Source organism: Misgurnus anguillicaudatus, chromosome 22 (assembly GCF_027580225.2).
Source record: "Misgurnus anguillicaudatus chromosome 22, ASM2758022v2, whole genome shotgun sequence".
NCBI lineage: Eukaryota > Metazoa > Chordata > Actinopteri > Cypriniformes > Cobitidae > Misgurnus > Misgurnus anguillicaudatus.
In genome coordinates, this window is record NC_073358.2 from 11,722,461 (window position 1) to 12,299,176 (window position 576,716).

Here is a 576,716-nt window from a genome sequence, read left to right on the forward strand (position 1 = left end):
CAATGGAAAAGCGCCATAAAAGAAAATGTGTTAAGATGGTTTCAGTCATACCTAACTGACAGAAAGTTCGTAGTGAATCTTGGTAACTTTTCCTCCTCTCCTGCCTCACTGTCTTGTGGCCTTCCACAGGGCTCTTTTTTAGCTCCTCCTTTATTCTCATTGTATATGCTACCCCTGGGCTCGATTTTCCGGAAACATGGTGTTTCCTTTCATTTCTATGCGGACGACACCCAAATCTACTTGCCAATTAAGAAAAATAACCCGACAGCAATTTCTTCTCTTCTACTATGCTTGGAAGAGGTCAAATTATGGCTGGCGCAAAATTTTCTATTTTTAAATGATGAAAAAACGGAGATAGTAGTGTTCAACCCAAATGAGAAACCCTGGTCAATCAATTTAGAGAGTTTATCTGTTTTTAAATCTTCACAAGTGCAGAATCTTGGCATCTTTATTGATCAGCACTTAAAATTTGACAAACAAATCTCCTCAGTAATTGGGGCTAGTTTTTACCAACTAAGGCTTCTCTCCAAAATTAAACACTTTCTCACCCTTAGACTCTAGAAATGGCGGTACATGCATTTGTAACCTCTCGCCTAGATTACTGCAACTCCTTATACTGTGGTATATCAAAAACTCAGGTCAGGCGTCTCCAGCTAGTTCAAAATGCTGCTGCCAGATTTCTGTCTAGTTCTCGTAAATATGAACACATCACTCCAATTCTCAAATCTTTACACTGGCTGGCGATCTCTCAAAGAATTTATTTTAAGATTCTACTTTTTGTCTATAAGTCTCTTCATAATACTGCTCCTCTATATAAACTTCTTCATCTCTACACCCCTAGTAGACATCTTCGTTCTTCTGACCAGGCTATGCTAGTGGTCCCTCGTGTACGGCTAAAGCGCAGAGGAGAGCGTGCCTTTTCTGTGGCTGGCCCGCGCTTATGGAACTCTCTGCCTTTAGAAATTAGGATGGCACCCACCGTCTCTAGTTTCAAGTCCCGGTTAAAGACCCATCTTTTCTCTCTAGCTTTTTTATGATTACCCAGGGGTTCATGTTTGTTCATTTTATGGTCTATTATTTCATTTTTAAATTGTGTATTTTATTATATTTTTCTGTCCGGGTTTTTTTAACAGTCTATCTACTTTTATCTTTATCCTTGCTGCTATTATTCTTATTACTGTGTCTATGTGTGTGTGTGTGTGTAATGCCAGATGCACTGTAAAGCACTTTGGTCAGCCATTTGGCTGTTAAGAAATGTGCTATATAAATAAAGCTGAAGTTGAAGATGAAGTTGAAGTGTCAGTTTAAATAGTTGTGCTGTTCATGTCATTTTAGTGTGTTAGCAATTGGAAAAAACTGTAAGCACAATTTTGAAAACAGGGCCGGTTTGTCAAAACACTACACACAATTAACACAACCCTTCACCAAAGTAGCACAACCTTTCAGATCATTTGCAAAATGGAACACTTTTGTCAAAACTATACACAACTTTATAAAAGCAATATTTTGTTACGACTAAAAACACACACATTTCACAAGAATTCAATTTTTTTGAACCAGTACACAGTGCTGCTGCTAACCTAAAACACTTTTAGCAAGTCTTATTGATTAGAGTACTACAAATGAAGTACAAAGAGAAAGTGCAACTATAAATATAATTGATTTCTCTCCATACCCAAATCAGTCAACATGGAGAATCACAACAAAACATGTCTCAGTTGTCATGCTACTACCGTAGTGTGCATAACACTGTTAGCTCAGCAAACAACAGACAAATATAAAATACCAGTACAGGTTACAATTACAGTAAATAACAACAACAACAAACATAAAAAAATAATCTGAAAAAACTGACAATATTGTAAAGAAAATACTACGGTCATCCCTGCTGGAAAAAACAGCATACCAGCAAATTGTGTTTTGGTGCTGACCACCAGCCTTTCCATGCTGGTTTGGTGCTGGTTTAGCTGGTGGTCATCAGCTTACCAGGACCAGCATCCCATGCTGGTCATACCAGCAAGACCAGCATATAATGTGTTTTGGTGTTGGTCTGGTGGTGACCACCAGTTAAACCAGCACCAAACCAGCATGGACCAGCATGGGAATGTTGCTGGTCTATGCTGTTTTTTTCAGCAGGGATACTATGCATTCTCTCTTCGCCTAGCTGGATCTGGCCAGAGAATTTCATCAACATCACAAGAAGAACCGTCTTGAATGTTGAATCCATCCTTGCACAGCTATGGTTTCAACTTGGTCACAGTCATCCTCCATGGCCTGAAAGAGGGGTACCTGATCCTGGAGATCCTAAACCTTCCATCGCCATGCCGAGAAAAACTCTTTGATAGGATTTTGAAATGGAGAGTATGGTGAAGATATAGTACTGTCAACTGTGAATGGTGTTGAAACCAGTTCTGGACCAAAGCAGAGCGGTGGAATTACACATTGTCCCAGATGACAGTGTATTGTATTTGGTGCATTTCATACTTGCTGTGACAATGTGGTGCAATCGGTCCAAAAATTAGAGAATGTGAGGTGTGTTCTAAGGGCCCATTTTGACATGATGGAGGAGAACCGCATGCTGTGAAATACTTTCACGTTGCCCTGGGACATTGATTATAGCCCGGTGGCCAATGATAATTCTGCCTCTTCTTCTTGCTTTTGTGATTTTGAACCCTGTCTTATCAATACATATGAATTCATGCAGGACCTGCTGCATTTTTATAGTGCTTAAACCTGATTGGTAGGACATTAAAATGTCTTTGGTTAAAGGGAATATCTTCCTTTAAATTAGACTGTGTGCTTTGTAACTCTGCACATCCCTTGTATGGTCAAACTGCTACAAATTATACTGTAACTAGAGTTAAAAAGTTGAAATCCATAAAAGGGGCTCTTTAAAGCAGTGTTTCTTAAACTGGGCGCCGGGGGCGGCAGAAATTTTTTGGAACATTATTTATATTTTTATATAATCTGTATAATTTTACCTGTGTGTACATTTGGACTATGGTGTGCATAATTATTAATAATAAAAAAAATTATATTAATACATTTAATTATACACAGCTGAAACGTCACCAAACAGCGACGTGTTAGTACTGTTTATACCAGCCTCATGCTGATAAACCTACGGTACAATGGATAAGTTTTTAGATAAAAGACGTAGTCTTCTTGCTGAGAAAGTTGATACAGGAGAGCCTAGTGGGAAGAAAACGAAATTGAGAAAATTTGACAACTCGTACATAAAATATGGCTTCATGGAATATAGTGATGGCAGACCACAGTGCACGTTGTGCTTGAAGATTTTATCGGCTGAAGCACTGAAACCAACTAAACTCAGCCGACATCTCACAACAGTTCACCCGGAGCACGCAAATAAATGTGAGGAATTTTTCCAGAGAAAGAAAGAAAGACGAATATGTAAAGCAAAAATTACGACTGACTAACATTACAACGATTCCCGAGAAAGCACAGCAAGCATCTTACCTGGCGTCATTGCGAATTGCCAAATGTAAAAAGCCGCACACGATTGGGGAAGATTTAATACTTCCAGCAGCAGTGGATATGTGCAGAGTAATGGTTGGGGAGGAGGCGGCAAACAAAATTAAATCCATACCGCTGTCTAACGATACAGTAAGCAGAAGGATTAAGGACTTGTCTTTTGATGTGAAATCACAATTGACTGAAAGATTGCGATCGAGTGAGTTTGCGCTTCAGCTTGATGAATGCACAGATGTTAGCAGTGCAGCGCAGTTGTTAGTGTACGCGCGATATTCATGGGATGAACACATTTTGGAAGATATTTTATTCACCAAAGAACTTGAGGGGAGGGCTTCAGGTGAGGACATTTTTAAATTGTTGGACACTTTCTTTACAGAAGAAAATCTGAGCTGGGAAAACTGTGTGTCTGTTTGCACTGATGGTGCGGCAGCAATGACAGGACATAAGGATGGGGTTGTCGCCCGAATTCAAGCCGTAAATCCAAAGATCGTAGCAACTCACTGTATGCTTCATCGTGAAGCACTAGCATCAAAATCAATGGCACCTGACTTGCACAATGTGTTGGAGGCAGTAGTAACAGCTGTGAACTTTGTTAAGTCGAGACCACTGAAGTCACGTCTCTTCGCCAAACTATGCACGGAGATGGGGGCGGCTCATGATCGGCTACTGTTCCATTCCGAGGTGCGATGGCTGTCACGCGGGAAAGTTTTGGAGCGAGTGTTCAAACTGAGACATGAGCTACAGGACTTTTTAAAACAACATAAACCTGACCTGGCATTGTTATTTTCCGACCAACAATGGATGGCAAAACTGGCCTACCTCGCTGACATTTTTACCAACCTCAATGGACTTAATCTGTTTTTGCAGGGGTCTTATTCCACAATACTAGAGGCAAGTGACAAAATTGTGGCATTCAGGAGAAAATTAGATCTGTGGATACGTAAACTACAAACAGGAATCACTGACATGTTTCCAAATCTTTCTGAATATTTGGACACAAACATTTTAAAGGTGGACTTTATGCTAGACACAATTACCACTCATCTCACCTTACTAAATGAGCATTTTGGTCACTACTTTAAAGACATTGACATGGAGAATTATGACTGGGTTCGAGATCCCTTTTCTTGTGATGTGATGGCCAGTGGCCTCAGTGGAAAGGCTGAGGATGAGCTTCTAGAATTATCCAGTGATCGCACTCTCAGGATGAAATTTAATCAGCAGACCTTATCAGAATTTTGGCCCATGGTTGAAAAAGAGTACAAGGAGGTTGCTCTTCAGGCCATGAGACTATTGTTGCCTTTCCCAACCACATATCTTTGTGAGGCATCTTTCTCTGCCATGATGGCAATAAAGACAAAATACAGGGCACGGCTTAATGTAGAAGATGACTTGAGAGTGTGACTGTCACCAATAACACCCAGAATTGATAAGCTTTTGTGCAATATTTTTTATCATTAAATTGATGTTCTAGCACTGAATGATTTATTTAAAATGATATTTCAACCACCAATAAGCTACTGACCTTTTACTATAATACTTATAAAGCCTGTTTTATTACCTCATCAAAATGTTACAAAATTCTGATCAAATATGTTGAATGTTAAATGTTCAGTGGTGTTCTAATATGCAAAAAGGGAATTACTGTTAAGTAAAACTGATTAATACTTTTTTCCAAACCAGAATTTTAATCCCAAAACTTTTGTAAAATTTTATAACACAGAAATGGTCATAACAACCAACAAAACTTGAAGTTCAAGCAATGTATAATCTATTACCCCCTTCTTCAAATCTTGCCCTGGGGGTCCGGAGCGCTGCAGGGTTTGGCTCCAACCCTGATCAAACACACCTGAGCAAGCTAATCAAGGTCTTCATGATCACTAGGAAATCACCGGTGGGTGGGTTTGGTTGGGGTTGGAGCTGGGCTCTGTGGTGCTCTGGACCTCCAGGGTAAGATTTGAGGAACCCTGATCTATTATCTTTGAAGTTTAATTAAAATTCTAAAGATCTAGAATTGTGATGTATCCTGCACGAGGGGGGGCCTCACACTGAAAAAGTTTGAGAATCACTGCTTTAAAGTATATAATTTTATTTTTTAATGGATCATCCAACAACAACCAACTATCATGGATTTGCCAGGTCCTTCCACTCACACCTCTTATCACCATCGATCACAATCCCTTGTGAATTGTGATTTGCTGCACCTGTCACCCCTCATCAGGACTGCTGTATCTAAATCAGCCATAGGCATACAGATATCGTCCGGTCTCGTCAAAGCAAACAAGTTTGTAAGCTATTGTAATTAAACTCTCTATATATCTCACAGAGATACCTGTTCATCGCCATCATCCTCATCATTGAAGTTATTGGAGTTTTGGAGTGTGTCTGTGTGTCTGAGGCTTCTGTGCCCTCTGGACTTATAATAATTATCGATTGCTATTCCTATGCCCTTAAGTGTCAAAAATAGGGGTGTCACGATTCTCCAAATCCTCGATTCGATTACATTTTCGATTTTAAGGCCACGGTTCGATTCAATTCTCGATTTGTACTTTTTTTTAAGACAAAAAAATGCTATGCCATTAACTCTTTCCCCGCCATTGACGAGATATCTCGTCAATCTGCAATACCGCTATTATCCACCAGGTAAAAATTATTACATTATTTTATTATTATTTCATTTCATGAAAATGTAGCCCGTTTTTAAATACCCTAAAACTGCTTTGTCAGTCAAGTGCAAAGATGAGCCTTTTCAAAATGTGCTCGCTTTACACTGACCGCCATTGTGCCCAGGAGGCCCTCAGGTTTAGGTTGCTCCCAGGTACTGCCATTAGATTTACTTGTTTCCTAGCTCGGGATGCAGCGCCCTGGGCAGGACTAGCGGCTTGATGCCCCCGGCTTCATGCCCTGTTTGATGTGCACCAAGAGTGTGCTGTTCACGTTTGCTCTTGCCTTACACCACACCCGGAATTGTGGTGGAGGGCGGGCATGAGAAGGAGTTTACCCCAGGGTCTCATTTTAGAGTTAGAAGCAGGGCCTGCACTGTAAGGCAGGCAGGTCGGGAAACAGGAATGGCCCTGCTTTTGAAACTCAGAAGCGTGTAATGGCAAGCACCTTTTGCAAGGTCAATGCTTTCACTACTACTGTGGTGAAGCGGCATGGGTTTTCAATAGAGATCGTTATACTTTGTCTAAGGGTCACCCGAAATTAATACCCATTAGGCCTCATTCTTTTTCATGGTACACAAGAAAAGCGGCGGGTTGCGACCGATCCTGGACCTGCGTTCATTGAATCGTGCACTTCACAATTGCCATTTAAGATGCTGACACACAAAACCATATTTCAATGCATTCGTCCAAACAATTGGTCCGCAGCCATCGACCTGAAGGACGCGTACTTTCATGCCTTAATATTCGCTCGACACAGGTCGTTTCTCCACTTTGCGTATGAGGGGTGGGCATATCAGTAAAAAGTCTTACCGTTCAGGCTCTCTCTCTCTTGTCACGAAAGTTGTTGAGGGGGAAGTAAATTAATTACTCCTTAGAGAGAGCGGTGTGTGCATTTTGGCGTATCTCGATGACTCATATTGGCTCATATTAGCGCAGTCTCATCAAATGCTCTGCGAACACACAGGTCAGGTCAAGTGGGAAAAGAGCAAACTTTGCCCCATGCAGAGGATCTCATTTCTCAGTATGGAACTGGACTCGGTCGATTTAACTACACATCTAACAGAAGAGTATGTACAGTCCATCTTGACTTGTCTGAATACATATCTGCTGAAACAATTTCAGAAGCTCCTGGCTGCAGCAGCGGCTGTGACACTGCTCCGTTTTATATGAGACTGTTTCAGCGTTACATTCATGACTGAGTCCCGAGGAGGTGTGACTCACCGGCTCACATTGGGTAATGATCACATCGATGTGCCGTCTTATTTTCACTCTGTGGTCAGACCTGTCATTCCTCAGAGTGCATTCTGCTGGTTGCACCGTATTGGATGACCAAGAACTGGTTTCCAAAACTCTTTCTCCACGTGACAGCCCCTGCCTGAAGGATTCCCCTGAGGAAGGTCCTTCTTTCTCAAGGAGGGGGCACATTATGGCACCCGCGTCCCAACCTGTGGAACCTCCATGTGTGGTCTTTAGAGGGGATGCTGAGATTCTAAGTGATTTACCGCAAGCGGAATCTAACACCTTCTCTGCAGTGCGAGCGTCATCTACAAGACAGGCTTACACACTGAAATGGAACCTGTTTTTTGATTGGTGTTCTTCTCAATGAGAAAACCCCCACAAATGCCTGATTAGTGTTGTGCTTTTTTATCTCCAGCATCGTTTGGAGAAGAGCCTGTCATCATTTACTATTAAGGTAGATATTGCTGCGATATCTGCACACCAAGCACCGGTAAATGGTAGATCAGCACAACCTGGTCAGTAGGTTTTAAAGAGGTGCACAAAGGCTGAATTATTTTGTGCCCTCCCTCTGTTCCTCCTTGGGAACTGTCCGTGGTGTTGAAAGCCTTTCAGGATGCCCCCTGGAGCCTCTGCATAATGTGAGTATCAAGTTTCTTTCTATGAAAATTTTAACACTCCTTGCATTGGCCTCTGTTAAGAGGATGGGGGACCTCCATGCATTTTCGGTCAACGATTTGTACCTTCAGTTTGGACCAGTGAAACACTGAGACCCAGGCTGGCTATGTGCCCAAAGTTCCCACGACTCCGTTCAGAGATCAGGTGGTAAACTTGCAAGTGTTGCCGCTGGAGGAGGCAGACCCAGCCATGCCTTTGTTATGTCCTGTGCGCTCATTGCATAGATATGTGAACCAAACTGAAAGCTTTATGATCTCAGAGCAGCTCTTTGTCTGTTAAGGTGGTCAGCAGGGAAAGCTGTAACCAAGCAGAGGATGTTCCATTGGATTGTGGACAAAATCGCCCTTGCTTAAGAAAAGTAGGACATTCCATGCCCTTTTAAGTTGAGAGCGCATTCTAAAAGAAGTGTGGCATCATCTTGGGCATTGGCTCGTGGTTCCTTGCTAACAACCATTTGTAGAGCTGCTGGCTGGGCGACACCTAACACGTTCACTAGCTATTATAGTGTTCGAATCGAGGCGGTTTCCTCTCGTGTTCTCTCCTCAAATCGGTAGGAACACTAAGAGTAGGCTCGTCTGTCGGCAGCTCCATTTTGGTGTTACAAAGTGGCACCACTATGGAATGCAGAAAGGGTCAAAACATCACAAAACAGTTTTTGAATCTTCTCCATCGCCTTGATGGCCGATGTTGCGGAGCATCGGCTGTCAGCCTCTCACTAGCTGTATTCTCTGAAAACCTGTTTGGCTAGGCACCCATATAGGGTTACTATGCGTGTATTTTCATTGGAGCTAATCTACCACATTTTCCCTTACCAGAGATGCTCTGTTCTCTCATGTATGTGATACAGTCCAGAGAGTTCCACTTATAGACCTATTTGCTATTTAACGCCACCCAGTGGTATAACTCCTTAGGGGTGGCTTCTGCCACGTCTCCTAGTTCCGCCCAGTCAGGATTCGCTTTCCAGTTCGTCTAGTTCTCTATCGTGGTTAAGGAACTTGTAGTGACAGGCTTCTGTGCAGTAAGCCCAGGTTCCGCCTCTTTAAGATAGAAGATGGAAGGTTTACGCAGGCACTGGAAGGGTCAGCTGCAGTGGCGCTTTGGTAGGGATTTCCAATTTGTGACGATGTAGTGACCAACTGAAAAGGAATGTCGCAGTTACATATGTCACCCTCGTTCGCTTAAAGAAGGGAATGAAGATGTCACATCCTGTTGCCACAGTTTGCTGTTCCACTGCTGATACCGGCCAGGCACTAAATGCTCAGCTTCCTCAGCGAAAATAGCTGATTTGGTACTGCACCTGCCTCTATTTAAATACTCACGCAGATGTTGAATACTCTCGAAGCAGAGGTCTCTGCGAAGCGGTTCCCAATTCGCTGGTCACAACGTGACATCTCCATTCCCTTCCTTCAGGGAATGAGGGTTCCATATGTAACCGAGACGAGCACTGACAATCTGACCTTCTGCTTCCGCAACCTGTAAAGCAATGCTGGCATCACTAATGTGTCTGTTTTTGATGCCAGCTTCTGCACCTGATGCACAGCACAATGACCCAACTTCTTTGATAGACCCTTGAAAGTCCTGTTTCCTGTGGAACCAGTCTTGGAAAACATCTGTATGACCCTGACCACTGTACTGTATCTCAGTTTCAGGATATTACTGATCTTCTTATAGCCTATGCCGTCTTTCTGAAAAGCAACATTTCTATTTCTCTAATCCTTTGAGCTAATAGGGGCTATGTTTAACATTAAGTGATCAGTTTGAGAGACTTGTACTCAAAGCACCAAAGTTAACAATACAAGATATGCAAATTTGTATTGTCCTGTCAAGCAGACAAAAACATAAACATGATCATTTGGACATGTGGATTTGCATGGTTAGATGATATACATCTATTATCACTTAGGTGTACTCACATTTGTTATTTTCAGAAGACAGTAAATCTGTACTGTGTTGCAATCTCTGCCTCCCTCTGTTGGCGTGTTGAATAAAAGAAAACGCATTTGTGTGACGAAGTGCCCTTTTCGGGGCTCCGTAGAAAGGAAAAATACAAAATAAAAACAGCATCTGAGTCTGAGTGTAATAATGATAATGCTACAAGTTATGTTCCAGTTGCTAGCAAGCAAAGTGCCAATTCAGACTGTAACTGTGTACGACTGTGAGTAATAAAGCCCGAGTTCACTTCTGCAACCAACCGACGGATCAGTTTCACTTTGTTTTATTTTTGTTATACTCCGGCTCTGTTAGCCCGGATCTCTAGACGCAAGTTACCTGTCATGAGCCAAGTATTACGAGCCTGAAAGCAAAAAGGTAACACTGGGGGCACGTCTTGGGATCTAACAAGCAAGAAGTGAAATAATAATAAAATAAATAAAAGTTCGGCGGACGGAATGACGGAGCTCGGGGCTAGAGCTAATAATAATGCTAACGCTGGGACTACGAGACCTGTTGAGATGGAAACCTTAAACGTAAGCACCAATCCATTTCTAACGGATATGAGAGACATAAATATGGACCCGGTTAGTCACGGGGACGGCCGATATGCCGACAGCACCAACCCTTTCGCGGCTGGCACAGAACGAACATTAGCCACGGCCGGTGCAGCTGTTTACGACTGGATGTCGTCATTCAACCTAGCTCCACCCCCCACATCACCGTCATCACGGTTGACTAATCCATTCCTAATGCCTGTGGAACCTCAGAATAAAACAGCCGGTGAGTCCACATACTCTTATCAACAAACATGTGACTGTTCAAAACGTATAACATCCGTTGAACTGTACGGCACAAAACCCATTGCTCTCCCAGTTCACTTCGACACCTTTTTCACCCTGCATGCCCCGGCTCGTGGAACGTAGTGGAGTAATGAGCTATGATGATAACTATGCCTCACACCGTGATCGATGCCAATATGGTCAGTCAGCTGTGGGAAGGGCTAAGTCGACACCACGGTTATCGCACACAGAGCCAGATGTTGAAATAATGGACACTAGTGATGATGAGTATCATGGGCATAAAGAAAGAATTCCAATATTAAAGCCAGGCCACTTTGACGGAACGGGCTCCTGGAAAGACTTTATTCACCGGTTTGAAAGCTGTGCAAGGGCAAACCATTGGTCAGAAATTACAATGGCGGTTCAATTTGTGCATAAAAATCCCAGATCTGACCGTTGGAGCTATCGGCGAATTGTTGCTGAAATAGAGACTGCCTACGGGCCACGCTCCGACCATGCGGCAGCCATTGGCATCGAACTAAGACAGAGGGTTAGGGGGCAAAACGAAGCCTTACACCTATTAAGAGATGATATATACGAGAAAGTGTCCATTGTGTATGCTGACCGCACAGAGCTGGTGCAGGATGCCATCAGTGAGGAGGTTTTCACCAATGCCCTGGCTGACCCTGAAGTGGTGCAAAAATTACTGAAGAAGCAGCCAAGCACCTTATCCAGAGCATATGACATCGCACACAATTACGAGACCAGTTCATGCAGCCTGGCCAACGCGGTCTCGTAAACCAAAGAGCCAGGGCTGCCACCGTACGTGAGAATAACAGCGGGCCAGCTTGTGTGGAGCCAGTGGGGGTAGCTGTTTGGTCCATCGACTCGTCGGAGAGGGCTGCAGGATTTAATCGGCAGTGGCGCCAGAAGAGAGGCACAAATGTAAAAATGCCTATGGAGGATGTTCAATGCCACAACTGCTCCGGTCTGGGACATATCCAGAGGAACTGCCCTTCCCCCCGTCAACCCAGACCACAAGGTTGGACAGTCAATAAAAACACAGCACCCGACACAGGTACAGTGGTGACCTGTACTATGAGTCAGGAAGACGACATGTGTGTTAAAATATTGGTACACGACGTAGAAGTGTGTGCGCTGCTTGACTCTGGCGCTCGGAGGAATGTGCTGCCCCTCCATGTCTTTAACTCTATTACCACAGAGACCAGAACCCCAATAGAGCCATCTGTCGCACAGGTCTTATAGGGTATTGGCCCCAGTGGTTTGGCAGTGCTGGGGGAAGTCAACCTACCAGTACATGTTGGCAGCAGTGTTTCTAATGTGAACTTTATTATTGCAGACACATCAGAGAACACCGAAGTTATCCTGGGGCACCCTTTCCTCCTTCAGACAAGTGCCCAACTGGACTATGGCCGCCGTGAGATAACCCTCTTCGGCGAAAAGGTGCCTCGTTTTAACCCAAATCATCAGTCCCGGGTGCACATTGTCAGAGTAGCCCGCACAACAGTGTTGGAGTCTGGGTGTGAGTATGTAGTGCCTGGCACCACCCACCTGCGCCGCGCTACGAAGGGAGACCTGATGCTGAGCCCAACCAAGAGTTTCATTGAAAAGAACCATGTTCTTGTGGCTCACATCGTCGTGCAGGCACAGCGATCGACCAATGTGCCCATCAGAGTCTTTAACCCTGGTGCCTTACCTGTCACTTTAAAGAGAGGCGCTGTGGCGGGGATTCTACAGCCAGCTATGGTGTTGGGGAAAGTGGAGCCCCAGCCACCCTTGGCCCCATTGGCCCTGGAACCTACTGACTCTGTCTGTGCCTCTTTACCCAACCACCTACAGGTCCTGTATAACGAGAGCTGTGGTGGCCTGTCCAAGGGCGACCAGCAGAGGTTGGCCTGCTTGCTACGGTCTTACAGTGATGTCTTTTCCACGGGGCCCACTGACCTTGGCCGGACAGGACTTGTGCAACATGATATCCTCACCACCCCTGGTCCGCCTGTGAAACAGCAACCGCGCAGGATGGCTAAAGACAAACAAACTGCAGCAGACCAGCAGGTGGAACAGAGCCTGGATACTGGTGTGGCCCAACCCAGCAACAGCAGCTGGGCTGCACCAATCGTTATGGTCAGAAAGAAGGATGAGACTTTGCGGCTATGTGTCGACTACAGGCCCCTAAACGAGAGAACCATAAAGGATGCTTATCCATTACCCCGCATCCAGGACACTTTAGACACACTGTCCACTGCCAGGTACTTCAGTACACTGGATTTAACATCAGGGTACTGGCAGGTGGAGATGACGCCAAGAGCCCGGAAAGCTGCTGATTTCTGCACCCGTAAGGGCCTGTTTGAATGGAACGTGATGCCTTTCGGGCTGTGCAACGCGCCGGCCACATTCCAGAGGCTCATGGACCGTGTTCTGGTGGGGCTGCAGTGGGAGACCTGTTTGGTCTACCTCGATGACATAATTGTCCTGGGGCGGGACGGAACTGAAATGTTAGAACGGCTGGGTCAAGTGTTCGACAGACTACGCGCAGCCAACCTAAAACTTAAACCGTCAAAGTGTGTCCTGTTTCGAGAGCAAGTGGCTTACCTGGGGCACATTGTCTCCGCCAAAGGTGTCGCTACCGACCCCCAAAAGATCCAAAAAGTGGCTGGGTGGCCCACACCCCAAAACATATCTGAAGTGCGTCAGTTTATCGGCCTGGCATCCTATTACCGACGTTTCGTTAAAGATTTTGCCTCCATTGCCAAGCCCCTCCACGAATTGACCAAAAAGTATGCTCGCTTTAACTGGACGGACAAATGCCAGGAGGCATTTGAGCAACCGAAAAGCCGTCTGACGTCAGCACCCGTGTTGGGTTATCCTCTCGACAGTGGCCAGTTGCTCCTCGACACGGATACCAGTGATGAGGAATTGGAGCAGTCCTCTCCCAAGTGCAAGAAGGTGAGGAGAGAGTACTCGCTTATGGGAGCAGGAGATTGTCAGCCACTGAGCAAAACTATTGCACCACCAGACGAGAACTTCTGGCAGCTGTCGAATTCACCTCTCATTTCCGGCAGTACCTGCTAGGGAGATCATTTATCATACGAACTGACCACAGCAGCCTGCGCTGGTTGACTCGGATGAGGGAACCCGAGGGCCAACTCGCTCGCTGGTTGGAAAAACTGGCAGAGTATGACTTCCAAGTGATCCATCGCCCAGGGAGACACCACCAAAACGCAGATGCGCTCTCCAGAAGACCCTGCGGAATGTCCTGCCCATGTACAGTGCCAGAACCTAGTCTTCATATCAGCTTTGACATAAAGGAATTCAGTGCAACATGGCACAGAGTCCAGCTGCAGAGGATGCTGGAGAAACTCCTGCAGAGCAACCTCCAGTGGGGGTAGTGGAGATTGCCAGTGACAATCAAGCTGGCTCTTTGTTCCGTCCAGGTGTCTACAGAGTGAGTGAGCCAGTCCCAACCAACCGGTTTGGTGGTTGGACTCGAGAGGAGTTAATCAAAGCCCAGGAAGCTGACCCAGATATAGCACCAGTAAAAAAATGGATGGACAAAGGGACGGGCAGGCCATCCTGGGCTGATATGGCATCCTACAGCCCTGCCACCAAAGCCTATTGGTCGCAGTGGAAAAGGCTCTACCAGAAAGACGGAGTTTTGTTAAGGAAGTTTTACTGCACGGATGGAAGGGTGTTCTATCCACAGATCCTGTTGCCTCAAGAGTATCGCATCTCGGTGACAGAACAATTGCATGATGGCCCAGTCGGTGGCCATTTTGGAGGAGACAGGACTCTTGCACGTCTCAAGATGATGTCACCCTGTGGTGTCGTACTTGCACCAGCTGCGCTGCAAAAGCCCGCCCCAAGAAAACACCTCAAGCCGCCATGGGCACAGTGCGAGTTGGTGCCCCCTTTGAGCGGATCGCAGTTGATTTAATGGGACCATTAAACGAAACTGAACGGCACAATCGCTACATAATAGTGGTACAGGATTATTTTAGCAAATGGGTGGAAGCCTACCCTGTTCCCAACGAACAAGCAACGACAGTGGCTGAAAAGATTGTCTCCGAGTGGGTGTGTAGGTACGGAGCTCCACAGTGCCTACACAGCGACCAAGGTACAAATTTTGAGTCGGCTGTGTTTCAGGGAATGTGTGAGCTGCTGGGAATCGACAAGACACGGACCACACCGTTTCGGCCCCAGTCAGATGGCCAAGTGGAGCGTTTCAATGCCACCCTGCAGAAAATCATAGCCACCACTGCAGAACGATGCCATTGGGACTGGGACATTATGACACCATATGCAGTCATGGCTTGCCGTGCTACCAAACACAGCTCCACGGGCCTGACACCTAATATGATGTTGTTCGGACGGGAAATTACAGAGCCAGTGGATCTTGTTGCTGGTCTGCCACCTGACCCAGACAACACTGCTACCCCCCCAGCTTATGTTGTACAGCTCAGGAAACGACTCGAGCTATCTCACCAGTTGGCCCGGGAGGAGCTGGGAAAATCTGTTGAGCGTGCTAAACGACAGTACAACAAAAATGTTTACAGAGTCCAACACAAAGTCGGTGATGCAGTATGGCTCTTGATCAAAGGCACAAGGAGAGTACAGAATAAAGTGTGAAAGTTCCTGCCTTCCTACGAGGGCCCATACTTTGTAGTTGGTGTACTGGATGATTTGGTCTATCGGATTAAAAGGGGCCCGAGGACGAAGATGAAAGTCGTTCATCATGACAAACTTAAAGCTTACCATTCCAGGACAACCCTCGACAATAGCTGGGTTTTTCATGAGGCTGAAACGTGGGCACCAGTGGAAGCACCACCCCCGTTGTCAGACCCCAGCTCTTCAGAAATCAATGTTAGCCCCCTCGACATTTGGAGCGAATCACCAGAGAAGGAGGACCCTGTGGTGGGTTCCCTAGCGGGTCTTTTCTCTGTACCACCATTATCAGCAGCTTCACTAAGCAGTGGCCAGCTCCCTTGTCAACCCGCTGGGACCCAGCATGAGGCCAGGAGACAAGCTGTTTGCCCAGGTTTAAACTCCACTCCTCAGCAACGACCCCGGCGGGTCCGCAGAGCTCCTGACACGTTTGGTGATTGGATTGGTTATTAAGCAAATCTACCTGAGGTTGGGTGTAGGCGGATCACTGCCCTCCTCAGAGGAAAAGAGTTCCAGTAAGAAAAAAAAACAAACAAAAAAAAAACAAAAACTAAGAGTTCATGTGTTGTCAAAAGCAAAAGAGTTCCTCTAATGTCAAAAAAAAAAAAGATTTGTTTCAATATTGTATCATTACAAAAGTAACTTGTTTATGTTGAAGTTAAAAATGTGAAGATGGTGGGCTTTGTATAATTGTTTACTACCAAGGTTTGGTAATTTGGATTCTAATGGGCTACATGGTTTTGTTATAATAGTCTGGGTTTGTTACTGCTAAGAACTTAGTAACAGAATATTTTGCTTTCATTTCGCACTTGAAATCACACTCCTGAGTAGCTTTATGTTAACGTTGAGGATGTTTGGATAATGACTGTCTAATCAATATTTCCCTGTATACTGGTAATGATGCTGGAGATATGTTAAAGGGTTAATCATTCTCCAGAGTGGGGGTAGTGTTGCAATCTCTGCCTCCCTCTGTTGGCGTGTTGAATAAAAGAAAACGCATTTGTGTGACGAAGTGCCCTTTTCGGGGCTCCGTAAAAAAGGAAAAATACAAAATATAAACAGCATATAGTCGGTCTGAGTGTAATAATGATAATGCTGCAAGTTATGTTCCAGTTGCTAGCAAGCAAAGTGCCAATTCAGACTGTAAATGTGTACGACTGTGAGTAATAAAGCCCGAGTTCACTTCTGCAACCAACCGACGGATCAGCTTCACTTTGTTTTATTTTTGTTATACTCCGGTTCTGTTAGCCCGGATCTCTAGACGCAAGTTACCTGTCACGAGCCAAGTATTACGAGCCTGAAAGCAAAAAGGTAACAACTGCTATAAGTAGCACATTGACTACTCTAATATAAATTGGTGTACTCAATTTTGTGAAATACTGTATGCAAAGATTATAATAATAGCTTCTTGTGATTGGTTAAAAAGTAAGCCACAAGACAGAAACGCGATTAATCAAAAGTAAGCCACAGGAGAGAAGCTCAATTGGTCAAAAATAAGCCACAGAAGAGAAACTCGATTGGTCAAATGTATGCTACAGGAGTCAAGCATGATTGGCTCATGTGGGCTTACTTCTGCTCACTCGGTGGGAAGCAGTAGGCGCAAATGAGAGGCAGTGGGATCGATGCCTGCATTCTCCCTGTGTGTGTGTGTGCAGAGCCGGATTAACGCAAAGGCAAACTAGGCACGTGCCTAGGGCCCGATTGGCGGGATGGGGCCCAGACAGAGGGGGATTTTTTTTTTTTTACAAATGTCCCATCTACAATTTCGCCGCTGTCGGGCGGATTCCCCGTATCTCCAAAACCATTATTTTTCAGGAAATTTAAAAAACGCCGTATTTTTTAAGTTATTAAACATTGTTTCATTAAAGACGAGCTTTATGACTTGGGAGCAGAGAGATACGAGCTTATGCTCTCATTGATAAAAATGGTACGGACACAGACGTCGCCACTGCCAGCAGTGTTCAACAAATACTGCGGTCACATTGAGCCTTAAAGACGATGCTTCAATAGTTAACCAAAGCTGACTGTAGTATACATCTTACTAAACTCGATTTTAAAGGTTTACGATCTATAAGTGATGCAATACAAAACAAGATGAGCGGACTGCTGTCTAATAAGTGGAAATGAATCTGCTCGCAAACTTACCTTCGTGGCTCACGGGCTTCCTTCTGCACAGAAGCATTACAGCTATCGAGTTTTAATAAATGTACTTAAACCTAACTATTTTCACTTGTTAGTGCCTAACAAAGAGAAGTATTATATTAATTAAACAGACATTTTATCTCCAATAAATAAAACATTTACTTGTGTTTAACATTCACAAAATAATTTAATGGTGGTATGCAAAACATTCAATTGAATTCAAAATTGAATTCAATAAAAACATTGCTACTTGTGTTTTACATGCACAAAATAATTTAATGGTGGTATCCAAAACATTCAAATATAATTAAAGTATTATATTACATACATTTTAAAACTTCAATGCATGTATGATAAGCCTATGATACGTAAATATTTAAAATACATCAATAACTGATATCATAGGTTAACACAGATAAAATCATAGTTAAGTCTTTCTTTATTAAGCGCATTACTGAGTGTATTTGTGTTTGTGAGGTTATGACTGTTGTTGTCTGAGGTGGTGATTCGGATGGGGACGCCAGTCATCAGAGTGGTGGATTTTCAAGTTCATCGTTCCACTCTGTACCTGACAGAGTTCCTTTAAGGACACAGACATCGTTGCTGCAAAAAAATAATAAATAAAGGACAAACGATCATTTCCCTACGTTATATAAGGCATGTTTACTTATAATAACGAGGCAAAAAAAAACAGTTCCTTGCATAATAATTCATGACTGTAATGGCAGAACTAGCGGGGCAAGATGTTTTTTCTTTAAGCCCCACGAAAATCACGTTAGATACCAAACATGATAACAAAACCAATGGATAGTGGCTAGCTAAGTCAAATGCAAGCAATATGTGCTTTAAATTCACTTCACAAACGTGAATAGCGTAAAGAAAAATCTAGCAGCCTCAGAAACGATACATTAGACTTTAGCACTACCATTACTTCGAGATAAAACTGTATAAAAAACTGTATAAAAACTGTTATTATATAATTCATATAACTGAAACATAAATAACCAGTGTTTTGAGGAACTTTACCTCAGTGGACCTGTTGCTCGACGAGGATTTTGTTGCGATTCTCAATCTTGAAGAGAAATATGCAGCGAAGCTCTCCCGCGGATTACTGACACCTATTGGTTATTTACTGGTACTACTGCCTTAACAATGACACTCCCAATGGATAAGGTGAGGATAATTTAATAGCATTTAATAGAGCCGTGTAATGACGTATAAATAATACATTTAGCAAAAAATTGTCTGATAGACTGGTTAATATACAACACATGACTTAATTTGGCATACAAACAACCAATTTGTAACCAAAGACTAGGCTATGTAAAATGTGAATTCACTTTTATTAGTAACTTTGGTAAGTTTCAGATTTCAATTCATAAATAACCTCGATGGGGGGGGCAAAAAATGCAGCCTGCCTAGTGTAGTCCATTTATTTAATCCGGCTCTGTGTGTGTGTGTGTGTGTGTGTGTGTGTGTGTGTGTGTGTGTGTGTGTGTGTGTGTGTGTGTGTGTGTGTGTGTGTGTGTGTGTGTGTTTTACTGTAATTACAGACTGGCTCGCGCCTGTTGGGTTCTTCTAACAAATTTTGCCAAAAAAAGCCAACTTGTCTTAGTGTCTTCAGCATGGCAACTGAACATACACAGGACAGGACATACAAAGCAAGAGCACAAGCTTTACCTTCGGAGTGCTGCTTGAAATGTAGTCATAGTCCGTTAGTCATAGTCCAACATTACAAGCGCTCTGGGCGAAAGCTTAGAGAGTAGGGGATTTTGGGTTTTCCTGGTTATTTTTTGTATTTAAGTAAAGTAATAAAGTAAAAATCCTTTGTTATTGTCCGCCACTGCTTATATGGCTGGATTTTTTGTGGAGATGCAAGCTATGCCCTCAGCCATCCACCCCCAGACCTGGCTTTGGACTGTAAACTTTCAAAAGTATAAACACTTTAACAGGAAAAACTGGAATTTATCAGTATTTTAATATGTTTACACATCACTATATGTTGGTCACAGCTGTGTTATATCATAAATATTGTGAATAATGTGCTGTGTGTGGTGATATTACATAAAAAGCATTGTAAGAGAATCTTGCACTGACTTCAACCCTGTGACATTCAACCCCCAATATCATTTTTACCAGATGTGACAATACTTAATGTTAAGTAGTAATGTTAAATTAATAATGTTACTGTTAAATAGCTCCTGTATTGCTCAGTGGTAAAGTATTGCATTAGCAATACAAAAGCTTATGGGTTCAGAAATGTAGTTTGAAATATGTTAATTTGGATAAAGGATCTGTAAAATGCATAAATGTTCATGTACAATGCTTTTGAATACAATAACATAGTTTTAAAAAACCCTATTTGTGTACACTCTAAGATGGTGCTAAATAGTACCAAAAGCTCGTAATCATGGGGGAACCATTTTTAGTGCTACAAAGCACCTATATAGCACCTCGGTAGAACCATTAATGGTGCTAAAGCATGACTATAGCAACTCTTATGGTTCAACATAGCACAATATGGTTCTACACAGGTGCTACACAGATTGTGATGTCAGCACTAAAAATTATTCCCCTATGATTACGAGCCAGTGAACCACTTTTTTGACACCATTTGTTAGAGTATATACCACTGATCTAAATTTTAAAGAGCATGTGTCCTGGTAATTAGGGGTAAGGTTGGAAAATATGACTTTTTGGTCATACTTCATTGTTCCGTTTCAGTCGGTCACTACGACGTCGCGTCATGACCGACGAATTGGGAGCCACTTCGCGGATGACCTATCTACTTCGGGAGGCTATGGGGGCGCCGATGGGCTTTGCATGCAGGTGTTTGCATTATGCCGGCGCCGCCCCGCCTGGTGCGTATATAAGCCGCAGGTGCACAATACCAAATCAGCTTTTATTGCTTCGAAGCTGGCAGATATCTGCTCTCGAGAAGCAAAACTGATCTTCGTAGATCCTGTTCTGATTGAGAAAAAAGATCTCAGCTTGCTGAAGTTGGTTGGGCTAAGACACCTCAGCGGAGGCTCGCAGTGTTTTCTCCACCCTTTCTCTCTCTCTCTCTCTCTCTCTCTCTATCTCTTTGATTTAGGATTTGAGTTCGAGTGAGTGCGTTGCCTCTCCCTGTGTGTTTCACCAGCTTGCACAAAAGAGTGATTTCTCTAAAAGAGCAGCACGTTTGAGCTTTGTGTCGTTTTAAAGACAGCCACTCATTCGTGTCACGGTCGGGTTCGTCTTTTTAAAGATGGAATTCTGTCCATGCTCCGTTTCTGGATGTGGTGTGTTTATCGCCCCCCGGGGTTTCCAACACGAGCATTGTCTTTCGTGTCTGGGGCTCCAGCACGCAGAGGCAGTGTTTCGTGATAGTTCATGCTCTGTCTGCAAGGGCATGTCTATGGCAGATTTGCGGAGATGGATGTCGTTCCTCCAGCAACGGCCCCCGCCTTCCAAGCCTGGTGCTGCTAAGAGCGCAGCCACCAGGCTTGCGAAGGATGACCTCCGTATAACGGTGCTGGGTCGGTCTGCTGGTTCGTCCAGTAGCTCCCAGCGCCCTGATCCGTTGCCAGCGGAGGTCCCGATGGAGACGAGCGGCCCGTGTTCTATGTGTCCTCGCGCTCTGTCGAGCCTCCACCAGAGACGATGTCCACCGTAACATTGGAGGGGGGGTTGTCAGCCTCGGACGTCGATCCAGCCATGCTCGCTCGGGCGGCGGGCTGCTTGGAGTGGACTGAACCTCCCCCACCCGAACCGTCACGCCTCGATGATTGGTACTTTGGGGGTGCCAGGGCTTCTCAGTCCTCACCCCCGGTGCCCTTCTTCCCCGAGGTGCATGAAGCGCGAGTGATTTCAATGTTAAGTCAATGTGCAGCCGCGTTGACACGCGTCAGGAGGTCCTGACAAATTGAGCGTTGTGCGCGGTGCGCGCGAATGATGCTTTTGTGCATTTTGCGGTTCACGCGAATTTGCAGCTGACGATCGAGTTGAAAATTTTGAACTTTGGCGGAATTTCGCGCCGCGTTAACTAATCAGGAGCCTGCCTGCTGCTGTGGTGGCAGCCCCGCCCGGAGTCACTCACTCAACCAAGGCTTTGATATTGTCCGTGCGCAGTCACCCGGAGCTATATGACACAAGTTCTCATTTCTATATAGGAGACAGGAATAAAAAGGACCTCGCTTGGAAGAGTGTCAGTAAGGACTTTGGGCAACCTGGTAACACTTAACTTTTGAGTCACGTGACGTTTATCGACCCGCGCCGTTTATTTTCCCCTTATAGTAAGGTTACCAAATACAAACTGGTAACTCTCTTGATAAATGCACAATCAACATCAGTCATCTTGCAAACAGACACTCGCACAGCAGTTGCCCCTCCCACAAGAAGCGGATTTTGCCTCGGATGCGCGTCAAATGCTTGCTTTTTCCGCGCGTCTACTCCACTCTACACGCGCGAATACATTCAAATTGATCAAGCGGCAAACAATGCGCGGTAGATGCGATTTTGACGCCCAAAACGCGTTTGGTGTAAACTCAGCGTAAGGCTCTGAGGGACCTGCACGCAGCAGGTCACGATTCAGCGGAGTTCTCCGAGCTCAGAGATCTGTGCCGTCGGTCATGCGATGTCTACCCTGGTAGTCCAGGAATGCCATCTCTGGCTGTGCCTGGCGGACATGAAGGATGCTGATAAGACCCGGCTCCTGAATGCTCCGGTTTCCCAGGCCGGCCTGTTCGGTGAGACGGTCGAGGAGTTTGCCCAGCAATTCTCCGTGGCCAAGAAGCAGACTGAGGCCATCGCTCAGATCATGCCATGTCGGAAGCGTTCTGCGCCTGCCTCGTCCATGTCGGCGCCTCAGCCAGCTTCTCGCCGAGGGTGTCCTGCGGCGGCCACCCCCGCTTCAAAGGGTGGAAAAAAAAGATCGAAGCGGCCCTCAGACGGGCGACCTAGAGATGGAGGGGATCACTCCTCGGGAGATGGTAAAGGCACCACTCCCCCCACCGGAGGAGGGCCGGTTAGGGAATCCTTTGTTTCAATTTTCTGTTCCGCTGACTTTTCAGTCGGCACCCACACAGTCACAGAAAGAGCGAAATCCACTTTCATCTCTAGGTCTTCAGATGAGCGCCGGAGGCACGAGCGGGCTCATAACCCCCCATCGTTCTCCGACTCATCAGAGGAGTGCGAGAGCGACGCATGGGCTCATAACCCCAGAAGCGCGTGCACAGTCGATTCTGGCTTGCCTGAATACATTCAAGAGCAAGAGCGCGGTCCCGCTGAAACAATTTCAGAAGCTCCTGGGGCATATGGCAGCAGCTGCGGCTGTGGCACAGCTCGGGCTGCTTCATATGCGACCGCTTCAGCATTGGCTTCACGACCGAGTCCCGAGGAGAGCGTGGCTGCACGGCATTTACCGTGTTATCATTACACCTGCGTGTCGTCGCACTTTCACTCCGTGGTCAGACCGTGCGTTTCTCCGAGCCGGTGTGCCTCTGAGACAGGTCTCCAGGCATGCAATAGTATGCACAGATGCCTCCAACACGGGGTGGGGGGCCACATATGATGGGCTTGTGGCTTCGGGGGTCTGGACGGCACCCCAGCTGCATTGGCACATAAATTGGCGAGAAATGTGGGCTGTATATCTTACGCTCGTCCGTTTCAGCAACGAGTTACGGGGCAAAGACGTATTAGTTCGCAAAGACAATACCGCGACCGTCGCGTAAATCAATCGCCAAGGCGGTTTACGCTCGCGTCACCTGTCGCATCTCGCCCGTCACCTCCTCACTTGGAGTCAGAAGAACTTGAGGTCTCTTCGTGCCATTTACATTCCGGGCACACTCAATATAGAGGCAGATGCGCTCTCTCGGGCTGCGCTGCAAATGGCGACTCCACCCCTTAGCGGTTCAGCAGATTTGGAGACGTTTCGGCAAAGCGCAGATAGATCTGTTTGCTTCCCCAGAGACGGCCCATTGTCGCCTGTTCTATTCACTGGCCGCGAAACATGTGCAAATACGCGTTCCCCCCGGTGAGCCTCATTGCGCGAACCCTATGCAAGATCTGGGAGGATGAGGAGAGCGTGCTGTTGGTGGCACCATATTGGACAACCAGGAGATGGTTTCCAAAACTCTCGCGACAGCCCCTCCTTGGAAGATTCCCGTGAGGAAGGACCTTCTTTCTCAACAAGAGGGCACATTATGGCACCCGTGCCCCGACCTTTGGAACCTCCATGTGTGGTCTCTGGACGGGGCACAGAGGATTTGAGTGATTTACCGCAAGAGGTATCTAACACTATTGCTGCAGCGTGAGCGCCGTCTACGAGACAGGTTTACGCGCTTAAATGAAACCTGTTTGTCGACTGGTGTTCTTCCAAACGTGAGAACCCCTGAGAATGCCCGATTAGTGTTTTGCTTTTGTATTTCCAGCATCGTTTGGAGAATAGGCTGTCACCATCCACTATTAAGGTCGATATTGCTGCGATATCAGCTCACCATTCACCCGTAAACGGTAGGACAGTGTGTCAGCACGACCTGGTCATTAGATTTCTCAGAGGTGCTCGAAGGCTGAATCCTTCTCGTCCTCCCTCTATTCCTCCTTGGGACCTGTCCTTGGTGCTGAAATCACTTCAGGAAGCCCCATTTGAGCCTCTGCATAGTGTGAGTGTTAAATTTCTTACTATGAAGACTTTAACTCTTCTTGCTTTGGCTTCTGTTAAGAGGATAGGGGATATTTATGCATTTTCAGTCGATGATTCGTGCCTTCAGTTCGGGCCAGCTGCATCCAGCGTAACACTGAGACCCCGGCCCGGCTTCATGCCCAAAGTTCCCACCACTCCTTTCAGAGATCAGGTGGTGAACCTGCAAGCGCTGCCTTTGGAGGAGGCAGACCCAGCCACGGCTTTGTTGTGCCCTGTTCGTGCACTACGTGTGTATATTGACAGGACGCAAAGCTTTAGGACCTCAGACCAGCTCTTTGTTTGTTATGGTGGTCAGCAGAAAGGGAAAGCTGTCACTAAGCAGAGGATGTCCCATTGGATTGTGGATACTATAGCCCTTGCATATCAAAAGCAAGACGTGCCTTGTCCATTTAATTTACATGCTCACTCTACACGCCGTGTGGCATCATCTTGGGCACTGGCTCGCGGTTCCTCGCTAACGGATATTTGAGGAGCTGCAGGCTGGGCGACACCTAATACGTTCACAAGATTCTATAGTGTTCGTGTCGAGCCGGTATCCACTCGGGTTCTTTCTGTTAACTAGTTAAGAACACCGAGTGTCGGCTCGTGTGTCGCTTGGAGCCTCTATTTTGGTGCTGCACATTTGCCCATTATGGAAGGCCGTTGAGGCAAAAACGTCACAAAAACTGTTTTTGCTCTCCCCACCCCCATGATAGCCGATGTTGCGGAGCATCCGCTGTCAGCCTATCACTGATGTATTCTCTGTAAACCTGTGTAGGCTAGGCGCCCACATTTGTCCCCTACGTGGGGTTTATTTGTGTGTATAGTCCGTGGGGTTCTAATCCTTCACGTTTTTCCTTAGCAGAGCCTGCTCTGCATCTCTCTGCATACCATGTATTGTTCAGAGACTTCTTTTGAGCAACCTGTTGGTTGTTTCATATTTTTTATGTCATCCATTCAAGGGATAATTCGGCCAAAAACGATATTAAACCCATGATTTACTCACCCCCAAGCTGTCCGAGTTGCATATGTCCATCGTTTTTCAGACAAACACATTTTCGGATATTTTAGAAAATATTTTAGATTTTTCTGTTGATTAAATGTAATGTTACGGGGTCCAGCAATAGTCCACGACCTTCAAGTCCAAAAAAAGTGCGTCCATCCTTCACAAATTAAATCCAAACGGCTCCAGGATGATAAACAAAGGCCTTCTGTGGGTAATCCGTGCGGTGTTGTTGTAGAAATATCCATATGTAAAATGTTATTAACGTAATTTACTACCTTCCGGTAGCGCCGCCATCTTAGACTCAGGAGAGAGTATTAGCGTAGTGTACGCACTTTTCTTAGTGACGTATGACAAATTCGGAGGGCGGGGGGACAGTGCAGCAGCAGAGAAACTATGTACGCTGCGTGGGCTCTCATCCTGAATGCGGATGACTCCATGATGGCGGCGCTACCGGAAGGAAGTTAGTTACATTAATAACATTTTAAATATGGATATTTCTACAACAACACCGCACGGATTACCCACAGAAGACCTTTGTTTATCATCCTGGATCCGTTTGGATTTAATTTGTGAAGTTTGGACTTGAAGGTCGTGGACTATTGCTGGACCCCGTAACATTACATTTAATCAACAGAAAGATCTAAAATATTTTCTAAAATATCCGAAAATGTGTTTGTCTGAAAAACGATGGACATATGCAACTCGGACAGCTTGGGGGTGAGTAAATCATGGGTTTAATATCATTTTTGCCCGAACTATCCCTTTCAACCTTCTTAGGGGATGGCTTCCGCAGTGTTCTAGCTCCGCTCAGTTTAGACGCTTCCCCAGTTCGCTGGTTCACTATGGTGGGTTAGGGAACAGGTAGTGACCAGCCTTCTGCATTTCGCCTTAGGTTCTGCCCCTTATGTGGAGGGCGGAGGGCTTTTGCAGGCACTGGAAGGGTTCAGCTGCAATGGCGTTTTGGTAGGGATTCCCAATTCGTCGGTCACGACGTGACGTCATAGTGACCGACTGAAAGGGAACGTCTCGGTTACGTATGTAACCCTCGTTCCCTGAAGGAAGGGAACGGAGACGTCACGTCCCGTCGCCACAGTTTGCTGTTCCATTGCTGTTTTCAGGCCGGGCACTGTTGCTCGGCTTCTCAGCAATAATATAGCTGATTTGGTATTATACCAAATCAGCTATATTATTGCCTGGCGGAGCGGCGCTGGCATTATGCAAATACCTGCATGCCAAGTTCATTGGCGTTTTCATAGTTTCTCGAAGTAGATAGGTCACCCGCGAAGCGGTTCCCAATTCGTCGGTCACGACGTGACGTCTCTGTTCTCTTCCTTCAGGGAACGAGGGTTACATACGTAACCTAGACCTTTTTGTTGGCGCCGGCATTATGCAAATACCTGCATGCCAAGTTCATTGGCGTTTTCATAGTATCTCGAAGTAGATAGGTCACCCGCGAAGAGGTTCCCAATTCGTCGGTCACGGCGTGACGTCTCCGTTCCCTTCCTTCATGGAACGAGGGTTACATACGTAACCGAGACGTTTTTGTTAGATGAAATTATTTTAACAATAATAACTTTTCCTGAAATTGGCACAAATGGCACAGTTTCCCGAGAATGAAGCTTACTAATGGCCTGCCTTATAAGTAAATCAGCTGGAGATTGGTGAAAAGAAAATAATTTCCAACTCCACCCTTAACCAACTTAGAGGAAGCAAAGCTAAAGGAGGTGCCTTTCATTGCACATAAATGTTTCTCAACACACCTACAAATCTTTGCTCTCACTTTACATACATTTTCATTTCTTCAGTTTACTTTGCTATTCATACATTGTCAGATTCAAGCACAAATAGAGGCTCTAACGTGGTACTGCTGCATTATGGTAAGTTTATTTAAACCTTTTCGTTTTAAGCAATATCACATTATTGTTTATAGTATTTATACAGTAGCTTCTCAGAGACAGTGATCTTTGGTTTTTTGATTTTACTATTATTTGATAAAATTGCATATTTTTGCTGCTAGTTATACATTATGATAAATATAGTCACCCAAAAAGTATTTGCACATAATCACAGTTAAAACTGTACTACTTTTACATTAGATAAAAAATAACATCCACCCATGTGAAATTTGTGTAAACAGAGCGAGATCACCTTAAAATTTAATTAATAAATTGCTATGCTCAAAATAAAATAGTCTTTCAAATTATTTAAAATATTAGAGGTAATGATGTCACCTATACTATTGTTATTTGTTTATGTTTTATGGATAGCAAAATTCAAAGTGCTCAAAGAGATGCAGACGAGGTGAAAGTCATTATGTTGGAAAATATACATTCAGATCTCAGTCAGAGAGCTGAACATCTTCAGAACACTGTGAGTAAAGTGTATATCTGTGTTGCCTTAGAATCTGATATTAGACTGTAACACCAAACAAACCTCTTTGTGTTAACTCATGTGACAGTGATATTATTACAGATTAAACATTATAGAGAAACCTGCAAAGCTGTAATAAGTCAAGATTTACCATCTCAGTTGTTTCTCCTAAATGATAATGAAATTAAATGGATAGCCTGTTAAGACTGTTCACTGAAAATGATTAATTTACTCAATTTTTTAGGGTAAGTGGTTGCAATCAATTTGTTTAAGTTACATTTAAACAAAAAAAATTAGTAAAGTGAAGTAAAATCAAAAACTTTTGTTTAAATGTAGCTTAAATAGAGTTAAAATTGCAACCACTTACCTTAAAAAAAATTGAGTAAATTGAATGAATATTTTTTTTCAGTGTTTCCTACATCTCAGATTGCCTAGTTATTCAAAAGTTTGCAAAGAGACAGCAAAGAATTTATTGCTATGTCAAACTATTTATATCAAATTTACCACATATTATGCATATGCTATGCTTTTATAATTTTTATCACTGTACTTAAGGACTTACTTTGTACTTACAGAGTATTCTCTTTATTTGGATGTTAACAGTTGTCTCTTCTGTTTCCATTTTATTTCTTCTAAAGAAATGTGGTAGTGTTGTACAAGTCAATTTATGATTATCAGATCCAACTCTCTATAAATTTTATTTTCAATGTAAGGATTTGGACGAAGCCGTGAAACCAAAAAGGAACAAGAAGATGGAGTACCTTCAGGCTAATAAAGGACTTGTTACCATTGTACTAATTTCAGCTATTATTGTATTTGCTGTTGTGGTTGCTATGCTTGCCACCCATGACATGCAAGCGCACACAGAAATACACAGTGATTTGGAAAAGCCATAGTATCAACAGCAGCAAATTGATCAACACGAAGAGAACAAATCACCGGCAGTTTTGTTCAGGGTATAATTTACTCCACCGCTGCTGGAAGACATTTATGACTTAACACATGTTGGCGTGCATTGTGTTATAAGAATTATCTGAGCTTATGTGAAAAAATGCATTCTCTTTAAAAAAAACTTTCTTGTTATATGTAGTTTGAGTTTCACAGAATTAGTTTAATTGATATTATTTAAATGGGCAAATTGCCCCACTGAATTACAACACTTCCCTAAATTTAAAACATATGTTTTGAACCTGTATTAAGACAATAGTTTAAACACATTTTGAGAGCACTTGAGGCCTGTTAACTTTGTCATATAAACATGACTTTGCAGAAAAGGTTACCAAGAAAATCTTATCCAGTCCTATTCCAAAAATGTGCTGATAGTTTGGTATGTAAACAGAAGCTTAATATAGCAGATTTAAAGGAAGTGCATATCTGTATTTAGTGTATCTTTCTGGTCATTCTGTGCTTTTTAAGGTGTCACAAATGTTTTTGAAAGATGTTGTTTTTCCCTGACAGTTTAGGCTTTGTCCATTGCTGAAGATTTAATAAAAATCTTTAACATCAGTGGGTTTTTATTACATTTTTTTGAGGTTTTAAACTGACGAAAGTATGTTGTGTGAGAAATTGGGGAGGTAAAATAGCTGGTCACTGCTTCATCTGAATGGATGAATGCATGCTTTATTGATTGTAAGCTTAACTTAAAACATTATGGGGCAGTTTCCTGTATAGGGCTTAAATCTACTCCAAGACTAAAACGTTTGAGTTATCCCCCTGAAATTAGCTTGCACTGACATATCTTAAAATATATCAGTGCTATTGTTTTGTCTTAAATGCACACCAGTAATGCTTTGTAGAGTATGTTTGTAAAAACTACTTAAATGTCTACTCCTGGATTTATCTAAACCCTGTCCGGCAAACTGACCCTAAGTTAAACAATTTCAACTTGATTTTATAAGTTTTCAACTTTTCACAAGCCAAAACTTAAAATAGTTGGTTGAATTGACTTGCAAAACCAAGTTGTTTTAAATTTATGCTGAATTTAAATTTAGCATCTAAATAGAAACACATTAAAGTACTCACAGATAATGCCTACAATCACAGTAGACCAATAATACAATAGACAGTGCATGTATTGCATATAAACATACATGCTATGTACATACATTTGCTATAAACTTACAAATATACAATGCACAATACTTATAAACATAAAGTGCACTTCTTATACACCCATGTTAAAATATACAATTCATACACTATACTGAAATGTACCCAATTACCAACACTTCTGCTGGGTTGTTTTTAACTCAAAGCTGGGTAAATATTGGACAGAACTCATGTTGTGATGTAAATAAACATATGTTAGGATTTTTGTTAACCCAACCATGAGTTAAAACAACCCAGCATTAAAATGAAACAACCCCGAGGTTTATTTATTTATTAACCCAAAATGTGTTCTATATAGCCTACCCAGCATTGAGTTAAAAAATAATCCAGCAGAACTTAGAGTGAATAGAAAAGTTGACTCTAAGAGTGGAGTATATTGCCCTGTAGGTACAATCAGACAATGGTTAAGCTTTTAAACTGTACTCAGTGTTGATGAGACCTCTGCATAAGGTGGATAAATTATAAAGTTTTATGGCAAAGGGCATTAATGACCTCTGGTAGTCTTCTCTGTTGCACCATGGCTGGATCAGTCAAGGGCCAGGGGCTGGCCAGGGCCACTTCAGGCAAAGATGTGACACTGCTGGCCTTCTTATGGCCTGAATAAAATGAATGTGAACCTTACTGGCTCACCTGTATATATCATCTGAATATAAACCAAAAGTGAATATAAATAGTTAAAGCTGCAGTCCAGCCTTTTCCCTCTTTGTCACCATCTCTGTTCGAAATCTGCAATTGCAGCTATTCGCGGAATAATCAACTTTACGTGGGTTGTACATCAGCACGAAACAGCGCGGACAATGTATTGAGGAGAATCTGTCAATCACCGCGTCCCTGTGGATACTGTCATCCTGGCTAACTTCATTATCTGATTTTTTAATCCAATTTAAAGACTAAATACTGCATATTTGAATGATACATTTTATATACACAGGTAAGATCTTCAGTTATGTCTGGACAATGAGGAAAAGTAAAGAAGTATTCATCTTAGTTAGATACTTTATCCCAGTGGGAAACTTTACAGATCAATGGAAGATCAACTGGAGGAAGATAATATTCCTGAAGTAAGTCATTTATTTTCATTTATATTTGCTGTTACGTAATATTCTTATTACAAGTCACGCGGGTAAGTTATACGCGTCCGCGTATGTATTTTTTACAAACGAGGACGCGTTACTCACGTGGCGTGTATTTCTCTATGTCGTGCAGTAGACACGATATTACATTCGCTATTATGTTATCTTGATAGTAAGGATGCACTACAGGATATTTTAAGTGTGTGCTGTAATATGATTCCATACATTGCGCGTTTGTTTGCACGTGACATGATTGCCAGTCAGTTTATACGCGTTTACAGAAACACACGCATTAAAACATTAACGTTACTAAAAACAGAAGCTTACCAGTCAGTCGATGGACATCTGAAAACAGCTTTTTATATAACTAAGCACTGCAGATGTTCACCAAGTGCTGTGAGAAAAAGCTATAAATATCCACCTCCATCATCCTCACACGCAAATCTACTCCTTCATTTTGTGTGCAGAAATGACGTAATGAGGCAAACGCGTGCTCGAATTTCCCGCGGAAATCCACCAGTACCACTGGAATTAAAAATCATTAAAACAAGCTTACCGTTTTGAATCGAGTTAAGGCAAGCAGATAGTTTTGAAAGCTGGCAGGTTATATATTTTCTCAAAAATGTTTTTTTTTTATATTTTTAACCCAAATAAGTGCCGGACTGCAGCTTTAACTCTTTCCCCGCAAGCGTTTTAAAAAAAAAGTTGCCAGCCAGCGGCAGCATTTTTCATGATTTTCACAAAAGTTTAATGCCTTCCAGAAAATGTTTTTCTTTAAATATATAAACAACCAATATATCAAATGATAGAACAGACCCTCTGCTTTCAAACAAAAAAAAACGTTTCATCCCAGCTAGCAAAAAGTCGTCTATTGGACGTTGAGTAGACGTAAACCTTCAACGTTTAATTTTGGTCCACTGAAGGTTGAAAATGAAAATTGAAAAGACGTCAAATTCGTCCAACTTTTCAATGTTGAAAACAGGTCGATCTTCAACGTCTAATTATGGTCCAGTGAAGGTTGAAAATGAAAATTGAAAAGACGTCAAATTTGTCCAACTTTTCAACGTTGAAAACAGGTCGATCTTCAACGTCTAATTATGGTCCAGTGAAGGTTGAAAATGAAAATTGAAAAGACGTCAAATTTGTCCAACTTTTCAACGTTCAAATCAGGTCGATCTTCAACGTCTAATTTTGGTCCATATTCATCCATCTTTTCAATGTTGAAAACAGGACCACATTAACATTTATAAACTTAAACAAAGCTTTAAAGGGTTATAATAACTTTAATAAAACAGCACATTTTAAATAGTGCAAACAGTCAAGTAACCAACAGATTTCACAGTCTGCAATAAACAGGTCGGTCCAGTAACCAACACAGAGTGCAATAAACATATATCAACACAGATTTCAGAGCGCAGTAAACACAGGTCAGTCCAATGCAATGAGCCGGGGGTTTTCGGGGCTGTCCTGGAGGACTGCTGGTGCTGCACAGTTTGCATGTCTCCCTCATTAGACACACCTGGTTTGGATTTTCAGCTCATTATAATAGAGACTGGAAGACTTGAACTGGGTGTGTAAGGTAACTGAATGAGGTGTGTCACAAAAGGGAAACATGCAAAATGTGCAGTGCTGGTGGTCCTCCAGGACAGCTTTGAAAATCCCTGCTATGAGCAGTCCAGAGCTTTCTGTAATCTGGCGGTTGGTTGGGCTTCTCTCTGTGATGATGGGTGGAAGATTCGCGTCACATTCACACGCCTCTTCGCTTCTTCTTCTTTAAGTTTTATGCCGGTTGGCAACTACCTTTAATGGTGCATTACCGCCACCTGGTGGGGTGGGGTAATTATATCATGAATACTCATTGCACCTCAATCGCAGTTTCATATTTTTTATAACTTTGACGTAATATGTAAAACTATTTACATTTACTTAAGATAATTGTAGAAATGAGTGAAGAGTCCATGACAAATCCAAACCAGCCGTATTTATTACATAAACATCTGTAGTGTATATTCAATTTACATCTTACACAGCCACAGGCAACAAAGCGAAACTAAACATTTCAACCCGACAGGGGAATATAAAACAGCGCCAACAGGACTCATGCGCACTTCCACTAGTACGGTGTCTCTCAGTGTCCGTAGAGTACGCAAGCGCAATCATTAACAAGAATGATCTACAATAATAATAAACATGGTTTGGTAAATTGTATTCTCCGTTGTTTCAGCATGTATAACAGATTATCTAGCTGTCTTAGATTATGAGTTGAAAACGTGGTCAGTTGAAAACACGTAGTCAAACAGTCCAGCCAAAACTACTTAGTTGAAATCACGTCTTAACCAGTCCAAGGCGGACCGACATATTTTCAACCATATTTCAACGTTGAAAGACCGTAATTGTTTACTGGTAGATTATGAGTTGAAAACATGGTCAGTTGAAAACACGTAGTCAAACAGTCCAGCCAAAACTACTTAGTTGAAATCACGTCGTAAACCAGTCCAAGGCGGACCGACTTATTTTCAACCATATTTCAACGTTGAAAGACCGTAATTGTTTACTGGGATCCTACCTTTATTAGTTCTCTTTTATCACCTCTCAAATATGGGTAGGTTTCTTCAAAAACACCCAATTTTGAGCAAAAAGCTGAGATAAATCCATTTTTGTGAAGAACTTTTAATAGAGATCAGACGCAGAGTGATCTTTAAAACATACACAGAGTTCTTTCTTTTTCACGTGAGGCGCTACTTCTGGGTTGTATAAGTTGCGGAAGTGCGCCACCTGGTCTATAATAGCGGTATTCTGGAAAGCCGGAAACTCTCATCATTGGCAGGGAAGCATTTTCTCTTAATTGACGAGTTATCTCGTCAATGGCGGCGAAAGAGTTAATATGGCCAAAATATCAAACAAAAAATATTGGCCACCTTTGGCAAAAATGCTGCACAACAGACACGGCCTAATCTTGGAATACACCAAATGTGGACCAGTTCTTTACAAACGTATCCGGGCCAGTTTGGCAAAGATATGGAGCAGTAAGCACTGGCTCACCTGGGTGTGAGTTTAAAGTGGCCCACATATGATGTAGCAAATGTGGCCCTGTTCTTTTAAAATGTATTCGGGCCAGTTCTGGCAAACATATGGCACAATAAGCACCGGTTCATTTGGGTGTGAGTCTGAAGTGACCCACATATGATGTAGAAAATGTGCCCCCCCCCCGGGAAGAGGTAAACATTTCACACACACCCCCCCCCCCCCCCCCCCCAACTCTCTGTAAATAGTATAATTTGTCTATAAAATTACACATCTGCAAAACATTGTATCGTTATTAACATTGTGAAAACAAAAAAAGAAAACACAAAAAAAGAAATATCGATCAACTTACAACAAAGAATAACTTTATTAACATTGTTTTTTAGTCTGTAACCGAAAACACTTAAAATGCATCAATTTGCCTGAAATAAAAAATCAATCCTTATTTAAAGTATAATATTTTTTGACCATTTGATACTGAAAAATTTAATATAATCAATAAATAATAATAAAAAACACAAGCGGCTTATCAGGGTGATTGGGGTGTAATGTCTTTAAAAATCACTTCCTGAAAAAGTATTTTCCCTGGGGTCTCGCGCGCCCCCCCTGGTGTCGCTTCCAGCCCCCCCTGGGGGTCCCGCCCCACTATATGAGAAGCACTGTTCTAATGGAATATTGCCCAAAACACACTACAGTGTATTGGTTTTTGTTGGTCTCTAATGGGATGTATTGGTTCTATTGGTTCTATGTATTGGTTCTAATGGAATATGGCACAAAACACATTACAGTGTAGTGGTTTTAATGGTAAAAGCTAATGGTTCCTTGGTATTTTAATGGAAACCATTAGAATTTTCTGTAATGGTTTTATTGTTTATTTCAGCAGGGATATGATGTAGAAAATGTGTTCCAGCTGTATTAAGACACATCAGGCCAGTTTTGGCAAAGATATGGCACAGTAAGCGTCGGCTCATGTGGGTGTGAGTCTGACGTGGCCTATGTATGATGTAACACATTTGCTACATCATACATGGGCCACGTCAGGCAAAGATATGGCACAGTTAGCACTTGAAGTGGCCCACGTATAATGTAGAAAACGAGGGACAGTTGCATTTGGGGGAGGAGGAACGGGATGAGCACTTCCATGTATATGTATAGAATTTGTGTCTGTGGGGGGGTGCACTAGCAATAGCTCAAGGTGTAAACAATTGTTTGCATGATTTTGAGATGTGTCTTAAAATTTTATAACCCTGGTTAAAAGCATGAATTTGACATACATTTAAAAGTTAAATTTAACTTCTTGTTTTGATTGATGTGAAACCACATTCATCTGCTAACAGGCAGTTGTCTCCAACTTTCAATAGGGGGCTCAAAGATTTTTTTTACATAGACATGCAGCGCCAGATGGGACACTGGAAATCTGACAAAGGGTGGAGTACTGCGCAACAGCAATGTATTGTAACGTATTGTAATGTATTGTTTGCACTTATGGTGATAAAGTCAATGGGTTTTTCTGTGGAATTAAATGCACTAAATACAAAATTTTCACATTTTACTCTACAACATAAAACACACCTTTAACTCTTTCACCGCCAGCATTTTTTTTTAAAAGTTGCCAGCCAGCGCCAGCATTTTTCATGATTTTCACCAAAGTTTAATGCCTTCCAGAAAATGTTCTTCTTCAGATATATAAACATACAATATAACAAATGAAAGAACAGACCCTCTGCTTTCAAACAAAAAAACCCGTTTCATCCTACCTTGAGTAGTTCTTTTGTTATCAGCTTTTGAATATGGGTAGGTTTCTGCAAAAACACCACATTTTGAGCAAAAAGCAGAGATAATTCCATTTTTGTGACGGACTTTTCATAGAGATCCCATTCAGAACGATCTTTAAAACAGACACGGACATGCAGCAGCTTGCCATAGGGCAATACTTCCGGGTTTAAAAAGTTGCGGAAGGGCGCCACCTGGTGGATAATAGCGGTATTGCGGAAAGACGGAAAATCTCGTCATTGGCGGGGAAGCGTTTTCTCTTAATTGACGAGATATCTCATCAATGGCGGGGAAAGAGTTAAAGCTATGATCTACGATTTCAAAGATTGATCATTATTAATAACCTTGTTTAGATGCTGGTTATGGTTCTATAGTAAAATCCTAACAATATGAAGAGAAAAAAGAATGAAAAAATATCCATTCACTCTATTGGGTGTACAGCGGCAGAGAAGTTGTTGCTGCTCTCATTCAATCCCCACTCCACTTGAAACTCCACCTTGCGCTCGCGTCTCCACCCCATCCTGCCCGCGACATGAAATTTCTGACAGTGTATGGTAGCTAGCAAAGTAGCAACAGCTCACAAATGGAGAAAAAACAAACCGACAGCACCAAGCGGCCACTGCTTGGAAGAAAGAGAAAGTCTGTAGAAGAAAGAGCAGAGATATAAACGGAGACTCAAATGCCGGACTCAAAGTCAAATTAATTAGGGTCCGTCATTGACCGTTGGAGGAAACTTCAAGGAGATATGGGACTGAAAACCGACGGTGACACGGCAGACTTTTTGTTGAGCAGGTACGCATTTATTTATACTTTTATGGTGTGTGGTGTTACATAAATATCTTTATATCAGTCTGACAACATGCTCATGGCAGACTTTTTGTTGAGCAGGTACGCATTTATTTATACTTTTATGGTGTGAGGTGTTACGTAAATATCTTTATATCAGTCTGACAACATGCTTATGCTGCCGGTCGGCATTGGAATGTTAGCCGTTTAGCATCGCGTATCACGGGTCAAAGTAATTATATTTATTAAAGTGCTTGAATTTCAATAGGCCTGGCGGGTTTTTGTTCGAGCAGATCAGAATTTTAACAAGATGCGCTGTGTGCTGCTATAACAATTACTCAAAACCTTAGCAATACTAAATAATAATTAATGTGCAATTAATGTGCGCTAGGTATCACTTTTGACCAGGGGAAACGAGGCTCAGGAGGGGAAACGTATGCCACACGTTGTTGGGAAAGTAAATGACATCAAACAGTCATAATTGTAAGTGTTCATTCCTTCAAGCCTTTATGTGTTTAGTTTACTGCTCGGTAAATCTGTTCCGATGTTTACTACCGGTGATCACGGCTTGACTGGGTGACGTTGTTCAGGTCGGCCCAGGGTGGGTAATCGGGAGATTCCAGGTGAGCCGAACTTTTGGGCCGGTCGAGCTTATTTTTTACATTTGTCACGTTAGTGAGTCTATCTTCTCTTGAATAGCATATGTTCCACATTCTGACACCGCAGCGCACATGAATTTACTGCTGACCACCGTAACAAAAAAGACTGAAAAAGACAAAAAAGCTGGTGTGAGGTCCTAAAGCTTTGCGTTCTAACGACGTACAACCGCAATGCGCGTACGGGACATAACAAAGCCATGGCTGGGTCTGCCTGATCTCTAAAAAGCGTGATGGGAACCTTGGGCACATATGGCGCTTTTCCATTGCATAGTACCCCACGGTTTGGCCCAATCTGGGTCGGGTCAGCCCACTTTTGGGAGCTTTTCTATTAGGTGCAGTACGTGGTACCCAATACTTTTTTTTCGTACCACCTCGGTTGGGGTTCCAAGCGACTCGAGCTGATACCAAACGTGACGCAAAATCACTGTAGGTCACTGATTGGTCTGAAAGAAACGTCACTGACAGCGTCATCGCTAGCTTTACCTGTGCTAGGCTAGCTTGCGTTGTCTCGAGCAAACATGTTGTCATCTGTGCTCTGCTATAAGTTCCCAAACACCCTTTTAGCGACGAAAAACATCCACATGTTGAGAATCAGGGACACCATAACAGTTTTTCCAGACTTGCAGTTTGTGGTGGAACATTCGCGACGAGCACGTCAGCATTATTATGCTTAAATGCACCTTCAGTGAGGCTCAGCGGAGCGCCGTCGGCTGACGCCGCGGGTGTTTGAACAGAAACTGTCATGTGATACAGAGGTAGTGATAAACACGATGTGCAAACATCTATTTGTTGTGGACAATTTTAATTTTGTGGCGGACTGAGAAATAAATAAATGTATGGGAATGTACAATGACGCTCTCCTCTCACTTGTATGATGTTACAGCTGTAGGCAGCGCAAATATAACAACACGCCTAAAATCCCTCCCACTGCGAAGTGATACTAAACTCGATGGAAAGGCTAACTACGCCAAAGTGAGGTGAGCTGGCCCGACCCGGACTGGGCTAGGCCGTGGGGTGCTATGCAATGGAGAAGCGCCAATAGACTGGCCTGGGTCTGAGTGTTACACTAGAGACAGCAGGTCCAAACTGAAGGCACGAATCGTCGACAGAAAATGCATGGAGGCCCCCTACACTCTTAACGGAGGCCGATGCAACGAGAGTCAATAGTCTTCAATGAGATAAACTTGACACTCGCAGACTGCAGAGGCTCAAAGGGAACGTCCTAAAAGGCTTTCAGCACCACAGACAGGTCCCTAGGAGGAAAAGAGCGGCGCTGCCAGGTATTTAACCGTCGCACACACCTTAAAAACCTAAAAACCAGGTCGTGCTGACCCACTGACCTACCGTTTATGGTGAGCGGATATCGCAGCGATATCTACTTTACTGGTGGAGGGTGACGGCCTACCGTCCAACCGATGCTGAAAGTATGATAGCACGACACTGATGAGGCATTCTCGGGGGGTCTACTCATTAAGAAGAACACCAAAAGATGAACAGGGTCCATTTTAGCATATAAGCGTGTCTTGAAGACGTCGCTCGCACTGCAGCAATGGTGTTAGATGTTGCTTGCAGTAAATCATTTAGAACCTCTGCGTCCTGTCCAGAGACCACACACGGAGGTTCCACAGGTCGGGACGCAGGTGCCATAATGTGCCCTCTCCTTGAGAAAGCAGGTCCTTCCTTGGGGAAATCCGCTGGGGGGGGCTGTCATGAGGAACATGAGTTCAGGGGAACCAGTTCCTGGTGGGCCATTAAAGAGCAACCAGTAAAATGCCCTCCTTGTTCTCCCTGACTTTGCACAGTGTCTGTGCAAAAAGGCTCACATGTGGAAACGCATATTTGCGCAGACCCTGAGGCCAGCTGTGTGAAAGTTCATCCATGCAGAGTGAACCGTCGGTTAGTGAATAAAACAGGCGACAGTGGACGACTCCAAATCAGATGAACCGACAGGGGGTGGAGTTGCCACTTGCCAATGCACGCTGTTTGTGAAAGGGCATCGGTTGCTATATTGGCCGATCCCGGAATATGAATGACACGAAGAGACCTGAGATTCTCTAGGCAGTTGATGTGCCAGTGCAGCTAGGGTGCCACCCACACCCCTGAGACTGCAACCCCGTCGTACATGGCCCCCAACCCCGGTGTGGAGGCATCTGCGACAACAGCATGCCTGGAGACCTGTTTCAGGGGTACACCAGCCCGGAGAAACGCTGTGTCTGAACACGAAGTGAAAATGAGACTGCCTGTAGGTGTATTGGTTACACAATGCACACCGTTGTGCCACGCTTTCCTCGGGACTTGGTCGTGAAGCCAACGCTGAAGCGGCCTCATATGGAGCAGCCCGAGTGGTGTCACAGGCGCTGCCATATGCCCCAGGAGCCTCTGAAATACTTTCAGTGGGACCGCTAACTTGTCTTTGAGGCTATTGAAACACGCCAGTATCGACTGTACATGTGCTTCTGTTAGACGAGCCGTCGACCGAGTCCAGTTCCATACCTAGAAAAGAGATCCTTTGCAGTCAAAGTTTGCTCTTTTCTGAGTTGACCTGAAGAGCAAAATGTGCGAGATGCCTGAGCACTAAATTTCTGTGTTCGTAAAGTGTCTGCCAAGAGTGAGCTATTATAATCCAATTGACAAGATAAGCTAGAATTCGAACACCACTCTCTCTCAGGGGTTTTAAAGCCTCCTCTGCTACTTTCATGAAGACACAGCAAGAGAGAGACAGCTCGATTGGTAAGACTTTGTACTGATATGCCCGCCCCTCAAACACAAAGCAGAAACGGCCTGTGTCGGGGGAGAACTTAGACATGAAAGTACACGTCCTTCAGGTCGATGGTTGCAAACCCACGAATGCTACCTCAGCGTGCTTAAGGTCCAGGCACAAAACTTTTCACGTTAAACTTTTCTTAACTTTCTTGTGTCGCTGGACACGTCCATACGGTCACCAGCGGTACCTTCGCTCGTATCGCCGGAAGTCGCCAAGCTTCCATCAAAATTAATGAAATCGTGCCACTCTCCTACTCCTGGTCGCTGAGTGTCTTAATGGGGCGTAATACCTTTCTTACGTACAACGTTAGCAGGTGCTGTCCATGGCGATGGGGCTAACTTTGTTGTTTCTGGATCAAATCAGATACCCTACCTTTAATCTCAGTACATGTTATTTTCAGCATTTACTAATTTAATATAACTGTTAACATTAGTTAATGCACCATGAAATAACACGAATTGGCATTAACTAACACTATCAAAGATTAGTAGGGGCTGAAAAACTATATTGATCATTGTTTATTCATGTTAGCCATTTAATAATGTCAACAAAACCATTTTACGTGTTTGCCTAAAAATACCAACACTGCACAGCAGAAAAAACCTTGAGATTAGTTCAATATGTGTCAAATTTAATGAGAAAACAGCAGATTGGCACTTCATTGTGTCTGAAAATTTGTTTATTTCGCCACTCACTGGCGATAAATAGCAAGCTGTTAACATGGTCATCTTAATTATGTATTAAACATGATACAGCTGTACTGTAAACAGTTGGATACTGCCTACAAACAACTTTTGTAGCAAACAGTGTCTTGTAAATTAAGCTACAAGGTTTAATTTAAAACAAACCCTTGTTAAAGATAAGAAAACATGCAAATTAAGGGGTTATAACTCAAAACAGAAAGTTGCAGTATGAACTGTAATACGTTAGTAAATTCCATTAATATCCATTTCACATTCATCAGTAAATATGTTGCTATTGTGATTGATATTGAATTAGCTGTTGGGAAATTCGTTTGACAAAAGTAAAAATGTGATTGGGGTCGTACTCAAATAGCTGCTTCGGCGGTCTCAAGTGATACATTAAGGACTGTAAGGAGAAGCACCTCTGTATATGAAAACTCAAAAGAAAAGATGATGTTATCTATATAATAAATTGGTGCTTAATGAAGCAGTAGGTATCAAAACAGTTGATAACAGAACAAAAACAACATACATAGCTTCAGTTTAAATACATTAATATACTGTATATCTAAGCTCTTTTAGGAACTCTCAACATTTTCTCTCACCACAGTATGATTTTCATGGAGGTATAATTGTTTGCAAGTACTTTAACAAAGTTGAATATTGCATCATTTCATTGTCTGGCATTACAATAAAACAAACAAATAAAACACATAACCAACTATTGTTGGTTTTCTATAACATGTATCAATATAACACATACAGCATTTCTTCCAAATGAGCAATATTTTAAAACTAAATTACTGTGTGTAATCAAAATACAGCTTATTATAGAGGATTTCACATTTCGGGACCACTAAATTAAAAAAATATCCAGGCTTCCCCTTTAGTGCACAACATAATTTCCATTCTATTTTGATATATTTTCTGAGTATCCCATATGTTACAAAATGACCAAGGAAGAACAGTGTTAACAGTGCGATGCGATGCTGAATACAGCAGCCTTCATTTCATTTAATTATTAATTAGGCCCTGTCTTCAGTGCAATACTCACATTTTATGCATCTTTACACTGACCTAAAGACATTCATTTACAAGCAGCTTTGTTAAGCAATTGCTCTGTATCTTCACAAAAAATGAATATTTGAAAAAACAACCTCTACATTGAAAGAAATTGTGATTAAGATCTCTAAGAAGTCTTGGGAAAAAAGTGAAAATCAGAAGCATATGTGACCGTGCCTGTAAAAATCCAGCTAATCATTGTATGGTGATTTACTGTTTTCTACATAACATCATTGTACAGAATGTAAAGAACATTCTGTTGAAACATAACCTTGATATTTGTAATACTGACTGAGTAAGGTCATGTCAAAGATTGAAATCAATGACTGAAATAAATCTTTCATGCTCCAAATCTCAATTAAATAGAAATTTCAGCGTGGATTTCAGTCAGGGTCACATATTTTCGTTATAATAAATTTCTTGATGAAAGTACAATTAATATTGTCCAACATTTCTAACTTTAAAGAATTAAAATCTGTGCTTAAACAATTTAATAACTGACATACATAGAAAACATTTGCTTTTTGTCTTAAAAAAATGACCTATTTTGAGCAATACCTGGGATGCAACAGATCCATGCAGGCAGTTTTTGGATCAAGCAGAATGTATAGCAACTGGCTGATGCCATACAGTCAAAGAAGTTTACCAAGATTGGCAAAAGCTTAAATCTTGTGTTTTCATGTAAATCTTTTATCATACAGCTTAAACCTGAATAGTTCACAACCACATTCTATCTAGAACTGTAAGACAGGCAGTCCATAGCACCTAACATCATCACACAAACCTAATACAAAAAACACTGTGAGTGATGGAATGAATACAATATCAACTGATCAATTGCATCTCAGGTATGGCAAACGGTGAGGTACTTAACTGCAACCACAACTATTGGCATCAATGGGTGGTAAAGCTGGACTAAGAATATCTCTATTGCTACATTAATGGTTTGTCCTCTGCCTTGACCTATGATCCAATCACAGTTCCTCTAGATTAGAAAGGTCAAAGAGGGTTGGATACGTTTAGCCATTTATCTTCTTTGTCTGGCCAAGTGTCTTGATGTTGCTGGCATCTGTGCCAAATTTAGGCCCATTTAATCTGCCAGGGATTTTACAGTAACAAAGTGACCGGAGTTAATTGTACCTTTTGAATGAAACACAAGTACATTTCTGTATTACAAAATTAGCTAAGCGACAGTTGACTGCTGGCGATGCAATAAAATTGAGTAAGGACACATGGTGAGACTACAACCAATGAGTGTTCAGAAAATGTGATTGGCTTCTTGATGCAGATGGATACTGCAATCAGAAAAAAATGCTGAAGCGGCTCAACAGTATTTAGAATTTTCGACTTTTCAAATAGCTGTCAATGATTCAATGCACCTTTAGAGATGAGTTATTGCGTAAACACAGCATAAAAAGGATATGTATATATATAGTGGCAAGAAAAAGTATGTGAACCCCCAGGAATAAACTGGTCCTCCACTACGATCCGCCACAAAATGTGATCCGATCCTCATCCAGGTCACAACAACAGACAAACACAATGGGCACAAGGTGACAACACGCAAATAATTCCAGTTTCCTGTGTCTTCCCCGAGAACCCCCACCAAACATTCACAGTGCCGGAGGAAAATGCAAGTGAACCCCTGGATTCAACAACTTGTTGAGCCTCATTTGGCAGCAAATACTTCAAGCAAGCGCTTTCAGTAGTTCTGAATCAGACCTGCGCACCGTTCAGAAGGAATTTTTGCTCATTCCCCTTTACAAAACCGCTTTAACTCAGACACATTTGTAGGATGTCTGGTGTGAATCGCTCTCTTGAGGTCATTCCACAGGTTAAGGTCTGGGCTTTGACTAGGCCACTCCAAATGGCGCATTTTGTTTTTCTTAAGCCAGTCTGTAATGGATTTACTACAATGCTCATGGTTAGGGATGCACCGAAATGAAAATTCTTGGCCGAAACCAAAAACCGAAAAAAGCAAACCAAGGCCGAAAAACCGAAAGAAATTATTATGCCAATTATTAGTACAATTGCATTTATGGCTTAACGTTTTTCCTATTTAAGACGAGTAGTAATAGCACTTTTGGGAGTACTTCGACTCGGCGCAGTAACACCCTCCCTCTCCCATTATGAGAGGGAGAAGGGGAGCGGACTTTTCAGGCGAGAAGAAGTACTCCCAAAAGTGCTATTACGCAATAAAATATAGTTCCTCTTTTAAATCCGCTTAGAAAAGCGCTACGTTTTATTTTGTACCACCAAACTTGCTCGTATAACTACTCGTCTTAAATAGGAAAAACGTTGATGTGTTTGCTCACTTCTAACTTTATCTCTGATTGGTACCATTGAATGAATGGGGCTAAGCTAAATGCTATCGAAGTGTCGCAGCGCGCTCCAGCGCTTACGTGCACGCACACAGATGATAGAGGGATGTATCAACAATTCTTAGTTAAGGTAATAACATAGTTTAATATTGAAAATGAGTAGACTATTCCTTTAAGTAGGTTAATTTGACTGTAATCTATACACTTAAGACATAAACAAATGTTTTTATAAAAAAAAAAGAATACTGTGGAGATAATTTTGGTTATATGTGCCCTTTCAATAACAGCGAGATTTTATGTTTGCTTGTTTTTTTTTAAACGCATCTCTCTCGTATGTGCACTATTAAAGGGCACTTAAACGCGCGCGCACACATAAGGAGGGTGAATCTCAAACAGCGCAACAGTCGCTTCACATAACTTTACGTTGTATTTTATTGCTTTATTCGCCAAATGTATGTTAATGGATTACAGTATGAGACACATTAGCGCGACTCTCTCTAAAGTTTACACATCAAGACATGCTTAATCTTTGCAGACGCATGCAAACGGCTCGACAGTGAGTGAAACCTGCTTGAGCACGAAGGGGAGGGGTGGGTGACGACTGATCACTGTGAGTGAAACCCAAGCGCTAGCCCACAGATGGGAGGGGGACGGTTGACAGCAAATGGATTTTTTATTTCGGCCCCAAAACGATAATGCCATTTTCGGCCAAAATTTCCGGCTCACAGCAATGATTTTCAGGAGAGCAGCGGCTTCCTCCATGGTGTACTGTCATAGACACCATGCCTGTCCAAAGACTTGCATATGGCAGACTCAGGAACAGAGCTTTGTGCCCGTTCCAATGATGTCTTCAAGCCTTTAGCTGTTACTCGTGGGTTCTTCTTTACTTCATTGAGTATTCTGCATGGTGTCTTAGGAGTCATCTTGACTGTGCGCCCACTTCTAGGAAGGGTAGCTACAGTATTTAACTGTCTCCATTTATAGACAATTTGTTTAAGTGTAGACTGATGGAGGTCTAAACATTTTGAGATTGTTTTGTATCCCTTTTCAGCCTTATGGAGTGCAACATCTCTTGATCAGATATCTTTATAAGAGCATGGTTCAGAAGAGCTGATGCTTTTTAAGGCCAACAATCTTAAAATGTGTGTCTTAATATCAATAAAAGTTGCACTAAACCACACATTTAAACTCATTTTTTTAATTGGACTCCAGTTTTCCAGCTTCTGACAAAATATCAGATAACAATTCACGGCAAATCACTGCAGAAAACCAGTCAACTCCTAGGGGTTCATATACTTTTTCTTGCCTGTGTGTGTGTGTGTGTGTGTGTGTGTGTGTGTGTGTGTGTGTGTGTGTGTGTGTGTGTGTTGGTTATGGTGCTGGTTATGGGGCTCTACAGGTTTATGTTGTTTTACAAAATGCAAAATACAGTCTCATGCAAAATCCCTTAGTTACGACCAGCTGGTCATTACTATTAGATTATAATCAACAAGCTTGCAAACTTGCTGTTATCATTCAAAGTAATATTATATTGCTTGTACCAGTTTCTAAAATAACTGAGACATGGGTGTAATAAGAAAAGGATTGATGTATTGAGGTCTGATAGAATACTGTTTCGCTTAAGACCTAAAGCATGGCAATGCTTTCTGGCGTACAGTTGAGGTGTGTGGAGGTGCTACTGCCTCCAGAAGACTTTAGGCTGCGGGCCCCACAACCCATTGCAACACCTTTCCCGATACCACCCATGATGACCCCTGAACTCGGATGGTGATGTTCACTGCGTTTCATTAAGGCTGCCATTATGGTATCGCTGTTGACAGTGCCAAACTCATAGGTGAAGGTGCCATAGTAGACCAAAACCAGCACAGTAAAGACCCATTCACAGATAGCCGCGGCATGTTGTAACACAAAGCTCTCATGGACAAAGAAGATTCCACCTTGGATAGGAAGGATGACGTTAAGGAATTGTAATAATCCAGTTGAAATGAATGACACATTTCTGTCAAAGCAACAGTCAGCACCTGACAAGGGCTGCGTTCAAAACAGCCTACTTTCATACTGTATATTAGGCAAAAAGCGGTAGGTGAGGTGAGTAGTATGTCCGAATTTATAGCATTTCAAAAACAGTAGGCGAAAAGTACCCAGATGACCTATTACTTCTGGTAAGATCCTGAAGTGTTCATTCGATGAACACTTTGCTATCCCGTGAGCCCTTGGGAGAGGACCTATCCAACGAAGATAATGATGGAGGGGCATTGTTTTCTTAAAAATACCCTGAAGATGGTCTTTTGACCAAAGCTTGGTGAGGTTATTAAAACCTGCTGCTAAAGGATTTAAGTGTGCAGACATCTTTATTTTTATAAAAAAAATGTCCAAAAGCGGAAACGCAGCTCTAATCTAATGCAAAAACATATATTAAACAGCTGTCTCTTGCGTTTAAAATAGCTTAACGTCATTCCAGTTAACGACTAACTTGTTGTTATAATAACGTATGCCACGTGATGTTTTAACATTGTGAAGGTAGTACATCTGAATTAATTTATACTATCCATATTCATACTATATAGAATGTACTGTTTTAACTATTGATGACTAGGGACTTAATCTAATTCAGTACCTACTGTCATAGTATGTGATTTGGGTAGCAGCCAAGGTCTTGATGGTACAATCAACAAACTGAAATAATCCTTATAGTAAACATTGTCGCTTTACGTGTTTGTTTTTAATAGGAGTAACACAGTTACTGTATGTACAGTAAATACTAGAGATTTACTGATCGATGGCTGATTTTACGCATGATCGGCCGGACCGGTAACCGGCCGGTCAGTCTCACAACATTCCAATTCCGCGCCAGTCCTTTTGTTGCCAGTTGCGCAAGCAATAATGTTACGGCAACACGCACACTCTCAGTGGAAGTAGCTCCTGACCCCTCCAAACGTGATCCATTTTACATAAAGATTGCAATTGGAACTGCCTGTGCAGTCGGCCCGTGCCTATATTGATTTCTATCCCGCATCCGCAAATGACACGTTGATATTATTCCACCAGTTCAACTACCCATGCGCAGGACTCTGATCAGGGGTGCGTTTTCCAAACAACAACAAAACTCGCTGCTGAACCACCATAGTACTATGAATAGTTTGAGAAACTAGCTTGTCACGACTGTTTCCAGAAAAAGTCACACTTTTTATAGTTTGGTCCTACAATTTATATGTAAAAATGTATTCATACTGACTAACATGAACCAAGAGAAAACATTACAGTCTACAGCCGCCAGAGCGCGCTATATGCTGCTCTTTTATTTTCATGATTCAGTGATGTTAAGCTTGGAAGCTTGGTGAACTTGATTCTAGTTGGCTTGTTATGTTAATTTAGCCTTTTCAGCCTCCCAGGTATGTTCTGTATGCTATTGTTTACGTTAGCTGAATAACTGTTAATATGTTACATTAAAGCCGCTCTATGCATTTTCGGCGTTTTTGTCAAACAGCGACCCCTAGAGTCGCTGGAGAATACTTGCAACTGTCGTAATTTCCCACTCCCACTCTAGTACACCTCAGAAGATAATGACCAGGTAATGTTTCACAATTTCATACAAATATTAGGCTACTGCATAGTCTACTAAACTACAGATGATGGTAATAGGATAATAAGAAGTTTATTCCAAGTGTAGAATGCATATAATAATAAAGTACCGCGTTTGCTGGCTTATAACGTTTTTACATGATTGCAGCTAAATCACAAGTAAACAGTGTATAGTCTATGTCTACTGTATCATTTCATTTGTGTTCTTGTAAACATTACAAAATGCCATGCCAAAGTTAATTGTGTACGTTGCATTATTTCATAACATTGTTCATTATAATGTCACTATACATGATTATTGCTATTTATCATAATAGTTTGCAAATTGTGCATGTTTACACTATTTTCAACCTCTAGACTTATTTATGTCCTGATAATTATGTGAGATATTGACAACTGTTGTCATGACAATCGCATGACATACTACAAGCAAGCGCAGCAACATACAACATAGACCGCAAACAAGTTTACAAATAAGAGATTTACTTACTAGTCCATCAACAAGATCGCCAGATAAGCATCCCATCCAGTGCTGTCTTTTAGCTCACGCCAACGAGTAAAAACCTGACCGAGTGGGACTCTTGTCTGGTTCCTAACGCGGTCAGATTCTCTTTTCCTTTTCCTACTCTCTTCCGAAGGCGCGTTCTTAACTTTAAAATTGTTTAGCCTCATGTTTCAAATTCGCTCGTGCAGTTGTTGTTATAGCCTTGATCGACTTCATGCAGCGCTGCAAGAACCGACAGCCGGATGATGTCAAAGTGCCATCTCGGATCATTCTCGTGGTACTTTGACGCCATCCGGCTGTCGGTTCTTGCAGCGGCACACGAAGTCGAACAAGCCTAACGTGTGTGACGTCGTTGCCGTAAAGCAAGTTGTGATTCTCGCGGGATTAAGTCAGGGGCGGTTCTCTCAAGCTTGCATTGCTGGCTTTGCTAGCAGCGTCCTCCCGGAGCTTCAACAGGAGGATGATTCGCCCTACTATGACTTTGTTTACCACCAAAATAACTGCATAGTGTGTCTTTAATATGTACGTACACCTCTTCTGCCTTTTGTTCTGTGTGCTATTGTTTAGTTGCATAACTTGCCTTCTCAGAATACATGTCTGTTCTTGGGCTAGGCTTTTGTGATTTTTTTTTTAAATAAATGCGACTTATAGTCCAGTGCAACTTATATGTTTTTTTTCCTCTTCAGTATAAGTATAAGTCGCATTTTTGACTGATGCGACTTATACTCACGAGCAACTTATAGTCCGGAAAATACGGTAACTTTGTCTGACATCCGTGGTTTGAACAATATTGGTTCAACAATATAGTTAAATCATGTCAAGTTTAGTACTAATTAATCTATCAGATCAATTTAATGTCCGATTATTGCTGTTAATAACGTATTGCATCTGACTGCTATTGTTGTCGTGTTTTAGTTGTGTTATTTCAAGATATTTTATTGATTTGCAAGTTTCATTCTTTGTCACTTATCCCAGGGATACCCCAGGGTCTTAAAAGGCAGAGTAGGCAGGTTTAAGTCTAAAAAAGTCTAAAACACCTTTTTTTCAAATTTGTTTAAACTGTCTTTATATACCAAAACATAAGGGTAACACTTTATTATAATGTTCATTAGTTAACATTAGTTAACTACATTAGTTAACATGAACTAATGATGAACTGCACTTATGCAGCATTTATTAATCTTTATTAAAGTTAATTTTAACAATTACTAATACTTTATTAAAATTTGGTTAACGTTAGTTAATGCACCGTGAACTAACATGAACAAACAATGAACAGCTTTATTTCTATTAACTAACATTAACAAAGATGAATAAATACTTTAACAAATGTATTGCTCATGGTTTGTTCATGTTGGATAATGCATTAACTAATGTTAACTAATGAACATTATAATAAAGTGTTACCAACATAAGTAAAATGTAAGTACTCTGAAAAAGAGAGTATAAAAATCGAGTGTCTGTAGACCTCTCACCACGTTTTAAACACAGCTAATTTTTCCATTTCCATTCACTTCACCCCCTCCCTTCTGGGTTTCTTCTAAAGCCACGCCCCAAAAACACATGAACACGCGACGCTGACCGGCTCTGCTGGGAGAAGCATTTACCTCAGACGAGCGAAGAGGAAGGAGCGCGGTGCATGTAGTAACATCATGTCACAATCACATGTAATAATACACCTAACTTTATCACTAGGGACGCACTCACATTATCCAAACCAAACCATGCCCCAGCGCGATTGTCACCCCTCCCTACTCCCTCAGGTGCACGCACTCACACTTTACTTTTAATCGATCCGAGTCCAGGCGCGCGTTCGTCATTAAGATGCGATTGTTTTGAAAAAAGCAGGAAGTAAAGCTCTCTCTTAACACTGGAACCCACCGTAATGATAAGTCTGTGTTTTTTATTTGGAGTCGTTTGGTGTGTGATTACAGACAGCCCTCTCACATGTCATCATATTGCTTAGTTGATCTGTCACGTGTGCAGCTCATACATTCATGTAACCCCGCTGCTCGCATCAAAAGGTTTTTACGGAGGCAGATGAAAGTGAGTGGTCACGCAACTGACGTCTTTACCTTTTGAATCGCGCTCATGCGCGATTGCGCTCACACCACAGCCTTCCGCGCCTGAGCCCAAGTGAACCACGCTAAGGCCCACCTCTGCAACCTGGCCGTGGCGCAATTAACCAATCCGCGCACGGGCGCAGAACAGAGCGATCACAATAGTCAAACAAACCAGGCTTTGGGGGTCAAACACGCCTTAGCGCGGTTTGGTTTGGATAGTGTGAGTGAGGCTTATGAATATAAACAAATACGATAGCTTTAAGTACTCACTATTAGGCTAGCATATCGATACTGGTAAAGTTTAAAATATATTTTGTTTGATTCGGTAACAAACGAGCTAGTTATATTTATAACACAAAGCTAAAAACAGGTTGCATTGATACAACTTTTTTATTACCATCAGTTACACTGTGATGAAGGTGAATTTCGTGGAAGATTCATAATATATACAGTGTTTTGCATGTAAGAGTTTCCGTGATGAAAGCATTATTGACTCTGATGAGGATTACACTCCGGAGACAATACCGCTACCACATCGTCGACTCGAGGAAAAGCCACGTGATATTTAACTCTTGTTTGATTTCTTCGTTTATTCCTTTTTGCCCCATTTGCCTTCGCTGACTGCATATGCAGGTACTGTGAGTTCTGAATGCTCTTTCTCTGCGGTAGTTTTGCTCTTCCTAGAGTGCCTCATGCACGTTCAAATCAATCAGGTGTGCGCATGTGTGGGCAGATCCCGTAGCAACAGGGGTGGTGCCATGGTCGCAAGAGAGAGTGATAGTTGTTTAGTCAATCTTTAGTTTAGTCCCGAATGGAAATAATTAGCTGTGTTTAAAACAGTTGTGAAAGGTCTACAGACACTCGACTTTTATACTCTCTTTTTCAGAGTACTTACATTTTAATTATGTATTGGTATATAAAGACAGTTTAAACAAATTTGTAAAAATGTTTTTTAGATAATTCCTGCCTATCCTGCCTTTAAAGCTCGTAGCTCTGTGCACATGCACATTTTTAAAAAATGACAAACTAAATGCTTACAAACTAATTGCATGAAATAGACATTGTATTTATTTAAAATGACGGATATAGAATGCACTGCATGTTGCTTGCTTATTTTGTTCGACAGCATGATCAATCTAAGTCTACAGCAGTGGCAAGGCCAGAAATGTTAAACTGAGTACACCTTGATGAAATAGTGTGGACCTTAGTTCCTTCTCTCAAATTACATAATTTTACATAGTAGGCTAGTGGTTAAAGGCGGAGTCCATGATGTTTGAAAGCCAATGTTGATATTTGAAATCACCTAAACAAACACGCCCCTACCCCAATAGAATCTGGACCTTCTGTTTATAGACCCGCCCCACACATACGCAACCCGGCAAGGATGTCGGTTAGTAGACACGCTCCTTACTGCTTATTGGCTATAAGTGTGTTTTGGTAGTCGGCCCGTCTCCTTTTCCAAAGCGTTTTTCAAACATTGTGGACTCCGCCTTTAAACGGATTACATTACGTTATTTAAGTCATTGATTAAATAATTTTCGGATCAACAACAAAAAATGGAAATGTCTTCTTCATTCTATAAATTAAATATAATTATTCTTTTTAAAGCTACAGACGTGATTTTCTTGTGCTGCCTCTCAATGGAGACCACAACTTAAACTGCCGCTTTCTTGCCCGGTAGATCACTTAGTCTGATAGTCTGAAAACTATCAATAGCAGTGCTCAATAATATCTTTTGTTTATACCACAGCTCACAACCCCATACTCATTATTGTATACAACACAAATGACAACTGCAATTCATAAACACTCATGAATTCTTGGTAAGGATACTGAGAACAAGTGATATCAGAGCTCCAGCTGAAAGAGCGACACGCACATGAGCCATCCAGTAGTCCAGCATGGTCTCTGCTATACGGTACGTCAAAACACACTGCAGGCACACAAACAGCAGACCTGCTGGAAACGCCACACCAGCTCCCACATAATGAAGAGTCTTGGCATGATCAACCTAAAATACAACAAAGAGTGGAACTATAATATAATTTACTGTTTTATATCATGAGCTAAGGCCATAAGTTCAGATTTGCTGACCTGAAAGTTGCCCACCATGACCAGACCAAGGGCATTAATGCACCCAGACACCAAAGCACTTGTGTTGGTCCAACAGTGATGGCTATGCTCAATCACTTGAGCATAACGCAGCATGCACACCATAACCACTGCAGGGACAGAATGTAAGGAAGGAAGGAGAAAGGGAACAATAAATACGGTAAGACTATCATGCTGGGAATATTGTACTAATTACATTTATTTAGTCAGAACATATGTTCATCTGTCTAGAAAGATTAGGTTAAAATGACTATAGTCATTGTGAAGGAAAATATATTTTATAAACACAAATACACTTCATAAATAGAAATATAATAAAAATATACACAAAATATATGCCAAAATTGAAAATTCAATAAAAACTTGAGAAACCTAAAAATCAGATATGGGACCAAGTCACACAAGTCTCAAGTAAGTCTCAAGTCTGAACCTTCAAGTCTCAAGTAAGTCCCAAGTATTTTTTTTCTTGGTCAAGTCACAGGCTATATCAAGTCAAGTCAAGTCCTGTAGTAGGTCAAGTCAAGTCACCTTATTATTGCAATTTTACCTGCAGAATCTGATCTTAATAAAGTGAAAAGACAAGATATAAGTAACTGTCAGTAAATTACAATAATTTGGATTTGCATCGTAAATACTCATGTTCAGTATAATAGTGGGTTAAGCCATGACGCGTTGGCTCCATATTGCTGCAAAAGTTAATTACAATATAATAAATTACCTGCAGAATCTGATCTTAATAAAGTGAAAAGACAAGATATAAGTAACTGTCAGTAAATTACAATAATTTGGATTTGGATTTATAACTCGTCTTATTACCTTAACTAAGAATTGTTGATACATCCCTCCACCATCTGTGCGCGTGCACGCAAGCGCTGAAGCGTGCTGCGACACTTCGATAGCATTTAGCTTAGCCCCATTCACTCAATGGAACCACTCAGAGACAAAGCCAGAAGTGACCAAAAACATCAACGTTTTTCCTATTTAAGACGAGTAGTTATACGAGCAAGTTTGGTGGTACAAAATAAATCGTAGCGCTTTTCTAAGCGGATTTAAAAGAGGAACTATATTTTATGGCGTAATAGCACTTTTGGGAGTACTTCGACTCGCCTGAAAAGTCCGCTCCCCTTCTCCCTCTCATAATGGGAGAGGGAGGGTGTTACTGCGCCGAGTTGAAGTACTCCCAAAAGTGCTACCACGCCACAAAATATAGTTCCTCTTCCAAATCCGCCCAGAAAAGCGCCACACCTTACCCCGTACCACCAAACTTGCTCGTACAACCACTCGTCCCAATCAGGAAAAACGTTGATGTGTTTGGTCATTTCTGGCTTTGTCTCTGATTGGTACCATTGAGTGAATGGGGCTAAGCTAAATGCTATCGAAGTGTCGCAGCGCGCTCCAGCACTTACGTGCATGCACACAGATGATAGAGGGATGTATCAACTCTTCTTAGTTAAGGTAATAACATAGTTTAATATTGAAAATGAGTAGACTATTCCTTTAAGAACACCCCTTCAAGTAAAGTGTTACGTTTAATCTTTTTGAAAGGAACAGATATTGCTAAAATCAAGTATCACAGTGACCACTTCATCAAGTTAACCTCATGTTAACACTTGATATATTAAAGGGGCCATGGCACAAGACTTTTGTTAAGATGTCAAATAAATCTTTGGTTTCCCCAGAGCACATATGTGAAGTTTTAGCCTTAAAATACCATATAAATAATTTATTATATTATGTTAAAATTGCCACTTTGTAGGTGTGTGCAAAAATGTGCCGTTTTGGGTGTGTCCTTTAAAATTCAAACACTGACCACAATGATGGTGGTTTGTTGCAATTCAAACTCAATTGTGCTTTTCTCTGCACTAAATGGCAGTGCTGTGGTTGGATAGTGCAGATTAAGGGGTGGTATTATTATAATAAGAGCTCCTTATGACATCATAAGGAGAGCCAAATTTCAACAACCTATTTTTCATGTGCTTGTAGAGAATGGTTTACCGAAACTAAGTTACTGGGTTGATCTTCTTCACATTTTCTAGGTTGATAGAAAAAGTCAGATTTTCATGCCCTTTAATCAATGTATTAACCAGCGGTTCTGATGAATTTGTAAGAAACGTAAAGGCAATTGCTCAGATGTAAGAGCACGACCACAAAGGTTTATAATCACACAAGTATTAGGATTGAAATATGTCAAAAATGAATGCAAAGAAAAAATATTCTGTTAAATAAATGCACGTGGATATGACAAAAATCCATTCTGGGTCTCACAATCATCTTCCAACATAGATGTAACTCCCTACAAATGAATATGCAACACCATCATTTACAGGATCCTCCGTAAAATGATATCAAATTGGCTTTACAAGGTTGGAATGTTAGTGTAATATATAAAATATATAAGTAGTAAGTCAAAATGACTTGCACTGGCAATTTGATTATAACTTAGACTAATTTTTTTGTACAGTATACGTAATAAAAATGTGCGCAATGAATAAATGTACTAAATTAACTACAACATAGTTAAACACCACTACTAAAATGGGGAGGAGACAGCAAGAAACTGAGTTTACAGAATTAAACCTGCTCCCGACCAGGTTAGGTTTACAGACCAAGTTACCCTGGAAACAGACTCGGAGTATAAGAGTTATCTTTCTTTCTGAAACAGGCATGATTTACCCCACTGTCTCATGTTTAACATACCTCCCATTCTGAAACGGAAAACCCAGAGTTTCCCTCATTTCGGGGAACATACTCAGAGTTTTCACCTAACCTCCTTTCTGAAACAGGCCCCTGATTTAACTTATCAGCTTACCATGGCTGCTAGTCCCTTTGTTGAAAAACAGGTCGCAACAAAAACTTTTGAATCTGTCTTTATGGACCAACTGATTTCTGAACAGCATCTAAACAGCATACTGAGTAACTCTAAGAGAGACGGTGGATGGCATTCAAAGCCACTTGGCCATGATGGAATCCCTACATTTGTCAATGAAATTATCAACTTCATTTTATTTTTCAATTTGACAGGGATGATGCCTTATCACCCTTAAAATGAAAATAATTTTTTTTCATTTTATTTTCAACTTGGGCACATATTTTGCAAGTTTTTTATAATGAAATTAATCTGGTTTTAATTTGTATCATTTAAATGATTTTTTTATAATGAAATTAATCTGGTTTTAATTTGTATCATTTAAATGATTTATTTCAAATTGGCAGAAAATATCTTCCACACATGATTGATTACGTTATTCTTACCCATGAAAGCCCCAACATTGCCAATCAAACTGAAGAGGCAGCTCTCTGGTGGATAGCAACCACATTTACTGTCAAAGAAAACAAAATAAAATCATAACAAGTGGGTGCAAAGCAGCACAAGTAAAAGAAGAATCGCATTATAGTCATTCTGTGGTATGCCTGAGAAATGTACAGCAACAAACAATCACCTGATAAGCGGGATGTCTTGAAGAGTGCAGCAGGTCTTTGGAAAGCCCCTCTTCGCTGTTTCCTCTGTACATGTCAAATTGTATGACCTACAATACACAAAACTAACCATATAATACTGAAGTATAAAATACACATGACGACTCTGATTAAGATTTGGCATTCAACTTACCAGTTCTCAACGGGACAGACATGATGGTTCATTACTGCCATGGCATAACTACAGATCAGACATAAATGATGAGGAATGTTAAAGTTAGTGCTATATTGTGATTTCAGCTCATGTGGAACTGAACCAACAATGTTTGAGCTAGTAGTAGTCTAGCTTCTTATCTATTGGACCAACACCAGCTACAAAAAAATGCTGTTCTGGTACAATAGTACAATGATGTATCGGACAGTCCCTTACAAAATAGTTTCATTTTAGTAACCTTTTTTTTTTTTGTAGTAAAATCAAAGTAGCCACAAATTTACTATGGTATCACCACAATATACCTAGTGTACAGGAATATATACCATGGTACTAAAACAATTTTCATGGTATTTCAGGGAACTCTAAAAAATTATTTGTACCAATGAATTAAAGATATTAGTTTAGGTTGAAATAATCATGTTGGTACCATGATACCTTAACAAAAAGCCATGATATGTTAATTATTAAAAAGTGCCCCGGTTATAAACACATGTATGGTTTAATAACACTGGGATTGAAAATATGAATGTAAAAATAAAAACAGTACAAATGTCATAGTTTAACTAAACTTTAAAAAAAATAAATAATCTGAGGCTAATGGAAACCTATTCTATTACCGCTGCAACAAGGTAAACATGATCAAAACAAGGCTTCAATCAGTAGATTATAAAATTATGTAAAACAAAAGATGAGAGTTATAAACGCACACAGACAGCAGGTGGAGGTATATGGTAACATAAATAAAGAATAATACAAAAAACATACTAATATAAGGTAGATCAAAATAAAGGCGATCTAAGAGGTAAGAATGTGTGACTGGGAAACAAAAAATTCTCACAGAAAAAACTATAGAAGCTACCATAGTATTTACTATAGTAAACTGTTGTAATATTTTTTAACAAAATGGCGGCCTCCAAAGGTTAAAATGAGTATTACATGGTGGGGTTTTAAAGTAATTAAAATATTTTATGTGTTTCTATCAATGAATTTTAGTACTTGACGGCAAATATAAAGTTTTAAAGCATACAAGTCTTTATAGTTGGGGTATCTATTAATAGGGATGTATAATTTTTTGATCACAGCTTTATAAAAAATATTTACTGTTTTACTCCCTAGTAAACATGTATGTACTTTTACACAAACATCATCCCACTTTTGACATTTGAATATCACAATATTTTAAAAAAATATTTACACAATCCATATCCCAGTGATGGAGAAGGCAGACAGGCTGACAGGCAAAACAATCCAGGCAGTCATTGGTCAGTCTGTGCAAGGCCTGCGACCCCAGCATGAGGGTGTGCAGGACTGGGGTTATGGAAACACGATGAAAGACCCCAGCAGGTGAAGCCATGCAGTGCAGGGATGTGAGGACCAGCGGGGCAAAGCGATGCTCCTTTGGCTACATCTGTAGTCCCTCCGATTCTCAACAGCTAATGGAAACTAGTGATGAAAAAGTGACATTGTTAAAGGAATAGCTCTCCCAAAAGTGAAATATGTCATTATTTACTCAGGATGTACTAGTACAGTACGGAGTGATCACACTGGTCAAAAGAACTAGACTTTGGGGGTCAAACATACTTGGGTTCGGATATGGTTTGGTTTGCATAGTGTAAATACACCCAAAGAGAGGTCTGCATTCCCGCGACTCTCCCACAGGATCAGATAATAATTCTTGCGGCGCGGGTAGGCGATTTGGCAAAAAATTTAATTTAGATTTTTTCCAGAACATTTGACTGATTCACAATTCGATTTACGTTTTTTTTACTAGTCAACTTAAAACATAAGTACAACAATCTTGCAGTAACATTCTCTCTCCAATAACATTCTTTTTTATAAGATGCAAAAACATCTGGTAAAAGAAACTTAGGGCCCTATCATACACCTGGTGCAATTTTTTAAGGCAACTAAAATAGACTACGCAATAAATAAATCAGCTTCTATTTTTGTCCACCAATCCAGTGGCCAATTTGAGTGACATTTCATTTAGTGTTCCTGTGGTATTTTTTCTCTATTCTCCTGACAGTACATCATATGTTGACATAATAAATACAAATTTGATGACAACATTTTTAATAGCGAACATTTTATATTTCTTATATACCTTATATATCTCTCTCTTTCAGTTAGAGACATTTAATTGTGAGTTTCTGAAAACAAGACAAATGTTGCGTGATCCGTCGTGTCGGGAGGAAAAAAGTCCCTTGCAGTAGCGGTCCCCAAATGCATCGGATTTGCTGAATAATCTGCGACAGTAACGATAACAATAACAATTGTTCATCGGCAAAAATTCCGACCAATAGTTTTCTGATTGCGTTTGTTGCAGACATAACAGGGAAGACAGCAGGGAAGCTCTCCTACTGCTCTGCATTACAAAGTAATAAAAAAAATTAAAACTAACACTATTAACACCTTGTGTTGATTGTTTTGACATGTGATGTGATCCTACGCACTGCAGGGATCAGGGGCCCATTTCAGAAAGGTGGTTAAGTGAAAACTCTGAGTATGTTAACCCTGAAATGAGGGAAACTCTGAGTTTTCCGTTTCAAAAATGGAGGTAGGTTAAACCTGAGACAGCAGGGTAAGTCAAGCCTGTTTCAGAAGGAGTGGTAACTTATACTCAGGGTCTGTTTCCGGGGTAACTTACTCTCTGAACCTAACCTGGTCGGGAGCAGGTTTCTTGTGGTCTCCTCCCCTTTTTTAAAGGAGTAGCGGTGTTTAATCTTGTTAGTTGCTTTAGTACATTCATTCATTGCGCACATTTTTATTATGTACACTGTAAAATATTGTTAGCTGTCTTTAAGTTGTAATTAAATTGCCAGTGCAAACCATTTTAACTTACTACTTTATAATTTTAAATATTACACTAAACTTTCAACTAAAAAATTACAACAGTATATTGAAATGACTTGTAAAGCTAATATGATATACTTAGGTGCATAGACTGTCTAAGTGACTAAAATGTCATGTACTTTTATAGAGGATCCTGTAGATGATAATGTTGCATTCATTTGTAGAAAGTTACATTTATGTCGCAAGAGGATTTTGAGACCCCGAGTGTTTTTTGTCATATCCACTTGCATTTATGTGAACGGAATTATAATTTTTTGCAGTCATTTTATATAAATATCCTTATATGACTAATATCAGTCTTTGTGGCCATACTCTTATATCTGAACAGTTGCCTTATGTTTCTTATGAATCCAGTCATTATTGCTGGCCTCGTGGATAGTGCTGTGTGCAGTGGTTTGGGCTGACATACTCTTGGCGATCTGAGTTCGAATACCGCCTTGGGGTATTTCTGTTTTTTCATGACAAGTTCGTATTTTGTCTAATTTCATTTTTAGCTGAGCTGCTGTCATCTTTTTGTCCATGGGATTACATCTGCATGAATACCCTGCTGAAAAAACCAGCATCAAACCAGCATGGGAATTATGCTGGTCTAAGCAGGTTTGATGCTGGTTTAGCTGGTGTTCACCAGCATACCAGCACCAAAACACAACATGCTGGTCTTGCAGATATGACCAGCATGGGATGCTGGTGCTAATGCTGGTTTGGTGCTGGTTTAGCTGGTGCTAATGCTGGTTTGGTGCTGGTTTAGCTGGTGCTGGTGCTGGTTTAGCTGGTGTTCACTGGCAAACCAGCACCAAAACACAACATATGCTGGTCTTGCTGGTATGCTGTTTTTTCAGCAGGGTATAATAACAGTCCTCAGTTTATTTCTGATATTTTAACAGTGATGAAAAATTAATTATAAAACGGCTCGTTCTGGTTCTTCATTCTGATTGGTTGAAACGCGTTCTAAGCCGTGATAAAATACCCCAGTAAACCCACGGTTCCGACCGCATCACAAGTATCACTGCGCCACTGTTGCTGCGTACTGATTTATGAAAATAAATACCACGGTCTTTAATCATATTTAAATGTTTTTACATTTGCACAATTATGGCGATATCCAGATAAATGTCATAGATATTGTTGAGTCATTTCGTCAATAAAGAGAAAACGTTCTCTGGGTTGTTTTTGTATTAAATGGATGTTTCCGCTATTGTCCACTAGATGGCAATCTTACCCAACTTAAACACTGATGCATTTACTCAACACAACAGCGTTGTGGTGGATTTAGCGTAACGTGTGAGTTTTGATGGCTCTGAATCTGATCTCTTACAAAGGTTCTTCACAAAAATGGAATTATCTCCGCTTTTGAAAATTTGAGAGGTGATGATAAGAGAACAAATGAAGGTAGGATGAAACGTTTTGTTGTTGTTGTTGTTGTTGGAAAGCGGATGGTCTGTTCTTTCATTTGATATTTTATGTTTATTTAAAGAAGATCGTTTTTCTGTTAGGCATTAAACTAAAACTGGGTCGGGCAACTTAAATAAAAAACACTGACGGGGAAAGAGTTAAGCATGCTTCCAAGCATATTTGATCATCACTTCAACAGTTGTACGATATAAATGTTAATGTATATTTTAGATGAATGTCGATTTATAAAAATAAACACCACAGTCTTAAATTATATTTTAATTGTGTCTTTGCTGCGTCTGTGTTGCTTGAGAATTGTGCCTTGTTGCAGCCACACTTGATTCTGAGGAACTACTTTGTTTGGCGGAAGAGCAATATTTGTACTAATATAATTATAACTTATTTGTGTTTCATTTTGTGAAACCCTGCTATGCATATGAAGTAACCGTTTTATAAACGCAATAAACCCCCGCAAAGCAGTGGGGTTAGATTGCATTTTATAACAGCTAAGGGGGTTTTAACAACGCCCCTTAGCTGTTATAAAATGCACTGGTAGCCCACCTCTTCTTGGGGTTTATTGCTTTAATGTACACATTTTCTAGAGTAGCAATTTACAACAACAACTTTTTTCTTTAAAATATATGCTTGTAGTTGCTGTACACTTGCAGAAACACCTTAAGTTTTAGTAGTAAAAAGGATTTAGACCTCTTTGTGCTGTTGCCATGGTGAATCATAATATCGGGGCTCCATTGATGATGGCTTTTCATAGTGGTTGTGCACGCGCTTAACTCTGAAGAGTCAACCTACTCAGAGTCGACTGAACTAACTCAGATCAGCTATTCTTTAACCGAAAACTCAGAGTTTCCTATCTCAGAGTAAGTAAACTCAGAGTTCAAGTTTTAACTCTGAGTTGGTTGAATCTCCTTATTGAAACAGGCCCCAGGTGATGCAAAGCACGTGGAGGTAAAATCAAGTAAAAAAAGTACAGTACACTACAGTTTATGTTGTCATATTATCTATTACAAATTATATACCCGTATAAGTAAAAAAAGATTAGATGCTGCATTAGTTGTATATGTTTTCCAACAAGGCTGAGATGATGCTAACCTTAATAGGCTACTTTAAACGTAAAAAAACAACAACAACCCCCAAATACGAAACAATGTGTACATGTCTTGATTGTTGCTGCGTTTTGCCTTAGTTAATACCATTCACATTGGAATGTTGGTAATAGGCTATACAATCAATATTTAAAGCATCCGATTAGAGAATGTCATTTAGCCTTCATGAAGACGAGAGAAAAGTACAGACAGTTAACTCTTTCCCCACCATTGACGAGTTTTTCCTGCCAATCCATATTTCCGCTATTATCCATCATGTGGCTCTCATACACACCTTATAAAACGTGGAAGCGGTGGGAGCGGGTGAGAACAGAGTCTTAGTAGCCTTAGGGCAACAGTAAGAACTTCATGTATGTTTTGATCATTGCTCTGAATTTGATCTCTATCAAAAGTACTTCACAAAAATGCAATTATCTCAGCTCAAAATTTTTTATTTTTGAAGAAACCTACCCATATTTGAGAGGTGATAAAAGAGAACAAATGAAGGTAGGATGAAACTTTTTTTTAAAGCAGATGGTCTGTTTTTTCATTTGATATATTTTATGTTTATATATTTATAGAAGAACATTTTCTGGGAGGCATTAAACTTTTGTGAAAATCATAAAAACAGACATAGCATGCTGTAGTTTTATGATAAACTTCACAAGGTAGCATGCCCGACTAAAATAAAAAATTCGCTCTGTAAATACGTTTAAGCCACCTTTCCACTGCACACGACAAACGACGGCCATTAAACCAGAAGTCATTCATTTCCTGTGGAGAGTCGCAAAAGGGGCTGCGGATGCGTACATTTTGGATCCGTTTTGAGCGTTGGATCTGTTAAAAAACTTTTGCGACAACACCGCATACGATATGCCGACCAGAACTGATGTATTTCATTGTATTCCAATCATAAACTGTGTGTGAGGTGAAAATTATTAATAATTTTTGTTTAACTTTATTAGTAACACTTGAATCCTTAAAAAAAACTTTTGATTACTAATAAGTAATACATTATTCATTTAATTTGTGTACGTTATTATTTTAATCTTGTCTTCATATGCTCTCTCCAAAAATATTGGCAATCTTTGTCATATAGACGGTTTCATCGAACGCACGTGTGCTGACCCGATACACGTCTGGATCCGAACTTTCGTTTTTTTAATGGTCTGACTAGTTGCTAAACTGATCTCTTGAACAAATGCCTCGTCGAAAATAACAAATGTTTTGATTTCCTAGGTAATCTATGTGTTGTTTTTTTGCTTGTTATATAAATAAACTACATTTAAAGAACTTTGTTGTTATTTATTCTTAGCGGAGTTTACCAGAAGTTACCTGCGGACCACGACAGCCACTTGTTTATGTTGTTACTGCTGAAACCGTCTATATGCATAGCTGTTTATTGTTTCATTCATTTGAATTCATTTATTTATTCCACCATGGTAAATATATTAGAATGAAGCCTCTTGCGCTGGATTGAGCTTCTCTCCCATATACGATTCAACTGAAACTTCATTACGACTGCCATTAGGGGGCGAACTCCGACTGTCGTTTCCGTATTCCGTTTAGACCGCTCATTTGCGTACTGACATCCCAGGTCAAAAAGACGTAGTATTTAATGTATTAAAAATATATTTAAAATACAAATACTATGTTTACAATACATTTATATTTCCAACATACTTATTTGAAGTGTGTCCAAAATGTGTTAAATTGCATTTTAACATATTTTTTTAAAGTATACTAGAAGTACATTGGTAGTAAATACATGCTTGATTACATTTTAAAGAAACATGCTAAACTTAAGAATATTTTTAATGTATTTATATTACGATTTCTAGAAGTATGCTGGTAATAAATATATGCATAATTACACTTTTAAGAAATATGCTAAACACAAATGTACTAGTATATTTGGAGAAAACATTCCTTTTTTCAAAACATGATTCATTCATTAATAAGCTAACATTGAAATTTCCTCAAACATTAACATCATATCATTCCAAGTGCATAATAAACAAATTTTCCAAACATGAACAAACAATTAAAAGCTTTATTTCTATTAACTAACATTAACAAAGATTAATAAATACTGTAACAAATGTATTGCTTATGGTTTGTTCATGTTAGTTAAATAACTTATGTTAACTAATGTAGCCTAAAGTGTTACCGTTAAATCTCATTGGTTCTTGCATGTCCACTGAAGAAATAAGACAAATAATCACGAGACACACGAGAACCAATGATATTTGACAATATTAACAGTTTGCCAATGCAGGCTTCCATATAAGAACAACATGATGGAATTTTAATATAAAATTATTTTGTGTTCAACAACTAAATGAAGTCATATACATCTAGGATTAAGCGAGTACATTTTAAGAGATCAAATCGATAATAAATAAAAATATGAAAATTTGATGAGGTACCAATAAACTAGCTTGGTATACCCGAATGTTTTTTTTTTACTTTGTTAATCTATAAAAATATATAAAAAATATTATGAACTAGTCTTTAATACAGCAAAGTAAATATTACCATATTACATTAAAACCAAAACACACAAAGTGAGATGAACTAAGCGGTATTAATCTCCCCTTCAAATGACAAAACTATATGTAAACGACAAGACAAGCCGGGTAAACGTATAAAGTTATAATTACATATGCAAAATGCAAGTTAAAATAGTTTTGCATAATTTTTTTAAATTGTTTTAAAAAGAACAGATCCGCAACATAAGATAGCTCACACGCTATCCATGGGATGCTATTTAAGTAAACAACTTTTAAAACGATGAAAACATTATTATTTATGTATTGGTTGATCTACACACGCGCCATAGCTGTTTGTATCGCTGGAGGAATAACGTACGTTATCGTGTTATTATTGAGAAGGTATGTTTTAATATGAAAAAACCTGATCTTACCGCAGGCCCCGCGGCTCGCGAGCGGATGCTGCTGCTGTATCCCTGTGACTCCGTAAAAGCTCCTGCATCTCAAGCTGATGTACAACCAGCCTTGATCAACAGGCGGCGCCCTCATCCTGATCTTCGTCATGAGCCAAATAATTTCCTTTCTATTTTTGGATTTAATTTATCTCAGATTTTCAACAAAAATACACCCCATCCTACTCTTGGCTAACAAGTTTTTCTGCAGCATATTTCTTATCTTTGTAGTATCAACATCTACTAGTATGCACTTATGAATGTAAGGTGAAGTCATCTAAAATGGGCCGATTTTTGGTTCATATAAAAAATCATATAAAATTGAATTAAATGGCCACAACAACAAATTATGTTTTGTTTTGTTATATCTGTATTGGTTATAAAAATCCACTGAATAAATAAATCAACAAACAATCCATTTCAAAACAAAGATAAGCTATACAATGAATGCATGTGTATGTATGTTTTTTATTTATAATAATGTTTTTGAGATGTGTTACAAACATTTGATTAATACTTCTGATATGTGTATTTATAAACATGAGACATTACACATAGTTCAGGACAAAACAATAACTATTTTAGGTAGTAATAGGTTTTATTTCCATTTTGTTAATAAGTATACATTACTTTTAAAGGATTAGCTTTAACAAATGGATTAAAAATCATATTGCAAAAGTGGCCCATTTTTCTGCAACCCTCGGATTGAAATGTAAATTTTCCTCATAAATTGTATTTAATTAAAGAGACAATTAAAATGAAATGCTTATTAAGTATTACCTGTCCACAGAGCTTTTTATATACATTTAATAAAAGATCTCTCTTTGCAGTCCTTCTATGCTCACCTTAGCAGACATATAGCCTACCATTGATAGACAGATCAAGTTGTCTACTGTTGTGGACAAAGGAATCATGGCTTAAATTGCCCATTTTACCTGATAACAATATTTAATAATTAGAAAAAAAGTTTTTAGATTTCTATAGTTCCCCTTTTGTCAAGGTTGAAATGCTTAGATAAATTTTATCGAGGCCATCAATTAAATTACTCAGATACCCAAATAAGTATATTAACACACTATATTCTAAAAGGAAAGACACACAACATGTTGTCACAAGTCACGACACAACAGTATTGTCATTTCATCTATTTTTTTCTTTTGACTTATAATTTTATAATATAATTCTTTATATTCTTAATTAATTTTAAATTAATTAATATTATTTTAATATTCTTTTAATTAATTCAAGTTTTTTTTTTGCAGACAGTAACTTGAAGGATACCCATTATCTGCATCTGTCAAAGTGAAAAATAAATTGGCTCTTGAGAATGGATTGCTATTGTATTTTGTTGTATATAATTGTATCTTTGAATTAGCTAAGAAACTATTTACATGTACATACTTGCACATTTGGCTTGCATACGCCAAACAGCTAAACTACATATCCCAGAATTCCACACAACGGAAGTAAAATGTCACCAGACAAAAGTCACTGTAGCGGGTGTTGGGTTGTTTTGCTAAAGCACTAGCATTGCTCACAGCCTGGGTCAAGTAGCAGATCAATATCGAAATTGCGATATTCGTTCCTTTATTTTTCAATGAATTCGCATCAAATCAACGAGGTTATAAGTCATAGGAAGTCGGACTGATATATTTAATAATTTCAGTGTCTTATCCCCATCGTTTCCCAGCATGACTTCTCGTCGGCCTGACAACTTTGAGGGTTTGGGTTACAGGGGCAGGGAAGATCCGTCATTCAGCGGGGGTTATTCAGGGAGGTCATTTAATAATTCATCTAGTGCTGATCTCCAGCAGTGGGTCACCACACCTCCGGATATACCCGGCAGCCGAAACCTGCATTTTGATGACCACACACCCCAATTTGAGACGGCACCTGCTCCGCCTGGTGCTGCAGACGACACACAGTCAACGACTCCACCGTCCGGTAAGATTTGAGTACAGTTTGCATGCCCTGAGACATTTTAAATAATATAAATATTGTCTGAACATTGACATGTTAGTGTATAACAGCAGTATCTCACTCACTCTGGTGGTCGCTGAGATACTGTCAAGAGTTCTTATAAGACCCGCCCCGACCCGCCCCTTTATGTACTGTAGTCGACTTTATGCGGCTCTGCTTCACCTTCACTTTCACTTTGCTCTTTGCACACAATTCACACTGATTTGCCAACAAGTCCTTCGTTTTAGTCGGTTCTTTTGGCGATTCGATCGAACCGATTTAATAAATGAATAGAATTGTGCAAAATTAGCAAGAGCTAAAGTATCTTTCCCCTAAAAAATGACTTCCCTAACCTTTGTCTTTTAGAGCAACTGAACAGATTTGCTGGGTTCGGGATAGGTCTTGCAAGGTAACAAAACACCAAATATCCACTGCTTAGGCAATGCACAACCATGTATGTATTGTGAGTGTAAAATATCAGACAGACCTTATGTTAGTGAACCCATATTTTTTAAATTATTATTTCTTATTAATTCTATTTTGATTAGCCTTTTTACAGAAAATGTACTGGCCCATCCTTGCATTGTGTTTCGACGTCAATGTCAGGTAAACCTATAAGAATCAAAATTGCTCACCATCATTCTCCATGTCTTTCCAAAATGCTTTTGGATGTTTGTACATAAACATTCATTATCATAAGTAGTACAGAAATTGATATGAGGTGTATGTGTGACATGGATTTTTTAAAAATTGTTTCAGGTGAACTATCATGCTAGGTGTTACCACTTGTCACCACTGACAGCCATCAGCGTGATGTACAATGTCACAAAAACTCAGGTAATTAATGTCATAAAACATAAATTATATATAAGGTGAAATATATGTTTGGGGTTGTTGCTCAAAAATGTTTTATATGGCTTTTTGTTACAAATTATTGATAACTAGTTAAGTGCATGCATTTGTGACCCTACCTGTGAAAACTAACCTATAGTCCGTTTTGGGATTTACTTTTTTACATAAAAACATCCTATATAATGTGAAATATTGACTGAGTAATGAGGGACATTAAACTCCTAAATTTGGACTAGCCTGGATTCACAGACAGGGTCATATTGGCCACTGCATGTATATGTATCTTTTATACAACCAAAAGGTGTATTATCACAGACAAATAACAAATTTAAAAATAAAGTGCAAATTTATTTATTGACTTTTAGATGCATGGGAACTTGAATATATTAAAAATGGTAAATAACATCACCATGTGAGGACCGGATAACTTTTTTTAAAACCTTGTGTACTGATAATTCTGTTGATATTACCTAAACAAACTCCAACATAATTAGCAAAAAAAAAAAAAATAGAAAAACACATGACTCTCATAAGTCCTCAGAAACATTAACATACTCATACTGTACAATAAAACATATACACAAATTTACATTTGTAAAACCCCACTGGTCATTAAATTTACCTTCCTCATGGAACCTTAACAGAATTATACCTTATCCTCTCTGTGTTGCCAAATATTGTCAAAATCATTCAACTTCTCTTTGGAATATATTTGTAATGAGAACATTCAGTCACATTTTTAGAGAATCATGGTCACATTTGTGAGAAAATCAAAGTCACATTTGTAGGAAAATCATGGTCACATTTGTGAAAAAAATCATGGTTACATTTGTGAGAAATACAGTACATATTTGTAACACCTCTGCATTTTCACTCAAATTGCTTTTGTATTTGAAAGCATTTTCTGTTTTTTTGCAGGCCGAGTTTCCCTTTGCAAAGCAGATTGAGTTTGTTTGCAACATGTTGGATTTGTTTGTTTAAATATGGCACAAAATTCACTCCATAGTAGTGTCCTTGACTTGACATCACCCATAGGTTTATGAAGAGCTTTTTTAAACCCAATAGTAGGCGGTGCCTTCCATCGCCATCTTGGCTGTGGTTCACCGTGCATCACTTGCGGATAACCGAAAACGGGTAAAGAGGCAGGACGTGGGTGAAGCTGAGGTGGCTGGTTGCTGAAACCACGCCCGCCTAGCTTGACTGTAGTGACAGCAGTGGCAGTTCACACGTCACTTAAGTGGCCACACTCTTAATTATGCCTAACTTTAACCCCCCCCCCTCCACAGTTGTCATGAAGGGCAAAATCAGCTATATAGACCAAAAACACTTTTTGTACCAGGCTGCAAACACATTATTGCTGTAAAGTTGGGCATTTTAACATGGGGTCTATGGAAATTGACTCCCTTTTGGCGGCCAGTCAATGAATTGCAGTTTAAGTCACTCTCATATTGGCTTACTCCAAGAGATCAGAGGGTTGCCCCTTGGTCCTGACCCGACATTTAAAAGAAACGTTCTAAATTAGAACCCACTACTGTTTGTCACATGGCGGCTTAAGGCAGAAACTGCTTCATGGCCATTTTATACACGGTACGCGGAGCAACCATTGTGCGTAAGACGCAAGTCTAAATGCATTTACTAGAAATAAAAATTAAGTTTAGACTTTAAAATAGTGTCATAAACCTTTGTTAAACACAAATCTTACTTTTTGCGATAATCCAAAAATCTATGGGAAAAATTAATAGGCTTTTTAGCGAGGGAACCAGTGTCCCGCTAACTTCAGGGGATAATTCCTTAATCACCTGGCTGCAGGGCCAGATTATCCATAGACGGGATTGGGCGAGTGCCCTGGGGCACCAGGCAATGGGATGCACCAAGGGCTTCAGACTGCGGCCAAAATTTTTTGTTTTTTTACAAGTACTCGCGCATGTGCGGGCACGCACCCGTGACAAAACTACGGAAGCCGCGATCATGTTTTAAACGCTCATTTACATGACGCGTAGTTATGTCACCATGCGCTCAGTTGATTGTACCAATGGGTTTATGCAGCCCGGGTAAAGTCAACACATCTCACTCAGAACCACGAGGAGACTCGTTGGCGTGTATTTAAAATTAAACATTGCAGAGATGAGAGATAAACAGAGAGGTAGAACTTTTAGCTGACATTAACACCAACAACATTGTAGATGAGAATAAATGTTTCAGACATCAGTGCCAAGTTAAGGAAAACCGGATAAAAGATGAGAAACGTGTAAACAAGTATGTAGATTGCCCTGCCACTCACCTCATGTATATATCTTATGCCTAGATTTAGTTAAGGGGGTTGTATGATTCTTTCTTTCATAACTGCCTATTTTAAAGGTGCGCTAAGCGAATTCACGCGTTTTAGACCATAAAACATTTTTTGTTACATACAGCAAACATCTCACTATCTGCTTGCTGCCTGTCCACTGATCAAACTGTAAACAAAAGCAACAGACAGCACAGGCTCAACAAACTTCAATATAAACACAGTGGCCAAACCTAGCACCACAAAACAAAACAAAGTGTTCCACCCAATAAACAACGAAAATGATTTGGGGTGGGGGTTGGGCACGTTCATGAAAGCACGAAAGGGAGGGGGAGGAGTTAGCTATGCTCCGTCTGTTTGAATACAATTCAAACATCAACAAAAACTAACGTCTCGCAGATTCGCTTAGAACGCCTTTAAAAGTATATATATATATATATATTTATATAATATAACAATATAACATAATATAACATAATATAATATAATATTGGGGGGGCACTTGAAATTTGGTCACCCTGGGGCACTTCACTGTGTTAATCCGGGCCTGCCAGGCTGTCACAAGGGAGGAAACTAAAGAATAAAGTTGCAACTAGAGATTGTTGTGCCTCACAAATTAAAAAGTGGCTGTAAGAAAATTGCTAAAGCCTTAAACACTTCCACTATCTGAGAAATAATGAACAAGTTTACAAATAAACTATAGATGTTACAAATCTGCTTGGAAGAGGATGTGTGTCTATATTGTCTTAATGCAAAATCCACTGCTTTCATTAAAAATTAACAGCATATTCGGTTGTGACCACGACTGTATGATATGTTAAGTTGAATGTTTCTCTTATACACTTAATTACAGGGTCCAAAGGCTTTATGGAAAGGAATGGGCAGCACTTTTGTTGTGCAGGGAGTCACCCTTGGAACTGAGGGAATCATCAGTGAATGCACCCCATTGCCAAGGTATAGAAATATACAACATTTGTATGCCATTCTTTATAAGTGCCTGTTACTTGATTAAATGCAGGTAGTGTATTGAGACAAATTGCAGTTCTCTCATATCTAATCCAGTCATTTACTTTCACAGAGAGTTATCACACAGGTGGATCCCCAAACAAGTTGTAGGACATTTAGTGCTCAAAGGGTAAGCTGAGAGTTTTTTTTCTTTAGTTAATAATGATAAGTGTTTATATAGTATACTCTGTATCAAGATGTAAATTTCCAATGGTTTTTGGTATTGTTTATAAAAATGGAGAATCTGCTGGTTATACAGTTTATCACTTGCGTCTTATATGAGTCATTATTTTACATCATTCTTCCATGTCCAGTAACTATTTGAATAAGCATCTGACTAAGCTTATTTCATACACAGATATTTGCACAATAATCCCTCAAAGAATACGGAAAGGGAATTCCATAGGGTTGACATTTAAATTATCTGTGTCTTCCTTATCTTGTTTAGCACTTTGATCTTGTGAAATCATTGTCTTTTTTCCAGTTTGACATATGTGGTTGCGATGCCGTTTTACTCAGCAAGTCTCATAGAAACTGTACAGGTAAGTCTATAAGTGTTTGGACACTGGATTCAGTAAAGACTAATGTACATAAATTTATAATATAAAAAACAAGAGATGATTAAAATACATTTCATATGTTGCTTAAAACAAGTGAACAAATTGTATCTTTTGAATAACTTTATTCAAAAGATACACTGAATTTTTTTCTTAATATTAGTTTTTCTTGTCAGGTAAATTTTCTAGTTTCAAGAATGAAGAGCAGGACATTAATTACAATTAAGATTTTTGTAGTATAAAAACATGCTATTAATAATACTTTTGAATTCTTGTTTTTAGAATATCAATGATGAATTTGTAATATAATATTATTTCTTCATTAGAAATAGTATACTGCTTTGTGGCACCTCAGAAAACAACAATCCATCTAGGTGCTTCGTCTAGTCTCAGGAAACAATCTGAGCTTTGTGGGGCACCTCAGAAAAACACAATCCATCTAGGCGCTTCGTCTAGTCTCAGGAAACAATCTGATATGATCTTGTGGTAAATCACAAAATTACCTCTCCAATGCGTCAGTTTCCAAGGTTGCATGAGATGGAAAATATCAAATTATCTGTCCTGTTGCGGCAGAATCTAAATATGATAACAGCTACAAGTTTTGCTCATATTTTGCCTTTTGGATAGCTGCAGAAATGTTGCCAATTTGTGAAAAACTAGTTGGAAATTGCAACAAGTTGTTGTTGTAATAATAATGTCTTTTCTCATCTGTGGAACATCTGCAGAACCACAATAGCATGAAACATACTCTACCTTATCGCAAACGTTTGTAGTTATTTCAGCTATTGCACTCATACAAGTTGCTGCAAAGGCTGTTTTTCCAAAGTAAAAGGCGGAGTCCATGATGCTTGAAAGCCAATGTTGATATTTGAAGTCACCTAAACAAACACGCCCCTACCCCAATAGAATCTGGACTTTCTGTTGATAGACCCGCCCCACACATACGCAACCCGGCATTTGATATGATTTGATTGGCTCTAAGTGTGTTTTGGTAGTCGGCCCGTCTCCTTTTCCAAAGAGTTTTTCAAACATCGTGGACTCCGCCTTCAAGCAATATATAAAACATTCACAATACTTTTGATGTTCCCTCACCAGAGTGAAATAATCCGAGACAATCCAGGCATACTGGATTGCGTGAAAGAAGGCATTGGACGTGTAATGGGAATGGGTATACCCCACAGCAAGCGCCTACTTCCTCTCTGGAACCTGGTTTTCCCTACGGTACTCCACGGCATTCTTCACTATATCATCAGTTCCAGCGTGCAGAGGCTGGTTCTTTATCTGTTGCGTCGTCAAAAAAATGGTTCGCAGAAACCCCTTGCATCTGACTCAGGACTGGACTCGGTTCAGTCGATGCTGGATGCCTACTTTCCCGAGCTCATGGCCAGCTTTGCAGCCAGCCTGTGTGCGGATGTGCTGTTGTTTCCTTTAGAAACTGTGTTGCACAGGCTGCACATCCAAGGAACACGCACCATCATTGACAACACTGACCTGGGTTTCGAGGTTTTGCCCATAAACACGCAATATGAAGGAATGAGAGACTGCATTAACTCAATTCGGCGCGAGGAGGGCACCATGGGTTTCTACAAGGGCTTCGGCTCCATCGTGGTGCAGTACTCGCTGCACGCTGCGGTGCTGCAGATCACCAAAATGATCTACTCAGCGATGTTGCGAAATGCTTGAGTGGAATGATTCAGTGAGATTTCTTTCAAATTTCATTAAGGGATTCTTTTTGGGTTGGACATTCCAAAAAAAGTGTGATTTGGCTACAAATACGTGATGTTTTTTTGGCCCTCCTCTGTGAATTGGCAGCTTACATTTGTTGTTTCACGAAGCACTGGTTGTCTAGTTAATTTGCACGATTAATTTTATTAGCAGTAATGCAGTTGTGCTTACATGTTGTAACCATCCACCACCACACGTACCAAAAGCATGATATTTTCGACCATCAACTGTTGTAATTATGTTCTCAGTCACTTCGCTGGACATTGGATCTCATGATGTGGTGTGAATGTGGTGGTTCTGTTGGTTACAGGCAACATTTGTTAAAGGACTGTGCCATGTTCTTGCAATGTGTCCAATGTGAGTAGTTGTATAAAATGCCATTAAATAATATTTGTATCTTTGTGAAACTTGTGCTAATGTTTTAAACAACAATCTGCCATGTCAACTTGATATAGAAGATAATTCGTTAAATTCCTTGAAATGGTAATCATTATGTACACGGACGCATGTGTAAAACGAACCCATCTGGTTAGTATAGCAAATAATCAAAGGTCTAAATTATTGAGCCATGTGCTTTAAAATAAATTTCTGAAATATGTTTTGGGTGAAAACCTAGTGTTGTTTTTATAATTGTGTTGCTTGTGTCTGTTACATGTTTTAAAGAACATATTCACCTGAAGCCTACATATCTTTTGCACTCTACGTGCAATCTTTCCCCCTTCCAACAAAATGGTGTACATCTCTACTGATAACCTGCATCTGGTGTATACATCATATAGATCTACTCTATCACTATTTGTTTATCATTAAGAAATGGTGCAAGTTCAAGGGAATTAAGCACACTTATAGTTCCCAAATATCCCTTTTACAAATGTTTGTTATAATTTTCTATTATTTTGGTTTGGTTAAGCACATTTAATATTGTCATAAAATGTCAGATATTTGTGTGTGTATGTTGGGTTGCTTAAAATTCCAGTGTACCTTAGGAGAGACACTGCATTATTTGACAGAAAACTTCAACAAGTAAAAAACAAAAAGCTAAACATGTCTTGTTATTTGATTTAGATACAATCAACACAGCAGGTACAATTTTTGTCCTTTTTAGGCATTTTTTAGGAATGCTAAGGAGTTAAAAACAGAGAGATTGAATGAATTCATATCTTATTTTGTGTGAAAGTGATGGCAATCTTTTTCAAACGTAATCTAACCACCACCCCCATTTTGTGCATGAATGAATTTATCTTCGAATGTGCAATGAAATCAGGTTATGGAAATGTTAGGGTGATTGATTACAAGCAATGGTTTGAGTCATATTATGTGTAAGCATTATCTTTATCACGTTTCTCAGTTTGGTATAAAAGGGGAGCCTTTAATGATTTTCAAAAGTGGTCAGAGATGGACAGCAGAAAGGTTTATGGTAAGTATGTTGCAATTGTATTACTTGTATACTAGTTTTCAGTTTTCAAATGTGCCTTTGTTGACATGTTTTTTCTTATCTTTAAACATTTTTCTTCACAGAACTGGTATTTGTAGTTTTCATATTTAACTTTATCAGATCAAGTCTACAATGGCAAAAGGATGGATGTCTCCAGACTATAAAGAATGATGCCCATGGAATAATAAAACCTTATGTGGATGTAAGTCTATATGCAAGTCATTTACATGTCATATTGACTTAATATTCTTTATTGAATCTTCCTGAACCTCAATTAAGAGCATGGGGTCATGCTTTCCACTGGTCAGGGGTTTGATTTTAAGGGAATGCACATACTAATAACATTAATAGTTTAAGGGGCGGTTTCTCGGACAGGGATTAGACTAGTCCTAGACTAAAATAAATGTAAGAGCTGTCCAAACTCAAAACAATTTGCACTGACATATCTTAAAATACATCAGTGGCCTTTGTTTTGCCTCAAAATGCACATAAGTAATGTTTTTAGTAAGGTATGTTTGTTAAAACTAGTTATATTTCCCAATTAAACTCAGGTCTAGTCCTGGCTTAAGCTAATCCCTGTATGGGAAACCGCCCCTAAATGTGTTTATAAAAATATTTCACTTAAATGATTGCTTTTTATTTCATTTCTTTTCTCAGATATTAGGTCTGTCATGCAGAAATTATACGAAGGTTTGTTAACAACAAACAGTGTTCACATATATATGTCCATTATTTATTTATTAAATCATAATTTAAATGTAAAGGTATAGTTGGGATTTTGAAACATGCTCTTTCTCACCTTCAGTTTGAAAAGGATCCTACCTGCATCTTTAATTGGATTCCTTCAAAAAAGAACTCATGCCGCCTTTATAAAGATATACAACAATTGATAAGTGACAGCACTGTAAGTACTGAAAGTAAATGTTGTAAAATACAGTTACTAATTTTCAACAAATTTTATAAGTGAATTTTACTTATGGAATTGTCTCTTAACAGAAAAGCTGTAGTACACCACCAGTTCAATATCGACTGAAGAGATGTACTGAGGCTGCCTTCATGGGATGCTGGTGTCGTTTTATAATAAGCAATGTGTCAAAAGATAACAGTTACAATTTAATATAATGTTTACTCTAACTTAACTTTATTGTTTGTGCACATTGTGACATGAATGTTTTTTTTTTAATAATTGCTAAATTTGTACATATACTGTATGAACTGAAAACATGCCATTATGAATGTTCTGATTATTTAAACATAAATTAAATCATTAACGTGAGTTGAATGTGTCTTGTGAATATGTTTAAGAATTACAATTTCAAACATTTGCACCCTTTTGAAAAATAGGGAATTTTTACTTTAGTGTATTGTTCATTGCACGCATTAATTGTTGTGAGGAACGAATTGTAGGGAATTTCCACACGGACCGCGTTTAGTGTAACACCGACAACATCCACAGCATATGCAGAAATGCGCAGGAAACGCTGTTAAATATTTATCAAGTGTCAGTGTTTATTTAGTCAATGTTAGTAAACTGCGATTGAAAACAAATATCAGAAATGTCTACTGGAAGGAAAGGAAGTGTGATCTTTTCGGGATTCCGAGCCTTGGGACTTTACTCCAATCATCTGCCGCACGTGGTTCGCTTCCATAAGAAACACCGTGAGTTCTACGTGGTCACTGCAGTTGGACAGTGTTTTCACACCTATAATGTAAGTGAGGATTAAATGAATGACGATCGCACAATAGCAGCGTTTATTATAAATGTATACAAGTGATACACATACATTTTTTGTTGTTATTGACATGTGACGTGCTAATATCACGGCATTGTTTTAAGTACTTATTTGTAGTAACTTACCACTTAAACTCACGGTCGACAGTGTGTTCATCATTTTATCTTATAGTCATATATCATGATCATGTATCATGATGTATAGCAAAGTGGTGTTGCCATCTTATTATGCCATCACTGTACCATACTACGGTAAAGTTACTTTTTGTGTGGGTTGACTGATTTTGGTTGTGGGGTTGGATTAGTTATCCCAACGGTCTTCTACTTGAAATAAAAGTTTTTAAGACCGTATTTATCTAATATTTGTGTAATTATAAACACTCTGTTTAAAAGATCATATATTATGGAGAAACTAACTTACATTTTATATTTATAAATAATAAATGATGCCATCTAAATGATAGTTTAAAGTTTGACTTATAATTAAGTTATTAATAATAAAGTAATAATAAAAACAAGAAAAAAATGACAAATGAAATCAAAATAATTCATTATAGACATTTTCAAAACATCAATTGTCATGTCACAGGGATATACTAAGTTTTGTTTACTCAGTTGCTTGGCAAGTCTATTAAATTTCTAGTTCTCATAACTAAATAATTCTGGTCTGAGATAAAGTTTTGTTAATTTTTGTGAGTGAACCTGTTGTAATGCAAGACAAATAGTCAAAAACCTTATAGACCCCTTCACGGTTCACGTCACAGGCTGTTCCCACTGCGCATGTCGGGGTCAGAAAAGTAATTACAGCAGATTGAGTTGCGTATTATCCGGTATCGTCAAAAACGCCTACTTACGCCGTGGGCTGTGAAAATCGTACCAGGTCTTCCGTTAAGTTTTCGCGATTCATGCAGAATCTCAAAAACATATGCGTATGCAATGCATGCATATATCAAAGAGGCTTGTGTTTGTAGTGCTCACTTCATTTGAGGTAAGTCATAATTTTTCAGCACTGTAGATTAAATTATAAAGCCTAAATGGTATGAACAGTTCGACCCCGTGCTGCGCGCGCACCCGATTGTCATTCAATGTTTACAAACCTTGAAGGGGTCTATATAATCATTTATCTTAATTAAGTAATTAATTAATTAATCAAGGCATACATAACTAATAACTGTACATTGACCACATAGGTGATGTTTCCATTTAAATCTTCTCCAAATAGGTTTCGGGGAGAACAATTCTGGTTTATCTCTCTATTTCTCTGTACTTAAACCTCAATATTTGAGTCAGCATCTCAGGTCTTGAACCACTAGACCACGCCCACCTTTCAAAATCATATTTTACCTCTCCTTTTGCCCACACCAAACACATTTTTATGTACCAATGGTACCATGAAACTGCAATGGTATTAGCGCCAATAAAATAATACTTAAATGACACACAGCTGACCTTGTAACATGGTGTTATAACATAGTACTTTAAAGAACACATTATTGGATGGGAGCTTTTGTTTGTGCAGGACTTATAGCTTGAGACTATTAATATAACTGCATGTTTAATTGAAAAAGTTAATACTAAAGTTAATAAAGAAAGATATGTTCTTTTATATAAATGCTTTGAGAAACAACATAAAATGGCGTTTTGAAACTGGTCGTTCTCTTTTGGCAGGTCAAGAAACTTGGAATCGTTGCAGTCAGTAAGTTAAGATTGACAGTTTTTTGCCTTTTTCCTGCACATAATCAGACACTATTGGGCGATTTCCTGGACAGGGTTAAGTCTAGCTCCCAACTAAAATGCACATTTAAGCATGCACTGACAAATCTTAAAATATATCATTGCCATTGTTTTGTCTCAATATGGCCATCAGTATAGGTGTGTTTTTTTTTTGTAGGGTACGTTTGTAAAAAACTACTTAAATGTACTATAACTAAGGTGTACACCTGGATTAATCTAAACCCTGTGCAGGAAAATTGCAGCAGCAGTGTTGCATAGAGATGTTACAATGTATGTATGTCAATGTGTGATTGAATTTGTTGTTATAATGATGTGCTACAGGCAATTCCCTCCCAGAAGATATTTCATGCATGGCAGCAGATCGAATGCTTGTCTATGCTGCACATGGAAGAACAATTTCTGCTTTTGCAAAAAACAAAGAGGTAAAACATTATTTGTTATAAGATTGTTGAAACTAAAGTAGACAATGCAGGATCAAATTTGTGCAAAGGATTCCCAGGAAACACTCATACTCATAAAATGCATGTTCACTGTGGATAAAAGCGTCAACCTAATGCATGCATGTAAATATATATATTACTGGTTTACTATTCAGGTTGTTCACACGTACACAGGCCATGATGGTGATGTGCATCTTTTGTTGCCTTTTGGAGATCATCTCATTTCTGTTGACAAGGAGAATGTTGTCATCATTTGGGATGTTGAGTCTGAAGGTTAGTTTGTTCGTGTTATTATTTTTGCTAGTATTCATTAAAATTTTGGACAATTTATGATGTCTTTTCAGTATAGATTTGCTGTCTTGACTCATCTTGTCAATGTTATTGCAGACACATACCTGCAGATTTCGTTTGAGAAAGGGTCTTTTGAGGTGTCTGCTGTGATGCACCCGAGCACCTACCTGAACAAAGTTTTGTTTGGAAGCAGTCAAGGGAGTCTTCAGTTGTGGAATGTTAAATCAAAGTATGCATCTCTAACAAATGCTATATTTCATTAGTAGATTCCGATATTTGATTACTTATAATGACATCTACGGTACCGATACCGATAGTTTTGCTATTATTTCTTGTTTAAGATTATTCTCTTCTAAAATCCCAGAAGTGGAGAGCGTACAAACCGCAATTCTATTGTCACCCAATTCAAAATAATCACACAGTATGAGTTCTGATACGTTTTTTTGATTACCATCATATAATCTACCCTGATTAACAGCTGTTAAAACAGCTAAAAAAATTGCTTTGACCTGCCGATCCTAATAGAGGGTATGCATTGACCTCACTTTTCCACGTGACCACGCGAGAGCTCGCCCGGTTGAGTGGCAAAACGTGCAAAAAAATGGCTGGTTTTCATACGTGCTGCTGCGAAAATGCCAGTAAAACTGACTATTATCAGCTTAAAATGCTTGATAGCAGAGGCGGACAATACTTAGTTACATTAGTTACATTTTCCAAGCATCTGAGCTTTATTAGGATGTTTGTATTGGGAAAAAATTTTACTTCACTACATTCTAAAGCTTATAATCATACTGTGTATTATTTAATATTGCATATTAAAATTTGTTTAATACCTAATTACATTAAAATTGGGTTACTTTTACTTGAGTAAAAGTATGTTAATGTACTTAAATATTAAATGTAAAACAAACACATGTATTTATGAAATCTAATAGAATAAAAATTATGATAATATGCTTTGGAATGTATGTTTTCCAAAGAAGTAGAAAGTAAAACCTCTGCTTGATAGTGACCCTAGCAACTTATCAACCCACCTGTGGTCTGTGGCATGAACAATCTATTTATTTCTCCTTTCGGTGTTTTTTGGCAGTCTGTAAAATGATAGCTCAAAAATTTTGTTAATCTGTTAGTACAGTCTATCGCACAACAGCTGTTTCTCATTTAGACGCGTTTTCCTTGTGGGAAAAACATTACTTTTCTACAGTCTAAAGCATAGAATCATACTGTGTATTCTTTAATATTGCATATTAAAATGTATTTAATATCTAATTACATTTAAGTTGTGTACTTTTACTTGAGTAAAAGTATGTTAATGTACTTAAATATTAAATGTAAAACAAAAACGTATTATTTATGAAATATAAAAGAGTAAAAAGTATAATAATATGCTTTGGAATTTATGTTTTCCAAAGAAAAACATGGATAAAATACAAATACTTAAAAAATACTTTTAAGTAGTAAGTAAAACCTCTGCTTGATAGTGACCCTAGCAACTTATTAACCCACCTGTGGTCGTTTGGACGTTGGCATGAACGATCAATTTACTTCTTCTTTCTGTGTTTTTTTTTTGGCAGTCTGTAAAACGATAGCTCCGAATTCTTGTTAATCTGTTAGTACAGTCCATCGCACAACAGCTTTTTCCCATTCAGACGCGTTTTCACAGTGTTTTTGCAGATGTCACGCTGTACTCAAATGCTGCCACTCTGTCTCTTGCTACTCAGTGGGCGTAACCGCAGTCCCTCTCGTCGACGGTGACGTTATATGCATACCCTCTATTATAGGTCAATATATTTGTGCATCCCTATGCCAACTTATTTGACTCGTAAAATTATAGTTCACTCAGAAATGAAAACTTTGTCATTATTGTTTCAACTTAATTCTTTGAGTTTCTTGAACACAGGAAAAAATATTTTTATTTAAATGTCAAAGATGCTTTTTGACAAGCATTGGAAGTAAATAAAGTGCTGCAAGGATGATGTATTTTTGTAGGCCAACCCGGAAGTTAGTGGGTTAATCTTCACAGGTGAATAAAAAATGTATGAATTTCGAAGTGTAAATGCATTTACTAGAAATATAAAAAGCCTTAACTTCAAAAATCATAAAAGTGTATTCATTTGTGAAGATTAACTTGTTGGACAAAATGTGTAAGTGTCATAAACTTTTGTTAAACACAGAGTTCATTTTTTTGCGATAATCCAAAAGTCTATTGGAAAAATGAACAGGCTTTTTTTGAATCTCGCTAACTTCTGTGTTAGCCTACAAAAATACTTTTCATGGTCCCATTCACTTTCATTGTAAAAAACGTCTTTAAGTTTAGCATAAAAATGAAAGTCATATAGATGTAAAAGTAAACATTAATGTGGTTCTTGACAGAATTTTATTTTTTGGATAAAGCAATGTTTTTGCTTTTGTAAAATGCACCCTTATTTAAAGTGTATGCCAATAATTAATTTTTTTCAATTCAATTTATTTATTGATATAGCGCTTTTCACAATTGTTAATTGTTGCAAAGCAGCTTTACATGAGTAGATGTAGAGGAGAACACAGAAAATCAATAGATAAAATAAGAAGTAGAATATAGCGGCTAAGGTTAAACCGTACGAGCGAGCATATTAATAATGTAACGTATACAGTAGTGCTAAGTTTAGCCAAAGTTGGCTGACTCTCCCTGGGACGAAAAAACCCCTAGGAGAAAACCCGGTGGGAAAAACTCCTAGAAGGACAAAAACTTTTGGGAGAAATGAATATATATTTATATATCTAGACACGGTAGGGATAGGAAGCGGGTAAGCGGATTATAATATCAAATATTGTCAGAAATTGTCAGATATTTGAATATTGTATCATTTCTTTATTCACAGTATGTGAATTTCTAATAGAAGGAGAACTTTGTGTTATTTGTATGTGAATTATGCATTGCTGTAAGGTTTACAAATCTTATTGAGCCAACAGAAAAAAATGTTTTTTATTTACACAACATAAAAAAATCTGATCTCTTTTTTTAATCTAGCAAACTCCTGTATACATTTCCTGGATGGACATCAGCTGTTACTGCTCTTCAACAGGTTTGTACTAATACCAAATTTTAAGAAAGAGTAGACTAAAAATAATCACATAGAAATCAGGTTGCAAGAACACCCACTAACCACCCCAAATACCTATTGAGCATTGTGGCATTAGGTTTTGCATAGACAAAGCTACACATTGTTAATATAACTAGTAATCTAGTTTCTAATAGTGTCTCTTTTGAATTGATTTTGTTCAGACTCCAGCTGTGGATGTTGTGGGTGTGGGTTTAGCATCTGGCCAGATCATCATTCACAATATCAGAATTGATGAAACTCTGATGAAGTTTCAACAAGACTGGGGTCCAGTTACAGCCTTATCCTTCAGGACAGGTAATGTTGTTACACGAATACTTTGTGGACAACTATCTGATATAAGCATATTATGCAACGCCAGAATTACTGGTTGAGAGCATAAACTTGAGTCATTTTGAATAATGCATACCTATAATGAAAACCAGAATGACTGAATCCTATAATACAGTGGTAATCAAACACTTTATGTACTAATTTCAATCATGCTGTGCAGATGGGCATCCAATAATGGCATCTGGTAGTCCAGTCGGACACATCGGACTGTGGGATTTGGAAGAGAAGAAACTAGTCAGTCAGATGAGAGACGCTCACACAACTGCAATCGCTGGTCTCACGTTCCTTCACAGCGAACCGCTTTTGATTACCAACGGAGCAGACAATGCCATTCGGGTTTGTGCCATATTCCTCTCATTTTATGTGTGCTCTGTGATTTGTGTAATTTATTATGTAATATTATATTGATGTTAATTGGTTTGTCTGCTGTATGGAATAGGTGTGGATTTTTGATGTTACTGGAGGTGACGGTCGTCTGCTAAGACATCGGATGGGCCACAGCGCTCCACCAACAAAAATTCGGCACCACGACCAGAGTGGCTTGCACATTCTCAGCGCTGGTATGTCATTTAGCATTGATCTCATAATTAAGGTATTATAAGGCTGACCAACAAAGAAAAATAGATGAAATGTGATTGAGCATAGTTTTTTCTTCATCTTAGGTCAAGATGGTACCTTGCAGTCATTTTCAACTGTTCATGAAAGGTTCAACAAGAGTTTGGGGCATGGTAATAACTTATTCTTGCTAGATCGTTACCTCCTTACCAATGTTGTTGATTAAATATTGTTTTATTACATCATACAGATTTTATACATTTCTAACAAACTTGTGTTTACCAACAGGCAGCCAAAACAAAAAGAAAGCTAAAAAGAAAGGTGTGGCGCATGACACTGCAAAGCTTCCGACCATCACTACTTTTGCCTCTGGTTTGTTTTTATTTATTTGTGAATAAATAATTTATATAATTGATCAGTGTTAAGATCTTTGCACATTGATTCCGAAATGTTTACACGTTAATACAACCCCATGTTGTGTCAATCACATTTACACACTGCCTCCAAAACTTTCGGTCTGTCAAAAAAACTTTTCGCATTTGTAGCAAGCATTTTGAGAGGTGTTTTGAAATAAGATCCGCTGTACAAGCAAATGCCAATATCCAGAATAGTTGATCCACATTGTCTCACAGCACAAAATATGACAAACATAGTGGGGAATACAAAGAGACGGAATATAAAGACGGATAGAAAGTGTTGTGTTCGGCAGGTATGGTATCCCAAATTTCTCATCCCAGTGTGGTGAGCACACACACACCCGGAGCAGTAGACAGCGGCAGCATACAGGGAGGAACTGGGAAAGCTGCCTTGCTTGTTGCTATTCCTTAATATGCATTGGATACAGTGTACAGGGCTTGTGTGCATGACAAATTTGTAGGATAACGAATACGAAAAAAGCATACGAAAATTATGGACTACGTTGTGCAATGATCTTAGTCATTTTACATGTGGGTCAGATGGTTTGGCCTTGGACCAAGCTTATGGTTACAAATGACTATATAAAAAAGTATATTTTAGAATTAATATTACTACGTGATACAGTATGTACGTAATGCTTGAGCTTTTTTATCATATATAGAAACCGCTCGACAAAGTGACTGGGATGGCATTATTGCATGCCACCGTGGTTTCCTTATGGCCACGACATGGAACTATCAGAAGGGTTCGATTGGTGCTCACAGATTGGAGCCAGAACGTTTCAAAAAGAACCGGGCCCTCAGTGTGCATGCAACAGTAAGTGTGTCAATTTGTTTGTTTACTACATACTGCATAATTGAAACTGACTTTTCCCATACCTTCCTCAGGCTATAGATATCACCTCCTGCGGGAACTTCGCAGTGATCGCCCTGTCCTCGGGACACATTGATGTGTTTAACATGCAGTCAGGTCTACATAGGGGACATTATGGAGAAGACAAGGGTAATTTCCTTAACGTGCCAAACATCTGGGGGTTTTGTTTGTTCTGGGAAAATTCCTATTTTAGCAGGGTCAAGTGCATGTTTTGTTGTGCTTTGCAGCGCATGCAGGGCCAGTGCGAGGGGTCGCTGTGGACGGTCTTAACCAGCTGACTGTCAGCGTGGGTGCGGACCAGCTTGTGAAAATCTGGAAGTTTAAATCCAAGGAGCTCTTACATACACACAGCCTGCCAGCTGCTCCAGCATGCTCACTTCTTCATAGGGACAGGTATTACAGACATCAACAAGTAATTTTAGCAAGAAAGTACAGGAGAAATGTGGCTTTATTCTGTGGTGCGGTGTAAATTTAAAATAGGTCTGCAGCATTTCTGATGGTAATGATAAAGAAGAGCACTTTAGGTGAAATAGAAAATGGAAATTCATAAGTAGTAAAAGAACATTAACATTTGAAGAAAGTTGCATCATCAATGAATCATACCACTTGACCTACGTGCGATTTTCATTATTTGTAATGGAATTATTTTTCTACCGTCAAAAGCAATATAAACGTCAAGTTAGACATAAGGTTAAGGGACTTACAAACCCACATGCGCCTCTCAGACCATGCTTATCAAAAATGGGCAGTGCAGAATGACTCACATGTTCACATAAGATGCAATCTTGTGTTCAGAAACAGATGGACTGAGCACAGCAAAAAGGAATAAAAAGTGAAAGCATGTCAGGACCTTTAAAACCACCTTCACAAAACATTTACTTGGCATATAACAAAAATTTTCTGAGCAAGTAATGCAACAAAAACGTTCACTGAGGGGTTGATTTTTATCACAATTGTATCCTTTATTCCTATATGATATGGTTGGTCAGTGTATATACAGTGAGGAAAATAAGTATTTGAACACCCTGCTGTTTTGCAAGTTCTCCCACTTAGAAATCATGAAGGGGTCTGAAATTGTCATCGTAGGTGCTTGTCCACTGTGAGAGACATAATCTAAAAAAATCAGAATGTATGATTTTTTAACTATTTATTTGTATGATACAGCTGCAAATAAGTATTTGAACACCTAAAGTCAATGTTAATATTTGGTACAGTAGCTTTTGTATGCAATTACAGAGGTCAAACGTTTCCTGTAGTTTTTCACCAGGTTTTGGCCCATTCCTCCACACAGATCTTCTCTAGATCAGTCAGGTTTCTGGCCTGTCGCTGAGAAACACTGAGTTTGAGCTCCCTCCAAAGATTCTCTGTTGGGTTTAGGTCTGGAGACTGGCTAGACCACGCCAGAACCTTAATATGCTTCTTACAGAGCCTCCTTGGTTATCCTGGCTGTGTGCTTTGGGTCATTGTCATGTTGGAAGACCCAGCCTCGACCTATCTTCAATGCTTTAACTGAGGGAAGAAGGTTGTTCCCCAAAATCTCGCAATGCATGGCCTCAGTCATCCTCTCCTTAACCCTTAAACAGGCACTGTGCACCACGGGATACGCTCTCTTCAGTGTCTTGTTTGGGGCATAAAAAAGATTTTTCAACCAAAACCTTCTATCAGTTATCAAACCTTGGTCTGTCTTGAATATGTGGGTAACATTATTTGCTTCAAGTTTTTTTTTATTGATTGGTCAGCCCGACCCAAATCCAACATGGCCACCGGTTTTGCAGGACAGTCAGATTTTGTGGTAAGAAAATTAATATTAATCTTACTTTTCTTCTTAAAAAAAATATTAATACTGCTAATATTAATTGTGAGCATTGTCTTAAGGTGCTGAAGAAGAAAATTCGGTTATATGTTGTTTATATTGTTATTTAGCACATTTTGAAATATACGTATCCCCTGAGATACATTGCCTGATTAGGGTATAAAAAAGGGATTAACCACAATATGGCCTATCTTTGTATTTTGAGTTGAAAAAATGTAATAAATAATCAAATTTGCAGGTTAAACTGATATTCGTATATTTAGGTGACTGCATCTTAGCATTTTAACTGGATATTTTCTTTTGCGGCTTCACAACAGCTAATTTTATGGTATAAGGAATGATAGGGAATATGAGTTATAGAGCCAATACCAATGAATTCTTCAGATTTTGAGAAAAGTGATGAAGATGAAATTTTTTGTGACAGTGCAGTGGTGTATTAGAACCAAGAAATGTAGGTAATTTTCCTCATGCTAGGCATGCATTCCTCTAAATTGCAGCCAATAAGAGGCCTCTGCATGAAACACATATAGACACATATAGTTTACATTGAGGGGTAGTTCAGGTAGTATGCAAAATTAATCAATTCTTAAATAATTTACCAAACTAGTATTATCTAAAAAATATATATATTTTGCAGGTGGAGCAGAAAAAGCACCAACGTAGCCAATGAAGACATTTAAAAACTGTTCATTCTTAGTTAGGCCTACCTACATTTAGTTGTGTTATTTACATGCAATGTTACTAGTAAACCTGTTGTTTACACAGTTTAAAATGGATGAAAAAATATATATGGCATATTTTAGAGCAAGAGAGGAAGTCAGAATCACATAATTTTTGCTGCAATAAAAAATAAATTTTGATGACTTAATCCTTTTTTTATACCTTAATAGGGCAATGTATCCCGGGAGATACAACTCATAAAATCCTGAATATATCAAATATTTTAAAAATTCCAATGAATATCTATTACATAAGTCCAGATGATACAAAAAATGTCATGAAATTATTTTTTGCTCATCGTTTTCCACCCCTGCCTGTTTAAGGGTTAATACAGTGCAGTCGCCCTGTCCCATGTGCAGAACACCCCCAAAGCATGATGCTACCATGCTTCACAGTAGGGATTGTGTTATTGGGATGGTACTCATCATTCTTCTTCCTCCAAACACGTTTAGTGCAATTATGACCAAAAAGTTCTATTTTGGTCTCATCTGACCAAATGACCTTCTCCCATGACTCCACTGGATCATCCAAATGGTCATTGGCAAACTTAAGACGGGCCTGGACATGTGCTGGTTTAAGCAGGGGAACCATGACGTCTTGGTGTATTAAAAACAGCAACCTTGGAAACGGTGGTCCCAGCTCTTTTCAGGTCATTGACCAGCTCTTCCCGTGTAGTTCTGGACTGATTTCTCACCTTTTTTAAGATCATTGAGACCCCACAAGGTGAGATATTGAAAGGAGCCCCAGTCTGAGGGAGATTGACAGTCATGTTTAGCTTCTTCCATTCCAGTCTTGTGGAGGTGTACAATTTTGTCTCTAGTGTCTTTGGATAGCTCTTTGGTCTTGGCAGTGTTAGTAGTTGGATTCTTACTGATTGTATGGGGTGGACGGGTATCTTTATGCAGCTAACGACCTCAAACAGGTGCATCTAATTTAGGATAATAAATGGAGTGGACATTTTAAAGGCTAACAGGTCTTTGAGTGTCAGAATTGTAGCTGATAGACAGGTGTTCAAATATTTGAAGAGTTTGGTTCCAAAACGCAATAAATCCATTTTGACAAATATTGGTAAAAACGTGTTTTCTATACCAAGAAAGTGACAAGATGAAAACCACTATTTTCTGTTACAAACTTTCACATAGCATCTTTAGGTTATAAAAACATAAAAAATTCAAATCCATAACTTGATTTTCAAAGATTTATTATAAAAACTAATTCTTTTTTCCACAAAATGCAATAAATCCATGACAGTTTTTTATTTCAAAATGCTATAAATCTATTAAATCAATGTATAAATGTGCATTCATCTTTACCATTTTATATTTATTTAGTTGACTAGTGGTATACAATGATTAAAAAATAAACATTAATGGCATTAACCAAAACACTTACTTTGTAAGAACACAATGTTTTAGCATGAGAAGCTTGATGCTGTCTGGAGAACAAGCAACCGAGTGCCGTTCGCGGAAATTATTAGCTGTTGATGGCTTACGTTTCTTTCCCGTCACAGAAAACCATCACAGGTTTATCAATGCTATTAAAGTATTATTTTGTTTTGTTTGTTGATCACGAAGTACAAAGTAGATGAGGAAAACTGGGACTCCGTGTACTCAGCGCGCCGCCATGTTTGTTTACATTGCGTGAATGGTCCGCTGTAATATCAGAAATGGAGTTATTGCGTTCTGTAAAAAAGCAGGAGTGGCGTTTGTCGCATTTTGGGAAAAAAGGGAGAAAAGATGACAGAATATCATGGCGGGTATTGGATTTTGCGTAAAATTAATTATTTACTTTTAACTACTGACCTGATATAATACTGATTTTGGCAGTAACTAATTTTTTTCAAAAATGGCGTTTATCGCGTTTTGGAACCAAACTCTTCATTTATTTGCAGCTGTATTATACAAAAAAATAGTCAAAAAATCATACATTGTGATTTCTGGATTTTGTTTTTTAGATTTTGTCTCTCACAGTGGACATGCACCTACGATGAAATTTTCAGACCCCTCCATCAAATACTTATTTTTCTCACTGTATATATATTTAACGGTTTTAATAGAAATGCTATACATACAGTGGTATATAAATTTATATACCTTAAAAAAGGCGTTTATTGTTATTAGTTGTCTTCGGCCAATATGGGTTTTCTTTTAATTGCCTATAGCGATATTAAGAAAGCTGTGTGGCAGATATAACACAAATGTAATTGCTTTAAATGAGACAAGCTGAAAATTGGTAAAGCTAAATAAACATTTGTTATGCATTATATTTATAAATATACCCTTTTAAGGTACTTAACACATTTACACACATTTACAAGACATAATTAATTTGGATCTGACATCTTACTGGACTCTTTGAATAGGACTTTGCTGCACACCAGAGTGTTGTTGTGTGTGACACAACATAACGTCATGTTAAAAAGTAAATAATAATTGGCCATTTTACTGTCTGTCAGACAAATCCAAATATCGGCCGACATATTGGGCACTGCAAAATATCCTTCTATCACTAATTGTTATATATTGTTAGGTTTGGTATGTGCAAATATACAAATTAAATTAATTGTTGTTCAAATGATGGCTCTTCTTATGGCTCTTCTGGAAATTTATAAAAGAAATCTAATAAATAAATGAGACATGTAGTTAAAATCGTGAGAAAGCTGAAAAATATGTAATTTTGGAAATTTCCCTAACCCTACTAAGGATGGTTTGTTTGATGTCAGTTTATAATTGATGTGTCTTTGCAGTGGAATGCTCGCCATCGCTCTGGATGATTTCACCGTGAACATACTGGACTTAGAGACAAGGAGGATAGTCCGCAGGTTCTCTGGAAATCGTGGACAGATCAATGACATGGTGAGATTTAGAAAAGGCATTTACCTACTCATTGTAAACATAACATATTGACTAAACTACCACTGTCTCTGACAGTAAACTTGCTACTTTCGTGGCCCCTATTGTTTGTGGTTTGTGGTCGCTGTTGTAACTGGCGGTTCATGTGTTAGACAGAAAATTATTCACAGCTCAAAATCTGTTCTACAGACATCAAGGATTATTTTTGTAGTTAGTGTTGGGCGATATGCCCCATTGTGAGATCATCATCATCCTTTAGTCAGCCTGTGACAATAGTATCGGAGGGCGGGTAAATAGTTTACTTACTTTTATGACAATTCACTTGATTGGTATGCAAAAAAGAAGCTGATTTACTTTAAGGGCAACATTGTCATGAATGCCACCTTCTTATAACTGATGCCATTAATCTGAGATTGTCATAAAGCCCAGGTGCTCTAAAGTTTCCTGTGTGCCAGGGCGTGGGAACAACACAGGCAGGTCTTAAACCCCCGCCTAACAATCTCTCTAATGCAAGGAAATGTTAGAGCCATACGTATTACAGGCTCAGGTGTGAGGAAGAGTCCGAGTCATGCGCCTAACAAGTTCAAGTGAAACCCACAAACCCTCTCATGCAAGGAAAAGCATGCAATGTGCATGTTAATGGAAAAACTATGATGATAATAGTAATAATAATTTTTACCTCTCGACGCGCACTTGCTCGGGGGCGGAAAGACGTCAGTTTTTTTTTGTTTTGTTACAGAAGTCCAGATGACAACATGCTAAATAAAAACGGGACTCCTTACCTTTGTGTTGTTATAACGATCGCGAATCGAATCCAGTCTGTTTCAGATGTGTGAATAACCCATAAAAACTCTCCAATAAAATACATCCAATGACCATTTTTGTCCACGAATGCGTATAATCTGTGAAATATAGATATATTGTCCATTGTTTACATCAGATTTCACATAAACGTCTTGTAATAGAATATAATATACAATCTGAGGACTATTTACATCATAACACTTTTATATTAGATTACACACGCGTTCAAAACCGCGGTCAAACATTGTTTCTAAAAGTAGGCGGTAGTATAATACGTAATATATCCAAACAGCGCTGTCAAATATTGTGACGTCATCTGACTCGCTCATTCCTCCAATGGAAAATATTGATAGTAGGGCTGGGCGATATGACCAAAAAAATTATCGAGAAAATGTTTTCCATATCAGTCGATATCGATAATTATCATGATAAATAACAAATCTTTATTCCTGTCACATTTAAAGGCAGATTATTAGTCCTGAATGAAAATTGTACAAACCAGACAGTTAATAATGGTTTTAAGCTACTTTTTAGTCAGAACATGACAAAAACAAATACTAAAATCTTGTTTTAATGTTCAGGCATCTGTATTAAATGTAAATATATTTGTTATGAAATCAACACATTTCTGACACAGAAAGCAGCAGGCTACTGTCACTTTAAGACCCAAGACAGACTGCTTTAAGTTTCAATATACTGAGTAACATCAGTTCACTTAAACAAAAAAGAAAACTTAGTTCAGTGATCACACGTGTGTTATACATATACGAGCTATACACGCTGATAAATGGATGTCAAGAGTGTGACGTTGCTGTGGGAGCGCACATACGCATACATTTCATTAACTGCTGTGGTGGATCTGCTGTTTTTCCTCAGTTACCTGAATTTGTGAAGGTCCTATAAATATACTTTTAAACCTGTGCGAATGTGGGCGTGCGGAAGGCGGACGCTGAAAGAACGTACAGTATACTGTGTCTGTGCCTATTGTGTCTGCTGTGTTTGATGAACCCTGTTTGCGCGTGCAACATTACACACAAGAAACTGTTTCCGCGCATTTGGATTCCGTGATTCCGTCCCCATTGCGAAAATCATAGGGCTCTACTGATAAATGAATAACTTGCCTCATCCTCCACTCCTTCAAGTCTAACTGACACTCTGATTGTAAACCAAGAGCGCGTGCCGCATCCGGAAGTGCTTGCGCAACATTACGCACGGTGTGTAAACATTATCGATCACTTATCGAACCGTCGTTATCGTTTTATCTATGGTTTTTAATCTGTAAAATTATCGTTATCGAATTATCGCCCAGGACTAATTGATAGACGAAGAACGAACGTGTATGCATGTAAACAAAAGACTTTTATTTTGGGGCTGACTAAGAAAAGGCACTAGTCTTACAAAAACTCTTGCAAGAACCTCATTTTTGGGCCTATTGACTTTAAACGTGAAATATAACTTCTTTAGACTTGTGGCTTTGGCATCATTGCATTTCTAGGTCTCACACAAATATTTATCATTAAGATTTTTAGTATTAAAAAAGATAAATATTATTAAAAAAAATATATTAAAAAAAGATGTTATGCAAAAAAAAAATATTATTAAAATGTTCTTCAGCCTCTCTAACTTTTTTAATCTTAAAATAATTTTGAAACCTGGATTATGAAGCCCAAAGTATCTTCTATCTAATGATACCACAGTTATGCTTATACTCTAAATGGTTTAGTAAAAACAGTCCTTTTGGTGAAAAAACAGCCCTTTTAGTGAAAGTAAGTCTTTTCATGGTTTGGGCCAGAGTGGGAGTGCTTTTTAAGAGGTTAAAACTATAATGGACAAGCATGCCAACTATCGTCATAAAGGCCCGCTATCGGCCATATGTCTTACTATCGTTGATAGATGATGGTCTTTTGGCACAACCCTTTGTGTGCACATTATACGTGCTTGTACGCAGTTTGCAAGCTACTACAACAGAACACATGCCAAATCCACGTTACTCTTTAGACGAGGGATCTCCAGCAAAATGCGTAACTTTACACCTTAGCTTGCATTTGCATGCATATAAGTCAATGTCATTGAAAGGTGCAGTGTGACCTAATCCTGAACTACATTATAAGTTGGTTCAGATTTGTTTGATTTAGGTTGGAGCTGGACAATAGCTCTGCATCAGACATTTTTGTAGCTGCTTTACATCTAGTCACTGCCCTGCACTAACGTGTCAATAGAACCTCATTCACACAGCACTTTGATCTCAGAAAATTTCCATAAAATTGGCAGAGAGGCTTTTGTGTGAATACAAACACGTCCTGTAAATGTTCTGGGATCGCTCCTGTAAAGAGGACCTAGTAATATTGCCGTTACATTCACAGAAAGCATTCTGTGGGAACAACAGTGTTCCCACGGCTCCTTGAAAGTTTGTGAATCTGGGGGAAAAAATTCAAGGCCCTGGGAAATTTTTGAAAATATACATACATAGATACAGGTCATTGAAAGTGCTAAACTGTTCGCTTTAAATGCTTTTATCTTCTGTATGTGAATTTTGATTCATACCAAAATTCATTGTGTTTGACACTTGGGTTATGTATGTAACTGCATCTCCCTTGCCATACTTCCTGCGTCTCTGTAACACCATCTTTGGCAATATTTTAGATAGCGATATACTTCCTGGCTCCTGCGTCACCCTGTCTTTGTCGTTAAGCCTCACCATTGGTTGAATTTAATATACACATTCAGACGCACTTACCCCTGGAGCCAAAGTGTCACTGCAGCGACGTAGCGTGAGTCCCCTCGAAAGGGAACTGTAACAATGTATCTTTAAAAGTAACATAATGTAACCTTGCTCTCACTTGTAATGTGTCCTGACATTTAGTCTTTGAATTTGAGGGTATTGGACCTGGAAAGTCCTTGAAAGGTCCTTGAATTTGAAGTTAACTAAGGTGTGGGAACCCTGGAACAAGAGGCAGAAACAATCCCGTAAAGGGCGTGCCATAGTGAGGACGCCCATGTCATAGCAACCAGATGTTATGGTACAGGTCTTAAACGCAGGTGAACATTCACAACTAAAGAAATGTGTTTCCACGCTTATGCGATTTCAAACTTGCCTGACTTTTTAATTCTAATGTCGAACTCAAAAGGAGAATGAATGAGAACGTTCTTCTAGGAGAACTCAAAGGAAGAGGGTTCATTCTGCCTTCTTCCATAACATACAGTCTTTGGAACCAGATAGCATTGTGAAATGCAGCACTTAGCATCAGGTTTGACATTGCTCATGCCAAAAGCTATTAGTTGTTTCATAACTGATTTTGGTTAAATGTATTAATGTAATACTTCATATGTTACAAGTTGCAGCGAAAAGGATTAATTTAAATAACAATTTAATTCTGTGCGTTGCATAAATATGTACCAATTTAAAAGACAAGGGCCGTTTCTCAATATGCGTTCTTGTCTGTACTTGTGTTCTTGTGGACTTGTGAAACGTCATCAGTCACGGACCAAGTACTGTTCCAAATCAAAGTTCGCAGCAAGCCCAAGTTCACATAAAATCCCCGGATGTGTTCTTGATCCGCCCATTTTATCGAGGATGCATCAGAGGAGACTTGTGTGGACTTATGACAGCGAAGTTTCCCAGAATGCATTTCGTGTCAGGAGTTGTTCTTCCGAGTAGGGATGGGCATTTTCCAGTAATTTACTATTCGAATATTTAAGCTCATAAAGAACGAATATTCGAATATTCGTTTATTTAAATTATGTTAATTAAGACATGCGTCTTTTGTATTTTTCATTTTGTCATAATTTCACAGAAGGCTTATAATTAGGAAACATCCACAACAAGCTAAACTTATATTCTGTATGTATATGTATGTATGTATTTTTAAGTTGAAAACATTGTAAATTGTATATATATATTTTAAATTCTTCTTAAAAAATATCCTACAGAAAAAAAGGCGTTAAAACCCCATGCGGAGCGAAGTCTGAGTCAGTCAAACCCTTAGTTTCAAGTCGGTCGTTAGTATGAATTCATTACTGTAGGATCTTACATACATTATATTATACCAAATATTATACATTAACCCCAAATCTAAGCGAAGTTTGAGGACTTGCGAAGTTTAAAGTTTGAGGACTTGACAAAGTAGGCTATCATCATTTAAACCCTTAAACAGACTCCAAATAAGAGCCCGGAGCAAACGAAAAAACGCATCTACATAACCGACTGCTCAGTCAACATATAAATATCTTCCCAGTTTAGTTTGACATGTATTTGTGAGTAAAGAAACCATCTTTACCCTACCTGCTTCGGTGAAAGCCCGTTCTTCTGACTAGATACAATAATGCCGGTGCTGTGGAGAAAACTCTTCCTCGTGTTGCACGTGATGATGGTTATCGGATAAAAACAACAGACGGATTGAACAAGATTGAATATCTGTATTAAACATTATTTTACAAATAACGTAAGCTGGCTCGATAGATTATTGTTGACTGTGCAAAGTTACTAACGTTAGCTTAATTTAACAAGATTTCACAAAGACGGAGCTTTGCTTTTAAACAGCCCTGTGCAGTTATCCGGTTCATTTTTGAAAGAGCACCGCATATTATAAATGTTCTCCGTTTCATTTCGTTCTCCCTGTCTGTCTCGTTATTAACAAAATAAAGTAGACTTTATAACAGAACGCTTACAAATCTCTCATGATGTGTTGATGCGGGCGGCGGAGAAGCACGTTTAATAACACGTGAGCCCTCACTGAGCCAGTTGCCAAATATGGCGCGGCGCGGCCAAACCCGGAGATAAAAGAAAAAAAAAACTTAAATTCGTCTGCAGTCTGCATTGCCAAACAATCAGAAATATATACAAATTAATGTTCATGTATATCTTACATTTAAGTATGTAAGAGAGTATAGATGAAATGAAAAAGCATTAAATAAGTCGTAACCCTTTGGTGGCACAAAACAAACAAACATTCGAATAGCATTTTTTAAATTCGAATTATTATTGCCGATCAAATATTCGAATATCCGTGCCCATCCCTACTTCCGAGTCTGTACTTGCAAGTTCGAACTACGAAGGACACAAGTCCGAGTTTGGCGTACTTGGTATTGAGAAACGGCTATGTACTTGCATGGACTACTACTATGGCATTTTAATTGAACTTTCTAGTGGTTTTGGAGCTAAACAGCCCCAGTCCATATTGACTTTTATTGTATATACAGTAAAAGAGTAGTGCAAACATTCTTTAAAACATCTTTTGTGTTTCCATGAAGATGGAAAGTCACACGTGTTAATTTCTGGGTAAACTGTTGTAACTTGAAACCTATTGTGTTTTCTATCCAGACATTTAGCCCAGATGGGCGATGGCTGATTACAGCATCTATGGACTGCACCATCAGAACATGGGATCTTCCATCTGGAAGGTATGGACTTTAGAGATTGGTAGTATTTGCTTTAATTTTAAGTCTGTGAGTCTTATGACAGGTAAGGACTGGAGAGGTTTCAAGAGACAGTTCTGCAGCAAACCACTAAAGTAGCCTTTTGAAGCAGGGAAAAAACCAAGCCATTCCAGTGACACCTTTTACACTTTCTAAATTATTTACTTGTTAGATATTTGTGATAACCTTTCATGTATTCAGTCACAATTTGCTTTTAAAACTAACCAGTGAAACCAGTTTTAGAGATAATTATTATCTTTCGTACATTGGATATTTAATGGGGATTCCTCTAGCCGTTGAAGTCCCCTCTGGCCTAATTGTTTTTTTTTTTTGTTGTTTAGCAAGTCCTCTTACTGGTTTCTTTCGCCTTCGCTCACCCCTCCCCTTTCTCTTGCTGACTTTCACAGTTTGGTCGACTGTTTCCTGGTAGATGCAGCGGCAGTCAGTCTCAGTATGTCCCCTACTGGGAACTTCCTTGCCTCGTCACATGTCGACGGTCTTGGTGTGTACTTATGGTAAGAGATTGTCTTGCAGATACATGGGCCTGTTAGATCTTGTTATTAGTAATTCAGTTAGTTATTTTACACATTAGCGTTAGATTAGGGCACTAGAATTTTTATATCTAGTAGATCTTTCTGTGGTCATGTGTCTTAAAATAAACTTATTACTTTTAGTGAAAGTTAGTTGATTGTATTGTACTCAAGAGTCAAAATCTCAAAACACAAATGAGAAAATTAGCCAGTGTATTTATAAATGAGTCTGAATTATTATATGAGCTATAAATTATTATATGAATTATTAGGGGCTGTATTGTAAGACGTGGCTTTCCACTGTTTGGTTTAGCATTGAATCTTTTTTACACTTAATTGTGTTTGCCATGCTATTATAAATAACCATGTTGGGCAACATACATTTTAGTTTAATGTTATTATTAATATAATAATTTGAAAATGCTTTGGTCAGTAGTGGTGTGAAATGTGTTTTCAGACTTTCAGTGTATGTTTTTGTGTGTATTTTTTTAGGTCCAATAAAACACTTTGCGGTATGGTGTCATTGCGCCCTCTACCTGCAGACTATGAACCAACCGTGATCATGCTGCCAGGGACCTGCCCAAGCAAAGGTGCAGGAACATTATTATAGATATTATAGTCACAATGATAACAATATTGTAGTACTTTTTGCAAATTACTTATGGGTGAGCTTCATTATTTAAAAAAAAATTAATGTGCCCTCATAACCTTTAATCAAAACTGCTAATCTCTTCCCTTCCGCAAAACGATCTACCCTTTCGGTCTGTCTCAAGGAATGGTAATAGGGCAGGCCCAGGAAAAGATTGCAGCGATTAGCAAACAACAACATGAGCCAACTTTCACGATCCAATCAATTTTCAACAGACAAATTCAAGTCCTACCCTACCTATATTCTCATTTCAGAAGTCGTTTCACTCTAATATGCGTTACGACGGGGAAAATAAAACAATCGCTACTTCCGTTTCATTGTGACTATGAAGCTTCACAGGATCGTTTTGCTCACTACTGACTAAATCTTATGTCTATGTTTGTGTGTAGATACAGATGAAGAGGATACTTTGGACATTGACAGCTCTGAGATGGCTGAATATGTGTCACCAGCACAGCTGGATGAACAGCTTATCACACTCTCTCTCCTCCCGGATTCACGCTGGAAGAACCTTCTGCATTTGGATATCATCAAGGTGTGTGTTAAACAAAATACAATAACTTATGGAGATCTGTTTTAAGCTGAACAAAGTTAACTTATTAATAATTATAAAAAAATGTTGCCCTTAGAAAAGGAACAAACCCAAAGAACCTCCAAAACTGCCCAAAGCGGCACCCTTTTTCATTCCCACAATTCCAGGGCTTGTGCCCCAGTTTGCTGTCCCTGACAAAACCACAGAGGAACAGGTAAGCTCTCTTTTCATTGTATCTTTCTTGAGCTTAGTATATTTAAATGTGTCATTTTTTTTGTTTCCACACATCAACTTTTGTAGTTCTGTTTGGTGACACTTTAAAAGATGTTCTAGTTTAGCACTGTGTTTAAGTGAATCATTTGTAATGGTTTACTCCAGGGGTTCCCAAACTTGTAATGATTTTCTGCAACCCACTTAGACTTAGAAATATGCTGAAATATATTTAGAAATGCAAAAAGAAATTTGTTCTTTATTAGATTTAAATAATTTACATTTCCATTGTCCTTGTGGGTCCCGACCCACAGTTTGAAAACTCCTGGTATACTCCATTTAAACTTTCAGCTCTAAGTGCTACACCTATTTCATGCACTTTTCTTTCCCATAGTCTAAAGTTGTCAACTTAGGAGTGTTGTCACAGAAGTCCACCTTCTACGTTCAGCTTGAGAATGCGTTAGACGACAACTCGTGTAAGTTCAGTATGTTGTTTGAAGATGTGATGCATTATACAGCACAGCCAGAATTATGCCCGTGGTAGAGATCGTGTTGAGGGTTGAATGTGTTTTCTTGGTGCCATGACAGATGAGGAGCCAGTGAAGCTGTTGAAGGAGTTGGGCCCCTCTGCCATCGAAACAGAGTTGAGGGTCTTGTCTCCAGAAATGGGTGGAGATGTCAGAGTTATGCAGAGTTTCCTTAAGATGATCAGCAGTGTCCTTCAGTCTAAAAGGGATTTTGACCTGGCTCAAGCCTGGCTAGCGTTGTTCCTTAAGGTACGGTATGAGACTTTAACACTTTGTTTCTATACAATTGCATGTATTTTTTATGTAAACTAGCGGCCTTCTACATGGGTCTGTGGCGGTACTGCCATTTAAACATTATTTAATACATCATGTAACAGGGATCTTCCAAAGAAATGGAGTGGCCTAAAATGATCCAGAATATTATGTTATTAAAACAAAAAAACATGTCATTTGATGACTATCCTGTAGTTTTAGTTAGGCTTTAGGTTTTTCATAGTGCTTAATTTGATATTAATACTACTGAGATTAATAGTGAGGAAAATAAGGATTTGAACACCCTGCTATTTTGCAGGTTCTCCGACTTAGAAATCATGGAGGGGCAAATAAGTATTTGAACACCTGTCTATCAGCTAGAATTCTGACCCTCAAAGACCTGTTAGTCTGCCTTTAAAATGTCCACCTCCACTCCACATTTATTATCCAAAATTAAATGCACCTGTTTGAGATCATTAGCTGCATAAAAACACCTGTCCACCCCATACAATCAGTAAGACTCCAACTACTAACATGGCCAAGACCAAAGAGCTGTCCAAGACACTAGAAAACAAAATTGTACACCTCCACATGGCTGGAAAGGGCTACAGGGAAATTGCCAAGCCGCTTGGTGAAAAAAGGTCCACTCTTGGACCAATTATTAGAAAATGGAAGAAGCTAAACATGACTGTCAATCTCCCTCGGACTGGGGGTCCATTCAAGATCTCACCGCTGGGATCTCAATGATCCTAAAAAAGGTGAGAAATCAGCCCAAAACTACACGGGAGGAGCTGGTCAATGACCTTAAAAGAGCTGGGACCACCGTTTCCAAGGATACTGTTGGTAACACACTAAGACATCATGGTTTGAAATCATGCATGGCACGGAAGGTTCCCCTGCTTAAACCAGCACATGTCCAGGTCCGTCTTAAGTTTGCCAATGACCATTTGGATGATCCAGAGGAGTCATGGGAGAAAGTCATGTGGTCAGATGAGACCAAAATAGAACTTTTTGGTCATAATTCCAATAATGTGTTTAAAGGAAGAAGAATGATGAGTACCATCCCAAGAACACCATCTCTACTGTGAAGCATGGGGGTGGTAGCATCATGCTTTGGGACAGGGCGATTGAACTGTATTAAGTCATTCCCTCAGTTAGAGCATTGAAAATGGGTCAAGGCTGGGTCTTCCAACATGACAAGACCCGAAGCACACAGCCAGGATAACCAAGGAGTGGCTCTGTAAGAAGCATATCAAGGTTCTGGCGTGCCCTAGACAGTCTCCAGACCTAAGGGGTTCAAATACTTATTTGCAGCTGTATCATACAAATAAATAGTTTAAAAAAATCATACATTGTGATGTCTGGATTTTTTTTAGATTATGTCTCTCACAGTGGACATGCACCTACGATGACAATTTCAGACCCCTCCATGATTTCTAAGTGGGAGAACTTGCAAAATAGCAGGCTGTTCAAATACTTATTTTCCTCACTGTACATACTGTATATACATATTATTGAAATTGAATAAATATATTTGCACACAAGATTTGTACAGAATTCACACAGAAACATTAGAAACAACTTGTAGTTTGGATTGTAAGCAGCAGATGGCAGCAAAAGCATATAATGCTGTGTTTCCCCCTGGGGGCCCACTAGGGGACCTCAAAATGACTTAAAATGATTCCAAATAAGACAAAACAAACAACATAAAAAGATGAAACGGCTAAAAATGTTGATATAATTAGAGTTTGCATATTTTTTAACAAATATACTTCTGTCATGTTATGCCAAGCTATATTTTATTTGGTAGAAATTATGAATGGGGAGCTTGAAATTTTGTATATTCAATAAAGGGGACCTTAAAGTGGAGAAGGTTGAGAACCCCTGATGTAAAGTTATGACATGGTTTAATTATCATCCTTCTCCAAATGCTAGTAATGATATTCTGGACGGCATATTTAAAACACATGTTGCCACTATATATGCCACTCTATGTCCTAATCATAATTGTAACATCTAAAATATGTAATATAAATAGTTATGTTTTAGTTTGTGTTTCACTTAGAACTTTGTCTTTGTGTTTCAGCTTCATCTTCGGTTAATTGCTGAGCACCCGGACCTGATGGAGGAGGCAGAGAGTGTGTCTCAACAAGTGAAGGAGTCGTGGCTTTCCCTGCAAACACTTTTACACCAAAACCTCTGTTTATTGTCTTATATCAAGAGCGCACTGCTTTAGAGTTCATTTTTGTGTTCTAGGTCGTTTTCATTTATACAAATATTTTTATATGTTTGTATCATACTGAATTTTCTTGCCTTATACTGGTAACAAATTAAAAGTATGTGAATGTGTATTTGTGTTTTTTACTTGAGATTATAGTTTGGGAAGAGGACATGTAACCGTGGCGAACATATAGTACTGTGCAAAAGTCACCACCAGACTTGTTGTGTTAGAAGTTTAAATGTCCATACATATTTATTTTTCAATCTATTTTTATTTTAAAATTTAAAAATTTCATGACTAAATGTCGTCTTTAGGCATCGTCTGTGTTTAGTGTTACTGCTCTTGGCACTAAACACATCTTAAGCATTTTTGAGCAGAATAAAGTAAAAAGACTAATTTCTTTAAAATTAGAAATTAGGATTTAATTTTATTTAGGTTTATGAGATCCTGCAGTTTCCTGCTTTTGCTCAAGTGGAAGGGGAGTTTACCCTAAAAACTTGACACATCAGTTTACATTTGTATACAGTTTTTAATGCTATATACACATTTTCTGTATTTCCTAGATATATTCTTTTAAAGAGACTGAGATACAATTATATATGATCGCTATAACATTGCAAAAACAACAATCTAATTCTGGCATGGCGGCTCAAGACTTTTGCACAGTACTGTATATATTGATGGTTCTCTATTGTGGTCCTAGAAGCCCACAGTACAGCATGTTTTGTCTATTTTCTTATCTAACAGATCATGGCTCTTTCTACCCACTGATGATTTATATCAGATTTGTTAAATATGGAAGACTAAATAAGGAATTTAAAGGGGTGGTTTCCCGGACAGAGATTAGACTAGTCCTAAACTAAAATGAATGTAAGCTGTCCAAACTGAAAACAACTTGCACTGACATATCTTAAAATACATAAGCACCCTTTTTTTGCTGAAAAAGTGCACACCAGTAATTTTTTTAGTAAGGCATGTTTGTTAAAACATGTTATATTTACTAATTAAACCAAGGCCTAGGCCTGGCTTAAACTAATCCCTGTCCAGGAAACCACCCAAAAATATACAGGGCTGTGAGATCACAGGATAAATAGTCCTTAGTGGCAGGCATGTAAACCAGAGCTCATCTTGCATGAATTTAATTGTTTTAGCCTTTTCATGTAAAAATGAGTTTTACTGTATGTATGAAATTTAGGTTCACAGGCATTTTAAAAGAGTGACCACATGACATATGAACTATGGACATGTTCCACTAACATAATTGGCAAAAAGTGTCACATATTTCTTTAAATTATTTGGCTGAATGTGTTTTCAACCACCAAAAATCCCCTAGTCTCTCAGATGTTAATACTGCAGTCCCATAGCAAAAATTATTCTACATGCTCTCCTGTTTTTTTTTAGCAATCGTTTGTAGTGCTTGTTTTTTGTTTGAACAGATACTGAACAGATGGGTCTCTCTGTGTGGGAGCCAGAGCTTTCCTGCTCTGCTTGAGCTTTAAGTATGACCAGTCCTGCAGGCCAATATGGACCCAGTGTGGATGGTTTTCAGATCCTTTCCTTGTCATTGGTAGAGGAATAATTATTATTTAGGGATGCACATGCTATTATTCAGTTGGGGAACGATGAAAGATGAGACTAAAAGTACATGTTTAATTTTAATTTAAATACGTTTTCTTATTTTAATTTTTTAATAAAACATTCTGGTGGTTTAGAAAGTATTTGCACAGCCGTTACCTATATACGGTGGTATTACATGGAACAGTTAAGTATTTATTTATACACAATCTCTAATGCAACTTAAAAATGAAAGAGCATTTAACCGTTATACTAAAATACACATCTTCTGCATATTTTACTCAAAAGTGGAAATACTGTCATCATTTAATCAAGTTGTTAGAAACCTTTATACATTTCTTCTGCTAAAAAATGACATTTTGAGCAATGTTTGTAACCATTTTTTTCCTACTATAGAAGTCAAATGTACTCATTGATTGATTACAGAAATCTTGTGTTCAGCAGAACATTTTTATAAAAAAAAATGTGCAACTTGAGGGTGGGTAAATGATGACAGAATTTTTCTATGTGAACTATCCCTTTAATTTTCATAAAAATAATGTTTAAAAATACATGTATGTAAAATGAAAATATTAAGTTAAATGTAGTTGTGTCCGGATGAATATATAGGCCTATCCCATACATTCTTCACATAGGATTCCCTACACGAGCTGATTGACGCGTCAAGTCTGTCAATTCAGATATTGTTAATTAAGATTTAAAATTATGAAAATTAGCAATTTTGTTTATCATTTGGAATAACAGTAGTGTACTGGATGTACGGAAATTGAACTGGAGAGTACTATGTTATGTAATAGCGTACCGTGACGTCCACTGAATCCAGGTAAAATCACACACACAGCCTCCTACAGTAAGCGCCCTACATAGGCGACAGTAAGACCCAGTGGAAGCCTCGTGCAGACTCCGAGAGCGACAGGACAACCGCGATCCACTGATGCTACACGTCCACCTCAGGGAAGCACATTACATACAGGTAATGTTCAGATTATGTTTATTAACGTCTCTTCAGAACGCGTCTCTGATTTCCTCGTGATTTTTAGTATAGTGGTGTTGTTATCTGTGCAGATCTGCGCTGCTCCGATACTGAGATGCTGAAAGTGACCATGCCCGCCTCCAGAACCGCTCCTGAATACTGGATCGACGGATCCAAAAAAGAGACGCTGGCGGACTTTTATGAGCTCGAGTCTGAATTGGGACGGTAAGCGGAGGTGCTGCTGTATTGGGCTGGATGTGGTGCTTGAGAAATCATCTGCTTTTTAAATGATATGCGGTTTAAAAACGGTATGCGCTGCTTGGACCCCCAGCATAGTTGCATATCGCGTAAATTAAGCTCGCTTTAATAGCGTGGTTTTGATTAATTCGTATAGCTTTCAAATGAGAGAGTAAACAGCATTTTGGTGACATGAAGGATTGTGGTTGGGTTATGGAAACTAGAAAAACGTAAACATTGCAAATTAAGTAAGATGAATGAAGATGCTATCTACACTATCTAATATTTCTCACTCCAAATGTGTGTTGGATGGTTTTATTATTAATACACGAGCTGTATTGAATGGTTATTTTTGTTGTACATTGACAAATGTAGTCAACACTACAACCTTGTAGACACCTGGTATATCCCATTGTATAAAACATTGTGTTACATTGTAATTATTGTATTGGATTTCATACAAAGCCTCATACTTTTTGTCCCCCATTATGAATAATTCCTAAATGCTTCTCTGAAATATTTTTTTTACAACACTCATCATTTAAAGCAAGGCTCGCTGATGGCATTATTCTAAACCCAAGTGATAAACTGAGGGAGTGTTTACGTTTCCTTGTATTCATTTGTCACTAAGCAATAAGTGTAACAGGAGAGGGCAGACTCAAAGGTGTCTGCTATGTTAGTATTTGATTAACAAATCAAACAAACTTCATATTGACTGACAGTATTAAATTTAAATTCCACATACCCAGAAACAGTGTAGCCTACTTGAGACCGTTGTAAGTCTTTTTTTTTGATGGTTTCGGTCTTGTCTCAGTCTTATAAGCCTTTGTACTCAGTCTTGTCTTGGTCTCAGACTAAGGGTAGGGAGTGTGTCCGGATGCCAACAAAGCAGCGCAGACTGTGAGGTCCGCCGACATTGCCAGCATGCCCTGACACACCAGACATCGGCCAAGTAGCACATTTGTTCTGTGCCTGCATGAGATGAAAGAACTTTCCGTACTAGCAGGTGGAAGTAGTTGGTATTCCTTACTCAAAATGGAAAACCAGAAGAGATGGTGACTGCTGTGACACAAACCATAAACAAAGCAGTGCTCACTTACCAGTTTCACACAAATCTCGGATTCATGTTATATCCCTAATTTCTTATGGGCTATATCTTTTTAAAATATTCACAAATTGGAATGAAAGATGAAAAATTAGACGAGTGTTCTGTGATGTTCCCTCTTTATTTTGTCGTTTGCTTCACTTCCGTTTTTCTCCTTGTGCCCTAGTTAGCTATGCCGAATAACCAATCAGAATGAAGTGCCATCGTTGATTTGGCATGCTGAATCTGAAAAAAGGCAAGTGACACACTTTTGGGGGTAAAATTGTATAAAACAATAACTGGAGTGATATCACTAAATTGCCAGTTCATTGTCCGTATAATTTTTTGACAATTTGTAGATTGTTCTGCATCAAATGCAGTTAATAACTTATTCCTAGTTTTATTTCTTTTGTTTAGTGCTGTGCTGGGTCAGAAATAAATCAGATATTGTATATTGTAGCTGTTTACACAAATATGAGGACGATAAACAAAGTTAACATTATGTGACTTAATTTTAGATAAAATTTTAAACACACGTTTCAGCAATGAAAACTGTTTCAAAGAAATCCATAGCAGAACTGTTTCAAAGGATTTTGGTGAATTATTTTATTATGAATGTTTGGAGGTTGGATCTTTTAGATGATTTTGAGGCATTCTGGTCTGTTCATGGTCTTTACTCAGTCTCCCCCTGCCTTGGTTTTGACTCATGAGGCAATGTCTTCGGAAGCATGAAGGCAGCTCCGGGAAACGCATTCGGACAACCTTCATAGGCATCGTAATGGAATTCTGTTTGAAATTATGCTAGAAATGCAATCAAAAGATGTAAAAAGTGCAAATGTAACTTTATTTAGACTTAATTTGTGATCCAGCGCTTTATTGGCCGCCAATTTATTTTTTCGAACTCGACCAGGCTCGGCCAATCACATTCCATGCGCACACACACGCATAGAATTGTGGGACAAGAGGATAAAGAACAGGTTTAATTGCCATTGATAATGAGATGGTTGTTTAGTGTCTTTGGACTGGGCAAAGATCAGTGTGTAGGAGGGGGAACATTCATCGATCTGTGATGGGTGGGATATGAATGGTTGCTGAGTGTCCTATAACGTCTGTACTTTCTAGACACTTTGGGCCATTGTCCAACATGGAAAGGACACTCGCCTTTAGTTGGAATGATGCCATAAACAAATTGTTTTGGCACAATTCTATAGTAAAATGTTATTCTGCTATTGTATGGCAATATGCATTTGAAACAGGAACATTGTTTACCTTTCTTCTGTATATTTTGTGTAGTTTTAAGTTAAAAGAAGATTAACAAAGCCAAATCATGAGGCGTTATAGAATTATAAAGGTGTTGAAAAAGCTCAGGAGGCTTTATGCCCGATACTGAGTCTAATTTTAGGAAGAAATCCCATGGCATGCAAGAATCTGCACACATTAAAGTGAAACACTTGCATATGGAGCTAGGACAGTCTGCCCTGCAATAACAAAGACAAGCAAAGTTTTTCATCCGCTCAGCAAAGAGTGATTTGTATTTCTTGGCACTTAAAAGATAAATTCAGTTAATCTAATGAATCTTGGAATAAATGAATCACATACATCTTGGCTGACAGGAGTGTATTATATCTGTTGATGGGATTGCTTAAGGCAGCACTTGGGCACAACATTGTAAATAAAACCAGATTTTTAAATTTTTTGATGAAGAGAGTGAGCTTGCCTTTGGAAAACCTGCAGTCAAGATGCTGAGTGAGTGGTTATTTTTTGGGGTGTGGCCCCCCTTGTGTAGGGTGCATCCCTTGTGCCCCCAAAGAAAATTGATGACATAAAACATTCTAAAACTTAAAATTGGAACTAAAACATATTAAAGTTCCTGTAAAGTCAGATATTAAATGTAGGGGTGTAACGATTAACCGTGCAAATGCGCGTTTTCTTAATTAATGAATTTGAATGAATTACGGTGAAATCCAGGCACATCCGAACACCAGGGGGCGCTCCCATGCAGAAACTCCCTTTGTGCCACACGAATGCTATTCCAGGAAATGTCTACAGGAATATTTATATCACTGTTCTTCAAATTGTTTCAGGTATTTTCATGATAATAAAGAATATTTTAAATGAATTTGTTTAACAAGTGTTGCTTTTTTAAATGCACGTTATAAACGACTCCGACTCGTTATGATTTTAGATTGATAAGGACTTCCTACTGACCAAATGCCATAGTACACGCACAAGATGTGCATGAAACAAAGAATCGCAGCCTTGCGATTCAGAGTCGATTTCCGACAGGCATTTTCAATGGGACACATGGTTGAATCGTTACATCCCTAATTAAATGTGTTCTGAGTTTGTCACACTACAGAAAAATGTGTTATTAACCACCCAACCAAATTTGAATGCTGAAAAAAAGGGCAAGTAAATAAAAGAAGTTATCAAAATCCTAAAAATAGGCAGCATTCTCTTCTGTCAGGTGTTGGGGGCGTGTCCACTGTTGGCACTGAAACCACGCCTACTTGCAACCTGGGGTGCGTTTCCCGATCAACGACGTAACTCGCTACTGAACCACCATAGTGCTATGCATAGTTGGAGAAACTAACTAGCTTGTCACGACTGTTTCTTGCAAACCACAAAAGTTTGCGATGCAGCTTGCGAATGTTTGTTTGAACTATGGTTTCGGGAAACACCAAATCGTTGAACTTTGTCAGTAACGATGAAACTTACGACAGTAGTTGGCTAACGATGCTTCTGGGAAACGCACCCCTGAATGGATGCTCGCGATTGTGTTAGGGAAGGGTCCATGCGCAGTGGCTCAAGTGCATCATTGAGACACCATTTTAACCCCGTCTAAATAATCCTGAACACAGAAATGTTGAAAAACGATTTAATGATCTAACTCTGCAATTCAGTACTACATAGTTTTGTCATACTTTAGTTCTAGTCATAGTTTAGTATTACATAGGGCCCTATCATACACCCAGTCTTTTGCTAGTTTCAACCTGGCGCAATCATAATTTTCACGTTTAGCGCCACATTGTTAAAATTTCAAATGCATTTGTGCCCAATTTTGCACTCATTGGTGTGTTCAGACGCATTGTTGGTGCGTTGCTATTTTGAAGGCAACTAAAATATACTATGCCATTGACCAAATAAAACCTGGTCCAAAGTTTAAAGTCAATGGCGCAATATTGTTTTTGTTATTTAATGAGCATATTAGTAATATGCAGCTATAAACGGGACAGCAACGAGCAATTGCTTATTACACACATGGATGCGCAGCAGCACACAAACATGTTTAAATATAAAAATTAAAAGATTAAAATGTAAAAGATTATTAACTCTTGGACATAAATGAGGACCGATTATGAGACGTTAGAATAAAGCTGCTTCACCTGTAGCCTGGTAAGTAATTAAATGTTTTCCTTTACACAAATGCAGATATTGCATCTATTTTCTATTTTAATGTGCATTTTTTAAATGCAACCCCATGGATTTATTGTATATGATGGCTGTGTACCTCTGGATATGGTGAGATAAGACCCTTTTTTGTCCAAGTGCTGAAACGGCTCTCCATACGTTTGCAAATTCTTTATCTCTTGTTTGTTACAAAGTATTTTTAGAGTACAAACCTTCTCTTGCATATTTGTAAATAATTTTTTGAGATTACACTGATCATTATGTAGGCTATCCATTTACAGCAATTAAAAGCCTGCTATTTTAACTTCCATGACTGAAAGAAAATGACTTTTAAAGGTTTTATTACAAAAAAAATCACAATTTCAATACAAATGAACACAATGCAATTTTTTAACATCAATCTTAAACTGGTGGTCTTCTTCCTCCACTTAGTTTTTCAGTTTACAAATTCCGCCATCTTAATAAGGAATTGGCATGGCGTGAGCGCAACTGGCTTTTAAAGGGGATTAGAGCTGAGACTCTCATTGGTTTATTGCATGTTACACCCAAATCACACCCATTACTCATTACGAGAATAGGAACAACCCTTTTAGGTTGTGCGCTTGGCGCACAAACAATTTTTCCCATCTTTAAATTATCAAAAGTGGATTCGGACATGACTGTACACCGTGCACTTTAGATCATTTGCTTAGATCATTAAAATAGGGCCCATAGTTTTTTTGTTGGTTTTTTTTTTGGCCTTTTTTGGCGGACATTTATAATGTGTTTAGAAAAAATTTTCAAGATTAACTTTACAGAGACTTTAAATTATACATTGTAGTGCTGTTGGTTTGTAGCCTTATTTTTCTGAGTTCTAAGTACACAGAATTTATGATAAATTAATGAATTTTATAAAATGTCATAAAACTAGGGGTTCCCGGCACAAAATCACAGCCCCCAGTTTGAGAACCACTGTGCAAGGTTGTTCTGTCAGCGCATGGCTATATAGTTGCTACGGTGTTTTGGGTGGTTGCTAGGGCATTGTTAAGGAGTTCTGGGTGGTCACTACGGTTGTTGTTTGCTGGCCCAAGTCAAAAGGACCAACCTTCTTTGTGATAATCAGATGTTTAGATATGGCTCTAACAACTCAAATGGCAGGTCAGTCTGAGGTATCATTAATGTTGACAAGTTAGATACTTAGGGTTAGAAATGACCACATTTCTAAGTATGACCAATAATATTAATGTTTGCCTTAGCAAGCACAGCTAATAATGGTATGTTTGTTTGCTTTAGATCAAGATATCCCAAAGACGTGAAACAAACATCATAAGTACAATTTAAAGACATAAGAACGTTTTAGAGGCTTTTAAAGGCTTAAGAGATATGAAAGGATAACATTTGTTAATATTATCATCTCATAGCAGGCTTGTGTAAATGGGGCCAGATGCAAACCACCCAGGTCCTGAAGAAGGCAGAGCAGGCTGAGTAATGAAGCCTACCATACTCCCTAGAGAGCTCCTCTTCCTCCCTCACACTAACACACATACACTCTCTCAGTCTCCACTGTGATTATATAATGCTCAGAAAGTAGAAAGCAGAAACAGGAGCAGCTTGTGTAACATACACTTCTACACTCACTCAGTCAGCTGTGCATTAAAATGCACCAGAAAGATACAGCTGAAGAATTCATTTGAGCGTTTTGTAGTGCAGAAAACCAGAAGAAGAAGATTTTATGCAGTAGAGAAAACAGAAGAAATAGGTCACATACAATTTAGTGTATTAGCAAAAATTTGATACAATTTATAGTTTTTACAATGAACACACACACACACACACACACACACACACACACACACACACACACACACACACACACACACACACACACACGTATATATATACAAACACTCACCTAAAAGATTATTAGGAACACCATACTAATACTATGTTGGACCCCCTATTGCCTTCAGAACTGCCTTAATTCTATGTGGCATTGATTCAACAAGGTGCTGAAAGCATTCTTTAAAAATGTTGGCCCATATTGATAGGATAGCATCTTGCAGTTGATGGAGATTTGTGGGATCCACATCCAGGGCACGAAGCTCCCATTCCACCACATCCCAAAGATGCTCTATTGAGTTGAGATCTGGTACAGTAAACTCATTGTCATGTTTAAGAAACCAATTTGAAATGATTCGAGCTTCGTGACATAGTGCAAATCGAGACTCATCAGGCCAGGCAACATTGTGGTTATTTCAGTCAAAGTTGCTCTTCTATCAGCTTGAATCAGTCGGCCCATTCTCCTCTGAACTTTAGCATCAACAAGGCATTTTCGCCCACAGGAATGACGCATACTGGATGTTTTAACCTTTTCACACCATTCTTTGTAAACCCTAGAAATGGTTGCGCTTGAAAATCTCAGTAACTAAGCAGATTGTGAAGATTCTCAGACCGGCCCGTCTGGGACCAACAACCATGCCACGCTCAAAATTGCTTAAATCACCTTTCTCTCCCATTCTGACATTCAGTTTGGAGTTCAGGAGATTGTCTTGACCAGGACCAAACGCATGGAAGCAACTGCCATGTGATATATATATACAGTTGAAAGAAAAAGTATGTGAACCCTTTGGGTTTACTTGGATTTCTTCATAAATTGGTCATAAAATGTGTTCTGATCTTCATCTAAGTCACAACAATAGAGAAACACAGTCTGCTTAAACTAATACCGCACAAACATTATACGTTTTCATGTTTTTATTGAACACAACATGTAAACATTCATAGTGCAGGGTGGAAAAAGTATGTGAAACCCTAGTCTAATTACTTCTCCAAGAGCTAATTGGAGCCAGGAGTCAGCCAACCTGGGGTACAATCAATGTGATGAGATTGGATGTGTTGATTAAAGCTGCCCTGTCCAATAAAAACACACACCAGTTTTGAGTTTGCTGTTCTGAAGAAGCATTGTCTGATGTGAATCATGCCTCTCACAGAGCTCTCAGAAGACCTACGATAAAGAATTGTTGAAAAGAATCTTACATAAAGCTGGAAAAGGCTACAAAAGTATTTCCAAAGCCTTGATGTCCATGTGTCCACGGTCAGACAGATTGTCTACAAATAGAGAAAGTTTAGAACTGTTGCTATACTCCCTAGGCGTGGTTGTCCTGTAAAGATGACTGCAAGAGCACAGCGCAGAATGCTCAATGAGGTGAAGAACAATCCTAGAGTGTCAGCTAAAGACTTACAGAAATCACTGGCCCATGCTAAAATTTTTGTTGACAAATCTACAATAAGTAAAACATTAAACAAGAATGGACTTCAGGGGAGGACACCACGGAGGAAGCCACTGCTGTCCAAAAAAAAAAAAACATTGCAGCATGTTTGAAGTTTGCAAAAGAGCACCTGGATGTTCCACAGCACTACTGGCAAAACATTCTGTGGACAGATGAAACCAAAATTGAGTGGTTTGGAAAGAACACACAACGCTATGTGTGGAGAACAAAAGGCACAGCACACCAACATCAAAACCTTATCCCAACTGTGAAATATGGTGGAGGGGGCATCATGGTTTGGGGCTGCTTTGCTGCCTCAGACCCTGGACGGATTACTGTCATCGAAAGAAAAATGAATTCCAAAGTTTATCAAGACATTTTGCAGGAAAACTGAAGACCATCTGTCCGCCAACTGAAGCTTAACAGAGGATGGACGATGCAACAGGACAACGACCCAAAGCATAGAAGTAAATCAACAACAGAATGGCTTCAACAGAAGAAAATATGCCTTCTGGAGTGGCCCAGTCAGAGTCCTGACCTCAACCCAATTGAGATGCTGTGGCATGACCTCAAGAGAGCGATTCACACCAGACATCGCAAGAATATTGCTGAACTGAAACACTTTTGTAAAGAGGAATGGTCCAAAATTTCTCCTGACCATTGTGCAGGTCTGATCTGCAACTATAGGAAACGTTTGGTTGAGGTTATTGATGCCAAAGGAGGGTCAACAAGTTATTAACCCAAAGGTTCACATACTTTTTCCACCCTGCACTATGAATGTTTACATGTTGTGTTCAATAAAAACATGAAAACGTATAATGTTTGTGCGGTATTAGGGCGGTTTCACATTTGGTGCAATTGCCTGGTCCGAACCCGAGTTCGATTGCTCCCCCCTCCCCATGCCCCCCATGGACTGTGTTCACATATTATTTTTGCATCCGAACCGCGGTACGCTTGCATCATCAAGCTGCAGCCGGCGCGTTCTCATGTTGCTTGGCAACCGCTGTAAACGAGATGACGCCAAGCGTGATGAATGAACTGCAATCAGAGAGATGATTTCTGAATGCCTTCGCAAAAATTGATGTCGGTGGACAGACCATTGTCATCGAAACGACTTTGGTATGTTTGCGGCACACAGACGCAAGTGCGTTTTTGTATTATTTCTTTGAAAACAAAACCAAAGGTTTAAAAAAAAATAAGAACAATAGTTAAGCAAGCATTCTATGCATTTTGATGTCAAGGTAAGTGCACGCCCACAAACACACACGTCTGTTTTGGTGGGACATTCCATATAATACGTAATTAACAGCGGTTCACTTCCGCGATTTGGTACGATTGCGCTCACATCAGCAGCGAACCGATCTGGAGTTCACATGAACCGGACCCCAGACCACCCTTTTTAAGCGGACTCGAGTACGTTTCGCGGGTGTGCACCCGAGTTCAGAAGACAGTGTTCACATCATCAAAATGTACCGAACTCTGATGTCAATCGAACCTGGGTGCGCACCAAAAGTGCTAATGTGAAAACGCCCTTAGTTTAAGCAGACTGTGTTTCTCTATTGTTGTGACTTAGATGAAGATCAGAACACATTTTATGACCAATTTTTTATTGGACAGGGCAGCTTTAGTCAACACATCCAATCTCATCACATTGATTGGACCCCAGGTTGGCTGACTCCTGGCTCCAATTAGCTCTTGGAGAAGTCATTAGACTAGGGTTTCACATACTTTTTCCACCCTGCACTATGAATGTTTACATGTTGTGTTAAAAAAAAACATGAAAATGTATAATGTTTGTGCGGTATTAGTTTAGGCAGACTGTGTTTCTCTATTGTTGTAACTTAGATGAATATCAGAACACATTTTATGACCAATTTATGAAGAAATCCAAGTAAGCCCAAAGTGTTCACATACTTTTTCTTTCAACTATATATATGCAGTATATGTTTCTGCGTTTTTTCATTATATTGTTGCAACCATGTAACCTTGCAGGATAACAGTGGCACAAAATATTTAACCCTCTGACAATTTACTTCTATTCTCTGCCAAAGTCATACTTTACTTACATGTAGTCTCTGTTTAATTTAAGTAATAAGGTGCAAGAGGCTCTGCTATATGGTGAATATTATGTGCACAAGGTTAAATGGCATTAATAGGACACATGGCATGGCAAGGTATAGTAGTACAGAAGTAGGATTGCAAAATTATGCCTTTAGTGGCTAATGCCTTTTAGTTACTACATTTTATTACACTCTGGAATTGACTTATTGTTCTTGAATACTTAATTCTGTCTGGCCATTGGCAAAATTCTGTGGCTTATTATAGAGTGTCCAGGGATGACATATTTTTGTAGGCCAACCCGGAAGTTAGTGGGACACTCGAGCCCAGCCCCTTGGGTTGTAATTTAACCTGCAGTGTATGCTGGGTTGTTTCAACCCAAATTGATGGATTGTTTTAACCCTTTGTAAGGCAAATATAAACATTTTCATGCCTGGTCACTTTTTGACCCAGTTTTTTAAGAGTGTATCCATGTAAAAAGCAAGATAAAGTGGTTGTTCGCAAATAAATCCCTTCATGCAAGGTAAGTCCTGATCACTCGGTCTGGATTTATTTATAACATTATTATTAATAACAACAACTGACTGGCTATACGTTATTGGTTAAGATACTAAAGACATTTATTTGTATTAATATTTTTTTGCATGATTTATTGACCATAACCAAACAGCTAGATAAGAAGATAAGCAAGATAAGAATGCTTTTTTGATAATAGTTGATCCACAAAATGTCTTTCACAATTTGCTTATCATGTTCTTTTTATATAAAATCCCCCCACTCTCAGCAGACACCCGTGAGCTACATTATAATCAGTCTGTCATCATCTAAAATTTTTCTTTATAATCCTTCTTTATAATCGCATACAGCAAGCTTTTCTCAGTTGGAGCTGGGTGCCTGGGCATGTCATGGTTCCAAGTGTGAATTGTATCACTACATGTTATTATGGTTTGTAAATGAGCTAAAAAAAAGGCAATCATATGGTGACACATCACATATGGTTTGCTAGGATGTGGACGGATTTGGTATCAGAGCCCACAAGTGTAAATATTCTAGATCTTCACCACATATGGTGTCGTTGTTTCATAACAATAAGCTGATATTAATAGCTATGGATACTGGTGAGTTCAGACATTAATCAAATTGAAGGTTTATGACCTTGTGTTTTGGCATTAATGAGGTTCCCATTTGTATCAGCTTTATTGAATTTGTAAGATACATTAGTATATTTTTATAACTGAAAGGATGATGCGATTTTGCTTATATTGCTGTATAGTGGTTTGATGTTATGAGTGTAAGTGAAAAATAGTGGTGGGCACAGAGTAAGCTGCTGCGGGGAGTGTATAATCCAAATTGTCTTTAAAGGCGGAGTGCACAATGTTTGAAAGCCAATGTTGACAATTGAAATTACCTTAACCTGAGACATGGTTTAGCTATATTAAAAGCTTCAAAATAACAAATATAGGAAATATGTATAGTTTAAAGGAATAGTCTACTCATTTTCAATATTAAAATATGTTATTACCTTAACTAAGAACTGTTGATACATCCCTCTATCATCTGTGTGTGTGCACGTAAGCGCTGGAGCGCGCTGCGACGCTTCGATAGCATTTAGCTTAGCCCCATTCATTCAATGGTACCATTTAGAGATAAAGTTAGAAGAGACCAAACACATCAATGTTTTTCCTATTTAAGACGAGTAGTTATACGAGCAAGTTTGGTGGTACAAAATAAAACGTAGCGCTTTTCTAAGCGGATTTAAAAGAGGAACTATGTTTTATGGCGTGGTGGCACTTATGGGAGTACTTCGACTCGGCGCAGTAACACCCTCCCTCTCCCATTATGAGAGGGAGAAGGGGAGCGGAATTTTCAGGCGAGTCGAGGTACTCCCAAGAGTGCTATTACGCCATACAATATAGTTCCTCTTTTGAATCCGCTTGGAAAGGCGCTACGTTTTGTTTTGTACCACGAGACTTGCTCGTTTAACTATTCGTCTTAAATAGGAAAAACGTTGATGTGTTTGGTCACTTCTAACTTTATCTCTAAATGGTACCATTGAATGAATGAGGCTAAGCTAAATGCTATTAAAGCGTCGCAGCGCGCTCCAGCGCTTACATGCACGCACACAGATGATAGAGGGATGTATCAACAGTTCTTAGTTAAGGTAATAACATATTTTAATATTGAAAATGAGTAGACTATTCCTTTAACATGGGATGTTGGCAGTCAGCATCCCTTTTGCATCAAGTGCTGTCTATTAGCTCACGCCAACGAGTAAAAACCCGACCGAGTGGGACTCTTGTCCGGTTCCTAACTTGGTCAGATTCTCTTTTTCGCTTTCTACTCTCTTCCGAACGGGTTTTCTTAGCTGTTTCCCTCATCGAGCATCACGTCTCAAATGCGCGCGTGCAGTTGATGTTATAGGCTTGTTTGACTTCATGCAGCGCTGCAGGAACCGACAGCCGGATGACGTCAAAGTGCCGTCTCGGATCATTCTCGCGGTACTTTTACGTCATCCGACTGCCGGTTCTTGCAGCGCTGCACGAAGTCGAACAAGCCTAACGTGTGTGACGTCGTTGCCGTAAAGCAAGTCGTGATTTTCGCGAGATTTGTCAGGGGCGGTTCTCTCAAGCTTGCATTGGTGGTTTTGCTAGCGGCGTCCTCCCCGAGCTTCAACAGAAGGATGATTCGCCATACTATGACTTCATTTACCATCGAAATGACTTTGAAGCTGTTATATTAAGGTAAAATAACTGCATAGTGTGTCTTTAAATGTTGATATCTTCTGTATGTGAATGTTGATTCATACCAAAATGCTTTTTTGCATAGTTGTGTTTGACAAATGAAACGTCTCTGGTTACGTATGTAACTGTTGTTTCCTGAGAAGGGAACGAAACGCTGCGTCTCCCTTGCCATACTTCCTGTGTCCCTGTAACGCCGTCTTTGGCAATATTTCAGATAGAGATATACTTCCTGGCTCACGCGTCACCCTGTCTTTGTCGTTAAGCCTCACCATTGGTTGAATTTGATATACACATTCAGACGCACTTACCCCTGGAGGCGTCCCTAAAGTGTCACCACAGTGACACAGCGCGAGTTCCCTCGAAAGGGAACTGTAACAATGTATCTTAAAAGGTAACTTAATGTAACCTTGCTCTCACTTGAAATGTGTCCCCACATTTAGTCCTTGAATTTGAGGGTATTGGACCTGGAAAGTCCTTGAAAGGTCCTTGAATTTGAAGTTACCTAAGGTGTGGGAACCCTGATTTTTATAATAGCAGCAACTATAAAAGTGGCAAAAGAATGTAGGCTATTATAATGACTATGCTTAGTGAATAACTGCTTAGATTAGTGAATAACTGAGTGTTTTCATAGCCTTTAATTATCATCATTGCTTGATGGACAACACTGGACAGAATGTGAAATAACAATTTTTATACATAAATGCAGAACGAAAGTGGATTTATATAACTAGTACAATCAGAAAATACCAAGATATAAACAGTATATTGCCATTCAACCTAAAAATACAGAGATTTATATATTGGCCTATAATCTGTATCGGCAGATAAAAGTTTTTTCCCCACACTGTGAAGTTAAAAAACTTTATGCAAGTCAATTCACCCTACTATTTTAAGTTTGACTTGTGATAAGTTGACATAACTTATAAAAACAAGTTTAAATTGTTTAACTACTTTGTAAAGTTAAAGGGATAGTTCGGCCAGAAATGAAAATGATCCCATGATTTACTCACCCTGAAGCCACCCGAATTACATATGTCCATCCTTTTTCATACGAACACATATTTAGATATTTTTGAAAGTTTCCTAGCTCTTCCAATCTTCAAAGTAAAAGTTGATTTGATATATTTTTTTTGTGGCGGCTGGCGTGCCATGGCACCTCCCCCTTAAAGTTGGCCAGAGAAGAAATACTTTTACAGCACTTATGGCAAATGGAGTTGGCTAGCTGGATGCAGTGTAAGTCATGCCTTTTATTGTTTTCCCTTTTTGCTGTTTCAAGTCTGCGTCATAGACTGCGTACAATTTTGTGGCACGTTTGAGCTGGCTTTGCGTGGACTTGATAAGAGCAAGAGCTCAGGTATATTCTGTGACTTGGTCGACCTTGTTGCTTCCCTTGATGTAGTTTACAAGACTTTTAAGATGTCAAATCAATCTTTACTGTCCCCAGAGCACATATGTGAAGTTTTAGCTCAAAATACCATATAAATAATTTATTATAGCATGTTAAAATTGCCACTTTGTAAGTGTGTGCAAAAATGGGCCGTTTTGGGTGTGTTCTTTAAAATGCAAATTACCTGATGAAATTCAAACATTGATCACAATGATGGTGGTTTGTTGCATCTAAACTCAATTGTGCTTTTCTCTGCACTAAATGGCAGTGCTGTGGTTGAAGAGTGCAGATTAAGGGGTGGTATTATTATAATAAGAGCTCATGACATCATGAGGAGAGACAAATTTCAACGACCTATTTTTTCATGTGCTTGTAGAGAATGGTTTACCAAAACTAAGTTAATGGGTTGATCTTTTTCACATTTTCTAGGTTGATAGAAGCATTGGGGACCCAATCATAGCACTTAAACGTGGAAAAAGTCAGATTTTCATACCATGGCCCCTTTAAGGCAAAGGAAACTTTGAGCTGTTGGACTGTTTGTTGTCTGTTGTTAGGTCATTTACAACTTGTCTAAATGTAATTTCTAGTCATGATATTTGACTTAATGCAGATTATGCAGCACTGTGCAGCTGATCTGTAAGTCCTCAGAGAGTGCAAATACTCCAGTACTCTCTAAACTTTCTCGCGATACTTTGATGTCATACGCTGATTGGTTTGCGCAGTGCTGCTGAACTACAGTGTAATGGAAGAGCGCAAGATCAATCTCTAGAACAAAAGTAAAACAGCAACAAGACGTCGTCTGTCTGAGGTAAAGACACAAAAATCTAATGACAATCGAGTCTGCATTAATCAGCCTTCATGCGTTTATTACACAAGATGGTTTCAGATACACAGTGTCATGATTTTAGTTCAATTTAGATTTTTACACGTTTGTTTAATCAAATAGTTTTTGTACTTTGTTTTGTTCATATTTGCACATTTTAACTTGTATGCTCATCTTGTAAGTTCATGATTAGAAATAAACGTGTGAACGAAAACAATTATTATCATTTAAACATGAAATGACGGATAATATTTGACTATGACGGAATCTTTACAAAGCTGTTCATCAAATAATGACGTGGATTGAAAAAGTCTAACGTAACCTCTGTTGTGTGTTTGTACATGTGTGTTTTCAGGTAAGCATTGTCAACTGATAAATGCCTATTTACAGTCCTGCATTACTACAGTAAAAGTTTGATTTTGAGTCCCCCCCCACACTGATCAGAACTCAAACTATGTGATTATTTTAAATAGTGTCAAAATGAAAACAGTATTGCAGTTAGTACGCTATGCACTATTTCATGACATAATAATTTGAAACAAGGAGTTAAAAGCACAATTCTCTCGATATTGATAGATGTCATTCTAAGTAATCGAATATGGGTATCAGCACAGAAATTTTGTAAAATCCCTAATTTTTTGTCTATGTTGTCCAGCCCTAGTGTGCTCTACTGTTTGAAAATGGCAAAAGCTTCTTAAAAAACAACGTGACTAGCATTTTTGGATCAGTCAGTAAATAACCAAAGATGTGTAAAGTAATAGTTCATGCACAAATGAAAATCTAATTATTTACTCATAAATAATTCATATCATCCCAGATGTTTATGACTTTCTTTCTTCAGTTGAACGTAAATAATTATATATTTTTATCCCTAGGTTTAATCATGTTATATGGGACTTAAAACAACACTCCATAAATCACATACATCTATCCTAAAAGTAACCCAGTGACTCCAGTAGGTTAATAAATGTCTTCTCAGCCAAACCAATATGTGTGTATGAGAGAATGATTAACATCCTGAGTTTATTTTGTGATATTGAAATCAGAAAACAAATGCATGCACTGTAAAAAATTCTTTACTGCTTAAAAGTTTTTAAGTCATTTCAACTTACTATTTTTTGTCTTGACAAGAGATGAATTTCTACAACTTATAAAATAAAGTTGACATATATATAACATATTTTGACATATTTGTAAGTTCTCTAGTCAAGATAAATAATAGTAGGTTAAATGTAAATCTGAGTTGATTAAACAAAATTTGTGTACAGTGTAACTGACAGTACTAAATCCAAACATGGCTGGCATGTAAATAACTTTAAATCTCAATAGTTCTTGCCTGTCTCCTGATAAAATATGATATGACAACTAGTCACGGTTATTGCCAGTAGGGACCAACACAAAATTCTTTGTATTTTCAAAGAGCTGTAAGCTGCCCCTAAAATTCGCTTATCTTATCACTTTACAATTAAATGTCCCACACAAGTGCTTAATCAAACAATGGTAAATTAGTCCAGTTGGGAAGTAATGAGATGGAAACCTGCATCCCTTAGCAAGGATTGAGTGCTACAATAGAAAGTTGATTTCATTATAAGAGAATGAGTGACTTTCTTCATTATTAGCAGAGAATGCATCTCAGCTCATCGTTTATCTGAGGCTGTAACTGTTTAGAGAATTTTTCCACCATAAATATTCAAGACATTCACACTTTTGGCAGATGTTTTTATCCAAAGCAACATTTGCATATAATCACATTTTTTGTGTACCGGTATGTGTTCCTTGTGAATCGAATCCACAACCTAGTTTGGACTGCTAACACAATGGTCTGTGAACTGCGCTACAGGAACGCTAATGAAATTTGAAGGAGGCATGAAATGAAATTTAAACATTTTCACACCTGGGTTCCCCTAAACTTAGTTTATATTGTTCTGTGGGGAACCGTCCCTTTAAGAAAAGGTAATTATATCCTAATTTCAGCTGTTAGGTTCACTGACATATTTTTGAAATATTTGCGTTATGTGTCTTTGTGTCATCTCATGAATCATTTGCTGAGAAGGGAAAATCTTTTGCTGACAAGTTATTTTGCTGACTATTTAGCCTGCTATATATCTGGTCGCTATGACAACAACTTCAAACGCTTGCTGCAGCTCTCTGTTGGCATGGGAAAATAATGCGAGTAGGATAAGATTCAATTTTACCACCAATAAGTAAGCATTGTGATTTCATATAATATAATGAAGTGAGAGTAGTTTACAGTCCACAATCTACTGGACGCATATCCCAATTTCCACTGGATAAATTTAAGGTTTTGCCTAAATGAATCACATTTGGAGTATATAAATGTGTGTGTGTGTGTGTGTGTGTGTGTGTGTGTGTGTGTGTACCTGGTAATTATCACGTTGTGGGGACCAATTGTCCCCACAAAGATAAGAATACCAGTGTTTTTGTGACCTTGTGGGGACATTTTGATGTCCCCATGAGGAAACAAGCTTATAAATCAAACAGAATGATGTATCTTGAAAATGTGAAGTAGTAGAAGGGTTTCTTTGATGGTTGGGGTTAGGGAATGGGGTAGGTTAGGGGAATAGAATATACAGTTTTTACAGTATAAAAACCATTACGTCTATGAAATGTCCCCACAAAACATGGAAACCAGAGTGTGTGTGTGTGTGTGTGTGTGTGTGTGTGTGTGTGTGTGTGTGTGTGTGTGTGTGTGTGTGTGTGTGTGATAATCTGTTGATAGATTATCCCATGACTTTGTCTGAAAATAAGGGTTGCTATTCTGTTTTCTGTTATACATCACCCTGCAGACCAGGATAGCTCATTACAGATGTTTCCAACCTGACCTTCTATTAACTTTCATGATGAATTGAACTGGGAAGCTGTGGGTCCCAACTGCTGGCTAAGGATCAGAGTGTAAAAAGTTGAGAAAAATTGTACAAAGGTTAAACTGTAGGTACTTTATAAGATTTGCACCCACTGACAGTGCTTTTCATTTCCATTTGCTTTCTTGCATTGTCAGTGCCTGATCTACTAAAGGAATTACACAAATCAGGTAATGTGGCCACAGATATTGTTTTGAATGCTTTTTGTGGCCACAGATATTGTTTTGAATGCTTTCTGACTTAATTTAGGTATTGCAGTTTCAGATATTGTATATGTATCAGAATAAGAATCACATGCATCCTAAATCAGAATAAAGGAAAGTTTGGTATTTTACACCTTACCCTGATTTCAGATTGTTTATGATGAAATAGAATGGTTTTGACTGAAATTTGGACATATGCTGCTGGCCCGAGATTTTTTGCAGCGATTTTTGTGTGATCATATCAGTAAACACCCCTGACCACTCTGTGACTTTCACATCTTTGTAAACAAAAGTTTAATGCATTTTAGGAAGGATTGTTCCTGTGCACCTATGCAGCCATTGTAGCCAGCATCATATGTCCAAATTTCAGTCAAAATCATTCTATTTCATCATAAACAATCTGAAAACAGGGTTTAAGTGTAAAATTCCGAACTTGAAAAACCCAGCATTGTTGGGGGTCAGACGCTCTCTGGCACAGTTCGGTTTGGATAATGTGAGTACCCCCTAGTGAAAATGGATCTAAGCAGGATGCTCTATGCACTTTGCTGTGTTACTTTGCTAATTGTCAGTTAATGTTGACAGGTATGTGGATTTTATTAAATGTGCTTTTTGGTTATATAAGCAAATGAAATTAATGTTTTTGGACATGGGGATTATGTGGACTCATAAGCTGGCTTCTGCTCTGTTCAGATGCTCTCTGTGGTAGGGCACGGTTAGCATGGAAAGAGCTGTTAGGATCTGGCCCTGGTCACCTAATGAGTGTCCAGATGGTAATTTTTGTTCACTGTGGTGGCCTTTCTTATTTAATTGCATTAGGCAGGCTGTTCACCCAAATTTCATTTATTTGCTTACTAAACATTTTCCAGCTGAGATACTGGTTTGTAACTGCTGGCTGTTGCTTGGATCCAACATATTGTACTGGTCCTGGGCCAGAAAAACGAATGTACTTTTTTGAAGAAAAAGATGATGCCTGCTCATGCCAATCTTGTTGCCCCAATTCAAGGGTGTTCCTGGGGATTGCTTGGTGGTTACTGTCCCAAGTCACTCAACTCTCTGTGAAATTCCTACATATGCCAAGTGCGGCTGCACAAGATAAAAAAATGCTTCACAATAAAAAACAAAACCTGCAATATGCTTTAACTTGCTATATAATTCGATATACAATTTGCGATAAAGCTTCTTAATTTTCTCAGACCCCTTTAAATCTTTCACTTTTTGTTTCATTGCAGCCTTTTGCTAAAATTCAAAAAGTTTATTTTATTTCTCATTAATGTACACTCAGCACCCCATCTTGACAGAAAAAACAGACATGTAAAATGTTTAGCAAATTTATTAAAAAAGAAAAACTTAAATATCACATGGTCATTAGTATTTACACCCTTTGCTCAGTATTGAGTAGAAGCACCCTTTTGAGCTAGTACAGCCATGAATCTTCTTGAGAATGATGCAACAAGTTTTTCACATCAGGATTTGGGGATCCTCTGCCATTCTTACCTGCAGATCCTTTCAATTTACGTCAGGTTGGATGGTGAACGTTGGTGGACAGCCATTTTCAGGTCTCTCCAGAGATGCTCAATTGGGTTTAGGTCAGGGCTCTGGCTGGGCCAGTCAAGAATGGTCACAGAGTTGTTCCAAAGCCAATCCTTTGTTATTATAGCTGTTTGCTTAGGGTCATCATCTTTTTGGAAGGTGAAACTTCAGCCCAGCCTGAGGTCCAGAGCACTCTGAAAGAGGTACTTGGCTGCATTCATCTTTTCTTCAATTGCAACCAGTTGTCCTGTACCTACAGCTAAAAAACAGCCCCATAGCATGATGCTGCCACTGCCACATTTCACTGTTGGGATTGTATTGGGGAGGTGATGAGCAGTGCCTGGTTTTCTCCACACATACCGCTTAGAATTAATGCCAAAAAGTTACATCTTTGTCTCATCAGACCAGAGGATCTTATTTCTCATAGTCTGGGAGTCCTTCATTTGGCAAATTTTGCCATAGAGCCTCGACTGGAGGAGGGCTGCAGTGATAGTTGACTTTCTGGAACTTTCTTCCATCTCCCTACTGCATATCTGGAGCTCAGCCACAGTGATCTTTGGATTCTTTACCTCTCTCACCAAGGCTCTTCTCCCACGATTGCTCAGTTTGGCTGGACGGCCAGGTCTAGGAAGAGTTCTGGTTGTCCCAAACGTCTTCCATTTAAGGAATATGAAGGCCACTGTGCTCTAAGGAACCTTGCCACAATTAAATCTAAGGCCAGATCCGTGCCTTGCCACAATTCTGTCTCTGAGCTCCTTGGGCAATTCCTTCGACCTCATGATTCTCATTTGCCCTAACATGCACAGTGAGCTGTAAGGTCTTATATAGAAAGCACTAACCCTGCCAACATTTAATAATTTATGCCTTTCCTAATCAAGTCCAATCAGTTTGATTAATCACAGCTGGACTTCAATGAAGGAGTAGAACCATCTCAAGGAGGATCAGAAAAAACAGACAGCATGTTAGTTAAATATGAGTGTCACGGCAAAGGGTCTGAATACTTATGACCATGTGATATTTTAGTTTTTTCTTTTTTTAATAAACTTGCAAAAATTTCTACATGTCTGTTTTTTCTGTCAAGATGGGCTGCTGAGTGTACATTAATGAGAAATCAAATGAACTTTTTTGATTCTAGCAAATGGCTGCAATGAAACAAAGAGTGAAAAATGTAAAATGTGCTATGATACTGTGTATATGTACTGTACCTGTTTGTAAATTAGGCAGTGAATAGGATTTGTGATATAGTACCTGGGGTCTGTAATAGAGAAGGAAAAGTGAGGTAATAAATGAGCTTTTGTTGTCCAGGTGAATAAACTGTACGTGACATTGCACTAATGTGAGTTTAAGCAGGATGGGACTTGCCTTCCATAGCAATAATTATCTACAGTTTGGTCCCATTAAGAGTTCATAAACTGGTTTTCATTCAGGTGAAGCTGTATAAAAAGAAGAGCGTATGTCACCATAAGATGTAACTTAATAGCTTGACACCACAGTGAGTACTATGCTGGCCAGCAGCCATATCACCCTGTAGCCCAAGACTGGTTGCCCACTGAAGGTCTTGGATGGGAGACCTCTTGGGAAAACGAGGTTGCTAGAGGTGTTAGGGAGACCAGCAGGGGGTGCTCACCCTGTGGTTTGTGTGGGTCCTAACACCCCAGAATAGTGAAGGGGACACTCTATACTGTCAAAAAAGCACCGTCCTTCAAATGAGACATTAAACCGAGCTACTAACTCTTTGTGGTCGTTAAAAATCCCAGGATGTTCTTTAATAATGTATTATAAAATAAAATAATGTACTTGAAATGCACAGTGCTATATGTCTATATACATCTATAGTCTATAGGTCCAGAAAGGCAGCATTTTTATTTAACCTTTGAAGTAATTGTAGTATTTATTTTTAAAACAATATAGCCCTTTTTACACAGACATTATGGAAAATACACGGAAATGCGTCCGGGATCATTTGATTTTTGGTTGGTTCACAGTGCCAATGATTTTCATACACATAACGTAAAGATCCTGTAAAGATATTATAAGCTCATATGAGCGCTTGACATGCTACTCTTTTATACTGGTGAATCATAACTTCATGTTGCCATGAAAGGCGCCTCCTCACCATGACATGTGCGTCCTATGGCACGCCCCTTACAGCATTGTTTCTGCATCTCATATTATGTGATATTGGAGCTATAAGGTTTTCTAAACACACCATATTGGTGAAACTACTGTTTTAAGCTTTTCAAGTTCATCTTTAAAGCCCAATTTTTATCTCCAGTTATTAACATAATGGGAAAATTGGGTCATAGTAATTTATGGGCTTAAACTAAATCTGAGTCATTTGCTTTTTTTGTCTCTTGCAGGGGAGCCACATCAGTGGTATTTCGATGCTGTCAAAAAGGCACCCAGAAGCACTATGCTGTGAAAATGCTGAAAAAAACAGTAAGTGTGCAGATCTCTCTCTGCATGTTGCCAGGCTGTCTTCTCATTTTTGTTCTCTGTTTTACTGAGGAGTTTCTGGACAGGATTTTTTTTCTGCATCTAAGATCATAAAGACATCATTGCTGTTTTTTTCTGCTTCTCTCCATCTCTCTGATGGATGATGTGTATTATTGTTTTCAGTCTGTGCTGTTGTCAGATCAGCACTCATACCCTGCCAACATTTAATCATTTATGCTTTCTTGTTCCTGTATGGGGAATATCTTAAGTTTCTCTAATGCATATGTGATTGAATTATAAACTATGCTGATGCTATATATAGACATAATGGTAGTGTTGTTAAAATGCTGTATCTAAATCTATATTGCTTATAGGTGCTTTGAATTTATTGTGGAACTGCTAAAAAAGCTAAATTATAGAATATGAATAAGGTTATAAATACAAAAGTAATTTTAAGAAATGATAATAGATGAATAGAGGTAATAACAATCTGCTATGCACTTATGCCTAGTTTATTCCAAACACAAAAGGAAAGTTATTTTGCAGAATGTCCCAGCTCTGTTACATACATTAAAAGTAAATGGGGACAGATGCTATCGCGCACTAAAGGGACACAACACATTAAGCATAAAAGTAATTTTGACTTACACAGTATTTTAAAACTTCTTAAGCCAAATGATAACCAGTGAAATAACCTACACTTCCATTGTGTGGAAGGAAGCCAGAACATTTTGGGAACATCTTGTTTATGTGAACGAAGGAAAATCATACAAACTCAGAAAAAAAACTACAGAATTTGTCACAGGGACGGTCCTTCTTAAAAATGTCCTAATATATGTACATCTGAGGTACCGTTATGTACCTCTAAGGAACCAATGTGTACTTTTGAGGTGTAAATATACACCTATTGGGTACAGCGGGGAAAATAATTATTTGACACATCAGCATTTTTATCAGTAAGGAGATTTCTAAGTAGGATATTGACACAAAATGTCCACCAGATGTAGCCATCAAGCCAAATATTGAATTCATACAAAGAAATCAGAACATTTATGTATACAAATTGAGTCATAATAAATAAAGTGAAATGACACAGGGAATAAGCATTTGTTATGCCCCGTGGCTCAGAACGGAACATAAAAATAGTAGGGACAATCAGAAGCCAAATATGTAATAAAAAAAAGTTTATTAAAAAAAGTAACTTATCAGAGCAAACCAGTATAATGTAGCAGTCAGAAATCAGTAGTATAATGCAAGGTGAATGGATGTTCCTGTTGCAGTGTTGAATGTACAAAATAAACAGAAACTAAAACAACAAACAGAGTCCCATAGAAAACAGCTCTCTCTTCGATGACACGTCAAATCCATTCAAATAGGTGCACAATCAGAAGGCAACAGGTGCTGGACATTAAGGATTGCCAAAAGCAGTTACTAGGAGGTGGAGTGACCCCTCCCCTTAAGACAGGGGTCTGTCAAGAAACCCTGCAAAGAAAGCAACAAACAAACCAATTACCAAAAAAAAAATTTGCCACAAATTCGGGACAAGGGAGAGCAGCCACAGGCAAAACAATTTGACCAGAGTATTCCAATTACTTATCCGCAAAAGCATGTGAAAGTGCATCAGCCACATCATTTTCAGATCCCTTAATATGGCGAATATTAAGGAAATATGACTGCAAAAACAAAGACCAACGTATCAGTCTTTTATTCGGACAGTGGAGGGAGTTTAAAAACATCAAGGGGTTATGATCTGTAAAAACAACAACAGGTTGACTTGAGCAAACATAGACATCAAAATGTTGCAAGGCCCAAATCAAAGCCAACGTTTCTTTCTCTACAACGGAGTAGTTCAACTGATAGGAATTAAACTTGCATGAGAAGAAACTGACAGGACGGACTACGCCCCTTTCATCAGCCTGTTGAAGAACAGCCCCAGCTCCAACTTAACTTGCACCTACCTGTAAGGAGAAAGGTCTTTCAAAGCAAGGTGCAGCCAAGACAGCAGAAGAGCACAGTAGAGACTTAACATTGTCAAAAGCCATCGCACAATTTGTCGACCAGATGAATTTTGCTTTAGATTTTAAAAGATCAGTAAGTGGTACAACAACGGAGGATAATCTTGAACAGCTTGAACTTTGACATTTACCGGTTGAACCTCCCCGTTCCCCACCACTTTGCCTAGATAAACTACTGTAGCCCGAGCAAACTCATACTTCGCTAGGTTGACAGTGAGTCTGGCTTCTAACAAACGTGCTAAAACTGCCCGCAGACATTTTAAATGTAAATCCCATGTCTTACTATAAACCACTAGATAATCTAAATACACAGCACACCCCTCAAGGCCTGAAATCACACATTTCATCAACCGTTGAAAGGTCGCTGGTGTATTTTTAAGGCCAAAACTTAAAACTTTATAAGAAAAAAGACGTGATGGAGTTACAAACAAGGAAATTTCTTGAGCTCTCAGACTCAAAGGCACTTGCCAATAGCCTTTCAGTAAATCAAGTTTAGTTACAAACTTGGCTGTACCTACTTAGTCCACACAATCTTCCATGCATGGAAAGGGAAAACCATCAGGTTTTGTGACACTATTCAATTTTCAAAAATCAGTACAAAACCTTCCCGGCCCGTCTGGCTTAGCGACCAACAAACAAGGAGATGCCCAATCTGCAATTGATGGAACAGCTATATCATTTTCTACCATATACTGAATTTCAGCATCCATCAACTTATGTTTGTTAGGTGACACTTGATAATAACACTGTTTGATGGGGAAGGATTATCAACAATAATATCATGTTCGAGCCAGTCTGTTCAGTAAGGTGAATTACCAAACAGTTCTGGAAAATTTTGCAAAAGGGCAATCAATTCTGTAGACTGTGAAGGAAATAAGCAAATAAGAAAGAAGCAACTGTCTTAAGGACTTTTTTCAAACGCAAAATGTTGTCGTCAGGGTCATTATCCTGTACTTTTCATCACTTACTCTTTGTTTCACGACATACGGGCCTTCAAATTTGGCTACAAAGGGAGAAGAATGCAGAAGAACCTGATCTTCTGGTTCAAAAACGCGACATTCTACTTTACGATCATACAATCGTTTCATGGCCTCCTGTTGCTTTTCAAGTTTAACACTGGCTAACTTTCTTGCCTGTATTAACCTCTGACGAAACCCATTAACGTATGACAGCAGATTTTTGGTAAATCAGAAAGGACTGATTTAGTCGTTAGGACTAAATCCAGTACTCTCTTGTACCACTTAACGTGCAGTCAGAAACAACCAATGCAAACCCTCCTCCCAATCTTTATCCAACTGTACGCAATAAGCATGAAGGAGAGACTTCAAAGTTTGATGAAATCTCTCCAATGCCCCTTGACTCTGGGCATGATACGCACTAGCAAGGTGATGTTTAATTTTTATCTGCTATAGAACTTGTTGGAAAGATGAGAGGTAAGGTTTGTACCCTGCCTGATCACTTTGAATGATTTTGGGAATGCCAAAAATTGACAAACTGCGTTAAAGCTCTTACAATTGATCGTGATGTAATAGTATGCAACTGATAAACAGAAGAAAAACATTACAGTGAGCAAATATTTACTTCCAGACTTTAAACATGGCAGAAGACCTACACAGTCCATGATGACATGTTCAAAGGATTCAATCGGGTGTAACGGAGCCGGTTTCAATTTTTGATTTGGCTTACAAGTAAGTTGAAAGTATGCTGAAAGGTCACACTTTAACCGTGGCCAAAAAAATATTGCAAAATTTAATCGTAGGTCTTTCGTACCCCAGGATGACCACACTTGTCATGTGCCCCTTCAAATACAGCCAAACGAAATTTTGTGGGAAATACCACTTGAACAATAGGGTCACCAATAAAATCGTCCCCACGAGGACTCAACCCGACAGCAACCCGTCCTGTATAACATACCCTCTGGTGACATCAAATGCATCATTGCCAGTAAAAGCTGCAGAAAACAATTCAGCCAAAGAGGAATGTAAATGCTGTTCCTTAATCAGCTCATCTGTGGACAAAGGAAAATACAAAGCAGACAAATCAGGTAATGGCAAAGAATTCATTTTAGTTAACAATCCTTTATTGTCAGACATCTGTTTCTCAACACTTTTAGACATAGCTCGAGTTGTTACAGCCACAGGATCTCCAACAGCAGAGCATTGAACCAACTCCCCAGTTGACAAAATTAAAGGTGGTGAAGGTTCAGTGGGCCACACCTTATTTCCTGCTAATATATTTCCCAAAATAAGACGAATACCATTAATGGCCAAAGCTGGCTGCAATCCTACTACTACTTCACCACTTACCAAATCAGACTTAATCCTGATTTTATGAAGAGGAACTGATAAGGTATTCGTGCCTATTTCTCGACTTCAAACACTGTCACCAGTGTCAGACTCTGACAAAAATGGCAAAATGGACTACAGCTCCTGCATCACGCAGGATTTTTCAACGATAAGATTACAAAGATCTTGAGAGAGTTCTTTGCTTTCAACCATCATGAAGTCTTTCCTGTGTGCCTCCTAATGAGAAGCCTTTATAGGCCTTCAATTAGGACTAAAGTAGCTGATATCAATTAGTACGGGGCAGGGTTTCTCTCTCAATACTGACAGATTTCAGGTGATCTCCTGGCTTTCTATGCCATTTTGCACCTTGTTCTCTTCATGTGTTCAATACTTATTCCCTGTGCCATTTCACTTTATTTATTATGACTTAATTAGTATTGTACACTTAAATTGGTATGAATTCTTTGTATGAATTCAATGTTTGGCTTGATGGCTACATCTGGTGGAAATTTTGTGTCAGTAGCCCACTTAGAAATCCCCTTAATGATAAATATGCTGATGTGTCAAATACTTATTTTCCCTGCATTATATACAGTGGTACCGCCCCAGTGACAACTTTTGTACCTTTTTTTCTGAGAGTGCAGGTTTGGAACAAAAAGATGTAATTTTTAACTTTTTCCCCACCAGGTTTTTTTTTTTAAGTTTTCAGCATTTTGTATGATTTTCCAAAAAAGTTTAATGCCTTCCAGAAAATATTCTTCTTGAAAAGGTTTTACCCTTTTCATCGAGTTGGTGTTGCTATTTACTCCAAGACTGATTGGCTTCATAATTTTTCACCTTGTTCACTTTGTACTATGGCAATAACTCATAACTTTGTTCTCACAGGTTGACAAGAAGATTGTTCGGACAGAGATAGGTGTACTACTGCGCCTCTCTCATCCAAATATAGTAAGTCATGCTGTGCATAATGGTCTGTGGCATTTACATGCATTAAACTACAAGAATACTTGCTAGCATTATAGGGATAGTTCTCCCAATATGAAAATTATCCCATGATTGACTCATCCTCAAGCCATCCGAGATACATTTGTCTATCATTTTTCAGATAAACACATTTTCAGTTATTTTAGAAAATGTCTTAGCTCTTCCAAGTTTTATTATGTTTAACTATAGACCCTTTTACTGTTTGTACACAATGATGACGTGGCAACGTATGCGCGCGCAGTTTGGCAACGGCAGTATAGCAAGAATCAGCAGTATAGCAACACAGACAGAGAAAGTTATTTTAAAAAGTTGACTTATCAACTTTTTCAACACAGCTACCAGATACGTGTACTGTAGTGGAGTGGATAGAAGACGTTAGCAGATGGACAAATATAAAGTAGCCAGATAGATACATATAAACGTATATTAGTATGTTATATAAGTGCAACCAAACGCAACAACCAGACATTTTGATCCAGGGAAACCATTTTAATAAACTTTCTGAGTTGCTAACACGTTAGAACCACTGGGGAACATGCGCGCGCAGGCTATTTGATCACGTGGGCTGTAAAAGGGTCTATGGGGTTCATAATGTGCATCCATTCTTCACAAAAGTAATCCAAACAGCTCCAGGGTGATAAATAAAGGCCTTCTGGGGGTAATCGATACGGTTATGTAAGAGAAGTATGCATATTTAAAATGTTACAAATGAAAGCTGTTTAGATGTTTTCATACCACTGCATGGTCTGATTATACGAATGTTTGATCTGATAAAGATGTTTGCAAATGGCTAGCTATAGTGAACTATTAATAATTGATCATTAAACGCTTATAAATTCCTCCAGTTAAATGTTTTTTCTTTTGCATGCTGTTCTCTGTCAGATCAAACTGAAGGAGATCTTTGAGACGCCTGCAGAAATCAGCCTCGTGCTGGAACTTGTTACCGGAGGAGAATTATTTGACAGGTTAGTTTATAGAAATTATTTGATACATGCAAGTAAAATTGTGCTTTGATTTTTTTCAAGGATTTTATTTAATGGTGCTTGCCAAGGCTAACATCACTATTATTGTGGTACTTGGAGATTAAGGGCCAGATTTACTAAACAGAGCAAATTAGTACAGATGGGGGTGGTAATATTTGCGGGTTATTTACTAAAAAGGCGCTAATTAAATAACACTGGCGCAAAAGCTGATTTCCATAATGACCAATGCATTCTACTAAGAGCAGCACAAATTAGTTCATGGTTGCAAATAAGCGGTGCTGATGCTCTTGCAGGTGCAGGTGATCTACTAACACCTGATGCGCTTGAGTTCAGCACCATGGACATCTCAGCTGAAAATTTGAGGTGTGAAATCCCAGCTAACGAAGCCATAGTACACTTAAAAAGATATAAAATAAAATATAATCCATTATTTAATAAAATCTTAACCTGTGCTTCTTCCCTTTGTGCAAGAGCACAAACACAATTCACACCTCTCTTGTGGTATGGGTATCATTGTTATTCCAGTTAAAACTCCCTAAACTGTGCCCCATTTACACACACTTTGATTACAGAAAATTTCCGTAAAATTGGCATGTCCCGTAAATGTTCTGGGATCACTCCCGTAAAGGGGACCTAGTAATTGTAACATGGTGGAGAAAGGCAGGTAGAGACGGCGGATCACAACAGAATACACGACTTCAAAATAAAAGACTAAGACAGGGAAACACAAGGACAGTGTAACAAAGAGTCATCGGAATGAGTATCCATCTGCAGCTTAATTTAAATCGTGGTCAAACAGTTCAGGATTGTAACAAAAGTACTACTCGGACGGGATTAGTTTTACATAGGGAGGTGGGTTAAAGCAATTTTTATCAGAGCTTCTCAGTGATTTTAGTCCTGTCCGAATGCTCCATGTTAGTAATCATTACGGACAATGTCAGTAAAGATTACTGCCACTTTTACCTTCTGTTAAAAGGTCTGAAGAAATTACCTCAGGTAATACTAATCCACTGCGAATAGACCAGCTGTAAATATACACATAAATTGTGTCTTTTCCTTTTAATTTGCGGGTTTCTTTTAAATATTAAATTACTTGCGTTCTAGGCAGAAAAACAAGTCAGTGGTAAGTCAGTTCCTGAATAACACGACACAAACTTTAAAAAAAAAAAAGTCAAATTTACTTCTCAGAGGCACGGAACTGTTTATGAAACTGACATTCTCCCTAAAACTGAAATTAAACAGTGTTTCGCGTTTTCTCGTCTGTGTCATGTTGTTTGCACATGTGATATCAGGAAGCAAGGTAATGTGCACGTGTCAACGAGAGGTGACACGCAATCGTGTTACCCCTCCCACTTCTGAATCATGTTTTACTGACATTTCTAATCCTGTCCGAATTGACCATTAATATTACAGACGTCCTGTGGTAAAATTACATCATGCCTTCTACCCCTGTAAAACTAATCCTGTCCGAATAGGGCTAAAGTACAGCAATGGCAAGGGCTAGACACAATTATAAACAGGAACAGGCAAAGGTCGAGACCACCAGCTTATGATCTGAATCCAATGAGCAGGCAATAGTCGGGAGCAGACAATCAAACAGTGAGAAACAGTCCAAGATCAAACACAGAACAATAATCCACAAAAGAAATGCTAAGTAATGATCACTGTGGCAAATCAAGACTTTGCAACACAAGACTGTGGCCCTGTTTATATTAGAGTATTTGCGTTTTAAAACGGCATTTTAAAATGAAAACGATCCTCGTTTATACTGGCATTTTAAAAAGAATCTTCATCCACAATATACATGACCATAAACGCATGAAACATGACCAATCACGTAACTTGGCATGCGCATAAAGTGTAAAATAACTTACTACTCTAATACCTTTGCGCATTTATGCAGCCTAGGGGTATGCGATATTGACAAAAATTCATACCTGGGTCCGTTGCTGGCAACTACATTAGACAGTAGTTTGGGAAAGTCTTATACTGTTCTAGCTCCCCCCTACAACATTAATATGATTAATAGTTTAATTTTGATTTTATAACTAAACAGAAAGGTCTTTATGATTTAAAAAGAAATCATTCAAGGGAACAGTACTAAACGAACTTGAAGCAAAAATAAATTTCAGCAAATGCAAACTTCAATCAAACATAGTAAGAGATGAAGTATAGCTTTAGCCTACAGAAATGCTTATTGCATTAATTTCTGAAAGTGTGCGAGGTCCGTGCACGTCCTCCGCTAGCAACACAGAATTAGCTAAAGCGCAAGCGGCTAAACGAGCATTAAATATTAATGACGTTGAGTTTATTGTTTTTATTAATTTATATTCACAAAACTTATCAACAAAACATTGATTAAAATTAAGAGACAAATTATCTGAAACGAAATTCATTTTAAAGTAGAAAACAAAACTTAAATTAAACTCGAAAATAATGTCTGACCCACAATTCTCCCTTCATATTGGCCTTTACAACGCCCTCTATGGCGTTTAAAATTACAGTCTATCTTTCGTAATAAGCTAACTAAATTTAAGCAAAACATAAACACATTACAACAATATTCAAACCCAACAATACTCAAACATAAATATAAAACAGATATTATCTATAAGGATACATGTTAAAACAATCCGATATAGCGTTTAAGCTGGTTGGTAGATGTTTACTATTTTTGGCAAAACCTCCGTTGCAAACCTCCACTTACCTGAATAAAATAATGTTTACTTTGAAAATGATGCGCTGTCACGTTAACATCAGCTGTTCGTTTACATAAGACTCCGTCTACGTTCATTTACACTCAGCGCAACGTCTGCCGTTTATGAGGGTCGAAAACGGTGATGTAGTGTAGATAAAAGGCGTAAACGTAGCAAAAGTAACGCGTTTTAAAGGATAAACGCATTAATGTAAACATAGCCTGTGAATGGCTTGAGTAAATAGTGTGGGATAATAGGCTACAGGTGAAAATGTAATCAGTCCCGGATACGAGCGCCTATGGGAAATGGAGTCCGAATGGTAATAGTCAATATTCTGGTGATAGACCTTTCTCACAACTTCCGTATTTATGACCGGAAATATGCAATCGTCGCGGAAATCTACTTCCCTTCGCAGTCAAGGCAATGTAAAAAGCCGTATCTGTTCCATTAATTCCCTGTTGGTGGTGAAGTTAGACAGAAGTGGATTCAGGCTATCTGGCGAAATTAAGGACCTAACTTCACCATAAGAAAGGGGAGCACTTATGTATGCAGCAGACAGTTCACTAAAGACGACTACATTTTAGGGCTCACTGGTCGCCGCTTGCAACCAAATGCTGTCTCTAACCATTTTTCTTGGAACGAGTTCACCCCGACACACAAACATACGATCACAGACATTACCAGACAAAAATCTTAACTGATAATGATAGCATCCGGCTAACGTTATTGTTGCTACACACAAGACGTTCACTTGGACAACCATAGGAAGGTAATTGGTACCAAAATGCTTCATTGAAAGCAGACTATAATGTTTTAGTAAGGTAGTCTATATCATCTACTATACATACATTATGTGTAAGTGGACATGTTTTAATAATGTGTCGTTTTAGTTAACAGTTCAGTAACAGTTAGACTTGCTCTCTACTTACCTTGAAATTTATGGACAAATTCTTCATGGAAAAAGTTTTCCTCCATTAGTCGTGTCACATCAGCAAATGTAATATTTGGCAAATCCGTTAACGAAGTTGTTTAGACTCTTTGATCCATTTTAAACTTGCCCGGGTTTATGTTTTTCTAGCGTGTTTACGCTTGACAGGAACTCTGCTTTCACGACGATTACGTATTTCCGGTTACTGTGAGAAAGGTCTATAGCTCCTCTGTTGATCCGGAGGATGCGGAAAGGAAGCTTCACCCATCACAGACAGTTCTGTGACAGCAATATTGCCACAACATTTAAGTAATGTGTCCTGTGTGAACAAAAGGCAGAAAAATGCTTGCATGTGTGTAAATGCACACACAGGTTCCGGAAAATCATTGACAGTGTAAATGAACCAAAATCAAACGATCTCTGGACAAATCAAGGACGCATTTCCATGTATTTTCCATGTATGAAAATGGTTAAATAATATCATAGATACAGAAAACCCCCTCAGAACATCTTAGTAACAGCATTGCAGTACCCTAGCGGCCCACACACATTAACATCATAGCCATTAAAAACAAAAATGTGGGCATTTTTGACTTCTGGGACAGCAAATAACCACTAGAACACCCTGTCAACCTTTTAACAACTACACACAAACACATTAAAAACCACCTAAACCAACCTAGCATTGTGCAGGTGAGCAATCAGCAAACACATTTTCTTCAGATAATTTTAATAAAGAGTCTAATAAAGAGGTTCTATTAAAAAGCTATAATCTTTGAGTTTAGCTTGAACTTCTGTACTAAATAGCAAGTACATTTCTGCAGTCAACTATTCAGAAAGCAGATTGACACTTTTAACTGTGAAACTTACTTATTTTATTGTGTTATACACGTGTTTTTTTTTTGTCTCGACATGAGTCATTTAAAGGTGACAGAGAATGAAATTTTTTTTTACCTTGTTTTAGTTGAATAACGGTAGTCTACCCGCATTCACAAACATACGAAAAGTGCTAGACATTCTGAACATCTCAGTTTCATAGAAATTCGTCCTTTAAAAATGTCCGCCCAATCTGAACAACGGATACATGTTACGTAAAATGCATCTCACTTCCCCCCACTCTCATTCAATTCCCTCCCCTTCAAAATAATTTGCATACATTCGGCCTCTTGCCTCCAATGAGAAGTAAATTGTTCGCAGTGTTCAAGGCGAAATGGCGAGTCGCGTTCCGAGGTGTGCTCTTCTATCTGTAAAATTTTCGTCTGTCCGTATTCTGTTGACGGCGAAGTTTTCCTTCTTTTGAGTGGGAGCAAAGGCATCCGATCAGCAAGTCAAGTGCTTGCATTTCATAATGAGGTTGCCAGTTAAGCCAGAAGGGATGCCAAATAGGTGCAAAACCATGTGTTTAAAACCCCCCACCCTAATATAGCTTTCTGAGAGAGGTTTTAGGAAGCTTTTAAGGCATTACAGACCAAACCAAAATTTTGTTGTCCAACCAAAAACCACACATTTTGTTGTCTACATGTCACATCACAGAACAAGGCCTTTTTAAAGGCCTTTTTCTTATAAACAATTGATGGAAACATCCCCATTTAACTCCCACTAAGGTGTGATGACTCACACTAAAGGCTAGAAAATAATGAAGTGTAAATTGAAAAAAAGAGTCAGCAAGCATTTTTACATTCAATATGCAGCTTTGCTGGGGGCCAAATATTACCTTCTCTCTTTCAGGGTGGTGGAGAAAGGCTACTACAGTGAGCGAGACGCTGCCGATGCAGTCAAACAAGTGCTCGAGGCAGTCGCGGTGAGTCTATTAACAGTTCCTGATGGAAATTGTTTCTTTCTTATGGTTTTTTGCTTCTCCTGCTGCTGTAACTTCTAAATTAAAAGCCTTTCCGAAACAGCCTGATGCCATATAGGCAACATCTTCGAAGGAAGTTCCTGATTTCTTACAAATTATTAGATCAGTTCAAACAGAAATAATTTACTAACCATGAGTTTCCATACAAACACATGAGGGAAAGTAATCTTGCCAGATGTTTTATGTAGTATATCAGTAGGCTATGTGTGATATCACTTTAAGCATAAGTAGTCACTAGGTCTATCAACGTATCAGCCCCACCTCCTCTGGTGGTGTGTTACATATGTATAGCTGCAGTGCAATGTAACGTATTTGTGAAGTGTGATTAATGAAGCCACAGATTGAGAGGTTCCTGACAAGTTTATTATAATACAGTAAACAACATGCTGTCAGAAGTGAACTACGACAGCACACGAAAGTGAGTTTTTTCTTTGCTGGAAAAGTTTATGTGCATGTTAATTGACTCGTGAGCTACTAGCCGCTAAGATACGTAAACCCTTACATGGCACGCGCCAGCCATGGCAGGTAAATTCCGAAGCTGGATCCTCTTGTTTTTGACAAAAAAATTGCAGAAAAGAGTTTGATATCTTCATTGCTGCAGCTCATGGAGACAAGCCACATCAAACACAAGCTTTCATTATCCTTAACCTCGCGGGTCCCGAAGCCATTAAACGTGAATGGTCATTTGTTTATACACAAGAGGTGAGAACAGCCGGTGAACATGAAAATGTTATTATTGTTATTATTACACCGGCTGAGTCCAGGTAAGACCCAGCCAGCTTAAAAAGAAAGTTCTGTGAGATTTGTGCACCTCATATCGACATCACCATGGAACGACACAAGTTCAACATGAGATCACAGAAACTGGTAAAACTTTTGAATCTTACATTTAAAAGTAAAAGCAAAAACCTGCAAATTTCGTGCATTACAAGATGAGCTAACTCGTGATTGAATAGATTATGGAATACACAATGATATTCTGAGAAAATCACTCCTGCGCGATTCAAAACTAACTTTGTTTAAAGCCATATCAGAAGCCGGTTTAGCAAATGTAGGGGTTTTGGAATAGTGTTGTTTAAAACAAACAATCATCATTTTGATTATGATAAGTTATTCTTTATTAATAACAATTATTAATTTGATATTTTCTCCACCACCCTGTTAAGGGATCTGAGTTGTTTTATCACCATTCCATTCAGGGAATTGTTGAGTTAGCTCAAAGGCAAATACATACAATTAATCGTCTTTAACTATATTTTTTTGTAGGTTTCATCTGATTTAGCAGAATTAATAATAACAATTAATTGACTAATTTGTATAGCGAATATATCCATAATTGTAGATTAATTCTAGGGAAATTAGTTCTGAGGAAGCAATTATAAGAGTTAAAGTGACTTTGAATTTAATTTAATTTAACGTTTGTCCAGGATGTCTGTGGGCAAATAAGAGTCCAAGTCCACTTGTCCCGGAATGTTCAGCAGTGAGTTGGTAGTTTTCTGGCATCTTGAAGATCCACAAAGTTACCAAATCTATTTTGGTCCCAAACTCACCGAGCTAAAGAAATTGCCATGCTTTGAGGCCTTATCGCCCTTGCCCCATTTATGGAAACCCAATCGTACATGAGAATACAGGTTATTTCAACTGTTTCAAAAAGGAAGCCAACATACAGTAAACATGCATACATGTATTGAAAAGTACATCTTTTGATATGGTTTCATCAAAGATTTCAAACCTTATCAGCTTTCTATCGAGCTTCAAAAGGGGTCGTAAATGTCCAACCGAAATTGGTGGGATGCTTTCGGGGGAGTTGATGTTGATATTATCTCTTTCGCCGCCAGCGTTTTTTTTAAAAGTTGGCAGCCAGAGCCAGCATTTTTCATGATTTTCACAAAATTTTAATGTCTTCCAGAAAATGTTCTTCTTTAAATATATAAACATACAATATACCAAATGAAAAAACAGACCCTCTGCTTTCAAAAAAAAAAAACCTTCAGTAGTTCTTTTGTAATCAGCTTTTGAATATGGGTAGGTTTCTGCAAAAACACCACATTTTGAGCAAAAAGCAGAGATAATTCCATTTTTGTGACAGACTTTTCATAGAGATCCCATTCAGAGCGATCTTTAAAACAGACACGGACATGCAGCCGCTTGCCATAGGGCAAACTTCCGTGTTTAAAAAGTATTAGCCACCTAGCCGGAAATACTCGTCTTTGGCAGGGAAGCGTTTTTTTCTTGATTGACGAGATATCTCGTCAGTGGTGGCGAAAGAGTTAAGAGACCTTAGGAGATTAAGAGGAAAATTCAGTTATGATATTATAATGCGACATTCAATCAGATCCAACAGACGTTACACCGGATCTATGAGCAAACTGAATAGCAAACTCTAAACAACAACTGGTACGTCAATCCTGTACACCAAATGTTTGCAGGAAAGCACCGGATTACAGATCATAAAGAATTGTAACAACTGTGGTATTTAGCATCCAGCCAAAAGAGATAAATGTCCGGCATTTTGTCAACAATGCAATGGCTGCAAGAAGTGAAACAATTTTAAGAAATGCTGTAGGTCCACTCAAACAAAGCAGCGCTACAGCAAAACCATCCATAATGTTGAACCACACCCGACAAACAGTGATGAAAGTAATTTGTTTTTATTGACAGAGTAACTGTAGATGGTTGATTCCATAACTAACCTAACAAAAAAGAGTGAACTGTACAGCACTGTACAAGACGGTGGAACTAAAAGTGGACACTGGAGCCAAGTGTAATGTGATGGATTTACAAACGTTCCAACGCCTGCGAAAGGACAAACTAAATGTGTCATAACAAAGCTCATAGCATATGGTGGCAACGAACTACAAACAACTTTGAAGAGTCACACTACCATGCAATCTAGCCAGTCAGACTTACACTCTTAAAATTGATGTGTTAAAATTTTACACAAAATATGTGTAAAAGGATTCCAACACATTTTTGTGTTAGAACTGACACATAATGTGTAAATATTATGCTTAACTGCTTACACAATTAATGTGTAAAACATGTTTACCAGTAATTTAATGATGATTTATATTTAAACGAAGTAACAAAATAAAATATATCTACTGTTAACCAAAATATATCTACTGTTAACCACTACTACCACATAACAGCCAGCGGGGATTTTCATAAGGACTTGCCGAGATCAAGCTGCGTTGGGTGGGGTACATTAGCGCTGAGTATCCGGTGGTTGTCTGGATCAGAACTCCGAAAGAGTCGGAGCAGATTTTTTAATAAACGCTATCTTTATAAACCGACCGCACATTTGATCTTTTTATACATACATTCTCGCCTAAATAGCTTTTGAATATACATTTTGTGACACAATAAGAGTAATATTTCAAACATTATGCAGGCGTTCTCTTCCATTGGTGGCTGTTGTAAGTTCACACGAGTCAGCTGATGACGTTTCACTTGGACAGACAACCACGCATTGTTGTATATTTTTTTGCGTGTGTTATTATTATTTTATTATTATGAAATTCGTGAACATTATTATTGAGCCTTGGCAGTCTATTTAGTATTTGTTTTATTGAGGAGAAAAAAAACAGACAAGAACGCATATTGTGTTGCGCCTGCGCTGTGACGTTCTTTTTTCAACCGCATTTCCAGTCGAGAGGTCAAGAATGTTCCTGTCTGCATCAGGTAAGAATTTAAATAAAAAATTACCGTTATAATATGATATCTATTTTTCATTTAGTGTAATAAACTTTAGCATTAATTGTTCAGGAGACTGTTCATTTAAACTTTATTGTGGTAACGTTAAATGCTCGCTCGTTTTGCAAAGTTACGTTTGGAGATTCATGTTAACAGTCATTGTTTAATGAAAGGCACATTGGACTACGGGTTAGTATGTGTGACACTTGCAGCACTTTAACGTAAATCTTTAACACCGTGTCATAAATAGACGTGACACGCGGTAACGGGTTTCTTTTCAGTTTATGTCCTGACGTTAATAGTACGGGATATTATAAATTATGACTTTCGATTATCGCGACTCCTCGTCGCGTTTGGTTAAGCACGTCACTGTACCTAACGTACTGTACACCTGTGAGCGGCATGACGAGACAAAAGACGGTAAAACTCATTATTATTCGGTGATGCTGTAACATACTGGATGCACCACCACATTTTATAATAATGTTTTTTATTTTCGTGTCGCGCCCTCGCGTTCAACATAACGTAGTGGTCTAAATGTAAGGAGTCAAACTTTACGAACCTTTCACTGCTTGCAGTAAGGCTGAAGTGCTAGGTAGTGAATAAAATGGGTGTAGTCTTGTGCTACTAGATGTAAATCACAATTCTTGTGTCAATGTTTGTTTGTAATCTTTTTCAGCTATCCATCTGAAAAAGAAAAGCTGGCACTCGCAAAGGAGATTGTGTTGTTGGATTATGGTCTCATTTGGTCAAAATGAGGGACATGTACTGTAAGGATGCTTTGTTTTACATACTTCATTAATGTGTATGAAATTACTTACTTGACAATGTGTATAAAAACTTTACTTGACTCTAACTTAGTGCTATTTTTGCATTGATCATGATAGGAGCATTTTTCTTTATTTTTTCTTTTTTTTTTGATGGGCCATCACACAGTGGATTTATAAAAATTAGACTACAGAACATCAGACGGAAGCTTCAATGGAGTTGACGTGAGAGGACATCATCAATAAAGAATGCCATTGACCAAACCTTCAGTCATCAACGGAGATGGATACAGGTAATGAAAAAATCACCAACTGTTGGTGAAATCTTTAAGGAATATGCCAGTCTTTGTAATATACTTAACTGCAGATAACTTTAAACAAAGTGTTTCATCATTTCAATATTAATATTTCTTATTAAATTTACTGAAGGTGGACATCAAGTTTTCCAGACTTACCGATAGGAAAGAAGACATGTTTATCAGGAAATGGGAGGTGACAATTATTGAGAAACTCAGGGAAATAGCATCTTTAGAGAAGAAAATGGACATCAGACATTCGTTGAAGAAAGCTGACAGTCAACATAATGGTATGATTTCCTGTCTCTGTTCCAAATTTTTTATTTGGAAAATGACATTTAAAATGTAACATTTAATGTAAGATATAAAAGTAATCCTTTTTAAAGAATTTTTTCTCATAATTTATATTTTGCATGTGACCTGCATGTTTACCACACCCAGATCTTCTGCTGTGTAAATTCTGTGTGAAGTCTCAGACCTGTGGGACTTGGTGGCGGTAAGCTTTGTGACTAAAAACTTTATATAAAATAAGTAATTTTCATGCAACAACATTTTCTAATGATGTATATTGTTTCATTTCTGTAGGCTGGTACCAGCATGACCTCTTTGCTTACTAAATGATGAAAAGGTGTCTAAAATCAGCTCAGCCACAGTTGGTTTCCAGCGGTTCTTCAGGACATAGAGGCCACTATGTAATTGTCGCAAAGAATGATTCTCTTGCCTTTCCACTTGATGTTTACAATCTGACCTGTGCGGTAGAAAGACTTTTCAAATTTACTAGCTAAGTAACCTTAAGTATCCCTGCCAACTGTCTTCAGGTTTTTTTTTGGTATGAATATGATCTACCCTTGTCCCAGTCCTCTTGCAAACGATCCAAGCCAATGAAGTTTCAAAATGGACCGAAAATTGCAGTCTGTTTTAACCAATGCATGCACTGTGTGGCGGTTTCCCGGACAGGGATTAGACTAGTCCTAGACTAAAACATTTTTAAGAGCTGTCCAAACCGAAAACAACTTGTACTGACATATCTTAAAATACATCAGTGCCCTTTGTTTTGCCTCAAAATGCACACAGGTAATGTTTTTAGTAAGGCATGTTTGTTAAAACCAGATATATTTCCTAATTAATCTAAGGCCTAGTCCTGGATTAAGATAATCCCTGTCCGGGAAACCGCCCCTAAATATTTTGTGATGGAAATTTCTTTGAATACACTTGTCAAGTTCATTTGAAGTATTTTTCTTAATGTAAAATAACGTGTTAATGTTTCAGGACAAGGTAAGAATTTTTGATAACTTGTATGTTGAAAACGATTTCAGACATTGTTTCAACATGTTTAACACATGTGCTTTTAAATTCAATGAATTATTTTATAAATGGTGTTTTTTTATGTATGAATGTAATGTATGTTTGAAGTGATTATACTTGCACTTAAATTTATTTAAATTAGCATACATCTTGCAGCATAAAGTACTAGCATATTTTCATGCTAGCATTAATTGTCAAATATTTATTATTATACAAATAAATGTTGTGAACAATATTTAATAGTTGTCTGCTTGATTTCATTATTTAAAGTTTACAAATCGTATGTTTTTTTTTCTCTTTTATATTAAAACTAAACAATTACTGGGTAACACACAGTTGTGTTAAATTACTAGAAAGTTACACATTAATGTGTTTACTGAAGCAACACATTTTTTGTGTTGCATTTTATAACACATATTCTGTGTTAAATTTAACTCAACATGTGTTGTCCCTGCGCACACTCAGAACATGTGTAAAAAATAACACATTTTGTGTTGTTTTTAACACATTTGTTTTAAGAGTGTACAAACTGTTTTAAATAATCAAAAGCTCTGCTCAGCCACTACTGGGATTACCTGACTGCCTACATATGGGACTTCTAACTCTCAATGAAGAAGTCCACCAGCTGAGCACATACAGTCAGGACGAATTCACAGAGAGAATTCTCACCAAATATGCTGACCTTTTCAAAGACGAGGTGTGTAAACTACCTGTCACATATTCCATGAAAATCAACTCCACTATCCCTCCTGTCATCTGACCAGCAAGGCGCATTCCAGTTGCTATTCAAGACAGGGTTAAAAAGGAGCTCCAGCAAATGACTGATCTTGGCGTCATTACACCCATTTCTAAACCGACTGAGTGGGTATATTTCATGGTCGCTGCTCTTTAAAAAAACTCTAACAACATCAGGATTTGTATAGATCCTAGAGATCTAAACACAGCAATACCAATGACCCCACCACTATGCCAAACTGCATAGTGTTTCCCCAATAATACGGTTGTTCTACCCATACAGACATGAACTGGTCACAGACGATGGTATTATGTGGAAAGGCCACAAAGTGGTCATCCCAGAAACACTTCAGTTGGAATACAGACACACATTGTATGTAGGGTTCACCCTGGAGCTGAATCTACCAAACGATATGCACATGGCATGGCATATTCTTTTGACCTACTATGACAAAAGACATTAATGCTTACATCACATCTTGTGTCACATGCAACAGCACCAAACCCCACCAGCAAAAAGACCTCTTTAGCTACAAACAGTTCCAGGCCTACCATGGCTGACAGTAGCAGCTGACATCTTTGAATGTAACAGTCATCAATACCTGGTGCTTGTTGACTCTTATTCAGGATGGTATGAGATCGATCAACCCCACAATTTGACCTTAGCTGAAAAGACACTTTTCCATTCATGGGTCACCGCAAACCCTCCTCAGAGACAATGGGAGACAGTTTGTGAGCAATGAGTTCAAAGATTTTGCTACGGCTTGGGACTTTGTTCACAAAACCAGTGGTCCAAATTACCCTCAGTCTAATGGCCTAGCTTCACAGTGCTAAGCAACTAATGGAAAAATCTAAATGAGATGGCACTGACATCTATCTCAATCTGCTGAATCTGCTAAATGTTCCTCGAGATCCTAAACTTGGCTCACCAGCTCAGAGACTAATGTCCAGACAAACCTGTACCACCCTGCCTCTCTACAGCTCTTAGCTGGAACCTGCCCCTCTGGCCTCCTGACCCCCTTTTTACAAAGAAAAGACAGTGTTAAAAGTTCAGTTATGACAAAACCAGCAAACAACTGAATGCACTCTCAAAAGGGCGAGTACTGAGAATGCAAACCCTTCATGGTTATGACAAAGGAACGGTGAAGGAAGTCTTACATTATACTGTCGTAAATAAAGGAATATAGGAGAAATTGCAGACACCTTCTAACTGTGAAAGAACATGGTGCCAAGTCAGTAAGTCCGTATGATGATGACTTGCACCAGGTAATCCTTGCTCCCACCAAATGAATGATCCAATTCCAAAGAGACCTGAAGTATCTATTCAAACAACCACAAGTCATATAAACCCTCAGACATATGCACTATTGCATATCCCCAAAAGTGTTTGTTTTGTGTCCTTGCAGCACATTTGACAGATATCTGTTTTTGGATCATTATCCCTTATATCATTGTACATTTGGTTAAAGGGGACATTCCATGAAAATCTGACTTTTTCCATGTTTAAGTGCTATAATCGGGTCCCCAGTGCTTCTACCAACCCAGAAAACATCTAGCAACCCTGTAACTTTGTTTTGTTAAGGCACTCTCTGCAAGCATGTGAATATATAGGTCATTTGGATTTCGCTCCCCCCATGACGTATTAAGGGGATCTTATTATAAGGATACTGCCCCTTCATCTGTGCTATCCAACCATGACGCTGCCTTGAATGCGAGAGACAGAGAGAAAGAATGACTGACAGCACGACGCGTTTGTATTCCCTCAAACACAAACAGTACAGTAGCCTACAATCTTATAACTTGTACTTTTAATAATCTTTCTAAAAGTTGAATTAACGTTCTAAAGGATTAACGTTGTCTTAGTACAAGAGAGAGAGAGTGAGTGAGAGAGAGCGTACGAACAAACGAACGAGAGAGAGAGAGCAACGCGACGGTTCGCTTTCATGTATGTTGTTTAATATGTTTCTCTGAAGTTTATATGAATGAACACGAGGATTAATGCACTGCACGAGACAGTGTGAGAGAACAACGCGTATTCACTATCATACACAATAAGCATAAATATTTTGTTTAATGTTTCTCTCACGTTTCAAATGAATACGAGGAGTTACAAGATAGAGAGTGAGAGACTGACAGAAACGCGAATGTGTTCAATCACAATAAACTTAAACATGTCATTTGATCTGTTTCTCTAAAGTTTAAGCATTAAACGTGTTGTTTTAATACAGATCATTTAAATGTGCTCGTGTGGTTTAGTCATAAAGTAAACTTCTAAGTGTTTGTGGAAGTGCATTTTATTGTAACATGCTGAAAATCATTGTGCCTTTTTAAAACACTGGAAGCATGACACCTAAAAGTCTTTATTTTTATTCCACAATGTTGCCCATCTGCGGATAAACATGTATTTAGTATGCACAAAACAGATGATTGACTTTTTAAACTTGTTCAAATATATAATGCTGAACATAACTTACTAACTTATTTCGTGATAAAATCTACCTCTCTTGTCTACAGCGTGAGCACTTGAGACTCCGCCCACCTGAGCAGCTCATTTGGATTTAAAGGGATACACACAAAAACGGTGCATTTTTGCTCAGCTCCATAAAGTGCCTTTTTTAACATGCCACAATAGATTACCTATAGGGTATTTTGAGCTAAAACTTCACATATGTACTCTGGGGACATCAAGGATTTATTTGATATCTTGAAAACGTCTTGTGAAATGTCCCCTTTAAAGTGCATTCTGCATAATAATTTGGAACAGCATATTTTGCATATTTTTCAGAGTATTAAAATATCTTTTTACACTTTTATTTAATTTAAATAGAATAACACCCACACTGTTACATAAGTGTAGAGGGTAAAATAAAATTTGTAAACTTACTGACTGTATTGGAAAAATAAACAAAAATGTAATTGATGAGATAACTTGTCAATGGCATGGAAAGAGTTTACCATGGCAAGCACTTTGCTTACTAATTTTACGTTTTCATTGTAATTAATAAAAAAAGTTTTAATCAAACCCTCTGCAATTCCCTCTCAAATCCCAGTTTGGGAAAACCTACTATAAACTCATACCATATAAAATCATGCCAAATTAAAAAAGATTTTTTATTTAACTGAAGAAATTAAGTCATTTACTTCTGGCATGGCATGAAGGAAATAATACTATTATGAGATAATTTTTTAAGGGGCATTGAAACCTGAATAAAACACTAGGCCTATTTTTTTATCTGTTTAAATTTATTTGAAATGCATTTTCTTCTCTTCATCAAAGATGGTTGTTGCCAAGGAGATGAGCTAATAAAAAGTGGGCTTTCTCATGAGCTGGATTCATCACAAAGTTGGTGGGTAGCAAGAATGGCGGCTCTGAGTGGGACATAAAACAAAGCAGTGTAAAGGAAATCTGAATGCTATGAGTCCCCTTTGAAGTGACCCGCCTTTTTAGATAGCGTTTTTAAACATGTTACTGTGTGAAGAGATTCACAGGTTCTCTCGCAACAGCAGTGTCTGCCACATCAAAGCCAGCTGGCTGTGTGGTATCCCTCTGGATCTCTGTTTTGTAGATTTCTGCCTGATTGACTGAGATGTCTAGGACATCCATAGTGGCTTGGGACTGTGCAATGTCTTTGCAGTTTTCCTTTGGAAGTTCTGAGGCTCTCGATGATGCTGGATTTTTGCGAATTCTGCATAGCTTGTTCTCCAGTAAATAATATATCGTATCATTAGTTAATTTAAGAAATTGCATATGATATTAAAACTTGTTTTAAAGAATAATGTATGCTGTATCTTTAGAGCTCAATCTGAAGCCATGTAACAGTTTCGTGCATAAATCTTTATTGGCTGAATCAACTGGTCCTTTACCATAGCAGTCAAATCCAATTTGTACTTTCAGATTTTGAATTTGACACATCCAGACACATTGGTCCATGCTTGACATCAATATCACCAAAACCTGTTGCTTTTCTTATGTTTTGTGTCTGAATGCGACCCAAAAAGTTTGAATATTAAAAATGTGTGAATAAGATTTATGGAAATAGCTCATAGAAATTCTCTCATACCGTTTGTCGCAATTCGTTCCCTAGCTCCCGAGGGGGTTAATCAGTATGTCGTGTGTGCAGGTTCGGGCACTGATAAGGACTCTAGCACACTTGACATTGGGACACTGTTCACTTATTATACTGTTACGGGGCTGCTTTAGCGCATTGTGATCATTCACAGCTGTTACTCATCAGACCAACATCTCTCTGACTTAATTTTTAAACAGTACATTGTGAAAAACGTTGTCATTATTCTCTTACATATCCGTGCATAAAATTGGAGAATTATAATTACATTTTAAATGTATTTATTTAAAAAAATCTTACATTTATTTTAAATATTGAGTGGTCCCTTACTGTGTACCGATGTGTGTTTATATTTAAAACTAAAACAAACGTTTGTCTTTATAAAAGTTCTGTCACATTTCATAAAGTTTATTGAGTCACGCTATTTCCAGTAAGGGAACATAGGCTTTCTCAATATGCGTTCTTTAGTGATCTTGCATCCTCGTGTTCTCGCTCTACGTCATCATTACCTGTCGAAGTTCAATTCCAATTATCAAGAACACAAGTACAGAGGACGCATGAAAATACCCGGATGTGTTCTTGATATCGAGGATGCATCGAGTGCAGACTTGCGCGCTGAAATCTGGGGAGGTCAGGTGACCAACAGGAAGATCGTTCACATCTCAATTCTCACAGGTGCATTCTGTGTTCTCGCGACCTTCTGAGTTCGTTCTTCCAAGGTCGCCTGGCAAGCCCATTCTTCACGAGAATGCAAGTCTGTTCTTTGCGTTCTTGGAATTGAGAAACAGCCATAGGGTGTGTGTGTGCGATCTTCCTGTTGGTCACCTGACCTCAGCCATCGTTTTGCCGCAATGACTTCTGGGGCGTAAGGCGAGTTCAGTGCGCAGGTCAGCACTCGATGCGTCCTCGATATCAAAGACACATCCGGGTATGTTCATGAGCCCTACATATTTGCGTTCTTGGGGATTGGAATTGGGCTTCGGCGGTTGATGGTGACGTTGAGCGGGGACACGGGGGTGCAGGATCGCTAAAGAACGCATATTGAAAAACAACCATAGGGACCGTCGATGCTCACTGGTTTTTGCGTTGCATTGTGGGAATTTTTAGGGAACGAACGTTCCAGTGCACTGGACGGATTTTGTGATTGAGACAGCCCTTAAAATGTCCGACTCCTTGATCAGTGCCATGACTACTGAACAAGGGAGCTGATTAAGACACACGGATTGTTTTCTATGAGTATACGCACACCGGTGCCGACAGGTGGTGCCTGTCCGCAGCGCCCAGCTACGACTCAGGAAGTTGCTCAAATCCCTGTCGCACCACAGAGTGCCACTCACATAGTTTAACATTAAATAATATATTTGTCCCAAATCATTAACGATTAACATTTATAGATATGCATTTTGAAGTAGACGCTATCTGACGAAGCTCGTGCTATTTAATGTGCACTTCCGGTTCTACGATACGTCCAAGTTGTCCTTGACGTGGCGCTGAGCTGTGCGTCCGGTGTGTGACCCTCTTTACTGTCTAGCGATGTGTGTTTATATTTAAAACTAAAACAAACATTTGTCTTTATAAAACTTATGTCGCATTCCGTGAAGTTTATTGAGTTGGCTCACGCGATTTTGGTTAAAGCTCACGTAACACACGCTGTTTCTGCATTTCTGATGTTAATCTGGAGTACCTATAGAGTAGTATGACATCCTTTATATCTCTGAAGAGTCTTTAGTTTAATCAGATTTTTTAAAAAAAGATTAGCTTTACCGAATCTTTCCGATAATGTACGAAAAAATGAAAAAGGAGGAGTTATACCGCGGGAGGAGCGAGTACGAGTCATGCAACACTATACAACACTGTTTTAACTTATGATTCACTACATGTTCGTGTCATTTATATAATATGCACGCGACTATTTCTAACATAAGACAGAAGTCTTACTTACCGCGTGCAACTGGTCATGACCCGGTTGGGAAATTCACTGCATCAAACACACACGCAAAACTCCGCTGCTACCCCAGATAATAAACTATATCCATTGTGTCCATAAGGCTGGATGTCTTCTCCTTACATCCAAAAACACACTTCTTCTTTCGTGCCATTGTTGACTTTTGAAATTAAACAAAGCTGAGTGGCGTGATAAGCTGTAAGCAGTTCTAGCGTCTCCTGCTGATTGATGGGTGGGCGGGGTTTTCCGGGGGAAGTTTTCCGGTGGAAGCCCATATAAAGAAGTGATACATATCGAAAACCCTGAAACGTCAGTTAGAACTGTAATCAAAAAAAACTTGTACGAACCCTGGCGAAGTGCGTTCGGCACAGAAATACTCTGTAACACGTCCAACTGCTGTTTTGACACTTTGCCTACGTTTAGCATGAGGAAACAACTCTATAACTGTGTTAATAAGTCAGAATGCTTGAAATACCATTAACCCCCCCCCCCCTTTAAGGGAGCATAGTAAGCATCAATGCTAATAAATAAGGTCACGTGCCTTCACACACCGTCAGAATCCTGTCACATTGAACTAGTAAGTAACTAAGACAAGACAAGATCCTGACAGTTTTCGAGAGCTTTACTGCAAGTATGCCTGTGTAGGCTATACAAGAAATTTGTTCTAGGTTTAAGCCGCCCACTGTAAACACTTCTGCTGGCTAAACCAATGTTATAAGTTTGGGCTGTTGTCTAAACCTTGGCAGGCAGAGTTACAGCAGTGTTGAAAAACCTGTTTAAGAACTGTAATTATTTTTGACATTCACTTAGAGGCTATTATAGGCACAGAAATGGCACAGTTACTTCTTAAGAAAGAAATGTATAGCCTGCTAAAAATGACTGAGCTGACTTTGATTTGTTTGTTAGTTCAACAAGCATCACAACAAGGCCAGTTTTAAAATAATCTGTGCAAACCACCTGCACTTGTCAGAGGAGTGGAAGAGCGAGAGAGGGAGAGAGAGAGAGAGAGAGAGAGAGAGAGAGAGAGAGAGAGAGAGAGAGAGAGATCATATGTGTGTCAGCCCTGCAGAGTCTTGAACAAGATGGAAGTAATCCCCTTGGACGCAACAAAAAATATTACACTCCTTTATGTCACCCTAATAATTGGTGTTGGGAAGCTGGCACACTACTGCTCTTTCTCTGAGGAATCACCGCGGCTCTACCACAAACAAACCAGTGCGGCTATGGTGTCCCTGCCTTTATGTGGGAAGTTTTGCATAATTGGAAGTAATTTAAAGGACTTGAATTTAAAGGACTTTAAAGATGACATATTTGTCATGTGTAAACTTCAGGGCTCAGCTTGCTTCATTGCATTAAACGAAATACTCCAAATATTATTAGCTAAATTAGATTATTTTTCACTTACTGAAGAAAAATAAGTGGCACATGCTTTTGCTCTAGACGCTTTAACGCCAAGATGTCTCTTTGCGGTTGCTAGGGTGTTCTGAGTGGTTGTTACTGTGTTGCTACTGTATATAATGAGAAGTGAAAGCCTCAGGTTGAGTTTCTCTGTCATGTTTGTCAACTCTATGGGTAGCATGTTAAATGGTGACCACATGCAGTTTCTCTGTAACCAGGCAGACTTCTGTGGACCATGCTGTGTTTAATGGGTTTCCGTGGTAACACTTACCAAGGCGCTGACAAGTGCATCGGGCTGATTATAAAAACAGATCTGTTGTTTTCTGTATAGACTGGGAATACAAAACCAAACCCTAAGATTAACTTTTTTGATATGTATAAATATTTTGTCACAGTGAAGAAGACATCTAAGCCATGTAGAAACAAGAATATCAGAGAAACATAAATACTATTCGGACGGGATTAGTTTTATAGAGGGAGGTGGGGTAAAGCAAGTTTTATCAGAGCTTCTCAGTGATTTTAGTCCAGTCCGAATGCTCCATGTCAGTAATCATTACGGACAATGTCAGTAAAGATTACGGCAACTTTTACCTTCTGTAAAAAGGTCCGGAGAAATTACCTCAGGTAATACTAATCCAGTGCGAATAGACCAGCTGTAAATATACACGTATATTGCGTCATTTTCTTTTAATTTGCGGGTGTCTTTTAAATATTAAAAGTGCTTACAGAAGCATTTACTTGCGTTCTAGGCGGAAAACAAGTCGGTTGCAAGTCAGTTCCTGAATAACACGACGCAAACCTTTTTTTTTTTTAAAGTCAAATTTACTTCTCAGAGGCACGGAACGGTTTCGGAAACTGACGTTCTCCCCAAACTGAAATTAAACACAGTGTTTCGCGTTTTTCTTGCCTGCTTCATGTTGTTTGCACATCTGATATCAAGAAGCAAGGTAACATGCATGTGACGACGAGAAGGTGATGCGCTGCGCAATCGAGTTACCCCTCCCACTTCTGAATGTTTTACTGAGATTTCTAATCGCGGGCGATTTGACCATCAATATTACAGACGTCCTGTGGTAAAATTTCATTACGCCATCTACCCCTGTAAAACTAATCCCGTCCGAATAGAGCATTTTTTTATACCAGCAAGTCAAGATTACACCTGTGCTTAGCTGTTTTGTAGGATGGCCAAAAGTCATACATTAAAATTTGGAACTTAACTCTGCAGACCTCCAGTGGGTCTAAAACTGCATGATCAAAAAAAAGTTATGGAGCACAAAGTTTTCTGTAAAATCAGACAATTTTTATCAATTTATGTGGGAAGATGACTCTTTTAAAGGGGACATATTATGAGATTTTTTTAAAGATGTAAACTAAATCTTTGGTGTCCCCAGAGTGCGTAATTGAAGTTCTAGCTCAAAATACCCCACAGATAATTAATTACAGCATTTTAAAACTGCCACTTTGTAGGCCTGAGCAAAAGTGTGCCCTTTTTGGGTGTTTCATTTAAAATGCAAATGAGCGGATGAAGTGCAAACACTGATCACAATGATGGTGGTTTGTTGCAATTGAAATTCAATTGTGCTGTGAATTATTTTCTCTCTCTCTCTGTCTCTCTGCACTTAATGGCTGTGATTGGATAGTGCAGATGAAGGGGGCGGTATTATCCTATTCTGACTTTACAATAGGAGCCGAATTACAATGACCTATTTTTTCACATGCTTGCAGAGAATGGTTTACCAAAACTAAGTTACTGGGTTGATCTTTTTCACATTTTCAAGGTTGATAGAAGCATTGGGGACCCAATTATTTAAACATGGAAAAAGTCAGATTTTCATAATTTGTCACCCTTTAAATTCAGGCATGACCAATTCTGCAAAGATTTTAATTATACTGCAGAGTGATTCTGACTTTTAAAACAGAGCTAGATCTTTAACCTAGTTTTACATTACTTAAAGGATATACGATTTAAGTGCTTGCAAGTTGGCAAATGAATTTTGATAAAATTTTGAATAAAATTCAGATATAGGCTTGGTTCTGCTCAAATGAAATACATATTGAACTCTAAACGCATTAAACTTTGCTGTTGTCACAACATTTCATGTTGTTTTCTGTCAGCTGTACACAAGAATCCACAAATAACAGGGACTATGTGCCACAGATTACAGATGAATGTAAGAATGAAGACAAATGTCATTTAAGTATGTAAATATTACAGTGACATCATGACTTTAGTGATGTACAAATCCCATTTCTGGAAACTTTGGGACACTCTGTGAAATGTAAATAAAATCCCAGTGCAATAGTTTGCAAATCTCATAAACTCTCTATTCTAAAATGTTCTGTGATATCGTTTCCAAGGTATGAGCTGGGTTTATACAAAATTTATTAAATCATTAAGTCATGTAATTTATTTGATGTTTACATTTAATATACATTACGAAAATATATATTTTTTGAAAGCATATTATCATTTTAAAGGTTTTGATTTTTTTACCTGGCATTTAAAAATAACACATTTTAAGTTGGAATGGCAAAACCGCAACACCATAAAACCTTGTTATTTTTGCTTAAGGTTATCATACCGCCAGAATCTTATACCAGCCCATGCCTACTATTCACAATGGAAAAAAGTTAAAATATCAAATGTTTAAACCTTGGAAACTACCGTTTTAGGAGAAAAATAGTGCAATTTTATATTTGATGATTGCAACATGTTTAAAAAATGTTGTGACAGGACCATGTTTACCATTGTATAGCATTCCCTCATCTTTTATTAACAACTTTATATGTCTAGAAACTGATGAGACCAGTTGCTTGAATTTGGGGAGAGGAAGGTTGTCCCATTTATGTCTGATACAGGATTCTAGCGATTCAACAGTCCTGAGTTTTCTTTGTCGTATTTTTTGCTTCATGGCACAAAATGTTTTCAACGGTGAGAGGTCTTGACTGCAGGCAGGCCACATTTCAGCACCCAGACACTTCCACTATGAAGCCATGCTGCTGTAGTAGATGTAGTATGCTGTTTACCAAAGTCTTGCTGAAATATGTAGAGATGGATGGAAGCATATGTTGCTCTAAAACCTGTATATACGCCTTTCAGCATTGATGGTGCCTTTTCAGATGTGAAAGCTGTCCATTCCAGTATGCATTTAAAAAAAAAAGAATTATACCGGCCACTGCAATAAAGCCGTACATTTACATGAGGTACATAGTGTTTCACAATGTTTACCAGACACAGTAACATGCAGTATAAAGAATATATAAAACAGACACACAGATAAGCGTCCCATATGAATACTGAAGAATACAAACACAATTCCACACACTGTAATGATGAAGACAGTGCATGTTAATTAGTGACACTTTATTATTCAGTCACACCTGAATGTCTGTGTATGCCACATGAAGCGTTGCACATTACCAAGAGGCGTTTCCCCTTGTGTCTGCATTGTTCTTGCAGTATCTGCATGAGAACGGAATAGTGCACAGAGATCTGAAACCTGAGAATCTCCTGTATGCCACCTCAGCGCCAGATGCTCCGCTTAAAATAGGTAAGGCTTTCTGTCTGTATGCATCTTGCCTAGACATCCCTTGTTGGTGAATTAGTTTCCAAGCAACTTGATCCGGCAGTACTACAGGGGAACGCTCTGTCTGTCTGTTTTAAAGAATGGATAATCTCTCAGATTGTCAATATCATTCAAATATTAGGTAACACGTCACAATAAGGTTGTAAAAATGAAAACCATTAGTTAATGCACACTGAACTAACAAGAAAACTGTATTTGTAACAAACATTAACAAACAACATTAAAACTATATTTCTTATTGTTAGTTCATGTTAGAAATTCTATAATCCTTTACAGTTTGTACTATTGATATGAATTATTACAAATATATATTATGAAATTATTTAAGTACATTCTTATTTTAAATTTGCATTACTGTAAATGTTTTAATTCTGTAATTCCCATTTTTTAATGCTGATTGTCATCTAACAGCACAAAGCAGCAGTGCCCTGGCAATCACCTACAGCAGTGGTTCTCAAACTGGGGGCCGCGAGATGGGGCCAGGGGGGCCCCAGTTTTATGACATTTTATCAAATACATTCATTTATCATTAATTCTGTGTAATTAAACCTAAAAAAAAAAATAAGGCAACTAACCAACAGCACTACTTTGTATAACTTAATATGTTTTGTTTAATGAAAATGTTACATTTTAGAACAGTTTTTTGTCATACATTTTCTTTGGGGGGCCGCGAAGGAACGTACTGTACACAAGGGGGGCCGCACGTGGAAAAAGTTTGAGAACCACTGACCTACAGCACCCATGGCACCTAGTTTTTCATGGGCAAGCACCACTCATGGTTATTCTTCAGAAAATGTAAAACTCTTGTTTTAATTTGGAGTGGTTTGTCTTTTCAGCGGATTTTGGTTTGTCTAAAATCGTGGATGATCAAGTTACAATGAAGACCGTGTGCGGGACTCCGGGCTATTGTGGTGAGTTCATGTAAAGGAGGGTTTACTACTTTTATTTTGCACATAAGGATGTCTGAGAAGTATTAAGTACATTTATTTTAATTTTAAAATTATGATTACATCATTTTTAATAAAACCTTTTAATTGAATGACTTTAATAAGCATAACATATATTTTTTTATGTTTTATGTTTTTTTTTAAAACGAACATAGTCACACTTTACAATGAGGTTGTATTTGTTAACAATTAGCTAGCATGAACTATCAATGAACAGCACTTCTAAAGCATTTATTAATCTTAGCATTTAGCATTTACAAAATAGCATTTACTATTATATTATTAAAATAAACATTTAAACACTTACATGAATAACTGTATTATCGTTACCTAACATTAACATTAACAATTAATTAAATTAATAAGCTGGTTTTATTTTTAATAGATGTAATTGATCTAAAATAAAAGATTGTTGCGTCTGTTGACCCAGTTACAGAAACGATGGAGCATAACCTTAAATTTTTGTGTTCTTCTAATGTTTTGTTATTCTCTCCTCACTGTCTCAGCTCCAGAGATCCTGCGTGGTTGCGCCTATGGTCCTGAGGTGGACATGTGGTCTGTGGGAGTTATCACGTACATTTTGTGAGTGAAACAACGTACTTCACTGTCTTAAGTTATTCTTTCACAAGAATCTTAGTCATTCATTTTCAACTAACTGGTTTTGTCTCAGAGCAGCCTCACTTTTGAAATGTGTTAAGCATGTTTTAAAGCTTAAGGGACAATATTATAATCTTATATCTTTTTTTTAACTGTGCTAATAAGGACTACAGCAGTTATCCGAATGGTTAAGCATGTAAACTTACATCTAGTGTTACATGTGCAACTTGATTGTTAAAGCTGCTATTAAAACGTGTGTTATATGAAAACACATGCTCATTTAGTTAAAGCAACTATGTTTGTTTGTTTGTCTTCTCTATTTTTGTTATGTGGCTTTGAGCCTTTTTTTGATGAAAGGGGAGACCAGTACATGTTTAAACGCATCCTTAACTGTGAATATGAATTTGTCTCCCCCTGGTGGGACAATGTGTCCCTTAATGCAAAGGATCTTGTAAGTATTGTTAGTTAAACTAAAGCCTGTGTCTAAAATAGACGTGATGTGATTCCAGCAATAGGCAATTTGTCTGTCCATAAACGTGAAAAAGGAGCATATCGCGACTTATTAAATAACAAAACACAGCCTATCAGAACAGTTGTGCTCTTTTTGTTTGAAATATCCCTCCGCTCTTGATGGCTTTCTTTGTGCAACTTGAGGGATTTGTTATATATTTTTTTAAACCTATAGGCTATAATCAGTCGCTCTTTATCCATGATTAATGCACATTACTTTCATTGAATGAGCAACACATCTTGTTAGAACATGTTGTAATGGACCCTTTTCACAAATTAAGGTAATATTAAAGACCCACTAAAGTACCTTGGTACTCGCAACATTATTTAATGTGGTGATGTCATTTTAACAGAAACAGAAAGTCGGTGCGGCACTATCAAGAAGGCCCTTTTAGCACATGCAATTGTACGTTTTTAATGTTTATGTCTTCTGAATGCGAATTTTGTCAGCGTTTGGCACCATACCAGTTATATATATATATATATATACAGTGACGAAAATTAGTATTTGAACACCCTGCTATTTTGCAAGTTCTCCCACTTAGAAATCATGTCATCGTAGGTGCATGTCCACTGTGAGAGACATAATAAAAAAAAAAAAAAACAATCCAGAAATCACAATGTCTGATTCTTTAAACTATTTATTTGTATAATACAGCTGCAAATAAGCATTTGAACACCTAAGAAAGTTCATTTTAATTTTTGGTACAGTCGCCTTTGTTTGCAATTACAGAGGTCAAACGTTTCCTGTAGTTTTTCAACAGGGTTGCACACACTGCAGGAGGCATTTTGGCCCACTCCTCCTGACTAGATCAGTCAGATTTCTGGCCTGTCGCTGAGAAACACGGAGTTTGAGCTCCCTCCAAAGATTTTCTATTGGTTTAGGTCTGGAGACTGGCTAGACCACGCCAGAACCTTGATATGCTTCTTAAAGAGCCACTCCTTGGTTATCCTGGCTGTGTGCTTCGGGTCATTGTCATGTTGGAAGACCCAGCCTCGACCCATCTTCAATGCTCTAACTGAGGGAAGGACGTTGTTCCCCAAAATCTCGCAATACATGGCCCCGGTCATCCTCTTCTTAATACAGTGGTGTCACCCTGTCCCATGTGCAGAAAAACACCTCCAAAGCATGATGCTACCACCCCCATGCTTCACAGTAGGAATGGTGTTCTTGGGATGGTACTCATCATTCTTCTTCCTCCAAACATGTTTAGTGGAATTATGACCAAAAAGTTCTATTTTGGTCTCATCTGACCACATGACCTTCTCCCATGACTCCTCTGGATCATCCAAATGGTCATTGGCAAACTTATGACGGGCCTGGAAATGTGCTGGTTTAAGCAGGGGAACCTTCCGTGCCATGCATGATTTTAAACCATGACGTCTTTGTGTATTACCAACAGTAACCTTGGAAACGGTGGTCCCAGCTCTTTTCAGGTCATTGACCAGCTCCTCCCGTGTAGTTCTGGGCTAATTTCTCACCTTTCTTAGGATCATTGAGACCCCACAAGGTGAGATCTTGCATGGAGCCCCAGTCTGAGGGAGATTGACAGTCATGTTTAGCTTCTTCCATTTTCTAATGATTGCTCCAACAGTGGAACTTTTTTCACCAAGCTGCTTGGCAGTTTCCCCGTAGCATTTTCTAGCCTTGTGGAGGTGTACAATTTTGTCTCTAGTGTCTTTGGACAGCTCTTTGGTCTTGGCCATGTTAGTAGTTGGATTCTTACTGATTGTATGTGGTGGACAGGTGTCTTTATGCAGCTAATGACCTCAAACAGTTTCATTTCCTATATAATAACAAATGGAGTGGAGGTGGACATTTTAAAGGCAGACTAACAGGTCTTTGATGGTCAGAATTCTAGCTGCTAGACAGATGTTCAAATACTTATTTGCAGCTGTATCATACAAATAAATAGTTAAAAAATCATATATTGTGATTTCTTGATTTTTTTTTAGATTATGTCTCTCACAGTGGACATGCACCTACGATGACAATTTCAGAACCCTCCATGATTTCTAAGTGGGAGATCTTTAAAGGTACAGTGTGTAAATTTTAGCTGCATCTAGTGGTGAGATTGAAAATTGCAACCAACGGCTCACTTCACAGCTCACCCCTTGCTTTTGAAACGCATAGAGAAGCTACGGTAGCCAACACAGGACAAATATGTCATCATAGGAGACAACTTAATAAAAAAGTTTGTCGGTTAAGAGCTTCTGTAGAAACATGGCGGCACAAAATGGCGACTTCCATGTAGGGGGACCCTCCGTGTATGTAGATAAAAAGGGCTCATTCTAAGGTAATAAAAACATAACGGTTTATTATGAAAGGTCTTTATTCACCCCTGATAATATAGGTTCGTATATTATTTAGCATTTCTGTCAAGAGATCCTTCTAAAAATTACAAACTGCACCTTTAAGCCTCATATGTATACTAAGAGGAAAAAAGTTTAATTTTGATTTCATGGGGCCTTTTTCACAGTTATTAACTAAGGATAGGTGTCTAAAAAATATATAAGAAAATTACGTTTCTTATAATCATATTTTGTGTTGTATTACCCTGGCATTTATTTACAAAAAATGTTTTTAATTGTTTTTATGGGGGTTTTAATAGAGCTGCTGAGGGGAAAACATCTTTCTTTTGACTGCCTTAATTATCCCCTTGGAAAGTAAGAAAGAAATTAATACAATAGTGAATTTCTCATTTGCTGTTGGAAATAAATATAGAGAAATAATATTTGGCCTTCCATATGCACATACATATAACTTCACTCTGCTGTAGTTTACCTTTGTGTTACAAATCCTTAAAGCTTCAATCTGTATTTAGTTAAAAATAAGCAAAAAATTATTTATCTTTCTTTACCCCAATTCATAATGGTAAGCTTATAATAATGATTTACATTTTGAGCTGTCGGGTCGGATTTCGCGGGAAATATAACTTGAACTTATTGTGTAATCACATCACGTCCGTAAACAGAAAAAAGAGGACCCTGCTACTGTATCACGTGTACTGCTGCAGTTGGAGCGTTTTATTCATCAGTCACTTAGAATTTAAACTTGTCATCTAGATGGTGGTGTTTAAAGTTACAGATTGCAGCTTTAAACTTGAAATGTCCATTACTGTGTTAAGGCCCATTCATTATAACTGTAAATAACTATAATGATAATTATATTAGTGGCAATACCAATGGACAATACCATTATATTCGTTCTAAGCTCGCAATCTGCTGTTTCACTAAGTTTGTTAGGCCTTTGAATTTAAATGGATCTTTATTGGCTGTCAATGTTTTATCATTCATCAGCTTGAAAAAATGATGAAAAGTGATCCCAAAAATGATCCCTGTATTAATTTTGTTGTAGTCATGGTGTGGACTCTTAAAATTGTATATTCTCTTAAAATTCTGAATAATTTTCAAATGTACTAATATTGTGATTGGTGTGAACAAGCCTTTAGTCCTTCTTTCTTGGTCTTCTCAGGTAAAGAAACTGATTGTCCAGGACCCAAAGAAACGGCTGACGACACAGCAGGCCCTGCAGCACCCCTGGGTGACTGGAAAGGCTGTTAACTTTACCCATATGGACACTGCTCAGAAGAAACTCCAGGAGTTTAACGCTCGAAGAAAGCTCAAGGTTTGAGACGTCAATAGCAAGTTTTGATGATGGTTTAAAGGTGAAGTGTGTATTTGTTTAAATAAACAACTTTTTAACTTGTTTAAACAGTTCAACAGGTGTGGGTTAGGGCAGTGTTACCCAGGCCTGGATTGGCCATAGGAAGGACCGAGAGAATTCCCGGTGGGCCGGTCTGTTTTTTTTTTTTTTGGCCACAAGGGCCGGTGTTGTCATGTCACGGGTTGAAAGTTGCTGCTGTCGCTATGCAGCCAATACTCACAGCAGCCCCACTCGCGTAATTTGCGCGTAATTTGCGGGTGAAAGATTTATGCCAAAGTTGATTGTGTTCCGAGTCCCAACCACTTATTGGAAGAATTCTTGCATTAGGGTTCATTTACATCTGCACAGAAAATGCAGGAAGCGCTTGCATGTGAACACAAGTTTAGTTTCAGACGCGTTGTTTTTTTTTTTTTGAGTGCACTTGCCGCATGTCTTGATTTAAAATAAACTTGAACGCAACTTCATACGAATGGCCTCTAAAAGGAAATTGGTTTAATAATGAATCGTTTATTAATAATCATTTGCCTATTCATCCTCTATTGCAAGAAACAAAAATCTATTTTATGCAAAACTCATCTCAGTTTATTGGATAAAAGTAACTTTCATATGAATATGATGTTTTTTCAAGTAAAACAAGATGAAAATCATATATATATATATATATATATATATATATATATATATATATATATATATATATATATATATATATATATATATATATATATATATATATATATATATATTACAAATTACTTATCAGGCCTACCTTGCGTTATTTTACAATATACATGATCTAAGTACTAAAAAATGTAAATGAAGATTTTCCATCTGCTTTCCCTCCATAATTGATAAATCTTGCTTGTGCATTGTATATCAGTGGATTCCAAGCTTTTTCAACCAACAAGTAAACTCAAGACCCACCATTTTTAAAGAAAATAGAAATATAGGAGAAAACACAAACACACGTGTTCCCTTTCAGTAGTTTTTGAATAAGTTTAATTAAATTGAATAATATTAAAATACCTTATGGTAGGGCAAATCATAATTGTTTAGGCTATTGTATTTGCATTGAATTGTAAATTATACATTTAAAAAATACAATGAATTGCAAGGCTTCAGAGAACAGTGCACTTTTGCATACTTATATACTAATGAGGATTTAATTATATTACTTTAGTCATGAACTAAAGTGGGCCGTTCTAAGGCATCAAACTCCAGGGCTGAAAATGAGTCCCACTCTGGCCCTGGTGCTACCTATAATGAACTGTTTAGCTGAGACTAAATTGCTAGACTATTTTTCTTATATCTTATTATGGTGGATGATGGATGGGTCATTAAGAGTATTTAAGTAAACAGTTTGGAAACGCTTGTTAGAAGTGCATTTAAGATGTTAGAATTACATTACCGAAGGGAGTCTGGTCATATCTAGGGACCAGAATATAGAGACTTAGGGCTGGACTTTTTCGTCTTTGGCCAAGCAGGCAAAACCACACAGATCACCGTAGCAACCACCTAGCATGCACACCACCCACAACCCTATTTTTGCATTGGCAAGCACTACGGATATTTTCTTCAGAAAATGTAAATCTCTAAATATTTTTGCAATCGTAAAATGACACACTTTACCTTCAACAACCAAACATCAATGCTTATGGGTATGAATATAAAAGCACTTTCCAACTTCAAAAAACCAAAGGAAACTTCCGTGTTTTTGGTTACACAGGCTGCAGTCAAAGCAGTGGTTGCTTCATCTCGACTGGGCAGCGCAGGAAGCCACGGCAATACAGACGGCACCAAAACAGACTGCTGCAACTCTATCAAGCAGAAGACAGAAAAAGATCAACCAGACACTGAACAGCCTCAAATTCAGAATGAAGGATCTTAGATGTGCACAGAGCCTCGGTGGAACTGAAACTTCTTCCCTTCATTTAAGGAATATGTTGCATTTTACTGTGGTCCTCATGAATAACCAAACTGAACTTGGACCTGAACCTCTGAAACTAAACCTCTGCATGCAGACTGTTTATCTAAGGTCCCACAGTGTGACTCAGCCAATTGTGATAACCATATCAGCTTGAGTACTTCAGTTTGGATTTTGTACAGCGACTGAGTTCATCATTGTGGGTGGCGCTGAAAAGAACGAATGACTATATGATCATTACAGCTATGTTTGTTCATGTTTATTTTATTATGCTTGATAAAACTGCCAATTTATCATAAAGAGGAAGTACTAGACACGTAAGAACTTTAGTTGTTTAAATTCAGTTTGTGCTGCTTTTTATTAAACATAATATATTTCTTTCAATATTTTTAATTTAACATTTACTGTAAAACAGATTTACATGTGGACTTTTAACTAAACCTTTACATAAGCTTAAGCTGCGAATGCCTTATTGTATACCATGTTTTTTATAATAATCAGTAAAACTTATTTTTGAAAATACTATAAGACAGTATCTTTCAAACATTGATTAGATGTTAACAGAGATGTTGAATTTCTCCTGACATGAAAATCACTTTTCAGAGTAGGATAATATGTCGATCTAACACAAAAATATTGCATTGAGAAACACTCCCTTGTGCCAAAATTTACAATGATTTTCACTGTTTTCACTGTCTCATTTAGAGTTGCCCTTTAAAATCTAAAAAAGCTGTCAGGATTATTATCTTAGTGGCTTACTAGCAATAGAACTCATTTCTGAATTCAGTGCATTACCAACAAGTCTGTCTGAAACCAATCACACGAGTATGAAGGTTTTGATCCAGTTTAATATTCTTTATAGCATGCTTCTAATGTATGGTATGAGGAAATGTTTTGATAATCACATTTAAGGAATGTAATGTGGATATATAGGGGTTAATGTTTTGCATGTAGGAATGTTTATCTATAATGCTGCAATTGTCTTTTAAAAATGCACTGTATTTTACAGATAGGAATTGTCTATTTAACAGTATGATATTAAAGGCCATTTGAAAGTCACTTTGTACTTGACACTATAATGTACTTAATCTGCCTGTTTCTATGTCAAAGGACTCATTCTAAAGAATAATTATGAGGTTGATTATATTACTTAATAGAAATAAAACATGCTAAATAATATTGTGTTCGTAAATGTCTATCCTTTAAACATGTGTGAGTTTGGTACTGTTATGTACGAAAGTGATCCAGCTGTCAACTTCTGCCTTCACTACTGGTATGGTTTTGGGCATAAGCAGTTTATCTGAGAATGATTTTTCTTATGATGGATGATGAATGGGTCAGTAGAAGTGTTTGGAAAGCCTGTTTGGAAACTATAGTTAAGACATAGACTGTAAAAATAGAGTTAAGAGGTGTTTGCTAAAGCAAGACCCTTGCATCACTATTACTATTGCTCATGGGTTGGAAATAAAACGTGGGCTATTAATTTTCGAAGTTATTACTCATGATTTACACATGGAAAGTGATAAAACTTTACATTCCCATGAAAATCATATCATTTAATAGCATCAACAACTGTAAAAAAAATTCTGTAGAAATTACAGTGTTACTGGCAGCTTGCCAGTAACTTACTGTAGATTTTACATTAAGTTAAATGAACATGAAACATTTTCAGTCTTTATCTTCTACTGGCAACCAGCTAATTTTTTACAGTGTATGGTATGGTACATTCTTTTACATGTTATTAAAATTATGTCCTTTTTCTTATTTTCTATTCATTTATTTTTCTTCTCAGAATATTTGCTTATGACTTTTGTCCAGAAGATTGTTTACTGTACAGCCTGCTTTGTTCTGTTTGAATTCACAGTGATGGGGACAAAAATTAGACATTTAACACTTGATACTGAAAAAATGTCATTGCAAAACAGTTATATTACAAAATATAATCTGCAAAGAAATTATGCTACTGCTTTTTATGACATTTTTTATTCAGTTTGTTTATTTGTCGGATACACAGTTGACATATACTGTAGGACTCAACCTAGACTGTGAAAGTAATAAAAAATTATAGAAAAAATAATCAAAAATAATAGAAAAAAGATTCAAAAGTATATAGGATAAAAAAATAAAGTAGTAACGTTAATCTAGACAACAGAATAAAATCCCATTAAAGATAATTTTGTCACAAAAATCCTTAAAATCAATGAAATGATTTGAAATTTTTATTTACTTGTGAATAAAATACTTTTGAGGGCCCACTGTATTGCTTGTATGAAATATTTTCAAATTCAGTAGGTGGCGATGTAAACACTTATACTAGGAAGCCTAAACAGCTCCACGAATTTAGCGCCCTTTAGACACCACAGAAGAAGAAGCGGATGAGCCCGTTCGCCCCCTGCTGGCAGACCGTGTACGCGCTCGCTCAAGCACACACACAGGCGCTTGATGACAGACGGGGAGGGGGAAGCGGATAGAAGTGTAAGCCCCGGATCCATCTTCAGCAGAGAAAATAGGAAAGAAAGACCGCGTCCCCACTTTTATTTCGTTTTTAGCGGCACCTTTCCGACTCACAGGCGTCAGGGAGCCCGAGGAGGGGGCTGTGGCATTGTCTGTAGGATGTCCCGACATGAAGGTAAGTGCGAAAAACCGCCGATCGCTACGTCGTTGGCTTGAATTTTAGGCCAGCGCTGACCCTCTGGTTGCCATGTTTTCAATTCAAACGCAATGGGAGAGACTCGTCATGGCGGCTGCCGTAAATCGTACAGCTTTTCGTGAACTTAAACTGCGGCGGTAGCGCACAGGGCGTTTTCTTGAAGCCGCTGGCTGCGATATCGAGCGGGGCCTGTGTGCTAGGCTGGGCCTGCTGCGTCTCGTACGGCCGCGGGACTGAGGGTGAGTGCGTTCCCGCAGGGAGCCCGTGGAGAGGTCAGTGCTTCGATTGGGCCTCCGAAAAGACGCTTCATTTGTCAGGTTTCCCGGTTTAAGTAACCGTAACCTATTAGAATGACGAGCAGAGGTCAAAAGTGAGCCCGGTAAACGGTTATGGAGTTGAGTCTGGAGCTCGTGTTAGTGCGTGTGCGCCAGTCATGTCATGTTTCAGGGCCAACACAAGTGAATGACTTGCACGTCTGGATTTAGCATTAGCGGTTGCCTTAGCAGTGATTGCTAACCAATATTTCGTTTTGGTTTTTTGAAACGCGACTATGTTTTATTTGTCTTTTGTATGGATAATTTGTATTTGGGCAAATCTGTGGGTTTAGACAACATACAAGGAAGAGATTCAGAATTCAAGACTGCCTCTGCTGGATTGATCATGTGGATTGACACATTTGGCCTGTTAAAAGTCACTTTAAACGATTAAGTGCACGTAAAAGTCCCTAGAAAAATCGGCTTGTAAAATTACATTTTAAGATTTGGATATTTCATTAATTGTCTAAGCACAGGTCAGCATCATTTGCACTGTAATGTCATTGTGTACCATAGCAATACTACGTTTTTGGTTTGAAAGACACCTTAGACAATTTAGTGATGCCTTGATCCGTGGTAAAAAATCATAGTCTACCCACATGAAACAACTGTAGTATACTTTAGTATGTATGTACTACAGTAAACTAGCTAAATGACAAGATACTATACTGCTTTGAGCCTTATCATAGTAAATAATATTAAAGTGTCATACAGTTTATCAGTTCACTATTGTTATAGTAAAGAATATTACAGTTTTAATGTACAAAGTGTATCAGTTACTATACTACAGCATACTACAATTTACAACACTTGACTGTAGTATGTTCTAAAGTATGCACCATTTTAATTTCATGTGGGCATATAATAATGTATATACTATCTAATATAAGATTACAATCTTACATCCCACTGTCACACTACAAATCTGAAGGAGTAAATTGAATCGAAAAAAAAGTTTTTTGGTTTCTCTTTCACATTTTACACTTACCAGATGTGTTGTGAAACATGTTAGTGTTAGGGTCAGTTCAGATGTATGTTTACTTACATGTACGTTTATACATTTGGCATGCACTATAATCCAAAGTGACTTGCAATGCACTCAAGGTATGCATTTAACCAATATGTGTTTTTCCTGTAAATTGAACCTTGAACTTTTTGAATTGCTAACGCAATGCTTAACCAATTTAGCCACAGGCACAATAGTGTTACTATGTCATTTTAATATTTATCTTCCATGGTTTTTATATTTAATTGATTCAAGCAATACAGTGGTAAACAGTACAATGGCATTTCTTACAACCATGGTAATACTGTAGTTCTTTTTGTCAACTTGTGTTAGCATATCTTTGCATGCTTGCTTTTTATGAATGTGCTTGCCTTTGGTTGCTGTGTCTTTTTATTTTCAGAGTCAGACTTTGCTTTTAATGGGTATCTCCAAACTTTGTAAGCTGCCTGCTACTACATATGTACCATTGATTTCACAAAATGCTGCCTAGTGTTAGCAGCTCACTCATGACAGCGAGATGTCACTTGCCTGTGAATGAAGACTGCTTGCACATGCGTCTGCTCCCCGTTTTCTCAGCATGCAGCACATGGTTGTTGAGAGTAACTGAAAACGAGAGGACGCTGGTGATATGTGACACATCGGATAATTATTGTAACATTTGTGAAAAGGTGTTTTGGAAGCTGTAAATAGAGGATCTTGAATCTGTACTACAGCAATTAAAGCATGGCATTTTATCATAGAACTGATATGAGGTATTTTATAAATGGTAGATGTTTCGATGTTTCAGATGCGACTGGACAAGTTGATACTCAAACTAGTTTTCCCTGACTGGTGTCCCCTTGGGTTATTAAGGCATGTCAGTTAAATTTGCAAAGACATTTCCAGTTCTCCTCCTTTGTATCCATTGTTTTTAACCAATATGTCATCCCTTTGTGATCAGGTTTGAGAAGCTGTAACAGAAATAGACTGCTGCAGTTGTATGTGAGCTTTATACCTTGTATGCACATCTGCCAGATGCGTAAATCTAATGTTTTTTTTTTTTTAAGTCACGTGGCTTCTGAAGGACCTTTAGAGCTATATCGGTATACACACAGGTGTTCATTAAATATATTTTATTAATAATAAACCAAAACAAACTCATATTTTTAGCGTTAATAGACTCTTTACAGGCTTAAAGCAATTTAGCATCTTGCAGCATTAATATAGAATTAATAGAAGTAATGTGCGGTCACAGGTGTGCATATATTGGCCCTTTTACAACCGATTCAAATTAGAGATCCATTTTGTGCGCATGTTTTTTGTTATTGGCAGTCTAAAGAGATGGTGCAATTTCTTGTGTAAGCAACTTCAGTTTTGCATACAGCTTGATTTGGATTTGTAGTATAGGAGGCAGGAATAGTAGCTCAGGTATGATCCTTTCAGTAAATGATAAACTAGCTACGATCTGATAGCATACTCGCACATTTAACGCAGACTTTCATGTGTGTCATAGCCCTATTTTTAGAGGTTCACATTTTGCTTGAATTTGTTTTGAACTCTTAACCTTTGTAATAGGAAGTAAAGATGTAAATTAAGAAAGACCTGAAGCTCACGTGTAGCCATGGTGCTGTTTAACCCGTTAATTGGCGCTGTCCCGTGAGCGTTTATTTCAATATGGTCTATGTAAATGTTAATATATCACGACAAACTATATATTGTTGGAAAGGTCTAAGAATGTAGTTTTCATATTTCAAAACCTTTTAGCAGTAATAATAATGCAGTAACTGTAATTTATTCATTTATGACACAAGTATGCAGCAAACCAGCACAAACCTCAGTTTTTTGACAATTTTATGTATTAAAAATTATACTATATTGCATTTTTATTTATTACAAATAAATGTAAACTGCTTTAAAAAAAATAATATTTTCACCTCCAGACACTTCCCTAAAAAAACGTTGAAGTGTCTTCTTTAAAACAAAAAATTACCAAAATTAAAACCAAAATTAGGCTTCTAGACAAAAAAAAAAAAAATGCCAGAGTTATATTAATTTAAAGGTGTATATCACCTTTTCACCAACCCCCCACTCAAAAAGGGCTGCGCCAGTTAAAGGGTTAAATTCTCCAGGGAAAGGTGTCTACTACAGCATAGACAACTTCTTGATCTTGACAAGGATTTGACTTCTTACCTTTAATAGAACAGACTTCTGACTTTACGTGTTTTACTTAGCTGTATGCTTTGTGCTAGGGCTGTTTATTTAATTATTTTTGATTTTCAATTTCAATTCTTGATTCAGACAAGTACAAAAACAAGATAATCGAGGTAAACAATTATTTTGCGATTAAAATATAAGTTGCATTTATAAACCACAAAATATAAACCACTGCTTTGACCGTGTAGCCTATTGCAACACTTAAATAATAAGTGTTAAATAATCGTGATTATGATTTAAAAAAAAAATTGATAATGATTTTGCCCAAATCGAGCAGCCCTAGTTTGTGGTGCACAGCTGTGTTGCAAACATAAATGTACCATAAAACTGTCCCACAGATTATGTGGGAGAGATATGCTATGACTTTTCCAAGCAATCAAATGCTATACTGTGAAATATCTTCTAGTTTCATGTTAATAGAGTGACCCGAGCCATATCTAGGGACCAGATATCATAGTAGTGGGTGGGCTGTTTTGACCTGTATCATTAAGCAACCACCATAGCAACCCCACAGCAACACGTTAACAACCACTTAGTGCACCTTAGCCACGCATAGCAATGCCCTGGCAATTTGTAGTAGCAGGATTTGTATAAGCGTAACCTTTTTTTAACAGAAAATTTTACATTTGTGGTTGAACATTTTTTTTATGTGACTTTATATTCTCCATGAGTTCTTCAAACTGAATCAAGTACAGGTACAGGTCATTTTGTATTTCATCTCAATGTTATCTTCCTCTTATTTTTTGCCATCTGTAATTATGCTAGTTTATAGATTGTAGGCAACAGTTTACTCCCTGGCATTGGTGATGTAGACAAGACCGACATTATCATGATTTAGGGCTGCAGCTATCGATTCTTTTTGTAATCGATTAATCTATCACTAAATCGATCGATTAATCGAGTAATCGGATAAAAATGTTGTATGTGTTTTTAAACAACCAAAACAAATAATGCATAACGAAAATGACGTGGCTGTAAAATGTTCAAGCATTTGGCTTTTATTTCTAAAAAACAGAGGTATTTGGCTCCAAAAAATAAGCCTATTTATTTCAATTTTTACCCATTTGGTGTTTATAAGTGCCAGTGCCAACAATAAACACTTTAATTTATTAATATGCACAACAGGTTTCATGCTGTAATCTAGCCCTGACATCAAAGTAAATATCTGGTTTATGTTCATTTCTACAATTTCAGCATTAACCATTAGGCTACTAACATAATAAATAATTTCTGGGGTGAGCCTATTTGCTATGGTAACAACCCGTGTGTATGCGCGCACGTGCACTTGTGTGTGTGCACGCGTTCTGTGGGTGAGGAAGAGTGACACCCCACTCAGACGTTCAGTTGCTTCATTGCATTTTGGTACGGCAGTCGGCAGAAATACATACATTCCTTTTCAATAGAACGCTGCATCTGGTTTGCATCACTTGCATTGCGGTGCATTTTAGGTTAAGAATCCGTTCGAAAAATCACAACATCACGTCCCGCTGTATACAGTGAATGCATGCAGCTGAAATTATTGTTGCGTGGCTACATAAAAGTTTAAGCATATGTGATGCATTGCGCGATCGGTCTGACTCGCGTGAGAGAGAATAACTTCCTTATGCTAAACTCCAATAAGACAAAGATTATTATTATTGAACAAAATATGTCAGATTACAAATTGCCCATATATGATTGCACCGTGGTGCCGTTTTTTTGTACAAACACCTGTAAAAGTGCATGCGCGTGTGTGAGGTTCTTTATTAAGCTATAACGTTACTCTCCTGCAATTGAACGTGAATACGTTTACTACTTAAAAACATCAAAGCTAAACATCATATCTAGTCAAACCGCATAACGACATCGCTACAAATACAGTATGGGATTAAAATCAGCGGAAGCTACGTTACCTTGTTTTATCGACGCTTGGTGAAACAGCAGTTGATGTTTTTGGTTCAGATGCTGAATGTAATGATAATGTAATGATCCCAAACTTTAGACATTCTCTCTCTGCCGTTTATGGACATATTCGCTCCGCCATCGCGCCAACTAAATTCAAAATGTATCACGCGCTATGATGTGCTTCCTGAACATTGAACAACGGTCCTTGTGAATCAGATCTCGGAACGTGTAGTGCGTGTCATAGGAATTTAACGAGGCTTCGAGGCAGAATTTTTGCCTCAAGGAATTTTTTGAATCGAGTAAATCGAGTAACTCGATGAATCGTTTCAGCCCTATCATGATTCCTCCCGCTTCGGACTCACGGCCTGTAAATTAACTCCTGTTAGCATTGCATTGTGACCGAATCTTTAAAACATGGTAAGGAGAGTCACATTTCTGGTTGAAGTCAGATGTATTCAGGCCAATCACAACGTACAGATTTGCTGGCCAATCAGGGACACAGCGCTTTTCAAATTGATGAGTTTTGTACAAAATCAGTGCGTTTCAGGAAGAGAGTGAAATCTGAAGCTACAAAAATGTACGGTATGTGGAAAATGTTCCTTTTGAACCATAAATAATAAATTTGTATTTTATCAAATACACAAAATATTATTTTTTAGCAATGAAATAAATAGGTGCACTTTAATGACTCAAACAGGTGATGAAGACCAGCAAGCTGTTCATCTTCTGCCAAAATGCCACACAACTTTGTCATTATAATTGAATGACATGCAGATGTGAATGGCATGCCTGGGTGTTTTCAATTCAGTTTAGTTTATGCACACCAGCAGGTGGTGTATATGGAAAAATCTGGGTGTTGCAATTCAAAACAATGCTGTATTGGCACGGCTTGAAAGTAACTTTTTAGTAGGTAGCAGTGGTGCTACCAAATATAAAAGTTAGGAGCCCCAGCAAAAATTTAGGAGCATCAATTGAAAATTGTAGGAGCACCACAACTTTACCATTCTAAAGATTAAAAGCTTGAACAATCAAAGTTGATCTTAAATTATTTGCCACATATTTGGCTTGTGCTTGGCCCATTTTAAACAAGCTCTTATGCTTAAAACACGTAGGTTCATGGGGACATTGGATGTTATTATTATTTATTTTAAATTCAGTTATATACAAATGTATTTTCACAAATCATATTGTTTTCTGTTTCCAATATGTATATGTATATGTATATGTATATGTATATGTATATATATTCCAGTATGACCACGCTGTGACTAAACAAATCACAGCATATAATAAATAGGAAAATGTTGGCATTAAATTGTCACTTATTGGGAGCAGTATGCTAGCTGGAGCCATTTACTTCCAGTCTTTGTGCTAAGCTAGGCTAGCGGTGGGTGCGTCAGAGAGTTACGGGACACATCGAGATGAAAAGGGTGTTTATGGACTTATTCTTATTCTAACTCTGGGGGATATGGCGAATAAGCTAAAGTCCCCAAAAAGTCAGTGTGTTTCTTAAAACATTTGTGTATGTATAGATTAGAGGCAGAAACCAGGTCTGTGCTTATCTTAAAGAGACAGTAACCTCAATTAACCTACTTAAGTCTGTGTCATTGATGTTAATCAAACAACCCAACACAGAGTAAATCACTTTTGTAGCTCTAAAAAAAGAATAATTATATTAATTATAAGTCATTTCTTTATTTGTTTTTATTAGATTTTTCCCAAGTATCGGTGCACTGTAAACACAAACACTTGTATTTTAAGACATTTTCTCCCATCTGATTTTAAAGGTCTCGTTTTTCATGTGTTTTTGCCTTTAAGTTGTGCAATATAACATGTGTTCATGTGGCCTGTGTGAAAAACGAAGTATTTTTTTTTTTACATAATTTACTTATCTTAGCGCTGTTTTCACTGTCCTAAAAACCGGCTGACGTCTTCCTTGTTCTATGAAGTCCCTCCTTCAGAAATACGTAACGAGTTCTGATTGAGTAGTTTGTTGTGATTTAACAGCAGCTTAGCTTAGCCACTGTGGCTTTGACGTCATTCATCCGGGAAGTAGAGGGCTGTAGTCTAAAACGCCTGTTCGCTGTAGGCTTTGAAACTGTGGGGACTTCTATTCTATCTGGTATTGTTTCTGTGAACCCAACTATCGTTATGTTATATGTAATGTTTGCATTAGCCAGTTATTTGTTAATGATGCTGCATTTGCAACATTATAAACTGTTTTAACACTACAAATTGTCTACCATGCATTGCCATTTAGCCATCCTATCAGCAAAATATAGCCTAATGCCACTGGATTAAATTGAAATGTAAGTTAAGGGTTTTTAATTACAATTTTCGTCTGTGTGAGTAAATTTAAACTAACTTTATGCTTAACTCTCGGCGCTCAGCACAGAAGAAAACCGCTAGATGCTGGCTTTTTTGAAAAACACAGATCTTCCATTGGAAACAATTGAAAACATGCACCGGCCGCGGCATAAAAGCTTTGGTGTGCACACCCCCTAACACAGCCAACCTAAACAGAAGCTCTTAAAAGACACATAATGTTGAAATGTTTTAAAACAATTAATGTTTAAGTGTAATTGATAATTTTTTTACACACTATGATACCGACTTTAGTACCGTGTACTTTTTTTTTGTGGTATTGGTATCGACTTCTAAATTTTTGGTACCGTGACATCCATAGACTCGTGATCTCTTCTCTAATAAAAGAATGATGATCCAACACACCATCTATCATGTCTCAGCACTAGTACACTTTGTACGCTTTGTACTGTGCCTGCAACTTTTTAAACTTCTCCTGAACCGGTACCGTTATGTGCTTGATCCTTCAGAGTTCAGCTATGTATTTTAACGCATCTTTGTTTTTACAGATGCTGATCATTCTCTTCAGTCTAAATGAAGAAAATGGCACGTATCTTCTGTCGATCATTAGTAGTGATTCCGTTTTAATCTGTAGATTTATATATACACGTCTGACATATGCACGCTCCTTTTCAGCAGCACGAGCTCACAAAGAGCATATGAGTCATTTTAATTTAAAAACATAAATAGTCATTTCCTGTTACCTAACAGACTTGCTTGAACTTGCACACGTGTGAGTAAATATTTATTTTAGTGTAATAGGCGAACACATGTTGCTTCAAGCCAGTTTTGTTATGAACACCATAAGTAGGGCTATTATAAAGATAACAGAGAGAAACGATTGTCCGAGAGCTTAATGGCTTTATTTCTACACTTTGTGACATTTGATGATAAAATGCACAGTAAGTAAGGAAAATATTTGGCTATTTACACTGTGTTCTGCAGTTACCTAATGGTGGGGTATTTGATGCTATCCTGTGTTCCATGCAGTCGGACCATCTTGCGCTCCCGTAGTGGACATTGTAATGGTGAGACAACGCTGATTAAAGGAACAGTATTTAGGATTGTGGCCAAAACTGGTACTGCAATCACACAACTGCTGGCCAATACACAACATGAGAACATGAAAACATGAACATTAGTTGAGGGCTGCAACTCCACTTTTTAAATGACAATATCCTGGCCTGACCACTTTTGTGAGTGATATAAGTATTTGAAACGAAAATGATTTCTTAATGTCTAGTGACATATCAGGGCCATTTTATGATTAATTGATATAAATTTCTTACATGCTGTTCCTTTAAATATCAATGAATTTTGAATTGATATCGGATGTATAGAGATGTATATGAAACAATTATGACAGTGCAAATAACACTGCTGGATTTCATCGTCATGAAAATGTGGATCTAACGTTGATATTGAAATAAATGTGTGTGTGTCATCAATACTAATCGTTCTTGTCATATTTACTTTCTTCAAACTGTTTTCAGTTTACTACCTCACCATCTGTGTCACCAATTCCCCTTAATTGATGCAATGTGTGTCAGAATGCCCACCACACACCAGCTTATTCGTGGAGAGAAGACAGAGTAATATCACCAATCAGTATATAAGGGGATGATTAGTAGGCAAGTTTGGCCAGGATGCCAGAGGGGACACCCCCACGCTCTTTTTTTTTTTTTAAGACATCCTGGGATTTTAACGTGTCTTCCGCAGGACAGTGCTTTTTGACAGTATAGTGTCCCCATCACTATAGGGCTTATTCGCAAACACCGGAAGTCGCTAACCGCGGCCATCTGTCCTGCCCCTAGCCGCACGTAGATTTGAGTCGAGGGGAGCAGTAGCCTAATGGCTTCATCTCGTCTGTATTAAGAGAAGATGAGCTTGATTATTGTGGAACCATATCAAATAGACCCAATAGCCTTAAGTAAAGATCCGTCCTTATTGCCAGCCGTAACTTATCCGGATATTTATAACTATATCGTTCATACAGTATCCGCATTCATCATACAAGCACTGAAGGGCCGTTCACATAATAACGATACTATAACGATAACTATATCATCGTCCACATCACCAAACAATACGTTTATGCTAATTCGCTCACGACACTCGCGCAAATCACTTGCCTTTAATATTGCTTGTAATAAAAACTTTTGCAGATGTCCTCAACACGCTGCGTTTCGCGTAACTCTAAACAGTGAATCTAATAGTTTGTGTAATCTCTTACCTTTTGGCATAACAGTTAGTTAATGTAATAGATTAAAAAGAATTACGTAGTCAATTTTCACAGCAACTGGAGGTAATCTAATGTTATAGACCTCAGCAATGAGCTTCACTGTCATTTTAAGTGGTTGTGCACTTGAAGTTCAAATAGATTTTAATGCTATCAATGGTTTATCCTTCATCAGGTGGGAAGAATCGCTCAGAAAGTGATCCCAATGATGTCGTTCATTGTATCTTAATCGATATAGTTTTGGTGTGAGCTCCGCTATTCTGTTTAATATAAAACGATTTTCAAAACTATGTGAACGGCCCTTAATTCCTTACCTAGTATCAATGCCAGACCTATTATTATTTTCATATAGTTATTAATACTAATTTAATAACTGTCTCAATTTATGGCAGCTTATTTGAAAGAGCAGTTTCAGCCACTGCTTACAGCTAACCATATGTGATCAATTTATGGGGACAGACTTTGCTGTGAGCATATATCCCTAACGTTACCTGGGGTAAAATGATGGGGACAGACTTTGCTGTTGGGAGTCTCTCCTTCGCTGGTTCAACTCCTCTGTCTCCTTCCTTTCATGTTTTCTGACAGTCGGTATCGCATAAAAACGAATTCCGGGGTTCTTTTTGCTGTTGTTAGAACATCCGTGTATTACACCACACACCAGCCTCCTTCCCATTACGAGTTGTTTCTGTGAAAAATGCGCTAAACATGTCATTTTAAAAACCGGATGGTTTATTTAAAGTTCGAATATGGATATTTCACGTCATGTTCGAATGCATATTGGAATATCAAATAAAAAGTGACAGCCCTACACACCATCGCACGGTTTTAAAAAAATTACACCGATAATACCATGCATAATACCCACGCTGCCTCGCTTGTCAATTGACAGACTGACAGTTTTATGTCAACAATATGGCCGCCGCGAACATTGATGACGTAGATCGAAGTAGTTAGAACCCACACAGGTCGCAGGATGAGCACCCAGCTGGTCTCACTAACACCTCTACCAGAAGCAACCTGGTTTTCCCAGAAGGTCTCCCATCCAAGTGCTGACCAGGTTGAACCCTACTTAGCTTCAGTGGGAAACCATTCTTGGGCTACAGGGCGATATGGCTGCTGGCTGTTTTGATCTGAGCAAATGGGGATCTTTCTCTCTTGGTTTAGATTTTGTGGAATGTGTAGTTTGGTTTGTTTACAGGACTCTACTGTGGCCACAGTGGTCAAAGGAAAGTCTAGTTATAACTTGCCAAACCTCATTTTTAACCCAAAGATATATAAAACCACACTGTGAGACTAAACTTGGTAATGAGCACTGTACTGACAATCTACAGGCCTAACAATCAAGTTACATATTTTCCTTTGACAACAGTTCTGATTCTAATAGAACTTGTCTGATTTTTTTAACAAGCAAGCATGTCATTATTTACTGGTGGAATTCATTTTCAATAGTTAATACTTTTCAGCTTCATGTGGTGTAAAGTATTCAAGGACAGGACATATAAGTAGTGCTGGCATGGTCTGTAGGAAACTTAATGGCTAAGTTATTATTATAATCATCACAATATTCACATGACTGGTTAATTATGTTTGACCAACAAAATATCAATTACACTGTAATTATACAATATATCGGTCAACACTAGTGTGGGATCTTGATCCCTCAAATAGAGACATAAACTTGTGTAACTTGACAATGTCAACTTGATCTTATAGTTCATTGTCCAATTGTCAAAAGAATTCATCTTGAGTGACTAAAGTCTTAATGCTCTGCATCTTCTTTACAAGGCAACACATATTATGTCATCCGTAACAAGGCGAAGCTGCTTTGAATACTTTCCCTACCTTTATTTCTGCAGCTGGTTACATGGAGTGTTGATTTTGACTTTATTATACTGTATAGGGCAAAAAACAAGGCAAATTTGGTCCACACTTGTCTTCAGATGGGTTATGGCTCTTTTGAGTTAAATTGCCTGTGTGTTGTTTTGCAGGTGTGAGCTGTGATGCGTGTTTAAAAGGGAACTTCAGAGGGCGCCGATACAAGTGTTTAATTTGCTACGACTACGACCTTTGCGCATCTTGCTACGAAAGTGGAGCCACAACAACTAGACACACCACGGAGCACCCAATGCAGTGCATACTAACCAGGGTAGACTTTGGTAAGTGGAGCCGTCAAGTCAACATCAAATAACAAAGTTTTTTTCTCCTCGTCTGTTAATGGTTATAATGTCTTGACGAAAATGGTTTTGAGTTGGATTTAAACTCGTTACAGATTTGTATTATGGGGGGGAGGCTTTCTCAGTAGAGCAGCCTCAGTCGTTTACTTGTCCTTACTGTGGTAAAATGGGCTACACGGAAACATCTCTACAGGAGCACGTCACCTCAGAACATGCAGAGACCTCTACAGAAGTGGTGAGTACACATTCTCTCTGCGCCGGAATGCATTTAGGTGTTGCTTAAATGTTTTGTCACCATTGTACACCAACTCGTTGACGATTCACAGTATTTCCCAAGACCTCTTCTAAACTGCACAACGTCACTTGTTGTTAATGCCCATGTTTCTATCTAGTGCTTTTTGCAAAAAAAATGATTGGAGCGGCATTTACTACACAGAGCATTTACTGACAAGCTAGGCAATATCTCATTCATAAGCGTGGATGAATCGCCTGCTGTAATGAATGGGATATTGCATAGCTTTTTAGTGACAAAGGCTCTGTGTAAATGTAAATGCCGCTCCATCTAAAAGCAAGTGATTGTGATTTACTACTTATCAAGGAACTGGCTTTACTGATGAGACGTGCATGACAATCGCATTCGATTTATCATGAAGCCCTAAATAAAACAACATTAAAGCTCAAAATATAGGAAAATGTGTTCTTAAAGTGTTGTCTGCGGGTTTGCCAAAAGATGACCTAAACTAGGCAAGTGTTTATACAATTGGCACTTATTTAAGTTAATTTTTTTTAATGCACTTGCGAAACTCTGATATCAGTTCTTGCCATTCTGTTTTAATAACGTAAAAATGGATCGGTGGCTAAACCAAAGAGGAATCAAAAGAAAAGATCAAGTGTCAATTGAAAGCAGCTAAAATCCACAGATCTATTAGTTTTGTAATGTAGTATTTTAGTTTTGTTTCATGTGTAAAATCTCTGTAATTTCAGTGATATTGGACATTAAGGGGAAATTTTTTTCAGCATTTTATTGTTACCATGGTTATAACCATAGACTTCCTATACCCACCACCTCAGTTTTAAACTAATGGCTCTTTGGAATGACATTAAGTGGGACCTAGGCTGTTACAGTATGTTTAATTGCAGGGTTTTTTTTCACATGTGCAGTTTGTTGTTCATATTAAGCTGCAACTCATTTTACATTTACTTACATTTACATTAAAATTCATATAATAATTTCTGAACATATTGCATTTTAAATAATTAGTTTTTTACTTGAAACAGTTGAATATAAAACTTAAATTTAGCTTATCCTTATTATTTTGTTGTTTTTTGGGGGCGTGTTAGAGTGGGATTATGTTAGGTGGTCCTCAGAAAAAAATTGGAAGATAAGGTGATCCTTGGGCTGAAAAAGTTTGAGAAACACTGATCTAGAGGCATGTCCTAGTAGATGTTATAGAGATGCGGTTACAGCTAGATGGTTATCTGTGTTTGTTCTGTTTTTACGTGCGTTTTCCCAAAATGCACTTTACACAAACGTGTAAGTATGCATTTAATATTTGTAGAAATATTCAGTGTTTTACCTTTAAAATCAAATCCATTTGGTAAAAGTGTATTTATTTTAAATTACTTAAGGGCACAAGAACCAGACCTAATGTGGTGTACACACCAAATGCGAATTCAACGTTTTCGCGAATAGATGACTTACAAAGTCAATGCACGAATACAAATTGGATACGAATTGGGCGACGCAATTGCCGCGAAAATGTGCGCTATGCGCCTTGAACACGTTTCCGTGCAACTCGATGAATGCAATTCTTTGCGTTTGGGGTGTAACGCAGCATAACGCGCGTCCCAGCTGAGGCAGTTAATTAAAGATTTAGACACGAACCAACTTGGGTTGGACATTACGTTTTCAGATTCAACTTGACCCATAAAAACCTTTACTTTGGATATATTTTATATACTTTTTGTGAAATTTAAAGTAAGCTGTCAAATTTCTGAATAAAATTTCAAAGTCAAGTCAAATGACTTCACTGCTACGGCTTGTCTGAATAATGTCAAAGCATGGATGTCTAATACATTTTTTAAGCCTAAATGAATCGAAAACTAATTAAGCTGAGTTCCCTGAGCCCCTTTAGGAAATACCATGTAAAAAAATCTGGGGGGTGATTTGTGATAGCGCACTGAAATTTGACAAGCAGATAAATGAAATTGTCAATTATTTTCAAACTGAGGATGATCTCTACGATTTAAGCCTTTTTATCACAGAAAGATTTGGAAAAAGTTATCAATGCATTTATCATCTCAAGATGAGATCATTGCAACTCGTATAAGTCTTAGACTGTAATGGCTCCAAAATGCGGCTGCAAGAATACTCGCATGCACTGGTAATAAGATCATATTACCCTGGTGCTAAAATCATTGCACTAGTGCCTTTTTCTTTTAGGATAAATTTAAAAATTTTATTATTTGTACTTTAATCTTTATATGGCATTGCTCCATCATATTGCTGATCTAATTCAGGAACAAAAGCTAATTACATCCTTACGATCTTAAGCACAAAAACTTCTTGTTGTTCCAAGGTCAAGCATTTGCAGTCGCTGCCCCTAAATTATGGAACAGCCTGCTGTTATATGTTAGGACCATACCGACACTCGGCCAGTTCTAAAAGCCATTTAAAAACTTTTTTTTGTTGATAGCATTCAATCATAGAAGTGGTGGAGGTTGCTACTAGTACAATATCTCTTCTGATTCTAGCTAAGATGTATTTTGAATGTGTTTTTTTTTTTTAAGGTTATTTTACATTTACTTTTATAATTATACGGATGTTACCAACTTTTAATAGTTGTCTTTTCTATTATTGTGCTATTGTCTGTACAGCACTATGGTCAACGTTGTTGTTTTATTTAGTGCTTTATAAATAAACTTGAATTTAAATACAGATTACTAAAAATGTTTTGGATAAACAAAAATATATATGGAAACGGCTTAAGTTCAGATTTTGTTTGCAGAACACCAAATAGTTATTCGTCATTATGACACAATTTTATTGATAAAATACCATTTGAATGGAAACAGACTGGAACTATTTTTGCATGTTCACTTTGTCGATAACAAATAGGCAGAAAACTATATGGAAAATGACTAATGTTTAATTTGTTCAGACTGTTACATTTTGTTGTTTGACATTTGTTCTGTTTTTCTCTCTATCGCAGATTTGCCCAATCTGTGCAGCTTTGCCTGGTGGTGACCCCAATCATGTGACAGATGACTTTGCTGCTCATCTCACACTTGAACACAGAGCACCTAGAGATTTAATATCCTTGACTGTATAATGAATGGGCCACATTCATGCAACCCATGCAGGATTAGTTTCTTAAAGAGCACCTATTACATTGCTAAAAACAAAGTTTTTTTGTGTATTTGCTGTAATACAATGTGTTTGCGTCTGTGCCCTGCCTTCCTGAAACGCGTTGATTTGAGACAAAGCTCATCCTTCTGTGTATGCTCAGTGTGATTGGCCAGCTAACCAGTACATTGTGATTGGCCTGTATACCTCTGTTGTCAGCTGGAAAGTGACGCTTCTTACCGTATTAGCTCCCAATTCAATATTGACAGGAGTTAATATCGTCTTTACTACCTTATTAATACGAGCCGAATCTGAAAATGCAGATGACCAAGCTGCGCGATCAACTTAACTAGCACGGCTTGAGCAGAACGTAACAAATTGGTAAGGATACTAAAACATAAAACCATGTCTGCATTTGTAGAAGCAACAAGCGCTACTCTGCACTGCTTAAAACTTGTGTTTGAGTCATGGTTTAGTTAGTAGTAAATTTTTTAAATATGAAAACATAGACTACTAACAGAGTGTAAGTCAGAAGCGGGCAGAATTATGTTAATGACCGTCATGTCACATCAACAGGCCAAGGAAGTAAACTGTTGCCTATAATCCGTGTGTTTGTTGTAGTCCAAGAAAAGAGCTTTAAGTTGCAGGTGATAACTCGCGTCAGGGTTTACTTTGGGATTTGTGCCTTTTGCATATCATTAACATGTACGTATACACACTTAAACACTAAAGGATGTGTAAAATCGTGAATCCGAGAATAGATGCTCTTTAAACTCTTCCTACAGGAGCAATTTGTAACTCTTTTTGCTTAATAATATACACAAAGCATACCCCGATTTGTGACGGTAAGCTTATGATAATTGTTTGTAGTTTAAGCTATCGGTACCATTTTGCTTGTTATTTTACCTTTATTTGACTTCAACCCATGTAACAAATAACTTGCAGCTTAATGTTGTGCACAAAGATGGCAGTAGAGAGGCAAAAGTTACAGATAGCAACTTTAGTGGGGTTTATGGAGAAATGAGCTTCTGTGTTTTTTTACAAATCACTTGACATGTAACTTTATAGCAATGTTTAATTGACTCAGCTCATTAATGGGTTCATTTCTTTAAGTTTTGTGGCCATGTGCTTTTGAAAAAGCTTAAAGAAAGAGTTCACACAAAAATACCAGTCTGTGTCATTCCCTCGCCTTTATGTTGTTCCAAACCCAAATGAATGTCTTCTGTGGAATGCAAGAATTGCTTAAAGAATGAACGTTATACCATGTTAGTGACCGACAAGTTTTCCACAAAAGAAAAAGTCAAGATCATATCCCTCATGATACAATATTGCAGCTCTTGATATTTAGTGTTTAGTTAGTTATTCAAAGCATGTACATTCGTTTCTCGTGTACGAGCATTGGACTTGAGTGCATCACCTGGATTAGCACCGCAAGTCAAGATGTCTTGCATGATTTAATGTGAGATGTCTTCTGCTATGGCTGTGTGCTGATATTGTCTTTACCAGTTGCTCCTTAACCAGTGTCTGTACGATGAGAACAGCGGCGTGCGGCATGTGCGTCGAATGTTCCACCCTGGACGGGGATTGGGTGGTCCGCGGGCACGCAGGACTAACATGCACTTTACCAGCAGCTCTACCGGTGGGCTCTCCTCTTCACAAAGCTCCTCCTACTCTGCAAGCAATAGGGAAGCAATGGACCCCATAGCAGGTGTGGGGCATATACATATTCTCAGATTGTTTTAAATATGTGACAAAACAAAAAATCTCACATTAACTGTAACATGGGACTATATGCTTATAAACATTGCAGCTGTAACTAACACAAAGAATTAAATTAATAAATCAGCTTAAATGGCATGGTCTAAAAGCCACAATACTTTGTGTCCTTGTGTATTGTCGTAGTTCAAAACAACAGCTTGTTAGCAGTGTCATCATAATGAAGGTTTGGGTTTTGTCAAGTCCAAACAAGTTTAAGTTATTTAGTAGTTTGTCTTTGATTGTATGATTGATTTTTATCTTACTGTCTTTTTTTCTTTCATTGTGTCCACATAGCAGAGCTGCTCTCTCAGCTGTCGGGTGTGCGGCGCTCAGCAGGAGGGCAGCTGAACTCCTCTGGCCCCTCGACTTCACAGCTGCAGCAGTTACAGATGCAACTTCAGCTGGAGCGTCAGCAGGCGCAGGCAGCGCGTCAACAGCTTGAGACAGCTCGCAACGCTACGCGTCAGCGCAGCAACCCAAGCAACATCAGCGCCAGCATCCCGCCGCCCAGCTCCGCCACAAACACAGCCATGACTGAAAGCAACCCGCTGGCCTCCCACAGCTCCCAGTTCCTACTCACACGGTACTGTTAGAAATCTTATTTTGAAATACAGTGAGGAGGATAGGTGTTTGGACACGCTGCTGTTTTGCGGGTTCTCCCACTTGGAGATCATGTAAGGGTCTAGTTTGTCATTGTGTGTGCATGTCCACTGTGAGAGACATGATCTGGAACAAATCCAGAGGTCACATGTATGATTTTTTTTAACTATTTATTTGTATGATACAGCTGCAAATAAGTATTTGAACACCTGAGAAAGTCAATGTTAATATTTGGTACAGCAGCCTTTGTTTGCAATTACAGAGGTCAAACGTTTCCTGTAGTTTTTCAACAGGGTTGCACACTCTGCAGGAGGGATTTTGGCCCACTCCTCCACACAGATCTTCTCTAGATCAGTCAGATTTCTGGCCTGTCGCTGAGAAACACGGAGTTTGAGCTCCCTCCAAAGATTGTCTATTGGGTTTAGGTCTGGAGACTGGCTAGGCCACGCCAGAACCTTGATATGCTTCGTACAGAGCCACTCCTTGGTTATCCTGGCTGTGTGCCAAGACCCAGCCTCAACCCATCTTCAATGCTCTAACTGAGGGAAGGAGGTTGTTTCCCAAAATCTCGCAATACATGGCCCCGGTCATCCTCTCCTTAATACAGTGCAGTCGCACTGTCCCATGTGCAAAAAATATACCCCCAAAGCATGATGCTACCACCCCCATGCTTCACAGTAGGGATGGTGTTCTTGAATTGGTACTCATCATTCTTCTTCCTCCAAACACGTTTAGTGGAATTATGACCACTATTTTTGTCTCATCTTAACCACATGACTTTCTCCCATGACTCCTCTGGATCATCCAAATGGTCATTGGCAAACTTAAGATGGGCCTGGACATGTGCTGGTTTAAGCAGGGGAACCTTCTGTGCCATGCATGATTTCACGTCTTAGTGTATTACCAAAAGTAACCTTGGAAACGGTGGTCTCAGCTCTTTTCAGGTCATTGACCAACTCCTCCCGTGTAGTTCTGGGCTGATTTCTCACCTTTCTTAGGATCATTGAGACCCCATAAGGTGAGATCTTGCATGGAGCCCCAGTCCGAGGGAGATTGACAGTCATGTTTAGCTTCTTCCATTTTCTAATGATTGCTCCAACAGTGGACCTTTTTTCACCAAGCTGCTTGGCAATTTCCCTGTAGCCCTTTCCAGCCTTGTGGAGGTGTACAATTTTGTCTGTGTTTGGATTCTTACTTTATTGTATGGGGTGGACAGGTGTCTTTATGCAGCTAACGACCTCAAACAGGTGCATCTAATTTAGGATAATAAATGGAGTGGAGGTGGACATTTTAAATGCAGACTAACAGGTCTTTAAGGGTCAGAATTCTAGCTGATAGACAAGTGATCAAATACTTATTTGCAGCTGTATCATAAAAAAATTGTTAAAAAATCATACGTTGTGATTTCTGGATTTTTTTAGATTATATCTCTCACAGTGGACATGCACCTACGATGACAATTTCAGACCCCTGTATGATTTCTAAGTGGGAGAACTTGCAAAATAGCAGGGTGTTCAAATACTTTTTTCCTTACTGTATATTTACACCTAAAACATAAGACTTTGTTTAGTTAAGTAGAAAATAAAAATAGTGTGAGGTGTCAGTTAGCAGTTTAGTTTCGAACCTTTGTCCATTGCAGTATTTGTAGTTTAGTAGTAACTTCTTCTCCCTTATCCCACCAGGTTGACCGAGCCGAAAATGTCAGAGGCAGAACGGCAGGCGCTGGAGAGCGAGCGCGCAGACCGCACCCTGTTCGTGCAGGAGCTCCTGCTGTCCACGCTAATGCGGGAGGAGAGCTCCTCTTCCGACGAGGACGAAAGGCGAGACTTTGCTGACTTCGGCGCCATGGGCTGCGTGGACATCATGCCTTTAGACGTGGCTCTGGAGAGCCTCAACTTGAAGGAGAGCTCCACAGGCAAGGAGCCTCCACCACCTCCTCTTTGATGATATCCCACCACCATCACGCAGACATTGTCCTCTGTGCTGTAACTGCCAATGACGGTGGGCAAAAAAAACACAGCTCTCTCTCGTTTTTTTTTTTTTCCGTTTTTTTGTTTGTTTGTTTGTTTCCTTTTCGTTTTTTCTTTTCTTTTTTTGGTGATTGTAATTTCAGATCTGTCACCTTTGTTACATTGTATAAATCCATGAAAGAAGAGCGAGTGGGGGAAAAAAATCAAAACACATCAGAACAGGCGTGTGGGAGAGTGCGCAAAAACAAGAGAGAGATACACAGAATGAGAGACAAAATGAGAAATATAAATATATAAATAAATATATATAAGTTGATAATCAATTCCACATAACTAATTTTTTTCCTTTAGCAGGTGAGCGTAGGTATCTGTGGCAGACCTCAGCTTCCTGTCTTGCAAAAGGCTCTCCTTATAAATACTCCACATTCAAAAACTGAAGAGGAAACAAGAGACCTTCTCTAATGAAGCTGCTGTGTGTATTTATGAATATTAATGAATAAAAAGTGCTTGGATGGTTTACCATAACTACTGCATGAGGTTATTTGCAGCGTGCATGATTTTTAATGACCTTGTCATTAAAAAGGCAAAATATCCCAAAGCTTTCATTAACTTTTTTCCAAGTGTTAAAAATTGGGTTTATTTTTTCGATATCAAGCTAAATTGGCAGAGGAAATGCAATACGCTTTTGTCACTCAGCTACAACCTGACAGTCATCTTTTACAGTATGATGCACAACAGTGACCGCCAATGTTTTCAGCGTTTTTCAAGAGTAAAAGTCCCATTCATGTTCTCAAAGAGATTTCAAAACAAAAAACAGCTCTCAACACTAAAACAGTCAATCAGTCATCACACAAAACATTTTCTGACCTTAAGGTATATAATTATGTACTTTTTCTTTTGAGGTAATGAACTACTCTCATCCCATGAAGCATTGGGATGACAGAGTTTGAAACTACGCATATAATCGTTAATGCTTTGGCTTCTTTTGGAACTACTTTTACTGGCAGAGAAAGTTTAACTCGCCAAATTAATTTATTCAGTATTAACTTATTGCTTGATAAGATTTCCAAATGATATACTGTACAGATCAACAGCACTTAAATATATGAAGTAACTTGAATCAATGACGTGATTCACATTGCTTTTACTAGTCATTTCTTGTTCATGGTTCAACAGCAACTTTTGGGATTGGTGATTCTTTTTTCAAAATCGTGGGTAGTGTAGTTCTTCAAAAATGTGTAACTTATTTATAGTTTCTTGAAATTAGACCCGCGTATGGCTTTTCTCTCATTTAGATCCCGAATACTCTATTTTTAATTTCACAAAATGAATGGGATTTTTACACTCTTGGAACCACTGTTGTGCACTATTAGACATTCAAAATACCAGTATGCCTGAATTGGTCAAGACTACAGGACAAACTAAATATTTAGGGTTCAACATAATCTGGTTCATACCGTAGACGTTGATGTCTTAGTGTTTTGTGTAACCACAAATGTACTCTCAAAGTAACGCACTTGTACAGACAAGTTACGCTCCCCATGTTCATCTCGATCTACTCGCATATCTGCTGTTAGTACACTTGGATCCCTTCTCTCTTGATCGGTAAAGAAGGGCACTGGATTTGCCATATTGAAGGCTTTTTGTTCAAAAGAGTGACATGCTAACGTACTATCTGCTAATAGACAGCACCTTCTATTTATTCAGGGTTTTGTTTTTCTATCTCTTGATTCTTTGAAGCCTTGTAATTGATCATGCCACCTCCATGCCTATACTCTTATCCTCTATGTAAAATACAATGATATGTATATGGAATTTGTGCGTTAACTTTCATAATGGATCTAGGATATGGGCAGAATTTTTTTTAAATGTAAATTTAGAATACTACAATAAAAACGGTGCACAGATTTTGATGAAAACCAAATCCCATCATTTTGCTCTCTGTGGCTGTGGTAACCCCATAGTTTTATCCATATAACATGAATTTTACTCTATATTCGGCACTAAAAATTTGTTGGCCCTTATGAGGTGACGTGTCTCATTTCTGCACCAGCAGGGGGACCAAATAGAATTGCAAAAATAGTTCGACTGTTTTTTGTTACTAGAAAACATGATGCTTGCCCATTAAAACAGCACAGCTCTATGCTAGATTGATAAGGGTTTGACATCACACTATTAAAAAAGACAAAAGAAACATTAAGCTTTTAAGTATTTTAGTAGCAGTTAAGATACAAACTTCATAATATATTCCTTAGCTTTATTAAATAAAACACTCGAATCACTCAAATACAATGAGGCCTTTATTACCCTGCCTAAAAAGTGTCCTTGCCTTATCAGTTACATGCCCACTGCAGAAAATATAACAAATGCAACTGACAACATGTAGCCCCCAGGCATCAAGATTAATACTATTGCACCTGCCAGCCACGGGCACCGCATCAAAAGATGTTTAGAGCAAGGTTTTAGATCAGGTTGTCTCACCGAATCTAGTCTTGTATTGGAGCAGCCTTCCTTGCCACTTCAGGGGCTATTGTTAGACCTCAATATTACCCTTGGGATACCTTTCATGCCATACTGCAGCCCTGTCTACCAAAATAACCCTTTGTGAGCAATTGGGCACATGAATATCTCCTTTCTTTCCTTGCATAAAAATAGAAACAAGTTCAGAAGTTAATAGAGGTGGACAAATCAAATGAAAAACTGTGACTTTTGGACATTTTAATGCGTTGTTATTAAAGATGCATTGTGTAACTTTTAGAAGGATCTCTTGACAGAAATGCAATATAATATACATAACTATATTATCAGTGGTGTATAAAGACCTTACAAAATGAACTGTATTGTTTTTATTACCTTAGATTGAGCCGTTTTTATTTACATACACCTTGTGTCTTCTTACATGGAAGTGACCATTTCGCGCCACCATGTTTCTACAGTAGCCCTAAACTGTTCTGTAAAGCACGGTTTGTCACTGTTGTCTCGGACACAAAATTTTATGTAAAATATTAGTTATTAGGATATGATCAAACAAAAAAATGTAGTAGCTAATATCGTCAGTAAAGTTTTAACAATTCCCATTACTTAGCCTATGAGATGAACAGTTTGGTTCCAAAACGTAATAAATCCATTTTGACTAATTTCGGTAAAAAAAAATCTATACCAAGAAAGTGACAAGATGAAACCAATATTTTCTGTAACAAACTTACACATAGCATCTTTAGGTTATAATAACATAAAAAATTCAAATTTATAATTTGATTTTCAAAGATTTATTATTAAATCTGATGATTTTTTTCTGCAAAGTTGTTTTTTTCAAAATGCTATAAATCTATTGAATCAATATATAAATGTGCATTCATCTTTGCCATGTTATATTCATTTAGTTGACTAGTGGTATACACTGATTAAAAAAACATAAACATTAATGGCATTAATCAAAACACTTACTTTGTCAGAACAATGTCAATGCTGCGGTCATCAGCTGTAAAATGTTTTGGTCCTGCTTGATTTTCGTTGACTTTGAGTAAAATAATGGAATGTTTTTCATAAGATTCCCTGGGGTCAATGTGTTAGTTTGACAGAAGCTTGAAGCTGTCGGGAGAACAAGCAACAGCCGTCATTTTTCCTTCGCCCGAGTGCCTCTCACGATTATTCGATTTTGATGGTTTTTGAAAAAAGGAAGAAAAGATGACAAAATAACACGGCGGATATCAGATTTTGTGTAAAATTTAAAATTTACTTTTTAATACTGACCAGATACAATTGATTTTGGTGGTAGCTATTTTTTTAATGGCTTTTAATATGTTTAGGAACCAAACTTCAAATATTTAAATTAGGATCAATTATTAAATAAATATGATATTATGAATACCTATTTATAATTAAATATATATCACAGTTTGAAGAGCTGAGACTTGAGAAATTGTGCAAACTAAGCATTACTTCTTTGCGTTTCCATTTGTTTTCAATAAAACTAGGGGGTATGTTGTCAGTAATCCCTTATTTAGGAAAATATGTTTGTTTTAAATTAAACTAAGCTAAGTGCAAAACGTGTTTCACTTCTGATTGTGCAACCCAATCTCAAGGCAAGACATGGTATACTGTAAATATTTGATAAATTATTAGTGTTCATGGACGACTTGTCATTTTATATAGTTTTCTTTTAGTTTTTTCCCTATTTTTTTTACCATTGTTAGGGTTAGAACGACTTTGTTACATTTCAGACATCACACCTCAAGCGAAAATAGTTGTAAAATCCGAAGAAAAACATGTAGAAACAAATACACAAAATTACATCCTAACACAAACCCTAAATCTAATTCCAAGCGACAATGATTTAAAAATAGGAAAAAACAATGAGAAAAAAAATGATGCGAAAAAGAAAGTCGTGCTGCGGATACGAAAAACTATTTATACAAATTCATGCTGAGTGACACAAAAAAGACATTTGTGCTCAATGGCACAGAAAAAAGTGAAAAAATCGTGTCCAACACAAATAAATGAATCAAATATTTTGCGACTATACCATGACTTGCCTTAAGATTGTGTTGGATTGTGGCAGTGATTTTATACTTAAAAACATAAAACTGCTTTCACAACCTATGTTTCTTACACAAGTTATTTTTGAGTGAATATGATATTGAATGAGAAAATAAGCGAAAGGCAGGATTTTGGAATTAATTGGATTATGAGAAGGTGTCTTTACTTAAACAAAATGGCTTAGTTTCGACAGTAAAGATAGTCAGAATTTATGAGTGTGGATTATGCATTATTAGTAGACCAATCACCATTTATTCTGCAGTCGAAGTGTCCAGTTATAGGGGAGTTAACAGAATAAAGTGGTAGTATTCAGCTGATCATTTGATCTCGACATGGCCATAAACATCTCAAAAACCTGTAAAGAAATTTTAGGAATATAATTTGCAACATCCAAACAATGTTGTAAGACATAACACGTTTATTAAATGCACAGTTGTACAAGGAACATTTCCATTGATTGCAAAGAAGCTTCTCACAGGATGCACAAGCAAAGAGTACTGACACCTAAAGCCGTGTGAGATTAAGTCTGCCTGGAGCACACATTCACCCATACACACACCAGATCACGCATGTACACTCAACCAGTGGTCCAGCTTAACAACTTGTAAAGGGGAAATTTGCAAATATGAAAAAATCATATTTATCCAAAAAAGAAAAAAATACTCTTCAGCATCAAGAAAATGGCTATGGTATAAGACCATTTTGCTCCAATACATTGTTTTCACGACCATTAAGTACATTTCTTAAGAGTATTGTGCTTAATTGTCATAGGGCAACAATGCATTACTTCTAGTTCTACAAATAGGTTTCATTTTCTTCATGCTAAGTATTACACATTTCTATCTCAGTTGTAATAGGATTCACCCCAACAGTAAAATTAAATAAATAAACTTTGGGTTATAAATGAAATAAATGCAACAGTATTTCAGTTCTCAATCACAGTTATTCATATAGAACATTTAAGAGCTTCAAAAAAATAAAATGAGTGTGGAAATACTCCTCGCTCATTCCCCCTGAATGTGAATGGTGACAAAGTTTGCCTATAATATATTGTTTCTTTACGTAAACCAACCCTCAACTATTTAAAAAAAGGGCGCGTAAGCTTCGGTAACATCTAATCGTACTACACGGGGGGAAATGTTAGTTGATCAATTACAGATACTATAAAAGAATTTGTATTTTCAGAGTGAACAACCACAGGAAAAAGAAATGATACATTGTCACATAAATGAAACCATATTTACACTCACATATTGCCGAAGGCCCAATAGACGTTTTTCTTCCCTTTATAATGTCACACATTTTGACATGATGCCTGTTTTAAACAGAATATATAGAGAGAACATACTATTTATATAGACATCTATTGGAACTGTACAGAATGGATTATAAAGTACAGGCTGGCTATTTAGAACAGACAAATCTGTATAGCAGAACAGAGAAAATGCCATGTTTGTTCCGTAAAGTCTTTACGCAAAGTCAGTCTTCAACAACACAATAAAAATCATTTCACGTAACTGACCAAGCACTTACTGTGAATATCTGCAGATACTTCCCATTAATTGAAAGAGCTGCTTTCTGTGCATTTTCTTTTTCCCTTTTTCTTTTTTTTTTTGCAGTGCTTACAATTGTAGGGTGAAAACTACAAAAATATGAGCAGTACATCTATAAAGAAAGTGCAAAGCTCTAAGAGGTCACGAGTCACTTGCGCGACTACAATGACCAAAACTTGACTTGATTGGACGCACTTTAGTGATGTTGGTTAAAGTCGGCTGTTAAAAGTAGGTCCTGCCAATGGACTGTTTGGAAAGAATTTGACATCAGTGTACAAAGAATGATTGATCCTGCTCATGTTTATTTACAGTCTAATTGCATATATACAGATACTCTCAGAGCAACACACCTCCCGTACTTATAACCCCTAAAGAATCAATTAGTCAGTGCAAAATGTGTTGCTGAAGACCACGAAGATCTCCGTCAATCTGAATCGAGAAAGACATTTAGCCTCACAGAGGAGGACATCAAAATACTGTAGCCCTGGAGTTAGTCAACAGTGATTATAGCCAGGTTGAGGAACTGGACTAGATTCTGGTTGTCTTTTGTGATTAAACAAACTTGATCGTAAGCTGCATGTACTATTTATTCAACAAGATGGATCAGTGCAAATCTAAATGTCATTTGCTAATCTTCAAACTAGATACATTTGTAAGTGGTGCTCGTCTACGATTCTGTGTTGCTATGGGTTTTCTGCATGGTTGTTAGAGCATTACGTGATTACTTGCTGACCCAAGTTGAAAGAAACCACCCATACGCCTCTAAAGCCGTGTTTCTACTATCGGGCCAAATGAGGGCGAGCTAGTCAATTGTGTTTTCCAGAGTCACATCCAGGGCTTCATAGCCAGTCACCTTGATCTGGCGCTCACCTTATGGGTGGCAAACTGGGGAATAAGGGTTAATATCAAAGATAGAGTTTAGCTGAGTGTCACGCTTTCAGTTTAAGTACAGCTGAGGTCAGATTCACTGTGATTATGTGAGGAAGGCTGAGCTGTAAGTTTTTTATTTATGTCGAGTTCAGACTGCATGATTTTCAAACTAGTCGGGTCACCGATGTTTTCACACTGCGTGATTATCTGGGGAAGCGTTCAGTCACTGCTGTTTCAGACTGCATGATGGATTGGCGACAGGAGTTTTCATACTGGATGACTTTGCCGTAAGAAGAATCGGCGATAACTTTGTCCCGGTCGTAAACTACGTCTCACGACCAAACGCACGCGAGAAGTGACGCGAAGGAAACAACGCAAGGTCACGTGCGCAAGAACGGAGTTCTCTCGTGAGACTGGAATTATTATTAAAAATGGTAGCTCGCAAGAAGCTTACCATACAAATTGCATGTGCGCTCATTTGCAGCAGAAAGAAGAAGAAATAAAGATTATGAAGGAGAAAACGTTTGGAGAGACTCCTCCACGAACTTCCAGCTGTCATCACCGATGTTATTGTCAGTCAAAACACATTTCACACGGCATGATTTTGAATTCTTAGAACGTGTCGGCGATTCTCTCAGAACGCATCTTTTATAATTCACACTGTGTGATTGTCACTCGCGTGCACGAGCATCGATTTGCCTGTGATTTCGAACATTTGTGTTTGATTTCTCAAAACCTGTCGGCGAGTCAAAATCAGGGCTAAAATCGTGCAGTCTAAACTCGGCATTAGGTGTTCATAATAATAAACCACTTCTGGTGATGGACCGAAATGAAAAGAGATGTCGAAAATTCTTGATTCACTTGGCCGAAGATTTTTGTGTAATTATATTAGAGTTTATAGTTTAATAAATTTAATGAATCCAAGTTGGACTACAAACCAATAAAATAATCAAACTTTAACACACCAAAATTGGATGAAAATAAAACTAAATATTCCTAATTTAGTTATATGCAACAGAATAAAATGTAACAGCTTTTTATATAAAAATGATGTAACGTTCAAAAAAGTTCCAAAACATAATTCCGATTTTTTTTAGTAACAGTACACCTATCCTCAGCAAACCGCAAATTTCGTTCCTGTAGCGTTCGTATCCTTCATGTCTGTAGCGTAAATTTTGAATGGCTTTGGGCTAAAGTTTAATAACGAAGGTAAGGGGTTTGTGGGGAACTTTTAATAGTAGAAGTTAATTGTCCTCCTCTGTTAACTTGTTTGGGTGGGGTTAAAGCACACAGGTTGGGTCGAGACTGTCCCTTCATAGGGTCTACTTGTCGTGACCTCAGGGCCAATCTGACTCGAACTTCTTACACGAACTTCACTTCACAGTGCCCACCAAGCCCATCGCTTTGAAACGGCCCATAGTACACAGAAAACAAATTGATCATAAATTATCACATACACATAGTATTAAGCAGTTATTTCGTAGTTGACACATAAACAAATAGTAATGAAGAATCAGAGAGCAAAAAATCCAACTGCGTCTGTTACGTAACTGAGAACATCTATGGTTCGTAGTCACCAGGAACAGGTAAGAAAGAACTCTTTAGTCTTCTCAAAGGCAAAATCCATCCAAAATCCAAATTGAAACCAAACGACGATTAAGGGCCCCTACACACTAGAGATTCAGTATCCTTTAATTTAAATCCAGTGATTTCAATGGGGATGTTGCATCACAAGGACTTGTGACCAAAAGAACTTGAATGTAGGTATCCATCGACCAATGTAAATTTCAGAAAGGCGCATCCAGTTGTGTTTTTTGAGATCCATGTTGCTGTATTTCCTACTTGATTTCCCACATCATCAAATAGCATCTTGTATGTTTTTTCCATCAATTGAGCATTCCCTAGTTTGTAAACACCCGAAGTGGAATTGACTGACACAGGACAGGAACAGCATCCAACAGTTAGTGAGGCGTGTGCCCCCACTCGGTGCTTCAATACGTGGCCAGGGAGCCGAACAAAGTCTGTGGAAACATTTCAGTGCCACTGCTGGTGACGTAACTTTCACTCCAAACACCCCGTGTCCATCCTCAAGCCTCTTTAAAATAAAAAATTCGGAGGCGTCTTTGTCGCTGTGCTTCTTATTACAAAGTTCAGACTGAGTTAGATGGGCCACACTGATGTATACCAAAATGCCTTTCATCAAACTCAGTGTTAGACATCAAAAGTTGACGAATAGTCCAAAAATCTATTAGATGTGTTCAAAGTAATGGAAATGAATAAAAGAAAGCTGGCAGTTAAATGATTGTTACTTCATATTTTGCTCTGTGAATAGTATTGCAATCTGCGTACAGTCCGCCGGGCGTCGGCGGCGTTGTGCTAATGACTGGGTACTCATCCGAATTATGTTCATTTTAATAAACAAACCATGACCGCAAACAATATTGGTGTAAACTTTCGGAAATCAAGTTACCTTATTCAAAAACGTTTTAAATAAAAGGTCTACATTGTCTTCAACGCCTATTTACAACAATTCAGGATTAAAAAATACAACGATGCGTGACCGTTATGGACGTTTTGGGATGTGGAAAAACTCAAAGCAATACTCACAGTTAACTTTAAGGCTTTTAGTCTATGTAGTGAGATGGCTGAAGCACAAGCCATTTTATGCACACACACACATGTATAATCTAAACCGTCAGTTTCTCCTTCTATCCCACACATACACACATTTCCAATAACAATTACACATTCATACTAACAAACAGATCCTCCACACAGTGTCAGCCCAGGATGTCCAGGTAAACAGGCGAGGCTTTGGCCAGGCTCTGGAGCAGGTTGTGGATTTCTTTGATGTTGAGTCTCATGTAGGGCTCTCTCTGCCAGCAGCCCAGCATTAGGTCATACACCTCTTTGGGGCAGGTACGAGGTCTCTGCAACACCCGACCCTGTGTGATGCACTCGATCACCTGCGGGGGCAGTACAACATGTTCAGAATGGGTTTGCCCTTTTTAAAGGGCACATTTCACAAGACTTTTTTAAGATATCAAATAAATCTTTGGTGTCCCCAGAGTATGTATGTGAAGTTATAGCTCAAAATACCATAATTTTAGATAATTTATAATAGCATGTTGAAGATGCAATTTGTATAATCCGCACCGCTAGAGGGCGCCAGATCAAATCAATAACAATGACGTAGATTAATGACGCTCTGAAGCAGCGTGGACTGATGGGATTTGTTGTCTTTAAATCAAACGCTGATGGCCATCAATCAGACGGGAACGAGAAATCATGTTACACATGAGGTAAAGTAATCAAGTTTTATTAATGTTGTGTTTGAAGACATTGTTTTTTTTTCATTATTTAAGGTTTCATGTAATGTTCAAAACACAATTGTACAGTACAGTATTAGTCCAATACGATGGTTTGTTAACACAGCACAGAATGAAGTGTTCAGATGAACAAACTTACCATAAAAAAGCGAGTGGCCCGACAGATGCTATTACTTCCACAACACTTGTTTTTACGTCAGTAAAGGCGGTAACAAAGGGTAACGTAGATATTAACGTCATTTACAGGCGACTGCACTGCCCCGTGTCACTGTTTAGGGCAGCAATTTTCTCATAATTTACAAGTAGTTAAAAACATTATAGATATTGTTAGTAATCAGCTGGACAAAATATATTACACCGGACTAGTGGTTTTTGGATATTTTACTGCAAATATCTTACAAATTGTACCTTTAAAATTGCCACTTTTTAGGTGTGATAAAAATGCGGTGTTTTGGGTGTGTCCTTTTAAATGCAAATGAGCTGATCTCTGCACTAAATGCCAGTGCCATGGTTGGATAGTGCAGATTAAGGGGTGGTATTATCCCCTTCTGACATCACAAGGGGAGCCAAATTTCAATTACCTATTTTTTCATCAAAACTAAGTTACTGGGTTGGTCTTTTTCATATTTTCTAGGTTGATAAAAACACTGGGGACCCAATTATAGCACTTAAACATGGAAAAAGTCTGATTTTCATGATACATCCCCTTTAAAACATACTGGTTGTAACAAATGATAATGTCGTTTCCGGTCACAGTTCTTTTGGTGATGGGTGGAATGTTATACTAATACACATTAGCTATGTTTCCATCAAAAGTTGCACATTTAACACATGCAAAATTCTAACAACACATAAAACACTTGCTAATAAAGCACAGTGTTTATCCAGTGAGTCAAAAAGGACAAAATCGTAACTGCCATTGATAAACATTTTCAAATATATAAATATAGACAAAACAGGCCAAATTTTCCACTGAATACTTTTATAAAAAAAGAAGAACTGGCTATTTGTAAAAACTCAAAAACAATCATACAGTTGGCAGAAGCAATAAGATGTATTTACACAGACAGTTTATAAAGGCCCCGGTATACTATTTCTTGTTTAAATGATTACCAGGATGTCACGGCAGCACTTATTTGTGTCTTTTACTGGACATTCATAAATTCAGGATAGATGGATAAAAGTAGCGGATCTACTATTGCAAACAAAGTTTAGATCACACGACAAGAAAGCAAAGACCAGGATCAAACATTACGGTGAAGGAAATCCTCCTTAGCTTTCTGTTCTTGGAAGTAAATGAAAATAAAAGAAGAAAAGACGATAGTATGCATGCTCTGTCTATTGCCATTGTGCACATTGTTCATAGTGGATTGTCCTGTCTCAAGATCTTTTCTCATGCATGCACGTGAATGAATATACCGACGACCGGGGGCCGTCCTTATGACTTAAATTACGTAATGCAGGCAGCGCGCCAATGTGCAGTGCCAAGGTATACCATGGGCTTAAAGTGCTGGTGTGAATGCATTTACACTGCTATTACAATTACATAAATAATGTTGGCATTTGAAATATAAATTTCTCAAAATAGAAATATTTAATAAATAAAATTATAAATAATAAGCGTACTTTAATGTGAAAGCAAAATTGCCAGTAGGTGGCGGCAAGTTGTCATACAATAACGAAGCATGAAAACTGTAGCTGCATACTTATACTATGCCCTAATATGTTTTTGTGTTGGGAAAATACATACTGTTGAGTGCAGAACAACACAGTATGCACACAATTGGACATACTAATGTTAAACTAAAGTGATGACTGTTGCCTGGAGGACGCTGTGATCCTTAAAGGGATTGTTCACCCAAAAAATGAAAATTCTGTAATCATTTACTCTCATGTTGTTACAAACTTCTGATGAACACAAAGTTATATACCTATTAAATGGAAAAAGGGGAAAATGCTGCTCAGTAAGTTGAATCAGGGACTCCCCCTTTTAAAAAAAAAAAAGATCTGAACTGATACATGCATTTTTGGATAGTTTATGAAGATTCTCACCTCGTTGTTTGAGAGTTGGTACCAGGGTTGCTTGCCATAGGTAAAGATTTCCCAGAGGACCACACCCAAACTCCATACATCACTCTCTGTGGTAAACCTCCTGTACATGATGCTTTCTGGTGGCATCCAGCGAATGGGTAGCATAGTGTGACCACCCACCTGTTATTACACATTAACAACGACAAGATAAAGGTACAGCACTAAAATTATATTTCTAATTACCATTATATATGAAGAGTTTGGTTTCAAAACGCGATAAACGCCATTTTTGAAAAAAATTAGTTACTGCCAAAATCAGTATTATATCAGGTCAGTAGTTAAAAGTAAATTCTTAATTTTACGCAAAATCCAATATCCGCCGTGTTATTCTGTCATCTTTTCTCCCTTTTTTCCCAAAATGCGATAAACGCCACTCCCCCTTTTTTACAGAACGCAATAAATCCATTTCTGATATTACAGCCCACCAGCCACGCAATGTAAACAAACAATGGCGGCGCGCTGAGTACATGGAGTCCTAGTTTTCCTCATCTACTTTGTACTTCGTGATCAACAAACAAAACAAAATAATACTTTAATTGCATTGATAAACCTGTGATGGTTTTATGTGATGGGAAAGAAACGTAAGCCATCAACATCTAATAATTTCCCTGAGAGGCACTCGGGAGACGGGTGCTTGTTCTCCCGACAGCATTAAAGGAACAGTATGTAGGATTGTGGCCAAAACTGGTATTGCAATCACAAAACTTGTGGCTAAAACTGGTACTGCAATCACACAACTGTTGGCCAATACACAAAATGACAACATAAACATCAGTTGAGGGCTGCAACTCCACTTTTTAAAGGACAATATCCTGACCATACCACTGTTGTCAGTGTTATAAGTATTTGAAATAAAAATGATTTCTTAATGTCTAGTGACATATCAGGGCCATTTTATGATTAATTGATATACATTTCTTACATACTGTTCCTTTAAGCTTCTCATGCTAACACATTGACCCCAGAGGATCTTATGAAAAACTTTCCATAATTTTACTCAAAGTCAACGAAAATCGAGCAGGACCAAAAACATTTTACAGCTGATCGCTGTGAAAGACGTTAAGCGACGACGTCAAGAATAACGCAATGAGAGGGTTCTTAATATGACAAAGTAAGTGTTTTGATTAATAACATTAATGTTTATATTTTTAATTAGTGTGTACAACTAGTCAACTAAATGAATGCACATTTATATAGGCTATTGATTCAATAGATTTATATAGCATTTTGAATAAAAACTTGTCATGGATTTATTGCATTTTGTGGAAAAACGAATCCGTTTTTATAATAAATCTTTGAAAATCAACTTATGGATTTGAATTTTTTATGTTTTTATAACCTAAAGATACTATGTGAAAGTTTGTAACAGAAAATAGTTGTTTTCATCTTGTCACTTTCTTGGTATAGAAAACACGTTTTTACCAAAATTCGTCAAAATGGATTTATTGCGTTTTGGAACCCTTCATATGTTATAAGTTTAGCCATTATATAATGTAGTATTGTCCTGTTATGAACTGTTACAAAGAAAATCCAACTTTTCTATAGGCCTAGTCTATAAGCATTAAATGCATCCGCTTTAAAGCTTTGAGAATATCTGTACTTTTTATACTTTATTATGTCTTTCCATTCAAAAGACATTTAAATCATTATACAATTAAGCTTTTCTTTACGGAAAAACATGATGGTTCTCTTTACTTATCATATTTGCATTACTGTGAAGTTTTTACTGCATTACATTTGAATTTGCTGCTAGTGTCTTATGGAACTCCTAGAAATACTTGACTACTGCAGTGTAGGGGGTTCAGTATCTGGCTCTGCATAAAATGTAAAGAAACTGGAATGTTTGTGTTCAAAATACAGCGATACATGCATTTCTGAAAACTCTTGGCTATAGCAATCATCATGCCATGAAATACAATGATCCTTTATTTTTCACTTTCACAGTAGAGGGAGATGAAAATCCTTAATCACACACAGGGTTGCTGACACAGCAGTGTGTTTCCGGCTGTGTTGGCAGGGTGAGTGTTTGGGACAGCCCTTTGGTGTCAGATGGTCTGGGCTTTTTCTGGAAGAACTCACCGTGGGGAACTTTTGTTGTTTGTGGCATTTTTTATTTAAGTTGTTCAGATAAATATTTTTGGGATAATGTACAATCAGTGGATCATTATCGCAAAAACAGAATGGGTGATCAGGACCTCAACATAAAGCTGTGGTGCTGCGTAAAGTCAAACACACCTATGATTTTGAATTGAAGAAGATGCAGTAATGGCAAGGAAAGCCTCATTGCACTTGGGAGGGGCCACATGTGTTTTTCTGGAAGATTATTTTATGCAAGCTCAAAAGCGCTGTGTCCCTGATTGGCCAGCTAATCTGTACGTTGTGATTGGCCTGAATCCCTCTGACATCAGCCGGAAATGTGACACTCCTTACCATGTTTGAAAGATTTGCTTTATTAACAGGCTGTGAGTTAAAGCGGGAGGAATTTTGATAATGACAGTCGTCTCCACATCAACAGGCCCAGGAAGTAAACTGGAAGTTGCCTACAATCTGTGTGTTTGTTGTAGTACCAGAAAAGAGATTTATGTTGGAAACGATAGCGTCATCGTTTGCTTTGGGATTTGTACCTTTTGTATATCGTTAACATATACTAATACCAACTAACACACCAAAGGAAATGTAAAATCGGACAATAGTTGCTCTTTAAAGGACAACCCTACTGAAAAATCCAGCTAAGACCAGCATAAGCTGGTGAGCTGGTTTTAGCTGGTCCCCAGCTTGGTTTTAGCTGGTTTTGCTGGTGTAGGAAGCTGGTTTTGCTGGTGTAGCAAGCTGTGTTTTGGTCACATTTTAAGCTGGTCTAGCTGGACTTAGCTGGTCATGCTGGAATACCAGCTGGACCACCAGCATGACCAGCTTTGTCAGGCTGGGAGGACCAGCATAAACCACCTTAAACCAGCTACCAGCTTATGCTGTTCGGTATTTTACACTTAAAGCCCTGTTTTCAGATATTAACTTTCTTTTACAAAGACGTGAAACTCACCGAGTGGTCAGGGGTGTTCGCTGATATGCTCACACAAAGATCGCTGCAGAAGATGCTTTCCAACAGGTGTTTTAGCATTCGTTGTAAACTTGTGGACCTATTTTTCCAAACGCCTCACACCCGTACATTCTTCCGTTGAGAGCTTGAATAATAGACACTCCAGCCCAGGTGGTGGCGATAATCCACCTTTGCCAAATGCAAGAATACAAACAACGTTCCCGGCGCGGAGTAATACCGTACCTCACAGCACATCTAATACAAGTCAATGGAGTTGGCAAAAACTATGATAAAACCTGTTAGAAAGCATCTTTTGCAGTGATTTTTGTGTGAGCATATCAGTGAACACAACTGACCACTCTGTGAGTTTCACGTCTTTGTAAACGAATCTTTAATGGATTTTAGGAAGGATTGTTCTTGTGCACCTATGCAGCCATTGTAGAGGTGGGAGGTGATACAACAAACCAACGAAAATTCTCGGGCTAGCATCATATGTCCAAATTTCAGTCAAAACCATTCTATTTCATTATAAATTATCTGAAAACAGTGCTTTAATTGTAAAATACCGAACTTGTCCTTTAAGGAACAAAAAGATTTATTGGCCATTTGAAAAAATATATCAGCCGAAATGGACAATACAACTTTTACAAATATCGGCCACTGCAATATATCAGTCTATCACTACTTTTAGTCACAACATACTCGTATAGTGCCATTGTGCTATTCCATATTTTTGATGAGTCTGCTTATTCTAAAGAAATTGTAACTTTAATGCGGGGCAGGTTGGGGCGAGTCATTAAAAACAAAATAAAAAAACATGTATGTTGCTTCTAATTCCCTGTAGCATATATATTAAGTATTTGGGAATATATACTGTATGTGTATGTTTTATTACGTTCTTTGATAAGGTTAAATTACGTAGGCCTACGTGGCAACGTAACTTCCGCAACGTAACTTGATATCCCCAAACCTTTGGCCTCAAGTCACGGAAGCGCCAAGTAGCTCCTACTGCCAGCAACAACAACAAAACAAACAGGGAAATAAAAGATGAAAGACGATCTGCGGGAGAAATTGAGGTAGGGAATTTGTGAATAGATAATACAAACGCTACTTTGTAAATGTTGAAAATGTTTATCATTATCCTATCTCTATATTAATATTACCATGCTGGTTTCTATGGTTCATTCGCGTATGTTGTTGCCAGTTTACACGGCGATGTAATATAATGGCTGTTTCCAAGCACTTTTAGGGTGAAATAACGTCTCTTTTTATTTACATTACAAATGCCTATGTCTATTTTAATGGTCGCGGGTGATGGGCGGGTTGCAAAAATAGAAACAGTGGTGCAGGGCAGGTTGGAGCAGGCCAAATATTTTATAAAAGCAGGACCTGCGGGTTGGAAAAACGCCGACCCACGCATCACTACTCTGTATATAGGATCAACTCTACCGTCCTGACCAGTGACACCTGACTTGCACAGAAATGTTCAATATGACATCATGCACCAGCTAGCTACCTAGCTTTTAACTATAGATATGGGATGTTTAAACCCTTTAACGTTATTAAGTGACCTCAGTGATACAAAAAGACAATAACAAACAAGTAAGATAAGACCTCTTGTCTTGAATTTGACCCACACTAGACACATGTAAAATGATTCAAACCACTTACCCTGTAGTAGTCAGTGCTGTAGACATCTCTGGACATACCAAAGTCCCCTATCTTGACCAGCAGGTTCTCACCCACCAGACAGTTGCGTGTGGCCAAGTCTCTGTGCACAAAATGCTGTGAAGCCAGATATACCATGCCTGCTGCTATCTGCTGAGCTATGTGGAGCATCTGAGGCTGAGTCAACTCCACCAGCAAACTCTGCTGACCGTCTGCCATGAGTACCGCATCTGGACCATGAGCCCTGCAATACAGAAAGGATGAGAGGTTATTACCCAGCAACAGTACTTTTGTTTGTGTTGCCAATGGATGCTGGAATTATTACATTTACTTACCATAGCAAAGAAATTAGTTTTTAACTAAAATATTTTTCTCTTGTGTTTATCGCAGGCTTTAATACATTTTATATTTTAGTTTTCAAGCAAAACACAGTTTTAATATTTACAGCAAAGCTAACAAAAAAGTTGTTAGATCTAAAGAGCAATACAAAATTATAGTTTAACCTAATGCAGATTTTTTTACACTGGTTTAATTTTAAACATATTTCACAATGGGGCAGTTTCTTGGACAGGGCTTATCCTAAAATGCATCTTTGAGCTGCCTTAATTTAAAAACACATTGTACTAACATATCTTAACATATATCAGTGCCATTGTTTTGTCTCAGGATGCACACCAGTATTGTTTTTGTAGGGTATGTTTGTAAGAATTGTTTAAATGTCCTTATATAGCTAAGGCCTAGTCCTGGATAACTCAAAACCCTGTCCAGGAAACCGCCCCAAAATGTTCAAGACAGGGCCTTAAACTAAAGCAAAACATACTGCAACATGATGTGCACTACGGGGGTTTCAGAAAGTAATCAAATTGATTTGTGCATCTGTAAGAAATGGACAGAAAAATGATATGCATTTTGCTTATATATGTAGTAGACACTAAATTCAATTATAATTTCACCTAATTAAGTACATAGATACATTAACATAAATACATCAATTGCAAAATGGGAAAACACGAACAAACAACATAAGAAATATAAATTATTTTAAGACAGTATATACGACATTCTGTTAAAAACTAGCAACATGTTTTCCTGGTTTGCAAGTTACTGTAATACCACAATCATTTTAAATAGCTTAATTTTTAGCATGAAATCTGCAATTCGTAAAACTTGTTAAATATGAAAAATTACAATTCTTAAGAAAACGTAAAGTAATATATTGCGAAAAATACATTCTACAGTAATTACCGAAACACTTTTCCATTATGAGTGCGATGTTGACCTAAGTGCATCAGAGAACGCAGGTCATGGCTGCAAGTGACATCTCTGCCAGGATGCGCATGTATCTGAGAGTGCAAGTCTGAGAATGCAAGTGCAACTGATACACCAGACCCTCTTAAATAGTGTTCAGTTGGTTACAACTGAATTTCTACTTATTTCTTAGTTGGTGAATAATATAAATAAAAAAATACATAAGTGCAATTGCAATGCCTGTGGAAATCTATCAGGGTTGAGCACAGGATTATCAGTTTTTCAAAGTACAGCCACAAGCAGAGGTGGACAGTAGTGAAGTATTTTACTCTACTCAAGTAGGCCTACATTTTCCCAGTATCTCTGCTTATTACACGGCTCTCTGGAATGCTTGATTCTGATTGGTCAGTTGAGACATTTGCAGGTTCGTTCTTTTCAAATAATAACCGCTCCAAAGTAATAACGCATAGCCGGTACTACTTGTATATTTTAAATCCCTCCGCGCCAACAAAGATTACTGTTTGGCGCCATCTTGTGACACTGGACAACCACAATTAAGAATTGAAAAAGTTTGACATTCATTTTAACATGTACAGAAAAAACAAAACATTTAAACAGTGGATAGAAGAACGAACAACGACAAGACACAGAGAGCTTACTGAGACTGAACTTGACAAAATAGAGCATGACAGCTACGAAGCCAACACTCAAAAAAATACAGAATGGGCATTAAAACTTCTCAAAGACTGGCTAAAAGAGAAAAAAATGGAGACACACAAGTATGAAGCAGAGGATCTTAATAAGGTATTACGATCATTTTATCCATCTATGCAAAGTTTCGCGGAAGGATAAAAATGTTAAGTGATCAGACTGTCGGGGCTTATTTCCCGATAACTATCGGCTGCCTCTACATTATCCCTTACTTAATCACCGTTTGCCACTGAACCTGCATTAACGGCAACAGTGGGGCCTCTGGCCTTAGTCAAATGGGTTGGCACGTATGGTCGAGTTGCGATTTTGGCGTTTTCTTGTGGTCTTGTGAATAGTATGCCATACAGAACCGTTTGCCACTGAACCGGCATTAACGACAACAGTGGGATTACAGGCCTTAGTCAAATGGGTTGGCGGGTTTCATTCTCTTTTAAATATCGGATGGGGGCCCCATAGATACCTTCCCCTTGGGCCTCCAATTTGCTAAATTCTCAACTGTGGGTAACATACTTATGCCGCAATAGTTAGCCTGTCTGGAACCAAGGTGATTTAAACCACATCTCTGTGTGAGACTTGCATTACATGTGAACGGCCCCTACGCTAATAGGATTGTGTCTCGTGGACAATAGGATTTTGTCCCCGAGGACAATGAGACAAACAGACCCAGTTCTGGTAAATGTGAAGGTCGGCACACCTCTGATCTACTGGCCGTCCTTCAACGTGATACCCAGCTGATGCCTGACCAACGACCACCGGGAGAACCCGCTTAATCTTCTTTTTCGTTTACATATACTGTATATATATATATATATATATCTACCTCCCAAGGGTTTTTTCCTCCTAGGACTTTTCCCCTGGCTAAAAAGTCAGGAGGTTTTTCTCCTAGGGGTTTTTTCAACCCGGGGAGTCAGCCGTCATTGGCTTAACTTAGCACCCTTTTCTATACGTTATATTATTATAACAAAAAATTTTGCGGCTTATGCTATCTGTATTATGTTATGCTATCTGTCGATTTTTCTGTGCTTTTCCCTGCTTCTATTAATGTAAAACTGCTTTGAAACAATTACGAATTGTGAAAAGCGCTATATAAATAAAATTGAATTGAATTATCAAGGTTTTTTTTTTTAACTTTTACTGCACTACTTCTTTTTCTCAACTACATTTCCTAAGTACTTCATAAAGTCGTTTAAAACTTAATTACAATAAAAATCTAGTACTTTTTATTTAACACTTTTATGCACTTGACATACATTTTATCCAAAGTGCATTTAATCTTTAAATTTTTTAACAATATGTGTGATCCGTGGGACTTGAAACCATGATTTTTGCACACAAAGATCTATTAAAGGTATAGTTCAGCCAAAAATGAAAACTCCCTCATGATTTACTTACCCTCAAGCCATCCTCGATGCATATAACTTTCATTTTCAGATGAACACAATCAGAGTTATATTAGAAAATGTCCTGGATTTTCCAGACTTATAATCGTAGGAAATAAATAAAAAGTCCATCCACCCTATACAGTTCCAAGCTTTATAAACGTGGTGCTTCTGTATGTGTCATCATACGTCAAATCAGAAGCATTATTTACTACCATTTTAAAGCTTGGAACAGCCAGGGCATTTTCTAATATAACTCTGATTGCGCTTGTCTGGAAAAAATACATCGAGGATGGCTTTTGATGAGTAAATCATGGGGTAATTAATTATTTTGGCTGAACTACCAATTTAAAGGTACAATTTGTAATTTTCACCACTAGAAGTCGCTAAACAACAATGGCAGCTTGAAAATGCGCTTAAAGGCAGGGTCCATGATCTCTGAAAGCCAATGTTGATATTTGAAATCACCTAAAAAACACGCTCCTACCCAAATAGAATCTAGACCTTCTTTGTCGGTTAGTTGACACACCCCTTACTGTTGATTGGCTACAAGTGTGTTTTGGTAGTCGGCCCGACTCTCTTTACCACAGCATTTTTCAGATACTGTGCTCTCCGCCTTTAAAGTGTGGAAGTTGTAGTCTTCACCTTTAATGTCGATAGCAATGGATCATACAGGACTAACAAATCTTGTTAATGGATGACGTATTGAAATTAAGTTTTATACCCATTACGTAATAATCTAAGCCAGTGGTTCTCAACATTATTCCTGGAGGTCCACTGCTCTGCACATTTTGTATATCTCCCTTATTTAACACGCCTGATTCAAATCATCAGCTCATTAGTAGAGATCTCTATGAACTGAACTGATTGTGTCAGATGAGAGAAACATACAAAATGTGCAGAGCAATGGGCCTCCAGGAACAGAGTTGAGAACCACGGATCTAAGCCACACAGTTGTGGCTTGTGATCACTGTATGACATCAAAGTATCTTGAGAGTACTGCTTTCAATTTGCTCTCGTAATATTATTATGTCATTGGCTGATCGGTCTGTGCAGTGCCACATGAAGTCAAACACATCTATGTTTTCTATGGCAGCAAAATTAAAATATTATTGAAAAAAATTGGGGATAAAGTACACATGTGAACAAACAAATAACATTGTGCTAGTAGACTTTGGATATTTTAATGCATAAATCTTGAATATTGTGCCTTTAACTGAGCTTCTGGGAGAACATTTTCAGTTATAATCAACAGCATGTCCCAAATTCTGTGTAATTAACTGTACTGTGTTTAGCTTGTGTTTACAATCAACATTGTCTTGAAAATGTGACACATATAGCAATTGAGTATAATAAATTCTCTCATGCAAACCTGAGAAACTTGTTGAGGTCTCCGTGTTTCATGTACTCAAACACCATGATGAGGGGATCACTCTCCACACACACTCCATAAAACTTGACAATGTGTTCGTGCTGCAGGTTGGTTAGGAGCTCTGCCTCTCGGTGGAAATCTGCTCGCCCACTTTCGCTGGCTTCTTTAAGCGTCTACAGGATAAAAAATCAACCACAATCTATTATAAACAGACATCTAACATATCCTTTACCTAAAACCTTCATCCAGACATGCTGTGCAGTAGATCAATGTCAGTTTTAAAACAATAGACCGGAGATTTCAGTAAAAACACAACTTCTGTTTAATTCTGTTGTGCTCTATCTAGCATTTTTAACAAAAGGTATTTGTCAAGAGCAAATGTACTAGCCACTGTGCCCTGGTTGTCATTTAATAAATGTTTTGCTGTGTAAATGTACCGTACCTTAACAGCCACCAAAATCTTCTCTTGGTCAGGTGTCAAGTTGTAGCACTCAGCCAAAAACACTTTTCCAAAAGCACCCTCTCCAAGCTCCCTCTTCAGCAAAATGTTGTGGCGTTTTATGTGCTGGACAACTGCAGAGCAAGGAACACAACATTTATTTTGGGGTATTTCAAATATTGCCATGCTAATGTATTGACAGGAGGCTACTAAGGTGGTTTAGGTGGTTGCTCAATGGCCAAAGTCAAAATAGCCCGCTCTCTGTGGCTTGGGTTCCACATTCAATGTAAGTCTATGGGATTTTTCACCTATTCCAGGATCAAATCAAAAGACGACACAGCTTTATCAAAGACTACATTACATACCGTCAGCCACCCCTGATATTATCGCCATGGTGACAAAAGGGGAGGTTACTATGACAACTGACCAGTGGCAACCTAGGACTGGAATCTATTTCATATAATGGAGTGGGGTCACTGGTCACCCTGCGCTCCATGGCAACTCACAAGTGTCCGATTTCAGCAAGCTGCCGGGGTTGCGGAAGTACTGGGGGTTCTCAATGACTGGGATCTTTGTCATTCCGATAATAACAGCATCCGGGCCCATCTCTGAGGACGATGGTGTGTTGTTGCCGTTGGAAACATGGTGGAGTGGGCTGGCTGAGTCGTCATCATTACTGATGACAGATGAAGATCCTGATGGAGAGAGTTAGATATACCAGATGATACAACAATCAATACAAACTGTATTGTATTATGGTACTAATAAAATACACATGATCAAGTGTTCAGCAAGTGCATTATTGTCAAAAAATAAAGAAAATTCGTTTAGCAGTAATTTTATTGTGGGAAATCTGTATTTTTAGGCAAGTGGTACAGCAACACAATCCCTGTACCCATGGTTAAACTACAGTGTGAGTATCATAGTAATATTTATTTTATAAAATAAATAAATAAAAATAAAAAAGTAATAGACCATTAACCTGACTATTGACTGTTTGCTGTTGCCAAGCAACAAAGCAACTTAGCATTTTAAATTTAAATGTGCAGTCATATAGGAATGTTTATTGTCTTTTAACATTAACTTTGAACGTGGCTAATTAAATCTTTAACCATTTAAAAAAATGCAGAGTTGTTTTAACTATATATTACAAAATATTCAAATTGTTCCATATTTGTACGTGGCATTAATGTGCAAAGTAATGCATGCTGTGTCAGCAAGGATTCAATCCATTACCAGTTGACAGGATTGTGAAATGTCAGTTTTCCATAGCAAAATTATGTCAGTAGAAAATGAAATAAAAAATAAAATAAAAATGTCTATGCTGGTTGCACTCAAGACATTTAAAAAGACATTTTGTTCACACAAAAATGAAAATTCTGTCATAATTTACTCCGTATAAATTGTCCTGTATAAATGTATTTGTTCTGCTCAATGAAGATATAAAAATGTTTGTAACCAAGCAGATCTGGGGCACCACTTACCAAATAACAGTGCCCAAGATCTGTTTGGTTACAAACATTTTTATATCTTCATTGAGCAGAACAAATTAATTTATACAGGACAATTTATACAAACATAAAATTATGGCTCACCACTCGCTTTTGAAATTAATAGAGACGCAACTGTAGCTGCCACTGAACAAACATGTCATCATTGAAGGCACATGTTTAACAAAGTTTGTCTCTTAAGGGCTTCTGTAGAAACATGGCGGCACAAAATGGCGACTTGCATGTAAGGGGACCCTCGGTGTATATAGATAAAACGTCTCATTGGAAGGTAATAAAAACAATGCAGTACATTATGTAAGGTCTTTATACACCACAGATATTATATTTATGTATATTACATTGCATTTCTGTCAAGAGATCCTTTTAAAAGTTACACACTGCACCATTAAGAAGGGCCGTCCCAAATGTAAACCTATGTCTTTACTACATGGAAGCATTCACAGTTGCAAGAAATAACTGCCACTCGCTTTGATTTCTTTAACTTGCCCCTTCTGCTATTTGGGAAAAGCTGCAACCTGTTGAGTGCATCAATTGTCCATTGTTTTATGCTTATTTCGTCCACTGTTAATGCTACATGCATTATAACATTATAAAATGTATTGAGAATCTAAACAGGATCGATTTTGACATTAAAAACAAGCATTTGACAGCTGTGAAATGCAGTGGCGGCGGGTGACTTCTTTTTTTGAGGGCGCTCGATGCGAAGTTCGTCACAACATGTATATAGCCCATCATGTGTGTGGTTCTTTTTTCAAAATATGTGTTCTGCACTTTGAGAGATTGTGTGTGCATCACGTGTCCTGCCAAAATAAGTGCCTGCTGCAGATGCGCCTAAAGGGTTTATGATAAAAGAGACGCACGTGATACTACGAACACTTTTTTTTAATTAGAGCCCCTCGGATGAGCACTCACGAGCCGCCACTGGTGAAATGATAAAATTCAACCTAGAGGATGAACTTACCCTTCATACCGAATTTGGAGCTTCTGCCATACTTGAGGAAAACTAACATTAGGATGCATCCAGTTAAAGCAACCCCAGCTATTCCTACCACTATATACACCTAGAAATGACAAACACCAGCTAGTTAATTTTGTTTATACAAGATTATATTCTTACAAGCAGGTCAACCATTGGGAGCTTAAGATAGAGACAACATACCGCAACTTTGTCCTCCAATGGTGGGGTGTCTTAAAAAGAGACAAAATAACAACTCTTAGTGTACAATTATAATTTAATTATAATTTAATGTGATTAAGACCTTATGATTAAATGAAATGTTAAAAATTAATGAAAAGCAAAACAAGCTTACCTGGACTAAAGGTTGTGTCTGTGTAAATACAGCACATGTGGCAGCAGTCACAACAGATTAACGGACAAAGAATTTAAAATTAATTATCCAGCAGTCATTAACATTCTCTTCAAGCATTAAAGGAATAGTTCACCCAAATATAAAAATTCTATGATAATTTACTCAACATCATACCATCCCAGATGTATATGACAGTTAATTAAAAAAAACATTATGTTAAAGGGGACATTTCACAAGACGTTTTACAGATGTAAAATAAATCTTTGGTGTCCCATTACTTTAAATTAAAAAAAATAAGTTAAACATTTTCAACTTGATTTTATAATTTATGTCAACTTAACCGTGCCAAAACTTAATATAGTATGTTGAATTGATTTGCAAATCCAAGTTGTCTAACTTCATGAGTGCTCCGTGCTATAAAGTTGATAATTATTGTTATTTTCTGTTCATATCTGCAGAAGTTGGTGTTAAAGACAGAAAAAACTTCATCAAAATGGAAGACTTTACTTCATTAAATTATATTACATTACAGATGCCTCCGCAACCCAAATTTGTGATTCCTTATATTTAGCAAGCAACTGTATCCTAAACATTTCAAAATCATTGAAATTGGTTGAGAAATATAAAAGTTATTCTGCTTTAAAAAACAAAACAAAAAAACAACAACACAGCATCCCATTTACTCCCATTTGTTGCAGGCTAGACTTGACACATCTAATATGGCAATGCATGGTCTAGGTATTTCTTTAATGTCTTAAAAAAGACAGTGGTCGTAACAAGAACCATCGCCATAGAAACCGAAGGCACGCTGAAACTGCACTCGAGCTTTAGCGCGGTAGCGCTCATGGCCATTTTCCGATCGACTCGGTTTATAAACACAATATTAATCAGACTTGGGACCCAAAGTAATTAAACTAGGACCTAACCGGACCCGACAGACCATTTAAAATATAAACCCGGAACCATACGGATCCCGCGTCCTCAGTGAAGAAAGACCTCTGCTCAAGTTCAGAAACATGGAAGACACTGCGCTTGCTTCGCGTCCCACCAAATTCATTGAGAAACAGAGAGCACGCAAACGCACACTCATAGGGAGAGACACGACGTGCTTTCACGCAAAATGAAGCCAACGTGTTGAAGGCTCAGAGCACGTTATAAAACTTATTCTTAAAATCCACATTTCTGTTTTAATAAATGCTCATAGTAAATCATAGCATATTGTCTAAAACATTAGGTAGCACATTTGCTACCCATTAAAAATTAGGGTCGCAACGGCAGTTCAAAAGGTCGCATATGGGACCATTTTGGTCGCAGTGTAGTTCCCTGTGTTTGATGACAAGATTAGGGTGGCCATTCGTGCCAGTTCCGCTGGACACGTCCCGAACATGTTTTCGGGTTCGTTCTCCGGAAGTCGCGTTGCTCGACCGCATACGTCATCACATTTCAGTTGAAATACATTAGAAAATTAAGATTTACTTCTTTTAAGACATACAATCATTGTTGATTCATTCTTACCTTGAAATGTAATGGTTGCTTTTCTGAAATGAAACCCAAAATATTAAACCTTGATGACGTATGCGGTCGACCAACGCGACCTCCAGAGAACGAACCCGAAAACATGCTCGGGACGTGTCCGGCGGAACTGGCACGAATGGCCACCCTATAGAGACTTAAAGAAAATTATGTAGACTAATAATTTAGGTTTAATGTCCTAATGATCAGCCTACTTATTTGTATGTCCCACAGCTGACATGGAACGTTATTGACCGTTTTTTTGGTTCTAACTGGTTCAGAAACGTCAACTTTAAAATACTGTTTCTGTTCGGAACGAACCAATTGGGAAAAATTTCTGGTTCAAAGCCCTGCTGCAATGGGAAGTAACCTATAAGAGAGTTTTCATATCTGGGTGAACTGTTCCTTTAACCAGTCTAACTTCTTAATATAAAGAAATCATATACTGTGTCACTGAATTACTTACCATAGTAGAAAATGTTTCCCTCTGTTGAAACAAAAGCATTTCAAAGGTTAATATTTCACAGATGCAAAAAAAAATGCAATCTTAGTAGGATTTAATATTTATAAAAGAATAGAACAATACAAATCAACACAATACAGAGTGTTGTGCAGGCCAGGGGTGTCAAACACTCCACCATCCCCACAGAGTATGACTTCAATTCTCATCAAACACATCTGATCCATCTAATGAAGTTCTTTGACAATAACTTATATTTGAAAAAGACTTGGTGTTAAAAGAAAGCCTAAAGGGTTTGACGTCCCTGATATGACAGTGACACCAGAAAACCCAATCTCACCTGTTCCTGAGTGGTCCACATCAGGCATGAACATAAAGTGTGCAGAAACGTTCCCGCTGGCCTCTCCGAACTCATTAGTGGCCACCAGTGTGTAAATGCCATTGTGGATGTGAGTGGGAATGACCAGCTGCAGACAGCCGTGATACTCGGTGTCCGTGATGTCATGAATCTCAGTTCTGATGTACTCCTGTTCCTCCAGCAACTTTCCTTCGTGGTACCAGCGCAGCTCGGGCTTCGGGTTGCCAGTTACAGTGAATGGGATACACCAGTCCTGGTTCTGCTCGGGCTGATACAGCTGCACTATAGAAGGAGGAACTGACCCAGGAAGAAAAAACAAGGACAGAGAGGAGGAGGAGAGGAAGTGTGATCGCAGGAGTAAACAGGAGGAATGTGGAAAAATTTGCTGCAGTTTGACAAAAGGAAATCATATGACAGCATAAGGAGTGGAAGGGCAGTATAGAGGGTACTAGGGTGAGAAATAGAGGAGGATGATAAAAATGAAGAGGCTTACTGTAATATTACAATGTGAAACATACAATGTATAACCAAAAGCAAAATAGTTGAAAAGGTTTAAACAAAAAATACACTCCAGTGTTGGGTCAAAAAGGGACGAACCCAACCCGTGGGTTTGTAATTTAACCTCTGCTGGGTTGTTTCAGCTCAAAATGTTGTCTTAAAGCTTTGGGTCACATATAAACATTTTCTGAGTTCATTTAACCCTTTACGACCCAAAATAACCCAGCATTTTATTTCAGAACCTGTTCATTGCATTTTCTCAACCAAAAATACTGAGTTTTTTTCTAGCATGGGGAAATAATAATGTTACTATTAAAGTGGCATATTATTATTACGATATGTTTTTTTAAATATTAACATGTTTGTTGTATTTGTGTTATTTTTTCTTATGCTCACAACTGTATAATCTTAACATTAGGAAGAAGGCAACAGGAGTTATATTACTCATTCACCTCTGAAGAAGGCCTACATATTACCAGTGCTCCATGTATTTTTCACTCTTTTTACTTGGTGTTTCCCAGAAATTCTTCTTGTGTCAATGTGTTTTTTTTAAAATTATCCAATATGATAAAGCTTTCATGTATTAGACAGCATTTCTACTCATGAAGTCTCCATGTTATTCATGAGATGATGCACTCAGAGGATGCAAACACATCCCTGACTGTTTCTCAATGTTAAGGATACTTCCTTGGCAGGACTGGTCTATCCAAGTCACTTCCTTCAGAGGCTAGGTGAGGCTCCTCTTTAGAATTTGAAGAACACGTAAATGGAACAGGCTAGCAAATGCACGTAATTGCGTAATTACGTCAGTAAAAAGGAGTGCTTTCGGCGCTGCGCGCATAGGATTGTGTGAGATTTGAGAGCGCAAAGAGCGCGAAGGATACATATATGCATCCTTTCCTGCATATGTGATATTTTCAGAACAAAGGACTTAGTCCTTGGTTGCAATTCCGAGGATCCTTGACATTGAAACAGTCCTTGACGGATGTTGATGACGCAGCATCCTCGAAATTCTGGCTTCTGAGAATCCTTCCTTGACAATGAGAAACAGCAGCGTGGCGTATCTGTTGCATGTCAGTTGCGTGGCAGCTGCGTCGCGTTTTCTGTGTCTGTACATACCAGAAGCATGCCTGACGCAGCGCTGACGCGCTGCTGTTGCTATAGGTGACATATATTTAGCCTGGAAACGCTTCCAAGACGCTTGCGTGTGGCGTGAAAAATAGGCGTCGGTCCTATTCCTAGCATGCACGAGCCGCGCCTGAGACGTGTGTGTCATGCAGGCGGTGTGAACTATAAAACCTGCTAACATGGGAGCCTAAATAAAAACGGACACGCCACGCAGCCAGTGTGAATCGGCCCTAAGTGTAACGCCAAGCCAGCAGAGGGAGCCCTGACCTGAGTACTGCCTCTTTGGATTTGTCTGCTAAGATTGGTTTTAATAAACATCTGCAAATGGATTCCGCTCCTGCAGCGTCATCCTTACCTAATACATTGTGCATGTTTCCAATTTCCAAGTGGCCTTTGCTTACCAGAGCAATTTATTTAAAGGATACCATGACCAACTCGGCGAACTCCAAGTGGTCAATGAACACCTCACCCATTATATCCAGTCGCTACCCACCACCAAGAACAGGACTGTAAGAGTGGCATTGCTTGATAAGTTTAATGTTTCAGCTTAACAATGTAAAGGATTTCTGCGTCAAGTAGTCATCTTTTTCAGTAGCCAGGCTGAATAATTCTTGTCTGATGAAAGGAAATGTGCATTCCTTATGTCATTGTTAACGGTAAAGGGGTCAAGTGGGCAGCCGCAGTATGGGAAACTGATATGATGTTTAGAACATCCTATACTCATTTTGTACAACAGCTTAAGGAGTTGTTCGAATATTCTTCAGGGGGCAAAAAAAATTTCCACTCATTTATTGCATCTGTCCTAAGGCCAAAGATCTGTTGCATATTATGCTATTGAAATCCGTACTTTAGCCGCACAAAGTGAATGGAACGATGTGTCATTGAAAGCCGTATTTCAACAAAGTTTAAACTTGGAGTTACAAGCAGAGCTAGCCTGTAAAGGGGATGATCATTCCTTCAAGGATTTCACGGACTTTGGCTATTCACATTGATTACCTCATCTGCAACGCTCCATCCAAGATCAAGCTACCTGCATCTAAAGCTACAGCCACCCACCGTATTGTGAAAGCTCCTAACGCAGTTCATTCGGATGTCCAAGCTCAAAGTGTACCAATGCAACTAGAAACTACTCACTTAACCCCAGAAGAAAGATCACATTGGTTGATTAATTGCTTATGTTTATATTGTGGAGAAGCTGGTCATGTCAATGCTACGAGTCACATATAGTCCCAAAGGAACTTTAACAACCCCAGTTGGGTGGGTGTTGGTAATTTCTTCCTGTTAATCAATGCTGCATTTACTGTTGTCACGATTACAACTGAAAGCAACTCTGTTACATTAACAGCAATGATTGACTCTGGGCCCTCATAAACTTAATTCACCAAGACATCATCAAGAAATACAACATTCCACCTCAGCCATGCAATCCTCCTGTAAAGATCAATGCCATCGACAATGCACCAATTGGTGAAGGTATCATTATGAAAACATATGAAAGCCCGCATAGATTTTGCCAAAAAACACATGAAACTCTATGCAAGCTTTCATATGTTTTGCACTGAGGAGAGGCTTCCAACGGGCCACTCTGCCATAGTGAAAGGCTGCAGTGAAAGTTGATTTTCTGGTACTTTCTCCCATCTCCCTACTGCATCTTTGGAGCTCAGCCACAGTGATCTTTGGGTTCTTCTTTACGTCTCTGACCAAGGCTCTTCTGCCACGATTGCTCAGTTTGGCTGGACGGCCAGGTCTAGGAAGAGTTCTGGTCGTCCCAATCTTCTTCCATTTAAGAATTATGGAGGCCACTGTGCTCTTAGGAACCTTGAGTGCTGCAGAAATTATTTTGTAACCTTGGCCAGATCCGTAACTTGCCACAGGTCTGTCTCTAAGCTCCTTGGGCAGTTCCTTCGACCTTATGATTCTCATTTGCCCTGACATGCACTGTGAGCTGTAAGGTCTTATATAGACAGTTGTGTGCATTTCCTAATCAAGTGCAATCCATTTAATTAAACACTTCAATGAAGGAGTAGAACCATCTCAAGGAGGATCAGAAGAAACGGACAGCATGTACGTTAAATATAAGTGTCACAGCAAAGGGCCTGAAAACTTATGAACATGTGATATTTCAGTTTTTCTTTTTTGATAAGTTTGCAAAAATGTCTACATCTATTTTTTCTGTCAAGATGGGGTGCTCAGTATACGTTAATGAGAAATAAAATGAACTTTTTTGAATGAAACAAAGAGTGAAAAACTTAAAGGGGTCCGTACCCAGTGTACCTCCCTGTTATCATGAATTTATTAAGGTCTTCAGCAAAACTAAAGCTACACCACTACCCCCTCATTGGCCATGGGACTGTGCCATCTACCTCCTACCCAAAGCTATGCCCCCCAAGAGTAAAATCTATCCCTTTGTCTCTGTCCTGAAACCCAGGCTATGGAAAAGTATATTTCTGAAGCTCTGAGTTCCGGTTTCATTCGTTCATCCACCTCCCCCGCAGCAGTAGGCTTTTTTGTTGAGAAGAAGGACAGATGCTTGAGACCATGCATAGGAAGTTTCCTTACTCTTTACTATTAGTACCCTCAGCTCTGGAACAACTACAAGAAGCCAAGATTTACATGAAACTGGATCACAGAAGTCCATATAACCTCATTCGGATAAGGGGACGAATGGAAAACTGCCTTACTCATGAGCACTATTAATACCTTGTCATGCCATATGGTTTGTCTACCGCACCAGCAGTGTTCCAGTCATTCATTAATGAAATCTTCAGAGACTTATTGAATCATTGTGTAGTGGCATACATTAATGACATCCTCATATTTTCCAAAACATAGGAAGAACATCAGGATCATGTCAAGACCATGCTCTTTCGTTTGCTGAAGAATCAACTATGTCAAGGATGTAAATGTTATTATAATGAATAACATTAGCCATCAGAGAGTTAAAATGGTTATGTCCAAAGTCACTGCCCACCAACCCACAACCGTCAAGGTGTTACAGCGCTTCCTTGGATTTGCTAACTTTTAAAGACACTTCATCCGTAACTACAGTATCACTGGTTTTAACCTCCCTGTTAAAAGGTAAACCTTCAAAGTTAAAGACACCTCGAACAGTGGTATGGGAGCGGTTTTGTCCAAACACCATGGCCAACCAGCACTACATCCATGTGCTTGATTAATTTCAGAATCTAACTGAACGCAATTATGACATTGGCAATAAACAACTGTTATCCATGAAGGCAGCTATTGAAGAATGGAGACATTGGCTAGAGGGTGCTGTGCACTCATTCTTGGTATTCACTGATCATAAGAATCTGGAATATATTAAACCATGTAGTTTCCATGTAAAAATGCCTACAACTCCCCCATGTGGTTGAAAAGCGCAACAGTGCCTGGTATCAGACACTCTTCTGCAGGCAGGGGGAGGGGCGGGGCTGTGTGCTCTACCCTCCACCGCCACTTTCAGAGTGTGCTTGTAGCAGCTAGGAGGCTGCTCAGGTTGCAGCAACAGTACAATTTGTCCAGTTAAAAGTTGTTCTATCACTGAAATAATTTTAGAGCCATTATTTTAAGGTAAAAAAACTACATAGCGTTGCTTTAAAGGTGTTAAACGCTTAAACTGTAGGCAAGCCCGTTAGGCTCTTTTCTTTTCCAGATTTCATTTCACTTCACCGTGACTTATCCACCAGGCAGAAAAAACAATAAGGCAGACACTCTATCCAGGAAATTCGATCCCTTTCAAGCAGACTCAACACCAGAACCCATCCTCTCTCCTTCTATTATTATCACTCCCATAACTTGGGATCTCCTGGAAGAAATTCAACAGGAACAGGTTAATGATGTGTGCAAAATCTAAAACCCCCAAAGAATTACCATCTCATCTGTTGAAGCCTCTGCCCATTTCCCAACCTCCATGGTCACATATGTGCATTGATTTTGTCACAGACCTTCCTCCGTCTGAGGGTTTTATTACTATATTTGTTGTCATTGACGGTTTTTCCAAGTCTTGTCGCCTAGTTCCCATGAAAGGTCAACCCACAGCCATGAAGACAGCCCAAGCTCTTTTCCAGCATATTTTCAGGATTCATGGCATCCCCGAAGACATTGTCTCTGACAGTCTCTGACCAGAGGTACTCAATTCAACTCCCAAGTTTGGAAAGCCTTTTGTAAACAGCTGGACCTTAACGTGGGTCTCACTTCTGGTTATCATCCCCAATCTAATGGTCAAGTGGAGAGGCTAAATCAAGAGATCGGCCTGTATCTACGATCATATTGCAGTCGTGAACCGCATCGTTGGGCAGAATTTCTACAGTGTGTGCTAGGATACCAACCCCCCCATGTTCCCATGGTCAGAAGATCCATCTTCAGTTCCTGCTGTGGACAATTGGATACATTGTAGTGAGGAGGTGTGGGACAAAAAAATCCAAGCTAACTGACAACATCGCCCACATTCTTCCCACCAACCTGGTCAAAGGGTCTGGTTCTTCACAAGAGACCTCAAGTTGCGGCTACCCAGCAGGAAGCTCAGTCCCAGATATGTATGCCCATTTAAAATTGTGAAACCGATAAATGAAGTTACATACCAATTAGAGCTTCCTGTTAATTATTGTGTTTCTCCATCTTTCCATGTTTCCCTCCTCAGACTTTCCACCCAGACGCTGAACCCATTTCTGGAAGCTGGGAGCCATCTTCCCCGCTGGACATTGATGAATCCCTATCGTATGCGGTAAAGGAGTTGTTGGGCTCTAGACGGCGAGGTGGACAGCTCCAGTATCTGGTGGATTGGGAGGGGTATGGACCTGAGGAAAGATCCTGGGTAGCTGCTTACAACATCTCTTATCTAGGAGTTTATGCGAGCCAGACCCGACAGTCTTGCACGACGACCACAGGGACATCCCCGTCGAGCTCCAAGAGTCGCTCCTAGTGTAGGGGATTCTGTAATGCCACGCCAGCACAGGGAGCCCTTACCTGAGTACTGACAGAGTACTGCCTCCCTCTGCTTCTCTGTTCACTTCCTGCAACCTGTATATTTAAGCATGGCATGCTTAACTGAACTTTGCGAAGTATTGCCAGTTTACCTGCCCCTACCGAGCGTTTCTTTCATGTTATGACCACTGCATGTTATCTTCTGACCACGTCTCTTGGATTTACCCTTTGTACTGTTATTTGGTTTGGACTGCCTGTGTATTACCTTTGCCTGCTTTATTGTGTATGCTGTTTGCCTGCCCCTTTGGATTTGTCTGCTAAGATCTAAACATCTGCAAATGGATTCCGCTTCTGCAGCGTCATCCTTACACTCTGTTTGCTTTGGTTTTTGAAACAACTTTTTTTTTCCCCCTTATACTAAAAAAACAATGTGTGATATAATTGTTTTTCCTTGTGTATATATTTGATAAAATCTCAATAATTGTTTAAAGTTTATGACACTAGCAAATGATAAAAAGATGTTAAAAAAAAGTTTCACCCCATTAACAGTACTTGGTTTTAATTCTATTTCAATTACAAGGCAACTCTACACAATAAATAATGTTCTTACAAAGAATATTGAGTACAACTGAAGCTTCCGCCTGGCCCACAATGTTCTCGGCGCTACATGTGAGCTCCCTGCCGTTGTCATCAGGTGAAAGTCCACTTAGAGTCAGCACTGACCGGAGCTCCATTTTACTTATCTGTAAAAAGGACAAATGAAAGATCTTTTTAGTTGATTAGTTATCAAACATAGGATTGTCTATTATTTATCTCAGGAGGTTGTGACCTTGGCTACACATGGCACCATTTGCACATGGAAAGCTAAATGTTGGCTCAAAAAGGCAGAGAAAGAGGAGTTTTAAATGATAATGTTAAAGTCAGTCACATCTGCATGAAACTGATTTTAGCAGTAATGCTATGTCATAGTCATGTCTACTTAAGAGCTGTATATGGAAAGCCAAAGGATTCAAAAAACACTTAAAGCTGCAGTCGGCAAATCTGAAGGATTTCCAACGGGCCACTCTGCGGACCGATATTGATCCTAGTTTTATTATGTTTGTTTCCTTGGTTTTTCTCTTAGCTCTGGTTGTCAACCGAGGAATCGGAAGTTTGTTAGTGAATGTTCTCTCTGCCATCAAGCTGCGTTCAATCCAACACACCCATGAACTTCAGGCAGATGCATGTGATATTGTAACAAGTGTGGGGGGGGCCTGTGCAGGAACTCTGATTGATAGGCAGATTTTACAGAGCCCTGCGCTGATTGGACCAGATAAACCGGGAGCGGTGGATTTTTGCAAACCAAATAACAAGCTCTAGGTGGAGCTAGAAGTGCATACTTTTTTCTTAAACAGTCTAATTTATGTTGTTCTATCGGAGCATAGTGTCGGTTTCATTGAATTTGATCAAAATTATCTTGCCGACCGCAGCTTTAACTGCAAAACCCAAATGAACAACAGGGACTGTATCTTCTAACAAAAGCATTGAGAATATCGTCATCGTTCGACCAAAACCTTGAGTCTTTATTTTTATTCACTTCATAGATTAATCCAGGACTAGGCCTTAGCTAGAGTAGGACATTTAAAAATGTTTTACAAACATACCTTACAAAAACAATACTGGTGTGCATCTTGAGACAAAAATATTGGCACCCTTGGTAAATATGAGCAAAAAAAGCTGTGAAGCCACTTTCTACTTTGTGTAGCTCAACAATCTTTTGCTGAACACCAGAACGATAGTCTTTGGGTTTAACCATTGATGAATAAAAAAGGGGATTTGGGCTTTGTGTTATTTAATATTTATTCCCCTGTGAAACAAGAAGTCATCATTGGCCAAGATCATGTTTAGAGTCACCATGGTGTGCCAAGACATGTTGAATATCAATGGGAATACACTTCAGAGATCTTTTTACTCTAGGGGTGCCAATAATTGTGTCCAGTGTGTATTGGAGAAAAACATTTACTTAATAATGTAAACCCCCCAAATTCAATTGTTTTACTTGTATTAACTGTAGTTTTTATTTATTTTTAATTAAAGCTAATAAAACATTGTAGATTTTTTCACAGCTTTCTTTGCTGATATTTACCAAGGGTGCCAATACTTTTGTCCATAACTTATGTTAAGATTTGTCAGTGCAAGTTTTTAAATTAAGTCAGCTCAAACATGGATAAGCCCTGTCCGGGAAACCACCCCTTAATGCATTAAGCGATGTTCAGTGTTAAATAATGTTTTTATATACTAATTGCACCAGATGCGCTCGTTCTAATAACGGACATATCACATAACACATAATGCACATCTCCACCATCCACTGGTCCTTGGTGTATATGACTTCCTTTCTTCAGCTGAATACATTTAGAGTTATATTAAAACATATTTAAAATGGCAGTTTTTAAAAACATGTAAAATTTTATTGGTTCTTGTGAGTCTCTTGACTAGTCATCATATGCGACAAGGGAGAACAAATGATTGTCTTAAGTACAGACGTGGAGCCGGTGTGCCGCTATTTTAGATTATACACAACTAACAGTGTAGTTCAAATTTAAACAGGACTTATCAAGATACAAGCTCAAAAAACAAATACACCTTAAATGTACATTTAAAAATTACATTGATCTCATCAATGCCCTGCCAAATAAAACTTTATGAATGAAATGCTAAATAATTAATCTTCTTATTCAAAACCTCAATGTATTTAACCTGTCAAAGAGACTGCTGTTTTCACTAAAGAATGAAGGCTCCTTTAATGTAAGTATTATAGTGAGCTTTTTAAATATTAATGGAAAAAAAGCTTTCAGGGGTTGGTGTCAAGTATCTGCGGTTTTAATGCTGTGTTCAGTTGAGATATTTGAAAGCCTATTACAGGATGCCATAAAGATTAAGTGTTTAAGTGTCCTTAATGTGTGAAACAGTGTAAAGAGTAGAGATGTGAAAACTGACTTAAGGATAGCAGATCTGTAAGCACTAAACAGGACTAGCACAGATTGTACAACAGTAACTTCAGACCCTCAAATCTGAATGGATTAGAAATGTTTCAAAAGTGCTGATACAGCCAAAAAAGCATGTTTTTTTGCTGTTTTGTATCAGTCTGCCACAGTAACTGTTAAAATAATATTTATCCCAGTGGCTGGAAATTCACTCTATGTATTCACTCTACAGTATACTACCCATTATTCAAAGGCACGTGAAGTGTTATCTCATGGCTAGTTGTGAGAGGAGGGTGATCACTTGAATTTAGGCTCCAGGAAAGCTCAGGGGGTGGGGCTCCAGACCCATTGCACATCACTGTAGCATCGCTTCCTGCCATTTGATTGACAACTGCAGGGATAACCTTAACACGTGGATGCTCTGAAAGGGAGTTGGACAGATGTACATGTTTACTACAATATTCACCCCTATGCCCTGGAACTACCAGTAAGTGATTTTCTTATTTTGCTATAAAATGGTAAAGACAAAAATCACTCAGATATGAAAATTCTGTAGATTATTTATTGAAAACATTTATTTAGATTTTACATTAAAATTACTTTTTGTACTACCTAATCTTTCACATTGGTCTGGTTGTGTATACCATTAGTAAGGTTAAGAAGATTAGAAACATGACATTATCTAGCTAATTACAATTGCTACCACAATCATTTATTAAAGCCACACCTAATGTAAAAATAGCCTAAAATGATACTTATAAGGCCTAGAATAGTACTTAAAAGTCATAAAAATATGACTTTTTTAAGCCTGACCCTTTGCACTGTCCTCTGAAACTTCAAAGAAGCATTTCACCCGTAGAAACATTAATCCTTATTAAAAGTTTTTACATCATTGAAAGACGGAAGTGCAACACTGAAATCTGTATTTCTCCTGTCTCAGCGGCAACTAAGGAAATGATGCACGACCATTCAAAAACATGACTGGGGTTCTAACTATACAAAGCTTGATGCAAATGGGTGAAGTGTCCCTTAAAAAAGAAGATATTTAACTTGACAAGTCAGTTAAACTTGAAAACTGTCTAAATGAAAGCACTTACATTTGTATTTTTTAGAATTCAAAATACTTTTTGATTACATATACTGCATATACAGCTGCTAAATTAACGCCATAAAGTAGGTAACAAAAGTCTACAATACTTAACGTTACAACATATCTTGCAGATAAGAGATATAACTATAAAATTAAAATATTTTCCTTTGCATTTTTGTACATTTTCAGGTGACAACACTGACAAAATGATCTGCATTTACACAGATCCGCTAACACAACTAAAAAGGCTGCATTATGCATGCCAGGCCACTAGATGGCGATGTTACTTCGTAAAGAAACATCACACATATGGATTCTTCTACTGGGTGATAAATATCGATCAAGATGGCAAACGCATGGAGCAGTATAGAGGGTATGCACATGACCTCACCATTGGCGAGAGGGACTGCGGTTACGCCCACTGAGTGGCAAAAGAGAGAGCGGCAGCATTTGAGTATAGTGTGACATCGCAAAAACACAGTGAAAATGCGTCAAAATGGGAAAAAGCTGTTGTGCGATAGACTGTACTAACAGATTGAACAAGAATTCGGAGCTATCATTTTACAGACTGCCAAAAAACACCGAAAGGAGAAGTAAATGGATCGTTCATTCCAACGTCCACAGACCACAGGTGGGTTGACAAGTTGCTAGGATAACTATCAAGCAGAGGTTTTACTTTCTACTTAAACGTATTTCTTCAAGTATTTGTATTTTATCCGTGTTTTTCTTTGGAAAACATACACCCCAAAGCATATTATCATAATTTTACACTATTACATTTCATTAATAATACGTTTTTGTTTTACATTCAATATTTAAGTCCATTAACATACTTTTACTCAAGTAAAAGTACACAATTTAATTTTAATTAGGTATTAAATAAAATTTAATATGCAATATAAAAGAATACACAGTACGATTCTATGCTTTAGAATGTAGTGAAGTAATGTTTTTCCCAAAAAAACAACCTAATAAAGCACAGATGCTTGGAAAATGTTACTAATATAACTAAGTATTGTCCACCTCTGCTATCAAGTCCAACTAAAATTCAATTGAAACTGAAAACCAGCCATTTTGTTGCATGTTTGTCACTCGATGGGGCGAGTTCCGGCGTGGTCATGTGGAAAAGTGACGTCAATGCATACCTTCTATTGTTTAGACAGACAATGTGGTAGGTTTTTTACTACAAGTGATCCTGGACTATAAAGCAGCAACATTTTGTAAACTTTTTGGAGGAGCATTAATAAACCCTGTATCTTGAGCAGCACAAACACGGTTCTGTAGGCCGCCATTGTTGTTTTAGTTATACGCACACATGTTGTTTTTATGTAGTTTACATAAAGACAAGAAGGCATTGTTTTCAAAAACGTACCCTTAGTTGGGTATTGAACATCACTTATTTTGAATTACCACATGAAGGCAGTGTGAGTCTAGAGAGTGCATAAGCTCTTCCTCCCTCCTGTAGACACTGGAGCCCGTCTTTCTCACTGTCGTCCAACCACTCTTTAATCCAGATGTTCTCACATGCACATTGCAATGGGTTCCCAGACAGCAACCTAAAGAAATTCCAAACAAAGGCACAGTTGTATTTATGCTTGACTAAACAGTGTACTGAACATGCATACAGTTGTACATGTATTTTTACTGAAAAGATCTTACAAAGACATGTTCAAATTACGAATGGCCATCCATGAGAGTGTTGATAAGTTATTGTCTCTGAGATTCCTACAAACAGAGAACAGAAAAGACATCAGTTAATTCAAATAAAGAAAAACAACACAAAAAATATTTCTTACTTAGACATCATCACACATTTTTCCACTTATAACTGAATTCCAGAGTAGTCTGAAAAAGGGACTTACAGATATTGAAGTTTGGAATTGTTGAAAAAGGCCAATTTAGATACAAATGTCAGGTACGTATTGGTCACTGTTCTGTGTGAGGGAAATGTTGATAATATGCTTACATACAGGAAGTATTTATGTCATGTAAGGCCATTATTATTTTATATGACTGCTTACAGACCAGATACTTACAAAGTCCTGAGATTCGAGTAAAACTTCATATGGTCCTCATTGATTGTATATAGCATTTTTTGATTTGCGATATATCTGTTGAAAGAAAACATGATTACTACTACAATACATGCTGGGCCAATACAATGATACAATAATATTATTAGATGGTAATGTAATATCAAAAGGTACATATAGCTTAATTAGCAGAGCACTGCATTTGCAGCGGGCAACATTGTGGGTTCAAACCCAGGGCACACACAATGATAAAATGTATAGCCTATGTTGTTACCTTGTATATATATACACAATGACCGTCAACGATCACAATATATATGTACCATTACAGTATACACTGATCAAAACAAAAACTGTACAAATCTCGGATACGTTATTAATATAATACATTATCAAAAATACATTTCCAAGAGCCAACTAAACTTTCTATTATTTACATTCCGTTTATCAAAGTATGTAACATGAACAAGTTAACAGAGGTGTGCATGATTTCACTACACGAGCACATGCCTGGAGTGAGTCCGGCGAGCCGTTGTCGTGGAAACGGAGTGACATATTTGCGTAGGCGCCGAATGCTATTGCTCTGCGGACACGTTAGACTACTCCCCAACTAACCCATACACATCAATTAATGCGTGTTAACTACTACTTAAATGGACATTTATTTAAGAAAACGTCTTTGCGCCGACGAGTCTTTATTATTTCAGTGCTATCTAATGCACGCACTCGAGCAGATTAGATCATCGGTGATAATGTGCTATAAACCAGACGCTGTATCTCCACCGATATGCATCTAATTGCTTCATGTAAGGAATTTATAATGTACTTGTGTAACCCAATAACGTTGCCTTATTGTCCTGTTCTGGTAAAGAAAGTTAGCCGGTGTGAGTCAGCATCCTCTCTAAATTATGAATGTTGGTATGCTGCGAATCGCCACATTTTAAAACGTATGGTGGTTATTTAGGTTTGCTTTCATGCCAACTTACTGCCTATTTACCATGGCCCCCACCCCTTACAAGCGTTCGTCGTCCTCTCACTAAAATACACTCACAAACACAGGACACATTGTCTGTTACCTGTCCATTATGCATTTGCATGGTGTTGTTTGATTTTATATTTGTACGCCTTTATTTATTATAGCAAACTCCACAAATGCTCATGCCCGGGTCGGAAATGCGAAGGTTATGGATGGCATCCAATGCACAATCGCACGCAATAGGGACTAAAGAGTGCACTAGACTTATTTACAACGAAACGGCCCTTAATAGATTGATGAATCTAACTACACTTCTCACGCACACACGCACGCTCGTTTTTCTCTCATCCGTGAAGCTGTATTACATATCTCACGGTTTTTTCTTGCTGTAACGTTTCACTTACATTTCAGTGATGTTTTCCATGTCAGACTCCGGCACCAAGACGGGGAAATCCTCGATCCCTGGTTCCTGATCAATACATGAGATCCTCGAGGCATTGCAAGTGCACGATGCAGGACAAGCCGAGCTGAGCCTCAGGAGCCCAAATAAAACCCCACACAATCCCCAACTAGCCATTCCATGAAAATCTGCGATCATAGCAGGTGTAACGCAGTGTAGGCTATTCAATGAAACCCAATATCGTGTAGCGTCTATAGTATTTTAGCGGCGCTGCTGTGGAAAGCGCAGAGACGATGTGCGCGACGAGAGACTGTCATGGATTGGCCTTCTCGTGTCTCCGCGGAAAGGTGATAACGCAATGTGAAATTTCGCCACCGCGATTTTGTGGATGACAAAATGTTGCGCTATCTCGGGTTGGCTTCTTCCAGATGCGCTGGTCTATGGCTGCAGATTGTGTCTATGGGCTGCGGTGCTCGGGTGCTGATGCTGACGCCTCATCCACATCCAGCGCTGGGGAAGAAAACAAGCGAGACTGTGTGTGTGTGTGTATGTGTGTGAGAGAGCGCTCTCGCGCGCTGGTGTGTGTGTGTGTGTGTGTGTGTGTGTGTGTGTGTGTGTGTGTGTGTGTGTGTGTGTGTGTGTGTGTGTGTGTGTGTGTGTGTGTGTTTGTGTGTATTAAGAGGCAGCAGCGCGTACCTGCAAGCGCCTATTGATTACCGACCGCATCTTTCTCAGCCATCGCTGTAATTACATGTGGATAGGGATGTTTAAAATGCTTTCAACTATGTGATATCGGCAATAATCGATATTCTGTGGTGTTAATGGGAGCGATCTTTGGGGTATTTACGTTGATCGGCACGGGTATTGACATAGCTCTTATGCCACGTTTTGCTTTTAATTTTTATATATACATTTGGGTGCTTAATTGATGTTATTGTTTTTCTTGTGTTTAACAATTATCTGAGCTGGCCTCGAATGCGGGGTTGTCTTGCGTTTCTATCGTGCTTTTCAACAATACAACAACTTCATGAATAGCCATTACCAGAGTGTGACGTGCGGTTTGACGCACAAGATGGGCTGCATCTAGAAAAATAATTACTAAACAAAAATGCCAGACTGTTTTTACTGATTGTGTCAGCCATGCATTCCAATCGTGATGGTGTAACCTGTATGTATAGAAACTAAATAATATGTGAGCGATTTGCATAATATTACAGAAAAACACAAAAAAAGTGTGCCTTTCTTAAATTTGACTGCTGTGCTTACTATTTGTCTTGTTAGGAAAGTTAGAGCCCATTTTCAATAGATAACACGCCTTATATATTTTATTTTTATTGTGATAGATTTCATTTTAGAAAGAGTACACCGAGGGCCCTTATGGCTGTAGGCTACTGCGTTGGATTGTGAAATAGTCAAGTGTTACAATTACGTTACCCCAGGAGAGGGCGACAAAGGCAAAAAATGCAAACAAAAAGTTTAAAAAAAACACTTATTACATTATTACATTAAAAACATTATTATTTGGTCAGTGTGAACTGCAAGCACACAATTAACGTTAACTGTTTCACTTTAGACGATTGCATTACAATCACTAAACGTTTATAAAATTCCAAAACGAAGAATAAAACAAAATAGTTAAGATAGGTAATTATGTAGCCTATTATTATTTATTTTTAGGTTTTTCTGTTTTTTATTCTAATTTCACTCCGCTACCAAGCTAGAAGAGTTACTATGTAAAATGAACAAGTATGCATTTGGCAGCTTTTATTGAAAGCGACATACACTGTAGCCAAGGTTTACCTTTTAATGTCCACCAGACACCAAATCTTTCACAATGTAATATACGATTTTTTACATTTGTCTGATGCCATGATCAACGTACACTAAACAGATAAAGCCATGATGGCAGCGCTTCTCAGTTGCTATGACGATGGCCCAAAATCCAAACGACAGCCAATGGGCGGGCCAACATTGGTTTAGTGACAGCTTCCACGGCCAATTACACATTTAGATTTTACATTGACAGCTGTTTCAACCAATAGCGATGCAGGTTTGAGTTGCGTTAAAGCCAATCACAAATCTAAAAATGCCTGTATACCTACAATGAAATCAAGGTAGTAGAAGGCGCAGACAATTTCGGGCGAAAACTGGTGTGACGGAAGGGCTGCCTGCAGGTTTGTAATATAATTTGAATAATATCGCTCCAACTACACCGTAACCTTAAATCTTACAGTTCATTTCGAGAGTAGTAAATAGAAATGTCGAGCGGTAAGTACACCATTATATGCGTCTCCGTGCTTATAAATTAGCCAACTAACGTTAGTTTCCTGAGATGATGATTTTTCAAAATGGAGTGAGTTTCCAGTTGAACAGGGGCAGCAGTCAATCAGTAAACCGACAACAATTTATGCTTGATAATATATCTAACTAAAACGAGTCTTATACGTTTAAGTTACGCATATTGCGTCACACTAAATAAATGCACTAAATAAACCCCTCGTCGTCATTTTGTTAGGAAAATGTGGGACGTCGGCTAAAAAAATAAGCTATTTTGTACACATAAATCGCCTGCCAAAATTAGTCATTTTGTCTTATTTTGACGACAACCGTTTCGTTATAGTCGTCTTAATTCAGACATATTTCTGTTTTCAAATTAAGTGAATATTGTTGTGTTGTTTATTGATGATAGTTTATATTGTCAAGGTAACTGTAATGCTAACATGCTAAAGGCTACACGCGCACCATTTTGAAACGGTGGGCCTTGACACAGCCCTTTAGTCCTTATATAACCAGTCAGTGTGAATATTTGTTAACACGTCTTCTAGTATATTTTGTTATATTACATAAATTGTATGCCATTATTTTGACATAAATTGTTTTCTATTATATCAGGTTTTTGTTGAAATAAAAAAAAATGACATTGGCATATTTGTATCTAAAATTAATTTTTTGGACATTTACTATGACATGTTTTTAGGTACAGTATAATATGGTCAAGTGTCGTGGAATTCCATGGAAATTCAATGGGAAATTTCTGTGGACGTCATTCCATGATATATAATCAAATTAAGCTTACATCTGCTTTCACAGTATCAGAGTACTGCTGTCACAGGTCTTTGTAAGGGTAGTATGTGCATAAGTCTTTTGTGCTTTAGTGTTTTATCAAACCAGTTTTGTAGCATCAGTTTAAAGGAACCCATTATGACTGTAATGTATTTTAAAATTCATTGCACTCTCTCTGTGTCTCTCAGAGTAAGCAGTCGAGGACAGCCTTTTCCAGTTTCACTGCTGGCTGAAGACAATGGAGACAGAAAATAAGCAGGAGGAAGAAGAGACCACATTCAGTAACACTGACACTAACGGTAACATTTTCTAATTAAGATGTTTAAATGTTTTTATGCATAGGGTAAATAAAGATTTTGGACTACTTTTAGCGATAGCCCTAAACGTGCAAGTGAGTGACAGAATTAATGAAAAATCAGTGATTACATTTTTTATGCATTGTAACAAGTGTTTCTGATGCCAAAACAAACAGGATTTTTCTTTTAAATGAAAATAACACTTCTCCCACACAGTTTTGGATTTTAGAATAACAAGTTAAGATTTTTTTAAGATTTCAGTATAATAGTTCTTTCTCTAAGACTTCATGACATTTTTAACCACTGGCTTGGTACTATTTGGTATTTCTTGATGGCACATTCTGGGACTAGCAATTTGATAAACAGGAATGTCTTAATCGTTGTTGAGGCTCACATTGCACATGTGTGTTCCCTCAGGCAAGCGCCCTGCTGAGGACATGGATGAGGAGCAGGCCTTCAAACGTTCTCGTAACACTGATGAAATGGTGGAGCTAAGGGTGCTTCTCCAAAGCAAAGTGAGTTGGTTACAGTCACCCCTTCCACAAAGCTGAGACCTCAGATTTTGAAACATTTTAAAAGTGTATTTTAAACGTTTCATGCCCTTATTTTATGGTTTTAGAATGCTGGAGCTGTGATTGGAAAAGGGGGCAAGAACATTAAAGCGCTGCGCACAGATGTGAGTATTGAGATGTTGATGCATACTTATGGTGAACTTGTAAACAGTGTTCTTTAATGGCCAAGTTTTAACAAGACTTCTGACATCAATTCCTTTTACCAACAGTTGTTTTCACAAGCATTTCAGATTTATCAGCCAAAGGCACAAATAAAACTGATTTGAAATCCGTAAAGTAAAACACATGACACCAATCTGTCCATTAAAATTAAACGAAACAAACAAAACCTGAGGGCAGATCTTCCATTTTGTAGCTATAGGTTGGCTCATTTGCACAGACAAGCTCTCTGAATAGGGCTATATTGTGGATCTTGAACATTTGCACGTGAATGAGAAAGTACTTCTTGACCTCATGTTCTTAAAAGCATTCTCGCCCGCTTCGAAAACCCAATTACATATGTCTTGACTCTTGAGCTGACCCATAGTCCTGTGTAAACCGCTGTTGTCCAGTGGTTCTACAGATCTGTCCCATTCTGTTTCTTGTGCACTCTATGCCAAGTCTCTTCAAAGAAATATGTGGACAGTAGAGTAATGAGTAAAGCCTTGTATTCAATTAAAAATGTATTCCTTCTCCCCCTCTTCCCTCTCCTTTACTTTTTTGTTTTTGGCCACCTTCCTCCGTTGCCCATGTACTGGATCGACTTGCCCCTCCTGCGTTGCCCACCTTGATGTTGGCCCAACCTCCGCCCCTGAACGCCCGCCCACCTGACACCCCGGTTGGCCCCGCCCATAAACGTGCCCCTCCTTAAACGGGCACCTTACTTGACATCATGTGATTGAATGCCCTTGCCCAATGCCAACCTCCACGACCAATGCAGTACAATGCCAGTGTATCAGTCCCAGACAGCAGTGGCCCAGAGCGGTATGTCCCACCAGTTATTGCCTCACTGCCTGATTAGAAAGAGAACACATGTCTTTTGATAACCTGCCTTCTGTTTCATGTTAACATTTTCACACATATAGTCCCCCTCCCCCTTTTTAAGAAACGTGTAATGTTCCATTAGATTTATTTTAAATGATTTTTGATATGTATATGTCTTCTCTCTTCCCCCCCAACGCTAGGGGTGTAACGGTTCATATTTTCAAATCAACGGTTGATTTTAATATTTGGTTTGGTAAATACTTCTGTGATGATTGGTCAATAACAATAACTGTCATTATTCTTATAAGCCATAGTTTTAAGCAATTCTTTATAAAATTGTCCACATTGTATAATTAACTGGTCTTGTTCTATCACTAACCACTAGCCAGACCTATAAACAAACACAAACCGGAAGTTAACTTCGGGCCAGGCACGCAACTTTGTAACACGTGCGTCCAATGAAATCGTCTATATCTTTGCTGACTCTTGAAATGGACTGCGGGCACCTAAGCATTGTTGTAGAACTCGTGACGCTGCCTCTTGCTGCAAGCAGATCTCCCGTGTGTGCAGATCTGTCCCAACACTAAACTCACAAGACGTCACTGTCAGCACAATCAGTCACTTATAGCGCCTCAGAAATGAGAATGTAAATGTGTTTAGAAAGATTTGTCCTCAGTCTCAACTAAAAAACATAGACATTTACTATGTTAACTTTATGATGAATAAATAATTTATCAGGTCTACCAAATAAGGATTTTATCCTACAAACCAATAAAAGCCATGGTAAAAAACTGATCAAAGATGATGACAGCAGAGAGTCAGGTAATATCTGTGTCTGATAAATGCATGGTGCAGAGGAGGTTGTAAAACTCTTCAGAAAGACCAGTCATAATTTTTTTTTAAATACTTTGACTTAAGTAGTGACATTTTTACATTTAAAATATCTGCTATTGATGAGAACATTCTGATTATTATGTACATATAGAAATTCGGCCAAGCATATCGGCCATCGGCTGCCCTGATTTCTAAATATCGGCATCGGCCAGAGAAAAAGCCATATCGGTCGACCTCTAATTTATACCAAATGGTTATATTTTAATTATCCACACAAAGCAAACAGCTTTTTTTCCACGGGAACCGTTTCACCCCTACCCAACACCCCTCTCATCAAGTCTTTGAATATAATTTCCAACTTTCTCGCACAGAATTGTGTATATAATCAATCACTTCTGGTTCGGAGGGAGAGAGTCCTGAATCTCATTACTTTATTTTGAATTAAGTGTTTGGATGATTATTTTTGTTGTTGGTACTGATGGTGAAAATTTGTAAAAAAAAAAAATCCCATCTCTTTTTCACTCTGTTCTTGTTGGCCCACTTCGTCCCCTTCCTGAGCCTTCCCACCCTTTCATTGTTCCCAACATCACTGTCCATGATTCTGAGCTTGCACCGTGGTGCAGTCCTCTCTGTCACTCATCTCTGTTGTCTTTGATTTCACCTCTAGTGCTTCATTTCTTCCCCTTTTTTGTTTTTCTCTTTACCCACATACGTGCAAACTTGGCTACAATCTCTCTTACTTCCCCTCGCCACGTTCTTCTGCTTCTTTTGTATGTTTTTGGTTTGATTTACCTCTTTCGCTCCTTGTTGAGAGAATGTGGTGTGCAGATGACACTGTAGAGTGATTAGCAAAATTTTTTATTTCACTTTCATACCCCCGATTTTTCTGGTGGTGGGATAATGGTAAGCAGGTCTGTGTCTCGTTCTTTCATTTTCTCTCTTGGCCCGTGTAGCCATAGAGTGCCTGCTCAGTCTCAGCCCTTGCACTGTCGCCCATCTCCTCAGGCCTTTATTAATTGAATGTGCAAGAAACAAATGCATGTCAGTTGCCCGTCTATCAGTGCAGTCTTGAAAGATGTTAATCGTTTTCAGCAGCCACTCTTTAATTTTTCTTTTGGTTCAGAATCTTTTTCCTTTTCTTTATTGCTTTGTGGCATACGGCAGGGCTCAAAATCTAAAGTTCTGTATTCGTTTGTTTTGCTTCTATTTTTTATTTTGCTTGATGTGCTGCTTCAGTATCCTGAGTGTGAGTGCAGATATAGAGACCATTGGTGAGATTCTACTAAAGATCATCCCTACCCTGGAGGAGGTGAGCAACTACAGTATTAAAACTTTTTAACAAGGGGACTCTGAAGGAACTGAAAGGGGAAATGTGGAATGATAAATTAAATCAAAAAAATTCATTCATTTGAGCTTGGATTGATGTTAATTATAGTGTGACATTTTATGACGCTGTAAGTTTACATATGTTGCTTTGGCATTTTTGTTTTAATCCTGCATGTTTGGCAGTATCAGCACTACAGCGGGACTGACTTTGACTGTGAGCTGCGTCTGCTGATTCATCAGAGTTTGGCCGGAGGCATTATTGGAGTCAAAGGTGCCAAGATTAAGGAACTGAGGGAGGTAAGCACCTTGCTAAAAATACCACATGCCATAAAACTAAAATACATTGAGTAAGTGGGGTAGCTTTACGTGTTTAATCAGTTTTCTTGACATTTGGAAATTGGTCATCTCCTTTTTAGAACACACAGACTACAATCAAGCTCTTCCAGGAGTGCTGCCCCCACTCCACCGACCGTGTGGTTTTAGTGGGCGGTAAACCTGAGCGTGTAGTCGAATGCATCAAGGTCATTCTGGAACTGATTTCAGAGGTGAGATGATGACTGGGGGAAACATTTGAGTACTGTATTCAATTTGACAACGACGTTATCTTATTATTAGACATTCAGACAAATAATGCAAAACATTAGGAAGGGCTGAGCAGTGTGATATTACATACTGCAATGGCAGAATTTTGTCAGCTGGTAGAAAAGTATTTCTAGACGCCATTTGCTACGCGTGAGTTTTCATTTATACTTGCAGACGCTAGTGGGCAGTATCCACACGTGTAACCCACAGTAGCAGTGCCACAGCCGAAGAAAAATCCTCTTGGCCAGTAAACTCCAAAAAGAAGGAGCAGCTTGTTGTGTATGATTTGAGAAGATTAGCTGTGATGAAGATAAAAAAGACAGCGACTTTTGTTGCAGCTTGAGTTTATCATTCCTTAACCTGACCCATCTTTGTTTTTACCATTGTAAGCTGAAATCCATTTGAGGAAATGCAATGCAGATTTTTGTATCTGTCGTGAGGGATTCTGGCGGAACAATCACAGCGCTTGCGTTCCACGTAGAACGGACGTGCTGTCACGTTTTTGCACGTCAGGCTATGCCTGGCCTATGGCAGGGGTGTCGAAAGTCAGTCCTGGGGGGGCGGTGTCCTGCAGAGTTTAGCTAAAACTTCCCTCAACACACCTGCCTCAAAGTATCCAGTGAGCCTAGTAAGACCTTGATTAGCTGGATCAGGTGTGTTTGATTAGGGTTGGAATAATACTCTGCAGAGACATTCGGCCCTCCAGGAGTAGGATTGGACACCTCTTGCCTACGGTGTAGATTCTACGTGGGACCACAAAATGAGACTTAATGGGTCACTAATATGCGGTCAGGACAGTCATTTTTAAATGCGGAGCCACGTGCAAAGTTACAAAAATGCTGTTCACACCATTATGCGAAATGCAGTTTTGCGCGCTTAGCGCGCACTGCCACCTACTTCGAGATGAAGTAATTTTTGAAGCAGGCTGCCAAAAATAGATGAATGTGTAGGAAACACCGAAATAAATCTACGGGTCTAAAGTAGGGCCTGGACTCGATTAAAAAAATTAATCTAATTAATTAGAGGCTTTGTAATTAATTAATCTAAATTAATCGCATTTTAATCGCATATAAATATTTGACCTGAGAACATTAAGAAGTAATTTTTTACATGGATTTTAGTATACACTCTTAGAAAGGATGTGTTAATTTTATACACATCATTGTGCTGTAAGCTTTTAACACATTATGTGTAATTTTAACACATTATGAGTCATTTTGTCTTGATTTTGTGTTCAAGTATAACACATGTTGTGTTAAAAGTAACACAAAATGTGTTGTTTCAATAATAACACAGAGATGGGTGGATTCCAGGACGACGCAGTTAGTGTGTTGTCCCAGAATTAACACTAATGTGTTGTTTTTAACGTTTTGAGCCCTATTCGGACAGGATTAGTTTTACAGGGGTAGATGGCGTAATGTAATTTTACCACAGGACGTCGGTAATATTAATGGTCAATTCGGACGGGATTAGAAATCTCTGTAAAACATTCAGAAGTGGGAGGGGTAACTCGTTGGCGCAGCGCGTCACCTCTCGTCTTCACGTGCACGTTACCTTGCTTCCAGATATCAGATGTGCAAACAACATGACACAGACAAGGAAAACGCGAAACACTGTGTTTAATTTCAGTTTGGGGAGAACGTCAGTTTAATAAACAGTTCCATGCCTCTGAGAAGTAAATTTGACTTTTTTTTTTAAGTTTGTGTCGTGTTTTATTCAGAAACTGACTTGTAACTGACTTGTTTCTCCGTCTAGAACGCAAGTAAATGCTTCTTTAAGCGCTTTTATATTTAAAAGAAACCCGCAAATTAAAAGGAAATGACGCGATTTACGTGTATATTTACAGCTGGTCTATTCGCACTGGATTTGTATTACCTGAGGTAATTTCTCCGGACCTTTTTTACAGAAGGTAAAAGACGCCGTAATCTTAACTGACATTGTCCGTTATGATTAAAGACATGGAGCATTCGGACTGGACTAAAATCACCGAGAAGCTCTGATAAAAACTTGCTTTACCCCACATCCTTATGTAAAACTAATCCCGTCCGAATAAGTCGTTGTGCCCGGAGTCGGGCTAATGTCCACGCTAGCTGCTGTGTTTTGCATTGAGATGCTCGATGTGCTGCGGTGATATGTGAATTCCTTGTTGCATAGCTTACACACAACCATGCTCTTATCGACGCTTGCATCCGTTCGTTTTTTATAAAAAAAAAATTCCCATCCACGGGGCCAACCAAAGCGATCTCATCAGCCTCTTGGTTAATGTTCACTGTGGTTTGTTGTGAAGTCATGAACGCTAGTTGGTGCTCCAGTATAATCGGTCCGCCGAAACTCATGAGAAATGTTCCGCGGTGCAAAAATAAGTGCGATTAAAATGCGTTAAAAATGTTTAACGCGTTATTTTTGTGTAATTAATTAATCTTAATTAACGCGTTAAAGTCCCGGCCCTAGTCTAAAGTTACATTTATTCAACTCTAATAACAATTTGCCTACTTGATTTACCAGGTATTCCATATGATTTATTGTAAGATTGGTTTTCTAAATATAGCTTATGTTTTTCTGCCATAATCTGTAGGCTCCCATCAAAGGGCGAGCACAGCCCTATGACCCAAACTTTTATGATGAAACCTATGACTACGGTGGCTTTACTATGATGTATGAGGAGAGAGGTCGGCGGCCTATGGGGGGTTTCCCCATGCGAGGCAGAGGAGGGTTCGACCGCATGCCTCCTGGCCGTGGCGGTCGTCCCATACCCTCTAGGCGGGATTATGATGATATGAGCCCTCGCCGTGGACCACCTCCACCCCCACCGGGGAGAGGAGGACGTGGCGGTAGCAGGGCCCGAAACCTGCCCCTGCCTCCACCGCCACCCCCTAGAGGAGGGTAAGCACATTCATCTAATTCTATATTTAGTTTTTCTGTACTTTATGTTTTAAGTCACAAATAAATGTTGCCATTACTTTGTCCACAGCTGATTTTCTAGTTATGATTTTTGGTTATCCTTGATACTTTTGAATAATGTAAGTCAGGGAATCAGTGCTGGTTTATCAGAGTTGTTTATTTGGATCATATCAGGATAAAAGTACTTTGGTGTTATAGAGAGGATGATATCTGATATGAAAGCACCCCGTTTTTGTTTGCAGAGGTGATCGATTTTCCCACCAGAGCTATCACAGCAATATGGATGACAGACCAAAGTAAGTAAATTTAAGACTGGTAGCTAGTACCTACCCTAAGGTTTGCAAAAAAAAGTGGATAAAAAACACAAAACAATTCATACTTGGAGCAAAATAAATATTTGTATGGATTAAAACAAACTAAATTTACTCTAGCACATCAGGTGGCACATTTTAGCTTAAATGCAAACAGAGAGGATGGTCCAAATGGATGGTCAAAATCTGTTTAAAAAAAGATTGCAGACCGCCAGAATTATATAGTTGGTAAAACTTTTTAGGTGTGAATAAAACCAATAGATTTCATGAGTACCAACGGTTACGAATGTAATGGTTCTTGTCTGTGATGTTTACTGGTGATCAGTCGTCAAAATAAATTTATGTCTTCGTAACACCACTTGCACGGCATGATTTTTGTTTTTATATAGGCTTATATCTTATTGGTCAATGAGTTTTTATTTTCTGACAGTTTTTGGAAAGCAGGCACTTAAGTTTTGTTTTTTGTGTGGGTTATTCAAGTACAAATAATTTAAATGAATCACGTTTCTCCTTTTGTGTAAGCAGTGACCGAAGGGGGCGACCCGGAGACCGCTATGAGAGCATGGTGAGTACATATGAACGTTAGTACATAAATTAAGTAAGTTTGTATTTTTGCTGGATGTCATGAGATTTATCAGATGATCTTGGGTTTTAAGTAGGGTTGGGTATTATTTTAATTTTAGTGATTCCGATACCAATTTCACTTATCGAATCCGGTTCTTATTGATTCCTGGTTCCGATTCCAATTATTTATTTATTTATTTTTTGTGAGAGAAAAAAAAGCGCAAATACTTTCAAGATTTGTATTTAATTTTATTCTTGCCACAGTCAATCTATAACCTGTTGGCTGTAACTCTTATAAGTGACAATTTGTCTAAAAATGAAATAAATAACAATATTAAGGAATCAGAAGCAATTACAAACCAAAACTATTTACGTATAACACAAAACAATACAACATAAAAGATATAACATGCTGTTTGCTATTGGAGGCAGTAATGCACAGAGAGAATAAAACCCTTCATGGCTACAGTGAACAGAGTCTGTTTAAATAAAAATACTGAATACACTTGGTAGCAACAAGTGACTGTTTTAAAATGTTTTTTTTTTTACCAAATCATTCATTTAGAGTCCTTCAAAGCTATGGCTTGTCCATTAATAAAAGTTTTTTTATGAATAAAACACTACAATGTTGTCCTGTAGCTGCCTAATGTTTTTTTATCGTGATCGCTATAAAAAAAAACTAGGGATGCTCCGACCGATCGGCCGATAGTGCTTGCTATGTTTATCAATGAATTGGGTGAAATGCCGCTACATCCAAAAGCCAGAGGGTGCTCTCGTGCAGAAACTCAATATGCGCTGCAGACGAAGAACAATACACACGCAGCTCCAGGAAATGTCTTAAGGATATATATATTGCTGTTCTTCAAACCTTTTCGGGTATTTTCATGATAATAAAGAATATGTGTAATCATTTTGTTTGACGAGTGTTGCTTTTTCAAATGCATGTTATAATTGATTCAAACTAACAGCGATTTGAGATCGATAAGGACTTGGTGATTAAAAACGGTAGTACATGAAATAGCTGTGAATAAGATCGGCTGTCCGATTCAGAAAAGTGATCGGCCACGTATTTTTTGTGGAGATCGGCATTGATCGGAGCACCCCTAAAAAAACAGGTAAACAAAAGTAATGGTCAGTTCATTCAGAAGTATGCAGCTTCAGTGTTTCCCCTAGGTTTATAGCTTTGGGGGGGGGGGGTATACAGTATACAGGGGTTAAATTGTGATTTGTTATGTGGGGGCTCTGTGGGGAGGGGTACTTCGAGGGATAACATGTTTAATACTGATGACAGCAAAGCCACTGGTGTGTTTCAATGACATTCTGGACTTCTGATAGGATTTGATAAGTTTCAGCTTTAAATCTGTGCCAGATTTTTACCCAAAATATTTTAAAAAGAGTGTCTGAACTTTAAATGATGCAAATCTATGAGTTTGACACCCTATATCCATTTGTTGCACATGTCATTATGCACAATTGATCAAGCTTTGAAGGAAGTTAAAAAAATCAACCTCCTTGAATAATTCTAGGCATAAGATATGCTACCCAAAAAGACTAAATTAACAAGAAAAGGTACAACACTGTATCAGCAACATGAAATTAGCCATAGAGATTCCCTATGGTGGTCAGCAGCTTGTAAAACAATCACTATAGGTTTGATTTGTGTAATCAAAATACATTAGTATTTTATTAAACTATACAATGACTTATATCCAGTGTTATCCAGTTAAATTAGATGAGTGATATACATACTTTAGGGAGAGGGAGAGAATGCACGCGGCGCGTGTGTGTGGGAAAGTCATAATAAACTATATCAGCCGTCTTCTCTGTCAGTAACATCCGTTATGCAAAAACGAAAGTATATGGAGGAACGGACTTTCAAAACACCGTCACATTTTCAGTTATGTGAGAGAGAGGCGCGCGCTGCACGTCAACATGACAGAGACCGCGCACAGTGAATTAAGTAAAATATAAAGTGTGCACTCAATTGGATATTTGTAAACTCGTAAACACAGACAGAAAATACATGCCATTGTGGAAATAAGACGAATAAAATATTACATGAGGGCTATAGTTGGTTTAATAAAAAAACAAATTGTTCTCTGGCGCTATAAAGAAAATCAAATCAAATTTACTTGACCTTCAAGGGGGGTGGGTCGAGCCGTTAGGAGGGCGGGGCGCCCCCCTTATATAATGGTAGGGGAAACACTGAGCTTTAATTCGAAGGTGAATCTGTGTTTTGTACCCGAGTGTGAGATGCTGCTATTGCTAATTTTAGCTGTATCTGGTTGCAGATTTAAACACGGTACATTCCTTCAGATTAATGCTGTGCATTTGGCAATACTACAGTCTTTTCCCCACAAAGTTTAATCAAACTTTTGAACGTTTGCTGCGGTCAGTCATAGTACCGAGTGTAATGAACTGCGCATGTGCGTAATGAGGGTAGGTTCTTGTGGCAGGTCCTGGTAGATAGATACAACTGTAAAACGCTCACTGCTGTTCGCTGTGCAAGAATGACTGAAAAAGTCAGGAATCGATAAACCAAATCGAAATGCCCGGCCTATCGATTCCCCCTTTTTTTTACATTTGGAGCCGGTTCTCGATACCCAGCCCTAGTTTTACAGGACAGAGTTTTGTTTATTAAGTTTTAGAAAACCATAGTGGAACAGCTTGTTCGTTCTCTCTAAAGTGACAGTGTAATAGATGCATACGTGACGCTCTTATGCCTGGCACACTGGTTTGGCCTGCTGTTGCCTAGCAACAGATTTTTGAATCACTTGTTGCCTTGGTTACCAAGGAGCAGTTAAATACATAGGTGAAAGCCATCACACTCACCAATGAACTTAAGGCACCAAAAGCATACTCAAGAGCAGCGGTGCTTTAGAGAATCGGCACATATGTTTTAGTAAATTAATAGTTTTATGCTGAAATCTGATTGTTGCGCAGTCTTCTCCCATATAATATGCCATAACTGCATCATAGAACAACTTTTATCATTAAAAATAATTTATTCAATAACAAATTACACTGAAATGTAAATTTGTAGGTAATAATTGACCTGTACGGGTAATGTGCAGTGTGAACGGGTGTTTAAGCATGACTTCTACTACATTGTGTATTTTATTACTGTTAAAATGATGTATTGACCTATCAATGCTTATACATAAAATGAGATGTATTATTATTACAATTAAAATGCTTTCTGAATTGACTTTTTGTTTTTCCTCTTGTTTTTCTTTATCGTTGTACACAGAGTGGAGGTGGATATGGTAAGTGTTCTTCAGCTGTACGCATACACGGGTTCAAGGTTATCTCCAGTCACACTTCTCTCAATAGCTTAGTGTTTCCTGCTTCTCTCTGTCTGTATCTTGCCCTATCATAGCTCTGGTGTCTTGATCACTTTTCCGTTTTCTTTTTCTTTTCTTGGTTTATTTGAAGACAATAATTCCTCTTGGGAGCCCTTCCAATCTGGTGAGTGTGTCAGATACTGTGGTCTATGATTTTGGAACGGGGGTGGGGGGCCCTGGGTCCTGGAGGGCCGCTGTCCTGCAGAGTTTAGTTCCAACCCTACTTAAACACACCTGAAAAATCTAATTAAAGTCTTCAGGATTACTTGGAAATGAAATTCAGGAGTGTTTGATTAGGGTTGGAAGTAAACTCTGCAGGACAGTGGCCCTCCAGGACCCAGGGTTCCCCACTCCTGCTTTAGAACATAAAATGTGTGTAAAATTGAGACGTATCAATGAAAGACCTGCAAAAAAGCATCGGGAAATGACAGTAGGATGTTTGTTTCATCAGGTGGTCGAGGTTCATACAGCGACATTGGCGGTCCTGTTATCACAACACAAGTGACCATCCCCAAAGATGTAAGTGCATAGAAAATGTGATAGTTTAGGACAGGGGTTTTCAAACTGGGGGGCGGGGCCCCCAGGGGGGCCGCGAGATGGTGCCAGGGGGGCCCCAGTTTTATGACATTTTATAAAATACATTAATTTATCATGAATTCTGGTGTAATTAAACATAAAAAAATAAGGCTACTAACCAAAAGCACTACTTTTTTTTATAATTTAATATGTAATTTAGTAAACTGTTGAGTTTAGAACAGTTTTTTGAATATTTGCAGTTTCTTAATTAAAAGTCTAGTATGACCTGGGTTTTCAGACAAGGCCCAGTAATGCTTTTTATTAGTCACATTTATAAAATCGTTCCTGTGTTCTCAGTCGAGACTTGCTTTGTTTGTAAACCAATCTGAATCTGATGGTGTGTGGTATGCTGTCATGACCACATGCAGGGCTAGCAAAATCGCTAGCCTGACGTCCCGGGGCTATTGTGCCTTGCAGTCGGGCTACCAAAATGCATCTCTGTCCTGCAGTAGGGCTATCTTGACTTATAGGGAGGAAAATATATTTAAATGCTTATGCATTCTCTTACAGATTTGGATGCATAATTATGTTGTAACGCGAGCGTGCAAAGCAGGGAAATGTATAGGAAGCCAGCAGAACTGATTTGTAATTGACGATCTGGATCTGTCATGCAAAATAAACGCTGTCCAGTCAGTCACGTAAAAAATATTTCTCCTGCAACAAGCTTTTAAGTGATATAGATTAGGGCAATAAATCGCATGTGATTGTCACATGCAGCTCGTCGGTGATGCCGGTTCCTTGATTGGTAGTGGATCGCCGTCACCTGCTTTCAGGTGGAGCGGGATTTGCTGCGCGGAGCCGTAGTTCACTGACAATCGGGGCAATTCGTATGCAATATGGCCCAGCTTGTCACTGAACTATGGCTTTGTGTGGTGGATGCTGCTCCATCTGGGGGCGGGTGATGCCGATTTTTTGCTAATCAAGGAACTGGCATTACTGACGAGATGCGCAGGATATCGCATGCGATTTATCATGCATCCCTAATATAGATTGCATGTGCAGTGAAGAGAATTATGAAAAAGGCTACAGTATATGAAGAGTTTCGTTGCAAAACGAGATAAATCCATTTTTTAACATTTTGTCAAAACATGTTTATTATTATGTTACCATGTTATTCTTTTGTTTTATGGTGCCACTTAGCTGAATTTTTAAGTTATGAAGGTTTAAATCAAAACAAACCAACTGCAGTTGAATTTAAATTAATTGGAATGCACAACCAAAAAACAAGATTTCTGAACAATTAAAAAAACGGTGGTTATCTCGTTTTGCAAGGAAACTCTTCATATGTAAACTCGCTCTTAAAGCAACAGTAGCCTCTTTTTTCTGATTGGAAAAATTATCCAATCTGTAACCTAAAAAAAAAAACATTGTATGATCCAAACTGTGAGTTTTGTGACCCATTGAACCGCTATTAAATGGTGAGTATATCCGGTGTGAAGATGAGCAGGAACAGTTGGCTTGCATGGAAATCCAATTTTTTTGTTTGTTAAAAAAACAACAGCAAAAAACAACAACAAGAATAGCAGTGCAAACATTGTGGTCAGTGGCCCAATAGGCTTTGTATTGGCAAAATTTGGCCGGTAGTGAAAACTAATCGAGGAACACAACTGTGCTATGCTTACAACGTCAAGTGGCATTTTCTTGTCTGTGACTTCAGTTAATAGTTTATAGATATAGATATAATAGTTCAGTTTATAGATATTTCAGTTCAGTTAGAAGCAAATATTTGTCTTGATGATTGTAATTTCATTATTTTATGTGTAATTTGTGTTTTGATAGATGTTTTGTCTCAATATTCTACATTAAAAGTAATGTCTTTTTTATTCGAGCTACTTGAATTCGTTTTGAGCTACCAAAAACTGAAGAGTGTCTGCCCAAATGGCTGCCAGGGATTTTAAAATTTTGCGAGCCCTGACATATCGGCACTCCACACACAATAGGAACAAAACTGTTGATTTTTTTCAGATTAAATCGTTGATTTTTTTTGTCGCCATGTTTGTGGTCTCTTAGATTTTTACTAATTATGTGTCTTAAATAAACTAATCCTGGCTTAATTTAATCCCTGTCTGTAAAACCAGGCTTACGTGTATTAAAAAAAATAAAATAAGAATTTTGAGTTATGTAACAAGAATAACTTCTTCTTTAAAATTGCATGACTGTATGGCAGTATTTTTTTATTATTGTTATAAAAGTTTTATGTTTTGAGCACTACATTTCGAACATGGTTTTAGCTATTATCCTTTAAATGTTCTTAGATGTCTTTATTGTGTCTGTGAGGCTTACTTTTGATAAACATTTACTAGGTTACTTTATTGATTTAAAACATTCAGAAAATTAATTGGTTTCGTATTTAGTTTCAGTATATGACAACAACCCTTAATCACCCTATTCATGAAAACCTTTTTCCATTTTTAGCTGGCCGGTTCCATCATTGGGAAAGGCGGGCAGAGGATCAAGCAGATCCGTCATGAGTCGGGAGCATCTATCAAAATCGATGAGCCACTAGAGGGCTCAGAGGACAGAATCATTACCATCACAGGCACACAGGACCAGATTCAGAACGCCCAGTATCTACTACAGAACAGGCAAGTCTTTTACCTATTCTAGCACGTTTGCAAATACATGAACATCCTGACTAGGTGTAATCAAACACATTTTCAGGGTTGAGTCAATTTTTGGTTCTTGTTAAAAGCAAAATGCTTTGCAACCCAACAGAATTTCAGCTATTTTCAGTGAAATTTTGGAGTAGCGAGATGTTTAATGTAAATGAACAAAAATCAAATGCATACTACCCAAATAGAATCACTGGTTGAGGCAAGAAATGAAATTTTGTTCAATGTTCTGCTTCAAATGGTAAACCAGTCCCTTGTATAATAAAAATATTGTGCTGTTAATCTCAATTCCCTTTCTTTTTTTTCCATTTGCACTAATGTGTTGATACTAAAACAGTAGATCTCCACACTTGCTTCATGCTTCAAATACCTTTGACTGCTGTCTCATGCACTTCTTTTTGCCTGACCTAACATAACTTTCAGCTTCAGGGGGACCTTTGATATTTTTCCTTATGTGAAATGTGTACGAAAGGGGTTGTTGTATCAGTTCCATTTGGAACCCAAAATATAATTTACTAAGAAGCAAATTAATGGAGCCCAGGAGAATGGAGCGCAAGCTGGCTTGCTTCTGTGTGGAAGACTTGTGATTTTGTTGTTGTTAGTTAGATAAAGTGACAACAAATCACAGTCTGCCCTACAGCACAGGCCCAGCATCATCTGCCCCCACCCTCAAACACATTTCACCCACCCTAACTGAAGAGGCCTGCCTTTTTCAACTAACACCTTGAACTTCCATCTTACTGCATGCTGATGCTGGTTCATACTCTGTTTGATCTTTTATAACTCGCAGCTTATATGTGTAGCTCCTGCTAACAAAGAGAGTCTCCGCCACAAATGGATCATAAGCCAGCCTTTTCTACTGTAACATGCCTGCCTGCCTTGAGTTTTAACTGTGAAATACAAACTTGATTCCTTTCTGAAAGATGCTATTCTAATGCGCAAATGCAACTGTTCACTCTTGTTGCATGGATGTAACATTCATTTATTCTTTAAGATGCAGTGCAGTTCAAAGTCAACATGAACTGAAAATGTTTTCTTAAAGGAATAGTTCACCCCAAAATTAAATGTAGGACATCCTTTATTGATATCATGTCTAGCTAATAAAGCCTTTGAAGTTATGCTAATAGTTAAATAGGCTGTTAGAATAATGTAGCATATGGGAAATGATTATAGATCTGAAGCTGTAATTATTATACAATTATAATATAATAGCCAAATAATTATAGATCTAAAAGAGTATGTTGGGATATGTTACAAACCAAATTTAATTACTGACAGGGTTTCGGGAAAGGAGTAGTCTTCTGCACACTTGCATTCTGATTTGAAACAACAGGTTTACTCTTTTCAACAAATTCCCAATAAATAAAATCCTGTCAGTCCTGTCAATCATATTATAGGATGCTCATGTTGACTTTAAGTCATCTTGCATGCTAGTATCAGTGTATCCAAACATGCTTAAAGGACAAATTCGGTATGTTACACTTACAGCCCTGTTTTCGGATTGTTTGTGATGAGGTGGAGCGGTTTTGACTGAAATTTGGACATATGATGCTGCCCCGAGAATTTTCGGTTTCTGTTGTGTCGGCCCCCACCTCTGCAGTGGTTGTATAGGTGCACTGGAACAGTCCTTCCTAGAATGCATTGAACTTTTGTTTGCAGAGTTGTAAGAACTCACCGAGTGGTAATGGGGTGTTGGCTGAGATGTTCACACAAAAATCGCTGCAAAAGATGCTTTTCAACAGGTGTTTTACCATTCGTTGTAAACTTGTGGACCTATTTTTCCAAACCCCTCGCACCCGTATATTCTTCCATTGAGAGCTTGAATTATAGACACTCCAGCCCAATTGGTGGCAATAATCCACCTTTGCCAATTGCAAGAATACAAACAACGTTCCCGGCACGGAGTAATACCGTACCTCACGGCACATCTAATACAAGTCAATGCAGTTGGACAAAAACTACGATAAAACCTGTTGGAAAGCATCTTTTGGTGCGATTTTTGTGTGGGCATGTCAGTGAACGCCCCTGACCACTCGGTGAGTTTCATGTCTTTGTGGGCGAAGGTTTGGTGCATTTGGGGAGGGATTGTTGCAGTGCACCTGCGCAGCCGTTGTGGAGGTGGGGGCTGGTGCAGCAGACACCCGAGGGTTCTTGGGCCAGCATCATGTCCGGATTTCGGTCGGGACCGTTCTGTTTCGTCGTGAACAATCTGAAAGCAGGGCTTTAAGTGTAAAATACCAAACTTGTCCTTTGAAGTTAGAAAAAAAAAACATCACATACTTTCTCATTATACGTTGCATTGCAAAGTTAATGAAAATAATCAGTTTTGATAAACATATGATGTTCTTATGTTTTATTCTTTATGATGGTACCACATCACAAAACATACTTAACAAAAACTTGACCACTGGTTAAAATGTCTCGGCACAATGATGTCATGCTTGAAATTTTGTTTCTGGTCTCAACTGTTCCATTTCCTCTTTCAGTGTGAAGCAGTACTCTGGTCGGTTCTTCTAGAGCGTGGAGATTGAAGCCAAACTGCCATACTCATTTACTTCAACTTGTTTTCAGAGCCTACATTCCTCGGCTTCTTGGGTAGATGTGCTCCCTCCCATTTCTCCTAACATTTTTTTAAACAAAACATTTGAGGGATAAGATTTCTGAAAAGCAAGTGGATCCTCTTATTTCTTTAACATTATCTTTTTGTTCTTGCACGCATTTTTTCTATTATGGATTGTTTTGTAAGTCAAGGGAGCCCATCTGTAATGTTCACTGTTGGCCTTATCAAAGCTGCATGCCGAGTCTGTGTAACATGCAGAATGTAAACTTAATAATAGGTTTTTTCAATGGATTTATCATCCCATGTTTTTTTTTTTCTTGTGATGAGGCTTTTTTGGTCAGTGTAAATATTCAGTTAATCATTGAAATTTTAAATATCAGTTGTATTTAAAGGATAACATCTATTTTGATTTGGAAAATTGAGGGTATCAAGGGTGGGAAGCTGATGAATTCCGAAGGTTTTTTTAATTGCTAGTTTTCTCAGCCCGATTTTCAGATTGAAATAACTTGAGGAGATGGACAGACCGGTTGTACGCCATCGGCATTGAGATCCATTCAATCTATCTGGAGCTTGTTTTGTACGTCTGTTTGTAAGCATTTTTACCATTTTAGATTAATCTGTCTAGACATCTTTCACTCCACAGTTGGAGGGGAAAACAAAAAGCTTCTCTGTAAAAATTTGTGGCAGGTCTCTGTTCTTGTAACTTTTTCTCTGTTCCCCCTGGTGTCTTTGTAGAATGTGCAGCAAATCTAAAAAATAAAGTCTGTGCCACCTTTTACCAAATCATTGTCTGGATTTCTGGGTGTGGTGTTTTTATTTTAGTGATAATGCATTTGGAAGAAATTTCCATTTAAATGAGGCAATGATACGATTATACATTGGAAAGAGAGAAGTGTTTTGAAAGTGGATGCATGTCAACTTTGCATAACCTTTGGGTGGTTCAGACGTAAACCATACAAGTACATTAAAATGCTTTTCATGCGATCTATTGGTTGTTTGCATCCTTTGTGATTGGTTTACTAAATATGGAACATGGCTACTACTATAGTTTGTATGTATCATTCTGTAATGCAGGTGCAACAAAATAAATCAAACAATATGATTAAAAAAAATTTTGTTTATATGATGCAAGACCTTAAAACTTAAAGCTATTAATATTTGGTAATTGCCTCAAAGTACAACCATTTTAGGTTCTGTGCAAATTGTCAACACTGAAAAGCAGGTTAAATTTAAAACACGCTTTTTAAAATGATTCCTATGGGAAAGGTTTTTTTTGTGACTCAAATGGATAAACTGATATTCCTGCATCATATACTATTAAAATTAATTTCATTTTAAAGTACTTGTATTGGGGTGAAAAGAAAATCATGGAATAAACTTTAAGGCGAGTAAGGGACAAAGCAGCTTATATTCATATAATACACCAGACCAGCTGCTGCTCATCTCTGCGCGTCACACCACTGACATGCTGCTGCTTTTATTAAAGTCTGTATCATTTGAGTGAATTGATTCATTTCAGTGAGTCAGTTTCGAAAGACGATTCACCGGTTTGAGTCTTCATTGGTGTCTTTGCGTATTTTTGTAGTAGGCTAAAATAAATATTGCGTATTTTTGTTGTCAAAATAAATAATATATACTTATGACTATTAAATCACACAATATTGCTTCAAATGTTTTGTTAGTTTTATTATGAATCCCACACATACCATTTCTCTTTGCAAACCAGACACGAGCGCTTCACGAATCGGTTCGACCGAGTCATTAAAAAGGACCAGTGCGAATCGGATATCAGTAACATAGAAGAGCTGAGAGTTTAAGCCTATTCAAACTCGGATTTACATCAACTGAGGCGAAGACCTCTGTGCACACTTTATACAATCGCTTTGAAACTTTGGAAGTCCCGTCAGCAAAATGACACTCATGTAGCGTTTACTCCATTTGGAAACGGTGTTCCAGGGAATTGTCGGCCATATTCAGCAATACCACGCCCGGAGAGGATACTTTAACACGGGAACACTATTCATGCAAATATTCCCATCACAAGTTCCTGGACAAGAGACTTGACTTTCTCACGAAAGACAACATCAGTGTCGATGAGGAGAATGTGAATACTGAACGCGAGTCTTCTGTGCAGTTATTAAGCCTGATAAATGATTGTCTGAGTAATATCTAAAACAGATCAACAACATCACTGGGACATTTTGAACTGAAACATTAAGGATGCTCCACAGCTACAAAAACATTTCATGAATGACAAACGCTTTCTCCCTCTAGCTGCGAGGAAACTGTTTCTATGGCATTTTCTGAGCGATTAGCTGAGATCCGAGACTGATTTTACTTAAATTTTACTTATATAGTTAATCTTCCCGATGGTCATGACACTGGACTCGATGTTGGCGTGCTGCATGAGCGAGGAGGCGAAAGAAGCGCGGCGGATCAATGATGAGATCGAGCGCAAGCTCCGCCGTGACAAGAAAGACGCGCGGCGCGAACTCAAGCTGCTACTATTAGGTACGACATCCTCAATTTCTTTCATCTTATCCAAAGTTTTATGTCACTGTGTTACAAATGTCAAACAGTGTGTTATTAATAAATTTGATTTAAACACGGAGAACCCATGTGTCAAATTTGGCCAATTTAATTGCTGCTAAGAGGGTTCTTGGGTTCTCCAGGGTTAAAAAGTAATTTATCTATAGCATGTTGATCGAATTGTATAAACAAATCAAATACGGTAATTTAACTGCAATTGTCTTACTATCAGTCTCGGTTTTAGATTCGTATGATCGACAGACCAAGACCAACTGTTGCAGGGGCTGGAAACCGTAAATCACTCAACTGTACCGTTACAAAAAAATATTTTAACATCGTTAAAACAAAATTTACTTAAGCAAAATAACACAAGAACGTATGTCTTGCTTTTTTAAAAAATAAATAAAATAAAACTGTGTTGTTTTTGCAATCACAAAAACCATAAATCTGATTGCCAATGGGCTAGGAAAAAATATTTAAAAGGAACCCTATTGGCAACCTTTTTTTTTCTTTTTTTAATAAAACTGTGTTGTTTTTGCAATCACAAAAACCATAAATCTGATTGCCAATGGGCTAGGAAAAATATTTAAAAGGAACCCTATTGGCAAACATCTTTTTTTAAACACAATTTTGTTAGATTTGTTATAACAAATGCATAATGGATGTGTTGGAAACAAGACAAAAATCTGAAAGATAATGTACAATGAATAGCCTACAGCCAATTACAATCAGGCTGATTTATACAACACTGACAAGATCATGACGCTCCCTCTACCCGCACACAGGCCAAGATTTAAACAGTGTAGTGCCCCAGGGTGACCACACTTGAAGTCCCCCCCAAAAAATATCTATACACAGTACTGTGCAAAAGTCTTAGGCCATGCTACCATTAGATTTGTTGTTTTTGCAAATGTATAGTGATCATGTAAGGAATAATTGACGACGGGCCATTAAATTTATTATAAGAAAATAATGCACACACCAAGGTGGTAATGCGGCATGACGTGAAGCGGTTACACCGCAGGTGTGCATTATTTTCAAATAATTCAAAGGACCGGAGTCAATTATTCCGCTTATACCACGGTTACAACAAACATTGCTCTGGTGCCTATTTTTAAGACATTTGAAAAGATAGGTGTGCGGTTTACAGAAAAATAATCAACACCCATAGAACATTTCTCAGCCAATCAGAATGCAGCATTCAACAGTCCCGTGGTATAAATACAATTAATTTTCAGTCTCTTTATTAGAATACAATCAGAAAAAATTGTATGTATATTATATATTAAAAACAGTATGAAAATAAGCTGAAGTGTCAAGTATTTAGGGTAAACTCCCCTTCCACTTAAGCAAAAGCAGTGAGCTGCAGGATCTCTTAAACAAATGAAAATAAATCCTTATTTCTAATTCTAATTAAATGATTTTAGGACATTAGTCTCCTCAAAAAAGCTTAAGATGTGTTTCGTGCCAAGAGAGTTCACACTAAATATTGACTGATGCCTGAAGAAGACATTTAGTTCTGAAAATTTTGTTTTTAATTTTGTGTAAATTTTTTCTGTATTTTTCTGTTTGTATCTTAAAAAAGAGTGAAAAAAATATATGCATTGACATTAAAACTTTGCTAAAACAACAAACCCTAAGACTTTTGCACAATACTCTATATTTTTAATACTCTAGTCGATCAGAACTCCGGACTAACTGCAATGCAATTATTCACATTTTCCCAAAATAACTGCATTACTGAAAAATATTAAAAAGACTTAACTTCATAAAGTTGCTGTCATTATGCACAATTGATGAAACTTTTAGAATAGGAACCGAGTTATGAACCAAATAATTATACAATCTACTTAACTAATTCTAGGCATAATATACACATATACATTATATATCCAGATAGCATTGTAATGAGATGAGTGGCATGGCAATATACTTGTATCCTTTACACGATTCTTATCTTTTATCTAGTTTTCCTTAACTGGGCACTGATGTCTAAAACCTTTATTCTCATCTATAATGTTTTTGGTGTTAATGTAGACTAGAAGTTATCCCGCTCTCTTTGTCTCTCATCTCTGCAATGTCTTATTTTAAACCCGCGTGTCTTCTCGTGGTTCTGAGTGAGATGTGTTTACTTTACCCGGGGTGCGTAGACCCACCAGTAGATTCAACTGAGCGCATAGTGAAATTAAACGATTGACGTGTCATGCAATTGAGCGGTTAAAACCCGATCGTGCATTCCGTATTTTTGTCACGAGTGCTAGCACATGCGCGAGTACTTGTAAAAAAAAGTCTGGAGCCCTTGGTGCCCCTCTATTGCCTGGTGCCCCATGTAGGGCACTCACCCAATCCCGTCTATGGATAATCCGGCCCTGCCCGCACCCACAGCTCCGTTACCCTCTTGCTCTCTGTGGTTGACAGCACTAGCAATCTAGGCTACACAAGAGCTATGCAGTGCAAAGGACCTGGGTCTGTGTGCCACCAAGATCACTCCCAAAGCCGTTGGCCTGTGCCATGGCTAACCTTGTGGTGCGTAACGTCACCTATGGCATAATCTCACAGAGATAAAAGATGACGATCGTGTGGCTCTATGGCTCCTCCATCCCCCCCTTACGAAAATTAACCATGGTTTTACTACAGTTAAAACCAAAAAACCATGGTTACTGTAGTAAAACCATGGTAACCACAAAATTGTTTACTGTAGTAAAACCATGGTAACCACAAAATAACCATGGTTTTTAAAAACCATAGTTAAACCATGGTTAGTGTAGTAAAACCATGGTTTTGCTCATAGTAATCAATTCACCAAAAAAACATGGTTACTACACCTTTACAACAATAAAACCATGGTTAATTTTCGTAAGGGCCTATCCCCATCCGGCCTGTTCAGTTATGCGGCCTAGGGCTTGACTTCAGTGAGGCCTAGAAGTTGTCACAAGCGATGCGCTACTTCTTGCAGAAAAGCGCGAACTCCAACACTGACGTCAGCCACCTCCAAACCAGCACTGACACCGGTGTAGCAGTAGCCGAGAGCAGAGCCTGATCTCTGGTAGAGGTGTTAGTGAGGGGGTGCTCACCCTGTGGTCTGTGTGGGACCTAACTCCCCAGTATAGTGACGGGGACACTATACTGTCAGAAAGAACCGTCTTTAGGATGAGACGTTAAACCGAGGTCCTGACTCTTTGTGGTCATTAAAAATCCCAGGATGTCTTTCGAAAAAGAGTAGGGGTGTGCCCCGGCATCCTGGCCAAACTTGCCCATTGGCCTACTAATCATCCACATATATACTAATAGGCTATAACACTCTGCCTCCTCTCCACTAATAAGCTGGTGTGTGGCGGGCACATTTTGCATGTTTCCCTTTTGTGACACACCTCATTCAGTTTCCTTAATCCGGATTTCCACTGACTGCGGAACTGCTGCGGATCTGCTGCGGAACGGTGGCGGAGTCAAATCGGTTTCCATTCAAGTCAATGTGTGTATTTCCACTGACTGCGTTCCGAATCCATCACAGCTCTGGCCATCCGCAGCCCTCCGGAACAAATACGCAGAGCTTCTATTTTTGCCGGATGTCGGACAGCTTCGCAGGGCGGAGCCATGACTATATTGCGTGATCATACCTGAATTTGAGAGATTTCTCGTCATGATCTGGGCTGGTCCAACAAAATGTCATAATTTAACCTCATAATGGGCGGAGACAGAACTAGATAAAGCGCGATCATCACATGAATTTGCGAGACCTCATGGGTCCTCGTCACTTCAGCACGCAGCCGCTCTGCAGCAAATATGGAACTGGTGGGTATTGGCGGACGGCGGAGTGCGCAGTTGGTGGAAAACCGGGGTTACACACCCAGTTCAGGTCTTGCAGTGTCTACAAATGAGCTGAAGATTCTAATCAGGTGTGTCTAATGAGGGAGTCATGCTAACTGTGCTGCACCAGTGGTCCTCCAGGACAGGTCTGAAAACCCCTGCACTTTACAATCTGATTGAGATTAATTTAAACAAACATGCTCATTAGAACAAATTGTTAAAAAAATTGGTTCAAATAAGTTTAATTGTGCAATTTTGATGACAACTCATTTTTCCGTTTTCAGGGACTGGTGAGAGTGGAAAAAGTACCTTTATTAAACAGATGAGAATCATCCATGGCTCAGGGTATTCAGAGGAGGACAGAAGAGGCTTTACCAAGCTGGTCTATCAAAACATCTTCACATCTTTGCAGGCCATGATACAAGCTATGGAAACTCTACATATTCCCTACAAATATGAATTTAATAAGGTACAGGCATTTGTCACTTCACTAAAATACAAACTGTCAGTTTTTGAATATGTGACGATTGAGATGTTTCATTGCATTCCTCATAGGAAGTCTGGTAACATTCTTCATCCATTGTGGTTTGATCACATGATGTATTACATGATGATCACTTGATCACATTAATTTAAAGCATTTTATAGTGAAACCACATGCATGTCTAGACAGGTGGAAGAGTTACATGTATGTTTTACATTTCACATTCATGCATTTGGCTTAATTTTGCTTTTATACAAAATATTCATCTTATCAGTATGTGTTCCCTGGGATCACTGTCAATGTAATTCTGTACCAAGTGAGCTACAGAAACACCCTTTTGGCTTTTTTTGTCCTTTTACATTTTTATTTTTTTACATACAGTTGACACAAAATAAATGTGAGAACAGGGAATCAGTCAAATGTATAATTTCGAGACATATAAAACTTGACATCTGGTACTTATAAAGGCCACTCAGTAACTTCACTGCCATCAAGTAGGTCAACAGCTGAGACAGTTACTATAAAAGATACAATCAGTTTGGCTAATCATGTTGCCAAGGCTTAATAAAATTTCCCCTCCAAGTTATGAAATTAATTAAACAATTTCACTGCCTTGCAGAAATGTGCTGTCTTGTTTTTTTATATATATTTCTAGACAGCCCTGAAGGCAAACCTATTTTTACGTTGCTTTGAAATATTATGGGACATTACAGCCTCAATCAAAGTTCATTTTATTAGGTCAGGTTTGTGAGATAAAGAATTTTAACAAACTTAAGTTATGTAAAATGGGTCAATAATTTTGTAACCAAGTTATGTATAGACATAAATGGGCTGGGAGTGGGATGTGACTCAGAAAGTTTAGGGTTTGTGTTCCCTTTGAAAAATTAATCTGCTAACATTAGTTACAGTTTTAAAGCTATTGTTTTGTTTTTAAATATGTTTTCTTCTCACAGGCCAATGCAAACATTGTCAATGAAGTGGATGTAGAGAAGGTTTACATGCTTGTCAACCCCTATGTAGATGCTATCTGGAGTTTATGGAATGACCCAGGAATTCAGGAGTGTTATGACCGGAGGAGAGAGTACCAGCTCTCAGATTCTACAAAATAGTAAGTGCATAAAAAAGATCTCTCTAGGATCTTAGACACAAAAATATGTCAGAAAGGGAGAGCAAATGAATTCCTTGCTGATGTGTCTTACTGCATCTAATGAAGCAGCAGCGGCAGAAACATAGGAGGCTGGCATACAGGATTTTATTGCTTGCTGCCTTCGTCACTCGCATATCGACAATAACAACAACAACTTTCTGACTTAACAACATCTGATGTGCTTACGTCTTACATGGTTTGATAATTTCAAATACTATAATTAAAAAGCTATGCGAAATCTGATCAGAGTGCTCGGAACGAAAACGGATTTCCAGAAATGCAATGCTTGAATGTAGCTTGAAATGGATTTGTAAAAATCAGATTGAATGTGTTTATTTGCAGTTCACACTTGCTCAGATTCTAATCAGATATGTAGAAAAAAATTGGACTGACCCCCGTCTTCAAAAGTTTTATTTCAGAATCTTCAGGACCCCAATATAAACAAAAAGTCAAACTGCATAAAAACTTGACTGGTTTCAGTTGAAAATGTTGTCATGTAAACAGCATCTTAGATCTGTGAAAATTCGTATTGTTTATCCACAGCTATCTAACTTCATTGGATCGCATTGCTGATCGTGCCTATGTACCTACCCTGCAAGACGTTCTCAGGGTCAGAGTGCCAACAACAGGCATTATTGAATATCCCTTTGACCTACAGAGTGTCATTTTCAGGTAACCTTTTACTTTCAGTTGCAGATTGTTGTTCATGTCTCACTGAAGGGTTGTTGTTGTTTATACAGTATGTCTATGTGGTGAATGCTTTAAGACAAGCCATGTGCAAAATAATCATTCACCACCATAAGCATTGCTCATTCCCGCGGTTTAAAATCACCAACACAACAAACATGTAACCAATCAATCACATTAACACAGTTAAACGCGTAGATTAGTTGTTTGAGTCATAGATGTTATGTATGGATGCTGCTTGCCGCATAGACTTGGTGCTGAATTTTTTTTTTAACCTTTATTTAACCAGGAAAGTCCCGTTGAGGTTAAAAACCTCTTTGTCAATGGAGTCCTGGCCAAGTGGCAGCAAAAACACTGTCAATTAGATTTATAAAATTTGTTACAATACAAATAATTTAAAACATTTACAATTTATACAGATCATTTCAGGTTCTCTCAATCTGGCCTTAAAAACATTTAAGGAAATAAGTTCAGATAATTTCAAGTCTTTTTGCAAAGAGTTCCATGCAGAAGGAGCAGAGTAAACAAAAGCCCACTTTAGCTGGGGATGATCCAAAACAATAAATAATCGTGTCATTAGCATCCGACACATTTTGGCCTAATTCATTTATATACATAATAAACAAAAGAGGACCTAATATAGAGCCTTGTGGGACCCCCTTGTGAACCTTCACTAATACAGAACATAAACCGTCACATTTAATGCACTGAGTCCTGTCGCTCAGATAATTCATAAACCATGAAACTACAAAATCAGACAATCCCAAACAAAGAAGCCTATGCTTTAGAACAGCATAATCCACTGTATCAAAGGTTTTCGACAAATCAAGAAGAAGTGATGCACAAAATTTCTTTCACAAAAATGATTGCAACAGCTTCTGTGCTGCTCACACCTGTTAACATTGGCGTTGTAAGATTAGCGCTACAAAAGCTATGAGTGCTGCAAATGTGCAGTTCACCTATGCATTGTGTGAAACCGAACTAAGCTGTTATATGAAGATTAACGCAGAACCATACATCGTGACAGTCTGAGGATAACAACACCAGCCTAATAGTTTGAGGCAGGAAATAGGCCGAGTAGCAGTGTGTGCCTGTGTATATTTAATTTATTTTCTTAGTTTGAAATGTGTATTTTTAAATATTTGTACTTATTTGGAGCAGGTACAGCTAGTGTGTTATGCTTTTATTAAAATTAATAATTTAGTTTTTTCACTCCACTATAGAATTGTTCTTTAAAATGGAGTATTAAAAATGCTTTTTCAATAAAATCAAATGTTCAAATGCTCAAGTTTTATTATTATTATTATTATTATTATTATTATTATTATTATTATTATTATTATTATTATTATTAAAGATTTGTGTTCAATTTATATTGTTAATCATTTATGATGTCATAAGCATTAGTTTGTCAGATTGGGCTGTTTTCTGGTTGACATTTCTAAAAGAGGAATTTCTATGAGACTTAGATGTTTAACATGTCTAGCACTTTTTGTATGTTCGTGAATGCGGGTAGACTACCATTATTCTACAAAGACAAGTTAAAAATGTTTTTTCATTCTCTGTCCCCTTTAATGTAAAATTTTTTAAACAATTGTCTACACTTTACATTATTACACACACTTACACACACACACACACACACACACACACACACACACACACACACACACACACACACACACACACACACACACACACACACACACACACACACACAGCAAAAGGTGTCACAATTATTCTAAAATCACCCTATAAATTTATGTAAGGAATAATTGATGAAGGGACGTGGAATTATAAGAAAATAATAGCACACTCAAGGTGGTAATGCGGCACTACCCAAATACATCAAGTAAATCAAAGAACCAAATAATTCAAAGGACCGGAGTTAATTATTCCACTTATACCACAGTTACCACAAACATTGCTCTGGTGCTTATTTTTAAGACATTTGAAAAGTTAGGCATTTCTCAACCAATCAGAATAAAGCATTCAACAGCCCTGTGGTAAAAATAAAATAGCGTCTCATATATTGTAAATATATATTTTCAATTAAATCTTGGTCCAAGCTGTGCTGTTGAGTAGAGGCGAGGACTAGTTTGCATATTTATAGATCTGCAGTTACATTCAAGCTGTTTTAAAGCATGAAGAAATTACTGTGACAAGTAAAAATGACATATGCTGTTATGATGCTCAAAGATGAGTTTAAACTGAAAAAATTATTAACTACAGGGAGACTTTAACCACATGACCTTTTTCTCTCCATCAGGATGGTGGATGTAGGTGGCCAGCGGTCAGAAAGGCGAAAGTGGATTCACTGCTTTGAAAACGTCACCTCGATCATGTTCCTGGCAGCACTCAGTGAATATGACCAAGTTCTAATAGAGTCTGACAATGTGGTAAATGGACTACCAGCAGAGGGAGCCAACAATCCAGTTCACTGCCTGAATGATAGCAGGGATTGGATTTTGGTTTAATCTTGGATATTGTTATTTTGTTGCCTTGTAACAGTAAAACTATCAAATAGGAAATAACAGAACCACCACAGACCCTCATGACTATCACATTATTTTACTTTTGTGAAGGTTTAGGTTTACATATTACGGAAGAGGATTAGGGCCACTGGTGAAAAAAATATTTGAATTCTTACTTTAATCTCAGAATCCTGAGATTAAAGTCAGAATTCTGAGATTGAGGTCAGAATTCTGAGATTGAGGTCGGAGTTCGGATATTTTTTTCACCGGTGGCCCTAATCCTCTTCCGTAATCCATGTAATATCCATGTAATTTTAGAAAATAAGTTTACCTTACCCAAAAATGTATTTGTTTAATATAATGATTCAGGCAAGTATGCTCACAGTTAAATGCATATTTTTTTGGGAACCCCTCAAACAAACACATAATGCTGTGCATAAATACTATTTAGTTATACACTCACCTAAAGGATTATTAGGAACACCATACTAATACTGTGTTTGACCCCCTTTTGCCTTCAGAACTGCCTTAATTCTACGTGGCATTGATTCAACAAGTTGCTGAAAGCATTCTTTAGAAATGTTGGCCCATATTAATAGTATAGCATCTTGCAGTTGATGGAGATTTGTGGGGTGCCATCCAAAGCACGAAGCTCCCATTCCACTACATCCCAAAGATGCTCTATTGGGTTGAGATCTGGTGACTGTGTGAGCCATTTTAGTACAGTGAACTCATTGTCATGTTCAAGAAACCAATTTAAATGATTCGAGCTTTGTGACATGTTTTATTATCCTGCTGGAAGTAGCCATCAGAGGATTGGTACATGGCGGTCATAAAGGGATAGACATGGTCAGAAACAATGCTCAGGTAGGCCGTGGCATTTAAACGATGCCCAATTGGCACTAAGGGGCCTAAAGTGTGCCAAGAAAACATCCCCCTCACCATTATACCACCACCACCAGTCTGCACAGCGGTAACAAGGCATGATGGATCCATGTTCACATTCTGTTTACACCAAATTGTGACTCTACCATCTGAATGTCTCAACAGAAATCTGTCACGGTTAATCCGTGTCATGTCTTGTCTCTGTTCCGATTGTTATCACCTGGACATTCATTGATTAATTACCTGCCTCATCACACCTGTTTGTCATTTAGTCTGTGTATATATACCTCTGTCTTCTGTTTGCTCACTGCTGGATCATTGTCATTGATACCCTGTCTGTTCCTGTGTTAATGTTCCTGTGTTCATGTTCCTGTGTTCCTGCCTTCACCATGTCTGCCCTCGTGTTTTTATTATTAAATGTTATTTATTTTGAACCTTGCGTTTGCGTCCTGTCCTTACAACCCTTCCGGGTCGTGACAGAATGATCCAGCCAAACTGGACGCAGCAGGTTCACGGAGGGCGGCTAGCTCCCCCAGGAGTTTCGTCGAGGGGGAGTAGTGACATCGGGGTTCATTCCCCATCAGCCCCGATGTCTCTTGGGGACCACCGTGAGCGATCGCTCGCTCCTGCGGGAGGAGGATCGGCCCAGGCGGTCCCCCAACGGTTGAGTCGTCGTCGACGGTCCCTCGGAGGACCACCATCCTGCTCGCAGGGGGATCCGGAACGGACCACGCCCGATCATTTCCCCGGGGTGGCTACCGAGGGTCTCCGTTTCCGCGAGGGGATGGGAGATGATTTCCGGGGGCATCTGATCGTCGACGATTCCCAGGAGGGGGGTAATTCGTCTGCCTCGGTTCTCGGAGCGATCGCTCCGGTTCTTTTGGCGCAGTCCGGCCAACCGTCCTGTTGGTCTCATCCCGGCGGCTGCCGGCTTCGCCAGGGTCCCCAAGCCCTCCATCCCTCCCTTGGACTCTTGCTACCAGACTTTGTTTTTGTTGTGTTTTATGTGAGTGTCTGTAGCCACTCGTAGAGGGGAGGGTAATGTCACGGTTAATCCGTGTCATGTCTTGTCTCTGTTCCGATTGTTATCACCTGGACATTCATTGATTAATTACCTGCCTCATCACACCTGTTTGTCATTTAGTCTGTGTATATATACCTCTGCCTTCTGTTTGCTCACTGCTGGATCATTGTCATTGATACCCTGTCTGTTCCTGTGTTAATGTTCCTGTGTTCATGTTCCTGTGTTCCTGCCTTCACCATGTCTGCCCTCGTGTTTTTATTATTAAATGTTATTTATTTTGAACCTTGCGTTTGCGTCCTGTCCTTACAACCCTTCCGGGTCGTGACAAAATCAAGACTCATCAGACCAGGCAACATTTTTACAGTCTTCAACTGTCCAATTTTGGTGAGCTTGTGCAAATTGTAGCCTCTTTTTCCTATTTGTAGGGAAGGTGAGTGGTACCCGGTGGGGTATTCTGCTGTTGTAGCCCATCCGCCTCAAGGTTGTGCTTGTTGTGGCTTCACAAATGCTTTGCTGCATACCTCGGTTTTAATGAGTGGTTATTTCAGTCAAAGTTGCTTTTCTATCAGCTTGAATCAGTTGGCCAACTCTCCTCTGACCTCTAGCATCAACAAGGCATTTTTGCCCACAGGACTGCGGCATACTGGATGTTTTTCCCTTTTCACACCATTCTATTAAACCCTAAAAATGGTTGTACATGAAAATCCCAGTAACTGAGCAGACCGGCCGTCTGGCACCAACAACCATGCCACACTCAAAATTGCTTAAATCACCTTTCTTTCCTATTCTGACATTCAGTTTGGTGTTCAGGAGATTGTCTTGACCAGGACCACACTCCTAAATGCATTGAAGCAACTGCCTTGTGATTGGTTGATTAGATAATTGCATTAATGAGAAATTGAACAGGTGTTCCTAATAATCCTTTATTTAGGTATTTAGGTAGATGACAATTTTATTTTTTATTTTGAACACTTTAACCACGTTTGAACAGAAGCTCTTTAAATGGTTTTGTGAAATTGTCAAAGGGTTAACATTCAGTTACTCTTGATGACAGGCTTAAAATAACCACTGAAACTGCCCTGTTTTATGTGTTTTCCCCCAGAATCGAATGGAGGAAAGCAAAGCATTGTTTAGGACGATAATAACATACCCATGGTTCCAGAATTCATCAGTTATCCTTTTTTTGAACAAGAAAGACCTTTTAGAGGAGATAATAATGTTTTCACACCTTGTAGATTACTTTCCTGAATTTGATGGTAAGTAAAAATACTGTGATGATTTTTGTCATCTCTGATTTACCACATGGTGGACAATAAAATAAAATACAGGTGTTAAAATAAAGGTGATAACAAAAAAATCACATACTCTAGACTTGAAAGAAGGACCCAAGCTATATCCAGGTATAAAAAAAACCCTAGTAATGTCTGTTGGTTTGCAGAGATCGTCTTTAAAAAATAGAAAATCTTACATTATGGTTGCCAGAACAGTTTACCAAGACTCATCCAATCTCATTTTTCTTCCTTAAGGAGCCCAGAGAGACCCTCAAGCTGCAAGAGAATTCATCCTGAAGATGTTTGTCGACCTGAATCCAGACATGGAAAAAATTATTTATTCTCACTTTACTTGTGCTACTGACACAGAAAACATCAGGTTTGTTTTTGCAGCTGTCAAAGACACCATCTTGCAGCACACATTAAAGGAATACAATCTAGTCTGAAAACAGACCTTTACACTTTTGCTTTTGTCTTGCACAGTTAAAGAGCTTATCAGATAGCTTGAGTCTGATTAATAAAAACTGTACGCTGGTCTGAAGTTGGACACATACGTTTTTTCTCTATGAATTGTATAGAAACACATGCTGCTTATAACTCAAAACTATTTATTTGCACATTTGTTAAACTTAATTGTTTATTCATTTAAATTTAAATTGTTATTGAACAGCATTTGTAAACATTGTACCCTTCAGGGCTTTTATTCTGTAGCAGTTTTTTTTTTGGTTTACAGATCATGTTTACATTTTTATGGTTACAGTAGTGCTTCATCTTGGGTATCTGTTTAATTATTATCAGCAGCAGCTTTAGAAAGAAGTAAGAAATCAAGCTTCGGAACTTGTATGGTATTTAAATGTGGTATTCTTTTAAAGGCAGAGAAAACTGTAGATAGGGGGCTTTTCTGCCCTGCAAAGCGCTTGCATTTGTTAGAAGTATAGAAAATAGTTGTTGACAGTTAGATTAAGTCTAGAAGTGCCAAAGCTTGTATTACTAAACTAATAATCATGTCACATGCAATATCCATGCCCTGTTTGTTTAAAAAATAATAGTATGTTCTGTTTGTATTTTCCTCTTTTTTTGCATTTTGAAAGAATTGTATTTTATTTATGTAGGTACTCTATCTCAGTGGTTTCCAAACTGGGGGCCACGAGATGGTGCCAGGGGGGCCCCAGTTTTATGACATTTTATGAAATACATTAATTTATCATGAATTCTGTGTAATTAAACCTAAAAAATAAGGCTACTAACCAAAAGCACTACTTTTTTGTATAATTTATTGGTTTTTTTTATTAAAATGTTGAGTTTTAGAACAGTTTTTGTCACAAATTTTCTTTGGGGGGCCACGAAGGAATGCACCGTACACACGCTGAAAAAGTTTGGGAACCACTGCTCTATCTGATATGCCAAGGGGGAGATCTTCTGTATGGTTTTATTTGTTTGTAAATTACCCAACCAATGTCTTCATTTAACTAATGATGCTTTCTGGTATTGTAAAAGTGTGGTCAGGTGGTGTAACCAAGATTTGGTCAATATGCAAGTTATTTTCAAAGAAACTGCCTCTTTGTGAATTTTAAAGCCATGGCAACGAGTAAAGGACCAAATTACTTTTGTGATCCTCAAAAACATTTTTGATGTGAAGTTGTATATGGACATCTCTGAATTAGGATCCTTTTTTGCTTTTAAACATTTTTGCAATAAAAGGCTGCTTTTTAGAAAGATTATGTGTTTGTATACTGTATGAAGTATAGCATATTAAGTTGACATTCAACATAAACCCCTTTAACAGGTTAAACCCTTTAACCCCCAATAACATGATATCTCATGCAATGACATACATTTTAAGCATGGATTAAGTGTCTAGATACCTTTACGGTCGTCGTGTTTTCCAAAGTAAATAGTGTCGGTGTTTTATTGATTCCCCCTCACAGGCGTAACGGGGCTTTACCAGGAAATCTGATATTATGCATTCTTTACAGTAGTCCATTGCTGACTGTTGTTTATAAACTTCCGCATTCTGTCCCAAAACATTGCGCAAGTGCACTGTTACACAAGATACCTACAGTACACACGCTCAGTAAAGTACACACTCTTCATTTAAGAGGGTTACAGAGTTTTTTTTGTTCCCCAGTGAAATCAATCAGTCAATCAAAATGTAAAATGTTTCATCGTTTTATAGCAGCTTTACATAACAGAAATTGGGAAAATGTATTATTAAATATTACTTTAGGCTATATACTAAATAATAATAATCCAAACAGAGATGGCAATAAAGGTGTTTGTTTAATGCCTCTTCAGACTTTCATTCTTTTGAAATGTCTAAGAACCTCTATACGCGTATCATGCGGTAAACAAACTGAAACTAAGTCTGTGGACAGGTTAGCAGAGCCTTTTTACCCACAGGTCAGTATGCTGAAGCTGTTATGTGTTAATATGTATGAAGTGGGTGGGGTTAGATGTGTCTAGCAATCTTTGCATTTTTTTGGTCACGTGACAATATCATGAGAGCTGCACAAGGAAAAGGGATGGTAAATTTACATTTATTATAAAACCATTGAAATGATTTGCCTGAAGATGACTATGAGTTATTTAATGAAACATTTTGTGTGTCACAAATAGTGTTAGTGGCTCAAATAACTGATACTGTATACGCTTTTCCTCCAAATGCAGGAAATTATATTACAAAAACTAGTAATTACTTCATTACAGATTACACAGTGGAGATTGACAGTTGGGAAGAGACTGTGGGGCAGACCATGTGACCTGAAACATTTCTTCAGACTGAACACAGTACTAAAAACACCCACACAAAACTACATAGTAAAGTGTACATGTACAACTATGTGCAAATGGTGCGAAACAGTATACAGGTCAACAAAGTGCAAAATAAATCACAAGTTACACATCCTTGGCCTACCTGACTTATGCGATTCCAAGCAGAAAGTGATTTTTTTGTTAGAATCTGCAGTTGACCTCTTTCAAAAAACATTTACAAATGTAAAACAAGGATGTACCCACAGCTTGAACATTGAACATTTACTTAAATATTTGTTAATAAAATGTTATAGAGGCTCACATAACACACGCTGTTTCTGCATTTCTGATGTTAATTTGGAGTATCCTTTACATCTCCGAAGAGTCTTTAGTTTAATCAGATTTATAAAAGAAAGATTAGCTTTACCGAATATTTCTGATAACGTACGAAAAAATTAAGAATTAGTTACTACCGGGGGAGGAGCGATTACGAGTCATGCAACACTATAATATGCATGCGCCTATTTCCAACATAAGACAGAGGTTTTACTTGCCGCATGCAACTCATGTCATGACCCGGTTGGGAAAATCCAGCGCATCAAACACACAAGCAAAACTTCGCTGCTACCCCGGATAATAAACTATATCCATTGTTTCCATAAGGCTGGCTTTCTTCTCCTTACATCCAAAAACACACTTTTTCTTTCGTGCCATTGTTAAGTTTTGAAATTAAACAAAGCTGTGTCGCGTGATGTGATGTTTGCAAGTTCTAGCATCTCCCACTGATTGACAGGTGGGCAGGGTTTTCCGGGGGAAGTTCCCATAAAAAGAAGTGATACGTATAAAAACCCCCATAAAACGTCAGGTGGACCTGCATTCGGCACAGAAATACTCTGTAACACGCCCAACTGCTTTTTAACACTTTGCCTACGTTTAGCATGAGGATCAACTCTTAAACAGTGTTAATAAGTCAGAATGCATGAAATACCATTGAACCACCCTTCTAAGCTCTTATATTATTAAAGGCACCCGTTCTTTCTGTGTTTTTGAAGCTTTGATTGTGTTTACAGTTTTCTCTGTCCTAAAAACGGTTGATGTCTTCCTTGTTCTATGAAGTCCCTCCTTCAGAAATAACAAGTAACGAGTTCTGATTGTGTCGTTTGTTTAGTGTGTTGTGATTCGACAGCAGCTTAGCTTGCCGTTAGCTTAGCTGGCCACTGACGTATTCCTGTGGGCGGAGTTTAGTCAAAAAACTGTTCTATGTCAGGAATTAAACACAAACACGGATCCAAATGCAGATGAGCATATTTACTTAAATAAAGGAGAGAGAGAGGAGACACAGACTCTGACCTCGGAACGGAGGGCAACCGGAACCCACAATAAACCCACCGGGCACTCCTCTGGCACTTTCACCCCTCGTCCAGCCTCCCTCACCCGCTGCTCAATTCCCCAGCAGAGAGCACCCACCACCCTTCCCTCCGGAAGGATGGTTTTGACTCTCACAGCACAGGGACCCTCGAACAAACGGGAGAGGGCATCGGGTTTGACGTTCTTGGCACCAGGCCGGTACGAGAGGGTAATGTTAAAATGGTCAAAGAAGAGCGCCCAGCGAGCCGTGTCGCGAGTTCAACCTCCTGGCTGAACGGATATACTCAAGGTTCTTGTGAGCCATCCAGACCAGGAAGGGTTCCGAGGTACCCTCCAACCAGTGACACCACTCACCCAAAGCCAGTCTAACCACCAGCAACTCCCGATTACCTATGTTGTAGTTGCGCTCGGTTGGGTTTAACCTATGGGAGAAGAAAGCACAAGGATGCACTTTACCGTCATTAGAAGACCGCTGTGACAGAACGGCGCCTACCCCATCAGACATCAGATGCATCCACCTCAACAATAAACTGAGCTTTAGGATCTGGAAAAGAAAGAACAGGAGCAAATACAAATACAAATAACTGGTTCTCAAGAAGGTTCCGCAAAACCCTGGGAACGTGCTGAGTGTGTATCTGTAAGGAGGGAGAAAAGATGAGATTATCATGTCTCTCTACACGTCGTTAATCAGAGCCTGGAAGACAGAAGGGGCGTTACATAGCCCGAATGGTAAAACGCAATATTCAAAATGCTCACATGGAGAATTAAATGCTGTCTTCCTCTCATCCCCCTCCCTTATACGTGCCACAAGTCGGGGCTGACCACTAGTACAAATAAGCCACGCCCCTTTTTAGCTTCCACCTCGTGGAGGTCCCCAAAGCCAACCCAATGACCAGACAACACAAGTGCAAGTAAAAGTATAAAAATACTATTAACTATGCTGCTGTTGACTCTCTCTCACCTTTCCAGCTTGGGACCGGTACAGGTAAGGTTTTATTCGTTCACTTCCTCTACTTTCTCTCTCCACAGGCTGCTGACTGGGACACAGAAGATCGGTTATTTATGCTGCTGGTTTCTCTCACCTCTCCAGCTTGGGACGACGTACAGTAAGTACGGTGCAGGTAAGGTTTCCTCGTTCACTTTCTCTCTCTCCACGGGCTGCTGGCTGGGACACAGAAGATCGGTTATTTACGCTGCTGGTTTCTCTCACCTCTCCGCTTGGGACGACGTACAGTAAGTACGGTGCAGGTAATGTTTCCTCGTTCACTTTCTCTCTCTCCACAGGCTGCTGGCTGGGACACAGAAGATCGGTTATTTATGCTGCTGGTTTCTCTCACCTCTCCGCTTGGGATGACGTACAGTAAGTACGGTGCAGGTAAGGTTTCCTCGTTCACTCTCTCTCTCTCCACAGGGTAACACTCCTGGTCAGATGGCAGTCAGTTTAACATGCATTGTATATGGATTGAAAATATGGTGGACTTACAGTGACCCGGCTCTCACAATTCGCCAGATACTTCGAGACTGGATGGAGATGAGGCGTCGGGGGCAGAACCTCCCAACGGCTGCTGCTGCTGCAGAGGGGGAAAATGCTACACTGTCGCACCGAGCCGAGCACTGCCCTCTCCTCTCCACTTCCTTGACTATAGAGCACTAGACAGGGTGCCCCTTTGAAGAGGCCTCGGGACAGGTGGGATCTAGTCCGCCTCACTCTGCAACAGTAGATATTATGTAAATGTATGCACAAGCAGCATTGATCGTTAGTTGTACTCACACAGTCTCCAGCGGTCTAACTCTTCACCACCACTCTACAGAACAACCCAGATGCAAAAGATGGCTGTTGACGAACACCACGGTAATACTGCACGTCCAAAGCTCACTCACAGCATATGCCAGGTAATAAACAACTGGAACCCGCAGCCTTTTCGTTCTCCCACGGCGAGGTTGGCGGAGGCGGGGGTTTCTGACAATACACACACAGCAGTACACGGCACCACTTCAAAGTGAAATTTCCACAACAACACAGACTCACCCACCGCACTCGAGTGAACACTTAGGACCCCCGTCTTCCTCCACTTCACCGGAGCCCGTTAGGCGTTGTTAACACGGCCCAGTCAACATCCACGTCGCTGTAGTAGCCCAAGTTCGTCCTCCTCCGGCTCTCCCACCACACTGCTCCGTGGTAGGGCCGTCCTCCCTTTTCTGGAGTCGTTCGCTACAGAATGGATTAGTATACAGCGTGTCCAAAATCAATATTTCATACTCACAGTCCCCATATATTCTTCTCTGATGCCCTCCTCTTTAGTACACACAGGCAATTATCTCCAGCCACACAGAACGAGGCGTTTCTTCCTACAACAGGGTTACACAGCGATTTCACTAATTTCCAATTTCCTCATATAAGCAACCACTCACGCTAACTCCGCTTCTCCTTCTGTTTTGTTTCAGTTTCCAGCAGTTTCCAGTCGTCTCCCAGCCACTACGGTTTGTTCTGTCCCACACAGCCACGCCAGCTTTCAGCCTTAAGGGTAACAGCACAACAACAAGCGCACTACAACAGCACTCAGCGAACTCCAACAACCGACTCCAAACTGTGTTTTTTGATGATCCTTTATACTGCCTTACTCGTCGTTTCCTCCAATCACCAGCCGCTAATGTTAACCAGACACACCTATATTGAATCAGCTGATTTTCGTCTCGCGGTGTCTACCGGAAGTTCCGGTGTTCGTATTCTCCAGTCCGGGCGGAACCAAACTCTTCTAACTTAGGTTCCGCCCCTGGAAAGATCGTCACCGTGTGACATACGCACAAGATGAAAACCATTGCGTAGGTCTAATTTGGTGAAGATACGTGCTCCCTGCAGCAACTCAAAGGCTGTTGACATTAAAGGTAAGGGGTACCTATTCTTAACAGTAATATCATTTAAACCTCTGCAATCAATGCATGGTCGCAAGGAGCCGTCCTTCTTTTTAACAAAAAAGAACCCCGCTCCAGCTGGAGAGGTAGAGAGACGGATGAGACCAGCACGAAGATCATCAGTAATATCACTATCCATAGCCTTTATTTCAGGAGCAGACAAAGAGTAAAGTCTACCTTTAGGCAGAGAAGTGCCTGGTAGGTGATCGATGGCACAATCGTATGACTGGTGGGGAGCAGGGGGGAGTGTCCCAGGCTTTACTGAACACCTGAGAGAGATCTGCATACTCCGCTGGTACCCCGGTAAGATCGGTCACTGGAACCTGAAAAACAACAGAAGAAGAGCCCGAAACAGCTGCACCAAGACAAGACACATGACACGATGGAGACCAGTTTAAAATGACATTACGCTGCCAATCCACGTGAGGGTTGTGCTGTGCCAACCAAGCATGCCCCAAAATAATAGGAGAGAGCGAGGCATGCAAGAGGTACAGCACAATCTCCTCACGGTGATTGCCAAATATAAAAAGACTTATGGGTGGGGTGCAGTGGGTGACCTGTGCAGTCTGCTGTCCCTTAAGTGTCCAAACAGCCAGAGGTACTTCAAGCGAAACAGCAGAAATGCCCCACTCCCAGGCAAGGTTATAATCCAGGAAATTTCCCCAGAATCCACGAGATCCTTAGAACGGTGTTCAATGCCACCAAAAGTTAATGTGACCGGCAAATGGGTGGTAGATGCAGGGGAGATTTCACACACAGCGGTACCACCAGAACTCCTGAAACTACTGGTGAGCGTTGGCTTTTAACGGACAGGTCTTAGCCAAATATCCAGACTGTCCACAGTATAAACGCATCCTGCCCAGTTGCATGGGCTCACTGGGAACAGCAGGAGAGGAAGGAGTGGGGTGAGTATGGGTACTGACCGTCTCGTCTGAAAAGACCCGATGACGTAGGGAGCGGCGCTGGCGACGAAACATCATACGGCTCTCAATCCTGAGTGCAAGCTCCACCAACGAATCCATTGTGCGAGGAATATCGTGTGGTTATCTCATCCGCCTCCTCCTGCGCCGAACGATCAAAGAGTTTCATAATTTCTGCCTTGAAATCCTCAAACAATCGACAGAAAGAGGCTTGAGCGTCCCAAACTGCCGTGGCCTACTCTCTGGCCCTACCGGTCAGTAGGGTGATAACAAAAGCCACATACGTATCCTCTGCCATATATCTACGTGGCTGCAGAGAAAACACTAACGAGCATTGTGAGAGAAAGGAGCTTCAGGAGCCGGGATCGCCGTCATACGTGGGAGGATTAGTGATGTGAGGTTCAGGATCGATCGAACAATGAGGGTCAAGGGATACCAAGCGCATCCACTCCATCTGGGCATGTATTTCAGTAAGACGAGCGGAGAGATGTTCAACCTCATGAGTGGTGGAAGAGAGTTGAGTATCCTGCAGTCCACTGCTTGATGACAGGGTGAGAGATCCGCTGTGGGAAGACAGGGTGAGATGCCCGCTGCCTGGAGTCAGGATGGGATACCCGCTGTGTGTAGATAGGAAGAAGCTTTCCGCTGTACGTAGACAGGGTGATGAATCCACTGTGCTGAGACAGAGTGAGGTTTTCCGCTGTACAAAGACAGGGTGAAGAATCCGCTGTACAATGACAGGGTGAAGCATCCGCTGGGAGAAGACAGAGATTTCCGCTGTACGTAGACACGGTGAAGATTCCGCCGTGCAATGACAGGGTGAAGCATCCGCTGGGTCAAGACAGAGAGATGATCCGCTGTTTAGGTGATCAGTGTTTACTTACATGAACCTTTTCAGCACATTTTATTGTAGTTCTCTCCACAGTACTGACTGTGTTTATGTGGAGAATCAAGTTTATTACAACAACTTTCCTCCATTTTTTTAAAGTAAATTTAACTTGTCTGGGTTTACAGTGTAATGAGAGAGGATTATATGGGCTATTTTGGGGATGTTTTACAAATGTAATATCATGTTATTGTTGTAGAGATTAGTAGTTATTTCCTGCGAGTTAAATACTGCTGAAAGAAAGAACAGGAGCAGAGATAAACCGGGACTTTAATTGATCAAAGGCCTCCTGAGCATCGCGGTTCCAGAAAAAACTCTCCTGAGTGGAGATGAGTGCTGTAAGTGGCTTTGAAATCTGACCAAAATTTCTGTTGAAACGCCAGTAAAAATTGGCGAAACCTAGAAAGCGTTGCAATTCCTTACGAGAGTCTGGGACTGGCCACTCAGCGACCGCTTTGATCTTAGCTGGGTCAGGACGTATCTCTCCGGTGGCAATGACAAAACCCAAGAACGAAACTGACTCCTTATGAAAATCGCACTTCTTTTAAATACTGCTGAAGAGACCATATGTGGACAAACACTGGAACAGTTGGAGTTGCTTGTTTATTAGTAGATCATGTCTCATCAGCGCTGGTGCTTGACAAAAAATTATTGTTGTTTGACAAAGCCTTTCTGTCGTGGAAAGGTGATTTTTCGCTTTACACGTCAATTTTTTGTCACTCTAGATCTGTAAAACGTTCACATGCTTCGTCTCATTTTATGATGACACTACAAATGATGTGATAGGCTTCTGCTCGTGCAGAAATCACACATTAAATGTTATAACATGCATAACATGAAAATTGCCAAATTGTCGCCAATGGTGACCTCTGCAAAAATAACACTCGCAAATTAATATTTTTGTTCGAATATGCATCAATTTTATAGGCACAGGCTGGAGGCCTGTTAAAACGTCAAATATTGGGGGGGTTAGATATTGTATAGAACAGAATATTTGGGTCTCTATTCGTGTCTAATGAGATTTGTTCCCCTTATCAGTTTTAGACCACCTTAAAAAAAGCCCTGCACTGTACACACACACACACACACACACACACACACACACACACACACACACACACACACACACACACAGTCACGCATACACGGTTTACAGGGACAATTCCATAGACGCGATTCATTACAGTTCAAACTGTATATTCTATTTCCCTAACCTACCCCAGTCCCTAACCCCAACCATTACAAAAACCTGTTGGTACAATAAAATTTAATATGGTTTTAAGCCATTCAGTTTCACACAGGAAGTGTCCTCATAAACCATGTTTATAGCATTTTAAACATGTCATTATACACGGTTCCCCGTAGACTATACTGTAAAAATTAAAAAGTTGACTTAACTTAAATTTTCAAGGCATCTTGCTGCACAGCTTTTTTGAGTTTACTCAACTCTTGGATGATGTAGTTCATCCAACTCAATTTACTGAGTAATGTCAACTTAAACCAACATGTTGAACCTACTTAAACTGATTGAGAAAGAATGAGAAGATTGAGATTGTATAAAGACCATTCCAGCATATCCATAAAGTTAATCCACACCCAAATTGGGTAAAGGGTAATTTAGTATATCAAATTCAGCTAACCTGCATGTTTTGGACTGTGGGAGTGTACACAGAAAGCTCTCCGGAACAAAGTCTTTGTCTGAATTAGCCCTTGCTTGAACCAGAGATCTTTTTGCTGTGAGGGGACAATGATGCGGGCTAACCCACTGTGCCGTCCTCTACACTGAGCACACAGTTCTCAATCATGGTAACAATGAACAAACATCATTTTTTCAAAATAACTCTTAATACAACATATAACTAACATTAACAACATAACAACACAAATAAATCCAGCAAACATTCAAACTTTTTTAGTAAATTTTAACCAAAAAAGTGAACATGTCGCAATGCATGCTGGGAACCATTCAGACCATTTTTTAAATTGCTTGTTCAGATTACTCAATTTGGCAAGTTGGGTAAACAAATTGAAAAAAACTTATATATCTATGTCCAGTCAACAAAACGATATTTGTTAGCTGGATGATTATGCTTTTTCATTCAGTGAATACAAAATAATGAATTAACACCCTTCAACAAAAAAATCTTTGTTTAGGTTACTTAATTATCTTTGTTGAATGAACATTTTGATGTTGGATTTTTAAACCACAAATACCAACCCACACACGCATAAATACATTTACAACTTTGCACTCTATTAAAATCTTTAGAAATTTATATTCATTACACATATAGCAGGAGGGTAAGAGTTTGTGTGTGGGATACATGGGGTTACCCACAATGCTGCTGGCTTTGCTAGAACTTTTTTTTCTCTTTTTTAAGTAAGTATACTTCTATTGTGACTGACATTTTTAGTAAAAATAAGAGGCTGTCCTATATTAACCTCCTAAGACACGAGCTTTGGTTTGACTTGCTTTTTTTGTTTGTTAAAACTAGTTATATTTCCTAATTAAACTAAGGTCAAGTCTCTGTGCTCTCTTCTCTTAAAAGTGTCCATCCTCACTTATTCTGCATCGAATAACCATCAATTGGATGATATCTTGTTTCAAGGTTTCACATTTTTGGATGATGTGTAATGTTACATCAATTGCCTCACATGAAACATGATCGCTAGTGTTTAAAATTGCAGTCTTTCTTGCAAAAGATAATCAAGGTTTCAAAGAACAAAGTCTAAATCATTTATTCACGAAACACATATAAATATAGTATAACCATGTTTAATTACTATGTTATAGTTTAAGAAGAGATTAATAAAATATATTAAATAAATGAAAAGTTTTTTTTACATTATAGCAAAGAAAAAATGCTCTCATAGATCCACAAGCTTACTGTAAAACCCTCCCCGCCCACTGAATCAGGAAGGATACCTGGAAATGAATTTAAAGTGCCAGCATGAGTTGCTTCTGAGGTAGGCGTGTTCCGATAGGCATTCTTGTTTTCTTTTGTTGTATACTGCTGTTGTCGGCTAATGAATTTATTAAGCAGAGAGCGTTGGAGGAGTTTAGGACTCTCCAAGATGGGTGACTGTTGCATGTCAGGTGAAGACAGAGAAAGCGCTAGAATTCATCAAGAAATTGAGAGGCAGCTTAAAATGGACAAGAAAGATGCATCCAGACAGCTAAAACTCTTACTTTTAGGTAAGTTTATATATTTATATATATATGGGGTTATAAGGGTTAGCCTATATATGAAACTTTATGTATGTATATTTATTATTTAAATGACACCTCATGTAAAGGCTTAATACATCCTGCATCAATCTGAGTTATTCAGCCTCATAATTTAAAGCTAATAATTTAGATCAATCTTTTATTAATGTCACACACTTAAATTGTCAGATTACACACAATATAATTTCATAAATATTTTATGCAGCGTACATTATTGATGTTTCTTAGTTTAGAAGATATATCCTGTGTGACTGTTTCTGGTTACATGCAAATACATGCAAAATATGTCCTTGGAAAGTTATTCAACATCATAATGCAGCATTACTTTTATTGTGAAACCAGGATGCAAAGTAAACATGAGAGTATTTATTTAAACTTGCAAACAGGAAAAATGTGTAAATTCCCATCATAAGATGTACTGATAGATTCAGATATAGTATTTGAAACTGTAGTTGCAATATATGAAGAGCTCAGAAACAAAAGCTGCTAAACGCCATCTACGTCAAAGGTAGATAATGATATTTATGAATGGTCTTGGATTATATCTTCATCAAATACTTTCGGTGTAAATGCACTTAATCTCAGCCTCGGGCCATTCAGCAATATTGGTTTGTTAGCAGGATCCATTAAGAGTCTAATAAAAAAATGCTTATTTACAAGAAAACATGTCAGATGCACTTAACAGATTTTGCATCTGAGCTCTTAATATATAAAAACGTATACACTAGTTCAGTTGTTTACGGTTTCCTTTTTTATTTTTTATTTTATGCTATAATTTAGTGTCTGCTTCTAGTCAGTTGCAATACTAATAGAAGAACAATTGAATGAGTTACAGTACTCTAGTATTTCCTTGTTTTAAAGAAGATACCAATCTATAGCCTCCAGAAAAACTGTTGCATGTCAGACCTGTTCCGATGGATAAGTCTGCATCGTTTAAAAGATTTAACAGTGTGCCATTAAAGAATTGGTTGCTGTATCATAGTAAAGAGTTTATTTGCTAAGTCCCACTTTATACTAAGTGTCTTTAATTACATTTACTGGAATGAATGCCATTTTTTTGTATTTTCGTGCATTTTATCAAACAATTGCTTTTATAGCCTAAAATCTGTGTTTGACTGAGTGAAGTTGGTGAAAGTAGTAAAAACATGAAGTGGAGTTTCATTTATATGGACTCTAAAGAAAAAGTATAGGTCCAATATCATTGGTCTTGAAAAGTGGGTAGGTCTTGTCCCACCCACATTTAATGGTTTGGACGCCCATGCTATTCCGTCCATATGAGTTTTTATTTACCCTGTCCCTAACCCTTAACTTAACCCTACTCTTTACAGCATGTGAACACGATATGTACACTGTATTACATTGTACATATTCTTATTTAGGTGTACAGTAGTAAAAAACTCATCAAATTGAAAGAACCATCTATACATTGAAAGAATTCCATACTGTAGTAACAATCAAATAATTTTTTGACATGGCACAATATAACATATTCATGCATATTATGCATATACACTCACCTAAAGGATTATTAGGAACACCTGTTCAATTTCTCATTAAAGCAATTATCTAATTAACCAATGACATGGCAGTTGATTCAATGCATTTAGGGGTGTGGTCCTGGTCAAGACAATCTCATGAACACCAAACTGAATATCAGAATGGGAAAGAAGGGTGATTTAAGCAATCTTGAGCGTGGCATGGTTGTTGGTGTAAAACGGGCCGGTCTGAGTATTTCACAATCTGCTCAGTTACTAGGATATTCCCGCACAACCATTTCTAGAGTTGACAAAGAATGGTGTGAAAAGGGATAAACATCCAGTATGTGGCAGTCCTGTCGGCGAAAGTGTCTTGTTGATGCTAGAGGTCAGAGGAAAATGGGCGGACTGATCCAAACTGATAGAAGAGCAACTTTGACTGAAATAACCACTTGTTACAACCGAGGTATGCAGCAAAGCATTGGTGAAGCCATAACATGCACAACCTTGAGGTGGATGGGCTACAACAGCAGAAGACCCCACCGGGTACCACTCATCTCCACTACAAATAAGAAAAAGAGGCTACAATTTCTACGAGCTCACCAAAATTGGACAGTTGCAGACTGGAAAAATGTTGCTTGGTCTGTTGAGTTTCGATTTCTGTTGAGACATTCCGATGGTAGAATCAGAATTTGGCGTAAAACAGAATGAAAACATGGATCCATCATGCCTTGTTACCATTGTGCAGGCTGGTGGTGGTGGTGTAATGGTGTGGGGGATGTTTTCTTGGCACACTTTAGGCCCCTTAGTGCCGACTGGGCATTGTTTAAATGCCACGGCCTACCTAAGCATTGTTTCTGACCATGTCCATCCCTTTATGACCACCATGTACCTATCCTATGATGGCTACTTCCAGCAGGATAATGCACCATGTCACAAAGCTGGAATCATTTTAAATTGGTTTCTTGAACATGACAATGAGTTCACTGTACTAAAATGGCCCCCACAGTCACCAGATCTCAACCCAATAGAGCATCTTCGGGATGTGGTGGACCGGGAGCTTTGTGCCCTGGATGTGCATCCCACAAATCTCCATCAACTGCAAGATGCTATCCTATCAATATGGGCCAACATTTCTAACGAATGCTTTCAGCACCTTGTTGAATCAATGCCACGTAGAATTAAGGCAGTTCTGAAGGCCAAAGGGGGTCAAACACAGTATTAGTATGGTGTTCCTAATAATCCTTTAGGGGAGTGTAAGTTTTACCTGTTATGAAAGCATGAATTTATTATGTTTATTAGTGGAACTAAAGGTTGGATTAAACATGAAATGCATATGATCATTGTCATCAGTGAGGCGACCAATCACGAATAATAAGAGTAAGTTAAAATGACTTGTAAATCAAGTTGATTCGTCTAAAAGATGAAGGCAGCAAAGAATTTTATCAACCATCTTAAGATTCTTAAGTCCAAGAAATGGATTTAAAACTATATTTGAATAAAATTGTTTTCAAAAAAAGAAATTAATGCGTTCACACAATTATAGTTTTATCTCCTTTAATTTATTATATTTGACTGTTTAGTTTACGTTTAACATTATATGTTTATATTTGCAGTTTAGCTGGATTCATCTCATAAAATCATAAATAAATGATTCATATCATTTGATCACATGACAAAGCAAATATTCAAAGTAGTGAACATTCCTGTTACATGTGATACCTTCACAGGGCAGTAAAATGACAATAATATTTTATTAAAATTAAAAAGACACATGGACTTTACGTAACAGTGGTGTGAAAAAGTGTTGGCCCCCTTCCTGATTTTTTCTTTTTTTTGCATGTTTGTCGCACTTTATTGTTTCAGGTCATAAAACAAATTTAAATATCAATTAAAGAAAACAAAAGTACACACAACATGTAGTTTTTAAATAAGGGTTTTTATTAATAAGGGAAAACAAAATCCAAACCCACATGGCCCTGTGTGAAAAAGTGTTTGCCCCCTGTGGTTTATCACACCTGAGTTCAGTTTCTCTAGCCACGCCCAGGCCTGATTACTGCCACACCTGTTCGCAATCAAGAAATCACTTAAATAGGACTTGCCTGACAAAGTAAAGTAAACCAATAGATCCTCAAAGCTACACATAGGGGCGGTTTCCTGAACAGGGATTAGACTAGGCCTAGACTAAAATAACCCTAACCCTAACCCTTACAGTTTGATCAGCGGACAGGGAGCAAGCAGATAGTTAGGAGATGTTTCCGGTATGTAACAAAAAATGTTTTATGGTCTAAAACGCTTCAATTCGCTTAGAGCGCCTTTAAACCGAAAACCAGAAACATAAAAATACTGTTTCTGTTTGGAACGAACCAATTGGGGAAAAATCTGGTTCAAAGCCCTGCCTGCATGGCAGAGTTCCAAGATGAAAATCGCTGCTAAACAATAAGAACATAAAGGTTTGTCTCAGTTTTGCCAGAAAACATCTTGATGATCCCCAAGACTTTTGGGAGCGTACTCTGTGGATTGACGAGACAAAAGTTGAACTTTTTGGAAGGTGTGTGTCCCATTACGTCTGCCATAAAATAACACCACATTTTTGTAAAATATGGTGGTGGTTGTGTGATGGTCTGGGGCTGTTTTGCTGCTTCAGTACCTGGAAAACTTACTCTATCACTGCTGTGATAAATTAGTTCTGCTGTCTACCAAAAAAAAAAAAAAAATCCTGAAGGACAATGTCCTGAAGTCACAATGTTTGTAACCTCAAGCTGATGCAAACTTGGGTGCTGCAGCAGGACGATGATCCAAAACACACCAGCAAGTCCACATCTGAATGGCTGAAGATAAACAAAATAAAGACTTTGAAGTGGCCTAGTCAAAGTACTGACCTCAATCTTATGAAAAAGGCGGCCCATGCTCAAAAACCCATATTTTCAAATATGAGTGAGTCAAAATTCCTCCACAGCGCTCTAACAGAATCATTGCAAGTTATTGCAAATGCTTGATTGCAGTTGTAGCCCAACCAGTTATTAGGATTAGGGGGCGGGCACTTTTTCACACAGGGCCATGTGTGTTTGGATTTTGTTTTCCCTTCATTATGAGAACTGCATGTTGTGTTTACTTGTGTTGTCTTTGGTTGATATTTACATTTGTTTGATGATCTAAAAACGGTAGGGTCTGACAAACATGCAGAAAAAAAATTAAATCAGGAGGAGAGGCAACACTTTTTCACACCACTGTCAACTTTTATTTTGTTTTACTAGGGTAGTAGTCATTTTTGAGGTATTGTAGGTAGATAAAATACCAAGTTTTCCACTAGAGGCCTTCAAAGCTGTTACCAATTACATGTAAAAGTGATAGTTTTTCAAAAATGAATCTGTTTAGCTGTAGAAGAAATGTCAAAAAGCAACATGAAATTGTAACATATTGATTTGCTTAACTATGTTTAACATCCACTTACATTTGGAAAAGATACTAAATAGCTCCTATTTCATTCCACTGGGGTAAAAAAATTAAGGAGAAAAGATGTGAAGAGAATTTTCCTAAGCTTAATAGCTTTAATATTTACAAGCTTTCACAGCCTAAATTTTCCACAGGAACAGGGGAAAGTGGGAAGAGCACCTTCATCAAGCAAATGAGAATCATTCATGGCAAAGGCTACACAGATGACGACAAAAGGGCCTATGCCAAACTGGTGTTCCAGAATGTCTTTACTGCCATTCAAAACCTGATCCAAGCAATGGAGAACCTAAAAATCCCTTTTGCTGATGCCAAAAATACAGTAAGCAGAAGGAATTTGGAGATATAAGATTTTTTTTAATCACTTCCCTGATAAAAAAGAGCTTGTTGATTAATAGAGGTTTGTAGATTAAGTTAGTTAAAAAGCTGGATATGGACACCATCATAGCAGAATTCAATGCTTCACTGTCAGACAAAATGGTCAAAGATAGTTCCTAGCTGTCACTGGGGTGGCACCCTTTCAAAAAGCACCCGTATGCACCTAAAAAGTTCATATCAGAGGTACATACTGGTACCAAAGACTGCATATTTGTAACTCAAAGGGACATACTAGTAACAAATTTATAGACATCTATACCTACACTGTAAAAATTGCTGTAATTGTGAAGCTGGTTGCCAGTAACTTACTGTAGAAGATAAAGGTCATTTAACTTTGAACAAAGTGTTGCCAGTAAATAACATAAATGTAAAATCTACAGTAAGTTACTGGCAGCTAGTTGCCAGTAATACCCAGTAATACTGTAATTTCTACAGAAATCTTTTACAGAGTAAACAAAACACATTAGGGCCTTTTGGGTACTAATTTACCAGAATGATTTCCCGAGAACTAAATATTTTTCAGTACCATTTTCTCGGTGGTATTTACACCGCTAGTTGGGACTTTGAGGTGACTCATGGCTGATCTGAAATCACGCAATGATGGGTGAAACAGAAATCATCCAGACAGCAACATCGCCACATCGTCTGGTAAATGGTCACATCAGAAAAGGGATACAAGCAGTACTGGATTAGTGCCTGAAATGTGCGTCAGAAGGACTTGATGCAAACAAGTTGTTAAAGAATAAATTTATCTGTTGTTTGTGAAATGTAAATAATCTGCATGTGGTATAATTTACGCAAGACTCTATGGATTAGACTCTAATGGATCATTTGGCGATGACATGAAATATACCACCCCATAAATACCACGCTGCATACTTTGTTGAAAAATGATAAGAGAGGATTATTTCAGGAATATTTCTTTTATAACATTTAGACTAAAAGTGCACATGGATGTTATTGTAATTGCATGCATGAGCAGCACGAGCCCATCTGTATTTATGATTAATAATACAGGTATGTGCCGTTAGAAATGTAGGCCTAGGTTTTGTTGTTGTTGGTGTGTTATGCTACTGTTCGTACACACCAAACGCGGGGCATCTCGTCACTGTGGGTTCACACCAGATGCGAGTTGAACGATTTGCGCGAGTACATACAAAGTCAATGCAAAGATGCGATCAGACGCGTCCTCGCGTGGGGCGATGTGAATGACTTGAAATAGGCGTCGCGTTTGTTGCGAAAACACGCGCTATTTGCCTCAAACGTGTCTTCACCAAAGTTGAAAATTTTCAACTCGATCGAAAAATTTGCATGACACAAAGTTAAATCCCGTGAGTAGTCTAGAGCGAGTAACGCGATGCCCCGTGTTTGGTGTCTATGTAGCATCACTAGCTCTAGATTACTCACGGAGTCGTGGGATTTAATTTTGTGTCATGCAAATTTTTTGCTCAAATTTTTTGCATCGCCCCACGCGAGCACGCATCTAATCGCGTCTTTGCATTTAGTGTGTGTTACATTATGTGATTTAAATAGCAAAAAAGGAAGGCTATGATATTAAATCAACTCCAACTGTCGTGCAGTGTTATATATCATCGATGCTAAAAACATGTTTATGTGTAAGGGTTTGGTCTTGTATTATGTTGTGTTTTGTACTTTTATTTTGACACCCTGTTCTGACTTTTATTTTAAAATATCATCATGCCATGCTTCACTTCCCACTTCCTGTTTGTCTAGTATAAAGCCACTTCCTTTGGATAATATCACTGTTGATTATTACTTAGCCTGTTTGTTAGTCTCCCCAGTGTTATCTTGTTTCCTGTCCTTTATCTGCTTGTTTTTGACCTGTGCTTGTGTATTCTGGATATTGATTGTTTTCTGCCTGCCCTGACCATTTGCCTGTTTGTTGGATTACTCTCTTGGATTGCCCCTTTTGGATGTGTTTGCTTGCCCTTTTGTGGATTTACTTTAATTAACCTCTTTTGCACATGGATTCACCTCTCCTTTGCTTTGTTTAAAGCACACAACGTTATATTATGCTATGTTTATGTATATTTATGTCTTGTAACATGTTCATAGAGTAAGTATTTACAAGGCTTTTTAAAAGAATGTCTGTGCTAGTATTTTGTATAATAAACATACACTTAAGGCACGAATAGTTCGCGTTGTGCTGGTTAGACCCTACCCTGGAGTAGGAGCTAATTTAGACCTAGAAAAAAGCAGTACCAGTAGTAAAAAAACGTCCTAGTTCCTGTGGTCCCAACACGCAACAAAGTGGGCAGTCCCACAAATAGTTTGGGTACTATGAATAGGTTCCCGTGGTATGAAAGGCCCTATTAGGACCTTTTTTAAAGGTACTGTCCCAGTGACAGCTTGGGACCTTTATTTGAGCATTTTCTTCTGACAGTGTTTAACAATCTAAACTAATGTACTAGCTTTTTAACAGTGTCTTTGAAAAATAACTGTAAATGTAAAAACTTGACTAAAAAATAATTGAAACTAGGGCTGCACAATAAATCTCATGCAATAGTCATGAACATCTCATCAGTAAAGCTGGTTTGTCTGATTGTGTGTAAAGTGAACTATGACTTTGTGTATTAAATGCCGCTCCATCTTAAAGCAGGTGATGGCGATTTATTAATAATTAAGTAACCAGTTTTACTGATGACGTGCGCATGACAATCGCATGTGATTTATCATGCAGCCCTTAATAAAAAAATCATATTGTGATATTGTGTGTGTTTGTGTGATATGATGTAGGTGAATGCAGCAATGCTTAAAAGAGCAACAGCAAGCGAAATGGACTCAATTAATTCTGAATATACTGAAGCCATAAAGAGCATTTGGAGAGACGTTGGCCTGCAGAAATGCTACGAACGTCGGAGAGAGTTCCAACTTTCAGACTCTGCCAAATAGTGAGAGAAGTGCATATTTATACATACTTACAATAAAAAAATGCAATGTTCCATATGAGCACTGCAGTAAACAATAGAGCATTCTTTATTTGGGCAGATGAAGGAAGTTATGGTAGCCTATATAGAGTTATGTGGGCAGTTTTTAAATAATAAATGCACCCTACTATGGTGGTTTAAAGGTCACATAACACATACTGTTTCTGTTAATCTCACGTTAATATTGAGTATAGAGTAGTATTGCTTTCTTCATATCTCCCATGAGTCTTTAGTTTTATCAGATTTATAAAACACCAGCTGTGCCGTTACTTTTCATAAAACCCAAGCTCCTGAATGCATCTAATGACGTTTATTTAGTGTCAGCTCTTGGCTGGTGTGTGCCTGCACTATTCCGGGTGAAGTGCCCATATAAGGACTTAAACTGTACTTCCAGCACTAACTGCCCATAAATTAAATAAAGCAAGATTGTTACGTATGATGAATCTCTTATGTTAAAAAAAACGTTCCAAAACCCAGGCAAAGTGCATTCGGCACAGAAATATTTCAGCATTCATCCAAATGCTTTTTTGACACTTTGCCTATGTTTAGCATGAGGAATCCAGCTCTTTACAGTGTTAATAAGTCAGAATTGATGAAATAGCTTTAGCCCACCCCTCTTTAAACTTATATTTCTTTCTGGTTTTCTAGTTACCTGGATGACATTGACAGAATCTCTTCAGCATTGTATTTACCCAGTCTGCAGGATATCCTCCGAGTCCGAATACCAACCACAGGCATCATCGAGTATGTCTTTGACCTCAAGACAGTCATATTCAGGTGAATGTTAATTGGTAGTTTGAAGATGTGTTATTATTCCATTCTGTATTGCTAAACCACTTCTTTTGATGCAGAATGGTTGATGTTGGAGGCCAAAAGTCAGAGAGAAGAAAGTGGATCCATTGTTTTGAAAATGTTACTTCCATTATCTATCTGGTGGCTCTGAGCGAATACGATCAGGTCTTATATGAGTGTGAGAATGAGGTTAGCATCGTTACATCATAGCAGATTATTGTGTTGATAAAAACTGCATTTACGATACTATATTCTGCTCTATTAATACAGAACCGTATGGAAGAAAGTAAGGCGCTCTTTAAAACCATCATCTCCTACCCCTGGTTTCATCAGTCCTCCATCATACTCTTCCTTAATAAGACGGACCTCCTGAAGGAGAAAATCGCAACTTCGCACCTTGAAGACTATTTTCCAGAATATCAAGGTTGGGGAACAATTATAAACATATACAACAGTGCAATGTTCTTAAAAACTTGCCAAGCCACTGATAAAACAAAAGTATATACTAGGGTTGCAACCATATATCAGAATATGATTTTAATTGGTAAAGATAAAATCAATTTTCCCACTATTGGCAGATTGGGTAAAACCTAACTTGACATGACACGTGGTATGAACATGAAGGAGATTTTATGACAGCAGTCATTAAGTGTAATTTGTTCAATTATGTCATTTTTAAAAGACAAGTTTGGTATTTTACACTTAAAGCCCTGTTTTCAGATTGTTTATGATGAAATAGAACGGTTTTGACTGAAATTTCGACATATGATGCTGGCCCGAGAATTTTCGCCAACTCCATTGACTTGTATTAGATGTGCTGTGAGGTACGATATTACTCTGTGCCGGGAACTTTGTTTGTATTCTTGCAATTGGCAAAGGTGGATTATCGCCACCACCTGGGCTGGAGTGTCTATTATTCAAGCTCTCAACGGAAGAATGTACGGGTGTGAGGCGTTTGGAAAAATAAAAGTTTACAACGAATGCTAAAACACCTGTTGGAACGCATCTTTTGCAGCAATTTTTGTGTGAGCATATCAGTGAACATCCCTGACCACTCGGTGAGTTTCACGTCTTTGTAAACGAAAGTTTAATGCATTTTAGGAAGGATTCCAGTGCACATACAGCCATTCTAGAGGTGGGAGGTGAAACAAAAAACACCCGAAAATTCTCGGGGCAGCTGCATATGTTGAAATTTCAGTCAAAACCGTTCTATTTCATCATAAACAATCTGAGAGCAGGGCTTTGAGTGTAGAATACCAAATTTGTCCTTTAATGCAAAGATGACATTACTTGAAATGTCTTTGTTATGGCAACTTGACATAAACCAATACATCATAAATTGTCATAAATCTGTCATAAACATGACATAGCAGAATACTGTAATTATCAAACTTCAGAAACTACCTAACTTTATGGCTTAACATTAAATTAAACTGTCATTTAAAGGTAGGGTAACAGATTTGATCCTGAAACATTTTTATTTATGCTGGTTAAAAGTCTCCTCACATCCTGATAGCAATCACTGTGTTAAGTTGTTTAAATGTATTTGTAGAAATGTATGTCATATGTGAAAGGCGTAGGACCAAAAAATGTTCAACAAATCATAGATTTCGGTCCGAACGGACGTTTCCTTTTTTGTCCCTCATATGTAAGCGTAATTTGAATTCCCACCGCGCAGCGAGTCTACGCAGACACCATACGTCATCAGCGCGTTCACGTGCGCTCACCTCCTGTCTGTAAACAGCGAGAACGGCAAACTTTTCTGCTGAAATGACAACCTACACTGGAGCCACAAAACTAAAGGCATCTTTTATAACAACAACAGCAAAAACTGCCTGGATCAGCAAGAGCAAAAACCCAAATGAACATCGGTAACTTTACTGCTTTACCACGAGATGCAAACAGCTACAGGAGGCAAAGAGTCTGAAAGGTCGTTGCACTGTTTTTTTGGTAAGGTAGGTACGCGATATGTTTGTATTGAGATGGATTCAGATATTCTACTTTGATGAAACATTGTGTTGCTTATTAAATTTGTGTTCGTTTACGGATTAGCATAACTATATAGTTACTACGTCTACACAACCGAACGTGTGCTTAAACTAATTCTGATGTAAACCAGTTGTTTATGTTGGTTATTTTGGAAGTGTTATTCACTTTGTACTGCAAAGTTTTCTCACTGGTGAATGAGACATGAGACGTGACCGTCTGATCTGTGCGTGTTCATGTGTTTTGAAAGAGGCATGACTTTGGATGGCGATTTGACTTGAGGGTGGGATCGAGATTTCATTGCTAGGCGGCTACCGTTAGCATTTTTCAAAATGTGTTACCCTACCTTTAAATGTCATTAGGGGTATACTATGTCAAATAATTTAAAATACTTTAACAAAATGCAACAGACACATCAAAAGATTTTACTTAATTTCATGTTTTTTGTTTTTCCATCGATATGGACCCAATGCTGCATGGCTCAACCCATTATTGTACTGTTTTCATTTAATTTTAGATGAATCTGTCTCCAAATGCAATAAAATATAATTGTATCCATTTTAATTATTATTATTATCATTGGATGATTGATTTTGTTTCTTAAACACATGGAGGAAACATTATGAACTGAAGAATATTCATGAGGCTGTTATAAAACTATTTGACAGAGTATTAACACTTAATGACATTTTAATGACAAATTATGTTTGTACAACTGCAGTTCAGGTCATGAAAAATATTCATGAAGCTGTTATAAAACTATATGACAGAGTATTAACACTTTAATGACTTATTAATGAAAATTTCAATTTGTATCGCTGGTAAAAAGTGGTCAGTTATGTTGTCTTTGTTGTCAAGTTGTCATGACAAGTTATGATGTATTGGTTAATGTCAAGTTGCCATAACAAAGACATCTCAAACAATGTCATCTTTGCATTAAAAATGACATAATTGAACAAATGACACTTAGGGCCCTATTTTAACGATCTAAGCACACTGTCTAAAGCGCACGGTCTAAACGGACGTGTCCGATTCTACTTTTGCTAATTTAACAACGGGAAAAATGGTTTGTGCGGCGAGCCCAGAGTCCAAAAGGGTTGTTCCTATTCTTGCAATGAGTAATGGGTGTGTTTTGGGCGTAACGTGCAATAAACCAATGAAAGTCTTATCTCTCATCACCTTTAAAAGCCAGTTGTGCTGACGCTATGTCTAATTCCTATTTAGATGACGAACTTTGTAAACTGAAAAACTAATCGGATTAAGAAGACCCCCAATTTAAGATTAATGTTAAATAATTGTGTTGTTTTGACTTGAATTAAAATTGTTATTTTTTGGATTAAAACCTTTAAAAGCCGTTTTTCTTATAGTCATGGAATTAAAAATAGCAGGATTTTAATTGTAAATGTATTAATATCCTACATAATAATTGTAATCTCATAAAGCAGGCTAATTTGGAAATATGCAAGAAAAGGTTTGTACTCTAAAAATACAAACAAGAGATAAAGAATTTACAAACGTGCGGAGAGCCGTTTCAGCACTCGGACAGCGCCAAAGCATTACTTAAAAAAGGTTCTCATCTCAACATATCCAAAGTACAAAGTCATCATATACAGTAAATCCTTGGGAAAGCATTTATAAAACATTTAAAAATAGATGCATTTGTTTAAAGCAAAGCATTAATTTACTTACCCGCCTACAGGTGAAGCAGCTCTTAACGCCTTCTAACGTCTCATAATCGGTCCTCATTTATGTCCAAGAGACTCAATAATAATTTTAATCCTTTAATTTTTCATATTTAAAAGCTTTTTTGTGCTGCGCATCCATGTGTGTGATAAGCAAACCCGCGTTGTCGTCCCGTTTATAGGGGCATATTTCTAACGAGCTCATTAAATAACAAAAACACTATTGTGCCATTGACTTTAGATCCGGTTTTAGTTGGTTAATGGCGTAGTCTATTTTAGTTGCCTCAAAGTAGCAACGCGCCAACAATGCCTTATTTTCAGACTAGAACACCCATTGGGGGCAACATTGGTCGCAAATGCATCTGCTACAACGTGGCGCTAAACGTGAAAATGATAATTGCGCTGGGTTGAAACTAGCAAAAGACACTTGCGGCGCGCATTGCGCTTCATTGCGCAACATTGCGCCACATTGTGCCGGGTGTATGATAGGGCCCTTAATGACACTTGTCATAAACGTGCATAAAATCTCCTTCACGTTCATGATCACGTGTCATGTCATGGTTATGAAGGTGTCATGTCACTCTTATGAACACCCCTTCTAGTAAAGTGTTACCGCAGATCAGGACAGATTTCCTGGCAATCAAGAGGGGTGGAACTTGGAATTGCGTGACAATAACAACAGTTGTTATTTTATAACTTTTTACACTTCAAGGATTTCACAATAGAATTTTAAACAAGGAATAAAAAGCAAAACTATCTGTATCAGTATCTTTCGGTATTGGTAGATATCATTCTATGTAGGCGTATCGAAATATCGGTATCGGCACAGAAATGTTGTATCGTGCATGCCTTAAAAATACTTATATAAGTATAAGTATAAAACATATAAAAACTATATACTATTAACATTTTCTCATCAAAGTTTGTCTATATTTAATGATTTGACAAAAAAGTGGCAGTATGAATTGGTGCGACTGAAACATTATTTTGAAAACACCATAACTACATACTGTTACCGTTATTTTAAACTAGTTATTATCACTAGTTTTAGTTACTCCTCATTACTGCTACAGTAGTATTCTCTCATTATAGACTTAAGTGATGATAGAATGTCTGCTTTTTCTGCAGGCCCTAAAAATGATGCAGATGCAGCGATGGACTTCATCCTGGAAATGTATAATCAGCAGAACGCAGACGCGCAAAAACGCATATATGCACACTTTACTTGTGCAACCGACACAGAGAATATAAAACGTGTGTTTCGATCAGTAAAGGACACCATTCTACAAAACAACCTTGGGGATTTTAGCTTGCGTTAGATCATGGCCTGTATACTTTCATCTCTGAGTCAGTAAAAATTGCTCAATGAGCCACTTCTGAGTCATCCATGTCTGTGCATTCTGTGAATTTAGCATGTGTCCTATAATTAACTTTTCTTAAATTATTATTTTTTGTTATGTTTGTTTGCTGGAACTGATTTTTGGTTGGGGATTTTTAACTTGAGAGTATTTTTTAAATCCTTTTAAACATACTAAACTAGATATATCAAGAATTAGATAATAAATGAAAGATAATAAATGGGTTAGATAATAAATGAAACATGGTAATAAGGGGGCTTCACGTCAGGGTCATCCACCCCAATCGTATTATTTGAAACAATTGTGGTCCACATGTAGCCATATTCCATTATCACCCAATTCTCAATGTGACTAAACAGATATACAGTACTGTGCAAAAGTCTTAGGCCACCATGCTATCATTAGGTTGTTTTTGCAATTGTATAGTGATCATAAATCATTATTCCCATGTCTCTTTATAAGAATACAGCCAGAAAATACAGGACATGTATGTAGTATTAAAAACAGTATAAAAGTATAAGCTGAAGTGTCAAGTATTTAGGGTCAACTCCCCTTTCACTTGAGCAATAGCAGGCAGCTGGAGGATCTCTTAAACCTAAATGAAATTAAATCCTAATTTCTAATTCTAATCGAATGACTTCAGGACTTCAGTCTCCTCAAAAAAGCTCAAGATTTGTTTCGTGCCAAGAGTGCCACACTAAATTCTGACTGATGCCCGAAGAAGACATTTAGTTCTGAAAATTGTTTTGTTTTTAATTTTTGTGTACATATTTCCTGTATTTTCTTTTTGTATCTTAAATAATAGTGAAAAATAAATATGGATGGACATTAAAACTTTGCTAAAACAACAAAGGTGGTGATGGTGGCCTACGACTTTTGCACAGTACTGTACATTGAATCTATGCAAATTACATGTAGTCACATGTAACTATTTTCTTTGCAACTCAAATACAATACCCGACATTAACACAGCTGCAGGACAAATATCCCAACACTGCTGGTCTAAACCTTTATATGTACATACTGTGACACTGATACCTCTGATCGCAGCATATTTGAGGATGCTGAACTTCTTTGATCTGCTGCTATTTCTAATGTGCTATAAAGTTGTTGTATTAAACATGCTATTGCTCTAAATGTCGCATATGGTGTACTTTTGCATTAGAAATTACTAGCTATTATTTTTATTGCTCTACAGTAGTTTGTGTGGTAAAAGCTGTCCTACACATTAGCACAAATAATGTGTGTTTCATCTTGTTTTGCCAGATGGTTGTGTTTGTAACAGGGAAGTAATAACTGAGTATGTAAACAGTTCTTGAACTGTAATGAGTGTAATGCTGCGTTCCAGGCAGGTTTTTGAGCCCGTGAATTGCGACTTCAAAACCATGACTCACAACTCTATGCGTTCCAGGCAGCCTGTAACCCGTGTTTTTACAACCTTCTACCTGTGAACGTGCACTGGAATGGCCGTCAAACCCGTGACTTCCCACCCGTGAACTCGTACTACTAGATCGATGTACTCCCAGTTCAGAGTCGTGAGTCGTGGTTTTGAAGTCGTGATTTACGGGTTACAGGTTGTCTGTAACGCAGCATAATATATGATCCTGCACTCTAAGAAAGGATGTGTTCATTTTTTACACATTGTTTTGTGTTATCCTATTTAACACATTATGTGTCATTTTTATGTTGATTTTATGTATAAATAAATAAAAGATGTGTTGTTTAAATGTGTTGTTTTAACACAACCGCTACCGTTTTAAGAGTGTTTGGCTCAACTGGTAGAGCACTTGCAATCATAAAGTTTGCATTCCTGACGCACATGAATACTCTGTAATTTGCTTTGGAAAAAATGTCTGCTTAAAATAATAATAATAATAATAATAATAATAATAATAATACTAATAAATAATAATAATAATAATAAGTATATACCAACAAGACCAGGGTCAAACTATAAAGGGCACACAAATACAGTTCTGTTTGGATGAAAAGGAATACAAAAGTTATCAGCAAAAAAACATGTGGCACTATGACGAATCTCTGCATGCAACCTCTGGTCATGACTGTGATTACATTTAGCAAGTTTCATGACAATATACTTTAGTTTTGTATAGATATAGCTGTAGGACTTGATTGCGTTAAAGGGTTCAATTATAAGGCCAAAAAGTGGTGCAGACACACCATTTTTTGTGTGTGTGGCCTTAGCCCATACATCAGCATGTCAAAACTAATACAAAATATCTTTAGGACTCCAAGGAAACAAGTCCCATGAAAATATGTCAACCACAGCTGAAGTTATAGGCATATAAAACATTTGCCTGACCACTAGGTGGCGCTGCTACAAAACATCAATATGCATAAGTTTGGCAAAAATACAACCTCAAATCCTTTTTTTTGCGTTCTACGTAAAATTAACTGACATGGTATTCGAGAACAGATTGTTGTAACGAAATTCTTTTGATACATTTTTACCTAAAGATGTTAGTATATCAGCACAAATGTCTTTTGAACTTGTTTATTTACCATAAGGTGTTCCATACCTATGTCCAGAGGGCAAACATTTTGCACGAGTGAAGTATATGAGAAGGGTTGCTTAAAATCCTTCTAGCCTGAAACAAATTTTCTCTCGAGGACAATTAAAGGATCTATCTATCATTGGTGTATCTATCAAGGGTATTTCTCAGATTAAGGGCCAAATTGCATTGCTGCAATTTCGAAAATTAAAATTCCAAATTTGACTAAATGGTATACATCAAATTATCAGTCCTTAAGTCAGGAGCGACGTTATGAACTTGGTTGAGATCCTAAGATAAGGGAATGATTTTTTGCCATTTTCTTAACTATGTCAAGTAAATGTGTATTTACCATCATATCATCGAATATATGTAAAAAATAAAACTTAAATGATAAATCAGTGCTTTTAAAACATTTTGTGGTTTCACATGGAATCTAATTTATTTTGAACTTGATGAGATTTTTACTTGCAAGATGAATTATAGTCATTTACGTATCTAAATTTCTGATTCATCAATCTACCCTGGCTTGGAATATAAGCTTCTTTAAGTGAATGCCATAAATCAAAACTTTTTAATAGTGATCATTTAGACTGTGTAACATTGTCATGTATAATGTATAATTGTGGGATGCTTTTGTTAATTATACATAATTTATTGGCAAAATTATGTTTTGTGCTGGTAATGACTGTGTTGGTAATGACATTTTTGTCAAAAAACTAGCCCTACTAGCTAAGATGATGACTAAGCAAATGTAGCTAGGTTTCTACATGTAATGTACACCATTTTAACTATTAAAGTGATACAAATATTTATTTTTTTTTAAAAATACAGAAATACAACACAAATGGTAATGACGCATAGTAAGTGTACATGCCCAACACAAAGAATAAAGAGTAGATTTACTTACTTTTCTGGACATCGAGGCATCAGTCTTGCAGCTTGAAATCTATGTGCTTCACTATGTCAGTAGGTTACCATGGCTACCAAATAAACTTTTGATGAAAAAACAGTGGGAAAGTCCCTTTATGCAGAACGTGTTTGTCACGACACGGGAGTGGAGGGAGGACACAAACGCAGAGTTCGGCAAATAAATAACATTTAATAATAAAATGGGGAATCAAAAACACGAGGAGTAACATGGTAGCAAACACAGGAACATCCAAACGTGACACAGGAAACAGACAGGGTTGTAATGACAATCATCCGGCCATGAGTGTGACACAAACACTGGTATAAATACACAAAGACTAATGACACACAGGTGGAATGAATGATGTGATAATTAACAAGTGTCCAGGTGATGACAATATAGAACAGACACAAAACATGACACAGATCACCGTGACATAACCCCTCCCTCTACGAGTGGCTACCAGACACTCACATAAACACAAAACAAAAACAAAGTCTGGTAGCGAGAGTCCAAGGGAGGGGTGGAGGGCTTGGGGACCCTGGCGAAGCCGGCAGCCGCCGGGATGAGACCAACAGGACAGTTGGCCGTACTGCGCCAGGAGAACCGGAGCGATCGCTCCGAGAACCGAGGCAGACGAATTACCCCCCTCCTGGGAATCGTCGAAGATTAGATGCCCCCGGAAATCTTCTCCCATCCCCTCGCGGAAACGGAGACCCTCGCTCGGTAGCCACCCCGGGGAAATGATCGGGCGTGGTCCGTTCCGGATCCCCCTGCGAGCAGGATGGTGGTCCTCCGAGGGACCGTCGACGACGACTCAACCGTTGGGGGACCGCCTGGGCCGATCCTCCTCCCACAGGAGCGAGCGATCGCTCACGGTGGTCCCCAAGAGACATCGGGGCTGATGGGGAATGAACCCCGATGTCACTACTCCCCCTCGACGAAACTCCTGGGGGAGCCGCCCTCCGTGAACTCGCTGCATCCAATAATGGCCGGATGATTCTGTCACGCCACGGGAGTGGAGGGAGGACACAAACGCAGAGTTCGGCAAATAAATAACATTAAATAATAAAATGGGGAATCAAAAACACGAGGAGTAACATGGTAGCAAACACAGGAACATCCAAACGTGACACAGGAAACAGACAGGGTTGTAATGACAATCATCCGGCCATGAGTGTGACACAAACACTGGTATAAATACACAAAGACTAATGACACACAGGTGGAATGAATGATGTGATAATTAACAAGTGTCCAGGTGATGATAATATAGAACAGACACAAAACATGACACAGATCACCGTGACAGTGTTGGTAATGACAGCAAAATAAAGTATGAAATGCATATATCTGTGCATGTAGTTTATTAGTTCAAGTAATATTTAATTCATATGCATTATAATTTTTTATTAATTTGTGATAAATAATCTTTGATTTATGGCACGACATTTGAAAACTTTGGTGAAGGACAACACCAAAACACTGATATTGTACCACAAAACACCAATAAAATGATAAAATTATTAGTAAGAGCAGCCATTAAAAAGTCTATAGGCTTGTTTTTGTTTATACTAATTAACAGTGCTCAAATTTATTAGATTTGATTAGTTTTTAATAGAATTACACCTTGGGGAATTCTGGGAAATACCCATAAAGGGCTGGTGAGCTGACACAGCCCTATAGAACACCATTGTTACAATATTTCACTTGAGACAGACTGTTATGTACCTTGACAGTCTGGGTTATCTTTGTTAAAAAGTAGTAGACCTAGCACCTGCAGGATTCATGTCAAAATGCTTATTTTTTTTTTAAATTTAAAGATAAGGTTAAGAAGCCTTAAAAGTTGAACTAAAATCATATAAAATCAGTTGATTATAAGCATTTTTATCCTCCAGGTGATTTAAAACCAGACTATTGATCACGTCAACATTCATCTACAGTACCTTTTTTTATAAGCAAACTAAAATGGATCTAGTTGCTGTTGACATTCGCATTCAAAACTGATACAATTAAGTACATTTCTGAAAACGCTTTGTCACTACTGATGTGAGAGCAATAGGCAACAATAAAACATATATTATCTTTCCTGACAGTGTTTCCAAAGTTCAACATTTTAAAATGATTTTTTTCCTGCTTTTTGATTCAACTAGATGCGTCACCGTAGATTTGATTACAGCCTTGCATTGGTCACAAGATACACAATAATCAAAGAAAACTTGCAAAAAGTAGCCTCAACATATTGGAAAGTGAAGTGTTCAGTGTAAACACACCAGTCAGTATAAAGCTACAAGATTCTATTCTTCTTTTTTGATCCAGTGTTTGCTATAAGTGAACAATTCTTCATTTGTCTGGCAGTTGCGTTTTACACTTTACAGTTTACAACCTTACGGTGTGGCACAGTTGCTGTAGCAATGGACATTGGACCAAACACTTGCTGAGTAAGAGGTCATTGAGCACCTCCCATTGCTTCCTCTATAGCAAGACACATGAAACCGAGACCTGGTGAGTAGCTAAACACATAACACACTTTTCTCAACATTGTGTCAATCTAAAATCAGAACATGATCACATGCACTAAAACAGATAGCAATAGAGGCTTAATAATATTATACATGATTGTTTCAGTAATTTCGCAGGAAGTCACAGATTTTTAGTGGTGTGTAAAAACTACGCAGTTTTCATAGCAAATGATTCCTTGAGAGAATAACACAATTGTATTTGAGTGCTCCTACAGAAATGTATTTGCATGGCATGTAATGAAGTGTTTTGCAGTGTTACACTGTTTATTATTGTTTATTTAAAAAAATTGAAGTTTACTCGTGTCACTCTTCACTGTCCTTTCTGAATAAAGGTAAAAGGCTAAAAAATTTGGTCAATATTCTAATATATTCGGTAAACGTCCTACTCACACTGACATACATGTGTAATTCAATTCTTTTTCAATGCACTTAAAGGACTTGGCTTGAAAAAATCGACATGTCGTTTAACAGATTCTGCCAACAAACCGATTTTGATCGGCCTGAGGCCATGATTTGAACTGAAAGTCTTTAACATGTATAATATTATATAACATATAATATGTGCCGAGAGCATTTGGTCAATATCATAAACCGTTTTGCATCTGTTCTTTATATATACAGTACTCACTCATATATACTTACCCATAAAAATATACAGTTTAAACTGTTAAGCGTCTCCGTCCCGAATACGGGACACCTAAGTTTGCAGTAATATTGTTGATGTAAATTTTAATCTATCACTACAAACTATATATCGTTGGAAAGGTCTAAGCCTCCAGAATAGACATTTCAACAGTGTTTTATGAAATAAATTATGTAGGGAGAGTAATTAATTCATTTATGAAGATTTTATTATTATTTTCTGCTAAATGTCACTGTCCCACCAGCAGGACGCCTACATTTTCTTCAATGTTTGCATATGAATTCTTATCTAATCATGACAAACTGTATATTGTTTGAAAGCTCCAAGAGTGTAGATTTAACTCAATAGGGTGGGGTGACGCTTAAAAGGTTAAAAAATTTAACCTAAAATTACAATGAGTACAGTGATGAGAAATATCCTCCTGCTCAGATGATGTTTTGTAATAATATTTTATAAATCATATTTTTAAGGGTATAAATGAAATAAATTTTTATTCATTAAAATGCATTATCAATAATATATGAAACACATTTTTTATTCAATACAATAAATATTCTCATGATCTACATTACATACTTTAAGAAATTATAGTATGAAATAAGAATGTGTACAGAGGTATACACATTTTTTTTTCTCATTACCGATTGCAGATAACCTTTTTTATTATTATTTTAAGCATTATTCTTATTTATACAAATCATTAAAAATTGCTTTAAAACTCACTGCACCTTTTCAGTGAGAACAGCTTAGTTTAGTATAGTCTTTATTTTGGTGAAATATCCGGCACTCACAGATAGACTCATTCATATCCATTCATCCATGTATGGTCTGTCCTCTCCCTCCCCTGCCCGCACAGCCAGATTCACTGAGACCTCACCTGTGTTAGACCCCAACAGTTTCATTTAGCTGCACAGGCGTGTGAGTCTCACTCACTCATTTGTATCTGGAGCTCAGGGTGGAGAAAACAGCATCATGCCCTTATTTGGTGCTTGAGAGGGTCACATGACCACAAAATGGTGGAACCTCTCGGCAGCAAGTGAGCTGAGCATCCCTGACGCTGAAAGAAACAGTCACAGATCTGGGATCTAAAAGCCAGGGCAGAAGGAAAAGAACTGGTAATCAGCTGTGGTGAGTGCATTTTGAAGGATTATATCAGGGGATGAGATGGTAACAAGAGAAATTTTTGTGTTTTCAACCCTGAGCAATTGGATGGAGGCAGGCAAGAGGGTTGGGCATCTGTTTGTTATGCATCTGTGTTTGGTAAGCTCGAGCATCTTTTATGATGCAAGACATCGGCAGCTGCTTTTGTGTGTTAGTGCATCATTAATGACTGTTTGTCAAGGATGAATGCAACTATTTTTTACATAATGAGGCTGACCTGCTTTGGCTATTATTCAAATTCATGCTTTATTTGCCTATGTGTGCATGTTTGTATAGTGAATGCATGTGTGAATGTTAAAGCGGAAGAGGGATTCAAAAAGAGGAGGAGAGAATGACAGAAGGGATCGATGGTAATGGCATAGCACCCGCCCCCTTCTCCTGTTTCCTACTGTGGAGGATGGACAGATGGTTTAATTCAATGTCTTGGAAATAAAGAGATCTGTGGACCTTTTCCTTTTGACCTCATCCCTGATTGTAGACTGCTAGAAAATACTTTGTATTATGATTACTTTCTGTACATTCAATGCATTTAGGAAAAACTGCATAGTATGCACAATATGCATATACGTATATACTGTATAAATAGTAACCGTATGCAATATGCTATTCTAAAGATTTCTTTATTCTCTGTTTTATGACAACCATCTGGCATTGCATTGATGTAACGCTGGCTTGTCTATTTGCATAGCTTTGTTTGTATGTGTTTGGTGTCGGTCAGGTTTCACATAGGGTCTGGGAAATTCAATTTAAAGTTTTGAGATTTGGAGCATCTAGGTTTGATGTCACTCATTGATTCTACTTTAATTTCAATCATGACATTACTAAGTCAATAAAAAAAGAATTCTAGGTTATATTTTCATATATTCTCATGTAAGATGAGTTTATGTAGAAAACAAAATGAAATCTAATCTATAGAAGTCATAATTCTTCTTAATTTCATGCATGGATGATGTAGAAATGGTTAAGACAAGATTTTTAGCACTGATAAGATTAAGCACATTGCTTCCTGTTTTGTGTTGACAGTCAGTTAATTTTTGGGTATTGCAGCTGCAGGAACTGTTAAAAAACTGTGCTACGCTATTCTGTTACAACATATTGAAAGCTTCGAAATATCCGGATTGACAGGGTACACAATTATCTGCATTTTATCTGCAAACTGCTCTTTGCCTGTGAGTCCCTGTTAGGCAGCAGATTTTAACAGGAGTGTATTACTGTACGATAGTGGCTAGATAGTTTATCATCATTGTTAGATTTACTTTGATTGGGTTTTCTATTGTGTATGCTTTAAGCTACAGTTTTGTAGAAGTTAATTTATTTAAGTAATGGATTTGTGTGAGCAGTGTAATGTAACATTTATTTTTTTATGTATATTTATTTAATCTGATGGTTTTGTGTGTTTTTCTAATAGTTCCTCTTCTGGCAATGTTGGGATGGAGCAGCCTCATGAACGCAAGATGAGTTCTGAGGGGGCAGAGGGTCGACCAGGTGAGCCTCTCAAATATTTATTGAATCTGACTAAAGTTATCATATTATGATCATATTGTTATCATAAGATTCCTTAACATTTTTATAGACAGTTTCATCGGACGCACATGCATTGTCACGTTTACACGTCTGGGCGGAACTTAATTTCCGTTCTCTATTGGTTTAATGGTTTACCTAGTCAGGTACTCTGACTAGTGGCTAAACTGAACTCTGGAACAAATTCCTTGTCGAAAATAGTTTTGGTTTCCTAAAGACAAGGGGAGATGGCGATCATGGATCACCACTATGTGAAGGGAGATTGGCAACCAATCTGTAGTTAACTTTGTATACATTATGGTACACATTTTACACAGTAATGTTAGCTCAGTGTAGTTTTTGATACGCTTTAGTGTATGATTTGAACTAAGGTAATCTACTTGTTGTTTATTTAGCTTGTTATCAGAAATAAAATACTCTAAAAGGTTGTTATTGATTCTTCGAAAGCTGTTTGTTTATGTTGTTAATGCTGAAACGATCTATAGTTTTAAAAAATCATCAGAGTTTTAAATATAATCAGATGTGCAAAGTAAAAATAGACTTCTGTTACTCGTTTTGTCTAACAAATATGTACAGGTACTGTGACATACAAACATGAATGTAATTTTTTTTAGACATTTACTATAGTAATTTAATTGAATTTTAAGTACTTTGAAATAACATACTTTCTCCTCTTTCCATTTTGATTTTCATTAGCCCCGCCCACATCCTTGCCACTGCAGGGCCAAGAGGGCGGGGTCTCTCAGAGGAAGAAGCTGTCAGCACCTCGAATAAGCCTATCATTGGACCAAAGTGAGGATGACCTGTTTGACACACCAGATGACCTTGACATCAATGTGGATGAGCTGGACACACCTGATGAGGCAGAATATACTGACCATGAAATTGACTGGGAAGGTGGGATGTAAATAATATTTGTCTGTCAATCAGATTAAAATGTGTGTATATATAACTTAATATACTACTACTACTACTAATTATTATTATTTATCTTATGCAAATTCAATTTTGAAAGTATTGAAAGGAGAATAAACTATTTACTTATGAGAAAATATTGAGATATAATCTTTTTCAGAGCCTAAAGCAGCTCAGAGAGATTCTGTTAGAGAAACAGTTGAGCCCATTCCCACATACAGTGCTGAAGAGGAGCGTCAGGACTCCAAACTCTGGAGAACAGTCATCATTGGAGAACAAGAGCACCGCATCAACATGAAGAGCATTGAACCTTACCAAAAAGTAATCTCTCATGGAGGTACATAAATCATCACCCATATGATGCTAATATTGTATTTCCCTTATTTAAGAAAATAATCCAGGTTATTGTATGCAGTAAATTGTAATTTTTTTTACTAGAGTGATTAGTAGTGACAGTAGTGATTACCACAGAAGATTTGTAATATAGTTCAGTTTGTAAAAACTAAGGCAAGGACACATGTGTGTGGGCAAATGTCCTGGGATTTAAAAACAGAAATAGGTAGCTTTTATTTTATTTTTTTGGCAAATATCCAATAATTTTTTAGAAAAAAATATTTAAACTTACATTTTCAAAATGTGGCATGTGACAATTGCAAATTTTAAACATTTATTCATAATGCTGTACACTTGCCCCATATCTATTTTAAATAGTACACTACAAAATTGATCAAAATATTATGCAAAAAAGTCTTTTTGACTGACTTGTATATTGTATATTAACCTTTAATGTTTCTTTTACACACAGGCTATTATGGCAATGGTACCAATGCCATCATTGTGTTTGCTGCATGTTTTCTTCCAGACAGTGACAGAGAGGATTATCATGACATTATGGAAAATCTCTTTCTGTAAGTTCAGTGACAAAAACATTATAGATTTCAATTAGAATTTTTGGGGCAGCCATTTGCATTCCTATAAAAAATTTAATAAACATAGCCTTGCTAATCCTTCCTTCATATATATGAATGAATTATGTATTAACATTGGATAAATATGAATGGGTCTTCAGATATGTTATCAGCACACTTGAGCTCATGGTAGCAGAGGACTATATGATCGTCTACCTGAATGGAGCCACTCCACACCGAAGAATGCCAGGCCTCAATTGGCTCAAGAGATGCTACCAAATGATCGACAGGAGGTAGTATATTTATAAGTATACCAGGGGGTTATTATTAAATACTTTATTCTGATTGGTTGAAAAAAGTTCCACAGGTATGCATTGTTTTTTAATAAACGCACACTTAACCTGTTGAATGTCTTAAAATTACCACCAAAGCAATGTCTTAGCAATGTCTGTGGTGACCGCCCGGACAGCACACGACACCGGTCTGATTCTGCGCCAAAATCTGCAGATCTGGCTCAGAGTCGTCTGCTGTCTGGGTGTGGTATAAGTGTAATAATTAACTACGGTTCTTTTGAATTATTTGAAAATAATGCACACCTGCAGTGTGACCTGCATTACCACCTTGGGTGTGCATCATTTTTAAATAATTCAATGGCCCGTCATCAATTATTCCGTACATGCAAGATAAATACTTCTTACTTAAAGTAAAACACCACCGTTTGTCAATATTTTACTATGATCTTACCTCAACTTAGACAAATTAATACATTCCTATCTTTATTCAATAATTTGTGCACTTTGTACAGCGTGTTGTGAACGTGCCTAGCCCCATTCATATCTCCTTAAAAAATCGCCATGTTTTGTTTTTTGCACCGTACTTACTTGTGTAACTACTCATGTAGCAGTCTTTAAATAGGGAAAACATGGAAGTGTTTTTGGTGGCTTCTAAATTCATACCTGTTTGGATCCAAGGAATGAATGGGGCTAGGCTAAATGCTTACACATTCACAACGCGATGTGTACGCATTGAAAAAAGATAGGTATGTATTCATTTGTCTAAGTTGAGATCTTGAAAAAAAAAGTTGAAAACCAACTTTTACCTAAATGAAAAAGTCTAATTTATATTACAGTTTTTTACAGACGCTAGGACACATTTCTCAATACTTAGGTCACTTTTGCAAAACTCTTCACACAGTTCTCCTAACCGACTTATAGCTTGGCAAAGCAGTTCATTTCACATTCAAGATGCACTACAACTACCAAAATCAACTCATTCTTCCAAAACACTAGCAAAGGTTGACAGCTGACAAACACACTTTGTACTAAAAAACACAACATGGAGCATTATACAGTGTTTTCTTGTGTAAAACAAGAACACATCTCTGTTTATAATTCATTGCAATATATGTTACCGGAATGAATCAGACATGATGCAGAATTTGTCAATATTTTATGTTGTTTATTTATTTTTACTTTTTGCATTGTGTAATACCAAAATAATACCATAATTTGTATACACACCATCCACTGATACAGATAGATACAATAATAATGCTAATCTACTTGGCTGTGGACAGCTGTGGCTGGTCCAATTGTCCAATTGTTTTTATAGCAATGATAATTGATCCTCAGTTTAGCCCACATAAACTTCTGTTGTGCTCACTGTGTGAGGAGTTTTGCAAAAGTGACTCAAGTATTGAGAAATGTGTCCTAGCGTCTGTAAAAAAACTGTAAAATATTACTGTAGAAATGTAGCATATTGCTGTCTTATTCAGTTTTGCATTGTGTTATTGTTTTGAACATAAGTTTAACAGTTTTGAAACTAGTATGTAAGCAGTTGCAAATTGGTCTGTACGTACTAAGAGTGTTGGCAGTTGTTGTGTCTAAGTGAGAAAAGAATTCATGAAATTGGAGAGATGTAGTCAATGAATGCATTTTGTGCCAAAGCAATGATAATTGATCCTCAGTTTAGCCCACATAGACTTCTGTTGTACTCACTGTGTGAAGAGTTTTGCAAAAGTGACCTATGTATTGAGAAATGTTTCCTAGCGTCTGTAAAAAACTGTATTTTTATTTATGTGTAGAAAACACACAGCTCCAAAATGTGAAAATAAACAAAAATTTAAAGTAATAATTATAGTTTTGTTTTTTCACTTTTTCAGGCTCAGAAAGAACTTAAAATCTTTCATCATTGTTCACCCATCATGGTTCATAAGGACAATTCTAGCCATCACTAAACCGTTTATCAGGTACAGTGATAGTTATATAAGTTTTGTTAACAAATGCAACAAAACAGTCATTGTTTTAATCAGAATTGTGCTTCATTACCAGCTCAAAGTTCAGCAGTAAGATAAAGTATGTGCACAGCTTAGCAGAACTAGAGGAGCTCATCCCGATGGAGTACGTGCACATACCAGAGTGCATCATCAGGTAAGCAAATATTAATGAGCGATCTATGAAGTGAATCTGTGTCTGTGTATTTTTGTCATTGGAAAATAAAGTACAGTCAGAGGTGTAAAAAGTACTCAAAAATGTTACTCAAGTGAAAGTACAAGTATTGAGTGTAAATTTTACTCAATTAAAAGTAAAAGTATCTGGCCAGAATCATACTTGAGTAAAAGTAAAAAAGTACCACATTAAAAGTTTACTTGAGTATTAAAAAAAGTAAAAGTAACAGGAAAAATTAAAACTAGAGATTCTTGTTTAAGCTTTTAATCTCTAAATACATGAAGTGAATGCACCACATACAAGGTTTTATCCTGCTTTACAACAGTTTGTATTTAATTGTATATAATTTTCAAACTATAAAACAACCTAATTTCAGTATGTAACATGCTACTCAAAGTTGTGAAACCTCGAATTTAACTAAAGCAGAAGCTGATTTTCAAAATTGAGTATCAAGCATCTCACAGGCAGCTAGTGCAGAAAGAATTGTATTAAACCTTGTTTACACTGTCAGTCCAAATCTGATTTTGGTGCATATTCGATTGGAATCCAATCACATTTAGAACGTGTGAAAATACTTTTCAAATCACAATTTCAGGAATACATTTAAGTCTGACCCATCTGATCGTATTTTTGTAGCTTTTCGGTTACGTCATGCTGTCACGTAAAATGTAAACACAATTGTTGTGCCAGTGTGACGTCATTGCCAGTTCAGATAATCCAGAAAATGGCAAAACCCTACAGGACGCACAGATCGGATCTAAACAGTTGTGATACACAATGTGGACAGTGAGGCTGTCCAGTCAGACATGCAACAAAATCAGATTTGGACTGACAGCATGAACAAGGTCTAAGTCTAGATAGAAACTCAGGCCAGATATCCATTCAACTCTTTGCTGGCTTAATGTGTTGTCGGTTTCAAAGAAGCGAAAAAATCTAGCGAGTCTCTAGCCCTTTCCCGATATGGCCAACCCTTCCCGGATTTTCCTTGGCCTTAGCTCAGGCACCTTAAGTCCAGGGCGTTCGCCCTTTGGGTCCCTTATCCTACCCAAGAGGGCCTTTCCAACAAGCCACCCACGGGTCTCTAGCCCTTTCTCCGGCCGAGATACCCAAAAGGTATCCAAGCGACGGTCATGGGAAAATCAGCGGAATGACCGCTGTATCTCAGCCGGGGAAAGGGTTAAAGCGTCAGGGTTGGCTCGCTGGAAAGGCCCTCTCAGGCAGAATAAGGGTCGCGAAGGGCGAATGCCCCAGACCCAAGGCGACCAAGCCACGGACGTTTGAAATTCAGGAGACCGTCGGCAGCAGAAAGGGTTAGAGAGTAAGGGGTTGACTCGTTGAAAAGGCCCTCTCGGGTAGGATAAGGGACCCAAAGGGCAAACGCCAGGGACTAAGGTGCCCGAGTTACGGCCGTATGAATTTCAGGGAGTGGCATGCTGTATCTCGGCCAAGGAAATTAATAACATTTAAATTAAACTGGCCGTCAGCATAATTCAATTGGTTTGGTAAGAGTAAGGGAAAATAGAATAAAGTGATCTCTAAAAATTAAGTACTTTTTGACTGTAAATAAAATTGTAAGTAGTAAAAAGTACTTTTTCTTTTAAAAAAAATGTAATTAAGTAAAAGTTAAAGTACTGGTTTTAAATTGTACTCAAGTAAAGTAAAAATCCCCAAAAATAATACTTAAGTACAGTAATCAAGTAAAATTACTCAAGTACTTTACACCTCTGAGTACAGTGAGAATGTAAACAGAGTAAAAAACAGATCATATATGCCTGTATGTTGATCATGAGCAGAACAGGGAGAGATAAGGTGTTAAATGTGTTTCTGAGATTCTTTACAGGAATCTGCCTCTGTAATTTAAAACCCGTGATTACAGGTTTCTATAGCAACAGGCATTTATTAACCTGGGGTAAAGGGCACTATTTACTGCCTATGCTTTAAAGAGAACATAACATGAAATTCTTACTTTTTTCATGTTAAAGTGCTATAATTGGGCCCCCAGTGCCCCAGAAAATATGAAAAATAACAACACAGTAGCTTCGTTTTGGTAAACCATTTTCTGCAAGCATGTGAAAAAATAGATAATTGAAATCTGGTTCCCCTTATGATGTCAGAAGAGGATAATACTGCCCCTTCATCTGCACTGTCCAACCACAGCACTACCATTTAGTGCAGAGATCCGCTCATTTGCATTTTAAAGGACACACCCCAAAACTGCATATTTTTCTCTCACCCACAAAGTGGCAATTTTAACATGTTAAATTATCAATAATAAATCCATATTATGTTTTTATGTTAAAAACATAATAAATTATCTATATGGTATTTTGAGCTAAAACTTCACATACGTACTCTGGGGACACCAACGACTTATTTAACATCTTTAAAAAGTCTTGTGAAATGTCCCCTTTAAAGTTTTACTAAAAGAATTCTGATAATTTACTCACCCCCATGTTTTCCAAGATGTTTATGTCTTTCTTTGTTTAGTCAAAAATAAATTGTTTTTTGAGGAAAACATTCCAGAATTTTTCTCCATGTAGTGGAGTTTAGTGAACCTCAACAATTTACAGTTTTAATGAAGTTACAAAGAGGCATAATAGTCTTATCTAGTCATTTTCGGCAAAAAAAGAAGTACTTTTAAACCACAACTTCTTGTCTTGCACTAGCGTTGTGATGTGCATGACGTTTGCATACTCCAGAATTTACAAGTGACTGTTCTGACATTGTTGTATGTGGAATAATACTAATTAATGTTTTTGTGTCAGTTTATTGATTAAAATGGTCCGCAAGTGTGCGTTTCGCATATACAACACGTGACCTTTCGATGTGATTACGTAATACACAAGTTTGCGATGAATAATATTGTATTGACATTAACTAACATTAATTAATTTTAGCAGTATATTGTTCATTGTGTGTTCATGTTAGTTAATGCATTTACTATAATGCTTACAACCTTATTGTAAAATGGGTAACACTTTATTTTACACATGGAGCATGCTACATGAAATTATTATAGTAATAACAGTTAATTACGCATAATTACATGCAACTAACCCTAATCCAAACCCTAATCCTAACCCTAACCCCGACCCTATAGTAAGTACATGTTGTTAATGATTAGTACTTAAATGTATAATTACATTGTAACAGTGATGCCGTAAAATAAAGTGTGACCGTAACATGTTACCAAGATTACTACAACATTTAAGAATCATACACACTACAAAACATAATTAAGGTAATCGTGCCCGAGGGAATGCTTTACAATATCAACTTCAGTCCTGGAGGGCCGGTGTCCTGCAAAGTTTAGCTCCAACCAATTAAACACACCTGAAGCAGCCAATTAAGGTCTTACTAGGCATACTAGAAACTTAAAGGCAGGTGTGCTGAGGCAAGTTGGAGCTAAACTCTGCAGGACCGAAGTTGCCCCTGGCCCTAATGAACTGATAACCAAATTGGACAACAAAAGTTATTATTTACGGATAATCTCTTGTCCTTCTTCAGTTTCTTTCTATAGAAAAGAGTGGTAGGATATAGAAATGTTTTTCAAGCTTGTATATAAATGCTTTTCCTTGTGTTATGACTCTAACCACCCCTAATTTATTCATCTCAAGACTGGATGAGGAGTTACGGGAGGCAGCAGAGAACTCTATGTGAGTATTTAAAAATACACAATAGTGGCATTATTTATTTAGCATTTACAGTATTTATGTCATACAGTGTATTGACTATGAATCTATGATTTATAATCTTTTTCTTGTTTTTCTGAAGAATCAACAATTTTCTCCAAGGGACTGAGGTTTCACCAAATGAATCTATGTAAGATATTTAAATTATTTTAGTGGAGCATGTTAAAGGGATCATATCATCATCATTTCCATATCCTTTTATTATTTGCCCTAATGTTTACTTGTAATATTGGTTTGCTGCGTAAATAAGTAACAATACTTCATTATTCCTTCACACTGACTGGGAAGACCATGTTGCTGATTACTCAATTAGGTTTATGATGTGTTAATGTGGGTACTGTTATTATTTGGAAAAATATCTACTTAAAGGAACAGTATGCAAGAAATGTATATCAATTAATCATAAAATGGCCCAGATATACTAGACACTAAGAAATCATTTTCATTTCAAATATTTTTATCACTGACAACAGTGGTCTGGCAAGGATATTGTCATTTAAAAAGTGGAGTTGCAGCCCTCAACTGATGTTTATGTTGTCATTTTGTGTATTGGCCACCAGTTGTGTGATTGCAGTACCAGTTCTAGCCAAAAGTGTTGTGATTGCAATACCAGTTTTGGCCACAATCCTACATACTGTTCCTTTAAATATCTTACTTTATTTACTTATCACAAAGTCACATATTCAAAACGTGCCAGTTTTTTTTAATCTTAGATTTACAGGTATGAACATTATTTTATGTTTATAAGTTTTTTTTATTATATGACCTCTCTAAGAATAGTTTTATATGAAATAATTAGGTTAGTAATATGATAAGTAATCATATTGTTATGTATTGCAGAGCTCAACACAATGCAAGCAGTTCATAAGGACTCAAGAACATTGTCTGCACCTATCTTTTGAGTATTGTAATGAATGCGCACGGATGTGGATGCAATAATCTAGTTAAGGAAAAAGGTATTTTTGTGTTTTAGTGCTAAGCTAAATGCAACACAGTATGTTCTTTAAAACGTCAGACAAAAAAACCTTTCTCACATCTGAATAAGCACCACAGGACACAGTACCACAGTACGGTAGCTTAAACCAATGCTTGAAACATTGTCTTCTATCGTCTTGCACAAGGTTATCTTGTTACTTGAATTGTGCATGAGAGCCATCTTAGCAATAATATCTTATTGTAATCTCCCCCTTAGGCTCATAATTTTCACAGCCAGATATTTTTATAATGGAGCATGTATAAAGTCGACAGTGTTTCGACATATGAGTTCTGTCTGCTGGGCTCCACCTCACATGGGCTGCTATGTATTAATGTAAATGCATGCATGGTGATTGTACACAAAAAGACGATGCTTGATAACCTGTTAGCGCAGTACATTTTCATGCTAAATTGTATTTTGATGAAATAAGATCAGACATACATGATGTATAAGTTAATCGATGTAATCACAAACAAAATAGGTCAGGTTTAAAATTAAACAAGGCCTTACATAACTTTATACAGTCAATTTAAATTTATCAGGAAGAAAATCTTACTTAAAGGTAAAGTTTGTAATTTTATACCAACACAGTTTTACCTGCAGAGACACCACAAGTCAATCTTAGGATGACTTCATGAAAATTGTAAGATTAACAAGCTCCCTTGAATAGCAAGCATCACTATTAATATTTATTCTGAGTTTTTTAAAACTCAACTGTACGTATTAAACTAACTTATGTGCATAACTCATCCTGCCAATCTCTTAAATGACACAACAAATCAGATAGGGTCGTCATTCTTTGTTGTATGTGGGCCGAGAAAAAACTGCTAACAAAACTGTTTTGTGGGTAAGGCTATTTACTTTTTTGTCCTGTCTTAAAAAACAGTATCAAAAATCTCAAAGATATTTTCAGAGGGACCTGAGACATATTTAGGAAACACTTGCCCTTTGACTAAAGAATTGCATAGCAACAACCAGCAAACAATTGTGCGTTTAAAAGACATTTAATAGCCATCCAAACAGTGCTGGGGCTTCATTTATAAAGCGTGCGTAACATACACTGTAAAAAAATTCTGTAGAAATAACAGTATTACTGGGTATTACTGGCAAATAGCTGCCAGTAACTTACTGTAGATTTTACATTTATGGTTTTTACTTGCAACAGTTTTTAAAAGTTAAATGAACATGAAACATTTTTAGTCTTTATCTTCTACAGTAAGTTACTGGTAACCAGCTGCATAATTACAGCAAATTTTTTACAGTGTAGATATGTGTAAAGGCTCAATGTGTTACGACGGAGTCTCTAAATGACCATAACTTGCTCAATTTTCTACTAAACGTTTTGATTTCTTACAAACGTTATTGACGTGGCTATAATTCTAGATGCTTTAACATGTTTCCTGAATTTTTTTGTATAAGAATGCATTGTCATAGGCACATCTTTGACGTTTATAACAAACCAAACTGTTTGAAAATCGGTAATAATTTAAGCAAGTTATGGTCATTTAAAAATACCTGCACCATTAAACCCTGTGGTAAGATGGCCGCCAAATGCGGACGTTCCACTCAATTGGCCAGCAGCGCGGGCAAGACATCTAGCCTTTATACATATCTATGGTGCGTACGCACAGATTTGATTGTAAAGTGTGCGTACGCACCATCGATACTTTTAAATGACCATAACTTGCTTAATTTTTTACCGATTTTTAAACAGTTTGGTTTGTTATAAACGTCAAAAATCCACGGCAAAGTCCATATTTATAAAATCTTTGACATGGAAAAGTGCTTAGCGCCATGTCAGGGTCTGAGCAGACATACGCACTTTTGGTTGCCCGATTGCTGCAGGTTTTTGGCAATATAAGCCATTCTTGCTGCTCGAAATTGGGTTTAAACATTGACAAGCGCTCTTTTATATGTCTATGACATTAATTAGGCATCGTTTAAAGGCGGAGGTCTGAAACTGCTCAGCTGCGCACAAGTTCAAGATCATTTGCGATTTATAAATTTCACATCTGAAAGAAAGGGGTAAGCGCATTTTCTGTGCGTAAGTCCGGTTTATGAATCACACGTACGCATTTTTTATACATTTTCGTAAGATCAAACGTAGGATGGTTTCTACGCAGCATTTTATAAATGAGGCCCCAGACATCTAGGCTAAAACAAGGCAAAATTTGGGCTGTCAGTGAAACTTTATAAAAATAAATAAATGAAATAAAATAAACAAATAAAAACCAAACACCTTGTAATCATTGTTTACTGAGGTTACATGATGGAATATCATACGTTTATTTTGGCTAGAAGTGGGTTACTTGAAGCCAGACTATATCAAAACTATAGTTAAGCTAGATGGTGATATGACAGCTAGTGCTTGCTGGGCACCGTCGCAAAAAGCCACTCTATTGTGAGTGTTTTGTACAGACAAACAACACTCATGCTTTCTTCCGGTTACTTTTGCTATTCCATGTAGTGCCGCTAGTGAAATTATATACTTTACCTTTAAGAATCAAAAGCCATAGTGATCCATTAGTTTCTTTAGTGCCCTATATGCACTACAAATCTATTCTAGATCTTTCAAAACTTTGATGTCTAAATACGTGTATGTCATGTATAAAAAAGTTGACACAATCAAATGGTCTGTAAAATCCTGTGAGCATGCATAGGTTTTTAAGGTTCTTTGTGACTGCTCTATCCTTTTCCAAACAACTGTTGTGTCAATGTGTACTGTGTGTGTGAAGGTATGTATGTGTAATGGTGTGTATGTGAATGTAGGTTGTATGTGTGTTATTTGCTGTTAGATTTCTCAACCAAACAGTTTGAGTTTATTAAGGGATTTAAATAGATTGCTGTACAATATTCACCTTAAGTGTCCAAGTGTGAAAATAATGTATATTGAGAGACATTTTGTGGGTGATTGTATTACTGCATGTGTCCATGGTTGTCAATATTTGATCCTTCTGTACTGAAATTCTATCAAAGAATATGAATAGATAAAAACTTTAATCCAGAGGCCTTCTGTAGCAGAGCATATATGAGATGTGTTGTATCAGGATGCAGAGTAAATTGATAAATAAAATTGAATCTAAACAGCTATGTGTGGTACTATATAAATATGATGCTTTTTTAATACCTGTGACTTTTTGTTACATTTAATTTTACTTTTATATGTTGTTTGGACATAATTGTGGCAATTTGTACATGTTTTACGAGGTGGCTTATTCATTCGTATTAACCACATTCGTAATTTTTTGTACAATTTGCTTTTGCCCCTGTGACGTTAGGGCGCGGTGGGATTTCTTTATTATAATCGTATGTTTTTGTATGATTCACTTCATACAAATGCATACGAATTAGCCACCCTGTAATATTTAATATCTACACACTCTTTTTTTTAAGTCCACGTAAAATCTTCACAGTCTCATGAGACAAGTTGTCTTATGCCACCACCAGCATTTTTGTTATAGGAAAATTTTAATGACCTTTAAAATGTATTTTCACTGTCTTTATTAAGATACAAACATTAATGTGAACACAAAATGTAAAAGAAAAACACAATTTTCAGAACAAAATTAGTAAACAAATCTTTTGAGGAGACTGAAGTCATTAGATTAGAATTAAAAATAAGGATTTCATTTAGGAGAGCCTGCAGATTCCTGCTATTTCTCAACTGTAAGGGAAGCTCCCGCTTAATACTTGACTTTAGCCCTTTCACAAAGAAATTACGGAAAATACATGGAAAATGCATCTGGGATTGGTCCAGGATTGTTTGATTTGAAAAATGCGCATGCATTTTTGTCTATTATGCTGCTGAATGATTGTCACTATGGCACGCATTGTTCCTGCATCTTGAAACTCATTCACACAGCAGTTTGGTCCCAGAAAATATCCGTAAAATTCTGTGTGAACAGAAGCACGTCCCGTAAATGTTCTGGGATCGCTCCCGGAAAGAAGACCTAGTAATATTCCCATAACATTCCCGGAAAACCCTCTGTGTGAACAAGATGCAGAAACAATGCCGTAGTGAAGACGCGCGTGTCATCGCAACAATTACGTTACGATTCAGTTCTTTAAAATAAGGGATTTACATGCAGATTAACATTCACTACGAGAAATGTCTGCAAACTGGACTGAAGCATGAATCAGGGGGCTTGTCACTTTCCACGCTGAAGTGGAGATCATTCAGTAGCATAGAAGAATAGCATGTCACGTGCTCATATGAGCTTACACACAGATTCCGGTAAATCATTGGAAGCGTGAATGAACCAAAAATGAAACGATCCCAGACAAATCCCAGATGAAGTTTCTTGTGTACTTTTCGTAATGTTTGTGTAAAATGGGCTTTGTTCACACAGAGGGTTTTCCGGGCATGTTACTAGGTCTTCAGACCTTCTTCTGCGTTCACACAGAACTCTGTCTGGCAATTTTATGGGTATTTTCTGAGATGAATGAGGTTATTTTGGCTTATAATTTTAAAACTGCATACATTTCCTGTATTTTCCAATTATATTCTACTGTAAATTAGCCTGGGTGCCAGCCGAATTTAGCCCCGCCCACAACATTGTAGGCTTGGGGAAATTCGGTCTGGAGTCGCTCCGTTGTGGTGCTACTACGCTCGAACAAAAACTGCCGGACCAATCAAATTGTCAAGGGAGGGCTTTATACAATGATGGACAGATGATCAACAGTAACGTAATCAACCACTTTACCAAAGAGCGCTTGTGTTGAATCCATTTACAACAACGATGGCTGCCGCTGGAGAATTGAGATATGAATATTCTGTCATCGAGTCTGTTCTAGAAGATATCGACAGTGCATTGATTTTAAAAGAGAACAGAGAAACGCGATCAATACATTTGTTGATCAGAAAGATGTTTTTGCCGTCCCTCCTCCGGGTTTCGGCAAAAGTTAAATTTATCAGCTGACTCCGATGGACGCTAAGAAGATGGAATACAATAAAAATGGGCAACTCTGCGTGCACGACAATATGAATATAACTAACGTCGTTGCCAGCTCCTTTTCGGAAGCCCGTGGATGAAGTTCATTTAACTTATGGTAAGAGATAGTCTGAATGTATGACTTAGTAAATAACTCACAATGTTGTGATATGAATGAAATGTTGTAAAGATAGTAGATGTTGATATACGTTCACTAACTCAGACTTAGTATAATCATAATGTTAGTGTCACTGTAGCGAAATAACTAGCAGTTGTGCAAAAGACGGCATTTCAACAAACGTCGCACGCTCGGTTGCTCTGATTGGTTATAGATCTATCCAATTAAGTGAAGAGGCATTTTTTGTCCTGTTTCGGTTTAAACACGCCCTATAATCACAGCCCAACGGAGCGGTTTCAGACTAAAATTCTGAATAGAATTGAGTATGACAACATCAGGCTAACTGTAAATGATCACTATGCTAAAAAAATTTAAAACTTTATTTTTAAAGAAATTATACAGTACTTAGGCCACCATGTCACCATTAGTTTTTTTTAAGTAATATTTAAATAAAGTTAATAAGGTTTTTGTTTCTGAAGGAATTATTTGTATGTCTCTATTTCTTAGCTAAATTACAGGCTTGTACCTGTACTGGCTTTAGACAAAGATTTTTACAAAATGAAAATGGTTTGAAAAGTTTCACTTATCTGGATCATCACAAAATATCAGAATATCAAGCTCATCAATTACTTTGGTTGCTATGCACATTTGAAGTTTTTTAATAACTATTTTTTGTAGTGGAAAAGACTCTAAAAGACTGTAAAGGTAGCAAAGGACCAGAAAGGTGCTGTGTATGTTAAAGGTTTTCTATAGACCATACATTCTGACAAAGCTCCTTTAGGAACACTTATGTTTAGTAATGATGTTAGGTAGTAGACTACGACAGTGCGGTTTGTTTCTATGATAACTGACAGGTGCAGGATGGCAAAATGGAGCTGGATTACAGTTGAAACTGTATTTTATCATGGCCATGTTAACAATACACCTATCATGTATCATTTACACTGTACATTGCATGCCTACTATTATTTTTGAGTTGTAAGTGAAGGCTTGCATAATGCAATAATACATATTTTAAACTGTACCATAACACAGTGCATTGTTAATTACTTAAGTAGCATCACATTTTGTTGTTTTGGAAATTTCAGATTTTTTGTTTTTGTGTAATGATGTCTTAACGTATGGCAGCCCAATCATTGTGTTAAAATAGATGTAACAAATGTTGTCTTATTATGTCATACTTTTAATAAAATTCAAGACTGACAAACTACCACAACAAAAAAACAGAAACAAGAAGGTGAATTACAAATTACTGCAGATAACATACAGTTCTGCAGACATTCTACGAAAATCACTCACACAGTTAAAACAGAAACAAAACTGCCAAATAATAGCTGTTCAAAATGAACAATAACATTTTGTTCATACATGTAAAGAGGCTAAAAGAGCATTATGGGCTAACAGGATCTTCTAACTATCACTTTACCATCCATTACATTAATATTGAAGGTGCTACAAGAATTTAGAAAAGGGTTTGCTAAACTTTTATTTAATCAATTAAATCAATGCCGTCTTTATCTTGAAAACTGACCCATCTTCTTCACAACTGGACTGTTTTCGAATTTCACTAAGATAATGCTCTCTCCTATCTGTTTAAACACCTTAAGGTGTTATCGGAAGTTATAGCTCTCATCATCATATTCTAATTCATCTTCTTGCTCATCGCCCAGTTGCCCATATCTGAATTTACGATACACAGTGCCATCCTGCCCCATGTACACAATATCTTCATCATCTTCTTCGTCATCGTCATCATCGTGACTCCCCTTCCGATCACTGAAGTCCACTAGCTGCGTCTCATTGAAACGTCCTGAACTAGAGCTTGTGTGACCTCCGTAGGTGGACGATGCCGTACCTCGGTGGAAGCTTTCTTGACCACCACCATGGCCCAGTTTCTCATATCCACGGGGGACATGGGTGTCAGGGATGGGCCGTTTAGACAGGGAACGCTTAATGAGGATTACTATAGAAATGATGGCGAGGACAAGCAGGATTGATGTTGTGATGAAAAGTGGAAGGTTTCCTGTGTACTCCTCTTCCTCACGGTTACGGAAGGCAAAGTTTGTGCTGAGGACACACTCACCTTAAACAGAGACAGAGAGAACAAATTAAGTTTTTAACTAAACTATTAAATTAATAGCTTACTTATGAATGACAATTTGCGACTGTAAAGACGCAAGATGCGAGACAGATGGCAGTGATGCTACGCTGTTTTAAAGTAACTGAACTACCGTCAAGCTACTGTACAGAAAAATGTAGATAGGTTGCTATGTTTTTAATTACTCCCTAACACTGCAAATAACAACTTACATTTTGGCATGTTTCCTAAACAAAGCTATGTAATGATTTAAAACAATAAATGTTGTATGGAAATCTTTTACAGTGTTTTTCTCCATTAATTTGAAACAACATGAGGGACAGCATTTTCACTTTAGGACCATCAGACACTTTTAACCAATGGCACAGAAATGGCACCAAGATTAAATAATCTATGTCCATTTACCTCTGGTCTCAGTACAGTTACAGCACTCCTGCTGAACATCAGTGTCGTCTTCCTTTTGTGTGTTTTTGCAACAGGGCAGACAGCGCCCCTCTGCTGTCAGGATGAATTGTTCTTGACACATGGTACAGTTATGTGGTCCAGGGCCTCTACATTCCAAACAGGATGCATCACATAGCTCACAGTTATAGCCTGTATCCTTCAAAGAGACGGTAAACAGTCTGATGAGCACATTCATTACAAAAGTATTTTGAGGTAGTTAATGTTTATAAAACGTAAGGTGACTCGATACATGTCTGAATAAATTATTCCACATAGGTGTCACATGGATAGAAGTTTACCTCAGACACAGCATACTCTCCTATCATGCAGGGTGACTCACAAAGGCCCTGTGAGAGTGTATATCCTGGACGACATGAATTACAATCCTCAAGACTTCTGCCTGCCATAACATGACATGAGGGTTAAAAAAGGTACAAAAATGTTCAAATAATTCTCATACTACTAGCTATCTTTTGTCTACTATCTAAGACAGAAATATACATTTGAGAATTATGTTGTAACTAAAAAAGTCCAAATTAAATTTAAACTATATGTTCAAAGTAGTAACCATTTGCCTAGAATTTGCAGAAATTTACTTTTTATCAAACACCTTCTTGAGATCTCACTTACATTAACAGTATTAAAAGAGTTTCCAACTATTATGGGCTCTAACTTGCTGCTTTGCCTTTACTATTTGGTCTAAATTATCATTTTCAAAAACATTTTTAAGTAATATTTAAGATTATTATAATACTATATTTATATATTTAAAATAAATTTAAAAATAGAAATAAATAAATAAATTAAATTAAATAATTTCAGTGGTTCAGAGGTTCATGTAGGTTGTCTACAAATTGGAAGGTTGGTGGTTCAATCCCGGCTCCACCTGAGCAAGTGTCGAGGGGTCCTTGAGCAAGACACCTAACCTCAACAACGAGCTGGATGGCGCCTTGCATGGCTGACACTGCTGTCGGTGTGTGACTGGAATGTGTGACTGAATGGGTGAATGTGAGGCAAATTATAAAGCGCTTTGGATGGCCATTGGTCCATGAAAGCACTATATAAATGCAGTCTATTTACCATTTTCGTCTATCTATGAAAATAATTTCAAACATTTAAGCGTACAACTTTAGATCATATGATTCACGAGATTTCACAAGAAACATTTTATTGGCGTGACCCTAAACTTGGTATTGTATGAGGCATATAGACCCTTTCATCGGACACACACGCATTTGTTGTGGTTACTGGAGGGATTTAAATGACAATATCCTGGCCAAACCACTTTTGTCAGTGATATAAGTATTTGAATGAAAATGATTTCTTAATGTCTAGTGCCATTTTATGATTAATTGATATAAATTTCTTACATACTGTTCCTTTCTTCTGGTCTCTGTTTGTTTAATGGTCTAGTGCAGTGGTTCCCAAACTTTTTCAGCGTGCGGCCCCCCTTGTGTACATTTTATTTTTTTTGCGGCCCCCGAAAGAAAATTTATGACAAAAACCGTTTTAAAGGTGCAGTGTGTAAATTGTAGTGGCTTCTAGTGGTGATGTTGCAAATTGCAACCGACGGCTCAGTCCACGGCTCACCCCTCACTTTTGAAATGCATAAAAAAGCGACAGCAGCCACAACAGGACAAACATATCATTGTTTGGAGACAACTTAGTAAAAAAGTTTGTCTGTTAAGGGCTTCTGTAGAAACATGGCGGTACAAAATGGCGACTTCCATGTAAGGGGACCCTCTGTGTATGTAGATAAAAACAACTCATTCTAAGGTAATAAAAACATAACAGATAATTATGTAAGGTCTTTAAACACCCCTGATAATTTAGTTATGTATATCATATTGCATTTCTGTCAAGAGATAATTCAAAAAATTACACATTGCACCTTTAAAATGTAATATTTTAATTAAACAAAACATATAAAATTATACCTAGTAGTGCTGTTGGTTAGTTGGCTTATTATTTTTTAGGTTTAATTACACAGAACTCATAATAAATGAATGTATTTTATAAAATGTCATAAAACTGGGGGCCCCTGGCACCATCTTGCGGCCCCCCTGTGGGCCCCAGCCCGCAGTTTGAAAACCACTGGTCTAGTGGCTAAACTGAACTCTGGAACCAATACCGTGTGGAAAATAACAAATATTTTGGTTTCCTAAAAACAAGGGGAGGTGACGGTCATGGATCACCGCTATGTGAAGAGAGGTTTGGCAACCGATCTGTAGTTAACATTGTATACATTGATTTTACAAAGTAGTTTTTGATCCGTTTTAGCTATGATTTGAACTTAGGTAATTTACTTGTTATTTATTTTGTTTGTTATCCGAAATAAACTACCCTAAAAGGACCCTTTTGTTATTGATTCTTTGCACAAGTTTACTGGAAGTTACGTTTGTTCCATGAAAGCCGTTTGTTTATGTTGTTACTGCTGAAGATGTCTATATATACAGTATAGACCCTTTTACTGTTAGTAAACATTGTGACATTTTGTCACATTTTGTGGGCAGAGTTTAGGTGGAGGCAGAAAGACAGCTTCACTAATGCCAGCAAAATAAGTTTTGTTAGTTTGTTTGCTTACACTTTGTTTGCAAGGTTATATTTATATGTATTGGACATAAAGTTGGCACTGCAATCGCAAGTTTTTTTGATGATCTTTTCTGTCCAGTCTGCTCATTTTATTGAGTTTAACCACTGCTGTCTTCATTTTTTGCCTGGCAAGTGGCAGCCAGTATGCGATAAAATGTAAAATTAGAGCCTGTACTAATGACATTACCTTCCTTTTGAAGATGACTATATGCTGATTTGTATTGGCTGCCTCCAGTTTTTCTTTTGTTTTGCCTCCAGCTAGTGCCATGACGTAGGGCACTAAAAGGGTCTATACTAGGGGTGTCAAACATATGGCCCACGGGCCAAACACAGCCCACAGAAGTGTCCAATCTGGCCCGCATGATGATTTGTACAGTGTTATTAAATACATCTTAAAAAAAACATAGGCAGTCGCTACTTGCGAGTGACTAGTTAATTTTCAATTGGAGACACAGACGTTTTCACATGGTTCTCTGTGGCACCGTGTATGAAACGGCCATGAATCAGTTTCTGCCTTAAAGGATTAGTCCATTTTCTTAAAAAAAATCCAGATAATTTACTCACCACCATGTCATCCAAAATGTTGATGTCTTTTTTGTTCAGTCGAGAAGAAATTATGTTTTGTGAGGAAAACATTCCAGGATTTTTCTCATTTTAATGGACTTTAATGGACCCCAACACTTAAAGGGACACTTCACCCATTTGCATTAAGCTTTGTATAGTTAGAACCCCAGTCATGTTTTTGAATGGTCATGCATCATTTCCTCAGTTGCCGCTGAGACAGGAGAAATACAGATTTCAGTGTTGCACTTCCTTCTTTCAATGATGTAAAAATCATCATATTGCATCATTGAAAGAAGGAAGTGCAATATCTTTGTTGAGGGAGTGAGAATACAAACATCCCTTTTCTTTGTCAAATAGGCACCAAATTCTAAATGTATGTTACATTTCGACTACAAATATGATGCTCTTTCAATAAAGATTAATGTTTCTATGGGTGAAATGCCCCTTTAACACTTAACTCAACACTTAACAGTTTTTTTTTAAACGAGGCATAAGGGTCTTATCTAGCGAAACGATTGTCATTTTTGACAATAAAAATACAAATTATGCACTTTTAAACGACAACTTTTTCATCTATCTCCAGTCCTGTGATGCGCCAGCACGACCTCACGAAATACATCATCACATCAAGAGATCACGGATGACGAATGCGAAACTACGCCCCAGTGTTTACAAGTGTGGAGAAAGAGGACCGTTCCGACGTTGTTGTATGTTGAATGATACTAATTAATGTCTTTGTGTCAGTTTATTGTTTAAAATGGTCCGCAAATGTAACACGTGACCTTTCTGCGTCACTACGCAATTACGCGAGGTCGCGTTGGCGCTTCACAGGACTGGAGATAGACGAGAAGTTGTGGTTTAAAAGTGAATATTTTTATTTTTCTTGTCAAAAATTACAATCGTTTCGCTAGCTAAGACCCTTATGCCTCGTTTGAAATCGTTTAGAGTCCTTTGAAACTCCGTTGAAAAAAACTGTTAAGTGTTGAGTTAAGTGTTAAGGGTGCATCTCATTTCTCTGTCTTACCCCTTACCCCTTCCCCTCGGTTTTGCGCGTTCATGTGAGGCGAAGTGGTATCTCAATTCTCAGTTTGATCAAGGGCTAGGGCCAAGGCGTAGGGATACATAGCCCTTGAAACGAAGTGTGATAAGTACCACACTTGAAAGAGAGGGGTAAACTTTAACGTAGGAATATCTCAGGAGAGCCGGCATCAAGACGTTTTATTGATGAATGTCGAACTGTCAAGGAGTCGCACAAAAGAAAGTAACGTTATTTTCTGCATTTTAATTGAGATTATATTATGACACTCATGTTTTATGATACTTTTAAAGCGGTTTAATTGTAATGTTTTTGTTTTGAATTCCTAGTTAAGGCGCTAGCTAGCAGCTAAGTTATGCGCTATTTGTTGAGCTCCGCTCAGGCAATCAATACCACAACCTAAGACAATGCCATTTTCTTAGTTTGTCAATGCTTGTCTGTTTACGTAGCAGTCAGTTAGCGGCAAGGGAAGGTGACGCAAACGGTAATCGAGTGGTGTCTCATTTTTTAGACGAACGATCTGTCTTACCCCTTTCCCCTTTACTCGGTTTCGAGGGGCAAGAGGAAGACGAAGACAAAGGGGAAGGGGTAAGACAGAGAAATGAGATTGGCCCTTAACTCTTTCCCCGCCATTGACGAGATATCTCGTCAATTAAGAGAAAACGCTTCCCCGCCAATGACGAGATTTTCCGTCTTTCCGCAATACCGCTATTATCCACCAGGTGGCGCCCTTCCGCAACTTTATAAACCCGGAAGTATTGACCTATAGCAAGATGCTGCATGTCCGTGTCTGTTTTAAAGATCGCTCTGAATGGGATCTCTATGAAAAGTCTGTCACAAAAATGGAATTATCTCTGCTTTTTGCTCAAAATGTGGTGTTTTTGCAGAAACCTACCCATATTCAAAAGCTGATTACAAAAGAACTACTCAAGGTAGGATGAAACGTTTTTTTTTGTTTGAAAGCAGAGGGTCTGTTCTTTCATTTGGTATATTGTATGTTTATATATTTGAAGAAGAACATTTTCTTGAAGGCATTAAACTTTGGTGAAAATCATGAAAAACGCTGGCGCTGGCTGGCAACTTTTTAAAGAAATGCTGGTGGTGAAAGAGTTAAAGGTGGGTGTCCATTAAAGTCCATTAAAATAAGAAAAATCCTGGAATGTTTTCCTCCGAAAAAATAATTTCTTCTCGACTGAACAAAGAAAGACATCAACATTTTGGATGACATGGTGGTGAGTAAATTATCTGGATTTTTTTTTTTTTTAAGAAAATGAACTAATCCTTTAACAATTGCAATGCGACATGTGACGAACAGCAGTGGGTTCTAGGTTAGAAACGGTTTCTATTAAACAGACCTCAAGAAACGAGAGTGATCCGGTGTTTTTTTTAAATGATATATTCTGTCATAGGCCTGTCCTCTACCTTCAACCTTTGTCCATTCGCTATTACCATATCCTAGTGCCCAAAACAGTAAACTTTCCAAAGTACAGCAAGATTAAGAACATATTTGAAGACTCTTTGCTATAGCAATTTGATGCTGCTAGTGATAAAACCCTGAGTTGCTTGTCTTACCTGTGCATGTTTTGCAGCTGGTGTGGCAGGGTTCACAGGTTTTGTGGTGTGCGTCGTGGTAGTATGCATCAGGACAGGTAAACACGCAACGGCCCTGTTTCCTGACAAACATCATTTCCTCCTTGCAGCTCACGCACCCCTCAGCTCCAGCCTGCATACATTCCCCACAGTTCTCATCACAACGCTCACATGTCCTGGTATCAGCAGCAGCATAGTACCTGCATACAGTAGAAAGAGGACCAAACACTTTCAAAAAAGCTGATTTGGTTGTATGTAGTTTTTTAATGACTGAGATTGAGAAAGTACTGTGGCTGATACAATTTGTGAGTGTTTGAATTTAAAGGACCAGTATGTAAGAAATTTATATCAATTAATCATAAAATGGCCCTGATATGTCACTAGACATTAATAAATCATTTTCATTTCAAATACTTATATCACCGACAACAGTGGTCTGGCCAGGATGTCATTTAAAAAGTGGAGTTGCAGCTAGAGGTCTTCACGGGTTCACTTAGATCCGAAAACCCGAGGTCCGACCCGAGACCCGATCGGGTTCGGGTCTAAAAGTTTCACATGTGCCGCGGACACGGGTCGGGTACAATAATAGCGGCATCGGGTCTCGGGTAATTTAAAAATGAATGTGTTTTTTCTGAACGGACCCGAGAAGACCCGAACTCTCTCGCCTGTGTGTGTCAATGTCCTTTTCAAACCTCTCATCTGTTTGCAAAGAGCGCTTGCGACATTGTGTGGTTTTCGGAAGGTTCATTTTCGTTGAGACAAACATGTCAGTCAATTATAAATGTACATTTTAGCGGTTACGTTGGTGTCGTCGTCAGATAACAAAGTAAAACGAATGGAGCAGCTCGCCAAATTGGTTACAAGGCCACCGGAGTTTCTTTCTGTCTGACTGCTGCGCGTGGGTCTGCAGAATGCACACACGTCAGTGCCGTTACATTCGGTTCCAGTCGGGTTAAAAAAATTGTTTCACTAGTTCAGGTCGGACTCGGGTCTAATTTTCTCGGGTTTGTCTCGGGTCGGGTCTTTCTTTAATTTTTTTTATTTATGCACGTCGGGTTCGGGTATGTTTCGGGTCATTTCGGGTCGGGTACATTTCTTTGGACCCAAGAAGACCTCTAGTTGCAGCCCTCAACTGATGTTTTTGTTGTCATGTTGTGTATTGGCCACCAGTTGTGTGATTGCAGTACCAGTTTTAGCCACAAGTTTTGTGATTGCGGTACCAGTTTTGGCCACAATCCTACATACTGTTCCTTTAAACAAAAATGAAAACTTTACCTCACATTTATATCACCTCTCCCTTACTGTACTGTTTGGAAGTGTTTTTGTGTGTAACACAAAGTAACATCACATTTAAAAGTGAATGATATTTGGTAATTTTAGTGTCTGTCTGATTTTAGATGGACTGTCTGTTATATTTTGTTTGTCTATTGATTGTATTAACTTTGTGAAGCGACCTTGGGTTCTTAAAAGGCGCTATAAAACATTATTATTATTATTATTATTATTATTACTTTGTGTCTGGCTTTACATGAGTGATTTTTCAAAGTGCAAATGCATTATATGGTGGTCGAAGTAATGATTTATTGGCTGATGCTGTAATGAAAATTCAGTATTGGCCACAAAGATATATTGGTCTACAACTTTCTATTAGATATGTACGATCATACGGTGCGTGTTAACAAGTTAAAGATATTCTAAACACATATAATAATACAAAAGTACACTACTTTAAAATGATATCAGGGATAATAAGGGTTTTTTCATCACTGATTATAAAGCAGTATTTTTACATGCATTTGTCATCTAGTATAACATATTCAGTATTGTTATGAAGTTACCCAAAGCGACAGGTGTCCACACATTCTTTGACATCTCTATAGAGTTGATCTCTGCAGCTTATACACTCATAGCTGTGCCGTCCCATGCAGCTCAAGCAGTTTGGATGACAGGGTTCACAGTGCTGGCTTTCTCCACGAACAAAACCAAGTGGACACACCTCCACACAGCTGCCGTCTGTGGATACAGTGGTGTTACAAAAGGTTTTAACCATCTTTAGCTAGTAAAACATGCTTTAAAAGTGATAATTTGCATGTGGGGGATTCTACACAAACAAAATCTGAGATTTGAGTTCAATTTAATAGAGACTATTTGGCAACACTATACTGTACCATAATCATTCATTTAAAAATGTTAAAGGTGCAGTGTGTAATTTTTAAAAGGATCTCTTGACAGAAGTGCAAAATAATATACAAAACTATATTATCAGGGGTGTATAAAGACCATTTTATAATGAACCGTTATGTTTTTATTACCTTAGAATGAGACATTTTTATCTACATACATAAAGGGTCCCCTTTCGTGGAAGTCGCCATTTTGTCCCACCATGTTTCTACAGAAGCCCTGAACGGACAAACTTTTTTTACTAAGTTGTCTCCGTCGATGACATGTTTTTCCGGTGGCAGTGGACTGAGCCGCTGGTTGCAATTCACAACCTCGCCTCTAGATGCCGCTAAAACTTACACACTGCACCTTTAAAGCTTATGACATTTTTTAAATCATAACAACACAAAAATAATTTCTTTCACACTGCCTTTGTAGCCAAGCATGTTGAAACAAAATATCTACTGTACTCATTCTTAATATTTATTTTCCATTAAAAATGAATCATAGTACAGCTCACCCAGGTACAGCCCAAATACTATGTATTGACCTTGACCTAAATGGATTATTTGACCAGAAGTTTCATTTAAAAGAAAATGATTTAAACCCCAAATCCCACCATGACTCAATCCATCCATATCAACAATACGAACTAAACTTTACAAATTCGTGAACGCACTGTGAAGATAGTGGTTCTGGTTGCAGCTGAGACACTGGTGTTGGTGTGGCCCAGAGCACTCGTGGCAATATTTGTGACACAAGTGACATTCGCCATCCTGCTTGCTGTAATGGTGTGCCGGACAGGTGGTAGGTGTGACACAGCGGCTGTAAGCATCCATCGCCAAGCCCTCAAAACAGCTTGTGCAGGACGTGTCGTGAGGGCCAGAACAGGTTAGGCAGGAGCTGTCACATGCTTCAAAACACAAACAGAAAACAGAAACAGACTTTTACTTGATGTTAATTAACATGTCTGCAGCTATGGTCATCAAACATGTCATTAATATAGTCACAGATAGATCGAACCAAAAAATCTATGTTTTCATCAACTTTCTTTAATTAATATGAATTAATGTTAAAGCCACAATATGTAGATTTTCACCACTAGAGGCCACTATTACACAATAACAATGACAAAGGTGAAGCTTAAAGGGATACAATGAAAACTACCCCAATGATTTACTCACTCTCAAGCCATCTGAGTTACACATGTCCACCCTTTTCATACAAACACATATTTAGATATTTTTGAAAATGTCCTAGCTCTTCTAATCTTTATAATGAATGAATATAGTGTCTAGCTCCTTAAGGTCCAAAGAATGTGGATCCATCCTTCGCAAAAGTAATCCATACCGCTCCATGGGGATAAATAAAGGGCTTCTGATGGTAATCGATACGAGTTTGTAAGAGAAATATCCATACTTAAAACTTTACAAAAAAATCTAGCTTCCGGTAATGCCGCCATCATACTTTGCATTCAGGAGAGAGTATCAGCAGTAAATCCGTAGTAAATCAGGACAGTCGTTATTTAATGCCAAAAGGATGGTTAGCGCTGGCGCAAGCTGTTAGTAAATCTGGCCCTAAGGGGGCGCGCACACCAAAGCTTTTACGCCTGCGGCTGGCATATGTTTTCAATTGTTTCCCATGGAAGCTCCGCATTTTTTCAAAAAAGCCACCAGTTAGCAGTTTTCTTCTGCGCTGAAAACCGGCGCTCTGCGGTTTTCTGTGCTCAGCGCTAAACGCAGAGAGTTGAAATCACATCACAGTGGAGGAGGGGCAGGACAAATATCACGACAACCAATATTTTGGATATTTTATTACAAAAATCATACATATAGTGGCTTTATATGGTAAATTATTACTACTTATTTCATTTACATTGTCGGATATTGACAGTAAAGAGAATTTGGTACAGTAAGATTAATTGAGAAAAATTATTATAGGATCAGTATGTGCTGCAGGCTGGATTCAAACTTGTGTCTCCAATATGGGCACCATTAGTCAATGTGTTATTAACACACGTGAACTGCTGCGCATGGCTGATCACCTGGATCCGTTTCATGTTAAAGGGGCATTATGTGGGTTATTACTTAAAAAAATCTTTAAGATAGAGTTTTCATTTTTATATTTATGAGCCAACCATAATGTAATAGAAAGAATGACACCTTTACTGTCCTCCAAGGTTGTCTCTATCAGCTTGTAGGCTCTATTGTGTGTGGAGGAGTTGGGTCCGAATTAGCCTGGGTGCCAGCCGATCTTAGCCCCGCCCACAAGATTTTGAGAACGGGAAGATCGGTCTGGGGTTTCTGCGTTGAGGAGCTACTATGCTAGACCCAAAGCTGGTCGAACAAATCAAATTGTCAGGGCGGGCTTTATACGATGATGGACAGATGATCAACAGTAACGTAATGAACCACGTCACCAAAGAGCGTGTGTGTTTAATCTGTTTAACGAAATGGCTGCCGCTGGAGAATTCAGATGTGTGGATTCTGACATTGAGTCTGTTCTAAAAGATATCGACAGAGCATTGATTTTAAAAGAGGGAAACGCGAGCAAGGCATTTGTTGATGTTTTTGCCGTCCTCCCTACAGGATTCGGCAAAAGTTGGTCGCAACTGAAATTGGTATCACGACGATGCAACTCGGCGTGCATGACGAGACGAATATAATTAGCGGCCGTTGCCAGCTTCTTTTCGGAAGCTCGGAATCGTGGTTGCTGAATAAGTGGAGGGACATGCTAGGCACCAATATTTTCAAGCCAACGTAATGGGTATCGTCGTGGATGAAGTTCACCTAACGTACAAATGGTAAGAGATAGTCTTACTGTATGACTTAGTAAATACTTCATGTTGTGATATAAACGAAATGTTGTAAACATAGTAGGTGTTGATGTACGTTCGCTAACTCAGACTTAGTATAATCACAATGTTAGTGTCATTGTAGCGAAATAACTAGCAGTTCGGTCAGGCTGCAAAAGACGTAATTTCAACATACGACACACACTCCGTTGCTCTGATTGGTCGTAGGTCTCTCCAATTGAGTGCAGAGGCATTTTTCGGTTGAGACACGCCTCATAATTATAGCTCAATGGAGCGGTATCAGACTCATATTCTGACTAGAATTGAGTATGACAACGTCAGGCTAGGTCCGAATTGGACCAAAATGTGACGTAATGCTCGTCTACTTGGGCGTTCCATACATACATGCGTACGGCAGGCATTAGTAAGCAGCCGCAATCGCTAGCATGTTTCAAATGGACCCTGCAGACGGAAAGAAGCGACTAACCTCCAGCACAATCCAGACACCCATGAAAACTCCTCGTAAGTTTAAAAAAAAAAAATCTAGTGTGGCCAAAATAGAGCATGACCGCCGCTGGTGCAAAGACAAGAGTAAACATCGGATTGGAATTTGATTCTTGGAGGGAGCTCAAGTCATTTTTATTTTCCTATTCAGTAGTTTCTAATACTAACACTAACTGGTGTATATGAGTTGTGAAAGCAAGCATTTTTGGTTATCAGTGGCATTGTGAAAAACCTCAGTGATATTTACCATTATTAAATCATATAATATTTAATTCATTATTAATTAATTGAACAATGAAAATCATCCATTTATAGAGTGGTTACTGAGATAAAGTGCATAGAAGTATTTATCTGATTATGTGATGTTTGCATGGCAGGTCCCATTAATCAAATCACTAAACTAACGCTAAAGCAGACCTGAAGACAAAAATTTCTACAATACAATTAGTGTGTATCGAGAACTGATGATAAAATGTGAAAATGACACAGTCTCACCCATACATTCTCCAGATCTGCTCTCTCTGTAAGTATGTGAGGGGCAGGGGGGTAAACACGCTCCATTGTGCAGCACACTGTCAGGATCAGTGCAGGAATCACAGTTGTTTGGTTCTGGTCCATCACATAATTCACAGTCTAAGTGACATGGCTCACAAACACCTTGCTCTGTGTCCTCAAAAAACCTGTCAGGACAAACCATTACACACTGACCCGCGTGCAAAAAGAACTTGTCTTGACAATCTGGAATAAGAGGATAGATGAAGAAAATAGAGAAAGAATAGTAAATGGAGGACAGTTAGATTGATACAAAATTCCAACTAATTTGACCTTAAAACAGTTTAAGTTTATATAGCTAACTATAAAAATAACAATCTCAGCTATTAAAATGCAGGCCCACAGACTACCCAAACTGGCAGGGACCATCTAAAAATCTGCATCTCCAATATTTGATTGTCTTGCTTCAATTTCACAAATATATTAAGAAGTCAATGATTGAAATCAAACTTTGATGCTCTTATCTCACATAAATGCCTACATAAATTAAACACTTTCATAAACAAAGCAATTTAAAAAATCTAAACCAAATTATCACATTAGCAATTGCGTCTCACCTGTGCAGAGGCTTTCATCAGAGCAGAGTACACAGTTCACAGGACACTTCACGCACTTCCCATCACTTGTTGTATGTCCAGATGGACAGCTTGCCACACACTCATGTTTGTGAAGCAGAAACGTCTCCTCACAGCTCAGGCAGTATGTTGCATTACCCTCACATGATGCACAACCAGGTGCACAGCTTTTACACACTTGCCCCATAGGAAATCCCCTATAAACACACACAAACACACACCGCTAATACATAGTCTTAATCTTACATTTCCTTTCATAATTAAACTTTTAATACACCAACCTAGTACACTTGCGCACACACTGTCCGGCCTGCAGATAAAGAGGGCTTTTACGTGCTGACTGGCAGCGTGTGCAGAGCTGTTCATCCTGGCACTGGGCACAACCCTGTGAACATGTCTCACAATGACCAGTCTCCTTACTTCCGTAGCTGCCCGCAGGACATCGTGCCACACACATCTGATCTGCATTCAGATACCGACCTGCAGCACACACACACACATGCATTGTTCCTCTGTCGAATTATCCATTGATCCAACCAAATATCTATGGATCCTTTACATGTACTTTTATTTATTTAAATATAATTAGATACAGGAGAATACACAGAGTAGATCTTTCCAGAGGGTAGTCAGACCTTGGACACATGTGTTGCATTGATTCTTCGTTCTCCCCCAGCAGGACTCACATGAAGGGTGACAAGCGTCACATTCCCCATCATCTGAAACACAACGGCAAATAGGATATACCATAAAAATAAAGTTTACAGTTGGACAAAAATGTCCTGTCAAACCAAGAAATGAAAGTTTAGCGCAAGTTCTACCAAGACTTAATGATACGTCATTCATTACATTTCGGTCTAGCCAATCATCACTGGACCCTTGGAAATATGTTAGTGCCCTACTCAACCTCTTTTTCGTGTGCAGATACTGACGCTGACTTCACCTCCATCCTCCTCACCACCACCAGGTTTGCCCTTGTCCATGCATGGGGGTAGGCTCCGCCCCTGCCTTCGTCTCAGGCAGGAGCAGCAAGAATCTACAACCCTCTGGCTTTGAGCTACGGAAGGGGTCTACGCCAAAGAACTATATTGCTGCATCCCTTTGCTTACAAATTGTTTAATAAATACCATTGTAATGTTACATTTCCTCCCGAGTCTTTTTGGAAGAAATTGACGTTCTGAAACTGTAGCCCCTTATATTATGTTAGTAAATTTTATATTTAAAGGTCCAGTGTGTAATTTTTATGAGGATCTCTTGACAGAAATTCAATATTATAATATACATAACTATATTATCAGGGGTGTATAAAGACCTTACAAAATGAACTATTATTTTTATTTACATTAGATAGACCTTACATCGAAGTCATCGCCATGTTTCTATAGTAGCCCTAAACAGACAAACTGTTCTATAGAGCGCGTTTCGTCCCTACGTTGTCTCAGACAATGACGTGTTTGTCCCGTGGGGCTATCATAGCTTCACATGCTATGTGTTTCGAAATTGAGGGGTGAGCTCTCGACTGAGCCATTGGTTGTAATTCACAATCTCACCACTAAATGCTGCTAAATAACCTATGGACTTTTAAATGATTAATGATCTCAAAAATCCCTCCCCAGTTCATCAAGACTGCTTGTTCCAAAATCTAACGTTCTGAAACTAGGTCTAGGAGGTATTTCACTAAATGTAAGATATAGGTAAAGTGTTTGGCAGCAGCAGCTGCAGCTCTACATAACCTTTTGAAGGATCTCTAGAACCTCATTTAAGTACATTACTCGCTTGTGTGTCAGCGCAGTTGTGTTTTTAATATGACTTCTTTGAAACTTTCAAGATTGTTCATTTGTGATGTAATGTGTGGTTCTTACCTGTAAGGTATGTCTGTTTAGGGCAGACATCCTGTTCAGACACACAAGCCCCATTATCAAGCGTCAGTCCGTCACTGCAGGTTTCACAATCACTGTCCTCTGGTCCACTGCATGTCCTGCAGTCTGTGTGACATTCTTCACACTCCTGAGAATCTTCATCACTATAAACGCCATCTGGACATTCCCGCACACACTTTCCATCTGCAGGCCCATATTAAACTCACAAAATATTTCAGGCGAACTAATAATGCAAAATAAGTTTCTTAACTTTTCAAGATATATGCATGAAAAAATTGCTTGAGCAGGACATGTTATCAGAAATATATCCAAATCAACCAATCAAAATTAAGTATTTAAGAGAGCCATGTATTACATCTTGAGTTAACAACAAATTACTTGACGTTTAAAAGTTGTAGTTAGGCCATTTGGTTCATACAGTATGGTTTCAGGCCTTGACTAGTGGCCTCAGTAAAGTAGGGAATTTTAAACATCTAACCTGAGATAAACAGGTCAGCTTCACACCAGTAGCATTCCTCTTCATCACAGCTGACACAGTCATGATCGCAGGACACACAGGTCATGGTCTCCTCCACCGTGTAGGTCTTAGCAGGACAGTGTTTATAGCAGCCTTCCTCAAACCTGTGCAACACAAACACACAGTTGAAGTCACATGTCATCAAAAGCCCGGGATACACTGCACAATTCTTTGCTGTCCCAGACGAAAGATTGGCATTGTGAAACAATCGCCGCGATTTCTGTGATCGTGGCTCTTCATCGGTGGTCTTATGCCATACAGTGAGAGTGGGTCACCGACGTCCGTTTCCCAAAGATAGCCTACGATAGTTTTCTAACAGCGTCAGAAATTCAGCATGATCACCGCACAGTGTGTTTGCTGCTACGACATGCGTACTGGTATTTGTTTACCACGAGTGCATGCTGGTGACAGTGCAGTAACGTGTTACACAGCCGCTGAAGCTTCCTTGTCATCATCGTACAGTCTACATGCTTGTCGTACCCGAGTTTAAACGATCCATGCTGCACAGTGTGATAAAGTAATGATCTTATAGGAGGGCAAAAATCCGGCAGTGTATTCCAGGCTTAAGACAGGAGTTTTTAAAATAGTTTGAAAAGAAAAGTCAAACCCCATTTGGCCTAAATTATTTACAATTATTTAATACATTTATATATAATTTTTTTATATAAAATTCAAAGAAATTTGAATGTTTAACTTAAATAGCATTTTTTTAATCCATTTTATCATTATTATCAATAGTATCTGTCCATTCTTCATGAATTTAAAGATTTCTAATGTGTAATGGTCACATTCCGATGTAACAAATAATATATATATTTTTATGATTAATTGTAATTAATTATTTGATTTTATCAACTTACAAACCACCCTGCAATTTCTGTGGTTCACGAACCCAGTTTGGAAATCTAAGACATACTTACAACAGCAAATCATTACCAGATCGTACTAGAAGTTTTCTGTTGGGTCAGTAACATTTAGATGCACATATAAGCAAGCATGTAGCTCTCTTTTTCAAACACTTCTTACTTGTAATATCCTTCAATGCAGGACAGACAGTGCTTGGGATTGTCTGGAATATATGAAGCAAAATGCCAATTATGTTTGTTAATCCAGGTCATAGTGAAGTGAGAAATCTGATTTGGCCTCTGTTGCAAATAAATCAAAAGTCATTCATTTATAAATAAAAGACCAAAAAATAATTAACTTACAAAGAACACATTTCTGACATCCCTCTTCACATGACATGCACACATCATATTCTGGGTCTTCCACCTCACCTACAAACACACAAATAACATACACTCACATAACACTGAACCATGCACCAAACTGTGACAGTAGTCTGTAAAAACCAAGCTTAAGTAATTTTTTGTGATATACAGTTTTCTAAATAAAATCATCCTATATAATGTATAGAACTTTCGGTAGCACTTTATTTTACAGTACGTGTTACCTTGTACATATATGGTAAATAAGTTGTACTTACCGATAAATGTGTGGTACTTACTTTTAGGTATCTACATGGTAATTAATTGGTATCATTACTGTACTTACCAGTGGTACATACTTGGTAGTTATTATGTAACTCTAGATAAGTACTGGTTAATAACAGATAAATACTTATAGTGTAGGTATATTGCAACCAACGAGAAACACCACTGTACTTACAAACAAATGTACAATATAAGTATTTAGTATTTACAGGCAAGTTAGGGTAAATGACAGGTATTTATAGTGAACATATATGATAACTAATATCAAACACTACTGTACGTACAAATTGTATATACATGATAAGTGTGTGGTACCTGTAGGTAAGTGTACGTTAATGAAAGGCACATATGTGTATGTGTACTGTAACTAACAAGAAACACTACTGTACTTACAAATTGTATATACACGATAAGTGTGTGGTACCTGCAGGCAAGTGTAAGTTATACTTATACCATATGTATATGATAACTAAGAACAAACATTACTGATGTGCCATTTTGGTAATCAGTATCTTTGTCCTTTAAACCAAGCATTAAACAACCGTATGCATTATCTACTGGGTACATTCACTAGTACGTCCATGGTAACTGCATGGAAACAGGACTGTAAAATAAAGTATTGATTTTCACACAGTTATTACATAGGACCTACCACCTAAGATATAGCATCATATACATGTCACTGTGAGGCAAACCCAACCATTGAATAACTACTGGGTACATTCACTAGTACACATTTATTGGGTATATACAATTTGTAAGTACTGTAATGTTTCTCGTTAATTACAATATACCTACACTATAAGTATGTATCTGTTATTACCCAGTACTTATCTAGAGTTACATAATAACTTCCAAGTATGTACCACTGGTAAGTACAGTAATGATACCAGTTAATTACCATGTAGATACCTAAAAGTAAGTACCACACATTTGTCGGTAAGTACAACTTATTTACCATATATGTACAAGGTAAGTACACATACTGTAAAATGAAGTGCTTCCGAACTTTCTATGAAAAAATATATTTTTAGTTACTAATTATCTTCATTGTATTGAGTAAAGTACACTGCACTTGAGAACTTTTTGTGTTTTAAAGAGAAAGAAAATTATGCGCACACATGAGTAAATAATGACAACCATTTCATTAACTGTACAGTAAGGTTAATGAAGCTTTACCTTCTCCACATTCAAGCGCATTACAGACTCCATCATTGAGGAAGAATGAGTCTTCACATCGGATGCAGTGGGTCACAGAAGAACAGACTTTACAGTGTAAAGGACACGGCTCACATGCTTTCAGTGCTGTGTGGAAATAACCTTGAGGACACGCATCCACACACTCACCACCATACAGGTAACGGTCCATCCCAAACTTATCTACAAATAAAACACACAATTTAAACAGTCTAAATAACTTTGGCACACCTCAATAGGGATGTCTGTTTAAAAAACGTACCAGCCATAAAGCAAAGAATACTGTTTTGAATTTGCTTAATATATATTTTGTGTGACAAATTATTTAGTTTTTACCTGTATCACAGCTGGTACAGTTAGCAGGTCCAGCATCTGCACACTGGGCACAGGTGTGATCACACAGATGACACTGCCCACTAAATGGGTATTTCCCATTTGAGCATCTGACCACACAGTGACCCTCATCCAGCCAACTTAACCAGCAAGAAAAAAGAAAATTCAGAATCAGTAAAAGTGGTGGCTGGTTTTATACAGTAGTTGATCCAAAAAGGTCAAATATGGAGCTCAAAATCTGGAACCACTCTGTGCTTTTCCACAATAAAAAGCTAAAATCTTGCAGGTCTCGTACCATGGAACCTGTAACATCTTAACTTTATGTAAACTTGAATATACATTAACACATTGTTAATCATAATGTCAACATGTAGTCAAGAAGGATTTCTCACTGTGTGTTGGGGCAGCTCAGACAATCATCAGCCATTGGGCCTTTACATTTAGTACAGGACACATCACATGCGCTGCACTCTCCACTCTCAGACTGATATTCTCCTAACACAAAAACACAAATTAAAATGTGACATTTAAGCAATATCGCTCGAGTAGGAGTGTGATATAGCTCTATATCATCACGGCTGTGATTAGGCCAGAGGCACGAGGCCGCAGGCCGAGTGCCGGAGGCAGTCGCAGCCGTGATGATATAGAGCTATGTCGCACGACTCCGAGAGCGATATTGCTTTTATACAACAGTTCGACGGCACACGTTTGAAAAAAGAAAACTAGAAAACAACAACGGAGTTATTTTAAAAGCCTCTTTGTTTGAGAACTACTTCTTCCGCCACGGATTTGAGGGCGGGCAGAATGACAGGTAAAACTTTCGGCTGCTTTGAAGCTCATAACAACTCAATGGACGGAAAAGCCGTTACTTTATATTACCGTTTCTTGGTCACAAAGTGTAGTTTTAAGATTAGTTCAGTCGAGAATGTATCTGTATTATATTTAAATCTGCAGTCGATTAGTAAAGATAGCGCCTGTTTGAACGTTTGCTTAGTGAGATTCGGTACAAATGAGAACCAAAGCATGAGCGGACATCAGTGTTCACTCGCCCGCTGACCACCGCCCTCTCTGGGCTACATTTCTGACAGAGATACCCCGGCTCTCATGCTGGCCTTGTTTGTTTATGATCGTCAAAAATGAGATCAAATCAGCAGTATTTGGTGTCATGATCAAACTAGTACTTGTTTTTTTATTCATATTTAGTGTCTTTTGTGTTGTTATTGTTTTGGCGCGAGGTAAAAGTTAATAAAACTATACTTGTGAAACGTTACTATTGCTTTCTCATGTATTCTTAACGCGATACGAGCACTCGATTATTATTATTAAACTTTGTTCTTGTCAGTACTATACAAAACGGTTTTTTATAAGTGTCAGAGAGATGTTTTTGCATGCTGCTTATAAATATACCAGTGGCGATATCTCATAACATGTTTTAATAGTCACGTCACGATAAAGTAAATGATCAATGTCCACATTTAAAAGCTGCGGGGCTTACCTGCAGTTCCACGGTGTTTTCGCGTTCTGATAAAAGATATAGCTCCAGAAAAAAACGAGTGTTTATATTCCTCTTTCCAAGTGTTAATAATCCACACGATGTGACAAGACATTTCTCCCATTAACTTTAACGTAACATCCAAGAGCGCTGATCTTTGACGGAATAATACTTCTGATTGGGGATTCACAGACTGATTTATGAGCTAGTAAACTAATGAGACACACACACGGAGAGTGATTCACACAGCGCGTCTGTGTTTTTCCATTCAGAGATGAGCCTGCTTAGGACCTCCATTCACTAGGTGGCGGAATAATACTAAAGGTGAAGCGGTTACAGTGCCGTTATCAGTACAATATCGTATAGCTCTTAGCCAATCAGATTCGAGAACCAGAAAGAACTGTTGTATAATTGATAATAGATTTCATAAACACGTTGTAAATTCTTGAATAATTCAACTTACCATCATTACAGTTGTGGCTCAGAACACAGAGTCCGCGCTGTAGTGTGTGTCCATCCACACATTTGCTACAGTTCCCTTTACCTGGCCCAATACAGGCTAGACAGCTTGTGTCACACCTACACACACACATTCTCCAAAATCAAAATGGGACTAAAAGATTATGACAATGAATGGAAATGTAAGAGGTAATAGCTTACACACCTTTTGCACATGCTCTGAGTCTCTGTGCTGTCTGTGTTCAGCTGAACAGCATAGAAACCCTGACTGCAGGTGGCCAAACATCTCCAGTTCTCCAAAAAGTAACCTTCAGCACAGCGAATACATGACTCTAGACCTGCAGCTGTACAAAACCCATACAATATCACAACCTGTACATATTGGTACAAACAACCTCAACATATGTAAAACACACAACAGCATGATAGCAGATAGTTTGAAGAATGGCTTTTATCGACAGATACCGCTTATTTGCAGATATATTTCCTCTATTAAAAATAAACATCAGACACTTGTTTTAAATGTTGGGAGCCACTTTAAATAGGCAGTGTTGATAAAATGTGTTAACGTAGTTGTGGGGTCATTGCACAACCCTGTATTACGAAATTATGTACCTATAGTCACGTAATTTTGTGAGTCTTTTCCGTAACACTGACACGTTTTTCCACCTTTTTTGCGTGAACATGTCACATATTTCTGTTTACGTTTCACTGTTTGCCCTATTTTCAAACCATTGATGCTTCGGTTTAGGGTTAGATTTGGTGTTTGCATTAGGATGTCACTTTAAGTATTGGTTTCAACCTTTTTTCATGATTTATTTTTTATGTTTTATGATTTATAAACTTTTGTCACCTGGCATTAGGGTTATAGTTGGGTTTGGGTAAGGATGTCATTTTATGTCAATCTAACCCTAAACCGAAGCGATAATGGTCAGAAAATAGGACAAAACAGTTGAGTAACAACACTGAAAAAAATGATTCATTGAATTTAATCAATTTTTTGAAGGTAAGTGGTTGCAATCAATTTATTTAAGCTATACAAAAAAGATTAGTAACGTAAAATAAAATATAAAACTTTTGTTTAACTGTAGCTTAAATGGATTGATTGCAACCACTTACCTTAAAAAAATTTATTAAATTCAATGAATCATTTTTTTCAGTGAAATACATGACAGTAAAAAGTAAACAGAAATATGTGACATGTTTACGCAAAAAGGCGGAAAAACGTGTCAGTGTCACGGAAAACACTCACAAAATTACGTGACTTTAAGTACGTAATTTCATGATACTGGGTTGCATTGCAAGCTTTTTGTAAGTGTTTTAAATTGATTTATTGACTTTTTTTAGCTTATATCAGGTATTTTTTCATGTTAAGGCCCATTTTAAAGACATTAAAAGCTATTTTATCCCACTAATACTTATTTACATTTGCGTTTATGCATTTGACAGGCACTTCTATACAAAGACTTACAGTGCATTCATTTAACATTTTTTCAACTGTGTATTCCCTGAGAGAGAACGCATGATCTTTATGATGCTAACTCAATGCTCTACCAATTGAGCTACAGGAACACTGAGTAATTGTAAAGATCTACTTATGGATTTGTGTTGTATTTGAGTCATTAAATAAAATTCCAACTGGATCCTTTAGAATCCGGTCAAAATTCCAGTGGGAATCCTGTATGCATCTGGTTAGTATTGTGTAACTAGGAAAGCACACCATAAACTACATGGAGCAGAATTGATAGAAATAGAAATGATGTGTTGTGTTTATGTTGATTGTACCAGCACATGTAGCACAGGCTGGATGGCAGCGCTCACACGTGTCCTTGGGCTCATTGTAGTAACTGCCCACCTCACAACTCTTCTGACATTGGTTACCCACCAGACTAAACAAAACAAAAAAACAATCATCACTGATCAGACACTGCAACATATTGTTACCTTATTCACGCCATTGAAAAGAAGTTTTTTACCTGGTCCCCTCAGAGCACTCTGTGCAAATGGATGCTGACGTACATCTCATGCATTTTTCACTGCACTTCTTGCACACGTTGTCTTCTGCATTACACACACAAAATTGTTACACAAAAGTTTCGTCATAGTGGGATAAGATCTACAGACTGTAAAAAATATGAAAGAAATTGTTATTTTTGGAAATGTTGACTGAAAGGTTCTTCGGGAACTAGTCTACAGTGTAAAATCTACAAACAAAAGTGTACAGTCTACAAACAAAAAACGAACAGTCAAAGCAGAGTCACCTTATATCAGACTTACCGTAGTTAAGGTAGTAGCCATCCACACAACTGGTCACACAGGTGTTCTTTTCCTCATCCAGATGGTACCCAGGCTTACAACCTGTGCATTGATCACTGCGGCTGCCCAGACATGAATTACAGGATGAATAGCACTTTTTACACCTCTTCCTATCACCCCAGTAACCGACCGGACATTCAGACACACAGGTGCTGGGCAAACAGACAAAAGAAGACCTTCATTCACACTCTTGGTTGTTTCATTGCTATCCTATCTCTTACAATAAAGAGAGCTGGCTGACCGTGTATTGTTTTTAAACTTTAAGAAAAAGTGCAAGCAGGAAACACATTGGTGGGGTTGAGGTCCTTCACAGCCATCATCACTACATTCTGGGTCACACGAGCCTTATGTGGAGGAAAGGAAAGAGAGAGCCAATGTGTAAACCTATCCACAGACTGCAACAAAAACTATTGTTCACTAAACATCTTTGACTTTTTGATTTCCAGTAACATCCTTAAGATAAGATTGACCATTGCCTTCTAATGGCTAATATGCACAGCATTAGAAATATGTATATTGTATAATATGTATTTTCAATTGTTTGTCCCATAGGCTTGTACATATTCACCATTGTATTCCTCTGTGATGTCGTCTTCAGCAGACCGAGGCTGTTCATGTCGAGAGTATGGATGTGTGGATGTTCCATAAAGCACCAGAGACCACTCTATTAGTTTCCCTGATGTGGATAATAGAGAAAAACTAATAATGGTGAACTGTCACACAAACAATGCAAGCAACATGATAAAGGCTGTTATAGTTGATTTATTCTTATTAATTGGACATCTTTACCATAGCCATTTTCTACAGTACATGCACTACAATGCACTTACCCAATACAATATTGAAAGTACTTGAGCTTAATATGGGTTATGTTCAGAATTGATACTTAGTAATTACACAGCTACATTGCAAGTATAATATGTACAGTGAGGAAAATAAGTATTTGAACACCCTGCTATTTTGCAAGTTCTCACACTTAGAAATCATGGAGGGGTCTGAAATTGTCATCGTAGGTGCATGTCCACTGTGATAGACATAATCTTAAGAAATCCAGTTCCCCTGCTTAAACCAGCACATGTCCAGGCCCTTCTTAAGTTTGCCAATGACCATTTGGATGATCCAGAGGAGTCATGGGAGTAAGTCATGTGGTCAGATGAGATCAAAATATAACTTTTTAGTCATAATTCCACTAAACGTGTTTGGAGGGAGAAGAATGATGAGTACCATCCCAAGAACACCATCCCTACTGTGAAGCATGTGGGTCGTAGCATCATGCTTTGGTTTTTTTTTTCTGCACATGGGACAGGGCGACTGCACTGTATTAAGGAGAGGATGACTGGGGCCATGTATTGCAAGATTTTGGGGAACAACCTCCTTCCCTCAGTTAGAGCATTGAAGATGGGTAGAGGCTGGGTCTTCCAAAATGACAATAACCCGAAGCACACAGCCAGGATAACCAAGGAGTGGCTTTGTAAGAAGCATATCAAGGTTCTGGCATGGCCTAGCCAGTCTCCATACCTAAACCTAATAGAGAATCTTTGAGAGAGCTCAAACTCTGTGTTTCTCAGCGACATGCAGGCCAGAAACCTGACTGATCTAGAGAAGATCCCTCCTGCAGTGTGTGCAAACCTGGTGAAAAACTACAGGAATTGTTAGACCTCAAACAAAGGTTACTGTACCAAATATTAAGATTGATTTTCTCAGGTGTTCAAATACTTATTTGCAGCTGTATCATACAAATAAATAGTAAAAAAAATCATACATTGTGATTTCTGGCTTTTTTTTCTAGATTATGTCTCTCACAGTGGACATGCACCTACGATGAAAATTTCAGACTTCTACATGATTTCTAAGTGGGAGAACTTGCAAAATAGCAGGGTGTATACTTATTTAGGGTCAAATACTTATTTTCCTCACTGTAAAACAGGATTGTACAATAAAGGGTGACCATCATGTTCAACATACACATACTGTACTACTGTACTTATTGTATAACTGTGTAATTACTAGGTACCAACTGTGAAACTAATCTATAATAGATGCATGTATTTACAAGTATTTTGTTGGGTAACTACTACACTCTAAGTGCATACTGTAAAGTACTGTAAGATAAACTGAAATGTACAAAACATTTGTGATTTTACTATAATCTTTAAACATTATTTTTTTATTTATGTCGTGTTTTACAGTAGGAATATACTATGGTGGTACAGTACCTTGGGATTTTGTGAAGTACAGAACATACAAATACTACTTCACATGTTGAAGAGCATACAAATGCAACCATAAATGAATATAAAGAGCTCAGACGCAAAACTCTCAGATGCAAAAAAGTGCATGTTTCCTTGAAAATTTGCTTTTTTAGGAGACTCTTAATGGATTCTGCCACCAAAAACAATATTTCTGAATGGTCTGAGGCCGGATTAGGGCTATTAGAAGTGAAAGAATATACATGCCGAAAGCATTCGGTAAATATCAATATCTAATTTTTTGACGGAGGTGGTGCTCCTCATATGTTAATCTTTCAGTTCTGTGGTATAAAACACAACATGGTTTTACAGGTATACACTCTAAAAAAATTTTTTAACCCAACAACACAACAACAACCCAACATTGGGTAATTTTTAACCCAGCATGGGGTAATTTTTAACCCAGCATGTGTTCTGTCCAATATTTACCCAATATGGGTAAAAAATAACCCAACAATTTTTAGAGTGTAGTGACCCAGCCCAGCCTCACGAAATGTCGTTATATAGTCACATAATTTTTTGATTCTTTTTTCGTGATATTATCACGGATGTAAGTGTTTTTTCGTGGTCGTGTGGCGATTTCCTGTTTTCGTGTGGTTGTCGCGTATTGGTTGCTCAACTGTTTTGTCCTATTTTCTTACCATTGTTGCTTCAGTTTAGGATTAGATTTACATAAAATGACATCCCTACCGAAACCCAACTCTAACACTAACGCCAGGCGACATATAAAATAATAAATCAGAAAAAATAGTATAAACCAATATATAAAGTGACATTCTAATGCAAGCACCAAATGTAACCCTTCACCGAAGCGACAATGGTTTAAAAATAGGAAAAAGCAGTTGAGTAACCAATACGTGATAATCACACAAAAACAGGAATTTGTAATACAATCACGAAAAAACATGATAATATCATGAAAAAAAGAATAAAAAAATTATGTGACTATATCACGAAACCTTGTGAGACTGGGTAGAGTGATCATATCAATGGAATTGAACTGCCACAGAACTTGTGTACTGTACCTTGAAGTCGGTTGTTTCTTCTTGGAGAGGGGGCATCTCTGATGTCCAGAATCCAGTCTCCTGCTGGTCTTTCACCCCAGCAGTGAGTCGTCATAAATTCCCACTTATGAAAGCCCTCATTGGAGTGATCCTTTGCTCTGATCCCAACACAACAACAGAACCATTAAGACCATGTTTCGTTTGACAAAACCTTTTTGTTATAAACTGCTGCTCTGTCAATGGAATTTTTGGTAAAATTAGAAAACTTATAGGGGCGGTTTCCAGGACAGGGCTTATCCTAGTCCCAGACTAAAGTGCATGTTTGAGCTGCCTTTATTTAAAAAGATTTTGCACTGACATTTCTTGACATATATCAGTGCCATTGCTTTGTCTCAAGATGCACACCAGTATTATTTCTTGTACGGTATGTTTGTAAAAACTACTTTAATGTCCTAATATAACTAAGGCCTAGTCCTGGATTAATCTAAACCTGTCCGGGAAACTGCCCTGTAAAGCTTTTTATACTCTAATACTCTAATAAATTAACTTACAGCTAATTTTCTGGACATTGGAGTTTTGTGTGAAATTGTGATACTCAAGTAAGTATTATATGTATTTTTAATTAATTAAATTTTATTCTGTCTGACTGATTGATCTTTTCACTGTATTTGTACCTGTTTGCAAGAAGTTGAGACCTGGTCCCAGATGGTGATGTCAATGTGATTGACAGGTCTCCACGGTACGGATGTGTGATTGTAATGCGTACAACAACATGCTCCAGATAGCTCACACGCTGCAGACGCTGAGCAGAGCAGCCTGAGGACTTATACACAGACCTCAACACCCTCTCTGGACTTATGATCCTAAGATAGAGAATGTGTACCGTAGAAATTGTATAGTATTTTTGAGCACTCCCTTAAAAATATTAATGTGACAGTACCATGGCACAGTATTGTATATGCTTGTAATACCATGGTATTATAATATTCATAATCGTTCTGAAAATAGTTGAGTTTTCTTATTACCTGGCATTAGGAACTTGGTTCTCCTCACATATGTGTTGAGGAGGCACCTGCTTCCAAGTCTCTGCCTCCTTCACCATGGCCTCAGCATCCATCAATCCAAACCCGTAAAGATGACTAACTGTACGACAGCCAATACACTTTATAAGCCACTGTTTTACCAAACAGCCAATGAGAGCACACTTTGTTTCCATTGACTCTGTATTATTCCAGTTCATATTGTATATTCTATGCACTAACTTTATGCATACAAAAACTGTTGGCAGCTTAGGTCAAGTTCTCATGACGTTCTACTAAAAAACATTTATTTGCTATAATTGTTTATTTAGTGCACAGGGGGTTTTAGATCACTTTAGACAAGAATAAATGCACACTTCAAAGTAAATAAAATGATGCTAAACAGCACTAAAAGTGGTTCAATTTGTAATCATAGGGGATTCCAATCATAGAGGAACCAAGTGTTATACTGTAGCACTAGTAGCCTACCAATCTTTTGTCAAATGGCTCTATGTGGAATCATAGGTGGTTCTATAGCACAACTTCTACATACTCTAGGTGCTATATAGCACTTAAATTGGTTCCCCTATTGCAGTGATGTAGTACTCGAGAACGATTTCTGCTTTCTCTGACTCGTCTTGGACTTGTTCCTTCAAAGACTCAGTCTTGACTCGGTCTCGGACCACAGTGGGAGGAGAAGGACTTGTAATTTAAGACCGAGTCCTCAAGACCAACTCGTTTTTTTATGTTCATATAAAAAACCACACAACACATAACAACAATAATAATAAAATGCAATGTTGACGGGCATTATTGGAAAATTACATCCCATAAAATTGGGAAATATTGGAAAATGTTATAAAGTAGCTAAGCCTACTAATTTAGACATACCACTAGAAATTTTAATTTGCTCTGCATCTCCATACTAGGATTAAAAAAGTCAGGGTGGGCTTAACATGTTGATGACAGAGCAGCACTGTTGAAGCAGTTTAGAAAAATAGGCAGAAGATGATGCATGCAGTAGGGATTTTTTTAATGATAGTAAAAGCATAGTCCATATTAAGACATTAAGACTGCTTCTCTAAACAATTCCCAATCTAGCTTAGTCTGTAGGCCAAACTGTTGATAATTAACTAGGGTGATATTAAATCATGAATATGAAAATTTATATGTTTTTGTGGTCTTGGTCTCGACTCGGTCTCGACTGTATTTGAAAACCAACGGACTCAGTCTCGACTCGGTCTTGACCCTTTAAAGACTCGGCTTTGACTCAGACTCGGCAAAGGCGGTCTCATCTCCATCACTACCCTATTGCAAGCCAATGAACCACTTTTAGTGCTATTTAGCACCATTATTAGAGTCTATTAAGAACAGTCAAAGATTAACATTTTACACTACCTTCACTTCATGATCTGTCTGAACTTAAGTGTGTTTTAGACATTTTGAAAATGGTTGTTATGCCCAGTTAATAAATGGTGAATGATGTAAATCAGTGACGTTTCATAGAAATTCTACCATCATATCCAGCTCCATTGCTCTGCCAGTCTGAGGCGCTCAGGTGACCACGTCGAGATGTTTTTACTATGATGTGCTGAACGTCCCTCCAGGTCAAAGATGGGCTGATGTCAAAAAACAGAGCCATTATTTTATTACATGCTCCCATATCATATTTAGCAAGGATACACTGGTGATTGTAGTTTGACAATCACATTTTAATTATCTGTGGAATATTATAACATGAATATAGTGTCATTCCTTGCATTAGACGATGAAATTAGCCATGCATTGGAACTGCAACCCTTTAGGTACTAGACCCAAATTTAATCCAAAGTTTTCAAACTAGAAGAGATAAGAATAACTAATTGAATTCATTGCGTTATACTATACTATTTGGTGTTAAGCGAACCTGAATAAGTATTTTACCCTTGCAAGAGTTTCACAGGTAGCTTTAGAACACCATACTGGATACCCGATCTGACAGATTAATTACCACATCTGCAGACTTGACTGCTTACTTTGCTTCAAGTGTTAGAGCAATGATTCCTGCAGCCATGGGTGCCGATGCTGAAGTGCCAGAGTGCTCATCGGTGCAACGCTGCCTCAAATCTGTTGTCACCTGAAAACACATACATTTACAGGAACAGTCATACACTCTTAGAAAGGATGTGTTAATTTTTTACACATCTTTGTGCGTAACGCTTTTAACACATGTGTAATTTTAACACATGATGTGTCATTTTGTGTTGATTTTGTGTTAAAATGTGACACATGTTGTGTTAAAAGTAATTACACAATAATAATACAGAGATAGGTGGATTCTGGGACAACGCATTTAACGCACAAATGTGTTGTTCTAAGAGTGTACCAGGCCAGCAATTGCCCACAATGCATTAACAAATCAATGACAGTACATGAAATGACTCACAATGCCCAGGCTATTGCTATCCCCACTGCTGTAGGTAATTGCGAGAGTAGAGGCACATTCTTCCAGGTACCATGGCTTTCGACCACTTTGAGTGGTGCTGCCAACAGAGATGGTGTAAATGCTGTTGGTGTAACCGTCACATGAGCAGTGGTCTTGACTTTGGCCACCATTACCTGAAGCCCAAACAAAAATGGATCCACGCCCCTTTCTGCCCTATATAAACAAAAAGAAAGCCAATTCTTGCACTTTAAATAATGCTGGGTTAATGTTAACCAACCATGGGTTATAATAACCCAGAAGTGCTGTAATGCAAAACAAACACACTCTAAAAATTTTGGGGTTTTTTCAACCCAGCGTTGGGTAAATATTGGACGAACACACTAATTGGTTGAAAATTACCCAATGCATTGTTTTTAGATTGTGTTTGTTTTGCAGTTTCAGCTGTAATTTTACTTGCAACATTTAAGTAATTTTGCAACTGCAATGACAACAGTAGAAGACATGCACAAAATAAATCTGGACTTTTTTGAGGAAAATGGGAGCACTGCAATTCTGGGTATTTATTTGGTTAAACACAAACCATTTTATATTAAAATGTCATCATTTTATTTTTAAGAAAACACACTAACTTTGCGGATTCCAGTCTCCAGAGCAAGTCGGGCAAGGGGTCCTGGGCCATCTACTGTGCTGCCATCATCATCTGGGCCCCAGCTGGAGCTATAGATATCGATATACTGCTGCCTGAGGCTCAGCGACTGAGCTTCCACTAAGTCAGTCATATCACCATCCAGCATACGTACACCTACATATTAACAAAAGAACATGTAAACAACAAACCATACTACAGTTCATTATTTGTCTGAGTAATGTCAGGGGCAAAGTTTGAAAAAAGACGTGTTTTATTCAAGTTCATTACATAATTTACTGTTTTACATAAAAATAAATGGAAATAGATTGCATGCTATATCGCAAGGTCAGACAAAAATCATGGTTTACAGTTTTTTACAGACGCTAGGACACATTTCTCAATACATAGGTCACTTTTGCAAAACTCTTCACACAGTTCTCCAAACAAACTTTCAGCTTGGCAAAGCAGTTCATTTCACATTCAAAATGCACTACAACTACCAAAACACTTTATTCAGGTCTCAAATCAACTCATTCTTCCAAAACACTAGCAAAGGTTGACAGTCGACAAACACACTTTGTCACTCACAAAACAATGACCTAAAAACACTAACAACATGTAGCATTATACAATGTTTTCTCTGTTTATAATTCACTGCAATATATGTTACTGGAATGAATCAGACGTGATGCAGAATTCTTTAATATTTTTAGTTTTTGGCACTCCAAGTAATTCCAAAATACAAGAATTTGTATACACACCATCCACTGATACAGATACAATAGTAATGCTAATCTACTCTGTCTTCTCCATTTGGCCAATTGTTTTTATAGCATTTATTTTTAAGATTTCAAATATATTTCATTAAAATATTAGAAATGTAGCAAATTGCTGTCTTATTCAGTTTTGTATTATGTTATTGTTTTGAACACATGTTTAACAGTTTTGAAAACAGTATGTAAGCATGTGCAAATTAGCCTCTATGTATAAAGAGTTTTGGCAGTTGTTTTGTCTGAGTGAGAAAAAAATCATGAAATTTGAGAGATGTAGTTATTGAATGCGTTTTGTGCCAAAGCAATGATAATTGATCCTCAGTTTAGCCCACGTAGACTTCTGTTGTGCTCACTGTGTGAAGAGTTTTGCAAAAGTGACCTAAGTATTGAGAAATGTGTCCTAGTGTCTGTAAAAACTGTAATAATAAACAAAATCATTGTGATACTGCTGAGCAATATGCTAAAACTGAATTGTACAATTTTAAACTGAACTACAGTAAAAGATTGAACACTCCTGCTAACCTACCTCCAATTTTTGCATTATATGCAATTCCGACTATACAGAAAGAATTGTTTGCAGAGGCAGCCACCACACCAGCACATCTCGTACCATGTCTTTTAAAAAAGCACAAAGAAAAAAACATAAAGAAAGCACATAAAATAAAGAAAAATCTTTATTAAAATTCATGAAGGTTTCAGTTCATGCAGTAAGAGGGAAATACGAGCAGACTATAGACACTGTGTTGGGTCAGTGGAATTTACATTAAATCATAGTTTAGTTTTAGTTACAAGTGAGGTAAACAATAGAAGCAATTAGAACAACACAAGAACAGCAATACATAAGTGCATTAGAACTAGTCTCATAAAGTCTAACACAGTATACAGTACATAGCCAAGGGTTACAGAAAAGATAAGGATAAATAGAAAAAGATATTAAGCTTTGTATTAGTAAGTGAGGTGTTGGCGGAAGAGATGGGTTTTTAGCCAATTCTTAATGGACTGACTTATTTTCATTGGTGGCATCATATCTGGGTGTTGGATCAGGATCATTGCCATTAACATCAAAGCTTGCTCGTGCATCCTTATAAAAATAAAACGACACATTAATGTACCAATTAGCGTTCTGACGACAAATAAAGACTTCACAGTATGCATATCTAATCTGCATGTGCATCCTACACTATTAAATCATATTAATGATGGAAAACAATTGGTAATTCATATTTTGATTGAAAAAACATTTTAATCTAAATGAATTATTGTTAAAGGGGATATTTCACAAGTCTTTTTAATATGTCAAATTAATATGTGGTGTCCCCAGAGAATACATGTGAAGTTTTAGCTCAAAATAACCCACAGATAATAAAATTGTCACTTTTGGTGCTTTTCCATTGCATAGTACCCCACGGTTTGGTTTGGGTCAGGTCGGGTCAGCTCACCTCACTATGGCTTGGTTAGCTTTTCTATTGAGTTTAGTAACACTTTATAGTGGGACGGATTATAGGCATGTCGTTATATTTGCGCTTCCTAGCTGTGACATCATGTGAGAGTGTCATTGTACGTTCCCATACATTCATTTATTTCTCAGTCCGCCACAAAATTAAAATTTACCACCACAAATAGATGTTTGCATATTGCGTTCATCACTACCTATGTTTCATGTGACAGTTTCTGTACAAACACCCATGGCGGCGGTCGACGCGCTCTGCTGAGCCTCATTTAAATTGCATTTAAGCATATATCTGAACTTGCGCATCGCGAATGTGCCGCCACAAACTGTCTGGAAAAAATCTGTTATGATGTTCCTGATTCACAACCTGTGGATGTTTTTCATCCCTGAAAGGGAGTTTGGAAATTTACAGCAAAGCACAGATGACAAAATGTTTATTCGAGACAACGCAAGCAACCATTAAGGTACAGCTAATCTTTAACATATATACGCTGGTAGTGACGATTCTCTCAGACCAATCAGTGATCTACGGTTTTTTCGCATCATGTTTTGGTATCAGCTCGGTTCTCTTGGAACCCCGATCAGGTACTACGTACTGCACCCAGTGGAAAAGCTCCCAAAAGTAAGCTGACCCGACCAAAACAGTGGGGTACTATGCAATGGAAAAGCGCCATTTGTAGGTGCAAGCTAAAATGTACCATTTTTGAGTGTGTCCTTTAAATCAAATAAGTTGATCTCTGCACTAAATGGCAGTGCCATGGTTAGATAGTGCAGATCTGATTCAACAACCAATTTTTTCACATAGACTGTAAAAAAAGATGGACGACGCCCGTTCGCTCTCTTCCATTGGTGAAAAGTGAAGCCTTCAGTGTCCCGATACGACACTGACATCTTGGGTCTGCGCAGTAGCGATTTCGGGACCAGTCATGCGTAGTAGTGAGTAGGAACTTAGGAAGTAAAGCCGCGAAAGCAAGGCCCGGCCATCGCTCTCATAGAATGCGCATATCACAGCTGTCAATCATGACGTGACACCACCATTTTTATAGCATTAAATAACTAACTAAAAACAAAATTATTTTAAAAACAACAGCTTGATTAAAACTACAGTAAATGACAGAAACCAGCTAAGGAAAAAAGATAATTGAAGTGTAATTAAATTGTTTAGTTGGTCTCAAGTCTCATTAAATAACATGGGGAGGCGAGGTTCATGACCTATACTGGGACCACTCACTGGGGGGGCGATCGAGACGTTTTGGCTTCACTTTTCATGGCTTGTGTGGCACGCTTGTTTTTTCATATGCTTGCAGAGAATGGTTTACCAAAACTAAGTTACTGGGTTGTTCTTTTACACATTTTCAAGGTTGATAGACACACTGGGGACCCAATTATAGCACTTAAACATAAAAAGTTGTTTTCCAGATATTGACATTAGCCTTTGAAGAACATATTGTTTGACTAATAAAAATCTTTAAGCAGATATCTCATGTTCTGTTTCATAAAACTGATTGATTTATTCCCAACAATCTCATTACATCAATGCACTTACATAGTTTTGCTTGAGGTCCGGATGCTGTCTTTCTATACCATCATCCAGAATGGAAACCACGACCCCTTTCCCAGTGTAGCCTCTGTGCCATGCTGCCTTGACATTCATGTCTGTCAGACAGTTCTGGTCACAGTGCTGTTGAATATGCGTAGCACATTTTGAGTTGTTTTTCTTTTACAATACAATGCAACTATTTCACAATTGTTGATGGACAGTTTTTCATTATGAAGCAGCATGCAGTAAATGAATGGAAATTGCATACTAACAATATACCACATGCTGTCCCATTTGGGGTCATTGAAGCTGGTGGTGTATGTTTGGTCCATTGTGTCGGTTCTTTTTGTTCTCTTCTGAACCACCTGTTGTTGGATCCACTCCACCTTTAATGTCAGGGACATATTTATGATGTTTTCTGCATGCATATCAGACTTCACAGACCACAGTGTATTAAATAAATGATTAAGGGTAATTATTATTGTCTCGTTTAGTTTGAGGTGATCCATGTAGTTCGGTGTCCCGGTGTCTTAACCTGTTTTGGAAGTGTGTGTGGTATTTTTTAGGCAGTGTAATCTATCTAATTAACTATTCAGTGGTGTCTCAGTGACTGGAGATACACGATCTTTATACCTTGGTCTCCATGGCAATAAGACTGTGGTTTCCTCTGCTTTCAACAGTGGATCGTTTGAAAGTTCCAGTATGCAAGAACTGGTAATGGTCCACCAGTCCACCAATCTGCAAATGGAGAAAAAGAAGATTGCATTTTTGTTTTTAAAACATATGCCACTGTTTAACCTCAACTGACAAATATATAAATTATGTATCCATCGCTGACGTATGCCTTTGAAACAACAAAAGGGTTATCCTACACCGCTGATAGACTTACCATCAGAGGCAACATGAGCTACCAATGCACGATTCAGCTTAAACTTTGGCTAATGATTGCTCTTTGACACCCGGTGCAATGACATTTTTACACGTATGTTGGGCAAAGCAACTAAACAGTGTTTTGCAGTGAATCATATTTAAACATTTTGAGTGAGTTTAGAAAACAAAAATCTTAGTGATGCTTGGTAAAAATGGTGTTGTCTGTTAAACAAAGATTAAACAGTTAGATACAAGAGCCAGTGCACCACACATTGGATCAAATTAGAAAGATAAACCTTTTAAGAAACATGGAATAGGCCTAGTAAAGAAAAGACCATGGTAATACCATGAAATGTTCTACCCAGTCTCACAGGGTTTCATGATATAATCACGTAATTTTGCGATTCTTTTTTCGTGATCGTACAACGAATTCCCGTTTTCTTGTGATTATCACGTGTTGGTTACTCAACTGCTTTTTCCTATTTTTAAACCATTGTCACTCCGGTTTAGGGTTAGATTTGGTGCTTGGATTAGAATATCACTTTATATATTGGTTTATACTATTCACTGTAAAAAAAAATCAGTAGAAATTGCAGCTGGGTTGCCGGTAACTTACCGTAGATTTAAATTTATGTTATTACTGGCAACATTTTGTTCAAAGTTAAATAAACATTTAATATTTAAAAATCTTTGTCTTTACAGAGTAAAACTAAAAAAACAGCATCAAGCAAATCATTCTGGGAAACAAAATCTGAAGCAAAAAACAGAAAAAGGTTGATGATGAAATTTTGTTCCCAGAATGCTTTGCATGAGGCTGTCATTGTATAGTTTTATTCTGTAAAGATAAAGACTTGTTAATATTTAAAATCTATTTAACTTTGAACAAACTCTAGCCAGTAATTAACATAAATTTTAATCTACGGTAAATTACCGGCAACCCAGCTGCAATAACATTGTAATTTCTACTGATTTTTTTACAGTGTATAGCATGGTATTTACAGTGGCACTTTTTGTAAATTTCCAGCCCAGTCTCACAAAATTTCGTTATATAGTCACATAATTATTTGATTCTTTTTTTCATGATCGTATAACGAATTCCTGTTTTTGTGTGATTATCACGTATTGGTTACTCAACTGTTTTGTCCTATTTTCTTACCATTGTCGCTTCAGTTTAGGGTTAGATTTACATAAAATGTAAATCCCAACCCAAACTCAACTCTAACCCTAACGCCAGGCAACATATAAAAAAAAGAATCTACAGTACAGCAAATAATGTTTTAACCTTCTGACCTTCATATTAAAACTGTAACTCTTTGTAGGTGTAATATATAATTCAAATGGCAGTAATTGACATTTTCACAGTGCCATGTTACTACTTTTTGGTAGCTTTTGTAAAGGTATTGTGAAAGTAATCAATATTGAGTTCATTTTAGTATAATAGTAATAGTTAAATAGTTAAATATTATCTTTTTTATCAATTACCATTTTTTAAAGAATTTCAAACAGGAATGGCATAATTAAAGTAACATACATACTCATCCTAACACATTAACAGTTTACTCTGTAAACAGTGAAGTTTTTTAACAGTAACACTTCACAATAAGGTTGTATTTATAAACAATTAGTTAATGTATTTGTTGTAATTAGTTAATGCATATGCTAACATGAACTAACAATGAACCATACTTATACAGCATTTATTCATCTTAGATTAGGTTAATTTCGGCATTTACTTATACATTTATAAAATCAAGCATTGTAATTGTTAACATTAATAAATTTACTAACAGTAAACTAACATGAATAACTGTATTGACTTATGAACTGACAATAACAAGGATTAATACATGCTGAAAAACTATATTGTTCATTGTTTGCTCATGTCAGTTAATGCATTTACAATTTTTTACTAATACGACTTTATTGTAAAGTGTTATATTTTCAGCCTTAAGCAATTTTTAAATGTCAAAACATTTGTAAAAGTGTACATACCTGTCCCATGTTCACAAATCCATATTTTTCTGCAACAAGATTGGCAACATCAGGACCTCCTGTAATTTTAACCGCCCAATGGTTTGTATATAACCTTGTCTGGACATATTGAAGTCCAATCCCAAGAAAAAGTGCATATGGAAAAATAGCTGTAGGCATCATCTTCAAATGGTTATGATCACCACTTTACACAGGACTTTATCCGGATTCATCTGCCAACAGTCCTCATTAAAAAGTTCTTATTAAAAAGTGACTTGACATTTTCTGCAATACAATGTACCTAAAGACTTTTAAATTAGTTTCAATAGTTCCTGAGGGATCTAGGTTAACCGGGTGAGTTCTGCTCCACAGTGATGAGTCCACTACATTGCCTGTGACACATCGTCTCCAGTTACAGTCCTATCAGTTTCTACAGGTGTACTGTGTGTTCTTTCAGCAAACAGGAAACACATGACATGACATAATTATTAACAAATAATAACTAATGGACCTAATACACAAATATTATATCATAAATTACATGAATCCTTGATTACATAAATATGCATTACTTAAAGCATCCATTTTAGTAGTATTTGTATTTGAAGTATATTGAATTATTTGAAGATGTATCAAATCTTTTTCAGGATTTTTTAAAAGCGTAAAATATAAGATCTGGTGTTAAAATTATTGTTAACACATTATTTTAAGGTGTCTGCCACGAAGGTCCGACGTCACTAGACCCTTTATTGGTGGGTTTTAGCCCCGGAAATTCCTGCACAGTTCCCCTAAAATTTGTGATTTATTATAGAATCTGTACACAAATCATGATCATTTTAGTCCCATTTAAGGGCTGGATTTACTTAATGGGGCAAATTAGCGTGAGTGTGCAATTGTGTCCTTAGTTCTGTGCAGGATCATTTTGTATTGTTCTCTTGTCCGTGTAGGTTCTAGTCAACCAATATATTGTCAAGTTTATTGTTATCTGTCTTAATATCATGTTTCATGTTGTGTACCCCCTCGTGGGTGTTTGTTTTGTGTTTTAAAATAAAGTATTTTCTGTTCTCTTAGTTTCTACACTGGCTGCCTTTTTCAGTCAAACCCTCGGCTTAGCCGCTGTCATGTTTACCTCTGCTCATGGGATGGCAGAGCCCGCGCAGCCACAGCCGGAGCCCTCACAGCCGGAGCCCGCGCAGTCCACGCAGCCAAAGCCAGTGCACTCCACGCGGCGACAGCTGCGTCCTCGCCCCGCACCCCCTTGGACAATATTCTTTACCTCATGGACTTAAGTGTGTTTAGTTTTGTATTTTATCTTGTTTTTGGCACCTTTTGTTATGTTTTATTCTGATGTGCTCTTAGTCTTGTCATGTTAATTATCTGTCATGTTTTCTTGTCTTGTGTGTTCCCTTTTGGGACGCCAGGTGGCATCCCTTGAGGGAGGGGTACTGTCAGGACTTTGCCTTGAAGTCTTATGTTATATTTGTATTATGTCATGGTGGCAGGGTTCTGGCAGTCCCAGGCTTTATGTGGAGGCTCATGCCTTGTTTACTGTGGCATGTGCCTCCGGTGTCTTGTCTTTTGTCCCCGCCCCCTCGTTCTCCTGCTTATTAGTAATCATTGTTTTTCTCCCATCACCTGTTCCCACTCGTTATCTTGTTTGGTTTTATCTATTTAATGTTATTGTGTCCTTAGTTCTGTGCAGGGTCATTTTGTATTGTTCTCATGTCCGTGGGGTTCTAGTCAACCAATATCTTGTCAAGTTTATTGTTATCGGTCTTAATATCGTGTTTCATGTTGTGTACCCGCTCATTTGTTTTGTGTTTTAAAATAAAGTATTTTCTGTTCTCCCCGACACCGTCTGCTATTGGGTTTATTTGTCCACTGTTCCTGACAATACTGTAACTAACAAAAAACACTACTGTACTTACAAATTAATTTACAATATAAGTATTTAGTACTTACAGGCAAGTGTGGTTTGGTGACAGGTACTTATAGTGTACATATATGATAACTAATAATAAACACTACTGTACTTACAAATGGTATATACATGGTAAAAGTCAAGTGTAGTACTTACAGGCAAGTGTGGTTTGGTGGCAGGTACTTATAGTGTACATATATGATAACTAATAACAAACACTACTGTACTTACAAATTGTATATTCATGGTAAATGTGTAGTACTTACAGGCCAGTGTATGATGAAAGGCACTTATAGTGTACGTTTATGATAACAAATAACAAACATTATTAATGTGCCATTTTTCTACTCTGTATCTTTGTAATTTATTGGTTAAACTCAAGCATTGAATATCGTACGCATTAACTACTGTACATTCACTAGTAGGTTCATAGTAACCATTTGATGCTATGACAGTATGGAGCAAAAACTCTGAAGCACAGGAATCTTACATTGCTAAATCAATGGCACAAAAAAATTGGTAGTTCTAAAGTGAAAAGCATGTTCAACTATAGTATGTCAGGCCAAATAAAGAGTTAAAAAGTTAAAGTTAAAACACACAGACTCTTGAGTGGTCAAATTAATTTATTAGGCAAAGAAAGCAATACGCAATCACAATAATTGTTTACTTTAATAAACCACAGTGATTACACGGTCCTTGCGCAATTGCGATTAGGTGATGAAAAGATAGATAGAGTCATAGATGTTCATTGAGTGCCACAGAGTGCCAGGAGAATCTTCTCCAAATCTCCATTTGTTTCGCTCTGTAAAATCAAACACAGAATTAACATCAGCAACATTACGTGAACAACTGAAAAACTAAACAACACTTTAAAGTACATTTGTACATTTTCCTATATAATGTTACCACACAAAGCCAAAGATTGTAAGTGGTTGCCAAATCATTGTGTTTCTATGGGTAGTCACTAAAATGCCACAATTCTCAATATCAATATAACGACCTCCACTGTCCAATACACGCATATGAATTGCAGTTTTTTTTCGGTTATGCGTCCAAATCCATCCGTTTTATTATCCCCTGCACATCTGTTTGTGTGTCTGGAAATCCACGTGCCATCTCCGTGAGTAAATATCAAGTTACTATGGACTACAGGCGGCTAACTATGTTTGTGATGCATTTGTGAATGGTATCTGGTACCTCCTCCCCTTTCAGTGGAGCGATCGGTGGCGATGCAGCTGTGTCCGGCCGCCGCTGGCATCCATCGGGTGCAAATCACACTGGCCTGCTGCCAAACTTTCATCCCATAGTCAGACCCGCCGTTTCTTTTGGCAAGTGTGCCCTAAGAACAGGTCTCCAGGCATGCTGTGGTATTCACAGATGCCTCTACCATGAGATGGGGTGCCACGTACAACGGGCATGCAGTATCAGAAGCGTGAATGGAAACCCAGGTGCATTACCACATTCATTGCCTCAAGATACATCAAGCGACAACGTCATCTGGCTCCAGTTGCATGTTGCAACTTGCCCGGGATCTCCTTTTGTGAAGTCAGAAGCATCTGAGGTCACTTTGTGCTATTCACATCCCAGGCACGCTCAATTATGTGTCCACTGAATGGTTAAGAGCCAGACGTCCAGCTGATTTGAAGAGGGTTCGAGCCGGCACAGGTAGCTCTGTTTGTGTCCCCAAAGACCTCTCATTGCTACCTATTTTATTCTTTGACCAGGGAACACTCGGCACAGTTGCATTGGAACACAGCTGAAAAATACACGTTTCCTCCAGTGATCCTGCTCGCACAGACATTTTGCAGGGGAAGATGGGGAGTGGGTCTAGTGGCACTTTACTGGCCCATCAGGACATGGTTCACAGAACTTGTGTTTCCCGCGACAGCCCCTCCCTGGCAGATTCCCCCAGAGGACGGACCTTCTTTCTCAGGAAGGGAGCACCATATGGCCCCCACATCCAGACCTTTGAAATCTCCATGTCTGGTCCTTAGATGGGATGCGGAGGTTCTAAGTGGCTTACCCCAGCAGGTAGTGCACACGATCACTTCAGCGCCACCACCGTCCACGAGACATGCTTATGCTTTGAATTGAAAACTTGTTTGCTTGTTTGTCAAGTAGTGTTCTTCTAATTAAGAAGACCCCCAGAAACCCAACACTAAAGTATACTTTGCTGCTATATCCATATGCAGTAAAACCCTTTGTGGTTATTCCACATCGATGTGACATCGAAGTGACCGCCTGAAAGGGTACATCTCAGTTACATATGTAACCTGTGTTTCCTGGGGAAAGGAAACAAAGAGTTCTCGTCCCATTGCCACAGTTGCTGATGCAAAAACTTCATGCCAATGTTCATTGTCTCTTTCTAGATTGGTCTCTAAGTGAGTTCCCAATTTGTCGGTCATCGACTTTGCATCTCCATTCTCTTCCTTCAGGGAACGAGGGTTATATCCATAACTGAGACGTTTTGCTGATGAAGCGGAAGAAAAAAAGTGCTGTAGAAGCAAAGCTCACCTGCGAAGACAATTACTTTTTAAGCACACGATGACCGAGATCATGATGTGCAAAACAGGTAACACTGACATGAAAACTCAATGTACAAATTAATTTTTATGTGAGTTGATATTGATTTAGTCAAATTGTGTTATTAATTTGACATTGCTTGTCCCCGTTTATACTTCTGGTATAAAACGCTTCTATAGTGCATAGTGGAAGTGCATAATATATAGAATGTGATTTATTTACTTAGCAGAACATCTACGCTGTCAGAAATAAAGGTAAAAAAGCTGTCACTGGGACAGTACCCTTTAAAAAGCTCCTAATATGTACCTTTGAGGTACTAATATGCACCCTTTAGGGGTACTGTAAGGGTTTTTGTCTTGTGTTCTGTTTGTTTTTGTTATTAGGACTTTTATTTTGACACCCTGTTCTGTTCCGGCTTTTATTTTGAAATCATGCCATGTCACATTTCACTTCCTGTTTGTTTGGTATAAAGCCACTTCCTTTTGATCAAATCAGGGCTGAGTATTGTATTTATGTTAGCCTACCTAGCTTTCCACCTGTTATCCTGTATCCTGTTTCCTGTTCTGTGTTTGCCTGTTTTTGACCCATGTCTGTTGTTTTAGATATTGTTTGTTTGCTGCCTGCCCTGACCTATTTCCTGATATATGGATTACTCTGTTGGATTGCCCTTTTTGGATGTGTTTGCCTGTCCCTTGTGGATTTGACAATAAACCTTCTTTGCACATGGATTCTACTCTCCTTTGCTTTGTTTAAAGCAGCCCACATTACAGGTACTTTTTAAATGGTACTGCTCTAGTGACAGATTATTTCTGAAAGTGTACCAAAAAATCTTTGCAAAATTGAATTTATTTTGATTTGATGTTCACCATAGTGTAGTTGGCCTACTGTAGGTTTAAGACATAGTGACTCACTTGAATCTGTTCCTGAAGGGTTTTGCCGTAATGCTTCTTGTACTCTTCGATGATTTTTAGTAGATCAATTTCGGAACGACTCACAATGATTCGAGTCAGTGTGTCAGTGTTAGTTCCCATTCCCTTAAACAAACAGGACATAATACAAAGTAATTAAACAGATTTACTGGAGGTGCTTTCCTAAGCAACTAGCAACTTGCCTGCCTATACAACACCCGCCAGTTAAATATATTTGATGTGTAGAATGGATTTTGGGCATATTTTTGGGTGAGGTTACTTGGCACAATGTCACAAGAAATTGATTGTTTCTTATTCTGTCGGGACCGGTTAAGATGATGTAACAGTTCAATTAAAGGCAGAGTCCATGATGTTTGAAAGCCAATGTTGATATTTCAAACCACCTAAAAAAACACGCCTCTACCCCAATAAAATCTGGACCTTCTGTTGATAGACCCGCCCCACACATACGCAACCCGGCAAGGATGTTGGTTAGTAGACACGCTCCTTACTGCTGATTGGCTATAAGTGTGTTTTGGTAGTCGGCCCGTCTCCTTTTCCAAAGCGTTTTTCAAACATTGTGGACTCCGCCTTTAATGTGAACAGCAAAATGTTAATCACAAATATGCAACTCTTAGGAGCAGTTTAACCGGACAGGGTTTTGATTAGGCTAGGATTAGTTATATTAGGACATTTACACAGTTTTTACAAACATACCTTACAAAAAACAATGGCACTGAAATATTTTAAGGTATGTCTGGTAAACTGCTTTCAGTTGAGACAGCTCAAACAAGGAATTTAGTCTTGGACTAGACTAAAGCCCTGTCTGGGAAACCGCCCCATAAAGTGATAGTACTACAAGATTAACCAACAGAAACACATTCCATGAATTCCTGTTCAGTGTTCCCTTCATAGCAAAGTGGAGCTTTTCTGCAAAGTAGAATGGTTTGTTCCAAGCACTCATAACTGAAATAAAAGAGGGATAGAACATTTAAGAATAGTTGGGTGTCTGTTGAGGACAAGAAAATGGAATAATTTGAACGATTTCAATTAGTTCCCACTGTATTGTTGTAAAGTACCTAATCTTAGTTTGGTAATGTTGTGAGTGATTATGCTGACAACACCCGCTCTCAACAAGCTGGAAAAACAAGCCTTTCTTAAAGCTTTCATGCATAGAATTGCTTTCATTCATAAACTGAATAAAAGATTCCTTTTACTCAGCCACTGAATCATTTTACCTGTCTAGCCTGATGATCTGTTTCACACACCCTCATACACACTCTAAGGCCCTGTTTATACTTTGTATTAAGATGCGTTTTGGCTGACTGGATCACAAGTGTAGTAAAATAAGGGCGCACAACTTTCACTCGCTCACAAAATAAAATAAAAATGCAAGAGGCAAAGAGCAGCCGCTTTCGTTATGATGATAGCCTAAAGATTGTGCCGAACACTGTGGGTTCGCATTTAAAGTCTATAATCTATAGAAAACCATTGTGCTTGTTACATTACACAGGCGGGGAGAGCAATGTTTTGTGGCTGGTCAAACGCATGAGCGTCTACAGCACAGAAGCAATGTGGTCCAACCACTTTGGTCTAAATGTGGTCAAAAATGGACAAGCTGAAAGAGTTTACACATTTTTTGTTTCGTCCACTTGTGATCAGATCAACCAAAATGCATCTTTAAATACCAGGTGTAAACAGTGCTTAAATTAGGGCTTGTATCTTTACCGAGAGTGACGAGACAGTCCTCAAGACTTCCGTGAAGCTCATCCTCCAGGTCGTGAGCCAAACCAGTTTCACTCAGTTGGTTGTAATTCTTGAAAACTGCAGACGCATTAAAATAACACAGTTGTTATTTTAAATCAATCATCTATTAGGCAATTTACTATAACTAGAGCTATCTAAAAAAATTGGCTTTACTAACTTTGGCACAACTGAGATTCGCTTCGGGTTGTGAGAATTTCAATCAGGACGGCGCACACAGTGCCAATCCGATTCTTGCCTGCTTGAAACAGCGCCTGAGAAAACAATTCGCCAAAGTGAGATGCTGTATCAACATTGTTATTATTTATTTAATTGTTTTTTCTAACAACCACTAAACTGTGCTAAGATAATTTTCAAATGCTTGTTTCAATCATATAAGTAAATATTAAGAATCACAAATTCTATATGGAATCATATAAAGGATATGCATTGTTTTGAACAACTCCCTGGTGGAATTAAATGATATTTACCTTAGCATCACTTTTAGCCTGAGAATCATCGATGTTGGGGTCTTCACTTCTTGTAGCCTGAAGTTATGAGATATATTTTACTACAGTATCTATTTTAAACGCTTGAAAGATGTTGGTTTTGCTTTTTGTAGCCTTGCAAAGGGTAACCAGAACATTTTCGAGCTCTCCTTTAACCTCAGCTTTAATGTTGTCCTCCAGCAACTCTCCATACACTGTAAAACAAAAAAGTAAGAGCTTATCAACACATCTACAATTAGATAGGAAAATAGGTACTTATTGTGGAGCTTTCTCCATACATTTCTCTGAAACTATTCTTCAGTGCTGTAATCTCCTTATTTGATCTGGTTCCCAGAATTTCAATTAAGGCAGCTTCATCTGTCCCCATACCCTAATGATCACATCTGAAGTCTTTTAATAAAAAATTATATTTTTAAACATAATTTACAGTATGAACACTACGTACCCTTCATGGCTTTTTTCATTTCAAAAGCATCAAACTCAGTTGGTGTCATGAGCAGGGCCAGAACCACCTCTTCGAAATCAGACTTCAGAGCTTTTTTCAAATCATCTGCCAGAGACTAAACATCAAGAAAAATAATAAATGTCATTTGCAAACCATAATATAATATCAGTGCAGTAAAGGGTGGTTCCCATGTAATTTGCATAAATAAGCAATAGAAAATCTTGTGAAGAGTATAAAATGTGGGCTTGTGTGCTTACTTTTCCAGTGCTCTGCTGATAAGCTGTTTTGATCTGCTGCCTCTGCGCATTGGTCCTCTTTGCTAGCACATCCACAATAGTGGCTTCATCCACACCTACAATGAGGAAAACACAGACCAAATTCACTGCAGTTTAACACATGACAAGCACTCTTTATTAACATACAAATTAATTTAGATTCATTTTGGAATGTGTTGTTTCACACTCACAAAATAGATATGGGCAATGCAACATACTGTAAAACTAAATGCATGTCTCAACACAGCTGCATTTCAGAGGATAGTGTTTAACCCATATATGGCCTACTTCCAGCAATTCGACTATGGGATTATTACAGAAGTGGCGTGTCCTCCACACCTGTTGTATTACACATAACAGCAGTTCCACAAGCATGCAACATCACCACAAATGCACAAGTTTTCTCAAGTAGTACTTCAGTAAGACACTCTATTTACAGTTGCATCTCCACTATACCTTTAGTCTCTATGGCTTTCTTCAATCTTGCAGCATCATTCTGGGCATTGAAGTTAGGATCCGATTTGACTGTACCTAAGTATCCAAATGTGCAGCCTCTAGGACCCTGCAATAAAACATACAGTGGAGAGCTTTATTTAGGAGCTTTTAAAACGTAGTTGCCTTTGATGCAATTAAACATTTTCGCTGTTTCTTTTTTTAGGAGTCTTTTCGTTGTCTATAATACAATGATTTTATTTCATGTACAGCATGCATATTTGGTCATGTGTACATACAATATAGGTCACAAAATGTGGTCCATATAGTGTGTGTGGAGAAAATGAATATGAGGCAAAAGTAAAGAATGTTACATTTTATATAATGTGTATGTGTGGGTGTTTTAAGTCTTTACCATGGTGCTTTCATCTTTGAGTTGATTGCTGAATTTCTTGAAGAGTGGCATCTTGTGCAGCTGTGACAAAGCTAAACAAATGCAAAAGGCTGGCTTACAAAGCAGTAATAAAAAAAAGGTTAGATGTGGTAAATATTTAGACTCATCAACAACTTTAAAAATAACAGTTATCAAAGTAACACATAAAATACAATCAATTATCAGTTATGAATGAATCAAGAAGAACTATTGGATGCACAAAAATATATTCTACCTGTTCTCTGTGAAGGTTGTAAGAAGTGTTCAGAAAAAATAATTTTGGGAATGAATAACCTTTAAATCCCTTAAACACGCCCACTAAAGAGACTTTGGGTTGGGTTGATGGTTTAAGTCAGGTACTTCTGGTTGTTCCTGCATTCAGGAATCTATCATGTAATGTTTGCAGCACACACCCATAAATAAACAATAAGTGGTCTTGTGAACGATGAGTGGCCTTGTTGCACAAGACAATACTGATGCTTAAAAAAAAAAAACAATCAGACGTTCGACAGTTTATTATTTGTATGAGTTTGGGCGTTATGTCTTTATTCAAATGTGACAAAAATATCAAATAAAAAGCCTCTGAACTGATTTCTTACATAATGCAGATGTCACGTATTAAATAAAAACAATGCAGTACACTGTAAAAAAATCAGTAGAAATTGCAGCTGGGTTGCCGGAAATTTACCGTAGATTTTCATTTATGTTATTTACTGGCAAGAGTTTGTTCAAAGTTAAATGAACATTAAACATTTACAAGTCTTTGTCTTTACAGAGTAAAACTAAAAAAACAGCATCAAGCAAAACATTCTGGGAAACAAAATCTGAAGCAAAAAACAGAAAAAGGTTGATGATGATTTCTGATTCCCAGAATGTTTTGCATGAGGCTGTTATTGTATAGTTTTATTCTGTAAAGATAAAGACTTGTTAATATTTAAAATTTAATTAACTTTGAACAAACTCCTGCCAGCAAACAACACAAATGCAAATCCACGGCAAACCACCGGCAACCCAGCTGCAATAACATTGAAATTTCTACGGAATTGTTTTCACAGTGTAACTTACTGCAAAATACATCCCGACTTCTGAAAATAGGACACTTTTTAAATCTGACTCAAATGAAAACTAAAAGACTTTCAAATCACATGAAACAATATTTTATTCATGGTAGAATACAGATAACAAATGCTTAATCAGAGACATTTGACACTTTTATCCACTAAATAAGCTAATTTCAATTTTAATGCCTCCTACAGGTCTTAAAATAGTTGTGGTGGGGGCATGTTAACCATGGCTTAGCATCATCTCTTCTATTCAAAACAGTTTGAAGATGTCTGGGCATTGAGGTTTTGGAGTTTTGGTGTTGGAATTTGCATTCTTGCCTGATACCTACCCCGTCTCCTGAAGATGCGTATAAATAGCACGAAGTGTAAATTTCCACATTGGCGTGCATATGATACGCCAGTCCTTCCCATTCACTTAAACGGTGCATCTTTTTCTGTCATTTTATTTATTGGTTTCTAAATTTCTTCCGCCCTTAAACCATTTTCGCTTGGGTTTAGGGCCAGATTTTAGATTTGCTTAATGAGGTTATTTAATATACAGGTTTCTCCACGTTTTTGTCCATATTTAAGCCATGGTCGCTTGGAGTTGGGGTTAGAGTTGGGGTTTGGGTTGGGATGTAATTTTTATATAACAAAAAGTTGTTCTAACCCTAAACCCAAGCGAAAATGGTAAAGAAATAGCAAAAAATTGAGAAACCAATAAATAAAACAACAAAAAAAGATGCACCGTTTAAGTGAATGGGAAGGACTGGCATATCATATGCACGCAAAGTGGAATTTGGCGTATGTATTGCACGATTTTTACACTTTGTGCTATTTATACGCATCTTCAGGAGACTGGGCTCGATATACTGTATTGAAGAGTTCATGGTTGTCTTTGGCGTATTCATTTAATGATGCACCAAATACTCTCTAAAGGTGAAAGATCTGGACCACAGGTAGGTCAATTCAGCACCTGGACTCTTTTACGACAAAACCATACTGTTGTAATAGCTGCATTATGTGGTTTGCATTGTCTGACCTGTTGAAATACACAACGCCGTCCCTGAAATATAGACATCATCTGAAGGGGAGCATATGTTACTCTAAAACCTTTACATGTGGCTGTCTTAATTAAACAGATGTCGCTCTGTCGTTATTCAATCGACCCCCAGTCTGTGTGTGCCTTTTGCCAAAACAGAGATGGGTAAAGCCTCGTTTAAATATGCTGTGGCCTCGGGTTGGAATTTTCTCCAGACTGTGATGAAACTAATTTAATATCTTGTGGTCAATTTAAATATTTATTCAACAATCATCAGAGTAAATTAATGTTGTGTAAATGTTTTTAATCAGATGTATTTTTATATTTATGTAACAATGTTTGTTGTACTGTATTGTGTGTTGTAATTCTGATGTAAAATTGTCTATGTAAACTCAGCTGCCTATCTTGGCCAGGACACTCCCGTAATCTCAGTGAGTTCTATTTCCTGGTTAAATAAAGTTTTTTTTATACCTTTCAGCAATCATAGTGCCTTCCAAAACATACAAGCTTATGCACTTTAAAATAACATGTTTTCAATGCGTTACATAAAAAATAAAATAAACTTTCAACAGTTTATTATTTGTATGAGTTTGGACATTATGTCTTTATTCAAATGTGACAAAGATATCAGATAAAAAGCCTCTGGACTGATTTCTCACATAATGCAGATGTCACATGTTAAATAACAATTATGCAGTAACTTACTGCAAAATACATCATGAATTCTGAAAATAGGACATTTTTTAAATTTGAATAAAAAATGAAAACTAGAAGGATTAGAAGGATGATATGAAGATTCGAGAATGATGACGGCAGGATGAAGTTAGCAGGTAAGACTAATGGTAAGTATATAGGGGAGACCGGGGCTGGTTGTCTCACGGGTTGGTTGTCACACTGCTTATTCCAGACATACTACATGGCACTGTGGTACAATTTTGATATCAATTTGTTAGCCTTTAATAGCTTACTCATTTGCACTTGAAATTTTGCTGAGCAGACACAAAACATCGAGGTTAGGAGACAATTTTTAATTTTTATGGGTCAGAGTAAATTTTTATGTTGGTGTTGTTTTTGTGTTGAGATCTTGTAGGATATTAGTCATTCAAAAACAAAACACTCATTAAAAAGCTAAAAGTAGTAGCTTTATTTTGAGTCATCTTTTAGCGATCGAGTCAAAGCCGTGTGGCAGCTAGCTTAGCATGTTTGTCAAGAAGTCAGTTGGGGATGGTTGTCACATAGCTTGCGGGGTTGGTTGTCACATGTGAGTATTGGACATGTAGACCTTTTAAGACTGTTTGTCTGTTTGTTTGTTTTTGTTTGCTGTTAAAATAAAATAAATAAAGCATTAAATAAAGAGGCTTTAACACTAAAAATTATTTCATTTTATTTCTCAACACAGTAGACAGTGGGCTTTGTGCCCGGCTGCGCTACCTCCTGGGCTTCGGCCGGCTTCTTGTTTCCTGTCTGCCATTGTTGGACGGACTGATTAGTCCAGGTGTGCCTGACCTCAGTAGTCACAACAACAACAATAATCAGACACACCTGGATTAATCAGTTTGTCCAATAATGGCAGACAGGAAACAAGAAGCTGGCTGGAGTTCATGGTGCAGCTGGGCATAAAGCCTATTCAAGTAACTGATCACCCACTTTAATCCCATTGTTTAAACATAAGGGGCATTAATAACAACTATCATAGGGGTGTATATTAAAACTTATTTGCAGTTTCTAGCTTAAAAAAATAAAAAGTTACACATTATCTTTTCAGATCCCAATTTATCATTGAAATCCTATTGAACCACTATAGGGACAACCAACCCCCTACCCCGTGACAAACAACCCCGTGATGGGGTTGGTTGTCACATTGTGTCAGAGTGTCTTTGATGGTTAATTACGTCCTGTTACAATACATTCGAAAAGTAAAAAGTATACACATTTAAAGCCAAGACCCCAAGCTTTCATTTCATGTAGGAATTACTGCTGAAAGATTTTTTGAAGATGAGCAATTCATGCATGAGTAAAAATTGTGACAACCAACCCCGGTCTCCCCTAAGGTATAGTCTTCGCGTCTAACATACAAGACCAGACAGAGAATGAATGGGAGCGTGCAGTATATGTATTGGAAGTGACCTAATGGAGCACAGGTGATTAGAGTTAATACTGTGGTAAGAGTGAACGTGGGGGAGGAGTGAACGATGAGGATGATGGTGCCGGAGATGGAGTCCTGACAGTGGAAACATGCAAATTCCACACAGAAAGGCCATCGGATCCCGTCAGGGCTAAGCAATAAATTGACCCAAAAATCTTCCCACAGTGTGCAGAATTTTAATAAAGCACTTTATGAACAATGCCATGATGAGTCTATAATCAATTATAGTAAGTACAGTTTACACAGGTAATGAATACATCCTTGTGATGAGTAAACATGGTTTTAATGTGAAGTTTATTGAGTGCCACATAGTGCCAGCAGAATCTTCTCATAATCTCCACTAGTCTCCTTCTGTAAAACCAAACACAGACTTTACTTTAGTAAGCATATTTGGCAAAATATTTACTTTAATTATTTAAAAGGCATAATGAACATTAAACAGCATCCACAACCAATTTTACTCCATAATGTGACTTTTAAAGGAAAAAACAGGACATTTACTTTTTTTTACAATTGTCGGGACACATTACTTAAAAGTTTGGTAACTTTTGCAAAACTGTTGACACATTGAGCACAACAGCAATCTGTGTGAGTTAAACTCTGGATAATTTTTCATTTGTTTTGACGCATGCATTCATTGACTACTACTTTTAAAAGTCATGAAATCTCATTTTGACGCTTGTTCATGAGCCAAAATTAAAGTTGTGGAGCATTTTGTTGAATAATTACTTTTTTGACACAAAGCCCACTAGAAGCAGAATGTGTAATAATGTCATGTTAACCGTATTGGATTGTAGATTGTCCACACATTATAAGTTAAAGAGACTAACCAGAATCTCTTCCTGAAGGGTTTTTCCATACATCCTCTTGTACTCTTGAATAATTTTCAGCAGGTCAATTTCTGAACGACTCACAATGATTCTAGTCAATGTGTCCGTGTTGGTTCCTAATCCCTAGAAACCAAATCCATGTTGAAAACAAAGAATTCCTACTTAATACATGCTAAATATATCAAAACATATGCACCACACAACTACAATAAAATCCCTAAATTCCTTTGCAACATTACCTTCATAGCATGGTGAAGTTTTTCTGCAAACAGGGCAGGTTTGTTCCAAGCAGACTTCACTGAAATATAAAACATTTATATTTACTTATATGTTTTTATCCAAAGCAACTTGAACAAGGTTCAAGCTTTCAATTACAGAGGCAGAACATTATTGTCATGGTATGTGTGTAGGAAAGAAACACTGGAAGCTCGGAATCCTATCCTAATGGCTGTCAGGTGAGGATGGGATGACAAGACACATGGCAGATCCTGGGGAATGGAGTTTGTAGGGAAAAAATGGAAAAGACTAGGGAAGCAGGCAAGAAGGCAGACGGGGACCGTGACAGTTATGAGGCCCTTTGTCTTTTTGTGCAAAAATATGATGTGAATTTGAACAGCCTCATTAATTTTGTATTGTATCTCTGTACCTAATCTTGGTGCAATAAGTTTTGTGTTTGACTGGACTTGCCCTTAACACATAAGCTAGTAAAACAGGCTTGTCTAAAAGTTTCGAAAATGTCCTTACACAAGCACCATGAAAGAATTTAAACTATCTAACTGTCTAATGTAAGGGTTAGGTACAGAAAGTAGGGTGGCCATTCGTGCCAGTTCCGCCGGACACGTCCAGAACATGTTTTCGGGTTCGTTCTCCGGAAGTCGCGTTGGTCGACCGCATACTTCATCAAGGTTTAATATTTCTGGTTTAATTTCAGAAAAGCAACCGTTACATTTCAAGGTAAAAATGAAACTACAATGATTTTATGTCTTAAAATAAATAAATCTTAATTTTCTAATGTATTTTAACTGAAATGTGATGACGTATTCGGTCGAGCAACGAGACTTCCGGAGAACGAACCCGAAAACATGTTCGGGATGTGTCCGGCGGAACTGGCACGAATGGCCACCCTAACAGAAAGACTAAATGTAGTTCCTCACCAATGACCATGAGACAGTCCTCGAGATTTCCGTGCAGCTCACCCGCCAGGTCTTTTGCTAAGCCGTCTTTGCTGTATTGCCCATAAAACTTGAAAACTAAAGATAAATATACTATTATAGTCTCAAAGACAAAGTTAACTATAACCAAATAATAATCTTACATGTAGCGTTTGTTGTCGTTTTTGATCATACGTCTTTACTTACTTTTACACAACTGAGCTTCGCTCCTGGATGTGAGGATATCAATAAAGACAGAGCACACAGTGCCAATCCGATTCTCCCCCGCTTCAAACAGAGACTGAGACAATGACAGGTTGATATTTGTTATTATGTGGGTATTACATTTATTTTTGTTTAAGGGGTTTAGATCTAACTGTAGGTTTTTTAGTACGTCACAGGCCAATCATTCAAGGCTTTCCGGAAGGTACCCTTACCTTCCAAAAAGCCTTGAATGATTGGCCCGTGACGTACCAAAAAACCCACAGTATATCACCTGGGTGCCTCAGGGCTCAGTGTTTGGCCCCCTCCACTTCTCATTGTTCATTTATTTTTGCAACTATACCCACCTTTCTAAATTTTGTCTCAGCAGGCTACCACAAAAGGCTTTAAAAAAAATTTATTTTAAATGTAATGAAACTATGAGTGTGTGTCAGGGACCATTGCAGGGAATTACCTTTGCATCGCTCTTTGCAAGTCCATCATCAATGTTATAATCCTCACTCCTGGTAGCCTAAAAGTATTAATAATAAAATTTTACGATGCAATTAATACACATATTTAGTTTTTTATGGTATGACACAAATACACACTGCATACGTAATTTTTACCTTGCAAAGGGCAACCAGTGTTTTCTCAAGATCTCCACTAGCTTCCTTTTTAATTACATCCTCCAGCAGCTCTCCATACGCTACAAAAAGGTAAACAGTTTACTAGTAGATATGCATTCACAATGAAGATGCACATATAGTTTTTAGATTTTTTTTCTTACTTTCTTTAAAAGAACGATTAAGTGCAGTAATCTCCTTGTTTGATCTGGTTCCCAGAATTTCACTTAAGACAGATTCCTTTGTCCCAAGACCCTGAATTAAATGTTTTTAATAAAGTATTATAGTTGTAATGCATTTTTAAAAGAGCGTAATAAAATAATGGTTTCACTTAACAAAAAGGCTGTATTTGTTAACATTAAATGCTTTAGCTTATAACATGAACTAAAAATGAGAAATATAGCTTTTTAGCATTTATTCATCAGTTAGAGCCAATTGTTCATGTTAATTCATTGTTCAAGAACAAATTTTAATAGTTCCAACTTTTGATTTAAAACATTTACTGGTAAATGATGAAATTAACATGAACTAACAATAATGAAATTAACATGAACTAACAATAACCAATGCTGTAGGTATTTTTCATTGTTAGTTCATACATTAACTAATGTTAACAAATACAACCTCATTGTAAAGTAATACCAAATTAATTAGTATTCATACTTTAGTGGCTCTTTTAATTTCAAAAGCATCATATTCTGGTGGTGTCATGAGCAGGGCTAGAACCACCTCTTCGAAATCTGACTTCAGAGCTTTCTTCAGTGCATCTGCCAGAGGCTAAAGATCAAGAAAAAGAATAACATTCATTTGCAAATCATATCATACAGTGCTTAAGTCCTTACAAATTCACACGTCGGTGGTTCATGAAAGCAGAATACAATTTTGTATGATACTGCTTAAACTGAAGTGTTTGTGTATTTATTGCATTATTATATTTCTAAAAAGCTTTCTAGCATTATATTACAAAAATAAACAGTTGAGATTTTCATATTTGTGTTAAGGGTTTTCTCAGTCAGTTGTATGTAAAATACATTCATTTAAACTTGTAAATATATTCAAAAGATTATAAATAAAGGCTTTATAAAAACATCTGAATTTGAATCATATCTGAATACATCATAACGGACAACTCTTAAGGTGCGTGCACACCAAAGCTTTTACGCCCACAACCTTCCAATGGAACAATTTTTCAAATAAGCCAGCAGCTAGTGGTTTTCTTCTGCTCTGCAGTTTTTCTGCGCTGGGCTGCGTTGGGTGAAAAGCATCAGTGCCCTCGAGGCGTTTTCAGCTAAGGGTTGGTGTGCACAACCACTGAGGTTATTAAACGCGGCTTAAAAAAACGAGCTCTTTGGTAGCTGTGATACTTCCGCTGTGAGCTGGTTGGTTGCTGTGGTAATGTCCCGCCCGTCCTCCACTGTGATTGGACAGCCGTGCGAGAACTGAAATTGATGAGTGGAGCTTCTCACCCAAAGTTGAATATTTTTCAGCGCAGAAGAAAACGCTAGCTGCTGGCTGTTTTGAAAAACTCAGAGCTTCTACTGGAAACAATTGAAAACATGCGCCAACTGCTGGCGTAAAAGCTTTGATGTGCACGCCCCCTAAAGGGCGGTTTCCGAGACAGAGCTTAAGCCAGACTAAAATGCATGTCTGAGCTGTCTTAACTAAAAACAGCTTGTACTGACATATCCTAAAATATATCAGTGCAACTGTTTTGTCTGAAGATGAAAATGTTTTTTGTAAAGTTTTTTTTTTTTAAACTACTGAAATGTCCCAGCTAAGGACTAGTCCTAACCGAAACCCTGTCTGGGTAGCTGCCCATATATATTCTCAACTATTTTAGAGCAAATTTTAAACTATTATTACATTTTCCTCTAAAACCTCTAAATAGAAAAATCTGTAATGTGCATCTGTGTGCTCACTTTTCCAGTGTTCTTCTGAAAAGCTTCTTTGATCTCCTGTCTCTGTGCATTGCTCCTCTTTGCTATCACCTCCACAATAGTGGCTTCATCCACACCTTCATGAGAAAAAAAAAAAGGCTAAAATCATTGCAGTTTTTCACGTCACAGATCCGATGTAGGCTACCTTTATGAGCTCAGTGGATAGAGTGCATTCACTCTCATGTTATATATATAAATATATAAAATATAAGTACAATGGTCTTTTGGATAATTTGTCATATCATAACATCCCAAATGTTCCTTTCGTCTCAATGGCTTTTTTCAGTTTTTCAGCATCATTCTGGGCATTGAAGTTTGGATCAGGTTTGACTGTTCCAAAGTATGCAGTCTGACCAGGACCAACTTTTACATCCTGTGATAACATTTATAACAAAACACCACATTTAGATCAGGTGACCCTTTCAATAAACATCGTAGTATGTGTGTTGTACAAAATGTTTGATTTGTCATGTGTATAAGTAGATCTTGTGTACAAGTGTATACCTACCCTGGAGCTGTCATCACCATTAATTTTCTGGAGAAATTTCTGAAAGAATGCCATCTTGCAGAAGCTTGAACATTTAAAATACAGTCAAATTTCATCAATGCAATTGATTGCTTTAGACGTGTACTCCCATGCATTCTCAAAACAAGCATTTTTTTGTGTAAATGTAATGATGTTGAATGAATAAATATCTAAAAATTATTTACAAAAATTATTTCTCTTACCTGTGTTGGCTATGATAGCTGGTGTTAAATATCTGATTTTCAGCAACAAATCTGGGGCTTTATCCTTTATACACACCCATTACAAAAAATTTGGGTTGGGTGGAAGGGATGAATCAGGTAGTTCTGGTTGTACTTGTCTGTAGCAATGGGTATCAAGCATTTACGCTGTTTTTTTACTCACACCCTTAACTGAAGGACGATTGGTCTTGTGGTTACTCAACTAAACATGATACAACACTAAACTAAAACATGAAATAATGTTTATTCAGATGGGGATGACAAAAATTTTTTTGTTAAGGGACACTCATGTAAGTCAAACTTGCCAAAACACATTTTTGCAGAACCTATTTGGCATTTGTTCAACCCAACCAGTAATTCATGTTTTTATGATCATTATCAGTATTTGGGTCATTCTACAGAAAAAGGTGGAATTCGGGTGATGGAAATTTGCTTAAATGAACTTCTTTAATAGCATTAATTAACTTGTCAAATCTATGAATCTGCAAAACGGGGAGCTTAATCTATTTTTAACTTTTTAATACATTTTAATAAAGAATCCATGAGTCATTTATTTGTCATTGGTGTTACCTGTGATTTAAACAACATTAACGTTGATACTAAATTTTTTTTCTAATTACAGCTTGTGTATTTAGTTAAAAGTTGAATAGATAAATGATAATTATTAATATTTGTTTAATTAAATTCTTCATCTATACCCAGCATTGTATGAAATTATTTGATTCTCAGTTTGACTTTTTTCTTTAAAACCAACAAAAACAAAAATATTCAACCAAAAAGGCTTTGATGCAAAGACGTCTTACATCCCATATCAACATCAAAATATTACTAGATAGTACAAGAAAATACATTCATAACACACCAAAACTTGGTTTAACACCAATGACACAATGTAACACCAATGACAAAATTAGAATATAATAATAGATAATGAATATGATAAAACGTATAAACTTTCATAAAATTTTCCATCTTGTTTTGTTTTTATGCTTTTATGTTGGTCAGTTAAAGGAATAATGCTTAGGAAGTACTCATTAGAGAAGTAACACTAATGATGGTAACACCAATGATGGTAACAATATTTTAACAAAATGGCTGCCATTAACCATGTGCCATTTCATCAGAGATGTAACAATCACATACTTATTCAGTATAATGTGTTTTTATGTAAAGATCTTAACACTCCCACCTATAAAAAGAGTAACACTAATGACATCCAAAATATCTTATCTCAAAATTTTTAGATATATCATGATATTTTAGACAAATAAGGTAAGAAATCTCACAAACCTTTTGCCTTCCTCCACTGCACTTCTTTCACTGACCTCTTGACCCATGAAAAACTTCAAAGAGCTGATGCATTGTTTCAAAATAAAAGTGCTTTGGGTAGGGTAACACCAATGACATAAATTTGGGGGACAAATATTCATTTGATATTATTCATAATAATAGTATATTTTTACCATTTCAGTGTTGTAGTAAATTCATACAGGGTTAAAGGTAAAAGTAAATTTGATATGTTTTACAAAAAAACATGGTTTTAAATAATAAGTACACAGTTTAACTTCCATGTATGATCAAAGGGACAGGGCAATTTTCAGGAAAAGTTTAAAAAAAGAAAAAAAGAAAATTAAATAAATAAACTGTCTCATCATTTTAAGAACAGTCTATATTTATTAAATATATATCATTAAGGGATTGTTGGGTCCAATTAAATGATTAAGGGGTCTGCAAAAGCAAGGGACAAGCATTTCCACCTTTTCTGTAGAATCACCCATTTCTTTAAAATAAGGTAACAAAAACATTTTTAGATGTTGGATTTATTATAAAAGACAAAACAGAATATATAAATCACTGGTGAATAAGCAGATTTAGGAGGGTTACTTTTAAAATGTATTCCGTTACAAATTACATAAAAAAGTATTCAGTAACTTCAGTAATCCAAGCACCAATATAATAATATAATGTGATTACTTTTGGACTCCTTCAAGGTAACATATAGATTATTTTATGTTTCATTTTTAACATGTAGGAAAATTGTAGTTTATACCAACATTTAAAAAGTTACAGGTTAATAATGCTGACTGAAGCCGTAATTTGGCCTGGGACATTGGCAGTGGTATTCCTCTACCTATAAGGCTAACATCTTGTAATTACTCTGCAAGAAGAGATTGAGAAGGGACCAGGGCCCATGCTACCTATAGGCAGACTAGACAAATGCCTCAAGCTTGGAGGGGGGCCTCTATTACTGCTAAATCCATGTGCGTTAGTCCGACAATTACTACTGACAGAAATAAATAAAGTTTTAAGGTAAGTTTCACTTTATGCGGCACGGTCGGTGCAAGAACCGCAGGCAGATGACATCAAAGTAAAGCGAGAATGATTGATAAGCAGACTCCCCTGTATGATTTCTCGATTCGCTTTCACGGTGCTTTGATGTCATCCACCTGTCGGTTCTTGCAGCGCTGCATGAAGTTAAAGAAGCCAGATGAACAGCATTCAAATCTCTGCAGCTGACCAACTTTGAGTGACGCTGAAAGCAAATATCACGTCCTTTGTTTCCTGCTTCGCCAAAATGGCATGCAAAGACAGTTCAGCACATGATGCAGGTATTTTAAAATAATGTGTTTTAAAAAATAAAGGACAGATCAAACTTGAGCACTGCTGATTCTGTCTAGACACTCTGATTGCATGCGCACGAGAGCATCGCGTGAGAAGCCGACTATCAAAATAGTTTAAAAAGTTTGTATTTTTAAGTCAAACAGCAAACAAAACTGGAGTACCTGAACTGTTTGTATATCTTTTAAGTCCTCTACACTTTATTTTAGTTTTCAAAACATGATGCATATTTACATACCTGTCAAGTATCCCGTTTTGGCTGGGAAAGTCCCGTATTTTACCCTTCTTTCCCGCCGTCCTCCTGTATAAGTATTTTCCTGTAAATCTCCTGTATTTTAAACTGCGTTATTAAAAAATAATAATACCCCGGGCCCAGGCGGAGATTTTTTTTTATTTCTGCTCTGAGATCTGTCACTAGCCTCGCGATAACTGTCGTGGGGTTAGTGTGTGATTCAGATGATGATTGACAACGGGAAAAAAACAGACGGATGATGGAGGCTACGACAGTGACAGAAAGGCACTTCTGATAAAAAAACAAAACCCTCATGTAAACCACGATCAATGGGACAGCGAATTTACTTTTCTGAAGAGGAGCAGGGTGGGGGACAGTTACGCGTTTTGTAAGTTTTGTAACTGCGACTTTAGCATCTCACACGGGGGAAGGAATAGGATGACTTTAGAAAACTGTTTGTGCTCATGTAAAATTAACCACTCTGGCCCAGCCCACTAACTCACTAAAAGAGTGAAAAAAGGTTACGTGAAATTAAAAGAAAAGCTTTAAAAGAAAAGCAATATGAAATGAAAAGAATGTGTGGAATGAAAATAAAATGCAAAGACAAGCAATGTTAAATGAACAGAAAGTATGCAAATAAGCCTTATAAATTAATGCTCTTCATATATATAAAATGTAGTAAGGGATAGGCCTACTGGAGCTTGGTTGGAGTGGTGGGACTGCTCACGGTGGGGGCCGGGACATTTCCCTTATTTTCCAATCCAAAACTTGACAGGTATGCATATTTATTGACTTTTTTTATTATTCTGCTTAGTAGTTTGTCTGTTTAACTTCCAGTGGCAGCTGATTTGTGTGGATATTTCAGTTATAAAAAGGTATTGAAATACATGTGAATATATCCATAGTCTAATAGATAACTTTTTATTTTGAAGAAAGCAAAACTTTTATCCTGTGTTATCCCAAAAAGGTGGTGTTTTAAATAAATTAGTGCATCCACAACAACAACAAATTTGACCTGCCTTAAAATGTTCAACACATGTGGTTTTGCATAATTTCTAATTAAATTAACATAAATTTAATCAATTTGTTAACGTGATCAAACAGAAAAGTAATGGGAAAAACATGTTTAATCACTGTAGTGCTTAAAGCAACACTATGTAGTTTCCATGTAAAAATGACTTACAGCTCCCCCATGTGGTTGAAAAGCGCAACAGTGCTTGGGATCAGACACTCTTCTGCATGCAGGGGGAGGGGCGGGGCTGTGTTTCCTACCCTCCACCGCCACTTTCAGAGTGTGCTTGTAGCAGCTAGGAGGCTACTCAGGTTGCAACAACAGTACAATTTGTCCAGTTAAAAGTTATTCTATCACTGAAATAATTTAAGAGACATTATTTAAAGGTAAAAAACTACATAGTGTTGCTTTAAATGATTTCTTACAGGGTAGAAAAAAACACTTCTGAAAATTAGAGGGATTTGAGGGGCCTCCACATAAATTTTGCCTAGGGCCTCCAAATATCTAGAACCAGCCCCGGAAGGGACACTGTAACTTAGTAGACTACTCTTGTGTTAATTTGTACAGTTTCTGGAACCACTAGAAAACTTACAACTGCAATCATACAACCACAGAAATTTAAAGCACTAACAAACACAACATTTTAGCTAACATGATTTTCCCTGTGGGGAGCACTGTCTCAATTAGCTGTGTTATAATCTATGTCTGTAGGGAATGTAGTGTGTTATTTGAGCATGCACCAGCAGGTGGCTCAGTGAGTCATCACTGACAACAGAAACAGGGACTACCGTACATTCAAGCAGTGCTTGAAACTAAGTATTATCATGCCAAAATAATGATTTATTTAGTTTTAAGTGAAACCATTGTGATCCTAAAAGTATTTCCATTTTTTACCAAATGTAACTGATCGTGTTACTATGTTTTTTTACAAAACTGTAAGGTATTCTGTAATCTGTTAGTCCTCAACCCTGTGAATAAGCAACAGGTATGCAGTAATATCATGGACACACATTAAAAATATTACACATATGAGCATTTATTATTCTTATTATATTATTTTCCTTAAAAAAATAACCAATACCACTTCTAAAGCAGAGTTACGCACATAGACAACCAGTGCAAACATTATTAAATAGGTCACACATTACTGCCGTCTAGGGGGTGGCCCTTGGCCCCTGCCAGCCCCTGGTTGGCCAGGAAGTGGTCCCGGTCCCCGGGGGCCTGGTGCTCGAGTCACAGGCCCCCGGGCATTAGGATTGGCTGATGCGAGTGACACATCTTTCTGTAGATGCACTCCACCTCCAGCAGCGCCTGGTTTCACTTTTGGGGATTTCCCACCATGGTCAGGTTTTTTTTCTAAGGAGGTGGAAGATAACAATAGCAAGGTCAGTTGTGGGCCTGATCTGCTATCTTGTTATGCACACTAAAGAGGAAACATCTAACAATATTGTTTCTTTAAGGCAAACCTGCATTATGTTGTGGATGGGCATGCAGTGCCCGAGAATTACTTGGAAGCAGATCCTCTAAGTCCTTCATCACCTGGTTGGTGCTGTCTTTGTTGTTGCGTCTGTTTTTCTCTTCATCTCGTGCCTATAGAGTTTTTGTGTTAGAAAATCACATTGTTTGACCTTTCAAAAACAGTTAATTTGTGACAAACTAATTAGCATGTTTTTAAAATAATACCACTTTCAAATATTCCATATACCATATCCAAGTACGTTTGACCCCAAAGTACGGTTCATTTGGCTAGTATGATCGCTCGGTCTGTACCCTGGTACGCATTGCAGAGGTGGTCTCAGGCACAGTTCGGTTTGATTTGTGGACGGGCATGCACGCTAGAATGTGAAACTTCAGCTGTCACTGTAACTAGAAGCATACTCACGTACGGATCATAAAAGTGTAGTGTGAGTGCAGAAGGGGGGGGGGGGGGCAAATCGTACTTCGGTACGGTTTGTTCCGGTTAAGTATAATAAGAGCGTGCCCAAAATTTTTGTTCTTTTCGTCATGTACAGTACTTAAAGGCATAGTTCACCAAAAAATGAAAAGTGTATCATTATTTCATTATGTACTAACTCTGAAGTTGTTACAAACCTGTATAAATGTCTTGTTCTGCTGAGCACAGAGGAAGATATTTTGAGCAACGTAACCAAACATAGTATTTTTCTTCCCTATTATGGAAGTGATTGGAGCTCCTGTTTCCTGCTTGATTACAAATCTACTCCTTTGTGTTCAGTAGAACAAAGAAATGTATACAGGTTTGTAACATCTTGAGGGGAAGTAAATAATAAAATAATTTTTCATTTTCATTTTGAACCATCCCTTTAAACATCTTACAAAGTTTTTCTTGGCACTGTCAACTGCACTTGTCAACTTCAGTCGCTTGCAAGGCAGAACTCTTTGTATAAATGGATATATAAAATATGAGCTAGAAAATGTTAATCGCTGCATCAGATGGTGCTCTATTAAGAGTATTAACATCACATTACTATAAATAGATGCCTTCACAGTAATAATGAAACTACTGTAATAATGACCTCTATCAGAACCTTCAGTGTTTTTAGATACAGATTTAAATTTTCCTGTTTTTTTAAAAGTTCGCCTGTGCATTCAGTCTTAATGATTAGTGGTAAACAAAATTGGCTTGCTGTCATCGAAGGGAGCGCTAAACCTAAGCTCTGAACTTTCAGAGAGCGCAAACCTGAGGCCCCAAGTTCAACCCCTCCAAAACACAACTGCATTGGGGAAGAAAGTGATTGAGTGCAGACTTGCATGCTGAAATCGCTTTACGCCCCAGAAGTCATTGCAACAAAACAAAGGCGAAGGTCAGGTGACCAACAGAAAGATCGCACATCTCAATTCTCTCCAGTGCGTTCTGTGTTCTGGCAACCTTAAAAGTTCGTTCTTCCAAGGTCGCCTGGCAAGACCGATCTCAACGAGAACGCAAGTCCGTTCTTTGCCACTGACCTAGCGTACTAAATGGATTCATTTTAGAAATGTAAAATGATTTGGGACTTTTAAAAAAACATTTGGGGCTAAAGCCCCAGAAGCCAGCCCTCGCTCTGCCACTGTATTAAACCATTGGAGTCATTTGGATTACTTTAATGATGGATGTACAGTACTGTGCAAAAGTCTTAGGCCACTATGCCAGAATTACATTTGTTGGTTTTGCAATGTTATAGAGATCATATATAATTATTTCTCAGTCTCTTTAATAGAATACATCCCAAAAAATACATGAAATGTGTATATAATATTAAAAACGGTATAAAAATGTAAACTGATGTGTCAAGTTTACACTATTAAGCAATAGCAGGAAACTGCAGGATCTCTTAAACATAAGTCCTAATTTCTAATTCTAAAGAAATTTGTCTTTTTACTTCATTCTGCTCAAAAACCCTCAAGATGTGTTTAGTGCCAAGAGAGGTCACACTAAACACAAACGTTGCCATGTAGTCAGATTTTTTTTTACATATTATCTGTATTTTCTGTTTGTATCTTAATAAAATAGAGTGAAAAATAAATATGGATGGACATAAAACTTCTAAAACAACAAGTCTGGTGGTGGTCTAAGACTTTTGTGCTTTATGAAGCTTTGCTGATATGAAAAGATAATATTAAAACTTATACATCTGATACGCCCGGGTGAGTAAATTATGATAAAATGTTCGTGTTTGGATAAAATCTTTAGGATATTTTCTTTTCTAACAAGGCTTAGCCAAGATTTGTGTGCATACTACTTGACATCGACATAAATATTACTGACCATCTGCATCTTCTTTTTTAGCTCCATGTTGGAATTCTTGTAGGCCTCTGACACTGAATTCAGATAATAAATTGCCAGCCTGTAAAAAAACAATTTGCTGGTCACAAGACAGTTGATGTATCATAATGTGTGAAATTAAGTGTCTAATAGTTTTTAATATGCACTTACACCATGAGCAGTACTGCGGGTATAATGAGCCCAGGATTTGCTGCATAGCTGAAGAGCGTCCCCATAAATGCTGGTAGATCCAGATCAATGGTCTCCATAATGACATCAAACATTCTTTCCTTGCCACTGTGGTTAGAGAAAATGCAACACTATCATGGCTAACTATAAATTTGGTGTTTTACATTCAAGGGGTGGGGAGGGATGAGGTAACATAAATATGTGGCTGATTTTCACAAAAAACAGATCATCACGTGTAAATGAATAAAACCTTGCATAAAATGTTAACTAAGTGAGTGAGTGAGTGAATGAATGAGTGAGTGAGTGAGTGAGTGAGTGAGTGAGTGAGTGAGTGAGTGCAAATATGTGTTACCTGAAAGGTCCGCAGTCATAGGAAGGAGGTAAAGACATAATGGTGTAAACCACAGGCAGGAGACTCAGGAAAAGAATGAGCAGTAACAGGCCCATGTAGAAGTTATTTGATTTAGAAGCTTTAAAGACTCTCTCATGAGGAACATTGCACGCCATTACCGCCCAGCACTGGTAGTACATAGAAGTCAGGAGACGTAGAACATTGATTCCAACCAGACCAGGAGCATAGAACGCCCCCATCCTAACAAACAAAGGCAAAGCATTTGCCAAAAAAACTGGTAAAACAAATGTAGCTATGCCATCTAAAAGAGTTGCAAAAAAGTCTTTGTGTTTGCAGCTCACTAGGGTTTAGAGCAGAGTCTTTATTTGCTCATGAACTGCAAATTTTTTTAGTTAATTGCTAGTTGATATTTTTATGTGGTTTTATGCATTCATTCTTACCAGATCATTCCTTGATTGAAAACCAAACCAAGCACATTGCCGCTAATGTCAAATTCACCATAGGAAGGCTGAGAAAGAAAGAGGTTGTTAGAGGTCAAAACCTGACATGGGTTTGAATGACTATATAGAGAAGGATTCAGATATTATGGCGCTTTTCCATTGCATAGTACCACATGGGTTGGGTCCGAGGGGCAACCTTCCGATCTCTGATGAAGCCAATATTTAAGTGACTCTACACTGCAATTCATCGACTGGCCGCTTGAGGCTGGCTCCAAATGGGAGTCAATTCCCATACACCATGTTAAAAATGGCCAACTTTACAGTAGAAAATGATATGTTTACAGCCTGGTACAAAAAGTGTTTTTGGTCTGTATAGCTAATTTTGCCCTTTATGACAACTGTGAGGGGGGTGAATTTTTTTGTAACTTATCCGTTTAAATGATATTAAGCCTTAAACTTCTGCATAATTAAGGGCGTGGCCACTTGAGTGAGGGGTAAACGGCCACTGCTGTCACTAAAATTGAGCTAGGCGGGCGTGGTTTCAGCAACCAGCCAACTCAGCTTCACCCATGTCCCGCCTCTTTACCCATTTTCGGTTTTCCGCGAGTGATTCGTGGTGATGCGTGGCCAAGATGGCGACAGCAGGCAACCCCTAATTTAAGCTTCAAAAACATTCTTCACAAACCAATGGGTGATGTCACGGACACTACGTCCATATTTTTTACAGTCTATGGTTGGGTCATGTCAGCCTACTTTTGTGGGCTTTTCCACTGGGTACAGTACGTAGTACCAATCCTTTTTTTAGTACCACCTCTGCTTAGCAAAACACTGTAGATCACTGACGGGTCTAAGAGAATCATCGCTACCAGCGTCATTGCTAAACCTTCGTCATTAGCTTTATCTTTGTGCTTGCGATGTATCGAGAAAACCTGTTGTAATCTGTTCTTTGTTCTAAGTACCAAAACTCCCTATAAGATGTGAAAATCATCCACAGGATTAGAATCATTAACACAATATCAGTGTCTTACTTTCAGTTTGTGGAGTTACATACACAACGCGCACGTTTTGCAACATAGAGGAGCTGACACCACGGGTGTTTGTACTAAAACTTTCATGTGAGACAGAGGTGGTGATAAATGGATGTGCAAACATCTATTTGTGGTGGTCACTTTTGATTTTGAGGCGGACTGACAAATATATGAATGTATGGGAAACACTGCATTCCAACGACGCTCCCACTTTTTGTATGATGTCACAGCAGTAGGCAGCGCAAATATAATGACACGCATATTGTCCCTCCCACTCTGAAGTTGTACTAAACTCAATGTAAAAAATAACCAAGCCAAAGTAAGGTGAGCTGACACGACCTGACCCGTGGGGTACTATGCAATGGAAAAGCTCCATTAGACTCACCCAGCCAGCTTCCAGGTCCCAGCACCAGCAGTAGTTCAGGAAACGCACAATCAGTGCTCTCAGAAAGTCACCAATTAGAATGGTCAGATATGTCACCTGAATATCTGATACAGTCAGCTTCACAAACTCCTGTTATTGGGGTGAGATTTTGATCAATATTATTTTCCTACAGCCACAAAAAAATTTAGTTCCCAGCACTTACTGCACTGCAATACGGAAAGTGTCCCTAATGTAGCTGTCATTGGGGTGATACCCTTTCATAAAGTACACATTGGTACCCAAGAGTTGATATTAGTACATCAGGGGTATATATTGGTACCAAATGTATACATATCTGAACTTAACTGGTACATAGTAGGATTGTTTAAAAGAGTATTGCCCCTGTGCAGCTTGGGATCATTTGTCTGACAGTGTGATCAAAAAATAAAGTTTGTAACACTTTACTATTCCCACTGTGGTCTCCCAGCATGGCCCTCTGATGATATCAGCAGGGTCCATAGGAGGTGGGGTGGCTGTGCTGTTTGGGTTGTTGGCTGTAAAGTTGGCATAATACTCCTTCATTATCCAGATGCTGGCATTCTTTATGGACTTCTCTTCTTCTAGCTTAATAGAAAAAAAGTTGTTTACTCAGCTGTGTATCTTTTCTTACCAAAAAGTGATTTGCTACAAATGTATGCATAGTTAAAATTCTTACTTTTGCATTAACCTCATCAAACAGAGCAAGCAGGAATGTGTAGAGATTACCAAGGAAGAGCGCAAATATACGTCCCAGCTGCCACTTGAGAGCAATACGTGGATGGTATTCCTCCAATTCAGCAATAGTCTCAAAGAGCATTGGACCAACCAGACCCAAAAGGGACATAATGATCTCGAGCTGGGACACATAGTTATTATATGATTAGCATAATTTTTTAACATCAGAAAGACAATGCACGTGTATGTTTTATTATGTTTCTGTATAAATATCTATTACCAAACACGGTAGCTTATTACTGAATACATCAAGGTAGTACAATACATGCACTGTGGTACTATTTTGCATTTTGTTACTGATTTAAAAGCTGTATATAAGCTGTAAGGCCTGCTTAAGATTGTGAAACACTGTTAATAACTACCTCATTCTTCTCATACCATGAGAGGTTGTCCATGTTGGCAAACTCTTGGGAGCGTTTGACTACAAAGTAGATGAGATAGCCGCTTCCTCCTAAAGTACAAGTGATGAGGAAGTTTGCTAGGACACGTAAGAACCTTCTGAGATGTATGTTCTCATCTTTTTGGTTCTCCTGTTCATCCACGATAGACTCCTGTAAAATGTATTACAGCCTTACTGACTGAAAGCAAATGCTTGGGCATTTGGGATGTAGAAATATATTCAAAGCTGTAGAAACATTGCACACTGTATCCATTGGTCCAGACATATTTTGGTTGCACTTTATTTTACAGTACGTGTACTTACCCTGTACATATATGGTAAATAAGTTGTACTTACCGAAAAATATGTGGTATTTACTTTTAGGTATCTACATGGTAATCAATTGGTATCATTACTGTACTTACCAGTAGTACATACTCTGTAGTTATTATGTAACTCTAGGTAAGTACTGGGTAATAACATATACATACTTATAGTGTAGGTATACTGTGACTAACGAGAAACATTACTGTACTTGCAAATAAATGTACAATATAAGTATTTAGTATTTACTGGCAAGTTGGGATAAATGACAGTTATTTATAGTGTACATATATAATACTAATATCAAACACTACTGTACTTACAAATTGTATATACATGATAAGTGTGTGGTACCTGTAGGCCAATGTAAGTTAATGACCGGCACATATGATGTATGTATACTGTAACTAACAAGAAACACTAGTGTACTTACAAATTGTATATACAAGATAAGTGTGTGGTACCTGCAGGCAAGTGTAAGTTATACTTATACCATACGTATATGATAACTAAGAACAAACATTACTGATGTGCCATTTTGGTACTCAGACTCAGTATCTTTGTCCTTTAAACCAAGCATTAAATAACTGTATGTATTAACTACTGGGTACATTCACTAGTACGTCCATGGTAACTACATGGAAACAGGACTGTAAAATAAAGTGATGCTTTTTACACAGTTATTACATAGGACCTACCACCTAAGATATAGCATCATATACATGTTACTGTGAGGCAAACCCAACCATTGACTATCATACGCATTAACTACTGGGTACATTCACTAGTACGTCCATGGTTACTGCATGGAAACAGGACTGTAAAATAAAGTGATGCTTTTTACACAGTTATTACATAGGACCTACCACCTAAGATATAGCATCATATACATGTCACTGTCCGGCAAACCCGACCATTGACTATCATACGCATTAACTACTGAATACATTCACTAGTACGTCCATGGTAATTGCATGGAAACAGGATTGTAAAATAAAGTGTTGCTTTTTACACAGTTATTACATAGGACCTAACACCTAAGATATAGCATCATATACATGTCACTGTCGGGCAAACCCAACCATTGACTATTATACGCATTAACTACTGAATACATTCACTAGTACGTCCATGGTAATTGCATGGAAACAGGATTGTAAAATAAAGTGTTGCTTTTTACACAGTTATTACATAGGACCTACCACCTAAGATGTAGCATCATATACATGTCACTGTGAGGCAAACACAACCATTGACTGTCACACGCATTAACTACTGGGTACATTCACTAGTAAGTCTATGGTAACTGCATGGAAACAGGACTGTAAAATAAAGTGTTGCTTTTTACACAGTTATTACATAGGACCTAACACCTAAGATATAGGATCATATACATGTCACTGTCCGGCAAACCCAACCATTGACTATTATACGCATTAACTACTGAATACATTCACTAGTACGTCCATGGTAACTGCATGGAAACAGGATTGTAAAATAAAGTGTTGCTTTTTTCACAGTTATTACATAGGACCTAACACCTAAGATATAGCATCATATACATGTCACTGTGAGGCAAACCCAACCATTGACTATCATGCGCATTAACTACTGGGTACATTCACTAGTACACACCTATTGTGTATATACAATCTGCAAGTACAGAAGTGTTTGATATTATTTATCATATATGTACACTATAACTACCTGTCATCATCCCTAACTTGCCTGAAAATACAAAATACTTAAATTGTACATTTTGTAAGTACAGTAATGTTTCTCGTTAGTTACAGTATACCTACACTATACGTATGTATCTGTTATTACCCAGTACTGATCTAGAGTTACATAATAACTACCAAGTATGTACTACTGGTAAGTACAGTAATGATACCAGTGAATTACCATGTAGATACTTAAAAGTAAGTACCACACATTTGTCTGTAAGTACAACTTATTTACCATATATGTACAAGGCAAGTACACATACTGTAAAATAAAGTGCCACCCATATTTTTATCAAACCAGTGGAGGAAATGTGGTATAACAGTTTTATAAAAGGACCAACAGATCATAAAATACAAAATGCAGTGGCCAGCAACCACCCACTTCCACACAATAACACAAGCACATACTTTGAAGCTGGTAGTGATGGAGGCATATTTATTGTCGGCGGTCTCAGCATTCCCAATAAGATAATCCCAGCTGGTGAACATCTTCCAGGCAAAGGTGAATTCATTGTCCTCACCGTCCCCTCCCCCCACGTCTGCGTTTTTAGCCATCCTAACAGCGAGAGTGGACTTTACTTAAAACTTGTAGAGAATCCATTCTCGCCGGCAGGATAACAGAAGCGCAATGTTTAATTGCAGTTGAAATTCAAACAATAGCGTTGACAGTAATCATACAGTGAATTGGAGAGACTGTTTAGTCTATAAAGATGAAGTTTGTATTTTGTCTGTGTGAATATATATATATATAGAAGGTTGATTTTTTATATAAGATGTTTAATATACTACACAATGATATAATATTGAGAACATGTCATATACTGTACACATTTAAAGTCGCATGTACTTCTCAAGAACATTTCATGCCATTGCCACAACATCTAGCAATGGATGAAAGAGGGACTCACGTTCTGATCACAACCATGAGGCTATACCCGAAGGTCCCAATGCCCACCATGAGGTAAGACAGAGGGAGGCGAAACTTCAGGAAGCCAATGGTTCTCTGGTTATTATAGTAGCCATAGAAAAGTACTGAGTACTTGCAGTAACCCTGTCAAACAGAAGCCATCAGAAAATGTTATTGACATGACAAATATTGACAATTTTAACACTTTCTAGAAGCAATTAACGTTTTAACGAATAACACTGGCTGCATAGATTTATGATTAAATATTTGTTGACAGTCTTAGTAATATTCATAAGACATAAGTGATATATCTTACGTTGAAGTCCGTCAGAACAGAGTAATCCATTGCACTGGCTTGGTCCGCTCTTGGCACAGTTTTCCGAGGAATGGACCCATATGGAAGTCCCATGAGAACCTAGTGGATATTTCCATAAGTTCACAACATAAGTAACAGTCCATAATTTAAAGATATATATTGAATAATACTTTATTGATTCTATGAGAGAAATGTTTGCACAAAGAACATCAACGAGTCAAACTCAAGTCCTATGAAACGCAACAGGCTATTAAATATACAGTAATTGTTATTGTTCTGATGATGAAGTGAATGGTAAATTTTGCATGGTAGCATGGTAAATTTTATTAATATTCTTAAGAAATATGTTGAAACTTTGAATTAGTCTTAATTTGGCACGTATGGTCGGGTTGCGATTTTGGCGTTTTCCCATGGTCTTGAGAATAGTATGTCATACAGAACCGTTTGTCACTGTACGTTAGTATTAACGATGACAGTGGGGCTTCTGGCCTTAGTCAAATGAGTTTTTGTTAGTGTTTTAAAGATCAGATGGGGGGCTCCATACATAGATTCACCCTGGGTCCACAAATCTGCTAAATCCTCAACTATGGGTAATATACTTATGCCGCAATAATTAGCCTGTCTGGAACCAAGCTGACTTAAACCACATCACTGTGTGACACTTGTATTACATGTGAAAAGCCCCTACGCTAATAGGATCTTGTTTCTCTCTCCCTGTCTTGTCCTCGACCCGAGGACAATGAGACAAACAGACCCAATTCCGGTAAATGTGAAGGTCAGGACATCCCTGATTTAATAGCAGTCTTTCAATGTGATGACCAGCTGATGCCTGACCGACAACCACCGGCAGAATGTTACAGGGTATCCTGTTGTACTGCTTAGGCAGCAGCTCCACCTTGTGGGGACTTTATGTATGTATACCTTGTAACAGGAAGTCTTCAGTGTTGTGCTATGAGTGCATGTCAGTTGTGCAAGATATAAACAGATAAACGCACTGTTCTTAACAGCCATTTGTGTAGCGTCCTTATTTACCGACATACAACATGGTGTCAGATAGATTAAGACCCAAAAGTGAGCATATGTAGGCCGTCGCTGATGCGACACTTTTTGTTTATGTATGGATAAGTTTAGTTTGCTGCAAACCGGCTCACGTTAGTCATATAATAACATTGTGACTGTACGATGGCATCGTCAATTCCGCCACCTGAGCCGATGAAGACGTCTGGCGATTTGAGCAGCAATTGGGCAAGTTTTCGAGCAGAGTTTGATGATTACTTACTTGCGACCGGACTATCTGAGAAAGATGCGGATGTGCAAGGGGCAACACTTAGACGGCTAATGGGTAGCGAGTGCCGGCACGTATACAAGCACAACCTGGGTCTCACACAAGACCAACAGAAAGACGTAAAAGCCATACTGGAAGCACTTGAAGACTACTTTGCACCCACTAAAAATGTCATCTTTGAAAGGTACGTTTTTGGAAATCTTAGACAAGAGGAGGGTGAGACTATTGATGCGTTTGTTACGAGACTGAGAGAGAAAGCAGCAACATGTGAATATGGAGTCTTAAGAGACCAGCTTATAAGAGACAGGCTTGTTCTTGGGATAACAGATGAGGGGGCAAGGCGCCGCCTGCTTAGAGAAAAAGACCTCACATTGGCAATGTCAGTTGAGATTTGCCGCACTGCAGAGATTATGGACAGTAAGTTGAAAACTATGGCACTGGACACCTCTAGAACTGGAGAAAGCCTTAATATGGCAGAGGAACAGCAACGGCGGCCTACAAGCAGGCCATATGAACAGACCGTCAAACCTGCACAGAGCATGAGAGGGACAGGCGAGTGCCGGTACTGTGGCACTCAACACAGACGTGGGCGGGACCAGTGCCCCGCTTTTGGAAAAGCATGCCGCTCATGTAGCACCCCCTATCACTTTGCAAAAGTGTGCAGGAAAAGAGGCCAAAACTCACGCCAGTTACACACTATGGATGCACCCTCTGAAGAGGATCAAGATGATAATGGTGGCAATCTGGGCCAGATTTACACAGCAATGAGCATACGAGCAGTAAACCCACAGGGGAAAAAGATGTTTGTCAACCTCCCACTGCAGAACGGGCCCCAGAAATGCCAGCTCGACTCTGGAGCAACCTGCAACGTGATGAGTATCAAGGAGAAAATGAGACTATCACCCAGGATGGCTCTTCAGCCTAGTCGGACCAGACTGAAACTTTACAACAGTGCTTGGATAAACTCCATGGGACTGTTCAGCACTCAGTGCGTCATTAGAGGCAAAAAACACAAACTTGACTTTGAAATTGTGAAATCCAGCCAGAGGCCACTGCTTTCGGGATCCACATGCGAGGAACTCAGTCTGATACGCTTCACAATTCCAGAGGAGTTGAATAGTGTAGAGCATATGAAGTTGAGCATGCTGACTAAAGAGAGCTTAATCAGCACGTATCATGATGTCTTCAACGGCCCTATTGACTCTCTGCCTGGCAAACTTCACTTTGAGCTGGACAGCACTGTTGCCCCCGTGCAATGCGCCCCCAGAAATGTACCAGTGGCCCTCAAAGCAGCCGTTAAAGCGCAGTTGGACCAGTATGAAAGGGATGGGCACTTAGTCACAGTCACACAACCCACTGACTGGATGAGCAATCTGGTCATAGTGAAGAAGCCAGAGAAACTTAGGCTCTGTATTGACCCCAGACCCCTGAACCAAGCTCTCAAGCGGTCCCATTACCTTATGCCCACCCTAGATGATGTGCTGTACAAGCTGCCAAAAGCACGTATCTTTACGCTGGTGGACGCGCAGGACGCGTTTCTACAGTGCCGCCTGGATGAGGAGAGCAGCTTGATGACTACATTTTGGACGCCGTGGGGCAGGAAACGCTGGCTGAAACTCCCTTTTGGTGTGTCAGTTGCGCCAGAGCTGCGCCAGAGCTGTATCAGAGGAAGCAGCACGAGCTCCTGGTGGGCTTGAAAGGAATTGAGCCTATAGCTGACGGCATCTTAATTGTGGGCTGTGGCCCATGACGCAAACCTCATCGCACTGATGGACAGATGCAGGGAAGTAAAATTGAGGCTAAGTTTGAAGAAGCTGCAATTTCGAGTTAAGGAAGTCCGCTTTCATGGCCATGTCCTTTCAGCCGAGAGCCTCAAAGCTGACCCTGACAGGGTCAGAGCAGTTCTAGACATGCCCAACCCCACGGACACTAAAGGTGTGCAGCGTTTTGTGGGGTTTGTGAAGTACCTATCCAAGTCCATGCTGCGCTTATCAGAAGTCTGTGAACCACTGAGGAGGCTGTTGGACAAAGATGTACAATGGCACTGGCTGCCGAAGCACGATGCGGCCATTACGGAGATCAAGACGCTGATTACAGCTGTACCTGTTTGGAGGTATTACGACATCAACAGGCCAGTCACCATACAGAGCGACTCCAGCCAGACGGGCCTGGGCTGCTGTTTGCTGCAGGAAGGACAGCCAGTTGCATTTGCATCCCGTGCATTGTCCCAAACAGAGCAAAATTATGCTCAAATAGAAAAAGAATGCCTGAGCATTGTGTTTGCCTGTCAGCAATTCCACTACTACCTGTATGGGAGAGGTGATATTACAGCAGAGACAGATCACCGCCCGCTGGTGTACATCTTCATTAAGCCCCTTCTCAGTGCGCCAAAACGCCTCCAGAGCATGCTCCTCATGCTTCAGAATTACTGCCTCAAAGTGGTGTACAAACCAGGCCCGGAAATGTACATCAGTGACACGCTCAGCAGAGCTGCTACCCCGCCACAGAGCACGGACACGCAGTACAGCCGGGAAATGGTCTGCACCTTGCAGCAGGAACAGTACGACACCGCGGCAATTCAGCAGACGGCCTGTTTGAACGTCACCAGCCAACGCCTCACTCAAATCCGACAACACACGGAGAAGGATGAGTGTCTTCAGATGCTTAAGACTGTCATGCTGGAAGGATGGCCAGACTGCAGAGAGTAGACGTCCATAGTGATTAGAGGGTACTGGGCCATCAGAGACGAAATCAGTGCGCAATACGGCGTACTCTTCAGAAGCCAGCGTGTTATCATTCCTAAAACTTTGCGATCAGAAATGCTGAGACGGATCCACTATAGCCACATAGAGGGAGAGGCTTGCTACAGGCAAGCCGTGACACCCTATTCTGGCCCAACATGCAGGGAGAAATAAAAAACTTTGTGCAACAATGTTCTGTGTGCAATGAGTACGCACATGAACAACAGAATAAGACCATGATGTCACACCCACCACCCACACGTCCCTGGCAGATAGTAAGCATGGACCTGTTCAATCATGCAGGAAAGGATTTCCTGCTCGTGGTGGACCATTACTATGACATCTGGGAGGCTGATCTGCTTCCTGACCTCTCAGCTGAGACTACGATCATGAGGTGCAAGGCTCAATTTGCAGACCATGGCATACCAGACCGGGTCATTTCTGACTGTGGATGTCAGTTTGCATGTGGAGCTTTCAGGACATTTGCAAATGAGTGGTGCTTTGAGCATGTTACTTCATCGCGAAGACACCCAAAAGCCAATGGCAAAGCTGAGTCGGCAGTTAAGATTGTAAAAAGCCTTTGCAGAAGAGCTGCGTTCGCTGGGGAGGACCCATGGAAAGTTATTCTTCATTGGAGGAACACGCCTTTAGAAGGACTGCACTGCAGTCCTGCCCAGTGACTGATGTCGCGGAGACTGAGAACGCACCTCCCTGTGACGGACCAGCTTCTGATGCCCCGGGTCATCAATGAGGTCACAGACAAACTGTGTATGAAACGCCAGAGGGCGAAACTGAGCTATGACAGATCAGCCAAAGATTTGCCTGAGCTTAACATCGGTCAGCCCATCAGGATGAAACCACTCCCTGGGGACAGGACTGGCTGGTGGAGAAAAGGGGTGTGCCTGCAGCAGGCGGGTCCCAGGTCCTATGTTGTTAATGTGGAGGGGACAACGTACCGTCGTAACAGGGTCGATCTTAGACCAGCAGAGGGAGTCCCCTCGTTGTCAGCAGGGAATCTAGAACATTCCCCAGAGCCTCCTGGGGATGCACATGCCACAGCAGAGAGCGCTGCGAGCGAGGATAGCAGTGAAGAGACAGGCACCAGTCATGGGGGGGCACCCCATTCCTCACAAACCATTTGCACGCCACACCGAGCGGAGCAGGGCCAGTCATATTCCCGGAGTGGCCGGCTAATTAAACTTTGGGATAGATTGAACCTTTAAGTGGGGCTAACTGAACAAGTAAACAAAAACAATGTTAACAGCTGTCTTATCAGTATTTGTGTTCTGACAGCTGTGGTAGGTAATAGCCTGTTAATAAGTTGGGGTGTTCTTTGCAGAGTTAACAGTGGGAGTTTAATCAAGTTCAGGTTATTGACATTTAATGTTTGAATATCTTACTACAGGAAGGGAGATGTTACAGGGTATCCTGTTGTACTGCTTAGGCAGCAGCTCCACCTTGTATGTATGTATACCTTGTAACAGGAAGTCTTCAGTGTTGTGCTATGAGTGCATGTCAGTTGTGCAAGATATAAACAGATAAACGCACTGTTCTTAACAGCCGTTTGTGTAGCATCCTTATTAACCGACATACAACACAGAACCCATTTAATTTTCTTACTTGTTTACATATATACCATATATATATGTATATGTCACCCAATGTTTTTTTCCTCCTAGGACTTTTTTCTCCCGGCTAAAAAAGTTCGGGGTTTTTTTCTCCTAGGGGGGTTTTCACCCGGGGAGTAAGCCTTCATTGGCTTAACTTAGCACTCTCTTCTATACGTTACACTAGTAATACGCTCGCTTATAATGTTTATTTATAGCCTCAGCAAATTCCACTGCTTATGCTATCTGTATTATGTTATGCTATCTGTTGATTTTTCTGTGTTTTTCCCTGCTTCTATTAATGTAAAGCTGCTTTGAAACAATTACCAATTGTGAAAAGCGCTATATAAATAAAATGAAATAGAATAGAATTGGACAGTTTTAATGCTGGAATGACATGGTGCAAGTGCTGATGTTACTAAAGCCTATTTAAAGCCCATTGATTTAAGCAGAACAGGGGCTCACTGTCAGGCTGTGACTTATTGTTTTCATTAAATCGAGTGTGTATCATAAGTAAACTTTGGATAAATAGCTGCTTAATTACTGCATTACTTTACTACTGTTTTGCATTTAAGTTTTCTAGAACGTTACATCATTTGGATAAAAAGCTGTTATGTTTGATCATTGCATAGAACTAGTAAAAAATATTTAGTATTGTTTGTCAAATTTTGATGTGTTACCTTCAAAAAACTGTGATTATTTTATTGGTTTGTAGTTTTTCCAACTAAAATGTATGAAATTAAAGGTACAGTGTGTATTTTTAAATGGATCTATTGACAGAAATGCAAAATAATATACAAAACTATATTATCAGGGGTGTATAATAAAGCAATAAACCCCGAGAAGCTTCGCGTCGTGCCTAACAACGCCCATTAGCTGTTATAAAATGCACTGGTAACCCAACGCTTCGAGGGGTTTATTGCGTTTATAAAACGGTTACTTCATATGCATAACGTTAGCGGGATTTTATAAAATAAAACCCAAATAAGTTGTAATTATATTAGTACAAATATTACTCTTCCGCCAAACAAAGTAGTTCCTCAGAATCAAGTGTGACTGAAACAGAGCGCAGTTCCCAAACAACACAGACGCAGCAAAGACACAATGAAAATGAGATTAAAGACTGTGGTGTTTATGTTATAAATCACCATTCATCTAATTTATAAATTAACATTTATATTAATGTATAAATTAGATGCAACTGTTGAAGTGATGATCAAATATGCTTGGACTCTTTCCCCGTCAGCATTTTTTTTAAGTTGCCACCCAGTTTAGTTTAATGCCTTGCAGAAAAATTATCTTCTTTATATAAACATAAGATATCAAATGAAAGAACAGACCATCCGCTTTCAAACAAAAACAAACAAAAAAACATTTCATCCTACCTTAATTTGTTCTCTTATCACCTCTTAAAATATTTTATTAAAAGCGGAGATAATTCCATTTTTGTGAAGAACTTTAGTAAGAGATCAAAATAACAGCCATGAATAGTACTACACGGTGTTTTCAGTGAATGCGTCAGTGTTTAAGTTGGGTAAGATCGCCCCCCAGTGGATAATAGCGGACGTATGAACTTGAGTTGTAAAATCCTCAGACAACGTTTTCTCTTTATCGACGAGATGACTCAACAATATTTATTGACATTTATCTGGATATCGCCATTAATTGTGTAATTGTAGACAAATTAAAAATATGATTAAAGACTGTGGTGTTTATTTTCATAAATCAGTACGCAGCAACAGTGGTGCAGTGATACTTATGTAATGTGGTCTGAACCGTGAGGTTACCGGTGTATTTTATCACGGCTTAGAACGTGTTTCAACCAATCAGAATGAAGAACCAGAACTGCCCGTTTTATAAAGACCTTTTTATAATGAACCGTTATGTTTTTATTACCTTAGAAAGAGACGTTTTTATCCACATACACAGAGAGTCCCCTTACATGGAAGTTGCCATTTTGTGCCGCCATGTTTCTACAGATGCTCTTAACGGACAAACTTTTTTTACTAAGTTGTCTCCATTGATGACATGTTTTTCTGGTGGCGGCTAACATAGCTTCTCTATGCTTTTTTAAAAGCGAGGGGTGAGCATGGACTGAACCATTGGTTGCAATTCGCAACCTTACCACTAGATGCCGCTTAAATTTGCACACTGCACCTTTAAAAAGTCTAATATTAATACAATTATACAAAAACTTTTTCAACATTTTTACATACATTTTCAACTTTTGTTTCTGGACCAGAGTTTCGACGCATTAGTAACTGGTTTTCCAAGGAATAGTTTGCCACATTAAATATTCATGTTTAATTAAAAGTTCAGCTACTGCATATTTGCAACATACGAATAAAGTAATTTTATGTTAATATACATTTCTATGGTATACACAAATGATAACTGACTTTCATATGAGGTAATGGCATAAGAGCTAATAAAGCATTGGATCCCCGTTTACATTTACAGCATGTATGCATTATTCAAAACAACTTACAGTGCATTCAATGTATACATTACTTGTCTTCCCTGGGAACGAACCCATAACCTTGCAATGCTCTACCAACTGAGCTAAAGGAAAACTAATATGTTCCAAGACTGGTTTACTTTACTTTGTTATACAAATCGCTGTTGCCAGGTGAGCATGCAACAACATAACAGAAAATCCTGACCTCTGGTATCACAACCAGGCCGAAGGTCAAGCCGAAGAGGACCATGTTCATGCCGTACATCCAACGCAGGAAAATAAAGTATGAAGCAACTGATGACCCAAAGTGACCTGCAAAACAAGTACAAAACATTTGAATGAAACAAAACATATTAAATAATTATGATAAATTAATGTATTTTATAAAATTTCATAAAACTGGGGCCACCCTGGCACAATCTTGCGGCCCACCTTGGGGTTCATGGCCTCTAGTTTGAGAACCACTGCCTAATCCAAAGATTATTTCAGAACTGGCCACTAGTGGGCAATATTTTGCTTATTTAAGCATTCGATTATTTGGAATAAACTCAGTAAAACAACGTGGTTGTGTTTATAAGTCATACTTACTCTCAACTTCCTTTATTTTCCGTTCCCAAGGTATGCAAGCTGTTTTAAAATTGTCAAAATCTCTTTGAAATTTGATCCATTTCTGTATGATAAGGCAAAAAGAGTTCCCACAAGATTAGTAAAGTGTAACAAACTGCATATTTACAGTTTCTGAAGACTCCTCACCACTATAATGTTAGAATGTTGTGGTTGCTTTGGATGACTTACTTGTCAAGTTTAATACTAAATGAAGGTAATTTAAACAGACCCCTACTTGTATCAATGCATGAGACATTGGTGTAATAATGATCTGAGGACCACAATGAAAGATAAAGTGAAGATTCTTATATTCCTACCTTCATCATCATGACTTTGTAGGCATATAGCTTTCTGCCTTTGCCTTTGCCCAGAGCGCCCTCAAATTTATCCACAAACTGCTGAGCCTCCCTACAGACACACGAACATAGGATAAAATTGGTTTCAAACATTTTCACAGCAAAAATTTGAGAGTTAAAATTTCAGTGTTAAACATTTCTGGTTTGAATTGAACACCTAAAGAGCAGAGTCCTGCAACGGGTCGGGTACCCGCGGGTACCTGCGGATAACTGCATAAAAGTGTCTAAAACGGGTGGATTGTGACATTCCTAAAATTTACGGGCGGGGCCGTGGGTGGATAATTAGTGGGTAGTAGCGCAAATGAAAATATGTGCAAAATTTGTATGTCTATGGGATGTGCACACCAAAACTTTTAAACGTTGCTGAAAACGCCTGGAGGACACCGAATGCCAGCTGTTTTTTCAGCTGAGCGCTTTTTAGCTGTGCTACTTGACTCCACTGTGATTGGACGGCCGTGTGAGAACTGACATTGACGAGCGGAGCTTTTCACCCAAAGTTGAATCTCTTTCAACTTTCGACGCTCAGCGCCGAGCACGGAAAAAACACTGAATGCCGCTTATTTGAAAAACGCTGAGTTTCCATCGGAATCAATTGAAAACATGCGCCGGCCGCGGGCATGAAAGCTTTGGTGTGCACGAATTACTATTACACGCACAACATTTGACATTTGACCCATCACGTCACCACTGCGACAGTGCGCAACCTTTGTTGATTCTTCTCGTAGCCTAGTTGGAGCGAGCGTTGCAGGAGTTGCATAAAGTTTTGCCGTTGGAAGCAGAACGTCTTCTCTTAGAAAGCATTTCGAGACAAGACTTAGGAGCACAGCAGGGGTTGTGTAGGTAGTTTTTTTTTCTTGGTTCTCTTTTTCTATTAATAGGTCTATTTGTGTATAGTTATCAGGTTCCATTTGTGCCGTAGGCTAATTGAATGGCGCAAAACAAAACACACTTTAGCCTGTTTTATTAGCCCATTCATGACGCTGTTGTGATGTTGAGAGACATATCTCAAAAAATAAAGCACTTTAATTGGAATGATTTTAGCGTGTGTGATTTATGCGTGTGCGGGAACGGGTCGGGTAATGGGCCAAATATTAACAGGTCTGGGTGGGTACGGATTTAATTTTGATATTATCACGGGTGACGGGTCAGATCTGGCGCTGAACTTTGCAGGTACAGGCCGGAGCGGGTCTCCAAAAATGGACCCGTGCAGGACTCTACTGTACTAAAGAGTACATTTAACATATTTAGAGTAAATTGATGTTCAGAGTTGGAGTTAATCATGCCAATGTTAACCCAACTCCTTAGAGGAGATGTACTGTAATTACTGCAAATTGAACGGTAAGTAAAACTAAGGTTTACATTAATTTTTGAATGCTCCTATAATGCAATCTGTACCTTTATCCTCTCTATCACCATCTCTGTTTGAAACCTAAAATTGCATTTTACATCTTACTTGTAAAGTTTGTTGGCTGTTTCATTTAAAGTCACTGCGATCAGTGTTTGCATTTCATCAGCTAATTTGCATTATAAAGAAATCACCTAAAAACAGCACAGTTTTGCAGTTTGGCAATTTTAACATGCTATAATAAATGATCTGTACGGTATTTTGAGCTAAAAAATTCACATATGCACTCTGGGGACACCAATGACTTATTTGACATCTTTGCATAATCACATAATATGACCACTTTAACACTTTTGTGAGTTTTGTGAGTAGTATTAAAAACTTAATCATCTTGAAAGTGTTAATTTAACTGTGATAAGTGTGAAAAAGTGTTGAAATCAACTCTGTGAGATTTAGTTTAACACTGGACTTTGAAAGCTATACATATGTTCTATGGAAGCTATACATATTTTAACCTGGCATGGTGTGAAATGTGTCCTATTGTTGTCAATATTAGACATCTTATAACTGTATATACTGTATATATATATATCATTTCAGGTGATTAAGTACTTGAGAACTTTGAGTCGTCTCCTCATTCTCCAGGGCTTGTTCCTGATGTTTGCTATCAGTTTCTTCTTTTCCTCTACCTCCTCCATCAATCTGGCCATTTCTCCTTCAGACATAGAGTCCTCCTCTTCATCAGATTTCGAATCTTCATCACTAACACAGAACAAATATAGAAAATAGGAGGGTACAAAACTCTAACTGGTACAAATACGTGTAGGGAGTGTATGGGGAGACATAGTATTAAAAATGCAATGGCTTTAAATAGTTAAAATGATACTCTGGTGGAAATGTAAGAATGTAAGAAGAGGCTAAAATAGCAGACGCTGGCAGATGTTTTCTGTCATAATCAAACCACTTTTGTTAATAGAATACATACATGGGCTTTAATAACCCCTTATTAAGACAAGACTTTGAATATGGAGTGTATGGGTGGAAGGTTTAACCATTCAGGAGCAAATAATTTTTTTCAAATAGTATTCAGTAGTGTTATTAATATTTACATAGCCAAAGTAAAGTGAAAGACCTTTTTATGTGAGTAATTGTACACGATTTTACTTTTTTTTTAAACAATATTTCTATAGGCGTAAACATTTTTTATTAAAAGAAAAGTAAATGACTGGGACTTCAGGATAGAATGTCTGCTGAATCTGCTCTTTAATAAAATGTTTAATGAACATTATTGGAAAAGATTAAGAGCTGCAAAATCAATACATTTGTTCAGTTTTTGGATTCTCTTAGTCATCATGGGTTAAGTATTTGTAATGGGAGTTTCAAGAGAGTTTTGTCTTACATTCTGGTGTAGGTGTCAAGAACACCTACAGTATGAAATCAATTAATTATCAATTCTATGCTGGCTTAATCTGTGTTCCATACCTGCTATTCTTTTTCTTCTTCTTATCATCATCGCCGTCTTTATCTTTTTCTTTCTCTTTAGCATTTTTCTTTTTTCTTCCACCTTTCTTGCTTTTTTTGTTGTCTCCCCCTTCTCCACCCTTGTCTTTCACTTTTCCTCTTCGCCTGTTTCCTGCGCATCTCCTCTGAGGAATGCCATCGTCGCTGTCTTCCTCATCCGCCTCTGCCCGGGATGGTTTCTTTTTATTGGCCGCTCGACGACCTTTAGGGGGTACATCATCCTCATCTTCACCATCCTCACTTGCAGCTGCCTTGCCACGTTTGCCAGTGGCTGCTTTTTTAGCACCCTTGCCTTTGACTCTGTTGTTATCCTCTGTGTAAAAGAAGGAATGCTTCTATGCTAATGTATCACACATAAAACACATCTCTCTGACAATCTTACTGTTTAATTAGGCTAACACACTTACTGAAGACCTGTAGATTATGTTTAGTTATAGAGCAATAGAGACCAATAAAACTTTTTAAATAAAGGTGATAGACAACGCAAAAGAAGAACCAGTCTTTACTCCATGGTTTCATAAAAAAAAACTTTAACATTAAATAAAACTTTCTTTCTCACAAAAAGATTCTTTGAAGTGGAAAAAAATATTTGGACATATAAAAGAAAGAAGAATGAGAAGACTATAATAATAGTAAGAAATGGGTCTTTTTAAAAGCTATTGAATGGAATTTTTTTGGGGGGGGGGTAAAATTTATAAGTTTCAAATAAGGCTTTTATCCCTCCTTGTAAGTCTATGGATTTAAAAAAACTGATTTAGAATAGCAAAAGGACACTTTAATCTCAATAAGATGAGTGTAGAATGAGTTATTAATACTGATGCTGTTCCTACCTTCAGCACTTTCCACTTCTCCATCAATATCTATTCCAACTAATCAAAATGAAACAAACATAAAAAAGGCAAGAATTATGCAATATATCACTGAAATAGTTGTCATTACCAGAGATTTAAAAAATAGCTATGAAAGCACAATATTAATTAAAAATGTATAACTCACCGTCTTCCAGTTTTCTTGCTGTATCACTTTTCTTTGGCATTTTTCTGCCCTTCTGATCTCTATTAGTATCTGAATTTCTTACCTTGCACCTGCGGTCTAACAAATTACTGCACAGGTGTGCAACTGCTCTCGAGTAACTGACTCTCTATTTCCATAGCAACGCCACGTGACCTCACATATGCCATATCGATTGATATTAGTATGTTAAATGAGGCAAAACGTTCATCTTAATGATATGATTTCAGTTCAACGTTTTTTGACAGAAAACTCTCTTTTGAAGATAAAGACATCGGTACAATGCAGAGAAGACAATCTTTATTTAATGACCTTAAAGCTAAGTAATATAAAATAAATCAAGCCGCTTAAATGGGAATATTAGAATTTCCTTAATGTTCAAAGAAAAAAATCAAAAGGCATTCCAGATGACCTGCCAGACAGTAAGCCACATTCATTTAAACTGTTCGATGCACTCTCACTCACTGGGATATATGACACCTGGCTCTGATGTCACAAGAAGAGCTACCTTAAAGATTTAATGAAGGTTTAGGTTTTCCTTCAAAGACAATTAAACACATTTCACACTATATTGAGCTTTGCACTTTCTTTTTAACAGACACTCTCTTTCAAAGTAATTTGGCAAGAAACTATCCACAAAAATACATTTATTTAGAGGTTTACAGTTTCAGACAATTGTCAATAATCATGACTACAAGAGGCATTGTTCATATTGCTTTTTAAAGCTATAGCTCACAACAATTATGAGAGCATTTGAGCAAATTATTGTGTCTTAACCAGTGTGGGATGTATGGTGCTTGTTGTAACCCAAAGACACCCAAATAGATTTTAGACCTAATGAGCAGACAAACAGACGTGTGATCTTGTGTCTGCTCTACATGACAACACCTGGTAGATGACACAGCATCTCAGTTTTCACAAGTGACCCATTACATGTTTATTAGTCTCACATGGTGTAGACAAAGAGCGTGTGCATTGGCATAACGTTCATTTCTGGTCCTGAATAAATGCGTAATAATGACACCACCCATGTGTGTGAAAGCAAACAAAACATTGAGTGGCAGATACAAAGAAACAGGGTGTTAGATCAGATCTCCACACCAGATAAAATAAAAAACGATCCAGCCCCAGATGCCAGATCACGTAAAAAAATATAAGTTTACTTGTTTAACAGGCTTCTGTCAGTTAAGAGGTTGATCGATCATTGCTAGAGGAGAGCAGCACAAACAGGACACGAGACGAAGGTTTTGATGATAAAATAGAACAGAGTTTTATTGATGACAGCTTCAGTTGCTTATGTCTCAATGTTCAAACCTCGTCCAACCACATGAATTCAGCATGCACTGTTATACTGCTTAATAGCAACATCCCACAAACCTTGAGCTTCCATAAACATTCTCTTCATCTATCTCGGTTTATACACAGACAGGACAGCTCTTGAAACTTCACAAATGTGAGACTGAACAACAATGAAATGAATGGATAAATTAATAAAAAAATATAAATGAGTAAACAATAATGTAATGATAAAAATGATAATAATGAAATTGATAATAATAAAATAATATGAAATAATCAAATACATAATTACATGGATAACTAATGATTATAATATATCAGCCTAGGGTACAAGCAGAAAAGGCTTGCCTTGCATTAGAACTCAAGAACTCAGCAGACCCCCTCATAAGGAGTGCAAGCGTTACCATCCGCACTAGCCGCAAATGGAAAGCACAGGCAGAAGTAGATCGTGCCATCACCAGTCTGCAACACAGAGAGGTGATGGGGGCTGTCCAAACCAGTCATGTCAGTCTGGGCTGGGGAGCAGCGCAGCAATACTGGTCCAAAGCCACCAAGAAACAGCAGAAGATCATGGTGGTGGATGAAATCACCAGACTGGAGCAGGAGCGCTTCCATTTGAAGGCAGTATCCCAGGGCACACAAGGAGCCTGGACGAGATGGGATGCTACCATCAACAGACGCATTACCTGGGCAGACATCTGGAGGACGCCTTGATCCAGGCTTAGCTTCCTGCTGAGGGCAACCTACGACACCCTCCCATGCCCTAGGAACCTCACACTGTGGTACGGCGATGAAGTAGACTGTCAATTATGTGGGAGTGTTAAGGCAAGCCTCCAGCACATTTTGACAGGATGCAGAATGGCACTGACTCAGGGGTGCTTCAGGTGGCACCATGACCAGGTCCTGATGAAACTGGCTGAGATCCTGGAGAGCCATAGGGTAGCAGTAAATCGCTTACCTGCAACAAGAGAGCATGCCCTGGCAGGGTTTGTAAAGCCTGGCAGTATACACCAACCTTCTGCCAAGAAGAAAAACAGCATGCTGGCTCCTGGAAAAGAGTGGCAGATATTGGCAGACCTCCGGAAGCAGCTAGTCTTTTCAAGAGAAATTATGACTACCACTCTCCAGCCAGATATAGTCATGTGGTCCGCAGTGGCGAAACGGGTTCTCCTCATCGAACTAACTGTCCCCTGGGAGGAGAACATGACTGCAGTCCACGAAAGTGAGCAGTGTTAGTACACCGAGCTGGAATCGGAGTGCCAAGATGCTGGCTGGAAATGAACTGTTCATCCTGTGGAGGTCGGCTGCCGGGGCTTCGTGGGCAAAGCAGCAGTCCAACTACTACACAGAACGGCCGTATCAGGATCAAGCATGAGGGAAGCCACAAAGGCGCTGGTAGAGGAAGCGGAGAGAGGGAGCTATTGGCTTTGGTTGAGGAGGAAAGATATTGGGTGGGGAATAACACACCAGTGAAGGCAGCTGCAGGGGGTCCACAGTATGGGGACAGACCATGAAGTACATTACAAACAATACACAAAATGGGGATCGGCATCCAGTTCCTTTAAGGAATAAGTCCAAAAACTGTCTTATCTAGAAAAAAAGAGAAAAAGAGCACAACAAAATCCACATACACCACACGTGCACACAAGCACAGCCACACTGCACCTTAATATGGACCACGGCAATCAGTAAAGAATACCATCATCGAGAGTAATAGGAAACAACCTTGTTGCCTGAAGGAAGGGAACAGAGACGTCACGTCATGTCCGACGTATTAGGAACTCGCTTTGAGGGACCAATCTGCTTCGAGCCAGTGAATGTTGCAGTATTTGCACCTGCTGGCACCGCCCCGTGGCGAGAATATAAAACAAGAACCAGGTGCGATGCATAATCAGCTATTTTCACTGAGAAAGCCAAGCATCTACTACCCGGCCGACATCACCAGTGGTACAGCAAAGCCGTGGCGATGGGACGCGACGTCTCCATTCCCCGCCTGCAGGGAACAAGGGTTCCCTTTCAGTTGATCACTACGACGTCACGTCGTGACAGACGAATTGGGAACACACTTAAAGAGACCAATCTGCTTCGATAACTACTAACTACTAGGTATTTGAATAATGCTGGCGCCGCCCCGCCAAGTGCGTATATAAGCCGCAGCTGCAGAATACGAAATGAGCTTTTTTGCTTCAAAAGCCAACAGTATCTGCTACTGAGAAGCTACTCTACTCTGGTAGGAACGATTGCTGAAGTTGGTTGGACTGGCAGTACCACAGCGGACGCTCGCAGTATTCCACGGCTCTGCATCTTTTTTGTTTTGAGTTTATTGTGTGCGTTGCTTCTCCCTGTGTGCATCATCACGAGCGTTGTCTCTCATGCTTGGGCATCAAGCATGCGGAGGCAGCGTTTGCTGAGGGTAATTGTTCTCACTGCGAAGACATGTCCCTTGTGGATTTGCGGAGATGGTTGTCATTCCTCCAGGAAATGGGCACCCCCGTCCTGCGAGTGTCGAGTGCCGCCACGGTGCGCCTGTGATGCTCTCAAAGAATGATCTCCGCATCACTGTGCTGAACCGGCCGGGGGATTCGTCCTCCGGCTCTCAGCCTCCTCGTCTGCAGCCGGCAGAGGTTCCAATGGAGACTGCAGCGTTGTGTTCTACGATGTCTGCAGAATCTGTTGTGCCTCCCTCTGGATCCGCAGCTTCCGCAAAAACCGAGGGTGGGCCCCCTCCCTCTGAAATGGACTCGGACGTCCTTCCTCCCTCTAATCGTGTTGCAATGCCAAAGTTCGATCTGGAGATGGTGGCCATGCTCTCTCGAGCAACGGAGACCGTAGGGTTAGAGTGGGTTAATCCCCCTCAGCCCAAACCATCCCGCCTGGATGACTGGTTCTTCGGAGCTGTCCGGGATTCACAGCCCTCTCTTCCAGGGCCTTTCTTCCCCTGAGGGGCACGAGGAGCTGACACGAACGTGGAAGTCACCGTTTTCTACCAGGTTACATCCGTTTCAGCCCTCCCCCCTCACCTCCCTCACCAGTGGAGCCGCTAAGGGTTGCACCGGGATCACTTCAGTGGATCGGGGGGTTGCGATGCAGCTGTGTCCGGCCACCGGCATTCATCTGCTCATCCTCCCTCTCCTTTATCGCCAGTGGGTGTTTCCCGGAGTCTGCGCTCTCCGCTCAGCAGACCAGACGACCATCACCCTCACCGGATTCTGCGCTCTCCGCTCAGGAGACCAGACAACCATCACCCTAAGCGGGCTCAGGTCAGTGTCACACACACACACACACTGTAGATGTTCGTGCTTTCATGGCACACGCACCGGCAGTCACACCTGTACCGCTCCGCTGCCCCACCCCTGGTACACCGGTATTGCCGTTAATTCCTCTCGTGCGGTCCCTGGGTGCTTGGCTTCAGCTTCCCAGCCCATCTCGTTGGGTTTTACGCACGATCCGCCTCGGTTACGAAATACAATTCAACCGGCACACCCCCAAATTCTCGGGCATTCTTTCCCTGCGGTGAAAGCGTCCGATGTACATGTACTGCATGCAGAAGTCGATGTCCTACTGGTGAAGGACGCGATCGAGCCGGTCCCTCCAACCGAGATGAGGTCAGGGTTTTACAGCACATGCTTCATAGTACCCAAAAAAGGCAGTGGGCTACAACCGATCTTGGATTTGCGCATACTGAACAGATCTCTTCAGAAGAGATCCTTCAGTATGTTAACGCTGAAGCAAATATTTCATTCAATTCGCCCCCAAGATTGGTGTGCAGCAATAGACCCTGAAAGACGCGTACTTTCATGTGTCCATTCTCCCTCGTCACAGACCGTTTCTCCGCTTTGCGTTCGAGGGGCGGCATATTAGTACAAAGTTTTACCATTCGGGCTGTCTCTCTCTCCCCGTGTGTTCATGAAAGTGGTGGAAGCGGCGTTAAAATCCCTGAGAAAGAGCTGTGTTCGCATTCTAGCTTAACTCAACGAGTGGCTTATAATAGCGCATTCTCGGCGGACGCTTTGCAAGCACAGAGACTTAACGTGTCCCGCTGAAACAATTTCAAAAGCTCCTGGGGCATATGGCAGCAGCCGCGGCTGTGACACCGCTCGGGCTGCTCCATATGAGACTGCTTCAGCGTTGGCTTCCAGATCGAGTCCAGAGGAGAGCGTGGCGCGCCGGCATACATCGTGTAACCATTACACCTGCGTGTCGTCTAACATTCCCCCCGTGGTCAGACCCCACGTTTCTCAGGGCTGGTGTGCCCATGAGACAGGGCTCTTGGCATGCTGTTGCCCACACAGATGCGTCCGACATGGGATTGGGAGCCACGTACGACGGGCTGGAAGCTTCAGGGGTGTGGACAGCACCCCAGCTGCAAGGGCATATCAATTGCCACGAGTTGTGGGCTGTATATCTGGGACGTGTACTCTTCGCTATGGAGCTGCGAGGGAATGATGTATTAGTTTGCATCAACAACACTGCGACTGTTGCGTATATCAACCGTCAAGGCGGTTTGGGCTCTCGTCACCTGTCGCATCTCACGCGAGGTCCCTTCGTGCCATTTACAGTCCGGGTTCGCTCAACACAGTGGCAGACGTGCTTTCTCGCGCGCTTTGCTTAATCACACAGACGCTGTGCAAGGTCAGGCAGGACGAGGAGAGCCTTCTACTGGTTGCGCCTTACTGGACGACCAGGAATTGGTTTCCAGAACTGATGCTCCTCTCGACAGCCCCTCCCTGGGGGATTCCCCTGAGGAAGGAACTTCTTTCTCAAGGAGGGGGCACGTTATGGCACCCGCGGCCCGACCTGTGGAACCTCCATGTATGGTCGCTGAGCGCGCGGTAGGTTATGGCGATTTATCTCAAGCGATATCTAACATTATCTCCGCAGTGCGAGCGCATTCTACCAGACAGTCTTACGCGCTCAAATGGAACCTGTTCATCACCTGCTGCTCTTCGTAACGCGAAGACCCCTAAGAATGCCCCATTAATGTTGTGCTGTCATATCTTCAACACTGGTTGGAGCGTAGGCTGTCACCCTCCACTATTAAAGTTGATATCGCCACCATATCTGCACATCACTCTCTAATAAACTGCAGATCAGTCGGCCAGCATGATTTAGTTATTAGGTTTTTAAGAGGTGCCTGAAGGCTGAACCCTTCGTGCCCTCCCTCTATTCCTCCTTGGGACCTGTCCATGGTGCTGAAAGCTCTGCAGGAACCTTCATTCGAGCCTCTGCAGTCTGTGAGTCTTAAGTTTTTGTCAATGAAAACTCTGACCCTGCTCGCATTGGCCTCCGTGAAGAGAGTTGGGGACCAACATGCATTCTCCGTCAACGATTCGTGCCTTCAGTTTGGTCCTGCTGTCTCGAGCGTAACACTTAGACCCAGGCCAGGCCACGTGCCCAAAGTTCCCACCACTCCCTTCAGAGATCAGGTGGTGAGCTTGCAAGCGGTGCCCCCGGAGGAGGCAGACCCAACCACGTCTTTGTTGTGCCCTGTAGGTGCCCTGCGACTCTACGTGGATTGCACGCAAAGCCTCAGGGCCTCAGACCAGCTCTTTGTCTGTTATGGTGGTCAGCAGGGAAACTTGTCACCAAGCAGAGGATGTCTCATTAGATAGTTGATACTATCGCCCTTGCTTACAATATGCTGGGAACACTGCGGAAGCCACCCCCTTCACTAGGTGGCATATTACGACACGGAATAACTGCAGTGGTTTTGCATATCAAGGTCTCTGGGGTGGCTATCATGTGACACACCCATGCAGAGACACAGAGCGGGCTCTGCTGAGGGAAAACGTGAGTTAGTATTATTATTCCCACGGACAATACACATATGAGAACCATGTATAGGGGATGCTCATATGGACGCCAGGCCTTAACCCAGCTTACTCTGATGAAAAGAGTACCAAATTCTACTTTTCTTTAAAAAGGATTTAAGGCACAAAATTAGCACCATAACAGTGCAAGTCGACACTCAAGCTGGTTCTCAGTGTTTCACCGGTTTAAGGTGAGAACACAAGAGGAAACCAGCTTGACACGAACACTATAGAATCTAGTAAACGTGCTAGGTGTTGCCCAGCCCGCAGCTCTACAAATGTCTGTCAGCGAGGAACTGCGAGCTAATGCCCAAGAGGACGCTATACTTTTCGTGGAGTGGGCTCTCAGGTTAAATGGGCACAGCGTACCCTGCATCTGATAAGCAAGGGCAATGGTGTCCAATAACCAGAAAGACATCCTCTGCTTGGAGACAGTTTTTCCCATCTGCTGTCCTCCCTAACAAATAAAGAGCTGGTCTGAGGTCCTAAAGCTTTGAGTTCGGTGCTGTCCGACTGCCCTGCCGTCTATCAGGTCATGGTGAGTGGAAATAGCAGCAATGTATACTTTGATTTATACCTCCTCTACAACCACTGCTGAAGGAAAGAAAGCATGACCCTAATGGGCATCTCCAGAGGACACCACTTGACGAACAGGTTGCATTTCAGTGTATAAGCATGTCTCGTGGATGATGCTTGGGCTGAAGTGATGGTGTTAGCTACCTCTTGAGGTAGGCCACTTAGAACTCCACATCCCATCCAGAGACCACACATGGAGGTTTCACAGGTTGTGACACAGGTGCCATATTGTGCACCCTCCCTTAAAAAGAAGGGCCTTCCTCAGGGGAATCCCCTAGGGGGGCTGTCGCAAGGAAGATGAGTGCCAGGAACCACACCATGGTGGGCAAGTAAGGAGCCACCAGTAAAATGTGCTCTCTGACTTTGCACAGTGTTTGTGCGCATAGGCTCACTGGGGCAAACTGGCGAAGGGCCCATGGCCATCTGTGTGCCAGTTGATCTGAACCAAGTGTTCCCTCGGACAGAGAGCAAAACAGGTGGCAGTGGGTCATCTCTGGGGAGGCAAACAGGTCTATCTGTGGAAATCAGGTAATCAGCTGGACCGACTGAGGGTGGAGTCGCCATTCATTGGGGCGCGCTGCTCGTGAGAGTGCATCGGCCCCTACATTGAGTGAACCTGGAATGTGAACAGCACGGAGGGACCTCAGATGCTTCTGATTCCACAGGAGGAAGTGACTGGCGAGTTGCGACAGGTGACGAGAGTGCAGACCACCTTGGCGGTTGATATACACAACAGTTGCAGTATTGTATGTGCAGAATAAGACACCTTTTCCTCGAAGCTCGCCTTTAAGGCGATTGAATGAAAGATATACTGTCCACAGCTCAAGGCAGTTGATGTGCAAGTGCAGTTGGGGTGCTGTCCAAACCCCTGTTATTGCACGTCCATTGTACGTGGCTCCCCATCCCATAGAGGAGGCATCTGTGCACACGACAGAAGTGAGGGGTCTGACCACGGAGTGAAAGTGTGACGGCACGCTGGTGTGATGGTCACACGGTGCAGGCCGCTGTGCCACGCCCTCCTTGGAACTCGGTTGTGAAGCCAGTGCTAAAGCGTTTTCATATGAACCATTCCGAGCAGTGTCACAGCCGCTGCGGCTGCCATATGCCCCAGGAGCCTCGGAAATAGTTTAGTGGGGCCATTGAACATACTCAAACAGTTCAGTACTGACTGTACACATGCTTCTGTTAGGCATGCCGTTAGTTTGACCGAGACCAGTTCCATACAGAGAAAATAGATTTTCTGCACAGAGCAGAGCTTGCTCTTCTCCCAGTTGACCTAAAGAGCCAAACGGGCAAGTTGCGTCTATAAAACGAATAGCTGAATCACTCATTTTGTGGGGCCTGCTAAAAAGCCAGCGGAACAGAAACAAAATTGAACATAAGATTCTCCACACGGGGGATGGAGAGATGCTGTCACAATCTCCTGAAGAGTGATCCCCTCTATCTCCACGTCACCCGTCTCAGGGACACTTACATTTTCACTGCTTACAGATCCTTGCAACATGGGGCCGTGTATTATAATAATAATAATAATAATAATAATAATAATATATGCTGCAACATGAGGTGATAGTCGTAAATTAATGGCACAACAATGGGACTCAGAATCTCCAAAATGTTGACATCTGCAAACCTTGAAAGTGAGCATTTTCCCCCATCAAGTCGGTTACGATATGTGTGCAGAAATGCTTTGGTTTTGTAAACCGATTGTTGCAGCAGCTGTCTGGGTGGAGAAAAAATGGTCTCAGATGATCTTGAGGTGAAGATGCTGAATGTGGAGGTCCATGGATGGTGTGGTTAAATGTGGTCTGTGGTTGTGAGTACGATTGGTACAGCCAAATTCTCTGAAACGCCTTTAGAGATGGCTTATGGTAGAAAAATGAACATTAAAATTATGGGCAAAAGTTCTGGTGTACATTCCTGCAGTCACCCTATCAAATGCACACTCCCTCAATACTTGCAACATCTGTGGCATTATGCTGTGTGATAAAACTGCACATTTTAGAGTGGATTTTTATTGTGGCTAGCCTAAGGCACACCTGTGCAATAACCATGCTGTCTTATCAGCATCTTGATATGCCACACCTGTTAGGTGGATGGATTATCTCGGCAAAGGAGAAGTGCTCACTAACAATGATTTAGACAGATTTATGAACTTGACAAAAATAGGACTTTTGTTTACATAGAAAACGTCTTAGATCTACGAGTTCAGCTCAAAACCAAAAGTGGTGTGTTTATAATTTTGTAGAATCACATGTAGAATATTAAAGAAACACTTTAGAGAAAATACTGCAGGGTTGAATAAATACAGAATTAAGAAACACTGATAAGTCTATTGAGGTAGTAAAGGTGATATCAGTGTCAATGTGCGTTAGACCTATTTAACAGCTGCTGGATAAAAACTGTTTTTTTAGTCTGGTTGTCGTCCTGCACTTAACACTTCTTTACACATGTGCAGAGGTGTAAACAGTTTGTGCTGGGGTTGGGTGGGGTTTTTTAGAATAGAGCTGGCTGTGGGCTCTGCAGTGGCAGATGTTATCAGGCAGGATAGTGCTGTTCTTACAGTATAATCCTCTCGACAGTCTTTACCACAATTTGCAGACGCTTACAATCAATTTCTGTTGCCATACCACACTGTGATGCAGCTTTTCAAAATGCTCTTAATGATGTTGTTGTGAAAACTGCTGAGGATATTTGTTGCTATACCTTGGGTGCCTTCTGAGGATGTACAGCCTCTGTTGTGCTTTCTTGAGCAGCTAGGTGGTGTTATATGACCAAGTGAGGTCATCACTAATATGCATGCCCAGTATTAAAAACAGCTTACCCTCTCTACTTCAAGCAGGGACTTGCGGTTTGACAATGCAGTGCTGAGAAACATGTTGTCTAGGGTCCGTGTTATTACACATAATTTTTTCAATAGACACCTTTTTATAAAACTACAAGGACAGGGGATAAACAACAAAGGCAAGCTCAACATGCAAAGGCCCTGCATGAAAGCGTAAAAATGGTGGAAAGCGGATCCGCACTCTCGCAACTCACAACCGAATCCCTAATAAAGCAATTAGAAAAATTCAGAAAAGACTTCTTCAGAAAAGAAGATTTGTTGTGCTTCTGAATAACTCTCTGGAACCAATCTGCTCTTCAATCGAGTTGATCGGTGCAACTTTAACAACACAGGCAGCCACGATCAGTGAGATGGAAACCAAGCTCTCTGAGCACAGTGACTGGATAACTCAACTCAAACATGATGCAAATGACCTGCAGTCAAAGTTGACAAACCTGGATAAGGAAAACGCGACGCTTAAAGCTAACATAGAAAACTTAATATCTCGTTCGAAATACCAAAATCTGAGAATCATACGTCTACCAAAGGGCACTGAAGGAAATAACATAAGAGAGCATGTGAACAACCTGTTTTCTGAGCTTCTTGGCGACTGCTTAGCAGAGCCGCCTGAACTGATCATGCTCATCACAGCCTCCGGCCCAAACCCCACACAGATGAGCCTCCGCGACCGCTGATCATCTGTTTTAATTGATAAAGTACATCATTAAGGAAAAGGTCATGAGATTTCCTACAAGAGCCATAAGATCAAGCTATACGAGAATTTCAGCATAGAGGTGGCGAGGAAACAGCATTCAATAAGATCAAGAGCTTGCTCTACAAACAGAGAGCGTTGAGCCACAACGGATTTTTGACTCCCCGGAGGCAACAGAATCGTTTTATCATCAGAACTTTTCTGACTAACTTTGGTCCTACGGCCCAGCCAAAAATTTCCATGCTCGGGGACGAATTCAATTTACGAGTTTCGGTAAATGACTATAGACCAGTTCAAGAGATGTAAACAACACTGGTCCAGAGGCACTTCCTGTTTCCGTTTTTTAACACTAGATGAACGTTGAGATAAAATAAACCAACAGAACATATAAACCTGAATTAACTGAAGTTAAACAAACATCTTTAAGATGATAATATATGTAAAATAAAAAAATAACTGTCACAAACTGTAACAGGAAGTGTTTCTGGACCAGTGTTGTTTACATCATTTGAACTGGTCTATAGGTCATTCATAAACTTTGGCTCTATTACTTTATGATTGTGCCTAAAGAAAAACTGACCTGCCACATACTAAATATTTCTGTTTTAGTTTGAACAAAACTGTTTATGTACCTATAAGATACTGTACACAGCTCACACGTTGTATGCTTAAGTTATTTAATGTTATTTAACGAGCATAAATGTCATATCGCCTGCCTCTCTCTATTAGCACTGTTCCATGGTAGGATCTATGTTTAGCTCAATAGTGTCAACCTGCTTAATATACCTACCTATCGTTCTTTGCATTGTTTCTTTGTAATCAGTTTTAAACAAAGTGTGAATTTAAGTTTTAGTAGTTAACAACCAAATGTGGTTAATCGGGGGTGTAAATCATTGTTCTGGCTACTCGTCGTATTCAGAAAGATGAGTTTCGAAGTTGTTACTGTTCCCATTATGTATGTTTTTTTTTTCTTTCTTTCCAGGTATCTTCTTATGTGCCTCAAGTTCCCCTCCCCTCTGTTCATCACTTACTGTATGGTGTCCCTATCCTTACAACAATATAAATGACCAGTCACTACGCAGAGGATGGCTGGTCACACTAGTTAAATTTGAAATGTAAGGAGCTTGGGTGCCAGGTTTCTCAATCAATCTTCAATAGTAAATCTAGAAATCGTAATACACAAAAGGATCAAATCTGTCCCGCATAATGTAAATTCAGATCCGACTGGGCGTTTACAAAAACTCTCTATCAAACACCTGTTATAGCAAGCATCTACGCCCCCAATTATGATAACCCTACTTTTATGACTACATTCTGTTCTCACCTTCCAAACTTAGATACTCATCGTCTTGTCTTAGGTGAAGATCTCATCTGCACAATCAACCCAAACTTAGACCCCTCACATAGTATCTCAACTATGAAAAACAACAAAGCTTCCGGATCTGATGGCTTTCCTGACAAATTTCTTAAAAAGTTTTCAACCCAGCTATCTCCCCTATTATCAGAAATTATACAATTATTCCCCAAGTCAGTGTTTGTTATCGTCTTCATTGAACCAAGCTTTACTTTCACTAATATTAAAGAAGATAGAGATCATTAACTTTGCAGTAGCTATAGACTATAATTAGCCCAGTTAGCCTAATCAACAACAATGTTAAATTACTAGCAAAAATCCTGGCCAAAAGATTAGAGACTCTCTACTTCAAGCCCATGATCAGTGGTGGATGAGATCTCTGTTCACCTTTCTCATGTCTACGATCATCTCCTTGGTCTTGTCTGTCCCTGCTGAAAAAAACAGCATACCAGCAAGACCAGCATATGTTGTGCTTTGGTGCTGGTTTGCTAATGAACACCAGTCAAACCAGCATAGACCAGCATAATTCCCATGCTGTTTTTTTCAGCAGGGGTGTTGCAGATAAAAAATTATCCTCACACCATTTCATAAGACTCGCTACTTCTTTCCTGCATGCTGTTTCATTGTCACCAGTGACAAGTCCAATAACTGTGGCGTCATTGGAAAATTTGAGGATGATGTTGTCTTTATGATTGGCATTGCAGTGTAGATGTGAAAAGTGTGTAGAGTATGGGGCTAAGAACACATGCTTGTGGGGTTCCAGTCATCACAATGCTGTTTGATGTTGTTTTTCCTATTCTGACAGATTGTGGGCTTAGGAATTGAGTCCAATCTGTGACAGTTTATCAGTGAGCTTGTGAGGGATCACTGTGTTTAAAGCAGAACTATAATCAAAGAACGTGAAGTGGGAGGCTAACAGAGCTTCTGTGGGAGCAGAGGGAGCGTCATTGCTGAGGCAGTGGAGCAGGGGTGCTAGACATAAAGCTATGTCTACATAAAGCTACTATGGGAACACGCCCACATTTTTTTCGAGACTTTTTTCTTGAAAGCCTGCTACGTGCAAGAAGTGTGCAACACTTAATAAAAAATTCCTTGCTTTACCCACTATTGAACTAAATATTAATTTCATATCTGAAAATAGGCCTACAGAACAGTACATAACACATGTTGATTTTCTCAGCAACAATGCAATGAAATAGACTTGGAAGAGGTTTTCCCGAGATTTTTACTCTGTTTGAGGCCTGACTGGGAAGAATGTAGTTTGTCTTACGTCTCTCAAACCTATCTCTCATTTCTTCTTCCCTTTTTCTGCTTATCTTTTTTATTGTATAATGCAATTTGACATGATCATATGATCAGTGAAGGACAGTTCATTATCAAAGACTGTATCTTGGGTTGTGCCAGAAATACAATCAGCTCCTAGGTTCAGTTGGAGGTGACGTTTCTTCATCTAAGCCGAGATGACTGCTAAGCAGGCTGTAATGCCCTACTGCTTTTGCTCAGATTCTGGGCACCTATGGTCTGATTTACAATTTTATATTTCCTTTGGTGTGTGTATTAGTACATGTTAACGACACGCAAAAGATACATAGCCCAAAGTAAACGATGACACAAGTATTGTCTTCAACCTAAATCTCTTTTCTTGGACTACAACAAACACACGGATTGTAGGCAACAGTTTACTTCCTGGGATTGGTGATATAGACAAGACCAACATTAGGCTATCATAATTCCTACCGCTTGGGCTCACAGCCTGTAAATGAACTGCTGTTAGCACTGCATTGTGACCGAATCTTTCAAACATGGTAAGGAGCGTCACATTTCTGGCTGACGTCAGAGGTAGCTATTCAGGCCAATCGCAATGAACAGATAAGCTGGCCAATTAGGGACACAGCATTTTCAAATCGATAAGTTTTGTACAAAGACAGTGCGTTTCAGGAAGAGAGTGAAATCTGGAGCTATAAATGTACTGTATGTAAAAACAACGTGTTTTTGAACCATAAACCAAACGAACACACTGCATTATACCAAATACACAAAATAAAGTTTTTTTAGCAATGAAATAGGTGCACTGCTTAACCATTCCTAAATCTAACAATCTGCTAATACCTCCAGAAAACAGCGTGAGGCGCACTTGAGAGTTTACAGTTATTTAAGACAGAATTTTTTTATTAGTTTACTGCGAAATTCATTCAAATAATGGACAGTATCGCTTTGTGGCAGCGTAGCACGAACATTTTAAATTCATGTAGTATTTTAATTTTAATAAAAACCAGGGGACCCCGAATTTGCTTTACAGGGGTCCCTTAAAGCAACATCAAAGAGTTTTTTTACCTTAAAATAACGTTTCCAAAAAAGTTTCAGTGGTTCATCCACTCAAAACAGGGTGAATGGCAGTTTCACATTCGCTTTGCAGCACTTTATCGGCCAAAACCGCACTAAAGAAGTTTCCACTACAAAAACTTGCTTTACGGCAGACCTACAATATTTACGACAGTGGTAATGAACAATTACGCTTCTAACCTGTAGGGGGAGCAAAGAGCAATAAGTCTTTAGTGTTGCTTTAATGCATATAGGGGGTCCGGGACCACTCCAGCCCCCCCCCCCATTCAAACACTGACTTTATCCCACATAAAAGTATACTTAATCCCACATTGTAATTCAATGCCACACTGTTCACAATTCATAATATCAGAATGCACCTTATAACCTCAACTGTGTGCTTTTGCACTACACCCACTTTATCGTGCACTGCACAGTAGGCTAATGGTCCCGTCTCTTTTGATACTTCTATATTTTTTTTAATAACAGAATATTTCCTTATTTATTGTTTTGCAGTTGTAGTACTTAGTTTCATTGTTATACAACAGAAAGCAAAGATAAATTCCTACTTGTAAACCCACAGTACTTAAAAGTGATTATGTTTCTTTATTTTTGTCACATATAAAATAGATAAAATAAAAGATAAAATAAACTGTAAACTTTAGAAAAATAATAAAATATATACCATAGTGTTGAACCATAGGAATTATAAGTATAGCCTATGACATTATGTATACAGTTTATGAATTCACTATATAAATAGTCCTATGGTTACCTTAACAAAGAGTAGAGATTACTTTTTATGTCTTTTTATGTCAAAAAATGTGCAAGAAAAAAATAGAAATTTGATTTAGTAATGATACAGCAGGGGTCGCTTATGGATGTCAATGACACTGATCATTTCTGCATTACACAGGTTGAGCGTCCTAATCCTCCAGGCCAACCTGTGGCGCTGTTGTCTCAGAGTGGCCGCAGCGCTCAATGCTAACCATCACAGCATGTCAGTGGCTATCTGAGCCCTAATCGCTGTATTTACAGTATTAAATATCAACCTGTGATATAAGTGGGATGCCTGGGACGAATGTGATTCAGATCACTAATCTGTCGTCGGCGGTGAGCAGCGATCAGATGAGAACTCTCTTCGGCTTTTTGGGAGACATCGATGAGCTGCGACTCTACCCGCCTGAGTGAGTCACAACAACACACGCATAATACATTCATACCGCACAAATACACGCCACGCCAAACAGACATGTCAGACAATGATGACAACACAAACACACACTCAACCGAGCCATTTACAGTGATGTCATTCCACCATTAGCAACACAACACACCCCTGGACCCTTTACAGGGATGTCAGCACACCACCAGCAACACCAACTATCACATCTGAGCCTTTTTAAATAATGAATGTTACAGAAAGTAGTAAGGGGGTACCGTGGTAATGAAAATATAGAATATTAATATACCATAGTATTTACGTGGCACTGCATTCTTTTTATTTTCTTTTATTGATCAACATTAGATCAGCAAATGCAGGGAGTTGCATTTTGCAACATAAAGCAACCCTCAAAATCACTTTTAGCTGCTAACATGCTAATGGGTCATCACAAAAAATATACTTTTTGTGTGGTACATCACAGAAAACACCATACATATATCCATAAATCATAGTACGGTATTTTTAACTACCATATTTCTGACTTAGCAATGCTTTTAAATAACACTTTGTTTCTTCTCTTTCAGCAATGCACCTCTTTCCTTTTCATCCAAAGTGTGTTACATAAAGTACCGAGAGCCTTCCAGTGTTGGAGTGGCACAGCATTTAACCAACACAGTTTTTATTGACAGAGCTCTTATTGTTGTGCCATGCGCAGAAGGTTAGTATGTTTGCATGTGTGTTACATTTGTGTGCTGATCATGCAAAACACTGGGTATCTGACTTCAGATCAAGCTTATGAGAAGGAGCAAACCATGATGTGTTTGTGTTCTAGATGTAAGTGATAATCGTGCAGTGTGCACGTTTGAGCGCGATCAGCTGTGTGTACATTTTGTTGTGTTTAGAAGAGATGAGTGATGTTTCAACACCTCTGGTTTATCAGTTGAGCTGAAGGATGTGGAAATGATGGAGGTGATTACGATCATACTCTTATATAGCAGAATCAGTGAACGACTCTGTGAATGTGCTTTCAGTGTTTTTTCTCAAGGTCATTACCGGTAGTTCATAAATGGATACTGCACCTGAGCACGGCTTAAACGCAGCAAATACATTGATGTGGTTTCAAGTATTGATTCGTTAGTGTGATTAACCTGAATGTAGTTAAGCCTATTCAAAGTAAAAAGCAAGAAAGGATGCCGACGTAGCAAAAAAAATCAAGTAAACACAAAGCCTTTGCTCTTTTACGGTAAGGGAGCGGTGTGTATGAGGGACTATTTCATAAAATTTGAAAATTAAATGTATTCAATGTTAAATTTGTTGTATCAATTTAACTTTTTGTTTATTGTTTTTTATTTCCAAAAGTATTTCGCAATTGCCAAAAAATTGCTATTTGACACATGGGGCATTCAAAATATTTATTACATTATTATGTGAAAAAATATTTTAACAAAACTAATTTCCATTAAAAACATGATTAATTCATGCAATTTAAGTCCTTAGTCCCCCATACAGTGGTATGCATAATTCTATTTAGCTTCTTGGTTTTTTTTTTTTTTTTTTTAGAACAATGGTTATACTGAGAATGGATTATAAAACCTTAACCTTTTAGTTGACTTGTCACTTGACTTACTTTAGCAGTATCTGAATATGTAAAAAAATTAAGGATTTATGATTTTTTAAAATTTGTTTAATATTGAGCTTTTGCTTCAAACTTGCTTGCTTGTTAAATTTAGCTGATTTGCTTGACATGTAAACCAAGAGAGGTTTTGATTACTAAAGACATAGAAGTTTCAAGTGCTCTCAAAGGAACTGCAAGAACAGCCCATAATAACAGTTTTCTGAAAATCGTCCTGTTACACTGACAATTTCCATAAATAGGGTGCAGATTGGTTGCTTGTTTGGAAACAACAACGTACACATGTAACTTTCATCTGAATGAGAGCTACAGCATCATGTATGAGCTGTATTGGGTATATTTACTATATAAAAAAAAAAACTTGACATGAGTTGCTAGTTAAAAGTTAGCTAGTTTTACAAACAAATATATAGTGTCTGTCCAACCAAAAGTTTTCTTGGTAACACTTTACTATAAGGTTGTATTTGTTAACATTTAATAATTTAATCTTTGTTAATGGTAGTCAACTAAACAACTTTTGATTTTAAAAATGTATTAGTAAATGGTGAAGTAAACATGAACTAAGATGAATAAATGCTGTATAGGTCTTGTTTATTGTTAGCTAATGCATTAACTAATGTACAACCTTATTGTATAGTGTAACTTTATAATCAACTAAAGTTACCAAAGCATATTTATTTTTTTGTTGGATGGGCTAGATGAATTAGTAATTTCTTATTTACATATAGTCTAGCTTTCATGTTAATCCTTTGGAATCTTCTCTATTTAAATAGATAGTTAAAAAAATAAAATTCTGTATTTGCTTACTGTCAAGCAATGAGTTTTTATTTTAATAACCAAACAGATCTGGGGCACCGTTCACATCTGTTTGCATACAACCATATCTTCATTTATGTTCAGCAGAACAAAAAATGTATACAGGTTTGGAACAACTTAAGGGTGAGTAAATTATGACAGAATTTAAATTTTTGGTGAAGTAGCCCTTTATGAGAGACCAAAATATTGGTCAAGTACCTGTTAAAAACAGTTTGTGTTGAATACACTTTTATTAACAACACTGCTTCATAATCCCTGAACACACAAACCTTAACCATGGTGCCAATTATCAAACATTATTCAATGCAAAACAACTCTGAATACAATTGATAACTTACAGAGACATAAACAACAACAGAATGAAAGCCAGCAAACACTAAATAATTTAAAATGTAAAAAAATATTTTATTATTAATGTTTAATATTGTTAATTAACTTAACAATTTGCAATGCATTCTGGGAACTTTACAATTCTTAATAAATAAAAATAAAATAGGTTTGGCATGTTGGGAGAACTTTTTGACAATTCCAATCAACAAAAAATCTTTGTTTGCAACATTTTTAGGGCTAGTATAATTCATTGTGAATGTGCACAAAATAAAATATTGACTTTATTCAGTTTGTGTCATTACTCTTGTTGGGAGAACATTTTGCAAGTTGGATGTTTTACAGTGCTGTAGAGCAGATATTTTAATAAACTATTTATTAAACTATCAAATCCATTTATTTGCATCCCACAAAATTAAACTCTTGAAGGGATGGTTCGCTTTGGAATGGGGGTTCTGTCGTCGTTTGCTCATCCTCATGTTGTTCTGGACATGTGTGGATTTCTTTTTTCTGATGAACACAAAAAAAGGATGTTTTGATGGATGGTGGAGAGCACACAGCGGTGGGTGGCCATTGACTTCCATAGTAGGAATAAAAAAATATGATGGAATTTAATGTATACCGTCAACTGTGTGCTTACCATCATTTATCAAAATATTTTCTTAGTCATTTATCACAATACTTCCAAAATATTTTTTCCTACTATGGAAGTCAATGGTCGCTTCCTGCTGTGTGTTTACCATCATTTCTCAAAATATCTTCTTGTGTGTTCATCAGAAAAAAGAAATTCATACAGGTTTAGAACAACATGAGGATGAGTGAGCGATGACAGAATTTTCATTTTGAAGTAAACTATCCCTTTAAAAATAAAGGTGTTTTTTTTCCACAGTGATGCTGTAGACCGGGGTGCCCGGCCCTGCTGCTGGGGGGCTGCCGTCCTGCAGACTTCGGTTCCAGCCCAGCTCCAACACACCTGTCTGTAATTATCAAGCAACCCTGAACACCTTGATTAGCTGCTTCAGCTGTGTTTGATTGGGGTTGGGGCTGGGGTCGGCAGGGCGGTGGCCCTCCGGGGGCGGGGTTGGGCACCCCTGCTATATACTGTACGAATCATTTTTGGGTCCTCAAAAAAAAAAAAAAACTAGTGTTTGTTTCCTTTTAAGTCCTATTTTGCACCCTTTTTATGGAAAGCGTTTATGAACTAAGCATTGTAAATGTATGAAATCTACAAACTGTGAGGTTATAGGGTGAGGTCTTGGCAAGTTTACAGGGCAACAACTGGCTAACCATTTGTTTCTCTCTTCCTCTTTTTCTTGATTTTCTTTTTGGTCTGTAAACATCCGCATTTATGCAAAACATGGTATCTAAGAGAGGTTCCCTCTTGCCTGAAATGCTTGTCCTCGTGACTTGGTTCTGGATGGCTTACTACGTTGATTAATTTGGTTTTTGTATGTTTTTTCTGTGTTGATTATGTGTGCATATCAGATCACTAGACTGGCCAAGGCGTTACACTACTACACTAGCCTGACTCAAGGCTTTGTTTTCCAAGCCAGTATACCCGCCGGGGTCCACGCTGCCTTCAAGGGGGGAGTGTGACCAGGAACCTAGCCGCTGAACCTTCCGAGATGGACACCTTGTCTCTTTATTTTATTTTTATTTTTTTTTCATTTTGTTTATTTTTATTTTTTTATTTCTCTCACATGCTGTCCCTTTTTGCCTCTTAGAAACGTTGCATATTCATTGTGTTGTTTTTCTTTTTTTGTTTTTCTGTCCCCTTGTCCCTCGTTCCCCAACCCCACAGTTGCTCCTTTGCCTGTCTTTGAAAGCTGTCCAGGTTGACTTGGCGCCCAGTATTGGAGGAAAGTGTGAACGGTACAAGGGCAGCTGTTGCTGATGTCTATGCATTAAGATCACCTCCTCTATCTCTCTCTTTCTCTCGCACTCAGGCTTTTACTCTGACCCTAAAGATCTTGGAGAACAACTGTTAATTTTTTTTAAAGGGAACCACTGTATAATACAGCCACACAGTGACTTGCAAAAGTAGTCCGACCCATTGAGAGTTTACTCATTTTACTGAATTACAAACCCATACATAGATTTTCTTGTTTTCTGTGATTTGCTTTTCAAAGCTGTAAAAGCAAAATTTTGTCAAACTAATTTTTGTTAAAAAAAATTGACATTTTAGTCTCCTTCATTGAAATATTTTGCTGAGCCACCTTTAAACTTCTAACTTATGCTGCGTGCACCTTGCTAGTGACTGTCGCTGTGTTTAGCCCGTATCTTTCAATGAGGTTGTTTGGAGGCATTCCTAAATCTGTACAGTTATAAACAAACGAGTAACTGTCCTCTCAGTATCTGACGGAGGATAGGTGACATGAACTCCACTACTTCACTCCCATTGGTAGTTGCTCCCAAAAGTTGCACATCATTTACAAAAAGTTTAACTTTTTTAGCTTTGTCATGTAGCTGGACACGCCCACTTCCTGTCAAAGTGTGCATGCAGCTTTACATTCTGTTGGAAGTCTTACTGGCTTTTCAATTGTTATTGACTTCAATGGCATCATGTCGTGCAGCAGTTTCACATCTACTGTAGACAGGCAAGGCAAAATTGTCAGTCAAAATGATGAAATTTACTTTTTCAGTTTTTTTAAACAATATCTATGTAGGATCTGTAATTCAGTAAGATGACAGATTTGCTGAAGTGTGAATGTTTTCTTAACCGTAGCTAAATTTACTGTAATCGATGAAGTATTATAAAAATAGCACACACCTTTAAACGTTTTTTTTTTTCGTTAAATAGTTTTGGGACTCAACCTCAATGGGTTTTCTCGCCCATTTTAAAGCACAGACCTACCACAAATCTGTTAACTTGATGAGCAATATACCTAATGTAAGCACAGAGCATGCAAAGATATTTGGCAGAAACGTTCATTTGAAAAATTGCAATTTGTTGTTAACTTATCTCTAAGCAAAACATTTTAGTGGTGACAATTTGTGGTGGGATTTCTCAAAGACACTTAAAATGTTCTTGTTTTCTGTATCTGATGTTCTGTGTGCTATTAGTGATGCGGCCAACATGAACGGTTGTCTTGTGTTGCACACCCTTACCAACACTGCGAAACGATCGCCCCAGGGAGAAAGCGTCCATGCTTGATATCGTATGGTTCATGACCAATATGTTTCCAGTACAGGTGACCCATACCACAAAGTGTTAAATCATTCTCTACATGTTCTGTTCTGATCTTTTGTTTTTTAAAGAGGAGAGGACAAGTGTTCTTTTCTTTGTTTTTGTGCAAGAGTCATCCTGTTTACAGTTTGCACTGTGTTGATTTTCAGTTTAGTTTATTTATTTTGTAATGACAATGTACATTGTTCCAAAGCAGCATTACTGAAAATAGAATAAATGGAAAAGAATATAGAAAAAGACTTAGAACCTCCAGGCAACGGTGTCCAAACAACTCTCTAAGATGTTTAAGACTATGAGAAAGGTTACTGAAGGTTCCTTCAGAAGACTGATAGTAAAAAAGAAGTTACCTAAGCTAGTTCAGATTGTTTGTGAAGTTGATGGTCAGGGATGGAGTTGAAGTTAGAGAGTGATAAGCTGTTGAAGGGCTCTCCTTTGATTCTTGGGTGCAGTCCTGGAAAAGCAGCATGAGATGTCTCCATTGACTTCTCTAATGCTTGTGCTCTTGTTCCGCAGGAAAAATCCCAGAGGAGGCAAAGGCCCTCTCGCTTTTGGCCCCTGCTACGCCTGTTGCTAGCCTGATAAGCGGAGGAGGACTTCTGCCCATTCCCAGCCCTGCTACGCTAAATGTAAAATATGTGATTACACACAAACAGTCTGCAATCGTTAATATCAATAGTGGCTTAATTCTCAACTTCTCAAGAATTACCTTTTTTTTTAACTGCTTGTACCTTGTAGTTTCATAGAACTTCAGGTTAATAATGTAATCGCAAGCTGACCTTATACATTCATAAATAAATGCATGCAAATATTTTAGTTAGCAGAAATACAAAACTCACCTCAATATGCTTCTTCCTATTTATTGTTGAATATACCCTAATATTTTGACTGGTTTGGGCAAGCAAAGCTGACACGACATAATGTAATCACATATTGTAATAAGGGATGTCCCGATCACATTGTTTGTGCTTCCGATTCACAAAAAAAAAAATGTATTAAAGTTTTATTAAAATCAACCCATTGTATGCTTATAAGCTCTGCAATGCATTAAGAACAAAGTTTTAGCATGAATCAAATGCTGTTCTCTTCAATTTTATGTGTTTTTTATAATTAAACAAACACAATTATACTTTATTTATTTATTTGGTTGCACTATATTCAGACAGAGGGACCCAAAAAGTGCACCCTTTTTTTGCATGGACAGAGATGCCAGAGTAAACACGCTTTCCTTTTACGAAAAATAAACCTTTTTTTTTGTGGTAATAGTGTAGTAACCGTGGTTTTTGGTGTATTAATTACTATTAGCAAAACCATGGTTTTACTATAACTATGGTTTTTGAATACCATCATTTCAAAACCCTGGTTATTTAGTGGTAACCATGATTTTTGGTTTTAATTGTAGTAAAATCATGGTTAATTTCCGTAAGGGTTCCATGTTTGGGTGTTTTTAGGGTATCAGTTAGGCACTAGACAGCGCTTTATACTGCCTTGTGAAATGTGCGCATTGCAGACATTACAAGCGGGACAGCCATTATTGTAATACTTCATCTCAAAAACTTCTTTTAGGTGCGGCCATGGGTATTCAGGAATGAATTCTGGAAGCATCCATCAAACTTTTCCCCTCAACCTCCTCAATGATTTAAATAAAGTTTGGTGGTAACTGGTGTCGAGAGCAGAGGAAGTTTAGGCTTGTTTGTCTTCATGCGGCACTGCACAGACTGATCAGCGCATAACATCGCGTATGACCTCTGCTATCTGCTCTTGCAGTATTTTAATGTCATGCACCGATCGGTCTGCTCAGCACTTTAAAAAGTTGCACCCACCTTTTGCCATGTGTGATTTGATGTGACTGAAGATTATTCTTTTTCATTTAATGATTGACAGGAGAAAAGTAAACTGTCCTGTGTATTGCGTGTAGAATCGAAAAATCAGAAAATTATTTAAAAATCCAGTACTTCCTAACAAGTTGTCACAACATAAATCTTTCATTTGTTTTGTGTCAGCGTGGTCTTCCTTTGGTTAATCTGGGAGTCATAAAGTCTAGTTTGGATACATCTGTGGCGGCTTTAAGCGGAGTCACGTCACAGCCTCCACTTATGGGCAATGTTGATCCCTCGAAAATCGATGAGATCAGGAGGACCGTCTATGTCGGCAACTTGAATTCACAGGTATGTGAAAGTGAATGCAATATTTTGTCATATGCCGAATGGTCTTTGGAGATCCACATTTGGAAGTAGTAGTTGTTGTTGTTTCTATTAAGTCACTCTGGTGTCTTACATTATAATGTATAAAACTTTATTTCATGATGTCATCCATTAACATGATTTGTGAGTCCCATTTGGATTGATTTACATTAACATTGGAGGTAAAACACAAAGTCATCAAGCTACGCATTTGCTGTTGTTTTACAATTTATAACAGTAAAAATTCAATTACACAGTCTGCCTTTAACTGCAAATTATATTAAATATTGCTGCAAGCAGTGATGACAGACTCTCATACCACAGCTCCATCTAAAGCTCCACAATAATGACAAAAATCAATTGTTGATTATTCCCTTTGAATTATCAATTGATTATTAATGTTGATTATTAGATTTTACATTAAAGTATAGATCTCTGTGAAATATTAACACCCAGAACGAAACAAAGCATGCTCCTGAAATACCTGGAAACTTTTCTTGGCATCATGATGACCAAGTTTGGTGATACTCCCACAAGTTTTGGTGAAGTATTTAAAAGTTCACAACATGCTCTTTTTTTGCTAAATCACTAATGGCCGACTTCCTGTTGGGCAGAGTTAATGGATGCCAATTCAAAAGTTGTTTAAAGGACAAGTTCGGTATTTTACACTTAAAGGGCAAGTTCGGTATTTTACACTTAAAGCCCTGTTTTCAGATTGTTTATGGTGAAATAGAACGGTTTTGACTGAAATTTCGACATATGCGGCTGCCCTGAGAATTTTCGCGTGTTTGTTTCTCACCTCATACCTCTACAATGGGTTTAATGGTGCACTGGAACAATCCTTCCTAAAATGCATTAAACTTTCGTTTACAAAGACGTGAAACTCACAGAGTGGTCAGTGGTGTTCACTGATATGCTCACACAAAAATCGCTCCAAAAGATGCTTTTCAACAGATGTTTTACCATTCGTTGAAAACTTGTGGACCTATTTTTCCAAACGCCTCACACCCGTACATTCTCTCCCGTTGAGAGCTTGAATAATAGACACTCCAGCCCAGTTGGTGGCGATAATCCGCCTTTGCCAATTGCAAGAATAGAAACAATGTTCCCGGCGCGGAGTAATACCGTACCTCACAGCACATCTAATACAAGTCAATGGAGTTGGACAGAAACTACGATAAAACCTGTTGGAAAGCATTTTTTGCAACGATTTTTGTGTAAGAATATCAGTGAACACCCCTGACCACTCGGTGAGTTTCATGTCTTTGTAAACAAAAGTTTAATGCATTTTTGAAAGGATTGTTCCTGTGCACCTATACAGCCATTGTAGAGGTGGGAGGTGATACAATTAACACCCGAAAATTCTCGGGCCAGCATCATATGTACAAATTTCAGTCAAAATCGTTCTATTTCATCATAAACAATCTGAAAACAGGGCTTTAAGTGTAAAATACCGAACTTGTCCTTTAAGTTGATGAGAACAGTACATGTACCAACTTATATATTGTCATATATGTTAAGGGCCCCAAAATTATAATAAGTCCTTAAAAACAAGGCTTCGCATGGTGCTCTGCCCTAATAATAATTATATTTATATTATTTTTTTAACTTTCTTACCTTTTTTGTTATTGTTTTGTCTTTTTAAAGACCACCACGGCCGAACAGCTACTGGAGTTCTTCAAGCAGGTTGGAGATGTGAAGTTTGTGAGGATGGCTGGGGATGAAACTCAGCCTACACGCTTCGCCTTCGTGGAATTTGCTGATCAGGACTCAGTGACACGAGCACTTACCTTTAACGGCGTCATGTTCGGAGACAGACCGCTAAAGTATGTGCCATTCTAAACTTTTATCAGGGCTCCCACGGGTCCTTGAAATCCTTGAAAGTTTGTGAATCTGGGGGGGGGGGTTCAAGGCCCTGGGAAGTTTTTGAAAATATACATACATAGAGACAGGTCATTGAAAGTGCTTGAATCTATTTTATGCAAGAAGTTTTCTGGAAAAAAATCCATATTATTCCCTGTCTAGTGTAGGATAATATCATACAAATTCTAGACTTTTTAAGCAAACGTGCTAAACTGTTCACTTTAAATGCTTATATCTTCTGTATGCGAATGTTGATTCATACCAAAAAGCTTTTTTACATAGTTGTGTTTGACATATGAAAACGTCTCTGGTTACGTATGTAACTGTTGTTCCCTGAGAAGGGAACGAGACGCTGCGTCTCCCTTGCCATACTTCCTGCATCTCTGTAACGCCATTTTTGACACTATTTCAGATAGCGATTTACTTCCTGGCTCCCGCATCACCCTGTCTTTGTCGTTAAGCCTCACCATTGGTTGAATTTGATATACAAATTCAGACGCACTTACCCCTGGAGCCGTCCCCAAAGTGTCACTGCAGTGACGCAGCGCGAGTTTCCTCGAAAGGGAACTTTTAACAATGTATCTTAAAAGGTAACATGATGTAACCTTGCTTTCACTTGAAATGTGTCGCCACATTTAGTTCTTGAATTTGAGGGTATTGCACCTAGAAAGTCATTGAAAGGTCCTTAAATTTTAAGTTAACTAAGGTGTGAGAACCCTGTTCATACCAAAATGCTTTTTTACATAGTTGTGTTTGACACATGAAAACCTCTCGGGTTACGTATGTAACTGTTGTTCCCTGAGAATGGAACGAGATGCTGAGCCTCCCCTGCCATGCTTCCTGCATCTCTGTAACGCCGTCTTTGGCAATATTTCAGATAGTGATATACTTCCTGGCTCCCACATCACCCTGTCTTTGTCGTTAAGCCATTGGTTGAATTTGATATACACATTCAGACGCACTGTCGCAGTGCGACACAGACGCAGTGTTAATGCAGTGAAGAAGCGCGAGTTCCCTTAAAAGGGAACTGTAACAATGTATCTTACAAGGTAACACGATGTGACCTTGCTATCACTTGAATTGTGTCCCCACATTTAGTCCTTAAATTTGAGGGTATGCACCTGGAAAGTCCTTGAAAGGTCCTTGAATTTGAAGTTAACCAAGATGTGGGAACTCTGTTTTATACATACCCAACCAGTGTGCTCTTGATATTTTTAACAATAATAATTGATCAACATAATGTCACCATTTTTAGGATTAACCACTCCAATAATGCCATAGTAAAGCCTCCAGAGCTCACACCACAGGCTGCAGCCAAAGAACTGGAGGACGTTATGAAAAAGGTCAGAGAGGCTCAGTCAACCATTGCTGCTGCTATTGATCCAGGTTTGTCCTCAGTCATTCACATACTCGCATACAAGAATCATTAATTGTTGTTCCCTTGTAAATTTTGAGAATTCTTGTGGATTGTAGCCGACAAGATTCGGTCGCCTAGTAGATCCAGGCGTTTCAAAAGGTCCAGATCTCGGTCTCACTCACGAAGGAAGCGATCCAGATCCAGGCACAGGTATATTACACATGAGCAATTTTTTGAGATATAACGTTTTTTGGCATAGTCATAGTTGGAACTGTTACACATATTATAAAAGTAATTGTATTAAAATTAATAACCTGACATTTTTTTATATTTATATGATTAGACACAATTTCAAACAATTTTATGTAGTGCTTTAGCAATGGCAACAATGACCGATTTGAAAAATGGTTTCTCAAGGGGTCGTCCATCTCAGAGGCCAAGGCAGAGGCTAAATGATTTACGTGGGTCCCATAGAAGACACTCGCGATCCCGAGACAAAAAACACAGCCGGAGTCGATCTCACTCCAGGTAAACCCCCATCAGCATGCTTGCCTTTATTTTGCTGGGGGAAAAACAACTTTAATTATAGCAAAAAAGACATTTAAGCTCACTGCCTCTTCTTAACACAGGGACCGGAAGAAGGAAGGAAAGGTTCGGAAAGAAGGTGACTGGGATGAAAAGAGGCAGAGGGTCAAAAAAGGAAGAACGCCTCCCAAAGGCTACAGCGGATCAAGATGCTCCCGGAGTACAAGCAGGTCAGAGGAGCACGTTGTTATTATTTACCCTGAAATAATGGTTAAAGCTGCGGTCGTCAACTCTGGAGGATTGAGCTGATTTCAAATGTTTACAATTTCATGCCCCTCCCACAATACCACCGAGCAACCTCCCTATGAGCTTGTCCTTGTGCTTGGGCACCAGTATTATTGTGAATTATTGTTATTTTAGGTTAATAATACATTTAAAATAATGTATGAAATAATACAAGTATGTAGGTATAAAAAAAAGTAAAAAAAGATAGATTAGAGCAATGCACACAACTCAGTTTTATTTTCTAATGCAGTAAAATGATCTGCATCCATCCTGGGAGGCTTTTAAATAGCATTACTGGAGTTCCCATTTATTCTCTTGGCACTTGCTCACAATTAACCCATTCAAGTCATCCATTAAAAAAAATGGTTTTTAAAAATGTAAGATGTAGGCACAATTTTACATTTATCTACAAAACTATTTGGTGGCTACTGCAGTTGAATTTTTCTTATTGGAGGTTGGGTCCAAAAAATACCTTGTGACATAAGCAGGTTCAAGCTCACCACCCCTTGTTACGATCTCACTACACACATGGTACGAGCTGAGTTCGTCCCTTCTATCTCTGTTGGGATCTGCCCACTTTTCTTGCATTTTTCAAATATTGCCAGTGGGTGGAGTCAGGGGGTTTAGTTACGCTTTAAGATCAAGTCTTCACATATTTTTATTTTTTTGTCACAGATGACAGAAAAGAAGCTCATTTTTAAATCTAAATTTTTTTATATGTTGTTATATCTCAGAGGACAGAAAAGAAGCAAATCTCAATCCAGGTCGCCGAGACGGAGGGCCAGGTCACCATCGCCAAAAAGGTTCCTATATTGTACCTCAAAATTGTGTCGGATTTCATCAAGACGTCATCAAAATGTAGACCTCTGAAAGTTTCTAATATTTTTTGTTTATTCTCCCAGAGGGAAGAAGGATAAAAAGAGAGAGAAACTGAGAGACATTAGCAGGGAAAGAAGTGAGAGCTTGGCATTCAGGAGGAAAAGCAGAGATTATGATCGCAAGGCTAAAGCATCACAGGTAAATTCAGCATGCAGTGGAAATAGACTGGGTGATTGTTTCTTGTTTTCCCACTTTGGACTTAAAAAATACATTAGGGTTAATAGAGTAGTTACATGAAAGTAAAACTGACATATGACTTCTGCCTTCAACACATCCCAGTGAGTACAAGTCATAAACACACACAGTTATCACTGCAGCGCCCGGGGAACAATTGGGGGAGATGTGCCTTACTCAAAGGAGCAGATACGTGAACATGTTTGCACACTGCTGCAAGGTAAAGAAGGATCATCCAACTAAGGTGACATGGTCATAAAGCCAAACAAAAACTTTGCTAAAATCGTTCTCATATTTGCAATGTTGCTGGTAATACTATTTAAATACATGCTTGATATACATGCAGCTTGTACTTACCGCAGTATTAACAGTAAATAATGCATAATTACAACCAACCAACCCTAAATCTACAGTGAGGAAAATAAGTATTTGAGCACCCTGCTATTTTGCAAGTTCTTCCACTTAGAAATCATGGAGGGGTCTGAAATTGTCACCGTAGGTGCATGTCCACTGTGAGAGACGTAATCTAAAAAAAATCCAGAAATCACAATGTATGATTTTTTTTAACAGTTTTTTGTATGATGCAGCTGCATATGAGTATTTAACCACCTGAGAAAGTCAATGTTAATATTTGGTACGTAGCCTTTGTTTGCAATTACAGAGGTCAAACATTTCCTGTAGTTTTTTACCACACACTGCAGGAGGGATTTTGGCCCACTCCTCCACACAAATCTTCTCTAGGTCAGTCAGGTTTCTGGCCTGTCGCTGAGAAACACAGAGTTAGAGCTCCCTCCAAATATTCTCTATTGGGTTTAGGTCTGGAGACTGGCTAAGCCACGCCAGAACCTTGATATGCTTCTTACAAAGCCACTCCTTGGTTATCCTGGCTGTGTGCTTCGGGTCATTGTCATGTTGGAAGACCCAGCCTCGACCCATCTTCAATGCTCTAACTAAGAGAAGGAGGTTGTTCCCACAAAATTGTGCAATACATGGCCCCAGTCATCCTCTCCTTAATACAGTGCAGTCGCCCTGTCCCATGTGCAGATAAACACCCCCAAAGCATGATGCTGCCACCCCCATGCTTTACAGTAAGGATTGTGTTCTTGGGATGGTGCTCATTATTATTTTTCTTCCTCCAAACACGTTTAGTGGAATTATGACTTTATATTTTGGTCTCATCTGACCACATGACTTTCTCCCATGACTCCTCTGGATCATCCAAATGGTCATTGGCAAACTTAAGACGGGCCTGGACATGTGCTGGTTTAAGCAGGGGAACATTCCATACCATGCTTGATTTCAAACCACGACGTCTTAGTGTATTACCAACAGTAACCTTGGAAACGGTGGTCGCAGCTCTTTTCAGGTCATTGACCAGCTCCTCCCGTGTAGTTCTGGGCTGATTTCTCACCTTTCTTAGGATCATTGAGACTCCACAAGGTGAGATCTTGCATGGAGCCCTATTCCGAGGGAGATTGACAGTCATGTTTAGCTTCTTCCATTTTCTATTGATTGCTCCAACAGTGAACCTTTTTTCACCAAGCTGCTTGGCAATTTCCCCATAGCCCTTTCCAACCTTGTGGAGGTGTACAATTTTGTCTCTAGTGTCTTTGGACAGCTCTTTGGTCTTGGCCATGTTAGTAGTTGGATTCTTACTGATTGTATGGGGTGGAAATGTGTCTTTATGCAGCTAACGACCTCAAACAGGTGCATTTAATTTAGGATAATAAATGGAGTGGAGGTGGACATTTTAAAGGTAGACTAACAGGTCTTTGAGGGTCAGAATTCTATTTGATAGACAGGTGTTCAAATACTTATTTGCAGCTGTATCATACAAATAAATAGTTAAAATAATTATATATTGTGATTTCTGGATTTATTTGTTTTTTTTAGATTATGTCTCTCACAGGGACATGCAACTAAGATGACAATTTCAGACCCTTCCATGATTTCTAAGTGAGAGAACTTGCAAAATAGCAGGGTGTTCAAATACTTAATTTCCTCACTGTATACCAGTGTATACATTGTAAGTATTACACTGTAAGTATTTGTATAATAACACCGTAATAAGGACACCTTGAAATGATGTGTAACCATGTTGCTTGGTTTAATTTTACATTGCCACAAAAAAATCACAATGTTAAAATTCTAAACTGAAAATTTTGCTTTTAAGGCAGGTAAATTGACTGCAGTAGTAACCTTTGTTTAAAAGTTTGAAACTTCTGTCCCACATAATACAATCAATCAGTTAACACTATGTTAATGCAGTCATTTTCACATCTTGTGGTTTTTATGAAACTACGCAATTACCAGGTACTCCTAATCTCTGTGGGCGTGTAGATTAACGGTTAGAGTAGCGCAAGTTGTGGTTTTAGTTACAGGTTAAAAACTAGTATAACACTACTTTTAGGCTACCACTGAGTCTCGCTAGATCCATCATACTGGATCAGTGACAATTTTGCATTACACTTCAGCAATGGTGTATGAAGATATTTTTTTCTGCATGCTACATTAGTTTCATTTAGAAGATGTTTCTGCAACCCATGCACCTCAAAAAGCTCACTAGATGCTTTAAGATAAATTGCACAGCGTGCTTGGCTGTATCTCATTGTGTGCTACTTTTTCTAGATAAGAAAACAAATGTTCACATATGATCTCATTTAGCACTGATAACCATCAGCTTGAAGCCTGTTTCAACCGTAAAGCTTATGTATTTCTTTAAAAAGTGTGAAATGTGCCTTTGCAGGGTTTTTCTAGAACGCTGGGATTCCATGTGAAGGCAACAAAAATGTATTAGTCTGACAGACAATACATTTTCAACATTTCAATTGTGCACATAAATAAAAAGCCACCTCCGTCAGAAATTAGATAATGATAATAACCGAATGCCGTATGTTCATTTAATACTTTAGCTTTAAATCTGCTTAATCCCAGCTTCGTTCAGAAATACTGCTTTGTTGGCAGAATCCACTTAACGTCCATTTTTCAGCCAAGTCCTCTTCGTGCATGGAAAATGAATTGGATGAACGAAGGCACACGAAACAACAGTGTCATATTAAAGGTGCCAAAGAATGCATTGAAATAATATGTTAAATTGTTCTTTGATATTTACATAGGTATGTAACTTTATTAAGTGCAAAAATTAAACCATAAACGTTTTTGCATGTCCATTTACAACCCTAGGGTTTCTCCTTTGAATTAAATGGTCTATTTTCACCCCAGTAGCGGAGTGGCCGTCGGGACATTTCCCGGTGGGCCGGTAGTGTTTTGAGGCTGCGAGGGCCGGTCTGATAATGGATAATAGTTATACTTTGCAAGTTATATAGCAACCCCGTCTGGCGGCCTGATGTGCGGCCGCTTCTCGCTGGTCAAACTGTGCAGCCTCTTTGCTCTACACAGTAGGCTATTTAAAATGCTCAACCTGTTCGGCAGGTCCAACCACTTTTAGGATTTTAAAAAAATATAGGGGGATTATTGAACGGCCCCTCTCCAAATTGCATAGCCTGTCGGCCTTTGATGTGAAAAGCCGCGTCGCCGAATACCTGTTTATTTCAGTACATATGCGGTCGGATAGATCCATTAAGCGGAGACTATTTGATAGAAAGTGTGGATTAAGGATGTTTAAAATCTCTAGCCTGGTGGTCAGTACTTCAATGGATAAAATCAGCACATTTGCAAAGGTTTATCTCCATATGGCTATATATCATAAATAAAATTTAGAAGGGTAACTTTGCAGTATCACATTTTATAATTCCTACTATTAGATTTCTATTAGATTTCCATATTAATAGACGAGAGTATTCAACTGAAATATATAAATATCCTCACAACATTATTATTTCTCAAAACTTTGACAAAAATTATTTTCAAATGAACTGTATTCTTACAGTTATTCAAAGATGCTCACATTATTCCAGATATGATTTGAATATTAGACGAGATAATATAACGGCAATGAACGTCTCATATCCACATATAAATTAACATAACAGCATAATGAAATGAATAAAAAGACAAGGAAGCAGGATTGGCATGTAAATTGTATTATTATTAGCGGGGAAAAAAGCAATATTACTGAAATAATCTCTGAGGTAATGCGCCAAACACGTTAAAATAAATAAGCAATAACCGTGGAAAAAACATTATTAGGCTATCTCTCAAAACTTTATATGACAAAAATGATATTTAAAGGAAATATTCTTACAGTTATTCAAAGATGCACAAATTATTCCATATTACTCCGTTTATGAGCACATTCATCTCTGGTCTCGCTCTGTTATGTAATAGCTGATTGAGGTGCGCATCTCCGTCTTTCAACCAGGTATCATTTTGTATAGTTACTCGTGTAGGAAAATTAGCCATGATTTAATGATTTTATTAATATTATGAAAATGTTTTTTTTGGGCAAATTGATTACGATTTGTATCACCCTAGTTTTACTACAACATAAAAATGAAACAAATGCACTTGAGACTCACGGTAGGTTAGGGGTGGGCAATATGGGGGGAAATATTATATCACGGGTAGGGCTGGGTTTCGATTCAAATTTCAAGAATCAGTTTCGATTCTCAAGATGTTTAATCGATTATAATTATTCGATCCGATCTGATCCGAACTTTGAGATTTAGATCTTTTTTTTTTAAAGCATTTTTTTCCAGCTGTTGCACAATGACATAATTTGGTTCCATTACCTTCATTAGCCGCCTGAATCCCACGTTCTCAACAACAGAATATGGGCGCATATCTTTGCAAATGAAGCCCAGTTATTTTGACAGAGCGTGCAAAATTAGTTGGCAGTTGTAGAGTTTGTTTTCTGTGTCATCTGTTGCGGTCCGGTGGCGGGCTTGGGTATGATGTCGCATTATGTGGTTCCTGAGATTAGTAGTATTTCCACAATACTTCACCTCCATTTGGCAGGCTTTGCAAATTGCTTTGCTTTTGTCAAGCTCGTTCTCTGCATTGCTTCTGAACCCAAAATTGTGCCAGATCGCAGCTTTGGGCATTTCTGGAGCTTTCAAAACAACCGCTTGCTTACCGTTACTGACCGCCATGTTCGTTGTTTTAATGTCCTTCCACCTCGCGCGCATGCGTGAATTCATTGACACGGCAAGTTTAATTTATTTATTATTAAATCGATCCTCTGAGTTACGGATCGATCTTTAGAGATTAATATGAAAATCGATTCAGAATTGGTGAATAAATTTTTTTTTTCAACACAGCCCTAATCACGGGTTGGTTTGCGCAAAATCACGATTTCGCGATCTTTATCACGGTTCTTTTCCCATGTTGGTTTTTAAAGACTGTTTTGACATTACTGAGCCTTAATACAGCCATACCAATGCCCCCATTTAAAAATGCAGTCCTACAAGGTAACAAATATGAGCCGAAAGTGCATGGACAATACGCGTACAAAAGCACATGCGCTAGAAAATATTGAGACAGGACACTCCACTACAAACAATTACATAAAGGAAATAGACAGCATTTGCACACACACTATCGTTTTCTCTACTTTTATTTTCACTTCTTCCAAGAACAGAAAGCTGTGGAGCATTTTCGTCACCATAATGTTTGATTCATGTTCTTTGTTTTCTTCATATTTGTTCTAAACTTTGTTTGCAATGGTGGAACGGCTACTTTTCTTCAGTTATCATAAATGTTTTTGATTTTTTGAAACAGTGCTGCCCTGGTGGTCTGGTAGAGCAGTAATTTGAATAAGAAATAATTGATATTGCGTATTGTCAAACACGGCCATCCGTGCATAGCTGCGGTGATTATACTTTGAAAGGTATACCCGTCCCTTACCTTGCCTTCATGTAGCATGTGCCCTGTCGCGTACTTGATGTAGGCACGAATCACAATACAATGATGTTTCCGAAAAACTGGATCGTGGAGACATTTTAATCATTTACGATCAAATATTGTCATATCGCACACCCATACAATATGTCATTACTATGTACAGAGCTCTTATTATTCATCCATGCCTAGGTAAATACAGTTTTTTATTCTATGGCACATTTAAAGGAAAATACTACAGTTTTTCAATATTTTACTATGTTCTTACCTCAACTTGGACGAATTAATACATAACTATCTTTTTTCCGTGTGTGCATTCAATCTTTGTACAGCGCATCGTGAATGTGTTAGCATTTAGCTAGCCCCATTCATTCCTTAGGATCAAGCATGCCACACAAGCCCTGAAAAGTGAAGCCAAAACGACTCGATCGCCCCCCCAGTGACTGGTCCCAGTATAGGTCACGAACCCCGCCTCCCCATGTTATTCAATGGGACTTGAGACTCTTTTTTCTGAAGCTGGTTTCTGTCATTTACTGTAGTTTTTATCACGCTGATGTAAATTCAAATGTTTGTTTTTAAAATAAGTTTGTGTTTAGTTAGTTATTTAATGCTATAAAAACGGTGGTGTCACGTCATGATTGACAGCTGTGATATCGTGTGATATGCGCTTTCTGCGAGGACGGGGTCTTGATTTCGCGGCTTTACTTCCTGCTCACTACTGCGCAGGACTGTTCCTGAAATCGCTACTGCGCAGACTCAAGACCCAAGATGTCAGCGCCACATTGGGACACTGGCAGCTTCACTTTTCACCAATTAAAAAGAGCGAACAGCCGTTGTCCATCTTTTTTACAGTCTATGCTTAGGATCCAGGCAGGGATGAATTTAGAAGCCACATTTAGAAAGACTGTTACACAAGTAGGTATGGTGGCACAAATTAAAACGCGATTTTTTGCGCGGATAAAGATGGGAACTATGTTGTATGGTGGAAGAGCATTTAGTTTGCAGTACTTTGACCTCGGCACGCAGTAACATCATCACTCCTGAGAACCCCCCTCGCTCAAATTTCTGAAGTCATGAGTGATGATGTTGCTGTGCGGCGAGGTCAAAGTGCTCTTCCGCCATACAATATAGTTCCCATTTTTATCTGCTTAAAAAAATCACCACGTTTTATTTTTTGCCACTATACTTACTTGTGTAACTACTCATTTAACAGTCTTTAAATAGGGAAAACATGGAAGTGTTTGGTGGCTTCTAAATTCATCCATGTTTGGATCCTAAGGAATGATGGGGCTAGGCTAAATGCTAACACATTTAGTAAGCTGTACAACGATTAAGTGCACGTATTGAGAAAATATAGTTAAGAAAAACGGTGGTGTTTTCCTTTAAGTGTCACATTAAAACTTTTTAGAAGTGGTTTTTGCCACGAAAGAGTTAAACCAATGAAATGACTAAATTTCTAAAATTGACATTTGTTATTAAAAAGGCATTTTAATTACTGACTCATAATATTTTCAGCGTCATTGAAGTGAAATGACTGAACTTAAACATAAGAGTCTGATAAAAAACACTAGATGCACATAGAGGGTTTTCTTTTGAACTCCTCAATTATTACAGTAATACCTGTTTATATTTCAAATATGATTCTTCAACTGTTTTCATTTTTAATAATTCCACCCAATCTAATTGTGGGATGTAAATGTTTGAAGCAGCAGAAACTGGTGTTCGGTGCACAGAGGATATTTAGTAGTCATCTAACTTTGGCAGTGTTGCTGCTGCGTAATTCTATAAATAACCCTTCCGGCAGTGCTTTCATAAGTGTCTATTTGGGTCACGTGAAACACATTTACTGAGTCTTGTGGCCTTGCAGGTGGACAGGAGCTACGAGGAAGCAGACCATGAGTATTTCAGCGATGTTGGCTCAGGCTCCATGGCCAGTGATGAAAAATCTCCCCGAGCTCATCACAACGGCAGCTATGGGAGCACTTACGCAGACGAGGAGGATCTCTCTGCGGTTGAGTGATCAACACGTACACATAATGCTAATCCAAGAACTGTGATGTATGTTCAGTGGTTGTGTCTGCACAGCGTAGAATAGCGTGTCATACAGTAAGAGCTGTCACTCCAATGCTTTTCCCTGCGTCCATTGACCCTTGCAGAACATTGCCCGTCGCTGTGAATATGCTACCTGTCATATGATATTCATATGGATAAAAATGTAAAGTTTTGGATAGAGCTTTATTGTGGTGAGAGCTACCGCATATTGAATGGAGTGTGTTTAGGTCACATTTTAAAATTTGTTTTGCTTTCTTTTGCATGTAATGTTTACACTAAAAAATATAATTTTGTGCTATTTTGTGTTCACCCTTTTTTTTACTAATGTAAAATTTCACATTTTGTTTTAAGAAGTTTTATTTTGGAGGGAAAGTCTTAGAAATTATATTTTCCATAAATATATTGCATAAAAACTTACTAAATCTAAAAGTAGAATTGCTTATTTTGTTCTTTTTTTTACTGTGACCCAGGGTTTTTTGATATTTTGAGACTTACAGTACCAGGCTTTTTCACAGTTTTTGTACATAATGTGTAAAAAAATGCTTGTGGTGAAATGTGTAGATGCACAGTGCATGGTAAAAGTGCCTAGAGAGATTGTTTTGCAAAAAGATATTTAACAACGTTGTAAATGAAGTCAAAAAGGAATATTTATCTATCATTGTCACCTAAACAACATTATAGCAAAGCTGGTGTGAATTGCATAGTTTTATCTTTATTTTTAACAGAATTAACCAGGGACTAGAGACATACAGTAATATCTCAATACAGTACAAGTATTGTTATGTGGCACCTATTCATGTTTTAATAGTGTTTTGAGAAGCGTTTATTGATCGGTGAACACAGTATACTGTGATTATATTATTAGCGGTTACTGCTGTCCCATTCAGAATTACTACAGTTTAAAGCTTTGTGCTTCAGAATTCGTATTTATTTTTATATCGAGTCTTTAACATACAGTCCGTACAGTCGAATACTTTAGTGAGTGGATATATACTGTACAATTATACAATTGTTTAGCCGGAATAACTAATATAAAAAAGATGGAGTAGTGTTGACTGATATCGATTTGTGAGCCGTGTGATTCTGTTTTTCTGTTATACATGTATAAAACAGATTTTCCCTAATGCAAAATATACAGTAAAGACAATATACTTAAGATTTCTGCTATACTGCAGTGTGTGTGTTTTTTATAAATATATATTTTTAAATGAGCTTTAAGGTAAATCAACAACACAATAAAGCCTTTTCGCAGACCATTCTCCTCAAATCTCTATTTTACAATGATGAACAGTCTTTGTGTATGTTGTGTATTATGTACAATATGCAGTATACTTGATTTGATGTTTTCTAGTTCAATGACATTCACTTACTTCAAATACTTATTGGGCCCACTGTATGATACAGTTTAAAGGGGACATATCATGAAATTTGACTTTTGTCACATTTAAGTGCTATACTTGGGTCCCCAGTGCTTCTGTCAACAGTAACTTAGTTATGGTAAACCATTTTTTGCAAGCATGTGAAAGAATATGTCATTTATATGCCCGTATATAAGAAAAATCTTAACGCACAGAGTTGCTCCTAGTGACGAAATTCTACGAAAAATTTTAGAAATGTGTGCGTTTCCCCCTAAAATGAAAGAAAAGATCCTAGTAAAAAAAATAAGTAATTCAAAAAAGCATCTTAACCTCTAAATTCGTCATCTTAACACCCGTTTACATTACAACAATAACTATAAAAATATTGTTTTAAAAATCGTTTTATATGAAAGAGAATGGCGGAGTACAAATTACAGCTATAACAATAAAGATGCAATGAACGATATCATTGAGATCCCCACCTGATGAACGGGTAAACCAATTAAAGTAAACAATTGCAAAAGTTTGCGCAAGTGAATTGGCATAAATGTATCATTATCGTCCGGTGATGTGGACGCTAATATAGTTATCGCTATAGTTAACGCTATAATGTGAATGGCCTCTTAATGCCCAAAATTGTTAGGGGTATCAATGACGACTTATAAGAGACTTAAGAGTTTCTTTAGCGGCATAGCCTGGGTTTCCCCATGCTGCCTTGCGTGCAAATTTATTCACGCTGCAAGTCTAGCATGGAAACTATGGACCAATTTTGCCCCTGAAATAGAGAACCAATCACAGAATTTGGAGGGGGCAGCAAAACGATCACGACGTCTATGCGACACACCGAAGCAGTTTTGTTTATCCAACCAGCCTTAGATAGTGTTCTAAGTAGTTTTGAATGCAAGTTTATTTAAAAAAGAGCAACTTTTGGCGTTAAACAATTTAATGTCCAAGAAGGATGTTTGGATATGGCAAGACATGATAGCCACTGAGTTTTATAGGACCAACCTGCTAGCCATCTTCGTCTACGAAGTCCATTTAACTTATAAATGGTATTTTTTAATATCATATTGTCATTATGCCTGTACTGTGGTTGTCGCAGTGCCAGTAAATTGTGTTGCTTTTTAATATCAATATACAGCTACCGGTTTAGTAGCATAGATTACAGCTGTGTGCACACACACCGATAAAAGTTGTTTACGTTTAAATTGATGTCGCTCTACATACATCATCTGGTGTAATTGAAACGATTGGCGATGAGCTACGTACAGACGCATTTGATAGACATTCCTAGCGCCCAATAAGCGGCTCTGGGCATTCGTAAACCACGTCTCAAATACGAGAAAATTAGCATGTGTTTCCCAGACCAATGCTGAGTCCCAATTCGCCTACTTATACTACGACCTAAAAGTATGTACTGTTTTTGTGAGGAAAACGTACATACCTTTGAGTGTGTAGCAAAAGAGTATGCACGTTCTGGGACATACTTCGATGACGTCATGCAACGTGAACGAAAACATGGTTGCCTAGTTACGCACACCACGACTGTTAACAATATTTCATTCATTCTTATAACTTATGTCCAATATAATTTTAATTACTATTCCTATCTTTTTTTCCTCATCGTTTTTTTTTCACAATACATTTTACAATGTTTTCTACCAAGTTGAGGAGTGAAGCAGAGCGTCATTAGAACCAAACGCAGGTCGTTTGGGAGGCGGGTGGTTCTGACGTTCATGTGCAAAGTGTGTAACGAAGGCTACTTATTTTAAAGTCAAAATATTTAAAGTTTATAGTATAACTATTGTTTAACGTATTTTATACTTAATTTTCTACTTATGTATAAAACTCAAACATACCCAGATGAAAATGAACCATGCTTTTACTATAGTAAAAGTGTAGTAACCATGTTTCTTTTTCGTTGGACTAATAAAGTTAACATTTGTACAGCCACAGTATTACTACAAATACACAAGAGGGTCAGTGTGGTTAAGCTCCTCCCTCCCGCACCAATGGGTTGTGCAATATTAGCCGTTAGAGTGTGCATTGATGTGCACTTCGAATTCTAACCGGAAATAGTAGACCATCCGGGTATCTTTGGGATACTCATTTGAACATACTACGATTTGGGACGTACTAATTCTAGTTTGCAATACTATTTAGGACAGATAGTATGCGAATTGGGACTCAGCACAAGTCTCATTCTCTATGAGACTGGTCTACTGTTAGCCAGGCTAGCATTTCCCCCTAAAATTAAAGAAAAGATCCTAGTAAAGAAATTAAGTAATTCAGAAAGAGTCTTAACCTCTAAAAGTGGTCTTAAGGCCCGTTCACATTATAACTATAAAAAATATAGTTTTAAAAATCGTTTTATATTAAAGAGAAAATCGGAGTTCACATCACAGTTATAGCGCTAAAGATACAATGAACGATACCGTCACTTATGAGCGGTTTTTCCCCACCTGATGAACGATAAACCATTCAGTGACGTGTACACAATTGCAAGTTTTTATTACAAGAAATAGTAAAGGCAAGTGATTTGCGCGAGTGAATTAGCATAAATGTATTGTTATCGCCCGGTATCATTATAATGTGAACGGCCCTTTAATTTCCAAGTTTGTTAGGAGTATTGAGGACTTTTAAGAGGCTTAAGAGTTTCTTTAACTGCAGGGAAAGTGGACAAAATAAGAAGAGGGAGAAAAAAAGTGTTGCACACAATGCATGGAGACATGCTAACATCTCCAACACAGAGCAGAAATGTCATAGCACCAGAAATAGAAGTTGTGTGTGCGTGAGAGAGAGAGGAGGGGGGGTGTACTGTGAAACAGGCAAAAGAGTAAACCAAACTGATGCCTTATAATAGATCCTATACTTAAAAGCACTCTTTTTCTTCCTTCTTAGACAACCAGCCAATCACAGTATCAAAAGACTGTGTCATACGTAGCAACAGGGTCCGCTCCGCCTCCTCACAAAAACAAACGTTTTTGTATTTTCCTTGTTCAGAGTTGCTCTCAGATGGGTCCTAAATCACTCTTAAGCTAAGACTCCTACAAAGATATTTTTACACTTAAAATATGAGCTCCCTGAATGGATTCTAAGAAGCTCTAAGAATATAGGCTCAGCTCATTTAAGCAGACACACCCAAAAATGGCACATTTTGTCTCACATCATTTTAACATGCTATAATAAATTATCTATTGGGTATTTTGAGCTAAACTTCACACACATACTCTGGGGACATCAAAGATTTATTTTACATTTTTAAAAAGTCTTGTAAAATATGTCCCCTTTAAGTTGGGATATATAACTATACAGTATTTACACAACATTTATATGTGTATAGGTATACAGCTGTAAGGTATGTTAGTGATTAGGTATTTTGACCAATAAAGAGCAAGCCACAAGCTGTTATTCACCTAACCTCCGGTGAATACAGATGTACATGCTGCACAATTATAATAAAAATAGCCAATTATTCAATTTCTGGCGAGCTTTATCATTATTCCTGAAAAACTATTCATTTCCACCATGATTTGTTAACAAATATCTCCAACTCAAAGTCAGGTTTCAAAGAAAATCCTTAGGTTTCCATACTGGCAAAAAGGTGTTTATTTGCACTCGTAAATTTGACCATGACATTGTTTATTTTCTGCATAAGATGACTGACGAACGTAATCCTGACCTGGATTTACGAAAACAAGTCCTTGTTGTCCTGTTTGGAAGGATGTACTCTGGATCCCAGCCCTAGCAACCTGCTGGAAAAATTCCATAGTGGTGTAGTCACTCATGAAAACCACAGCAGGCTTCACAGGAGATGCTGGCATGAAGTCAGTTTGAGATTTAGAAGAATTTTCGGGGGCTTCGTTGTCCATTGAAGCACTCAAAGTAGGTTCTATGTTAATCAGGTTCATAGGAAAGTCCTCCGTTGGAACAGACTCTTTATTCGGTTCAAATGTTGGGGTGTCTATGGTTGCCATTTCTTCCGATGTGGATGTGCTGTCTTCCGATGTGGATGTGCTGTCTTCCTCTTCACTGAGGAGGGGGACGGGGGGTCTTACGGCAGCCTCGAGTATTGAAGAGCTGCTGAGAAGAGATGCCTCTTTTTTCCTCTCAACAACACATACTGCACTGGGGTCACATGCCTCGCTCTCCTCAAGCTTCTTTCTGATGAGTGGCTCAAGGATATTCTGCAGATGATAGATAATGTAGAAGATGGACAAAGATGGTTTTTATACATTCATTGAACAACTGGTAAAACACACAACCAATAAATGTAGATCTCAGCATCAATTGCAATAAATCTCTACTTGATTTATAACACATGCTTACCAGTTCATGGCCAATTTCGATTTTCTGAACTGCATTACTGTTTCCGGGATTTGGTATACTGGGCCAAAGCAGTTTCTTGGCTCTAAACAGTATGATACAGAATAAATACACTGTGTATATGCAAGTTATTTTTAAGACAGATAAATGTATATAATGGAACCTGTGCAGTAGTCGACAGCTGAGGTGAACGGCTAGTAAAAGGATGATGATTCCCATGATGACTGCAGCTATAATGCTGTTCAAGGCTGTGAATTCTGCAGGATTCAAACAAATGGTGTCAAAAGAGAGACTTTTTCTAATTAAGACCAAACACAGACCGTCTTAAAGGGACAATAAGTAGGATTTTCCTCATCCAGTGGTGAAATTGTATTTTGCATTCAAACGAATAGTGCTCTCTAGCGCCTCGCTTTTCCAAATGTGTGTTGCAACTACGGTAGCCGTTATGTAATCACTGATCACTTCAACTGATTCACGTATTCTGATTGAAAACGCGTTGTGGAAACGTGTTGGTAGGCTAGTGCTTTTTGTCCCTCTCTGCTATTATAGTTTATCAATACAGCCGAACAACATGGAAGCCTCCTTGGACTTACCCGTTCAATATGAGTAAAGAAAAGAAATTCTAAGCTTACAAGGAAAAGTCAGATCATTGGTCAGATCAGAGGTCATTTGACACCAACAAGGACATACAGTATTTATGAATAAAGACATCGATTTTGATTAATAAAACACTTAAAACCCTACTTACTGTCCCTTTTAACACATGCTGTACTGTATGTCATTTACTGGTGAAAAGCATCAAGGTATATAAACCCTCATCTTAGTACTTTTTAACAAATTTAAAATCATTGAAAAAATATACTTTACCCAGCGTGTTTGTAACAAATGGTTTGGGATCACTGCGTTGGCCTTCCCCAGCTGCAGTAAACGCAGCCAGCTGCACGCGGTATGCACTGTTGCTTTTGAGTTTCTGCAACTCAAAGCTGTTCAGACTGGGATGCATTACAGTGACTGTCAGAATTAAATGATGCACAAAGACAATAATATCAGCTTTAAGATAAAAAAATGTGTAATCCAGAATCCTATTAATAGGCTACAGTTAAATATACATTCATTTGCATGATCAGTTGGTCTACAGACATGATTTTTGCTTAGGATTCTTGAGAGGTCCTAACCCACCCTTACTTACAAGCCAGGTTCGCAAAACAGAAGACACAACTGTACAACTAACTAAACGATCTTACTTTTAAGTTGTAACCACATGGTTACTACCACTTTTACCATATGTCTAGAATAAACTCTAACTCTGACTATTGGTTAAACATGCACACTACTTACTCACTTTGTTTAAAAAGAGAAGGAAATACAACAATAGCAGAGGCCTTGGTCATCTTCTCAAGTATGTGACAACTGCCTTACCAAACCTAAATTTGTTGAGGTTTACCTTTAGTTAAATGCTTTAACACTGCATCTAATGTTTTTAAGTGCTCTGGTGTTGTTTAATGGATTGACACTCACCTAATTCTATGTGACCCAGGCCCACTAAACCAGTCGTAAGGGTTCATTTTTTGAGATTTATACATTATCCGAAAACTTAAATTAATAAAAATGCAAAAGTTTTCCATTGATGTATGGTTTGTTAGGATAGGACAATATTTGGCCAAGATCCAACGATTTGAAAATCAGGAACTTGAAAAAAATCTAAATATTGAGAAAATCGCATTTAAGGTCCAAAGTACAAATTAAGTCTTTACCATGCATATTACTTCGCAACATAATTTGGTCGTGCTGTACATTAGGGCTGGATGGTATGGAGGTATATTCCGTTACCGTGAAATAAAATGTCAGACTTAGGCTTACAGATTTTTCTATTCTGTGTATTCCAAGGAATGTAAATAAGTGGGCGTGGCCAACTCAGCACTCCACATCTTACGGTACATTCACATGCCGCTTGACAGAAGGCTTGCCTGAAGCGTGGCCAACAGCCAATCACAGTGGCCGCAACACATGCTCCGGTCTTCCATAAACGTAATTGTCTGGCTCTGCCTAGGTTATTTGCATAAGGCAATCTGATTGGCTGACGCACACGTTGTCGCTTGAAAAGTTGAGAAATGTTCAACTTCTGCCATGAGCAATGGCACTGACGCATTTCTGATGGATCCACAATTCAGTTCGGCAACACATGACGTCACCCATTAAAAGTGAATAGGAAACGTCAACGCTTACGCCCCATGTGAATGTACCGTAACGGTGCATTCACACGGTGCGTAAGCGTTAATGCTTAACGGAAGGCTTGTCTGAAGCGTGACCAACAGCCAATCACAGTGGCCGCTACACATGCTCCGGTCTTCCATAAACGTAATTGGCTGTTATGGCGCATTCACACGGGGCGTAAGCGTTAACGCCTCCCGTTCACTTTCAATGGGTGACGTCATGCGCTGCCGAACTGAATTGTGGATCCGTTGGCGCCACGTCAGTGCCGTTGCTCGTGGCAGAATTCAAACACCTCTCAACCCCTCAAGGGGCAACACGAGCGTCAGCCAACCAGATCACCCCATGCAAACAACCTAGGCAGAGCCAGCCAATTACGTTTATGAAAAGACAGAGCATGTGCTGCCCCTGTGATTGGCTGTTGGCCACGCTTCAGACAAGCCTTCCGTCAAGCGTTAATGCTTTCGCCCTGTGTAAGTGTACCGTTACACCGCCACCGGCAAGAGTGTCAAAGTAGCCGGAAGTCATTCATTTTCAATGAGAGCCGGCGGCAAAACTTTGTCGAGCAGCTGCGCGGCGCGTCATGTATAGTGTGAGCATCGAGGAGAGTTGAAATCAGCTCAACTCTATGGTAATGAGCTATGACACCGTTCAAGGGCAACCAATTGGAAGGCAGAAACGTTAGGCGGCAACCAATCGGAAGGCGGAAACCTCCACTTGAGAGGATTCCAAAGCTTATTCCAGAGCTAATGATCACCACGCAGACGTTGAAATGAAATGTTTTGTCTTCCTCTCTGGCCGCCGACTCGCCCGCTGTTGTTTTTCCTTTAAAAGGATGGCCTCTATGTTCCCCAAGTTTCCTGTACTGTCTGATGAGATATTGCAGTCTGGATACGTCCCTAGAGACATGTGCTTTATGCGACGGAATGGCTGTTAGCTGTTTGATGTCTTACCGATAAAGCTGAGATGCATGAAATCCCACTTAACCGAGTGCCAAAAAAGCTATTTAACCATATATACTGACAAAATAGCTATCGTTTCACTTGTATGTAATTCATTTCCAATGTTTTTCTGCCACCACATTGCGCGCGCAGCCTGCAGTGACGTAACTGTGACGTCTACTCGCAAAAGGTCAATAGAGGGTATGCATTTGACGTCACCTTCGGCGAAAGTGCCTGCGGTTACGCCCACTGAGTGGCAAAAGACAGAGCGGCAGCATCTGAGTACAGTGTGATACAGTGAAAACACAGGGAAAATGCGTCTAAATGAGAAACAGGTGTTGTGCGATAAACTGTACTAACAAGATTTCGGAGCTATCGTTTTACAAACTGACAAAAAACACCAAAAGAAGAAGTAAATAGATTGTTCATGCCAACGTCTACAGACCACAGGTTGGTTGATAAGTTGCTAGGGTCACTATCAAGCAGAGGTTTTACTTTCTACTTTCTATTTGTATTTTATCCATGTTTTCCATTGGAAAACATACATTCAAAAGCATATTATCATAATTTTTACTCTATTACATTAAGTTTTTGTTTTACATTTAATATTTAAGTACATTAACGTACTTTTACCCAAGTAAAAGTACACAATTTTAATGTAATTAGGTATTAAATAAATATTAATATGCAATATTAAAGAATACACAGTATGATTCTATGCTTTAGAATGTAGTAAGTAAAATTTTTCCCAATCCAAACATCCTAATAAAGCACAGATGCTTGGAAAATCTAACTAATGTAACAAAGTATTGTCCATCTCTGCTATCAAGTCTAACAAAATTCAATTTAAGCTGATAATAATGAAAACCAGCCATTTTGTTGAGTGTTTGCCACTCAACAGGGCGAGTTCCGACGTGGTCACCTGGAAAAGTGACATCAATGCATACGCTCGTTGTTAGTAGGGCAGCCAGAGCTTTTATTGACGCTCTCGCCGGTGGCGGTGTGAAGTCACAGTTAGACTGAATGTGACAGAAAAATTGGAAATAATCCACTCATAACAAATGAACGAGTCATTTCTGTAATTTCACAATAAGCCACAGTGAATCAGCAGAGGTCTCACTCGCTCCCTCTCTCTCGCTCACTCAGTGCTCGTGCTCGTCTTATTGTTATGGAACTGTGCCGCCAAATAAACAATGCACTTCCCGCACATAAAGCTGTTAATAGATGTAAGGTTTTAATTTGTTTCTTATTAAAACTATATATAAAAAAAGATTTATACTAAAGGGTATTTTTGCTGTTTATGTTACCTATTTTTAAAACGATGATGCGGATGACAGCTCCGCCTCAGCAATCTCATTAAATAAAGGTTCTGCACATCATGAATATTAATCATGAAACATGATTACAGGAGAGACTGAGTAGACATTTAAAAGCTGAAAATATAATGAACAACAAGAAGTGCTGGTTTGTTATCCCTCAAGCTGGACAAGGAATTGCGGAGGGATGCGTCGCAGTAAGTATGTGCTAAGCATGCTCAGCTGCAGAGCTGGCTGCAGAGAAACAGACAAAAATGAAAAGATAGGTAAAAATTCACATTATATGTGAACCTGCCAAATCCTGGCCAAATTACACAGATGCCGATTCGCAAAATGGCTACTTAAATGATCACAGGACCTTGGCGTTTGGCGAAATATGGCAGGTCACTTACGGGGAAATTTTTACTTTAAAAATTACAGACATGGCCAATTCACACGGAATTAAGATCACAGACAACCTCCTATCTTTAAATAATAAATTAATATCATAAACATGCAACTAGTCGAATAATAGCGAAAATGAACGACTAGGCCTACTAGTCGACTAAGAAAATCTTTGGTCAAGGGCAGCCCTATAATTTATGCTAATAGTAGGTGGTAGTTAATGCACTGAGATTTAAAAATGAGAACAAAAATAAAGCACTGTCACTTTGCAGTAGAGGCAATGAAAAATAATGATGTCAATCACTAGCAGCTGATTTATATCTTCCTGTTGGTGGTGTAAACTCTCATTGCAGTACTTAAATAAACCAACGCATCACATGCTTAAAAAGAGCGTTTGAAAAGATGTATGTGAGAGTGAACAATGCCTATTTGCCTATTTATTGTATCCGCTTGTCACAAATATTTGATATACATATATATACATATATATATAAACACACTCTGTATTTGTTTGACCAACTGAAAGCTATGTTCCACATTCCCCTGAATTTTAAGATGCTGTTTACTAGTAGCATACCTGAATTTACACTTACATGATTCAGTGTCATCCTCTATGTAGTAAATTTTGTAGCCTAGCAAGAATCCACGCAAATCTTCCTCGGGTACAGGGCTCCATGTGATCACTGAGGAATGCTGGGTAATGTTCAAAACTGTCACATTTCCAGGAGCACTGATAGGAACTGCAAGCAGAAACAGAAAAGTATTTTTAGTATTATCTTATGTGAGACAAATATACACCTATGTTCTTCTGTTGTAACTTCAATAAAAAATTTTTTTATAAATATTTATCTGTTGGTCAGAATACAGAGAACTACACTCAGATTAGTTACATACAAAATACATTGTTTTTTGATTACTAGTCTATTTGGTATTTATTTGGTGTAACTGTCATACAGAGCTCGCTCACAAACTGTGCACTAAAAAGGCACCTATGGTGTCACATTGTATGGTAAAGTGCCAGAAGTTTCTAGAGGAACTAATTTATATATGTACAGCCTTAAAGTGAACAGTTAGACATTTTAGCAATATACGTTTTATCTACTGTGTGTTCTTTCTACAGTCTGTGGTGTACATGTATATAAATTTAGTAAGAATAGATGAGAAGTGAGAAATGCTACAAAGATACAGCCATTAAGTGAGAAATGCCAAACAGATGCAGCCTTTAGTACCATACCAAATCATGTTATACTCATTGGTGAAAGTAGAAATTGTAACTTGTTTAAAATCACATTTTTGTTTTTAAAATTAACTTTATTATTTTAAAATTAAAATGCTTCACATCTCTTACATCCAGTATTTTTAACAGGATGATCATAAAATGAGATACACGTCAAATCATGGAAATGTTTCTCTTTTAGTAAGACATTTAATAGTAAGAATGCATTAAATTAAGTAACTAGTTGGGAAGGCTATTGGAACACATTTCAGATTATATTTTACTGCATGTATTACTGTAAATAATCGGTAGTGGAAACATTTTAAAAGTAACCCTAGCACCTCAATGTGTTAACCTTAACACTTACCGTACCTATGACTATAAATACAACATTTTCTGCATGTGACAATTTAGTTTGACTGGTATAGCACATTTTTCTGTACTCTCATATCTTATACATTTATGCTTTAAAAGTTCTCTTTGACTTCTTTTAGACAACAAACGAATGCATGACAAGCTGGGCCAACATGTAAACTCACAAACTGGTCTTTTTTTGTATAATGAGTAAGTATTTGTACTGACTTCCTTCGGTGAGGTAGGCTTGGGACGTGCCATAGGTTATTTCACTGTCATTTATGTTTTTCATGTTGCAGGTGTCTTTGTATGGTCTGGTGTGCAGGACGAAGTAATACCTCACATAGGGTTGAAACGCTGCAAAGAAAGACCAAATAACAAGTGGTAAAGCATTATTGAGATTAGAAATGATTCACACCAAAACCACACCCATCTATTTTATTAGGTCTTATGGTAAGAAGGATATTCAGCAAACAATGACTCAGGTGCTTTTTGAGATATAGTCTGAGATTAAATCCATCAATGGATGATGCTGCAGTCACATCAGATTTTCAGACCCCTGGATATCCGGGCATATAATAACACGCTAAAGTGCTGCATTTTATTCACACATCATGTATCTACAACATGTTGGAATGGCTTTGGTTGTTGTTGTTAATACTGTACAAAATAGGATTGTGCAACACTGCTACTTTATCTATTGGTCGCACGTCTTTATGAGATCAGAGTTCACCAATTTTGAACTTTAAAATGTGCCAAAATGGTTTTTTTCACATGGTTTGCCGCACGTGCATATGAATGTAACTCAATAGAACGTAACGTCCAATGTGACAGCAGCATAAGTAACAATTTTTACGAACAAGCAAATCATCAAATAGTATTACTGTACAGTAATACTTTATTCATTTGTTCTTCATTAGAGTATAAATAGGAACATTACTGCTCTCAGTAATCTCAGTTATCTCCTTGTGTGTCGTCTGTCTATCCATGTAGAATGATCGGAAAGCTGGTATCTGTCCTCTTGCCCACCACTCTACAGAGAAACACACACTTAAGACGGAGCTGCTCCACCACAGACTGAAACTGTTGTTGCTGGTTATGCTGACATTGAATGGGAGATACCAATCTAAAAAAGAAATCAAAAATAATTCACAGCTTTTCGATGCAACTGAACCAATTCCTTTACCCATAATGTCATTTCTATTACTGCAGCCTATATACGGAATCCCAAAGGTTTACCAAATTCATGCATATGTTTGCACAACTACAAAAACTTGAGTGTTACCCAGAGTATTCTGCAGGTAGTCATCCATGTCGTCTATGATTATACTGGCAGCAGGGGACGATCCAGCACTGTTGAAGGCCCGGATGCTAATGTTGTAGCCGGAGTAAGACAGAAACAGGGTGATGGTTGCATCTTTGGTGGCAAAACTGTCATCCTTGATGGACTCCCCACAGACTTTTCTTACAGTCACATTGTAGTAAGTCACAGCCTCACTGTATGCATACTGAAAGAAAAAGGGGAGAATTCCTGTTCGGATTTTTTAATGCTAAAACAATCAAATGGGATGAATAAGTATAAGTATTAAATATAAAAGAAAGGAGAGCAGTGTGTTTTAAAATGATTACTTATGCAAATCTATGGTGACACCCATACACAGTAATGAGAAGTTAAACACAGCAGTCTAGACAGAGATCACAACATTATCCACTTTATAAAATACACCTAAAGTCTCTGTAAAGTCAATCTTGAAAAGTGTTTCCAAAAACATTATGTCAGAAATGTATTGCGGAAAAATGCCAAAAACACTGTAAACTATATGTAGTTGTAAATTGGAGAGAAATGCTGCGTTTACACCAACCCCGTTTGAGGCGTCAAAATCGCGTCTACCGCGCCTAGTTTGCCGCTTGAACAATTTGAATGCATTTGCGTGTCTAGAGCGAAGTAGATGCGCAGAAAAAGCAAGCATTTGACGCGCGTCAGAGGCTAAATCCGCTTCTTGTGAGAGGGGCAAGTACTATGCGGTTGTCTGTTTGCAAGATGGCTGATGTTGCAAATTGTTTGCATTTATCAAGAGAGTTACCAGTTTGTATTTAGTCACCTTACTACAGGGGGATAATAGTTTAAAAAACGGCAGAAATGCCGTGGGTCGATAAACGTCACGTGACTCAAAAGTGAAATGTGTATTTACAACTTTTGTACCTTTATTTCTGAGAGTGTTCCAAGCGAGGTCCTTTTTATTCCTGTCTCTATAGAAATAAGAACTTGTGTCGTATAGCTCCGGGTGACTGCTCACGGACAATATCAAGCCTTCCTTGATTGTTTAATTGGCAGGCTCCTGATTGGTTAATGCGGCGCGAAAATCTGCCAAATGTAAAATTTTTCAACTCGGGCATATCGCGCCAGACGCTCAATTCGCGCCAGACGCTCACATCACGGCAATCGCGTCTACCGCGCCACGCTAAACGCCTCATTCATGCCGCGAAACCTCCAGACACGCGTCAACGGGTCTTCACATTGACTTAACATTGAAATCACTTGCACCTGATGCCTCTAACGTGGCTGGTGTAAACGCAGCATTAGACCATTAAACAGTTTTTCGCCATTTGTGTTCAGGATTATTTGGTCCGAGTTAAAACAGTGGCTAAATAACACACTTGAGCCACCGCACATGGCGATGCCCCTAACCCAATCACGAGCATCCTTTCCGGTTGTATAGTTATGAGGTGTGTTCGACCCATCGGCAGCTGACTTGAAGCAGTGCATGCCGGTTAGTAATTTTGTCCGACTTGAGCTGGCGCTGAAGGCACGTGACTGTGTCATATGGCTTTAACGTACCGCGAGAGCGATTCGAGATCAGCTGCCTGAGTCAGCCAGCGCAGTTCGCCAAGAGGAGCTGCACGGGCTGTAATGACAACACAGCTGTTTCATGATTGGTCGGATTCACCGCATGATAACAATCACGTGTGTTGCGTGTTTATTTTTACGCCCTCAGTTCCACCAATGCTCACAAATCTGTATTTTATAACAGTTAAAGCTCTTTTGATGTAGTTGCGATGTTATATTGTGTAATGTTCATCAAAATAAAATGGATAAAAAACGTAGACCCCACTACATTGGTATTTATATGCTTATGTTGAACTTTATTCTTGTAAAAACAGATGCTATAAGCCTAATGCTCACGCTCATACACGGACATTCAAAACAATTCACTTTTTATTTTGTTTACATCTTACTAATCATCTCGCTGATAGGTTACATCCAGCCGCAGCCGATGTCGAACACACCTATTTAAAAGTTGGGAGAGACAACTTTGTTGTGGGCCTGGTTTTTGCACAGACAGCGGCGAGCCCCTCCGCTTGAGAGTAAAGAATCTTGCCTATTTTCTAAACTTATTTAATTTATTTGCCGTTTTTTCCCAGCATTCAAATTTGGTTGGGTGGTTAATAATACATTTGTCTGTGGTGTGACAAACTCACATTTAATATCTTATTTTACAGTGACTTTAATAATAATAAAATAAGATCCAACTAAATGAACTCTAATTGTGATAAAAATAAACAATAGAAATAGGAAATGTAGTTTAGCCTGTAGGATCTTATTTCACCCCTAAATGATTCTTATTTGGCCCAATTAAATCCTTCAAGATAGAACTACATTTTAAAACTAATTTCAGTATGAATATCTTGCACACATTAGTTTAGGATGTTTTGACTCAGGGCCGTAGCCAGGCGATTTTCCCGAATGTTTTGAGTTTAGCCCCGAAATGTATTTTGAAAAGTTGCCTGTTTTCACTTTTGGGTCTTTAAACGCTCGTTTTTGGGGTCGACAGCTTATAAAAACTTATTTACAGATAAAACTTAAAAACAGAATAATGCCTAAAAGCTGATGTGTGACAAGGTGTACAAGCCAAAAAACCCAGAAATAAGTTTTTATGAGCTGTCGACCCCAAAAACCAAGCGTTTAAAGACACAAAAGTGGAAACAGGCGCTTTTTATAGTACTCCTATTAGTAGAACTGTCGGAGATCCACTTTTTTCTCCTTAAAGGCACAAAAGAGGATGTTTTGTTTGATATATTTTTGCAATATTACTTGAAACTGTCTTTACTAACTGATAAAAGACTATTTATTAGGTGCACTGAAAGTAATAATATTAATATATGTCATCTTTGCACAAGGTAGGGCCTTAAAAACATCAGCCAATCGTTGACGCAATCATCGCAATCATCATTAGCCCTCTGCCTTGTCAATCACTGCCATTACGTTTCTTGTGAGAGACGTGCATGCTCCAGTAACTTTACACAGGCGACACATGCACATAGGGCATTGTTTTCCTTGTCGATCCTGCTTTCCTTCTTGAAAGGGGGAAAATTGTCAGAAAAACGTAATGTAACCAGAGTCGTTATTGAAGAAACATTTCAACGCTGGAGAGCAATGAAGGAACAGAGAGGTGTTAAGACAGACGCGCAGTTCGCAAAAATTCTTCTCGACAGGTAACAGTGATTATTCTTTCTTTGTGGAATTATTATTGTTTTTTTTATTCAGGTATATTGACGTTGTTCTTGTACTGTAGTTGTAAGGCAGTGACCAGTCTGCTACATGCTAGTTGAAATGGAAGTAGCGTCGACTGATCTAACGTCTTATGTGTTTATTATCTTATCATTTCACATAATGAATCCACTGACGCGACACAGCATATGCCGGTGGTAAACAAACACTCGTGTTCAAATACTCGTGCACAAGTTTTGGAAGGCGTTCCCTAGAAATGAACTGTGAAGGAGGGGGGCTGTTCTTACGCATGCGCTCATTTAAAAAACCCAGTAACGGTCTTTGGATTCTTAGTCGGTGAAAACATCCTCTTTTGCGCCTTTAAAGGCTGGGTTTTATGGCTCGACAGCTTATAAAAACTTATTTCTGTGTTTTTTGTTAGCTGTACATCTTGTCACACAGCAGCTTTTAGGCATTATTCTGTTTTTTGTTATAAGCCAGAAATGACAAGGAGGTGGCCTCTCGCAATACAAATTCAATGGAGACGGTTGGATTGTTTTCCCCCCCGGTGTGCGTGGTTTTCAAATTAGCATAACTGCGCTTTGTCTCTATTATTATATTAAACGTAATAATATAAAACATAATACCATAATAAACAAAATAATATTTATAAAAACATCCCCAAAATAGCCCTTTAATCCTTTCTTACACTGACCTCATTATTTATTCAATTACAACAGCCAATGGCAAGTCTCCAGCAGCAATATGTTTATATTTAGTTTGAGATGTTCCGTTTTTTATTATCTTTTAGACGTCCTGTATGGTACATATATGATATAAGATGGTTATACAGTAGGTATACAGTTTATTTACCATTTGATCGTTATTCCTTCAGCGCAGCAGTTTAAAAATCTAATTTTGTCGGTTCTGTGACATCATCAGCTCATTCAGGTCATGTCTGAGTAAAACTCACGTGCAAAAATCTACTTGAGAGGAAAGATAAAAGTTCTTATGACATTTTACTCCTGCGACCCGCCACGATTAGGTGAGTACACTTTTATATGCTACAGATATTATACACTTTATACACTCTTTGAGTTATCCCTCTATTTAATATGGTCTGGGCTAAGCCCCGGATGTCCTTCAATGCTGGAACGCCTCTGTTTTGACTACCAAAACCAGTAAAACGTAATAAAATAAATATGTGGTTTGGGAAAAGTACCTTCCACTTTACAATCACTTTTCTTTGTCCTGCTAATACAACTGGATCCTTTACATGGTCTTGAATCTCATGCTGAATGTATGGGGCATCCATAAGTTCTGAGGAGAACATTATGAAAATACATTTATTATATTATCAAACAGTAAAGATGGATTGAGTAATCTGTGCAAAACTGATTGGCCAGATGTAATGTGTAATGTTTAGGTGGGATTATCTTTGTAAACAATAGGAAGTGAGAAAGTTTTGGTATGGAATAACATTATTCTAGGTGTGACCTCCCTTTTCTTGTAGGACCATTCCCTTTCCTGCAAGGTTATTCAATAGGTGCAAAAATGCTGCTTAAAATGCTCATAGACCTAAAGAATATGCATAATGTATTTTGAAGTTCGCAATGAAAATAACATCTTCAAGTGTCCTATATTAGGGAATAGTGAACAAAGGTATATAGGGGTACTATTTTGAATCACATTTTTTAAAATAGTAAAAATTAAAACTTAAATGAAAGGTGCAGTGTGTAATTTTTAGAAGGATCTCTTGACAGAAATGCAAAAGAATATACAAAACTATATTATCAGGGGTGAATAAAGACATTTCATAATGAACCATTATGTTTTCATTACCTTAGAATGAGACGTTTTTATCTACATACACAGAGGGTCCCCTTACATGGAAGTCGCCATTTTGTGTTTTTTACAGAAGCTCTTAACGGACAAACTTTTTTACAACGTTATCTTTAACAGTGATATGTTTGTCCTGTGGCGGCTACCGAAGCTTCTCTATGCATTTCAAAAGCGAAGGGTGAGCTGTAAACTGAGTTGTTGGTTGCAATTTGCAACCACACCACTGGATGCCTCTTAAATTTACACACTGCACCTTTAAGGCAGAAGAAAAAAGTCACAGTAGAGTGCACTCTCAGAAAAAGGTACAAATGTTGTCACTGGGTTGGTACCTTTTTAAAAAGTACACTTTTGTACCTAAAAGGTGCATATTGGTACCTCAAAGGTGTAAATCACTCAGGTAACCCAATGCTTGGTAAATATTGGACAATTCACATGTTGAGTTATAAAAAAAAACTATGATGGTTTGTTGTTAACGCAACCATGACTTAAAACAACCCAGCATTGTCATGTGTTCTGTACAATATTTATCCAGCATTGGATTTAACACAACCCAGCAGAATTTAGATTGAACAGTTGTACCTTTTTTCTAATAGTGTGTTGCCCATTAAAAAAATAACGTTTTATCCCCTAACCACCTAACACAAAAAAAAATGAATAATCAAAACAGTCTTCAGCATCTGAGACATCCTTGTCTTTTTCTGGCACCTTTGTGTGGCTTCCCTTTCCTGCAGAGCCATTCAATAGGTGCAAAAACGCTACTGAAATAATGCTCATAGACTTTGAGAATATTTATAATGCATTTTGAAGTTCGCACTGAAAATCACTTCTTCAAGTGAACATTATTAGTAATGTAGGGAATAGTGAACAATGGTATATAAGGGACTATTTCAAATCACAGGAGTGGTTATTACAGTGCTTAACCCTGTGTAATATACTTTGTAAAATATTATTTTAACACTGATTAGACAAACGTTTCACACGTGTAATTTAGAAGCAGAAGTACATTTGTAATTTCTGACACCCAATCACAAATTTAACAGCACGTGCTTAAAGGACAAGTTCGGTATTTTACACTTAAAGCCCTGTTTTCAGATTGTTTATGATGAAATAGAACGGTTTTGACTGAAATTTCAACTTATGCGGCTGGTCCGAGAATTTTCGGGTGTTTCTTGTATCACCTCCCACCTCTACAATGGCTATATAGGTGCACTGAAACAATCCTTCCTAAAATGCATTAAACAATGCATCTTTTGCAGTGATTTTTGTGTGAGCATATCCGTGAACACCCCTGACCACTCGATGAGTTTCACGTCTTTGTAAACGAAAGTTTAATGCATTTTAGGAAGGATTGTTCCAGTGCACCTATATAGCCATTATAGAGGTGGGAGATGATACAAGAAACACCCGAAAATTCTCGGGCCAGCCGCATATGTCGAAATTTCAGTCAAAACTGTCCATCTCATCACAAACAATCTGAAAACAGGGCTCCAAGTGCAAAACACCGAACCTGTCCCTCAAAGGAATAGTTCACCCAAAAATAAAAATTCTTGCATCCTTTACTTTCTCATGTTGTTACAAACCTGTATAAATTTTGTTGTTTTGATGAACACAAAGGAAGATATGAAGAGTTTGGTTCCAAAACGCAATAAATCCATTTTGACAAATTTCGGTAAAAACGTGTTTTCTATACCAAGAAAGTGACAAGATGAAAACCACTATTTTCTGTTACAAACTTTCACATAGCATCTTTAGGTTATAAAAACATAAAAAAATTCAAGTCCATAACTTGATTTTCAAAGATTACTTATAAAAACAAATTATTTTTGTCACAAAATGCAATAAATCCATGACAAGTTTTTTTTTTAAATGCTATAAATCTATTCAATCAATATATAAATGTGCATTTATCTTTGCCATGTCATATTAATTTAGTTGACTACTGATTAAAAAAAAATAAACATTAATGGCATTAATCAAAACACCTACTTTGTCATATTAAGATCACTGTCATTGCTGCGGTTATACTTGACGTTGTCGCCTAACATTTTTCACAGCGATCAGCTGTAAAATGTTTTGGTCCTGCTCGATTTTCGTTGAGTTTTTGATAAGATCCCCTGGGGTCAATTAGGATGACAGAAACTTGATGCTGTCAGGAGAACAAGCACCCGTCTCCCGAGTGCCTCTCGCGTAAATTATTAGATGTGGATGGCTTAAGTTTCTTTCCTGTCACAGAAAACCATCACAGGTTTATCAATGCCATTAAAGTATTATTTTGCTTTTGTTTATTTGTTGATCACGAAGTACAAAGTAGATGAGGAAAACCAAGATTCCGTGTACTCAAGCGCCGCCATTGTTTGTTTGCAATGCGTGGAATGGTGCGCTGTAATTTGTGGAGCGAATTTATTGCATTCTGTAGAAAAGGAGGAGTGGCATTTATTGCGTTTTGGGAAAAAGGGAGAAAAGATGACAGAATAACACGGCGGATATTGGATTTTGCGTAAAATTAAGAATTTACTTTTAAATACTGACCTGATATAATACTGATTTTGGCAGTAACCAAAAATGGCGTTTATTGCGTTTTGGAACCAAACTCTTCATATTTTGAGAAATGTTTGTAACCAAACATTTACTTCCATAGTATATTTTTCCTACTATGGAAGTGAATGGGGTCCACAAACGGTTTGGTTACAAACATTTCTCAAAATATCTTCCTTTGTGTTCATCAGAACAAAGACATTTATACAGGTTTGAAATAACATGGGAGTGAGTAAATAATGACAGAATTTTCATTTTGGGTAAACTATCCCTTTAATATCTAGGATTGTACAGCCACAGAAACCCCTTGCATTTCGAAAACAGTAATTTCAGCATTTATTAGGGTGACCATACGTGTCATTCTTCCCGGACGCATCCTGTCCAGGATTTCAGGTGCATCTTCCAGAAGTTGTATTTGTTGACCACATATGTCATCAAGGTTCTCACATTTCAGTCAAAAACATAAGACATACAATTGAGTTTCATTCTTACCTTAAAATGCTTTTCTGAAATAGAACCTGTAATAATAAACCTCAATGATGTATGTGGTCGACAAATATAACTTCCGGAAGACGCACACGAAATCCACGCCAGGACGTGTCCGGGAAGAATGGCACGTGTGGTCACCCTAGCATTTATGGGGAAAATATTGACATCTCAGGAAGCTTAAAAGTTTTTAATAGACCATTTTGCAAGATGTGGGCAACACTGGTCCAGACCCTGCTGAAAAAAACAGCATACCAGCAAGACCAGCATATGTTGTGTTTTAGTGCTGGTTTTCCGGTGACCACACTGTAAGCCCATACAGGTTGATTGAACCTAAAAAATTTATGGAAACTCGTTGCTCTAAAAGTGTTACTTTTGCCTGTTTGAAATAACAGTTAATTTTAAGTTTAATGTACTTAATGTTTTAATTTCTTCCAATGCACTCTTAACCCAGATTAGATGACATTACTAGAAATGTGTAATACAGCACCAAACCAGCACCCCATGCTGGCCATACCATGAGCAAGACCAGCATATGTTGTGTTCTGGTATGCTAAACCAGCACCAAACCAGCATGGACCAGCATGGGAATTATGCTGGTCTGTGCTGTTTTTTTTCGGCAGGGGAAGCACTTCCTGTTTCAGTTTTTTAACACTAAATAAACATTGGGATAAAATATAACCAACAGGACATATAGAGCCGAATAAAAAAGTTAAACAAACAAGATGTTTTCTTTATACTGCACTGAAAAAAACAACTTGTAAAATTTACTTTAAAAAAATCCTCGTAACAATTTGCCCAAACTTTTTTAAGTAAAATGTACTGCTTTTTTAAAGTAAAACTTACCTACTAAAATCAAATAAAATTTACTTAATAATGCATGATAAAACATATGTTAATTAATTAAGTAAATGTTACTTCATTATTTTTTTAGCAGTTAGATTTATTTTAATCGTTTAGGTAAAGTCTATTAGTTTTGCTGTCCTAAAAATATTAAATAAATCATATTTTCTGTTTGCTATTTCATGGACCTAGTTATTTTTAGTATTATAAAGGCATTATAACAAAAAAAAATCATGACTGACTACAAGTCAGTCATTGAATAAACTTGATTCTGAACAGAAACGCACACAAACTGCGTTTTTGACATGCATTGACAGCACTGTGGAGAGAATTACAATATAATGTTCTGAAAACAGGGTTCATGTAAAGAAACACTGATCATCTGAATGGTGACTTCACAAAAAGATAATTTACAACAATACAACATCAATAATATAAGAGCTTAAAACATTTTGACATTTTACTAACAAATATTTAAGTAGTTAAAGTTCTTACCAGTTCTTATTCTGTGATGAAGCTTAAAAAAATACAAATATTCAGGCGCAAAGGATCGTGGGTATTCCTTACAACATGTGCAAATAAATTTAAGTACATTTTACTTGAATTTTTAGTTTAATGGATTTAATATTTTTAAGTTAAATGAACTAAGATTTTTTTACTTGAATCTGGTAAAGATTTTGATTAAAATGTACTTAATTATTTTAGGACTATGCGCAGTGACTATAAAACAGTTAAATAATACAAGAAAATATCTAATACGACTTACTATTCCCACACAGTTCATTTTTTACATGAATTAATTGTGTATTTATCATCATTTTACTTAGAAAAATCTAGTTCTCAATAAATGTTAATATTATTATGTAGAAATTATGAGAGTTAATCTAATAAATATTACTATACCAAAAAGTTTGTTTTTTAAGTGTGTATGTGAAATAAAGAAAACAGTTACAAACTGAAACAGGAAGTGTTTCTGGACCAGTGTTGTTTACATCTTGCAAAATGGTCTATATGATGGTAAAGCACAAGAGGTGGCTTGAGTGGCCTGGCTTGCTGTTTAATTGGACCTATAATGAGTAATTGGTGATGCAGAGCTGATTAGGTCAATGAGTTATTTATGCATGACTTGGAATTGAATAAAAAGGGTGTATCTGTGAAAATAAGACAGAGGCAGGGAAAGTATACATGAACGTAATAGAATGTTTTCTTGCTAGTCTATGCCGCGTGTGTGTCAGAAATTATAAACTCTAAACAGCCCATAAAAAACATACTGTATACTTATAAAATTACTCAACTTACCACGTGGGACAATGATGACCTCACCAGGAGGACACTGGGAACATTTTTCATTTCGAATGCACTGTATTTGCATCTCATATGGCAGAACAGATGTCAGATTCCATATATAACATTCTATATTGTTTATAGATAGTTGCTACAGAGGAAAAGGGAAAAACATAGTTTGCTGTAATTCCATAGACTGAAATGAGCACATTACAAAATATTTTGTACAGAACTGCCATGCACACGTAAGAATAACTTGGCATGCTTAATTTGCGTGCTTAAGCAATCGATTTGCTTTTCTGGCAATGCATTTTTTGTTTTGTTTTCCCCCTAATTGATACTGTATACTGAGTCACTCACACAAATAAAGATATACCTTTTGCAATACTGTATCAAAGTGTTATCTAAAAATTGGAACACATTTGTGTTCAACCAACTAATTTATTTATTAAATAATATTAATTTTCTAGACCATGCATTAAATTAGTCTAAGACATTGTCCATGCTGTTTGGAATGCACTGCAATATTTATTATATATCAGAGGGGGTGCCACTTTTGGAAGACCCTTTTTATTCAGATTATGCAGTTAATAAAGTAGGAATACTTTTATTTATGCATACACATTCATTTAGGTTAAACCCATGCTAGGTTTTAGCTATGAGGCCCAGATCTTTAACCACAAAGCCACACCACACCCAGCCACACCACACCCATCTAATATACAGTACAGTAACCCACACTTTTATTGTACACTGTATGTGGGGAGGGTTGTTATGCTGGGTTGATCAATTCTCACACAACAATTCTACAATTAAAAAAAAAAAGTAGCCAGAACTCCATTAAACAGAGATGTATGTTTGTTAGCGAGATAAATGGGTATTCTTTAACACTAAATGTTTGCAGTAGCACATCAACAAAATAAGACATTTTGTCATAAAATATTATTTAAATTAGCATTTGTTAAAGGATTGATTGTGTTCTGTAACAATTAATAAAACAGATAATTGGAACTTTACAGTAAGATTCTGTAAGTATTGTTATTGATATTTACCTCTTTCCACTCCGCTTTAGGTTTGAACTCTCTGTACTTTACAGAGAACTTTTTTATAAGACTCTCAGCTTCCCATTTTACTTGAACAGACATATTTCCTAATTTTCTTTCAAAGACTACTGCTGATGGAGGACTGCAAATACCTAAAATTAAAGAAAAAACATCTTAATGTGGAATCACTAATCCTGTCTGAATTTTAAAGCAGTTTATATATATAATTTTTACTTTTCAAGTCAATGAGTAATGTCTGCATACAGGTAGGTCGAACTCAACAGGTAATAAAAAATATGTTTATTACTATAATATTAAGATGTGTTATTTATCAATAAATCAATGTATTTACATAGTTAAATAAGTTACATACTCATATTTGATGGATCACCACTTAAACTTTTGTAGGTACAGCTTGTCTGATCTTCACTTGTTGCAATAACATAAGCTTTCATGTTGTTGACATTTTCTATTACAGGGATTTTGCCTGCGATTGAAGTTGTGTTCTTCTTTAAAACATTTAAACATTTGCACTTCCTCCTATACACAGAAAACAAATAGTATGGATTCCAGGTATCTCTCCAAATGTTTCTCTTTTCAAACGGAATAATAAGCACTGTTAAACTTAAAAATGGATGGACACAAGCGAGCTAGAGGTTATAACCTAAAATAGTTGATATTATCATTACTTTTCACTTACTGTTTAATGCAGAGTGTGTATGAGGTTGAGATATCTCCGGGTTTCCACTCACAGATGTAAAACTGTTTTCCATTTTTTATATAGCATGTAAAATCATTAGCTCCTTTGAAATGAGATATATACAATTGCAAAAAGAAAATAGCAGTCAAGAAACCTTAAATTGAACAGGGCATTTGAAAACCTTGCAAATAAATATTTTCTATTGAACAATAAAGGGTTAATCGTTTTATTTTACATTTTTACATATTCACAATGGCCCTGTAATGTAATAACTGCACAGAATGTAATAAATATGACATTATTCATTAAATACAATGCTCATAATGTAATAGTTTTTCTCAAAACATAAAAAAGTCTTGATCTCATAATAACCTTTTTTCATAATCTAATAATGATTTTTTTATAATACGTTATTATATGAGAAATTTACTACATTATGAACACATTGTAGCTACATGATAAAAAATTAAACAATAATATTAACCAAATGCTTTCAGCACGTATGTTTATCACATAGTTTCGCTTTAAATTAGCTTAACCACTGGTCTATAGTGAAATATATTGATTTTGTTTTGTGGACATGTGGATCTAACCTTACTGTGGGTGAAGTTCAGGAAATCACACAAAAGATTCTCCACGCCCCTACTGTCATGTCTGGAATTGTTCATGTTATGGCTGCTATACCATAACATCCTCACATCATGCCTGCTATACCTCTGCCTGCTCACATCAAGCCTGCCTTGCCACAGCCTGCTCATGTCAAGTCTGCCTTGATACAGCCTGCTCACATCAAGCCTGCCTTGCCACAGCCTGCTCACGTCAAGCCTGCCTTGCCACAGCCTGCTCACATCAAGCCTGCCTTGATACAGCCTGCTCACGTCAAGTCTGCCTTGATACAGCCTGCTCACGTCTAGCCTGCTACGCAAATGGCCCCAAGTCAGGTATCCTCAGAGGCAGCAGAGATATATTCCCTGTCTGCAGTGTTACCGGTGGTGGCAACAGTGTTGTAGTGTGTTTGGGCCACACACTGCACTACAGTGCCCACATAAATCACTGCAGCCCATGAACCCGAGTTTCCTAAGCCATCTGCCACACCCAAGATGGCCGCCACCAAGTCTGAATGTATTCCCAAGTAGGACGCCACAACATCTAAACCTGTTCCCAAGACGGCTGCCGCCATGCCTAAACTTGTTCACAAGATGACCAACACCATGCCTAAACTTGTTCCAAAGATGGTCACCAAACCTGAACCTGTTCCCAAGATCCCGCCATGCCAGAGCCCACAGCCAAGATGGTCGCTCCTTTAAATATTTTTTGGGGGAGGGTAGGAAGGGATGAAACCAAGAGCACAGAGGACATTGCCGGTGTGTCTGAGCCGCTGCTATTAGGCCCAGGCCCTAACTGCCTCATGGTCCTTTGTCGGTAATTGTTTATTGTACTGTGTAGAGATCATGTCTTTTGTGTTTATTGTCTTGTCTTGCCATGCCATGCCACGGATTTATGTTATTATCTTATGTGTTATTAAAGTTATCTGTACTTAGATCTTCATCGTATGCTGTTTGGACTACATGTTACATCTATAACCTTTCCCTTGCCAATGAAGTAAAATGACTGAACCTAAACATATCAGCCTGATTAAAAGTGCTTATTTACAGGAAAACATGTAAGATGCACTTGTTGACTTTTTGTATCTGAACTCCTCACTTGTTGTTAATTATTAAAACTCAGTATACTTAAAAAAAAAAACTCTGTCATAATTTACTCACATTCATGTTGTTTTATACCTGCATGAGTTTCTTTTTTCGGTTTAAACCAAAGAAGAAATTTTGATAAAAGATGGTACGCACAGTTGACGGACGGTACCCACTGGCTTCATAGTATTTCTCCTATGGAATTGAATAGGTACCGTCAACTGTGTGCTTACCATCCACATTACTTATACAGGTCTAAAACAACAGAAAGCTGAGTAAATTATGACCGAATTTTTATTTTGGGGTGAACTACACTGTAAAAAATTTGCTGTAATTATGCAGCTGGTTGCCAGTAACTTACTGTAGAAGATAAAGACTGAAAATGTTTCATGTTTATTTAGCTTTGAACAAACTGTTGCCAGTAAATAACAAAAATTTAAAATCTACAGTAAGTTACTGGCAGCTAGTTGCCAGTAATACCCAGTAATATTGTCATTTCTACAGAATTTTTGTACAGTGTATCACTTTATATGTATAATTACACTGTAACAGTGACATCATAAAATAAAGTGTAGGCTAATCCAAAAATAGAGGAATGCAGTACAATACAATGTTTTGGTTTTTAAAACCAAAACATTAAAACTATAACATTAAGAACATATTTTGATGAATTTATAGTGTAATAAATTTCTCATATTTTTTGTTACTCAATATTTTATTAGGTTTTGAGAAAATGATTACATTGTGAATTTTTATTGCATTAATAATGTAGTACATATTATTTTATGTGCAGTTATTATTACTCAGTTATTACATTATGAGTTGTTAAAGGTCATTCTTACCTTCTGTGAAGTTACATTTTGTGTTTACTGTACAGGGTGGTCTGCCGCAGTCACAGGATCCTAAAAAGTTAAACAGTTTAAACCTTTTAAGAAAACTATCAGTGCTGGTACAGAAAAAACAATAAACTTATGTAATGTAATATCTAAAGCAAAAGAACCAGCTCAAGAACGCTATTTATCAGAAAATGTTTAGAAAATGGATTTTTGCTGAAGATACTGCAACCACTGAAGAGCCATTATTTTTTAAGCAGGAGCATAGGCTAATACTTTTGAGAAAAGTCAAGTATTAAAACTAATCATGCAAATATTCAGTTGCCACTTAACAGACACATACTGTACATATATACGCATATATCACAGACTAACAAGTAGGCTACTTACCTGTTGCTTTAGAAATAGCTGTGCAGAGAGACAAGAAACCTTCGATTAATAAAACTATTTTAAGTTTAAGAAAGCAACCTTCCATATTTACAATATAGCAAAGCACTGTATACAATAGCACGCGAGTTTGTAAATATATAAAAGTGAAAGCATTTACTGTACCCAGAGTGAAATAAAAGGCAAGAGAGAGATATAAAGCATCCGAACACTCGCGCATCGTCGCCTCTTCTGAGCGTCTGTTTCACTATGATCTCACACAGCCCACGAACTGACGGAAGAGATTCAGGGGGTATTCCCTTCGCCTATGCATCACTTTTAGCTATCATAAATGTGTCTTAAAAGCTAGTGAACTGCCGGCGAAACATATTTAAGATTTTTTGTCACGTTCAGTCAGTTCATGCCCAGGAAAATAACCATGAGATAACAAGCAAAGCAGCTTTGTTTGCAGAAACGTGCGGTTTTATTTATCTTTTTACAATCGACAAGTCACACGTTTTGTGTGTGACATAGCCTATTTGGTAATGAAGGTAATTTAACAGACCTGGGATCGAATGGTTTAGGGCTAGATGGGATACAGCCACGGCCAAAGTTTTAAAGGGATAGTTCACCCAAAAATAAAACTTGTGTCATCATTTAGTCATGCTAATGTTGTTACAAACCTGTATAAATCTCTATGTTCTGATGAACACAAAGGCAATCCTCGAGGCAATTCTGGCCGTGCAGGCAAGCCCGTGAAATACCTTTTTATTTCATTATATAGTCACGTAATTTTTTGATTCTTTTTCGAATACTATCAAGAATTTCCGTGTTTCTCGTGATCGTGTAACGAATTCTTATTTTCTCGTGATTATCACGTATTGGTTACTCAACTGTTTTGTCCTATTTTCTTACCATTGTCGCTTTGGTTTAGGGTTAGATTTACATAAAATGACATCCCTGCCCAAACTCAACTCTAACCCTAACGCCAGGCGACATATAAAAAAAATTATCAGAAAAAATAGTATAAACCAATACATAAAGTGAGATTCTAATGCAAGCACCAAATCTAACCCTAAACCGAAGCGACAATGGTTTAAAAATAGAAAAAAGCAGTTGAGTAACCAATAAGTGATAATATCACGAAAAATGAATGGAATAATTACGTGACTATATAACGAAACCTTGTGAGACTGGGTAGCAGCCTATACTTTTTATCTGACACTCTTAAAGTACAGTATGGAACCACAAATTATTTTATGGTTCCAGTGGCTCAGTGGTTCATGTGGGTTGTCTACAAATCGAAAGGTTTGTGGTTCAATCCCCGGCTCCACCTGACCAAGTGTCGAGGTGACCTTGAGCAAGACGGCTAACCCCAGCTGCTCCCGACGAGCTGGATGGCGCCTTGCATGGCTGACACTGCCGTTGGTGTATGAATGTGTGAGTGAATGGGTGAATGTGAAGCAAATTGTAAAGCGCTTTGGATGGCCATTGGTCTATGAAAGCGCTATATAAAACGCAGGCCATTTACCATTACGATTCAGAATTTTTGGCTAAAATTTGTATTGAATGTACCACTGGATGAGGAATAAAATACAAACCTTGAGATTTCTGTATTGTTTAAATTAAAAGATTATGTATAATAGGACATATTTAAGAGATTGTTCTTTTATTCATTTTCTCATATTTATATATCAGCTCTGATGTTACAAGCACCACAGTTGTTCCAGTGAACAATTTCTATCCTTTACTTTGTGTTGGTTTTGGAATCGATTGCTCGAGCAGCCCCCTGTCTTTTTTAAAGATGGGCCGTTGAGTAGTGATATTTAACTCAAATTGCAACAAAAGTCGTCTATTTACCTCCATCACTACTGTTTTTTCTCAAATAACATAGACAACAACCTTCTTCTTTTGTGGGTTACCTGACAAAACTGCTTCTTCTTCGGCTGTTGCATTGCGAGTTACAGGCATGAATCTACTAGCAGTCTGCATATGTGATTGCACATCCGTGCAAATGGCGACGCCAAAGCGTTTAAATGCAGCTAAAAATGCCTGGCGGACCCTAACTGTAGGCGCTTGCCAGCGTTTCTTCCAATTGCCATTTAATTGCAATTCCACTGCTTTGACTCAGGAAGTTGCTCAAATCCCCGTCGTATCACAGAGCGCCACTCACATAGTTTAACATTAAATAACATCATACTTGTCCCAAATCATTAACGATTAACATTGGCTGCTAACATATATTTTGCATTTTGAAGTAGATGCTATCTGACTAAGCTTGCCCTATTTAATGTGCACTTCCGATTTACGATACTTCCGAGTTGTCCTAGACACGACTCGACTCATGTGCGACCCCTCTAGGCTTAAGCGCTTTAGTTTACATGCCATGGACTTCTATGTCTATTAAAGGGCATGAAAACCAAAAGGTAGGTGAAAACAGCAGGTGGACGCCAACTGTGGACACTTGGCAGATTTTCTTCAGTTAAGCGCTTTGGTTTCTATGATACTTCTATTTTGTTTATCTGTCATTGTTTGATCATTGTGATATTTGTCCCGCCCCACCTCTACTGTGATTGGACATCGGATTGAAAGCGACACTGACGAGGTGAGCGTTCCACCCAAAGTTGAACGTCTTTCATATTTGGGCACTCATCACATAATGCGGAAAAAACGCAGAGCACTTGCGCTTAGCACGGACAAAAACCACCAGCTGCTGGCATTTTTTAAAAGCTTGGTGCTTCCATTGGAAACAATTGAAAAAATACACCAACCGCAGGGAAAAAACAATTGCTCTACACACACCCTAACTTGTCATCAGGCTACATGGATCAGAGCATGAAAATAATGTGCATGGATTAAACAAATCACAGTTATATAAACTACATTGATAGTCAAATGTAAATTTTAGATTGTTTTACTGGTGGTATGCTGCATGGTACGTGCAGCAAACTCTGATGTGAAAGCACAAAGGCTGCTTTGCTGGATTTATGTATGAAGTTCTAAACGTAGTTTGGGCACCTAACAAAGGTAGATGCCTAAACATTTAATTCTGTCAATCATTACAATCTTATTTAAAGGGATAGTATCTACTTTTGTGTTAACAGAATAAAGAAACTCATACAGGTTTAGAACAACTTGACTTTTCATTTTTGGGTGAACTATCCCTTTAAAGAGCACCTACTGTATTGTCCGATTCACGTTTTTACATTTCCTTTGGTGTGTAAGTGTATTAGTACATGTTACAATATGCAAAAGGTACATACCCCAAAGTAAAAGATCAAGCGAGTTATCGTATCCAACGTAAATCTCTTTTCTCACAGCCTGAAAGTAACTCCTGTAGCATTGCATTGTGACCGAATCTTTCAAACATGGTAAGGAGCATCACATTTCCGGCTGACATAAGAGATATTCAGGCCAATCAAAATGTACAGATTAGCTGGCCAATCAGGGACACAGAGCTTTTCAAAGGAAGAGAGTGAAATCTAGAGGTACAAAAATGTACGGTATGTGAAAAATAATGTGTTTTTTAACCATAAACCACGTGACGCGAACACATTGTAAACTCACCTAAAGTATTATTAGGAACACCATACTAATACTGTGTTTGACCCCCTTTCGCCTTTAGAACTTCTACGTGGCATTGATTCAACAAGGTGCTGAAAGCATTCTTTAGAAATTTTGGCCCATATTGATAGGATAGCATCTTGCAGTTGATGGAGATTTGTGGGATGCACATCCAGGGCACAAAGCTTCAGTTCCACCACATCCCAAAGATGCTCTATTGGGTTGAGATCTGGTGGTGACTGTGGGGGCCATTTTAGTACAGTGAACTCATTGTCATGTTCAAGAAGCCAATTTGAAATTATTTGAGCTTTGTGACATGGTGCATTATCCTGCTGGAAGTAGCCATTGGAGGATGGGTACATGGTGGTCATAAAGGAATGGACATGGTCAGAAACAATGCTCAGGTAGGCTGTGGCATTTAAACGATACCCAATTGGCACTATAGGGGCCTAAAGTGTGCCAAGAAAAAATCCCCCACACCATAACACCACCAGCCTGCACAGTAGTAACAAGGCATGATGGATCCGTGTTCTCATTCTGTTTAAGCTAAAAATTCTGACTCTACCATCTGAATGTCTCAACAAAAATCGAGACTCATCAGACCAGGCAACATTTTTCCAGTTTTCAACTGTCCAATTTTGGCGAGCTTATGCAAATTGTAGCCTCTTTTTCCTACTTCTAGTGGAGATGAGTGGTACCTGGTGGGGTCTTCTGCTGTTGTAGCCCATCCCCCTCAAGGTTGTGCTTGTTGTGGCTTCACAAATGCTTTGCTGCATACCTCGGTTGTAACCAGTGGGTATTTCAGTCAAAATTGCTCTTCTATCAGCTTGAATCAGTCGGCCCATTCTCCTCTAACCTCCAGCATCAACAAGGCATTTCCGCCTACAGGACTGCGGCATACTGGATGTTTTTCCCTTTTCAAACCATTCTTTGGAAACCCTAGAACTGGTTGTGCGTTAAAAATTCCAGTAACTGAGCAGATTGTTAAATACTCAGACGGGCCCGTCTGGCACCAACAACCATGCCACACTCAAAATTGATTAAATCACCTTTCTTTCGCATTCTTACATTCAGTTTGGAGTTCAAGAGATTGTCTTGACCAGGACCACACCCCTAAATGTATTGAAGCAACTGCCATGTGATTGGTTGATTAAATAATTGCATTAATGAGAAATAATAATAATCCTTTAGGTGAGTGTATTATACCAAGCACACAAAATAACATTGTTTTTTAGCAATGAAATAGGTGTACTTTAAGAAGCAGTCGCTGTGCTTTCCCAGTGACAGTTTTCCAGCATAATTTCCATATCTCCTCCACATGCACATCTGTTAATGTTTTTGCTGCCATTGTTATCTTGTATTTGCACTTACTGCATGTTACTGCAATACTGTTTTTGCACATAAGTTAATACTGTACTTTTGCGTATACAGATATCATATACATAGTCTCATTTATATTTTCACATTCTGCACTCCTACTCTGTAGGTTAATACTGTTAATAATGTACATTTGCATATACACTGTAAAAAAATTCTGAAGAAATTACAGTATTTCTGGGTATTACTGGCAACTAGCTGTCAGTAACTTAATGTCGATTTTACATTTATGTTATTTACTGGCAACAGTTTGTTTAAAGTTAAATGAACATGAAACATTTTCAGTCTTTATCTTCTACAGTAAGTAACTGGCAACCAGCTGCATAATTACAGCAAAATATTTACAGTGAAGACATCAAATAAACACTCTATAAATTTAAAAACATTTTTAAAAAAGTTAAATTTTTACAAAATTAAAATACAAGTTGTATTTTGTGTGTGATTGTTAATTATTAGAATGTGCATCTAGGCAAAAATGATCACTTCTGTTATGTGTCACTGTCCCAGTACTTCCAAACCATTCTGGTATATGCAATGAAATGTACAGTATGCACTTTCAAATGTATATACTTTTAGGGCGTTGTATACAGCAAATTGGGGTGCGGCAACTTGCCGTTTTAATGTAGTTTTCCAGTGAAATGTCAAAGAAATAATACATATAATTTACTTATTAATAAACAAGAAAACTGCAAAGTATTATGTGTAAATAGTGAGTATACAATATATAATTTCTAACACATAGTGATCTTGAAGTTTAGTGAATCCCTTCTAATGTCAGATGCTGTACAAGTGGCTAAGAAAAGTGGGGCATAAAAGTTTCACTTCCTTAAGTTAAAAATAGATTTAACATGTATCGTTGAATTTCACAAAGGTCAACCTCTTTAAACGTAAAATCACTGATGGTCCATTGGTAATTTTAATTCAATTCAATGCAATTGTTTTAGTGCTATTCACAATTTTACATTGTATCATGCTTGCAATAAATAGAGAAGTACTGGCGAAAAGAGGTGTTTATTTTTTTTTAAATATTGTATATATTTAAAAAAAAAATAAAGTACACTAGCAGTGCCAACCACTAAACAATTAGTGGTTGACCGATATGGGTTTTTTTTATAGCCGATGTAGATACCGATATTAAGAAAGCTGTATTGCGGATTGGCCGATGTGAGGCCGATATAACACAAATGTTATTAATAAAAGACAAACAGAAAATTGGTAAAAAGTAAAAATACATTTGTTATGCATAACATTTATAAATATACCCTTATATCAATTTATTATGAATATTTACAATACAAAAATGTATGTGGATTTGACATCTCATAGTACTGTGTGTGGTGTTGTGTGCGACACAACATAACGTCATGTTAAAAGGTGAATAATGATTGGTCATTTTACTGTCTGTCAGACTTTGGCTTTACATTGAGTGACACTGAGTGTCTTTTTTATTACAAACATCAAATTTAAGTAATAGAGAAATATGTCCTATCACTACTTAGCAGCATTGAATGTGTTTTAATACATTTTTATTCTGTAATGAAAACTAATAAATCAAGTAATTATTTATAGAGGATGAACTGGCAATACTGCCTTAATCAACAAACCAATTCAGTTTACACAGAAAGTCTTCCTCTCACAGCCCAGACGTGAATTCTTTGTTATTGGCGGCCTGAAAAATGACTCTGGAGTATGTGATGCTACTCTCATGGCAAAATTCAGTTGTTGTTTACACAGTTCACAGTTAAAATGTACCATAACAAGTGCAAAACGTGTGGTGGGAACTTGTGGTGGGAACTTTTTTAAGGAAACTAGCACTTTTCTTAGATTACTCTGAAGTCTCCGAGACTGTTGAGAAATGAGGGCACAGTTTCACATGATACATCTCAGAAGCCAATGACAAGTCATTTAATCTCTTTGTAAGTCTTTCAAGGAAACGTCTTTTCAGTTTAAATTTCACATTTGTCACGAGTTCCTATATTCAACGATGTATATGGTATTTTTACGGTTTTAGGTAAAGTTATATTTAAAAATGTCTCATGTGTGTTGTGAGATCTCTCTTTCACACGCACAGGAAGGCACATGTTCACACCTCAGAGACTTCAACGTCAGGAGGCCCAACTTAGGAAACACATTGCAGCGTAACATAAAACTGTCATGCCTCAACATAATCTACACACTTAATTTCATTTAGCCTATTACAACAGTCATCCATCCCTATATCTCAAAAGATTGTGGGTTCGAACCCATGGACACACATACTGATACAATTGTATACCTTGTGCACTTTAAGTCGCTTTGGATAAAAGTGTTTGCGAAATGCAGAAATTGAAATAATTCATGCATGTCTTTTTTATTTGTTAGCCAGTTTTTACTGCTGATAGCAGATGAAACTTGTTTTTTGTGTCAAAGGGAACAACAGCAACCACATGTAGATCAGTTAGCTTGATAAAGATTGTGGAAACCGTGAACATCCTTTGCTTTTAGTTAATTGCACATCTTTTTCTGCACAAATGGTAAAAATATTAAACATGTTTTCAGCCTTTGATTTATTTGAAATTTGTGTTATTGGTTTGGTCCAACATCAAAGTATGAGTGGTCACTTGTTTGTCTGTTCGGCAAATATATATGAAGCAGTTACGAGCACTTACAGGAAATTGGTCATATATAGAGACTTGGTGAGCAGTGCAGTTTTAAAATCCCCCACCTGTATGTTTATCTATACTTCTACCACTCATCTCTTTTATTACTTGACTCATGGAAGAGGGCGGTCTAGATCCTTGATTCAGATAAGAGTGTGTGGGTTTTTGCTTTGTGTGATGTGTATTTGGTTGAATTTCACAAGATCCTATTACCAAAATTGACTTTTTTTTCAGAAGGATTCCTAAAAATGACATGATTAAATAAATGTTTATTCTGCTATCTAGACATGTTGCACAATACGATTATTTACATGTGGCAGATGCTCTTATCCAAATGGTGCATTACAATGTTTAAATGTTTTTTTTTGTCAGTACATGTGTTGGATCAAACTCATGACCTTTGCACTACTAATACAATTCTGTACTACTGAGCTATTTAGAGGAAACTACTTCAGAGAAAATCTGGTTTCAATATAAAAAATGTATTTTGCAAAGATAGATTTTGCTTCTAGATGATGTAAACATGTATTTCTAGATCATTACTTTTTTATTCTAAACAGAACAAACATGAAGCAACAATGCTTAGGCACTGTGCTAAGGATGCTATTTATTTGCCAAACACTGTATAAAATATTTTTTCCCAGTGTTTTTTCTGGACCTGCTTATCACTGAAATGTTGAATTTTAATTACACTGTAAAAAAATTGCTGTAATTTTGCAGCTGGTTGCCAGTAACTTACTGTAGAAGATAAAGTCTAAAAATGTTTCATGTTCATTTAACTTTAAACAAAATGTTGCCAGTAAATAACATAAATGTAAAATCTACAGTAAGTTACTGGCAGCTAGTAATACCCAGTAATACTGTAATTTCTACAGAAATTTTTCACAGTGTATAACTGTGGCATCATATGCTGTAGCACAGTGGTCTCCAACATGGTGCGGGTGGTATCCATTGTTAAATAATGAATGTTAAATAAGCACATTGTAATCCTCTTGTATGTATGTTCTTGTTCTTCCAATGAATAAAAAATAGAAAAAGAAAGAAAGAAAGAAAGAAAGAAAAAAGAAAAAAAAACATGGTGCCGGTGGGCACCAGGTTGCCTGCAAGTAGTCTTTGCCCACTAAAGCACATTCTATTCATTTTCTCAATTTTGTTATTTATTTAATACATATTTTATTAGCTTGGCTTCTTTTATGTATGTTAACATTTTAAACAACAATAAAACATATCAACAAGTAAATTAAATAAAATCAACAATGAAACAAAAAAAGTTTTGAGTAAAATTCATGAAAAAGTAGCCCTCCAGACTGTTTTATCCGTTGTGGTTGCCCTTGCTTACAAAAAGGTTGCAGACCCCTGCTATAGAGTATATGCTTGCAAATCTAATCATTGTAGATGAGCGCCCCCTAGTGCATTTAATAACTTTATACAGCTTTATTTTATATTACATTTTATATATAATGTTTGGTCTACACAATTTGAGAAATCAGTTAGTCTGTACATTTTACAACACAGAAATCTTTGAAATTAATTTAATTTTAAAGACACATTTATTTTTATTTTAAAAACATTTAGGTCAGGTGGCATGTTCTAAACTTTGACAGATGCTTGCTTTGGTTTACTTTTAGAGTGGTCAAAATCATATGTCTTCTTGGCATATAATAACTTATCATAGTAAAGATTTGTATTTGATAGTTATATTGTCAAGCAAAATAGCTAAAAAAATGTTTATTTAACTATGACCATAAATATTGAGTCTTGATTCATTTCATGTAACTGCATGAGCAAATTAAAACTCATTGCATTTAAGAACTCAAAATAAAACTAATCAAATGGGACACATTTTTTTCATTTGTATTTAAACCCAATTAACAGTCTGGAAAGACCAAACAGAATTCTTACAAAGAACTTGGAAATTAAGAGTACATCAGAAAATATTATAAAAGGGTTGTGCTCTTCATCTATAATGTGATTTTCCCAAGTAGGATATTAGTCCTGAATCAACATTATAGTTGGTATTGAAACAGTAAACCTAAGTTCTGCATGTTTATGGGTCAACCTAATAATTAGTTAAAGTTCTTTATCATAGTACAATCATTCTTAAGCTCATTTTTTTTAAATGAGAGAAATTTGGTTTGGAGTCAGACCATTTTACTTTATGAATATGAAATTTCCCCAGTAAATTCAACATTTGAATAAGATATTCTTTTTCTTTATCAAGTGTTTGATCATCAAAGTATATTAATATGTCCAGTTAGCTGTAAAACAATGTTCAGTTTCTTCATATTAAATCTCTCAATGAAAAAATAAATGAAAAATGGTTTCCTTTTCACCTTGACAAAAACAACATGAGTAATCAATATTCAATTTGAACCTTTACAACACGTGTTTAACTGGGTATAGCCTATGCATTATTTTAAAGGTGCAGTGTGTAAATTTTAGCGGCTTCTAGTGGTGAGGTTGCAAATTGCAACCAACGGCTCAGTCCACTGCTCACCCCTCGCTTTTGAAATGCACAGAGAAGCTATGGTAGCCACCACCAGAAAAAACATGTCATCGCTTGAGACAACTTAGTAAACAAAGTCTGTCCATTAAGGGCTTTTGTAGAAACATGGCGGCACAAAATGGCGACTTTCACGTAGGGGGACCCTTGGTGTATGTAGATAAAAACTTCTTATTCTAAGGTAATAAAAACATAACGGTTCATTATAAAAAGGTCTTTATACACCCCTGATAATATAGTTTTGTATATTATTTTGCATTTCTGTCAAAAGATCCTTATAAAAATTACACACTGCACCTTTAAAAGAAACGTATTTTATTAATAATAAAAAAATTGTCAACTGTTCGCCAAGCTTTGCGTCAATTCACATTCCCAAAAACAGAAGAATTTACATCTCCAATAAATCTTTTACTCTTAATGTCGATAAGGTTTGGATCTCCATCCTTTTAATTGGTATTTTAAATGTATCCGAAATTCCTTGTATGTTAATACATTTCCATTTTTATTTGGTAACTGACTAACTAGTACAATATTATTTTCATACCATTGATCAAAGAAAAGTGTTTTATTTTTATTTTTTCAATTGAATAATTACATTTTAACAAAATGCAAGGTCAACCGTGTGGATTATTCTCCAAATAAAATGAAAAGGCATCTATTTTTTTTATTTCTTTGGGAGGAACATCCAATAGTAAAGATGTATAAACTGATCTAAAAAACCCTTCAGCTTTTGACAATAATACGTTACCCTTACCTGAATTGACAAGTCCCTTTGCATCTAAATGTTAAATTGAGATTAAAAGTAAAAAAAGAGAGATTAAAAGTCAACAGCTCTGAGTGCATTTAAGTTGACTTAGAAAGCGCGGTCTTCTCTTATTGGCTGATGGGCGGAGTTTGCACAGCCAATAAGCGCAGGCTTTAGTCAAAGACGCTGCAGCGCGAGGCATTGAGCATGCATTTTTTTTGTGGTACAAACTTCACTTAGGATGGATGTTTGGCTTCCTAATAACACTAATATTAGTTAATATCGCAGCATAGTATGGGTAGTTTTCTTAACCAGACATCGGACAAGTTGGATTACGGCATGTCACTAAAGTTCAAGAAAAATAACGAGATGTTTTAGGGCAATGGAGAGTGAACAGTGTGAAACAGTTGGCGGTGGCGGAGACGATACATCAGGATCAGACACACTGTCAGAGGGCGATACGCGATCCGAGACGTACGAACCCGAATTGCACTTTGACAAATTGACATTTCACGCTTTAGGTTTTGTAAGTTTAGAAGGAAAAGTGAGGGGAAATGATTCGGAGGATTGCAACGAGGAGAGAAATGAAGAGCACCAAGAAGGAGAAAACGAAGGAGACGAGGATGAAATGGTAAAGTGCATTGACTAATATATCACTAATAAAGCATTTCCTTCGATAATCGTAATAGGAGCGTTAACAAAAAGTGTGTGGGTGAGTGAACGCGATTTCTCTCGCGCTATGTAAGCTGCTACAGTGAAATATATTCTCATACTGTTGAGCTTTACATATAAACTTCATCGAGCTAGTTTTTTAAGCAAACCTTCTACATGTTACCTTTTATATATTTTTTAAGAACTGTAATGTTAAATATTAAAAATCATTATTAAAAATCATAGATAATATTAACTTTGAATTACGATTTGTCGTCTTTAATGCATTTATTTCCATAATGAATGGTGATTTAGCATTTTTTTTTACAATCATAAACATACTGAATTGTGATTGGTCGAGTATTACCATCTGACGTTATGTTTTGATTCACATATGAAGATGACGTCTGATAGTGGCATGCATGGCATTGGCTTTTTTGCTGACTTGTTCTGCAAGCACTGGCATTTCATTCAGAAAATACATCTGTATATATTTTTTTTGTGGAACTTGTGGCTTTAGACATTTAAGCTGGCAAACATTTTATTGAGTGTTTTTTATAGTTTTAATGTAACAACTTGTTAATAAAAAAAACATTGTAATAAAATAGTGTATGTAAATAAATTAACTTTACAATATCAAGATAAAGTCTTAACTATCGTCAAAGTTTTAAAAACTCCTGTTTTGAGCTCTTTCACCCAAATGGCTGCCTTTTATTAAATGTCCTGTTATAAACCAAATTAATTGAATTAAGGGAGTTAACAGGTTGTTGTCACTTAAACATCTCAGTGTTAGGCTCCGTGACAAATTTGACTGCGTTTATTTACCCATTTGATATTTAAGGTTATATGTACAGGGGTTCAACGCATGTATTTTTGGAAGCTTTCTAACTACCAACTAAACTAAATATGTGGTGATTACGTTGTTCATTATGTAAAACCAGCGTTGCTGGTTTCATAGAATGGGTTCTTTAAATGAAAGAGGAATTCTTTGACCTTTGTTTGCCTAGTCTAACTTGTAAAGTAGGTTAGTCGTTGCACTCTTCCCGACTGGTTTGACCAGCTCGACCTAGTGATTGTCAATTTAAGCAAATAGCTAATACGTCAAGCCCCTTTTAGTATGATTGATGTCTAATTGGCTTGTCTGACGATTAAATAGCTCCTAATACCAATCAGATATATGACATGTTTCCACTCTCAGAGCAGAGTCAACAACAAAGCCAGGTCAAGTGGGTGGTAACATAGAGCGGTCGGGGTAAACTGATATTCAGAAGGAGAAATTTGACCTCCTGTCACTACCACACTGTTATTAGATTTAAAGTGGTGGCTTCGTGGACAGTGCTTATCCTAATCCCAGACTAAAATACATGAATGATCAGCCTTAATTTAAAAACATCTTAGCACTGACATATCTTAACATATTAGCAGTGAGGTTACCATCCAAAAGTGAAGCGAATATTTTCAAAACTACTTAGAATTAGGTGCGTTTCCATTAAGTTGTTACAGCAAATAATGATGGTATTGGTAACCTAGTAACCAAAAGTAAATAAAACAAGGCACGCTTAAAAGATGGATACAGGACTGCATTTCGTTATGACTGGGCAAGTTATAAATTTACTAGCAGTGCAGCTTGTATTGCCAAACTGAATACTGTGCACAGAAGAAGAAACCCTACTGAAAAATGCAGCTAAGACCAGCGAAGGTGGTGAACTGGTTTTAGCTGATCTCCCAGCTTGGTTTTAGCTGGTATTGCTGGTGTACCAAGTTGGTCTAGCTGTGTTTTGGTCACTTATTAAGCTGGACTAAGCAAAGACCACCAGCTTTGCCAGGCTGGGAGGACCATCTTATACCAGCTAATGCCACCTTAAATCAGCTAAAACCAACTAACAGCCTATTTTTTAGTAGAGAATGCAGAATTTTTGATGCTGGCCTACTAGCGCACTATCTTTTATAACCATTAATAGCATTTGGGCATAGCTAGCTGTCCAATGCAAGTTCAGCCTAAACCTGACCAATTAATCTCATCAACTCATTTATGGTCTCTTAAATAGTAGGGCTGGGACGATTCACTAATCTGGCGATTCAATACTATACCGATTATTTTGTGCCAATACATATCCCGATTCTGTAGCTATTGCGATTCATTGTTTAAATTGTGATTTTTGTTTGCTTAATAAAGTCTAGACCAGGGGTGTCCAGACTTTTTTGTGTGATCTACTTTTAAAATGATAAAGCCGACAAGATCTACCTGCTAAAAACACAGTTAAATTTTTAATGACAATTTAAAAGCGTATTAGGACTATACTGCATATCTCTACATTGAATTTAAGGCTGTCCCCATTAGGCTACTCCATTCTTTTTGAGGAGTTAAAAAAGTCCTTGAGTACATGTCAAGTACTGCTTAAAATAGCGGAGATGCAGTTTAGTGAAACAAACTAGAAAAAGACAACAGTATCAGAAGCGTATCTCTCTCTCTCTCTCTCTCTCTCTCTCTCTCTCTCTCTCTCTCTCTCTCTCTCGCGCGCGCGCACACACACACACACACACACACACACACACACACACACACACACACACACACACAGTGCGCATCGATACGCTCCTGATGAAGGCAAGAATGCGCATCCTGGTAAATTTCGGAAATTAGACCACTGAGCTGCAGCGGGCAGGCATAAGATTTATAAAAAGACATTTGAGAAGAAAGGCACAGCAACTCAAAAAGTCTTGTGTGTTTCACAATTAGGGGCTAATCACACCAAAAGCGCTTTAAACGCTTGGAAACGCAAGGAGCGACGCACTGCCTTTTAAAAACCACCGAGTCAGCTGTCTTGTCAATCAAGCGTGAACGCTCTTTTGCTGTTAACTGTCATATTAGCAGAAACTTTAAAAAGAGGACATTTGCTCTGATCTTGTTTGAGGGTGAGAGGTGCACAAACACAGAAGAGAGTGAGCGAGTGGAGTCTGGTTCTTCAAAACAACTGTAAACTTCCCTCGCCACAACGTAAGGCCCGCCTCTCACCTCATTCGATTGGACAATGGAAAAACTAATATGACTTCATCTACAGAGAACACGTTACTTTCGCCCTCTGTTGGAATAAAAAACGGTAACGTCTTCGCACCACCACCAAAGTAAAATAATTAAATATATATTGATTCTAAGGTAAACGAATCGATTTCAAAATCGTTTTTTAAAGAATCGCGATAGTTTGGTGAATCGTTTTTTTCTCCCACCCCTATTAAATAGCCTCTTTCTCTTTTCACCCTTCCCTCATGACTGTTGCCCCAGAAAAGAACAGGACCTGAATGTAAAGACATTGCCACTGTCCTAAAAGTTTTTTTTGATGCTCTGAGGTGTGGCTTCAGAGAGCATTCAAGGACAGCTTTTTGTGGATGTGAGGTAGTGTTGGCACTATGAAAACGGTGCTCTGTTTGTTTGATCATCCTATTTGTCAGACATGGTATTAATGGTTAAAGTTTGCAACGCGATGATCTGTTTGACCTCACCAATGGCAAACATAGGATTTTTTTAGGAAACCTGTTTGACAGTTTTGTAGAATAATGACTCTAGTAGAGCAGAAAGCACATTTAAACATACATTTGTTTGTTGTTTTATCCAGCAAGACAGCCAGAAATTTGTTTTTCTTCTGCCTTGGTGCATTGAAATTAAACTCGAGACAATATTTCATTAGCAAACCTAAAATAATTACTTGAATGCTTCTCTGATTGATAAAGTAATCTCTCGGTTTTGAAATGTTTGCTTTTAATATGTGGGCAAGTGAGTTTTATGTTTTAATGAATCTGAATAACCGTTCTCTATCTGTTACTGATAAAGCTCTCGACTCAACAAGTAAAACTACATATCAACCGTTATAAATAATCATCCATTTACTTTAACAGTGTTTCTCAGATCTGTGAAAAGAATGTACAGTGTTGGTGAATGGCTTACTGGTTAAGAGGATTGACTTTAATCTATTTAGGGTTTCCTGCATCCACCACAGATGATGTCATTCCCAGGATGCTTGTCTGTTTGCTTTTGATTTACTGTATGGGTTTTGTTTGTTTCAGTTGTGATGCGAGTTGTAGTTAATATTGGCTTCTGAGGAAATTCTTTTATATGAAAAAACCAATGGCACTGAAAAGAAATTTGACGGTACCAGAATGGATGCCATCTGATTGGTGTAGGGTAAGAAACCCTTGAATGAAATCTTACTGGAGGACATGACTTTTAGACAACGTAACTTATGTTGCTGGTGGTTATTGTATCAGTGTATGTAATTCTTTTAATTTTTGGCTTTGGGTTATATGAATTATGCAGATTTTGTGTTGGGTTTAACCCTCTGGGGTCTTGGCAATTTTACCTGCACTGACCTGCACATGCTTTTTTCAGTTCCTTAACAGTTCCTTAGCGCCAGCATTTTTCATGATTTTCACAAAAGTTTAATGCCTTCCAGAAAATGTTCTTCTTTAAATATATAAACAAACAATATATCAGATGAAAGAACAGGGGTGTATTCCAGAAAGCAGGTTATGTGACTTACCCGGGTATGTTTAGGAGTAAGTAAGCGGATAACCTCTGCTTTCGGTTCCAAAAACGGAGGTAACTTTCGGGTTATGTAAGTAACCATAGCAACTGACTCTCTGAAGTTAACCTACTCCGGAGCAGGTTATGTTGCAGGGTAAGTTCATTTTAGTTAATAAAACGAGGCTCCGGAGGATGTCTGCGCATGCGTGTACTTATGATGAGAGTGCAGCGGGCGTGGAAGTATATTTTGCATAATATTACAATATTAAAGCATTTATTTTATTACATTTACAGTCGCGAATATTTATTGCTGTCTTAAAACATTTACGATATTTTCTTTAAAGAAACATTTTTTTTTTATAACATGGATTGATATTTGTGATTGGACTAATTACTGTACATTTAATTATGTCCATTATTGATAAAAAATTATTCATATTTGTGTTCAGACTAAATACTACACATTTAATTATGTTCATCATTAATATATCTCCAAATATCAGTAGATGTATGAAACACATTTCCATCAGTTAATTAATGTTAACAGTACATTTCTATTTAAATTTGGTCAATTCATAAATAACCTCATCTTTCACTTAGATAATTTGAGATGAATCTAAAGTTCTAATAAATTGTGTGTGCAAATACATTGTCAATATTGAGCCAGAAATCTTAACATATTTTACTTAAGTGACAATGTGCCAATGTTACAGTAACAAATAGAAACACATGATGCCTATCAAAATAATAATTACTGAGGGACAGAAGTTACCCCTGCCTGCAGTCTCTGATAGGCATGTGCATCTAACCTGACCCATAGAATGACACCCATGAAGCACAGGCACGATTTAACACTGACCCACAGAATGACACCCATGAAGCACAGGCACGATTTAACACTGACCCACAGAGTGACACAGGTGAAGCACAGCCTTCATTTGGTGAAACACCATTTAATCACAGACATGGCATAGTGGTCAGAGATTTTCTATTATTTGTTAGATCATGTACACAATGAAATAAAATTATAAATATATATTCCATAGTATCATATTTATTTCTTAAACATGCACGTCAGATCTGTAACCCCCTCTCTACAATTGATCTATAGTTGGTCTTTTTCTAAATCACCTTTTTTTCTTTAAAATGGGCCTTTTGTGCTTTCCTGGGCTATCATTTTTGAGCCAAAGGGAAATTGAGATATTTGGTTGTATTAGATGATACAGGATATATTAGAACATGTTACTATTGACACTAATGTAACATTGTAACATTTCTATTCTCCACTTCTGTCACAGCAGATCCTAATCGTCCAATGCAAATGAATGATCATTTTTAGTGTAGTGTACTGAAAAGCATTACACAAAATTATTGAAAATCTGTAAGGACTGTAAGGAAGCTTTACAATTAAAAGAGGTGCATTTATCAGATAAGTAAATGTTAAAAAAGATGGTGATATAGTGTCATACAATGGAAAGTCCAAAAACTAAACAGGGTCATTGAAGTAGTACAAGCAGTGAATATAATCATAGTGCATTTTATGCATATACAATACAATCATATCTAAAAAAAACTGTAAATAAGCCTTATGACAGATTTATGCACTTTATGTGCCACAGCTCTTACAAAAATTAACCATGGTTTTATTGGTGTAAAGTTGTGGTAACCATGTTTTTTCTGTGCATTGATTCAGCAAAACTATGGTTTTACTTACCATGGTTTTACTGTAACCATGTTTTTTTTGTTTTAACTGTAGTAAAGCCATTGTTAATTTTGTAAGAGAAAAGATAATCTTAATTATGTCAAATTATATTTAATTAGATATAATTAATATATTTAAAATCATATATAAAATCTATGATTATTTTTACAGGCTTTTAAATAATATTTAAATAATATTATGTGTATTTTCGTTGAGACACATATAATATTGGACTTAAATGGGGTAAAATAGGTTCATATAAATTAATTAAATAATTAATAAATATATATAATTAATTTTATCTGTTTTTTAATCACGCACTTATATAACGTTATAAAACGTTGATTTTGACAGAAAGTATTGGATTATAATGTTATTTCTCATTTAAAAACTTTAAAGCTCTCTGATGTTTCCATGGTGACTTGTGAAATCTGTGATCCATTGACAATGCCTTTATGTTGTTACCGTGAGCGCGCATTAACTCTGGGTTACTTTCAGCGGGTTGATTGAACTAACTCTTAAACTGTGTTTTGGAACCAACATACCCAGAGTAAGCAAGTTTGGGGTTGATCAACCCAAAGTTCAGGGTTAATCTAATGGTAAGTTAACCCTGCTTTCTGGAATACACCCCAGACCCTCTGCTTTAAAAAAAAAAAAAAAAAAACTTTCAATCCTACCTTCATTAATTTTCTTGTAATCAGCTCTCAAACATGGGTAGGTTTCTTTAAAAACACCCAATTTTGAGCAAAAAGCTGAGATAATTCCATTTTTGCGAAGGACTTTTGATAGAAATCAGATGCAGAGTGATCTTTAAAACATACACGGAGTTCTTTCTCTTCCACGTGAGGCGCTACTTCCGGGTTGTATAAGTTGCGGCCTGGTGGATAATAGCAGTATTGCGGAAAGACGGAAAATCTCGTCATTGGCGGGGAAGCGTTTTCTCTTAATTGACGAGATATCTCGTCAATGGCGGCGAAAGAGTTAAAAACATAATAATGGCAAAGTCTCTAACACTAACACTGTGTTCCGCACTAACTGTCTACAATATTATGTGAGCAAGTACATGTTTGTATTTTTGAGTGAAAAATATTTATGCGTGGTTTTTTGAAATTTTTGAAAACACTTTTCAAAACAGGATCTTGTAGTCTAGAGTTTTTTTTTAAATGATGTGAAAATCATTCTGCCTACTCATTCACATTAAACAATATATTGATTTAGAATGTCTAAGAAACTTTTTGCTGAGAAAGGCCATATGCGAGAAGGGGTGAAAGATCTGTGATTGACACCTGAGGAAATAAAGACTTGCATAATGAGCCGCATATTGAGCCTCTTCGGCAGAAATGTGTCAGAGAGAACTTTTTCTGTAGTAAAATCATGGCTTCTATAAATACCAAAATATTTAATATAATTATATATCAGGGGTGGAGTGGGGACCAAATAATCTACCAGGAAATTTTGTAGACCACCGACCCTCCATGGTCAAAAATAATAATAATAATAATAATTTTTTGCTAATTTTTTTAGGATGTATGTGGAGATAAATACATCTTTTGCAAATCTGCTGATTTATTCTATTCATGTCCTGACCACCAGGCTAGAGATTTTAAACAAGCCGTAGTTCACTTACAAACTGGGCCATATCGCATAAATATATATATATATATATATGTATGTATGTATGCGATATGGCCCAGTTTTTAAGTGCACTACAGCTTTGTGTAGTAAATGCCGCTCCATCTGAAAGCAGCTGATGCCGATATACTACTTATCAAGGAACCGGCTTTACTGATGAGATGCGCATGTCTATCGCATGAGATTTATCGTGCAGCCCTAGTTTGGAGAGAACTTTTAGTTAGGAAACAGGCGCAAGTACATGAAGATTTAAAAGTTATGTTTGCTGCACTCAGATAAAACAACTCAAAACAGCAATGAATGCAGAGACTGGATCAGGGATTGAGTGTCTATTGAATGCAGGAGCAATGCATATGGATTGTCTGAGCTTTTTAACTTATCAATGGTGCCGGGGGTGTGGTGATCTCAGCTCTTTTTAAGATAATGAGGTAACAGGAGAAAGACGGTACCTCTCCTTCTCATACAATTTACACCGAATGAGAATATTTGTTTTCGATTTCACTTACATCATTTAAAAATAGACATTCCAAGCATTATGTAATATTTGTTAAGTTACAGTTAATTTTGTGACGCATTCCTGAAAGGACTTCACTGAGGGAAAGAGAACAGAACACGCTAGGTTTGTGCCAATAGATGATAGTACCGTGTATCGACGTTACTCAAACATATGGCCAATAGCAGACTTTCATGACGATAGTTGGTGATAGTTGTAATTATTATTATTATGATCATAGTTTCACATTAACATGCACATTGCATGCTTTTTCTCAAATGAGGAACAAGGTGGACTTCACTTTGCGCGACATAGCTTATAATGTGCGCGGATTCCTTCTCGCATGCACCTGGACTTAATGTGCGCGTCTTGGACTCTTGGTCGGACCTAAATGCGCGCTGCATGGACTCCTCCTAGTATCTAAACTTGTAATGACATGACTTGGACTCTTTCTCAGCTCGCACATAAGCTTGTAATACGTGCGGCTCTGACATTTCCATGGACTAGAGAGGTTGTTAGGCACGCAGGGGTTTAAAACCAACAAGTTTGTTGTTCCCGCTCCCTGACACGAAGGAACTTTAAAGGAACAGTATGTAGGATTGTGGCCAAAACTGGTATTGCAATCACAAAACATGTGGCTAAAACTGGTACTGCAATCATACAACTGGTGGCCAATACACAAAATGACAACATAAACATTAGTTGAGGGCTGCAACTCCACTTTTTAAATGACAATTTCCTGGCCAGACCACTGTTGTCAGTGATATAAGTATTTGAAATGAAAATGATTTCTTAATGTCTAGTGACATATCAGGGCCATTTTATGACTAATTGATATAAATTTCTTACATACTGTTCCTTTAAGTGCCTGGGCTTAAAGACGCGCTTGGATTAATGCCATCAGTTTAAGAAGGTTGCAGTCATGACAGTGTTGCCTTAAGAGTAAATCAGCTTCTTTTTTCCACCAATCAAATGACTTGTCATAAATTGGTAAAAAATGAACAAATAAATAAATGAGGAAACTATTGTCTCTTTGCGCAGTCATTGAAAAATAGAGTTTGCGGCGGGCACGCCACAGTCTACCCCAGAGAGTAAATATCAGGCAAATTTAAAGATAATAGGCTGAAGTCAGCATTGGTATTTAATACACACCTAATGACAGCAAGACTTTATTGGAAATCCAAAACGGTGTTGAAAAAGTATAATAGCAGTCAGCAGTTGGTGCTATTATAAGGATGCTGCTTACTGCTGCTACACAGGTTTCCTCCTTTTTATGATGATAGTTTGTTAACACCTGTTTGGAAACTTGTCTGAGGTAACATAAGTGCATCAAAGCATTTTGTAATTCAAGCTAAAATAAGCAACACTACAAAGGAAGATAAATCCATTTAATAAAACAGGATTAAAAAAGACAGACATTAAGCCTGAAGGTCCAAGGAAAGTAAAAGTCTTCGCAAACATCACTTTTGTTTAGGGCATGATATCCTGGTTGCTCTTCACAGTCCATCTACAATGAATGCAATGAATGCAAGCTTGCAAGTACCACAGTTTTGGAACATGGGATCATCATAGCATTCATAATAGCTTATCACAGACCCAGATTATTCAGATACTGCCGTTATTCGGATAAATCTTGGAAAGAATAGCAGCTTTAACAGAATAACGACAAATATAAAACAATGCAATTAATCTTTTGTTGAAAATTATTTTGCTTACTTTCTCGTTTGTGCGCTGTTGATAGCAACATTAAGTGCGTACTATAGAAACATGTATTAATGCATTTACATGCAAATCAATAAACCAGTAAACTGTATTTAGATGGGATTTGGAGATTTTTCAGGTTTCTTGCGGGAGGTGTCACCGCCTATAGTAAATCTGTATAAAGCTATACTGTTGTATCTCTTTTCATGTCTGCAGAACCTTTAAATGTAACATGAGCTTTTAATTTCACAGTTTCTCTGCCTGAGTCGAGAACAGATTTGTATGCGTTACTTTATGCTTACTTACGCTTGTGACGTTTTTGTTTACATGCAGAGACACGCGCACATAAACAAAATTTGCGAGAAAGCCGCAGTATAATATAATTTTTATTATATACTAGGGGTGGGCGATATGACCAAAATCTTCTATCACGATGGGCCAGTTGTTCAAAAGTAATCCATTTGGATTTCGGCTATCAGATTAGATCAAAATTTCAAAATGGGTTGTTCAAAACAAGAAAATGGATTCTGAATTTGGATTGGATCACAAAATCCAATCTAGGTTTTGATCTGGATCAAATCATCACTTTGTGTTGTTCAAAACTTTTTAGCAAGATTGGGATTTGTTTGATCCCAAAAAGTAGGATTATACTGATCCCATCAGAAGGGTGGATTTCAGGAACAAATGTGTAATTAAACTTCTAAAAAGATTTTACTAAAACATACAAACCTACAGTGAGTCTACAATACAACATTTCTATCATGTAATATTTATAAATGTATAATTTTTTGTTGAAATGTTGCTCTTGATAAATACTTATAATGATAAAGTATAACATTGAGCTATACCATTTAAACGTTCCGGTCAATTAAGAAAGAAAAAAGTCCATATAAATCCCTCATAGAGCAGTCAATATCAAATAATTTAATTTTAAGAAAAGTAATCTTTAGCTGTCATTGGGCACTGTAAAGTATATTGATTACAATCACAATCATTAGAGACCAAACAGTCAAAAGTAGTTTTAACAACCGGCATCTCTACAAATGTAAACTACCAGACATTTAGCCTCTTTATGACATAAAATTCATGTGTTTGGGTATAAACTATATTTGTTTGTTTTTTTGGGCCAGAAGAACAGACAATGTTCAATTAAAATAAATTAAGAGAAAAATTAAGGGAAAGTTGTGTTTTATTGTCTCTTCAAGTAAAACACTTAGTGACCTGTTGTATAGCTTATAGTCAACATTGACATGTGATCCCATTTAAAACAATTGTAATCCAGATTTGCTAATCTGAAAAAGTGTGAATCTGGATCAGGTTGATCCAATCCTATTTTGCTTTGAAAAACCAAGACTAAAGTGAGATGGTTTACCTGATCCTGGATAGCAAAACATGGGATTTCCAAATCTGGATAATTTTGATCCAGATTAAACTTTTTGAACAACTGGCCCGATAGGATTAATTTTATATCATGATAACGATATGTATCACGGTAGAGGTTTTTTATGTTTTAATAAGGTTTAAATCTTTAATACCATAGAAATGTTCATACTTCTCACAAAAAAAACATATACAAGCATAGAAAGAAGATAAAAAGCAAACAAAACTCAAGCTCTCTGAAGATAAACAGTCATATAAGAATGATAATAAATAATTATGCATGTATGTATAAGCCTATACATATTTTTATTTAAGGTAGAAAAGTGATTTAATCAGGAGCAGTGAGAGATTTTCTCTCAATGCTGTTTGATTAACACGAGTGACAGACGGGAGCAAAATTAGGTAACTTCCCCTTTAAGACCAACGTCCAGATCCAATACACTGTCACACATGCGCTTTCTGTTTTAGCTGTTTACTTTCTCTTAAGACCTGACTGGTCGTGTTTATGAGGATGCTTGCAAAGACGGGAATTTTGACGCATATATGTATTTAAGGCCAATAAAGCGGGAAAAATGCTCGCGAGCTTAATGAGCAGCAGTCGCGCGACTTGCGCGTTCCTCACAGACAGAAAAAGCAGCGGCTGCGCGACTTGTCCGCTCCTGACACACAGAAAGAACGCACGCATACAGATCTGTTGTCTGTGTTTCAATGGCTTAAAATAACTTGTTTTAAAACTGCAGTGCTTAAATACGTGTACAAACGTTACGTTTTCGCGACCACGCGCACAGGAGCGTGACGTGGGCACGTAACCTCGATAGAAACGATAGTCCAAAATCTCTACCGGTTGACAATTTTCTACCGGTTAATTATGTCTACCGGTTTATCGCCCACCCCTATTATATACTACTGTAATACGACACTGATGAAGCTTAATAGCCTTGTTTTATTAGTTTGTATTGCTGCTTGTGTTCTATCAAAATTATAACCTTAAAGGGATAGTTCACCCAAAAATGAAACTTAAATTCTAAGTTTTTCTAAACTTGTATGAATTTCTTTTTTTCTGATGAACACAAAACTGATATTTTGATAAATGAAGTTAAGCACACAGATGATTGTAACCATTGACTTCCATAGTAGGAAAAACATATATGATGAAATTCAATGGCTTACCATCATTTATCATGACTCAGCCTGTACGTTAACTCCTGTTAGCATTGCATCGTGACCGAATCTTTCAAACATGGTAAGAAGCGTCACATTTCCGGCTGACGTCAGAGGTATTCAGGCCAATCACAACATACAGATTAGCTAGCCAATCAGGGACACGGCGCTTTTCAAATCGATGAGTTTTGTACGAAATCGGTGCGTTTCAGGAAGAGAGTGAAATCTGGAACTCTTAAAATGTACGATATGTGGAAAATAATGTATTTTTTAACCATAAACCACGCAAACACATTGTATTATACCAAATACACAAAACAACATAGTTTTTTAAGCAATGAAATGGGTGCACTTTAAGTGTTTTTGGAGTTGGATTGCATCTGTGGAGTCTGTTTTGTGTTGTAGTATGATGTTTGTCAGCAGACAAACTGACATTGACTTTTCAGGAGTGCTTTCGTGAATGAGCATGTCTAAATAAACACAAAGGGCAATTTTCTTTGCCTCATGCAAGAAATGTGCAAGTGTGTTACACTATCATGCATTTTTAAACGACACATCTGTTTATGTCCATTGGGAGATGTTGTCAACACAGGAAACATGGCCTTGCTACTTAGATTCTGTGGCGCTGATTTACACCAGTAAATCTTAAGGGGCGATGTGCTGGAGAGCATGCCTCTTTAAGGTCATTGAGAAACTACTGTGACATTGGGAGTGGGACTTTCTAGTGTAGCTGATCCGAGCAGCACTGCTCTGTAAGATAACCTCCAGAGAAACATGATTTAGTTGGAAGTGGAGCAGGGGAAAAGGTTAAGGTCAGGCAGATGCACTGTAATGACATTGGCACTGTAAAAGCAGTTGTTGTTTGTGATTTGGCCTGTATTTAAGCAAAAAAGTGTACTTAATGTTGAATATTCTTTTGATGAAAATGATAAATTTCCCTGTTTAACAGAGATGAATAATGAGACCATCTAGTTGCTGTTTACATTTGATGGCTTCTCTACTTCAGACAAGATTGTCATGGTTTAGGCCCATATTTAACTCATTAGCTTCACAGTTTATGGGTAGTGTCCCCATTTCTTCTGTGGAACCAGGATATTAGAGTGTTGTTTAGGACATAACTCTTTGAAACTAAAATGTTGTAAATCCTTGAGAGGTCTGGTATGCCTTGTGCAGAAGGTTTCCAAGGTTTCCAGGCTGAAATGTATGAAGGTTTCATGAACTGTTGTAAACTGGTTCTTGCATTATATTTAGTGGTGTATTTATATACTTTGCCTGGTGTTTTTGCATTAGCACTTTTATAACCAACTGTAGTTCAACAATCTCCTTTTGATTCATTTGATTAGTTGGTGCTTTGATCTGAATATCATTGTAAAAAATTCAGCTTAGTTTTTTTGTAATATTGTAATATTACATTAATGTAATAAAGCAATAAATCCACTAAACAAATCACAGCGCTCCATGATTCCACGCACTGTAAACAACAATGGTGGCGCGTTGAATACAAACAGAATCCTAGTTTTCCTCATCTACTTTGTACTTCGTGATCAACAAACAAACAAAAACAAAATAATACTTCGATGGCATTGATGATCCTGATGATGGTTGGAATTGATGATGGAATTGATTATGGTTTTCTGTGGCGGGGAAGAAACGTAAGCCATCAAAATCGAATAATTTACAAAAGAGGCACTCGGGAGAAGAAAAAATGCTGGCTGTTGCTTGTTCTCACCCGACAGCATCAAGCTTCTCTCATGCTAACACATTGACCCCAACAGATCTTATGAAAACCTTTCCATTATTTTACTCAAAGTCAGCGAAAATCGAGCAGGAACAAAACATTTTACAGCTGATCGCTGTCAAAAAAGTTCAGCGACGACGATAACTGCAATGACAGTGTTCTTAATATGACAAAGTAAGTGTTTGGATTAATGCCATTAATGTTTATTTTTTTTTATCCGTGTATACCACTAGTCAACTAAATGAATATAACATGGCAAAGATGAACGCACATTTATATGTTGATTTAATAGATGTATAGTTTTGGAAAAAAAACTTATTATGGATTTATTCGATTTTGCGGAAAAAATAATTTGTTTTTATAAAAATCTTTGAGAATCAAATTATGGATTTTAATGTTTAATGTTATTATAACCTAAAGATGCTATGGGAAAGTTTGTAACAGAAAAAAGTGGTTTTCATCTTGTGAACAAGTGTATATATATATATATATATATATATATAAAATCGAATAAGATCGATAAAATAATGAAAAGGAAAATAGGGAAAAAGGGTTCTTTAATATACTGTAGTGTGTGATGTGCCATGATTTTCAAATCATGTTAAAGATTTAAGAAAATAAAACATGTCAAGATTCTCTTTATGTGTGTGCTTAATAATCGTCCAGGATTTTTTTGTGTGAGCTCGGCCTAAACTTAGGCTGCGTTCACACGAAACCGCCCCTTAGGCTGCGTTCACGCAGTACCATAATACAGTTGTCAAACGGTTCCGTTCACACGCAGTTCGATTATTTACGGGTTTGACAATCGCATTCTATAACTGACCTCACACCTGTAACTTTTTGGGTTTCACAACCGTATACAGAGAAGCTGTGGTTTGTGAACGGATTCGCACTGGACAACCAGTTGTCTGTCACATCATTCGTTGCTCTCTGTGTTAAGATAACGTTACAGTGATTGAAAATGACTGCAAACTACGCAGCAGAATTGCTCCATAAGGTTATTGTGATATTATATTACCTTAATAGACGCCACAAAACATATTATAGAATAGCATAGAATCGTGTGCAGACCAATAAGTGAGATATATATAGAGTTTAAACCTTAAAAGTGGACGGTTAATATAATGTTAAATGTATAAAATAGGGATATAAAATTAGCTGTTTATTTACTCACCTTTTAAATTCAGTGCAGCAATAAAGAAGATATTTTACAAAAAAAGGTGCAACTAGCATACGGGTTTGAGGTTGGTTGCTCGTTCATACAGGCATTGTTCTATTTGTGTCTTTAATTTGCTGTGTGAACAGGACACTTCCAGACTCGCACCTGTAAGTAAATACGTTTTTCACTCCCGATATTTTGCCGTGTGAACACACCCTTAGTCTTTATATCAAGTGTACATTAAACAGACTGGTCAAAAGTACCGTCTCGTTAGCTGTGAAATGTCAGTGCCCTTTATGCAAAGCATATTAATCCAGTAAGACTAGAGTTTGCCTCAGGTCCCTGTTTACTCGGGTTTCAGTGTTGTTGTGGCTGTTGGTTCAGGGTTTTCATGTCTGGTGTTAAAATATTAGGTTGGTCTTGGTTTATTTTGGGCAGATGGGCCACAGTTGGATTTGCAGCGCAGTAGCTCATGTTGATTTGACCTTTACACATGATATAGGCCTTTAGGTTGATTCATTTCTGACAGTGACATATGATACTTTGCCAGTCAGGTGCTGAAACAACTTGTAGTAGTGGAAAATTGGCTGCTAATGACATTAACAGAAAGCTCCATGGTTCATTAAAGCGTGGTGCTTCCTGCTGTTACGTTGGAGTGAGTTCAGAAGATCAATTTTTAGGGGCTTGAAATGCAAAACTTAAGTAATCTGATACACACAGGCAGAGATTATTTAGAAATGACATGGATCTGTGAGAGAGTGATCCTTTTGAGATTTGGATAATAAATTGACTGATGCTCTGGTCTGCATAGTGTGTGCATTAGAAGTTTTTTTTTCTTTACCTGGTCAAATTAACACGAATATTTTTTTTTACCAAGAATTGATATGCATTTCATTTATATATATATATTTTAAAGAAAATCGTAACCTGAAACAGACCTGATAAAATTAGATCCAAGTCCGACCCAACCAATGCAAACAGCCTGCAGCCATGCACGTGCCAATCTCCTGCAAACGGTTTTGGCACGTAACAACTGCATGAACTAAAGATGCAGTGTAATGTAAGGAGTAGAGTTTTATGATGGATCTAATAGTTGTAAGATGCTTTTCTTTGTTCAGAATTAAAAGCATTTGTTTTTCTTTACATGCGTTTCCCAAAAAATGCACTTGACACACATGCTTGAGTTGCTGCTATAATTCAGGTCTTCTTGGGTTCATGCTAGGGGTGCACCGATAAATCCTGATATACACTAATAATACTTGCCCGATAACTATTCTGAATCACACAGCCGATATTATTCACAGCTATTTCGTGTACTACGGCTTTTGATCAGTAAGTCCTTATCGATCTGAAATCACTGTTAGTTTGAGTCGTTTTAAACATGCCTTTGAAAAATCATCACTAGTCAAACATAATCATTATACATATTCTTTATTATCATGAAAATACCTGGTTTGAAGAACAGCAATACAAATATATCCTTAAGCCATTTCCTGGAGCTGCGTGTGTATGCAATACAGACAAAGGCTTTTGGATGTAACGACATTTCACCATAATTCATTGAGAAGCATCATCAGCCAATATATCGGTGCACCCCTAGTCCATACGGTTAAAGCACATTTATTAGGGATGCACGATATATCGGCCAACATATCTTTATCAGCCGATAACTGCTTATTTTTAATATTATCGGTTATCGGTCTGATAGCAAAATTAGGCCGATAAATGAAAGCCGATAAATGATGGATTATGTTGGTTTGTTGAACCACTTCACTTGCTCATTGCTGGCCATGTGGAGTTTTGATTGGTGCTTTCTGTGACATAGCACGAAGATGACACGTGTTGCGGGCTTAAGAAGAGTATGCTAGTCTAGCGCAAAGACAAGATGTCCGCGGTCTGGGAGTTTTTCATAGTGAAAATAATATAAATTTATCGGCCTATATATATCGGTTATCGGCCCCCAAAAATAAAGAGTTATCGGTATCGGCCAAAATTTCCATATCGGTGCATCCCTAACATCTATTTTAAATTACCCAAGACACAAGGCCACTAATATAAGACCAGACCCATTTCCAAGGCACTCGGACTGAAAATTTTAGCACCAAGCCCGCTCGAGTCTCCGGTCAGACCTCGGGTTTTCGGATCCAAGTGGACCTTTGAAGACCAAGTGTGCATGTTTAGCATGATGGTTTAGCCTTGGTAAAGTGAGTTAAATTATGTAATTTGTTTTGTCAATTGTTTATATGTTAAAATACTTAACTTCCCCAAAAGTGTAAATTATGGTGCTTGAAAAGCATTGCTCCTTGTTTGATTAAAATTCCCTAATAGCCTGCTACTGAACACTAGAACAACCAATAGACAGTCCTTCCGGGATTTTGTGTTTGAAGAACGAATGCCAATTGAATGACTTTTCTGACCCCGACATGCGCAGTGGGAACCGCCTGTGACGTGAACTGTGAAAGGGGTCTATTGTACCCCAACAGTTTACAGTTTCAATGCAGTTTTAAAGGGCCATTTCATCGGTAGAAACATTAATCTTTATTGAAAGTGGGTCATATTTGTAGTCGAAATGTAACATAAATTTAGAATTTTGTGCCTATTTGATCGAGAAAAGACAGAACGTGACTAGGGCGCATTTGTATGGAAAACTCCACAATGCACAGCTCTGCAAGCCACTCCCATTAATCAGAACATTGCTCAGATATGCTATTTGGTATATAAAACCATGTTAGTATAACAAAGAAAATAGAAAAACTCACTTTATAGTCAGACGTCTGGTTATCCCTGCAGGCTTTGACTGTAGCTTCCAGTTTAGGATTCTAAAATATGTATCCCAGACGCCGCTGTCCATATACGGTACGAAGCTTGGTGCGGAGCAAGCGTCATTCAGTTTCTGATTTATTTTTGAGAGTGCTTGGCCAAAAATGTATACTCCCAAAGAAGAAAATGCTGCATCCTGCACACAAACGCATCCACCGCACAATATGTATACTCCACAGACGTGTTGGCTCAGTGCTTGTGCTTGTAAGCCGAAACACGTATGTGAAATAAACACGCCCAAACACGTGCAAAGTACCTCTCTTGCCCGGGACCATTCACCAAACAAACGTCCATATATCCTGATCTGATGCGGAAATGTTATACAAAAGCACACTGTGAGAGTACAGGCAGCACTACTAGTCCATCCAAGCTCGAGCCAGTCCGGGCTTCTCTACGCAGCAGAGGGTTGTGGCATCTTCCCCGGGCTCCTCTTCGCAGCCAAAGCCCAGGCCCCGGCCTACTACTCGGGCTTCTGTTCCTCCATCTGCCTCAGCTCTTTGCTGTATTGTGGCTCATAAAGGTGCCACGAACAGCAGATTAGAGCATCACGCTTGCGTAATCACCCTCTTTCATATCATATCGATTACCTTCTGCTATTATTGTAACATGAAGTCTGTCTCGCTTCACAACGTCTGTTAGCTTAGCTTAGCATAAAGATGGCGGCTGATTGTTTTTTTTTTTCGGTGGCGTGTTTTTCTGCCAAATTTCCAATTTTTCAAATTGCGCGTTTGCCGAACTAGAAACCTCCAGATGCACGTCAACGTGACTTATCATTGAAGTCACTCGCGCGTGACACCTCTACCGTGGCTGGTCTGAACGCAGCATTACACCCTCGACAAAGATACAGCAGTTCCTTCTTTCAATGACGCAAAATGACGATTTTTAGATGATTAAAAGAAGGAAGTGCAACACTGAAATCTTTATTTCTCCCGGGAAATTGAGGGAATGATGCTCGACCATTCAAAAACATGACTGGGGTTCTAACGATACAAAACTTAACGCAAATCGGTAAAGTGTCCGTTTAAATTGCAGTTTTAACAAAGCTTTAAAGGACTCTAAATGATCCCAATAGAGGCATAAGGGTCTTATCTAGCAAACAATAGTCATTTTGACAAGAAAAGAGGACAAGAGGACGTGATATACAGCCCCTCATGAGAAAACAAACATAAGGGACTATCCATATGTTTTACCCTTGACCTTGTGTGAGTCTTTAAACGAGCCTGAGAACGTTTTTCCCCTTCCTGTTGTCAAATGCTTAATCTAACTGCTAAAATTACGAACAGAGGTCAATAACTTGTGTTTCTCATTTTAGAACGGATTTGAATATAGGAGAAAGTTACTTCCTTATGTCCCACAATAGAGTCAAATACTGGATTAGTTGTTGAATGTTGCCTCTCCTCGGTGAGATAAAGTTTGTTTGTTTAAGTATGGCCCAACACTCCATGAGTAACCAAAGTCAGTAGTTCTCACGGGAGGCATCCCAAAAAACGTATCTTGATGTTTTCTGGGAAAAAAGAGAGCATCATAGTTAGCACACTGTTCCACTCAAATAAATAGTATGGAATATTAAAATATACTTGTACCAATATAGAATATACAGTATAAAGTATCATGACAGTGAATAAATTGATGACGCTGTGGTATACTGTAGTAATGGTATCAAAGTACTTTTATATGTAAACAATGGTACTAAAATGTACATAGCATAGAATTTATGTAATACTGTACTTCAAAGTATTTCCAAGAATATCATGGTACATATCCCAAATATACATAACTAAACATTTATGCATTTGGCAGATGCTGTTATCCAAAGCGACTTGCAGTGCATTCCTTGTGTCTTTCCTGGGTTCGAACCCATGCCCTTTTGCGCGTCTAACGCAAGGCTCTATTATTAAGAAATGTGCCAAAAATGAGTTGTTGAATTTTCTTGTGACTTTGACCCTTCCCGAGGGAGAGTATAAAGTTTAAAATTGAAAAACAATCATGTCCACAGAGACAAGAGAATGTTGTTTACTTGAATCCTTTTGTGTATGGCTTTAAAACATTTAAAGTAACTCTTTCTAAGTAACCAGTACTGCATATTAAATGGTTTGCTCAATGTCTATTCAGAGAGAGATGATGCTTATTAATATTTCTGCATGATAAAACATCACAGTACTTCATAACAGAATGAATTAATGACGAATCCTGATTGATGTGTCATGCAGGGTTACTCATAAGGCAACAGAGTGTGGAAAATATGCAGGGTCCTTCAGTGAGAAATATATTTTCGTGTAAAATCCTCTCCCGTGGGATCATTAATGTTGTGATGATCCTGTGGGTAGTAGCAGTTTTAATGTTTTAGATGACCTTACAAAACAGTAATGTGGTAGTCATAAAAAATAAGGGTGTTGTTTGGCACAAAAAAGCATTTCTTAATTACACCATATTTTTAATCAAAATTTTTGTACCATTTATTTTCTTCTTTTTACATTTATATTTCGATCCCATGACATTTGAATTGCTCTACCAGTTGAGCTTCATAAACCATTTTCTTTTTTTATTTTATTTTTATTAACTTTGTATTACAATTATATAAATGCAGTCTATATCTATTTGAAACCTGTTTGTACTATTTAACTATTTGAACTCTGCTGGTTAGAAAGGCATACTTAGACCTTTGGCTCTTGCGTGTGTAGTCTCTGTAGAGGCTTGTGTTTTGGTGGCTGGATGTTCTTGTTTGTTTAGCAGAGTACTGTCAGTTTTGCCTCATCAGCTGCATGTAGATACAGGCATCTATACTTTTACAGACACGTAATTTCTGTATAGTTTGATGTGGTGTGGTTATTTTCCACACTGATGGATTTAAAGAGATGAAAAACTGCTTTCACTGTCTGTTTCTGCTCCACGCTTTCCTGACACTATATGCACTGCTACCTCAAAATGTGAAATGCCTGAATTAAAACAACTGAGCTATGTTTCCTTGACCCTCTGAACATGACATTATATAATCGTGTCATCTAGGGGGTTGGCACACAATTTTCTCGGTTTGTATCGATTCATTATTTCTTAAGCCTGCATATGTTGTCACATCTGTTGCACAAGCCTGCACATGTGGCTTGTTTTTCAATTGCAGTTCTTCCCAGTACTGTATATATTTAAGCATGAGTGGAAGTGCTGATAATATAAAATAAATAAATAAATAATATACACAATTTCATTATGACATCATTTTCATTAAAGATAGGGATCACATTTTGAAAAATGCTAACGGTAGCCACCTAGCAATGAAATCACGATCCCACCCTCCAGTCAAATCGCCATCAAAAGTCACGCCTCTTTCAAAACACATGAACACACACAGATCAGACGGTCACATCTCATGTCTCATTCACCAGTGAGAAAACTTTGCAGTACAAAGTAAATAACTTTTCCAAAATAACCAACATAAACAACTGGTTTACATCAGAATTAGTTAAAGCAGTGGTTCTCAAACTGGGGGCCTCGAGATAGTGCGAGGGGGGCCCCAGCTTTATGATATTTTATAAAATAAATTAATTTATCATGACTTCTGTGGAATTAAACCTAAAAAAATAAGGCTACTAACCAACAACACTACTTTGTATCATTCAATATGTTTTGTTTAATTAAAAGTTGAGTTTTAGAACAGTGTTTTGTCATAAATTTTCTTTGAGGGGGCTGCGAAGGAATGCGCCGTACACATGGGGGGCCGCACGCTAAAAAAGTTTGAGAACCACTGAGTTAAAGCACACTTTCGGTTGTGTAGACGTAGTAACTATATCGTTACGCTAATCTGTAATTGAACACACATTTCGTAAGCAACACAATGTTTCATCAAAGTAGAATATCTCAATCCATCTCAATACAAACATATCACGTACCTACCTTACCAAAATAAACAATGCAATGACCCTTTCATACCCTTTGCCTCTTGCAGCTTTTTGCATCTCGTAGTAAAGTGAAGTTACCGATGTTAATTTGGGCTTTTGCTCTTTGCTGATCCAGGCAGTTTTTGCTGTTGTTGTTATGAAAGATGTCTTTCGTTTTGTGGCTCTTGTGCAGGTTGTCAATTTAGCAGAAAAGTTCTCGCTGTTTACAGACAGGAGGTGAGCGCATGTGAACGCGCCGATGACGTATGGTGTCTGCGTGGACTAGCTGCGCGGTGGGCATTCAAATTACGCTTCCGTATGAGGGACATAAAAAGGCAACGTCCGTTTGGACCGAAATCTATGATTGGTTTTCCTATCAGGATGTGAGGAGACTTTTAACCAGCGTAACTAAAAATGTTTCAGGATCAAATGTGTTACCCTACCTTTAAGGTGGGGTTTACTTAGCAAATTGTGTCAATGTAATATCTGTAATTTATAATAATTGCAGTGAGAATAGGAACATTATGATAACAACAACTATTTATGTAAATTGTTGTAAAAATTGTTTTCTAAACAATTACAAGTAACATATTGATATAGAAGTCTGCTTATGTGTGGTCAGAAGCGTGCATATTGACTATTTTACATTGACTTTGAAAGTGTTTCCCTAATCCGAATTAAGAGTTCAGACTGTACAGTGCTCTTGGCCAGTCCAAAATGTTAAGAAACCCTCTAACCTGAACATTTAAGTAGTAAAAGTGAAGTTTTACCTTTCTTAAGAAAGTATTTAGATGTGATGTACACCGTTATTAGGCAACTATGAGTGTGCAGAATTATTATGCAACTACATGAAAAACAAAGATTTTCCTGTCACACATGTTTATTTTGACCTGTTAAAGTGAGAATAATAAAGAAATTCAAAATTTCCAAAGAAACATTTCTGAAATTTCTGAAAAAAAATCCTCAGTGACCAATAGGGGTGGCACGGTTCAATAAAAAAATCCGAACCGTTCGGTTTGCTTGTCTCGGTTCGGAGCGTGTGTGCGTCGCACGGTTCGACGGTTCATGACATGCGCAATGTATTTTTTATTTTTATTTGACCTTTTATTTAATCAGGAAAATCTCTCTGAGATTCAAAATCTCTTTCACAGGAGAGTCCTGAATGTATGTATGTAGCCTCGTGCCCTGCATGTGACCTCAGATAGCGTGGTTTCCTTTCGCGAATCGCACGAAAGAAGAGGTGACTAGTGTGGAGAGTGAGTGCTGCAGGTCATGTTACATGTAAAAATGGCAAGTGGGAAGGATGTCTGCCCGGAGTTGGAGGATGCGCCAGCGTCGTATAAGTTTGGTGTGTGGAAACATTTTTTATTTCATGTTACCTATGATGACAGCAGAAATAAAACAATAGATAGAACTGCAGTCTATGGGTTGAATGTGTTCGAACAGCCACACGCGACAGCCTTCTCTCCGCCCATTTATCTAATCTGAGGTACTGAACACATTGTTTTAACGTTACGTCTTTTCTAACTTCTGCCACAAACACACGGTGAATAGAGCCATTTTTAGCCTTTCATTGATAAAACGAAAGCGGCTGATTTCCGCTTAGTTTCATTTTGCTAGCGTGTGAAAGTTGCGCAATCTTATTTAATAAATTGCCCTTCAAAGTAATCATGACAGAAGTGGTCAAAGGTGACAGATTTTTAATATTATAGGTGTAAACGTTATGTTTCTCTCTCATCCACATATACTCTCTGCAGTATTTAAGCAGCCTCTCAGTGATAAATCTTAGAGCTACACTGAAGTTGGCAGTTTGATAAATGCAAGTTATCTTTGTGTGCTAAAAAGGCACATAAGTTCATGTAGATGGCAATACACATTCTCTTTTTTTGCCAAATAAATGTAAAGCATTTTGAAATCATCAATGTCTGCCCTCTTGCTGTATCAAAATCTCACCTGGCTTTCCTCAGAGATGGTCCCAATAACGTGCTTAAAGTCAAATTCAGTTTGTGCATGATTACATGATAAAACTTTTTAATACTGTATCCTAAAATATGGATAGTTAATACATTAATTAGATAATAAATTTCTGAAGTGTTAAAAAATTAAAAGAAAAAATAACAACAAGAACCGTACTGAATCGAGAACCATGACCATAAAACCGTGATACGAACCGAACCGAGGGTTTTGTGAACTGTGCCACCCCTAGTGACCAATATAGCCACCCTTCTTTTTGATAACAGTCACAAGCCTTCCATTCACGGAGTCAATCAGTTTCTTGATCTGGTCAGAATCAACTTTTTGTGCAGCCGCAACCACAGCCTCCCAGACACTGTTCAGAGAGGTGTACTGTTTACCTTCACTGTAAATGTCCTGCTTAAGAAGTAGGGGTGGGACAAAAAATCGTTTCTTAGATGAATCGCGATTCGGACGTGGGCCGATTCTGAATCGATTCACAAATGTCAAGAATCGATTCTTAAATGTTAGTTTACAAAATACGTTATCAGAACCAAAAGGTGGAACTCATCTGGGGGAGCGGTGCTCCACACGGACAACTTAAGAGAGTGCGCACTGCACGAGCGCATAGCGGAGCTTACAAGAGCAAAAGAGAAAGAAATAATATCTAGAACAGCCCTGTTTGAGGCTGTTTACACTTGGTATTAAGATGTGTTTTCATCGATCGGATCACAAGTGGACGAGAGAGACACATTACGTTTACACCTGGTATTTAAATCCGTCTCTTTTGTCCACTTTCGACCGCTTCTGTGCTGAATACTATGAGGGGGTGGTCTGTGAGACGGTGGGCGAGTCTCTCTGCTGTCATTCAAACCCGAGCGGGAGTAATTATGAGTTTATATGGATGCAAACTAATATTATGTCGGAGTGCACTGCTTGTTTAGCAAGTAAACATGCTGCACAGTGTTTTGTACATGAGTATGTAAGAGCTTTCTTTGAATTTTCAGCGCAATTGATGAAATAGGATCGCGCAACTTTCACACGCTTTCAAAACGAAACTACGGAGAGATCAGCCGCTTAGTTTTATCAATGAAAGGCTAAAAATAGCGCTGTTCACCGAATGTTCACGCCAGAAGTCAAAAAAAGACGTAAAACTTGTGTTTAATACCTCAGATTAGATAAATGGGCGGAGAGAAGGCGGTCGCGTGTGGCTGTTCGAACGCATTCAACCACATGTGCGTTCCGCAACTCCAAAGCGATCCGATCGAAAGTGGTTTCGACCACCTCTGGATGTGGTTGAAAGTGGTCGAAAGTGGACGAGCTCAAAACGTTTTGAACACCGTTTACACCTGGCATTAACGTCGTCCACTTGTGATCCGATCGACGAAAACACATGTTAATGCCAAGTGTAAACAGCCTCTTTGACTCATTCTAAACTGCAAGAAAACAAGATACACTTTGGGATAGTCTTGCTCTGCCTTTTCTCTGTTCAGTGAGCGGCAGGGAGAAACAGCACATTTAATTTAATGACTCTAAGTTCTGACTGTGCTATAGCGTTTCCCTAAACCATCCACTAACTGTTTAGATATAACATAAATATACTTATGTAAAAATATGCACATAGTTTGTTATTCAGTCGCTGGATGCGCTGCATTATATAAATACAGTAATACTGCCGATCACTGTGTATAATGATGATGCTAGACGCACGTCAGTTCGTGGAAGTTAATGACGGTTAACATATAGAACTAATATGTCACGTTTAATTACTATTTTTACTGGTTTTAATGTCTTACAACAGAAACAGGACATATATGTATATAAGGATGACATTATTTATCCCTTAGCTGCATTAAAGTACAGTGTATGACAGTTCAGAGACTAGTAGCAAAAGCGCAAACATTAACCTGGATTTGAGAGCAAACGTGAGGTAATGTCGTCACAGATATGCAAATTAGTACGTCAAGAATCGATTCTGAATCGAATCGGGACCCTAAGAATCGATTCTGGATCGATTTACGAGGGTCCAAGCGATTCCCACCCCTATTAAGAAGGGCCCAAAAGTTCTCAATAGGGTTTGAGTCAGGTGAAGAAAGGGGCCATGTCATCAGTTTTTCATCTTTTAGGCCTTTACTGGCCAGCCACGCAACGGAGTACTTTGGTGCATGTGATGGAGTGTTGTCTTGCATAAAAATCAAAGCCTTCTTGAAAGATGCAGACTTTTTCCTGTACCACTGCTTGAAGAAAGTATCTTCTAAAAATTGGCGGTAGGTCTGAGAGTTGATTTTGATTCCATTTTCAACCCGAAAAGGTCCAACTAGCTCATCTTTAATAATACCTGCCTATACCAGTACCCCACCTCCACCTTGCTGCCGTCTGAGTCGAAGTGGAGCTCTGTGTCCGTTAGTGATCCAACCACTGGCCCATCCATCTGGTCTGTCAAGAGTCACTCTCATCTCATCAGTCCACAAAACCTTTTAAAAATAAAAATCTTCATATATTTCTTGGCACATTGTTGACGTTTCAGCTTCTGTGTCCTGTTCAGAGGTGGTTGGGTTTGAGCCTTTCTTACCTTTGACAGTCCAGGTAGGTTGCAGCTGTGGAATATATGGCAGCACTGGATGATAATGTGTTCCTGGTAGCGCTATGACCCTGTTGACTATTTGCAACAAAACGTCTGATGGTTCTGTGATCACGCTCCAAAATCTTAGATATTTCAAGAGTGCTGCATCCCACTGAAATACTTTTTACAATTTTTGACTTTTCAGAGTCAGTTAAATCTTTTTTTTTTTTGTCCATTTTTCTTTAGGAGAACAATCTTCCTAATAATTATGCACACCTTAATATAGGGTGTTAATTTATTTCAGCCATACCCTACCTCGTAACAACACATATCACCTGATATGCATTAAATCCAATCAGCATTCAAGTTTATACAACTTTGAGGTGGAAAGTATGGACAAACTGAAGATATCGTCAAAATCATCACTTGCTTAATATTTCTGCACACAGTATTTACATTTGGTGGACGCTTTTATTCAACACGACTTAGGGTGCATTCAAGATGTACATTTTTATCATATGTGTGTGATCCCCTGGGGATCAAACCCATGACCTTTGTGTTGCTAATGCTATAGCAATGCTCAACCAGCTGAGCAACAGGAATCCACAAAACTCTGAATTCTTCTTTCATTATGAAAGTATGTTTTGTTTTTATTTTCTTGGCTTCATTGTTAATTGACTGATATGGATTTTTTACTGACCACTATCTACATGTGTCATTGTGTTCCCTTTTGAGGGAACTTTTGCTGCGTCGCTGTAGTGCCGCTCTGGGAACGCCCCCCATTGTGAGGATATATCCAATTCAATAGTGGGCGTAATGGTAAAGCGGGAGCCAGGAAGTATAAAAGGCAACCTAAAAAACGGCCATTGCTAGCTGAAATATTTAGAAGCAGGCGTTACAGTGACGCGGAACGTATGCCAAGGAAGATGCAGCACATCTTTCCCTTCTCAGGGAACAAGGTTACATGCATAACCTGAGACGTACCCTTTCGAGGGAACTTGCGCTGCGTCACCGTAGTGATGCTCTGGGAACGGTATATCCAATCCGCCCGACTACAAGTGCCTGTCTGTGTGTAAAATTTTCTATGTACTTCTCTGTCCATTTATTATTCCACATCATTATCTACTTGTATTATCTCTTCCTTGTTAATTGTACACTGTAAAGCGTTATTAAGCTCTGGAAAGGCGTTATATAAATGCACAGTAAACAATAGCGCAACATGCATTGACCTTCTGCTAACATGACTTGCTGATAAGAAATTAGAGTTTGAAAACCGACATCATTACACATCATTCATCATTAATCCAAGTAATAAGAATGACGAGAGACATTTTTCTACTCATGTAAGCACGTATGTAAGTGAAACAGCAAAACATTAAACAATAGTGGTACTGCAACATGCGTTAGCCGTGTGCTAACAAGTGAACTAGACATTCAGAACACTTTGGAGAAAATAAACGCATAACACAATAATCTTACTTACAGGTTGTGGTTAGGAGACGCATGTTGGTTTAAATATAGTGGGTACTGAACCATCTTTCGTTGCCAAATGTTTATCAAATCCCACCTTGAACTCGCCGAGATTGAAGAAGCCATTATCAGCGAAATAGTGGAAACACAACAAAAGGGTTTTATTGTAACCAGAGGCGGACAAGTATTTTTACTTAATACAAAAAAGTAAAGTATTCATATTTTATCAGTATTTTTTTTTTAAACATACATTCCAAAGCATATTATCATAATTTTTACTCCACTACATTTCATAATTTAAAGTTTTTGGTTTATATTTAATATTTAAGTACATTAAACATAATTTTTTTTACTTTTCCTTAAGTAAAAAGTACTTTCGTACTTTTACTCAAGAAAAGTAAAAGTACACAATTTTTATGTAATTGGGTATTAAATCAATTTAATATGCAATGTAAAAGGAATACACAGTATGATTCTATGCTTTAGAATGTAGTGAACATTTTTTTGTGAAGTAAATTTTTCCCCAAGACAAACAGTTTGCTAAAAGCACAGATGCTTGGAAAATGTAACTAAAATACTCAAGTAGTGTCCACCTCTGATTGTAACGTTACTGCTGTGATATTGTGGAAAAAAATCAATTTTAACAACAGATTCTTCACATCTTCATCCTTTGGTCATGAAAACGACACAAAATTGCCTTTACAGCTCAAAACACAGTGGGCCCTATCTTGCACCCAGCGCAATTGACTTTGTCAGTGACGCATGTATCATTTCGTATTTTGCACTGGCGCACAGCGCATTTTTACCTCCACAGACGCACGTCGGCAAACTAGGGAATGAACTTGCGCTCCCTGGGCGGTTCAGCGCAAAAAAGGAGGCGTGCTCCGGCGCAAACCATCTCTTATGCTATTTTGCAGTTTCAAAAAACAATTGCGCTACTAACCAAAAAAAACTAGTCTAAAGTCAGTGGCGCGTTGCGCGTAGTTCATTATGCTATTTTAAAGGCGCATGCTTGACCATTATGTATAGCGTGCACAACGCGCATTGCTTACCTGATCTACACAGATGCAACAGATATTTTTGCAAATCATAAATTGTTACAATAAAAAATATTAATACATGAGATAAGGGAAATCATTGTGGCAGCGTTAAACAATTATCATGCAAATAACGATTAAAATATTTCCATAAGTTTGTTGTATGGCTGTATAACGTTTATTTTATCTAAATAATAATTAAAATGTTTTCATAAGAAACCTTAATGTATATGAACTTGATTTGTAAGTGTACTTTGGGGTTGGACATTGCTTGTGTTTCTTGGGTCCGATTTCAAAGCCCCCAAACCCTTTTAGCGGTGAGGGTGGACACAGCGATGTCCTCCTGTGTGCCCGATTTATGCTGGCAAGCTTGGGATCCGCCCGTCTCCTGACATCATTGTAGTGCTTGGTCCAGCTGATGAGACAATTGCGGCTATTTCCTCTCACGCCTGTTTAACCGACGCTGATTTGGGCGGGTTTCTCCCATCCCCATACAAAACAACTTCTCTGTCTTTGACTGCTCTTACAAGAACGTCGGTCTCCTCGGCTGTGAACCGCTCCTGGCGTGCGCTTGTCAAATCCGTCATAATAATAGCAACCCGCCATGGAACTTGCGCCCTTGCGTTTAAAGGGAATGTTGGATAGCGTTCTGATTGGTTTATTTGACGTTATGCCCAAACCACACCTATGAATAATGAACCTACTTCAGACCAACCCCTTATTGATTTGCGCCCAGCGCAAGACTTATTTCTCCCGCCGGGAAAATAGCAACAGCACCCAAGATCCGCCCACAAAGTCACTTGCGCTTTGCGCTTCGGACTTGCGTTTCAGATCGTTAAAATAGGGCCCATTGTCTTCTCGACACTTCTCGAAGGTTTTGTGGGCAGGTCGGGGTTTTCATTTCTCACGAGCAAGACTATAGGCGGAGATTATGCAAAGTATTATTGCTTCATATGTAGAGAGGCAACAGGTCGGAGATTCGAAAATAATATGACTCATTAATTTGGTTAAGAGTCGACTCCCTACTTTAGAAACCAATAACTTTATTTATTGTGCACTTTTGGGGTTAACAACCTTTCACATTGTTTACATTGATGGACAGCTACATGACACACTGTGATAAAGGTAATTTTTGATATTGGATTTGACTGGAACTTTATATCAGTGCATATTAAACTTAAAGACATTTGCATTTATTTACCTGTTTATAAAAATAAACCTTCTGTTTTGGACATTAGTGTGTTTTGTAGTTGGATCCATTAGGCATGTGCTTTTAACTCAAACCCCTTCATGGGTCACAGAATACACATTTAAACTCTTTCATAGAAAGTGCTCTTCTGCATGGCTGAATGCCACTAGATAGCTGTGCTTCATAAGCATTTAGAAAAAATTGAATAATGTTGGTTTATTTTGGATCTTTTACTATAATACACACCTTTAATCCTCTTAAACAGGTCTGGACTAAGTGATCTGTCTGCTTGAGTTATGCTTTAATTATATAACTGATTATATCTGTCCCTTTGGAAGTCTGCCAAACAAGGGTGTAAATCCAGCAACGTTTTTATTTCAGTGTTTACAAAGAAGGTCATAAAAAGAATTCAAATTTATTTTTGATTTCTCACAGTCCTAACAGTAACTTTTAGATGTCATTGCCAAGTAATGCCATTGTTGACATTCAGGGATCAGGAAAATAATAAAATGTTACAAGTTACAATTAGTTTGACAGAATTTCTCTGACCATATAGAAGTACATTTATGCTGTAGCATGAATGAATCTCATGACTGCTGATTACTTCATATTACCCTACATTAGATAAATATTCCTATAGGTTAGTGTACTGACTGCATGGATTACTGGCATGTTAACATAATGTGAGGCTGAATTTTAATTTTTTTTTGTTTTTCACATCTGATTTACTGTATGTTAATGAAACAAAATATCTCATTTTACCAGCCGTAACTTTTTAAAAATCTAACTCCATAATACACCTCATACTAAACACTTTTGCAAAAAGGTAATTGAACCTATTTAGATATAATTTGGATTTATTTTTGTTATAGTCAGACATTTCTCTTCTTTTTTTGATGACAGAGACTTTAACAGGCCTATAAGACCGAATGCAATAAAATGTTTACTATGATACTCACTAAGATATCTATTTTAAGACATGTTAATGTGTATTTATCCGTAAACCGAAGCGAACATGGACTCATTTAGCTCTGTGCACACACGCTATTGTTGGGTAGGAAGCGCCGTGCCAAGCACATGATGCGCTTTCAAGTTCAAGGCTGCAGTCCAGTTCAACACAGTTAATCTCATCATCACAGTAAAAAGATCATTTCAAGAATAAAAACATGGTGTCGAGTACTGTTGTAAAACAGTACAAAGAGAAAAAGAAAGCCCAGTCTATAAGCATAGACTTTATTCAGTCCACAGAAAGACAAATACTACAGTAGGAACCTTCTTTCAGCCAACAATGAAATCATTATGTAAAGTTTGCAACGTATAATATTTTCTTAATATTTGTTTTTTTCAATGTGCTGTGCTGCAGCACAAAATAAACATGTCAATTAACATGAAATAATTTTTTTTAAGGAGTGAATGTGCTGTATTAAATTTACACACCCCTCTAGCTCTGCCACCTTATTGGAGTATTCCACTGTATTGCATAGATGGGTTGAACGTGCTGAAAGTCACAGAGAGAAAAGAGCTGAAGTCTCCCCTGCTGCCGTTTCATATGAAATTTAAAGGGGACTGAAGCGATCACGTATTCCTGTACAGTTTATGGGGCTAACATTCAACATTTTTAGGGGGGGCTGAGAAGAGTCTAAAGCCCCCCCCCCCCCCAAAAAATGACCTAACAACGCCTCTGCTTGGGGGCTTGTTTGGCTGTCTGTGACATGAATAAACACACAGTGTGCCTAAAAAGACCATTTAAGCATAAGAAGCTGTATTTGTAATGAAACTGCGTAGTAGATGCAGCATGTAGTGTGTCAATCATAGAAGTGGGCGGAACACTTAAGCAGGCCAAACGCTTTTAAAGGGGAAACATTCAAAAAGCTTAACGCTCCTAAAGGGGAAACACAAATCAGACTGTTTCAATCAGAGTAATAAAGATCATAAATGACTTAAATTTGTATGCTTTTTGGCAAAAATCTTGAGAACTATTATAAATACACTCCATAGAACATAATAAAGTAATACAATTTTAACATTAACAATTAAATGATTAAGGGACAGGAGCTTATGGGTATGCTTCATGACATTTTGTACTCAATTTTCTACTAAATTGTAAGTTTTATGAAGTGAAAATTATACATTTTAGTGTAACAAGGATTTTGGTGGTTGATGTTAAATGAACTACTGTAGGTTCTAACATTAGAAGTAATGTTTGGCCATGATTATTTAATTGTGTAGCTACGGACAATTTGGGGTTTACTGTGGCTGCTTCAGTTAGCCGGCTGTTCTTCTGTTGCCGATAGCCTTAGGGAAAACAAACTCATTTAAGTTTTGAACTCATCTAAATTTTGCTTTGCACAAATGGTTTTATCTCATCTCATAAAATAAATGGTAGTGGTTAAGTTGTGATTTAAGCATTAAAGTGCGCCTATGGTATGGGCAAACAAACTGATCTTTGGATAATTAACTTGGATACTTTTATCCATAATGAAAATGAATTTACTTTTATTCTATTAACAGAATATTAACCCTCTTTGTAAATGATTTAGGAAATGTTTCATTTTTTTTAGTTTTTGACATAACTGTACATCAAAGCACAGTAGTTAGAAGACATCTTTCAGTTTTCTACTCGTTTTTGATTGTGTGACCCTTAAACATGATACAGACAGAAACCTGTGGAGCATTTAGTCTCTGCATGATTTTTGTATTTGCTGCAAGATTGATGTTTTTGTCGGCTGTGAGAGGCTCATATTTTCTCCTGAAGCAGTTCACCTTGACTTGTCTTCCTGAGGCCTTTAGCAAATATGTTTTGGTCAGTTTGTTGAGTTGTAAGAGCACTCTGTAATGATATCACCATCTTTATTGTTCAACATGTTAGTCATTAACCAGGATTAATGTAAAGTGCAAAGCACAAACTCTTTTATATGTTTTGAACTTAAGTGTTAAACGGGTTTCACTTGTTTGTTCACTTGAATATGAAGTGTGTTGACATGGAAAATTTATTATAACCATGTATGATATTTATTCACCCAAGCATTGGGTGAGATGCACTATAAAGCAATAGTGTATGGTTTAAATGGCCCTTCTATATTACCACTCGTCGACCAGTTACAGACATATACATATTGCACTCAAAAATAGCAAGAGCTTTGGCAAAAATCTAAACCTTCAATCTAATCTAATCTGAAAGTGTACCAGCCTGGCTATTACATTAAGTATTTGAGAGAAATCTAAACTTTTCATTCAGCAATTAAGACCACCTGGGGTTCACTGGATGATGTCATATCATGATTGATTATATAACTTCTTAAAAAGGCCCATTCAAATTTTTTGACAAAAGTTTTGCAATTATCCTTAAATCAAAATAACTAGACAATGAAATTAGTGGAAAGTATAATGTCAAAAAAAAAAAACGTATAATTTATAAGTTATGTTAACTATATACTAGTTAAAAACGTAAAGTGCCCCTATTTCAGTGCTAAAAAACAACATTATTTTGTGTATTTGGTATAATACCATCTGTTTACGGGGTTTATGGTTAGGAAAACGCATTATTTTTAACATACCGTACATTTTTGTAGTTCCAGATATACTGCTTTCCTCAAACGCTCTGATTTTGTACAAAGCACATCGATCTGAAAGCCCTGATTGGCCAGCTAATCTGTAAATTGTAATCGGCCTGAATTAGGGCAACGTCCCCTAAATTGGCAGTTGACGATGGTTACGTTAAACCATCGCGATGGACGATGATATCGTTAGGCGAGGGGGTATTTAAATTTTTCGTTATTATATAATTATTATTCGTTATTTTACTTCATTACTTCCACTTAAGAAGAGTTGTGCACTTTTTATTTTAATATATATCTTTACATAAATACCTTTTTGTACTTAAAGGAATAGTCTACCCTTTTGCCATATTAAACTATGTTATTACCTCAACCTAGACGAATTAATACATACCTATCTTTTTTCAATACGCACAACCGGCGCAACGTCATAGAATGTCTCTGAACAGGTTCACGCCCACTTTTGGGGGAAATCAGACTAGACATTCCATTGGCTTCCATTCAAAATAGCGGAACAAAGCAACCTTCGTACACAGCCGGCAGGCGTAAATAACTTATGAAATCACTCAGATTAAACATGTTGAGTAATTATCTGTCCACCCTGCCTGCCATAGAGCGCGAAAGATACATTAACATATTTAATTTGGTCAATATAAAAACATGTCTCTTTCATTCTCCCAGCATCAAATTTGTGTAACAACGCTTCCTATTGGCCAGAGGTGTCTTACCCGGACATTACTCGTACCTCATCGAGTCAACAGGGAAGCAAGTGAATGATTTTACTTCGTATTTGAAAGTTACTTAGTATTTATTTATTATGTCTTTATATTTAGAGTAATGAGTGCACTTTTCTGTCCAGCCATACAACTGACTGGCTTAGCGATATTTCTAGCAATCACTGGATAGCGTTGTTACACAAATTTGACGCTGTGAGAATGAAAGCGAAATGTTTTTATATTGACCAAAGTAAATGTGCTAATGTATCTTTCGGGCTCTATGGCAGGCAGGGTGGACAGATAAATAGTCGACATGTTTAATCTGAGTGATTTCATAAGTTATTTACGCCTGCCGGCTGTGTAAAAACGTTGCTTTGTTCCGCTATCTTGAATGGAAGCCAATGGAATGTCTGCTTTTTTTATCCCCCAAAAAGGGGCGGTGACGAAATTTACAGTCAAGTTCCCGGATGTGCCGGTAGTCCGTATGCGTGCACTGTACAGCGCGTTGTGAATGTGTTAGCATTTAGCCTAGCCCCATTCATTCCTATCACTCTAAGAAAGGATGTGTTAATTTTAACACATTGTTTTGTGTTAAACTATTTAACACATTATGTGTTATTTTAACACATTGTGTGTCATTTCATGTAGAATGTGAGCTTAAATAAATGAAACGGACAACACAAGATGTGTTAGAACAACACAAGGTGTGTTGTTCCAAAAATAACACAGAGATGTGTTAAGTTAAGGACAACACACTAGATGTGTTGTCCTTGACTAGACACAAGATGTGTTAATTTAACACATTCATTTTAAGAGTGTTTGGTACCAAAAAAGGTTATATTTTGTGGCACCATACTTACTGGTATAACTCCTCATGTAACAGTCTTTAAATAGGGAAAACACGGAAGTGTTTGGTGGCTTCCCTGTTTGGTACCATAGAAATGAATGGGTCTAGGCTAAATGCTAACACATTCACAACGCGCTGTACAGTGCACGCATTGAAAAAATATAGATATGTATTAATTCGTCTAAGTTGAGGTAATAACATAGTTTAATATGGCAAAAGGGTAGACTATTCCTTTAAAAACTATAATTTTGTTCTTTTACTAACCCAACTAATGACTCTTTTCAATTGGATGCACATAAGGGGAAAAGTAGCTTTATTCACTTAAGAAGAGTTGTGCACCTTTTTAAAATATCTATTTACATAAATATTTTTTTCATCTATTTATTTTACTAACCAAATGACTCCTCCGCACTTTCCAATATGTTACACATAAATATCTGTGCATATGTGCCACCAGTACTCCATCAGAGCAGGTCTTCAGCACCGCGGGGAGCAGCCAGCCCTCCAATCCGCAGCTTATTAAAACTAGACAAAGTGAACAAGTTGATATTTCTGGCCAGACACATCGAAATTTTAACATGCTTTGTGTATGTGAATCCTGCATTTCGGTCGAGTGTTGTTCCCGTTTTCTTGTTCTTGGCGTTCGCTGAATTCTGGGTTTATATTTTAAACTGCCGCTTCAGTGCAGTATAGCCACATAGCTATGTAACAATGAGCATGATCTCCCGAGACACTACAATAGGCTAATAATAAATTATTAATATGGGCTGTTTTCTTGTACAAAATTAAATATTTTAAGTTAAAATGTACAACATGTCAAAAAGCAAGATTCTAGCAATGTCAAGATCAAATGCCTGACAAGATATTTTCACAGACTAACACACGTCACGTCTCTGGCATACGCACAACCGGCGCAACGTCATAGAATGTCTCTGAACAGGTTCACGCCCACTTTTGGGGGAAAACAGACTAGACCTTCCATTGACTTCCATTCAAAATAGCGGAACAAAGCAGTGTTCGTACACAACCGGCAGGCGTAAATAACTTATGAAATCACTCAGATTAAACGTGTTGAGTAATTATATGTCCACCCTGCCTGCCATAGAGCGGGAAAGATACATTAACACATTTAATTTGGTCAATATAAAAACATGTCCCTTTCATTCTCCCAGCGCCAAATTTGTGTAACAACGCTCCCTATTGGCAAGAGGTGTCTTACCCGGACATTTACTCGTACCTCATCGAGTCAACAGGGAAGACAGTTAATGATTTTACTTCGTATTTGAAAGTTACTTTGTATTTATATATTATGTCTTTATATTTAGAGTACTGAGTGCACTTTTCCGTCCAGCCATACAAATAACTAGCTTAGCGATATTTACAGCAATCACTGGATAGCCTTGTTGCACAAATTTGACGCTGGGAGAATGAAGGGGACATGTTTTTGTATTGACCAGATGAAATGTTTTTGGTGTGTCTTTCGCGCTCTGTGGCGGGCAGGGTGGACAGATAATTGCTCAGCATGTTTGGTCTGAGTGATTTCATGAGTTGTTTGCGCCTGCCGGCTGTGTGCGAAGGGTTGCTTTGTTCCGCTATTTTGAGTGGAGGTTAATGGAAGGTCTGGTTTTTATCCCCCAAAAAGGGGCGGTGACGAAATTTACAGTCAAGTTCCCGGATGTGCCGGTAGTCCGTATAGACTATAGTATTTAAAATAGCATATATGCATTAATTTAATTTATAGACCAACTTCTGCACAGATTTTATGTTAACTATAGTCTATAGAAGAGAGTTAGTTTGTGCCGCGTCCATCATCACAACTCTAGCCTGAATATATCTGATCTCAGCTGGAAATGTGACGCTCATTACCATATTTGAAAGATTCGCTCACAATGCAATGTTGACAGGAGTTAAGGCTGAGTCTCAACTTACAGGCCGAGTCAGAAGCGGGAGAAATTATAATAATGTCTTATCCACGTCAACAGGCCTAGGAAGTAAACTGTTGACTACAATCTACGTGTTTGTTGTAGTCCGAGAAAAGAGATTTACATTGGAAACAATAACTCGAGTCATAGTTTGTACCTTTTGTATATTGTTAACATGTACTAATACACACTTACACACCAAAGGTAATGTAAAATCGTGAATCGGACGATAGTTGCTCTTTAAAATAGTAGGTTTAGTTGACTTGCATAACCAATTTGATTAAACTTTTTTTACAGTTGATCTGTCATGGTTTGTTGTTGATGAGGCCAGTTGCAGTTGGGAAGAAGCTGTTGTTGTTGTGTGAGGTTTTAGTCCTGAGAAAAAAAGACTTACCACGGAGTTAAGGAGATCTCACTTGTCTCGGTCAACTACGTAAATTGACACTCCGCATAATGAATACTTTACTTCTTGTGCCGTGTTTGACAGAAGTTTGCATTTGCTGACTGGTATTACGATGTCATATTTGTTGATTCTCTGTTAAAGCAGTGTTTTGTAATGTTTTTACCTGAATGCTTCAGTTTTTAATTAAGACGTTTCCCTTTTTGTTTTCATCTTTTGATCTTTAGTTTCCCTTAATAACATCAACATTAACCTATCAACATTAATCCTATTAACATGTTGTAAGAGGGAGCTAAAACAATATAAGTCTTTCACAAATTTTTGAAGGATAAAAAATATAATCTGTTATCATTATCTGCAAAATTACAGATGTGTTCCATTAGGTCTTGTAGCAATGTTCTCCCAAAGATCTGGGAAGGCCATTTTACCTTATTTTGGCTTCTCCAAACAAGAGAACATAGTGTCATGAATCATTTCCCTCAAATGAGAGGGTGTTCCCTTTGAAAACACCCAGTGGGCCTCCATGTGTTTACATACTGTACAGCGGGAAGAACCTCTTCCTTTGCTTCACCATTGTTCCATAGTGAGATGTTGTACTTAGGCCCTTTCACCTGTGTCGACAATGAGATGAAGACATTTATGATATATTGAGGTGTAGTGTTTGGGATAGTAACAATGCAACGGTAACAATACACCAAGGATAAAATTTTAAAATCCAATAATATTAGCAACAAAGCTCTACTGGTTGATCAACGGGCTCACTGAAATGTACTGTACATATTGCAAATGGTTCTTGTTCTACTTTTTCTTTCTTTATTTATTTATTTTGAAGAGGGTTCATAGTTTGACCTTTTGTGACTACCCATAAAGCATCATAATTCACACTTTAAAGGATTATTCCCACCATAGATTAAGTAAATTGAGAATTTCAGGTTAAGGGAATGACGTGAATTCCTTTTAATAATTGTCAACGTGAATTTGTCTCAGTTACTACTTGCGTCATTTTTACTCCTAACCTTAAGTATTATGTGACGTGTAATTTAATCCACATTGTTTGTTACCTCAGATCCTGGATATTATTGTAAAATCATAGGTCACTGTGCCACTCGCAGACCCATATATGAGATTTTGTTGTCCATTCATTTTCAAATTTTTAGTATGGGCAAGTAAAACACATTAGTGTTTAGGGCTGCACAATTCATTGAAAAACTAAATCGGGAATAAAATTACTCGTGAAACTATTACATAATTGGCAAAAGCCTCAATTACAGCTGCCCATGCTAATTTCTGTGCGTTTTGGCTAGGGATGCTTCGATCAGGATTTTTGCAGCCGATACCGATTACAGATTTGTGATCTTCGTGATCGTCCGATACCGATTTCGATACCTTTTTTTAAGCTTATATGAAAGCTCTTTGATGACTGTAACTGTTAACATTTTTTCTAGATGTTGCCTTTGTTATATTACTTGCAGAAATTAGGTATATTACTGGTTTAATAGAGACTCAAATATATAAGTACAACAAATATTTTTTCTGCAAAGAGATATTTAATATTTATTTAAAAAGGTTTGTCTCCTAAAAGTAATGAAAATAAAACGCTTCACAGTCTTTACTGTATAAATTAAATATACACGGATTTGTCTGAATTATAACAGTTATTTAGTCAAGAGCAGAGAGTGATTTATTGAGAGATGAATTGGGTTACTGCAGCTTTAAGACGTGTGAGAGAGAGTTCGCTCTGTTCACGTGGACTGATAACAGGCTGCTGTGTGTGCGCGGCAGCTGAACGCAGACAAGAGCAGCTGTGAGGAAAATGAAAGTTTAAACGCTCAAAACTTTAAAACGCATGCAAATACTAAACTTATGAATCGAGAATGCAATTGTCCGCGATATATATGTGGTGTTTGATATACGCTGTTTGATGGGGATGTGCACACACATTAGCAACGGGTTGTAAAAATTCTCGCACTCCGTAAAAATGTCTCTAATAGACCTTTTGTGTGTTTGCAAACAGAGATTACTTTTTTTGTGGGCGGAGCCCAACTGGTGGCAGAAAGTGACAGCTCCGCAATAGCGGTGTAAAGTGTTTTAGCATTAAACTGTGATTTTTATGGATCCGGTGTTCTGTAGAAGTCTGTTTCCCCTATATTTCTCTTAAGTGTAATGTTTCTTATAACATTTTCACCAAGTTACGTTTATTTTTTAAGTAAATTAAAAGTTAAATGGCTTGGCTACTTGTATGTGTGCATGTATGTAATGTATATGTATTGTTCTTTATTGGTTAATCATTTATTTTTACAGTATGAATCGCTGAAGTACTTATAAGAGCAATACTATCATGTATTCTGTATAATATAATTTCTTAAATATTTCATCATTTTCCTGATTTAAATTTCTTTCTTATATTTATAGCCTACGTGTTTGTTCTAAAACTATTATGTTTACATACAAATTAATTTGTATAGGCCTGTTTATATATTATTAACACTTTACATTGTGTGTCTATGTGCTATATGTAAGGGATAATGTAGAGGCAGCCGGTAGTTATCGGGAAATAAGCCCCGACAGTGTGATCAGGACCCGACGCGAAGCGGAGGGTCCAGTATCACACTGAAGGGGCCCACTCACCCGACAACCACCGGCCGCCTCCACACCATCCCGCTTATTACACGGCTACTTGCCACATAAGAAAAAAAACTGGTCATGAATATGAATTTGAAACATTTTATTGGCATATTTGTTTTAAATTAACATTTTTATCCTTCCGCGAAACTTTGCACAGATGCAAAAAAATGATCATAATACCTTATTAAGATCATCTGCTTCATACTTGTCTGTCTCCATTTTTTCTCTTTTAGCCAGTCTTTGAGAAGTTTTAATGCCCATTCTGTATTTTTGCTGTCATGCTCTATTTTGTCAAGTTCAGTCTCAGTAAGCTCTCTGTGTCTTGTCGTTGTTCTTTCTTCTATCCGCTGTTAAATGTTTTGTTTTTTCCGTACATGTTAAAATGAATGTCAAAATTTTTCATTCTTAATTGTGTTTGTCCAGTGTTTGTCACAAGATGGCGCCAAACAGTAATCTTTGTTGGCGCGGAGGGATTTAAAACATACAAGTAGCACCGGCTATGCGTTATTACTTTGGAGCGGTTATTATTTTGAAAGAACGAACCTGCAAATGTCTCAACTGACCAATCAGAATCAAGCATTCCAGAGAGCCGTGTAATAAGTTTATATATTTATTAGTAAACACCATAATTTAGAACAAACAGGAAGAAGACAAAGGCTAAGATATAAGGTAAAAAGAAGTAATAGATATTCCTTAGCTTTTGGACATTTGTAGTTGTTTCCATTATGTACAGCACTTTGGATCAATTTTTATTGTGATAAATGTGCTTTATAAATAAAGGTTGTTGTTGTTGTAATAGAAAATGAAAAAATATGAAAACTTCAATCAATGGTAATATTATTGATATTATGAACTCATTCAAATCTTTAATCTTTCTAAATAAATTATAAATGTAACGTGATAAAAACGCTATAAAAGACACATAGAGGAAAAAGACTTCGAGAGAACACCAGATATCTTCTCTAATTATTTTCTATTCTAATTATTAAAAGATTTTCAGATGATTTCATCACTCCAGTCTAGGGCTGTCAATCTTCCTCTATTATCCCATTCGAATTTCATTCATTATTTTTTTTAAATATTCGATTTATAATCGATTATTTAATGCTCAAATTTGACTTATTAATATTTACTATACCTATCTACACACGTTGTAAAAACGGGCTTATGCATTGCCAATGCCACTTTGAGCTCGTATAGTTGACTTGTTTTAAATTATGTCCAATAGAAGACATTGCAGTATTACTAATAAACATGTAATTATTTAATAACAGGTGATATCTTTTTTGCTAATTAATGACTAAGCTAGACACAAAATTAACAAAGTTGTCAACTTTAATGAAAAATTTCATTATCAACGCAGTTCTCTTTGTTCACGTATGAGGGCTGCGTAGATCGCATCATTAGTTATACAATACTTACACACAGCACACTAGGCTTGGGCGGTATCCAAATTTTGATACCATCAAACCGCCTCCCTATTTTACCCCGGTATACGGTATTACCGTGAATAATTATAAAATTATGACGTAAGGCTCAGACAGCGTCACCATAATGTTGGCTTGTGCCTAAACCCTTCAGAAACTGAATACCAAACACTAATACTGAAAAAATAGCAAAATAACATGCACAACAATATTAACAACTTTTATTAGCAACAACCAGCAGTTTATAAAAAAGTTAAATACAAAGGTCAAACAGAATTAACCAGTTGCTGGTTAAAAAGTGATCTCTTAATTAGGCTATTATAGACAGTGGACTAAACGCTACTACAGTTAGCCATCTCATTCCAATTTCCAGGATCTTTTTGTGCGAAGTGAACAAATCCCTCACACTCAATTTTTCATAACTCGCCTGTTTGTACTTATAAACCAATAAAAACATTTGGCGCAAGGTCAGGGCATTTGGGTTCTGGCGCGAGGTCACGGCGTTTGGTTTTGTGCCCTCACATTGCATCAAGCTAAAATTTTATCAAAGCAAGACTTGAAGAAAATTGCTCAACATTTAAACCGATTTTCTGCATATTCCACCATATTTTAATGAAATAACGAAAGTCCTCCTTCTGTTAACTTATATTTCTGCATATTCCAGCATATAAAATAAAAATATTTTTTTTGTAAAATCCAGCAATAAAATAATTAAAACGAAAGTCTTTCCTGGTTGTATTCCAAATTATTAACATTTACGTCTTTTAACAGTAAAGTGCAGATTAAGTTTTGTTTTTGTAAATCATTAGACATTTTTACCACTTAATTAGGTTTTGTTTTGTAGAAAGCCTTTCTTTAAAGTGAATTTCGTTTTGTATAAATTGTGTCTTAATTTTAATAAATGTTTCATCAACCAATTGCATGTATTTAATAAATAAAAAGCAAATATAGTAGAGAATATAATAACCGTGACATGGAGGCGCCGGCACGGCGCGTTCGCTTGCATTGCATTGTTAACTAGAACGCACGGACCTCATCATAAATGAATGAAACTCATACATTAGCATTAAATATCTTTGATGCATTCTTTCTAAAGCAGACAAGGGCTTTCTTGCGGCTCGCATAAGCAGAGCATTGCATCGTCCATGTTTCACTTAATAGAAGTTGACACTTGTCTTTTTGAAAAATAAAAAAGTAATTATAATTATACAAAAGAGTTGTTCTAGTCGTTATTAGAAGGCACAGAGTGAGTTGACCTGCCTTGGCGGTGCGTCTTTTATGCATTCTGAAGGTGCCTGTTTTATCCATCGTGTTGCAGTCTATTAGGCAACATTCCGCATAAGATGGGCTTAGATTTGGAAATAGATTACATCTACATTTCAGTGCTAACTGATAAGGTGATGATGATCATCGTCTTTCTTTATTATTTTTAGCACTACCTCAAACTTAAGCGGCTTCTCTTCGGAGCTGTCATTTTCTTAAATAAGCCGCGGCAATGTTTCAAATGAGCTTCTAATGAGACAAACGCCTTTATTTTCCACGCGATCACCTTACTCAAACCATTTTGAAACTAAGGAGTCATTTGTCCTCCGATTGCATAAGCAGCATACAAGCTCCTCGGCGACGCGTTTGCGGGAAGATGTTTCGGATGAGCCGGAGGCAGAGCAGCAGAGAGATGCGACAGAGTTGCGAAATTGCATGCGCAGCTCGAAATAGCTGTTATTTCAAACAGCGTAACATATTTTAAACTCTTTGGTTAATGGCTCGATGGTAGGTAAAGAAAATTTTTAGATTTCGCCCTCCCTAATTTAATATTTAATCCTTGTCTGCTATATAAGTTCATTGTTTTTTTAAATGCCGGTATGGCGGTATAGAAACTGATACCTTTGCTATTTTTAGATCCCGCGGTATACCATATTACCGTATTACCGCCCAAGCCTACAGCACACACATCCCCTGGCCTCCAATTTCACTATTCTTTTTTCATTTAAACACACCTTAGAGGAAGTGTGATCTTGAACAAGTATTTTGTCACTGGTCGAAAAAACTAACTTATCCAAACAAATTAGCATTAAAGACATTCCCAAAACGGTCTTCCATAGGACTGAGAGCGGTTTTCTCCTGACACTGTCCTCTTCACCTTGGCTGCTCCGTTCTCGTCTTCCTCATAACCCTTCTCCGCAATCGCTATCAGCTCCGCTTTCTCTTTGTCATGGACCTCCTGCTGCTGGTCTTGTTTCAAATGAATTAGCCGATGGAAATGCGGGTCGAGGTAGCTAGCGGTATTTAACAGCATAAATGCGTTAGATAGTGAACATATTAAAAAATATTTTTAAATCTATTTTTTTTAAATCCCATTATATTATATTATTATATTAGATCCGGACTTTGGTCTTAAAGGGGAAGTTACCTAATTTTGCTCCTGTCTGTCACTCGTGTTAATCAAACAGCATTGAGATGAGTACACAAGTTTGATTCGAGTTGCTCGTTCAGGGTTCATATTCATACAATGAATAAATAAATAATTACAATTGATAAATACAAATTATAATTGATATATAAACTGTGATATATTTGTGTGTGCGTGCGTGCGTGTGTGTGTATGTATGTATGTGTCTTTGTCACCTTTTTCACCCCTGATGAGTTTGCACCCATGGGCTAAGGGCTATGGTTAATTCAAGGGCTAGGGTTAAGATAAGGACAACTGAAACTCAATTTGACACTAAAAAAAACCCATAATTGACAACCATAATACTTAATGATCACAATTAAACATTAGTGTACCTAATATGTATGATGGGTGTGACACTTACACCTTATAATAAGTAGTAAGTGGTGCTTTGCATACCCCTCCTATACCCCCCAAAAATGATGTTGTGTTGGTAGTAAAAAATATTTTGGAGGTGGTAAAAAAGGTAGTAAATTCATCTCTATGATTCCTGCATATACCCTGTTAATGACAGTTGTCATAAAATCTCCTTCATAATCATGACATGACACGTGTCATGAACATGGTGTCATTTCAGTCTTATGAACACCCCTTCAACTAAAGTGCCGCTTCACAAAAAGTTATAAAACATTTTGAAACTTTAATTATCAATAATTATCGCAATTACAATCAGGCGAATAATCAACAATTATGATATTTATAATAATCGTGCAGCTCTATTAGTGTTCTTAATCTTTCTTTTGATATCAAATATTTTGTGAGTGGAAACAGTTTTTTATCTCTGCAATAACACTGTTGCTTACTTTTCTCAGTTAATTCCAAGTTTTAATAAACTTCATTGTTTTATTGTATATTGAATGTTTCCTTTATTGTATATTGAATGTTTCCTTATAAAAATGTCATTTACAGACATTTACAGAAATTACTTTTTGGAGTGTTGTTGTGGAGTGCTTGTAATGAAAAAGCTGGTTTAAAAAAAAGTGATTTGTTGTGTAAGGCTCTATAAAGTCTTTTTCTACTCATTTATTTATCACGAAGAGGTAAAAAGCACAAATGTGTTTGCGTGTCTAGAGAGAATTTATCTGTTTGAGTTAAGGACTTGTTTTGTTCGCTGAGAGCTGGAGGGGTGAAAGGGATACAGTTTAAATGATGGAGCTTTAAATGAATTAAATGTGGATGGAAATTATGTGTTATGTAACGTACAGACAATTTAATATTAAAATGTCAATTGTTAAAATAATGAGAGTGATTTCAGAGTATTAGACATAACAGATTATTAAAAACTGAATTATGCTGATTAAAAACATAATCCTTTGAATGACAAAAGTAGATATTTATAATAGATATATCAGAATTCTTTGTCATTAGTGGATATGCTTCCATGTGTTTCATTTGTTGTTTATTGCTGTACTATTTTAATGTAATCAGTGATCTTCTCTATAATAGTTCCCAGATTAAATGCTGTGTTGATCTCATCTCTTCCTCTCCTCCAGCCGGATAACATCCTCTACCCCCCCTCCATGCCGTTACGCAAGTTCAGTAACCCAGAGGTCTCTCAGGGCATAAATTTAGCACTGAAGTTTCAACGACAGCAAAGCGAAGATGGCAGACAGCTGAGACGAGGGAGCCTTGGCGGTGCTTTAACAGGTAACATGCTGTCCTTTACAGTACAAAACGGGTAAAGTGTACATGTTTTTCCTTTATAACAACTAGTTTCAAAGCATTTTCTGTAGATTAGCCAGTTATAACATGTATATTTTAATATGTTATGCATCCCTGCCACTGTTGCCGAAATTGGGAGGAATTCTCTCTAAATCGCCAAACAAGCAACCCCCCCAAAAAAGGAAATGCTTGCCCTGCATGCACCCTTCCGGTGAATTATTTTCTGTATATGAGATTGCTAATATTAAGTGAGATGAAATGAAAAGGGGTTTTCAAATGGAAGGCATATGGCTGAAAATCAAAACTACTAAAAGCATCTTTAAGGGAGTGTGTATAAATTCAGAATTAAAGAAGCAGCGGAGGTCATGTGGCAATAACAAAACCTCATCATAGTGTTATATTAAGTCAATCTGATTTGTTTGCCGGGATGATAGAAAAAAGATGATTACTACACACACAAAACACAATGCATAAGGTGGAACCTCTCCAGATGATTAAATTGATTTATTTAATTATTTTTGTTTTGCGTCTCATTTGTTGTGTCTCTTTACAATATTACATTTTTTGTCATAATTTACTCACCCTCATGTTCTATGTTTTTCTGAACACAAAAGAAGATATTTTGATGGTAACCACACAGTTAACGGTCCCCATTGACTTCCATAGGAAAAGGAAATTGTGTGCGTACCATCATTTATCAAAATATAGAACAACATGAGGGTGAGTAAACTATGACATTTTTGGGTGAACTATCCCTTTAATGTGACGTGTTAAAATAAAAAAATAAAAAACACTTGTTATTGCACCAAATAGACAATTTAACTCATATTTACGGCAAAACTCCCAGAGCCTTCAATAAAAATATTTGTAATCTAGACATTTGTTATTGTTAGACATCTGTATGTGTTGCATCAGGTACATAGGATACATAGCTGAAATATGCTGAGGGTGTTAAGTTGACATTTCCTGAGTTCTGTGGATGATACATTGTGGAAGCAGGCATTTTCCTCCTACGTATCCTGTTTTTTTGACCTGGCCATGTGGAGCCACAAACACATAAATACTGGTTAGCAATAGGTTCCCTAGGATGTGATTATACCCCAGCTGAATCGTGTTCTGTTCTGTTAGATTTTAGAACGGCTCTGATTTAATTTTAGGAAGGTATGCCGTTTATTATTACTTTTTTACATTTGGTCAATAAAGTAAATGCTTTTGAACTGGTTTTGTCAAAATGTAATACCCATTAAAAGAAACCAAAAAATCTGTCATTATTTATATTTCTCCTAAACTCTAATTTTCTTTATACACTCACCTAAAGGATTATTTGGAACACCATACTAATATTGTGTTTGACCCCCTTTCGCCTTTAGAACTGCCTAAATTCTACATGGCATTGATTCAACAAGGTGCTGAAAGCATTCTTTAGAAATGTTGGCCTAAATTGATAGGATAGCATCTTGCAGTTGATGGAGATTTGTGGGATGCACATCCAGGGCACGAAGCTCCCGTTCTACCACATCCCAAAGATGCTCTATGGGTTGAGATCTGGTGACTGGGGGTCATTTTAGTAAAATGAACTCATTGTCATGCAAGAAACCAATTTGAAATGATTTGAGGTTTGTGACATGGTGCATTATCCTGCTGGAAGTAGCCATCAGAAGATGGGTACGCGGTGGTCATAAAGGGATGGACATGGTCAGAAACAATGCGCAGGTAGGCCGTGACATTTAAATGATGCCCAATTGACACTAAGGGGCCTAAAGTTTGCCAAGAAAACATCCCCCACACCATTTACATTTTGGTGAACTCGTGCAAATTGTAGCCTCTTTTTCCTACCTCTAGTGGAGATGAGTGGTACTTGGTGGGTCTTCTGCTGTTGTAGCCCATCCGCCCTAAGGTTGTGCGTGTTGTGGCTTCACAAATGCTTTGCTGCATACCTCGATTGTAACGAGTGGTTATTTATGTCTAAGTTGCTCTTCTATCAGCTTGAATCAGTCGCCCCATTCTCCTCTGACCTCTAGCATCAACAAGGCATTTTCGCCCACAGGACTGACACATAATGGATGTTTTTCCCTCTTCACATCATTCTTTGTAAACCCTAGGAATGGTTGTGCGTGAAAATCCCAGTAACGGAGCAGATTGTGAAATACACAGACCGACCTAAATTGCTTAAATTAACTTTCTTTCCCATTCTGACATTCAGTTTGGAGTTCAGGAGATTGTCTTGATTAGGACCACACCCCTAAATGCATTGAAGCAACTGCCATGCGATTCGGTTGATAAGATAATTGCATTGATGAGAAATTGAACAGGTGTTCCTAATAATCCTTTAGGCGAGTGTATTCTGTGTTTCATTTGCATTTTACAGAAGTTATTATTTGGCAAAACTTTGTGCCCTCTATTGCAGCTTGCAAATCTTTACCCAAAAACTTTTGGTAACTTTTACAAGGTACATGAATACTAGGAAAAGGATGAGATGTCTGTTTGCATGGAGTACACTCCACACCCACAAGAATTATGTTAGTAACCCAAAACCAAAGGGTTTATCCACTTAGAAAGTAGCCCCACTTCAAAATAATGATTTACAGCCCAAACACTTACAAAAATACATCACATTTTGGTCAAAAGAGCAGTGTTGTCATGACCTGCTAGTTGCCAAGGAGAATATGACTGTATTTAGCCAGAGAAAGCAAACAGCTGGTGATTCATATGTAAAGGACGTCAGATCATACATAAACACTTGAGTCCTGAAATAACACTCCACGCATAATACCAAGTGAAGAGACAAAAAACAAAAACGATCAAATCCATTTAATTATCTGGAGAGGTTCCATTTAATGCATTGTTTTATGTGTGTGGTAATCATTTTTTCTATCATCCTGGCAAACATGAATCAATTTGAATTAATATTACACTATCATAAGGTTTTGTTATGGCCACATGGCCCCCCTGCTGCTTCTTTTATTCTCAATTTGTTCAGCATTATCATGCTTTGCCTAATACACTTACAGAACAGCAAAGTGAAAGACGTAGGTAAATCGAAATATATATAAAGTAAAGCCAATTGTACATGTCAAACTGTTTCTTGGATCGTCTTAAATAATGTTGCGCATTTTAGTTGGTGAGTGTGGGCCATCGGTGCAGGGGTTTCCCTGCCTTTAACAGTCATACTGTAAGTGCAAAGAAATTAAACTTTTTTTGCATTTTTTTCCAAGATAAGCGTATGGAGTTGATATGGATTTTCATGCTTGCATTGGTTGTAATTTGTAATTTACCAAGGCTCCGTGACCTTCATGCTGTTTATTTGGCATGTATTTTTTATGCATTAGTTGGCATATACTGCAAGCAGTTATTTGGTTCCTAAATTAGATATCACCCATATGTAATTTATTTAAAATGTGTTCGGCTCTATATAATTTGGGTATAACTGATTGAATTTATTCTGACATAGCTTCTCAACCAAATGAAATTAAATTTCGTATGGGATCTTGGGGTCGTAATATATTATATGATCAAGCTACACTGTCTAAAAAAGAGGCAGTCAAGGTGGAGACATTAAATGTGCAATGAATATGAATTTTTTTTTGTGATAAGGTCTGTTTCAAATTGTGTGATTATCTTCCATGTTAACCTGAGTTTTTATCCTCTGCCACAACAGGCAAAGAGTGACATGACATTTATTAGTCACCTGGTTTTCTATTTGTAACCCTACCTTTAAAAACCCAGCTAAAGTCATTTTTTTGTGATTTACTGTTTTCTAAATAAAACCATCCTACATACATAAAAAAACAATCTTTAATAAGGTCATTTCAAAGATTAAAATTAAAGTGAAATCAATAAGTGAAATTAAACTATTGCTCCTTCACTCTAAAAAATGATGGGTTCTTTTCAACCCAGCATCGGGTCAGAAAGGGATAAGCCCTGTAGATGGGTTACAGTTAACCCAAAACATTTTTATATTTGACCCAGCAATGGGTTAAAATAACCCAGCATTTTGGGTTGAAACAAAATAATGAAAAGCATCAGTTAAGTTACAACCCAGTGTGCTGGGCCAGTCCCTTTTTTACCCAACGCTGAGTTGAAAATAACCCAGCATTTTTAGAGTGTAATCTCATAATTAGATTATTAGACCTTTGCCTGGAGTCTTTTGACCCATAACTGGAAAATATTGGACGGAACACATGCTGGGTTAAAAATTACCCTATGCTGGGTTAAGAATGACCCAATGTTGGGTTAAAACAACCCAGCATTGGGTCAATTTTAACCCAGCAGTGTGTTCTGTCCATTATGGGTCAAAAATAACCCAGCCATTTGTAGATTGAGTGCAGACAGGGTCACATTTCTCTGCCGAACTTTTTGGAAGTTTTAAATTTCCTAAGTTTAGGTAATATATGACAGATTGCATTTTTGCGGTCAGAGTAAAAAAAGTCAGTAGGATAAGTGGCATACATACATACATAAATATAAAGTGTGTGAACATCTTTTCTTAGCCATGTTTGCTATTATTTCTGACCAGTGGGCCTAACCAACCTCAATTTTTCCAGGGAAGTACCTGCTGCCATATGTCTCAGCACAGCAGTCATGGTCAGCCACAGGTTCAGAGACCACCAACCTGGTTCGCATGCGCTCACAGACCCTTGGGAAATCTGCACCATCCCTCACGGCAAGCCTGGTCAGTATGCCACATTATCTTATTTCCATAACAGGGGCTCTCGGACATCTGTATGAGATCATTTGGTAGATTCTTATCTTGAACACTAGGGGGCACTGGTGTATCAAAAGCAGACTTGATTTTGAAGTCTGTTGTAACAAATAACTATTTTAAAACAATAGACTTGCTGGATGTTACCTTTACATTCCAACAGAAAACTCTGTAATTGTTGTGTTTGTTGATGTTACACTTACCTATTTAAGGGACACTGCGGACCACTGTAGTAAATGGCTGTAATTCAGTAGTCACATAGAGACTACCAGGTGGTAGCTTGGGTGGCTGCCACTGAACCTGGATTACTCATCTTTGTTGATGACATAACTGCTGACAACAACAGCGTGATGAGCTTTGAAATATACTAATCAAAAACAAGCTGTCTTTGATGTTAGCATGCCCCCTATGTGACACTTGTGACACAGTTTTTTCACTATATCAAGCATTTCGACCGAAACCTTTACCAAGGGTTATTCGTGTATGGGCTGCAGTATCCCTGCCGTGATTGGATGTGCATCACTTTACTTCCCTTAAAATGTATTGTGAAGTATTTTTATGAGATCTGCAATAAGAAGTGCAAAATTGAGGTCACTTCCCGAAAAGCACTATATTGATACTATAAAAGGATGAAAGGCATAAAGCGCCGAAAGAACTTGTAGATCATTGTTCGTTGTCAAATAATGTCAATGAAGATGTACAATATAACAATATAAAACCCTTCAAGTGCATCCAACTTTTTTTTTGTCAGATTCTTCCAACAAACCAGGCCTGAATTAAGATGATTTTAAGCAAAATTATTTGATGAACGTGTAATATGTGCCGAAAGCATTCATTTTATATCATTATCTAAGTTTGGTGGGTGGCGTTTAGAGGCTTTTTCATATGAGGTCCATAAAATCTCCCCCAGGTATATTATTTTTCTAGAATTCACAAAATATGCTGTTTCAATAGGTAATACATTCTTAATGTATAGCAGTATTAATGAAGTTCTCATATATTCTGCTTTCTTTTCATTATTTGGTTTCAGCTATCAATTTAAAAATATTAAGGAAATTAAGTAGTTAGCACAATTATATTTTTCTCCACATTACTAATTTCAAAAGACATATTTTTTTTAGAAAAAATGTATGCCTTTTAGATATTTAAGGTTATGGAAAACATTGCAGTAAAGTGAGTAGTGTCAGTATTTTGCACACATTTTTCCTCCACGAGTACCGCTGTGCAGATCTGCCAAAAGGTCCTTTGCGGTTTGCAATTTTCTTTTCTTTTTTGTTCTTGCTTTTTGCAAGATGTCCGTTTCTAGATTAGCATCAATAGTGCATTTACTCAATTTCTACAATATATAGTTTGTCTTGGCATGATAAACACTGAGGTCTTATGTAATGTGTCTTCTTAGGTGAGAGTTTTTGAAATTGCAGCATTGTTCACACTTACCAGTCTTTTCTAAAGCTGCAATCCATACCACTTTTTTATTTATTATAATGGACAAAAAATCAGGACGTACATAAATAAATCATTGTCTAAACTGTCACTCTTTGTTGTGAGTGTATTCTTGCAAACAATGCAAAATCACCATATTGAGATGGTTCTTTTTTGTAATTAATTCATCTTCTCATGTGTCTCTTTCCACATCTGTGTCGCCTGCTGTCGGCATTTTGATGAGGAAGGGTTACTTTTGTGCTACTTGTAAGATTTGAAGATGGATTAAATTTGTCTACTGGTGCCGTCTTTGGCACATTAATCTTACTATTTAACAATATTCATTATGAAGATATTCTGTAATATATCTTTCAGACAAATATTCTATATATTGCCCACCTCTACAGAGGCACGCTTGGCACTTTTATCTGGCAATCCAAGTAGTTTATAATTATATTAAACAGTGTAGAAGTTTGGTCCAGAATGACTGATATCGCTAGCGCTGAAAAACTCAATGAAAAACTCACGAAATGTTGCTTGTTTAAAACAGAATGGACAGCAAAAACATCAGACGGAAGCTGGTATGTGTAATTAAATAGACACCAAAGCAATGTTTGAAGTAACCATATTTGGTTGTGCGCATCAAAACTTTTAAACGCAATTGAAAACGCCAGGAGGACGCCAAATGACAGCTGTTTCTTCAGCTGAGTGCTTTGGTAGCTGTGGTACTTGAGTTGTGAGCCGGTTGGTTGTTGTGATACTTGTCCTGCCCCTCTTCCACTGTGATTGGACGGCCGTGTGAAAACTGACATGAGCGGAGCTTTTCACCCAAAGTTGAATCTCTCTCAACTCTCGGCGCTCAGCGCTGAGTGCGGAAAAAATGCAGAGTCGGCATTCAGCGCGACAAAAATCCGCCAGTCGATGACGGTTTTGAAAAACGCAGCGCTTCCATTAGATGGAAATTGAATTATTAGAAAATAATGCACACCCAAGGTGGCATCGTGCAGTTACACCGTGGGTGTGAATTATCTTTTTATACAAAGGCCCATCGTCAATTATTCCTTGCGTAGGAACTGAGTGTTTGAATAAATAAAGCTACACTTGTCATTCATAGTAGGCACCTCTTCACCTTTATTTTAAAACCTTGTATAGCCCTCCAGTAAGAAAAGTTTGCCCACCCCTGCCCTATAAGGTCAACATTTGTCAATCAAGCAGCCAGACGCGCAATGCCAAAAAGGTGGTTTAATAAAATTGCATAACATAACGCTGTAATATTACTCTGGACAAAAAAGCAAATGCTAAACGTGAGAATGTTGCTATGGTTACCTCAGTGTCAATCATTGCATTTTCAGGAGTAAGTCATGTTACACATGAACACATTTATGGTACATTCACACGGGGCGAAACCGTTAACGCTTGATGGAAGGCTTGTCTGAAGAGTGACCAACAGCCAATCACCGCGGCCACAACCTTTGCTCCGGTCTTCCATAAATGTAATTGGCTGGCGCTGCCTAGGTTATTTGCATAAGGCAATCTGATTGGCTGACGCATGCGTTGCCGCTTGAAAGTTGAGAAATGTTCAACTTCTGTCGCAAGCAACGGCAGTGACGCGGCGCAGACGGGTCCACAATTCAGTTCGTCACCCATTAAAAGTGAATGGGAAGCGTTAACGCTTACGCCCATGTGAATGCACCATTAGGGGATCACTTCGCATGTTAATGCTGTTGTCACTTTCAAAACTTTGCAGTGCGTACAGGGCCATTGTCATTTGGTTTAGTTTTCATTTAAAAATTAAATAGGTTTTTACATTTTTTTTGTCTGAGCTAATCCAGGAAACCTTTCCTGTCTTGCTTGCCTTTCCAGCTTCTAGGTTGGGCGCCTGATTGAAATTAATGATCACAGTGGGCTGGGTCAATACAGTGCAAACAGAATGTCATTTACTTAGTGCCTGTATCCAATCGGCTTATCACTGGGGCTTCCTATGTGTCTCTCTCCTCTTTTTAAACAAAACAGCTTAGACTCAGATGCTGGTTGAAGAGCTTAAAAGACCAGTTAAAACTAATTTTTCTGTTCATCACTTGTTGATTTATGCATTCTGTGCAGTGGTCAAAATGGTTGGCCAGTAAGAATAACAGATCATGTCATTAACAGGCAACCATTACCATCCATACCCATGTTTATTCTTCCACAGTCGATCTCCGTTTTGTTTCCTCAGCCACCGTGTGCAGTGTTTGCCTTTATCGGATGTTTACATGACCCTACTTCTAAATCAGCCTCACTGAAAATCAATGATGGCTGGGCCTTCCCGCTTTGCGGAGACTCCCATTGAATTGCTAATGCTCTGTCCCCTGTGCCATTCCCGCTGTATCTTTTTAGATGTTCCAACTCCCGCAAAATACAAAGTGAAGCAAGATGTCTTGGGAATGTTAACGCTCTTTAGTGAAAACGAGTGCCTGTGGAGTAGGCCGACAGTTCATATGTGACCTTGGAAAGATATTTCTCTCACACAGAGGAGGCTTATCTATTCGCTTTGAATACCTCATGCGGAGGCAATATGGGTTTTGGTTTGGATATTCAGGAACATTGTAAACTGTATGTGTTGTCAAAGACGGTTGTGATGAAAGAAAATTGTGATTTCTGTTGTCCTTTCTGCAGTGATCACTGTGGATGTCTGATTGCTATATCGAGCTCAGGGGAATATGAAATAATAATGGATTTTGTAACAAAAATATGTTTGTCTAGGAATATTGTACTGTTACTTCTAAATATGGCTCTGTTTTCTCCTCTACAACCTGCCAGCTCATTTCTTTAGACACGTCAAGTTATTTTATCTTTATAGTAATTATGTGTTAGGGATTCTTCAACCATAAATAATAATTTTTGTCATTTAGTCAACCTCATTTTGCCCAAACCCAGTCAAAAATATTGGTTGGCCCTGCTTTGGCTTCTGTTTTCATTAACAGTGCAAATACTGTGCCTAAAATGTTAGTTAATTAAAACCAGCATATAGTGGACTGTTGGATAAAACAGTCCCTGCATCCGAAAACGCATACTTTGACAGTACGTACCGAATTAGATGAAGTACAGACTCTTTGACCATTGTCATCATAAAAACAACTGAAGTATTATCTTGGATGATTTTCTTCTACTTTATAGATGGTTTTATCGGACGCACACGCGTTGTCGCGGTTACGCTTCTGGACGGAACTTAACTTTTGGTCTCTGTTCGTAAGAGTTTGTAATGGTCTGACTAGTGACTAAACTGAACCATGGAACAAATACCTTGAAAATAACAAATGTTTTGGTTTTTTAAAGATAAGATCACCGCTATGTGAAGAAAGGTTTGACAGCCAATCTGTAGTTAACATTGTATAGTACACATTTTACACAGTAACATTAGCTCAGTTTAGTTTTTAAAACGCTTTGGCTATGATTTGAACTATGGACTATGGTAATTTTTGTTTATTTTGCTTGTAATCAAACATAAACTACTTTAAAAGGACTCTGTTGTTATTGATACTTTGCAGGGTTTACCGGAAGTTACGTTTGTTCCACGAAAGCCGTTTCTTTACGTTGTTACTGCTGAAACCGTCTGATTTTGGAAGCAGCAAATATCACACGTGTGTTATATCGTGCCGCAGTTTGGAACTACATCACTTTTAAAAGATGCTTTTAAAGATAGTTACAGCATAATTGTATGTTCAGATTACTACAAAGAACTACACTCCCTGACAAAAGTCTTGTCGCTCGTGTACAAATTGACCTGAAGTGACGCTAAAATATATTTCTAATCAAGATTTGTTTTCAAGAAATTGCTCATTTTAACCCCAAAATCTTTTGTAATAATGTTTAATAAAGTATTCTAATATTCACAGCTTGGTAAAACCCATTGAGAAAATTTTGCAAAGACATAAGTGTCGTCGCCTTGTCATATAAGCTTTATCTGCGATTAATAATGGATCAATTAGGTCTCAGGTGTGTATAAAAAGAACCCCAGTACATTAGACCTTCACATCAACTGCAACTAGACCTCTGCAAACATGCCTAAGATTCACCCTGAGACTAAAGTTTTGATTATCAAGAGGCTAAAGACCAGATCCACTGCTGATGTGGCAGACACCTTCAGAGAGTCTCAGTATCAAGTACAGAGGATAATTTTTTTTAGGAGACTGGAGACGTTTTTGACAAGCCCAGGTCAGGCAGACCCCGCAAGACAACTGCTCAAGAGGACTGTTTGTTGGCTGAAAATCCAAGGCCAGCCCATTTTCCACTGCAGCAGAGCTCCACGAAACCTGGTCACCTGAAGTCCCTGTGTCAACCAGAACAGTTTGTCGGATTCTGTCTTGATATAGCCTCCATGGTCGAATCAGTGCCCAGAAGCCAGAACTAAACAAAAGACAATTGAAAAACTGTGTGGCATTTGCCAAGGCCCACAGCCTGCAAAAAGGATGGACGCTGGAAAAGCAGAAGGTTGATTTTTCAGATTAATCTGTTTAATTACACCACAGTCGCCGCAAATATCGCAGGAGACCTACTGGAGCCCACATGGATCTGAGATTCACCCAGAAAACACTGAAGTTTGGTGGCGGAAAAAACATGGTCTGGTTACATCCCGTATGGGGGTGTGCGAGAGATCTGCAGGGTGGAAGGCAACATCAATAGTCTGAAATACCAAGAAATCTTAGCTATCTCTTATATTCCCAACCATAAAAGAGGCCAAATTCTGCAGGAGGATGGTGCTCCATCGCAATTCTTCCATCTCCACATCAAAGTTCCTCAAGGCGAAGAAGATCAAGATGCTCCAGGATTGGCCAGCCCAGTCACCAGACGTGAACATCATTGAGCATATGTAGGGTAGGATGAAAGAGGAAGCATGGAAGATAAAACCAAAGAATATTGATGAACTCTGGGCAGGCATGCAAGAGTGCTTTCTTTGCTATTTCTGATGACTTCATCAATAAATTGTATGAATCCTTGCCAAACCGCATGGATGCAGTCCTTCAAGCTCATTGAAGTCATACAAGATATTAAATTTGGATCTCACAGCACCACTACTTAATTTGCTGACATATTTTCGTATTTGCAGTAAATTTGTTCAATTTCTGTATAGGCGACAAACCTTTTGTCTTGCCAAAATTTGACCTTTCTGTCTTGATTAAATGATAAATCTTTTTTCAGTGAAACTAATTTATTTTAGTGCATTAAACATTATTTGGGAGGGTTTTAGCTTTTCATACTGTATGATCTATTTCTAAAACCAATTGATTAATTAAAAGTCAGGTTAATAGCAGGTATTTCTACAAAATAGATAAGCGACAAGACTTTTGTCAGGGAGTGTAGTAATGTGTAACACAACACAATACTTTGATTTATTGAACATTTATATTCATTTCACATTATAGTTAATTAATCCAACCACCACAAACTCTCTTTGTAATGAACACACCTGACACTGTTTGTCAAAGCACCACAAAACACTTTTTGCACATATATGAAGCTATTGGATGACCCCTTTTATCAAACTCTATTAAATACAATAGTAAATAAAATATAAACCGGAACCGTAAGGGTCCCAGGTCCTCTGTGAGGACCTCTAATGTTACATGGAAAGATACAATGTGACACAGAGCTTGCTTCACGTTGCACCCAATTCATTGAGAAACAGAGAGCACACAAACGCACACCGAATTCATCGGGAGAGACACGACATGCTCGCACACAAAATGTCATTATCACGGAAGAACAAAAAAGAACAAATTTGATGCCAGATTTGATGGTTCAGCCGTACTGCACCAGAACGCCCACCACACACTAGCATACTGGTGTAGAGGAGACTATGAGGAGAATATGCGGATACGAAGTTGGCCTATAGGCATTTTTGGCCAGGATGCCGGGGTACACCCCTGCCCTTTTCTGAAGGATCCCATCCTGGGATTTTTAATGGCCACAGAGAGTCAGGACCTTGGTTAAGGTTGTATCCGAAGGACGACAATGCCTATAAATAAATACTTTCCCAGCCCATGATGAAACTGTACAGGCCTTCTTTCATTTCTCCATGAGTTTCACTAGGGGGTTTTGTGTGCCATAAATCAAATCTTCACAGTAGACCTTCCACTGTCATATCTGAAACTGATGAATTATGCAATTTATTAGTGAGATTTTGAATCGACTCTGTGCTCTATTGACAGGGCCGCTCAGGGCAATTGCTGTTTTTATTACTATCCAGCAGTAGTCTCACGGGGTAGAATACAAATGACGACTACAAAGGGATTATTTATTCATTATGACACTGCGGAACTTGCAGTGAGTCATTGGAGTTCAAGCACTCCCCAGAGGAGATTTTCATCCATTTCAATAAGTCGCCTTTGAGCTATGTTGAGATATATTGATATATAGTCTGTGCACACATATGCATTTTCTGTATGTAAACATTTTAATGTAAAAATGTGAATACAAGGTTTCCACAGTTGTATATTAGAATAACTGGTAACAAGTTTTAATAAATGCACAGTGCAATGTACTTCTTATAAAGGTAGAAATGTATAAAGCATGTTTATTTTGAGAACATTACCGAACTTGAGGTATTTGATAGCTCTGTTCTCACAACTGTTTTCTGCTGGCTTAAATCCAAGAGGAACTGGTCTGTGGTTTCTAATGGACACAATCAGCATTTAACCATCTGTGCTTGATAACAGTGTATTCTACCACTTTATTCTTTGTCTTTCTGCGGTAGTAGTGCTAAATCTTCAAAAACTTCAGCTCTGACCTTAGCTGGGTTTGCCGTGTCCTCAAGCCCTATCTATGATGTTACGCCTTTCAGTTGGAGCTAGACAAATCCTAACTCGTTCCATTATAAGAAAGCTTAATATTTGATCCTGCATCAGTGTAAAAATTCGACCAGCTACAGTTATGGTGTCTTGTGTGTTTCGAGCATGATGAACTTTGACAGAAAATCAATACAGTTCCTCTTGGCCAGACATGGAGATAAGACGTCATAATCCTGATGTCGAGCCTTTGTGGCCGCGAGTGGCTCTTCATTATTGTGGCCAGAGATGTCCTTCACTGATAGCAGTCTCTTTTGTTTCTGGCTGCATTCTAAGAAACAAAGAGATGAAGGATAGTCTGTTTCATTATTGCATTTGATTTACATTGTCGAATGCTACAAATTGTATTTGACCGGCCAGTAGAGCTTAAAAATAATAAAAAAGCATAACAAAGTCATTAAAAACTTAATAATATTGTTTTTTATATCGTTTTGTTAATTTGATTTTAAAAGATCTATTATAACATATTGCTGTTGCCTACTGTAGATATCAAGACTAAATGAATAAATAGGAATAAAATAACTAAGCACCTCCTATGTTAAACAGCAATGACTTTTGACTCCAAAAATACTTGCACGCTTCTGTCATAGCAAAGAGCTTGTTGAGTCCACTTTAAAACAACCAAACTCCAAGCTATTTCTCTTGAACCAACTTGACCTTGTACCTAGACTGTAGATAAAGTGGACTTTGATTTATTTTTTGTCCACCTTAGCACACCGTAGCCATTTTGCTTTGTCAAAAAACAAAATAAAAAACTGGATTGGAATATATATTGTTTAACAAAAGAACGTTCCAATTCTTAAAGCTGGTTAGGAGCTGTTGTTTACAAAAAGGGACAACTTTTGTCTTAACAGATCTAAAACCACTAACTATGGCTAAGACCAGTGCCCAGTTGCATGAAACTCTTTAAGTGAGGGTTTCCCTGAGGGAGAAAAATTCCCTGAGGTAAGGGATTTATTTAAGAGCGTTGCAACAAAGGTCTTAACTGTCACCCTTACCTAAGTGTTTATACTAAGTATTTTACGGTAGTCTCTGCAAAAACACGGCAGCGGAGAAGCGGTTGCTATAATTACAAAATCTCACAGCGTAAACAAATCAACGCACACAGCTCAACAGAAGGCGGATTTGAAACATCGCAAATAACAGACTGTAAAGTGCCGCATGTATAAAACCTCAAAGTAATTCAAACTTGAAGCACTTTAGATTGAGGGACGATCAAACCGCTATTCTACTAATAAATGCGCATCACTTTTCTCGGGACTATTTCGATTGTTAGAAATGCGCGTTTGTACTTTATTTTCTTAAATAACCATAAAATCAGCCATCGCGTGTGACGTTAAGGGGCCTGTTATAGTCCCTTAAGTTTTTAAGGGAAAATGGGACTTAAGGACTTTGTAGCAACGCATAGCAGAACTTAAGGTAATACTTAAGCCTTTAAGGGTAAATACTTATTGACAGCCTTAAAGTTTACTTAAGGGTTTTTCTTGCTACCCATTTTTTATTAAGGGTACCCTTAACCTTATATTTAAGGGATTTCTTAGCTTAAGGACTTTCATGCAACCGGGCACAGATCTGTTACAGTTTATGTTTATTAAGTGCTATATTTTTTAATCAGAAAGATTACATTTGTTGGTTATATTTTAAAGAAGATAATAAACATGTGTTTTTATAATTATAGTATGTATGCAACCTTTTTTTTAAATGCTATACCTAAATTCCAGCCTTGCGTTGTGACAAAATGCTAATTTTTCCTTTTTTTATTTTCTACGTAATATCATTAGTTTCCAACCTTTTATCCAACCCATACGATCAGGGCCGGCGTCAAGGAGGGGCATTCGCGGGCCATGCCCCCCAAACAGGTTGTTGTGCCCCCCTACACATTCTTTTTTAAATTTAATATATATCAAGAATAATTAAAATAAATAAAACATTGAATGTTTCATGACTTTTAATGTAATCAAATGAGGAAAATATAGTTGATATATGTTTTCTTTAATTAAAATAGACCAGTTCTCTGATTGGTTGCGGCGTCTCATGCGTCTTTACGTCTTTAGCATATTTGTGACTTGATACTAGCAACGTGTTTTTTCGCGGCATTTTATGGAACGTGTAAAGTATGGATATTAGAACATTTTGAACAAACCAGCACCACCTGCTCCGTCTGACTTCACGCAAACACCGATTTGCTCAAACTCGGAGATTAGAGGTCGAGGTGGAATTTTCAAATCTACAGGACACTGTTTTAAGGAAGTTCAATGTTTGTACATGCCGCTTCAGCTTTTTTAAAGGTAAGTTAGCGTTGTTTTAATTTACGTAAGCTTAAATGTGAAGTGTGGCTATAGACCGTTAACAGAATTGCGAAGTGATTATGGTAAGCGGCTTTCACTTAGGACGCTGTGTGCGCTGCGCTATGAAACCCATTTATTTCAATGGGTTGCGCCACGCGAGGGCGGTTTGTTGTTGCGTCGAGCAAAACCGTGGACAAGTTCAAAATAGTTTAACTTTTGCGCATAGTTTGGGATATTCTGAAATGAAAATTATTTCTTAATGTCTAGTGACATATCAGGGCCATTTTATGATTAATTGATATACATTTCTTACATACTATTCCTTTAAAGGGGACAGAGAATGAAAAACCATTTTTACCTTGTCTTTGTTGAACAATGGTAGTCTACCCGCATTCACAAACAAACAAAAAGTTCTAGACATTCTAAACATCTCAGTCTCATAGAAATTCCTCTTTTAGAAATTTCAGCCAGAAAACAGCCCAATCTGAAAAAACTGATGCTTATGACATCACGGGCATCTCCCTGCCCCTTCACTTTAAAATAATTGGCTACATTTTTAGAGTGGCAGCAAAGTCAGCCAATCAGTAATGAGATTGCAAGTTAAGCCAGTAGGGGGAGCCAAATAGGTGCAAAACCACTTGTTTAAATTCCCCCACCCTAATGGAGCTATTTGAGAGAGGTTTTTAGGAAGCTTCTAAGGCATTACAGACCCAAACAAAAACATTTTTGTCTACATGTCACATCACAGAACAAGGATAAATACCCTGTTCAATCATTCTATGCCACCTTTAAGAAACTAAAAAGTAACTAATTGCTTTACTTAGTTACTTTTCATGGAAAGTAATGCTTACGTTACTTTTTAGTTACTTTTGCATTACTTTTTCTTGGCTGAGGCTTGATCTCTTTCAGGTCTTGCAGGTGTTTTTTTATGATTGAAAAGTTCTGCATTCAGAAATTGCATATTTCATCCCAAAAATGTCGAGCTCTGGCCAAATCTTTATTCCTTAGTTTCTCACTCAAACTGTTCCCACACATAGAGTGCATAATGTGACTACATTTAGTTCAATTCAGTACATAATTTTTTTAATCGAATTAATTAAACTAAAAAGTAACTTGCATTACTTTTTTGAAAAAGTAACTCAAATATTAATGTGTACATTTAAAAGTTAATGCGTTACTTTACTCGTTACTTCAGAAAAGTAATATTATTATGTAATGCACGTTACTTGTAATGCGTTACCCCCAACACTGTGTACAACAAACTATGAGTTCTTTCTTTTTGGAGGACAGTCTCTTAGTTTCATGTGACATTGCAAGGAGGTCCATTTTAAACCCTTGAACCCTGTTATTCAGTGTAGGTTTTAATCTTTCCATTTCTGATCTTCCTAATCCAACCTGATTAAATGGGTTGCTTCCTTTGCCCACAGAAATCTGGTGCTGTTGTGTTGACAGAAACATAAAAATAAAGTAATCTTAAATCATAGCATCTCATAAGATGAGCTTTCCAAGTTGTTAACATAAAAATTTGTAGACACTCAAATAGTTGTTCTTGACAGAGAATGGACTCCTTAACTATGCAGCACATACAGCCTTTCATGAAATCATTACTTGTTACACAAGGCCATGTCACAATTTCTGCTGTGAATAATGAAATATTTACAGCACTAATTAATTAGATAATACTTGGAGATGACTGCATTTGTCAAAACCGGCTTTAACTCCAAAGTCTACTGGTATAAAATATATTTGTTTCACGTACGACATTAAGTAACTCGGGCAAAACACTTTTCAATAGTCCCTTTCACACATACAGTCTTTACTGGTAATTTACTGGTAAATTGCAGTTAACAGATCATGTGTGAACAAAACCTTTCCGGTAAATCAGTGCTCCCAATTTACCAGTAAGACAGGTTGTAAGATTACCAGTAATTTACCGGTAAGCGCTATGTGTGAAAGAAAATTATAGGATTACCGGCATTTAGAACGGACGACGTCAGACCGTGCTGACAGCTTCGGGCCAATCATAGCGTTTTATTACAGATGGCGCGTTTACCCCCGCAATGTTTATGGACGTTTCCACACACATGCTGCTTGAAAGTTGAGCACACCTGAAGTTTACGTCCACATTTCTTCACAAAAGTTGTTTAAAACAGCTTACCACCGAATTGCCTAGCACGCCCTCTGTGAAGCCTAACGTGCAAACAGTAGTGTTGTTAAAAACGCATTTTCGGTTTGACGTCGTCTCATTCAATGTTGTTTGGTCATGAGCAACTTCGCGACTGTTTACCACAGACGTGAAAACAGCAAAATACGGACCGTGGATATGAACGACGTGGATTGTTTACAAATACAACACTGAGCTCGCCGCGTGCTACAGGTACTTCCGCTTTCTAAACGAATTTACCGGTATTTTGATAACTGATGTGTGAATGATGTCTTACTGGTAAAATAACGGAACGCCACTGCGTGTGTGAACAGCACATTTTGTATTTACTGGTAAATTTATTCTGGTAAATTCATGGTAATTTACCAGAATTACTGTGTGAAAGAGGCTAATGTCTCTGTCCTTTCCTGTTACATTTTCCACTGGTACATATATCTGTTTCCTTTGACTTTCAAAATCATCTCAGGAGGGTTATGAGAGGTGAATTCCTTTGGTAAACTTGAATTGAGTTACAGGCCTACTGCATGTCAGTGTGTACAGAGAGAGAGAGAGAGAGAGAGAGAGACAGGAGTTAAATGGGAGCTGTCTTTCTGATGAAGTGGGAGCAGTTGGGATGTTGAACTCTTGACTCACTGGCCCGTTCTATTCTAAAATGGTTTTCTGCTGAAATATCACTGCATTAACCATGAAGCGAAATATGACATTGTTCGTCATATTTTTCAATCTTCAAATTACTGTAAGTCTTAGAGATATATTTGGAATGCAAGCATTTTGACAAGTTGGCACATGATGGTTTATATGTTGTTTAAGGTTGTGTTCTCTGATAAAATGCTGATTCCGCAGGTGCTCTGTGGTTGCCATCAGGTTTGTTTGATGTGGCAGTTAAAGGATCCTGTATCAGACCTGGTGATGTGGAGTGTGGTAATGGTTTCAGGTCTCTCTCTCTCTCTCTCTCTCTCTCTCTCTGTGTGTGTTTGGTCTCTGCAGGACCCTTGACTTAGATCCCAATGCCCCTTAGAGACTCAGATGGGCTAGAACGGAGCTCGACCTCTGAGGTCACTCAATCAGCCTTCACCACAGGCCCTCTGCTCTCACCCCCTGAAGATAGTTTCCACTTTACCTCCCTTCCTCTATCCCTCCCTCCTATTTAGGTCTCTCTAAAGCCTCTTAAGTCACCCAAACACTAAGATCCCCAAAAGTCTTTCACCTCATTTTATGACCATTGGCCACGCATGATCGGTGAACTATGTTTTCTTTCTTTTTTTTAAGTGAACATAAACAGCTGGATATTTATCAGTATATTGAAACTTCAAGCAGTCTGTCTTGGGTCTTAAAGTGACAGTAGGCTGCTGCTTTCTGTGTCAGAAATGATAATTTTTATAACAAATATATGTCTGTTTTTTACAACTTTCTTTCAGTAGCAAAAATATGCCTTTAAATTTGACAGGAATAAAGATTTGTCGTTTATCATGTGATATTCCAAAGATAACTATGTATAGGACAGGATGCATATGCATTACATCATTTACCAAAGTAAAATGTTTTTCAGCATCAACAATTTTTCTGTACCCCTTAATAGGGCTGTGCAATTTGGCAAGTTGATTTAATTCTTTTTTTTTTGTATATGGTTTAGATTCGATTTTGATTGTCCAAAACTGATTCGTTATCAATATTTTGTTCAAATGTTAGCTTTGTATACCATACTTTTCGGACTACAGTGGGGCAAAAAAGTATTTAGTCAGCTACCAATTGTTCAAGTTCTCACACTAAAGAGGCCTGTAATTTTTGTCAAAGCTACACGTCAACTATGAGAGACAAAATGAGAAAAAAAATCCAGAAAATCACATTGTCTGATTTTTTTAAGAATTCATTTGCAAATCATGGCGAAAAATAAGTATTTGGTCAATAACAAAATTTTATGTCAATACTTTATGTTATATACCCTTTGTTGGCAATGACAGAGATCAAACGTTTTCTGTAAGTCTCCACAAGGTTTTTACACACTGTTGCTGGTAGTTTGGCCCATTCCTCCATGCACATCTCCTCTAGAGCAGTGATGTTTTAGGGCTGTCGCTGGGCAACTCAGATTTTCAACTCCCTCCAAAGATTTTCTATGGGGTTGAGATCTGGAGACTGGCTAGGCCACTCCAGGACCTTGAAATTATTCTTACGAAACCACTCCTTCTTTGCCCGGGCGGTATGTTTGGGATCACTGCCATACTGAAAGACCCAGCCACGTTTCATCTTCAATGCCCTTGCTGACGAAAGGAGGTTTTGAGTCAAAATCTCACGATACATGGACCCATTCATTCTTTCCTTAACTCGGATCAGTCGTCCTGGTCCCTTTGCAGAAAAACAGACCCAAAGCATGAGGTTTCCACCCCCATGCTTCACAGTAGGTATGGTGTTCTTTGGATGCAACTCAGCATCTTTCTCCTCCAAACACAAGAAGTTGAGTTTCAACCAAAAAGTTATGTTTTGGTTTCATCTGACCATATGACATTCTCCCACTCTTCTTCTGGATCATCCAAATGCTCTCTAGCAAACTTCAGACGGGTCCGGACATGTACTGGCTTAAGCAGGTGGACACATCTGGCACTGCAGGAATTGAGTCCCTGGCTGCATAGTGTGTTACTGATGGTCGCCTTTGTTACTTTGGTCCCAGCTCTCTGCAGGTTATTCACTAGGTCCCCCCATGTGGTTCTGGGATTTTTGCTCACCATTCTGGTGATAATTTTTACCCTACGGGATGAGATCTTGCGTGGAGCCCCAGATGGAGGGAGATTATCAGTGTTCTTGTACGTCTTCCATTTTCTAATAATTGCTCTCACAGTTGATTTCTTCACACCAAGCTGCTTACCTATTGCAGATTCAGTCTTCCCAGCCTGGTGCAGATCTACAATTTTGTTTCTGGTGTCCTTTGACAGCTCTTTGGTCTTGGCCATAGTTGAGTTTGCATTCTGTTTTAGGTTGTGTACTGGTGTTTTTTATACTGCTAACAAGTTCAAACAGGTGCCATTAATACAGGTAACAAGTGGAGGACAGAGGATCCTCTTAAAGAAAAAGTTACAGGTCTGTGAGAGAAAGAAATCTTGCTTTTTGTTATTGACCAAATACTTATTTTCCACCATAAATTGCAAATAAATTCTTAAAAAATCAGACAATGTGATTTTCTGGATTTTTTCCCTCATTTTGTCTCTCATAGTTGAAGTGTACCTATGATGAAAATTACAGGCCTCTCTCATCTTTTTAAGTGGGAGAACTTGCACAATTGGTGGTTGACTAAATACTTTTTTGCCCCACTGTATAAGCCACACTGGAGTATAATCTGCATCATTCAAAAATGCTTTATTAAGATGAAATAACATATATAAGTCACAGTGGAGTATATGTCGCGTTTATGTAGGAAATTATTTCACAAAATCCAAGGCAAAGAACAGACATTTAATCTGGAAAGGCAAGTTATTCAACTAAACAATAGCAGACAGAACAGCAGGCTGAATAGATTTATGTACTGTACGTTAAAGCAATATTATCAGTTATTTAAACGATAAACCATAGCATTCAGAACTTACCTGGAAGGCTGAATAAGCTAAATTAACCGAACAAGCCAACTAGTGTGGTTTGCATACTCGTCATTCCACATTACTGAACCCATTGAATTACATAAATAGAGATGCAGCGTAGACGGTAATGTTGTCTCTTGCCTCATAAATGTCAAAATTAATTCATACTGACTTACAAGGCGCACCTGACTATAGTATGCAGCACCAACCAGGTTATGAAAAAAAGGCGGCTTATAGACGGAAAAATACGGTACATGGAATTTATTTGGTGTGCTGGAATTTATTTGGTGTGCTGTCACTTTAAGACCTACATGTAATTAACAGATCCAATATATATTGTTACATTGTTAAATTGTTACACATTAAATGTAAACGTAGTCTGTTACGTATCTTATTAACAAGGATAATCGCAGGATTTTTTAAATAATTTTGTGTAAAAAATGTCTGTTCAAGTGCAACATGAACCCAGCACTGTCTGAAGCCTTGAGATGTGGCTTGTCAATTGCACATTTCAGTTGTGCACACACAAAACTTCTTAAACAGTGCGTGGGTAGTAGGGGTGGCATGGTTCACAAAACCCTCGGTTCGGTTCGTATCACGGTTTTATGGTCACAGTTCTCGGTTCTGTACGGTTCTTGTTATTTTTTCTTTTAATTTTTAACACTCCAGAAATGTATTATCTTATTAATGTATTAATTATCCATAATTTAGGATACAGTATTACAAAAAGTTGTATCATGTAATCATGTACAAACTGAATTTGACTTTAAGCACATTATTGGGACCATCTCTGAGATTTTGATACAGCAAGAGGGAAGACATTGATGATTTCAACATTTTCATTTCAAAAAAATAGAATGTGTATTGCCATCTACATGAACTTATGTGCCTTTTTAGCACACAACGATAACTTGCATTTATCAAACTGCCAACTTCAGTGTAGCTCTAAGATTTATCACTGAGAGGCTGCTTAAATACTGCAGAGAGTATATGTGGACGAGAGAGAAACATAACGTTTACACCTGTAATATTTAAATCCGTTTCTTTTGTCCACTTTTGACCACTTCTGTCCTGATTACTTTGAGGGGCAATTTATGAAATAAGTTCACGCAACTTTCACACACTAGCAAAATTAAACTACGCGGAAATCAGCCGCTTTAGTTTTATCAATGAAAGGCTAAAAATAGCGTGTTCACCGTATGTTTGGAGAAGGAATATACTGTTGTATGTTAGCGGCAGAAGTCAGAAAAGACGTAAAACATTGTGTTCAGTACCTCAGATTAGATAAATGGGCGGAGAGAAGGCTGTCGCGTGTGGCTATTCGAACACATTCAACCCATAGACTGCAGTTCTATCTATTGTTTTATTTCAGCTGTTATCATGGGTAACATGAAATAAAAAATGTTTCCACACACCAAACTTATACAACACTGGTGCATCCTCCAACTCCGGGCAGACATCCTTTTCTCTCCCACTTGCCATTTCTACACGTAACATGACCTGCAGCACTCACTCTCCACACCGGTCACCTCTTCTTTCGCGCGAAAGGGAAACACGCTATGTGAAGTCACATACAGGTCACGAGGCTACATTGCGCATGCCATGAACCATCGAACCGTGCGATGCACACACGCTCCGAACCGAGACAAGCGAACCTAGTGGTTCAGATTTTTTTTCATAAACCGTGCCACCCCTAGTGGGTAGTGCATTAAAATTTGTTCTGCATCTTCTTTGCTTAAACATTTAAATTGACAAGGCCTTAAACCTGCAAATGACAAACTTCCGTGACGATGTAGCACTAGCCCATGCGGGCAAATGACAGTTCTTTCAACTGTCCTGAGCATTGTTCTAACTTGCCCCAGGCCATTGGACACTCCTTACGAGCCGTTCCCAAAGAAAAGAATGCACATTAAGAATCGATTCAGGGATTTCCCAAATCTGTATTGATTTGTTAAATTGAAGATTGATTAAAATCTGTGAATCTTTTTCCCCCAGCCCTACCCCTTAAAACCCTATCTGGTCCGTAGTAACCATAGATTGGTAAAGTTGTTAAAGCCTCTAATCTCAGCCCTAACTTAAACCTACTCCTAGGGCAAGAATTATTAAACTGGGAAAATTAGCACAAAAGTGCAGATGGGAGTGGTAATATCTGTGGGTTATTTACTAAAAGGAGCCAATTAAATAACACGGGTACAACAGCTGATTTTCATTATGACCAACGCAATCTACTAAGAGCAACACAAATTAGTTCAGGGTCGCAAATAAGCAGAGCTGATGATGTGCGGGTGATCTACTAACGCCTGATTTGCTTGAGTTCAGCACCACAGACGTCGCTAAAACTTGGGGGTTTGAAATCCCAACTAACGAAGCCATAGTTCACTGAAAAGGACAAAAAATTAAGGGTAACAAGAAGTTATAAAACGCAATATTTTCTCGAGCAAATAAAAAATAACATGGATTGGCAAACAATATTTGAAGAGTTTAGTTCCAAAACGCAATAAATCCATTTTGACAAATTTCGGTAAAAACGTGTTTTCTATACCAAGAAAGTGACAAGATGAAAACCACTATTTTCTGTTACAAACTTTCACATGGCATCTTTAAATTATAAAAACATAAAATATTCAAATCCATAACTTGATTTTCAAAAAAATATTATAAAAACAAATTATTTTTTCCACAAAAAGAAAAGTTTTTTTTTTCAAAATGCTATAAATCTATTAAATCAATGTATAAATGTGCATTCATCTTTGCCATGATATATTCATTTAGTTGAACAGTGGTATACAACGATTCAAAAAATAAACATTAATGGCATTAATCAAAACTTACTTTGTCATATTAAGAACACTGTCATTGCTGCGGTTATACTTGATGTGGTCGCTTAACATTTTTCAAACCGATCCGCTGTAAAATGTTTTGGTCCTGCTTCATTTTCGTTGACTTTGAGTAAAATAATGGAAAGTTTTTCATAAGACCCATTAGGGTCAATGTGTTAGAATCACATAAACTTCACAGATGCTGTCGGGAGAACAAGCACCCGTCTCCCGAGTGCCTCTCGCGTAAGTTATTGGATGTTGATGACTTACAATCTTTCCCATCACAGAAAACAACCACATGCTTATCAATGCCATTGAAGTATTATTTTGCTTTTGTTTGTTTGTTGATCACAAAGTACAAAGTAGATGAGGAAAACTAGGATTCCGTGTACTCAACGCGCCGCCATTGTTTGTTTACATTGCGTGGAATGGTCCGCTGTAATATGTGGAGCGGATTTATTGCGTTCTGTAGAAAAAGAGGAGTGGCGTATATCACGTTTTGGGAAAAAATGGAGAAAAGATGATAGTATAACACTGCAGATATTGGATTTTGCGTAAAATTAAGAATTTACTTTTAAATACTGACATGATATAACACTGATTTTGGCAGTAACTATTTTTTTTTCAAAAATGGTGTGTATCGCGTTTTGGAACCAAACTTTTTATATTTGAATAATATGTTCCTCTGGCATTCCAAATAAAATCGTCTGGCTTGGTCCATGCGCTCTCTGATCTCTGTGATGTCTCTTCTTTTATCAACAATTGCAGCCATTTCAAGCGCAAAATGATTTACGACATGCTTTAATGCTTTTTCTGTGTTAAATAATGGTGTAAATTCCAATAATATTACATGCGCAAACATTAATTGCATTGCGTGAATCATTTAAATAATCTCCTGCCATATATTTTGCATCTAAAAGAGAAACTCCTAGAAATGCATATGCAGTAATGTCGGTCACAAAAATAACTAGACCACACCTGCTCAGCGCTAATTATCCACTTTAGTAAATCTCGACAGTCGTTATTTAGTGACAAAATGATGGTTGATGCTGGAGCAAGCTGTAATTAAATCTGGCCCTTTGTTTCAAGCCCTTAATCCTAACCTAAACCTAACCTAATATCCAATCCTAGCCCTGACTTTAATGTCTAATTTGTTTAGTGCAATATTCCATCAAGGGTGTTGATCCAGGAACACATCCTCCTTGGGTAAATCACGTTAAGCGGATGCCCGCAGAGGCTGGCTCGTATGTTTGTCATTGAATTTGTTTCCTGCAAGTCTGCAGGAAATAAGAGCTATGACATGCGCTTTTGCTTTTTGTCAATGAAGTTGCTCCTAGACAATTCCTCTTTGAATTCTTTTACGTGACTTGAAACCGTTGTAATCGAAAACGGTTTCCTTGAATACATTTGGGACTGAGAAAGTTTGCTGTTTGCATTTATATCCCACCACAGGGAGCTTTCCCAACATTGAAAGAGAAATTACTGGTACTTGTATTGCACTGGTCAGGTCTATATTGCTTAAACTGTAAAGAAGGGTTGTTGTAATTGCTCTCTGTCACCGTTCACTGTACTTGCTGAAATGGTACTAATTCTCTTGGGATAATCTTTTGCAATTGTTCGTCTACAGAAAAGAGACGTTCTTAATCCAACCACTGCGCCTCAGGTCAGAAGAAATTAAAACGGCAATGTCAGATTATGCTTTTTATCATTCCTACACCAAGAAACACTCGTCTCTGCAGGCAAGCTGGTTGATGAGGGGATGGAACAATGAAGAAGAGTTTAGTACATTTTTACACATTTGACCTTCTAAAATCTTGTATGTCGTCTGCATGTAGCTGTCAATCTCCTTTGTGCTTCTCCATATCTGGGTTCGTTCAACCCTGGACAGAAAAACAAGGAAAACTGGGGGGAACCCACTTAATATTCACAGGGCAGTCATGGTGAATTGAAATGAATGAGCGAGGAAGGCTGAGGGTTTGTGAGTGTCGGAGCGAGAGAGTGTGTGGGAAGGTAAAAAAACCGTGAGAGAGAAGGCAAGTAAAAAACATACACAACTGTGAAATTGACAATTGGGAATGGCATGATAGCTGTCGTTAAAAGTTGCCTATCTACATTTTAATAAGAAGGCATTGCCCAGTAACACTCTAGGAGAAACGGGAAAGTGAATGTATTAAAAATGCCGCTTTAGCTTCCCATGAAATCACACTGTATTGACTTGTGATATGTAGCTGGTTCGGGGGATAATAGGTTTTTGGGGGCACCCTGCTGGAAAAACCAGGTCATACCTGATTTAAAGTTTGTATAGCTGGTTTTTAAAATGATGTGGGTGTATTAAAGCTTGTCAGGGTGTTTTTTTTACTCTAAACAAAGTCAACAAAGTCAAAGACAACTATCTAGACCATCTGGGGTGAATATCAGGTAGCCAGACTTCTGACATTATGCATAAAACCTTGTCTACTTTTCTGTATATTCTAGCCAAAAAACCACCAACTTAAACTGGAAGAGACTGAGAAGAGTGTACGACACTACATTTGTTGGACAGCAGAAGACCATGAAGTAGTGCTGGGCGATAATTTGTTTGCGTAATGCTGTACAGGCATTTCGCAGACTGCACTTCCGGATGCCGCATGCGGTCTTGGTTTACAATCACAGTGTCACTCACTCAGTTAGACTTGGTGGAGTGGAGTAATACAAATGAGCTGGGTCACCTTTTAAAAAGGTGCAAAAAAAGAAAAACAAACAAATGCAAATTAGGTGCGTTTTCATGAAGTTGTTCGAGCGAATGACAGTGGTGTTGGTAACCAACAGTAAACAAAACAAGCCATGCTTGGAAAATGGAGACAGGACTGCATGTAGTCACGATGAGGAAAGGTAATATTTATTGGCAGTGCTGCTTGTAATTGCCAAACTGAATGCTGTGCACAAAAGAAGGAATGCAGCATTTTTTATGCAGGCACTAACAGCAAGGGCAATAAGACGACGTTGTGATATTGATTTTACTAGCAATATACTAATCTGTATTCTACCTCAATTAATCACTTAATTAATCACATCATGTTCATAAAGTTTTTACAACTTTCATTCAGGAGCACAAATCTGCCTTTAAATTCAGGGTTCCCACGGGTCCTTGAAATCCTTGAAAGTCTGTGAAATGCTTTTTGCCGTAGTTGTGTTTGACACATTTAAACGTCTCTGGTTATGTATGTAACTGTTGTCCCCTGAGAAGGGAACGAGACGCTGCGTCTCCCTTGCCATATTTCCTGCGTCCCTGTAACGCCGTATTTGGCAATATTTCAGACAGCAATATACTTCCTGGCTCCCGCCTCACTCTGTCTTTGTCGTTAAGCCTCACCATTGGTTGATGCACTTACACCTGGAAGCGTCCCCAAAGTGTCACCACAGTGACCTCGAAAGGGAACTGTAATAATGTATTTTAAAAGGTAACACAATGTAACCTTGCTCTCATTTGAAATGTGTCCCCACATTTAGTCCTTGAATTTGAGGGTATTGGACTTGGAAAGTCTTTGAAGGGTCCTTGAATTTGAAGTAAACTAAGCTGTGGGAACCCTCTAAATTAAACAGGAATAAAGATTTGGCAATTCATTTTGGCCATATCGCTCAGCCCTACCATGGAGATAAAACCTGTTTGGTGGGCCAGAGGTTTCTTTGAATACCAACAAGTTAGAGCAGAAAATACACCTTGTAACAATCTAAATGCACATTTTTTCATAGTACAATGTCCCTAAAAACTAAAAGTGTCTTAAAACAATACCTTACCCTGTAAACTCGGCTTAGTTTCAAGGTTTGTCCCTGACTCCTGAAATTTTAGGGCACACTCACATTTGGCATTGTTGGCTTAAACCGTGCAAGCTCGATTGATCCCCCATTCCCACACAAGCTTGCACTTATGCTGGATTTTTTCAATCTGAGCCCAAGCATGCTTTCGTCATTAGGATGCAATTGTTTTAAAGAAAACAGGAAGTAACGTGCTCTCTCAGCACTGGCGTCCATGTGGCTTTTTATTTCTAATAGTTTGGGAAGCAATGACAAACAGCACTCTTACACTCCTAACATATTATTTATAGGCTTTTCCCACTGCAATTAACCCCGAGTTATCTTCATTCTAAGCTCTGCTTTAAACCCAAGGGTAATGAGCGTTTCACCCTTGAATTTAGAAGCGGGGTTACCCCCGAAATTAATATAGGGTTATGAAACCCTGCTCTTAAGCAAGGTTAGCACCGCTTTTGCGGTAATGTAATGGCTTTTGCAGTGCATTGGCTGCTAAAAGTGGAAAACCAAGTTAATTTTGTATGTATGGGAAAACCTTATTATTTGGAATTCAGTATCATAAACAAGTTTTGTGACACTCGCATAGAGCACAATTTATATTAGATGGGAAGAAAACCTAATTTCTGATTCTTTTCAACTGTGATTTATCACAATAATGAAGGAAGTGCTTTCAAAGTAGCCATTACAGGAAGTCCTATGTGTTCCCGTGCTCTCATTCTCTCATTGTGCCTCCCTTTATCCAATTTCTGCCCGAAATCAGACTCTATTCTCCCTGGCCGTGACCGCTGTCTGCCCAGCCTTCTGACCTTCAGACCAGACTCCTTATCTGCACCTCCGGTCAAAAAATAAATAGACTCAATACTCGTAACCAGCACATCACCAGTGCTATTAACCAAAGGTGACCGCACGCACAGGATGCCAGCTGCATTGTTTAGTGGTGGCAAAACAATACATGACAGGATTTCCTGCCCTCTCTCCCCCCATTCGCGGTCACTCCAGGCACCAAAGAACGTGCCTGCTTTGGAGGGGGGAAATAAATAGTTGGTCCCCCGTAGGATTTTACACTGTATTTGAGCTGGTTGTCTTTACCTCCACCTCTTCACTCGCCCCTCCTGCATCTCTCTCTCTCGCACGCTCTCTCTGTTACCAAACATGCATTCACAATCTCCCTCTCTTTTACACTCACATCATTTCTCCTCTTCAAACACGTACGTGCTCCCACATTGTCCTGAAGTTCAAAGAGAGAAACTGTGACACGTCAGCTGACCGACCCCTTCCAATCAGATAAGTTCTGATGTAAGTCTTTAGCAGCAGCTCGGATCAGATGAAGCGTGCCTGTAGGATCGCCAGAGCTCTGGTGGAGGCAGTGCAGTGCAGTATGGATAAGCAGCGGAGAGGGACGCACACACAGCGATAGACTCTCTACAGCATGGATGAGTCCAGCATCTTGAGGAGACGCGGGCTACAGGTAGGGAATGTGGAGCGACGGCGAGCGGGGGCGTTTGCTTCATTGGAGTTTTGTAGCTACTGTGGGAACACTTGACGTGTGGGTTGAATAACAAAATAGAGGCTTGTGTCTCTGCATGCTTAGACATTCATCTTCAAGTGCATCACTAAGATGTTTTAGTTGTCACTGAAAGGCCTCCAAAGTACGGGAATTAGTATTGATTTCTAAAACAATAGTCAGTAAACTGTCTTTACCTTTTCTTGTAAAACATGGTCAGGAACTTTACAAAACTGAACACAACAGGCATTCTTTCTTAAAGTGGTGTCTGTGCTAGACTGTTGACTTCATTATGATAATGAAACAGTAATTGAAGTTGTACTTTGCTGGCAGAACAATTAATATTAAAGCATTTAGTAGCAAAGGAGCTGCCCTTAGTGTTGCTAGTTAATTTAGGCTTTAGTTAGAATTGCATGTTCTGAATGAGTGGCATTGGTGTAGATTTAACATTTAAAATTACAATTATAATTCATGTAGCAAAATCTATCAGCCCCCAATTCTTAACTTGGAGCAGAGCAATTTTCAGATTTGATTGTTTTATTTTATTTTATTTTATTTTATTGGCAATAACTTTGCTTGATATTTCATATCGTACTCTTTTAGCCTCTGTTTTATTTGAGCTAAAGGACACTTTGTGATCTCTGAGAGCATCACAGTAGCTGATGGCAGAAAAAATATGGCTTGCCTGGGGACAAGATTCACAGTTCTGCTTTATGATTTTGTATCGGACAGACTCTTTCCATTTGTCTGTCAAATGCATGACAATGCGCTATGCCGCACTCTCTGTATAGCCTTGGGCTATGAACTCATAAATTGGAGATGGCGTGTTGACTGGAATGTTTTATATGATTTTTTTATATTGTAAGGGAAGTTCCCAATTGAGTTTGTTGTAATTGTTACTGCAGCACAGACAGTGAGTGTTAAGGTTTAGACAGGTTAAGGATCATTTAAGAAAATTAAGGTTGCTACATGCAGGGCAACTGTTTTGAGACCCACTGAACAGACAGTGTGACCTTTTTATTTATTTATTCAACAGTTTTTTTTCTGGTTCTAGTTTCTGATTGGCTGATAGCCTTGATATATTCTACCAGTATTTTAACAGTAACCGCTTCACCATTTCGTATTGTTTACATATCATTCCGCCACTGGTCATGAATGAGCGAGGAAGGCATGAAGCCTTTGAGCTGTACAGTCGCTCTATCTGTGACTGGAAAAAGCTGCCAACAGAGCATCACACGCTCACACATTAAGCTGCACAAACACTGTTTTAAAGACTTTCCGTATCTCAATCGGTTTCCTAGCTCCCTAGGTCGTGAATTGGGTGATGTTATTGACCCCCTTTCAATTTCAGAACTGCCTTAATTCTACGTGGCATTGATTCAACAAGGTACTGAAAGCATTCTTTAGAAGTGTTGGCCCATATTTATAGGATAGCATCTTGGAGTTGATGGAGATTTGTGGGATGCACATCCAGGGCACAAAGCTCCCGTTCCACCACATCCCAAAGATGCTCTATTGGGTTGAGATCTGGTGACTGTGGGGGCCATTTTAGTACTGTGAACTCATTGTCATGTTCAAGAAACCAATTTAAAATGATTCGAGCTTTGTGACATGGTGCATTATCCTGCAGGTAGTAGGCATCAGAGGATGGGTACATGGTGGTTATAAAGGGATGGACATGATCCAAACAATGCTCAGGTAGGCCGTGGCATTTAAACGATGCCCAATTGGCACTAAGGGGCCTAAAGTGTGCCAAGAAAACATCCCCCACACCATTACACCACCACCACAAGCATGCACAGTGGTAACAAGGCATGATGGATCCATGTTCTCATTCTGTTTACGCCAAATTTTGACTCTACCATCTGAATGTCTCAACAGAAATCGAGACTCATCAGACCAGGCAACATTTTTCAAGTATTCAACTGTTTAATTTTGGCGAGCTTGTGCAAATTGTAGCCTCTTTTTTATATTTGTAGTGGAGATGAGTGGTACCCGGTGGGGTCTTCTGCTGTTATAGCCCATCCACCTCAAGGTTGTGGCTTCACAAATGCTTTGCTGCATACCTCGGTTGTAACAAGTGGTTATTTCAGTCAAAGTTGCTCTTCTATCAGCTTGAATCAGTCGGCCCATTCTCCTCTGACCTTTAGCATCAACAAGGCATTTTCCCACAGGGCTGCAACATACTGAATGTTTTTTCCCTTTTCACACCATTCTTTGTAAACCCTAGAAATGGTTGTGAGTAAAAATCCCAGTAACTAAGCAGTGTTTGAGTATTGTGAACTACCCAGAAAGGCCAGTCTGGCACCAACAACCATGCCACGCTCAAAATTGTTTATCACCTTTCTTTCCCATTCTGACATTCAGTTTGGAGTTCAGGAGATTGTCTTGAACAGGACCACACCCCTAAATGCATTGAAGCAACTGCCATGTGATTTGGTTGATTAGATAATTGCATTAATGAGAAATTAAACAGGTGTTCCTAATAATCCTTTAGGTGAGTGTATTTTGTATATTTAAGTTATATAAATAACTTTTACCTCTGCCAAAACAATAACAACAAAAGAGACTAAATATGCATAAAAGAAACAAATAATAGATTCATGAGACCAAAGACAACAAATGAATCTATCGACAATAAATTAAATCTCATTTTGACCATCAGACAAAGATACATCAGAGCTGTTCTTCTGGCCTAATCACAGCCGTGATGACATGGAGTTATACTACTCGAGTGATATAAAGAAAACGTTTTGACCGCAAATACACTAAAGAGAAAAACAAAACCACTGAAGATAAAAGATCCTTATACTCTAAGGAAAATTATAAGTCTTGGAAAAAAGGTACGTTTTTAACTTCGATTTAAAGTCATTAAAGCTTTCAAAACAAACATTAAGACATTAAGATTTAAAACTCGATTCTGTAACAGACCAGTAACCAGTCCAAAGAACATAACATTTGTAAAAAGTCATTCATTATTTACTCACTCTCATGTTGTTACAAATCTGTATAAATTTCTTTGTTCTGATGAACACCAAGGAAGATATTTTGAGGTATATTTCTAACCAAATTGTTCATAAGCCCCATTCACCTCAATAGAATTTTTTCCTACTATGGAAGTGAATGGGGCTCATAATCTGTTTGGTTACAAACATTCCTCAAAATATCTTCTTTTGTGTGTGTCAAAACAAATACATTTGTACAGGTTTGTAACAACAAAAAGCGAGAAAATAATGATAAGAGTTTTTATTTTTGGGTGAACTATCCCTTTGGGAGAACTATCCCGGGAAAATGAAAATTACCATATGATATACTCACCTAGCCTAGAAATCTAGACGCACCCTAGCGGCCGCAAAATATATTTGCTGCCAGGGTTTAGTCTAGGCACTCACAATACACTTAACAGCTCCAAAAACCAAAATTTGGTCAGGCCAATCACATCGTGTGTAGCGTCTGTGGGGCGGGCTTAACATGATGACGACAGAGCTGCCTGCGACGGTTCCTACTTGAAAACAAAGAATGGGTGCTGCTGCTGAACAGCTTTCTTTTGAAGCGGCTTTGGCCGCGACTCTGGAGGACTTAGACTTATGTTTTTCTTTGAGAGAAGAGCAAATAACCCTACTGAAGTCATTTTTAAGCAAGAAAGATGTGTTTGGAGTTTTGCCGACTGGTTACGGTAAAAGTTTGATATACCAATTAGCTCCACTGGTGGGGAAACGCAGGGGACTCATACGTCACCTTCTTCGTTGCTCTGATTGGTCATAGCGCTATCCTATTGCGTACAGAGGCATTTTGAGGGACAACCTTATATCCCGCCCCTTGCATTGAGTCATTTGTGTGAAGAGTTGCCAGACCTTACATCTTGATGTAGGTCTGGCTAACCAGGCTAATACTCACCATCAAGTCATTCAAAATACACATGTCCATCATCTTTAAGACAAACACAATCTGAGTTATTTTTAGAAAATGTCCTGGCTCTGTCGGAGCCGATGGTGTAGTGGGCAGCTTCCATGTGGTGCTTTCGGCAACCCGAGGCCGATTCCCGGCTCGTGGTCATTTGCTGATCCCATACCTCTGCCTCCTCATTGTACTTTCATGTCCTCTCCTTATTCACTGTTAAAAAAAAGGCAAAAATGGTCATAAAATATAACCAAAAAAACCCCATCCTGGTTCTTCAAAGCTTTATAATGGCAGTAAACCCAAAAAAGGTGCATCCATCCTTCACATAAGTATCCACACGGATTCAGGGGGTAAATAAAGGCATTCTAAGGGTAATCAATGCGACTTTGTTAAAATAATATCCATATTTAAAACTTTATAAACTATAATAACTAGCCATACATGCATTTATAGTCGGGAACCTTTTGGAAGGCTGGACTTCTTTTGCCCCCTTAATAGTTAAGTTTTGTGCTCGATAGAAATTCATTTGCCCATTGGTGCCGTCTTTGGCGCATTATTCTTAATTATTAATTATGTCTGATATTCACATTATTCTGTCATTTTATATTTTCAGTACAAATCTTGATATTATCTAATATTCACGTAAACGTTAACGCTTAACGGAAGGCTTGTCTGAAGCGTGGCCAACAGCCAATCACAGTAGCCGCTACACATGCTCCGTTCTTCCATAAACGTAATTGGCTGGCTCTGTCTAGGTAATTTGCATAAGGCGATCTGATTGGCTGACGCACGCGTTGCCGCTTGAAAAGTTGAGAAATGTTCAACTTCTGCCGCAAACAACGGCACTGACGCGGCACCGACGGATCCACAATTCAGTTCGGCAACGCATAACGTCACCCATTAAAAGTGAATGGGAAGCGTTAACGCTTACGCCCTGTGTGAATGCGCCGTAAGCCAAAGCGACGATGGTTTGAAAATAGGAAAAAGCAGTTGAGTAACCAATACGTGATAATCACACGAAAACAGTAATTCATTATACGATCACGAAAAACTGCGAAAATTTGTGATAATATCACGAAAAAAGAATAAAAAAATGATGTGACTATATCACAAAACCTTGTGAGACTGGGTAGGCATTTTAGTTTCATTTTAAATTAGTTCTTGGTTTAAATGAGTATTATTATAATAAACAATCAAGGGAAGGGAAAATGGCAAAAGTCACAGTCTTAAGGGGGTCGCATACCGGACGCGCAGCTCAGCGTCTCGCCGCGTCGAGTCGCATCTAGGACAACTCGGAGGTCTCGTAAACCAGAAGTGCACATTAAATAGCGCGAGTTTCATCAGATAGCATCTACTTTAAAAATGCAAAATATACGTTAGCAGCCAATGTTAATCGTAAATTAATTGAGAACAATATGATGTTATTTAATGTTAAACTATGTGAGTGGCGCTGTGTGGTACGACAGGGATTTGAGCAACTTCCTGAGTCACAGCTGGGCGGCGCGGACAGGCGCCACCTGCCGGCGCCGGTGTGCGTATACTCATAGAAAACAATCTTTATAGTTTGCTAAAACAATATTTGCTTTTTACCTCCCGATTCTTCCTCCTTTTATGACATTAAATTCAGTAATGCATTCCAAAGAGACTAAAAGATATTGTCTTGCTTATAAACATGGGTCTTACAGGCCATATCCCGTAGGCTGATTTGTTCCATAGGGGATATTGTTGTCAGCAGAACATATTGAAATGGGCAGAAGATACTGGCAGGTAATTAGAATGAATAGACAGTGGTGCTGTTTTAGCTTTGTAATTACAGTTGCAGTAAATGTGTGCACTCATAACTCTCATGGGGTTACCTCTCTCTGCATTTGTTTAGTCTGCGTTCACTTCACATTGAGGCCTCATAAAAAAACATGGGGTTTTTGTTTTTAATGAGATGTGCATATTTAATTGCCTTTCTTTTTCATGGACGTAATTATTTGGCAATTTGGAATATATGTACATGCAATTTTTGTGCCATATTTAATGGAAATCTGCAAGAGCTGGGCAATCAAAAGCCATTTGTGGAAAGTCAGTTAATATCATTTTTTGATACACCCTCGCTATGTTTCACGTTTGTTGTTTTGTGGCATTTATATTTGATTTATGTGCGTAGTGAGCAATCTTAGCCACATTCCCTGAAGCTGACAGTGACGTGTGCTCTGCATGATATATGACAATAGATCAGAATTCAATAAGCATGATTGATAATGTCTAATGAAAGACGTTTGCACCTATATGGACACATCAGTCATTTCTCATTTTCCACGCGAAGAGCAATAATGCACATCATTCTCAACATGTCTGGCTGTTCATTTTTCACGCACTGAACAGTTGACAGTGCTGTTATGCGTTCATCGTGAGCGACAGAGAACATGGAAGAGCTGTAGTTGACATTCTTCCCTTTAAATTGAATTAAATTTGTTTAATCATAATATTCTGGCTAGAACAAGAGCATCAGTGTCTACGATCAATGTAATAGCAATCCCACAGCCACATGTGGCAGATGTGGCTTACAGTGCATTTAAGCTGGACATTTTATGAATGTATGTGCCTTGCTATAAATCGAACCCATGATTTGCTTTGCCTATTGAGCTACAGGAAATTCTTTGTCATCAAAATATGGGGAAAACCATTAAGAACTAATTTAGTTTTATGACAATTAAGATGGGTCTTCAACAAATGAGATGTTCTTTACAGATGCATGCAAAATGTGCAGTGAAACTTCAATTATAGACTATAAAACTCTAGAACTATAAATTAAAATGTACGCAGCCCAGAAGCTTGTCACACAGAATTTAAAGGCAGTTTTCGTGTTTTTATGGTTCATCCTAATTGCCTCCTTGTTTCACACAATCGAAACATTTATCTTTTTGTTTGAGCATCGTGACCAGCCCAACAAGGTGAAATTGGATCAACCGGTGGTGTGACTTTGAGGTGTGATTATCCTTTTCATGCGTGTTTAGTAATAAATAATAGTGAGATTCTGGTTATTCTTAATCAATTTTTGTATTAATCTATTCTTAATCTACATATATTTGCATATAATGTTTTAATATTTTACCACCACCAATCCAAATAAAATGCTAATGTTGCAGCAACAGCATGATTTGATGCATGGTGTAGTTTTGGTCCTTATTTGTGCCAACATCAAAAGCTCACCAGTCCAGCACAGTGTGCGTTCAACTCCTCTGGAAGTTATCAGCACATCTAAAATAAATTTGTATGCGCTGTGTGCCATATGCCGCATATCTGCTTGGCTGACACTGTGTTAATCTGGCAGTGCGAGTCTGATTCTTTGTAAATACACAATTCTTCAAATGTGCTACTTACACTGCAGGAGAGCTATAAATTGGCTAAACAAATGGTTGAAGTTAGACTTTGGAGGGGTTTTAAAAAGGAAAAACATCCATTAAATCAGTTGTGAAATTGCTGAGACAAATCTGACATTTAAGTAAAGGGAGCTCGACTTTTGAAATGTAGAAGTTTAATTTATTATATTTTAATGAGCCTAAAATGTCAAAAAGCTTGAGAAACCCACATCACAGCATTTCACTGCATGCTGCTTGACAATAAAAAATGCTTTTTGTATGGGACTTTTTTATTGTTATGGGACTTTTTTGTCCCATATTGTACATCTTATTTACGTACATGACGTGACCGGTCTTGCCCTGCCTGACTGTATTCTTATCTTAAATTGAAATACATTTTATCATCAAACATTTCTGTTATTTAACTCTGTTTAAGTTCGTGGAAGTTGTGTTCCCACATTGTTAGCAAGTTTGGATCGCTGCTGGCTATTAACCCATTTTTATAGCCTGAAATATGTTGAATAATTACTTACAGATTTTTGTCTCATGAATTAATTAATTATTCTCATGATATCAAAATGCTTAGAAAGGGCAAGACACAAAGAAATAACAGAGTGATAGTGTAAAGACAATGAATCCGCATTCTTGCTGTCTGTCATATCAGCTGACCTTTACCAATGTTGAAAACATTGTTCTGTGGCCCTGTGTGATTTTTGAGTGCCATGACCATGTTATTAGCTAGACTGACCTTCATAGCACATCCCAACCTTTTCCTGGCAACTGTAACCTGACCACTGACCCCAGACCTGATGTCTTATCTAATACAAACTTGTGCTGAATGCAAAGTCGTCTTCAATTTTACAAATTGAAAAATGGCCACCCACACTTTAGCTGTCTCCATGGTGCTAATCTGTAGTCTGATCATTTTTAAGATTTTTTAGAGCTATAGTTATGCTCGGTCCATTTAAAACAAAAAAATACCCACTAGCAGTGCCAAAATGGAATTGTAAAAATGGATGCATCTCCTAAAGAAAATATTTGTGTTAGCATTTTAGGTTTTAGGCGATGGTTTTGCGTAAATTAAATGTCTATTAAAAAAAATGGTCTGCAATGAACTGTGAAAATGAAGAATAATCTCAATTCAGTACTCAAATAATGAGGACACATTTTGAATAGTGGGAATTCCAACCATGTAAGTCAATGGAACTCATTTTTTCAGAAAACATTCATTGCATTTTATTTTAAAAATCACATGAACTTAAATTCCGATAAAAACCTTTAATTCTGTATTTCAAATCATGATCAGCGGCACACTAACATCTTCTAAATGTTGTTCTAACATCCGATAAGAAAACATTAGATTGATTGATCTTACAAAAGTCAACAAACATTCTCATTTACTAGAAAATGGCATACAAATGATTTGTTGGGGTTCTTCAGATCCCCAGTTCTTCAGATGTATTTGTGACCAAAGCGTCCCAAAGTAGACCAAAACTGTTATGTTTGCTAAAGACAAACAGTCACAACTATAAACGTAGCTAGTATGAAATGCATGCTTCATAACACGCCCATTTCGCCCCCACCAAAACACAACGTTCTTCATTTGTAAACGCACCGGTTGCCTGTCCATGATGGCCCAATAAACCTGTGCTTCATACATGCTAAAGAAGTGGCGCTTGCGAATCACGCGTCCAAGAACAATAAGCGTATGAACCAATGAGCAAGTGACATTTTTAGTCATTGAAATAAACGTTTTTTAAGTGTAATGCACTGCAACAGCCAAGTGACCTATGCAGTTAAGGGAATCGATGGTATAAGGGCTGGAGTCAAAAGTCTTAGCAGAGTAGCCAGCAGACTTGAATGGCATATTCCCGCCATTCTCAACATTTCCAACAAGAAAATTATATAAATTGTATTTTATAAAACGGCTCGTTCTGGTTCTTCATTCTGATTGGTTGAAACGCGTTCTAAGCCGTGATAAAATACCCCGGTAAACCCACGGTTCAGACCGCATCACAAGTATCACTGCGCCACTGTTGCTGCGTACTGATTTATGAGAATAAACACAACAGTCTTTAATCATATTTTTAATTTGTCTACAATTGCACAATTAATGGCGATATGCAGATAAATGTCAATAAATATTGTTGAGTCATCTCGTCGATAGAGAAAACGTTGTCTGAGGATTTTATAACTCAAGTTCATACGTCCGCTATTATCCACTGGGTGGCGATCTTTCCCAACTTAAACACTGACGCATTCACTGAAAACACAGTGTAGTATTGTTCATGGCTGTGAATTTGATCTCTTACTAAAGTTCTTCACAAAAATGGAATTATCTCCGCTTTTAAAACAAAAATTTGAGAGGTGATAAGAGAACAAATAAAGGCAGGATGAAAGTTTTTTTGTTTGTATTTGTTTGAAAGCCGATGGTCTGTTCTTCATTTGATATTTTATGTTTTTCTGCAAGGCATTAAACTAAAACTGGGTGGCAACTTAAAAAAAAAAGAGTTCAGCATGCTTCCAGGCATATTTGATCATCACTTCAACACTTGCATCTAATTTATACATTAATATAACTGTTAATGTATAAATTAGATGAATGGTGATTTATTACATAAACACCACAGTCTTAAATCATATTTTCATTGTGTCTTTGCTGCGTCTGTGTTGGTTGGGAACTGCGCTCTGTTTCAGTCACACTTGATTCTGAGGAACTACTTTGTTTGGCGGAAGAGTAATATTTGTACTAATATAATTACAATTTATTTGGGTTTTATTTTATAAAATCCCGCTAACGTTATGCATATGAAGTAGCCGTTTTATAAACGCAATAAACCCCTCGAAGCGTTGGGTTACCAGTGCATTTTATAACAGCTAAGGCTTCGCGTCGTGCCTAACAACGCCCCTTAGCTGTTATAAAATGCACTGGTAACCCACTGCTTCTCGGGGTTTATTGCTTTATTAAACAGGGTTCCCACGGGTCCTTGAAATCCTTGAAAGTTTGTGAATCTGGGGGCGGGGGAATTCAAGGCCCTGGGAAGTGTTTGAAAATATACATACATAGATACAGGTCATTGAAAGTTCTTGAATCTATTTTATGCAAGAAGTTTTCTGGAAAAAAAATCCATATTATTTCATGTGTCGTGTAGGATAATATCATACATTTTTAAGCACACATGCTAAACAGTTAGCTTTAAATGCTTATATCTTCTATATGCGAATGTTGATTCATACCAAAATGCTTTTTGCATAGTTGTGTTTGACACATGTAAATGTCTCGGGTTACGTATGTAACTGTTGTTCCCTAAGAAGAGAACGAGACGCTGCATTTCCCTTGCCATACTTCCTGTGTCCCTGTAACGCCGCTTTGGCAATATTTTAGATAGCGATATACTTTCTGTCTCCCGTATCACCCTGTCTTTGTCGTTAAGCCTCACCATTGGTTGAATTTGATATACAAATTCAGACACACTTAGCCATTGGAGGCGTCCCCAAAGTGTCACGCAGTGATGCAGCGCGAGTTCCCTCTAAAGGGAACTGTAACAATGTATCTTAAAAGATAACACGATGTAACCTTACTCTGACTTGTAATGTGTCCCCACATTTAGTCCTTGAATTTGAGGGTCTTGCACCTGGAAAGTCCTTGAAAGGTCCTTGAATTCGAAGTTAACTAAGGTGTGGGAACCCTGATTAATGTTTTTTTCTTTGTCACCATTCCCTTTTCAAAGTTATGCCACTTGGTATAATTGTTTAACATAAGTTAAAGAAATAATTTACTCATCAATTTCTCATCATGTTGTTATAATTGTCGGTCTTCAGTGGAAGATTAGATAAGAAGGAGAACATTTTGCAGAAAGATCTTAGCAGCTATTTTTCCCCAAATGTAAACTATTCTAAGCATCAGTTTGGAAAAAATAGAAAAACTTCCATTCTTCTGTAACTTTTTTACATTTGCATTTGAATGTATTTAAAACTGGTACCATGATTGACTTTAACGTTTTTACATTCGATTGTATTTTTGCAAAGGTAAAGATTATTAGCATTGAAATCTCCTTTTTGTCTTATTTTTAGAGCATGTATGTATAAATCACCATTCAATTTCATTGTATCGATAAGAGCAGCATGGACATCCAACAATCAACTACTTAATTATTTCATAGAGAAAAAATAGGATGTGTACGTGATGACAGACTTTGTGATTTTAGATGAAACCGTTCCTTCAAATCTACAGACTAAAGTTGATTTTTATTTATCTGGAAAACACAGGACTCTGTAGGAAATGTTACAGATTTTCATTGTTGTTATAAAATGAGTCACTCTGCTTGCTTTGTCTGTGCACTTAAAGCATTCATCTTATCAGAAATCTTAATGTAAACATTGCTTCTCTTGACCAGGGGCTCAGCAACACTGCCCTAGGGGGAAAATAACAGATGGCTGATTTGTTCAACCTCCGCTTTCAATCTGTTTTCCATTAGAAACTCAAAAAAAAAGGTGTTGAATGAGAGGGGAAGCCCTCTACTAACTTACTGTTCGAGTCAGCAGTTTATATTCGAAAGGCTGACATACTTTTGATCTTGTGAGGGTGCAGAGTAGCAGCAAATTCTAAGGGAATTATTAATGTACTATCATAGCAAGGTCTTTAAATCCGTATCACCAAAGCTTTGATGTTACAACAAGGACATGTGAGTTTTTATGTTGTGGTCAAGAGTTGCAAACCGTTGTTCAGGATATACGTTTAGTTGTGTGTTTTATGTTGTATCAAACACAGGTAATGTTTTGTAGTGTGTTACCGGGCTGCTATGAATCCATGCTAACATTAAATGTATTAAAAAAGACATTTTCAAAAGTCCAGGGATGGTTTGAAGTTGACTATCTGTCAATACCTGGAAAAAGTTTAAAGCACCATGACCTTGTGTTGCTCATTTAGATTTAATTTATTCATAGTTAAAAGACACGGGATGATCCAAATCTGCATTCCAAAGCTGCAAAAACGCATTTTACAAAATCCTGCAGTATTTCTCCTGCACCTTTATATCAACTTGTACTTACAGAGGCTTATAGCTACTGCAAAATGTGAAATCTAGTTGAGGTGTTTTACATTTATATATAAATGTAAAACATAATGTGTAGTGTTTATAAAATGTTTAGTGTTTTTAGAATGTTTAGATTTCCATATTGCAGTTTAGTGTTGTCAAAAATATCAATATTGTTAATAATTTTAACAAATGGACCATTACCAAAAAATTGGACAGAAAATTCGTTATATAGTTAATAGGCTGTCACAATTCTCCAAATCCTCGATTCGGTTACATTTTCGATTCTAAGGTCACGATTCGATTCTCAGTTTTAAATGCTATGCCATTTGTAGACTAGACTTTTATGAAATATAATATCTGACCTTGAACCCGGAGATGCCCTGCCATGTTAGTCGTGCTGCCAGTGGAAAAATACGGTACACGCACATACCTTATAAAACAAAACTTCCTGTCAGATGAACATTCCCATCAGTACTTTGCACCTTAAAAACGCGCTTTTATTACAGTCAGACTATACCCCATTATACAGCAGTTCTTTCTGGTTCTCGAATCTGATTGGCTAAGAGCTATGCGATATTGTGCTGATAACGGCACTGTAACCGCTTTACCTTTCGTATCATTCCGCCACCTAGTGAATGGAGGTCCTAAGCAGGCTCATCTCTGAATGGAAAAACACAGACGCCCTGATCCATTACGCAGATGCGCAAGGTATACTGTAGGTGGCAGTAATACTCCCAAGGAGTGAGCAGCCATTAAACGAAAAGAAGAAGTAGAAGAAGCAGACGCCCTGTTTTGAATCACTCTCCGTGTGTCTCATTATTTTACTAGCTCATAAATCAGTCTGTGAATCCCCAATCGGAAGTTATTATTCCGTCAAATATCAGCGCTCTTGGATGTTACGTTAAAGTTAATGGGAGAAATGTCTTGTCACATCGTGTGGACGATTAACACTTGGAAAGAGGTATATACACTCATTTTTTCAGGACCTATTATCTCTTATCAGAACGCGAAAAGCACCGCAGCTTTTAAATGTGGACATTGATCATTTACTTTATCGTGACGTGCATTAAAACATGTTAAGAGATATCGCCACTGGTATATTTATAAGCAGCATGCAAAAACATCTCTCTGACACTTATAAAAAACCGTCTTATATAGTACTGACAAGAACAAAGTTTAATAATAATAATCGAGTGCTCGTATCGCATTAAGAATAAATGAGAAAGCAATAGTAACATTATACAAGTATAGTTTTATTCACTTTTACCTCGCGCCAAAACAATAACAACACAAAAGACACTAAATATGAATAAAAAACAAGTAATAGTTTGATCATGACACCAAATACTGCTGATTTGATCTCATTTTGCCGATCATAAACAAACAAGGCCAGCATGAGAGCCAGGGAATCCCTGTCAGAGATGTAGCCCACAGAGGGCGGTGGTCAGCGGGGCGAGTGAACACTGACGTCCGCTCATGCTTTGGTTCTCATTCGTACCGAATCTCACTAAGCAAACGTTCAAACAGGTGCTATCTTTACTAATCGACTGCAGATTTAAATATAATACATATACATTCTCGACTGAACTAATCTTAAAACTACACTTTGTGACCAAGAAACGGTAATATGAAGTAACGGCTTTTCCGTCCATTGCGTTGTTATGAGCTTCAAAGCAGCCGAAAGTGTTTCCTGTCATTCTGGCCGCCCTCAAATCCGTGGCGGAAGAAGTAGTTCTCAAACAAAGAGGCTTTTAAAATAACTCCCTTGTTGTTGTTTTCTAGTTTTCGTTTTTCAAACGTGTGCCGTCGAACTGTTGTATAAAAGCAATATCGCTCTCGGAGTCGTGTGATGTAGCTCTATATCATCACGGCTGTGATTGCCTCCGGCACTCGGCCTATGGCCTCGTACCTCTGGCCTAATCCCAGCCGTGATGATATAGAGCTATATCACACTCCTACTCGAGCGATATTGCTTAAATAAGTCATGTTTAAATGCTGTTTTCATAACTCTTAAGCAACTGAAATTAGTTGATGTGAAATTCAAATCGGTCTCAGTTCAGAGAAATGACCGGTCCTGGCCCAGACGCCGTTCTGCTGTGCACCTGCGGTCGCGCACTCTGATTGAGTTCAGCTGAAGGCGGGAGGCGCATGCTTTTTTGGTTTCCCATGTAAAGAGCAGCTCGCGTGGTGTGTCCTCCATCTGCATGCTATCTTTTGACTGGCGCTGTAGCTAGCTAAGTTAGAGGAGGTTGACTCGCAGCACTCAACACGTGTTTTTGTTCCTGCTTGGCAAGCCGACCGGACGTGACATGGGGGCATGGCAGCATTGACGATTCCATTTTTTAATTCGAAGTTCGAGGTTGTGACTTAATTCAATCATTTCTATTTAAAATCGTGACACCCTTAATAGTTAAAGGAACACTATTTAAAATTGTGGCCAAAACGGGTACTGCAATCAAAAAAAAAATCGCGGCTAAAACTGGTGCTGCAATCACACAACTGGTGGCCAATACACAACATGACAACATAAACATCAGTTGAGGGCCGCAACTCCAAATGACAATATCCTGGCCAGACCACTGTTGTCAGTGATATAAGTATTTGAAATGAAAATGATTTCTTAATGTCTAGACATTTCAGGGCCATTTTTATGATTAAGTGATATACATTTCTTACATACTGTTCATTTTAAGTTTATTTTAAAGGTCTTAAGACAGAAGCTGAGGAGAATAAATCTGTAATGACCTTGTTAGGCCTGTCGTGATAATGACTATATCAACTTATTGTTTTTCTGGTAAATACATACAGCTTGAAATAATAAATCATTATACAAAATTAATTAAATCATTAAGTCATGTGATTGATTTGATGTTTAGATTTAATATATATTACGAAAATATTATATATTTTTTAAAAGCATATTACAATTTAAAGGCTTTATTTTTACCTGGCACTTGAAAATAATGCATTTTAGTGTTGCAATGGCAATACCGCAACACTGTGTAACTGTGGTATTTTTGTGGTAAGATCTTGAGAATTGGAATCGAATCGATTCTTGAAATTTGAATCGAAACCCAGCACTAGTTAATTCGGTTGTAGAATGCGGTTCTCAGTCCAGTAAATTACTGAACTGTGTGTGTACAGAACAGGATTAAGCATTAAAAGGGAAGTGACAACCGAATTAATATGCAGTGTGTACGGGACCGTTGAAGCTTGCCATTTTGAGTAAGCTGTCTGTGAGCAATCGTAGATCCTGAGACTCATCAGACTTCAGCTACTTCTGTTTGCAGGGTCTAACAAGCTTTCTGTCCCTATCCACACTATTCCTGAGGTAAATGCGTGCGACGCCATCTTGAGCTCAGATGGGTAAAACTTCCGGTGAGCCACTACAGCTAATAGTAGTAGTCCTATTGCGAGGGATACGATACGAGTCTGCCGTTTTGACTGGCATTTTAATGCTTATTATGAAATCCAGGAAGATCGGCATAATTTGTGCAGTTAGGGGTTGCCATAATAGATGATACAAACGCAGTAAATCTTTACAAAACGATTGTTTTTACTATAATACACGCACAAGAACTGAATGTTTATGTGGCGCACGTGCATCTATTAACTGTATACACACATCCATCCAGTAAAACCTTTCATAGAAACTGACAGTGAACAATAAATACAATAATTATTCAAAAACAACATATTATGCAGATAAAAATATGCTAATTTATTTATTCTGCTACTATATATTATTACAAAAATGAGATTACAGTACATAATATATAGCCTACGACATTAACTGCTTATTAGTTAATGTTTATAACAATAGTTCGTAATGTGTTACGCATACCGTTACTTTTGTTGTGTTTTAAATGAATTATTTAAGCAAATAATTTCATAAGCTCATGTCTTATTTACTGTATAATATTTTCATAAAACGAAAACTGAAAACATGTAATAGGAGTTTAATATGTTTATTATGGTTTGTTTAAATAACTTACATTGTATTGAATGAGAAGCATAAGTTACTGCTGCTGTCGGATCGCGTGAAGCTTGATTTGTAGCCATAAAAACTCGATAAGTCGATTAAAAATTGCCGTTTAAAAAAACCTCACACCCGGGACAGTTGTGACCTTTTAAACTATCACCTGAAACGTTTAAAAACAAGAAGTCTCTGTATATTCCATTTATTAAACACTCGACTGACTGTCCCACTGTAGAGATACGGCATGTCTCTGTGCTTTTATTTGCACATTGAAGATCCGTCACCCCCGAGGAACAACATGAAACGATTGAATATATCTTGATGTATCAGGACACTTCTTAATTTCATCCTCACACTGGTTCATACATGAAATTATGACCGTAATCATCATGGAAATCACCGGCTCTGGTCCAGTGACAGTACGCGCCGGAAGTCACACCCACAATTCGCGCAAAGCGTCATGGGGCGTAGGAATAGTGTGGATAACATTCACCTCTTTATGGTGCACACTCTGACCTTTCTCTCAACGGGATGGGACTGATCACTGGACAGTGATCGCTGGACAGTGCTGTGATGCGTTTCATCATTCACTGGGCTGAATAAGTGAGATTGACTGACTGTGTTGTAGACCTAGCTCTGTGTCATGCCGGGACTCAGGATGATTTACTCCAAAAAGCAATGAACTTGCATTAAATTTGTACAGCAATCTGCGGTGCAAATCAGTTAAGTCGATTGACTTAACTATCTCAACACCCCCCTTCAGTCCAAGGTTTTCTCTTTCTGTTTCTTTTGCATTTCATACAAATGTGATGAAAATAGCGGAACCTTTCCACAGGCACTCCTAGAGAATAGTAATGCATATATTCATGTTTAGCCGTTGGTGAGCCTGCCCAGTGTTGAATTCATGGTAAACCCTGGCAGTGTCGCACCATTCACTGCTGTTCCCCGCTGTGCACCCCATCAGCTCCAGCGTTCTCTTTCATTCATTATTTTTGAGTAGCGTGAGGCTACAGTATCTCAGTGTGCAGAAGCACCATACAGAGGGGCTTAAAGCCACATCCGTGCATCAGGAGTTTAGATCTAGCTGCTGTTGGAAATGTCATCGCATTTTTGACTCTGGAAATATGGACGTCTGCAGTTTTTTTGCGTTTATATGTGTTTAAAAAATATTTGATAAATCAATGTAATTCAATTGTAATTACTACTGTTACAGTAACTTCAATTGTAATTAGGCTAATTTATGCAAAATTACAATGATTTTTTAAGACCACTTACACACTTTCACTTATCACTCCCTCCAGAAAAAACGCAATTGTGCGATCGCATGATTTAACGCATAATCAGCCAAAGTCCGCATATTTATGCGGGGGACACATTTTTTCAATTACGCCTCACTTTCGTAGCAGAAATTGCAGATTTTGCAAGTTGCCGCAGTTTTTGCAAGTTGCCGCAGTTTTTGCAAGTTGCCGCAGTTTCTGCAAGTTGCCGCAGTTTCAACACATAAAATTGCATAAATATCCAGCATATTCCTTCGCATTTTTTAAGAAAACATGCCGCAAGATCAAGGATTTTTGCCCGCAATAATCACAAAAAACTCAGTGTTTTTCTGGAAGGACTGACTTATAACTAATTGTTGTTCCTCTGCACAAAAATATGCGTTTAAATTTAATATGCATCTTTCTCAACTGTGGTTGCTTCCACCTAAAAACTGTGTAACATAAAAATGGCAAACACCAAACTGCTAGTGTATACATTTTATTTAAAGCCACAAGACATTTTACGCTTTAAATGTCTTTTCTATGCCAGCAAAAGCATGTCAGAATGGAAAATGCCCCTCTAAAAACGGTTTCAATGCAATAAAGTAACTTTCAGTATTGATCATTTTGCATAATATAATGTTTTTAATACATTGGATGTGCTATGCATGTCTTTATTTCTTTTATTTTACATTTAAGAATTGGAATACATTTTACTAATGTAATTGTCTTTAAAAAGTAACTAACTGAGTGTGTGCAGAGATGGGATTTTCTTCATTTAATGAATGGGAATCGGCAGGTGGACACACAGTACACATTTAGGTTTAGCTCAGAGAGAGCGCAGCACTTAATGTCTTGGATTACACATTTTTACAACTATAATAGCCAGATGGTGTGGAGAGCAATAAGCTATGGGAGGCCATTCGATACGGTGATTTGGTATGATGGTTGGGTTATGTTGTTGGGCTTGATGTAAAGCTGTGGTAAAATAACTATAACACATGGTCCAGAGTGGCTTACTGCTTTGGTAATATTTCTCTAACCACAATATTATAAAAGACACCAATGCTCAATAAATGATTAAATTAATAATAATATCAGCAGTAAAGTATTGTACACTAGTTTATATATTGTCAGACTAACATTCAGCTGTTTATGGACTGATGTACAGCTCTCACAGTGCAATAGGATCCCATCCTTGTGCATATGGCAACTAAAACGCCCTCTGCTGGTGTTGTGTGACTATTGCATTAAGTGCATGAGCAGATAGGTCAGCCTCTTTGAGATATGAAAACTGCATCATCTGCATAAGCTAATTTGGGAATCTTGCATATAATTTAAATGCACATTTTAAATTCAGTTTTGACTTTTATCACCAGCACAATAAAACATCGAGTTAGAGATATGGCTGTAATTTTCATTGAGGCATACTTTAATTAGGCTTTAAATGAATAACCTCCTGTAAATAAAAGTTTTCCAAAACTTGTTAATGTTGATATATCTGTTAAAGCTCTCTTGGGTACAGTTTTTTAACCCCTTAGCATTTCTAAAAAGGCTAAAAACACCCAAAATGGACACTAATTGTACTTGCTGTGTTGATCTCAGCTTTCCAAAGACACATTATATTCCCAAAAGTTTTGGGACACCTGCCTTTATGTGCACATGAACCTGAATGACATCCCATTCTTAATCCATAGGGTTTAATATGAAATCGGCCCACCCTTTGCAGCTATAGCATCTTCAACTCTTCTTGGAAGACTTTCTACAAGGTTTAGGAGTGTGTTTATGGGAATTTTTCTATATTCTTCTATAATTCTTCTAAAAGCACATATGTAAGGTCAGAAACTGATGTTGGACGAGAAGGCCTGACTCGTAGTCTCCGCTCTAATTCATCCCAAACATGTTCTATTGGGTTGAGGTCAGGACTCTGTGCAGGCCAGTCAAGTTTCTCCACACCAATCTCGCTCATCCATGTCTTTATGGACTTTGCTTTGTGCACTGGTGCACAGTCATGTTGGAACCAGAAGGGGCCATCCCCAAACGGTTCCCACAATTTTGGGGGCATGAAGTTGTCCAAAATGTCTTGGAATGATGAAGCATTAAGACTTCCTTTCAATGGACATAGTTGGACAATCCCAACTCTTAACAACCCCACACCATAATTCCCCCTCCACCAAACTTTACACTTTGCAGTCAGGCAAGTAGTGTTCTCCTGGCAACCGCCAAACCCAGACTTGTCCATTGGATTGTCGGACAGAGAAGCGAGATTCGTCGCTCTAGAGTCTAGGGGCGGTGTGCTTTGCACGACTCCATCCAATGCTTTGCATTGACCTTGATGATGTGAAACTCTCTATGCACTGTTCTTGAGCTAATCGGAAGGCCACATGAAGTTTGGAGGTCTGTATTTATTTACTATGCAGAAAGTTGCCGACTTTTGTGCGCCTTAGCAGGTACTGACCCCCCACTCTGTGATTTTACGTGGCCTACCACTTTGTGGCTAAGTTGCTGTTGTTCCCAATTGCTTCCATTTTGTTATAATATTATTAACAGTTAACCGTGGAACATTCAGTAGTGAGGGAATTTCACGAATGGACTTATTGCACAGGTGGCAACCTATGGTACCACGCTTGAATTCACTGAGCTCCTGAGAATGAACCATTCTTTCAGAAATGTTTGTAAAAGCTGTCTGCATGCTTAGGTGATTGATTTTATACACCTGAGGTCATGGAAGGGATTGGAACACCTAAATATAATGATTTGGAGGGGTGTCCCAAAACTTGGGAATATAGTGTGACATCCCTGCTGAAAAAAACAGCATGCCAGCAAGACCAGCATATGTTGTGTTTTGGTGCTGGTTTGCTAGTGAACACCAGCTAAATCAGCACAAAACCAGCATCAGCACCAGCATCAACACCAGCTAAACCAGCACCAAACCAGCACTAGCACCAGCATCCCAAGCTGGTCACACCAGCATCACAAGCTGGTCACACCAGCATCCCAAGCTGGTCACACCAGTATCTCAAGCTGGTCATACCAGCAAGACCAGCATATGTTGTGTTTTGGTGCTGGTATGCTGGTGACCACCAGCTAAACCAGCATAGACCAGCATTATTCCATGCTGGTCCATGCTGGTTTGATGCTGTTTTTTTCAGCAGGGATGTTTAGCTTTATGTTTTTTAGTTGTTGTATGTCATAAAGTTTTCTGTCAAATAATGCAGTGTTCCTCCCACAGTACATTGGAACTTTAATGGGTTAATAAAGACTTTATATCAAATTCAGAATATATTTTTAGAGCACACTTGGATTGTTGTAATGAATGGCAGTTAAACATGCATGTCGACTTCAGGGCTAAACTTACAATGCATCTTTAGAGCTGTGAAAGTGGGTCTCAGAGACAGGAAGTAACCATAATATTGAATTCCTTGGTGCTTTCCTGCCTTGGAATGTTGCCTTAGAAGACAGCATTTTAGAGCTTTCGGATGCAGCCTTGAGAGCGCCTACGCATTATACAGATGTATTCATGTGTCAAAGGCACAGGGCTCGAAAGTGCAACTAATTTGGTCACACATGCGCCCTAATTTCTCAATGGTGCACCTTAAAAAAATATTACGTCGCAACAGTGCAACCAGCCATTCGACGGATTAAAAGTCTCTACAGCTCTGTCTCTGAAAGTCTCCCTGGTTCAACAACAAGCACATTAAGTCCATATCGTGTCAAACCCAATCAGAGATAGTGAAGGGCGGACCCCTCCCTTTGATTGGCCGTGGTCCAGATATTCCTGTACGTGTTTGTGTGCGTTTGTGTGCGATGAATAAAACAGACAAACTAAGTGTGAATGGCGGTAGCCATTGCAGTGTATGGAATAAATATGGATAAAATGTTACACATCCCTGCAGAAATTTTAAATACATTTTTAAAATGGCATAAATATTTCTCTAAATATGCACACTTTGAATAAAAAAGCCCCAAATGTACATTGAGTTGCTTTCATGACAACCATGCAGGAGGATTTTTTTCAATGACAGCGACTGAGGGTCATACTTAAAAATGTAATGCAAATTCATAACTCCTAACAAAAATGAAGACACTACTGTAAAATTAATAAAATTAAGGTCAGAAACTGAATCTTAATATTGAATATTTTTTGAAGTCATGTAAATAAAGAACTCTTTAGGATGCCAGTGTCCTCGTGCGGGTTAACAGGGTTGGTTGCTTGTAAAACTGCGACATTAAATGCGATGCTGTCAAAAATTTGGGTGCACCTAACTTTTGTTCTGGTGCACCTAAGAAAGGCGCACCAGTGAAAAAAGTCTTGAGCCCTGTAGGCAGGAATGTTTAACAGTGAAGTGTATAATTTATGCACCACTAGTATCAAATGCACATTTTTTAAAAATAATAAAAAATAATAATAAAGCTTATACTAAACCCCTTATGCCCCTGGCCCAAAATGCTATTGGTCGAATGTTTGGCTGATATGTCAGGCTGCTAACGATCACCTTCAACTTGTGAATTCACCTTTAGGTCAATTTAACCATCACATGAAAAGTTCTGTATACAGTAGTATTCATGTATTTAATGAATGTCATTTACGAGGCTAAACAGCTTGTTGTTGTGTGTGCTCTCTTACAGAAGGAGCTCAGCCTTCCCAGACGAGGAAGTTTGTAAGTAAACCTGATTTAAATGTCTAATCCATTTTATACAGAACCTAGACATAAACCTGCAACACCACAAAAAAATTAATCATCATTTACAGACTATTTTCAGGTTTCCAATATTTAATTTAATGAGTTTAACTTGGGATGAGGATTTTTACAAGTGCACGACATCCATGCAGCCCTTGTTGATAGCTTAATATAAATAACATATTCTTATTTAAAAGTGTCTGCTGGTTTGTATTGTTTTTTGCTGTTTGTGTTGTTGCTTTGAAGATTCTGATATACAAAGAACAACTGCCTAGTTAGCTTTTTTTTTTAAAGACCATGCAACAATGTAAATAGCACCCCCAATTATCTCCCAAATCGAGATTCTGTTTAGAATTTGATGACTAAACAAAGTAACGCAGCCCTCATGTGCACATAAAAGGATTTGCTTGCATTTAGATTTTATTTATTTTCTTCCATATTTTTCAAGTGGTTTGCATACAAATATTTTGTTTAGTACCCAAAGGACTCATTTATGTTGGTTTGTTAACACATATCTGAAGTTTTGCATGAGTTTGGATTTGAGATAAGGTTTTGATGTCATAACAACAACATATATGTGCACATAGATGAAGCCGACAGAATCTCAAACAGGTGTTTGCATGTTGCAGAATGTGGATATCGAGCAAATATTTTAAGCTATTAAGGTCTTTACTTAATAAAAGCACTTTGTTTAAGGTGTTTGGATGACCTTACATGCTGGCTTACATGAGTTATTACAAAGTCATATTTCTATGATTTATTAATAATTTTTTTAATATCCTGTAGCAGATTTGATGTGTGATCTGAGGCATGCTTTGCTTAAGTCTTTTAATGGAATGCACATTTATCTTTTAGATAAATTAATGAAACCTTCACTTTATGTGGATGATGTCTGGCCAAGATTCCTCTTGCAATTGATCCATGAATAAGTGTTGGAATAAACTGTTATGATCTGAAGAATGCTTGGCTAACCAAAGGTGGCCGTGTTACTGGCAGTTCACATACAGCGTACAGAAAACAAATCTGTGAAGCTCAGCACAGGTTTTTTTGAGAAATTGTGTATTTTATTGAAAGTGGAATAAATGTTTATTGTTTACATGCAACTCAAAGCCTCATGTGAGATATCACCTTAAAGGCAGGGTGCATAATCTCTGAAAGCCAATGTTGACATTTTAAATCACCTAAACAAACACGCCCCTACCCCAGTAGAATCTGGACCTTCTTTTGATAGATGGGAGCTGGCTGTGAAGAGCTTACGTCTGACCTCAGTGTACATATCTGGCAGAACTTTTGTTGCAAAGGAGGATCATATCAGACCATGACGATATAGATGGTATTGTCTCATCCTGAATCCCGCTGGTACTGATTTTCACTTGCTGTAAAACAATAGCCCATTTGCTAATCTATCGACATTTTTCAGAAAATCTGTGTCCCAGATGTTTCTTAAAAAATTCCCCATCTGTAAAATTGAGGCTAACATTGATTTTGTCTGGGGAGAATTTGATAAATAATGTTGAGATCTAGGAATGTGCCGATAGACGATCGTCTACTGACAATAGTCCGACATATGGCCCATAGCGGGCCTTCATGACGATAGTTGGCAGGTTTGCTTGTTATAGTTTTAAATGATTACTATCATCATCATAGTTTCATATTAACATTCGCAGTGCGTGCTTTTCTTTGCATGAATGGGCTTGTGGGCTTCTCTTTGTGCAAGACTAATGCTTGTAATGTGTGGCACAGACTCCTTCTCGCACCTGAACTTGCAATGCGCTCGTCTTGGACGCAAACAATAAATTCAATGAGACCAACAGAATGAAGCCCGACAATGAAAAATGTCTTTATTCAGTTGCTGCCAGTGGCAAAGGCGGTATGTAAGGTAAAATGCAGCACTTTTAAAAGAGACTAGTTGAAAAAGTTGAAAAAGCGCCATCTGCTGTTTTGGAATGCATGGTCACATTTGTGAGAAAATCATTGTCACATTTGTGCGAAAATCAAGCTAAGAGAATCTCTGCTGCAAAAGACAGTACATATTTGTAATACCTCTTCATTTTCTCTTAAACTGCAGTTTTCTGTTTGTTTGCGAGTGGAGTTTTCTTTTTGCAAAGAAGATTGAGTTTGTTTGCAACATGTGGATTTTTTTTTTTTAAATATGGCACAAAATCCACTCCATACAAATCAAATCACAAAATACTACTGCAGTTAACTCTTTCCCCGCCAGAGTTTTCAAAAAAAGTTGCCATCCAGCGGCAGCATTGTTCATGATTTTCACAAAAGTTTAATGCCTTCCAGAAAATGTTCTTCTTTAAATATATTAACAAACAATATATCAGATGAAAGAACAGACCCTCTGCTTTCAAAAAAAAAAAAAAATGTTTCATCCTACCTTCATCAGTTCTCTTGTAATCACCTCTTTCTTCAAAAACACCCAATTTTGAGCAAAAAGCTGAGATAATTCCATTTTTGTGAAGGACTTTTGATAGAGATCAGATGCAGAGCGATCTTTAAAACATACACAGAGTTCTTTCTCTTTCACGTGAGGCGCTACTTCCGGGTTGTATAAGTTGCGGAAGTAATAGCGGTATTGCGGAAAGACAGAAAATCTTGTCATTGGCGAGGAAGCGTTTTCTCTTAATTGACGAGATGTCTCGTCAATGGCGGCGAAAGGGTTAAAATATCAACAAACGTGTAAAAAAATCTGAAATGATCTAAACTCATGACACTGTGTATCTGAAACTATCTTGTGTAACAAACGTATGAAGGCAGATTAATGCAGACTTTATTGTTATTAGATTTTGTGTCTTTACCGATGACATCTTGTTACAGTTTCACTTTTGTTCTGGAGATTTATCTTGTGCTCTTGCATTACAATGTAGTGTTTAACTTCAGCAGCAATGCACAGACCTATCAGCGTATGACTTCAAAGTATCGCACAAGAGTTTAGAGATAGTGTTGCATTAGATCAAAGCAATGTCACCAACTGGACATGACTAGGATTTACATTTAAATTGTAAGTGCAATCTGTCAAAATGGCGTCTTTTTCCTGCTTAAAAAAATATTCCATCAAAGACGTTTTGGTTAACGCGACCACACACACAAACACACACACACACACACACACACACACACACATACACACACACACACACACACACACACTAAAGTTGTCTAATCACAGGCCAGTACATTTCTTTTTGCTCAAGTAGGAGTTGCTCCACAAGCACATGTTCTGCACGGTTCTCGAAGTTCGGGGTGCTCTTTGTCGGGGTGCAACAAAGTCAACCAAGCCACGGAATATACATGATTATCTGTGCTCTCGCTCTCATTATGTACACGCAGCCAGCTCAAACGCACCGCAAAATTTTCTGCAGTCTATCACGCATTCAGACTTTAAAACAGCAAAAAGTTTAATACTATAAAAGGCATAACTTACACTGCATCCAGCTAGCCAACTCCGTTTGCCATAAGAAGTGGTGGAAGCACACAGACTGCAATCATTTCACAACGTTGGTTGTCCTGTTCCAAGCCTCATAATTCTTTATTTATTTTTCAATTGAACGCCCTGTGAAGGGTGATTTTGTAAGGATAAAATCATATTTTCTTTCTTCCACTGATCAGTACTGTAACTAGGAGTTACATGACAATCAGCAAGACAGTTTAAAGACTCTGAGCATGATCCAATCACATGAGGTCAAAAACTAAAAAAAAAACAATATTGATTTGCTAACAAAAAAGGGAAGGGTTTGGAGCCCCCTATGTACCAGCCACCACTGCATTAGAGTTTGAGCATACTTCTAAAACACAATCGATCAAATAATTGCAGTAGTATGTATAACCTCATGAATCATTTGCAAATGTACCTCTCATATCATGTCAATACGTAAAGATGTCAACTCTTTGACATCGCAAATGACTTGCAGGCTTCTGGTAAACAACTACAGAATTAACTCTTTTACTGCAGTTACCATATTTTAATGGGTACACTTTTACTGTAGGTTTAAAATGAACCTAAACATATTTAGTCCACTTTGTTTAGGGGAAACCTCAGATGTTTGTTTTTTTAAGTGACAAAAATAAATTTGTTACTAACTTAGTGTTTTGTTCATTTGGGAGTAGAAGGTTTTTCTGAACATTCCCAGTGCTGAATCATACCGAAACCACGACCATAAAACCATGTACGAACCGAACTGTGAGCAGTGTGAACCGTTACACCCCAAGTACATAAGTCTGGATAAGTGAGTGAAGGTAAGAGGGTGCTGGCCCAATGGTGTTTTTAAAGGCCAGGAGCTTTGAATTTGATGCGAGCTGCTATAGGAAGCCAGTGTAACCTGACAAAGAGAGGAGTGACGTGCGCCCTCTTTGGCTCATTGAAGACCCTTCTTGCCACTGCATTCTGGATCATCTGTAGGGGTTTGGTTGTGCAGGCTGGGAGTCAGGCCAGAAACACATTGCAATAGTTCCGTCTGGACAGGACAAGAGCCTGGAAAGGTCAGATTTTCCAAATGTGTGATATATTGAGATGTGACTTCATTGTGGATGTAGGATCTTTGTTAATCTTAGCATAGTTTTTGATACTGTTGAAATCTGAAAGTCTTTTGCTCTTGCTTTAAAGTGCTTTCACTCTTGGTTTCATTGCTTGGTCTGAACCCAAGTTTGATTCCCAAAGCTTGTCCAACACTTTCCTTAAAAAACTAATGTTTTAAATGTTCGTTTTTTTTCCATAATGTAAGTACAGAAGAGCACTGAGAGCATGAAGAATGTGCAGGATGCTTGCTGAAGCAATTACTGCAGAAATGAGACCTGCATTTATTTTTCTCATTGCAGGACTTCAGTCCTGTCTGTCTACAAAAGTGTACACACACACACACACCATGTAATAGGTCAAAGTGTGTTCCACAAAGTAGGTCAGATTGTTTTCATACCAACAGCGAGTTATACCAGAGTTCACACAGACCAAAACAAAGTTTCAAGTTCAGAAAGCAGCACTCACACCAAACAGACATAACCAAAAACTGCATTTTTAAAAAAGCACCCATAGTCCCTTAGTGTTTCTGAAAACACTATAAAAGTAACCTCCTTTGTGTTTATTCTTGTCAACCCATATATTTCCTTATATCAGACTAATAATATTGCCAAATATGTTTTGAAACATATAAACTCAGTTTTTCATTCTCTCTGGTCTCTGTAAACACACAGATAGCATTACACAAAAGCTGGAGAGCCCAAAGGCTTTTACAACGCACCATGTGACTGCTGTGAGCTGTCACACCTGTTCACTGTAAACAGGTCATGGTGTGATTTGAGTTACTAGGGCAATGGACTACTGGAATGCTAGTTATAGTCAGATTAAATAGCTTTCCCATTTAAAAGGTTTCTACGTGCAATGAATATTTAAAGACCAGCTTTGTATGCCAAATGCATATGGAAGACTAAAAATAAGCTCTTCAAATAACACAGACTATTGTGTTGATGACAGTTTGATGCTCTGAGTTTTTAGAGGAGTTAACAGGTGTTAATGTGATGATTGGTCATGTAACATCTAATGTTTGTGCAGTTGCCACACAGCGTCATTCCAAATCTGTACAGTTCATGCAAAGGTTCTTTTAAAGAACAATATTTTTCTTACATTTTTATAATTTAAATAAACTTTTTTCCCTAAAAGAAAAGGTTCTTCGGATGTTAAAGGTTCTTTATGGAACTATTTGGCCAAAATAGGTTCTTCTATGGCATTGTGAAGCAGCTTTATTTTTAAGAGTAAAACTGGAAAATAATGTTTTGATGGAAACACCAGGTGCCGTTCGGAAGCAATTGAATGCACTAAATAGAAGCGAGTGTACTGTAGACCTTGAATAGTGTGAAAGAGTCTTTGAATTTGATGTGGGCAGCAACAGGTAACAAAAAAGTGAGATGTGAGGTGGGTTTCATTGCCAGATGGAGTACGACGTACAGAGCATTGCAATACTCAAGTCTCATTGACAATCAAGCTTAAACCAAAAGCTGTTTGGCAAATTCGGATAGGAACGGGATGATATATTGCGTAGCATTTCGTCATACGCTTTCTCATTTGCGGCGGTAAAAACATGGACCAAGTTGAGGAGCGATATCTAACAACTCCGGCTGTAACAAAAGTTGCTGTCTGATGCTTTTTCCACCACATACATAACAAGCTGCAGCTTTGTCTGCTTTTGATACCTATGTTACATTTGCAAGGGGGCGAAAGTGTTAATGCTTCTCATTTACTTTTAATGGGTGATGTCATGCGTTGCCCAACTGAATTGTGGATCCGTCTACGTCGCGTCACTGCCGTTGCTCGCGGCACAGTTTTTCAAGTGCCGACGCGTGCATCAGCCAATCAGATTGCCTGATGCAAATAACCTAGTGCGAGCCAGCCAATTACGTTTATGCAAGACTGGCTTGGCTGTGATTGGCTATTGGCCACGCTATAGACATGCCTTCTGTGAGGCGTTAACGCTTTTACCCCATGTGAATGTACCTTTAGGGTTACACCACAGTTGACACTGCCTAGTGGTGTGCATGTCAACGTAGACAACGATGCAGAAATATAAATTAAATTGATGCGTAGCATACGACATAGAGGGTTTGGGCTTAAGTATCCACCTTATTTTTGACGTAATTGTGGGCCACCATCTTTGAGCTCTTTATGTTAAACGGTCCGGTGAGCCACTTAAGCTGGTAGGTAGTCGTATTGCAAGTGACATGAGTGTGCCGTTTTGACTGGATAGTCAAAGACCGGCATAATTTGTGCAGTTGGGGGTTTACATAATTAAGTCAGTAAATCTCTACAAAACATTTGTTTTGACTATAATCTAAGCACAGAGCTGAATGTATAGACGGTTTCATCGGACGCACGTGTGTTGCTGTGGTTACGCGTCTGGTCGGAACTTTATTTCCGGTGTCTGTTTGTTTAAATGGTCTGACTTGTGGCTAAAATGAACCTAGAGACAAGGGGAGACTGCGATCATGGATCACCGCTATGTGAAGGGAGGTTTGGCAGCCGGTTTGTAGTTAAAGGGACACTCCACCTTTTAAAAAAAAAAATATGCTCATTTTCTGGCTCCCCTAAAGATAAACATTTGATTTTTACCGTTTTGGAATCCATTCAGCCGATCTCAAAGTCTGGTGGTACCACTATTAGCATAGTTTAGCATAATCCATTGAATCCGATTAGTCCATTAGCATCGCGCTCAATAATAACCAAAGAGTTTCGGTATTTTTCCTATTTTAAACTTGACTCTTCTGTAGTGACATTAAAATTATATCTTCATGTCATCCTCCCACTGTGTTATACATGGTGGGTGTAGTTAATGTTTACCATAACGGTTATTAAAGCTCAGATATAACACACGCTGTTTCTGCATTCCTGATGTTAATCTGGAGTACCTATAGAGTAGTATTACAACCTTTATATCTCCCGAGAGTCTTTAGTTGAATCAGATTTATAAAAGAAATATTAGCTTTACTGAATTTTTTCGATAACGTACGAAAAAATGAAGGAGGAGTTAATACCGCGGGAGGAGGGAGTACGAGTCATGCAACACTATACAACACTGTTTAACTTATGATTCACTACATGTTCATGTCATTTTATATCATTAGCATGCGCCTATTTCCGACAGAAGACTTACTTACCGCACCCGTTTGGGAAAATCCAGTGCATCAAACACACACGCAAAACTCCGCTCCTACCCCGGATAATAAACTATATCCATTGTTTTCATAAGGCTGGCTTTCTTCTCCTTACATCCAAAAACACACTTCTTCTTTCGTGGCATTGTTGAGTTTTGAAATTAAACAAAGCTGTGTCGTGTGATATGATGTTTGTAAGTTCTAGCATCTCCAGCTGATTGACGGGTGGGGGGGGGGTTTCCGGGGGAAGTGCCCATATAAAGAAGTGATACGTATAGAAACCCCTATAACGTCAGCTGGACCTGTAATAGAAAAAACTTTCCGAAACTTGTACGAACCCTGGCGAAGTGCATTCGGTACAGAAATACTCTG

At 38.2% G+C, this 576,716-nt stretch overlaps 17 protein-coding genes and 4 long non-coding RNA genes across 52 annotated transcripts in view; 13 read left to right on the top strand and 8 right to left on the bottom strand.

The window, feature by feature from the left end:
* The first annotated feature begins 27,535 nt into the window (after positions 1-27,535).
* Positions 27,536-29,154, top strand: LOC129439421 (uncharacterized). The gene is made up of 2 exons (XR_008642809.2): positions 27,536-27,648; positions 28,362-29,154. It is a non-coding gene; the product is annotated as an uncharacterized lncRNA (long non-coding RNA).
* Positions 29,155-45,475: 16,321 nt separating this feature from the next.
* On the bottom strand, positions 45,476-64,186 carry tmem150ab (transmembrane protein 150Ab). Its single transcript, XM_055200932.2, has 8 exons — positions 64,067-64,186; positions 56,991-57,238; positions 55,775-55,822; positions 55,605-55,691; positions 55,417-55,484; positions 52,147-52,274; positions 51,886-52,063; positions 45,476-45,839 (listed from the first exon to the last, which is right to left on the bottom strand). The coding sequence occupies exons 2-8, from the start codon at positions 57,053-57,055 to the stop codon at positions 45,529-45,531; spliced, it is 885 nt and encodes a 294-aa protein (XP_055056907.1). The 5' UTR covers positions 57,056-57,238; positions 64,067-64,186; the 3' UTR covers positions 45,476-45,528.
* Positions 64,187-65,541: 1,355 nt separating this feature from the next.
* slc25a46 (solute carrier family 25 member 46) lies at positions 65,542-73,067 on the top strand. Its single transcript, XM_055200931.2, has 8 exons — positions 65,542-66,028; positions 66,410-66,452; positions 66,592-66,649; positions 66,803-66,880; positions 70,036-70,136; positions 70,261-70,317; positions 70,672-70,729; positions 71,840-73,067. The coding sequence occupies exons 1-8, from the start codon at positions 65,776-65,778 to the stop codon at positions 72,425-72,427; spliced, it is 1,236 nt and encodes a 411-aa protein (XP_055056906.2). The 5' UTR covers positions 65,542-65,775; the 3' UTR covers positions 72,428-73,067.
* A 2,236-nt stretch (positions 73,068-75,303) lies between these two features.
* wdr36 (WD repeat domain 36) lies at positions 75,304-100,033 on the top strand. Of its 2 annotated transcripts, none has more exons than XM_055200934.2 (23): positions 75,304-75,613; positions 77,305-77,332; positions 77,692-77,792; positions 77,966-78,083; positions 78,198-78,330; positions 81,112-81,166; positions 81,367-81,499; positions 81,696-81,871; positions 81,975-82,095; positions 82,198-82,263; positions 82,379-82,462; positions 83,169-83,323; positions 83,395-83,509; positions 83,608-83,773; positions 88,660-88,768; positions 94,890-94,969; positions 95,392-95,499; positions 96,007-96,104; positions 96,559-96,698; positions 96,793-96,909; positions 97,300-97,381; positions 97,494-97,681; positions 99,771-100,033. In XM_055200934.2, exons 1-23 carry the CDS (start codon positions 75,461-75,463, stop codon positions 99,918-99,920), a joined length of 2,676 nt encoding a protein of 891 aa, XP_055056909.1. In that variant the 5' UTR covers positions 75,304-75,460; the 3' UTR covers positions 99,921-100,033. The 2 variants fall into 2 exon arrangements, with proteins under 2 accessions (XP_055056909.1, XP_055056908.1); XM_055200933.2 differs by having other exon boundaries at positions 75,305-75,613; positions 96,553-96,698.
* A 1,318-nt stretch (positions 100,034-101,351) lies between these two features.
* On the top strand, positions 101,352-162,862 carry camk4 (calcium/calmodulin-dependent protein kinase IV). 4 transcript variants are annotated; one of them, XM_073860923.1, is made up of 13 exons: positions 101,352-101,666; positions 102,304-102,453; positions 102,521-102,678; positions 124,418-124,496; positions 129,679-129,741; positions 130,660-130,742; positions 136,113-136,185; positions 153,912-154,002; positions 154,875-154,949; positions 155,492-155,563; positions 155,903-156,033; positions 159,568-159,720; positions 161,486-162,862. In XM_073860923.1, the coding sequence occupies exons 2-13, from the start codon at positions 102,415-102,417 to the stop codon at positions 161,645-161,647; spliced, it is 1,179 nt and encodes a 392-aa protein (XP_073717024.1). In that variant the 5' UTR covers positions 101,352-101,666; positions 102,304-102,414; the 3' UTR covers positions 161,648-162,862. The 4 variants fall into 4 exon arrangements, with proteins under 4 accessions (XP_073717024.1, XP_073717025.1, XP_073717027.1 ...); XM_073860924.1 differs by lacking the exon at positions 101,352-101,666 and having other exon boundaries at positions 102,241-102,453; XM_073860926.1 differs by lacking the exon at positions 101,352-101,666 and having other exon boundaries at positions 102,245-102,453; positions 102,526-102,678.
* Positions 125,683-128,997, bottom strand: LOC129441149 (uncharacterized). The gene is made up of 3 exons (XR_008643378.2): positions 128,815-128,997; positions 128,423-128,516; positions 125,683-125,975 (listed from the first exon to the last, which is right to left on the bottom strand). It is a non-coding gene; the product is annotated as an uncharacterized lncRNA (long non-coding RNA).
* LOC141358933 (uncharacterized) lies at positions 139,464-141,444 on the top strand. 2 transcript variants are annotated; one of them, XR_012365476.1, is made up of 4 exons: positions 139,464-139,926; positions 140,618-140,708; positions 140,826-140,998; positions 141,135-141,444. It is a non-coding gene; the product is annotated as an uncharacterized lncRNA (long non-coding RNA). The 2 variants fall into 2 exon arrangements; XR_012365475.1 differs by lacking the exon at positions 139,464-139,926 and having other exon boundaries at positions 140,308-140,708.
* On the top strand, positions 141,459-142,541 carry LOC141358934 (uncharacterized). The gene is made up of 2 exons (XR_012365477.1): positions 141,459-141,497; positions 141,587-142,541. It is a non-coding gene; the product is annotated as an uncharacterized lncRNA (long non-coding RNA).
* Positions 162,863-164,060: 1,198 nt separating the features above from the next.
* On the top strand, positions 164,061-184,706 carry kcmf1 (potassium channel modulatory factor 1). Of its 5 annotated transcripts, none has more exons than XM_055200935.1 (8): positions 164,061-164,312; positions 176,322-176,489; positions 176,603-176,742; positions 179,720-179,821; positions 181,384-181,561; positions 181,909-182,194; positions 183,894-184,126; positions 184,533-184,706. In XM_055200935.1, exons 1-8 carry the CDS (start codon positions 164,126-164,128, stop codon positions 184,616-184,618), a joined length of 1,380 nt encoding a protein of 459 aa, XP_055056910.1. In that variant the 5' UTR covers positions 164,061-164,125; the 3' UTR covers positions 184,619-184,706. The 5 variants fall into 5 exon arrangements, 3 of the variants coding, with proteins under 3 accessions (XP_055056910.1, XP_055056912.1, XP_055056913.1); XM_055200937.1 differs by having other exon boundaries at positions 184,536-184,706; XR_008643377.1 differs by having other exon boundaries at positions 164,062-164,312; positions 183,894-184,212.
* Positions 184,707-189,118: 4,412 nt separating this feature from the next.
* Positions 189,119-226,162, bottom strand: ntrk2b (neurotrophic tyrosine kinase, receptor, type 2b). Its single transcript, XM_073860922.1, has 18 exons — positions 225,587-226,162; positions 224,210-224,284; positions 224,036-224,107; positions 223,833-223,898; positions 223,584-223,729; positions 221,349-221,504; positions 218,728-218,856; positions 211,551-211,865; positions 211,217-211,237; positions 209,239-209,256; positions 209,088-209,116; positions 208,890-208,989; positions 206,924-207,112; positions 206,421-206,551; positions 205,979-206,151; positions 201,272-201,512; positions 196,525-196,683; positions 189,119-194,109 (listed from the first exon to the last, which is right to left on the bottom strand). The coding sequence occupies exons 1-18, from the start codon at positions 225,778-225,780 to the stop codon at positions 193,924-193,926; spliced, it is 2,400 nt and encodes a 799-aa protein (XP_073717023.1). The 5' UTR covers positions 225,781-226,162; the 3' UTR covers positions 189,119-193,923.
* Positions 226,163-227,600: 1,438 nt separating this feature from the next.
* hnrpkl (heterogeneous nuclear ribonucleoprotein K, like) lies at positions 227,601-246,869 on the top strand. Of its 4 annotated transcripts, none has more exons than XM_055200945.2 (16): positions 227,601-227,756; positions 228,834-228,944; positions 229,359-229,456; positions 229,561-229,617; positions 230,433-230,476; positions 232,547-232,619; positions 232,820-232,933; positions 233,053-233,181; positions 235,794-236,101; positions 236,362-236,415; positions 236,956-236,995; positions 240,245-240,260; positions 240,430-240,462; positions 240,790-240,857; positions 243,330-243,499; positions 246,013-246,869. In XM_055200945.2, the coding sequence occupies exons 2-16, from the start codon at positions 228,884-228,886 to the stop codon at positions 246,041-246,043; spliced, it is 1,296 nt and encodes a 431-aa protein (XP_055056920.1). In that variant the 5' UTR covers positions 227,601-227,756; positions 228,834-228,883; the 3' UTR covers positions 246,044-246,869. The 4 variants fall into 4 exon arrangements, with proteins under 4 accessions (XP_055056920.1, XP_055056919.1, XP_055056921.1 ...); XM_055200944.2 differs by having other exon boundaries at positions 227,602-227,756; positions 236,953-236,995; XM_055200946.2 differs by lacking the exon at positions 240,430-240,462 and having other exon boundaries at positions 227,602-227,756; positions 236,953-236,995.
* Positions 246,870-247,222: 353 nt separating this feature from the next.
* On the top strand, positions 247,223-262,113 carry gnaq (guanine nucleotide binding protein (G protein), q polypeptide). Of its 3 annotated transcripts, none has more exons than XR_008643379.2 (7): positions 247,223-248,597; positions 252,707-252,891; positions 253,860-254,014; positions 254,597-254,725; positions 257,010-257,101; positions 260,226-260,379; positions 260,650-260,789. XR_008643379.2 is itself a non-coding variant. In XM_055200949.2 (7 exons), exons 1-7 carry the CDS (start codon positions 248,456-248,458, stop codon positions 260,838-260,840), a joined length of 1,086 nt encoding a protein of 361 aa, XP_055056924.1. In that variant the 5' UTR covers positions 247,223-248,455; the 3' UTR covers positions 260,841-262,113. The 3 variants fall into 3 exon arrangements, 2 of the variants coding, with proteins under 2 accessions (XP_055056924.1, XP_055056925.1); XM_055200949.2 differs by having other exon boundaries at positions 257,010-257,139; positions 260,650-262,113; XM_055200950.2 differs by having other exon boundaries at positions 260,226-260,697.
* A 10,032-nt stretch (positions 262,114-272,145) lies between these two features.
* On the top strand, positions 272,146-288,194 carry LOC129441153 (guanine nucleotide-binding protein subunit alpha-14). The gene is made up of 7 exons (XM_055200951.2): positions 272,146-272,428; positions 277,527-277,711; positions 280,525-280,679; positions 281,364-281,492; positions 281,567-281,696; positions 281,778-281,931; positions 286,304-288,194. Exons 1-7 carry the CDS (start codon positions 272,260-272,262, stop codon positions 286,492-286,494), a joined length of 1,113 nt encoding a protein of 370 aa, XP_055056926.1. The 5' UTR covers positions 272,146-272,259; the 3' UTR covers positions 286,495-288,194.
* A 4,241-nt stretch (positions 288,195-292,435) lies between these two features.
* Positions 292,436-307,834, top strand: prune2 (prune homolog 2 with BCH domain). Of its 4 annotated transcripts, none has more exons than XM_055200953.2 (11): positions 292,436-292,464; positions 295,694-295,770; positions 296,503-296,703; positions 296,882-297,058; positions 297,527-297,629; positions 297,791-297,922; positions 299,791-299,877; positions 299,960-300,058; positions 303,694-303,732; positions 303,851-303,898; positions 304,609-307,834. In XM_055200953.2, exons 2-11 carry the CDS (start codon positions 295,716-295,718, stop codon positions 304,634-304,636), a joined length of 969 nt encoding a protein of 322 aa, XP_055056928.2. In that variant the 5' UTR covers positions 292,436-292,464; positions 295,694-295,715; the 3' UTR covers positions 304,637-307,834. The 4 variants fall into 4 exon arrangements, with proteins under 4 accessions (XP_055056928.2, XP_055056927.2, XP_073716539.1 ...); XM_055200952.2 differs by lacking the exon at positions 292,436-292,464 and adding an exon at positions 294,102-294,252; XM_055200956.2 differs by lacking the exon at positions 292,436-292,464 and adding an exon at positions 295,432-295,454.
* A 2,398-nt stretch (positions 307,835-310,232) lies between these two features.
* pcsk5a (proprotein convertase subtilisin/kexin type 5a) lies at positions 310,233-348,667 on the bottom strand. Its single transcript, XM_055200957.2, has 37 exons — positions 348,340-348,667; positions 346,111-346,215; positions 345,750-345,863; positions 345,484-345,618; positions 343,492-343,568; positions 343,014-343,102; positions 341,716-341,888; positions 341,087-341,299; positions 340,677-340,777; positions 340,177-340,280; positions 338,668-338,785; positions 338,317-338,505; positions 337,664-337,800; positions 334,958-335,065; positions 334,631-334,733; positions 334,351-334,541; positions 334,050-334,134; positions 333,859-333,962; positions 332,279-332,417; positions 332,078-332,193; positions 330,515-330,617; positions 330,126-330,262; positions 329,772-329,972; positions 328,308-328,376; positions 328,126-328,168; positions 327,061-327,203; positions 326,565-326,765; positions 325,338-325,421; positions 324,984-325,182; positions 324,685-324,899; positions 324,071-324,313; positions 320,957-321,190; positions 319,956-320,130; positions 318,100-318,317; positions 312,635-312,735; positions 312,297-312,492; positions 310,233-311,876 (listed from the first exon to the last, which is right to left on the bottom strand). Exons 1-37 carry the CDS (start codon positions 348,499-348,501, stop codon positions 311,404-311,406), a joined length of 5,598 nt encoding a protein of 1,865 aa, XP_055056932.2. The 5' UTR covers positions 348,502-348,667; the 3' UTR covers positions 310,233-311,403.
* Positions 348,668-350,844: 2,177 nt separating this feature from the next.
* On the bottom strand, positions 350,845-357,825 carry LOC129441159 (annexin A1). 3 transcript variants are annotated; one of them, XM_073860715.1, is made up of 13 exons: positions 357,743-357,825; positions 357,490-357,560; positions 357,099-357,204; positions 356,625-356,719; positions 356,365-356,482; positions 356,192-356,288; positions 356,037-356,106; positions 355,905-355,961; positions 355,595-355,688; positions 355,399-355,494; positions 354,574-354,636; positions 353,674-353,792; positions 350,845-351,041 (listed from the first exon to the last, which is right to left on the bottom strand). In XM_073860715.1, the coding sequence occupies exons 2-13, from the start codon at positions 357,538-357,540 to the stop codon at positions 350,985-350,987; spliced, it is 1,023 nt and encodes a 340-aa protein (XP_073716816.1). In that variant the 5' UTR covers positions 357,541-357,560; positions 357,743-357,825; the 3' UTR covers positions 350,845-350,984. The 3 variants fall into 3 exon arrangements, with proteins under 3 accessions (XP_073716816.1, XP_073716814.1, XP_073716815.1); XM_073860713.1 differs by having other exon boundaries at positions 357,490-357,582; positions 357,743-357,801; XM_073860714.1 differs by having other exon boundaries at positions 357,490-357,578; positions 357,743-357,797.
* Positions 357,826-361,894: 4,069 nt separating this feature from the next.
* On the bottom strand, positions 361,895-367,306 carry LOC129441158 (annexin A1). 2 transcript variants are annotated; one of them, XM_073860726.1, is made up of 13 exons: positions 367,213-367,306; positions 366,992-367,055; positions 366,744-366,856; positions 366,466-366,559; positions 365,210-365,323; positions 364,711-364,801; positions 364,550-364,629; positions 364,396-364,452; positions 363,927-364,020; positions 363,723-363,818; positions 362,808-362,866; positions 362,569-362,691; positions 361,895-362,089 (listed from the first exon to the last, which is right to left on the bottom strand). In XM_073860726.1, the coding sequence occupies exons 2-13, from the start codon at positions 367,043-367,045 to the stop codon at positions 362,033-362,035; spliced, it is 1,032 nt and encodes a 343-aa protein (XP_073716827.1). In that variant the 5' UTR covers positions 367,046-367,055; positions 367,213-367,306; the 3' UTR covers positions 361,895-362,032. The 2 variants fall into 2 exon arrangements, with proteins under 2 accessions (XP_073716827.1, XP_073716826.1); XM_073860725.1 differs by having other exon boundaries at positions 366,992-367,060; positions 367,211-367,298.
* Positions 367,307-370,248: 2,942 nt separating this feature from the next.
* tmc2a (transmembrane channel-like 2a) lies at positions 370,249-395,988 on the bottom strand. Its single transcript, XM_055200958.2, has 20 exons — positions 394,569-395,988; positions 394,403-394,441; positions 393,534-393,885; positions 392,664-392,813; positions 390,668-390,758; positions 390,333-390,414; positions 389,950-390,056; positions 381,654-381,752; positions 381,339-381,481; positions 380,839-380,986; positions 378,363-378,551; positions 377,942-378,121; positions 377,692-377,850; positions 377,248-377,376; positions 375,835-375,902; positions 375,395-375,634; positions 375,025-375,150; positions 374,857-374,935; positions 372,560-372,683; positions 370,249-372,449 (listed from the first exon to the last, which is right to left on the bottom strand). Exons 1-20 carry the CDS (start codon positions 394,606-394,608, stop codon positions 372,238-372,240), a joined length of 2,757 nt encoding a protein of 918 aa, XP_055056933.2. The 5' UTR covers positions 394,609-395,988; the 3' UTR covers positions 370,249-372,237.
* A 14,433-nt stretch (positions 395,989-410,421) lies between these two features.
* srek1 (splicing regulatory glutamine/lysine-rich protein 1) lies at positions 410,422-432,880 on the top strand. Of its 5 annotated transcripts, XM_055200969.2 has the most exons (14): positions 411,229-411,363; positions 414,907-415,293; positions 416,222-416,311; positions 416,485-416,612; positions 417,122-417,234; positions 418,609-418,773; positions 420,436-420,614; positions 421,907-422,037; positions 422,125-422,218; positions 422,426-422,536; positions 422,638-422,763; positions 423,553-423,621; positions 423,721-423,835; positions 431,538-432,880. In XM_055200969.2, exons 4-14 carry the CDS (start codon positions 416,582-416,584, stop codon positions 431,688-431,690), a joined length of 1,287 nt encoding a protein of 428 aa, XP_055056944.1. In that variant the 5' UTR covers positions 411,229-411,363; positions 414,907-415,293; positions 416,222-416,311; positions 416,485-416,581; the 3' UTR covers positions 431,691-432,880. The 5 variants fall into 5 exon arrangements, with proteins under 5 accessions (XP_055056942.1, XP_055056944.1, XP_073717068.1 ...); XM_073860967.1 differs by having other exon boundaries at positions 414,907-416,311; XM_055200968.2 differs by lacking the exon at positions 416,222-416,311.
* A 1,907-nt stretch (positions 432,881-434,787) lies between these two features.
* Positions 434,788-460,566, bottom strand: LOC129441161 (interleukin-6 receptor subunit beta). Its single transcript, XM_055200970.2, has 16 exons — positions 460,127-460,566; positions 459,965-459,982; positions 459,584-459,643; positions 457,051-457,153; positions 456,724-456,890; positions 456,360-456,502; positions 455,323-455,458; positions 449,540-449,637; positions 445,114-445,336; positions 444,769-444,954; positions 444,057-444,185; positions 442,852-442,998; positions 438,274-438,417; positions 437,570-437,663; positions 437,410-437,491; positions 434,788-437,267 (listed from the first exon to the last, which is right to left on the bottom strand). Exons 1-16 carry the CDS (start codon positions 460,179-460,181, stop codon positions 436,689-436,691), a joined length of 2,364 nt encoding a protein of 787 aa, XP_055056945.2. The 5' UTR covers positions 460,182-460,566; the 3' UTR covers positions 434,788-436,688.
* A 10,390-nt stretch (positions 460,567-470,956) lies between these two features.
* The window catches only part of mast4 (microtubule associated serine/threonine kinase family member 4), a 172,582-nt gene continuing 66,822 nt past the window's right edge, over positions 470,957-576,716 (top strand). For 4 of the 8 annotated variants that reach the window (XM_055200971.2, XM_055200972.2, XM_055200974.2 and 1 more), the window contains exons 1-4: positions 470,957-471,399; positions 517,245-517,398; positions 521,958-522,085; positions 568,645-568,676. In XM_055200971.2, coding sequence (XP_055056946.2) covers positions 471,151-471,399; positions 517,245-517,398; positions 521,958-522,085; positions 568,645-568,676 — 563 coding nt within the window. In that variant the 5' untranslated portion in view covers positions 470,957-471,150. Of the gene's footprint in view, positions 471,400-517,244; positions 517,399-521,957; positions 522,086-546,232; positions 546,456-568,644; positions 568,677-576,716 lie in introns of those variants that run through there. The other 4 variants (XM_055200973.2, XM_055200976.2, XM_055200981.2 and 1 more) reach the window with 3 other exon arrangements.

Bases quoted from the DNA above. Each gene is read 5' to 3' on its own strand.
- tmem150ab (XM_055200932.2), bottom strand. From the start codon at position 57,055: ATGACTGCCTGGATTGTTTTGCCTGTCAGCCTGTCTGCCTTCTCCATC. The intron at 55,692-55,774 runs GTAAGTTGAATG...TGTGTATTGTAG, and splicing joins GTCTGTCCCGTTGAGAACTG to GTCATACAATTTGACATGTA. The intron at 55,485-55,604 runs GTGATTGTTTGT...TTTCTTTGACAG, and splicing joins CAAGACATCCCGCTTATCAG to TAAATGTGGTTGCTATCCAC.
- slc25a46 (XM_055200931.2), top strand. From the start codon at position 65,776: ATGACTTCTCGTCGGCCTGACAACTTTGAGGGTTTGGGTTACAGGGGC. The intron at 66,029-66,409 runs GTAAGATTTGAG...TTTGTCTTTTAG, and splicing joins GTCAACGACTCCACCGTCCG to AGCAACTGAACAGATTTGCT. The intron at 66,453-66,591 runs GTAACAAAACAC...TATTTTGATTAG, and splicing joins TTCGGGATAGGTCTTGCAAG to CCTTTTTACAGAAAATGTAC.
- wdr36 (XM_055200933.2), top strand. From the start codon at position 75,461: ATGTCTACTGGAAGGAAAGGAAGTGTGATCTTTTCGGGATTCCGAGCC. The intron at 81,500-81,695 runs GTAATGTTGTTA...CATGCTGTGCAG, and splicing joins AGCCTTATCCTTCAGGACAG to ATGGGCATCCAATAATGGCA. The intron at 94,970-95,391 runs GTATGGACTTTA...TGACTTTCACAG, and splicing joins TGGGATCTTCCATCTGGAAG to TTTGGTCGACTGTTTCCTGG.
- camk4 (XM_073860923.1), top strand. From the start codon at position 102,415: ATGCTACACGTCCACCTCAGGGAAGCACATTACATACAG. The intron at 102,454-102,520 runs GTAATGTTCAGA...CGTGATTTTTAG, and splicing joins GGGAAGCACATTACATACAG to TATAGTGGTGTTGTTATCTG. The intron at 154,950-155,491 runs GTGAGTTCATGT...TCACTGTCTCAG, and splicing joins CGGGACTCCGGGCTATTGTG to CTCCAGAGATCCTGCGTGGT.
- kcmf1 (XM_055200935.1), top strand. From the start codon at position 164,126: ATGACAGACGGGGAGGGGGAAGCGGATAGAAGTGTAAGCCCCGGATCC. The intron at 179,822-181,383 runs ATATCCTTGACT...CAGTGTCTGTAC, and splicing joins ACAGAGCACCTAGAGATTTA to GATGAGAACAGCGGCGTGCG. The intron at 181,562-181,908 runs GTGTGGGGCATA...TCCACATAGCAG, and splicing joins AGCAATGGACCCCATAGCAG to AGCTGCTCTCTCAGCTGTCG.
- ntrk2b (XM_073860922.1), bottom strand. From the start codon at position 225,780: ATGATCGCAGATTTTCATGGAATGGCTAGTTGGGGATTGTGTGGGGTT. The intron at 223,730-223,832 runs GTAAGATCTTTT...GAATTTCTTTAG, and splicing joins CGTAATTTGAACATGTCTTT to GTTGCTGTCTGGGAACCCAT. The intron at 206,552-206,923 runs GTGAGTTGCCAT...CTTGCTCTGCAG, and splicing joins CTTGCTGAAATCGGACACTT to TTGTCCAGCACATAAAACGC.
- hnrpkl (XM_055200944.2), top strand. From the start codon at position 228,884: ATGGAGACAGAAAATAAGCAGGAGGAAGAAGAGACCACATTCAGTAAC. The intron at 229,618-230,432 runs GTGAGTATTGAG...CGACCAATGCAG, and splicing joins TTAAAGCGCTGCGCACAGAT to TACAATGCCAGTGTATCAGT. The intron at 233,182-235,793 runs GTGAGATGATGA...CATAATCTGTAG, and splicing joins TTCTGGAACTGATTTCAGAG to GCTCCCATCAAAGGGCGAGC.
- gnaq (XM_055200949.2), top strand. From the start codon at position 248,456: ATGGTCATGACACTGGACTCGATGTTGGCGTGCTGCATGAGCGAGGAG. The intron at 254,015-254,596 runs GTAAGTGCATAA...GTTTATCCACAG, and splicing joins CTCTCAGATTCTACAAAATA to CTATCTAACTTCATTGGATC. The intron at 257,140-260,225 runs GTAAATGGACTA...GTTTTCCCCCAG, and splicing joins TAATAGAGTCTGACAATGTG to AATCGAATGGAGGAAAGCAA.
- LOC129441153 (XM_055200951.2), top strand. From the start codon at position 272,260: ATGAATTTATTAAGCAGAGAGCGTTGGAGGAGTTTAGGACTCTCCAAG. The intron at 272,429-277,526 runs GTAAGTTTATAT...AATTTTCCACAG, and splicing joins GCTAAAACTCTTACTTTTAG to GAACAGGGGAAAGTGGGAAG. The intron at 281,932-286,303 runs GTTGGGGAACAA...CTTTTTCTGCAG, and splicing joins CTATTTTCCAGAATATCAAG to GCCCTAAAAATGATGCAGAT.
- prune2 (XM_055200953.2), top strand. From the start codon at position 295,716: ATGGAGCAGCCTCATGAACGCAAGATGAGTTCTGAGGGGGCAGAGGGT. The intron at 295,771-296,502 runs GTGAGCCTCTCA...GATTTTCATTAG, and splicing joins GGGGGCAGAGGGTCGACCAG to CCCCGCCCACATCCTTGCCA. The intron at 297,923-299,790 runs GTAGTATATTTA...TCACTTTTTCAG, and splicing joins TACCAAATGATCGACAGGAG to GCTCAGAAAGAACTTAAAAT.
- pcsk5a (XM_055200957.2), bottom strand. From the start codon at position 348,501: ATGATGCCTACAGCTATTTTTCCATATGCACTTTTTCTTGGGATTGGA. The intron at 328,169-328,307 runs GTAAGTTAATTA...CATATATTCCAG, and splicing joins ATGTCAGAAATGTGTTCTTT to ACAATCCCAAGCACTGTCTG. The intron at 312,493-312,634 runs GTAAACTTCTAT...GTCTCTTTGAAG, and splicing joins GAGAGTATGCTGTGTCTGAG to GATACAGGCTATAACTGTGA.
- LOC129441159 (XM_073860715.1), bottom strand. From the start codon at position 357,540: ATGCCACTCTTCAAGAAATTCAGCAATCAACTCAAAGATGAAAGCACC. The intron at 356,289-356,364 runs CGTAGTGTTCAT...ATCATTAGGGTA, and splicing joins GAAAAAAGCCATGAAGGGTA to TGGGGACAGATGAAGCTGCC. The intron at 354,637-355,398 runs GTAAAGATACAA...CTTTTATTTCAG, and splicing joins GGACTGTCTCGTCACTCTCG to TTATGAGTGCTTGGAACAAA.
- LOC129441158 (XM_073860726.1), bottom strand. From the start codon at position 367,045: ATGGCATTCTTTCAGAAATTTCTCCAGAAAATTAATGGTGATGACAGC. The intron at 362,867-363,722 runs GTGAGGAACTAC...TTTATATTTCAG, and splicing joins GGACTGTCTCATGGTCATTG to TGAAGTCTGCTTGGAACAAA. The intron at 362,692-362,807 runs GTAATGTTGCAA...TTTGGTTTCTAG, and splicing joins AACTTCACCATGCTATGAAG to GGATTAGGAACCAACACGGA.
- tmc2a (XM_055200958.2), bottom strand. From the start codon at position 394,608: ATGCCAAAGAAAAGTGATACAGCAAGAAAACTGGAAGACG. The intron at 390,759-392,663 runs GTACTTAATCAC...GTGTGTCTGTAG, and splicing joins AGACGACTCAAAGTTCTCAA to GGAGGCTCAGCAGTTTGTGG. The intron at 377,851-377,941 runs GTAAGAATTTTA...TTTTCTATTAAG, and splicing joins TTGATGAGGTTAATGCAAAA to CTAGAAGAAGAGAAGTCCAT.
- srek1 (XM_055200967.2), top strand. From the start codon at position 410,549: ATGCCTGGGACGAATGTGATTCAGATCACTAATCTGTCGTCGGCGGTG. The intron at 422,764-423,552 runs GTCAGAGGAGCA...GTTATATCTCAG, and splicing joins TGCTCCCGGAGTACAAGCAG to AGGACAGAAAAGAAGCAAAT. The intron at 423,836-431,537 runs GTAAATTCAGCA...GTGGCCTTGCAG, and splicing joins GCAAGGCTAAAGCATCACAG to GTGGACAGGAGCTACGAGGA.
- LOC129441161 (XM_055200970.2), bottom strand. From the start codon at position 460,181: ATGCGCGAGTGTTCGGATGCTTTATATCTCTCTCTTGCCTTTTATTTC. The intron at 444,955-445,113 runs GTAACACTCAAG...TTTCTTTTTTAG, and splicing joins CTACCTGCAGAATACTCTGG to ATTGGTATCTCCCATTCAAT. The intron at 438,418-442,851 runs GTAAGTGTAAAT...TAATTCTGACAG, and splicing joins AGAGGATGACACTGAATCAT to TCACTGTAATGCATCCCAGT.